The following is a 576,716-nucleotide window of genomic DNA, read 5'->3' as shown; positions in this document are numbered from 1 at the left end:
GTGTGTGTGTGCATGTGTGTGTGTGTGTGCGTGTGTGTATGTGTGTGTGTGTGTGTGTGTGTGTGTGTATGTACGTGCATGCCTGTCTGTCTGTCTGTCTGTCTATGAGCATGTTATTATGTGTGCTGGTGCATGTGTGAGTTGTGGTTGCTCATGTTGAGGCCACAGGACAACCTTGGGTGTTATTCTAAAGTACCATCTACCTCCTTTGAGACAGGGTCTCCCATTCATTGGGAACATATAAATTACTTTAAACTGACTGGCTAATAAGACCCGGGGATCCACTTGTTCCTAGATATGGCTTCCAAATGTAAGCCAGCATAGTAGGCTTATATTTATGCTGGGGTTGAACTGTCTCAGTTTTGCAAGACAATCAGTTTACAACTAAACTACCTCTATATATCCACTCCCATTAGATTTTTCCCTATCTCTACTCACTGGATTTTTTTCTTCTTCACCCAATAGCTCATAACACAGGCATTGTGGTGTCCCCAAATTGAAACTTCTCTAACTCCAGGAAGATCCTGAGAAATAAGAGTTACTTGTCTCTACCTCTGAGATTTTGCTCAATATGAGAGGGAGATACTTACATTCCTGTAAACCAACTAAACAGTGGGAGAAAACTTTTATGGTTTTTTTTCCCCCCAAAAAATCAGATACCTTGGGGTAAAAACAGAAATACTCCCTCCAAATGAAGTGATCTTCTCTCAGGCTTTACTACTACAGAAAGAAGGCTTGGGGGAGCAGTAAAGGGAATGAACTTCAGAGAGAAAGACTGTGGATAGGTGGAAACAATGAACAGAGGGCACTCACTGCTTCGCCCACACTATCTCATTTACTTATCACCTAATGATTTTCAGGTAGGTCTGTCTGCCTCCCCCAGCTCATATTCTTCCTTCCACACACACTGCTCTATTTTTCAAAGACATGTGGATTAATGAGACAATAATGTTGGTAAAGTGTTCTAATTTCCTCTGAGAAAAAAAGCTATAAAATTTTATTGTTATGGTTGTTCTTATTATCGAAGCTCAATGGATGCTTTAGTGGTACCACTGATGTGACTAATATTACTCCCATTTATTTCATTTAGGGAAATGAAGTCTAAAAATACAAAGGAGCAGATTTATTGAGTTTTGGATTCAGCAACTCTGCACTTGGGGATATTAACAGGGAAATCCGAAGCTAAGATTTGGAGGGCCATCGTGGGAACTATAACCCAGTGGTGCTCTTTGTGATGCTTGGTGACCTGAGAGTGAAGGAGAGAGGGCTGGATACACCGTTCTTCTCTGGTTCCTTATGATGAAGCATAGAATGTAGCAATAATTCTCCCATTTGCTTGAGGAAATAACAGTGGACTCAACACAGATTATCTGCTTACCAGAGAGGATAGGCCCTCCTGCCTTACATGTGTAAAAGCAGGAACAACTATAGAAAGAACCGGAGAACCACAGCATGAATGGTCCCAGTGCTACCATTTTGGAAAGCTGCACTTATGCTCAAATAATCACATTTGAAAAATGATAGAGTAGAAGAATAGAATCTGGAATTTTATGTGGCAATTACATGCTTAATTGTCATTTGACTGAGTTGGGGTTTTGGTGTGATTTTTTTTTCAATATGTTCTAGATTGTTTTCAGTTGGAAGAGTTGTGTACTTTGCTCAGTCTGGGCTTGTGGTTGCAGTAAAAAGGAACATTTCTATGACACTGTTAGTGAAACCCTTGATGCCTAGTGACAGTACACATCTTAGGAGACTGTGTCAATACTTTGTGGTATTGGGAACTTGGTGTAGGGCCAATTGCACTAAACTGTTGTTCCATGTTACTTACTACAAATTTGCATAGATTAGTCTTTCTGATAATTTATTCTACCTTGGCTTTCTCCAACCTTTTTGTTGAAAAAAAGATGTAATAAATAATTGTTTCAGCATGGCGAAGTGAAAGAAAGCATCAGGAGATTTGGGGCCTCTTTTTTGTTGAGATGGGTATGCTGCTAGTGTGTCATATCAAAACTAAGCTGCTACCATGCACTAAGATGCACATATGTTTAGGAGAAACTTTTTGTTGACTGATGCAAAATATGCCAGAACAAATCATTTGTTCATTGGAGTCTGGAAAATATTCACCTAACCCACAATAAAAAACTCTTTTCCATTTCTAGCCCTGCTTTCTTGCTGACTGTCCATCACAGAGAGTTAATGAGAAGGAAGAGGGAAACAGGAAGTGGCCAGGAAGCAGAGAAGACAAAGTCTTTATGGAAACTAAATGTCTTGGCCTAGGAATAGCTTTGTCATCTCAGCCTCACAGCACTTGTTTCATTTTTTTTTTCTACTTCTTCAGTGAAAAGCAAAGTTCTCATTATCACCTTTTCTTCATACTCCTACTCAACTCTCCAGGAATCTTATTTGCTTTAACTAAACTATTTCTATAATTGAAAGGAGAAGAGGAAAATATACTTTTGTAGTTTGGCATCTTATATTTAATTTAAACAGGAGAACATTTATTTTGGTGAAAGTCTAGTACAATACTTAACAAAAAGTAGGTGCTAAGTGGATTCACTGGATTAAAGATGGGCTTAGTAATAGTTTCTTGGTAGTCAGTCTTTTGGGGTATAGGAGACAGTCCCTGTGACAAAATAATTTACTGTCATGTAGTGGAAGGGACATACAGGTTAGTACCCCAGTAGTGTATGTGAACAATGTCAGTAAGAGGCAGAACAGAACACTGTGGAATCATTGATGGGAAAATAGCAGTTCACCGCGGAAGTGGTGAAGAAAAGCTCACAACAATGTTGTATGAGTCGGCTCTTCAAGGAGAGTGGTACCATCACAGGTTCATTAAAGATACTTTCGAGTTCCTATAAAGACAGAAGTTATGGGAACGTGATAGACAGGCTGAACATTTCAAGTTTAGTGTGTCAAAAGTGGGAAGAAATGATATAATCTAGATCTTGGGTCTGAAAACTCGTGTATGTGATCCCTGGAGGATGCACGGAGTGTTAGTCTGTGGGTATCAAGACCAACAAAAGGTTTTGGCCTGGGAAACAACTTGTTTTTTGTTTGTTTTTCTTCTAATGAAAAGAAGCTATATATATATATATATATTTTTATCAGAGAAGCTAGTGTCTGTTATCCCAAAGTAAGTATCATGTTGGGCCTGCTAAGTGATATACCATAGACTGAATGACTTATGAAAAACAGAAAAGTGTTTCTCACACATCTAGAGGTTGAGAACCCGGCACTGGGGAGCCAGAAAGGTAGAGGCCTCTACCGTGTTGCATGCCTTATGCTCATGGGATGGACAGAAGAATGATAAATCTCTGATCTCTCTCATAGGAACCCTAAAACATGTGTCCATGAAGGCCTCACCCTCATGACCCAGTTATCTCTCAGTATCCACACATTTACTGTGAGAGTGTGATTTCATGGGAATTTTGAGACCATAATTTCCAGGCTACTGCAGACATAAGGAGGGTTCTTAACGGCAGTGAGATAAGGAGACAGAGATTCTTAACATAGACTCATTTGTAATGATTGATGGGGTGGGGGTTGACATAGAGTTGAGAGTCTTACAATGTTATATCATTAAAATGAAAACACAGGATTCAGGTAAGATTTTCACTTGTCCAACACTCCTTTCTTTAGGAGTCATTCATATATCAAGAATTATAGGGGTATGTGAGGGAATGGAAACATGGCTCAGAGGTTAAGGGCACCTACTGCCCCTGCAGAGGACTGGATTTTAGTTCCCAGCACTCACATGATGCCACTCACAACTATCTGAAACTCCAGTTTCAGAGGATCCAATACCACCTTCTGGCTTCTAGGGTTCTCAGGCACACAAATGATACACATCCATATGTGAAAAAATACATACATAAACATCAAATACAAAAAAGTAAATCTCAAAAGCGCTATGTAGGAATGTGGGATACAACAAAGGCTAAATATATCTACCTTTAAGTTGGAGCTAGGCAGTGGTAAAGTGTATTTTCCTAATGGACAATAAAATCTTTTTTTGACTTAGTAGTAGCTTAGAAATAAAGGAAAGATTCAACATGGTTGAAATCTGCATGTAATTAAAGCAGCGTGTATGCATCTTAGAACAGGATTGTTTGATCCAAAATTATTAGACAGTTCTAATTTGGAGCCCTGTCATATTAGGAATGTGCAAAGGATATGAAAGCGTGGACATGGCCACAAGATATGCAGACAATTTAGAGCATGGAATACAAATAATGAGGTGAGGGTAGAGTTTCTAGAAAAAGGGAAATATGGTGAACCATGACATGTGCTACATAGAATTCATGTAGGACTGAAATAAATGATTGTATTTAGCATTGGAAGGCTACTGCTGATTTCAATGAGAAAAAATATTTACTGCTGGTGTTGAGGCTAGTTACATACAAAAGACTAAGAATGAAAGAGCATACAAATGTTGATTGAAAAATTACGTTTGAATATGATAAATTATAAACAAAGATAGTTAAAGGGTGTTGATGTCAGATCATCAAGAAACGTTTGGAAAAATCCTACTGGGAAAAATGGATCCACACCAGATCACTGCAGCTACTGTTCTCACTAATCAACCACAATTCCTTGGTGGATCCCCATGGGTCAGGGATGTCAGTTCAAGAGCCTGTTACTGATACTGTACCTGCATTGCATAACAATTCAGCAAGATTAGCATAGCTAATTTTGATTCATTCACTCATGTTTTCATCTATTTTTTTCATTGAATATTTGAAGTGATATTGTGAATGTGGTGCATACAGACAGTGTACATGTGTTCTGGGTAGCCCACATGAGATAACTACTCAGACATAGTTTACAGACAATGGGAAGTCTTTATTCCAGCCAGCTGGGACCACACCCAGGTACTCAGAGACACAGGTGTGGTCCTCAGTGTCCAGAATACAGGGTTTTTGAAAACAGAAACCACATTGTGGCATTTCACTCAGCAGCTTCAGGATTGGATGCTTTGCAGAAGCAAGTCATCTAACAGAAGCTAAGATAAGCAGTTCCTTGTAGGGGAATTCACAGAAGCAGGCTAAGATAAGTTAGCTAGGGCATCCTGGCCTTGGGGTTCTTAGAATAGATCTGGATAATTTTCCTTGGATTCTCCATCAAGGCGTTCAAATTCTAGTTAATCCTTAAATGACCTCAGCAAGAATACAAGATGGAGGAAATTTTGAACTGTACTGTCTTGTCAAACATGTGTAAAAGATGATATGGATATGGAACAAAGGTGGAGGGTGGGGGGTGCCATACAGACGTTGATATCTACATTACGAGGCCATAGGGGACAAAATGAAATCATTCACTAAACTATGAATAATAATGGGCGTGGTACATGAAGGGGTGGTAAGCGACCGGGTTTTCATTGCAAAAACCAGACAAGTCGGCCGGGCGGTGGTGGCGCATGCCTTTAATCCCAGCACTCGGGAGGCAGAGCCAGGCGGATCTCTGTGAGTTCGAGGCCAGCCTGGGCTACCAAGTGAGTTCCAGGAAAAGGCGCAAAGCTACACAGAGAAACCCTGTCTCGAAAAACCAAAAAAAAAAAAAAAAAAAAAAAAAACCAGACAAGTCATATCAAGAGCTGAGGAGACAGAAATAGTTTTAATGCATTTTATTTTTAAAATGTACAAACTCTACATATGTTAAAATGTACAACATTAGTAATAGCAATAGTACAATTTTATGTACTATGTCATGCTATCCTCTATAGTTAATTCCCCCTCTAAAATATGCCTGGCCATCATATTTGTCTACATGTATTATATGGTGCATGATCCAAAGAGAAGTCATTTTTAAAAAGATCTGTTTAATTTTTATTTATCTGTGTGTCTGCATAAGTGTGTGTGTGTGTGTGTGTGTGTGTGTGTGTGTGTGTGTGTGTGTGTGTGTGTGTGTGTGTTTGGGTCCTCATGGAGGCCAAAGGGCACTCGATCCCTGGAGGCTAGAGTTACAGGCTTCTGTGAGCTGCTTGACATGGGTCCTAAGAACTGAACTCTGGAATTCTGAAAGAACAATAAGTGCTCTGAACCTCTGAGTCACCTCTGCAGCCTAGAGAATTCGCATTGCCAGCAAGCGAACACTCTGAAGCTCATATTTCAGTGTTTATGTCTTCTAAAATTATTTTTGTTTTGATGTTAGTTCTCTACCATGGATGAAGATGGTGTTGACTGAGTGTTGCTTCTTGTTCTAGATTGTTGATCTAGATAGTTTAAGAAGTAACAAGTTTTCAACGAGTCTTTGCTTGGCTCATGTGATGTAACCACCTTTGAAACAAATTTACTGCTCTGTAATGGAAAAATGACGCAGGCTGTCATGAAACAGCTCTCCCTACATTCTACAGTAATCATTTTTCAGGGAGGCAAATGGAAAAAAAAAGAGCTGAGGAAATGTTATGAATGGTGAGTGGAATGAATGGAAATCAGGAAGAGTTAGGGAAGAAGGAAGAGAAAAAGGAAGAAAACAGGAAACAGTGCGAAGTGCAGAGTAAGCCTTTGTTATAGTTGGCTTCAGGACCACAGATTTGGATAAACACTACTTTGATTTTCCTATTGTAAATCACAGTACATGAAGTGTGAATCTGTTACAAAGAAAAATTCAAGACACAAACCATCACGGTACTTTTCTTTCCCAGGGACATTTTTGCTCCATACAAACAGAGTACTTAGGAATTCACTGGTTTCTTTAGGACAATCAATGCAAATCTTCAGAAAATTCATAATAAACTCTATGTATATATGTGATTGTGAAATGAGAAGTTTCCCTGAGAAAAATGGTGAAGAAGGGAAAATATCCTGTTTTGTTTTTTTATGGGGATCAACTTGGACCTTGTCAACCGCATTCCCAAGCTCTATTTGCAGGTGGGAAGGATGGTGTCTCAAAGTACAAGGAAACCTCATGAGAACCTCTTGTGGAGTCTGACATGTATCCACATGATGGGTAGCAGGCAGGAATAGGTACCCATCTGCTAGACTGGTTGGTTTATTGGTGATTAAGGAGGGCTTACTATGAGCCAGTATGGACTGCACTGATGGTGTGAAGGAGAGTAAAGATGCCTAGAAATGGTCCTTGCAACAAGTGCTTTTTGTAAGGGGAAAGAGAAAATCCTTGAATGAATCGAGAAACAGATTTTTCAATGTGGAAGAATCAAGGTGGCTGAGCTGTTGTAAATCAGGAGGATTAGACACTCCCAGCTCCAGAAAGGTGCAGTCTTCAGGGCTCACTACCCAAACAGTTACAGCTGAGAAATTCATGAAAGAGCTAGAGGGCAGATTAAAAGCCTGCTGAGCTCTTAGAACATTTTCTGCCCACAACCTCCCAGCGGCACCCCAACTCTCTCATTCTGATAGGGTCAGAGAGAAGGGCAAGTAGGAAGAAAAAATAAGCCAATACCTTCCTCTTAGCTGAGGAGGGAAAATGATTTGAAGTTAAAGAAAACTGAGATTTTCTGTTGGACTTTGATGGTCATGTAAATAGTGATGTCTTATCCCATGGCCGGTGTTAATAAGAGAAGAGAAATTTAATCACTATTATAAGACATCAAGTCAGTACTCACTTATTCAGCCCTTTATCTTAAAAAGTGGTGTGATGGGAACAACTGTCAGACACTAAAACAAACGTGTGAACTGAGGTAGGAACATTCGATCTCTTTGTAGGCTATGCTGCTCTGAGAATTTTCTCAACTGTGAACGCATTTATGTTTTCTAGTGAAGCACGTTTCTTCATTATATCCTGTTTCTTAATGCATGTGTCATCTACTTCTTTTAGTGCTCTTTCCCCTCTTTGGAAATGTGTATGGGTGTGTACGTGTGTGTACGTGTGTGTGTGTGTGTGTGTGTGTGTGTGTGTGTGTGTGTGTGTGTACATGTGTGCATGAGTGTGGAGGTTAACATATATCTTTTTCAATTACTACCTATCTTATTTTCGAGTCAGGGTCTCTCACTGAATCTGAAGCTCATGACTTACAGGTCAGCACGCCCCAGAGGTCATCCTGTTTGCCTCCCCACTGCTGTAGTTACAATGTAATATTACACCCAGAATTTCACCTGGGAGCTGTGGGCATGAACTCAGGTTCTGGTGCTGGTATTGTAAGTACTTTATGGACTGAACTATTTTCCCAGCCCAAGTTCTTACTTTTTATCTATAGAAAGTCCCACATTTCAAGAGACTTTTCACAATGATGACAATGACATCTACCATATATCTATTAATCTATTGCCAATACGTTGATGTATATATTAAAGCATATTCACATTTAAACTACTCTCATCCCTACCCCCCAGTTCCTGCCATCTCTACTATCTCTACCATTTTTCTCTCTCTGTCCTTGAAGATTCTTAATATTATAATCTTTTCAATATTCAGCAATACTTCCAAAAAACAAGAACAAGGAGTCATTTTCAAAGATGTGCTTTCATCCATTTACTCTTTCTCTACTCCTTTCCCCAAATTTTCCTTTGTCTCTTTCAGTAGCATGCCTACCCTCTCTTCCTACCATGTCAGTTCCTTCTTATTACCCATATCATATCCCAAATCCTTGTGTCTATTCTCCAGACTTTCACTGGAATTTCTAAAATGCACACACAATCCTATCATCTCCTGGTTTAAAATCTTCATGTTATTCTACAGCATAGAGCAAATCATTTCCAACTTTAAACACATTGTAGCTGTGATTTGCCTTATCCATATCATACATTATTCTCCCTATGCTGGTCATAATATTCTGTTTTTCTTTTTTTTTTTCAATAACAAGCTGTAGAGCGTCATATCTCTATCATGTACTTCACTGTTCCTTCTTCTCCAATGACGATTTCCTTTCTTATCTTGTCACATCCCTTTCCTTACCTTCTTCTCAGCTATAAAATATCAGTGTTCTTCTCTGGATAGCTTTCCACTGAATATTGACCAAAATCAAGCACCCACACTGCACATTCATCTTTTATTCTTATTTTCTCCCTTTGGTTTACAATTTCTTAACTTCCCCAGCAATAACTGACATTCCTCATCCCCCTGTACTCTTGTGGGTAAAGTAAATTCTCTGAATAAGTTACTAAAATAGCTAATGGACTTTTAAGACTAATACTAATTCAGTGTTTGCATGTACTGGACATTTATATACACTCACCCAATTTAATTACAACATTACACTGAGACCTTTGTTTCTGAAGGGAGGGACTCAATTTGCTCATCATAGTTTCCTGGAGCCAATGAGCATGCTTGGCCTTGGCAAAGTATAAGAACTCTGTGTTGCAGCATGGAATGAAGTAATAAATGGCAAATATCTCTATGAAAAACAGGCTATCATAATTTCCATAGGAGAAAGAGAAGGTATGGAAGTAGTGAAGTGATTTGATATGGAGTAGTTGAAATAAAATCAATTCACACCTTGTACAGTTCCTTTTAAACATTAATGAGATATTATTCTATCCATTCGGGCTGGGATATGACAGCCATTTTAAAACTGGTAGCACAGAAACCAGTCTCCACAAAACTCACAACAAACAAACATCCATGAGAATAATAAATAACAGCACCACCAAGAACTCTGTAGTTTGAAATGAAATGTAAGTGCTATAAGGAATTTCAAATGCATTTAATTAATGCCCCTAGAAACTGAAATTTAGGTGCTGAAGAGACAGCCCAGCAGTTAAGAGCACTGGCCATTTTTCCAGAGGAACTGGGTTCAAATCCCAGCACCCACATTGTAGCCCAAAACCATCAATAACTTCAGTTCCAGGGGATATTATGGCCTTTTATGCCACCACAAACATGCAAAGGGTGCACAGACATACATGAAGACAAAACATCCATGCACATAAAATGAAATATATATGTATAGACACATACATATTAAAAAGAAAATGAAAGTTAGAACAGTGAGTGAGATTTCACAAAAGATCATACTCATAACTCCGAGAAAGTGAACGGTAAACAGAGTCTTTGTCAGGTGAGAGCTGGACTTCATCAAGGAAGCAGTTTTCACTCTCTTACTATGGCTGTGAATATTTTACTTTGTTATCTCTGTCACATAACAGGATGGAGATAAGGAGAAAAACTGGCTAAAAGATTATATATTTTATATAAACGTGAAAAGTGGAACCTGTATTGATTATTAGGGATCTTTAAAGTTTCACAGCTGAGTGATAGTATAAAAATATTTATAAGCCGGGCTGTGGTGGAGCACGCCTTAATCCCAGCACTCGGAGGCAGAGACAGGTGGATCTCTGTGAGTTCGAGGCCAGCCTGGCCTACAGAACGAGATTCAGGAAAGGCGCAAAGCTACACAGAGAAACTCTGTCTCAAAAAATAAAATTTTACTTTATGTTTGTATAAAAATGCTGTTAAGATCCAGGTTGATTGTCCATGAACTTCTCTCTGTATAAAGCTCTAGAAAATTTTGCTTAGTTATTGAAACTACTGAATGTTTTGAGAGGGACCATTTTTTTTAAGTCTCTAACTGTACACATGGTGCAACAGAAGCATGCTTAAGAACACAGCTCCTTGGATAGCACCCAAGGAGTTGCTGGTCAGGGAGGCACCAGAGACTCCCAAAGCATCCCAGCCTACTTCCATTTCTTTGGTTGTCCATTAGCACACGAAGGTAAGACATAATGCTGTAGAAAGCACATACGTTGGATGCATGATACAGAAAAGTCAAGCTGAAGTTTCCTCTTTGCTGGCTATCATTCACAGTACCCAAGGTGCTGTGTAGGCTCCTAGAAGCAGAGTCATCACTGGATCTTACCCAGCTGTAGACCCTGTGTGCTGTAATACATACCTATCAGGCTTGATACCTGCTGGTGCAGTAGTATCAGGACTATCTGGAGGATAGCCAACCACTTTCTAATTGGATTTTGGGCCTATTCCATGAGAGAGAATGTATATTTGGCACTGTGAACCTGCTTAAAAGCCTAAGGCTGAAGAGGTCAAAGACTCTAGGAGGAACATAGCATTAATATTTTGCTAAGCAGACATGTACTCAAGCTGCAATTTGAAAATTTATGTTTCTTCCCACAGACTAGTGCTGCTCTCAGCCTGGATCAGGGAATCTTCTTCATGCAGTGGGCAGCAGTGAATGCAGAGACTACATAGTGTTGAGAATGAGTGACTGTTGAGGGCCTACCCCTAAAACTAGCATTGGTATCACCCACCCAAGGCCCAGAGAATGCTGTGAAAGAAACAGAAAGAATAGAAGAGCCAAGGATAAAGAAGAGCCTGGGAAATGCTGTTTTCTGCATATGATATGGCCACTGTACTAGTAATCATATAGGAGTTGTGGATATATGTGCAAGAGCTGCACACACACACACACACACACACACACACACACAAACACACACACACAAAACACAAAAAATACAACAAACAATGAAAAAAGGAAGGAGATTAGTTGGGAAGAAAGGTGATGGTGATTTTCTTTGTTGAAGTTGATTAAGATAGGAAATTGAGGGGTTACTACAGTCTCAGCACATTGGATACACCTATAAAATTGTCAAAAATAAAAATAGTAAAACAGCTTCAGGCCAACATTGTTTTGGTTCAAATCTTGGCTCATCTGCTTAGTAGCTGCATGTATCTTGGGTGACTCAGGGAATGCCCCATGCCTCAGTTTACTCAGTGGTGTACCAATATGAATAGAACCTCATGGTGTTGTGAGGAAGCAATACGTTTGCATGCAAAAGCCTCAGAACCATGCCTGCCACAAGAAATCAGTTAATAAAGTTAGCTTTTTATTGTTTGTAAAGTGTGTGAGTCAAGCTAGCTCAAAAAGTAAATGGCATTCTTAAGACTATCCAAATTTCAATGTCTGATTTCACCAACTGAGAATTGTTTAAATATTAATAGGTGAGATAACTGTAGAAGCAAAGTGCCATGGGAAGCAGGGGGCAAGCAAAACGAATAAAGAATGGGTCTGCTTTTCAAGTGACAAGCCATATAGACAAGCCACACCTGTGATGTAGGAGCACTCGAAGCAACTGGGGTTGCAATTGTTTATAAAAGCCCCATGAAATTCTATCTGCTGACATGAAAATAGCAGTCCATTAATTCTGATAGATTTGAAATCCCTCTCCCATGCACAGCAGGCAGCTTGAGGGAGAGAGCACGCACTTACCCTGCTACATGCATCACTTAATGCTCATGGCTAGCAATAAGAGCACTTACCCAACACTGAATAACAACCGTGATCGTGGTTAAAATAGTCTTAGACGGAAATCAGAACTATTCAGATCTTACCAAACTTCCAGAGAAACAGGCCAGTGAGCAAAGTGTCTGCTCTATTCAGTGCTCTTGGTCTTGATATTTAATCTCAGAAAGCTCAATGTGTGTCATGCACTGCCACCTGGGAGTTCTGCAGTCTGCTGCTGCTCATTGTGACAAGATTGCAGCCTGGCAAAAGCACCTCTCATATTACTGCCACCCTGCAGAACGAGACCGAGCTTCCGAGGTGACGCTAAGTCTGTCAGGATGAGCTCTGTCTTACCTGACAACATAGGAGAACATGGATATCAGCTGCAGGCCATGGGGTGTGTTCTATGACAGGTCAACTCCAGAACTTTTTGTTTAAATGTGGGTTGAACTTGTTTGAACCCTAATGCTGCTATATGATATTTTTTAAAAATTACACTGTCTACATTTTCCACATATTTAAGATATTCAATGTTTAGATATCTATTTGCCTGGATGTTACTTTCTACTCACTTGCTCATCAATGTGACAACTGTTCCAGAACTTAGTATGTTGTGTGCATCGCATTAAAATTGTGCATTTCCTTGAATGGATAACTTGGTTCTTTGCTTAATAAGGGCACAAGGGACATTGATGTTAAACATACTAAGAACATCCTAACTTCTTCAGATTCAAAATTAATATAATCATCATCAGTTCTCCATGGACCTTCATTCAGCAGAGAGGATGAAGTCTCATATTTCACATTTAGCCACCACTGAGAAAATGCTAAAAGCTTTTTCTCAGACCGTCATTTTTACAAATGTCAGGCTTGCCAACATGACATGCTCCAGAAACTCACTTTAATTTGGATAACAACTAAGTGCTTGTCACATGCTAAGTCACCAGAACTATTTACAGCTCAATTCTGCAGTATGGAAACCAGCAAGCTTTCCCCAAGCCTCTTTAATTTCCCTCCTTACCTCCCACCAGCAGCATGCACCATTTCCTATCACAAAAAGAGGTCTGAGCTTATTTTTGGTCGCCTATGATGCAGTGTTGAGCATCGCTTTATTCCTGAGATGAGAGGCTTCTGCTGTTGCCTTGTGCAACTTCTTATTGGAAGCATAATTCTGTGCCTCTCTGCTGAGAATGTGTGAAATGACTGTAGTAAAAAGTGTTCTGCACAGAAAATAAGATGTGTGCCAAGCATCACATGTGGATCATGTGGAGAAACTCATGGGCTTGCCCCACGCTTTTGTGAAGGTCTTGGATTTTTTTTTTTTGATCCATTTGGGGAGCAGCTCTGAAGAGAAGGTGTTTCTTCTTTGTTCTTGGCAATGAGAGCTAAATAAGAAACATACACATCTTGAATTGTGTGATTGAACAATGTGATTTGTCATTGAGTATAGTCAGTGTAACAACATATCTGTCCCCGAGACGCAGATAGTTTATATGTGTTAAGAATATATCTTTGCCACTGAGTCCGAACTGTGGCTAAAGTTCCTTGAGTATAGTACATGAATGAGTGCCCAAGGAGCTTCTGTTACTCCATTCAATACTGGAACTTTGGGAAATGCATGTGACATAGATGGGGCACCCATTGGTGACAGAAGCATATTCAGAAAGGAGGTTGAGACTGAGAATCTGGGCTTGGGAAACTGGATATTTTAAAGCAGCATCTTGGCCCAATGGCAGCAGTGCCCACTGATTCTTCATGGTGCAGTGCCTCGCTGATGCTTACAGAGATGGCTTTGGTCATGCCAGTGGGACTCAAATGTTTAGCATCCTTAAGAGTGCCTTACTACTTAACTCTTGAATTTGTAAATTTAACCATCTCATGAATTCTGACAGCCAGTGAAATGCTGATGGCACATTCATCTTTCATCTTCTGTTAAGGAAATATTATAGCAGGCTCAAGCAGATCTCCTTAAGTCAAGATAGTTCTTAAAGTTTAAGTCTCATTATGTAACAGTCTAACTATTTGGTAAAATAAAGAACAAAATTAGAATATTTTAAAAATATAAAATGTAAACTCCATTTTATTACCAATTATATAATTAATTTGTATTGAAAATAGATTCTTCTCTCATAAGTACATCCCAATTACATTTTCCCTGTCCTCCACTACTCCAAGATCCCATCTCTCCCCTCTCCCCCAGATCCACTCACTCCGTTTCCTCTTCAGAAAAGAAAAGGCCACCAAGAGATGACTGTCAACCAGGATAAAACAAGATATGCTAAGACAATGCAGAAGCCCTTATATAAGGTCAGGCAAGGCAACCCAATAGGAGAAAATGAATCACAAGGGCAGACAAATGAGTCAGAGATACATCTGCTTTCACTTTTAGGATGCCTTCTCCAAATACCAAGCTAACAGCTGTAATATATGTGCAGAGTATCTGGTACAGGCTCCATACTTGCCACTTCAGTCTTTGTGAGCCCATATAAGCCCTGCCTTATTCAGTGGGCCATGCTCCCTGTGTCCTCTATCCCCTCTGCCTCCTGCAGTCTTTCCTCCCCCTCTTCCAATGGGGTTCCCTGGTTTCCAAGGAGATGGATCCAAGGAGACCTCCAATTTAGAGTTGCATAATGGCTGGCTGTGGCTCTCTGCACCTGCTCCTATCTGCTGCCAGAGGAAATTTCTGTAATGACAACTGGACCAAGCACCAATCTATGGGTATAGCAGAATATCATTAGGGATCATTTCATTGACTTTTTTTTTTTTTGCCAGTCATGTTAGGTTTTATCCTAGGCTCCTGGGCTGCTCAGTCTCTGGTTCCTGGCCATCCAAGCATTGTAGGGCATGGACTCCCTCTTGTAGAATGGGCCTCAAGTTAAACCAAACATTGATTGGTCACTCCCATGAGTTCTGTACCACAATTTCCTCAACACACTTTGCAAGCAGAACAGATTGTAGGTCGAGGTTTCTGATTCTGGGTTGGTGTCCACGTTTTCTCTTTCAGTATGCCTGCAGAGTTTCTTCCCATGACAAAGGGATTAGAATGTAGGAAGGAGTGAAGGCTCCATGCAGGCACCAGCTCAACCTCACTAATTTCAGTGAGTGGTGTGGATGTTGTGCTGGGCAATGGAGCACAGCTGTTCTAGCATCAGCCGGGATTGTTTAGGGATCTCCACGGAATCCCACAGACAACAACTCAACTGAATGCAACCCAGTACCACCACTGGAAGCCTTGCCTGGTTGCAAAAGATGGCCAGCTCAGACTCCATATCCTCCAATACTAGGAGTCATCACTAGGGCCACCCTCATAGATTCCAGGTAGTTTCCACACCACCCTCTAAACCACCCCCCAACTCCAGCTGCCTCTCTCCCCATTCTCTACCTACACCTCTCTCCTGATCCCTCCTGTTCCTGTCCCCACCCACTCCCAGTCTACCTGCAAAATTTGTTTTACTTCCTCATTCCAGGGAGATCCATGCATCTCCTCTAGAGCCCTACTCTTTACCTAACCTCTCTGGGTCTGTGGATTGTAGCTTGTTTATCATTTACTTAACAGCTTTCAAGGTATGGGTTACTTCACTCAGGATGATTTTTTTCTACTTGCATCCTTTTGCCTGTAAATTTCATGATATCATTTTTAATAGCTTAATAATATTTCATTGTGTAAATGTATCACATTTTATTTATTCATTCTTCAATTGTGAGACATTTAGTTTGTATCCACTTTCTGGCTATTATTAATAAAGCCATGATGAACATAGTTGAGAAAGTTTCCTTGTGATAGAATACAGAGAGTTTTTTTTTTTTTTTTTGAGTATATGATCAAGAGTGATATAGCTGGGTCTTGATGTACATCAATTCCCAATTTTCTGAGGAACTGACATATTGATTTCAATAGTGGCTGCACAAGTTTGCACTCTCACCATCAATGGAGGAGTGTTCCCCTTGCTCCACATCCTCACCAGCATGTGCTGTCACTTGTTTTATTGGTCTTAGCCATTCTTGCAGGTATGAGATGGAATCTCAAAGTAGTTATAATTTGCATTTTCCTGATAGCTAAGAATGTTGAGTATTTATTTAGGTGTTTTCAGCCATTTGTGATTCCTCTTTGAGAATTCTTTGTTTAGATTTGTGTCAAATTTTTAATTGGATTATTTGTTATTTGATACATAATTTATTAAGTTCATTATATATTTTGGATATTAGTCTTTTGTCTGATGTGGAAGTGGTTAAAAATGTTTTTTTCCCATTCTGTAGGCTGCTGCTTTATCCAATTGGTGGTGTTCTTTGCCTCCTAGAAGCTTTGTAATTTCATGAAGTTCCATTTATTAATTGTTGATTTTAGTATCTGTGTTATTGGTGTTCTGTTTAGAAAGTTGTCTCCTGTGCCAATGTGTTCAAGGCTATTCCTAACTTTCTCTTCTATCAGGTTCTGGTTTTATGTTGAGATCTTTTTTTATCCACCTGGACTTGAGTTTTGTGCAGGGTGATAAATATGAATCTATTTGCATTCTTCTACATCAGACATCCAGTTTGATCTGCACCATTTATTAAAAATGCTTTCTTTTTTCCAGTGTGTATTTCTGGCTTCTTTATAGGAAATCAGGTGTCCATAGGTGTGTGGGTTTATGTCTGGGTCTTCAATTAGATTCCACTTATCAAAATGTATGTTTTTATGCCAATACCATGCAGATTTCTATTGCTATGGCTTTGTAGTACAACTTGAAATCAGGGAAGATGATACCTCCAGGAGTTCTTTTATTGTTCAGGATTACTTTAACTATCCTGTTTTTTTTATGAAGTTAAGAGATTAATTAATTTTTAAATTTATATCTTGCTGTGGAATAATGGTTTTGTACACTGGTTTAATAAGCTGCTGTTTGGCCAGTAGCCAGGCAGGAAGTATAGGCGGGATAAGCAGACAAGGAGAATTCTAGGAAGAGGAAGGCTGAGTCAGGAGATGCCAGCCCGTCATCAAGGGAGCAGCATGTAATGGCACACGGGTAAAGCCACAGACCATGTGGTGACATATAGATTAATAGAAATGAGCTGAGTTTAAGTGTAAAAGCTAGTCAGTAGTTAGCTTGAGCTAATGGCCAAACAGTTTTAATTAACATAAGCCTCTGTGTGTTTACTTGGGTCTGAGTGGCTGCAGACCAGGTGGGACACAGGAAAACTTCCAGCTACAATATCTTGTGGTAGCATCAGGATCTACAAACAGTTCTATATGGTTACATTTAATTTATGTGTTTTTATTGTTGACAAAAAACAAGCACATGGACTGGTGGGCCACCCTCTAGTGAATGGTGTGACATGGACAATGCTCTGGGTGATGTGGACTATGCTCTGGGTGACATAGACTATGCTCTGGGTCCCCTCTGCTGCTCTGGGATTTGGACAAGCAGTCAAGCACTAAAGTCATACAAGGCCCTCTGCAATTGACTGGCCAGGTTCCGGTCCCTTGTCTCTTTGATATTAAGTGGTGGCATTGAAACTTCCTTCTTGATGCTTTCTTCATCTGAGAATTAGGTCGAAGGTCAAAAAACAAACCAACAAGGAAGCAGATGTGGAGGTCATATGTGGAGGTCATATCCTGGTAGCACACAACACGAAAAACAGACTTGGTGAAAATTACAGAATTATCTCATCTACATACCTTATCACCATAGCAGCCCTGTTCCATTTATAACTAGATCAGAACTAAATGAGCTGCAAGACATTCTCTGCAGGAAAAAGACTTGGAATTCTACAGTAAAGAGGTATGGTTTCCTAGCTATGAGGCCAGTTGACTTTATACCCAAAGCCAGATAGAAATATTATATGAGAAGAATAGTACAAATCAGCATGCTTCATGAACATACATACAAAAGTCAAAAATAAAATATTTTCTAATTAAAGCTGTCACTAAATAAAAAATTACTGGCTACTTTAAAGCAAGATTTATTCCAGGTATTCAAAGGTGTTCAGAAACTAAAGAGTATATATAGTCCACAACTAAAAATGACTGAAAAATAAATATTAGGCTCTGAGAATGTAGCTTAGTGGTATAGAACTAGTTGAGCATACATGAAACCCTGGGGTTGATTTCCAGTAAAACACACACACACACACACACACACACACACACACACACGGGGGGAGGGTGCAGAGGGAGGGACAACATCTACATCATGTCATACTTAACAGCAAATGACTAGATTCTTTTAAAAACCAGGAACAATATAATAATGTTTTCTCTCATTAGTCTTCACTGATACACCTAAAATGTCAGCCAAAATGTACAGAAACACATTAGTAAGTAGCATGCAACCATCTTAGAAAGGTAGTGATAAAGTTGGTTCATTTCATGGATAAATTTACAAGAGAGAAAAATCCAAAGCTAAAATATAACAAGATTGTAATATGCAAGGCAAATATCCAAAGGCCAATTATTTCCTATATGCCAACAATGAACAACTAGAATTTGAAATTAAATTTACAGTGGTACCAAAAATTGAAGTCAAACCTCATCAGAGATGTTTCTTTTTTCATTAGATAGAGATTAATATAGAGGCCCATAACTGTTGATGGTACAGAGAATAAGAGACTGTAAGAGGCTCAGACCTAACCAGAACATCTGTATCACAGCCTCCTCACCAGGGGGATCATGCAGAAGGGGTCAGAAAGATTGTATGAGTCACAGGTGATGAATGGCTACAATGAACCACTGATCAAAATGCATCATATGAAATTTTCGAAGAGCTAATAGAAATGAAAAAAAGAGGAAACAAAAAAGCAAACTTCATTCACATTTACACATCACAAAAATTAATTCAAAATGGGCTATTGAAATGAAAATGTAAAATTGCAAAACATTTAAAACTGTGTTTTTAAACCTACGAGACACGACTCCTTAAGGGGTCAATAACCCTTTCACAGGGGTTGCTTAAGATCATCAGAAAACACAGATATTTACTCTACAATTCATAACAGTAGCAAAATTACAGTTATGAATTAGCAATGAAAACAATTCTGTATTTGGAGGTCACCACAACATGTGGAACTATATTAAATAGTCACAGCATTAGGAAGGTTGAGAACCACTGACTTAGAATAAAATACATAACCTGGTGATTGGTAATCAGTTTTTAGATACAACAAAATCACAACAGATGAAAGAGAGTAAGACAAGATAGACTTATTAAATTGAAATCAAAGCTCACGGTTAAAATATGAAAAAGATATGCTGGAGACAGAGAAAATATTTGCAAGATACATGCTTTAGAAATGTATTCAGTGCAGAAAAACAGTCAGAATCCATCAAGAAAACAAACAGCCTAATTTTAAAAATGGGTTCAAAGAGCTTAACAGACATCTTATGCATTGTTAGAAAAGCTCCTGCAAAGATGCCTGATTCCATAGATAGTTAGAAAATCACAATGTGCATTCACAATGAAATGCCAGTGTATTCCTACCAGGAAAGCTAAAACTCAAAGCAGCTGACTCCACAAATTGCTGGTGATGGTATGAAGAAATAGGAACTGGCCTTGTGAAGGACATATTGGTACACTGGTTCTTCAGGGATGGCTATTTATTGTGACCACATTCTCAGTTATTTATCAAGTGATTTGAAAATCTGTAGACACACAGAACTATTCATACCTGTGTTTATAGAATCTTTGTTCAAAATGATCCCAAACTGGATTTAATGGCATATCCTATATATTATGAAAGTGGCCAAACTATAGCACAAACACAGAACTCAACGCTACCCACTCACAAAAAGGAGTGAGCTGCAAACCATGTACAAATACAGATCAGTTATTAAATGAATAACATTTTAAAGAAGTCAATCTGGTAAGGCTACACAATATAAGTTTTTATTCATATGAAACTATAGATTAGCCAAAACAATAGACACGAAAAAATCGTTTGGCACATGAGACTGTATTTTATGATTCTGTAATGTAAGTTACATTGTCCTCTACATTTTCTGAAACCCACAGAACATTACAGCAAATGGTAACATCAGTGGATGGAAATGAGAAATCCTTTCAGAGATCAGAGGCTCCTAGGACATAAAGAAAAACATCACTGTAGCGTGAATTGTTAGAAGGTCTTATTAATTAAAGAAAATCCGAGGCCAGTTATTGGGGTGAACACTGCAAGATCAGAGAGACAGAACAAGCCACAGCTAACCTCACCTGGCCAACTTCTCAGCTGATCCTGTTTCCTCAGACTGGATGCCTCTGAGTCCTCATCCAGAATGGATCTCAGCTGAACTGCTGCTCGAAAGCCTGAATGCTTAACCAGCCAAATGTTTTTAGTTTCTGGTCTTCACGCCTTATATATCTTTTCTTTTTACCATCACTCCCTGGGATTAAAGGCTCGCTTTATGGGATTAAAGGCGTGAGTCACCATGCTTGGTTGTATCCTTGAACAGATGGATTTCTACCTCTGGAATGTTAGGATTAAAGGCGTGTGCTACCACTGCCTATCCTCTATGTTTAATATTGTGGCTGTTCTGTCTCTGACCCCAGATAAGTTTATTAGGGTGCACAATATTTCGGGGAACACAATACCACCACACATCACCGAAGACTTCCACTGGACTATGAATTCAGGACACAGTCACTGAATTGAGGAAAAGGTTTCACCTGAAGTCACTTAGGTAATTAATAGAAACTGAACAAAGGAAAAGGGAAAAGAAGCTACTGGAAAAGACCACTTTTTAAGACAGCAGAAGGGAACAGTCCTAAAAATGCTTTCTTTATAGTGAAAGTTTGCACGTTTAATTGGATGGTAGAGAGTTGGGTATATCACTGTAGGAAAAAAATTACAGACAGCAGGGGGAAGTTTAAGATGTCCCATGAGGCAGTAGATTATAAAACCACAGACAACAATAGGGACTCATTTATATGAAATTAGGCAAGGATTGTTAAAGTCTTAGTTTATCCATAAACTGGGTAATAGAGAAATATGTTGCTTACAATTCTGCAGACTAGGAAGTAAAAGTACAAGGTAGTGGCAGTTTTGCTTTCTGGTGACGCCCTTTTTCTGATTCAGAGACAGTGCCTTGTTGCTGAATTCTCAGACAACAGAAGGAATGATGGGATCCCCGGGGCCTTTTAAAGTAGGCCACTAGTCCTATCTAACTGGTCTCTGACCATGTCATGTAATCACCTTCCAAGTTTCTACCTCCTAACATTAACACACTGGTGCTAGCTTACAACACATGACCAGATACACATATTCACATTCTAGAATCACACGTAGAAATATCTATAGATGTAAAGGTCTTGGAGCAATCAGGAATACAGGGAACATACCTCAAAATAATAAAGGCAATTTACAGCAAGCCAACAGCCAACATCAAATTAAATGGAGAGAAACTCAAAGCAATTCCATTAAAATTGGGAACGAGGCAAGGCTGTCCGCTCTCCCCATACTTATTCAATATAGTACTTGAAGTTCTAGCTAGAGCAATAAGACAACATAAGGAGATTAAGGGGATACAAATTGGAAAGGAAGAAGTCAAGATTTCCCTATTTGCAGATGACATGATAGTATACTTGAGTGACCCCAAAGATTCCACCAAGGAACTGATACAGCTTATAAACACCTTCAGCAAAATAGCAGGATACAAGATCAACTCAAAAAAATCAGTAGCCCTCCTATATACAATGGGCAAAGAAGCTGAGAAGAAAATCAGAGATACATCACCCTTTACAATAGCCACAAATGACATAAAATACCTTGGGGTAACACTAACCAAGCAAGTGAAGACAAGAATTTAAGTCCCTGAAAAAAGAAATTGAAGAAGATGTCAGAAAATGGAAAGATCTCCCATGCTCATGGATAGGCAGGACTAACATAGTAAAAATGGAAATCTTACCAAAAGCAATCTACAGATTCAATGCAATCCCCATCAAAATACCAACACAATTCTTCACGATCTGGAAAGAATAATACTCAACTTCATATGGAAAAACAAAAAACCCAGGATAGCCAAAAGAATCCTGTACAATAACACAACCTCTGGAGGCATCACAATCACTGACTTCAAGCTCTACTATAGAGTTACAGTAATAAAAACAGCTTGGTACTGGCATAAAAACCGACATGTGGACCAATGGAATCAAATTGAAGACCCTGACATTAATCCTCACACCTATGAACATATAATTTTTGACAAAGAAGCCAAAAGTGCACAATGGAAAAAAGAAAGCATCTTCAACAAATGGTGCTGGCAAAACTGGATATCAACATGTAGAAGGTTGCAAATAGATCCAATCTATTTGCAATAGAGAGAAACAATCAATCAGTGGGACCTCTTGAAACTGAGAAGCTTTTGTAGAGCAAAGGATATGGTCAACAAGGCAAAGCGACAGCCTACAGAATGGGAAAAGGTCTTCACCAATCCCACATCTGACAGAGGACTGATATCCAGAATATATAAGGAACTCAAGAAATTAGACATCAAAATGCCCAACAGTCCAATTAAGAAATGGGCTATAGAACTAAACAGAGAATTCTCAACAGAGGAAACTCAAATGGCTGAAAGACATTTAAGGAATTGATCAACATCCCTAATCATCAGGGAAATGCAAATCAAAACAACTCTGAGATACCACCTTACGCCTGTCAGAATGGCTAAGATAAAAAACACTGAAGATACCTTATGCTGGAGAGGATGTGGAGCTAGGGGAACTCTCCTCCACTGCTGGTGGGAATGCAAGCTTGTACAACCACTTTGGAAATCAATATGGTGCTTTCCTAGAAAATTGGGAATCCATCTCCCCCAAGATCCAGCTATATGACTCTTGGGCATATACCCAAGGAATGCTCAATCATACCACAAGAGCACGTGTTCAGCTATGTTCATATCAGCATTGTTTGTAATAGCCAGAACATGGAAACAACCTAGATGCCCCTCAACTGAAGAATGGATAAACAAAATGTGGTACATATACACAATGAGGTACTACTCAGCAGAGAAAAACAATGACATCATGAGGTTTGCAGACAAATGGATGGATCTAGAAAAAATCATCCTGAGTGAGGTAACCCAGACTCAGAAAGACAAACATGGTATGTACTCACTCATAGGAGGATACTAGATGTGGAACAAGGATGACTGGACTGCTACTCACAACACCAGGGAGGCTACCTGGAAAACAGGACCCCAAGAAAGACACGGGGATCGCCCAATGATGGAGAAATGGAAGAGATCTACATGAACACCCTGGACATGAGTGGGGGTAATGAAGTGCAACGATCGAGGGAAAGAGAGCTTGGGGGAGCGGGAGATCCCAGTTGGATCAACAACAGAGAGGGAGAACAAGGAATAGGAGACCACGGTAAATGAAGACCACATGAGAATAGGAAGAAGCAAAGTGCTAGAGAGGCCCACAGAAATCCACAAAGATACCCCCACAACAGACTGCTGGCAATGGTTGAGAGACTGCCCGAACTGACCTACTCTGTTGATGGGATGGCCAAACACCCTAATTGTCGTGCTAGAAACCCCATCCAATGACTGAGGGATCTGGATGCAGAGATCCATGGCTAGGCCCTGAGTGGATCTCTGGGAGTCCAACTATCGAGAATGAGGAGGGTTTATATGAGCGAGAATTGTTGAGACCAAGTTTGGATTAAGCACAGGGACAATTAGCCAAATGAATGGAAACACATGAGCTATGAACCAATGGCTGAGGGGTCACCAAATGGATCAGGCCCTCTGAATGGGTGAGACAGTTGATTGGCTTGATCTGTTTGGTAGGCACCCAAGCAGTGGGACCAGGTCCTGTGCTCATTGCATGAGTTGGCTGTTTGAAACCTGGGGCCTGAGCAGGGTCGCTTGGCTCGGCCTGGGAGGACGGGACTGGACCTGCCTGGACTGAGTCTACCAGGTTGATCTCAGTCCGCAGGGGAGGCTTTGCCCTGGAGGAGGTGGGAATGGGGGGTAGGCTGGGGGGAAGGTGAAGGGGGCTGGAGGGGGGAGAACAAGGGAATCTGTGGCTGATATGTAGAACTGAATTGTACTGCAAAATAAAAAAAAAGAAAATGAAAGTAAAAGGAAAGCAAAAAAAAAAAAAAGAAATATCTGTAGACGTATGTGTAGAGATGAATTAGTACATGCACACACATAACCACTATTCTGTGATCTCTGAATGTCTGGAAAAATAACTCTGATACAATGCACACCCCTAGGGCCTGCCTCTGGTTTTATATTATCCTTCACCAGAAAGGGTCAGACCACATTAGCGACATGACTAATTTTGAGATAGGGTGGGATCTTTGAGAGGTGAGCCAAGTGGCAGAATGCCAATGGCCACAGTTGGAACCATTTAAATACAAAATTAGTAACATTAGATTACTATCCAAATCAAAAAGTATATTTCCATTACTCTGTAATAATTGAGGGAACTGGTAAATGGGACAGAATAGATGTGTGTGGAATACTCCAAATACTCCAAATACTTTAGGTAGGGATTCTGTAGATGTAACCAACCGTCTTATTAAATAAGAAACACAGAGCTGATTCAGAGAAGAAAGCCAAGAGGTCAGAAGTAAGAGCCTTACCCTTCCTGCTTCAGCCAAGAGAGCTCTCCGACAGGGGACCTACTTCCTGTGTGTATGTCTTTATATAGTCTAGCTGTTCTGCCTTCTCATTGGTTGTAAACCCAAACACATGACTTCCTCGTCACTGCCTGTATGTACAGCCCTCCAGGTCCTCTATGGTATTGAGATTAAAGGCGTGCGCCACCGCTGCCACGCACTTGCTATGGCTCTAATAGCTCTGACCCCCAGGCAACTTTATTTATTAACATACAATTAAAATCACATTTCAGTACAAGTAAAATACCACCACATTTCCCCTTTTCTATTTTAATAAATAGGAAAAAAAAGAAAAAGGTTATAACTAACAAAAGAAAAACTATATACAAAAGTACAATAACTATATACAATATATACAAGTAATAAATATCTAAACAATGTCTAGTCCATTTGTATTTGACAAATTCAGAGAAAATAATTTCATTATCTATCCTATTTTGTTAAGTCCAAAATGTATCTAATTCGCTTACCATCCTAATTAATCTTCAACTATAACTAACTAACCTTCAACTATAACTAACTAATCTTCAACTCCCTCAGGGACCCAAGAAGGAAATAATATTAGCTAACAAAAATAAAAACAGGAAGTGCATACAAGCAATTTCCAAAAAATTTGTGAGTTGACAGAAACAGCCAGCTCCCTGGACAATCACCTGAGGTTTCTCCACAGTGCTGGGGCATCATCTTCAGCCTATAGGCTTAGTGTATCTGACAGACTCATTTGTGAAGTAGGATGTACACAAGGTCAACAGTTCAACCTCACATTGGGTAAGGGAAGTCCATGTACCAGAAACACCTGAATTCCACTAGTGTCATGTCATGATTCAGGATTTTAAATTCTAGAAATTGTTGATGGTTTTTTAATTCAACTGTCCATTCTTCTTGGCTGTGTATATATGGCTTCATCTCAGCATCTTGTTCTTCTCCACATCCCTCTATCAAATGCCAGTCTACTATTGAGAGGCGTGAGCTTAGTTACTCTTCAAGAATAACTGTTTCAGCTGCTGTTCCATAGCACATCAGAAGCTATCAGCCCACTGCCTGTTCAGTTGCCTTCGAAGAAAAGGGCACTGTACCTTTTCCAAATTGCAAAGGCCACTTCAGGGATGGTGCCATATTGTCCTGGCCCCAGAAGATGCCTTTTGATAAAGCCATAACCACGCTTGTTTAGGCAAGAATCAGTAGTCCTTTGTTTCATGTCCTGTCTGTCCATTTTGTCAGCAGTTGATTCGAAGAGGATACTTTGTTGTCCAGTGGCTAACTTTTGCCAAAATGAAAGTTAACTCCATATACAGTTTCTTCAATGCCCATATTTTCTCTGAAGTAGATTGGTACTGCCAGGAGCCGACATGTCTCAAAAAAGAAAAATTTTCTAAGTTATTAAAACATTTTAAATGCCATATTCTGTAGATCTCTGAAGGGTTTGAAGATGACCTGTCTAAAACATATCTGCTCAATTTTGAAAACATATCTAATATGACAAGTTCTATTGTAATGTCTAACTACTAACTTTCATTTCTTTATATCCTAATAGTTGGTAATAATAACATTCAAGGATAAGAAAATTGCATTGTTAAATGGATGGTATATGTACAATTAGAAATATACATATAGCATTTTCTAACAATATCAATTTCAATATATATAATTTGTATACAATATAAAACAATCCAATCCAATGTAAAGTATTTAAAACTAGTAATTGTCTTTTTCTTCTTTTCTTTCTTTCTTTCTTTCTTTCTTTCTTTCTTTCTTTCTTTCTTTCTTTCTTTCTTTCTCCTTTTTTTTTAAAAACAAGAACCTTAAATCTAATCTCCTTTGCTTAGCCTTTTTCCTAACCCTTGACAACAACTTGTAACCAACCCCCCTAAACAATGAAAATTATCCCAGACCCAAAACCCATTAAAAAGACCAAAAAACCACCTGCTTCACACCTCCTCTTTGGGAATGTGGGTGTCGTATTCTTAAAATTGCTTCCTGCTGGGTATGGGCGAAGTTATCTTTATCCTGAAAGAAAAATTTTAGGTTAATTGTCAAATTCTAGGAAAGGTAACTATATCCTTCGTTATCCAGTCTGTATATAATGCCAAAGTTCAGGGTTTATCTCAAGTCCTTATTCAAGTAGTCTTTGAGACTGGATCATCTCAGCTAGTCATCTCAAAATTGCTCTGAGCACCTTGTAGTTCAAAGCTGATCTGTAGATGATGTTTGTCAGCTTAGTGATATTATTATTGTCCACGTGGAATTGTTGTTGTTGTGGGGCCCCATCTTCTTCCTGGAGACTTCAGTTGATGTTAGGCCTGGCCGTGATTTCCTGCAGAAAACTGATAAGAGACTCGAACACAAAGATATATATGCAGCTAATTGAAGCCTTTTTTCTAGAATTAATTAGTACTCTATATGACCATTCATATCTTAACAAAGTTTAAAATGTATATATATCTATATATCTATATATTAATCTTGTAAATTTTGATATAAAATTTATACTTTAAGAAAAGTTTAAAGAATCAGAATAGAATCAAAGAGTTGAGATTAGTAATAGAATAGTCCCTTAATTAATTTGGCTTTTCTCCTGTCCCATTTCAGAAGATGGCTCTTTTATTCTGGCATGATACAGAGAGTTTGCATTTTCCTTTTAACAATATGCTTGAGTTTAAAGAAGGAGAGAGCCATTCTCCAACTCCAAAGTCAGCTTTAAATTTTAATTGAACTGGGACTATTAGAAGACCAATAGTGTTAAATCTTTAGAGAAAAGCAGAAACAAACATTTAGGAAGACATAAAATTTTTTAGATAATATATACCCATACGCTGTTTCACTCTGCTTCCTGGGATAGATGATTTGTCCCTTTTCTTTAGTTGTCTCATTTGTCCAGTGTTTTTCAGATTCCTTAACCTTCATTCTCCTAAAAGACAAAAACAAAAACCTTTCCCCAAGACTAATTTTGGGGATGTTCCTTTCTGGCAAGTTATTATCTGATTAAATGAAAAGACATGTAAATTTCCATTACTCTGTAATAATTGAGGGAACTGGTGAATGGGACAGAATAGATGTGTGTGGAATATTCCAAATACTCCAAATATTTTAGGTAGGGATTCCACCTCCCTTGAGGTGGAATATCATCTCCTACCCCACATATGAGAATGGATGCTGATAATTGCCAGTCTGCAATGGGCAGTGGTGAGCACAGCTGCATAGTCCAGGAAACACGGTGAATGCAGTTTCAGGTATGTGGCCAAGACTGAGGAAATAGAGCTGGACAGTGTAGGGAATGTGCTCCCTACCTATAAATATGTTGTGAGCAGATTACACAGCCTGTATTCCAATCAAGTCTTCAGAAATACCTCAGAAGAGAAAAGTGTGAGGAACTATGCTGCGTCTAAGAGGAAGTGAGAGAGACATGATGGATGAAGGCAATGTGGTATCCTGGGAAAGAAAAGAGAGTCAACACATAGAAGGAAATGTAAATAAATTACAAGCTTCAGTTAATAACAATATAACATGCTACAATAATTGTGAAAATAGCCCACACTCAGGCTTGATATTAGCAGTTGGGAAACTAGATAGAAAATCTTGATGCATAATCTTGAAACCAAAATCTTTATAAAATATTTGTAGGATTTGAAGTAATTTTACTTAATGGTCGCATAACCTGCCATCTTAATTTATTTAATTTTGGGTGCACATGTGTGTGTGTGTGTGTGTGTGTGTGTGTGTGTGTGTGTGTGTGATTGCAGGTATCTATGTGCCTGTCATGGCACATATGTGGAAGTCAGAGGACGATAAGTTTGGATTCTGGGGATTCACACTAGGTTCTCACACTTTCCTGGCAAGCATTTTACCCACTCAGCCATGACCCAGCCCCCTAGTTTTTGATACAGTTCTACTGTTTAACCCAGGTGGCTCCTGAATTCATAATTCCCTTCTTCAGCTACATAAGTGCTATCCTAATTTCATGTGGCCATTTATGTATTTTAATTTGGGCACTATCATCTGATAGCCAGGTTTTACTCTAAATACACCTAGTAGTGTATATATATATATATATATATATATATATATATATATATATATAGTTATATAGTTTTATATATAGAGAGAGTATGTGATATCTATATATAATATTAATTACTTTTATAAATTGTAAACTATTTGGAATTCTAGAACTCAATTTTCTCTAAATATTTCAGTCAGTTATTGTGGATTACTAGTTTATGGAGTTTTGTGAGAATTTCTTGGAATAAAATTCATGTGTCAGAAAAGTCAGGCTTATAATAGATATACTATGCTATAAGGATTATCAGTTATATAGTTTAGAATTCTGTGATTCAAACAAATTTTCTTCTACATATTTTGGAAGCCCAGGAGATTACAGCTATTTGGGAAAAATTTAAAGAGTTATAGTACTACAAATAAGAGTAGTTTTTTTTTTTAAGTGATGACTCATGTCCCCAAGTATATAAACCTTCAATGTGTGGTCATGAGAGACATTGGCCTGTCATTAAAGCACTTATCTTCTCAGGTGATTGATTGGGTATGCAAGGATGTGATTGATTATTTGTACTTGACTGAAGGGAAGGATGCCCTTGCTCTATGGCTTAAGTTGTGCTACCTCGCAAACAGACACAACATGCTTTGATGTACTTTTCCCAACCTGTGAGGTACTACATACATTCCTAGGATCTCTCTGCCTATTTTCAAAATGATGTAATTTTTCATTTACAACTTTTCTTTCCTCAAAGAGTCATAGTGGAGTAGAAGAAAAATTTATTCTTCTCTCTACCATCACCCAGCTCTAGGGTTGATCCAAGTGGCATTGGGTTTATTTTCATTTAGAGATGATAATCGAACAGCCAGGACACCTGCACTGCGATCCTTCTTTGGAACAACCTCACTCAGATGCTTCCTTCTTCCTGTTTTTAAGCTCTAGTGTTCAGGACACCTTCAGCTGTGGTTCCCTTTCCAGGACTGACCTGATGAGGGCACATATTTTCCACATGATTTTTACTGAGATTGGCTCTCCTGGTCCATGTCATTCTTCCTGCCCTACAAACAAAATTCCACTGTGAAGTTTTTCTTCATTTGCATCCACTGCCTTCTCACTACTGTCATTGGGTTGGTACCTTCCTCTTGTCATTGCTTGTTTGACAGTCAGACTCTTTTCACGTGGGAAGAAGGCAGTGCTTCTTCTGAAATCAGTCCTTGTATTTTCTTTTGAGAGATTATCTTCCAAGGCACGAGTTGGCACTGACCTTTCTTTATAGGAGCACTTAATTAGAGAAAATTGTATTTGCCTTTTGTGAGCCTGTGTGCTTCATGCCATTGAAAATTGTAAAACCAAAGACTGTGTTGTCTGAAGATTCATTTGACAGTGACATTGGTTGGTGAAAGTAAACAGTATAATCGTGTCGGAAGTGGCCTCGGTGGCATGGAGCTAAAGCCACCCTGGCTCACTGGATATGGAAACGGGAAAGGGCAACTGCATGAGTTATCTTCAACCCAGTGTCTACAGCGCTCAGCTTCTTCTCTGTGTCCTTATGCCCACTCTCTCTTGATAACTGAGAGCGGGATTCTGCTCAGAACTGTAGCTGTGGCCCTTTGTAAGTTATTTATACTTGATGAAAACATAGGCTCTTAACGCAAGTTTTAAAGAATAGTTGAAAAAAGGAGTAAGAAGGCACGAGGACTCAGGCAATACAGGGGACATCACTCACTGGGAGTGAGGGTTGAGGCGAGGCAAGGAAATCTGAGGACAGTTCTACCTCATTTCCTAACACTGCACTCAGCTATTTCTGTTGAAATGGCCTCTCCTGAGGTCACCATTCTTACCCTTAACACAGCTGCAGTCAACAAAAGCAAAGAAAGAAATTGTGCCTGTACGCTGTTCCAACAAGATCCGTTTCTTCAAGTGTAGATTATTTCTTTCAAAGGGAAAAATTAATTCACTCATTTATAAATAGAACAGTTCCTACATTTACTTTTCCTTTTATTTCTCTCTCTCTCTCTCTCTCTCTCTCTCTCTCTCTCTCTCTCTCTCTCTCTCTCTCTCTCTCTCTCTCTCTCTCTTTCTTTCTTAAAGACAGCATCTTGCTACATAGCCCGGCTGGCCTGGAACTCAATACGTAGGCCAAACTGGCTTCAAACTCATGAGCAGTTCTCTTGCTTCAACCTCCTGGGTACTAGGATTATAGGCCTGTGAAAGCATGCTTCTCTGGCATGACAGTTTAAATATTGATAATGTACCAATAAGTAAACATGGGTCTAGCCTTCAACCTTATGATGTCTTCACACTGGGGACATCTCGGGCTACTTCACTGATTGGATGAAGCTCCCTGCAAGGTAAAAAGAAGAATCAAGCTCCTTCCATTTTTCTGAGTTTGTTTCTCCTATGCAGACAAGACCACATGTGAGCAATAAGGAGTTGGACAAGTTGTGATGGCCATGCCTGTAATCCCCTCACTTGAGAGGCTGAGACAGGAGGATTGCCATTAATTCATAGTTGGCTTGGGTGGCATAATGAGTTTAGGCAAACTTAAACTGTAGTGTGAGTCTCAAAAAAAAAAAAAACAAATAAACACTGTGAAAGAAATGCTACCACTGATACATGATTAAGAAAAAAGAAAATGTAATTGTTTGTCTAGATTCATGTTAAAATGTACTTTAAACTTGGAATTTTTTAGAATAATAGCCCCCACTCTTTAATTTTCTGTATAAATTTCTATACTACATTAACTCTTTTTATTCAAAAACAATTCCTGTCAAAAATTTCAGTCCTAGATTTAAAATGCCACCATTTAAACCATATAGCTAACTAAATCTGATGATTTAAAAATTTGAAATGTTACTTTGAAAAAAAAAATTGCCAAATAGGAAGAGAGCTTGAGGCCAGAGCAGTAGGGAGGCCCTGCTAGCAAGTGCTTGCAAGCCGCACATCTGTTCAGTTGGGATATTCTTCTTCTTCTTATCAGCTCTATGAAGACAACTTTTCATTTTCAGTGAAAGTTACAGGGGACTCTTAAAAGATCCCTGTTTCCCCAATTTGTCCATGGGCACCGTTATGTGCAAACAATAATCGCTTTTTAATGTAATTACTATGCAAAAGTGCAGGAGGATTTTCTTGGGGACTCTGAACGTTAAGGCAGGATTCAAAATGTCGGGCATGCCAGCAAACAGCAGCTGGCCCTTCCAGGGACTGAGAGGACAGCTCCAGTGTCCCCCACTCTGCTGCCGCCTGTTGTCCCCCCAAAGCAATGACTCCTGTGTCAAAGCCACTTTCATCATGAGTTACTGATAAAAACTACCATTTCCGATATTATAATCAGACTGCTTTCAAGATATTTTCATGCACAGGAGTCTTTCCTGTCGGTAACAGTTGGAGAAACAGGTTTCCAAGCATTCACACATGGCCATACAAACTTAGATTTCTCCCCTGGCACATGAGGCAGACATTAGAGACGTTAAAATGACAAAGGGAGAGCTATCTCAGGATTTCTAAGCAAGATCACCAAAGCCACAGAACTTCATGCTGCAAGCAGCAGTTCTCAACTTGTGGGTCATGACCCCTTTGGAGGTCACCTAAGAGCATCAGGAAACACTAATATTTACATTATGATTTATGGCAGTAGCAAAATTACAGTTATAAAGTAGTAACAAAAGTAATTTTATGATTGGGGTCATCACAACATGAGGAACTGTATTAAAGAGTCGAAGCATCAGGAAGGTTGAGAGCCCATTATAATAGTGTGTGAGGCAGGCAAAAGCCCAGAATTCACTTCCCCCAGTTCTAGAAGTAACATTACATTTCATGAGACCTCTGTCCTGTCTCCTAATCCCAATGACTGTGTATGTGAGTTGGTCTCACTACTAAAAACTCTCAAGACAGAGATGGGCACAGTCAGTTCCTGCCTTTGAGCCATTCAGAGTTTCAAAGAGCAGAGAAATTATGTTGTGGGTAGGAAGGCTCCTTTGCTAGGGCTGCATGGAGGATAGATGAGGAGACTGTGGAGGTAAAAGGGAGGACCCCAAAGACCTTGATGGGGAGAGACTCGATGGGATCATAAAATGATGATCCCACTTGATAATCACAAGTGCTGGGAGAAAAGAGATCATTCCAAGCTCAGGGTGAGGGAGGCTGACAGGAATTTGGTTCTTTAGCAGTAATTCATGCACCCAGAACTCTGCACTGATACTGCAATTATCTGAAATAAAAGCAACCACCAGGCAGATTACAAACAATAAACAAATAACAACCGTACAGCAAATGGTTGACTCATCCTAAAATAGGTACTACAGAGCACTCTTAAATAAGGCCCCTGTATACCATCTGTCTTAGGTTATTTTTGTCTAGTATTTTATTAACTTTTCTTATAGAAACAATTTTAAATCAGTTGTTTGTTATCGCTCAGAATGTTAGGATAAGGAACAAATTTCTAATTTTCTTATTTATGTTTATCAACTGTAGAGTTTAGTTCTTTTTAAAAATGGTTTTCAGTCTTTAACAGACACAATTAAATGTATGTGTTTAAAAAATATGTTAGCAATGCTAATAACGTCATTCTGTTCTCAAGATGTCCTCTCTCCTTTCCTACACTTCACACACAGAAGTGATTGTGTTAGAAAATATTCACTTTCTATTTCATTCCTCCAAACCAGAAGTAAAATAATGCAGAATGTTTAGTTTCATGCTAGGATGAAATTACCTCTTAAGCCATGTTTTAATTATTTCAATCATTACCTTTATGTATTTTATAAAATCCAAGTCATCCTAAGTCATCAATTAAGAGGTAATATTTAGAAACATGATATATAAAGTTTATAAATTTATCTTTTGTAATTTTCTTTCTGAGTGTTGCATGACTGTTGCCTCTCTCCTTGCATTTTGGGGATGTTATGATGATCTGTCTAGGGGTGCATGTATGTGTGTTGGTGTTCATCAATAATACCTGTGGCCCAACTTAAGTTGTGGTTTCTGTTTTTTTTTTTTTAATTTACTTATTTATTTTGAATGTAGGTGTTTTCCTTCCTTGTATGTCTTTGCACCATATGTGGTCAGTGCCTGTGGAGGACAGAAGAGGGCATTGGATCCCCTTGTAAGAAACTTAGAGATGGTTGTGAGCCACTGTGTGGGTGCTGGGAATTGAAGTTAGGTCCTCTGGAAGAACATCCAGTACTCTTAACAGCTGAGCCATCTCTCAGCCCCAAGTTATGGGTTTCAAGCCCATATGGGATTGCACAACAGAATGAAGGAATTATGAAAAAAAGTGGCAAGTACAAGGTTTCTAATCACAATAATCAAAATTAATTTAAATTAGGTATATGATAAATCTGAGGTGTTGGGGAGGCGTGCTGGCTTGTGCTGCGTCCCACAACTTCATTGCAGCCTCTGAGCACACAGCACACACATATTATACTGGACACGCTATGATGCCATGTAAAGTCAATGATGCTGCCTAAAACATTTAGACAATATCAAGACCATTATATCAAGACCATTTAGACAATATCAAGACAGTATTTTTATCTTGCGTACGAAGTTTTCTGTTCTTATAGAAATATAATGACTTAATTATAAAAGCAATTCAAAGATTTTCCTACAACCATTCTTCAGTAAGTAATAAATTAGTAAGCCTTTGTATTGTATTCATTAGGGTGTTTGATTTTAAGATTAAGTTACTAGAGGTAGAGAGGTATATCATCAGTTATGAGCATTTGCTGCTCTTGCAGAGGACCCAAGTTCAGTTTCCAGCAATCAAATGGTGGCTCACAGCTATCAGTAACTCCAGTTCCAGTGGATCTGTTGGCTTCTTTTGGCTCCCCACGCAGCAGGCTTGCATATGGTCCACATACATATATTCAGGCAAAACATTTGTACACAGATAAACAACAACAACAACAACGATTGTAGTTGCTAACTTGAGTTTTCTCCCTCTCTCCACTGTTACTTCTTGGGATTAAATTCAGGCCATGTGCGTGCTTGGCAAGTGTGTGCTGCTATTGAACATCTCTAGCCCTCTGTCAATGTGTTCCATTTTTAGAAAACGTTATTACATCTATTTACAGTGTGTGTGTGTGTGTGTGTGTGTGTGTGTGTGTGTGTGTGCACATGCATGTGCTATTGATCGTGTGTGACAGAGAAAAACTTGTGGGAATTGGTCCTTGCTCCCACCACATGGGTTTTAGGGGTCTAGTTCAAGTTGTCAGACATAGTGGAAAGTATCTGTATGTGCTGAGCAATCTTGTCAGGACTGACTTTAGTTACCTAAAAAAAAAATCCCAATGATATTTGGCTTGATATTAGGACAATAAAATGGCCTAGATGTACCCCTGCCATTTTTTTTCAAAAATCTATATATGCCAGTCTCCTCAACATTGATGAATACAAATTAAAAATATCAACAGAAGACCCACTTCATCCTTCAATATCAAATATGCAGCCAGAATTTAATTTTTATGTCAAAATGGACAGGGACAGGCACATTCATCTCATTGATGTGCAATATGGTGTTCATCTTTAATAAATGCTACAACTAGGTATATACCAAAGAATTATTTTAAAAGTAATTTCATTAACATTTATTGCCAGTAAGTACTCTATTTGTCTACTTTCTTTATAAACCTATAAACCAAAGACATGTAAAAGTCACAGGTGTGAAAGCCCTGCCCTATGGGATGGTATGCTCTTTTGATCTGAAGGCTACATTAATTAAAAACATGAACCTTCCATCTAACAATTCATTTCCCACCTGTGCTGCACCCATTTCTTTGGACTCAACTATTACACGCTCATCGGACCTATTGCACTGCCTTCTGTCTTTCCACTTCCAAATTCCAGCTGCCAAGACGTGACTATCTGTGTGGCATGACTCTTGGTCTCAATCTTTGGAAAATAGAAACAGCTTAATTACTTATATCATCCCCCACTTTCTTCTTAAGCTTAACATTGTGAAAACAAGAACTGTATGTGTTAGCCCCAGAAAGTGCTGTTGGAAAATTCCACCTCTGTGGGGACCTTCGTTATCTCCTGCCTGCAGGTTCTCTGTCACCTCTGCAGTTCGAGTCTAGTGGAGGATGCCTGTTTTCGCTACTCCAACTGGATCTCTCTCTGCCTCTTTGCCTGTCTCTGTTTCCCTGCCCCATCCCTCTCTCATACACACACCCCGTAACTTTATTGGAGATTTACTGAGCTACCATTAACAAAGCAAAACTGAAAGGTAACTGAAAGTAAACATGAGGTACAGTCTGCAGCTTTTGCACTGTGATTAGTGTAGGAATGAATGATACTCTTGTTTCAAAGACAGCTGGGATAAGACCAATGAGGTGCATCAGTAGATACAACCCTTGCCAAGTGAACATGAAGATCAGAGTTCAGATGCCCACATAAAACACAGGCAAATGTCGTGGCCATCTGTAATCCTAGCACTTAAGAGGCAAGAGACAGGGGGTACCTGGGGCAGCTAGAGACAGACTAGCTGAATAAGCAAGGCTCCCATTAAATGAGAGACTCTACTTCAGCAAGTAAAATGGACAGTGTTTGAGAAGGAAACATGGTAGCAACCTCTGGCCTCCATATGAGAACATGTGCATAGGCATGGGCTCATATACTTATGAACATATACACGCAGGTACATAACCAATACACACATAAACCTAGCAATAGTATTTGATAGAAAGTCCTTTAAAAATTAATTGCATTTGTTCTTTGATGATTTTATACATGCATGTAATGCATTGTGATTATTGTCAACTCACCTTCCCTTATCTTCTTCCCATCATTGCTAATCCCCTGTCCCCTATAAGTCCTTTCCCCTGTGTTCATGACTCTTTGTTTTGTACGAGGACACACAAAGTTTAATGAAGTTCATCTGTATTAAGTTTTCTTTTAGTATTACTCCATTTTAGTTATATTTCTTTACTTACAGCAGCAAAGACAGCTTCTCTTCCTGCTTACCTTTCAAATTTGCTACATAACTCACTACTACAACAAAGCCTGACTACATTGATGAAACTGTAACTGTCTTTGGTTGTGTCTAAATAAAACTGAACTAGAAAAAAATACAGATAATGTGATGATATTTCATTTGTATGTTATTAAATAAAGTTTGCCTGGAGATCAGAGGAAATAGCAGGCCATTTTAAGTACACATGAAAGTCAGGCAGTGGTAGCACATGCCCTTAATTTGATCACCTGGCAGGCAGGGTCTCTGTGTGTTCAAGGCCATACTAGGGAACAGATTTATACCTGTGTTTCCAGTTAAGACTACAGATCTGGCATAGATATTGGTATAAATTAAAGCAAATGGCAATCAGGTTCCTAAAATGAAGACATGTGTGTGTGTGTGTGTGTGTGTGTGTGTGTGTGTGTGTGTGTGTGTGTGTTGAAAAAATGGAGTGAAAAGTTAAATTTATTCAAAATCCTCATAGAGATTTAGAAAATAGTATATGTTTATTGTTTGGCTAAATACATTGATTCTCTAAAAATAATCTAGTCTATGGTGAATAAATTCTCACACAGAGATCTGCTCATTGTATTTCTAGCCACATTATATATTTTTCTGCTCAGCATTAGTATTAAGAAATACATCTCTCCCTCTCTCAGATCTTTCTGATAAATGCTGTGACATGCAGAGAGAAAACACAACCTGGCTCCTGACCTCTGCAGTCCTCATGAATGGGTTTTTTCATCTTTACATAACAACCTCTGAAAGAAAGGTCACTTGTTTGGTCAAAGTGAATATTTAAAAAAATCAATTGTATTAACACATTTGCATTATTGCATTCTTCACTGAAAGTCAATCTCTTACCTCCAATCCTTTGGGGTACAAATGCTTTTGATATTTTCCTATCCTCTGCACACATCCTCCTATGTACATTATTATTCCTGAGAAATTACATCTTTGTCTATTGCCTGACAACCCAATATTATTCTGAAAGGAGATCAAACAATTGGATCAAAATATTGCTCAATGGGATTTCATTTATACATCCGAATATTGTATGCTCACTGCCAGAGCTTCTAAGCTGTTGGTCCATCTATACAGGAAATAAGGTGACAATGGTGTCTTATAAAATAGTCCTTTGTTATTTTCTTGGACATGTCACTCAATTCCTTACCTTAAGTCTATACCTGTCACCAATTAATCAGCAGCCATTCATTTGCTTGGGGTATTTTCAAAGCCCTCTTAATACCATAAGACCCATGGTGCATGTATATTGGTGAAAGAATAGCATAGTGCTGCATTTTGATCCTAGTCTGTAGTGATTTTTAGGGAAGCCAGTGTTGACAGTGACTTGCTTTATAAACTATTGTTTCCTTTGGATGTCAGCATATCTTCATGACAACCAGCTGAAAATGAACATTTGTTTTGTTTGTTAATTACTTTGTTTCCATGGGGCTAAAATACTAGCTTGTCTACTTGCTTTGTCATAGTTAAATAGTGTCTGTTTTATTCCGAATTCAAATTTGGAGCAGTGACAATGAACACTGAGCTGACTCTCAGCATGAAGATAGAACACTTAGAAGTGTATAGACCTATTTGGCTTGTTAACAGTGGTTGCTGGAAAAGGCAATGGCATCTTTGTGAAGCTTACAAGAAAGTGTAACTGTCTTCTTTACAGAAGAAAGGGCACAAAATGTGCAACGCTGCAAACATCCTTGCAATGCAGACTCAATTCCAATGGAGTGGAGGTCAAAGATCTAATTATGAAATCACATTACAGTGAATGAGGTTGGGTGATCCAGTCCATCTGGAGGTGAAGTCCACAACTCTCGATGATGCCTGGAGAGTAGGCTAGCCTAGAAAACGTTGAAGTGTGGGTAAGTCACCCTTGCCTAGCATGTACCTGAACTTAATTCCCCACAGGATCAGATAAAAGACTATTCTTCGCCTAGTCTCCAAGGTCTTCCGTGGTTAGTCATCCTGTTTTACAAGCCAATTCTTGTGGACCCTAATCTCAGGCAAACAGGAGTTTAATTCCATGCTTATCCAGAAAGATTAATAACCAGCAGTTGGGAGAAATATCAGAGGATGTGAATCATTCAATCAAGGACTCAACATATGTCTACCAGTGTCTGGGCTCAAATAATTCTCTGAGGGCTGGGAGAGGGAATAGGGAGACTGAAGCCTTCATTTGCTCTCCATGGTTTAAAAATTTCCCTAATAAAGTTTGTTATCTAACTCACACCGCAAGGCACAGTTCGATCATCTGTATGTCAGCAATGGATTTTCCCAGTGCATTACTTTTATTCTCCCTGCCCAAGCCTATCCTGTTCTGTTTATCCATTGGATAAAGGACAACGCTTGTGAACTGAAAAGAAAAAAATTGCCTTGGCTTTGGAAACAATGAGGAAAATAGGAAGTTTTCCAAATTTCCAAGCTGGTCCATTTCTGCGTTGCTGCAGATGTCAAAGTCAAGGCTGTTCATTTTTCTCAGTCTTCCATTTCCAAACCTGACTTTTTGTGGTTTTTATATGAGCAAGGGAGATGCTAGAATGATGCTAGAAAGATGAGCAAAATTATAAAAAAAATACTATAAAGAAGCGTGGAGTAGACACATTTTTCCATAACTACAGTGAATGTCAGCTTAACATCTGCAATATACATAAAGAGCATTCAGAATAGAACTGTTCTATGTCTACATGTAGAACGATCAGAACTTGATGAAAGATAGTGAGAGAAAAGTAATCCAAGTGGTGAACCCCCGTATAGGAGGTATGGCCCTGCGGTAAATTCCCTTGATATGGTTTTTGCTACATATCTCTTTGAGTGAATACTGAACTGAGTGCCAACAGAAACAGGTAAGAATAAAAGAGGAAGAAAATCTTGTTCTTTCTTACCAAAGGACCAGGGGACAACAAGACAAGAACAATTTGTAGCCTCTGGACCCGCTTCAGCACCGGTGAGGGAGCCAGACTCCCGTAGTCCTCTTAAAGTGAAGCATGTCTTTAGCTAGATTGTGTCAGAAGTGACTTGTCCACTCCCATCCTGCAGCCACTAATGCACTCTCTTTAACCACCCTGCTGCTGGAGAAGACACAGACAGCCCAACCTTCTGTCTGTACTCAAGCAGCAAAGAGGGACCACTCATTTCCCCGCTGGAGAAGAACGGAAGGTGGTCTCCTCCAGAGTTAAGGTGTTCACTAGAGCCCAGTAACAATGACAGCATATCTTACGGTCAGTGACGGCCACATTGGGAGCCGCTCCAAGCACAAGGGAGCCTGAACCTGCTCAGTATAACAGTGTCAAAGTGTCTATAGACTTTCCTTTTCTCATAGCCTAGTCTTAATTCCGTTTGCTACTGAAGAGAAACAATTTGAGGCACCAAGCCCTGTTTGATGGAGCTTTCGATGCACAAGGGGGGTATTTCAAATATTATTAAATATTATGAGTCGTAAAAGGGAATAAAGAGATAAAGTAGAAAAATATTCAAAGGGATTCATGCTGTACTGGTACATGTCAACATGAATATACTGTGACCAAGTGTTGGCAGTTATGGGAAAAAACTGATTTATTTCTTGTTGGAATGTAAAAGCAGTGCAGATTCTATGGAAAATAACTTGACAGTTTCTTATCATCCACCATAACAATATCATTTCTCAGTATTTAACCCAAATACGTTAAAACTTATCTCCCTGAGAACCCGCAGAACTGCAATTTAAGGCCACCTTCATCTGGAATACCTCCAGCATGGGAACAGTCCCAGTATCATGAAATGGGAAAATGGTTAAGCAGCTGTGGAATTGTAAAACAATTTAATATGACTGTTATTAAATAAAGGTTATTATTTATATTTGTGACACACTTGCATTTCTTTCAAGGCCACTATCAAAATAAAACATCTGGGTCACATCTGACATCATTCAATTTATATGACATCATAAAATTATCAAATTGTAGAAATAGTAGAAATAGTAGCTGTTAGGGAACAGGATAAAGATGGGCGTGACTACAGATAGGCAAAACGAGAAAAATGTTTATGGTGGTTATTATGGTAAGAATATAGTAACACAGGCTCAATATTGAATATTTGGCACTATTTTGAGAAGTATTAGAAACTAGGAGGCAGGACCTTAATGAAGGAAGTAGATCTTTGGGAAAATGCATCTGAAGAACATGTTACAATAGGTCCTCTTACTGTTTTTCTTGTTTGCCATGACATGAAGCAACTCCTCCCCATGCTGCCTCTGATAGGGTGTTCTAGTCAAGCATGTGGGTGCAGGCAACCAAGGAATGAACCCTCAGAAAATGAGAAAGATAAACTCTTCCTCATTTTAAACAAATCTTTTCATGTATCTGGTAACAGTGACATGAAAGTAACATACAGTGATCAAATAGTTGTGTACCTTGAAGAAAGACATATGAAGGAAAATAACTCGTCATATTTTTTGAACAGAACAATTTATCTATTTTATAAACAACCATTAGGATGTCAACCACTATGAAATATCAAATGACACTTAAGAAAGGGAGCTCTAGAGTTATACAGAACTGAGCTCAATAGCTGTGTGATCTACACACAATGAATTCTCTCTTCTTTGTCCATAGTTCTCTATAATCTGGAATAACAATAGTGTAACAGCTACTTTAAAAGCTATGTGGTGATTAAATAAGATAATCTCTTACTGGCTTAGCAGAATGTATTGCACATTCAAAATCTTCAATATGTGTTTGCTCCATCACTTTATTTTGCTTATAACATCATTATTGAGTTAAACTGAAAAATGAACAACTTTTAAAATATGTATAATTTAAAGAATTTGGACCTGAAAATATCCATGAAATTGTCACTGTAATCATAATAGTCATACCTGTCACCTCTCAAAGGGTCTTCATGTTCCTTTTTTTTTTAATTTTGTCAACTCAATTGGTTTTGTGCTGAAAACAATTAGTGCATGATGCACCCTGTATAGGATAATATAGAACTTCTACACCGGTTCTTCAACATTCCAGTGCCAAAGGACTTGGCAATGGGAGCTTGGAGAGATTCTACACTCCCACATTTACTGCTAGATTATTCACAAGATAGGGAAATGGGCCTACCAATTACTGACAAATGATTAGAAAAATAAATAACATATATAAATATAGTAGCATATTACTTGACCGTAGAAATTAGAAAACCCTGACAGTTGAGACAATCTGAGTGAATCTCGAGGCATTCTACTAAATGAAATAGCCAGTACAGAAGGACAAATACTGAATCTAATTACATGAGGTCTATATGAACTCAAAGTAACATGAGAGAATGTAATGGTGTATATCAGGAGCAGGTGAGAAGATTGTTCATAGATAAAAGTTTCAATTAATCAAGATGAATAAATTTTAGAGATTTTTTTTTCTCTACAGTACACTGCCCACAGTTGACGATACCACATCCTGCTCACTATTATTTTTTTTAAAGAAACCCAGAAAAGTGCCATATGGTCATTTTTAAAAATCACAACCACAACCAAACTACCAACACAAAATATCTTTTTAAAAAGGTTCAAGAATAATGGAAGGTATTTCTACAAGATTTTGTAAGATCATTTCTAAATGTGAAAGCCTCAAGAAGTTTAATGAAATCGTAATAAAGCCAAGCAGTGGACTTTGATTGTTTTTTATATTGAACCAAATAAAATCCTTTCTGAACTTTGCCAGGTATGAAATGAATCTAAGTTCTATGTCATCCTCAATGGTCTAAATTACCTAAGAAATAGTTTCATAGAATACCTGTTTAATAATGAGTACATTCAATAATTTATAAGGACTTACCTGTGGTCAGAATTTGTTAAATCTCTCACATGTCAAGTTTTGAGAGAAATGTTTTATATTGGGAAAGAAAACATTAGGTCAAACTGCTCAAAAGTAAGAAACTGCACTTACTTTTAAAGCTACTTTTTTAATTGAGATAAGATTGGCAAGCAGAATGTGGATGCCTTCAAGGCACAGATGTCCATGATCTCGGGGCTACGCTACCATGAAACCATTGCCGACGTTGGAGTCACAAGCACATCCTTCACCTCTCAGAGTCCCTTCTACCTGTTAATTGTCACTAGGTGTTTTTTTTTTTTTTTTTTGTTTGTGCTTTCTGATACGAACACATCATGTCTAGCCTCTTGGCAAGTTTAAAGTTTATAACACAGTTTTGTTAGCTGCTCATTTTATTACACAATGGATCTCCAGAAATCACTTATATCGCACAACTGAAACTGAAATTTCAAACATCACATCTTTTCCCTCACTACTCCTCAGTCACCCCGCCCCGGCCACATTCTGCTCTCAGCTTCGATGAGTATGATTGTTTAAGATTCCACATAAATATGAGATCATCACATTTGTATTTCTGTGTCTAGTTACTGTCACTTAACATATTATTCTCAAAGTATTCATCTTTTATTAAATGGCAGCATTTTTTTAAAAGCTGAATAATATTCACCACACATATAAATACAACATTTCTTTTATCTATTAGTACATGTGTTTACTGCTCTAGAGGCAGTGGGACCTGGGGGGGAATGGAGCCGATTAATGAGGCAGACTAAAGTCTCATGCAATAACCAACTTAATTTAGAGCCTCAAACAATTTATACTCTCAGGGCTAAGAGAGGTCACCTGTGTAAAGTTCTCGTGCGTTCAAACTGCATACAATCATAAGGACAAGCTGCACATGGCAAAACATGTTTTTCCATAAAGGCATGTAAAGGACAGTTGAAACATTTAATTGAATAATAGTAGCAAGCAATAATGGGTAATCTGAAGTAAACTCATTCATATCTGCTACACTTGGGAGGAGCATAAAAACATATTCCAAGAACAATTCTGTGTTTTTGAAGAAACTGAGGTTCCAAGACCATGTTCTGACATACATGTACTGTGATCTTTTTCCTTTTCTTTTCTGTTGGGGGAATGTTAATATGAACACAGGAGTGCTGATGTTTCAAGATCCTGATTTTGACTCATTTATGTATATAAAGAAGTTGAATTGATGGATATAATGTTTATTATATTTTAATTTTTGAAGAGATTTCATATTGTTTTCCAAAATGACTATCTCAATTTACATTTCACCAATCATACACTAATCTTCCCTCTTTTTACAACCTGTCCAGCGTGTGTATGTATACTTACTTTTTAATTTTAGCCAGCCTTCCTTAACAGATAGGAGGCTTTGATTTGAATTCTAGATAAAAAAGCTAAGAGTTCATTCTCAAATGAAAAGTTAACACAATAAACAAATGATTTGCTTGATTAAGAAATGCCACAGAGGCATTATAACTGACTCTAGAGAAAGATAAAAGATCATAACAGACTACTAAGAACAATCAGACCCCAATATTTGAGGAAACTAAGTGAAATGGATTGATTCCTAGAAACAGGTTATTAAAATTGAACTGTGTAAGAAAATGGAATATATAGCCCATGACTACTGGGAACGTCTCAGTGATTAAAAATCTCCTAACAAAGAAAATCCATGAACCTGATGGATTCACTTGTAATTTACCTAGCATTTAATGGTGAATATGTTATTAATAATTATTTTCAAATACTTAGTTTTCTTCATTGTATGGATTCAGTCTAACATGACATCTTTTTATGCCTATTGAACACATGTAGGTTAATATCTGAATAACTGGAGGCTGAAGTCTAGCCAACTTGACACATCAAAGTGACCATCAGATTCCACCCAACAATTTCACACCAATACATATATTCTTAACTCATATGTAAACTCTAAATAATAGGAACCAAATCAAAATTCCACTTAATATGATACTGTTATTCTACCAGCACAGTAAAAGGTATACTTACCATTTATCAGAAGAGGATTCAAAGTCCTCATGTGATACTCACTTTTATTTGATAGTTTATGTGCAGTTAATTACCTTAAGATGGATGGTAAGACGGTAAGACTAAGACAGCACAACCAAAAGCATTCAGTGTTAAAGTCTGAATCTGAAATGTCTTCTTTGCTTAGGTTCATATGTTTGAACACTTGCTTCCAGTGGGTACTACTTACTATCTGGTGAGAGGAGTGGGACCTTTAGGAAGTAGAGTTTAGCTGGGAGAAGTGGGTCATCAGGGAGCCAGCTTTAGAGGTCATAGCCCAGTCCCACTTCTGGGCTGAGTTCTGTTTCTTGGTCCACAGCAACGTGAAAATTTCCAGACACATGCCTCTGTTGGGTACTTTTTTACAGCATTAGCAGGAATCACTAATACATGAAATTGTTACTGAGAAGTGGAATTGTTTTCCATCATAAACATGACCAAACAGTACACAGAAATTGGAGTTGGTTTGCTTTGTGGAAAGATGTACTAATTTAAAGCCACGAAATACAGAAGTACTGGAATGTATATACTTGTATATACATACATATATATCTTCACAGGCAATGTAAATATACAGAGCTTCATAGGCAATTCTGGCTATGGAAACTAGAATGCCAGTAAATATGCAGACAGTAAGAATGTGTTCAGGAGGCTTTAGAGAAGATCAAGAATTTAATTTGGAAGTAGACATCAATTATATTATATTCAAGCAGAGTAGTGACTATATTCTACCTGTCTCGAAAGTTAGAGTGAGGCTGAATTAAAACAACAATGGACTACTTTGTCTGGCAGAAGAAAGTTCCAGGTTGCATCGCGTTCCGGCTGTGACATGGTTGCACACTGAGTTTAACCAGATTTGTAGTGAGAGTGGAAGTGGGGCAGAATGATGAGGAAAGTCTGTAGTATGGCAAGAAAAGTGTGAGCCTGGCTGAAGTGGGAAACAAATATCTAGTGTTTGCGTGTAGGTGAGGAGCAACTATAATTGCTGAGTAGATGGTGACGTTAAAGAGAAACCATATACTTTAAAAGAAGGGTGCCTTGAAGGAATGTCAGTTCCTGTGAAAGGCTCCCAGATGTAAAACTGAAAACGCATTAAATAATTCATACTCAATGAAATTATGGTGCCTGAATAAAGTGCTACAGAGGCTCCCTGCTTAAAATGAACTTCGAGGGAAAAGCTTTCCCAAGTTTGGAAACCCTAATACACACAGGGCTCTTGTAGCTCTTGTAGCCACTGCAGCTCTTGTGAGAAGTGGTCAGGACATATAGTGAGCCTAGAGCACATCATAGCAGCAGCATCTATGCTGTACTGGTTTAGAGCCAGGAAGAATGTAGGAGTTACGGAGTCATGAGAGGTTGCACTGAAGTTCCAGAGTAGTTGCTGGTGACTATAATGTGCAGCATGGTCAGATTCCTTAAGGATTGTCCCCAAGATGCTGACTGGGGGAGCAGTGAAGTTAAATCCAGAATTTCATTAGAGACCCCAGGTTGTTGAAGATGCCAGGAATACAGGATACCTAATAAAAGTTATAAGCATACAGAGTCAGTCTGAGAGAGATAAATGCCTGCTTCAGACAGTAGGGTGTATTGGAAGGACTACTTAATTTTGGAGCCTAAAGATTGTTGAGTCCTGGACATGGAGTTGTAAGATTTGGTGTTTGTACTGTTGACTCTCAATCTTTCTTTGGTCCCACGTTTCCTTACAATATCCACATCCCAACCTTTTGAAGCTGGATTCTTTACTCTGGTCCACTTCATATTGTGAATACGTATTTAATTTTTTTTTATAGGTTTTCATAGGTAAGAGTGAATTGAATCTTAGAAGACACATTGGATGTTAGAATTTTGAAACTATTGGGACTGCTAAGATTACGGAGACTTTTGAATTGGGATTGGATTTACTTTTTGTTATGAGTTGCCATGAGCTTGTGGAGGCCATGGACAAAATGCTCTGGTTCGAGTGTGAAATACCCACTATCAGCTCAGGTATTTAAATGCATGCTTCCCTACTGGTGCCACAGTTTACAGAAGTTGTAGAGGAGGGCCTCGCAGGAGACAGTGGGTCTCCAGCTAAGAGATGGACCATCATGCTACATCCAGTTTGACTTCTGATTTATGATGTGTAGAGAAATGAGAAGTCTCAGCTGTAAGCTAGTGACACTGGAAACTTTCACCGTGTACATTCTCAAACTGTGAGACAAAACAAATCCTTTCTCCCTTAAGTAAATTCTTTTGGGTATTGTGTTGCAAAGATGAGAAAAGAAACTAATATATTCATTTAATATACATAAGAGTATTTAAATAAAGCAAAGAAGTAATACTTGTAATTATTATAGTCCTGATTTTGGCAAGTGGCCATATGGCTACAGCTTCAGTTTATAATGACAGCAGCCATTTTCTTGTGTTTTTCACATTTGTATATTCAAGCCAGCTTGGGCTACACACACACACACACACACACACACACACACACACACACACACACGGGAGAGAGAGAGAGAGAGAGAGAGAGAGAGAGAGAGAGAGAGAGAGAGAGAGAATTATTTTCTGCTCATGATATCTATCAACTTAATATCATCAATGTAACAGAGCAGCGTGATATCCAGTCACTGTGCCTATCATCTGAGACAAAAGAACCTATGTCTTAATGTACAGTACAGTGAAAGTGCATTGTCGAGCTTTTCAGTTGAAAAGAACCCTGTTTTCATATGTTTTTATTAACATACATAGGAAAAGAAGAATAACTTGCAAGTTAATAGACACATATGAAATGCAAGAGGAACTCTTAATTTCTGCAAGCAATGAAATCCCACCTGGAACAATGGCTGAGGTTGGAGTCAGAACTGGAGAGTTTACAGCAATCCCTGTCACTCCCGTTGTTCCATCTTTTGTGCAGGGACCAAAGTTAAGCTGGCTCTGGTAGAAGGAAAGTCATGGTCCTCAGGTGTCATTTTTTCCAGGTCGCAGGATTTCTTGGTTTCTTGTTTTCTTCAATAGAAGGGTTTACCTCGGCTTTTGATGGGTCTCTCCTTGCATAACATCCTTTGCTCCATAGTTCAGAGAATCAATGTGAATGTTTTGTTAATTCCTGAATTTTTTGCCTAATTGCAAATTCTAGAAATAATAGCAAGATGGATTTGGACTCTAATTAACCCATTGTGAGACAGAGCTAAGTGGAAGCTCTATGGCTCATCTAACCATGACCTTATGACCCAACTTTTACTTGTAGACCATTGTGACATGGTGGATGTCCAGAAACCAGTGTTGCATTAGAGATAGTGTGCATTAATCCCCAATAGTGTGACTGTTTTCCCTTCCCATAACTACAATCACACTGTGCTATAGCTGTGGGTCTCTTTGAGGAAGCCCAGAAGAAAGATCTACTCTATGATTTTTTGGTGATGTATTGTGGTTCTTTCTCAAAGGAACCCAGGCAACCTTCCTCTTCATCAATTAGGCTCTAAAACTTTAATTTCCCCATCTGGACACTGGCTGAGGTATTATGCGTCTTTGTTTTGAGATTAAAGTCAGATTTCTGTTTACTAGACCTAGAATATTTCCACTTAGGCACACCAATAAGAGTTTAATAGACGGCTTCTTCTCTGGAACAGCACAGTTAATTGTGCTGAGGCTATAGGTCTCTCAAAATTAGATCATTTAAATATTCATTTAGCTCCGTTGTTCACTACAGTAACTATATACACCTGGTTCTTAATGAGCAAATGTCAACACTCCCGATAGCACTTGATCCACTCTCCCTGTTAACATTAGTAGTTGCTGCTGTAATTTCAGATTGACAGAGAAGATAAACACATATTACCTGCTGGTGCTAGGATGTTCTTTATATTTTACAAGTAAACATCACAAATTCAGTCTTTGCTGTTGGTATAGAAGCTATGCTGTCTAGATTGTCCTGATTGGATGAACAGGCCTCATGTGGTGATAAATTCTTTCTAATTTTACCACCTCCGATATTCTTCAGACCCTCTCCTTTGTAGGGTCAAGGTAATTCTAACCTTCCAAACAAATTGGGTATAAGCCTCATTTGAGTACTATTTCAGTCAACAAATCAAATATATTTCCAGAAAATTTTGAAGGCATGAATATTAATGAGGTCACATAAAAATGTAGCTTTAAACTTTATATTCCTTCTACCATTTGCTACATTCTTAAAATCCATCCCTCAACGCACTCTCCAAGTTTCAACATAAATATTGGAAAGATCATGATGATCTTCTTTTCGTAGTTTTCATTTTCTACTGTATACACTGAGGTCCACTGGGACTTCAGTCTACTTAAAGACCTTGAAGTACCATGGGGAACAAAGTCTAATTATAGATCAGAAGAAGAAAGGGATCGTGAAACTGGATTCTCTTGAAGAAAATCTGCAGTGCTCAGCAAGGCAACTACTTTCAAGAAAATCAGGGATAACCTCATGAGGCAGAGGTGGAATGTATTTTTTTCTATTATCAAGAAAACTTGGTGAAATATAAGAGTTCAATATCCCCACAGTCATTGAGTTCTACCTGTATGTTCTCATCCTCATTTTCAATCCCACTTAGGTTTATTATATTCTATTGTGTAAATTAATTTAAAATGTTTATAACCTAATGTTAATTGAGACCAGGCTGAAAAATAAGTTAAACATAATTAGTTACATTTTTAAGAAGTAGTCCTTGAGGAGGCCAAGTTGGAGGGGTATATAAACATCGTTTCTGTGTGAATAGAGCATTGTTAATCATCACAGGGCTCATTTTCATAAGATAACTTGAATGATGTTATTTATTCATGAAATTATAAACCATTCTGGCATAAGCTGCCCCATAGCATGTTGAAATAAGAACTTTTTTGTATGAAAAGATGACAATGCCATTTGCTATAGGAGCTGTCCGTGTGTGTGTGTGTGTGTGTGTGTGTGTGTGTGTGTGTGTGTGTGTGTGTGTGTGTTTGAAATTTTCCATAAAGTCTAGAGAAACTGGGAGTAAGGAATTATAAGTCTAGTCCTTCTTCACTGTGCTGAACTGGAGTGATCTGGTCCAGGTTCCATGGTAGGGAAGGGCTTCCAGGGAATGGGACATTAGTATTGGTGACTGGAGCATGATGCAAGGACTGATGTGATCCCTGGCAGTGTCTGGTTCTTCCAGAGCTCCCAGCAGCTCTGAGAACTCTTACTTTGCAGTTATAATCTTGGAGTCTCAGGCTTTCATGCCAGTGTATCCTTTGCAAATGAGGATGACCACCTACTTACAATAAAGCACTCTTTTGTAGGTCCAATAACCACAGAGAGCAGCATGAAGATTGCTACAAGTGTTAAAATGTATAGGCATTTTAATCATGATACTGCTCATAAATGCAAAACAGCATGAACAGCCATCACTATACACACACAAAGAACTGTGTGGATTTTGTATAAAATAAGCCCACTAGGAAGGGCTTTTAAAATTAACTTTCAATGTCTCTCCTTAATTAGTCAGAGAAGTCACCTTAAGTTAGATGCCTGGTAATAAATTTAGAAGGAAATATAAAGCTGAGGAGATAGTGGATAAAGGCAGTGGGTAAAGCACGTGCCGTGCAAGTGTGAGGACCAGTGTTAAGGTCCACAGCAAGCACACACATGTCTAGCAGGCATGGTGGTCCACCTGCAATCTCAGAACTTGTGCGAGAGAGACAGGAGATTCCTGGGAACCTGGTGGCTAGCTGGACTAACTAAACTGTTCAGCACAAGGCTCTGTGAGAGATAATGCCTCCATGTACAAGGTTGTAATTAATGTTCAAGGAAAATGCCTAACATCAATCCTTGACCTCCACATGCATGCCCACACACGTCCATGTATATCTACACACACATGTACACACAAACACACAGAAGTCTACACATGTGAACATTATACACACATAACCACAAACATACACATATGAAAGAAAAAGAAAATAACAGTTTTCACTGACCATAGGAAAAGGCTGGAGGGTGTATACAAATATTTAATTGTACTTGTGATAGTGGATATGTACTTAGAATTTCCTCTAGACTTTAGCTGTAGCAAATATTAAAATAAACTGCTAATTTCCTGCAACATCTTTGTTAACATGACAGATAATGTCTTCCTCATTAGAGGATATATTAGCCTGAAATATTTCTGATGTAGTGTATCTCTATAATTTCAGAAATAAATTTTATGGGTGATGACTTGGCTATCCTGTTCCACGTGCAATTATAAGTTTCCCTATCCTGCTTCTGGGCCCTAGAAGGTGGCTTCAGGTAGATTGGTTCAATGATCCCACTCTTCATATGTCTTTTATATCATTTTTGGCCAATAGGAATTGCCATGGCTTTGATAATTATTCTTTCAAGACCCATGTTGTTAAATATCTATGCCCTAACCCGTGCTCCTGATGGAAGGCTGTAGATCTCTTATGAGGTTGGGCTAGGTAAAAACAAAAGAGTAATTGGGTTATTTGAGATTTCCCTTGAAGAGAATGTGGGCTGTGATATTTTCTTCTTCTTCTTCTTCTTTTTTATGCATTCTGAATGCCATGTGGTGGCCAGTTTCTACCTTACGCTCCTGCCATGCTGTCTTACCACACCACAGACCCCAAAGCAATGAGGTCACTTGGCCATAGCTGATAAACCAATACTGAGACCAAAGAAACACTGGCTCTTTTAAGCTTATCATCTCAAGCATTTTGTTACAGAAACACAAAGTAGACTCGACCTCTGCAAGAGTGACCTAGCAGGAATCTAGACTATACCCAAAGCCTCAGCCCTACAACTATGAGCCACTGAATCCCATCAACAGCTTAAATGAGCTTGAAAGAAAAGCCTCAGGAGTCAGAGGAGCCTCTGGTTCAGCTGGCACATTAATTTCATTCTTGTGACACTCTGACCGAAAAGTCCACAGAGCCTTGTGGACGTTGGGACTGTGGAACTTGAGGTGATAAAGTGGACAGGCAGCACTAAGTTCACAGTGGTCTATTGGATAGCTATGGAAAACTGCAGCAATGCCTCTGACAGCCTTCTCTGGCTTAATGGAAAATGACAGAGGGATCGTTTAGCAATGTGTTTGTGATTTGTGTGACTTCTCTTTAATAGAAGGCTTAATAACTCAACACACACACACACACACACACACACACACACACACACACACTTTAGGTGTTGTCAAGTACAGTCTACATCACTTTATGTATTTAAAAAGTGGGTCTCAGCATAGTTAGCACATTTTAAACAAACTACATATTCAGCCCATAACCAAGATATGACTTGAGTCAGAATCTGAGTTAAAATTTGCTTCTTTATTAATTAAAAATGATAAGTCTTTTAAAGATAATTATTTACCCTTTACCAAAGTTAATGATGTAGGTGATGACTGTCATCAATACTGTGATATATGGCCCCAAGCAGGCCGCTGCAGGGATAAGGTCCTCCTTTCTCCAGCCACTGGAAGGGCTGTCAACAGACGGCCTTCAGCTGTCATCTCTGCCACCAGTGTTTGTCTAGTCTGGGGAGCACTGTCCTGGCCAGTGTCCATGCCTCACATCCAATGACTGACGAAGGTGAAGAAGGCTTCTTTCCACAACTTGAGGCAACTCTGAAGGGCCTGTCAGTCTTGGAATTCCCCCTAGGCTCGGCTGTATCTTTCACAGACATTTCATTAAACTCAGCTCCGTCTGCCCAGTTTTACTTCCTCCTTTCCCATGTGTTGATGCAGGAGGAGAACAAAATATGTCATCCCAAGTACTTTTCCTGGTATATTTCAAGTTGATTATTCGGAGAAAATGCAGACTTTAGCAGACATGAGAGTGTCCAAAAAATCTGCCTTTTTAGTCACCTACCTAAATCAGTGGACAGCAGATGCAGATGAAGTCTGTTCTGTGGATACCCCACTTTCTCTTAGGAAAAGTACCAGTGGGGGTTGGGGTGGTGGTCATGACCTCAAGTGTCTGTTATTGGGAGACAGCACAGCAAACATCATTGACTTCCAGAGTATGTCCTCCCCTCACCCTTCTGTGGCCTGCACCATCTACCTCCCCTGCAGAACCCCAAGCCCTAGCCCTTTGTTTAAAAACAGAAAAAGATCCGGCCCTCCGGTCATTCTTTGAGTCATCTATTGTACCTGTGTGGTTTCTGTGCTTAGCTTCTAACCAAGTTCATCTTTTCTGCTCTTATCTGTCTTGGGCATTGTAAACCACTTCTCCAGAAATAAAAATCAAACAAAAATTGGACACCATTACATTAATTTACATGTCTAATTATTAATTGTTAAAACTATAATTCAAGAAAATAAATTTAAAACTAATGCTTGCCTCAGGCATAGATTATGGTGATTGAGATCAAGATCTTTATTAGGTAATTGGTCTTAAGATAATACTGTATCGCTGTCTTTATTCAAAGAAAAATTTAAGATGGGCCACAGAATATTTATTTATTATTTATATTTTATTGAAATAGATTTTTCTCTCCTACAGTATATCCCAACCACAGTTTCCCCTCCTTCCACACTCCTTTCAGCTTCCCTCCACCTCCTCTCTCCTCTAGATCTACTCCCACTCCATTTCTCTTCAGAAAAAAGCAGGCCTCCAAGAGACAACAACCAAACACGATGAAAAAAGACATAAGACAGTGCAAAAGCCCTTATATAGAGACTGGACAAGGCCACCCAGCAGGAGGAAAAGAGTCCCAAGAGCAGACAAAAGAGTCAGAGACACACCCACTCCGACTGCTAGGAGTCCTGCAAAAACACCAAGCTAACAGTTATAGCATATACCCAGAGGTGCAGACCCATGCACACCCCGTGCTTGCCTCTTCAGTCTCTATGAGCACATATGAGCCCTGCTTAGTTGATTCTGTGGGTTATGTCCCCCTGGTGTCCTCCATCCCCTCTGACTCCTACAATCTTTCCTCACCCTAATTTATTCACATCATAGTAATTAAAAATGGCTTCAAGAAGTTATTTGCAAGTTTGTACCAAGGCCATTCTACTAGTCTTCTGTCCTTATAAAAGTGTGATTACTATGGGAAAGTGGGTAACTATTTTCTTGCTGTGTATCTGCTTTACTTCTGTTGTCCCAAAATCCTACATGGTTGAACGTTTCTTCTTGATATTTCATATTTTAAGGAAAACATTTTTATCAATAGTTCCCTTAAAATAAATTAGGATGGCTTTTAGAAAAACTTCAGGTAGTACTGTGTGAGACACATTCAGTCAACAGTTTTCAAACTGACACAAGGCTAAATCCCAAACCATAGCAATAAACTACTTCCCTTCCATCCGCCCTTCTCTGGTGCATTGCAACTAACCTCCCACTTTCAAGGATATCATTCATCTATGTTTCCTGATAAAAATGCTCATTGTGGTACATGTGAATAACAAAGTACTATTCAACATATTAGCATACTATTAAATGCTTCAATGTGGGTGAAACTTAAGAATCTTATGCAAATAAAGAGTTATTCTTCCCATTAACTAAAAGGTAAAATTAATAATAATAAAATGCCATATTCTACCAAGACCAATCAGTTGAAAGTTTCAATATTTTTCATTTAACAAAAATCACAGCTTTGAATATTATAAGCAATTGTTTTAAAAAACTAATTAAAAACGATTGCACTTCAAAAACATATTCTCAACAAGTCAATAGAAATGACACAGTAATACATGTAGCACTAGGAATCTGTATAAATTGTATCAATTTACTGCAAGGGCCATCATTCTTCTTATGTTTTTCAAAGGTTTATGCAACACTAAACTTTTTTAGTCATAATGAGCACAGCCATGTTGCTTTGTAAGAAAAAGCATTATTTTAAAAATATTTATGGGTCTTCCATAGATCCTAAATCATATGTCAGCAAATACTTGTTTTCAAAATTTCTAAAATTATAGTTATTATCTGTCCTTTTTAATCTCAAAAGTATCCTAGTTTCAACGTTATGGGACCCCCTGCTTAGAGACAAATAGGCAATGATATTGCAGTGTTGTGCTAGGCTTACACAGGAAGAAACCCACCCAGTAGTGGCTGAGGAGGGATGGTTAATGGGATGTTTTAGAACAAAAACCAGTGATTGCATCACAACTGTATTTCCAATGAAGGAGATAGGGAGAGCTACTTCAGGGGGATGAAGAGCATGGAGTGGCATAGAACTGGCTCAGAGGCAGGAAAACTTCATCCAATAGAGAAGCAATGTCTTTAAAAATGCATAAAATAATTGAAAGATTAGATCACAGTAAATGGTGAAGTCATCACAGTTTTTTTTCTGGGGTAGTTACTGAGGATGGTTTCCTGAGAGGTGTGTGGAAGACTGCTTTCAGAACACATCTGTCCCCTCTCTATTTTATTAAGACTGATGAATTTCCTGCTCCAGATTGATACTCAGCCTTGTGTTGTGCCTCTCCACGTGACTTTCGTAGGCACAATGATCTCGAAGTACAACCCCAAATGATGAAGAAAAGCACTATTAATTCCCATGCCTCTTCTCTGTGGAAGGCTGCAGATGTAAATAAGCTGCTATGTCCATGGATTTGTGACTTGATTACCAAGTGTTTTGAGAATTCCTCCCCTGGAGAGACTTAAACCATATCTATTCCCTCTTCATAAGGTCTCAATGACAAACCAAGTTCAGTTCCACCAAAGGCTATCCCGGAAAACCAATGAATGTATTGGGCTTACTTACAGAGCATGGACATAGGATTGCAGGTGGAAGGACTGAGAATTCTCCACCTAACATGAGTAGAGGTCCTTTTAGTTAGCATTCCATAGCCTGTGGTCTCTAATAGCTTCCCAAGACCCAGACCTGCAATTAGGGCTGAGTTGCATACATATGGTTGGGAGGCATGGCTGGACACTCAGTGAGAGTCCAGTGATCCTTTCTATTCCATTCTTTCCTTCTATGAGGGAATGTCCACAGGACACAGATCCAATGTTGTTTCTTGCTAGCAGGCACAGCTGATCTGGTGAAGATGGTGCAACGTTTGTTCAAAGAACCCAGTTTAGTAACACCAAGGCTGGGGTAAGCCATACAGTCTGAAATGAGGAGCCCAAGACTGACAGGCTGGAGGGATAGTTATGAGCAACATCAAGATGAATGTTTTATAGGTGCTAAGTTGTCAGCTCTGGGAAAACAACATTGTTCCCTAACAAAGCCTAACAGAGATTTTAGTGCACATCAAGCTTGCAAAAAAGAATAAAACCAAGAATTGACACTATTTATAATTATCATTAGCAAAGTATTTTTTAAAGAAAATTATTGTTTAATTTGGTTTTTGCTCTTATAGTAATGGCTTTGTCTTATTTTGATATGTGATGGAAATAATGTTTATTTTTATCAGTGCTCTTAAATGAAAGACTCCATGAACATGTAGGATGCTACTACTGAGTTAGTGCATATAGTTGTCTTCAGCAGTGGGGCCTTGCTCTCCATTTTTGGAGAGCAACCCATTGTCTTGGCAACAGCCTGGTTTGTTTTGGAAGGGGGCGCTCTGTGGATGCCTTTGTTGAACAACTCGCTTAGATGTAACCTATTCCAGGAACTTGAGGTTTCATTTGGTGGCATGAGATGATAATTTGGTGCTTTTCCTCTCCCATTTGGTGATTCCTATTAAATGTCTTTCATGTATGTGTGTATTTTTAAACACTTCTATCATATTAGGTTTCCATATAAATCCTCAAATGGCTCTTAGTTTTAGCTGGCCTTCCCCATACTCCTTTCTATGCCCCCTCTTTCCTCTCCCTGCTTTCTCCCTGCAACTCTGTCTCCCTCTCCTAATCCAACCACAACTTTTAATTCTCTTTCTCCTTCCTAGGGAGAGCTTCCCCAAGCCCAGCTCCAGTCCCTTACTCTATACCTAATCTCTGTAGTTATAACGATTTTACCTCATAGCATTGTCTATGTGATATTGAAGTATTATATTTGTACAGTATATATTTCATTAAATCAAAATTGCTTGATGCTCCACATCCTCTCCAGCATAAGCTGTCTTCAGTGTTTTTGATCTTAGCCATTCTGATGGGTGTAAGGTGGTATCTCAGAGTCTTTTTTATTTGCATTTCCCTGATGATTAAGGATGTTGAGCAATTCCTTAAATGTCTTTCAGCCATCTGAGCTTCCTCTGTTGAGAATTCTTTGTTTAGCTCTATAGCCCATTTCTTAATTGGACTGTTGGGCATTTTAATGTCTAATTTCTTGAGTTCTTTATATATTCTGGATATTAGTCCTCTGTCAGATGTGGGGTTGGTGAAGATCTTTTCCCATTCTGTGGGCTGTTGCTTTGTCTTGTTGACCGTGTCCTTTGCTCTACAAAAGCTTCTCAGTTTCAGGAGGTCCCATTTATTAATTGTTGCTCTCAGTGTCTGTGCTACTGGTGTTATATTTAGGAAGTGATCTCCTATGCCAATGCATTCAAGACTACTTCCTACTTTCTCTTCTATCAGGTTCAGAGTAACTGGATTTATGTTGAGGTCTTTGATCCACTTGGACTTGAGTTTTGTGCACAGTGACAAATATGGATCTATTTGTAGCCTTCTACATGTTGATATCCAGTTATGCCAGCTGTCATGCTAGAAATCTCAACCAATGACTGATGGAAGCAGATGCAGAGATCCACGGCCAGGCCCCAGGTGGAGCTCCAGGAGTCCAATCAGTGAGAAAGAGGAGGGACTGTATGAGTGAGAATTGTTGAGGCCAAGATTGGAAAAAGCACAGGGATGAATAGCCCAAACTAGTGGAAACACATAAACTATGAACCAATAGCTAAGGAGCCCCTAACTGGATCAAGCCCTCTGGATAAGTGAGACAGATGATCGGTTTGAACTGTTTGGGAGGCACCCAGGCAGTGGGACTGGGACCTGTCCTTAGTGCATGAGCTGACTGTTTGGAACCTGGGGCCTATGCAGGGACACTTTGCTCAGCCTGGGAGGAGGGGACTGGACCTGCCTCAACTGAATCTACCAGGTTGAGCTGAATCCCCAGGGTAGTCCTTGCCCTGGAGGAGATGGGAATGGGGGTGGGTGGGCTGGGGAGAGGACGGAGGTGGGTTGGGTGGGAGGAGGGAGGACAGGGGAATCCATGGCTGATATGTAATATTAAATCAAATTATAAAAAAATAAATAAATAAAATTTAAAAATTGCTTGATGCACCCAATTGCAAGCATTTGCACCTTAATTTTTATTAATTTAATTAAAATATAATTATCTCCCCCCCATCACTTCTCCTCTCTCTGAAATCTTCCATGACCACATCCTTCAAGTGGTCTCAAATTCATGCCTTCCTTTAATATATATATATTTGCATATATATATGCAAATAAACATTGTTGAGTTTTCATGGGTGTAACCTCCAGTCAGTAGACTTCCTAGTCCTATGGCTCTTACAATCTTTCTGCCTTCTCCCTTTTGGGATGGTCCACGAACCTTAGTGGTATGGGTTGTTTTGTAGATATATCAGTTTAGTCTGAGCACACCTCAGTTGTTCTCCACATTTTGACCAGTTATAAAATTCTGTAAGTGTCTCCATCTGTTGCAGAAAAAGAAGCTTGTTCAATGAGGGGGTGAAATCTGTATTTATCTGTGCAGATAGGGATAGGTATTAAGAATGTACTTAGAGATTGTACTAGTTTGGGAAAGTGGTAGTAGACTTTCCTCTAAGATTCATGATCTCATAGACCATAGACAACTGGCTAAATTTAAAGTACCAGGCATGAATTCCATCCTGTTGAATAAGCCTTCAGTCAAATTAGACAGCTGTGGTTGCCTTCAAGTTATACATTTCATTATTGCACCCCTGGGGCCATCTTGCAGTGCTGGTCATTGTTGTGGTTCATAGGCATCATAGCTGCCTAGGACTTCAGATTTCTTTTCTTTTTCTCCTTTAGCAGCTTGTATAGGACCTTCTGATGTTATGGAATCTATTCCTTAGGGAGAAGACAGATCCAGCTCAACTCCTCCAAGTCCTGTGCTGAGAGTGCATGATGTCCTCGGCAATAGGAACTTACTTTTAACTTCCAGGAGACAAGCAAAGGCCACAGCAATAGCTTATATTGTTTGGGCATCTCTTGGACTCCCTTGATCATAACTCTAAATAAGGTTTCTCATGCCTGTGCTGGAGTTTTTGTTCAATATAGGTCTTGGGGGAGATATTATTATCCCAAGTGTCTTAACTTCATTTGAACTATACATTCAAACACAGACACATACACAAACACATTATATATATATATATATATATATATTAGATAAATATGAAATCATGACTCCTTATAGCTTTTTCAGAAAGCCTTAATGTTATTTATACCTCCTCCCTCTCCTATATTGTCCTCCTGCTTCCTCCACAGTTAAAGCCCCAGGTTTTCCAAATTTCCCCCTCCATATCACCTGCATTCTCCCACTTCCTTCATTAGAGTTCCTTCCCAACCCATATGATCCCTTTTTACTTTTCTAGTTTCTGCAGTTATTTCACATTATATACTAACATCTGAAGAATTGGAACTAGGAAGCCAAACTGAGAGAAAGCATGTGGAATTTGTCTTTCTGGGTCTGAGTTACCACAGTCAATATGTTTTCCAGCTCCATTTATTCACCTGCAAATTTCACGATTTAATTTTTCTTTACAGCTGTAGCATTCCATTGTGCATATGTAGCATATTTGCATTTTCCCCTCGTCAGTTGAAGGCCATTTAAGTTGTTTGCATTTCCTATCTATTGTGAATAGATCAGCAATGAACATGTCTGAGCAAATATTTGTAGAGTAGGGTGGCAAGTCCTTTGGGCACATGCCATGAAGTCATAAAGCTGGGTCATGTGATAGATTCCTTTTTAACTTTTTGAGGATTCTCCGACCTGATTTCGAGAGTGACTGTACCAGTTTGCCGTCTCACAAACAGTAGGAATGAAAATTTTCTCTCTTAGAAGAACTTCATTAGCATTTGTTGTTGGCTGTTTTCTTTTGTCCTCTTCATTTTTATGTTTAAATTTTATTTTATTATTCAAAAGAATAAAAATGATGATACTTTAAGTCAAATATGCATCCTGAGAGTTTTAACAAACCACTAGTCATGTTAGAAATAGAATGTATCTTCCAGGCACTCTAAAGAAAAATTCTTCTTTTCTAAGAAACAATTTAAATGCACATACATTGTTCAAAAAAAGAAGGAAAGGACAATGAAGCTGCATAGAAATGCAACAGTAATTATCAAAACACTTGCTTTTTTTATCTTAGCCATTCTGCCTGGGATATGATAACATCTCAAAATTGTTTTTACTTACGAATTTCTAAGGATGATGGGTACTTTTAGAGATCTCAACTGCAAGCATTTATGTAAAAATGTGTACAGGCTCATCTAGAATTTGTTAGTAGTTTGTGTATGAGGCGGGTGGCATTCATAGAAATGTGATGCTTCCCTTGGGAGACTCCCCAACCCTCATGTGTAATATCATCTCTAGCATCTGATTTGGGACACATGATAAATAGCTCCTGTGGTGGTTTCCTCCCCCTCCCACACTAATTGAAATGCAATGTTCTCTCCCAGGATACTGTCTCTGAGTGACTTTTCAGCAGTTATTTATGAAGGTTAGCTTTATATTTGTTAATTTTTCTCTAAGACCTACTCAAATTCTAGAATTTTTATCAAAGCAAAATTTTTGCTTTGCTTATGGAGATACCATTTTACTAATATCATATATTTATAGTTTTCTTTGTGAACACCTGTTTTGGATCAGTACACAATAAGCCATTATTTTAAAGTGGTATTTTATAAAACAGAGTGTGACTTCTGTGACTCTAACTTCTGCTCCTCCTAAGATGATGGAACATTAACTCTCAGTTAAACTTCACGTTCAAGCTGTTAATTGGTCTTCTTTTCTCACCTTTAAAGAAAATCCCACCATAAATAACTGGTATTCAGCTTATAGTAGATAAATGGCAATTTGGGTAACAAGAAGGAAGGCCTGGCGTGGTAAAACTGACTTAAAAATTATTCAGACATGAGATGGAATGGTTGAATTCTATTGACATCCCCTTTAACCTATCCTCGGAACTTTTACTTACCACCCAGAGTTTATTCAAGCCATAAAATCTCCAAACAAAGCTTGAATCCTGAAACCAAACTATAAGGCAATGAGTAGGATATTAGAGAGAGAACAAGTGGTTACTTCTTTTTTCTTCTGTTTCTTTTACTGTCTACCCTATCTCATATAGTCTATAGTTAGTAAGACTCAATTTTTGGTTACTTATAAATAGGTAAAAAAAAAAATGGCTTCAATAATCACCTAGAACAGTGGCTTTCAGCCTGTGTGTCGATACCCCTTTAGCAAACTTCTCTCTCCAAAAATATTTACATTATGATTCATAACAGTAGCAAAATCACAGTTATGAAGTAGCTATGAAAACAGTTCTATGGTTGGGGCTACTGCTCATGAGGAACTATATTAAAGGGTCTCAGCATTGGGAAGGTTAAGAACCACTGCTCTAGAACAATGCTCTCCAGTAAAATCACCTCCTCTTTTGCAGAACTACACTGACCTCTCCCACATGTCACAACATGTTTGCCTTTGTTAGCAGTGACACCCAAAGTCCATTTGGTTATCAAATTAAAAAACAAAAGCAAAAATCAGGAGGAATCTGTGAGTTTGCCCTTAACCATCACTTCTTTTTTCCTATATAATACATTTCTTTATTAAACATTTTTAAATTTATATATTACATCCAAAATGAAGTTTCCCCTTCCTCCTCCTTCCCACCCCCACCCCGATCCACTCCATTTCTCTTTAGAAAAGGGCAGGCCAATATCAACCAAACATGGCATATCAAGTTGCAATAAGACTAGGCACCACCCCTCCTCTTACGGCTGGACAAGTCAAACTAGTAGGAGGGAAATGGTTCCAAAAGCCATCAAAAGAGTCAGAGACAGCCCTCCCTCCCGTTGTTAACTATCACTTCCTATGTGCTCTCTCCCTTCCCTGCATTTAAAAAATTATATTTTATTCTGTAGATTTACCCTGCCATTTCCTCAGCTTCATCCACACTCCCTTCTTTTGTCTAAAAGATTGTAATACTTTTCTCTTCTGTCTCTCACTAATAATTTCAGTAGCTGTTAAGTAACCTTTTAAAGTCAGATATATCAAGCATTATGGCATTTCTTTTTTGAATTCCCTCAGAAAAGTTCATGTTTCATAAACATCCGTATTTCTTGGAATAATATAAAAATCTGAGCATATGTGAAGATTTAGTTTTCCAGGATCACATTACAGAAATGAGACAATCAAGCCAAATACTTCAATTATAAATAATCATCTCTTTCATTTAAAGCATTATTATTTATCTCTTTCCCAGCTTCAAATACTATTGTTTCACTTTAAAAAATTACTTTCTCAACCTACCAGCATGCAGTAATATCTTAACGCATAGAAATCTTTATGTTTCCCATGCACTAGATGAAATATTCTTTCCTTCAATGTCACTGAGGTTAAGTTGAAATCATTCTTTAAGTGTCAGTTGAATTGCCAGCTCTATAATAAAAAATTCCCCAGTCTCTAAAATCAGAGTTTGACACTACTTTGAACTACAAAAATAATAGAGTTCTTTTGATTGTATAATTTAATATTTTGTCATAATCATTTATTTCATGGCCATTGAATAAAGTTGATGTCTACTTTTTTGGCCTTCAGAACTATTACAGATCCTGGCAAATGGATGCACCATAAATGCTGTTAATGAGTAACAGACTGAATAGATATGTAAATTAATAAAGTCAAAATGACAATAAATATTATATGAGTCAAGTCACTTGGAATATACATTTCTTTGTAAAGAATCTAGCATAAAAAATTTAGAGAACTGGCAGACAAGGAGCATATTATGGTGAGTAATTCATAGTGGAGTGACTCATATGGTAAGTGACTCATATATCAACACAAATTACAGAGAAGAAAATATAGTTCTAATTACTTGGAACAAAAGATTAGTTGAGGAAGACTATGACCATGATGAATGATTAAAGGAGGATGTAGATCCCTTTGTGGCTGCATCCAAGCCAGGCTGAAAACACCCAAGAGAATAGAGTTGAGATTTCTTAGTCATTTGTTTACAACTAGTGCCCAGGCCAATGAAATCAATATGTAATATTGCTCTGTATTTTGAAACCAGTCTATAATTTTTGCTCTTCTTTCATTGAGTAAACAAACAAACCAATTGCATACTAATTGTTAACAACCAAGAGGAAGTATGTATGTGAACTTAAACAATTTCTAGTTAGAAATTTTAACTAAAGAGATATCTAGATGACTGTCCCTTATTTTTCTTTGGTTTATTTATACAAATGTATGGTGTACAACTATTTGAGTATATGATAACCTTGTTATTTGTATGCAAACAAATATACTTCTGTAATATCAAATGTTTTGGTTATGTTTTACTAATATTCAGTTACTCATAGATCAGAATTCCAAAAATCTAAAATTTGAACTGTAAGCAATATATCCCATGCTCCTTGGATCCTGGGGTTTATGGTTGATAAAGGAGAAGCATATTGTAGTTGTAGTTTTCTCCAGTCTTGCTCAGGCCTGCAGCTGCTCAGACCCAAGAAAACACACAGAGACTTATATTACTTATAAACTGTGTGGCCATGGCAGGCTTCTTGCTATCTAGTACTTATATCTTAAATTAACCCAATTCTATTAATCTATAAGTTGTCATGGTACTTTACAACTTGTTTCTTATGGTGGTGGCGGCTGGCAGCATCTCCTGACTCAGCCTTCCACTTCCCAGAATTCTCCTCTCTGTTTATTCCACCTATACTATATTTCCTGCCTGGCTCCTGGCCAATCAGTGTTTTATTTATCAGTTAATCAGAACAACACATACACAACATACAGAAAGACATCCCCAGCAGCATATCATTGTCATCTTTTTTTTTTTTTTTTTTTTGGTTTTTTTCGAGACAGGGTTTCTCTGTGTAGCTTTGCGCCTTTCCTGGAACTCACTTGGTAGCCCAGGCTGGCCTTCAACTCACAGAGATCCGCCCGGCTCTGCCTCCCAAGTGCTGGGATTAAAGGCGTGTGCCACCACCGCCTGGCTATCATTGTCATCTTTGATTCAATTTATTTTTTTTATGTGAAACAAGTAAAAATCCCATTCATTTCAAATATTTAAGTACTAAATTGTCTAATGTGATAACTTTAAGCCAATTTTCAAGTTATGTTTTATAACATATCTCAGAAAGTTTTAGAGTACAAAATAACATACCCACATCTTGACTCAGTTATGCAATTAATTTTCCATTTCATTTGTTACCTTTTCAGATATAATACTAATACAGCTGATATATACCTATAGGCTACAAGCATCCAATTAATACCTATGATACATTAGCAGAACACAACAGCATCAGAGATTCTTTCATATTTGTATTTCCCAAGTTTGAGGAACATAATGCTTATCTTGGATATACACACATAGTAATCATTTTCCCTGGCAATTTAGAAACACAGGTGGCCAGGGAAATGTAAATAGTCCTGAGCAAGGGCCAGGATATGATTCCTCTGGTTTCCTTCTTCCTATCATTTTAATTGTGAGAGTATCTTTGCTGAGATGGAACATCTATCAGTCCATGACCACAAATGTCTGCCACTAGCAGATGTATCAGGGAAAATGATTTTTCTTTGTTTTCTTGATTTCCCTTGCTTTGTTCTTGATGAAGGGTCTTGCTATGTAGTCTGACTGGCCTAATGTTTTCTATGTAGGCCAAGCTGCCTTCAAAGTTGTGGGTATCCCTCTGCCTCTCCTTTTTTTTTTTTTTTTGTATTTTAGAACTAGAGGAATGTATTACCATGCCTGGATACAGATATCCTTTGTTGATTTATTTAATACATATAGTGAAAGTAAGAGGTAAATTCTTGTTTAAATGATCATACTTTTGTGTTTTTGCACTAGCTCACTGTTAGTTTATCTTGAATAATTTGTTTTAGATGCCCATCATTGACCTTTTTTTTCTATCTATGTTGTATTAGAAATACCATATCCCAAATAGCCTGTTAAATGATCTGTAAAACTTTGTGGATATGTATGAATGTCTTTTAATTAATTCTTTGAAAATTTAATTCAATGTATTTTGATCATATTCATCCCCTACTTCTCCCCCTAACTCCTCCCAACCGATATCCCACATTCCACCCCTTCCAAAATTTGTGTCCTTATTTTCTTTTTTCCTAAACAATCCACTGAATCCAGTTTATGCCTAGTAAATACTCACGGGTTTGGGGCCATCCACTGGATTTTGGTCACTTATCAGGGGCCACAGCCTTAAAGAAAACTGACTTTCCCTTCCTAGAAATTTGGTATAGATCTAAACAAAGAATTCTCAACAGAGAAAACTCAAATGGCTAAGAAATAATTAAAGAAATGCTCAACGTCCTTAGTCATCAGGGAAATGCAAATCAAAAGGATTCTGAGACTCTATCTTACATCTGTCAGAATGGCTAAGATCCAAAACACAAGTGATAGCTTTTACTGGTTAGGATGTGGAGCAAGGAGAACACTCTTCTGCTGCTGGTGGAGTGCAAACTTGTACAGCCACTTTGGAAATCAACATGACAGTTTCTTAGAAAATTGATCTACCTCAAGACCCAGTTATACCACTTATGGACATATACCCAAAGTATGCTCCATCATACCACAAGGACTTTAGATCAACTATGTTCATAGCAGGTTTATTCATAATAGTCAGATACTGGAAATGACCTAGATGTCATTCAACTAAAGAATGGATAAAGAAAATGTGCTACATTTACATAATGGAGTACTGCTCAGCTGTTAAAAAATATCAGGAAATTTGTAGGCAAATGGATGGAAGTTGAGAAAACCATCCTGAGTGAGGTAATCCAGACCTAAAAAGACAAACATTGTATCCACTTATAAGTGGATATTAGCTTTAAAGTAAAGGATATTCACAGGTCAATCCACAGACCCAGATAGGCTAAGTAATAAGGAGCACTTAAGGAGAAATGCAAGAGGCTCCCGAGGAAGGGGAAATAGAATAGATTTGGCAAGTGAACTTGGGGCAGGTGGCATTGGGAATGAGAGGGATCAGATCATGGGGGTGGGCATGGAGGGAGAAAATAGTGGGAGAAACAACTGGAATTGGAATTGGGAGGCATTTGGGGAGTAAAGTGGAAACCTAGTGGAATGGAAACTCCATGGAATCTACGAAAGTAACCCTAAGAAAGACTATTAGTAATGTGGAACATGGAGCCCAAACCAGCCATCTTCTGTAACCAGGCAAGGCCTTGAGTGGAGAGATTGGAACACCAACTCAGCCACAAAACCTTTGACCTACAGTTAGTCCTGCCTGCAGTGTTCTTGAACTGTAGTAACCTAGAAGAATCCTCATTGAAGAGACTGGAGAGACTTCCTCCAGCAACTCATGGAGAAGATGCAGAGTCCCACAGTCAAACATTAGGCACAGCTCAGGGAGTCCTGTGAGGAAGAAGAGGAAAGATAGGAGACATCAAGTCTGAGACACCAGGAAAACAGTCTGTGCAATCAACTAACCAAGACTCATGGGGGCTCGAAGAGATCAGGGAGCCTGTAGGGGTCTTACCTAGTTTCTCTCCATAGTGGTTATAGCTGAGTAGCTTGATGTTCTTGTGGGATTTCTAACAGTGGGACCAGGGGCTGTCGCTGACTCTTTTGCCTGCCTGTGGGACCCTTTTCCTCCCACTGAGTTGTCTTGTCCAGTAGTGATGGTATGTGTCTATTCTTATTGTAGCTCATTATGCTGTGTTTGGATCGTGTCCTTGGCGGGGGGGCTGCTCTTTTCTGAGGGGAGGCAGAGGGGGGTGAGTTTGGGGGAGAGGGGAGATTGAGGGCAGAGACTGGGGGAAGGGAAAGCAGGAGAAACTGCAGTTGTGATGTAACATGTGAGAGAAGAATACATAAAAGCAGACAGAAAAAAAAGAATGTTGTTGAATACCATTATTGCCGTATGTTAAAAGTATGATGTATGTGGTTAAACATAAAAGACACCAGAGAGTTTACTATTGTTGTGGCACTGTCTTGTTACTTGGGCAGTAATTGTCTGCTTTGTGTTCTTCTAGTTTCAGGATCAATTTACACTGATATTTAAGCAAAACAAATTAGATAACGTATCCTAGGTCATAAAGAGCTTTCAACAGAGAGCGTAGGTCATCATTCTTGCCTGGCTGTTACTGTGCAGTAAGAAGTGATGTGGTTAAACACCTTCCACCAAACAATCCACCTGCTACTTTCCATTTCTCAATAAAGCTGTCATGAATCTAGACCATATCCACATGCTGGCACGTGAACTGTGGCCTTGACTCATGTTGGAGGTAAAGCATGGAAGAGCTCTTCTCAAATCTTTAAGCTACCATTGAAGTTGATGTCATAAAATCATGGATGGACTTGATGAAAGTAGTTCTAGAGGAAGATGGAACTGGAGGCAGTGCAGACATTTGCACAAACTCTGAAGATCTTTTCACTATGAAGGATAGTGGTGAAATTGGCAGTTTAGGAACAGTGAGATCAAGAAATTTTATTCCTTAAAGAAAATAGAAATATATGTTTTAACTGATAGAAACGATTCAAAAAGGGAAGTATAATTAAGAATACTATGGGTGGAAGAAGCTCTGCTCTTGAGCAGACAGCAGAATACAATCTTGGCATGTTAGAGGAGGGCTTTACTTTCAGAACACCAATCTACTGCCAATGAAGGGAGACCCCTTTACTTTATGAACACTCACTCCATTGTACTGATTTAGTGATGAGCTGGACTTTTGTTTTCAAAATACATTTTAACCACATAAGATGCTCAAGTGGTGAATGATAAATTTCAGTTATAAAATTTTCTACCAATGAGACCAATGGCAGCTAAAGGATCCGAAATGAAGTTGTGGAGTTTTCAGTGCAAAACTGTATAGCGTTGTCACCTCTTGAGAAAGGAAATCATCGATACCAATGTTAAGACCAGGCACTTTCTTGAGTGCTCATGCCCACTGGCTTAGGGCTTCTGGGTCAGATTAGTTTCAGAGACAAGAGTTTGAATCAAGCTGGCCACTCACCTGCTTGTGTATCTGCAAGTTTGTTGGATGAGCCCTTGTTTGCTATTGCCAATGCAGCAAAAGCAAAGTTGATAGTAAGAGAGATAGCATTTTCACCAAAGCTAGAAATAATAAGTTTCTGACCTTTCACAGAAAAGTCTACAGACCTTTTGTTAAAAATTTTCAACTCAATTGAGGAGGGCTCCTGAAACTTTAGATGAGAAAAAAATGGTTCCATTAAGTACACATTTTTATGAATTAAAAATAAAGATTGTTTATTCTATTTTTATATGAATATGAGTTTACTTGTATAAGTTTTGTACTTCTCATGTGTGGAGGAGCTGGAGGGGCCAGAAGAGAACATCACATAACCTGGATTTAGAGTTACAGTCACCATGTGTATGCTGGGAGCTGAACCCAGCTCCTTTGCAAGAGCAGTCAGTGCTCTTAACTTCGGAGCCAACTTTCTTACCCTTAAGTCAATATTTTGATTAAGTAAAGCATTATAATAATTTTTAGAGACAGGATGCATTGCTTCCAGTTTAGCTCCTTTAAATTTGATTCTAGTGGTTTATTATCTTAGAGTTGGTAAACACAAAAAAATTATGTTAGTGGTAATTACATATGTGCATCTCAGGGTGTATTTCCATGTTCTTATGTGTTTTCTTTTGACATTCTTTGATTTGGCTTTTATTTGTTTTGGTGATCTGGCACTGACAGGAATTGGCTGGAATAAGGTTTTGGGCACTAAGTGACAAGAACACTTTCCAGATGATGCAAGGGGTGATGACACATCTTGTTCATTTAGTTTCCTTCTGTAGTTTTGCTTCAGTAGACTTTTTCAGAGCAATTCTATGTTCAGAGAGAAGAGCAGTGGAAAGTACAGAGAGTTCCCACAGAACAACACAGAAGCTCCTGCCCAACCAACAGTCCTCATGAGTTGTGGTGGTGCAGTCGTCACCGTCAGTGGACCTGAACCTGCAACAACACACCACTGCACCAAAGGCCAGAGTTGACTCTGGGCTTTGTTCTTCCTGTTGCACATTCTACCCGTGAAAGAATAGCGACGTGTATTTGACATTATACTAACTATCCTGCAGAACAGATTACTGCACTACAGCCCCTGTTCTTGGTTGATTCCCCTCGCTCACTATATTCCATGCCAAGTGCAGGTAGATTTTTTTCTCATGTTTTTTCCTTTTCCAGATTATCATACAGTTAGTCAAACAGTGCATAACCTTTTCAGATGGATTTATTTGGCTTATCAGCATGCATTATGTTCCTCTATGCCATTGCATGGTTTTGGAGTTCATTTCATTTTGTGTGCTTGTGTCTGTGTGTTCATATATGTGGGTTTATACAAGTGTATATGGGTGCATGTACTAGTATGCCTGTTCAGGCAGAAGCCAGAGAATAACCTTCATATAGCTCCTGTGATGCTGTCATCATTTTTGATTTGTGGGGGGAACTAAGACTTGCACTGGTGGGACTCAACACTAGGCTAGGCTGGCTGGTTACCGAGCCCAGGGATCTTCCTGTCTCCACCTCCTGAGCACTAGGGTTACTCCTTCATACCTCCATGCATTTTTAAAACATGTTCTATGAAGATCAAACTCAGAGCCAAGGTATGTGTCCAGAATCAAACTGGAGTTGGATCATTTTAGAGATGAATAACATTACATTTTCTGAATGTAACACAATTTATAAATGCACCCAATAAAAGACATATTGGTTGCTCTAAGTTTGAACAGTCACAAACAAAACTACTGGTTTAATTAATTTCCTTAATTTCATCTACTATTGTTTTCTTTCTGTGTCAGCTTGAGAGATTTTGTCTTTGATGGGTTTATGCATTTCTTCTAGGTTATCAAATTTATAGTCACAGAGTTGGGGGATCTGTTTGCTACCTTTTGTGTATATAAATGTGCACAATGAATTTGCATATTATGTGCATATATGTGTGTGGTGTATGGTTGTGCATGCCTATGCATGTGAGTGTAGGTTTGCCCATGCCAAGATGTGTGTTTGGAGATCAGAAGACAACCTTGAGTGTCAGTCTTTCCTGCCGAAAATACTGTCCCTTCCTTGTTCACTCCTGTGTACACGAGGTAGATGGCCTATGAGAGTGGAGGGATTCCTCTGTCTCCACCGCCCATCTTTCTGTATGGACACTGAGAGTGCTGATGTGTTGTATGTCTGGCTTTATGTGGGTCCTGGGTATGCAAACAAAGGTCCTCCTGCTCACATGGTAAAGGGTTTTCCCATTTGGTCATTGCTATAGTCCTTATTATCATTTTAATGTCCTGAAAATATCCTCCTCTTTATTTATAACACTAGTAATTTGTCCCCTTTTTTTCAGATAGTAAATCTAGGTATTTAATTATTTGTTATCTTTCCTAATAATCAGACTTTTGCTTTGCTGCTTTTACATTTTGATTTTCTATGTTCAATTCCATTGATTTCTGTCTAATTTTTATTATTTATTTTACTATTCTATTTTGGATGAAATTTCTTATTACTTCTTTAGTGTTTAAGGTAGAATATTACATTGTTTTATATCCTTCTTATTTTCTAATGTTATTAAAGAACACTTCCTTCTAAGCACTGCTGTTACTGAAGTCAAACATTTTGATAAGTAGCATATCATTTTTATTTAGTTCAGATATTTTAAATTTTTCTTGCATTATTTGTATATATTGTTTCATCTCAAAATATTTGGGGATTTCCAGATTCCATTTTGCTATTGATTTATCCTCTAAATCCACAGCACAGGACACACAGGTATTAATTTCCTCTCTTTTCTCTAAAATTATAGATAGTATTGTGACAAACAGAACTTCTTCTTCCATACCTGCTCTTTTATGAAATGAGAAAGTTAATTTACTTGATGGCTGTGGTGGTTTGAATAGGAATGGCCCCTATAGAATTATGTGTTTGAATACTTTGTCCATAGGGGGTGGCACTATTAGAAAGTATGGCCTTGTTGGAACAAGTGTGTCATGGGGTGGGTGAGGGTTCTAAAGGTCAAACTAGGTCCCAGTGTCTCCCTGTTTCTGCTGCCTGCAGATCCAGATGCAGAACTCTCAGCTCCCTCTCCAGCACGTCTGCCTGCATGCTTCCATGTCTCCTGCACGATAATAGACTAAACTTCTGAAATTTTAAGCCAGCCCCAACCCTTTATAAAAGTTGTCATGGTCATGGTGTCTCTACAAAGCAACAAAATCCTAACTAAAACTGGCTGAATGCTGACTTTAAAATGCAAAATAGAAAACACGAGTGTAAACTCTATGTGCCACTTAAGAAGAGCCTTCACATACTTATCAGCAGACTGTTTCTTTTTTCCATTTCCTTCTTTTGCATAGCCAAATCAAGATGAGATGGGATTTATGCCTGATCAACACTCAGCCTCCAGGCCTGAGGAAAGCTATTCTAGGGATGACATTGAAGATCTAATCACCTCATCTTAGAGAACAGGAGGTATCCAAGGGTCTTGATCTGAATAGATGTTGTTTATTATAATAGATTATCTGAATAGATGTTGTTTATTATAACAGATTATGCTAATTGCCTTGCCCTCAAAATAAAGAAACACCCACAGTGAAGTAATAATTATTTTTCTGTGCCTAAGGGGAAGAATGTAGAAGATGAATCATTAGCTAATGAAAGTGGAGTTCCTCAGCCCCAGACCATTGTGTTTCTTTTGGGTGAGTGGCAGGAGTGAGGGATTGGTCAATAACACAATAAACAAAGGATTAGCATTAGAGAGATTTTCCATTAGCTGCTGGTATCAACAATGGAAATGCAAATGTCATTTCTTACACATTCTGTTTATTTTGGAAGAGGAAATTTGTCAGTTATGTTGGTAGGTGGCATGATTAATCACTCAGCATAAAATGATCCCCTGAATGAGTCAGACACATAGCACAATGCTCTATTCCTTATCTAGACATGAAAAGTTCTCATGTGCACCAAGGAAAATCAGGATTGTCATTCCAGAGTCCACCTTCAAACTTTGAGTGAATCCTAATTTCCTCCAGCAATGATTTGAGAACATCATTTATATTTTTCTCAAATTTAATTTGCTTTATAACCCTTGGTGAGACTATCTTTTGAAAATAAAACAAGGTCTCTAAATTTTGTTGAACATATGAAACTAAAAATGTGTTTTTTATGGTACATTTGTCATGATATCTATCCAAGCTTCATCTCATTTAATTATGGAAAGATTTTGGAAAGGATTAAAACTCATTGTACCTATGCTGCTTAGAGATGCCTGTGCTTAGATGGCTTCTTCTTCTTCTTGGTATCTGGGTTTCAAGGCTCTCAAGAACCTAAGGAACAGGAGCACCTTCACCAATAGTGAGAAATCATCAACTGGTTTACCTTGTTTGGAAGAGGTAACTTTAACATTATCTACTGCAGTAGTTTGAATGAGAATGGTCCCCATAAGCTTCTATATTTGAATGCTTGGTCCCCAGTTGGTGGAACTGTTTGGAAAGGATTAAAAGGTGTGGCTTTGTTGGAGCTGATGTGTCACTGGAGATGGGCTTTAAGGTTTCAAAAGAGTCATGCCATGCCCAGTTATGTCTCCCTGCCTCCTGTTTGTGGGTCAAGATATAAGCTCCCAGCCAAAGCTCCAGCACTGTGCCTACCTGTGTGCCTGCCTGCTGCCATGCTCCTCACCATAATGGTCATGGGCTCTAACCCTCTGGAGCTATAAGTCACAAATAAATTCTTTCATTTATAAGTTGCCTTGTTCATGGTTTCTTATTAGAGCAATAGGTAACTAAGGTATCTATGAAACTTTAATGTCTGTCCAGAACCATGTGGTCAGTGATAGTGTTTCCAAGATCTGTCTTGCATAAGTTCTCATGCCAGTGTACCAGTAGATACACACACGCCAACAGAGGTTTCATCTAAGATCTGTGTGTTGTGAAAGAGGTTGAGAAGCCTCACAATTATGTTTTAAGTTAATAACAAGGCAAGTTATTTACAAATAATATAAATATATCTTATGAATGCATATTCTTATATATGTGAAAATATTAATATTTCCCTATACACAATAATATATGTATATATGTATATGGTTATATAAAACAAAGAAAACATGTTTATAATTTGTGTAAATACTTGTGGGCTGGGACTAAAAGACAGGAAGACATTTTATATCTAAAACGTCATTAGATTTTATTTTTCAGTGGTTTTGTATCAGTCTTTAAATAAACTTTTATACTTCAACAGATCTAAGATTATGTTTATTCTTGTTCTTACTAGACAACATCTACAGAAGGCTTTCAATGAATCATCCCTTGTACTGTCTACCCCACTGTGTTCATTAGGCTCTCACGATTCACAGGTATATCCCAAGGGACTTTAATTAAAATAAATTATTAAACATTTACATACATTGACAATAAATTATAAATTTAAATGATTCCAAATAATTCTCAGGTTACATATAAATCTAAATAACTGTGAATAATACCTAATCTCATCATTTAGAATTAAAGCCAATGGAATATTTTATTTTTAACACATTAAAAATTAGTTGTTACTATTTATGTATATATATGTATGTATATATACATATATTCAGTATTATAATACTCTGGTGGATATCTAAATTGTCACAATATTCTGGAAACCACTTGGTGAGATTTTAAAAGTCTTCAATCTAACCATTCCCAGTTCAAGTTCAAACTGCACACAAAGATTTATGTAAATTCTTATTACATTTTATTGGAAACAAATGAGTGATTAAAATTATATCCTTAATAGAATCAAAAGTTAGATGAAGAAAAAATTTTAAGAAGTATTTAATGTGTTAGATAAAGGGATCAGGTTGATAAAATGCCTACAGAAAATAAGGGAGTAGATTTTTCTATATTCACATTAGGATTACCATTCCAAATTTGAAAAATGTATGCATTTTAGTATGATGTATATAATATGTTATGTCTGTAGATATGTATATAATGCATGCATAATCTTTTGCAATACACATCCTAGTAAGCAAATATAAAATTTATACTGTGTATGTGCAAACTACAAGGATGATAGAATGAAATCAAGTTTTCAGGGTGACTGGATTGGACTAATTTGTTTCTTTCTTATGATTATTTGTCTAATATAGACATTGAGCCTTTACATAATTCATAACCACACTACCTTTATAATCGACTATTATAACTTTGACCTTAACTTCAGTGTTTCCTGGTATTGTATCCTCTCCTCTTGGCTTCTACACATTTCTCTGTTGTTTTGCCCAATTTCAAGATTTTACTTTCCCCCTTGCTCTGAACTATACCCTCATAGCTGTGTTCTTTCTTTGCTCTGGAGGCACCATATTGAGGCAATGCAGAGATCAAGGTCAATCAGCTGATGGTCTCTGACAAGCTGGGCTGGGTTTTTGGGTCTTTCTGCCTTTGTGAATTCTGCTGACATGTCTGGAGTACTCAGGCCAGCTCTGCTCCCCTCATCTCTCTGGCACTTGTACCCCAGCCTTGACTGATGGACCTGAGGCCTGTTCTTACTCCACCTCAGTGTTGACCTGCCCTTTGCATTTCAAGTACACATTTGTAGCACACTAAAAAAGAAATTTTTACTTCAATGTCATGATTTGAAGCAGAAAAAAAATTACTCTAAGAAAAATTGACTTTAATAATCTATAGTTTTTGAAAATAACAGCTTCTTCCTCTCCACATTTTACTCCTGGGTGGCTTTTTAACCCTCTCTATGTCTATAAAGACATAAATCCAGGAAAAGTTGTGTTATGGTTAGTTTTAAATTCCATCTTGCCACAACCTACCGTTATCTGGGAAGAGCCTCAACTGAGAAATTATTTGTCGGTTTGGCCTATGTCTGATTTTTAATTTATTCATAAAGACCCAGTCCACTGTGGGCAGCAACATTCCCTGATCAGGATGTCATGATCTGTATTGAACAAGAGAAATTAGGATGATACCAGAAGCAAAAGAAGTGTGTGCCACGTGAGTACATTCGTTTGTCTCTGCCTTGGATTGTGGGCATGATGTGAGCAGCTACTTAAGTTCTAACCTTGGCATCGAAGGAAGGATGAACTGCTACCTAGAATTGTGAACCAAATAAATTCTTCCAGTCTATGTTATTATTTTTTAAGCTATTAAAAGAAGATTCATTTATTTATTTATGGTTTGTGTGGGTGTTTTACCTACATGTGTGGCTGTGTGCAGTGCCCTCTGCGACCAGAAGAGGACACTGGTTCCCTGGAGCTGTAGGTAACAGACAGTTGTTCGTTACCATATGAGTTCTGTCCTCTTGAGACAGCCAGTGCTGTCAACTGTCGAGTCACTTCTCAAGACCCCCATGTTGGTACTTTATCAAGATGTTTTATCACAACAACAGAAATGAAACTACAAATGTTTGGAAACCATGAGTAAGATAATCTAATGTCTTCTTATATTATTACAATTATCAGGATACAAAATTCATTAAGTAGGTTAATTATAAAAGGAAAAACAGTACCAACATCCCGTGGTCTACAGTTAGTTGAAATTGGTATTTTCATTGTGTCCTTCCAGTTATTCGAAATATTTATGAATGTACACGTGTGCTTGTCTATTATTATGTTTGTTTTACTTATTACCAAGATTAGCCTCTTGTTTTTGTTGTTATTGTTTTTGTTTTTGTTTTTTGTAGGTGTGAGAACAAGAATATTGATCCATTTGCAACCTTTTAGGTTGCTTCCTTTTTTTAATGTTTGGTTTCATTCTTGCAGAGATACTTCTGGAAAAATAAGTCTAAATTTTTCTTAAATATTTAATATAGTTCAGGTAAGTAGCATTTCTTTTTTCAAAAAAAATTATTTCTTTATTATGTATACAGTGTTCTGCCTGCATATAAGAAGTGGGCACCAGCTCTCATTATAGATGATTGTGAGTGACCATGTGGTTGCTGGGAATTGAACTCAGGACCTCCGGAAGAGCAGCCAGTGCTCTTAGCCTCTGAGCCATCTCTTCAGCTCCAAGTAGCATTTATTTATATTGAATTTTCATAGTATGCTTCTAACTCAATGTAGAAAACCACTGATATGGAGCCTACTACCTATGGTGGGACACCTTCCACAGCCTTGATGCAGGGAAGGGGCTTGGGCCTGCCCCAAGTGAATGTACCAGGCTCTGCTGACTCCCCATGGGACCTTACCTTGTTGGAGGAGCGGATGGAAGGCAGGTTGTGGTGGGGGAAGTCTAAGGGAGGGAGGAGGGAAAAGAGGGAGATCTGTGGTTGGTATGTAAAATGAATAAAACATTTCTTAATTAAAAAAGAAAAAAACGGGGATATTAAGCAATATTATATCTATCTCTATGTCCCTTAGTTACTTATTTTAGAAAAGGAAGCAGAGCAAATAGTATTTATTGATTATCTGATTCAGGTTTGCTGCTAATCAGAGAATTTACATGTAAGTTCTTCTTAGTTCTCATGGCGTCTATATCACTGAGGATAATTCTCTGTCTTATGAGACTATAACTCTAAAGGGCCCAAACTTCGCTACAAAGCAGTCACAGACGATGCACACCTTATGTTAGCTTGACTCTGGAGCCTCGTGTCACAGTGTCTCCACGCATTCTGCTTTCCTCACAGCGTATGAGCTGGGGCATCATAAAAATGCCATTCTCAATAAAGCATGAAATTCTACTATAGCATGAACTACATTGAATATTGTATTGCCTATTCTCATTAATCTCCTGTAGCAAGGGATATATGGATATTCCCCAAAGAGAGAGCTGGATTTATAATATTTCCTCTATTTACACATTATGCTACTTTTTGCCTTGTAACAGCAACAGAGAACCTGACAAAAGAATCTTAAGGAAGGAAGGCTTATTGAGGCTTACACGTCAACAGGATGCAGTCCATGATGGGAAGTGTGGTGGTGACCCAAGCAGGAAGTGACTGATCCTAGTGAGTGCATAGTCAGGAAACAAGCAAGCAATGCCTGTGCTCAGCTTTCTTTTCTTATACAGTCTAGCACCTAAGCCCATGGAAGGAATGGCCACACTCACATTTAGGATGAGTCTCCCACCTCAGTTAATTTATATACTGTCTCACAAACATGCACAGTGATTTGTCCCCATTGTGATTCCAAATTCCATCAAACTGACAATTAATTATCCTATGGATTATCAGTTTTAAATGTTTATTTAAATATTTTCTTAGGTTTATGAGTTTATAAAAGCTGTTCTGCAAAATATTCATACCTAGTGTTTCTTCCTCTGGCTCCCCTCCCCAACACAATAGTCTGTTTCTAAAGAGGCAGATGTCTCAATAACATGTCAGTTCAGTCATCACAGATGTTGGAGACCAACGAGAACAATAAAATTCTCTAGAGACATGTGAACTGTCATAAAAATAAACAAAACCAAATGTCATCATTTCCTTAAAGGAAAGCTGAATCTTTCTTACAGCTGGATCTCACGAAGGCATTTTCTCTATTAAGTTTCCCTCCTTTTAGATAACTCTAGTTTGTGTGTCAAGTTGACATAACACCATGCAGCACAGCCACCGAGCTTGGTGACTTGAGTTTTGTTCTCAGGACCCACATGGTGGAAGGACGGAACTGACTAACCTAAGTTGCCCTTTGTCCTCCATGTGTGCACTGTGGCATGTGTGTGCACACCTACATGCTTACACACACACACACACACACACACACACACACACACACACACACACACACACACAAACACACACACAGAATAAATGTAAAAATAAAGATATATATATGTATATATATATAAAATCTCCCATAACTCATCATGTCTCTCCAGCCTTACTCTTCCTTTTTAATGAAGGTTTTCCATCATTTCCTGTGAAAATAGCAAGATTAAAAATAATAACAAAAACTAAATAAAAATTATGACAACTAGAAACTATAATCAATTGGAAAATTTTTCAGTAAGTGTCTAGTTAGGGTTTCTATTGCTGTGAAGAGACACCATGACCATGGCAACTCTTATAAAGGAAAACATTTAATTGGGGCTGGCTTACAGGTTTAGAGGTTTCGTCCATTATTGTCAAGGGTGAAGCATGGAGGCATGCAGGCAGACATAGTGCTGGAGAAGGAGCTGAACGTTCTACATCTGGATTGGCAGGCAGCAGGAGTTTGAGCTTCTGAAACTTCACAGCTGACCCCCATGACATACTTCTTCCAACAGGCCACTTCTATTCCAACAATGCCACATTTCCAAAAATTCCTATGAGTTTATGGGGGCCATTTTTATTCACATAACAACCTTCTACTCCCTGGCCCCCATAGGCTTGTAGGCATATCCTAATGCAAAATGTATTTAGTCCAACTTCAAAAGTCTACATAGTCTATAACATTCTCAATCCTGTTTAAAAGTTCAAAGTCTATAGTCTCTTCTGAGACTCATAACAATCTCTTAACTGTAATCACCTGTAAATCAAATTAAAAAGCAGATCACATACTTCCAACATATAATGGCACAAGATATACATTGCAATTCCAAAATGTAGGAAAAGGAACAAAACAAGATCAAAACTGGTAAACTCCAAACTCTGTATTTCTAAACTTGAAAGCTAGGCAAGCTCCAAACTCTGCATCTCCATTTCTGATGTCAAAGCACTCTTCAGATCTCCAGCTCCTTTCAGTTTTGTTGACTGCAACACACTTTTTTAGACTGTTTCCACTCCTTGTTAGCAACTCTCCTAGGCAGGTATCCCCCAGCTCTGGCACCTCCTACATCTTGGGGTTTCCAACACAATCCAGGCTTCACTCTAGCAGCTTCACACAATGGCCAATCTGGGTCTCCATGCAGGGACACCCCTGACATATGCCTGGCCTCAGCAACTTTCCTTAGTCATAGAGGGAGATTTCACAACTCCTTTCATTTATCCTTGACTATAAAGCCAGAACCACATTGCTAAAGCTGCCAAATTCTGCTATTTGCTGGGCCTGGAACACGGCCCCATCATTTAAATACACTTTTATCAGCTTTCTGTTTTTGTTGGTTTCCCTCACTGCCTAAGCTTGGCTGTCCTGGACCTCAATCTGTAGACCAGGCTGGTGTCAAACTCAGAGATCTGCCTGCCTCTGCCTCCCAAGTGTGGGGATTAAAGGTGTGTGCCAACCCACCTGACCCTAAGTTTTTCTTTAATTCCTTTTCACAAATTGGAAGCTTAGCTGAGTAGAATATTGCCTTGAGGTCACCACTCCCTTTATTCTATTTAACATCAGCTTTTCTTTAATCTGTTTATCTCCCTGAACACAAGATTTAGCTCCATTCCACTTCCTAATGTCCTTTTCTCCTCAAAAGGTATATTTTGTATTTTTCCTTGCTCTTACTTATAAATATGCATAAGAGTGAACACTAGTAACCACATGACAGAGTCAATTCTAAACAGTTTTGAGATTTCCTCTGCCAATGCAATTAATCCTAAACTCTTCAATTTAACCTCAGGCAGATATTTCAGACAAGAGCAAAAAGCAGCCACATTCTTAGCCAAAATATCACAAGAATAGTCTCACATACAAATAATCTTCTCCTCTGAAACCTCTTGAGCTGGGCCCCCACAATTCAAATCACCCTCAGCACCACTGTCTTCCATGATTCTATTAGTATGGCCCATTAAGCCCTACTTAAAGCGTTCAATTTCTTTTCTAATCCATAGTCCCAAAGTCCACATTCCTCAAAACAGAAGCACGGTCAGGCCTATCACAGCAATACCCCAGTCCCTGGTAACAACTTCTGTCTTAGGGTTTTATTGCTGTGAATAGATACCATAACCATGACAATTCTCATAAAGGAAACATTTAATTGGGGATGGCTTACAGGTTCAGAGGTGTAGTCCATTATTGTCCTGGTGAGAAGCATGGCAGCATATAGGCAGACAGGATGCTGGAAAAGTAGCCAAGAGCTTTACATCTAGATTGGCAAGCAGCAGGAAAAGAGAGTGGCAATGGGCCTGGTTTGAGCTTCTGAAACTTCAGAGCTGACCCCTGTGACATACTTTCTCTAACAGTGACAAACCTACTCTAACCAGGCTACACTTCCAATGAGTTTATGGGGGCCATTTTTATTCAAACCACCACAATAAGAAATTAAAATTTGCAATTTTTTACAATCCTTAATGATGAAATTTATTGCATGTATTAAACTAACTACTAAGAATATAGCAAAAATCTGGATAAGTGCATTTGTTATAACTGAAATTTAGCATGGAAACTTTAAATTAAGATCCCTATTATCTTCCTTTTAGCCTTGAGGGAAACATTTTCAGAGTGTCAATAGATAACCTGAGTAATATACCTTATAATTGCATTATATTTTCCTTGTGTACATACACATGAGAAAGTTAAACCTAGAAATTAGGTACAGTAGGTAATGAACAGCAATAACTAAACTGAAATAACTGAATAACTTAATAACTTCAACATGTGGTTTTCTTACTTTTCATCAGCCACCTTCGCCCTTTCATTTAAAGCATTTTATTACCTCTCTTTGGTATATTGAAATTGTTAGATGCTTTGCCCTGTGCTTTGGGGACACAATTAAGTAAATAGGGCTACTTAAATGTAAGGGTTATTAGAGCATGTAACATGATCAGTTGGTCACTGATGACTCCTAAGTGTCATAAGAGGGTAGGCAGGCTGGACAGATGACCCACATCCAAGGCAGGATAAAATGGACTGAAGTGAGATTTTACCTCACTACTTATTCCAAGCACTGTAATGTAGACCTTATTAAATTACTTCTGGAATTTCTCTTTTAATAGTCTCCAACAAAATTTGACTTTATGTGAATGAAACCATGGAGAAAGTGGGGAGAGTTACTGTAGTCCAATCACTCATTTAGTTACGTTTATGAAATTATTTATTCAAATATACCCCTTTTTGATATAAAAATTTAAAAAGATTACAAAATATTGCTACCATTATATTTGACCATGCAATTGTGAGTCTAACCTTTAACAGCTGAGAATGTCTCTAGTCCTACTACTATTACTTTTGTCTCACATAAACCTTTGATTAACTATAAAAAAACATAGAGGAAATACGTAAATCTTATTTGTGCTACAAAGTTCATTTTCTAAAAGTAGACACACAAAGTAGGAACCCCTCAAAATTTCTTTTGCACCTCTGCTGGGGGACCAAGGACAGCTAGCAACATACTTTCCTTTTTTAACATGGAGAAAACAGAGAACAGTTTAATAATATTATATTTAATCACCCAAAATTGTCCATATATTAACATTTTGACTTATTGGAATTTCAATTTTTGTTAATTATGCAAAGTAAATGAGTTTCATGATAACATGTATTTTAAAGTTTATCTTTTTACATTTATATAGCTTGTTGATTACCATGTTATAGTTCTGTAAAATTTGGTAACAGTATAGAATCTCATTCAGACTTAATGTACAAAATATTCTATCAGCAGTCCGCTACATTTCTTTGCTCTTTTCCTTTGTGGACAGGGCTTCCTGAGCCCCAGTCCCCAACATGTGATGATATGTTGCTTGTGCTCTAAAAAATAAAACTTGCCTGAAGATCAGAGGGTGAAGCTAGCCATTAGTTAATCATAGAGGTCTGGAGGTCTGTACAGACAGGAGACAGGAAGTTTTATGGTTAGGAGGAGAGAAGAATATAAGGCAGGTAGAGACAGGTACTCAACCCCTTTTTGGTCTGAGGAGTTGTGGAAGTAAGAGGTGACTGTGGTTGCCCCTTTACTTGTCTGGTCTTTCAGCATTTTCCCCTATATCTGAATCCAGGTTTTTATTATTAATACCAATTAGAATTCATGCTACATTTGGCATCCAACTTTGGGGCACAAATTCAGGAAAAAGGCACTTGCCTGTGGCTTTGCCGCCACTGGCACAAGTGGGAGTTGCATGTGGTTGGATTCACTACCCCACTGGCTAGGTTTTCCTCTTTTTTTCCCTAAGCTTCTGAGTGAGTTTGGGATTTTTATCTATTGTAGCCTCTCTGCAACAAACTCCACAGGCATGTGGGCTCAGTATTCTCCTGGCTTTGGCCTCTCACCATCAACTAGCTCTGCCATTAGGCAGCTCCAGATGCACATGTTTCTTCCCCACAATCCCCTAGGTGTGTTTTTTCAGACAGCAGGTTCCCTCTCCTGGTGGATTGTGGGTTTTCCTGGAACCCCTTCCTTGGGCTGCTGCCACACTAGGTAGCTGCCTTGACACCTACTTGGGCTTCTACTGTTCTATGCAGCAGCAGTCAGCCTTATAATTCACCATCATCTGAAATGTCATTGTTGGCAGATTTGGTGAGACAATTGGGAATTCTTAAAAAGAGGAATTAATTAAAAGAGAAAGTTTTTTTCTCACATTAAAAAATGGGAAACACTATTAAAATGGAGGGAGTTAGGTCTCTGTATGGTAATATGTTGGATGTTTTGAAAATGGAACACTTGAATAAGGGGATAATGAATTTAGATGGGATTTATATAATTTCAATTATAAACATCAGTTTCATCATTTTTGTTTTATCACTAAAAATGTTAGTTAATATGAGTGATAAGATACAAGTTTTAGAAAAACTTATTAAAATAGATCATAGACATATTGAGACCCAGACAGAAGAATTGTAATTAACATTGCATTATAAGATTAGAGAGGAACAGCCTAAGGTTTTCAAACAACTAACTTTTACTTTGTCCAGTAACCTTACAGGAATTGCCAAATGATAGATATCCTCAAGGTTATGTAAGAGCTGAATGGACTCCTGTGCAAATGTTAAATTAAAGAGATTCAAGGAAGTGACAGTCTCATATGGCATGCATTCACCTTTTGTGAAACAGATGTTAAACCCATGGTCAACTTTTAATCAAATCACCCTTCAAGACTGTAGAGACTTGGTTACAGCAGTCTTGGAGTCTGGTCCTCTATTACAGTGGAGGACCTGATAGAAAGATGAGGCTAAGACCATTGAACAATGAAGTAGGGCTAGAAGTATGGAAATCTCCCAGAACAAACTTCTTGGAAAAAGAGATTATGCTAATGTACAAAGGTAATCTCTATATGATGACCACACCCTGACTTTATGCTATGTAGCACTTTGAATGCTTGGGATAGAATTGAAGAAGTAGGAAAGAAAACTGAGTCATTTACTAAAGTTATAAAGGCCCAAAGGAATTCTTCACTGATTTCTTACAAAGACTGAGTTCAGGAGTAAAGAGAATGATACCAAATTCAGAAGCACGACAGATAAAAATTTAATCTCTGGCTTTTGAAAATGCTAATCACAATGCAAAAGGCCATTAAAGGCAAGATCAGCACTCATAGAGGAATGGATCCAAGATACAGTCAATATTGATTGTCATAATCATGTTGATGCTTAAATGGGAAAGGTGACTTCCAAAGGTTTGAAGAAAAACAAAAATGTCAGGTGTTTCATTGTGGCAAACAAGGTCATCAAAAAGAGATTGTAAACAGGGCATTCCTAGAAACAATATTTTTTTCTAAGAATAATTCAAACAGAATGTCCATCCCTTCTGGATTATGCAAAAAGGTGTGGCAATGATAGACACTGGACCAATAAATGTAGATCAACAAGGTAATCCTTTGCCATGGGGAAACACCTTGGAAGGAAGGGCCTTTTACAGGTCCCCATATCAAACTTTGTTTAGTCATTCCCTGTCACAGTGGGGGAAACTCCTTTCTAGAACAATTAAAGAACTTAATGCCTATTGTAAACAAACAAACAAACAAACAAACCCTACTGCTCTGGATGATAGAACAGTTTTAGAAGATAAAACAAAAACTTCTAGAGAAACCATAAATCAAAATTGATAAGGGTTAGATTTGAACAAGAGAGGCCTCTTAATTAGAAGAGATAATAGTTCATCAAACAGCATGACCATTCAATCTAAACTAACTTATAAAACTAACAAATACTTTTTATTTGATCAGATATAACTTGCCCAAAGGGAACCTCTCCAAACTTACGGTTGGGACAAAGTTCTATTTTTGTGTATTCAGGAGAATGAAGGCATCCAGCTAAGGAATCTGAAGACTACTGGACAAACAAGACATCTGAAGAAAAAGAACAAACGATACAGAAAAAAATGTCCCAAGAAAAAGAATGAATTGGCCTATTAGTATATCACATCTTCAACAGGATAAAATTTCATAAGTCTTCCGAAATGTTTGGTTCTGCTGTTCTCTACAGAAATATAATGCAAATTGTCTTTTTGTAGTCCCAGTTCAATTGAAAATTAAAGCTGGCTTTGGAGTTGGAGTGTGGTTCTCCCTTCTCTAAACTCAAGCATGCTTGTTGAAGGAAAATGCAAAATCTCTGTATCATGTCAGAAGAACCACCTGATATGGGACAGAAGTAAAACCAGACTTATAGACGTAGGTTTGCTCCTAACCTCATGATCCTTTGGTTTTATTTTGACTCTTTAAAGTTTTTCTTAAGGTATAAATATTATATAAAAATTTATAAGATTAATATATGTATATATTTTAAACTTTTGTCATAATATTAATGATCATATGGAATACTAACTAATTCTAGAAAAAGGCTTCATCTAGCTTCCTGTACATGATTTAGATATAAGTCTCTATCAGGTAACTAGGAATTAAGTTTTGGATTCTGGATGTACATAACAAATATTGATCCTATAACCTCTTTGAGATCTGCAGCATATGACATTTAACATTTTTTAGTTTTCTGCAGTGAACCATGACTATGCCTCACAGTCACCTTTGAAGTCTCCAAAATGAGGATGGGGCTCCACAATGAGGATTCCACAAGGACTATGATAAAGCCACTATGCTCACAAAAACCACCCAAACACCAGCTTTGGACTACAAATTGCTTAGGACAATTTTGAGGTAGCTAGCTGAGATGATCCAGCTTCACAGATTACTCTAGCCAGGACTTGAGACAAACCCTGCACTTTCACATTATGCAGAGACTGGACAACAAATGATACAGCTACCTCTCCCAGGCCTTGAAATTTTTTTCTTTTCAGGATCCCCTAAAGATGCCATCATTCCAAGACAGTGGAAAGCAATTTTGAGAATATGATGCTCACATTCCCAAGAGGTGGGATGGGTGGTTTGGGGTCTTTCTATGGGTTATGGCTATTTGTCATTGTTTAGGGTGGTTGGTTACAAGTTGTTATTGGTAATGGTTAAAAAAGCAGAACAAAGGAGATTAAATTCATGGTTATTGTTTTGAAAAAAAGAAAAAAGGAAGGGGGATATAGAAATGATAGGACAAATGGGTAGATTATTGAATCTACTTTTAAAATGCAACTGCTTGTTTTATATATTTTACATTGATATGGATCTTTGTATATTGTTACAAATTTGAGATTTTTTTGGCAGAACATACTTTACATACATTTCTACTCTTGTTCAAGGTATTGTACCTGAACAACTCATTTAACAATATAACGCAAATTTCTAGTCCTTGAAAGTTATTATTACAAACTATTTGTGATAATAAAGAAATGCAAGTTAGTAGCTAGTCATCCCTTATAATCAAACTTGCAGTCATGTTAGGTATGTTTTCAAGGTCAAACAGATATATTTTAGGTAGACAGGTGGCCTTCAAACACTTTAGAGATCTACACAATATAGAATTTAAGATGTTTTAAAAACATAGGTTTTTTTTGTTGTTTGTTTGTTTGTTTGACAAAGAGACAAGTCTGCTCCTGGCAATCTACTTCAAAGAGGATGATGGGCATTGAAGAAACTCCATATGAGTTTACTTTCTTTGTGACAAAAGTTAGCCACTAGACAAGAAAGTGCCCTTGCCTTGACTGCTGACAGTATGCTATCCAAATTGGTCAAGTCAAGCAAGACACAAAAGAAAGTGACTGCCAAACTTTGCCAAGACAAGGTAGGACAGCCCTTCAGAATATCCTGCTTCACAGGAAAGTCTATGAGATATTCTAGGTCTGTAGGCCAAAGATGGATGCCCCAACATTGCAGAGGAACCTTGGGTGACTGTCCAGAAAGCCTACTGTTTCTCTCACTTCTTACATTTTTTGGAAGTTGCTAGCTCATACATCCTGCTTACTCAGATAATATTATTTTCTTCTCATGTCTCTGATGGAGTTGAAGACTTTGTAGTTACAGTTATATTTTTTTTGTTGTTACCAGATTCAGTAAAGAAATTCACTAAAGAGGTGTAAAGTGTATATGGTTGAGAGATGTTAAAAGATAGTTTTGGTAATGCAAGGTAGAATAGACAGTGAATTAGGTACAATCTTTTGGACTCACCAAGATAGTATAGATAATGGAGTATTTTCTCTGAATTTGTCAAATGTTTATGGACTAGATGTTGTTGATGCATTTATTGCCTGTTTATATTACATATAGCTATTGTACTTATTGTATATAGTTTTTCTTACATTAGTTATAACCTTTTTACTTTAGACAATAAATGTGCTGATATTTTGCTTGTGCTCTAACAAATAAAGCTTGCCTAAAGATCAGAGGGTGAAACTAGACATTAGTTCACCATAGAGGTCTGAGGTCTATACAGACAGGAGACAGGAAGTGATATGGCTGGGCAGAGAGAGGAATATAAGGCAGGTGGAGATGGGAGCTTGGCTCATTTTCGGTCTGAGGATTCATGGAGGTAAGAGGTGAGGGTGGCTGCTCCTTTCCTTCTCTGATCTTTCAGCATTGACCCTAATATCTGAGTCTGGCTTTTTGTTATTAAGACCAATTAGAATTCATGCTACAACACCTGATTCCTTCTCTGTCCTTTGATGATTTAGTGTTTCAGAAAGTCAAATTAATAAAATCACAATGTACCTCATAAAGTCTGGCTCTTTTCTCATAGTAGAACACATTCCAGGTATTCATCCCTTAGTGTGTATCCCCAGTTCACTCATGTTTGTTGAATATGATTTCATTGCATACCAGTAGATGAGTTCTTCATCCATTCATTACCTGGAGAATATTCCAGCTGTTTCCAGGTACTGGAGATCATAAATAAATTGTGATATAAATATTTACTTAAGGCTTTTGTGCAAGCTTAAGTTTTCATTACTCTTGGTCCTGTTATTTTTTGGTCATAAAAGAGAGACCTAATTTACAAGAAACTACCTGTGTACTGTTTTATACCTGCTTACTGAAGGGCTTTATCCACTCTGTACTCTGGCGAACACACGGCAGTAGGAAAAGTAGACAAGATATTGCTAGACTCTGAAAGAAACGGGAATAGGGTTGGGGTAGTTCTTAGAGTCCTAGAAAGAGGAGGGGAGACCTAGATTGTACAGTTTCTTGTGTCATCCAGGGCTGTCATATGCATGTTGTCCTGTGAAAACTGAGAAGCAAATGAGGGGGCCTGACTACTTAGGAGCTCCCAGAAGGCTGTGTGCTTTCCCAGGGGTACAAGGGCCCAACGTTCTCAGAAAGCATCTTATCTTCTAATAATCATGCATTCCTGTAAACAGTCTCTTTCAGGTTATTCTAATCCTGTTTCACAGTTTTGTTTGTTCGTGTTTTATGAGAGGGTCTCGAATAGCCTAGGCTGGCTTCAAACTCACTGTGTAGTGAAAGATGACCTTCAGCTCCTGAGCATCCTGCTTCTACCTTCAGGTGGTGTGAAGTCAAGTGGTGCCACCATATTTGGTTTACATTTCACATATTTTGATGTGTTATATATAACTTTTATTTAGTTTTTTTTACAAATATATTTTTTATTTTAAAAAAATTTATTCATTTTACATCCCAACCACAGATCCCCTTCTCATCTCTCCTCCAGCTCCCCCTGCCTTCCCCTCCAGGCCACTCGCCATTAACTTCTCCAAAAAGGTAAGGCTCCTCATGGGGGGATAGCAAAGCAAAGTTGAGGTAGGGCCAAGCACCTCGCCCCTGCATCAAGGGTGAACAAGGTGTCTGACCATAAGTAATGGGATCCAGAAAGCCAGCTCATGCACCAGGAATAGATCCTGATCCCACTGCCAGGGCCCCCTCAAACAGACACAGCTACACAACTATCTCTCTCTCATATGCAGAGGGTCTAGTCCTGTTACATGAAGGTTCCACTACTGTTGGTCTAAAGTTCCTGAGTTCATATTAGCTTGGTTCAGTTGTCTCTGAAGATTTCCCCATCATGATCTTGACTCCTCTTGATCATATAGTCCCTCTTCCCTCTCTTTAACTGGTCTCTCAGGGCTCAGGCTGGTGCTTAGTTGTAGATCTCTGCATCTGCTTCCATCCATTACTGGATGAAAGCTCTATGATGACAGTTAGGGTATTCACCAGATTACCAGGGTATTATTTTCTAATTTCTTGCCAGATTGTCTCCAACTCTTGGATTATTTAGAAATGTGTTATTCTGTTTTTAACTCTGAGTTTTCTGGGTATCTGGCTCATTTCTACTTCAATTCCTTGGTTGGTTGCTATGCATATTGCATGCTTTTTGACTTTTAAGCTTGTTACAGTTGTGTTGTGGCCCAGCATGTGTCTTATCTTGGATCTTATGTTTTACATACTAGACACAATGAGGAATTTCTCTATACATTTTGTTGACCATGTCTGTTGCACACATGTCCTTCTTTGGTATTAACTATGTATGTCTGATGTTGACATTTGAAGTATTGCTCCTCTTGAGAAGACTGTCTTCACATGGTAGCTGATTCCTAGACAGTTGATAATGTTACAAGACATACGATTCCTACTATTTCTCAGCTTTGAGATGTTTACAGAATTTCTTGGTTCTGGTTCTGTTGCTCAGTTTTCTACTTTGTTCTGAGCAAGTTCTGCCTGTTGCTCTCAGTGTTCTGTGCCCTGATATGATGAGATTTTATCCTCAAGTAGCTTGTCTTCTGGCCAACTTGAGAAAGCTTATTTGTGGGCTAAGTATGTGTTCCACATAATTTTCAAAGACTGCAAAACTGTGATATATGTCCAGTTCACACAATTTCTAGAGGTTTTTATTTTCTCAACTCAAATTGGTAATTTTGCTTAATGAGAATTAAAAATCTTTTAAATGTCTGAATGTGAACCTGAATTAGATTTTAACAGCTTATTGGTCTGATAATATATTAGCCTGTATTTCTTATTTTAGACAAGGAAACCCTATAGCAACAGATAAAACACACACACACACACACACACACACACACACACACACACACACACACACGTGTGTGTGTGTGTGTGTGTGTGTGTGTGTGTGTGTGTGTGTGTGTGTATGTGTGTGTGTTTGTGTGTATTCCTGAACAGCATGTAATCACTTGCAAAGAAACAAAGAAAATGTTACTTGGAGTCATTAAAACTTCAGAGACACTACTTTATATTGCTGGTAAGCCAGCAATCTGAACACTGTAATCTGCATTTGGTTGTCTTAACAGGGCAGGAGATGCAGGCTTCATGTAATTATGAAGAAGTCTAAGGAACTGAGTGTTTGAAAGGTGGGGCTGGAAAAATCAGAGATGGCACAAATCATCTCATGCCAAGCGAAGCCATATGTGGATGAGTCAGGACTTGTAGGGGGTTTGTAAGCCAGGCCACTTAATTGAAGGAGCTGCTGGTGGAGAACAATGTAGGAGTCTGCTGACTCTGCTCACTCGTGATTTACTTGGGAATTCCAGTTCTGTCAGAAGTCAAGGGGAAAACCATGAACAGGGAGAGCCAAGCTGAGCAGAAGTTAGAACCTGCAAGTCTCTTTTTCTGCAGCCAATCACAAAATCCTTCAGAAAACAGTGACCACAGCTTTACTTCTTCCTTCAAACCATGTGTGAACTTAAGCCAGCTCTAACTCAGAAGCGTATAAGCAAAGGATTTCTACAATTACAGTTTTGAGATATGTAGCATTGTCTATACAAACCATCACCTCACTTTCCAGTTCTTAGGTAACATGACCTGAAATTGGCACACATCATCTCCACTTACAACCCACTATACTGAACTAATTACAGGAGCTTACCTAACTTTAAGGATCTAACAAATGTGGTAAGGCACATGAATGTTCATTCAATGACCATTAAACATCTCTAAAACATGCATTTTGTTTGGATGAAACGTTTATAGACCTGATTGCATAATAATTAGTACAAAGAATCAACTTGAATTCTAACAAAATATTTCAACTGTAGTTGTTTTAATGAAATTTTAAAATTAATATTAGCACTCTTTTCACTTTAGCCATGATTTTTTTTCTGAAAAAGCGAAAATCCTGTTTTTTGCTTTAAGTCTTTTTCATGGAAATCTACATGGTAGAAAATCTTTGGCTCCTTTTCCCATCTCATGGTTTCCTTGGTAACTGTTCAGTCTGAGCGTCATTGGTTTCCCAGCACTGAGCTCTCCTAATTGCAACATTCACTAGTCTTCAGAGTTTCAGCTATTTCTTTGGTGGATAGACAGGAGAAAAGAGAAAGAATAAATTCGAAAACTGGAAAAACTTTTCAGATTAGGAAAGTAATAACATATTTCTTTATGTATGCTTGTGGTAAATTTGGCAAATATGTTACCAACAATATAAATCATAACACTTAAGAATGTAAATTTTTACTGGAAAAGTCAGTCACTTTACCTTGCAGATCATTCTGGGTATTGTAGAGAGTGTGGCTACCAATCTTCACCTCTATTTTTCAAGGGTGTTTTGCAAGAGGGATAACAGGAAGCCAACACAAGCAGCAGCAGTGACTGAAAAGTAGAATCAAAGCTCTCTATTAAAAAGAGAACAATAGAAAAATGGATAGAAAGAGGGTGGGAGAGAGAGGTGGGCGGATAATGCTTGGTTTATAATGCTTCAGAAAACTTAGCAGAAGCAGGGAACTAAAATATTTTTCTACCAAGGGGGTTTCTGTGAAAAAAACTAAGAGAAAAACATAATTTTTGGTTGAACAAAAATCAAACTACAGTGATAATAGAATCTAATGTAAATACATCTTAAGATTAACATATGTATCCAGACAAATCCTTTTGTTAGATGTTGTATTTTCTTTCTTCCACTATGACAAGATGCCTGAAATAAGCATCATAGAAGGAGGAAGTTTTAATTGTCATCAGAGAGGCTTCCTCTAGCAGTGTAGGGGAACAGATGCAGAGACCCACAGCCAGACCTTACATACAGACAGAGTTGAAACAGGAGGTTTTCATCAAATCCCTCCCCTCAGAGCTCAGAGAAATCTATAGAAGAGGAAACAGAAAGAGTGTAAGAGCCAGAGGGCATGGAGGACACCAGGAGAACAAGATCCTCTCAATCAACTAAGCAAGATGCATATGAGCTCACAAAGACTGAAGAGGAAAGCACAGAGCCTGCAAAGGTCTTCACCAGGTCCTCTGCATATATATTACAGCTATTAGCTCAGTATGTTGATGGGACTCCTGACTATGAGAACAATCAGGTTTCTGACTCTTATGCCTGCTCTTCTTCTCCTGTTGGGTTGCCGTGCCTGACTCTGATATGATAGTGTTGGCTTCATCCTATGATACTTTATTTTGTCATGTTTGGTTGTTGTCTCATGGAAGTCTGTTCTTTTCTAATGAAAGACAGAAAGGGAGTGGATCTGGAGGGAAGGGGAGGACAGGGGAAAATGGGAGGAAGGGGAAACTATAATCAGGATATGGGAAAATAATTTTTAATAAAGGAAAAGAAGGAGGAATGTTTCTTTTGGCTCATAGTTTCAGAAGATTCAGCCCATTGTAGGTTAGTTCAGCTGCTGTTGAGCACAGCAGCACATCATAGCGACACCTCAAGATGCAGGAGATGCTCAAATCATGGCAGCTGAGAAGCAAAGAAAGTAAGAAAAAGTCCCAGTCACTTTTCCAGGGCATGCCTCCAATGTTGTAACTTCCTTCCACAGGGCCCTGTTTCAATGAAATAATTTAACAATTTAATTAATAATTAAAGAAATAGAGGCAATAAATTTGAGAGATAGAGAAAAAGAAAGAGAGAGAGAGAGAGAGAGAGAGAGAGAGAGAGAGAGAGAGAGAGAGAGAGAGAGAGAGGGAGGGAGGGGGAGGAAAGTGCATGGGAAAGAAAAGTGGAAAGTAATAAATTGTATTTTAATTTCAAAAATTAAAAAGAATATTTTAAAGAAAGATTATGTTACATGTGATCTTGGAGAGCAACTATATGAACTAGAGTAAAGGTCAAGTTGTTAACTAACACAGATAGTGATATGTTAAGATTCACAAAGACTTCTTCCTGATGCAGTTGTAGCTGGAGTTATCTCCAGTCCCGCCTGGACCGGCAGACACTCAGACTCAAATAAACACAGAGATGCTTATATTATTTAAACTGTTTGGCCTAATGGCTCAGGCTTCTTGCTATCTAGTTTTTATTTCTTAAATTAACCCATTTCTATTAATCTATACCTTACCACGTGGCTCATGGCTCACCGGTACTTTACATCCTGCTCCTCATGGCGGCGGCTGGCAGCGTCTCCCTCCCTCAGCCTTTCACCTCCCAGAATTCTCCTCCTCCTTGTCCAGCCTACACTATATTTCCTGCCTGGCTACCGGCCAATCAGCATTTTATTTATCAATCAATCATAGCAACATATATTTACAGCATACAGGACATCCCACAGCATACAGTAGTTATAGCATGATAGTATGTCCATGTGCTTTTGCACATTTCCCAAATCCTTGCCATTAGTATGGGTCTGATAGGGTTCAATGGGTTACAAACAAAATGGTGAGTGTTGTTTATTTTTATATGGTGTGTATGTAGTTTTTTTTTGTGTGTGTGTATGAGAGAGAGAGAGAGAGAGAGAGAGAGAGAGAGAGAGAGAGAGAGAGAACAGAGAGACATGTTTTGAAATAGAATATTTGTTTAACTATGTAAAGATATATTGCTGTTTCACTTTGCCTGCCTAAGGTACCTGACTGGTCTAATAAAAAGCTGAATGACCAATAACTAGGCAGAGGAGGGATAGACAGGGCTGGTGGGCAGAGAGAAAAGGGGAGCCAGCCACCCACCATGGGATGAACCAGCCACCCACCAAGGGATGAGCCAGCTAGTCATGGAGGGAGCAGGAAAGCAGAATGGATAGTATGTAGAGGAGGTAAACAAGCCTCAGAGCAACACATAGATTAATAGAAATAAGGTAAATTTTAAAAAAGCTAGCTAGAAACAAGCCTAAGCTAAGGCCATCCATTCATAACTAATAATAAGCTTTCACATTATGATTTGGGGGTTAGCAGTCCAAGGAAGCCTGCTACAGAGACAGAGAATCTAGGCAATTCTCTTTTTCAAATATGCTAATCCAAATCAGTGTGAAAGAAACAAAGTACTATAGGGCTCAGGGTTCTTTCGATCTGAAATCAAAGTTCACCACAATTGTATCATTAAACAAGTGTTTCTTATATGTATTAATTCTTTGGTTTATTAAAAAGTAAGAGAAACATGAAAAAATTTCTTTCAGCTATGATAAAATACACAAGGTAAGGTAATTAAAAAAAAAAATGAAGTTCGGTTAACCGGACAGAAGCTTAGCATTGCCATTTCACCCAGTAAATAATTGAAGTTAAGCTGAGGAGCAGATGGAATCTAGTTATATAGAACAATGGGGCTGGCTGAGAAGCACAGGTAGGGCAATGGGTTTCTCTCCCCACACAGTCATTTCTGTAACTGTGTAGCTCAAACTTTTATTCTTTCCTTCATTACAATGTTCTATGTACTCTTTTTTTTTGCTTTAGGGTAGCATGTTGATTGATTACTGTTCTCTTTCTTGTAAGGGATCCATTTTTCACTTTTGAGAAGTCAATGCCCTCTGTGTGTCTTGTTAATGGGTAAGACTGAATTAGTTTTTGGTCAATCTTTTCTATTTGTTTTGACAGTAGAAAAAAGTTTCAGATGCCCTTGATCTTCTCTATACTTTCTGGCTCTTTCTACGGAGGTTAGCTTTGGCTACTCGAGGCAATCCAGTAACACGTGCGTGTGTGTGTGTGTGTGTGTGTGTGTGTGTGTGTGTGTGTGTGTGTGTGTGTGCATGAATGACAAGAGATGGTAGTAGCTCAGGGTTAAGTTCAGTAGAAAGAAAATAAAATCACATTCCTGTTGTAATTGTTCCTTTCATGGATTCTTAAAGTCTAGAGTGAAGGACAATGCTAGTAAAGACTATATGTGGAAAGCTGGAGCAAATGTCATAATACTGAAAGAGTTCAAGCTTTTCCTGTAGGTTCAGAAATAAGGCAAAGATGGCTACACTCACCACATCTATTCAACACCCTCCCAGAAGACCTAGATAGAAAAAAGAAAAGAAACTAAATCAAATTAATAAGGAAGAAGTGTTAATTGATTTTAAACCATATAAGCTTATATAAAGAAATTTGTAACAAAAACACACATACACACAGTCTTCCGCAACGTACAAATACATTCAGAAGATCTTTAGGATACAAAGTCATTGTACAAATGATAGTGGCATTTCTATACACCAGCATACTATCCTGGAAAGATATTGCCAGTTAGTGCAATAAAGTGGTACTTGTATCCTGGGAGTAACCAGCAACTATCTAATTGGAATTAGCATTTACTCAATAGGTGAGAATTCAGGTCTAGTACTGTAAACCTAGCCAGCTATCTGTGGCTGAAGAGGTTATCGGCCCTAGAGGAAAATATACCACTTCCATTTTCTATCTATATTGTTTCCAATTGTATTCTAAATACTTATGACCTAAATACTTAAGTGTTGCCCTCACCCATCATCAAAGTAAGCATCTTTCTTGCAACAAATGGAGGCTACTACAGAGACCCACAACTGATCAAAGCGCAAAGAGTAAATGACCACAGGGAGCCTAGTCCCAACTGGTATATCTATAAAATCCCTATCCTCAACATTCAAGGAAGATTTCAGTAAAGGAGTGTATATATGTAAGAAACACAGAACCAGGATTCCAGTCACAAGATATATCTTCTAGACACGAGAGGGATTCCACACCCAACTCAATAATACAGTTGTGATCATGATTTAAAAAGGAAAGAAATACCAGCAGTCATGAATTTGAGAGCGAGTAAGGGGAGAAGGTACATGAGAGAAAATGGAAGGAGAAAAGAGAAAAAGAAAAATGAAGAAATTATATTTTCAGTTTTAAAACAATAAAAAACATTTAAACCAGTCAAAATGAGAAGCAGTTGCTATAGCACGAACCTTAAAAGGTCTTTTTAATAAAATCAAACCTGATGCCAGTTATTGGGGTGAATGCTGGAAGATCAGAGAAGCAAAACAAGCCACAGCCACCTCACCTTGCCAATTCCTCAGCTGATCCTGTTTCCTCAGACTGGAAGCCTCTGAGTCCTCATCCTAATAGATCTCAGCTGAACTGCTGCTCAAAAGCCTAAAAGCTTAACCTGCCTCTAGTTTCTGGTTTTCACGCCTTATATACCTTTCTGCTTCTGCCATTGCTTCCTGGGATTAGAGGCGTGAGTCACCGTGCCTTGCTGTTTCCAGTGTGGCTTTGAACTCAGAGGGATCAGGGTGGATCTCTGCCTCTAAAAGGCTAGGATTAAAGGAGTAAGTGCCACCATTTTCTGGCCTCTATGTCTGTCTAGTGGGCTGTTCTGTTCTCTGATCCCAGATAAATTTATTAGGGTGCATGATATATTGGGGAACAAAATATCACCACAAGTTGCATTTGTAGACATCATGAATGAATGGTTTGAAAGGAAATAAGATAACAGTCCTTTTTACAATAGCATGAAAATAATAAGATATTTATAAATAATTATCTTGGGCAACAAAATGAAATGATTCCACATTTTCCATTGTTTTCTATCATTTGATGTAAAATCTGTAATAATATTAAAATATGTAATAATAATAATAAAATCTGTAAAAATAATAATATGTAATAAATGTTGACTTTAGATAAGGTATTCCTCCTGCTGGAGCCACTGATAGAAAATGAGATGAAGGTCTGTTGAAGTTTTATGCATTAGAAAACAAATGGCAACCTGTGTTAGTCAGTGTTCTACTGCAGTGAAGAGGCACCATGACCATGGCAACTCTTACAAAGGAAAGCATTCAACTGGGGGTGGCTTACATTCAGAGTTTTAGTCCATTATCATCATAGTGGTACGCATGGTGGCAAGTAGGCAGTCATGGTGTTAGAGAGGAAATTGAGAGTTCTATATCTGGATCAAGAGGCAGCAGGAAGAGAAAGAGACACTGGACCTGGCTTGGGCTTTTAACGCTTCAAAGCCCACTCCCAGTGCCACACTTCATCCAACAAAGCCACACCTACTCCAACAAGGCCACATGTCCTACTTTCAAATAGTGTTGCTCTCTATGAGCCTATGGGGGCCATTTTCATTCAAACCACCACACTACCCATTCTTCCTCATTAAATCCACAATTCAGTTTGCTTTAGATCAGTGGCCAGCTTGTTCTCTGCAGGCAGAAGCACCTTGCAAGCATGGAACTGTTGGATATAGGAAAGTATTCAAGGCTGAGCAAAGGCTGAACAAAACTGGGGGAATTGTTCATCCCTGTATACCTTATCTCTAATCTCTGGGACATAAATGTTGAACATTTGTGAGGAGAGAGTTTTTCATTTTAATTTTGAAAAGTTCATAGTGGATACTGATCTGCCAAATGTATTTGTAACTCCAAAGAGATTCACAATATCATTGCAGAGACAGCTAGGCTGACCTGCATTTTGTTATAGGACTACAACTGATTCTATTATAAATAATTTTAAATCATTGAAAAGAAGGGTCACTGAATATTGAAATACCTTGATCAGGGAATGCTGGTAATGATTGCCAATTTGATGGCTTCAATGCATGTATAGAAGCAGATTTTATGCACACCCTGAGAGGTACATGATTTTCTTTTTTTTAATAACAACTCCCACCTTTAATATAAAGAATTTACATGCTTTGCTGATTTCAGCTACAGCCAAGTCTGCTTTTGACATTGATAAAAAGAAAGAAAAAAAACTTGTACACTGACAGATACACATTCACGATGCAGGCACAGAGGCCATTTTGTACATTCTCTTTCTCTTTCTTTATTTTTTAGATTTTTTTATTAAGAAATTTTTTATTCATTTTACACACCAATCACAGATCCCCCTCTTCCCTCCTCCAACCCCTCCAGCCTCCCTCCAACCCACCTCCTATTCTCTCCTACAAGAAAGTAAGGCCTTCCATGGGGAGTCAGCAGAGCCTGTTACATTCAGTTGAGGCAGGTCCAAGCCCTTCCCCCTGCCTCAAGGCTATGCAAGGTGTCTCATCATAGGCAGTGGGGTCCAAAAAGCCTGCTCATGTACCAGGGATAGATTCTGATTCTACTGCCAGGGGGCCCCTTAAGCAGATCAAGCTATACAACTGTCTCAATTATGTAGAGGGCCTAGTTCAAACTGAATAATGCTCACTGAATCAAGGAAGAAATAACGAAATTAAAGACATTCTAGAAATTAATGAAAAAGAATGTACTATATACCCAAACTTTATGGGACACTATGAAAGCAGTGCTAAGAGGAAAATTCATAGCACTAAATGCCCACATAAAAAAGCTGGAGAAATCTCACACTAGTGAGTTAACAACATACTTAACATCTCTAGAACAAAATGAAGCAAACTCACCCAGGAGGAATAGACACCAGGAGATATAAAATTGAGGGCTGAAATCTATAAAATAGAAACAAAGAGAACAATACAAAGAATCAATGAAACAAAGAGTTGGTTCTTTGAGAAAATAAACAAGACAGACAAGCCCTTATCCAAAGTAACAAAAAGGCAAAGAAAGAACATCCAAATTAACAGAAATAAAAAGGGAGACATAACAACAAACAACAAGGAAATACAGAGAATCATCAGGTCATACTTCAAAAACCTGTACTCCACAAAATTGGAAAATCCAAAAGAAATGGACAATTTTCTGGATAGGTACCATGTTAAACCAAGTTAAACTAAGACCAGATAAACAATTTAAATAGATCTAAAATCCCCAACAGAATAGAAACAGTCATTAAAAGTCTCCCAACCAAAAAAAAAAAAAAAAAAAAAAAAGCCCAGGACCAGATGATTTCAGTGCAGAATTCTGCCAGACCTTCAAAGAAGAGCTAATACCAATACTCTTCAAATTGTTCCACACAATAGAAACAGAAAGAACATTACCAAACTCTTTTTATGAGACTGCAGTTACCGTGATACCCAAACCACACAAAGATGAGACAAAGAAAGAGAATTACAGACCAATCTCCTTCAGGTACACTGATGCAAAATTACTCAATAAAATGCTGGCAAACCTAATCCGAGAATATATCAAAGAAATTATCCACCATGATCAAGTAGGCTTCATCCCAGAGATGCAAGGATTCACCATATGAAAATCTGTCAGAGTAATACATGATATAAACAAACTGAAAGAAAAAAACCCATGATCATCTAATTAGATGTTGAAAAAGCATTTGAAAAATGCAATACCCCTTCATGATAAAAATCTTGGAGAGATCAGGAATACAACGAACATGCCTAAATATAAAAAGGGAATTTTTAGCAAGCTGACAGCCAACATCAAATTAAATGGAGTGAAACTCAAAGCAATTCCACTAAAATCAGGAACAAGACAAGGCTGTCTACTCTCCCTAAATCTATTCAATATAGTGCTTGAAGTTCTAGCTAGAGCAATCAGACAACAAAAGGAGATCAAGGGGATACAAATTGTAAATGAAGAAGTTAAACTTTCACTATTTTCAGATGACATGATAGTATACATAAGTGACCCCAAAAATTCTACTAGGGAACTCCTACAGCTGATACACACTATCAGCAATGTGGAAGGATACAAAATTAAGTAAAAAATCAGTAGCTCTCCTATATACAAATGATAAACAGGCTAAGAAACAAATCAGAGAAACATCACTCTTTATAATAGCCACAAATAATATGAAATACCTTGGGGTAACTCTAAGCAAGTGAAGTACCTGTATGACAAGAACTTTAAGTCTCTGAAGAAAGAAACTGAAGAAGATATTAGAAAATGGAAAGATCCCCCATGCTCATGGATAGGCAGGACTAACATAGTAAAAACAGCAATCTTACAAAAAACAATCTGCAGATTCAATGCAATCCCCATCCAATCCCAACACAATTCCTCATAGACCTCGATGGAACAATACTCAGCTTCATATGGAAAAACAAAAAACCCAGGGTAGCTAAAACAATCCTGAACAATAAAGCCACCTCTGGAGGCCCTCACCATCCCTGACCTCAAGCTCTACTATAGAGCTAAAAACAGCTTGGTATTGGCATAAAAACCGACATGTGGAACAATAGAATCCAATTGAAGACCCTGACATTAACTCGCACAACTATGAACACCTGATTTTTGACAAAGAAGCCAAAACTGTACAATGGAAGAAAGAAAGCATCTTCAACAAACGGTGCTGGCATAACTGGATATCAACATGTAGAAGATTACAAATAGATCCATATCTGTCGCCATGCATAAAACTCAAGTCCAAGTGGATCAAAGACCTCAATATAAATCCAGTTACACTGAACCTAATAGAAGAGAAAATAGGAAGTAGTCTTGAATGCATTGATGCAGGAGACTACTTCCTCAATATATCACCAGTAGCACAGACACTGAGAGCAATAATTAATAAATGGGACCTCCTGAAATTGAGACGCTTCTATAAGGCAAAGGACACAGTAAATAAAACAAAACTACAGCCTACAGAATGGGAAAATATCATCACCAACCCTGCATCTGACAGAGGGCTGATCTCCAAAATATATAAAGAACTCAAGAAACTAAACACCAAAATACCTAACAATCCAGTTAGAAAATGGGCTATAGAGCTAAACAGAGAATTCTCAATGGAAGACTCTCAGATGGCCAAGAGACATTTGAGGAATTGCTCAACATCCTTAATTATCAGGGAGATGCAAATCAAAACAACTCTGAGATACCATCTTACACCTGTCAGAATGGTTAAGATCAAAAGCACCACAGAAACCTTATGTTGGAGAGGATTTGGAGCAGGGAGAATACTCCTCCACTGACAATGGAAGTGCAAATTGTACGTACAGCCACTTTGGAAATCAATATGGCTGTTTCTCAGAAAATTGGGAATCATTCCTCCTAAAGACCCAGCTATACCCCTCTTAGGCATATACCCAAGGAATGCTCAATCATTCCACAAGGACACAGGCTCAACTATGTTTGTAGCAGCATTATCCATAATAGCCAGAACTTGAAAACAACCTTGATGCCCCTCAACAGAAGAATAGATTAAGAAAATGTGGTACATATACACAATGGAGTACTACTTGGCAGTAAAAAACAATGGCATCATGAAATTTACAGGCAAATAGATGGAACTAGAAAATATCCTGAGTGAGGTAACCCAGACTCAGGACAAACATGGTATGTACTCATTTATAAGTGGATACTAGATGTAAAGCAAAGGATAACCAGACTACAACCCACAGCTCCAGAGAAGCTGGCTAACAAGGAGGACCCAAAGAAGGATGCATGAATCACCCTGGGGAGGGCAAATAGATGAGATCTCCATGAGTAAATTGGGGATGAGGGGTGGGCAATGGAGGGTAGGGGATGAGGGATGAGAACAGGATGAGGATAAGGGAATGGAATGGTCAAGCTGGAACAGGGATGGAGCATGAGAGCAATGGAAGAGATGCCATGATAGAGGGAGACATCATGAGGATAGGGAGAAACCAGGTGCTAGGGCAGATCCCAGGAATCTCCAAGAATGACCCCAGCTTAGACTACTAGCAATAGTGGAGAGGGTGCCTGAACTGGCTTACCCCAGTAATTAAATCAGTGAATACCCTGTCATCATAGAGCCTTTCTTCAGTAACTGATGAAAGCAGATGCAGAGATCCACAGCCAAACGCCAGGTTGAACTCTAGGAATCCAGTTGAAGAGAGAGAGGAGGGATTCTATGAGCAAGGGGCATCAAGATCATAATGGGGAAACCTACAGAGACAACCAAACCAAACTAGTAGGAATTCATTAAATTAGACCAACACCTGTGGAGCCTCCAGGAGTACATCATTTTCTTACCACAAACAATGTTGCTTTCTGATCCAATGATAGAACTGACCTGTTGGAGAAGACAAAGATTCTGTTCTTTTCTATTCAAAAGAACATTAGGGTTGTATCATATTTTACCATTAACTAATGGTTCTCAACTGAAACATAAACAAAACACTCCCTATTGTCTGTTCTGCCAGATCTCTGGTCCTTCCCACTCTGCCTTTTACCCAGGGCTCTGCCTTAGTTGTCTCTTGGTCACTAACCTGCTTTTAAGCAAGTTTTGACTGTTACCACACATTTAATAAAGCTGTGCTGACTTAGCCTCCAACACAAGGACACAGAGAAACTTGTTAGAAAATATTAATATATTTATTATGTGTTTGCATATGTGTCTGTATGTGTTTATGTTGTGGAATAATATTTTTGTAGATTGGGAAGACGTGTCACTCTGATTGGTTAATAAAAAGCTGAACAGCCAGCCGGGCGGTGGTGGTGCACGCCTTTAATCCCAGCACTCGGGAGGCAGAGCCAGGCGGATCTCTGTGAGTTCGAGGCCAGCCTGGGCTACCAAGTGAGTTCCAGGAAAGGCGCAAAGCTACACAGAGAAACCCTGTCTCGAAAAACCCAAAAAAAAAAAAAAAAAAAAAAAAAAAAAAAAAAAAGCTGAACAGCCAATAGTTAGGCAGAATTTCCCAGTGCAGAGGATGATGGGAAGAAGAAGGACTGAGAGGCCAGGAGACAGAGAGGAAGCAGGAGGGGAGTACCGAGTAAAGATCACCAAACCATATAAAAGAATGTAGATTAAAAATGTGGGTTAGTTTAAGTTACAAGAACTGGTTAGAAACAAGCCCAAGCTAAGGCTGAACTTTTGTAAGTAATATATCTCCCTGTTGTTTTTTGTGAGCTGGTGGCCCAAAGAAAAATCTGTTTACATTTTATTACACTGTGTGCATGCAGGAGTCCATGGAGTCCAGAAGAGGGTGTTGAATCCTCACAATTAAAGTTAGGTGGTTGTGACCCACTATATGGGTTTTGGGAACTAAACCTAGGTCCTCTACAGAGCATCAAGCATTTTTAACCATTAAGCCTCAGTGTAATCTGGAAGTTCTGTCTTTACTGGAACATTTCTTTTTCCTGCCTAGTGTAGCCAGAGTAGTATAAAAGTATTCTCTCATACACCAACCAACCAACCACATCTATAACAAAGACAATGTATGTAGTATGAGGACTTTTATTCTCTTTACCCTTAAACACCAAAATAGAGTGACACAGGACATATCACAGCCACTGAAATTAGTTATCATCAGACCTAGTTGTAAGCTTCTGACCCTGTTAATTTAACTTTAAGATTTTGCAAAATCTTTGTTAGATGTAATTTCTTCATTATGTGTGGGAAGCAGTTGAAGTCCAGAGTAAATGTGTGTTGTTGACGTAAGCATGTCCACATCAAGGACCCCAATGCCTTATACCCAAGGAAGTGGAGCCTTTCCACGGTCAGACTTGGGGATGTGGCAAAACCTTCCCCTGTTCCATGTGTGGATGTTGACAGAGTGTGCAGAAAATGTGCACCACATCTTCTTCCTCTTGGATGTCTGTTGCCCAAGATTGCTGCCCTACAGAGACTCCCTATCTAGGTTAGCTAAACTGACCTCCTCCTTAAGCTGTATAAAATAACCCCTCCTCCTCAATTCAGACATAAAAAATAAACATGTTGAGTTTCCAGGCTGCTGCTAGTGAGTGTCCATTAGAGCACATGGCCACCTTATTCCAGATTTTCTGTTTATGTTCGTGTGTGTCTGTCATTTTTCATCGCCTTATGACTTTAGTTAGATCAATCCCTAAAGCCGTAGAAAGTCATAGCAACTCAGAATCAACTTGTGATTATAGCAAACATATGATAAATTTCTTTCTTCCTTCCTTCCTTCCTTCCTTCCTTCCTTCCTTCCTTTCTTTCTTTTTGTGAGACAGGGTTTCTCTGTGTAGTTTTGGTGCCTTTCCTGGATCTCACTCTGTAGACCAGGCTGGCCTCAAACTCACAGAGATCCACCTGGCTCTGCCTCCCGAGTGCTGGGCACTACCACTGCCCGGCGATAGTTTTCTTGTAAGATATTTGGACACAGATAAATACTTTAGGCTCTAGTCATTATTTTTTTCAGGCAATAGAATGCACCCTATTTCAAGTTTGAATTTTACCAAATGTTTCTCTTTTACCTGGAAAACTTATTGTAGTCAATGAGTTTCTTTGAGACCTGGTAGCTAACACTTTTATATATTTAGACAGTTGTTCTTTGTGCTACCATAGGGTCCCATTTCATAAAGCACTTGCTGTTATTATTTCTAATTATTAATTAAAAATTCCAACAAATAATAATAAGTTTGGGCTATTTAGGGTGCAATTGCCTATTTATTATAGAACGGTAATTTCTTCCTAATCACAGCCTTTTGTTTTATCCAGAGCAGGACATGCAACTAAATTTCATAAAATCACTATTTTTATCTAGGCCTCATTCCAAACCATGCTTGTGCTTGGTCATTTTGAGGGAAATTCTGATTCACTATCCTAGGGCAGGGCTTTGAAGTACACAATTGGAGAATATTCTAGAAGCATTATGGTGCTCCTCTTTACTTAGCAACAGCTAAATAAAGTCAGTGGAGGAGATTCTGTGTGGTTACCATACTTAGCAGGCTTCTCTGTATCTGAGATAAGAGTAGGATTTTAATGAAAGTTTTATTTCCCTGGGAAAGAGGAAGCTGGTGCTCCTTCATGGTCACAGAAATCTGTGAAGAGGTGTCCTGTTGTTCATGCCAGTCAGCTGCAATGCAGTGAACACTGGTCAAATTAATTTGTTCTTTCATGTTGCCAGTAATAGATGATAGTTTACACATTCACAGTGTCAGACAAAGGTGTGTCCATGTAAGATTTTCCACCTTCACAGATTATCCTCAAGGACAAAGATTTTTTTAATTTTACAGGGAATTGAAACAACAGTGAGTGAGGACTTGGCTCAAGATTTGAGATGAAATTACTTTTTGGGTAATTTGGGTGAAATTACCTTTCCTTTTTGTGCTATATGTAACTGACTCCTATTTTTTTTAAGAGCAATAAATAAATAAATACATTCTGCCAGAAGTAACAAAAAGAAAAAAACTATCAAAGTCACAGCATAACTGTACTTAAATTTAGAGAATCTTAGCCATCTATTATACTATAAAATTGATGACACCTCTCTGATTCTTTTGCGTTTTGGGTCAATCCACTGTCCTCTCACTCTGGTATTTGGTATCTGGTATTGGGTGGATTGTAAGGCATGTAGTGGTTCTGCTCAGTTTCCGTTTAGCACAACAAAACCTGTCACATCACCATTCAATCTCAATAGAAAAGGAAAAGAGACTTGTTTTGTATTATTTTGTTTCTAATGTACATATGAAGCCTGTAAAACACACATAAAGTGAGAAATGGAATGCTTTTAGAACCTAATTTATTTCTATCTGGTTTTCACTGGCATTTATACAAGACGAATGGACATAAATGATAGTATCTTCCTTTCTGCTTGCTCCTTTTACTTACTTTGAAAACATTCAAAAGAGTTTATATGATATGTGTAGGTATAAAACTATAACCACCATCTGTGAAAACACCTTTTCTTAATAGACAGAAGATTGCTGCTAACTTGAAAAATGCACTCATTTGGCCTCTGCTTACTCTCCATTAGTGTAGTAATTGCACACGGAAGTAAAATATGCTACATCATGAGTATGTGAAATCAAGATTCTTTGAATGCAGCAAGCATGTAACCATGTAGGATCTGCCATCTTGGTTTAGAATAGAAAAGTAGAGATTCGTGAGATCTAGAAGATTTTCATCATATGGGAAAGTATATTGAGGATCAGATAAGTCAAACAAATTACCAGAGTCATCAAATAGATAATAATCAATGCTGGAACTCAAACTCACACCCAAACACTTCTCAATTTGTTATTTGAGATGATTTCTCTATAGTACTGCAGCATAAGATACACAACTCAGGCTGGTGTGTACATTGACCAAGACAGTTCAGATGGCTTCCTTTCTGTAATTGTGGTCTATGCATTAGTTCCAGATACCATGTAAAGGAGAAACAGAAATTTTTATTTTTAAACTTTTGTTTTAAGTTCTCACCAGATAACACATGGTAGTAAGCTCTTCAACCGAATATAACCTTAATTCCATTTTCAGATATGACTGTGCTCTCCTAAAATTTGTTATTTTGGGAGAGGAAGTTATGACTAAGATTCTGAAGAGAGCCAACAGGGTGTGTGTTTAGGGAGTGAACATGAGGGTATGTTGGAAGCAGACTGCTTATTCACCACATGTGTATGCACTAAGTGGCAGATCTGGGCACCATGTGATGATTAAGTCCCCAGTGATTTGTGAGCAGGAACTTCCTATTGTTCTACAATTGTAGATCTGATGACAGGGATGGACTCTGGAGACTGGAGAGTCATCAGGGCAATTCAAAGCCTCTGGAAGAAGTTAGACTACTTTAGTGTAGTTGTTTATGTGAGGCCGATTATTGAAGCCCTTCCGTTTCATCTGCAAGTTCATAGTGACTTTACCACTTTCCAAACGGGAGTCCAGGCCAAGAGATCCGGTGTAGGGAACACATGCTACCTGCAGCGGTGCTCTAATTCCCTCTTCTGGTACTAAGCAGGAACCCCTGAATCCTGCCTGGGATGCAGCAGAGTGGCTGTCTAGGGGAGGGCTGCTTCCTCCGCAATGACTCTATGGACAGGCTCTTGGAAAGGTGTCTGTTTCAAGAGCCTAAGGAGGTTGTGTCACAGACAGAATCAATTTTTACTGATTACCAACAATCAGTCAAGCAAGCTACTGGTCATTTTATGAATTCTACCTTATTTAATTCTGAAACAGTACAAGCACTGGTTCCAGTCAGTAGAAACATGGAAATGTTACATGCTTTGTTCACAGTCACAGAGTCAAAGCATTTGTCAGAAATGGGCTTTAAATTATGAAGTACTGTCCTCCAAGTCATGTGTATTCTTGTATGTCAGTTCAACTCTGTAAGTGGAGATCTAATAAGAATGAATAGCATGTTTTGTGACCCTTTCTTCTTGTGTTTCTGAAATTTTGCAAACAAATTCCTACTAAATACTTATTTGACAATTCTACACAATTAATTTCTAATGATGTGGAACTAACTTTACCCGGTAGTCATTTTACTCGACAGTTTGTGAGTGAAAGTCTTACTTAAGGCATAAACACGGGACACAGATGTAAGTTAGAATTTTCATGGATACCAGCATGCCTTTCACATCTGCCTTGCTATCTGGTCTCTCGCAAAGACTCTGCAAATCAAATATAGTTGGAAATTAAACAAATTAAATACATTTGCGTTTATTTCCTAATTCTTTGTATGTGTAGTTCATGGCATTTGTAAGGAAGTAAATAGATCATACCTTGTTACTGACAACTGAGAGTGGGTGATCCACACTATACAGAGGTTAAATTCTTAAGGTGGAGTTTTTGGGAAAAAAAAATCAAGACTATGCCTCATTTTCTCTTATATCAGATTCACGGTGTCTGGCCCTATGTTGAGCTTTGTTTGTCTGTTTATTTTATAAAAAGAGAGAAAGAATGCACATAATTGGGTTGGTGGGTGGGGAGGATCTGTGTGGAGTTTTGGGAAGTGTAACTGTGATCAGAATATATTATATGAAAAAACACTCTCAATAAAATCAGAAAAAAAACAAGTTAAAATGTCTTAGTCTATAGGAGAATAAACACTGAAACTGCAACAAAGTAATCTAGTGAAAGCCATCCATTCCTTCTAACTAAATTGACATTCACTAAATTAGCGACATTTTACATGGTACTAGGCTAAAATAAAATTCTGGTGTGGTAAAAGATGAAGATCAGAGTGGAATTATATTTACAAATGTGTAAACTTCATCGAAATACTCCCACCAACTGTGTTCAGAATACATTAAACAAAGACATAACAATGTCACTTTCCCAAAGTTATTAAGCACAGTGATTATAAAATCAAAGTTCTGCCTCCAACAGTCCAAACAGAACAATCCTCAGATCTTGTCCTTTTCCCATATGAAGCTTTGACAAACAGGAAATGAAGTGGAGAAAAAAGAGAGAGTGGCTAATGTAAAACTCTTTCTTTTCCTTTTATTTATGCTGCAAGGACCCACAAGCTTTCCTTGGACAGAATTCTAAACTCACACATTTTCTGCTTTTTATCACAATAGGTGGTTATTTCTGGAATACGCCTGGTGTTTTTCAATCTGCACTACAGCTGCAGTGTCTTCTTTGGCTTTATCCCTGGAAGTAAAGCTTGTCAATTAAATAGGACTTTAAAAGGCATATTTCATTTTCTCCATTCGAAATTATTTCCGCCAGAGAGAGCCTGGCATGGGCATAAAAACAGCCAGGCAGACCAACAGAGCAGAACAGAGGACCCAGAAATAATTAGACCAAGTTTATGTCTACTTCCTTCTTGACAAAGAAGACGAACATATACACTGGATAAAAGATAGCTTATTCGGCAAATGATGCTAATAAATTTGGATATTCACTAGTGAAGAATGAATTAGGTTTATATATGTTACCCTGAACAAAATTCAACTTGATATGGACCAAAGATCTTAATTTAAAACTGGAACCATTGAAACCTCTAGACCAGTGGCTCCCAACCTATGGGTCTTGATCCTTTTGAGGGAGTCTAACAACCTTCTTACAGGGGTCAAACATCAGATATCCTGCATATCAGATATTTACATTATGATTCATAACAAAAGCAAAATTACAGTTATGAAGTAGCAATGAAAATAATTTTATGGTTGGGGGTCACCACAACATGAGGAACTGTATTAAAGGGCAGCAGTATTAGAAAGGATGAGACTCACTCTCTGCTCTAGATTTCTGCACAACAATAGAAACTCAGCATATCACACATACTACTTAAATTTGAAGAGGAAATCTTTACTATTTATTCTGTAGGCAAGGGCCTAATATCTTGAAGAATTGCAGAAATTAAAAACCAATGAAATTATAATGTGAATAAATAAATGGGCCAATGAATAGGATAGACAAGTAAGTAAATAAATAAATGAGGAAACACAAACAATAACTGCTTTAAAATGTGTTCAGTTTTCCTAGTTATCAAGGAAATACTAATTAAAACTGTTCAGAGACACCATGTCACACAGTCAGAATGCCTGTAATCAAGAGATCTGATAACAAATGTGGGAAAAGAGGAAACTTACTCAGTGCTGCTCAGATGCATTTGAATATAACCATTATGAAAATCCGTTTGGTATTTCCTCAATAAACTGATAATAGAACTACCATATGACCCAGCTGTTTCACTCCATGGACATACTTGCACCCCTCCATCTTTATCGTGGTTTTCTTCATTTTAGCAAGGATATGGAACCAACTTAGTTGTCTATCAACAGATGAATGGATAATGAAAATGAGGCACATATATAAAATGGAACATTATTTATCTCTAAGAAAAAATTTAAATCACAAATTTGCAAGAAATTAGATTGTATAGCTTGATCTGCTTAAGGGGCCCCCTAGCAGTAGGATCAGGATCATCCGTGGTGCATGAGCAGGCTTCTTGGAGCCCACTAACTATGATGGGGCACCTTGCATGGCCTTGAGGCAGGGGGAGGGGCTTGGACCTGCCTCTACTAAATGTACCTCCCCATAGTATAGTGGGTAGCTCTTCCAGCTTTGACTTTCAAGCACCGTCTCAGTGAGGCAGCCGGTAACTGCCACACCTACCTATGACCTGCCCCTGGGGTGTGGCCAAGATGGGAGCCCTTAAGATGAGATCTACCCATGCTAGCCCTCTTGGTTCCTTGTGATCCTGGATGTTAGATGGCAGACTGAGTCAGAGTTCTCCAGAGAACCCCACTAAACTGCACCTCACCTCTCCTGGATCCTGTAACCAATCCCTTTACTGGCTGCAAGTTACCCCAAAATAAACCTCCTTTTAACTACATGGAGTTGCTTTGTTAAATCCATACATTACCATAGGGGGCCTTACCTTCTTGTAGGAGGGAATGGGGGATGGGTTGGGAGGGGGAGGCTGGAGGGCAGGAGAAGGGAAGAGGGGATCTTTGATTGGCATGTAAAATGAATAATTTTTTTTTTGAAAAATATAAATAAAATGTATAACATAAGGCCTGGTAGAGTGGCACATGACTTCAATCCTAGCACTTGGAAGAAGCAGATAGATCTCTGTGAGTTCAAGGAAAGCCTGGTCTACATATAAGTTCTAGAACAGCCAGAGCTACATAATAGAAGTCTTATCTCAAAACAACAACAAAATGTCCAATATACAATGATGTCATCTAATCTAGAAAAGGAAAAAAAAATTTGTCCTCCCTCACAAGTGGGTCCTAAACTATAACACAACACAATATGGGTAAGTGAATATATATGTGGGTGTAGTATAAAAGGAAAACAATAAAAGATAATAAAAAAGACAAATGCTTACTAATGCATTCCTATGTATAGATACTCTGTGTGAGCCCTTTGAATGTACTCTCAAGGTATAACACATTTTCAATGCATTCAATATATCCTTAAATGGAGAGTACATATCCACATGTGACTCCATTGTAGGCTCTTTTTTACTGGGAGACCTGAATTTTAAATTATGTCTTTCACTAAATCCTATATGATATTGTTCTTTGTAAGCATTGCTAAACTTAAGGTATCTTGTCTGTTAAACAAGAATCTTAGCTATTCAAATTATAGAGTTTGAAGATTGCTAGGACTATGTTTAAATGATCATAATTGTAAAAACACTGAAAATACTTGGGAATGCTGAATCTCAAAGAGCAATATACCAGGAAACCCAAAAACACAGAGAAACTTGTTTACTTTTTTCTCCATATAATTCTAAATTGTATCATTGTTGATGAAAAAATTAAATGAATTGAATTTTTCCCTTTATCTGTCAGGTAGGTATTACCACACACAAGGAGAGCAAACACTAGAATGTTCAACAATAATGAAGAACAGAGTCCCTGGCTAATCCTGTTTTTCACCTAATGAGACCATTTCTACCTGACACCAAAACAACCTTATGAAAGGGAGGGAAAGGATTTTTAAATATCCATAAAGACAGTGAGCCAAATAGTCTGAGCATTTTTGTTTTCTATGTGACTTAATGTTAGTTGAGTTACATGAGTGACTACACAGAGTATAGTAAAGATTTCAAACTCTAATTCATCACTCTGCATGATGGTTTGAAAAAAAATGGCCCAGAAAGGGAGTAGCACTATGAGGAGGTGTGACCTTGTTGGAGTAGGTGTGGTTTTGTTGGAGGAAGTATGCCACTGTGAAGGTGGGCTTTGAGGTTTCATATATGCTCAAGCCATGCCCAGTGAGACACTCTACTTCCTGTTGCCTACATATCAACATGTAGCAGCTCCTTTTCCAGCACCATATCTGCCTGCATGCTGCCATACTCTCGGTCATGATGATAATAAACCAAACCTTTGAAACTGTTAATGTTTCAATTAAATGTTTTTCTTTAGAAGAGTTGCCGTGGTCATGTTGTCACTTCACAGCAATAGAAATCTTAAGTAAGATACTCATTTTGTTTTTTATAAAAGATGTTTCTTTTATAAAAGCTATTTTGTGGATGAATTTCATAACATGTGGCAGACTAATCTAGAACTAATATTTATTAAGATGCTGCATACATTTAAAACTACTTTGAGATTTCATCCTACCCCAGTCAGAATGGCCAAGACCAATAAAACAAATAATGCACAAGCTGATGAGGATGCAGAAAAAGAGAAAGGAGAACATTTATTCATTGCTGGTGAGTGTGCAAACTTGGAAAGCCACTATAGAAATCAATGTGGAGGTTCCTCAAAAGCTGGAAATGGATTTACCTCAAGATCTGGCTGTACCACTCTTGGGCATATACCCGTAGGACTCTACATCTTGATATAGAGGTACTTGCTCTATAACATGTGTCCATTGCTCTTACATTTATCAAATCCAGAAACTGGAAATGTCAATCAATGGATGCATGGAAATGAAAATATGATACATTTACATAATATATTATTCAGCTGTTAAAAAATAAAATTATGAAATTTTCAGGTAAGTAAATGGAGCTAGAAACAACCTGGATGAGGTAGCCCAGATACCAAAAGACAAATACTGTATGTTTTCTCTTAGATGTGGATATTAGCTTTTAAGCTTTTGATCTGAATGCTTCAATCCAAATAACCACAGAGGTTAGGTAACCAGCAAAGGACCAGTGGGGAGAAGGTGTTCTTCCAAGGAAGAAGAAGGAGAGGGTAGTGTTATAAAGAGATGAAGAGGAAACTAGAATAGAAGGAATAAACGGGAAGGGTGATGGGAGGCAAGGTAAAAGAAGGAATATGTGGAGCTGTGTTACTGTGTCTGTCTAAAACACCTGTCTAATAAAGAACTGAACAGCCAATAGCAAGGCAGGAGAAAGGATAGGCGGGGCTGCCAGGCAGAGAATATATAGAGGGAGAAATCTGGGAGGAAGAGATCTAGGAGCCAGAGAAGGAGGTGGACTCCCGGGGCCAGCCACCCAGTTATACATCAAGCCATGGAATAAGAGTTAAGATTCACAGAAGTAAGAGAACCGGAAAAGCCCAGAGGCAAAAGGTAGATGGAATAATTTAAGTTAAAGAAAGCTGGCAAAAAACAAGTCAAGCTAAGGCCAGGCATTCATAAGTAATAATAAGCCTCCATGTGTGATTTATTTGGGAGCTGGATGGTGGGCCCTCCAAAAGAGCAAAAACAAACAATACCATCCCTTTTTTTCTCTCTAGTATAGCACATTACTTGTCATGTAAGAATTGCCTAATCTGTTTTCTTAATAGCAGAATCTCTCTAAAGCTATTTAGTTGCATATTATGGATGCTGCACAAGAAGGAAATAACTTTCAGAATATTATATTTTAAGGGAGTTTATTGGCTCTAACAAGAACAAAAACAAAGAAACAAAAACAGGTAAGATGCCACTAAAGAAAGCTGCCCTCCCAACTATTATGTAATAAAAAGTTACCATATGTAAATAAACCTAACATCCACCAAAAAAAAACTGGAAGGAGAATTAATATAAGAAAGTTAAATAAAACATTATTTTACTCTGATTTAGGTGAAAATATAAGCCAGTATAAAGGGTGAGAATAGAATGAAGATGAACAGACCTTGGAATATCTTCTGAAGAAATATACTTGATTATTTTTAGTGCTTTTAAAATTGTGACTAAGTTTAATACAAATTAGTATTCTTCTTCATTGGCTTAAAAACACAAAACAGTTTGCATGCACTTATAGTTGACATCAAAAGGATTTTTGAAGATTTTTGTGTTCTTACTAAAATTTAGGAAAATTTAGAAAATGTTTGCAGTTACTATTTATGAAGGTAGCAGTTACTCATCTGTGTCTATTTTTGGATGTGTTTTTCTCTCTAAATGAGTTATCTGTGTTACTTGTTTCAAGTGGCTTTAAAGATTCTTATGATGGTTCTCAAATGTGAGCCTGAATCCGAGGCACTGCAGGAAAACTCTGAAACAGATTGTTGGGGCACACACAGAGTCTCTGATTGGGTAGTTATGGGAGGAACCTGAGGAGTGCCGCATCTGAGGAGGTTCTGAGAGTCGCTCATAAGCAATGCTAGGGTTTTACATGAATTGTGAGCCAGGATCTTTTCATCATCTCAATTATTTTGTCAAAGTATAGAAAACTAACATTCTAGCAGCTATAAATTAGTTTAGTGTGTTTTGTTCTTGTAATTCTTTAATGTGTAACATCTTATTATTTAAAGTGTATCTTCAAGCAGTGGACAACGATGATGCCCCCCCCCCCGCATACTTTTGTGTCTATGGGGGCCACAATCAACAAGGAGCCACTGTCCCCACCCAGGCCTGAATCATCAGTGGACACAGATGACATCCCCCCAGGCATTTGGGTCTGCAGGGGCTACAATCAACCAGGAGCTCCCTGATCCACCAAGGTCGTCATACCAAGCCCTGCCCAAGGTCTCGAGGCCTGGGCATGGGAGAGAGGAAAGGCAACAGCTCTGTGCAATCCCTGTGGCTGGGGCGGGTAGTACTCAACCAAGAGCTCTGGTGCTGAGTGCTTGGGTGAAAGAGAACAGGATGGGGAGGTGGAAGAGAGGGAGAGGGGGAATGGTTTGTGGGCTGGGGAGAGAGGTGGATCTGGAGAGGTGAGAGCAGTGAGGAACTGGCTGATGTAAATGGCCAGTTGGCCATCAGAGTCCAGAGAGATTTCCTGGCCTGGGCTATGACCAAGGGCCAGGTCTTGATCTGGGGTCCGGGAACAGCTGAGGGGGCCTTTGTTGATGTCTGTGGATCCTGTCGCCACAGGGGGCCGTTCAGGGCCCTGTGGTCTGGGCTGCCACCTGGGACCTGGTTCTTGTCTGAGGGCTGCGCTGCCGTGGGAGCCATGTCAATCTGAGTAGCCTGCACAGCCACCTGGGAGCCATGGTGACAACTTGGCCTGGCCGCCTGCCAAGGACCATGTCTGGCTCTGTGATTCCATGGCGACCAGGGTCTGTGTTGATGTCCCTGGCCCGTGTTGCCACCAGGACCCACAGAGATGCTCAGTGACTGGGCCACAACCTGTGACCATTTTGGTGTCCGAGGGCTGTGCTACTTGGAGAGGCAGGCCAATTTGGATGACCAGGACTATCAACTGTGGCCAAAGGCCATGTCCGTGGTCTGTGTGGTGACTGTGGCTCCTGAGATCATCAAAGAGCATGCCAGGAGTCTAGATTGCCACCTGGGGCCATGTTGGTGTCTGAGGGACATGCTGTTGTGGGGAATATGTTGGGCCCAGTGGCCTGTGCTGGCACCTGAGACCATGATGCCTAGGTTGCTGCCTAGGACAATGTCTGGATCCTGTGGTCCTACCACAGCCAGAGTCTGTATTGCTGTCCGTGGTTCATGTTGCCAACAAAGGTCACATAGATGCCCAGGGTCTGGGCTGACCACAAGGACATCAGAGGGCCATGCTGCCACCAGGGACATCCTGATCTGTGTGGCCTCTACTGTGACCCTGGGCCATGATGTCATCCAGGTCAGGGCTATTGCAAAGGGCCATGTCTGGGTCCATGGTCATACAGTGACCAGGGTCTGAGCTGATGTCTGGGGCTCCTATTGTCACCAGGGCCATGTGGAAGACCAGGGTCTGGTTGGACACCTCAGACCATGCCCGTGTCCATGGACCATGCCGCACCCAGGGCCATGCTGATCTGGGTGGCTGGTGCTGCCACCTGGAGCCATGAGGACATCCTGGCACCACAGGCCACTGCCTAGGGCCATGTCTGAGTCCATGGTCCTGCAGAGGCCTGGGTCTGGCGTGGTTTCCATGACTCTAGTGGCCACTGTGGGCTCTGTGGATGGCTGGAGTCTTGCCCGCCCCCTGAGACCGTGTTGGTGCCTGGGGGGTCATGCTGCCACTGGTGCTGTGATGATCTGAGTGGCCTGTGCTGCTTCCAGGGATGTGGGAGCATCTGGGCCTGAGCTGCTGCCAAGGGCCATGTCCAGGTCCATGGTGCTGCTGCAGCTGGGGTTGGTGGTGATGTCCATGACCTATGTTAGCATGGGGTCATTGAAAACATGCTGTGCTGAGCCAGCTCTGCACTTCACTGGCCCTGGGACGGCTGGTGCTGCTCCTCACTGGATATTGCCATAGGGCCGGACAAGCTGGCCCTATCCCTCAGGGGAGAGCTTGCCCTCGCACTCAGGAAAGATGACCCCACCATTCATATCATAGGTGTGCACCTTACCTGGGAAGCACAGTAGAGCTGACCCTGTGGTTGGGGATGCAGGTGAGCTGACTCTGAGGGCATGAGAGCAGGAGAGCTGACACCTTCCCCCCTCGTCTGCCATATGGTGGCTTGGATGAGGGAAAGATGTCCTCCACCCCTAAATTGTTACCACCTGTGGCAGGTGAGAGAGCTGGCCCTGGGGTCACAAGATTTAGAGAACTAGCCCTGGCCCTCACCGGCTGCAGTACATGAGAAAGCAGCCCCTGTTTCCTGTCTGGGCAGTGCACTAGAGCTGACCCTGTTGTGAGGAACGCAGGTGAGCCAGCCCTGAGAGTGTGAGAGCAACAGAGTTGACCCCCCTCCTCATCTGCCACAAAGTGGCATGGGTAAGGGAAAGAGGCTCTCCCCCATCCGCTGCTCTCTAACTATGGCAGGTATGAGAGCTGGCCCCGTGGTCATGGGAGTGAGAGAACGAGCCCTGCCCCATACCAGCTGCAGCACACAGGTGAGCAGGCCCTGCACACTGCCCGGGAAGCACACTAGAGCTGACCCTGACATTGGGGTTGCAGGTGAGCCCGCCCTGAGGGTGTGAGAGCAGGGGAGGTGACCCTGCTTCCCCTTTTATGCCCCCTACAGCAATCAGGAGAAAGGGCCTTGCACCTTGCTTGGGAAAAACAGTAGAGCTGGCCTTGACAATATGAGTAAGGGGGACCCAGATCTTAGGGCCTAAGAGCAGGACAGCGGGCCCCACTCCTTACTACAGTCTGCATTGGGTGAGCTAGACAAGGCAGTGCTGGAGAGCTCATCCAGGTAGTGATGACGAGAGAAAGCTAGGAAGCTGATGAACCCACCTACCACCCAGGCCCAGAACCAGGTCTATGAGTTGGCCCACCTCAACATCCACCAAATCTATGAACTGTTGGAACATGTGAAGGGGATGAACCTACAGATCCAAAACAGCAGGATTTCCCTGATACAGGACAACAGGATATCCATGAGGAGACCCAGTGAGAGCCCATAATTGGCAGTATAGCAGAAACTCAAGGCCCCAAGCCAGACCAAAAATTCATGGCAATGAATACTTAGACACTTGGAATTAAACATGAATGGAATAAAGGGTAAACTATGTTTCTCAACAGGCCACATGACAGCTTCCATGACAAGATTCCTCTTCTTCTCTTTCTTCTCCTTCTTCTTCTTCTCCTCCTCCTCCTCCTCCTCCTCCTCCTCCTCCTCCTCCTCCTCCTCCTTCTTCTTCTTCTTCTTCTTCTTCTTCTTCTTCTTCTTCTTGTTCCTCCTCCTCCTCCTCTTCTTCCTCTTCCTCTTCCTCTTCCTTCTTCTCCTCTTAGTAGCTGGAGTTTTCTCTGGTCCCGCCTAGGTGTGCAGCCACTCAGACTCAAGTAAACACACAGCGGTTTATATTAATTAAAACTGCTTGGCCATTAGCTCAGGCTAACTACTGACTAGTTCTTACACTTAAACTCAGCCCATTTCTTTTTTTTTTTTTTGTTTTTTTGAGACAGGGTTTCTCTGTGTAGCTTTGCGCCTTTCCTGGGACTCACTTGGTAGTCCAGGCTGGCCTCGAACTCACAGAGATCCACCTGGCTCTGCCTCCCGAGTGCTGGGATTAAAGGCATGCACCACCACCGCCCGGCTTCAGCCCATTTCTTTTAATCTATATGTTGCCATGTGTTCCCTGACTTTATCTGTGTTGCCATTACATGCTGCTCCCTGGACAGTGGGCTGGCATCTCCTGACTCAGCCTTCTTCTTCCCAGAATTCTCCTTGTCTGCTTATCCTACCTATACTTCCTGCCTGGCCAATCAGCATTTTATTAAACCAGTGTACAAAAGTATTATCCCACAGCACCTCTTCTTCTTCCTTTTTTGTTTGTTTGTTTGGTTTTTGGTTTTCCTTTTAAATTTGGTTTTGATTTTGGGGGAGGTTGCATGGACAGAGGGCAGATGTGAGGAGATGGGGGAATAAGTGGAATTGGACTGAATGATGCAAAATTAACAAAGAATCAATAAAAGTTAAAAAATAAAGTGTATCTTCAACTCTCAAGAAAGGAATTATATTCTCTTAGAGGGTAGATTCCCAAAATCAAACACTAATTCATAAAAATGTCCAGAAATAACCTTTGTGTCTATGGAATGGCAAATTAGGAAGTTGAAACTAAGTGAGTTGCTTGGTAGTTGTTTTCACATTTTCATGTACTTCAAAGGTAGTATAGTTATAATAATGAGAAATTTGTTCTAATACATGTTTTCTATGTATAACTCAAATATCTAGAGACTTTTGTATTAATCAAAGAAATATAAACATATATGAGCTTAGTTGGAGAAAGATGAAAATGTTGGCTGTAGTAAAAAGAAAGTTTATTCAATGCCATCAAGTGTTTCTCTTCATTTGATATATTTAAAATCATTTTTCATCACATATAGAATTGTTGGCTTTAATGGTATGGAAATACCATTAAATATGGAAATATCATTGATGAGTGCTTAAGTAATTTTTTCTCTTGACAAGGATACTTAATCTTTCTGAGATCAACAAGGGCTGACTATATAGATATGGGTCACCATCACTTGCTCCTTTACAGAATATAGGAGGAATAATTGATGAATAGATCTCACAGTGATGCATTAATATTAAATATTTCAATTGTCTACAGTGTGCACACTCAAGATCTCTGAAGCCAAAAGAGAATAATCACCCCACTGCTTCTCAGGAGAAACTGTTCACTAAAGAAAAGTCAAGAGGAGGCTAGCAGAAGACATTCATAAGTCACACTTTATGAAGAGCTTGTATGCAGGCATTTAAACTCTGAAAGCTCAGTCAGACTATAAAAAATTTTTAAAAAATTGACAAAGCATTAGCTGATTCTTCCTAGAGAAAATATGCAAATTAAATGAAGACATTAAGAATAGTCAGTACCCTAAGTTACTAGGGAAATGAAAACTGAAAGGACAGTGAGATACTTCCATACACCCACCAAAATATCTGTCAAACCATAGCATAAGAAGCACCTGAAGCTGCATGGAATAGTGTAGCTATTTTGGAAACTAATCATATAGACCCATAATTTTAAGTATATTTGCCATAGACCCAGCCATCTCACTCTTTCCTACATATTTACCCAAAGAAAAGAAAAGCTGTACTCACACACAAGACATCTCTGCATAAATATTTGCAAGGGCTTTAATCTTAATTGCTTCAAGCTGAAAACCATCCAAATGTCCTCCAGCTAGGAAATGCACAAAGAGATCGTATATGTTCATACAAAAGAATACCACTAAGCAATGTGTAAATACTGCTACATGTGACAATATGGATGTTTCTTAAATGTATTAAACTAGATAAATGAAAGATATAGAATCAAAAAGCTATGTGATGTCTCTACACTTACACAATATTCTTAGGTAAAAACCCCACAACACTGGAGGAATTAGAGGGAGGGAAGGGAAAGAGAGATGATGCATGTTTACAAAAAATAAAATTAACATTCATTAAGATTGAACAAAACAAAATTATAAGAAACAGATCAGTAATTGAAGGAGATTTTGGGTCAATGGTGTCTTTGATGATAGAGAATTATTTGAGACATATTTTTGGCATGAAAGAGTTAGTCTACATAGTCATCCCTTGACAATTATAGTAAAATGTTTCCTGGCTCCCCCAAAGACACTAAATTCATAGATCCTTAAACCTTTATGTAAAATGATCTAGTATTCATATATTACTTATGCTCAGATTCATATATATTATTACCTTCAAATTGCCTATAGTCTCTAATAGAGTGTACATACTATTAACATAGTCACCACATTTTATTGATTAGGCTGCCATGCAAAAATATTCAGTACATATTCAGTGCAGATAAAGGTTAAAAATATTTTGGGTCAGTGGTTGCTTAAACCCTGCATTTGAACACTGTGTATGTGGAGGCTGACTGTTTTGATTGTGACTGTAACTAGATGTGGTATATTTATCAAAACTTGTGTTACTAAAATGATGAAATTTTACTGAGTGGAAATAAAAGATTTTAGGTGACAAATCAAACAAAAAAGGAGTATGATCTACTGGCCCCTTGCTTCCTTCATGAATGTGACTCAATAAACATGGAAGCTGCTTCAGCGTGTCAGGTTGCAGTTCAGGATTTACTTGGTAATACCCAGGATGAGTGCTCTACACAGTACTAAGCCATTTGTGTGTGAACATCCAGTCTCTCTGACCATGAACTTGGTTAGAGACACTGAAAATAAACAACGGGTGTGTGATATTTGGCTTAGAGAAGTCTAACAGCCAATCAAGGACAAGCAATAATGTTCCATCACTGAGAGTGATATATGTGTTACATGAGGCAAAACTTGCTCACGGGTCAGTGTTGTGAAATACTACCATGAATGCATGTTGGCAGACTCCAAGGAAAGAATTCAACATCTGACAGTTATGAAACCTTTCACTTATTACACACCACTGAATACATGATGAACACAAGGAGAGACTAAGTTGTGGGCTCACTAGTTTAAGAAGCTATGTTAATTATTCTCCTCTCTAAAATGAGAAAAACTACAGTATTTAGTCATAAAAATAAATATGCATATGAGTAGCTCAAATTATTGGAAGCTGCAGGTGGACACAAACACCATTTGCAAAGATCCATTTCTCCCAAAAGAGAAAAATGTTGTAAGTGATTTCAAGTAAATTCTCAAGCAGCAATTAAAAGTTCAGCCTAACCTGAAACACCTGCAGTGCAGAACTGTGTGATGTCAAATGCTCTAAAACTGAGATGTGAAAAGAGATATTTAGTCCAATTCTAAGGCCACTTATTTAGCTGCCTCTGTAAAGAAGAAATATATAGATATTAATACAACTTATCTGACAACATTATAATCCTTGCTCTTCTATAAATTATGTATAAAAATTTATAATTTCACAAATAAGACTACAAAATTAAAATGTCCTGTGATGTGTGACACTTCATGAAAATTATTTAATGCATTATTTTGATCCTTCTTAATTTCCTTTGGAAATTAAATTTTACATAACCACAAATCATTTGCTTAAGTCAATTATTGGAGAGTATAAAGCAAACAAAGAGTCTTAAACCACTGTTTGTAGGCATACTTTTCTGTGTTTATGACAGTAAATCTCAAAGCACAAGCTTGTGGAGCCATCACTTCAAAAATCTGAAAATGTTCTGTCATCTGCTGTTAAGAATGTACTCTCACTGTTTACAGCAAGTGTGTGAGCTGAATTCTAACAGATGCACAGACAGTGCGGTCTCGTTCAGCATGCACCTCATGGCAGCCAGTAGGGACACTACTGCAGTTCTCAACTTCCTCCTGCAGTAGGCAGTTTCTGTTGATTCCTTGAGGCATAATGTAACAGGTACACTGAGAGGTGTTAGTATCCTGTGTCTGGGATTGGGTACCAAAGATCTCGATTCATATGAGGATGCTTTAGATGAGGTGAAGGAATGAAAAAGGAAGTTTGTCACATGTCAGGCAAGTTTCATAATAGTCCATAGAAAGGCTTGTGATATCCCAATGCTGTATATGAGCCATCTGATGGATCTACAGAGTCTATGGAGGTATGTGAAGGATGTCTACAGGAATCAGGAAAACTTGTTTGACTGTCTAATCTCACTCTTGCTAGCCACTTGCCAAAATGCCTGATTCCAGATAGACTGATTTTATTGGGTTCGATGTTACCCATTAATAACACAGGAATTAGCGTGACCTGGAGTCTTGCAAAGTATACAGGTTCTGTAACATTTGTGTTTCCTTATTGCTAAGTTTTTGAGTAAAAAGCTAACTTTTCATAAGAATTCATTATTCTTCATTTTTATGACATTTTACTAGTATGTTTTAAATATAACCAAAGTAGTAAGAAATAAGTAATTTTTTATATTTTCATTTTATAATTAATCTAATTTTACATATCAGCCACAGATTCCCCTGTCCTCCCTCCTCCCACCCCCAGCCTTCCCCCTCCCAATCCACCCCCCATTCTCACCTCCTCCAAGGCAAGGTCTCCCCTGGGGATTCAGCTCAGCCTGGTAGATTCAGTTGAGGCAGGTCCAGACCCCTCCTCCCTACACCAAGGCTGAGCAAAATGTCTCAGCATAGGCCCTAGTAATTTTTGTAATGTGAATATACTAAAATTTCTTGTCTCAAGATTATATATCTTCATAGCTTGAAAAAATTGTCCTTTAAATGAGATAGTCTTTTGAGACTGGACATTGAAATTTAATATCTTAGCAAAAATAAACATATAACAAAATCAAAAGAATTAAAGGCACTATCATATATATTATGTGTTCAAAGACTACCATTCTTAAAATATAATTATTATTCCTAATAATATTCTGCCAGGTTTATAAAGTAAAATATAATTTTAAAACATACAAAATATTGAGTGAACTGATAGTCCTGATTCTTGTTCCTTGACAAATATTCTGATATAGAACATTTTTCATTTATTTAGAATTAATTGTCCATACAACATCTAAAAGTATTTCCAGTGGGGCATTAGGACACATCATGCTTCATAAAAGCTATTTTCCTTTGATCATTTTTTTGCTCTCCATTTACCTTATTCTTCATAAATTTTAGTTAAAATCCATATCACTTGACTAGTTCACATTCACTTATAGCAAATATTCAAATATATATATATATATATATATATGTATAATGGAGAATTATTAGATATTATAGATCAATGTCTAGATCTCATAGAAAGATTAGTATCTAAACTATACAACACATATTGGGAAGTGCTGTGGAATATCTTTCTGTATGCTGTGAATATATACTGTTCCTATTGGTTACTAAGTAAAGCTGTTTTGGCCTACGGCAAAAAAAAAGCTTACAGCCAAGTGGCAAATCCAAGTGGAGAGACAGAGAGAAGGGTAGAGTCTGGGGAGATGCCTAGCTGCTGCCCAAGGAGAAGCCAGATGCCAGCAGACCAGTAATGCCACAGGTACATGGCAAAACATAGCTTAATAGAAATGGGTTAATTAAAGATGAAAGAGCTAGCTAGCAAGAAGCCTGCCATAGGCCATACAGTTTGTAAATAATATTAAGCCTCTGAGTGATTATTTTATAAGTGGCTGCGGGACAGCTGGGCTGGGTGGGGCTGGGGGGACCAGATAAACCTTCCGACTACAGGGAAGTGTAAATTTTATTTTCAATAGTTGTTGATTTTCTCAGACATCAATAATTTACATGCAATAAATTATGCATAAACACTTGATAATATTTATTTTAATTTTAAGAATGGCTTACACCATGGGACAACCCTGTCTGTCTTCCTAATATTTTTTATATTAGACAGAGTATCTCACTCATCTGGAACCTATCAATTCAGCTAAACTAGATGGCCCATAAGGCCCAGCAATCCCCTATCTCTGCCCTCTGTTCTCTTTAACACTGGGATTAGAGACACTCATAGCCATGCCAAACTTTTTAAGTGGGTGCTAGGGATCTGAACTCATGTCCTTAAACTTATACAAGAAGCAATTTGCTGGTTGAGTCATCTCTCCAACCCTGAGTATTCATGTTTATCAAGTGACCCAGATGATCCCTGTTATCACCAAAGCTAAAGAATTGCTAGACTGCCTTTTTAATGTGTGCTTTAGATAAAAATTTAAGTACCACTAGGTATGGTAACACAGTAAATTATCATTAATCACTTCTATCTTTTTGAGACTATATTGTACAACAACCCTAGTTTGTCCTAGATGCTTATGGCAGAGCTGAAAGAGAAGTTTTCATGACTGGAGGTGAACACCCTGGACATCAATGCTGAGAGTTAAGCATCATCAATAAGAGAAAAGAGAAGAAAGGAAACTTAGGTTAGGAAGAAGAAAAATTTAGTCATTAGATGTTCAATTTATGTGGCATCATTATTTGCCTAGGCTTTTACTAAAAGTGAGAAGTGGGGAGGAGATATGAGGGGAGATGAAGGTCTGGGATTAAAATTGACTGTTGGAAGGCTGGGGAACAGGGAACTGTACATATGCACAGAGCACCAGGTGTGAAGGAACCAAGTGTCTGTTCTGTGGACTAGGCTGCCACTATGTGGTCAACAGTTTGGAAACTGGGGTCTAGAGGTGAAGGAAATACTAAAGAGGAATATACTCAGAAATAAGCTTTTCTGAAAATATGAAAAAAGACTACTCTAAACAAACTAAAATAATTAGCTCTCTATTCAGAAGGGATTAGACTTTTGTCCAAGATATTCGAAAGATAGGCCACAGGGTAGCAGCAACAGTTTCCCCTGAAAGCCTAGTATATGACAGAATTGAGGCTCCACTCAGACCTACTAGATTCACATCTTCAGTGGAACAAGCAGGTGACTGTGGTGCTCATTAGATGGAGAAGCAACGGACTAGGTATTAGGTATTCAACTGATAGTATGCATGAAAATCAGCTAAAGGTATGTTGAAGGCCAGGCTACTCGGACTCATTCCCAGAGTTTCTGACTCAACAAATCTAGGGTAGGGTCCATGAGTTTACTTTTAACTGGCTTCAGAAATGATATTAATGTTGCTGAAGTAGAGGCTAGATTTTTAGGAACCACTGGTCTAGGCAATGCAAATGCTGTTATGACTCTTTTAGTTTCCACATTCTTTAAACAATGAAAAGAATCTGTAGTTCAGTCATCTGTTTCTAATGCCATAATAGACTCTCAGCAATGGTTCTCTCTGTCAGCCTATAATTGAGATTGTATTATCACATAAAGCTAATTTCTGTGATGGAATCCCACCTACAAACTCTTTATTAACAGATTTTCATTCATCCTGGTGATATTTTGAACATAAAGATCTATTCTGTTTCATATCACCCTCTAAGGCATAGTACTAGATCAGTGCAGACCATGGTGCTCAAAGATAATAGGCTATTATTTTATTTATAAATAAAGAATTCTATAATTCAAGTACCACAGACTTGTTCCTATTGACACACCTCCTCCAACGAAATCACACCTCCAAAGCTTTTCCAAACAGTTTCACTAACTAGGTACCAAGTATTAAAGAATGTGAGCTTTAGGTCCAAGCACCTAAGTTGAAATGAATCTAGGAGAAAGGACAGAAGATATAACTTTAAATAATTAATCCACACAAAGTCCAGATGCTTATCAATAATGCTTTTCTGAAAATATCTATGTAAGTATGAACTCAATTCAGAAACCATATGTGAGGACTATCCCACCCACACTGACCATTTTCATATACATGGTTTGACACATCTCGTTGTGTTAAGAACACAATGCTGGAATTGTCTGAACACATTTGCTGGTCATTAGTACAGTCAGTCACATATTTATGGTTTTCTATTGTCTTGCAATACTAGGCTTCCTGAATCCCTCTTAATTGTATGGTATATTAGCCTAAATTCTTGGGGAAAGCCATATGCATGCAGAACAGTTGAGTATTATTAAATGAAAATTATTTCTGGCTTGTAGAAGAGCTCATAGAACCCAATAATACCAATGCCAGTGGCAGCCAGCTCCCTAGACATAAAGGTACTAGGGAGGGGGTAGTTATATGAGTTATAGAATCTAGGGAGAGTAACTGGATAGAAACAAAGTAAAAACATGTGTGGGATATTACTGGTATTTGACAATGAGAAAGAGAGACAAACAAAGACAGAGTCTTAAAAAATAAACAACTAAGTTGCATGTTGGGATTAATACTTTTTACTTTTAGTCATATTTCCTAGTAAGAGACAGATGTTTCTCTTACATAATAACATTGATGAGTAATACTGTGACATGTTTTCATAGAAGTCAATTAGAATACAGTTTCATGGCAAGGTTCAAATGTGGGTATTACCACCAAGGCCATTGTGAAATCTCATGAGATGAAGTTTCTCAGAGGACAGGCCAGAATAAGGCTGTGGTATCAAGGAAACTACTTATCTAAACAGAATGCTTGAGGAAATAGAGACTAAATAGAGACACTCCAATCAATATTTACATTTGGAAGCTCAATCATGTGCAATTAAAGCAAGGGAGCAAAGGTATCAATGAGCTATGAGACGAAAAATGAAAAATAATAAATCTAAATAAGTATATCTAGAAAATAGCTATGGCATGTTTATTTGCATATGGATAGCCAACATAAATAAAGAAGAATGCACCAAAGTTTTAGGTATTTTACTACGGAACCAACCATAAGTTTGAACTAACACTCCTGTGGTTATTGAAAATGTGATTGTGCTTGTCCTGTCCTTTCAACACTTACTACTGGGTAGGTAACCTTTTAGTTTATTTGTCTTCAAACTTAGTGTGAACTATTCTGTGTATAACACACTGACAAAGAAAGGAATGAATAGCATCAGGGATACCAGATTGAGTTTACCAAAGATTGATATTGTCTTGATTTTGCTTCCCAGAGGCAAAGAATGAGTCTATCATTTCCCCAGAAAGATGAAAAGGGATTTGGTAGATAGCAAGATGAATTAGAGAACTCTTCAGCAATATTTAAGAAAAACATTTCTGGCTCCCTTTCTTCTGATCACTTGGTATCAGGAATTGCAATTCCTGTCTCCAGTTAAATGAAGTTGTGTGACTAGTTCTGGCCAATGAACAGCAAGGAAATGTGATGCATGAAAGCTTGTGGTTGATGAAAGATTCTCTAGAGTTCTTTAATTTTGCTGATGGAGCCAACCCCTCTGAGATATCTGTCATGGAAGTGATGTGAGTGATGAAAAGATTACCCATCTTTTAGAGAGAAACAGCAAGCAAACAATAGTCAGAGAATGATGCAGTCAACAGGGGTGGATACTGATGTCTTGCGCTTAGTGGGGGACTTCCATGTTTTTTTTGTTGTTGTTGTTTTTGCCACAGCCATATGCCTATACAGTGTCTCCAGATGAGAGATAACATTTGGGAGCTGAGCCTTGATTTCACCTCATGGGGGGTCAATCCTTATGTGGAGGCACTGGGCAATCCAAAAAAGAAAATCAATGTGCCTTCCTAATGGGACAGGCAGACAAGACAAACATGACAGAAAGGAAGGAAAACACAAAAGAAGGAAAGAAATGTGGGTCCCAATGTTTACCTGATGAAGGGACCCAAAGAACACAACACTGAGGGGCCTTCTCACCAAAAAACACCATCTTGGGGGTGGTGCTGTCAAGCACTGTGAATGAAGGGAGGGAGACAATCAGAATCTGCACCAGGAGAGAGAAAGTAACAGAAGTCCCACATTGGGTGCTAGATGCTGCTAGATTCTAACAGCTTGTTTAAGGGAGGTGGTGAGAAGGCACAGGGATTAAGTTGAAGGCAAACAGCAAATTATTTTATTCAATAATGAGGAAGGCTTTATACACCCTCCTCCCAGCATCCAAGCTGTGCCCCAATCTGGTGGCATTGCATGGTTGTCCCTCATTGGCTGGGCATGGTCAGAAACTCTGACAGCAACCAGGAATTCTGGCAGTGCCTGTTGTTAGGCCCTTAGGCAGACTCCAAATGATCAGGAACTCTGACATCAACCAGAAACTCTGACAGCACCTGTTGTTAGGCCCTCATGCAGACTCTGCAGGATCAGGAACTCTGATAGTGATTAGGAACTCTGACAGTGCCTGTTGCTAGGCCCTCAGGCAGACTCCAGATTGGCTCATAACGAAGTATGTTATGTGCATGCCTTGGCAACTTGTCTGAGTCAATTTCCTTGACCCTATGGTCCTGTCCTACTACAAAGGAGGTATCACCATCCCTGATCTCAAGTGCTGCTACAGAACTATAGTAATAAAATCAGCATGGTATTGGCATAAAAACAGACAGGTGGATTAATGGAATCAAATTGAGAACATAAATCCACACACCTACGGACACCTGATTTTTTGACAAAGAAGCCAAATTATACAATGGAAAAAAAGAAAGCAACTTCAACAAATTGTGCTAGATGTCAGCATATAGAAGAATGCACATAGATGTATATCTATCACCTTGCACAAAACTCAAGTCTAAGTGGATCAAAGACCTCAACATAAATGCAGATACACTGATCCTGACAGAAGATAAAGTGGGGAATATCCTTGAACACATTGGCACAGGAGAAGACTTCCTGAACAGAACATCAATAGTACAGGCACTAAGGTCAACAATTAATAAATGGGACCTCCTGAAACTGAGAAGCTTCTGTAAGACAGAAGTCACCGCTAATAGGACAAAATATCAGACTACAGAATGGGAGATGATCTTCTCAAACCCCACATCCAACAAAGGGTTGATCTCCAAAATGTATAAAGAACTCAAGATATTAGAAATAAAAAAAAATACCCAAGTAATCCAATTAAAAATGGAGTACAGATCTAAACATAAAATTCTCAACAGAAGAATCTCAAATGGCTGAGAAATGCTTAAGCAGGTGTTCAACATCCTTATCCATCAGGGAAATGTAAATCAAAATGACTCTGAGATACCATCTTAAACACCTGTCAGAATGGCTAAGTTCAAAAACACTGATAACAGCTTATGGTAGAGAGAATGTAGAGCAAGAAAAACACTTCTCCACTGCTGGTAGAAGTGCAAACTTCTACAACCACCTTGGAAATCAATATGGCAGTTTCTCAGATAATTGGGAATCAATTTATCTTAAGACCCAGCTATACCATTCTTGGGCATATACCCAAAGGATGCTCAATCATAACACAAGGACACTTGCTCAACTATATTAGTAACAGCTTTATTTGTAATAACCAGAACCTGAAAACAATCTAGATGTCCCTCAACTGAAGAATGGATAATGAAAATGTAGTATATTTACACAGTGGGATATTATTCAGGTTATATATAAAAACAAGGACACCAGGAAATGTGAAGGCAAATGGATAGAACCAGAAAATATCATCCTGAGTGAGGTAACCCAGACCCAGAAAGACAAATATAGCATTTACTCACTCATAAGTGGATATTAGCTGTAAAGTAAAGGATAACCATGTTACCATCCACAGACCCAGAGAGGCTAGATACCACGGAAAGTCCAAGAAGGGACACATGGGAAGGGGAAATGAAAAGATTTCCTGGGTAGAATATGGGTACATGAGAATGGGAACTTGAGGGATTGGGTTAGGGAGGTGGATGGATGGAGAGACTACTGAAAGAGATGATTGTAATGGGGGTACATTTGGGGGTCAGGTAGAAACCTGATGCAAGGGAAACTCTCACAAGTCTTTAAGGATGACCCCAGCTAAGACTCCTAGGAACAGTGGATATAGCTTGAACTGGCCATCCCTGTGATCAGATTGGTGACTACTCCCATGGTCAACAGAGAGCCTTCATCCAGTAACTAATTGAAACAGATGCATAGACCCACAGCAAAACATTAGGCTAAGCTCAGGGAACCCTGCTGAAGAGAGGGATGAAGGATTGTAGGAGCCAGAGGGGTCAAGGACATCACAGGAAAACCCACAGAAAATGACTATCCTGGTTCATAGGAACTCACAGAGCCTGAACCAACAACCAGGGAACCTGCATTGGACCAACCTAAGCCTCTAGACATATATAAAACAATTGTGTAGTTTGCTGTACTTGTGGGACTCCCAACAGTGGGAGCAAGGACTTTCCCTAATGCTTTGGCTAGCTCTTGGGAACCTGTTCCTCATACTGGATTGCCTTGCCTAACTTGAATACAAGGGGAGGTGCTTAGTCTTGCTGCAACTTGACATGTTATGCTTTGTTGATACCCATGTTTGGCCTGCCCCTTTCTGAACTAAAACAGAGAAGTAGTGGATTGAAAAGGAGAGAGGAGGTAAGGAGAGGGAATGGGAGGAGAGAAGGGAGGGGAAACACTGGTCAGGATGTAAAATAAATAAATAAATAAAATTTTAAAAAAAGACATGAGGCAAAATACCTGTCAAAAGCAACTTAGGGAAGGAGGGGTCTATTGTGGTCCACAGTTCCAGAGTACATAGTCCACCATAGAAAGGAAGTCACAGTAGCAGGAAAGCGAGGTAAGTGGCCATATGGTAATCCATAGTCAGGAAGCAGAGAAAGATGAATATTGGCATTCCACTGGCTCTGTGATTCTAGCCCATGGAATGATGCCACCCATACTGAGGAAAGGTCTTCTAACCTTAATTAATCCACTTTAGAAGCTTCATCACAGCTAGTATCAGAAATTTGTCTCCTAGGTGACTGTAGATCCTGACGGGCTGATAATTAGTATTAACTGTCACGCCTGTGGTCTCAGCTCAGCTCTACCCCTCAAAGGACACCTATAAAGTTGGCAAGCCATTTTACCTCTATGTGACTTGTATTTCCTTAAGTTTAAAAATGGATAGAGTTAGCTTTATTTCCTCAAGGTACTTGTGAATATTAAATCAAAACTAATTTTATGGGCGCAAATATGAACTTCACTTTACTTTAAAAAAAATTGTGTGTATATGTGTATGTGCATGCACAGAGAATATTTGCAGGAGTTGAATGTGGGCCCCAGCTTTTGGATTTGATTACAATAGGAGTCAATATTATGTAATGATATTTGTGGAAGAAAGAAAGTCCTATTAGAAGTGACTCCTCAGTCTTGGACTTTCTAGCTTCTAGGACCATAATCCAAATAAGCTTCCACTGTTTGTAAATTATCTGGTCTTTGGTGTTCTGTTATAATAGTGGAAAATGAAATAAAGCAATCAACATAGTCTTTAACTTATCCATTTATTCCTCTTGTACACATTGCTGGTTACAACAGCAGACAGTGCAGATGGAGATAAAGCATAGTTCCGGTCTCTGAGAGGCCTTCGGCTTAATCAAAAGGCATTGTTAAAGGATAGATACAGTGCACCACAGCAGGTGAGGGGAGGAAGGAGCAATGCCACAATTACAAGCTGACAGCAAACTCATTGCTTGGGAGGCATGTCAGCTGTTCAATCCATCTTGGATGAGTGGATTATTGTTATTCCTCTTGGGAAGCATTCACTCCATGTACTTACTTGTTCGATACGGTTGTGGTTTTGAAGCAAAGTTTATGTTCTTGCATAGCTCAATATACATTAGTAAACAGACACACAGAAATCACTCAAGGCTTACAGGCCATGTAGTAAGTTCCTGCTAACTGTAAACCACAGGCAGGGTACTTCTGGGCTTCTAGTATGGACATGACTAATATGAGTCATGCTGTTTATGTGACAGCTTTCGGCAACATGGTGAGTACACACACTGCTTGCTTCTTTTGCTCAGCCTCATATTAGCAGTCATAGCAGTGAGGAGAAAAGAGTGAGGCATTATGGTCATATATGTTGGTCAGTATAGATAGAATGGGCACCATCATCATACCTATAGATTCAAGTCATGGAAACTGAATCTGCTCTGTTTGCTGCTCACTGATGACCTGGTATTAATAAAAAAATGTCCATCCATTCATCCAGTGTTTATTAACTATTCTCCGTGAGATAGCCTTGGGTTGACGCTGAGTGTTTGTAGCACGAATTTTAAATGGTCTTATTTGATAAAATCAAACCTGGAGCCAAGTATTGGGGCGAACACCAGAAGATCAGAGAACCAGAACAAGCCACAGCTACCTCACCTCGCCGGATCCTCAGCTGGTCTTGTTTCCTAAGACAGGAGGCCTCTGAGTCCTCATCCAGCATGGGTCTCAGCTGAACTGCTGCTCAAAAGCCTGAAAGCTTAACCAGGCCAAATGCTTAATCAGACCAAATGCTTCTAGTTTCTGGTCCTCACACCTTATATATCTTTCTACTTTCTGCCTCACTCCCTGGGATTAAAGGCTCGCTTTCTGGGATTAAAGGCGTGAGTCACCATGCTTGAACACATGGATTTCTGCCTCTGGAATACTAGGATTAAAGGCACGTGCTACCACTGCCTATCCTCTATGTTTAATCCTAGCCTTTGTATCTAGTGACTGTTCTGTCTCTGACCCCAGATAAGTTTATTAGGGTGCACAATGTTTTGGGGAACACAATACCACCACAAGTGTTAAGTGATTTTCAAAAAATACTTGCCTCTGGAATAAATGTAAATAAGCAGATGAGTTTTCTGTGGTGTGCTAAGTATATGATGGGGATGAACATAATGGGATCTGTAAAATAAAAAATAAAAAACAGAAGATGGACTGAATTAAGATGACAAGGTCAAACTGGTGAGATGGCTCAGCCAATAAAGTTGCTTGTCACCAAAACATAAAATAAAATAAGATTATCACTCAAGTTTTAAATTGAAGCTGTTGTTCCTGTTCATTGAATGAGTGTAGAGTAGAGGAGGTACATGTGAGTTTGGAAACAATTTGCATATGGAACCACAGCTGTCAGTGTCTCTTACCTTTCATATTGATATTTTGAATGTGTCATTTGGTGAAACAGTTGATTGGGCTCTGGAACTCCTTTGTTGAAGACACTTGTCATTTAAAGGATTAAAGCAATGTGGGCACTCTTTCTAGGCACCCATCCTGAAAAGGTATAACTTGAGTTTTTTTATTCACAGTGGTTCACTTCAAGAGATGTTTTCCTACAGAGTCACAAGGAAAGTAGTTCTGAAAGCTAAAGTATTCATCATCCCCAGCTAAAGTACAGATGAGGTAGATCTCTGTCCTACATCAGAGCTCTCTGAAAGCTGTGCAGCTGCTTCATCTCTATTCATGAGAACTTACGAGACAAGTTCTGGAAAGGATGTGGTTTTCTTAATGCTGTCTTCCTTAAGCTTCAAAGACTCATTGGAATTCAGGGCACAATAAATAGTATTTCAAATGCTGCATCTGAGAGTGGAGCAAGGAAACGGGCTTTATTTCAGCCTGAATTGTCAAAGGAGGAAATGAAGCTTACTGAAAACATAGCTGCTGCAAAACCATGATAAAGGCAAATATGAAACTGTTTTTCCAGGCTTTATCATTGTAATTCTTCAACAAACGCCATTACCAAGATCCCCATATACATAGCATAATTGGCCCATATATTTGAAGAGTGGGTGGAATAATTTTGTAGAGATTATTATAGGTAGCACTGTGAAATGATTAATTGTTATCTTTTTTTATTTTCTTTTTTCAGTGTGTCTCAGTTCATGGCAAACACGTTATACTTTGTAAAACCAGAATGAGTTAATATAATGTGACTGGGATTTTAGAAATGAAAATTTGCAAGAAACAGATATTGATTAATCCAAGTAATTATCCTCCTGTTGTTTTGGGGGGGTTAGGGGGCAAGAAAAGGCAACACAAATTTTAACATCACTACATTTGACCAATGTTGACATACTAGGATATTGAGTGTTGTAAGTAGTGATTGAAAGACATTAAATACTCATAAAGGATTGTTATAACTGATTTCTAGTTGAAAACACACAAAGCATTATTTAACAATTATGCCTTTCAGCATTAGGGACTTATACTTTTATAGTCTTAGCACAAAAAATTACATCAAATTAAAACATCCAAAAAACTGAAAGATATTCAAATTTACTAAAGTGCAAAAGATCTAGCACATGTTCTTAAAGTGCAAATTTAAGGTTATTAGATGTAGTATAATGAAATTTTCATAAAATGCTCTATATAAGTACGCATAATTATGTAGAAGTGTATATGATGCATACTGTTTTCATCTTCAGGGACAAGGGATAGTATCAAGGCAGAAGCTATCAGGTCAATGTGTACAGATTGCCTCTTTATAAACTTATTTTATTATTTGCATGTGTTTTGTTTGTATGGATGTTTGTGTGTCTAGTATTAGCAGAACTCAGAAGAGGGCATTGGATTCATTGGAACTGGATACAGATGGTTGTGAGTTACTATGAGGGTTCTGAGAACTGAATCTGGTTCTTTTGGAAGAGCAGCCAGTGCTCTGAAACACTGATCTATTGCTCCAGATCCCAGATTGACTCTTAAAATGCTTTGTGGAGTTTCACATATTGCCACAGCATATCATATCTTTATAATTTAAAAAAATAATAACTAAAAACAAATGCAAAAGAGATCACTAGACAAAGAAAGAATCAATGGAAAGACCAAATATGTCTTACTGTATTTGTGTTTGGTTAAAGATTGTCAATTTCCTGACATTTTTGTTATGCTGTACATATGTTTCTACTCTTGTTTAAGATATTTTTGTAAATTTATACAAATTTAGGTTATTTTTGTTAGAACATACTGTACATATATTGTGGTGGTATTGTGTTCCCCGAAATATTGTACACTCTAATAAACTTATCTGGGGTCAGAGACAGAACAGCCACAATATTAAACATAGAGGTTAGGTAGCACATGCCTTTAATCCTAGCATTCCAGAGGCAGAAATCCCTCCAGATCTCTGTGAGTTCAAGGCCACAGTGGAAACAGCCAGGCATGGTGACTCACACCTTTAATCCCAGGGATTGATGGCAGAAAGCAAAAAGGTATATAAGGCGTGAGGACCAGAAACTAGAAGCATTTTGGCTGGTTAAGCTTTCAGGCTTTCAAGCAGCAGTTCAGTTGAGATTCATTCTGGATGAGGACTCAGAGGCATCCAGTCTGAGGAAACAGGATCAGCTGAGGAATTGGCAAGGTGAGGAAGCTGTGGCTTGTTCTGCTTCTCTGATCTTCCAGCATTCACCCCAATTAAAAAAAAAAAAGAGTGTCCATTTCTTTCCCTTTTTTCTTAATAGACTTAATTAAAGTCATTACCAATATTATCACCCTAAGTGGAATTCTATGAAAGACAGTTTCTAAATTCATTTTTGCTATTCAAAATGAACACACTAGCATTCTAAATGGAATAATATTGCACATTTGAAATCACTTAAAGTTTATCACTGTTCAAGTATACAGAGAATTGTGTTTTCTTTTATCACTTAAATTTTGCTAAAATTTTATTCAGCTTAGCCTCTCTAAACCATGAATGATCTTCACTTTTGCCCTTTAGAACAGTTTGTGTTATGAATTTTTAGAAAATGACTCAGCTATTTAAATACAAATAATGGATTCTCTTCAGCCATGTTGCTTTCTTTGAGCCTGGAGGCACACTTAATTTGTGGATTAGAACTTCAGATAGCACAATTGCCAGCACAATTATAGACTGCTATGGAAATTATGTGCAAGGCAAAGAACAAGGTCATCACAAATGGTCTAGACAGCATCAGAGAAGGTGCAGAGAATACGTATTCCTATTTGAGACAGTTGTCTTTAATTTCTGTATACATTTATTTGCATCATTTTTTAAAATTCAAGCCTACTGTGTTCTGACTGTTCTAACCCTTCATCTTACACTGATGAACCAGTGCAGACATGTTGCTGGCTCATAGAGATTTTAAGGATGAAATAAATGTTAAGGCTTTTTCAATTGACCACTGTTTAACTGATAGTCCTAATTCCCCAATACTATTAATCTGTAAAATTTGCTGGCTTAGGTGCCAGTCTGCACAGATTGCAGGACGGGGTGTTCATCACTTGCACACTCACTTCCCTTCTCCCCCTGTCTTCACTATACACTTATATATTGGGTCTGCTGTTAATCCCATCCATGCAAATTTTACTTGTTACTATAATTATGTCATGCAGGTAATTACTATTATAATTATCTAATACAATTAATAACTTGAAGAACAAAAGTTGCATAAATATAAATAACAAATTATTTCTTCATAATAATTGGTCTATAAGAATGAATACTTCAAAAAGTTTCACTCATTTGAAACTTTCTTTGCTTGGATATAAAATAATAAATTGGAAAGACAATTAAGGCAGTGGATACCTAGTCCAGCATCTGAAATGCCCGGGGTCCCAAAATGCTATTAGTTCGAAACTAGCTGGAAAGACAATAACATTGTTTCTAAATATGAAAAAAACAATTAAAATTATAAATTCTACTAGTTTATACAGTAATTTTTTATTTAAAACAAAATTTATGTTTTAAATTTTGAAAGGATTTTTCCTTAATCTTTCAGCACTCACTACTTTAGGTGAGAAATTTGGCTTCTAATACTTTCACATTCCTTTATCAAAAAAAATATTATTATTGAGTGTGGACAACTTTTGGGGACTGGTTTTATCCTACCTTTTTATGTCATTTCCAGGGACAGAACCCAAGTCACCAGGCTTGTACTATAAGCACCTTTATATACACTGAGCCGTCTTGCTGACCCCTGAAATATTTTATGAAAAAAGTTCACTTTATGAGTCACATTGACTGAGTTAAGGATGCTGAGTAGGATGGTAGAACATGTTTTTTCTAGATACGCTTTTGAGAATGCTTCTGGGAGGGTTAAGCATTTGATTTTACAGAGCAATGAAGAAGCCTCAACACGATTCACATGAGTGGACATCATATAACTACAGAAGGCTGGGAGAATAAGAAGCTGAATGGTTGGTAAATTTCTCTCTTTCTTCTGCAATTCATTTTTTTTTTTTTTTTTTTTTGTACTTGACCACCAGAGTTCTTTGTCCTTGAGGCTTCAGACCCTCAACCTACCACCAGGGGCTATCTGCTCTGAGGGAATCAGATAATGAATGAATTGCAGCTGTGGTCCTTCTTGTCCTCCAGGTCATCTTCTTCTAAGTCTTTCTACACTATTGCTAGTATTCCTCTGAGGATTCTAACTAATCTACTTGTGTTTTCTTGGTAAACATTTTAATATAATGAGACTTGTTGAAGACATTTTTATTACTTATTCTAAATGTGTCAGTGGCCTCAATCCTGAAATTTTTGCCTTAGCATTTAAAAAAAATTACACCTTTTATACATTTCTTTCCCCCTTTTTTGGATTTATATTTATCAAAAAAGTTGAATCTACTCATTTGTTCCAATTCTCTTTCTTTCTTTCTCCATCTATCTCTTTCTCTTTCCAGGGATAATTATTTTTCATTATCACATTACCTTTTGTTATTGCGTTTAAAACGTTCCTATTTATTCTTAAATTCCCCAAACCTTGCCTTGTTGCCTGTTTCAAATATGGACCACACATGTTTTTTGTGTGCTAAGAAGGATCATATGACTATTTTGTCTGTAAGGAGGTTAGTTGGGTCCTGCTTCCTTCCTGACTCTGTCTTTCCTTTCTCATTTCTGTTCTGAAGTAATTTTCTACTCCTTCCACTAGCATGATTAAGGCTTGTGCATTGTTCCTGCACATTCTTTAATTAAATTCTTCGTAATTGTACAATAATACCTCTTAGTGGTCTCATTTATAATTAATAGGAGCATTTATGAGTCAAATGGCCTCTCTTTTGTGAGGCTTGGCCCTGTGGGTTGATACACTGTACTACAGACCCCAAATTCTCCTTTGAGTGAATACAAGTCTTTTCTCTGTGGTCTACTTTCATGGATGTTGTTAACTTCCTTATGTTGGAGTTTTCCTTCCAGCACCTTTGGTAGGGCTGGATTTGTATAGAGACATTGTTTAAATTTAGCTTTATCACGAGATATCTTTTTTCTTCATCTATGATGATAGCAAGTTTTGCTGGGTATAGCAGTCCAGGTTGGCATCTGTGCTCTTAGACTCTGGTAGCACATATTTCCAGGCCCTTCTGATTTTTAGAGTCTTCATTGAGAAGTTGTGTGTAATTCTAATAGGTCTGCCTTTAGATGTTACTTGATATTTTTTCCTTGCAGCTTTTAAGATTTGTGATGGTTTGAATAGGAATAGCCCCCACTGGCTCATAGATTTGAATGCTTGGTTCTTAGGAAGTGGCACTACTCAGAGGTGTGGCCTTGTTGGAGTAGGTATGGACTTGTTAGAGGAAGTGTGTCATTGGGCATGGATTTTGAGGATTCAAATGCTCAAGCTAGGCCCAGTATTTCTCTTTCTTTCTACTGTCTGTGGATCTAGATATAGAACTCTCAGTTACATCTCTAGCACCATGTGTTCTTACATGTCACCATGCTTCCCACCATGATGATAATGGACTAAACCTTTGAGATGTAAGCTAGCCCCAACTAAATGTTTTCCTTTATAAGTGTTGCTGAAGTCATGGTGTGTCTTCACAGCAACAGAAATCCTTGCTAAGATAGTATTCTTTCTTTGTTCTGTATGTTTAATGTTTTGATTATTATGTACCAAGGGAACTTTCTTTCCTGGTTCAATCTATTTGGTGTTTTGTATGCTTCTCGTACCTTTATAAGCAATACCTTCTTTAGGTTAGGAACTTTTTTTTTTTTTTTTTTTTTTGGTTTTTCGAGACAGGGCTTCTCTGTGTAGTTTTGGAGCCTGTCCTGGATCTCTCTCTGTAGACCAGGATGGTCTTGAACTCACAGAGATCCACCTGGCTCTGCCTCCCGAGTGCACCACCACCTCCCGGCAGGAACATTTTCTTCTATGATTTTGTTGAAAGCAATTTCTGGGCCTTTGAGCTAGGGCTCTTCTTCCTTCCTCTATTCCTATTATTCTTAGATTATTCTTATTCAAATTCCTTTATTTTTCATTTCTAGAATTCCCTCAGTTTTTGTTTTCTTTATTGATTCTATTTCCATTTTCAGGTCTTAAACAATTCTACTGATTTCTTTCCACTGTTTATGTTTTCCTGTATTTCTTTAAGAGATTTATTCATTTCTTCTTTTAGGATCTCTACTATCTGGTTTTGAGGTCTTTTCCTTGTGCTTCAGGTATGTGGGAATATTCAGGATAGCTGGACTCTAGTGGAGACATTATTGCCCTGGCTTTTATTGATTGTGTTTTTACACTGGCATCTAGGAATCTGGGATTGGGAAGACTGGAATTGGGTGATGATTTCTGGATTCATCTTTGTTTAGCAGTGCTTTGTTCCTTTGTTTCTGTTTCCTCTCTGAATTTTATCAGAGTGTGACGGCTGTGTGTTGCCTGGTAGGAAATTTTCTTTGAACCTGATAGTTGTGGCCACTGGAGGTTCCAGGTAAAATGTGTTTCTAGGTGTTGGGATCTGATGCTTAGAAATGGGGCTAGTCCAAGGATCTGAGGGGGTCCACAGGAGGGAAAGCAGCAGAGTGTTCAACAAAGATCTGCTTATTTCCTTTCCTTGGAAGGGAGGTAGACAGTGAAGGGAGGTCACTCTGAGGATCTGCTGGAGATGATACTGGAGGGTGAATCCAAAGGAACAAAAGGAGAGGGGAGATCTACAGGAAGCTTAACTGCTTCCCTGGCCTGTGTGGCCTGTGGGTTAGCAGGGGGTGCCTGTTGGAGTTGGGGCTGTGATAAAGCAACAAGTGAAGAAAGGTAGGTTAGTTCTGTGGGCTCCACAGGAGATGTGGGCAGAGAAGGAAGGAAGGCTACAGAAAGTGATTGTTGCAGAGATAGGGATGGAATTGGTGTATTGTGCTTAGAGGAGAGGGAGGCATGGTGAAGGTCTTCAGTTAACTTATCTGTTTTCCTGTATTGCTCAGCTAGTGTGTTCACAAAGAATGCCTGCTGGTGTTGGAGGCTGGGCTACTGGGGTGAGTTGAGGAAAGGAAGGTTGGGGGAGAAGGTGTTTGTGATCCCTTGGAGGCAGAGTCAGAGGGGAAAGGGAGACCACAGCAGGTTTTCTGTTGGAGTTTTGAATGAGACTAGGAGATTGTATCTGTCTTCTCTTTGTAGTGTGTCATCTCTCAAAATTCTTTTCCACAGGGCAGGGATTGGAGGTTCTGTTGTAAACCTATCTTTGATAAGTAGAGGGCAGAATACAAGCCAGGGTACTTAGCAAGCAGAGTTTTCATGAATTCTCTCCTTTTATGAGCCCAGTGAGTCTCTGTCTGAGACTGAGAAACTGAATAGTGAGCTCTCTATCCCAGCCTCTCCAGCAATCAAATAATTTCTCCTGTCCTCCTAGTGATGACCGTTTAACATTCCCAGAGGGGCTTTTGGACCATTGTGAATACTAAACATGTTTGAATTTGTGCACTCCTTTTTTTCATTAAAAATAACATATTTTATGATTGCGCTTTTAGAAAGTCCAATGCAACCTAAGATTATTTTTTTTTAGATCTGACTGTGAAATAAATTAAAACACTTGAATGCCTTTAAAGTATTAGAGGTCTTCATCACTGTGCCCACTCTGCCTAATTCATTGTCGGCCCAAGTCACTAGCATTACTGAGATGAGGAAGAAAGTCCGGGCATCTAGTTGTTAGGTTTTTGTCAAAGTCTTCAACAAATCCTTTTATTTTTCCTCCTGCCTCCCTTTCCCCTGCCCTTCTAGTACCCTGATGCTTCCATAGTATTCCAAACTTCCGGGCGGGAATGCACTGTGTCCTTCCTGTTGGCCTCACCATGAGGCTGAGTATTGTTAATTTTCAGCTCTTGTAAATCTTTATCTTTCCATCACTTTTCGTATTTTACTATTTGTTAATACCTGTCCACTGCTGGCACCACCTCTTTTGCTCTGTGCTCTTGTTTTCTCCATGTACTTTGATTATGGAGAGTAGAGATGAAGACTTCTGCATGATCTCACCCCTTTCCCTGAAGATCAGTTGCAGGCAAACAATGATGTGCTCTGATATTTTCCCCAAGCTGTTCACTTGGGATCTTCGGGGAGGGGCATTCTCTCTACATAGAAGAGGGACAAGAGAGCAATTAACCACTGTATATTCACATGCTAAGTTTCTCTTGCTTTTCTACGCCACATATTATTCCCACTTTCTATCAATAACAGAGCTTTGGGTCTGTTTGGACATATAAATCACCCCCATGTGTGTCATGGACACCATCAGTTGTAATTCTTCTAGAAATCTGAAAAAAAAATCTTGTAAAAAGGCTAGCTTCTTGTGCTTTTCAAAATGTAAATATATGCCTTTATGAAAATTTTATGGTATAATTTTAATGGTTTATTGGAAGGAAGATAAGATATAAATCATGTGTTTGTTGAGAATTTGAACTATAAGCCTCTGTATAAAATTTCAAAGTAAAATAAATAAAAATAAATGAAAATGAATGTGATTCATCAATTTTCAATAATTTTAGAAATGTAGGCACTTGGATTATTGTGTGCATGTGATCAGTATATAAAGATGAGTTAATTTACCTCAAGATTTAGAAATAAATTTAGTCTTTGAGAGTTATAAAATGGAAATAGTCATGATGATTTGTTCTCTGTGGAAGTGTAGCATTGTTCCTTTTTTTCTGATAAGACATGAATATGAATTATGCTGCCATTATTCCAAAGAGAACTAAAGTGAATATAATTCTATACAAAGCACAATTTGGAATAAGAAGGTCATTAATAATAAAGAGAGATATTAGATAAAACTAAAACAGTGGATTTAAAATACAATATATCTCCCTAACATTAGCATCAAAATTATAATACAATTAATAGTCATGAAATAGAGACACACAAGTTCAGGATTACAAGAGGTTTCATCAGCTTCTCTTGATACTTGATAAGTAATGTGACACTTCTTTACCTATAGATATGTGCTTATAAAGACTGAATGGTGTTATTGACCACTTTCCTCTCAGTGGCATTTATGGGTAATTCCATCTATATACACCACTTACAGAATACTATAGTGAAAGATCATTTCATCTCAAGATTAAAGCACTCAACAGAATATACCACTCATAAACAAGAATTTTATGAATTCAAAAGAATGTAAATCACATGAATAAGTATAAGGAATAAATTCTGAATGACTTTATTCAGTTTTGGCTACTATAAAAATTGGCACAGATTAGGAAGTTTAACAGTAAATAATTGTTGCTTCTCATTCTAGAGTTTGGTAAATTAAAAAAAACTATGGCGCTTTCAGATCTGGTATCTGGTAAGAATGCACTTCCTGGTTTGCACATGTTCGTATGTCCAATGAGTCCTTGCGTGGTAGAACAAAGCCTAGCTAGTTCTCTATTGTCGTTTTTCAAAAGCACAAATCTGATACTGAGGGCTCCACCTTTATGATCCATTTACCTACCAAAGACCCCACTGCTAAATGCCCTTGCATCAGGCTCACAGCTCATCATATGCATTGTATGGGGGCACGGCTTTTAGCAAGTTGTATCAATAATTCCCCAAATGCAGAAAATTGGATCTTTATGTCCATGTGGTTAACAGATAAAGATGAATTAAATTATCCTCAAATTTAGCAATAGAAAAATTTTGAGGATTAATATATTAGAAGTATTCATAACAAAGACCATGAAAATAGAAACTAGAAATAGCACTAAAAATAAAACTGGAAATGTCTCAAATATTTAGAGTTAAAAAAAATCCTAAATAATTTTTTTGGTAAAGGAGACTTCTAAAAATAAATAAAAGGTATTTTAATAAGAATATGACTTGTAAAATCTATGAGATGTGCAAAATCAATTTTCCAAATGAATTAATAGCAGTAGAAGCATGTATTAGAAAGTCACGATACTCTTAAGATTATAATTTAAACACTCACTCAAAAGTACTAGAGAAAAACAATTCTAAGACAAGAAGAATGAAATGAGATAAATTTCAATTCAACTGAAACCGTGAAAAACATGGAGGGTATCAATGCAAGCCGAAGGCTATTGTTCTAGAAAAGCAGCCAAACTGGCTCACTTCTGCAGTGAACTGTGGACAAAGACGAAAAAGGGAGGAGGAGGAGGAGGAGGAGGAGGAGGAGGAGGAGGAGGAGGAGAAGGAAATATTGGCCAGTATCAAGAAGAAGGGTGGGTTCACTGCTCTGCATTTCATATTAAAGGGACAGAAAAGGAATACTAAGAACAAACCTAGTCTCAAAAGTTATGATTCTGAGACAAAAATGGGCCGTTCTATTCAGAGAAAGAAAGGACGTTTTCTCACAAAGGAAGCAATACACTTACTGGCCTTACAGGAAATGAGATTCTGAGTTTCACTGGTATATCTTAGTAACAGTCAAGAATGAAGAGGTGTTCACTGTTCATACTACCTTCCAGAAAGTGAAGTAGAGAGACACTTCACGATTCTTTAAGGTCAGCATATCTCAGTAACACATCAGGAAAAGAAAACTTTAATAGGTATTTATCACAGACATAAAAACAAGAATCCTGAACAACAATAGCTTGGTGTATTCTGTTAAAACAAACAAACAAACATGCAATTAGGACTTGGGGAGATGACTCATGCTTTAAGAGTGAACTCTTCTCTTCTAGAAGACCAGAGCTGGTTCCCAACCTCTTCCCTGAGTCACTAATAACCACCTAGAACTCCAGCCCCCAGGGAATCCAATGCCCTCTTCTGGTCTCTAGTACCTGCATACATACAGCACACACTCACAGAGACATATACACTAAAATAGAAATAAATACAATACACTAGTATTTATTTCAGATACATAATTTTCAACAAACTCGAGAAATTAGGAATGGAGAGGAATATCTTTAACTTAATAAAAAATATCTATGTGAAACCTATGGCTAACTTAATATGTAGTGATAGTAGACTGTGCTACCCCTGAAGTCAGGATCATGGTAAATCCATATGTCCTCACCACTCTCTCGATGTCAGACTGATAGGTTCTAGCTAATAAAATGAGACAAAAATAGAAGTTTGAAAGGAAGCGTTAAAACTTTTTAAAAATGGCCTGAGAACAATTTATCAAAATAAAAGCATAAACAAAACCCTCCTCTATCTTACAAGTAAATACATATAGCAAGTCAAGAGTATATAAGGTCAAGTTTTAATCCAGTTGTTTTACTTTCGACTAACAATAAAATTTTTGAAAATTAAACAATCACAGTGTTTTAAGTGTTTCGATTAAAAATTTAAACCAGATAAGCAATTCTTGGTAGATACATATCAAGAAAGCTACTTCAAGGCACTGATGTTCAATTGTGGTAGCTTGTGGGAAGCTGTGTAAGAAAGATGTGCATTTGCTGTGAAGTATGAATGGAGCAGAGGGCAGAGTGTTCTTCCCACAAGGTGGCCTTCCAGAAAGAATCACATAAACTATGAAAAGTGAATACACTTGAAAAGAAGAGCATAAAGAGAATGCCCTGGCATGTCTGCCTTATCTGGGTGGAAAGGCAGAGTCTTAGGAGGGAAACTCTTGCCTCTCTCCACATGACCAAAGATGGTAAGACGTAACACCAGGTGTAGTTCCTCCTGAACCTGTATTTGCTTAAGATATCTGTAAACATCACCTCAGGTTTTACTTGCCTTAATAATAAAAATGAGAAGTACTTTGTTGTGCCCTACTCTTGAGCTCAACAGCCTGATGTCCCCAAGGACCCTATGCAGACCTTTGGAATCTTTTGATCCTCAAAGACTTAACCTCACTGACCACAGACAGTAGCTAGTGAAACAAGTCAAAAGCCATAGAGGTGAGCATCAGGGAGAACCATCTGCGTACTAAGACAGGACCTTAAGCTTCTAGCCATAGACAGAATTACTGCTTCATGGGAATTCTGAACTGTTTTCCTAAGCCTTTCAGCTCACTGATTCAGGCACACTCAGGATCTCTAGTAAAATCATGCTTTTTAAAGCAAATGTTGATGGCTGTTTATATCTATACAACACCTTCAAAACACCTTTATTAGGTTTATATGAAGCTAGAAAACATTAACTAACCAAGTTCAGATATTAAATACATTATTAAATTCACAATTTTGTGTGGTGATATTGTGTCCCCCAATATATTGTGCACCCTAATAAACTTACCTGGACTCAGAGAACAGAACAGCCACTAGATAGACATAGAAGCCAGAAAATGGTGGCACACACACACACACACACACACACACACACACACACACACACACACACCTTTAATCCTAGCATTCTGGAGGCAGAGTTCCGAACTGTTCAAAGCCACACTGGAAACAGGCATGGTGACACACACCTTTAATCCCAGGAAGTGATGGCAGGAAGCAGAAAGGTATATAAGGTGTGAGGACCAGGAACTAGAGCTGGTTAAGCTTTTAGGTTTTTAGCAGCAGTTCAGCTGAGATCCATTTGGATGAGGACTTAGAGCCATCCAGTTTGAGGAAACAAGATCAGCTGAGGAATTGGCAAGGTGAGGTGGCTGTGGCTTGTTCTGCTTCTCTGATCTTTCAGCATTCACCCCAATACCTGGCTCCAGGTTTGGTTTTATTAATAAGACCTTTTAAGATTCATGTTACAATTTTGTATGATTTAAATGCATCTTCTTAACTTATATTTATTTATCTTCAAATAAAGACAACAACAAAGACATATTTCTGCCTAATAGAATATGTACCCATTCTACATCCAGCAAGAATGTATGAACCCTACTTCCCATGAAGTTGTTAGGCAATGTTTCTCCTCACCATTTATCCTATTATTTACTGTGATGAAAACTTAACTTTTTTTTTTTTTTTGGTTTTTCGAAACAGGGTTTCTCTGTGTAGCTTTGACGCCTTTCCTGGATCTCACTCTGTAGACCAGGCTGACCTCAAACTCAGAGAGATCTGCCTGCTTCTGCCTCCTGAGTGCTGGGATTAAAGACGTGCGCCACCACCGCCAGGCTGAAAAGTTAACTTTTATAAGACATATTATGCTAAATGATAAGGAGATAGAGATGGAAATGAGCAAAATTAGTTGGTTGGTACATAAGCTAACATAGTTATTACATGACACTCTACTCCTTCCAACTCCTCCCCTACCCCACCTCTCCCCCTCAAAATCGTGTACTCTTTTTATTTTATTATTATTCAATAATTTTGTGTGTGTGTGTGTGTGTGTGTGTGTGTGTGTGTGTGTGTGTGTGTGTGTGTAAAACCTACTGAGCCATTTGGAGTTACTCATATATATGAATATATAATATGTATGTTTTGAATAATGACCACTTGGTATTGGCATAATCAATTAGATCAATTAGGTTGCTTATCTCTAGAGAAGAATTATTCTCCCTCTCTCAGCAGTCATTATTTACCTATAGTTCTTTATCTAGGTTTGGAGCCCTGTGAGATTTCCCCCACCCACACTGGTTGACACATGCTTTCTTAACTATATTGTTTAAAGCAAGTGAATTTACCATTGTCTATCCAGATCAACCACTCTAGCCAACAGAGGAAGGGTTTTGTTTATTTGTTTGTTACTGTTGTTGTTTTACTTGCTGATGTAGAGTCCTAAGGAACACAAAGTGGATGGGCAGATGGCAATTTCATTTCGGCAAATGGAACTGCCATTTCCGCTAGAGGAAATGTATCTCCATTGTGAGCAAAGACCTCTGGACAAGCAGAGACTAAAGCTTGGAATGGATGGAAAAGTTTGTGGGATGGAAAACAAATATTTTACTTGTAGATCATTGTGGGGATAGTGAAGAGTCATTTAATCTTATACCCTTTGATTTCTAAACTTGTGAATTCTAGCTCAGGGAGAATCAGCACTGCTCATTTAGAGCACAAGTGTCATTCTTGGAAGCTGTTTCTTTAGCCCCTACAAATAATGTCATCTCAATAGGGTATAACCAAGAATTTGAATGACCATCCATGTACAGACAAAAGGCAGGACAATGAGAGCCCTGTATAGTTTAGCAATTTGTTAAATAGCAAAACATCATTTAACTATTGAGTTCCATGACTGAGCTTGTGGGAATATTTCCAACTGATTAAAAAAACTCATGCTCATGCAAAAACAGAGACTTAAATATGTATACCTAATTTATTCACAATGTTCCCAAACTAGAAGCAATCAGTGTCCCTTAATAAGTGAGTAGATAAACTGTGGTGCATTTACATAATGGAATATCACTCACTGGCTAAATGATTAGGCCACACAGACATGGACCAATCTTAATTCCATGTTTCCAAGTGAAACAGTCTGTATTAAAGACTTCATAGAGTAGAATTTCATTTCTACGAACAATGTGTAAGTGACAGAATATAGATAAACAGATCAGACATTTGTAGAGGGAGGAGTAATAACTGAACATGTTATTTGGGGAATTTTTAAGGAAGAGAGAACTACCTTGTATAATATTGTAGAGTATATACCAGGCACAAAGCTTTTATCAAAACTAATTTTTTAATGGCAGAAAGGATGAAACTTAATACATGCAAATTAGAAAATCATTTAGGAGGTCAGTGTGCTAGCATGGGATGTAGAATGTGGCAAGACAGTATAACTGGATTATTACACACAGGAAGGAATCTCACAGAAGATAGTGGAAGAATGACTGAACAAAGTAGCTTCGGGAATGAATGAAATCTAAAACTAAAGCAAAATAATCTGTGCACAAGTTCTCTTGACGATAATAGCATTTCATTCACAGGTCCAGGTTATCAACTCTGAAATCACTATTCACAGAGTTTAACAGTCAAGTGAGCAGACAGTGGATGGCGGGGATCTGATTTTTATTGTTGGGATGGAGGTTAAATAAAGGTAGACCTCCCCCCGCCTCCGTGAGTATTCATGAGTTAAAACAGGCATAAATCACATATTTACAATGTTGTCTGAGTTATCTTAAAAGAAACGTCATCCCAAAGAGAAACAAGTGTGAGGAAACATGACTTTTTTGTTTGTTTTTGCAATTAAAATTTTTTATTGAAAAATATATTCTTCTCTCATACAATACATTCCAACCACAGTTTCACTGTTTCCCCTCTCTCTACTCCTCCCAGTCCCCCACCCTCAGATCCACTCCTTCTTTTCCCTTCAGAAAGCAGCAGGACTCTAAGAGACAACAGCCAAACAAGATACAACAAGATACAAGAAGACACGGCAAAAGCCGTCCTATGGAGGCTGGTCAAGGCAACCCCTAAGAGGGAAGGAGTCCCAAGAGCAGGCAAAAGAGTCAGAGACACACCTGCTCCCACTGTTAAAGAGTCCCACAAAAATCACCAAGCTAACAGCCATAACATGAACACAGAAAACCTGGTGCAGATCCATACTGGCCCGGTGACTGCTGCTTCAGTCTCTGGGAGCCCACACGAGCCCTACTTAGTTTATTCAGTGGGCCATGTTCTCCTGGTGTCCTCAACCCCTCTGACTCCTACAATCCCTGACTTCCTCAGGTTTCCTGGGGCTCAGAGTGGAGGAACCTGATGGCAATCTCCAATTTGGGCTCTCTCTTTCTCTCTCTCTCTCTCTCTCTCTCTCTCTCTCTCTCTCTCTCTCTCTCTCTCTCTCTCTGCCTAATGTCTGACTGTGAGTCTCTGTATCTGCTGCCAGGGGAAGCCTCTCAGATGACAAATGGACAAGGCACTGAACTAAGGGTATAGCAGAATATCATTAGGAATCATTTCATTGATTTTTGCTGTTGTTGTATTGTTTTGCCAGTTGTGTTTGGTTCTACCCTCAGTCTCTGGGTTATTCAGTCCACAGTTTTTCCAGGCCATTTAGGCAGTGTTGGGCATGAGCTCTCTCTTGATGATTTAACAGATTTAAGAACAACCAATCATTTTCATTTAGAATTTCAAAGAGAGCAAGGAAGGATATATAGGGGGGTGGAAAGGCAAGGGAAAATGATGTAAGTACATTATAATCCCAAAACATAAAAGAAATAATAAAAATGTGCTATTATATTGATAGACACTGCCTAGGCTCCGTGCTCACATTTAATGCAAATGATTGGTTGTTCTGGACTTTTAGTTGATACTGCATTCTTATTTTCTTAGAACCTAATAATCAGAAATGCGTCTTAGTAAGTAAATTGGGACAGCTGTTACTCGGGATTACACAAACTGTAATTTCTGTTGGCTGAAACTACCTTCTCTATTTGCAATTTTGCATAGTGAGTCAAAAGTTTAAATGCAGCTATATGATCTCTCATGAATATGTTACTCTGTCTGATTTTTACGTTCTCTGTTTGCAAAATGATGATTGCAATTGTTATTACTGCTTTAAATGAAATAGTATAATGTACACTATTCCTATCATTTTTAAATAATGTTTACTCCAATTTGAGACAGTTGATTTGATATTTGGGTACATTTTAACCAATCCTGAACAAATACTTCTTGAGATTTACATATTCCTTTATGATAGTCCTCCTCCCATGGAAATGACTGGTGGGAGAAGAGAATAAGCTACTCTGAAAGGTTATAATGTATTATGAAAGCCAGAACAATACAAAGAGTAGATGGGCTTATCCTATTGGAACTGGGAAGAGGAGATTGTTAAGGACAGTTTAACATGTTGTCCTGTTAAGAGCTGTTACTACCAACAAGTGAACACACATGAAACTCGAGTGTATGTGTGCATACACACACATGATGAGTGTGTCTTGAATTTCTAGATGGCTTCATACGTTTCCAGACATAAAAAAAACCATTAATTATAGACATCTAAAAAGCATAGGGTTCTGTTATTGTATATAAGTAACAGCTTTATTTTTTAATGATGCCATCAGGCAACTCCACTTCAATTCTAGTACAAGTATGCCATTACCAATGGGAAAGCAAAGCAGCCAAACTACATTTATTTTTATCTTCTCTCATTCATTGCTTGCTTGGCACTAGCAATATTTGAAGTATAGGTGATACAGGGACCGAGTGACACTGAAATTATCAGGATTTTGGTCTCTCTGAATCTAATAACGGTTGCTCTGCGGCCAAAAGATGATAGATAGGTAGATGTAATTTAACATTACCAAAAGCAGTTGCAGCTAAAAATAGATTCCCCCTTTGAAGCTATTTTTTGCTTAATACATACAAAATAGAAAAAAAATATAATCATGTCATAATTCCAAACATTATTAATAATTTAGTGTTTTCTATACATAGTTCTAGCCATGCAATCCAAATGCACTTGGCTTTCAATTTAATGCATGGGAAAACAGTTTTACTTTCTTTAAACTTTCCTTTGAAATATAATATACAGAAAGAAAAGTGAATACAAGTATGATAAATGAATTTTTACAGATTGAACACAGCCATCATCTGCAACCATATTAAATATAAGAAAATATTAATAGAATCCCCCACCCTGCTTCATTTCCACTGTGCACTCCTCTTTACTTCCCCATAGGAAACATGCTGTGACTTCTAATGGCTTAGTCTGGCTTTGCTGAGTTCTACAATTTACATTTATGAATAACACACTGTGTCTTGCATTTGTTTCTGTTCGGCATTAGGCTTGTGATGTTCATATTTTTATAAACGACAGTAGATTATTCTCATTTCCACATTCACCTAAGTGAGTATAAAATAATTATTTTTATATGATTTATTGTTAATAGGGCTGTGGAAAATTGGTGGGTTTACTTCAAATGATGTTTCAGAAAGATTACATTTCCTTTACTGAATACATTCACTCATTTCTAATTAGCTACACATCTAGAGGTTTCTTAGATGATGCCCATATTAGCGTTGGTAGACTAAGATAAACGTCTAACGTGCTACACTTCTGTAGAACTCCCCCAGCAGGGTATGACTGTCAGATTTTACAGCCTGTTAACACTTGGAATTTTCAATTTTGTTTCATTTTCTTGTTTCCTTTTAGGCAGCCTGGTTGGTGTGTGTTGGTAGACAGTGTGGTTTGGATTTGTCCTTCTTTGGTGACTAGCAGGGTAAAGCATCCTTCTTTTTCATAGTTAATCTTGACTATTTGGATATTCTCTTCTGGGAAGGGACTACTGAGACTGTTTACACTTTTTTGTTCTTTAGCTATCTTTCCTTTTCTTATTCATTTCTACATTTTTATTAATATAAATTACATACTTGTATGCCTAAAATTTTTGGAAATCAGGTCTTTGTTCAGTGGGCATCTTACTCTATTTCATGAACTCCCTTTGTACTCTTGCCATGTTGTTAGAAGAACATACATGTTAGCTTCAGTATAACCCATTTTTATCAATGTTTTAAAGAGTGAACTTTGTGCCCCTCTTTTTCCTACTTCAAGGTCACAGCTACTCTACTCTACTCTACTCAGAATTGATATAAGTACTTTGGATATTTTCTCTTTATATCAAGAATTATAATACCTCTATAACTGATAATTTTTTTTGCATAATCTGTTGAATTTTTCAGTGTGGCCCAGGACTCAGAAAACATCATGTAAAAATCTGGCTGCATACCTGGCAGTTCTCCAAACTGCAACTTTTCATTCTGATCCTACATATCACTAAAATTGCACTCATTTCCTTCACTACATATGCTATGCACAAGTTTTAGCATATATCCAGATATACCAACAATCCTTGGTCCATTTAAGAACAGTCCTTTTCCACTTACAGAATTTTGATGTGTCCAGGCTGTGCTTCTTCCACATCCTTGAAGGCTAGATCTTGTGCTCAGGTTGGTGTCTATACCTATGGTTATAACAACCTCCACATTTATATTTATTCACTTATGTGTTGTTTTCTTATTGTACTTCCAGGGATCAGACTCAGAGCTGCACACATTATAAACAAATGCCCTACCACTGAACTAAATCTCTAGCCACTAGGTTTGGAATTTGTAAAATTTTTGGTCTTTTATGACATGGTAGCTCTACTTGAAAGTGAAAATCCACATTTGTTTTTAGTCAACAGCATTTTACCTATCATTTCTGCAATCCTTCATCAATCAAATGTGGAACTATATTGAGCCATGCTAGCCCTTATACAACATGCATTTGTTACCATGATCTAATGATCTATGGCTTTTCTCACCTGACATTGCACCTCAGAGGCTGTGACAATGCCTAGCTGTTAATAGGATGTTCTGGTTGCATGATCAGTGGATGTCTTCTGTTCACTTTTTTATTGCTTGAATCTAGCAATATGTGAGACTAAGGTTATATGTAATTTGCAGATTGCTTCCAGCTTTTCCCCCCCTTCAAACCTTTCCCTTACTTGCTTCGACATGCCATGGAGTCCTTAAGACTCCTTTGCTTCCAAGAGATAGTCTAGTCACAGGGGAATACAAAGAAATGGAAAATGATGTTTGTGTACAAAATAGGCCTTCTCCATGCTTTTTCAGAGAGGACTAAATACAGCTCAAGAGAAAACCTTGGATCTGTCCACTTGCTAATGAAGAAAATGTTTTCTCTTTTCTAAGGGGCCATGTGTTTTTGGCCCTTCTCATTTGGAAATGTTACAGAACATTTCAATTCCATTTGATCTGTCGAGTGGCCTGGAGAGCAACCATCTGTGTTGGCTTGACTAACAACTACTTTTCTGAAGTACACTGCATGCTTCGACTACTTCCCTCAAAGACACATTTGCAATCTGAGACACGCTCATCAGATTAAGCTCAAAATGTGCATTTCATGAGTGATAGAGTAGCATCCTCAGAGATCAGTAAATTTCTACTTAAATAAAGAAAGATGGGACACATTGCTAGAATTCAAGACCTATTTGGCCAGTGTATACTATGTGCTAATTCATTCAAGGGAAAGTGTAGGCATATAAAGTCTAGATTCTGCTGAGCACCATGGAAGGCTGGGCTAGCGGAAAGTATTCAAGGGCTAAATGCATTCTCTTGTTTCCACTATGCGACTCTGGTGACTTTTGTGGAAAACAGTCACAAAAACAAAAGTCAACAAACATTTCTCAATCTGAACTCTTTCTTTTCAACTTGAGCTTTTGTTCACTGGGAAGAAAATGTTTTATTTTTCAGTTTTGCAGAAATTACATATTTATCTCTCTAAGAAAGCAAATGCCAAGAGGCATAAGATGCAACAGTCTTTGTTCCAAGCATTCAAGAGAGCCAGAGGTTACAATAGCACCAATAACTCAATTCTCAATTCCTGGGAACTGGATTCTGATACCTCCTAGCAATTACAAACATTCCTCACTGAGAGATAAGAAAAATAGCAATAGAAAAATAAGTGTGGCATCAGAATTAAGTTTCATTCTGATCTTACCACTTGCCAGACATGTCTTCTTTCTATAATGACTTGTACTATAAAGAGGTGACATTGTGTCTGAATTTCAGTAAGTCATGTATATTAAGCTCCATTAAATTCAAGGTATGGATCTCAGGGCTTGAGAAATACTACAGAATAACAGAATATCAGAATATCAAACCACAGCTGCACTGTGCTCATAATCTAACATAATCTTTTTCTTTTTTAAATTATGCCTCTCAGTTATATGTAAAAGAAATGTACTTTTACCTATCATATAAAAATTGGGAAAACAGCTCCACCATTAGAAACAAGTAAGCAAGACTGGGCCATGTGTGGCCATCGTAGTCCAGCTTACCTAGGAATAAGTAGGATTAGCATAGACACAGCCGTTTAATGTGTGGTTGATGGGTAGCATTCTTTTTTCCAAACTTTCTACAAAGATGACAGATGGTCTTCTCAGACACTACAAAGTTGGCACTAGGACTCTGAAAACAAAGTATCCAAGTCTTCCATGTTTATTCCTCACATAGAACTAGTTTCATGTGTCTGTGAGACCAGTAATCTCCTGGAGTTGAGATTTTCAGTATTCTATACCAAAATAACTTTATATGCACTTTCATGGGCTACTAGGAAAGCAGAGGTCACATGTTTTCTTTTTTTTTAAACAAAGTCTTGAAAAAAAAAGTTCCAGTTAAGTATATTCACCATCTCAGATAGAGTTGTATTATCATTTTCCCAGCATATCACACTGATTAAATCAACACATAACTGGCAATGCGTATCCCCATGGGTGAGTGGATGCAGGTATAATATATTTTCATACTTTATAATATCCTATTGTTATTCCTTCTTTCTTTCACTTTTACTTCCTGATGTACCCTTGATCTCAAAACCACAGCTGCAGGTAGCACAAAGCCTCTATCCCTAACGCTTTATAACAAAAAGTGAATAGGGAGTTTTTTCTCATTATTTCTGGCTGTAATGAAAAAAACCATGAACAGACCCTCTGAACAATGCTGGATTCTGGGCCAATACCTCGATCAGTTACAGTGCTGGGGAGAAACTAGATTTGGTGTCGTCACCTGTATTTCCTTAGGTAGTCATTCAACAAATACTAGACTCCTGTGATGGGAAAGAGTCCGTGCTTGGACTTAAAGATGCACATATAAATAAGGGTTGCTGACCCTAAGTAACCCACTGTCTCACTGAAAAATAAATAGAGCTATTTACTGAAAATTAACAATGTATTTATTATGCATTCTCACTAACCTTCAAAACATTATGTGAGAGATTTATTATCACCTTTCAAGAGAGGAATAAATTAAAGACTTCAGTGGTCCGCCATTAACAGCTGCTTTCCGAGCATCTATTACATGCTGGGAGAGCTCCTAGTTAGAGAGAGCAAAGGTCAACAGAAATGAAATAACTTGCTCTAGTTATTGTATGGAGTTATTTCCCAGGACACTTTATGACAACAAGGTTTGGCATCTTTTAGAATTTAGATGATGAGGAATGTCCATCTTGAAAAAAAAGAACCTCCATCTAGAGCTAATAAATACAGCTTATGTAGAAATATTAGAGCAAATGTCAGAGCCTTGGTCTGAGCCTTGATTTGTTTTGTTCCACTGAGCCTTGCTACACCAGGGGTCCCTCTGTCAGAGCTGACTCTATGGAAGAGCCCCATAAAGGCCATTCATACTACATACATGATTGAGCATTTTCTGCTTAATGCATCTATTTGGACCATACCTTTCAGTCAGTGAAAGGAACCACAAAAAGTACCTGTTTTAACTACTGAACCATGCTTTTTAAAAAATACATATCAGTTAATAATAGTAGCTGTAGCTTGAGTTTTCCTGCCTGGCCCACAGTCAGGATAAATCTCTCTCACCTGCCAGTCCCACAGCCACTCAGACCGACCAAGTAAACACAGAGACTTATATTGGTTACAAACTGTATGACCGTGGCAGGCTTCTTGCTAACTGTTCTTACAGCTTAAATTAATCCATTTCCATTAATCTATACCTTGCCACGTGGCTCGTGGCTTACCGGCATCTTCACATGCTGTTTCTCATCATGGCGGCTGGCAGTGTCTCTCTGACTCAGCCTTCCACTTCCCAGCTCTATTCTCCTCCTTGTTCCGCCTATACTTCCTGCCTGGCCACAGGCCAATCAGTGATTTATTTATTGACCAATCAGCAACACATTTGACATACAGACCATCCCACAGCAAGTAGCCATTATTACAATATATTATCATTCCCATCACCACAGTATGTCTTTTGGATTCTTGAGTGTACATTCTCATATACGCAGGTGCATTTATGCACATTGGGGAAAGGTTGTTATACACATGTGTGCAGTTCCATGCAGAAGCCAGGGAATAACTCTGGGTGTCATTTTTTAGGTGCCACCCACCTTTGCTGCTTAGGATAGAGTCTCTTACCAGACTGGAAGCCACCCAGCTGGCTAGGATGGCTGACCGTCAAGTTCTGGGCATCTGCTTGTTTCTAGTTCCCAGTGCTGGGAAAATAAGTCTTAGCAACTGTGCATGGATTTTTTTTTTCATATGGATTCTAGGGAGCAGATTTGGGTCTTTGTGATTAATTCTGTCACCAACCCCTCCAGGTCATTTTAAGGCTCAGACAAGAATTCAGTTCTTTAAGGTTGCACTTCCAAAAACATGACAGCTCCCTAGTGCTCATTCAAACCTTGTGATCTGAATGTTCAAAGGCTCAACAACAATTATGGGTCTAAAAGATGCAGTATTGAAACTTACTTTTATTTTTATAATGAAAAACATTTGATGAAAAGCTTGATTAAAAGATCTCCAAGAAGAATTTGGTTTCTGGCTTTACCATCATACACAATCCCATAACAAAGAGAAAGAAGTAACACAGCTACACACTTCAAAGAAAAATCCCTTAAGACTCGGTCTTAACAAAAAGGTACTTTTACCGACAGTGTGAATATAAAAAGTCCACATGTATTGCATATATCTGTCCAATTGTCTGGTAACAACATCAAGAGCTTAGGCTGTCTGAATCACTTTCTGGAACAAAGGTGAGTATAAATAAAAGAATCACGTATGGCACAAGGGTTAAGTAGAACCCCTGGTGGGTTTAATGGAAGCATTATTGCACCCTTTTCTTCTCCTTCCATTTAAAAATAGAGCCAAACCACACGTACATGTTAATATGCTTCCCTATGTGATTATATTAGCATGGAGTTTTTCCATACCTTCTGAAAACAAACTCCTGGAACTGCTGTTTCCATGACAACTGCATCTTGAGAAGGCAAAGCTCCAGTTTGATAAAGCTAAAAGGTTCTATTAACGCCAGGTTTCAATGATATTGAAAACCTTGGTGTCAGCAAGTGTCAATGCAGCACTCAAGATTCAGGTTAGTCCCACTAGTGTTTATTTCCTATTTCAATAGGATTTCAAACCCAGTTAAATAAATTATTGAAATACTAATTATTTTTCTGTAAGCCAATATTATGCATTGGCACTAAAATTATATAAACTAAGATTCTCAACTAATATCAACCTATAAGGAATATTCAAATTGGTATCAAGATTCTTTGTGAAATGATACAGTCATTATTCCTTGTTATCAAAATGATATGTGAACTAATGTCCACTTTTCCTCTTTGCTTGACTTGGAAAGAAAAGTTACGTTCTCTAAAGGAGAGATTCTCTTTGGTCAAGAAATGCAATTGTAATAGAACATGATATATTGGGGGTTTTGTTTTGTTTGTTTGTTTGTTCTTAGGATTGTTGGATCAGTGTACTGCTCATGGAGTGGTTTAAGAAACAGAAATGTAAGCCGGGCAGTAGTGGCGCATGCCTTTAATCCCAACACTCGGGAGGCAGAGCCAGGTGGATCTCTGTTAGTTTGAGGCCAGCCTGGGCTACCAGGTGAGTTCCAGGAAAAGGTGCAAAGCTACACAGAGAAACCCTGTCTCAAAACCACCCACCCCCCCAAAAAAAAGAAACAGAAATGTAATACTCTGCCATCCTGGAAGCTGAAAGTCCGTGTTGTCCAGGGATTGACAGGGCTGTCCTGAAGGTTATAAGAAATAATCCAGTCTGTGATTCTTTCATAATCTCTACTGGCTTGTTGACCATTTTTGGCCTTCCATGACTTATAGATACATCACTCCAGTGTCTTATGGCTATATGTGTATATGAGTATGTCTTCTGAAAGATATAAGGATAGGAGTTATATATTAAATCAGGGACTTCCACTATTCTAATAAGACCTACTCTTAATAAGTTATGTCTGTAATAGACCTATAGACCTTAGAGGTGGTCTAAGCCAGATGTCAATATCTAAATTCAACATATAGCATAAAGAATATGTTTCATCCCTAAATATACCACATTTGTTATTAATTTTAATACTTATAATTTTAGTGTTATTACCAGAAATGTAAAGGGTATAAACCAATCCTATTTAAACCTATTTAAAATTGACCACTTAAAATATGAACTGTTCCTAGTCCATGCTTTGTTTTTCTTAAAAAAAAGAAAAAAGGAAGCTGGGCAGTGGTGGCACACGCCTTTAACCCCAGTACTCGGGAGGCAGAGGCAGGTGGATCTTTGTGAGTTCGAGGCCAGCCTGGTCTACAGAGCAAGATCCAAGAAAGGCACAAAGCTACACAGAGAAATCCTGTCTCGAAAAAACAAACAAACAAAACAACAACAACAAAAACAGCAAAGCTGCAGATTTAATGACTTCAGAGTAATGTAATTTGCACACACAACCACTAATGTAACTATGAATCACTTTGGTCTGCCACATGAATGGTAATTTTTCATAATAAACTGTGCAACAACTTTAAGATCAAGGCACCAGAAGATGACTTAATGGAAAAAATTACTTGATATGCAGGCTAAACAACTCAAATTCAATCCTCAGAAACCACTTAAAAAATATGTTAGCACATATTTGTAATCCCAAGTTGGGAGGCAGGGACAAGAGAATTTGCAGGAAGCTTGGAAGCTCCTGGCCCAGGTAGCCTGAAGTACTTAGCAGATCAGCATAAGCAGCACAGATGAGAGACCTTGCCTGAATGTGAAGGTGAGAACTGACTCCTAAACACTGTCCTCTGATCTACACACATGCACATACACACATACACATTGAGTGAACAAATTGATTGTTTTAGATGTATCTAATATTGAACTATAAATTGGAGCTTAAACCAAGACCTCCAAGTAGGAGGCCATACTCAACGCCTAATCTTGGTTGTTACCTTGACACCCCTGGGAAGAGTGACCTTAGTTGATGAATGGACTCCAACAGATTAGCCTGCAGGTGTATTACAGAGCATTTTCTTGATTGCTAATTGACGCAGGAAGGCTCAGCCCTCTCTGGGTGGTTCCATTCCTGGGCAGGTAGGCTGGGCAATATAAGAAAGGTGCTGAATCTGGAAGAATCTGGAAGCAAGTCAGTAAGCAGTGTCCCACTGTGGTTTCTACTTCAAGCCACTGGCTTGAGGTTCTCTGTTGACTTCCCTCACTGATGGACTGTAACCTGTAAGATGAAGTAAACTCCTTTTCTCTCCAAGTTGCTTTTGGTTGTGGTGTTTATCACAGAAACAGAAAAGTTAAGTAGAGCAGATATTGGCACCAGGTGTGAAGTATTGCTGTGATGAACCTGATCATGTGATTTTGCTGGAAGATCGTGTAAGTGTTTGGAACTTTGGGATAGAAAAGTCTTTAATACCCAGAGTTTGTTGCAGGAGCTTGGAAGACAAGAATGCTGAGAGTAATTCAGATGATAGAGGTCTGGCTTATAAAATTTCCGAGAGAAATTTGAGTTGCTCATATTTGAATTGAGAATCTATAAGAATGAAACCTTTGCTTTCTGTGTCATTCGATGCTGGTCAACTGGGGCTAAAAATCAGCTGTAATTATTAAACAATTAGCATGGTTGAGGTGAATCTTCTGGAAAGTATCTTCTCAGATTTAGTACATAGAAGCTGTTGTTTAAGGGGGCCAATCAAGCTGGCAGCATAAGCTGGCAGATCATGTGTAAGGGTCTCCAACACAGTACTGGTTTTAAAGATATGAAGGGGTCATAGAGGGCATCTGGCATGTGGCACCTTGCGTCAGGGTTAGAAGAGAGGGTGAGAATGGTGAAGGGGCAGCATCAGCTGCAGGGTCGAGCAAATTGATAGTCCCGGAGTCGTGGGAAAACCAGCTGCAGGGTCCAGCAAACTGGTAGTCCCGGAGTCGTGGGAAAACCAGCTGCAGGGTCCAGCAAACTGATAGTCCCGGAGTCGTGGGAAAACCAGCTGCAGGGTCCAGCAAACTGATAGTCCCGGAATCGTGGGAAAACCAGCATCAACAGATTTAAAGAGGAACTTGCCTGATATTGTGAGACCAACTACGCATACTGTGGGTGGCAGACCCAGAGAAGTGGAGCCACTCAAGTCCTACAAAGACTTTGCAGTTTTAAAAGAGTTGGACTTTTAAATCATAGGAAAATTTAAAGATTGTGGGACTTTTAAAGTTGCACTGTGCTTTATATTGTAATATTCTTGTGAGATCATGGGGAGAAGGAAAGTTTTTGGTTTGCCAAGGGATGAACTCATGATGGCTAATCAACTTGACATACCTGGAGAGAGAGGAGATCAGTGGAAGCATTGACTCCATCAGATTGGCACGTTTGTGAGGTGTCCAACTGTGGGGCATCTATGGGCTGAAGATGGATACACCAACGTTGCAGAGGAGCTTTGGATGACTATCCGGGCAGGCAGCTGTCTCTGTCATTCTAGATTTTTGGAAGTTGCTTACAATGCTATTACTGTTTACTTAGGTAGTATTATATCCTTCCAGGGTCTTTGATGTAGCTGAAGACTATATAGTTATAATTATAATTTTCCTTGGTTATGGTAAAAGATAAATTAGATATGAAACCTTAGGCTTACAAATATAGGATAGATAGAAAATTTTTCTTTAATTTTACAAAATATAAATAGACTAGATATTGTAACTGTAATTCTTACTTGATAATTGTTTTGCTATATGTAATTTTAATAGGTTAAAGTTAAAACCTTCCTTTTGTTTAAACAGAAAAGGGGAAGTGATGGGGAATATCTTTCTGTATGCTGCAAATATGTGTTGCTTTGATTGGTTGATAGACAAAGCCATTTGGCCTATGGCAAGGCAGCTTAGAGGCAGGCAGGAAATTCAAAGAGAGAGACAGGAAGAAGGTGGGGAGAGACGCTAGTGAGCCACCCAAGGAGCAACATGTAATGGGACGCAGGTAAAGCCACAGAACATGTGGCGATACATAGATTAATAGTTATGGGATAATTTAACATATAAGAGCTAGCTAACAAAAGGCTTGAGCCATGGCCATGCAGTTATAATTAATATAAGCCTCTGTGTGTTTATGTGGGAGACACGAGTGGGAGGTATTTGTCTCAAAGACCTGCAGGCAGGACACATGAAATCTTCCAACTACAGTGAGGTATTTTCCTGATTGCTAATTGTTGTAGGAGGACCCAGCTCACTGTGGGTGGTACCATCCATAGGCAGGTGGGCTAGGGCTGTATAAAAAAGGTAGCTGAATTTGAGTCTGAGAGCAAGCTAGTAAGCAGCATTTCTGCCTGGTCTCTGCTTCAGTTCCTGCCTGTAGTTTGCTCGCTTAAACTCCTGCCCTAACTCCCCTCAATGATAGACTGTGACCTGGAAGTTTACTATTACCCTTCCTCCTCAGTTGCTTTCAGTCAGTGTTTTGTCACATAGAAAACATTTCCTGGAAGCCCAAGGAGTGTCTAAGATCAGTGAAATTGATGTCTGGGAAAATCTGTGGCATCAGACCACGCCAACAGCTTCGCCAAAGAAGCCAAAAGGAATTGTAAGATGGTGTGAGTTCTAATGTTTGGAAAAACTTAGCACAGTCCTTAAACAAAGAAACTTGAGCATAAATGTTAGTTCATAAATTTTTATTACTATCATCTTCTATCAAGAAAATAGTGTGGCCAGGTGGTGGTGGCGGCGGCGCACGCCTTTAGTTCCAGCACTCGGGAGGCAGAGCCAGGTGGATCTCTGTGAGTTTGAGGCCAACCTGGGCTACAGAGTGAGATCCAGGACAGGCTCCAAAGCTACACAGAGAAACCCTGTCTCGAAAAACCAAAAAAAAAAAAAAAAAAAAGAAAAAGAAAATAGTATGAACTTTAGAAATAAACAGATCAACTTAAAGATGTTATGAGAATAACTCCAGAAAAAGTAAAAAAATAAAATAAAAAAGACCAAACTTAGCCAGAATGAAGAGCTGTTTTCAGAGCTAACTCTAGAAAAACTGGAGTACAGTAATTGTCTAGCCCCATCTCTGTTAGCACATTTCACTGTCTGCCATCAATAGCTGCAAACCCCAGCCATGCTTCAATAGACTCAGAATGTTACATTCAAAATGTATGCAAGTGGAAACTGTTTTTCTGAAAGCAATTAGCCACCAACTGAACAAGAATAATAGAAGGTCATATTTCAAAGGCATTCCAATGCTTCAGAAACAGCACTTTTTCATGAAATAAAATTTAAAAACCTGAAATAATGAAGAATACAGTAATTATTTTTCCTTAGACTTGTGGTGCACACAGATATATACAATAAATTTCGCAAATGCAATTGTATAACTGTATCCAGTAGCAGAAATCTATTCTTCTATGCTGCCTGGTGTTGACATTTGCATAATATACTCCTCAACCACCCTGATGCACTGCGGCCAGAAAATTTCTGATAACTACATGTAGGGGCTTCTCTTGGAAAAGGCAAAGAGACAGCACTGATTATAGCACTTTGCCTCCAGGCATATAATGAAACAAGTTATGAAATCAAGAAAAGATAATCAATAAGCTCAATGCATATTACTATAGGAAAGAAGTAGATGATGATGACTTTCCAGAATCAGCAAGACTATGGGTGTCTGCTACTGCCTGGAAATCAAATCAGAAGGGAACTGACTGAAATACATGTTGCCAAGACTGCACCCGGTGGCTCAATGAGGTCTCTCTCTTTGGAGACTCCGTGTAGTGTTTTCTTCAGCACTATCATTATGTTTTAAAGAACTTGAGAAGGGTGGATTAATTGAAGGAGTTGAAAATTAAGCCAGCCCCATGAGCCATATTACTCACATTCACCAGACAAGAACGGAAGATGATTCTGGAATTACATTCAGACCGGCATGGACACAGAGAGTACATCAACATCTATGTGACCTTGAGCAAACTGAGTTGATGGAGAAGATATGACAATGAGGCAGAAGACAAATTGGCAACAACTGCTCAGAACCACCTATTGCATTGAAAACAATGAGTTTATTTGCTATAGAAGAGACACATTGTTTAAACTGTCTGATCTAGGTCTTTTGCATTCCACAAACCAGGTAATTTATGGACCAAAAAAACAAAAGAATATAACTTTATAGTATATGCCAAATGATCTTAGCTGGAATGATATTTATTTATTCCCCCCTGTGCAAATGTTTTTATTAGTGAAGCTCTAGACATTTATTGCATAATTAATGTTTCCACACACTGACTTTGCAATGTCTTCTGTTAGGAAAATTGATCTAATTCATTTATGCACTTATCACTAAGTATGTGTTCTATACTAAATTTGTTTGTGGTGGGAAAAAATGTGTACTGCCCTTATTTTTTCCTAATATCCTGCTATGAATCAGGTACCCAGTTAGGTTCTTAGGTATTCCAAAAGTCAATGGTTTTGTAAAGTCACTCTGAGTTGTTGCAGTGCCTTTCAAGGCTATGAGGTCATGGGCTACCTAAGCGATGGATAATTCCTGTGGCTGTGGATGACATTAGAGAATAACAGAACCTCAGGAGTGTTAGGACAAGAATGTGCGAACCACCCACTTCCATCGACATTGCCTTCCTGTATTCTATCCATTTCTGTTCGTTTTATTTAATTGGCTGGGTTTAAAGATAGAACCACATTTTTGATCTTCCTGTCATCGCTCCTCACAGTTTTATAAATAGTGAGCAGTTAAGTGAGGCCACGTCTGTGGAAAGAACTAGACTTAGAAAGAATATCGTTTAAAAATATGCATTCAAAGTGATCTTCAGAACCATATTTCACACTTGCAACTTTTTTGTGTTTGTCATGCATTTTACATAGAGAGACGAGTTTATGCACATCCCAATGAAGTAATTACTTTAATGTCAGAGACTTTCTAGGAAAAAAAAGATGCATAATTGGTTTTGTGTATTATGGATAAATATTATCACAATAACATCATTTTTTTTTTTACCAAGAATAGTGAATCATTTTAGAGATTCTCAATCCACTATTTCTAAGACAGCCAAGTTCCAGGTGCTGCAGCCTGCAGATGGTTTACTGTAGTCAGTTTCTTGTCTGCGACTCAGGTAGGTTGCCTGATTGACTCTATAACCTGACATTAATAGAGCCTCCTATCTCAGACTGATCATGTTTCCCAAGTTGCTAGCTCGGGTGAGCTGCAGACATCAGCCCTTGCTGGTGGCCAGTTGTGGACCACTTCATTTTGGCCAGCTACCTCAGGAGACAAAAGAAATGCTACTGCTCCCGTGAGAAGCTGTGGGAGGAACCAGAGGTTGGAAACAGCCAGGGCAGGGAATGACAGGAAGTCACAAGTGAGAGGCACTCCTGCAGCCACCAGGGCCTGTCTCTGAGGTCTTTGAGGTGTCTGTGCCCTTTTAGGGGTGTCTAGGCCAACTGCTGAGACTACTCTAAAACTTCTACACACAAGACAAGTCATGGTTTCTTTTTTGTGTTGAAACCATGTAAAAAGTTCATCTTGATTGGAAATTTATTTATAGGCTCACTAGAAATCGGATTACATTTATTAATCTTGAAAAAGGAATATTAAATAATTAAAACATAAGTTTAGACATATAAAATTTTTGAGAATTGTAAAAAAAATAATTTGTTCACCTGCTCGTGCAATATTTGGCTTGACAGTGACAATTAAGCACCTTAAAAATCATTACTAAAAATATCCATGAAGAATTATTTGGAAATGAAACTTGCTTTTATTAAAACATATTAAAACAATTATGAAACCATAAACATTTTATATTCAAATTTTCCATAATTTTATCTTATAATTAAAGACATAAAGAGCTTGTGGTAACTATTTTGCTTATCTTCATTCTTTTCCATGTTACATTGTTGCCTCTGTACATGATATGTGTATCCATGCCATGATCTGAGAAGGATTTGCAAATGCTTCTGTCAAAGCTAAGTGTACAGGCATCCTACAGTGAGCCAGAGGTGACAGGCTCCATTCAGAACCTACAAAAGGCAGCTGTTCACACTGCATCTTTTCTGAAACTCGCTAATGGCTTGGGAGGAACCTGTGACCCACATTCTGTGTAACTGTGGTTCTCACCTCATGCCCTCCTTTCTGTGTTCCTCAGAGTTTGATGTGGTCTGGTCCTGGGGCTTTCCAAGTACCTCTTTCTGGACTATGATTTTGTTTCTCTATTTTGACCATCTAAGATTTTAAGATAATATTTTATATTAGTATCTATATATCTTCCATAAACAAGCAATAAAAATACAACTTTGAATTCTTTTCTAAGTTACTAGAAAAATTCAAAGCTCATTGTCTTCATGAAATTCTCAAACAAAAAGACTGAGGTAACAACTTGTGTGTACAAAATAACTTTATTTAAATAATAGCAATTGAAATCAGCTTCAGTTGGCAACACTTTGAACGCTGAATGTCACCAGAAAAGATGATCTGACTGGACCCCTCTGTGAGAACAATATTCAAATATACTTAGTTCTAATTTATATATTAAACACATCTAGGGTCTTAGGTTTTATTGCTTTGATCTTGTCCATCCTCTGAACTTACAAAATTTAGAGTATGATTATATGTTCTCTGATTTCTCTACTTTAAGATTTAATACTCTAATTTATTTTGATAAACTATTTCCCATACACTGTTATGGAAGAAACAAGCCTAAAACACCAATAGCACAAAACAAAACACTTTTGAGTTTGCTGGGAGGCCCTGCCATCAGGGATTGCCCATGCACCTGTGATCAGGTGGGAGAGCAGCTACAGGATATAGTAAACACTGCAAAAATCTCTCATTAAATTGTAATGATAATTTACCAAGTATAAAATTGATACAATAACTAATGAAAAATAAACTGAATACTTGAATATGAGTTGAGAAGTTAAACAACTTCTGTAAGATAATCTAGTGGAAAAGCTTCCAGGCATGAGTGAGGGCAATGACTTCTCTGGATTGACTCCAGAAGCACAGGAAACAGAGGGGAAAGGGACCAATAGAATCTCACAAAACTGTAACCACAGTAAAGGAAGCAGCAGGATCAGAGACACACAGAATAGTAAAACAGAGTTGAAAACTGCACACTGGAGACAGGATTACATAGAAGTACCATACTGAACTGTAGAACGAAATCAAAACACCACATGCGAGAGGACAAACAGTCCTGTTAAAGCGGACCAGGGCCTCAACAGGCATTTCTCACCTCCAAAAAGAAGATGCACACATGGCCTACAGCTGTCTGGAAAGCTTCCTCCCACCACTAACTGTCATCAAGTACAATTAAAAATCAAAATGAGCTTTCATCTCACACCTGTTGAAGTGGTATTATCAAAGAGAAAGAAGGTAAGCATTATTTGCAAGAGTGTTGGGAAAATGGAAGATTTCCCCATCATTGGTGGGATTGTTTGTTAAATTAGGTATTTTGGAAAATAGTGTGGAGATTCCTTATCTAAGCACTAGAAATATAATTACGACAATATCTGACTAGTCCACTTTGGGCACCACCAGAAGAGTTGAAATTAGTATGTTCAAGAGCCATCTGCTGCCCCCCATCCAATGCTCCTTGCAGCACCATCCACAATAATAAAAAAATGGAAGCAACGGACTCCCATCAAAAATGAATGAAGTGGGAAATTGTAAAATGTATGTATTGTACATTGCAATTGTTGGTTTTTATTGTCAGCTTGACACAATCTAGAATCACTTGTGAAGGAACTCTCAATGAGGAATTATGTTGCTCAGGTTGGCCTGTAAATACGTCTCTGGAGGTGTGTGTTAATTGTTATTGATGTGGGAAGACCCACCCTGAATCTGGCCAGCACCATTTTATGGGCTGGGCCATGAACTGTGTAGTAGTAAAGAAAGCTGGCTGAGCAGAACAGCAGCAAGCGGCAGCGTGGGTGAACTTGTTTCTCTTGACCTTTGACTGTGGATGTGATGTGATGTGAGAATCTGACCAACAAAATGATGGATCTGTAACCAAATAACCTCTGCCTTCCTTGTCTATGTTGCTTTTTGTCAGGGTGTACCATTAAAGCAACAGAAACAAAACTATATATAGTGTAAATGAAGGTTTATGCGCTTTTTATGTATCGTGATAAATACATACACTAAAACAACAGAATACTATCCAGCCTTAAAAAGGAAACTGCCATTTGTAACAACATGAAGAAACTGGAAGGCATTATGCTAATTGAAATGAGCTAGTCACATAAAAATTTTAACACATTTTTTCCATGTGTCTAAAAATCTACAAAATCAAACTCAGAAACGTCTAAGGGAAATCTAGTTACTAGAGACTGGAGGGAAAGGACCAAAACTTCTATTAAATAAGAGGGCTGGGCTCTGGCACTCTATTATATTACAAGGTGACTCTAATTGCTAATATGGGATATACTGAAAAATTCCTTGTGGAATATGGATAGATTTTAATTGTACTCACTACAAAGAAATAGTAATCATGTGAGATAATGAATATGCTATTTAACTGAATTTCCTCATTCCACATGGTAGACATATATTAAAGATGCATGCACATTATATCCCATAAATACATATAATCATCACTTGTCAACTAAATGTAAAAATATTTAAAAGACTGGTTATTAACCAAGAAATGAACTGGTGTGAATGAGCATCCTGTGGGTGTCCCTGGGTATTGTCTTCCCTCAATATATTTATGACAAATACGAGGATCTGAGTAAAAGAAGTGTGACTAGGTTTAATCTTTGGAAGGGAATTTATCTCCTGCATTTTAAGCAGATCATAACATCAATGCATTTATAGTTATAGCAATAATTCTTTTGACACAGATGACAAGTACTATGAAGCTGTTAAGCAGGAAAATAAAAATAGAACAGTTGCTTTCTATGATGAAAAGCTTCACCGTTTTTATAATACAGCAAATATATAAGTAATACAGTTACTTTTATTAAATAATCAATCATCAATCTTAATATAGCTGTCAAGATAAGCACTTGCCTAATCCTACTTCGGAAAAATAAGTAACAAATTAAAACAGCCATAATTTTTGTTTATCTCATTTTAAACTTTTTATATTGTGTTTTCAAATGAAAAACTCATGGACTTATCATTTATAGCACAGGTTTTCATTCAACATACAAGCAAGCTGCAAAAATGGAAATGTGACACAACAAAGACTAAAGAAGACAGTTGTTAATTTTTACTGCCTATAAAGGCAAAACCTTAACCTGTATCGATGCAAAAGCAAGCAATAGATGGAGTACATGATTCTAAGTGGGTTTGTGGAGTAAGCAGATTCTCTAGGAACCCTTGAAGTTCTTAGTCCCAAGATGCTCTCTTATGATTAATGCTAAACTAGCAATAACTATTTATGTTTCCCAATGCTCTTTGAATCACTTAATGCACCACACGGCTAATAGAAAGAAAACAAATTTCTACGAAGCAGATAGAGGAAACCTGTACCTGAACATAGATGTGCCAGGTCCCCTTACCTCACCGAGGTGATGATCACCTTGATGGATAACATTTCTCCTTCATCTGTGCTCCAGGGCAACGACCCAGGTGTGGAAAAGTAGAGTGTAATTTGTGAGAAACCCTTCAAAATAAAATTAAATGAAAATATATGACAGGAAGTGACATGCTGGAGCATAAGATAAAGCAGCTCGCTCTCCTAGTCCTACGCTATACACTTTCTCACATTTGGACCTGGACGTTAATGCACCATCTGTACTTTGTCTTGTTGGATGGTGACAACACCTAATTTCCTTAAGTTTGGAAGGGTGAATTAAAAAGCAGATCCACAAATCCACTTCCTCCCCCAGACAGTCATCGACAAAGCAACAGTGTGAGGAATTGGACTGAATCTGAAGGAAACACTGCGAAATCTATAATTTAGTTATAATGTAGTTGTAATGAAAACGAAGCCTCTTTTACAAAGCTAATTCACTGAACATTATTCTCTAGAAAAGATAACACCATTGTCACACACTTACTGTTACATATATGTAAACACCTCAGGCATAAATGTCGCAGTAATGAAAACTCTGGTACAGTTGGAGAAACTTTTAAGTAAAGTGGAAAAGGAGACAGCGTAGATTAACCTGCATTGTTTTGGAGATTATTTGTAACAGTCTAAGAGGGGAAAGGTGTTCTTTCAGACAGGCTATAGTTCCCTAAATAGATCACATCCTGACTGATCAGATATGCTGAGAATTATTGGACAGAACAGAGAGCTTAGAGCAGAGAGAGAAAAGGCCTGTCTCAGCTGCTCCCTTTGGCTTGTACAAGTAGGTGTCACAGTACATGTGGCACTAGAGAATGATGTATGGCCAGGAGAAAATCTCAAGTTCTTACGATTTTTGTTGTTGTTGTACTGTGGTTTCCTCATACCTAACCCGAAAAAGATGTTATAAACAACTGTGCTGTGGTGAAGAAACTGTAGAATTACAGTATTGCCTGCATTCAGGAATCGGACAGCATCAGCTAGTCTAGATCGTAAAATTTGGAGGGAATGGGGAGGTCAATGCACAAAGATGCTCATTAAGGCCATTGTTTCAGCTGTCCTGGGAAGTTATTTTTCTGCAGCAAACCACAATAATCATTGACTCCCACTTTATGTGGGTGGCCCTGAGACTTGGTTTGTTAGAGAGTATGATCAGAAGTCAGGACTCCAGGCAGGCTGCTGACTCCACATGGCCATGTACACCAGGGATAGTGAGAAGCTTGGCCCTTTGACAAACAGTGAACAGTGGAGGCTGTTAGAGTGGGCAGCTTGTACCCGCACACTTTTCCTCTAAAGCATTAAGTGTTTGCTGAGCTTTTCAGGTCAGGCTGCTTCATGTGATAATAGCTGTATCCATGGTAATAGTGTTGACTGTCCTTGTTTGAAAAGGAAGAGGTCAACGGAAGAACAGGTTCATTTTTCTCCATGGTCAGGCTGCTTCACTTAGCTTTCTCTGGTGACTGAGAATGCTGAAACTTTTTCATATGTACAGTCACAATTTTTGCTTCTTCTTTTGAGAGCTCTGTTCTGTAATTCCCCACCCCCAACAAAATAGAATAATTTAGATGGGACTTAATTTTTTGAGTTCTTTATATATTCTGGAAATGAATCGCCTGCCTGATGAATAGTTGGAAAGACAAAAGTTTCTGATTCTATGGGTCGTCTCTTCACTCTGATAATTGTGTTTTGAACTGACCCAAACCTTTTAATTTCATACAATTCATTTGTCAAATCTTATCCTTTACTTTGCTATTGCAGTTCTACTCAGAAAGGCCTAGCTTATGTCTATATCTGGAAGTATTTTCAAAATTCCTTCTTCTGGCAGTTTCAGTGGCTTATACAAATATCTTTGATCAATTTTAATTGAAATTTGTACGTGGTGACAATTAGAATCCTCTCCATGCATCTGAATATGGGAGGACAGTCTTCTCCACACCTTTACTATGGTCATTTTCCTAACCCAGCATAGCTCTTAAATATTCTCTAAATGCTTACCTTTGTACCCACATATCAGTGTAAATTTTGCCCCTCATCAAAGAAGCTTCTTTTTGCCACAGAAGACCATCACAGAACACTACAACTGCTCAAATACAGAGAAACAGTGACTATGGTATATCCATGCCCAGTTGATATATCTACAGTACAGCTCCCACATCCAAGTCTCTGGGAACTTAGTGAAAGAGGGGGCAGAAAGATCATAAGAGTCAGAGGACCAGCTAGTCTGCTGGGGATTTTTGCCTTTCAGTTATGACAGGGAAGCCACACCCATGAATTATAAACAGCATAGCTTCCTAAACAAGACCTGAATGATTCCAACAATAGTTGACATCCCAGTGTAGATGAGAAAAATGTTACCCACCCTAGATGAAGAACAACAGGTAATTAAAGGCTACTAGGAGAGGGAGGATAAGTCTAGATATCAGCCCCCTAAGGGGTTACTCAATACTGAGTGGGTCAGTCTTAGAAATGTTTCCACGCAGGAAACACTGAACAGACTCAGCATGTTCTATTTATATGTTGGGTTTTTTGTATGTCTGTAACAGTAACGAATAAAGAAGAGAAAGCCACTGGTGGTCGGTGTCAGACATGAGAGAAGCAGGAGGGACAAAAGGAGAAGAGAAATGATTTAATACTGTAATTATAGTTTAATTTAATTAAAAATAAAAATTTTAAAAAAGATAAAAGTACATTGATAACATAAAAAATTTTCTATTGCTGGAATGGTGTGGAATAAGCCAATTTTGGTAATTTAAGTCCTACCTGCCTAGTGGGTCTGACAAGCTTTGAATATACAGGCTTGTAATCTTTAGCAGCAAATTAAAGCAATGAAAGCCTCAAGATATCATGAGTTTTTAATCAAAAATCAAATTCTTTCAAAAATTATAAAGGACAAATTATACACCTCAAAATGCAAAACTTTTAAACTCCAATTTCTATTATGAATAGAAATATGGTTCCTGTATAAACACCTCAGATCAGGATATGGAATATTGTTATGAACCCAGAAAGGGTCCTTCTATTCTCTCTGGCCAATACCAACATTCCCCCTTGGAACACTCAGCCCGAAATGGAATGTCTTCCTAAAATTCTTCCCTTCAGGGCTCAGGGAACCCTGAGGAAGAAGTAGAGGAAAGACTGTTCTTTAAAAACGTGTTATGGCTTCTAGTTTAGTGTTTTTAATGGGATTCCTGAGACTACAAAGGAATGGGTCTCTGTTTCTTATGCCTTCTCTTGGGCCTTTTTCCTTCTGTTTGGTTTGTTCAGTTCCTTTTCCAATGTGTTAGTTTTTGTTTTATTTTATTTTATTTTTTAAAATTTTCTCTTAGAAGCCTATTTTTTTTTATTGAGAGATAGAAATGGGGTGATTCAAGATGGGAAGAGGGTAGGGAAAATCTGGGAGGAATAGAGGGAGGGGAAGCCATAATCAGGTTATATGTCAGAAAAAAATCTATTTTCAATAAAAGGAAAATTAAAAAAAATACTGATAACTCCAAAGAGGGAGCACAAATGCTAATTTCTTCAGCAGAGATTAGTTACATGTGCTTATTCTTTGTTTGTCTGGGATCTAAGTCAAATCATGCAATATTTTGACTGTCCTTAGTGAGATAACATTACACTATTTTTTTCTTTTATTTTTCCATTAAATTATTTTTCTATTTGTCACTCAAGTTAAGTACTATCTTGTTACTATGAGTTATTCTGTACTATTGCTTTGTATGGCTTCAGCTCAGTTTATAAATCTGCTCTGCAGTTCATGGGTATAAAAGTTGCCTCCCACGTACAGTGATTATAAATAAAACTGCTATCAATCTTCAAGAGTAAGTCCTGTTGTCTTCACATGATACTATATATCTTGGGGATATGCTCAGCAATGGAATTTCTGGAGCATAAGCATATGAATATGTCAGAGTTTGAGCAGATGATTGACACAATATAATATGTTAGAAAGATTCCTCAAGCTGTTGAACTGGAAATAGAATGGTGCTTTGGGGGTTACCACAAAGCTGCTACAGGAAAGGATGATTTTGCAATTCATTGAAAGTGGAAAAATGAAAGTCCTGAATTAATTGAAGGTAAATATTAAAATAAAACAGTTCTGATGGCCTTGGGGACTAGACCTAAGAAACTGGAATTAACAACTGGGTCAGACACAATAGAAAGAACAGGGCTATTTTGTGTGAGAGAACGGGGAGTAACATGGTTGGTTAGAAGGAAGGGATTGGGAAGGAATTAGGACAAACTGGACTTCTTATATTCATTACACACCCAAATAGTTAACAATGGATAAGCAGACAGAAAGAGAAATCAAGATTTCAGTAAAGCACTCTGAACCAGAAGTATAAGCCTGACAGTTAACAAGAAGATGATAGATCAAAGCCAAAGGACTGAGTGGCATTTCCAAGTCAGCAAAAGAAGAGGCAGCTGCTAAAGACTGAATGCAGAGCAGTGCAAAATTAAGAGTGTAAACATAAATGGAGGAAGTGGCACAGAAACACTTGAAAAAATGACCAGTGGGCAAATGGAAACCACCACGACAAATGAAAGTGAGTCATGTAGACAAAAGCTCAGAGCAGTGTCAGGGGCTCTTGACAATTGAAGTAGGATACACACTGAAGATTGTCTACCCTCTGAAGTCACATTGCCGAGTCATCTGCGATCTTCACTCTACAGTAGAAACAGGGCAGTCAGTGGGGGGTGTTAGAAACTGATTTATTTACTCAGCACTATTGCTGTAGAAGAGTTTTAAAAGTTATGTAAAGGCTTGGAAACTGGTACTTGGTAAAGGTACCATTCTAATCAACTTTCAAGGTGCTAAAGAAGTTAACCGTCTAGCTACAGCTGGTGAGAATTTGTCAAGACATCTAGAGATATTATCTTCTGTGGCTGCAGTATAAAAACAAAAAGTTATCTATTAATTTAATTGGCTTTATTTTTCTAAGAGAAGGATTGATATCACTTCTGAAGAGTAATTGTTGTTTTTTAGAAAATTCTGTATGAAAAAGAAGCTGTGACAGTGTAGTGAACACCAATAAGACTTAATTGCAATTCAATAAAATCTAATTATGTTTGAATCAAAAATTTGGTGACTCATATATAATATTATTAGGTACTACAACATAATTTGTAATCTATAAATGATAAAATTGAGCTGGGTTGGTAGCATTTGGGAATATGTTATCTCTGTATTTGGGAAGCTGTGGCTGGAGGATTATAAATTTATGGCATGCCTGAGACATATAATGAGACTATATCTTACCAAAAAAGATGAAATTGAGGCATAAATATGGATAAATATGGTGGTTTATTTACTTGAAGAAAATTATAGTCAAGACTTAGGTAGCTGGTGTTGAGGGTTTCTGCAAATCCTAGGGGCATAGTAAGGAATCACTTGAGGCAAGAAAGAAATCTGGTTCAACATGATTCAGCAGTCAGTGTTGACTCAAATTTCTAAAGTATGAACCCATGCAGTTTAGTTTAGACATATTTAAGTTCAGTGCATCTTTGGAAAAAAGTTTCCTGGTGACAACTATCACAATAAAGCTTATGGCATATTCTTTTACAAACACATGTGACCTCTTCCATGACAATGGGTTCTATTGACTGAAAAACAATTGCCGTGGGATAGTCTTTCTGTATGCTGTAAATATGTGTTACTACCATTGGTTAAAAGAAGCTGCTTTGGCCTATAGCAAGAGAGGTAGAGCCACGCAGGAAATCCAAGCAGAGACACAGGGAAAAGAAGGGCAGAGTCAGAGAGACAGGATCCAGCCACCCAAAAAGTAACAAGATGCCAGCAGACCGGCAATGCCATGGCCATGTGGCAATACATAGATTAATAGAAATGGGTTAATTTAAGATGTAGTAACTAGCTAGCAATAAGCCTGAGTAATAGACCAAACACTTTGTAATTAATATTAAGCCTCTGAATGATTATTTACAAGTGGCCATGGGATTGGGAACTGGCAGGCAGGACAGAGAAAAGGTTCCAGTGACAAGCAATGCTCTGGATAAAGTCTAGGGAGGAAAAGTCTGGGATAAACATAATAGTCTGAGGGATCCAGGTGTGGCCTGCCTCTACATATAGCACAGATCATCAGGCTATTGACTACATCCATTCCCAGCTTTCCAGACAGAAACAGGTAAACATTCTTTCTGTTGAAGAGACAACCCTATGTGTTTAAAATTCCTGGTTTCCCTAGTGCTTATCTGTGAACAAAAGAACCTTGTGCCCTCTATAAACTGGTTTCAGGGTTTATGGTGTAAGGTACTGTCCTCTTTGGCAAAACTTCAGAGGTAGTGTTAGCTAACAGGTATTCATTTTCTAAAATAAACTGATAGGAACTATTTGAAGAGTTCAAAGGGAGTTTTCTAAGGTGGATTTCTTTACAGGCTGTTGTGTTTAATCGTGAACCTTAAAATTGTGTGGTAAGAGTATTGCCATTTAACTTGTGAATACAGCTGTAGTACAGCCACTTGAAACGTTGCTATGTGTTCCCTGTTTCCCTGGACCACCACAGTGCCTGGTACACACAGAGAAATCATAGCCACCTGCAGGACAAGGTGGATGATCTGCCTGGGGAGGTGTCTCATGCTGCCACAGGGGAAGAACCTCAGTAGGACTGTGAGACTCCAATTGACTTAGAAATCATGCTTCTTACAAGACCTCCCAGGCGGAGACAGAGGAAAGAAGTTAGAAGTTCTGGAGTGGATCCACGTGCAGAGCTGAGAAAGGTCCCAAGGCTGCCCGGAAAGTCAAATAACACAAGTCATGAGTGTAAGGCACACAACCCTCCACAGAGCCAAGAGAGAAGCAAAGACGAAGAAATTTCACTGTGAGTGACCTTCTCTTGCTTCCAGCTCCCTGCTGCGAAGGCCAGTGGCAACAATCAGGAAGGCACAAAACGCAAATGCTACTGTTTCCTGCAAAGCTTGGCTCAAGTGAGAGAGCCCCTGCTTTGACTACTGCATTCCTTCCCCAAATCCCTTCCCTTTATTCCTCATTGTTGCTATCTTGAAGATTCACCTGCTCAGCCTTTTATATAGCAAAGGGAGGCCATGCCAACCTCTCATTGACCATTTCAAAGACCTTCAGTTCTAACTGGACAACAGAATGAAATATTCAAAAGTTGTCTGTAATTCTGCAAGTGGGGGTTCCTTCTACATTGGTTTACCAGTATGAATCTGACTTTGTTTTGTTTTTAAGAGACTGATCTCACTATTTAGTCCAGACTGGCCTCAAGTTGCATAGTGCTTCTTAGGTCAGCTCTGAGTCCTAGGATTACGTACAGGTACCACCATGCCCAGCTTAAAACCGACAATTTGATCTCCATTTGTTCATCGAATGTGTTTTTTTCTCAACTCTCATAAACTCAGTGTCAAAAAGCATATGCAGTAGTTAATAAATTCAAACCTAAACAACCCAAGAAACTTCTCTCCTTGCTCTCACCTTTAAATGTCATGTGAAATGCCTATATAAATCTCATTCTATGCTACCCATGCTTCAGGATGTGTTTTTTATATATGTACATACATGTGTAAGGTTAGATGTACATATGATATATAACTTATTACCATATTATCTGTAAGCCTTTTAAATTCAGTGGTCTTAATTCAGATTTATACAAGTTCCCCACAATGTTTCACATGACATATTGAATTTAGTGTGTAACTATTGAACTAACTGAGGCTGTTTTTCATCTCCAGAAAATCAAATTACTTTATTTTAGTGCAGCAATCTGGAACATTAGCATCCTATCCAACTGTTTATGAAGACACAGACACAAAAATGAGAGAAGAAACAACAGGTGATAGTCGTTTCAACTCATTTAAAAAATAACCCTGGAACTGAAAGATTTCAACACTGTACACAGATATTATTTGTAACTGAGTCATCTGAGGCACTGAGTTAATTCAATGGCAAGGCGTACTAAAATAACTACATCTCAACATGGTTCCAATCAGTAAGTTTTATATTTGCAAGCAATTGAAGTTAGTTTCCATAAGATGACACAGGAGGGTCCAGATTAAAAGGATATGAAAAATCAACAGCACTTACAACCCATGGCCATATTCCCTCGGTAGAAGCCATTTTTCCACACCACAAACGTTCGATACTTACCATCCTATCAGGCCTGTTTGGGGCGCCATCTGCAGGGAGCATTGCTCCAAACTGGTCCCATGACCCGGGACAGATGTGTGAAGTCAGGCTCAGCGAAGGAACAATGACTACCCTTTTCATATAAGTGAAACAGGAGAGCCTGGGCCGTGTTTATTTGTACAGTTTCAACAGTGTGCATAAACAGTTTTACAATCAAATTTGTTTCCTTATATTTCTAGTAATTCTTACAATACTTGCCAGTTTGTTCCTTTTCTTCATTTCCCTTCCGTCCCCCAACTTTCCCACAGGTAACCATTACCTACTTGATCTCTAGCTCTAATGTTGGAAGCGTAGGCAGCGTTGCAAGCGACAAGGGGAGTTTTCTAGCTAGGCACACCTACAGGTAGGACAGTGTGCCCAGTTGGCAGTATCTGCAGTTGCAGCGTCATGCAAAGCGAAAGACAGTTTTGTCTCTCGTGATTAACATTTACACTGGCAAGGTCTAAGTTCTCACAATCAACTCACCAGCCAAAGCTGGATCAATTCATTCCTTATTGTACTACTCTATCTCCTATGAGGGGATATACCAGGTTTTCCCCTACCATCCTATAAATTGTATAACTTAAAAGCTTACTCTTAATAGTTGGCACCGCTTATCCCCTGTTCTCATAATCCCCTTCCTCTCTACTTCCTTCAGTATTGGCATAGCTATTAGAAATGAGGGCACTGTGGGTTTCTATGATTCTGCTTCATTCCCTGTTCCTAGACTGTTCCCATTAACTCTTGATATCATCTGTTTATTAGCATTTCTCCTAGACTCTTGTGGTTAAAATCATTTTCTCCAGAACAGTTATGCAAATTTGTAATGTCATGAGCTACTGTGACTCTTTCAGGCTAGTCACAAGATGTATTGGAAAGGCAACATCCTGTCCTTGAGAAGCCTAAATTCATGGCCACCCTTGAAACATCAAAGGCTTTAGGGGCTGAATCAGTCCCACTGTGTGTTTTTAACAACATCCCCTCTTGTAATAGTTATTTTATCTGTAGCTCTGAGAAAGTGAAATTGGAGGCAACCAGCAATATGGTTTCTATAAAGAAAGCAAGGAGAGCAGGTAGCACATATGCCTCTGGGGTCACACCCAGAATTACGCAGCAAACTATCCATTGGCCTCGCCAAAATTCTCCAGGGTTTTCCCACAAGGAGAATTTGTTTGTGCTGTTCTCAGGCCTTGTCCCCCAAAGAAGTCACAAGGCTCCTGGCAAAATAATAACAAAAGAAAATAACAAAAATGTTATAATAGTGGGTTGTATTGTTTGCTCAACATTAAGTCAAATGATAATTTTAATTACCTTTTCTCAGTTTTCAAACCATAAGTTATTGTTAAGCACAGGCATAAACATGAACAAATGCACAAGCACACAGGACACACACACACACACACACACACTCACACGCACTCACAGGCACATGAAACTTTCAAAAAATTATTGTCTTTGTCTTACAGATGACTGACATGAGGCACACATTAGGGAAGAGTCTAACCCGCTTGTCTGTGTTTGTACAGCCAGTGCTCATCAACACCGGGACTCATGCTAGGTACTCTGGCTCCAGTGTTCTGGCTGCTATTCTTTTCCTTAAGTTCATTTTTAAGATTGTTCTGACATGTTTAGAACATGTAGAAGTATGTTTCTAAACAACTAAATATCATCAAGGCAAATTGTCACTGGGTTTACCGTGAAGTATCAAATAAGTTAAATATCTGGATACTTAGGGACACTTTAGCCCTTTTAAATAGCTTCAGGTTCTAGTTTATGATCTGAGCCTCTCCAAAGACCAACATGAATTTACTCTTTGACTAAATGAATCTACTTATTGGAATTGTTCCTAAGAGACAATAATCAAAATGTTCCATAATGCTGCCCAAAGTAGTGCTCATGACAATGAGTTAAAAAACTTTAATATACAACACTATGAAACTGGCTAAATAATTTAGTTAAAATAATAGGAAACCATTATGTATCTTGTGAAGAAGGTTTAATTAAGTGTGGAAGCTTAACAATACCTTGCAAAATGAAGAGATTTTCACACACACACACACACACACACACACACACACACACCCCACATGCATCAAAAGACTGACTGTCAACCTGTCCACACAATATGAAGGGGAAAGGTCTGCCTTTAGGAAATGATTCGGTCATAAGGGTGAAACTCCTAGGGAGGCTAATAGTTCCCTTAAAACAGGGATTAAGAGAGATTCCTGATGTTTCCTTCAAACGGCAACCAAATGCGAAGATGCTCTCTGAAGCATGGAAAGGGAACCTCATATGAACCACATCACCACGGTATCCCAAGGACAGTACTCTTAATTTCAGAAGTGTGGTAATTAAATTGTTTTTGCTTATAAGTCATTCAGTGTATGGTATTTTGTTATAACTGTTTGCACTGAATAGGAAAATAATACTAATTATTTTCCATCTCTTTTATAAGAAAGAATAATGATGTTTTACTTAGAAAACCCATCCACTCACAGAATACCAGAACATAGTCTCTAATATGCTTCCGATTGTTTATCCCCTTGTGTCTGCAGATAGGTATTTAAAAAAAAAAATTCAATAGTTTCTACATTTTCTGATACAGACACAATTTCTTTAAAATTAGAAAAGTATGGATTAATAAAGTAATAAAAACCATTTATACTATATACATATAATTATGTTTTTAGTTCCTAGTAAAGTATGTGTTTGCAATGATATAAGCAGGTCTTCATGTCACAAAAGTAAGTCACCTCAGTAAATTATTCTAAACACGCGTGTCAGAAATCTTTTTTTTTTTTTTTAAATTTATTTTAATTTATTTTGCAATACAATTCAGTTCTACATATCGGTCACGGATTCCCTTGTTCTCCCCCCTCCCGTCCCCCTCACCTTCCCCACAACGCCCCCCCCCCCATTCCCATCTCCTCCAGGGCAAAGCCTTCCCCACAGACTGAGGTCAACCTGGTAGACTCAGTCCAGGTAGGTCTAGTCCCCTCCTCCCAGGCCGAGCCAAACAATCCTGCATAGGCCCCAGGTTTCAAACAGCCAACTCATGCAATGAGCACAAGATCTGGTCCCACTGCCTGGATGCCTCCCAAACAGATCAAGCCAATCAACTGTCTCACCCATTCGGAGGGCCTGATCCAGTGGGGACCCCTCAGCCATTGGTTCATAGTTCATGTGTTTCCATTCATTTGGCTATTTCTCCCTGTGCTTTATCCAACCTTGGTCTCAACAATTCTCGCTCATATAAACCCTCCTCATTCTCGTTAATTGGACTCCTAGAGATCCACCCAGGGCCTAGTCATGGATCTCTGCATCCAGATCCCTCAGTAGTTGGATGAGGTTTCTAGCACAACAATTAGGGTGTTTGGCCATCCCATCACCAGAGTAGGTCAGTTCGGGCTGTCTCTCGACCATTGCCGGCAGTCTGTTGTGTGGGTATCTTTGTGGATTTCTGTGGACCTCTCTAGCACTTTGCTTCTTCCTGTTCTCATGTGGTCTGCGTGTCAGAAATCTTATTAGCACCTCCTCTCTGCTCTCCAGACCTGTCTCTTCCTTAACATAATTGAGGGCTCTCAGCCAGAAGCTGCTCATATTCTCCCATTTGTGACCGTGTTACCTGTGAGGAAGCAAGTTGGTGTTAAACCAAACTTGAGGATGTCTGAAAGACAACAGGAGCTTGTTGCCATGCTGTGGTGCTGCTGATGTCCCTGGCACAGGGTTGATTTAATTTGTGTTCCTTTCCTGAAGGTAGATTGCTGTCTCTGCTTTGAGTTTTTCCTATAATGCAAACTTGTATTTCTCCTCTGTTCTAGTCGTGGCTCATCTCAAAATTTTCTTTTCTTGTTTTACTTTTAATTTCCAAAATTGGTCAGGTAATAAAGGATTTGCTCAACCAAAAATAGAAATCACACAGGGTTTGTTTGTTTGTTTGTTTTGCATAAATCACATTTTTCATTTGTGTCCCTTTCTATATGATAACCATTTAGAAATATGGGCTACATTTTTTGTATTATTGTATTTTTAATTAATAGACACAGTAGTCTATGAGGTAAGATTTGAATTTGTTTTAGTATTTCTGAGACACATCCAGACTCTGTAATTTCTGCATGATACCCCATAATCCCCAGCTGTGCCACATCTGAGTCATCCTCCTCACCAGTGGATTCTTCCATTGCCTTCCACTTTTCTTTCCCAGGAAATGTACAAGGAAGCATCTGAACATCGGATATCACAGTGGGTTCCCAGCCTGCTCTCCTGCTGAGGTTGACCCATGACTGGGACGGCTGGGTCTCAGGAAATATACATTTTTTTTTTTTTTTACTAAATTCCACCAAAATTCTTTCTGGAATGATTGTGCCATTGAACAAGAGTTGACAGTTTTTAAAGTTGTGCCCTCTTCCTCATTCACGTGTAAAAAAAGAGCCGATCTTTTCAAAATCTGTTTGGGAGATTTTAATATGTCCTTTGGGATACTTGCATGGGCATATAATGAGTATGGAAAGGAAAGTTGGAGAAATGAAACAAAATTGCTCCTTCTGCTAAAGGCAAAGGCTTTTAATCTTAGCAAGGGAGAGTTGTGCACAAATACGTTTTAGGGAAAATTCAATATGGACAAAGACTGTGCTATGTCAGAGTAGTATTTTCTCCTCCTCCTTCTCCTCTTCTTCCTCCTTCTCCCTCTTTCTTTCCCCCCCACGCCCGTGTACATGTACAAAACACACACACACACACACACACACACACACACACACACACACACACAGAGAGAGAGAGAGAGAGAGAGAGAGAGAGAGAGAGAGAGAGAGGAAGGGAGAGAGGGGGAGATGGGGTGGAGAATTGCACTTGAGAGGGAAGAAATAGAGACAAGAAGGTTACAGTTGACATGAGAAAGCATTTGTTTTTCTTATTGTACAAGTGTGATGATTGGATTCCATGTTAACTTGCTTAGTGTCACCTGAGTAGGGAGGTTCTATTGAAGAATTATCCCGTTTGCCTTAATTGATCTGGGAAGAAGCCCTCCTATCCCCCATCCAGGAAATGTGGCCAGGACTTTGTGGTAGCAACATGCTGTGGTAGCAGTATTCTGTGATAACAGCCACATTTGTGGTAGTAGGACTCTGTGGTAGCAGCCACAGTTGAGGTAGTAGCACTCTGTGGTAGCACCCACATCTGTGGCAGCATCACTCTGTAGTAGCAGCCACCTCTGTGGTAGCAGCATTCTGTGGTAGCAGCCACATCTATAGTAACAGCCACATCATCTGTGGTAGCAGCACTCTGTGGTACAGATGAAAACAGTTGTAATAGGAGCAAGTTTATTCGCCCCTTGCTCACTCTCCATTCCTTTGCTTTGCTGCCAAGTTCATTTACCAGGTTGCTGCTGACAATGACTTTTCGTCTGAACTCAGCATTAGAGTCTCCAGGCTTCCATCATTAACTAAGGTTCAGCATCCCCCTAGGTTTTCTGCACCAGATTGAGACTGCCGAGTCACCCAGCCCCACAGACTGAGCAACTACTTGGTTCTCAGCCTTTCAGGTGTGATTCAGCTGTTACTACTTTGAAGTAAATTGATTTAATAAATTCTTTATTAATAATTAATAATTATATCTAGTCATTCTATTGTTCTGTTCCTCTAGAGAACCCTGGCTTATGCAACAAGTCTGCCCTTATCTTTACTCAAATACCAAAATGCATTAGAGAGACATTCTGCTGAGCCTCTCAGTCAATCTTTGTAAATTGAGTTGGGTTTGTAGCTCAGTGGTAGAGAACTAGCCTAACATGTACAGTGGCCTAGGTTTGATCTTCAGAGAAGAAGGGAGGGAGAGAGAGAGAATCTATTACTCTCTATTAATGCACAATTGTATTGCGTGTATAAATGAGCACATCATTCTTATACAACTTTCTGCCCAAAGCTGGTTGTGTTGGTAGCAGGAGCATATGCTAGAAAGCCTCCATGTCAGCTAGAACAATTAAAGGAGGCATGGTCTTTTGAATGTCCATTTTTGAAGTTATAAGGTTATAAGTAACATAATTTTCTGTTGAAATAGGCTTAAGTAATAAATATATTAGCACATGCATCAGAAAAACCAAGTTCAAAACTCAAAGTTTCTGTGTTCTCTGTAAATAATTAAATAATATTGGTCTATGCCTGGTAACAAACAGCAGTTTATAGTGTTTATATTCTCTTAAGTTTCATGTCCAATGAAAGGAATGCAAGTACCTTTCTCAAAAATCACACCAAATGCTTCATTTTATTTTATTATATATAGTTAGGCCAGAAATTCTTTTGTGTATCAACTATGTAACTGTGGTCCTGTGCCTTTCTTGCTTACAAAGCTAATAAGAAGCAATTCAATGCATCCCAATCAAATGAAATACTTTGGCTACAAGTGAGAAACCACAATCTATCCTGTATCTTATGCGCACAAATGCTAATGAACACCATAAAGACTACCACAATTTCATTCTCCAAGAAAGATGTGCCCATAATCCTCACTGGAACAGATCACATAGATGCTCCAGAGAGCACCACACAGGTGTTTGAGGATGCAGATATATATCTTATGCCCTGGTCACACACTTAAATCTAATTTTGGACAACTTGTCCATGGAAGATTTTCTGCAGGAGACTGTCAATGCCTCAATACTTGCCTCTCTTCTTCCTCTTTATTTTAGATATTATCATGAAATTGATCCGAAAATTGATTAATTACTATAGGAAATCACAACTGTCTCCCGTATGCCCTTCCTAATGGAAGGGCCACATTCTCTATCAAGGACATGGGAGGATAATAAATGTCCTGATTTTCTTAACATTTCCCATTTAAGCTGGGAATCACAGAAAGGAAAGTCAGTTATTGTTCATACAAGTCCATAGCCAAGAAATTTTAGATGCCATCAAGACCCTTTCACATTTACCAGATTATGTTTTCCACACAGAAAAGTGCTTTGCCTAAAGCTAAATCAAAATACACAATCTCCTTCTGTTTTTCCTAACAGCTGGCACATAGGAAACATTGCCTTTTTACTTCTATTAAAATGTAAACTACAAGGGAAATAGAATAGGCTGTATTTTCACTCACTAACTAGAAAGCATCGTTAGATTTAACCTAGAATATTAAAATTAAATTCTCTGCTTAGCAAGCAGTTGTTTTGTGATTTATTTTTCTAAAAGTCTTATAAAATATTAAATTAGATTATGCTATGCCCTTTAAAACATTTACTACTATGTAAGAATAGCTATACAGCTCATCACCAGGCTGTCTGTAAACTGTTGTGATTAGTCCCTGTTTATTGTCCTTATAAACTGCTTTGTTATGGGGCTAGAGAGTTAGCATGTAAAGTCTTTTCTAATAGTAAATTTGAGAATATGTTTCAAAACCAAAATGAAAATGATTCACTGGTTGAAAGCCTGAAAAGTGCCAGACTCAGTGGAAAATAATTTTTATGCCTCCTCTCGGGTAGGTAGAATTCATTCCTGTAAGAACCTGAAATTCGTACAGTGGCAGCAAATCAGGGCAGAGTGATCTTCAATTTATATAAATTGATTAAATTTGTAGATTGATCAAGACATATAAAAGCTAGCTTAGTATGTGATGAGTGATAGCAGAAAGAGGGTGGAAGTCAAAGGTATTTAGTACATAATATTGTGGCAGGAATGGGGGGAAGTAATTTGCATGTACAAGCTCTTTGTCAGAAGGTGGGGGTGGGCCTTAAATGAGACAGTGGGGACCGCACATCAGCCACCTGAGTGGTACATAATAAACTCTCCAGGAGTGTTTCCCATGTTTTCTTATTTCTGTTTCCAGCTTGCAAATGAGGAAATAGGTCCACAAAATTTACTTAACTTGCCCAAGGTTGCCAAACATCACTCAGTAGTAAAATTTGTTCATTTGATTTGAAATCCTACATTACTTCAACTATACTGAGTAAAATGGAAGTAATAACTTTTAAACACTTGGTTTTAAGAATTGAAAGGAGAATATTTTTCTAGCAGATGTCTAGTAGTCTCCAGCCAGCATATAGAATTTACTCTATGATACAAATTACCATATACTTTATAAATGCTTTGCTATTTAAATTTCACTAGGGCCATGTTTATATATAATGACACAAAGAAAGAGGAAGAGGTGTGATAGGGTAGAGGTTCTCATGACAGAGGCTCTGCCTCTCTTCAGTACCTGATGCTGAAATGTGTCATCCCCAGCTCAGGATTTATCCCAAGTGTCATTGTCTTTCCTTTGTCCCATATATTATGCTTGGATGGCTATAAAAAATTAGCTTAACATATAAATCATCTGACAAAAATAGAGTAAAAGAGACACCTTAGCCACAAGGATTTGAAGATCTTAGTTATAAGCCTAGTGACAACTCATTAAAATGCATTTGTCACATTCAACAAAACCCGTAGCAATTAAAATTCATTCCTTTTAATTATATTCTGTCTATTTTTTGGTCAGCACCATGTTATCTGCTATAATGTTGTTCAATAGCCATTTAACACACATTAATACTATTAATTTCAGAGGAACAGCTGAGATGGGCATAGACCTTACAGAACCTACTTCAGGAGAGAATTTTATACAGTTGCACAGAGAAAAATCACAAGAGCGGTATGATTGCAAAGCTACAAGTATGAAAAGAAAGTAGAGGCTGTTGTGGTGATATTTTGTTTGTGATCTAACAAATAAAGCTTGCCTGGAGATCAGAGTACAGAGCTCAGCCACTTGTTAGCCATAGAGGCCAGGCAGTGGTGACTGGCACACACCTTTAATCTCAGCACCCAGGAGGCAGATGCAGATCGAGCTCTGTGAGTTCGAGGCCACCCTGGGCTACACAAGACTGATCCAGTCTAAAAGAAACAGAGCCAGGCAGTGGTGGCATACACCTTTGATCCCAGCACTTGGGATCTCATGCACTAGGAGCTCAGTCTCTTTCAGGCTCAGGTGTTGTCAAGGTAACAGGTGGTATCTGTGGCTTGCTCTTTTCTGTCTCTGATTTTTCAGCATTTATTCCTGTATCTGACCTGGGTTTTTATTATTAAAACCAATTAGAATTTGTGTTACACGTGGAGCCCAAACATTTGGCAAGAATTTACACATAAAACCTGAGATAGTTTTAAAAAGAATTCTTTTTTCCCTTTTTTTATTATTAAGAATTTTTTTTTTCACTTTACATACCAACCACAGATTCCCCCCCCACTCTTTGTGCCCTCTAGTCTTCCCCCCTACCCACCCCCGATCCCCACATTTCCCAAGTCAAGGTCTCCCATGGGGAGTCAGCAGAGCCTGGCACACTGAGCTATGGCAGGTCCAAACATAAAGAAAAAAGACTTCTAAGCACACAAACACAGCTTCACGGTGATAGAGTCAGAGTCGGCTTTTTCGCTGGTGGGCTCTGTTTGCTGGTGGCGAGCCGAGGCACAGCTCCTTTAAAGGATGGTTTCCTGACTCAGCATTAGTGGCAAAAACCACCCGGTTCTTTTAAGAGGTTCTGCAGCCAAACCCTTCAGTGGAGTTTACGAGCAGCCAGTGGCACACTACTCGGTGACCGCATGGACCCAACAATTTCCCAGAGCTGGCGCAGTAAGCATGGCTTTCAGAGCTGGCAGTAAACATGCCTCTGCCATGAGACTAGCTTCTCAAGGAACCAAGGAATGGAGCAGAGCCAGCTGCCAAACCCGCAGCTCTGGTCCTCGCTGTGCCTGCTTAGCAGCATAAATGCTCATGTGGTCAGAAAAAGATAGAGATATGCAGTAAAGACAGATTCAGATGGAAAAAAAAAAAAACCCAACAACCTCTAAAGGTTTCACGGTGTGTTTAAAAATATATGTAGGCTTGGGAGAGTAAAGAGAAGATATTGACAGTCATAAAAAGAAATATGTAGTTTTAAAATAATAAAGTCCTTAAAAAGGGAGTAAAATAATATAAAAAAAGGCCACATAAAGATGGAAAATACACAGAGAGTCTGGATGCTGTGTGTTATTGTGTTGTTTTTGAATTGTGTGACAGATGAGGAAGGAGCAACAGCTGTTAAGAGACATTGGATTATAAATGTTGCTGGACTAATCCAACCTATATATTTTGAAAATGCCTTGACTTCGAAATTTAAGTCAAAAGATATGTTACTTTGGAGAAGGGTTTATGCTTTTATTTCCACAGGAAATAAGAGGATGTGGATTCATTCTGTGTTAAGAAAAATCAGATTTGATCAAGGAAGATCCCCTGAAAGATCTCCAATGGGAACAGATGGCCCAGATGATCCAACATTTCAGAGCACCTCTGTTGCAGTTTCCTCTGAGTTCTGCATCCAGAAAGGCTTCAAGGCTGCTGCTGAGATGATCCAATCTCACAGACTACTCTGGTCAGGATTTGACCATAATCTTAAATTTTCTCAGGGTCTGTATAAGATTAACAGTGTCCATAATCAGCAGGAAGTAGCCTAGAAAACTATACCCACATTCCCCCCAAATGGATTATGAATGTTTGTCTTTGTTTAAGGGATTTAGTTACAAATTGTTATTGGTCATAGTTAATCTCTTTCTAAAAGAAGAAAGGGGAATATATATGATAGAGAAATGATGGGGGGAAAGGTATGTTATTAAATGTACTTCAATCCAAAAAACAACTGTTAATCTTACATATTTTATATCAGTATGGATTTTAGTTTATTGATACAAATTCAAAGTTAATTTTGTTATACTGTATATATATTTCTACTCTTGTTTGGGGTATTATGTTTATGCAGTTCATTAAAAAATGTAATATACAAGAAATATGGATTAATAGTCATCTATAATAACAAACTTATAGTCATGTTAGGTATGTTTTCAAGGTCATACAGAGATATATTTCAGATAGATAGGCAATCTTCAAACACTTCAAAGACCTAAAGTGTATGGCATTTAAGATGTTTTAAGAACCTAGACTTTTCTCTACAGTGAGACATGTGTGCTCCTGGCAGCACCAATTACTTCAATGAGGATGATAGTCATTGAAGAAACTCCATATGGAATTTGTTTTCTTTATGGCAAAAGTTAGCCATGTGGGCAAAGAAAGTGCCCTTGCCTTGACTACTGACAGTATACTTTCCAAATTGGACAAGCAGGACACAAAAGAAAGTGACTGCAGAACTTTGCCAAGACAGGGCAGGACAGTCCTTCAAAAATTCTGCTTCATAAAAATGTCTGTCAAATAATTTAAGCCTTTAGGCAGAAGATGGATGCCCCCAACTTTGCAGAGGAACTTTAGGTGACTGTCCAAGCAGCTTGATGTCTCTGTCATTAGGTTAACATTTCACCTTCTGGAGTCTTTGATGGAATTGAAGACTGAATAGTTTAATTATAGTTTTCCTGAGTTATAATAGAAAATAAATTAGGTACAAAGCTTTAGACTCACCAAGGTAAGATAAGTAATAAGTATTTTCTCTAATTTTATCAAATGCAAATGGATTGGATATTATTACAGTAATTCTTACTTAACTGTTTTTGTTTTACTATTTTGAGGTTAAAACCTTTCTTTTTAATTAGACAAATAGGGGGAAATGCTGTGGGATAATGCTCTTGTACACTGTAAAGATTTGTCACTCAAATTGGTTTAATAAAATGCTGATTGGCCAGTAGCCAAGCAGGAAGTATAGGTAGGGTGACCAGACTAGGAGAATTTTGGTAAGAGGAAGAATGGAGTCAGGAGTCTCCAGCCAGATGCAGAGGAAGCAAAATGAGAATGCCGCAGTGAGAAAAGGTACCACATCACGTGGCTAAACATGGATAAGGATTATGGGTTAATTTAAGTGTAAAAGGTAGTTAGTAGTAAGCTTGAGCTACTGGCCAAGCATTTATAAGTAATATTAAGACTCTGAGTCAATTATTTGGGAAGCAGCTGCTGGGTACTTAGGAGTTTCTGGCTTGCTAGTGGGACAGAAAGTTTTGTTTATAGGCTGTGGCTGCTTACCTCTTCCTCATTAGCTCAGGCAATCCTTCAGAATGTGTAGCTTCTGTGGTCTTTTGTGAGTATAAAAGCTAAAGCAGGATGTTGTATAAAAAGCATTAGTGAGCAGAGTCTGAGTGTAGACCACCTTCTGTTCTGATTGACTAAGCTGAATAATCTTGACCTTTCCACGTAACAGCTTAAGCAAACAAAGCCCCCCAAAGGAGACCCATAGGGTCTTGATGTCATTCACTAAAAATTCTTGAAAATAAAAGTGATCTATAGTAACAGGAAGTAGATTGATTATTTCTCAAGAATGGGCAGAGGAACTGATGAATTACAACAGACGCAGATAATGTGTCTGTTGTAATTCATCTTAAATATTGATTATCTTAAATATCGAGATGGTTTTATAGTTATAGACTTATATCAAAACTGATCAAATTGTGCACCTAAACTATAAATTCAGTGTCAGGATTCAATTGTAACCCAACACAGTTATATATAGCAAAAAAGAACAAAAGTTGCCGGGCGGTGGTAATGCACGCCTTTAATCCCAGCACTCGGGAGGCAGAGCCAGGCGGATCTCTGTGAGTTCGAGGCCAGCCTGGGCTACCAAGTGAGTTCCAGGAAAGGCGCAAAGCTACACAGAGAAACCCTGTCTCGAAAAAACAAAAAAAAAAAAAGAAAAAAGAACAAAAGTAAAGTTGCTTTCCAGGGTGAACTTGTCCCAAAGCCCCACTTATCCAATCACCTTCTGGAAATCTGTTAAGATCTCAGTGTGTCAAAACAAAACTGGCCCCCTGACACAGCTACAGATGTGGGCAACACCTTATTTTGCTGAGTGGGAGATTTCAAAAGTGCTGAAACAGCTCCATCCCTCACTTTTTCCGTCAGTGCAATACACAAGTCCACACCTAGAAATCTGTTAGGATCTTCCTTGGTACCTATAAACTTGAATGCGCTATGTGTATGTGAATACAATTTATTGCCAGTGACACAGTAACATCTGCCACCAAATTATTTGGATTTGTAGCTTATATTTCCAATTTATTTCATATACTATACTTAAATTACCAATATAAATTCTTTTTTCTTAATTCATTTTTCTTTTATCTCTGTATTACTAGTTGTCACTCAATTATCATTTTTTGTGCCTGTAACACTATTTACATAGAGATTCTTCTACTGTTTTCTCTTTGCTGACTGACCCTGGAAAAACCTGTGCTGCAAGTCAGAGGTATTATAAACGCTGGAAGACATTGCCGGCTGGTCAGGGGTCGAAGTCTCCCCATGGCCTGGCAGCTTATCTCAATAGCTGGACAACATGGGGCTCCCTCCCTCTAGCAGAACTTCCTGCCTCTACTTGCCCTTATCTGGATAACGTGCCTGGGCCTGGAAGTCTGACCTTATCTGAAAGCTATCTCTGAGCCAGATGCCTGTCTCTAAACAGATGCCTGTCTTATCTTTAGCTTGAACCCTGGCGCAGATCCCTGCTAGAAGCCTTCTTTGCTACACATACTAGTAGCCTTGTGATAGGAGTGTGTCTCTGAATGCAGTTTAGGGTTTGTCCTCAGACTCCCCAATCCTATATATTCCTTACAATCTGGAATAAAGTTGAACTGATTCACCTAAGTCTGTCTCCCGGAGGATTGTCTCCGTTCGTGATCATGGGCTATGTACAAAGCTTTCTGCCACTGCTTCTGCCTTTCCCCTCTCGGAATAATGGCCGACAGGCCAAGAGGAAGGAGGACCCCCACCACAAAGCTACCAAGTGTCATTGTGCCTGACGTGTCTCTCTGACATTGGGATGGTAGAGACATTTATCTTGAACTACTAATCACAATTGTACAGAACCTAAATGGATCATTTGTCTACAAGAGTATCACTTTCAAGGAGACAAGATTTTTAAAAAATCATTTGTCTAATTATTTGATCTGAAAGCAAAAAGTCACTTCTTCTTTTATTATACTTGCTTTGGTATAAACAGAATGTTTCTGTACTTACTGTTTATTCACCATCTGGCAGTTTTCCTAAAGACCAAAAAGTGGTATAGTGCCAAAGGCTTCCTGGCAGTCACAGTCAGAAATTTCCAGTAAACATCTTATAAAAGTCAGTGTTTAGAGTGATTGCACATCACTGGAGATTCCTCGCACGATGTCAAAGATGATGTGGCTAAGGAGTCACCTTGTGTCAATGTACCCTAATCTGGGTAAGTTAACTGCAGCCCAGGTAGCTAGCAACATGATCAGGTCAGCAATCTCTGTAGCTTATATTAATCTTTCCTTTATTCAGATCTGTATGTCATTACTTCAGCACTTCATCAACTATTTATTAAATTAATGAACTATATCATATGCCAAAGGGGCATAGCAATTTATACATTATATGGTAATTGCACTTTGACTACCCTAAGGGATAAGTTTATTCAATGACACACATGAATTAGTAATTAAAATATGTCTGTATCTGTCCATTAATCCAATATTATAAATTACTATTTCTTGTTTGTTTGTTTTGTTTTGTTTCTTTGAGACAGGGTTTCTCTGTGTAGTTTTAGTGCCTGTCCTGGGTCTCGCTCTGTAGACCACGCTGGCATCGAACTCACAGAGATCTGCCTGGCTCTTCCTCCCGAGTGCTGGGATTAAAGGCATGCGCCACCACCACCTGGCTGCAGATATAAATTACTATTTCTTAAATATACTCAAGATATTTTATCTCTAGGCACCTAAGTGGTCAGATTCCACACACATTTAACATGCCCCAGATCTTTATTGGAGTTCAAGAAACACTAATTGAGAGACAGTTTTTTTTTGCGTGAGTATGGTAGAATCTAATTTAAATTAAAAAGGCTTGTAGTGACTTTTGTTTAGACAGCAAGTCGTATGTGTGGCTAAAGTATAAATAAGAATGTAAGTGCTGTCCTCTTTGGTGTGTTGTGACGTCAAGAAGGCTATCTGCAAATAGAAACCAAGGAATGGGTTTCTATTTAGATGACATCTTCAAGCTGAACCTGACTGGTTTGTCAGATGTAGTGATGGAAAGGAAAAAAATATAGAAAGATGCTTCTGAGTTTGTGTCCTGAAAGGATATGTAATGGTGTGGTTTAGTTAAATTAAAGGTGGGAGTAACTAGATTCTGATGATACTAACTATAAAAAAAAAAAAAAAAAACTTGATTTGGAAATAATAAATTTACAGTCTGAATTTCCTAAAAGTCCAAGTAGGTAAAAAGGTCAGTGATGAAAATAAAAACTTAGGAATAGTAAGAACATATATGACATTTAAAGTCAAAGACAAAATCACCTAAAAAGAGAAAAAAGAAACATTTCAAGTTTGGGTGAAATGGGGCTAAAGTCTGACACCAAGATGAGGTGGTTTGCAAAATAGCAGAAACTTTGGAGTATTTCCCCATTTTTATGTGACTTATTTTAGTGATATTTTAGGTACATAGAAAAGTTAAGGAATTCAGTGCACAATTCTTGTATTCTGCCCGCACCCAAACATGCATGCCCTCCCCTGTGTGACATCTACACTGACTAGTCCACTTACTGTAGTAGATAAACCTTTATCAATACATCTTTATCCCTCAAAGCCAGTGTTTCCACTAGGTTATACTCTTGGTGTTCTGTGTTATATGAGTTTAGATAGAGGTGCATGATAAATATTCAACACTAAAGCATTGGAGTAATCTCTCTGCACTAATAGTATGAGCTACTCTTTCATTATAAAAATCTGTGCTTATCAACATCAGTGTTCTTATTTACTACAATTTCAAAATGTCCTGCCATGATTTCCAGTTACTTCAGGGCTGAGAATTGGTGCTCTGAATCCAGCGTATAGTCAGTGCGATCTTGGACTAATGGAGTGCAACAGAGGTGTAGTGGCTTATGAAACTGCAAGGAATTCATAGAGTGGTACGCATTATTCTTTTAGACTGTCTCCATGGATCTTTCAAATCACAAAACAGTAGACTATCCATCAGAATCATCCATATAAAAACCACAAGGAACAGCTACTTGATTTCACAAGGATGGCTGATATAAAAAAGGGAGATACCACAAGGATGGGGATGTAGAAATTTGGAACCCTCATAAATAATTTGTGACCCTGACAACTGAAACAACTACCATTTGAAAACACTAACTAGTTTCTCGTACATAAACATTAAATTAGCATATAACCCATCAGTTCCATTCCTAGGTATATCTAAGAAATGAAAATTCTATATCCTTGAAATAATGTGTAAAATAGTGTTCATAACAACCCAAACCTAGATCAACTTCAATGTCCATTAGCTAATAAATGAATTAATAAATACAATATTTCTATATAATTTTTGAATACAATTTCTATATAACTTTTGAACTACACAAAATATACTGATATATACCACTTGTGTAATAATTTAAAATATTATGTTCTATGGAAAAAAATTAGTCATAAAGGACCTTGCATTATTAGTATAGTCTGTGAAATATCAAGGATAGACTAATTAAAAACAAAAAGCACTAAAGTTGGCAGTTGGCTAAAGGGCGGGGCACAAAATGGCAGTGCATAAGGAATGAAGGATGGCTGGTGTGGATTTCTTTTTGAAGTTATGAAACTGCTTTAAAGTTTGTGTGACAACGTCTGAAAAACTCAGTGAAAACACTAGAAACTACAGAAATACTAACTTTGGTAAATTTTATAATGTATGAATAACATGCCAATAAATTAATTATATCTTTAAATACCAAAGACTGTGTTTCACAAAGCCAGACTGTCACCTGTGCTAAATGTCGCTGAGAATGAGAATTGATTTGAAGAGTTGGAGCTGGCCACAGACAACACTTCAGACTGATTTACCAGTGAAGGAATGTTGGTCATTTTGTATGATACTACAATAAAATACCTTAGATAAACACCAAATTTAAAAAAGGCTTAATTTTGTTCCTGGTGTCAGAAGTTTAATTCTATGGTTGGTTGGAGCTATTGCAAAGAACCATGGCAGAAGTACCCATGACCAAGAAAACTGCTCACCTCATGAGAGACAGAAGGAGGAGGGAATCAGGAGAGGGAGAAGTGGGGAGGGAGGAAGGTAGAAATGGGGGAGGAGAGAGCAAGACTAAGAGAGAGAGGGAAAAGGAGAAGGACAGAATGAGGAAGAGCAGGGCTAAGGCATCTGCATCCCTTGGAAGAGCATCCCCTAGTGACACAGTCTTTTCAAGTGTATCCTACTTCTTAAGGTTTCTAGCACTTCTCTGTGGCGCCCCAGGCTGACCACCAAGCTTTTAACACATAGGCTTCTGAGGAATCATCAGACCCAGTACAGAAGGATTCAGAATCATAAAGTACATCTGCATTTCAGGGTAAGATTTTATTTAAAATCAATACTACTAAGTCATACTTTTATGTGCATATAAATAATCCAGAAAATGAAGAAAAGTAAAGTTGGCGTCTGAGACTTAATAACAATTTAGGAATTACCAGAATGGCTAAATTAGCACTGAACACAACGAAATTAGTAGGTCTGGCTCTGGTGGAAGCTAATACTAACACATATTTTAATCAAAAGGAAGGTGAAGTACACAGATTCATGTGCAGATAAAGTTTTAGATTTGTTGATGGGAAAAAGAAATTTTCGGAGTGATAACTTTCCAAATGGAGTAATGTTCGTGCCATTTGTCATAGTTAAACAAATGAGAACATTTACAAGAAGAGAGGTGAAAGCATCTTTAGAGAGAAGGCATATAGAATGTTTATTTTGGAAAACATATAAGTATAAGTTGTGTTTCAATTTAGTTTTGAGATCGGAAATTCAAATTATAATTTTCAGCACATATGTGAAAATTTCTTCAGCAATGGTTGGCCAGTGTTGCACAGGCAGGCAGTAGGTAAACTGGTGGATTTAAAAATATTTGGGGTCTTTTCAACATGGTGTCACAGTGGAGAGAAGGAGGAAGAAGGGAAGAAAGAGAAGGAAGGAGGGAGGATGGAAGGGAGGGAGGGAGGGAGGGAGGGAGGGAGGGAGGGAGGGAGGGAAAACTAGCACTTGGGAAGCTACTTCAAGCTAGCCTGACCTGTGTAAGACCCTGTCTCAAAAAAAAAAAAAAAAAAAAAAAACCTTTTTAGACTAGTAATGTAAAACTATGTTAGGATTTGGGGCAAAAAAATGGCAGACTTAAATGTATATAAAACTTTGTATCAGAATAGGGAGTAGAGAACTTGAAAGTTATCACCCACATTGCATTTCTAAATTGTAAATCAGAATTGTTTCATAGATTTGTAGTAGAAATATGGATAGCACAGTTAATTATAAGAAAAATACTGGGATTGATTTTGGAAAAAGGGGAATAAAATAAAAAATATATTACTTTATATTGCTTATTATTAAGTCAGATAACTGGAATGGGCTACTTAACTAAATTTAGAATGTATAAAATACAGCAAAATTTGTAGTCAGAGAATTAATCACGGCATGCTTTATGAAGTAAAGAAATCTTCTCCCCCTACCACTAAGGACATCTCAGCAGACTCATTTTTCTTTCCTCTGTCTCCTGAACTATCATCCCAGCTTTCCCCTGTCAGCTCTATTGGTCTCTTCTTTATAAGATCACTTTATAGAACTCCAAAGAAATGAAGGCTGATATTGGCCTTGCCTTTCCCTAAAATCCTATGAATTATCAGTCTCACTTTCCATGGGTAGTATATAAACATGGTGGCATTCTTAAAACAGTTTGGGTTGTATTGATGACAGATCATACCCAAGACAACAGTATTTAAAAGTCTACACATACTGAACAGAAACCACTCTAGGAGGCATGCTAGAAATCAAGGCACATAATAAAGTCTTTAAGTCCCCTTCAATTTGGTTAGTAAGAAAGATAATAATTATAAAAGCAAGAATAATTTGTCCTGATTATAAAACAATGAGAAAAGAGACACATAAGGTCATGGGAGTAATTAGTATATTTCAACAGATGAGCAGGTTGAGAAACCTGTGTACAGAGGTGATAGTTGTGCCTCCATTTAAATGAAGGGGGATGAGTCATGAAACCCTGCTGGAGATGAGATGTAGGCAAAAGAGCTGCAACTGCTAAGTTAAAGCTGGGGTGAGCCGGGTATGCTGAGAAACAGAATATGTTGTTAGTTGACTAGAGCACTGGTTCTCAACCTGTGGGTTGTGACCCCTTTGGTAACCCTCCGTGTCCAAAAATATTTGCATTATGATTCATGATTCATAAAAGTAACAAAATTCCAGTTATGAAGCAGCAATGAAAATAATTTTGACATTGGGTCACCACAACATAAGGAACTGTATTAAAGTGTCACATTAGAAAGGTTGAAAACCACTGGATTAGAGCATTGTAACCAAGAGACATAGGAAGATAACATGGGGGGCTGGAAGAATGGCTCAGTGGTTTCAGAGCACTGGCTGATCTTCCAGAGGTCCTGAGTTCAATTTCCAGCACCTACATGGTGGCTCACAAACATTTATAACTGTAATCCCATGGGATCTGATGCCTTCTTCTGATATGCAAATATACATGCAAACATTTACATAAAGTACATAAATAAACTTAAAAAAAAGAAGATGATATAATGGTAGAAAATGAGGTCAGAGAGTTAGGTAAGGACCTAGTCACATAGTGCTGTGAGGACAACATAAAAGATTTGGGATTTCATTCAGTTTTTAGTAGTAAACCATTTCATTGTTGTTTGCATTTTGATAATGTCAATGGTGGGAACTAGTTTATGTCTTAAATATATCACTACCTTGTCTATGAAAAGTACACCATAAAGAGAGAAGCAAAAATCCCAGAGAGTATATAGCAGTTTCTTACACAAAATATAAAGCCTTAGATTAGGATGGAGATGGAAGTAAACCAATGGTAGATTTGTGAATTAGTGCCAGAGAGATTACCTTGTTAAATATAAATGAAGGATGAGATAGAAGGAAAAGAATCGATGTGACTTTGGGTACTTGGCCTGATAGAGCAGCTTAACAGAAGGTCGGACTTTTACAAAAGTAAATTATTTATCTCAAAGGTAGAAATGTACCATTGAATGAAATCGCGTCTACTTAAGCCTGTAGTCACATTGTTTGGTCAAGTTGATGGAGCATGCTCTGCGGACACCTCTACTATGAGATCATATACCATGTGAAACACTTGACAGACAGAGATAAAAAGCCTAGCTTGCTCCAACTCATAACTAATTCATAAGATAGAGAGTTGTGTCTTTTTGAAAACTGAGACCCCTAGCTGTGTTTTACATAAAAGATAGAATGAAATCAATAGAGCTTCCATAGTCTAACACAACTTCACTATAATATCTTGATCAGTATTTTCTGAATTTCTTGTAGAAAGAGAACAGAGTTAAAATAGAAATATTTTACTGAGACATATTCGTGAACTTGTAGTCATCAATATATCATGATTTATATACCCCAGTGCTTCACCCTCCTCTGGTTGGGAAGGGATGGGAAACTTATCTATATTACCTTTAATCTCTGTATAGGCTTATTGTTGAGTCAGCATTTGGTGGGAAGGGATAACTTTTTACATGATAATCAATAATGATTGCATAAGCAAGTGAAACAGAACACAGATCAACTGTTACTTGAAGTGATGTACATGCAGAAAGAAAACAAAAGTTCTGGGGCTGGTTAATGCTCAGTGTGTAAAGGCACTTGTGGGCATGTCTATTGGTCTGAGTTTAACCCCTGGAATTATCATGGAGGTGGCAGGGGAGAACCAATTTCTCAACATTGTCCTCTGACCTGAACATACATGCTGTGGTACACAGGACCCCCCCCTACACACATGAACACAAAACCAATAAATAAAATTTTGATAACTAGGATGCCAAGAAAGAATGCACAAGATTTAACAAAATATATCAAGCAGCAAAATAGATAACAGGAAAATTTTATAAATTGTTTTCAGTTTGCCTCTGGTAAAGAAAAGGAACCAATTCCTGAGCTATAAATTCAACTCTGAGTGCGAACTGGTGACTCTTGGGGTAAATCTAGCCCTGAGATTTATTTTTGGCCTTCAGAATGATTTTGAAAATGATTTTCTGAAGTTGTCAAGATTTGAAAATTTAAAGATTTATATCTTTCTTCTAAATTCAAAACTCTGGCAACACTGGAGATTGGATTTATAGTCCAAGAAGACAGCTGGCTGGAGCTGATTAAATGTCACATCTATAATCTAAGCAAGTTGCCTCAGCCTCAGACACTCACTCTGCTTTCCTGATTATTTAGATGGAGTGTCAATGCCAAGTTGTTCTACTCATCTGTATTCTGTTAGCTGACACGCTTCTACCCAGTAGTTAATCCTCTACACAGCAGGACAAATTCGAACACACTTCCAAAGTATAAACCGAATTATAATTTTTCTGTGTATAAGTCTTAAGTAATTTCATATTGTCTTTAAAATAAAATTCAAGTTAATTCATGGTTTTGTCTGAAATTTTGTTAGAAATATCCTATTTATAAATATCATTTGCATGAATATGGTATTAACTTCCTTTAGAATACCAACTGTATGAATTTACTGTTTGATGTAAAATATTAGAAACTTAATTATAAAAATGTTACTTTGGTACATTTGAAATAAATTTTACATCTAATATATTGATATTGAAATAGGAATTTTGTTTTATGTCACCCAGTCTACCATATATTAGTAATCATTAAATGAATACAGTCAAATTTCATAATATGCATTATGAAAATGTTGCTATAAACCCCATTATTTTGTACAATTAATATACACCCCATTTTTAAAATTCTGTTATTCAACAAGGTGTTTATCTTTAATCAGAGAAATTCTTTTTGTAGGAGACTGAATTCCTGGAATGGAAACTAACATCTTAGACTCCATTATAGTGCATTCTTTGTTACTGCTGTTTTATGAAATGGTCTCAACATTATAAATGGAACTTCAAGTCATGGCTGAAATTCCACCACATGACTTCCACTAAAGACAACTAACTGAATTGATATTTCCTCAAAATATTTCTTAAGAACCAATACAAGGGACTGTTTTTGTTTTAAAGAGGAATAGTTGTTGTTTTCATGGGGTGATTATATATATGAGGAGAACACAATGCTAATCTGTATTAACTATTATAGTCATTATGTGAAGCTAGTCAAGAAAATATATGGCTAAAAATTCATGAAAACCTAAATGTACAGCATCACTATGAGTCTTAAATGACCTGAACTCTTCTACTTTATATTCTGATTGATTTTGCCTCTTTCCCCCACATTTATTCAGATTTATGTAGATACAACGAGGAAGTGTATGGAAAGACGTCATGAGGCCACCAAATGATCTTTGAAGACAAACATTCCCCACCTTTACCATTCCTCTTACTTTGTCAAAGAGATGAAGAAAAGCAATACATTATTGGATCCTCAACTTCTGCCCATTTTAGCATGCACACACAAAGCAGTGGAGAAAATTTCCAAATAATTACTTTTGGGAAATAATTCAATCAATTGTTTTTAATTTCATAAATCTCTTTCACAATTACTGTCCATATGTCCAAACCCATATTGCCCACCTTGAAAGCAATTTAAACTTTGTTTACTCTCCTTCCCTTGTTAAATTGCTGTTTTTTTTTCATCTTTCTGTGTGGAATTCTCAATATAAACTCAATAAGTATAGCGAGTACTGACCATGCTGTAACCTGAATCTTATTTTGTCTCAAAATGTTTTACTCTCAACAGCTTAGTCCAATGCTTTTGAATTCAGCCTCATAGTGATTTTCAGGACATAGACAGGATATGCTCAGATTTTTTGACAGAACATAACTTGAGTGGTCTTTGACTTGATCCCCTCTAGAACCCTTGTTCTACCCTGAAACCTCCTGAACACGATTTTCCCTGCTTGTATTTCTTTCAGCATCCTGGTCTTCTGAATTCCCACCACGATGTCCCATTAAGATCCATTTATAGCATTCCAGGGCATTGCAAGCCTGAAGCTTCCACTCTTCCACTTCTCTCCTGATAACGAGTTCCAAAAGTCTAAGAACTGCGTTTTTTTTTTTTTTTTGTAACAATAATGTACTTTATTTTTCTATTTACAAGATTTGCTATTTTCTTTCTTTTTATTTTTTTTATTTTATTTTACAATACAATTCGGTTCTACATATCAGACACGGATTCCCTTGTTCTCCCCACTCCCGCCCCTCTCCCCTTCCCCCCAGCCCACCCCCATTCCCACCTCCTCCAGGGCAAAGCCTCCCCCCAGGACTAAGATCAACCTGGTAGACTCAGTCCAGGCAGGTCCAGTTCCCTCCTCCCAGGCCAAGCCAAGCGACCCTGCATAGGCCCCAGGTTTCAAACAGCCAACTCATGCAATGAGCACAGGACCCGGTCCCACTGCCTGGATGCCTCCCAAACAGATCAAGCTGATCAACTGTCTCACTTATCCAGAGGGCCTGATCTAGTTGGGGGCTCCTCAGCTATTGGTTCATAGTTCATGTGTTTCCATTCATTTGGCTATTTGTCCCTGTGCTTTATCCAATCTTGGTCTCAACAATTCTCGCTCATACAAACCCTCCTCTTTCTTGCTAATGGGACTCCCAGAGATCCACCCGGGGCCTAGCCATGGATCTCTGCATCCAGATTCCTCAGTAGTAGGATGAGGTTTCTAGCACGACAATTAGGGTGTTTGGTCATCCCATCACCAGAGTAGGTCAGTTCGGGCTGTCTCTCGACCATTGTCAGCAGTCTGTTGTGGGGGTATCTTTGTGGGTTTCTGTGATCCTCTCTAGCACTTTGCTTCTTCCTATATTCATGTGGTCTTCATTTACCATGGTCTCCTATTCCTTGTTCTCCCTCTCTGTTCTTGATCCAGCTGGGATCTCCCGCTCCCCCAAGCTCTCTTTCCCTCGATCAGGACCAGATGGTTTCAGCGCAGAATTCACCCAGATCTTCAAAGGAGAATTAATACCAATATTCCCTAAATTGTTCCACACAATAGAAACAGAAGGAACATTACCAAACTCCTTCTATGAGGCTACAATTACCTTGATTCCTAAACCAAACAAGGATACAACAAAGAAAGAGAACTACAGACTGATCTCCCTCATGATCATTGATGCAAAAATACTCAATAAAATACTGGCAAACATACTCCAAGAACACATCAAAACAATTATCCACCATGAGCAAGTAGGCTTCATCCCAGGGATGCAAGGGTGGTTCAACATATGAAAGTCTGTCAATGTAATACACCAATTCTTGCTACAAAAGCTCGCCATGTTACTTTTTCTGAGGTCATGACCAAATAACAGTCACGAAGTAACTTGGGGAGAAAAGGCTTTGGGGTACAGTCATGCTCTCATTTCAGTGCATCAGGAAGCAGAGAGCAGACCGGAAGCAGGGCTGTGCTACAAAGCCTCAAGTTCTGCTCCCAGCTGACACAATTCCTCCAGTAAGACTCCAGCTCCTAAAGGTTCCACAACCCTCCAAACACCACCACCAGCTGGAGGTACAGAATTTAAATATATGAGCTAATAGATGATGTTTTACATTCAAACCATAACTTGCCCACTCTTACAAAATGGTTGTGATCATCATGGGAGAAAATGTACAGAAAAGAACTTTATGAACTTCACTTTTAGGAAGATATAATTACTCAGTATCTTTATCTATATATGTTCACTAGACATTGTTTGTCTCACGATTATTTTATTGGTTCTTTAAAATAACTTTAATTGAAATGTTCTTAAATTTCATTTATTTTAAAGGAAAAAGAAAAATGTATTTTGAACATTATGCTTCAAAGCAAAGCATCTCTAATGATTCATGCACATAATAAATGCTTTACCCATAGTAAATGTCCTTGGCTTCTGTACATATACAACCAATGGCAGAATGCCTGACATTCTTCCTCCTATAATGTGATGTGGATAAAATAATCTTTCTATTACTTTCTTCATTTGTATGCATTCAAATGAGATGCAGTTATGTAACTTTTAAATATCAGTGGTATATTAAAATATTAGACTATTCTTGCAATCTTGAAGGAATATACATGTAATATATATATTACATATATATATATATATATATATATATATATATGTTTAATATTTCCATGACACGAGTTGAATATATATCTGTTGTAATTCTAACAGAGAAAATCTTTAGGCTTCTATTCTCTAGGATGTATATGGTAGCACACACACACACACACATACACACACACACACATACACACACACACACACACACACACACACACACACACACACACACACACACTGGTTTTTACACATCTAAATATTTCACCAGAATAATGGGAGAGTGGTCTAAAAAAATTATCAAGTAAGGTCCATGTGAAGCCACATCCTCTATAGGTGAAATTATAATTGTACCAGCAATTCTAGGTTGCAGTTTTTCTTCAGTACTCTCAAACGTAAGTGGTCTTATGTGGTGGTAAAATAAAGCTGGAGAGAAAGGGACTCAGAATCTTGTCAAAGGTGCAGTGGAAAGTACTCAGCCATTCAGTGTACTGACTGCTTTACTGAGGACCAGAGAGTTATTCTCAGCACCCACATTGGGCATCTCACAACCTCAGGTAACTCTATTTCCAAGGATGCCTTCCTCTTTTGTCCTCCATGAGCACCAATACATACATGGCATTTACTCACACAGACATAACATATATTAGTAATAATAAATAATAATGATGATAAATATTTTTTAAAGAATCTACATATTTTTCTACCATTATACATACATATCTATGCATCCATTGACATCCCAGAAGTTTGGGTATGAAGAAGATATATATTCTTGGATGCATTGTTACTGCTAATCTGATGATATTGACGCTCAATGTAGCAATCAGCTCAAATATTATTAAATTTGCCTTCAGTTAACATGTAGCTTTAATTTTTTTAATCCAGAGGTTTTTTGGTAACCCATGAATAGGCAGTAAGTTATCTGTAAATTTCTGGACATTACACTTCAAATATCATGCATAGGTGCTTCATTTTCTTCTTGAGGGGAGGATTAATAGATTTTATTAGCTGTTCACTAGTGTATAGAGACAATTCAGGTCTTAGGTATCTGCACAGCCTAAACAATAGTTTAATGGTAGTGCTACTACATATAAATCATGTCATAAGAATATACCTTGAGTATCTTTTTAACTAAGCCTAAATGATGTTATACACAGCTCCAGACCTTATACAAGCTTCCGAAGTCGTAAGAAGGTGTTATTTAAAGGCTATGTCTTATCAATACTAAAATATAATATTTCACTCAGTAGTTACCAAGACTCTTATATGTACTAAGCATCCTTCTATGCTGTGGGATGTTCTGTATGGCAAATGTGTTGCTGATTAGTCAATAAATAAAACACTGATTGGCCATTGGCTAGGCAAGAAGTGTAGGTGGGACAAGGAGGAGAATAAAGCTGGGAAATGGAAGGCTGAGTCAGAGAGACTCTGCCAGCCACCACGATGACAAATAGCATGTGAAGATGCCAGTAAGCCACGAGCCATGTGGCAAGGTATAGATTAATGGAAATGGATTAATTTAAGCTGTAAGAACAGTTAGCAAGAAGTCTGCCACGGCCATATAGTTTGTAACCAATATAAGTCTCTGTGATTACTTGGTCGGGTCTGAGCATCTGTGGGACTGGCAGGTGAGAGAGATTTGTCCTGACTGTGGGCCAGGCAGGAAAACTCTAGCTACAAAAGGCGTCCAACGTGTTGACAAGAGTTTCCACCTAAAACCTGAGAAAAAAGATTCTAAAACGGAGCTAAAAATAGCTTCCTAATTGTCTCTCTCAAATGAGCGGCAGCTGCCGGTTTGAGCTACTGGTGGGTTCCTGGCGTGCATGCTCAACCTGCCGTATGGCGGAAATGAGGCCTTTGCAAGTGGCACTTTGAGCTGCATGGTGGATTTAGCCTTTGCTAGTACAAAAAAAAACAGAGGTTTCTGGGTTACACGCTGCTTGGATAAAAGCATAGACCCATGATAGCTCCCAGAGCTGGCTAAACCACCGCCATGTTGGGAAGCTGAGGTGGGCGGAGCCAGCAGCCACAGCTGCTGCAGTTTAAAGCAATAGATTCACAATAAGACAGATTCAGATGTAATAGTTTACAATGTGTGTAAAATATACGTAGGCTTGAAAGAGAAAAAAAAGTGATATATACAGTTATATAAACAAATACATAGTTTAAAAAAAATAAAGTCTTTAAAGAGACAGTAAAATTAATATAAAAAATAAGCCACGTAAAGATGAATATTACACAGAGAATCTGGATTGTGTTGTCTTTGGAATTTTTAACTGCAGAAAAACATTTGGTTGTAAAAGCTTTTGAGTTATGCCAAAATGTATATTTTAAAGATACCTTGACTTCAAAATTTGGATATAAGGATATGTTGCTTTGGAAAAGAGTCTCTGCTTTTGTTCCCACAGAAAGCCAAAGGCTATGGATTTGTTCCAGATTAAGATACATCAGGTTTGACCAGCCAAGACCCCCTGAAAGGTCTCCGATGACACCATGTCCCAGTTGATCCAACATCCAGAATGGTTTCAAGGCAACTGATTCAAACGATACACCCTCATGGACTATTCCATAATCCTAAAATTTTCTTTGTGTCCCCATAAGATACAGCGCCCCCCTCCAGCAGGAAGTAGTAAGAGAAGCTACGCCCAAATTCCCAAATTATATGTAATTTTACTTTGTTAAGGTTAAAACCTTCCTTTTTGAAAAAAAAAATGGGGGAAGTGCTGTGGGATGTTCTGTATGGCAAATGTGTTGCTGATTGGTCAATAAATAAATCACTGATTGGCCAGTGGCTAGGCAGGAAGTGTAGGCGGGACAAGGAGGAGAATAAAGCTGGGAAGTGGAAGGCTGAGTCAGAGAGACACTGCCAGCCGCCATGATGACAAATAGCATGTGAAGATGCCAGTAAGCCACGAGCCATGTGGCAAGGTATAGATTAATGGAAATGGATTAATTTAAGCTGTAAGAACAGTTAGCAAGAAGCCTGTCACGGCCATACAGTTTGTAACCAATATAAGTCTCTGTGTTTACTTGGTCGGGTCTGAGCATCTGTGGGACTGGCAGGTGAGAGAGATTTGCCCTGACTGTGGGCCAGGCAGGGCAGGAAAACTCTAGCTACACTTCTAGATATGGAAATCAATTCTAGGAAAATAAAAACCAGTAAACTGATGACAAATAATGAGTGAATGCAATGATGATATGCAATGAGATAAGAACATAAGATGGGGTCTGACTCTGTGGGATGCACACACACACTATATATATATATATATATATATATATATATATATATATATATATATATATATATATAAATTCAGTCTTCAAATAATTTAATATTTATAAAAATTATTTCCACAAGTATTTAGCTTGACAAGATCCCAATACCTGAAGCCTTTTTTAGCTCATTGGTGAAATTAGCAAATGCAATTTTAATTTTTTTTAGGATTTATTTAGTTTATTATTTTATATGTATTTGTGCTTTACCTGGAGGTATGTAAGAGAACCACATGCATTCCCAGTGCCTATGGAGGTCAGAAGAAGGCATCAGATCTCCTGGAACTGGAGTTACAGACTATTGTGAGCCACGATATGGATACTGCGGCTCAAACCTGGGTCTTCTGCAAGAGCTACAAGTGCTCTTAACTACTGAGCCAACTCTACATCCCCAACAAATGTGACTTTATATTATATGATGAAGTACATCATTTGGAAGACCTTTATTGCTAAGTGGATAGACATTTTGTTTTCAAAATAATTAAGAAATGATGTTGCAAAATCAGGCACAAATGAAAGATCACTCACTATTCAACACAGAGAAATTAATTTTAAGATAACACATTCCAAAAGTTTAATGATGTGTATTTGAAGTCACACTCCAAAAAGCTATTAAGAAATTAAAATGTTGTGGTTTGATGTGATATAGAAGAATAGATACAATTTTTCCAACCTCATATCTTTCCAAGTCTTGATTTTCTCCATATAGCCAATTCATATAACCTCTTTTAAAAGATCGAATGCAAAAGCTGATACTAAATTTGAAATTTTTATATTAATTTTGTATGTTAAGATACATATTAAACAGATTCATAAAATAACTCTTATCTCATCAAATTATTTTCCCTTGGCAAGTTTTTTCAAAGTAATATGGTATCAACTTATGATAACACGTAAGTGAGTTGGTTGCATGTAGTTTGGGTCTTTCTTGTAGATCATATGTGAGAGATTACCTACTAGGTGACTCTTGCTGGTCTTCATTTCAGGGATGTGAAGATAAATACATTATGACATATGTCTCCAGTTTTTCTGGAGTAGAGATAAAAATCACATGATTAAGTTCATTGTGGTGCAAGAACTTTCTCCATCTGGTTTAACCCAATATAATGTACTGGACACCTGCTATGTGACAGACAGAGCAGGTAAAGGACCAGAACAGTACTAATTCTAATTATTTTTAGCAGTAATACTTACATTTTTGTTACCTATTATTAGGCAACTATAATTACCGAAAATAAAAAATCTTAAATAGATTAAAATGAATTAATTTTACAACAGTTTAGCTTCTGGTGTATTTGTATCTTCATCCAATTGTTATGTTTTAATAAATAAACAATATTTTCAGTTAAATCTCATTCAAAATGAAAGCTAAACTCTGAATACAGATGAGAAAATTAGAATATTTCACTTCTTGAAGGACAGTGTTTTTTTAGAGTTATTTAACATTGGAATGTGAACTAAGAGCCAAAAATATGTGTTGGTGTTTCACCTGAGTGATTATGAACTTCATTAACACCTGTAACCTATTGTAATGTCTAAAAAAATCAGTGCTAGTAGATTCCAGCTTATAATGAGTCTGCTTGTTTTCCACAGTGACTCAGAGTCCAGAAGAATGGGGCAAAGCTTCATACCAGAAGTTATCTCAACCTCCTAAATCTTCAGTGATCTCATCTGCAAACTGCTGGTGTAGCAGCAACAACCAGGACAAGAGAGTTACAAGTGTGCGATGAGGCCAACAGTGCATCCAGCACTGATCTGGCATATTAAGGGCACTTAACAAACATATTAGCAGCTGTACATGTGTGTGTCTGAGCATGTGTATAGATCAGTATAGTAAAGTGCACATGAAGTAGATCTATGTACGTGTATTTGTATCACAGTATATAATAATGATATAAAAATAAATATCAACAAGATGAAACTTGGTTAAAATGAAAATTTTGACTTTGTAATTTTTTCTAAAAATAGTTTGAAATGTCTTTCCCCAGTTTTCACCTTTACAGAACTACCTGTGTTCACTCTTCTTTGTTAAAAGATAGGAAAACAAATTAAATCCCCAGAAGTTTTAGTCTAATAAATAAGAGATTAAAGTTTCCTTCCTTTCTCCCTCCCTCCCTCCCTCCCTCCCTCCCTCCCTCCCTCCCTCCTTCCCTCCCTCCCTCCTCCCTCCCTCACTTCTTCCCTCCCTCCTTCCTTCATGCTTGGTGCTGAACTTAGGACCTCACATAGGCTAGGCAAGCACTTTACCATTGAGTTATATTCCCAGTCCAAGACTAGTACTTTTTCTGCAATTACAGAAATAATAACATAGAGCATTAAGCAGAAGTCATTGAGGGTATCTGGGCAGAAGCATGAGATGTCATGGAGAGAAGAGAAAAGGTGTTTATCAAGGAATCAAAATATGATCTTAGGTTTGAACAATGAGGAGCGCCATTTAAAACAAGAAGCAGCATAAGAAATACATACTGAGATGAAGGGAAAGCAAGGCAAAACACTCAGAAGTATGTGAGTGAGACACACAAGGATGAGGATCTTCTATGGCCATGCCAGGGATCTACCCATGGTTAAGAGACCAACACAGAAAAGTCAGTATAACTTCAAGAAATACTTACATGTGAGACCAGTCACACCAGTTTTGATTCTGTGGGGAGCACGGTGTGTGTGTGTGTGTGTGTGTGTGTGTGTGTGTGTGTGTGTGTGTGCACTTAAATTCCACAAGTTATATAGTTGCCTACCTCCAGGAAGAGTTAGATGGAGGTAATTTGGGAAATTAAGAGCTACAGGTAAATTTGGGGACAGAAAATGAAATATCTTCTCTGCCAGTTGGAGAACAAGAACCTCACCATGCAGGTATGTGGGTACAAAGAAGCTACTCCTTTTAGTCAAGTTGAAGACATTGTCCACTGTAGCTAGAGTTTTCCTGCCTGGCCCACAGTCAGGACAAATCTCTCTCACCCGCCAGTCCCACAGCCGTCAGACCCAAACAAGTAAACACAAAGACTTATATTGCTTACAAACTGTATGGCCGTGACAGGCTTCTTGCTAACTGTTCTTACAGCTTAAATTAATCCATTTCCATTAATCTATACCTTGCCACATGGCTCGTGGCTTACCGGCATCTTCACATGCTGTTTCTCATCGTGGCGGCTGGCAGTGTCTCTCTCTCAGCCTTCCACTTCCCAGCTTTATTCTCCTCCTTGTCCTGCCTATAGTCCACTGGAATTTGTTCAGGAACCATATTTCTGGTTTACAGGCAGTATTGCAATAGACTAGCACAAAGTGTTTAGGACCATGTCTTGAGTAATAAAGTTGGGAATGGAGAAGAGGCAAAGGCAAAATTGGCTGGACTTGATGATTGAGTACATGTGAAATACTTACATAAGAAGAAATCATAAGCCTGCTGCCTATGCTCCCATCCTCTGTGCCACAGCCTCCTCCCTTGCTGCTGCTGCTCCCATCTTTCACCACCTCTGAGAAGGTGGCTGTACCTCCCACATATGCTGATCTTGGCAAGTCTGACAGGGATGTCTTCACCAAAAGCCACAGATTTGGCTTAAGAAAACTTGATTTGAACACAAAGCCTGAGAATGGATTGGAATTTCCCACCTCAGGCTCAGCCAACACGGAGACTCAAAGTGAATGGCAACTTGGAAACCAAGTGCAGATGAACCAAGTACGGCCTTACATTTACAGAGAAATGGAGCACAGACAACACCCGGGCATTGAGATCACCGTGGAGGACCCGATAGCACATGGACTGATGCTGACCTTTGATTCATCCATCTGCCTCATACTAGGGGGAAAATGCTAAAATCAAAGTTGGGTACAAGAGGGAATTAATCTGGGCTATGACATGGACTTTGACATTGCTGAACTCTTGGCTCTCTGGTGCTTGGCTATGAGGGCTGGCTGGCTGGCTACCAGATGAATTTTGAGGTCTTTTAAGTCCCAAGTGACCCAGAGCAACTTCGCCATTTCTATAAGATGGATGAATTCCGGTTTCATACTAATGTAAGCAACAGGATAGATTTTGGTGATTCCATTAACCAGAAAGGGAACAAGAAGTTGGAGACTACTGTCAGTCTCACCTGGAGAGCAACAAACAGTAACACCCAGAGTCTTCAGAGTAACAACCAAGTTTCAGGTCGACCTCAATGCCTGCTTTTCGGCGAAAGCAAACAACTCCAGCCTGATGGAGTCCACTCAGACCCCAAAGCTGTCAGCTCTGCTGGAGGGTGAGAACATCAATGCAGGTGACCACAAGCTTGGTCTAGAACTGGAATTTCAAGCATAAATGAATATTATACAATCGTTAGACCTCCAGGTTAATGATGACTTAGCTTTGAGGAGTTACTGTTTCAGAGATAGAGAAGAAGCCAGAAAACGTAGTTTTAGTTGTGGAAGTGGGGTGGGGAGAAGCCTCCTACAGATGACAGACTGCAAGTCCAGGTCCTTTGTAAGTTTGTATCAAGCTCACAGATAAAACTATGACTTCCAGAGCATTGAACTTCGATGTCCTAATACTAACTGCTGAGAAGCATGTACACACCTATGTGAAGGGGTGGACCCTCATTTCTCATCCCCACCCTAGCCTGTTAGCTACCTGTTTTGAAGCAGAAGTAGTCTTCAGGGTGTGGATGGTTTTTTCTTGTCTACCATTTTAGGATAGAGCGTGGAGAAGATGGACATAATGGAGCCAGCCATTTAGGATTTCATTCTCTGTGTGTGTTATGGTGCGATTTTCTTTTTCTCATTGTACCAGAATATGAAGCAGATTCTGGATTGCCATCTCTGAGCTAGGTAGATGATTCTGGTCATACCAAGACAATACTAGGGATCTAAACTAACTTCTGCTATGGCTTCACAACTCTGTTTTTTTTTTTTTTTTTTAGCAATTTAATGGGTACATTATAGAGTCTTCCATTTGTGTGGAATTATCTCCTCTCCTCCAAATGCTGTAATTAATATCACTTAAAAAATAATTTGAATAAAATATTGAAACATCAAAAAATTATAAAAGTTAATTGTGTATTCCTTGTGCTGACAAAAAATTAACATAGCAATTTATTGGGTTGTTATTCTGCTTGAAAACATCAGGCAATGAAATAGAGAGTATCTGAAACTATTTTACAGGAGATGCTATGCATAGCTCAAATACATTTTGTTCTATTTGTGTACCATCAGAATGATGGCATCTCTGGGGGAATCTAGGGGACTGACTGGCACAGGATCTTTGCTTTCTGAAGACCTCATGTAGTAGAATGGGCTCAGAACATATTCATTAGATCCAGACACTCGCACTAACAGAGAAGCATTTGCTTCCCTGCAGTCAATGTCTGCCTGGAGGAAAGATCATCTTATTTGTTGATTAAATGAAGACTGATGTGCTTTGCATACTCTGAGCATAATTTTCTGCTGTTTAGATCCAGGACCCTGACTTGAAAGGTCACTGCCACCTGCTCTACAGAACAAACAAATTCTAGACATCTGGGCCAACACTGTTTTTGGATCCATTTGTACTAGCCTCTGCCTGGCTGCTTTTTTCCTCTTTACACCTGAGATAAGATGTCATTTTTTTCATAGGATGTCTTCTGTCATTGAAACTATTCCTGGGCTGGCTGAGACCTTCTTGTGTCTTCTGTGATGCAATGTGGTTGTCAAAGCAAGTCACAGAGAACTGTTCACCTATGTGTTCCCACATTTGGTGTACTGAGGATGAAGAATGTCCTAGTCAATTATGCCCAACAAGTGGCACACATTCTCCTACTGGGGGATGTCTTCCTGTATGCTGCAAATGTATGTTGTTTCCATTGGTTAATAAATAAGCTGCTTTGCCTTTGCCTTATGGCAAAGCAGCTTAGAGGCAGGTGGGAAATCCAAGGAGAGAAACAGGAAAGAGAAAGGTGGAGTCTGAAGAGACACAAGCCAGCCACCCAAGGAGTAATATGTAATGGGACACAGGTAAAGCCACAGAACACGTGGCCAAACATAGATTAATAGAAATGGGTTAATTTAAGATATAAGAACTGGCTAGTAAGAGGCCTGCTGTAGACCATTCAGTTTGTAAATAATATAAGCCTCTGTCTGTTTATTTGGGTCCCAGTGGCTGCAGGACTGTGGGTGAAAGAGATTTGCCTGGATCTCGAAAGTGGGGGGTGGGGGTGGGAGTGGGGGGATGAGGTGGGGGTTGGGGGGGGGTGGCAGGACCCAAGATACCTCTGACTACATTCTCCAAACATCCTGCCCCTTGAAATCTCAATTTCCCCTTCTCTTCTCCTATTTTCTCAGTAATATTTGTCACCTATGAATATAATACATAATTGGTAACATCTATACTTTCTTTGTTATTACTATTTCTGATCAAGGATGTCAGTTTCTCAGACACAGGAGTTATCTGTTTTCTTTCACAGAACAGCGACTGATGTAAAATAGTTTCTTCTAAGGGTTTGTATTTTTTAATCAATCAACTCATTAAAGGCTGTTCGACTTTATGGGTGGTAAGATATTAACAAAAAGAGCTGTTACCCTTCACAGATATTCCTAGATGCATAAGAAACAGCAAATATCTGTACAGTGTAAACAAGAACATTATGACTTTAAATATTTAAGAATGTTTGTGCATTAAAAAAATTTCATAAAAAAATGTCCACTATGGAAGAAAATTTGCATAGATCCTGACTCAAACCATTCACCCACGTGAATGTTGCAAATGCTTTCTACAAGCATCTGAATAGCTTGGATGGTTACTTTCTAATGTTAATTTAAATATTTCTAACAAACTTTGCAGGTTTCACTTCAGGATTCTATACAATCCTGCCTATAATCTCTAGGTATGTTAGCTAAAATTTCCACTTTTCCCCCAACATAATACCTTTATTAATTATTTGGGAATTTCCTACAATGCACCCCAATAACACTCACTTCCCATTCCTCCCAGGTCAACTTTCCCACCCTTGCACACACACACCCCCCACAACCCCAGCAAGTCCAAATTGTGTTGCCCATATACACATTAGAGCGTGGTCAAACTCCCAGTGGCCAGCTCCTTAAAGAAAACTGAGCCCTTCCCTACCCTGCAGCCAGAAGGCATCTTTATCACAGTGTTTAAGGACTCTCTTCAATAGCTTCCTGTGTGAACTCTTTATTTTGTGGGGGTTGGGGGGTTGTCACAGAAGCCTTCAATGTCTCTCATTCTCACTTGAGTCTGCAGTTAATGATAGCACTGCAAAAAAAAAAAAAAAAAAAAAAGCTTCCTCACCTCTAGCAGCTGGAGGCAGCTTGGATCATGGATATCAATATGGTTTTCAGTAGCAGCGCACATCACAGACATCAACATGGTCTCCAGTGGCTACCCAGACCACTGTCCCCAATATGGCTTCCATTGGTGGAATATGATAGATCATGAACATTCACACTTTTTTTATGAACCTCTTTGGGAAGAACATTTTTTTCCACTTCAGAAAGTTCCTACAACTGAGTTGGGTAACAGTACATTTCTAAGCTGGCAGGTACACTTCATGGGCACCATAGAACTCTTTCTTCCTCAAGAACTTTCTAAACTGTGGATCTCTGGTTGTTGTCTCTCTAGACTGGTCCCTCTTCCTCACTCATCTTTGCAAAACTCCAGTTTTCTTTGTGTCTCATAAATGTCAGTGTGTCTTATCTTCCAGTTACTCTTCTTATATCCTTTACAGTTTTGCACAGCAGCCTTCGAAGTTTCCAGGACCTAACTGTTCCCTTTAGCGGTGAATCCCACCAGTTTTCTAGACCCTCTTACAGTGCATACAGAACTGGATACTTCATAATCTAAAAACTAAGTTCACCTTTCCCTGAAAATCTCATCTTTCTCATTCGTTTCAGTGTTAAGAAATAACAAATATCCAGATACCTAAGCCTCACTTTTATCCCTTTTATAACCATCTCTTAAAACTCATCAAACCTATCTGAACAAATATTGATTTCTTCCTATTCTTCCATTATTATTAATCAAGAGTTGATGTGTATTAGTTAGCTTTCCATCACTATAACAAACTACATGGTATTATAAAAGAAAAGGTTGATTTAAGCTCACAATTTTGAAAGTTCCAATCCATAACTGATTGGCCCCATTGCTTTAGGTCTATCATGAAGCGATACAGCATGACACAGACCAGAACAAAAGTGATCATTGAATTACCAGAAAACAAAGAGAGAAAGAGAGAGAGAGAGAGAGAGAGAGAGAGAGAGAGAGAGAGAGAGAGAGAGAGAGAGAGAGAGAGAGAGAGAGAAGAGAGCCATTATCTGCTTTAATAACAGGTCCTCAATGACCTAAAAGCTTCCCAGTAGACACCAACTCTTAAAGATCCACCACCACAGAATAGCACTTCACTGAGAATCAAGCATTTCACATATGGCTTTTTGGGAAACATCTAACATTCAAACTATAGCACAATTATTTCATCATTTTATACTTAGGTCACTGGTTATAACTGCTTGTTTATTACCATGCTCACTCTTCGGCTATTGACTATGACTGCCAGTTTCTTCTCATGCTCATCCACAGGCTATTGCCTATGGCTATCTGTTTTTTACTTTGATCATTCTCATATTTATCTTCCTACATCTTCCTTCTCATTGAAGATGTGCTGATAATTATCAAAGATGGCTTGAACAATGTCATGTTCTTGCTTTCGATAACAAACTGTCTTCCTGTTGCCCCAATTCCTCAGCAAGAAGCACAATAAGCCATGACCTCATATCTGCTAGACGGTTAAATACTGAAAAGATGAATGATAGAAAATGTTAGCAAAGATGTGATAAAAATGGAAAGCCTATGTACACCATCAGAAGAACATAAATTTGTACTTCTATTCAGAAAGCAGTATACCTTTTCATAAAATACATAATCACTAATCTAAGAGTTCCATTTTTTATAGAAAGCCAGAAAGAATGGAGTTAGTGTATTGAAGAAATATCTACATGCCTGTGTTTATGGAAGTACTATCCATAATAGCCATGACATGGAAACAATCTAAGTGTCTATCAACAGATTAATATAAAGATGTGATATGCATGTATGTATGTATGTATAGTGTGTCCTTTGAAATGGAAGAAAATATGCCATTCATGACAATATGGATGAATTTTGGTGATGTTATGTTAACTGGAGGACATTATGATAAAGGAAATAGGTCAGACACTGAGAGACAAATATTCTATGATATTCTTATATTCAGAAGCCAAAAAACGATTTCATATAAATATAAAGTAGAAGCCAGGCAGCAGGAGAGAAGAGCATGAAGAAACAGGAGATGTTGATCAAAGGGAGCAGGTGTCAGTTAGACCAGAGGAATACATGTCAGTGATCTATTGTACAACATGATAAGCAAAGTTAATAATAATGTGTTGAAACTTTCAAAATTGTTAAAAGAATAGACCTTTCATCAATCTTGTCTTTAAAAAGTAAGCAGATGATGTGATGGGCATGCTGTTCAGCTAAATGACTCTTTCTGAAATGTGTTTGATAATCCCAAACATCACACTGAACATCCTGGGTGTACATAGATGTCAATTAAGTGAACTGAAAAAAAGATCTTTCCCAGTGTCACCTCTGCTTACTTCTTTCAGGTCAAGTCCCAACACTTTTTTATCTAGCTCTTTGGAATCTGGACATTAAGAGTTTTAAATATAGCTGAATGCTCTCTGCCTTCCTCTCTTCAGACCCTCAAGCCTATTGGTTTAGTTGGTACATGCATGTATGCCATTCAAGTAACATTTAGAAAAGAATTATTGAGTTTTCATTCCACCCCATTCTAAGAGAAACTCTCAAAACGAAGTTTGTCATTCATTCCAAAGACTCAGTCATCCCTGTCATCTTATCCATGCAAACTATACACTGTCCATGTCCAAGTCACATGATACTTCTTTTTACAATTTATACACCAGTACATTAGATAGTTTCATGGCATGTTTCTGTAGCAAAGTGCAGATTGTCTGAGAGAATAGACGCTCAGTGAGTTTAAACACCCTACTTCCCTTATTTCAGTGTTCCCAAGACTCATGCCATCTGGAATATGAAGTTCAAGGCTCTTTGTTGTTGCTGCTATTGTTTAAAGATGGAGTGATAAATCATAAGGGAATTTGTTCCTATCTTCTCTGGCACACAGAGCTTTCTCATGATATGAAAAAGGCAGACATTTGGGTTTTTCATCTTAAATCAGGCACATCAAATTTGTATTATACTTAGGGAATTTTCTCAAATCTGGCAATCTCAGACTTAATTTTTAGTGTATTGCTTTGTCTTCCTTTATTACTCATGGTAATTTTAAAGGAATCTAAAAGAGGCTCCGTCAGGGGTAAATTGCCAGATGTTATTTTGTTCTGAAAGCTCTCTATTCATTGATGTGTGGGCTTGTGTTTGGGCAATTAATACATCCTCCTCTGCCTTGAGTTGAATGTACTACCATTATAAGTCTACAGTATGGGAGTCTTTCTAACTAGCTTCTCAAAAATTTCTGGAAAAGTCTACCATCAGTGAAGGGAAGCTGTGTGTTTATTACTGTGAGGATTGGGTCAGCCCCCTTCAAGGGCACTGTATGGTGAAAAGCTATAGCTAGAATTATAGGATTAAATATTTGAACCCCCTGTGGTTGCATTACTAATAGTCTTCTTTGATAATACTATGTCATAAGATTCAAAATCTTCACAGAGCTGTCAGTTCATTGAAAGAAAAAATGAACAGATGTTCACATAGATAACTAAGAAAGTAAATTTTGGAGGAGCAATCAGATACAGTGCAAGCAGATACAATATGTATTTAAATCCAGGTCTCCTACAATCATTTATTTTAACACATAAAACTAAAATTATTAAAGTGATAGGGAAACCTCTGCAGCTTGTTCTAGAATTCCAAAATTTTTGTTATTAGGAAAAAAAATGGAATGTCAGGTAGTCAAATTTCATTGTCAGTCCCTTACTCTTAATACCTCCAGAAATTAATCTCTAACCTAGTCTTTCTGCACATAGAAATTAGATAAGAGAAGGAAATGCAACATTTTGTATCTTAATAATTCTTAAGCTAAATTGCTATTTTTTATGATAAAATGACTACTTTAGAAAGTAGAAGTGAGCTTGGCTATTTAACACAGGAAGTCCTAAAAGTAGTAAGAGCATATTTTTAAATAATCAAAAGAGCGTGTTCTCATACATAGCTCTCTACAGAATTCATCAGAGTACTTGCAAATGACCTGCTTAGTTTTGTTTAGGGTAAGGAATCACCTTGATGGCAATCTAGCCTCAAACAAAACCATTCTATTTAATCTGTTTTGTACCAGGCACCATGCTAACTAAGCCTTAGAATTGCAAAAGTGGCTTACACAAGACACAGTTCCTCTTTCAATGCATCTAAAAATAGGGAAGACAGATACAAATAAAATAGCTACACAAAATGTGTACTTAAATTTTCTCAGCTAGGCAGTGTTGTGTGAATACTGTGAGTCTCAGAACAGAAGACCTCAGAGAGCCCAGTAAGCATCCCAAGACAAATGGCTATTTCTCAGCAGTAATCCAAGCATAGGAAAATGTCAGAAGGGATCATCATTCACTCACAGAGAAAGCATTATGGCTGTGGTATAGAGAGGTGTGGAAAAAAGATGGAAGATGAGGAGGTGGAGGTTTGGAGGAGTCATGTCACTGACAACCTTTTAGCTACCTTTGAGTGGGTCTGAATCCTTATCCTAAATCAATGGGAAGCTTTGACAAGTGTAACATTAAATCTGTACAAGTAAATGCATAACTGACAGGTAGGTTGTAACACATATGGTTTACACTAAAAACATTAAGGAGTAACATTTACTTATGAATTTTGCATTCTTGAATTCTATTATTCATTTCTACCATATTTGACTACAGACTTACCCTAGGGAAAATGAAAATATGAAGCACAGTGTATGGCAAAAAAAAATCCTTTGTGTAAACATTATTGAAGAAATACTTGAGCACATATCAAATCAGTAGTTCCCAATACCTGAGCCTCTAAGAAGCACAGACATTCAATAAGAGAGGTCAGCAAAATGCTGACCTGCTACTTTCCTAGAGCCACAAGCCAAAAATGAAAACAAGGGACAAATATTTGTGAACTCTTCATGACAGATGTGCATTACCAAAGCTAACTGATAAGCACTTTAAAAATCTGGTAGAAAATTCAGACTTAAATAACTGTATTTGCATTCAAAACAGTTCAGTTGCCTACACTGCACTCTGATTTCGACACTTCAACAAAATTATCAGTCATTGTGTGATTCATTTGTCGGCGAGCATTGAGAAATAACACCTCAGGGTACCTTTAGCCTAAAAATTAGCATGAATACTGCTAATCTGTGATCTAAGCTGCTTGACCTTCTCTGGAGCAGATATCAGAGCTGAATCACACCAGTTGCTCCATCACACTGCAAGCCAACTCCAGACTGGTGGTTATAAGTGAGCCCCGTCTAGAACAGCAATATTATATGTATGGAGAACTATAACCTTGGCTTTGGCTGTTCATACGTGTGATGTCTATATAGAACTATATCACAGAATTATGTCTTATAAACCCTTGCTTTAATCTTTCTAAGTTCCAAACTTGTACACCAAACCACATGAGCAAAACCTTGTTGCTTGGGGTGTCTAATTAGAGAGATCCAACTTCACATGTTTAAATCAGGACTCCTTCCTACGTCTCTGTCCTCAATATTCTTTCTTGGTGACTGCTGTCACCATTAACCTAGTTACTTAGAATGATGATTTAATAGTTGTTTTGACTCCTTTTGTTCACAGCTTATGTTCAAAGCACCAGTATGACTTATTGGTTCTACCTTCAGATACCCCTATACCAACTTTTTTGTATGATCTCTCTCCTAAACCAAAACTGGCTGCAACAGCAACATTGCTATTCTGGCCCTGATGTGTGGTGGTATTTTACTTGTACTGAAATGTGATTTTAATTGTATGTTATTAAATAAAGTTGTCTGGGGGTCGGAGCTATTAGAGCCATAGCAAGTGCATGGCGGCGGTGGCGCACGCCTTTAAGGACCTGGAGGGCGGTACATTCAGGCAGTGACGAGACAGTCACATGTTTGGGTTTACAACCAATGAGAAGGCAGAACAGGAAGACTTTAAAGACAGACACACAGGAAGTAGGTCCTTTTCGGAGAGCTCTCTTGGCTGGAGAGGATCCCTGAATCAGGAAGGGTGAGGCTCTTAGCTCTGACCTCTTGGCTTTCTTCTCTGAATTGGCTCTGTGTTTCTTATTTTATAAGACCGTTGGTTACATCTACATTTGGCGCCCAACGTGACAAGAATCCATTAAAAACCGCTTAACTTGGCTTGGCGGCAGGTCCGGTCTTCCGCCAGGGCGGCCGGCAGGTTCGGTCTCCCGCCAGGGCGGCCGGCAGGTCTGGTCTCCCGCCAGGGCGGCCGGCTCCCTAGCCCGGGCCCAGGTCGGCTTGGCCTCAGGCCAGACTAACTTTGAGCTACTTGCTTAAAGCCGGTGCTACAGACAATTCAGGCCTGCCCTGCCGAACAGGGCCCCTGCCTGTAAAGCCAACGCACGTGGTTGGAGCTTAAGGTAGCCAGAGCCAAGGCTTGACTAGGCTCAAGCCGGAACACGTGGCTGGATTCAAGTTCTTAGGCAGAACTTGTGGCTACGGTTCTTGCGTGTTCTCTCTCTCTCTCTCTCTCTCTGGATTCACACCTCGGACACTAGGAGGCTGTTTTGAAATTCCCTTGGATTGGTACTGTTCTACGAGGACTTGGTAAGTCACTTAACATATCGAATATTTTAAAGGAAACTATTTAAAAGAGAAATTTTTTCCACATTTAAAAAAAATGGGTTTTCTGTGTTCATTGGAAGAAAATTGGGCTCTGTTTGCAATTTTAGACAGTCTGACAATGGAACAGCTATATGAGAAGATTAATGTTGACCGAATTATGCTTTTTATTACTATGCTTATTCTCATTTTACAATTTAAAAAGATAATCAATTTAAGTGCCAGGATGACAGCTTTAGAAAAACTTGATAAACCTGTAAAAACTCAGACAGAAGAAACTAACAGTGAAGTTGCTTCAAGATTGGATCATAGGGTTACAGAAAGAAAGCCTGTGTTCACACAGTCACCCTTGGTTTGTCCAGTAACCGTACAGCAGTTGCCTGATCAAATGACTACACAAAATATTTGGGCTCCAATTGAAATGTTAGATTTACGAAGGTTTAAGGAGGCAATAGTATCTTATGGCATGCATTCCCCGTATGTAAAGCAAATGTTAAACTCTTGGTCAACATATAATAGGATTGTACCACAGGATTGGCGGGAGCTGGCACAAGCTGTTCTTGAACCCAGTCAAAGGCTTCAGTGGCTAACTTGGTTCAAGGATGAAGCTAAAAACATAGAAAAACAGTGGAGGGATAAAGGAATACAAGTCTGCCAGGATCAGCTTATTGGAGAAGGTCAATATGCTTCAGCACAAGCACAATGTTTATATGATGTCCAAACCCTAATTTTATGTCGAACAGCAGCCTTGAATGCATGGGACAGAGTTGAGGAACCAGGAAAAAAAACTGAGTCATTTACAAAGGTTGTACAAGGCCCAAAAGAATCTTTCACAGATTTTTTACAAAGACTGGCTTCAGCAGTAAAGAGAATGGTCCCGGATTCAGAAGCTAGTAAGATAATAATTGAAACTTTGGCCTTTGAGAATGCAAATGCAGCATGCAAAACAATAATCAGGCCATTAAAGGCAAAATCTGTACCTTTGGAAGATTGGATTAGAGACACGGTTAATGTTGAAGCTCATGAGCATGATGATACGTGGGTAGGAGAAGCAATTTCAAGAGGTTTGAGGAATGTTAGATGTTTTGGATGTGGAAAGCAAGGACATTTGAAAAGGGACTGTAAACAGGTCATTCCTAGAAACAATGTTTCTTCAAGGAACAATGGCAACAGACTGCCCCTTCCTTCTGGAGTATGCAGAAGGTGTGGTAAGGGAAAACACTGGACCAATGAGTGTAGATCAACAAGGGACAGACAGGGTAATCCTTTGCCTCAGTCTTCGGGAAACTCCCAGAGGGGCCTCATGCAGGCCCCAATAGCAAATCCAGTTCAAACCTTTCCTGCAGTCGTAGAGGAAACCCCAACTCAGAGCAATTAAATAACCAAATGCCTATTGGAATAAGTCATGCTGGTCAGGATGATGAAACAGAGAGAATAGAAAATTCAGGAGAAAACATAAAGAAAATTTTTTGGCAAACTTCTATTAATGAACAAAGACCAAAATTATCAATATAAATAAATGGTGTTTTGTTGTCTGGTCTGGTAGACACAGGTGCGGACGTTACCATAATTGCACCAGAATTTTGGCATCCAACTTGGCCTCTTCAGGAGGTAAACATTCAACTGTTAGGAATTGGGACATTATCTCAGGTGAAACAGTGTACAAGATGGCTCGAATGTATAGGTCCAGAAGGACAGAGAGCAAAATTAAAACCATATGTGGCTAACATAGCCATGAACCTGTGGGGTCGAGACTTGTTACAACAATGGAATACTCAGATTAACATCCCTCCAATCTCAGAAACAAATCATAAACTAGCACATGTTTCTGAGAGAAATATTAGAAGGCATTATTCTGAGTGGTCACCAGCCATCCATATTATACAAGAACAGGGCACAACAACTGATGATCTTCCAAAGACATCAACAGCTCTACCTTTAAAATGGTTAACAGACAAGCCTGTATGGGTCCAGCAATGGCCTTTAACAACAGAGAAACTCCAGGCTTTAGAAGAGCTGGTAGAAGAACAGTTAAATGCTCAGCATATTGAAGAATCAACCAGCCCTTGGAATTCTCCTGTATTTGTTATTAAGAAGAAATCTGGTAAATGGAGAATGGTAACAGACCTTAGAGCAATTAACAAAGTAATTCAGCCAATGGGCTCTCTACAATCTGGAATTCCTTTGCCTACTCTGTTACCAAAAGGATGGCCTCTCATAGTTATTGATTTAAAAGACTGTTTCTTTTCAATACCCTTACAAGAAAAAGACAGAGAAAGATTTGCTTTACAGTGCCTACTTACAATAATTCTCAACCGGTTAAAAGATTTCAATGGAGAGTCCTCCCACAAGGAATGTCGAATAGCCCAACTCTGTGCCAATATTTTGTACAACAACCATTGGAAGTGATACGTAAAAAATTTCCTAAATCTATAATTTATCATTATATGGATGATATTTTACTAGCTGACTCAAATGCAGATACTTTAGAAAGAATGTTTGAAGAAGTAAAGAAAATTTTGCCTTGCTGGGGATTACAAATTGCTCCTGAAAAGATACAAAGAGGAGATTCTATTAATTATTTAGGATATAAAATAGAGCTACAAAAAATTAGACCCCAAAAGGTGCAAATTAGGAGAGATAGACTACAGACTCTTAATGACTTTCAAAGATTATTTGGAGATATTTCTCATCTACGAATTATTGTTGGGGTAAAAAATGATGAACTGCATAATTTGTTCAAAACCTTAGAAGGTGACAAGGACTTAAATAGTCCAAGAGAATTATCACCTGAAGCTGAGAAAGAATTGGCCTTGGTAGAAAAGAAAGTACATGAAGGACACGTGGATCGTATTGATCCAAAGCTGGATTGCATTTTGGTTATTTTACCTTCTAGACATTCTCCTACAGAAATATTAATGCAGAGGGAAGATATTATATTAGAATGGATATTTTTACCAAATAAACCAAATAAAAAATTAAAAACTTATGTGGAAAAAATCTCTGACTTGATTTGGAAAGGAAAATTGAGACTTCGTCAATTAGCAGGAATAGACCCAGCAGAAATTGTTGTACCTTTAACTAAGGAGGATATTGAAAAATTATGGACAGAAAGTGAACCTTGGCAAAGAGCTTGCAGTAATTTTTTGGGAGAAATTAACAGCAAGTATCCCAAAAGCGATAGAATTGATCTTATAAAGAGAGCTGATTGGATCTTGCCTCGAATTGTACGGGAAAAACCCATATCTGGAGTTCGTACATTTTATACAGATGCCAACAAACAAGGAAAGGCAGGTTACAAATCAGAAAATTTAAGTAAAGTGGTTCAAAGTCCTTATAATTCAGTTCAAAAATCAGAATTGTATGCTATTCTGTTGGTATTAATGGATTTTTCAGAACCTCTCAACATAGTAACCGACTCTCAGTATGCTGAAAGAGTAGTATTACATATTGAAACTGCAGAATTTATCCCTGATGCTTCAGAATTAACTTCACTATTTATTCAATTACAAGATACAATCAGGAAAAGGAGTCATCCTTTATATATAACTCACATTCGATCCCATACTGGTCTGCCAGGCCCTCTAGCACAAGGCAATGATGAGATTGATAAATTATTGATAGGAAATGTGCTGGAGGCCTCAGAATTTCATAAAAAACATCATGTCAATAGTAAAGGTTTAAAAAAGGATTTTTCCATAACCTGGCAACAAGCCAAAGAAATAGTAAAGAAATGTCCTACTTGTTCCTTCTACAATCAAACGCCATTACCAGCTGGATGTAACCCAAAAGGTACTCAAAGGAATGAAATCTGGCAGATGGACGTGTTTCACTTTGCAGAATTTGGAAAACTGAAATATGTACACCACACTATCGATACTTATTCAGGATTTCAGTGGGCAACTGCTTTGAGTTCTGAAAAAGCTGATTCTGTAATCACTCATTTGCTCGAAGTTATGGCATTCATGGGTATACCTGCACAAATCAAAACTGATAATGCTCCATCATATGTCTCTGTTAAAATGAAACATTTTTTTGCTTATTACAATATAAAGCATATTACAGGCATACCACATAATCCTACAGGTCAAGCAATTGTAGAAAGGTCAAACAGAACTCTAAAGGATATGCTAAATAAACAAAAAGGGGTAACAAAAACCCCCAGAAACAGACTGCATAATGCTCTATTAACTTTGAATTTTCTTAATGCCAATGAGAAAGGAACAACAGCTGCAGAGAGACATTGGATAATAGAAAAAACTACAGAATTAAATCAGCCTATATACTTTAAGGATGTGCTGACCTCAGAATGGAAACCAGGGTATGTGTTACGTTGGGGACGAGGTTTTGCTTTTGTTTCTACAGGAGAAGATAAGTTGTGGGTACCATCAAAATTGATAAAGGTTTGATTTGAACAAGAGAAACCTCTTAATTAGAGGAGGTGATAGTTCTTCAACCAGCATGAACATCCAATTTAAACTAACTTATACCAGTAACACATGTCTTTTCATTTAATCAGATAATAACTTGCCAAAAAGGAACATCCCCAAAATTAGTCTTGGGGAAAGGTTTTTGTTTTTGTCTTTTAGGAGCATGAAGGTTAAGGAATCTGAAGAACACTGGACAAATGAGACAACTGAGAAAAGGGACAAATCATCTATCCCAGGAAACAGAGTGAAACGGCGTATGGGTATATATTATCTAAAAAATTTTATGTCTTCCTAAATGTTTGTTTCTGCTTTTCTCTAAAAATTTAACACTACTGGTCTTCTAATAGTCCCAGTTTAATTAAAATTTAAAGCTGACTTTGGAGTTGGAGAATGGCTCTCTCCTTCTTTAAACTCAAGCATGTTGTTAAAAGGAAAATGCAAACCCCCTGTATCATGCCAGAATAAAAGAGCCATCTTCTGCTATGGGACAGGAGAAAAGCCAAATTAACTAAGGGACTATTCTATTACTAATCTCAACTCTTTGATTCTATTCTGATTCTTTAAAACTTTTCTTAAAGTATAAATTTTATATCAAAATTTACAAGATTAATATATATAGATATATAGATATATATACATTTTAACCTTTGTTAAGATATGAATGGTCATATAGAGTATTAATTAATTCTAGAAAAAAGGCTTCAATTAGCTGCATATATATGTCTTTGTGTTCGAGTCTCTTATCAGTTTTCTGCAGGAAATCACGGCCAGGCCTAACATCAACTGAAGTCTCCAGGAAGAAGTTGGGGCCCCACAACAACAACAATTCCACGTGGACAATAATAACATCATTAAGCTGACAAACATCATCTACAGATCAGCTTTGAACTACAAGGTGCTCATAGCAATTTTGAGATGACTAGCTGAGATGATCCAGTCTCAAAGACTACTTGAATAAAGACTTGAGATAAACCCTGAACTTCGGCATTATACACAGACTGGATAATGAAGGATATGGTTACCTTTCCTAGAATTTGACAATTAACCTAAAATTTTTCTTTCAGGATAAAGATAACTTCGCCCATACCCAGCAGGAAGCAATTTTAAGAATACGACGCCCACATTCCCAAAGAGGTGGTGTGGGGCGGGTGGTTTTTTGGTCTTTTTAATGGGTTTTGGGTCTGGGATAATTTTCGTTGTTTAGGGGAGTTGGTTACAAGTTGTTGTCAAGGGTTAGGAAAAAGGCTAAGCAAAGGAGATTAGATTTAAGGTTCTTGTTTAAAAAAAAAAAAGAGAAAGAAAGAAGAAGAAAAAGACAATTACTAGTTTTAAATACTTTACATTGGATTGGATTGTTTTATATTTTATACAAATTATATATATTGAAATTGATATTGTTAGAAAATGCTATATGTATATTTCTAATTGTACTTATACCGTTCATTTAACAATGCAATTTTCTGATCCTTGAATGTTATTATTACCAACTATTAGGATATAAAGAAATGAAAGTTAGTAGTTGACATTACAATAGAACTTGTAGTCATATTAGATATGTTTTAAAAATTGAGCAGATATATTTTAGACAGGTCATCTTCAAACCCTTCAGAGATCTACAGAATATGGCATTTAAAATGTTTTAATAACTTAGAAAATTTTTCTTTTTTGTTATGATTATGAGACATGTCGGCTCCTGGCAGTACCAATCTACTTCAGAGAAAATATGGGCATTGAAGAAACTGCATATGGAGTTAACTTTCATTGTGGCAAAAGTTAGCCACTGGACAACAAAGTATCCTTGAATCAACTGCTGACAAAATGGACAGACAGGACATGAAACAAAGGACTACTGATTCTTGCCAAAACGAGTGTGGTTATGGCTTTATCAAAAGGCATCTTCTGAGGCCAGGACAATATGGCACCATCCCTGAAGTGGCCTTCGCAATTTGGAAAAGGTACAGTGCCCTTTTCTTCGAAGGCAGCTGAATAGGCAGTGGGCCGATGGCTTCTGATGTGCAACGGAACAGCAACTGAAACAGTTATTCTTGAAGAGTAACTAAGCTCACGCCTTGCAATAGTAAACTGGCATTTGACAGAGGGATGTGGAGAAGAACGGGATGCTAAGATGAAGCCATATATACACAGCCAAGAATGGACAGCTGAATTAAAAAATCAACAACAATTTCCAGAATTTAAAATCCTGAATCATGACATGACACTAGTGGAATTCAGGTGTTTCTGGTACATGGACTGCTCTCACCCAATGTGAGGTTGAACTGTCGACCTTGTGTACATCCTACTTCACAAATGAGTCTGTCAGATATGCTAAGCCTATAGGCTGAAGATGATGCCCCAACACTGTGGAGAAACCTCAGGTGACTGTCCAGGCAGCTGGCTGTTTCTGTCAACTCACAAATTTTTTGGAGGTTGCTTGCATGCACTTTCTGTTTTTATTTTTGTTAGCTAATATTATTTCCTTCTTGGGTCTCTGAGGGAGTTGAAGATTAGTTAGTTATAGTTGAAGGTTAGTTAGTTATAGTTGAAGATTAATTAGGATAGAAAGTGAATTAGATACATTTTGGACTTAACAAAATAGGATAGATAATGAAATTATTTTCTCTGAATTTGTCAAATACAAATGGACTAGACATTGTTTAGACATTTATTACTTGTATATATTGTATATAGTCATTGTACTTTTGTATATAGTTTTTCTTTTGTTAGTTATAACCTTTTTCTTTTTTTTTTCCTTTTTATTAAAATAGAAAAGGGGAAATGTGGTGGTATTTTACTTGTACTGAAATGTGATTTTAATTGTATGTTATTAAATAAAGCTGTCTGGGGGTCAGAGCTATTAGAGTCATAGCAAGTGCATGGCGGCGGTGGCGCATGCCTTTAAGGACCTGGAGGGCGGTACATTCAGGCAGTGACGAGGCAGTCACATGTTTGGGTTTACAACCAATGAGAAGGCAGAACAGGAAGACTTTAAAGACAGACACACAGGAAGTAGGTCCTTTTCGGAGAGCTCTCTTGGCTGGAGAGGATCCCTGAATCAGGAAGGGTGAGGCTCTTAGCTCTGACCTCTTGGCTTTCTTCTCTGAATTGGCTCTGTGTTTCTTATTTTATAAGACCGTTGGTTACATCTACACTGATGTTTAATTATTTTTATTACAAATAGAGAAATCTGCAATCACACTGTGAATCTACTCGATGTTCAGTGCTTGCCATGCTCAAGACACAGTTCAGTAATCTTACCAGGGCTCGTGAAATACATGATCACTTCCATTAACTCCTATTCATCTTACCTATTTCCATGTCACTTGACAAACTACTTTTCTTGTTATTGGGTGCTAGGATATCGGAACTCCTCCACAGGTCAAGAAATAAGTATGTAAGTTTCCACTCCAGACATGGGTACTTTCGTCTTCCTTTTCACAGCAAGAAAGTCACTAAGGCTTTTGCTTGCCTGACAGTTAAGTACGTTGTCAAATGCATATACTACAGTGACTTTACCATTGATGGCTTGGATAAAAATAAATTACAAGCATTAGCACATATCGCACCTCTTTTCCATACCAATGGGTAACATGACTGCACATATATAATTTTACTTGGGGGAATTTGATTTCCATGTCCACTACATTGTAAGGATCAAAGTCTGAGACTTTGTCTTGCTCATCACTGGATTTCCCAGGACAGAAGCAGGCCTGCCTCATTCCATTGCGTTGATAATCATAGCTGAGTGAGTAAGTGAGTAAATGAATGAGTAAAAATAGTAGAAATGCTCCCATTGGTTCCCATTCTCTTCTTCAGAACATATTTTCTTGTTCTCAGGGAGTCTGACATGATGAACTATGGTGGACTGCCCCATTGGTTAGAACAGATCCAAGGTATTTAAAATGAAAATAAAATAAACAATTAGATGTAATGGCATCAGTGTTAACTGCATCTTCCAGTTAGGGGCATAGGAAATTAGAGTATGCTGCTACAGGGCATGAACCATCATACAGTAACAATTGCAGATTCAAAGGTTTGGCCCTGCAGTGTTTGAAGGTTTCTATGGGAACAACACAATCCTGTATTCTGTTTATAAGCTTAAAATACGTGGTGGCAAGAAAGTGCTGCTGTAACAAACCACGTGTGGATGATTCAAAAGATAAAAGCCCATAAAAATTAATGATCAGAGAAGAATGTGGACCAGTAAATCAACAGCCACATTATTAAAAACAGAGGAAATGTAATTGGCCACATATTGCCACAGGATAATGAGGCAAGAGTCACTGAGCTCTTTAAGCCAGTTATGTATATATACTCACACAGGGCGGCACACAGAGGGAGTAGCTGATGTGCCAACAGCCTCGCAGAAACGAAATCTATCCTCCAGTACTACTTTTCATGACATCTAATTAGCAATTATGAAAAGGGCTTAACGGTGAGAACAAGTAACTAAAGTAAAACCACCCTAATGAATTACCACTGTCACATTTGTGTGTAAGTAAAGCAGGCTTTGGAAATAATAGACTCCAGGTTTAGAGCCCAGGTAACAATTGAAATGAAACATCCCAGGGCTCTTTATTTTCCCCTAATTGCCTCAGCTTCTCAGGGTTGAAAAACAAAAGCTTATTCTCATTGCAGGCCACTAAAGAATTTGAAAAAGAAAATAACCTGTACCTACAGAGATACCTTATGAAAACTTAGATTTTTCTGGGCCAACAAGATGGTGAGGCACCAAGATTCATGATCTAAGCTTGGTCCTGGATCCTGGAACATGCATAGTGGAAGGAGGGTGAGTGTCTCTTTAACATTCTCTAGTTTTGTGGACTCAGGGTCAGCTCACAAGAGATTCAGAGCACCACTAGTATGCTGTTGTAAATCTTCTTTTTTCCAGACTTGTTTACTGGCTTTTGAAAGTCTTGCCACTTTTTCTAAAATTTATCAATATGTCAGAAATAAGATACAGAAAAGTTGAAGTGATTTTTAAAAATTTTTTCTCCTAAAATTTGACTTTGCATAGGTTGATTTTCTGTTTCATTTGGGTGAGCTGGTATTAATTTGTATGGCTGCAGATTAATAAAATACTTAGAGTAGACATCCCAAAGCCTTTCCTACACACCAGCTTCATCCTCTTTTGGATGCTGCTTCCTTCTTTATTTTAAGCAGTCTGGTGGACAATGGTGGTTACCCCCTCTAGAAATTTACAAGTTATAGTTCAGTTCCTTAGGACTACCACATTGAGCTTGCTTTCAAGATATTTATCTCTATAATTTTTAAATTGTATGTGCTTGTGTATAAATAGGTGCACATATGTGCAGGTGCCCCTGGTGGCCAAAGGTGTTGGATTCCCCCTGATGTTGGAGTTGTAGATGGCTGTGAACCCAAGAATTGAACTCCGGAATAGCTGTACTGAGTCATCTCTCCTAGCGTATATCTTTGTTACATTTGTTTGTTCATTTTTGAGACAGGGTCTTACTGTATAGCTCTGCCTGGAACTCTCTATGTAGAACAGGTTGTCCTTGAACTCTGCTTAGACCAACTAGCCTCTGCCTCCTGAGTGCTGGGGTCAAAGGTGTGCTCCACCACACCCCCTTGAGGAAGGAATACCGTTGACAATGAAGGTTTGGTGCTGAATTTGGAAATTGCTACTTTGTTTACAGACTGAAGGAAAAAAATTAAACTCAAGGCTCAACCTACTTTCGTATTGCATCTACATCCAACCAGGTCTTTTTATTTCCACAACCACTTCAACTATGATGGCTCTGGGAGTCTTCCAAGAAGTTCCCATGCTTTTCTGAGTCCCACTCTATGCCTTTCCCAGGCAGCAATAACTGTGTATGATTTTTACTAAATTGCTTCTCTACTTTAACCTCTCCTTTGTTGCTTGATTTCACTGTATATAAAGGTCCAATTTCTAAAGCTACCTGCAAAGATTTTCCTAAAGTATTTTCCACAATTATGGCTACCATCTCTCCCATCCTTCCCCTGTTCCTCGTAGCTCCCTGGCTTCATTGTTTTCTCTCCGTTTCTTACTTATTCTGATCCAGCCACATCTGCCTCCTGGCTATTTCTCAAAATTGGCTATTTCTCAAAATTGCCAAACACCTTTCCCCTTCAGGTGATTTACACCATCACTGGATGTTATTCCTAAAACAGCCACACAGTTGCCTCTTATTGTTCCTTCAAAGACCTGATCTAATATCACCTTCTTAATGAAAGCTTTGCCAGCAAAATTTTTCTCCTTACATCAGTGCACCTAATAGAGACTTCCCATGTATGTGTTCCCTGAGATCTCAGCCCCTGACGTTTATAGTCTTACGTAATCTCTTCTCTCCAGTGTGAGAGTGTACCGTGAACCAGCTTAACACAGAAAATAGGATCGGTCACCACTCTTCTATCATAGTATATCAGGGATCTATCCTGTCATCAGATTCAGTTCTGAAACGTTCCCATTGTGGACTTTGAAGAAGCTAGCTGTCAAAAATGATACAACATGAAATGAACATAGCTCTGCTGACAGCCTGAGGACACAGGATGAAGACGCTTCCAGTTTAAGATCCAGATGAGAATGCAGCCTTGGTGAATGCCAAAATTGCAACCTGAGTGACTTGAAGTGGAGAGCTCAATTAACATGAGCAACAATACTGTGATATTTGATAAGCAATACACTTTACGGTCATATGTTATACAGTGTACAAAATGAATACTGCCTCTCTAGCACTCTAAGAATCTCATGCTCATCGTCTTTGATATACATTACTGTCTATATACTTCATAAACTTTTGGTATACTACAAGCTTATTTGTTTATTTAATGGTCTTCCCACATGCATACCTCCACTGGAAAGTAAGTTCAGAGTATGATTCTTTTCTCCATGATTAGAAAAACACCAGGCATATAGAATAGTCAATAGATTTTTTTAAATGATGTTATCCACCATACTTTACAATCTAATGTTAGAATTTAATTAATAATCATTTCACACACACAAATGCAAACACAATGACCCCATATATTACCTTAGGTTAACTTTGCCAAATATTTTATTTCACACAAATGCATGTTGGGTTGAGTTTTCCCTATCAATCAATAGACCAGGTCTAATATAGATGAAACTTCCACTTCTGCTTAAAACAAAATCCATAAAAACTACTGTAGTCTTGCAATAAAAGACCTGGTAGTTGAGAACATTCTCACAGAAATTATTTTATAGCATACATATGCAGACTCTTCTTTAGAGAATGTTCAAATTAAGGTTAAGTAGATGCTTATCTCTAGAGAATAATATAATTGTATCTCTGCTAGAAGCTGTGGTTATGAAGATGTGCAAAGTTGATTTCTTCTCCATGATTTTATAATTGGCTGTTGAGTTAAAACACACACACACACACACACACACACACACACACACACACACACACACACACACATTAATGTTCTTTATTGAAACAACTAAAAAATAACACTTCTGGTTTTGACCAGAGAAAGTTAATAGTTGGTTTTGAGGACCAGCCTTCAGATCTCTAGAACCTATGAGTAGATTGGGTGGGCATGATTACCCACCTGTAACTGCAGCTTTAGAAGGCAGAGACAAAGGATCTTTGGAGAAAGCTGGCTGGTAAGACTAGCCTTATTAGTGAGCTATGGGCTTGACTGAAAAACGCTGACTCAAAGAATATGGTGGAAGAGTAATTGAGACTTATTCCTGGCATCAAACCATTTTATTTACCTCCAATACCACAATATTGTTGGAGGCACTTTTCTAATTACTGTTAAATTTGCCAGAATTATTTTGTAAGCCATATGGGTGATCATATAGTTAATTTTATGTAACAATATATCTATATCAATTTGTCCAGATCATGGAGTATATGGATATTTGGCTAAATTTTATCCTCTTTAGAAAGGATAATGCACTGTTACAGGATAATGTGATGTTATTATTTTCATGGCATGATTAACATCTGTGGAGATTTTACCGACGGAACAATGCAAGAATATCTCTCAATGATATAGTCTTTAGATGAAAGCTCATAATACTTATAAATGCCTGAAATTTTCATGGTGGTCTACTGTAGTTTCTAAAAGATTAGTACATGCATTAATTAGACAGAGCAAACCTAAAACACTGGAGTGAGGCTGATGGGGTGGGAAAGAGGTTTAAGGACGAAAGACTGTCTTGGATCGCCCCACTGTGGGGTTACAAATGTGTTAAAACAGTAGAGTGTTAGGATGCAGTGTGGGTTGCAGGCTCTTCTGACAAGAAATCATGGATTTATTCAGTAGTGAGATAATCAAGTCCTTTGCAGGGAAGTTTGGACCCACACAAAAAATCTTGCATGTGATTAAAGCCTTTGAAAGCAAAGCTTCAAAGACCCAATATACATTTTACAAAAAGCCCTGTGGCAAGAATTGATAAGGTTTTTTGCACCCTGATAGGCCTCTCCACCAACACAGTAATCCAAATCAGACCAAATTAGGAAAAGGCCTGGTTTAATGGGTAAAGCATTCCCAGGTGATTCCCCAGCCTGAAGAGAGGAGACCGAGAGACCAGAAGAACCATGTGTCTGTTTTCTGGGATGAAGCTTCTTTACCCTGTGGGAGTGATCTTGAGCCTCTCTGGGGGAGGAGCTGTGTTTGGTGGGTTTTGAAGGGGCAGGTTTTGGGAAAGAGATAGGGAGGGGAGTTGAGGTGGACCTTCCACCAGAACATTCCAGGCTCTTTGGGTATAGGGATGCCAGGGTGCCAGAGGTTGAGGTGGCCCTCCCACCCAAACAAGTATGGATTTAAGACAGAGACACCCATTCTGAGATTACAACAATTTTTAGGTGGTTTAACTAGAAATACATTTTATTAAGAAGACTTGGCCAGGTGGTGGTGGCACATGCCTTTAATCTCAGCACTTGGGAGGCAGAGGCAGGCAGATCTCTGTGAGTTCGAGGCCGGCCTGGCCTACAGAGTGAGATCCAGGAAGGCACCAAAACTACACAGAGAAACCCTGTCTCAGAAAAAAAAAAGACTTGTAGGATTCACAGGCTTGGCAGGTGAGGTGGAAAACAAAACTTAGAAAACAACAGAAAAAAGAGCAGATACATAACTGCAATCCCAAAGTCACACACAAAATGCAACCCCAGGGGTGGTCTAGTGCTGAGGACATTTCCTTCTTTCTTTTTTAAGTCAAAGTCTCTGTAGCTCAAGTTAGCCTAGAACTCAATGGATAGATCAGGCTTGTAGCTGGAAGTTTTTCTGTGTCCCAGCCAGTCCACAGTCACTCAGACCCAAGTAAACACACAGAGGCTTATATTAATTAAAACTGCTTGGCCATTAGCTCAGGCCTACCACTGACTAGCTCTTACATTTAAATCCAGCCCATTTTTGTTAATCAGCATGTTGCCACGTGTTCCCTGGCTTTACCTGTGTGCCATTACATGCTGCTCCCTGGGTGGCAAGCTGGTGTCTCCTGACTCAGCCTTCCACTTCCCAGAATTCTCCTTGTCTGTTTATCCCGCCTCCTATACTTCCTGCCTGGCTACTGGCCAATCAGCTTTTTATTTATCAACCAATTGGAGTGACACATTCACAGCATAGCGAACATCCCACAGCACAGGCTGGCTTCACACTCAAGCTTATCCTCTTGCCTTAGCCTCCTCAAAGCTGGAATTGTGAGTGTGAACCAGCACACTAACCAGGACACTATCTACTACACTAATCATCAGCATCTATGACTTCCACTCTTGTCATACCTAGATTCTTTTTTGATGAGGGAGAGGGGGGAAAGACAGAGGGGGATAGTAATAAAAAGAGATCTCTTGATAGAGGGGACCATTAAGGGATTAGGAGGGAGTCTGGTACCAGCCTAACTCTCAGGAAACCATGGTGACCCCAGCTTATACTCCTAGCAGTAGTGAAGAGGGTACCTGAACTGGCCTTCCCCTGTAATCAAATTGGTGACTACAGTAATTGTCATCATAGAACCTTCATTCAGTAACTGATGGAAGCAGATGCAGAGATCCACAGCCAAGCCCTGAGCTGAGCTCTGGGAGTCCAGTTAAAGAGAGGGAGGAGGGATTATATGAGCAAGGGAGAGGGGTCAAATCATGATGAGGAAACCCACAGAGACAGCTCACCTGAGCTTGTGGGAGATCATGGACTCAGAACAGACAGCTAGGGAGCCAGCATGGGAGTGACCTAGGCCCTCTGCATCTGGGTGACAGTTGTATAGCTCCATCTTTTGTGGGGCCCCTAGCAGTGAGACCAGGACCTGTCCCTGATGCATGTGCTGTCTCTTTGGAACCTGCTCCCTGTGGTGGGATGCCTTGTTCAGCCTTGATGCAGTGGGGAGGAGCTTGGTCCTGCTGCAACTTGATATGTCTTACTTTACGGATTTCCAAGGGAGACCTTATTCCATCTGGATAGAGAAGGAGAAGGAGTGGATGGCGGGGGGGCAGAAAGGAGGCAGGGGGAATAAGAGGAGAGGAGGGAGGAAACTGTGGTTGGTATGTAAAATAAAATAAAGAAAACAGTATTGAATTAATTTTATCAGGAAATAAGCATTTTATCTATCAAAGTGAGAACAGAAATAAAGGTGGGTGTGTAAGAAAATATGAGAAACTTTGAAAATATAGTCATCAGGAGTTGGATTACACATGGCCAAATAGGTGATTTTTAATGGTGGTGATATTGTCTTCCAGGATCCATCAGGAACCAGCAGGTGCACAGTTACTATAGTGGCCAACACATAAAGAGCAGTATATTTACTATGTTGGTAGGAAAGCATTATGGAAACATGATGGATGACTATGATGTATACTTAAAAGTACCTGTGAGGCACAGTGCTTGGAAGGATGGACCTTGAGTCAGGTTATAATTTCTCTGAATAAAAAAGATAATTGTATCTACCTTGTGCAACAGCATGACTCAATGCCAAAGAAAATTGGTATCAGATGAGTTAGAAACTAACCTGTTACATAAACCTGGTTTTGATCACTACTCAGGAACTTAGCTGAAAAACTAAGCAAAGTGCTCCATAATTTCTTCCCTGGAAATTAGGATACAGCAAAATACAGTTCACTGAGTAAAAAAATTGTGAAGAATAAATTATATAGAATATACTTTGTTAACACTAAACTGTTTGAAAACCTCTGAAACTAGTATCACTACTGTATTAGCCCAGGTTTTCAGAAAATAGAAATGATAGTATGTACAGACACACAGAGTATGTAGTACTCTGTAGTGGAGAGGGAGGGAGGGAGGGAAGGAGAGAGGAAGAGAGAGAAGGATGGAGGAAGGGAGAGAGGGGAGACATACTTAGAGTTGGAATTATGCAGAGGAGCCGTGATATCCTATTTCCATATGAACTTAGAGACTTCCCCCCATTTTTGAGAAGATTACTGGAATTTTTATTAACCTGCTGTCTTTGGTACTACGACCATTTTAACAATATTAGCTTTGCCAATACATAAACATAAGAATCATTTGTATTTTTGAGTGGGCTTCTGAAATTTCTTTCTTCCATACTTTACAGTTTATATTGTAGAAATTTTTAGCATCTTAAGTTAAGCTCATACTTTTTTTTTTTGAGGCTCCTGAAAGTAGGGTTTATTCTCTGATTTCATTTTCAGCAAGCAAGTTCATTGTTCAGAAAGAGAAAAGCTGATGATCTTTGTACAATGACTTTTGTATACTCCTACTTTGCTGAATTTTATCATCAGATCTAAAAGTTTCCTTGTGGGTTCTCTGAGTCCCCTAAGAAGAGGACCATATATCATTTGCATACAATGATAAGTTTATTCCTTCTTTTCCTACCTGTGTCACTTTATCTTAATTTCTCTCGTTTTATTGCTGTAGGTAAGATTTCAAGCCCTGTATTAAATAGGATTGGTGATGGTGGATTCCCTAATGCTTTTGCAGATGTGAAATGAACTGCTTTCACTTCTTTCTCATTCAGTATTATGTTGGCTGTAGGTCATGTGTGTGTGTGTGTGTGTGTGTGTGTGTGTGTGTGTGTGTGTGTGTGTGTGTGTATTTTCATATATTGCGTGTGTTTATTTCACACATGTAATATCATTATGTTGAGATGTAATCCTCCATTTCTTTTCATAAATGTTTGGTGAATTTTATTTTTCTGCCCCAGTTGATGATTATGTAATTTTTGTGTGTTTTTGATTTTCTTCATATGTTCTACTTCACTGATACATATGCACAAAAAAAGCAATCTTGGAGGTATCACAATATCTGATTTCAAGCTACACTAAAGAGAGCCATAGACACAGCAATAGTAAGTATTGTCACAAAACAGTATTATGAACTAAGGAAATAGAAAGAAGTTCCAGAAATAAACTCATGTGTATATATCTGATTCTTGACAAAGCTGTCAAAAGCATGTACCAGACAAATAAAATCTCTTTATTAAGTAATCCTGGGGAAACTGGATATCCACATACAAAACTGAAAGTAGATCTTGACCTCTCAACCTGTACAAAAATCAATTCAAAATGGACCAAAGATCTGAAAATCTGAAACTATTCTATGAACATAGAGGAAATTCTTCAAGATGCAGGTATAGGCAACGACTATAAATAAGACCAAATAGTCCTGTGAATAGCATCAAGAATTATACAAATGAGATTGTATCAAACTTAAAAGTTTCTATATACCTAAAGGGACATTGAGATTTCATCTCACTCAAGTCAAATAGGCTACTGGGGAAGAAAATAATAAACAATAAATATGTAAGGATGCAGGAGCAAAGAAATTCTGTATACTGATGGTGGGAATGTAACCACGAAGGAATTCAATATAGAAGTTCCTCAAAAAATTCAAAATAGAGCTTCCATATGATCCAAATATACCAGTTTTGGGGTTAAGTATCCAAAAGAATCAAGTCAGGCTACTATGGAGATGCCTGAAAAACCTATGTTGTTTTGTTTATTAGTGCTTTATTCACTTAATTGTGAAATCAACAGGTTTCTCTCAAAACATAACTAAATAAAGAAAATATCATACAAGCACACACACACAGGTTTCTTTTAGTCATAAAATTGAATAGAACTATATAATTTATGGGAAAATCTATAAAATTGAATTATGTCATTTTTGGTGACATAAACCAGTTTCATGAATCATGAGGTTGGAATGTGAAATGTCCCTTATGGACTCATATGTTTGAACACTTTGTCTCCTACTGATAACAATGTCTGGAAAAACTGCAGAACCTTCACAAGAAGGAGAACTTCTTGGAGGCAGTGGGTTATTGGGGCCAGGCCTTGTGGTTTTATAGCCCAACCCGACTTTCTGTTCAGTCGCTTATTGCTGACTGTAGATGCAATGGGACCAGTCACCTCCTATTCTTACAGCCTGCTCTCACCACCATGAGGTACTGTATCCCCTTTGATTATAAACCAAAACTAAGCCTTCCATTCCATAAGTTGCTTCTTGTCAAAAATTAGTCAAAGCATCTAGAAAATACTAGGACACATACTTTCTCGCATGTGTGGAATCAAGAAAGAAGCACAAAGGATATGGAAGTAATAGGAAGTCTTTTGGGGGTGTTACCATGAAATCCCTTACTTAGAACAGTTAAAACTGTTAAACAAAGGAAACACAGTAAGCATTTTCCTTGATTCTTCAAAGAAATCTGAGTTAAGTAAAGATTTCAAGTCATTTAATTTAGTCATGGGGATACAATGACAAAGCTGAATGAACATTAGTCTGCACTCCCTAAAGAGATAAATTCATGTAAGAACTTGTTAAGAGCCTTTTGCTCATACTGGGTTGCCTGGTCCAGCCTTTATATGAGGGGAAGTGCCTAGTCTTACTACAACTTGATATGCTGTGTTTGAGTGATATTCATGGGAGGCTTGCCTTTTTCTGAAGAGAAAGAGGGTGGATGGTGTGGGGGTGGGAGGAACAGAGGGGACGTGAGGGGAAGGGTTGAGAGGAGAGGAGGGAGAAAAAACTTCGATCCAGATGTTAAAAAAATTAAAAACATAACACACATTACACTACTAAAGAAAAAAAAAGAACTATCTACTAACACTTTAAAGGAAAACTCAGGGGGTACTAGAAGAAGAACCAACCATTTGTGTAGTTCTACTCTAGCTGCCTCCCTCACAGTTCCATTCCAGACTAATGAGGAGAATTCTGACTGTGTAATGGAGGCATCAGAGGTTCCTCATCCCTGCCCTGGGCTCTATCTTATGATCCTTGGTAGTGAAGCAAGCATAGGGTAAGTATTCCCTGATGGGACAGGATATGCCACAAACGACAGCCCTAGGACAGGTTCTCAGCAAAGTTTAGTTGAATCCATCAAGCGTTTACACCACTTCTACGTTTTCAACCCACAAGGAATATAAGGCTGAAACAGGGAGCTGAAATGATCAGGAGGAAGCAGCAAAACCTATGCTGCTCAATGCAGTGGCCTCTAGCCACATGTGCTGACCACTGTTGAATTGTTCATGACATTAGGTACATTTCACAAGCTCAGCAACCGGGGGTCTGGTGGATACTGTTTAACTTAGATATAGAATCTTCCTTGGCCAAAAAAATTACTTAGATGGTCCTTAAAAAGAAAACAGAATAATAGATTTTTAACGTCTTCTACTGGATAGATCATTTCAACAAACCATTTTTTGGAGGGGGGCTGGGGTGCAGAAAGAAAAATATTGTATTACATTATAAAACTCAAATGTCATAATACACATTGCATAAGGTTTACTTTTAAAAATGCTTTCAGAAATAAAAGAGTTAGGGAAGAATTTTTAAAAATTAAATGAATTTGAAGAGATAGAATTTAGCTTAGAAAGGTAGATAAATTGTAAATAGTGATCATCTCCAGTTAGTGGGAATATTATATATTGTGTTTATCTTCCCTATCTGGAGTTGTGTGCGTGTGAATGCACGTGTGTATTTGTGTGTGTGTATGTGTTTGTGTGTATGCATGTGTGCGTGTGTGTGTGTGTGTATGTGTATGTGTGCATGTGTTGTGTGTGTATGTATGTATATGTGTGTATGTGCATGTGTGTATGTGTGTATGTATGTGTGTATGTGTGTGTGTATGTATGTGTATGTGTGTGTGTGTATGTGTGTGTGCATGTGTGTGTATATGTGTGTGTGTATGTGCATGTGTATGTATGCGTGTGTGTGTGCATGTGTGCATGTGTGTGTGTGCATGTGTGTGTGTGTGTGTGTGTGTGTGTGTGTGTGTGTGTGTGTGTATGAAGTTGATTCACTGCTTCTATCATTTAAGTCCCAGGGATCAAACTCAGGTTGTCAGGCAAGTGCCTTTCGAACACTGAGGCAGCTCACTAGTCCTGTTACTTTGTTTTTGTTTTAATTTTATAAATATTTCCTAGTCAGTCTGTCCACATTTTAAAAGCAGTCTTAGGTTCACACAGAATGGGGAAGAAGAAGTTTCAATTTTTTCATAATCCTCCTAGCACCACTTATGGATAGCCTCCCCCTTATCCACACTTGAACCAACAGGATATCTGTTTCAAATGATGAGCATAAAATAACACACCATGATGACTTCACACTCACAATGTATAGTAGAATACACTCAATGTTGCATATGCACAGTCTTGAACAAATACATAATGACATGTACTCAACATTTAGAAACATACAGAATTGTCATGGTGCCCTGAAAGTTCCCTTTGCTCTACCATTTCAACACTCCCTCTCAACTTCTTGAAACTATGGATAGTTGTAGTTACCTTGTAGCTTTTCTAGAATATGAATTATATTATGGCATTTAGCTTCTTTCCCTTCACAATGTACACTTAAGTTCCTACATTCCTTTTATGTCTTGAACCTCAGTTCTGTAGTCCTGTCTAGATGCACCATAGTTTTCTTAGCAATTTACCTACTGAAGGGTATCTTTTTACTTACCAGCTCTGGCTACTATGAATGAAGAAGTCTCTATAAACATCTATGTGTAGGTCTTTGTACAGACATAAGCTTCCAAGTCCTTGGGGAACATGTGACAGGGTCTGATTATTGGATCATTCTGTAAGAGTAAATTTAGTCTTCTATGAAAACTCTGAGCCTCCATCCTACACTGCTTCACCACTCTGAAGGAGGGAATGAAACTTGTTATTTCAGATCTTAGCCTTCTACAGTACTTGCAGCATTTGGGACTCTGACATTCTAAGAGACAGGTAGTGGCAGCTACCAGTTGTCTGCATTTTTATTAGTTGGCTTTATATTCAGCACCCTTTTATATACTTACTTGATGAGTATCTTTGGCAAGGTCATTTTTTTTAAAGATATGATTGTTCACCTGCCAAAAAATAGCTTTCAGTGCCTGCTTTTGACATAGATTGCCCCATATCACCTCATTTGTAGCCAAGGGGAGGAATGCTTTGGGAAGCTTCCAGGCACTCAGGTCCAAAACACATGGCAGGGCAGAGATAGAAAACCTAAAATATGTGTCCACGTAAGGCGACTTTTCAGTAGTTATTATTTAAAAAATAAAATAAAACATTTGGGTTAAGGATAAAAGAGTTACAAACTGGCAGTAAAGAATCAAAGCTGCACGAGAAAAGACAGGCATTAGAGGCGTAGCATGCTTACCTCCAGAGTAAGTAAGCAATGGTTGCACTTTACTTGGTACTCCTACTTTCCTGGCACAGCTGTACCTCCGCAGAGGCACACCCAACTGGTGTTCTAATCCCAGAGACCTTCCCTTTTTCTCTGTTTTGAACTTAAACTCTGAATTTTCTCAACAGAAAATTTTCCTCCAGTGAGAATTTTTTGAATGAGTGTACACTCCTATCCCCATCCTGCATATTTAGAGACACCAAGGAATTTATGGAAATGGCTGCCTGGCATTGCTGCTTCCATGCTCCCATTTTTCTCAGTCATCCACCTGCAATAGGTACACACAGCCATCACCAGTTCTCACCGAGTCCATTTTAATCACCCAGATCACCAGACTTTCTCTAACATACCACGCTCTTCCTAGGCAGGGTGATACATCTCTGGTACTAACACTTGGATCTCCGGAGTGTCATGAGTTTGAGGTCAGCCTGGCTTACATAACAAGATCCTATCTCAAGAAACAAAAAAAAAAAGACCCAATTCTGTCTCTTCAAATCAATTGCTATATGACACACCCTTATCATTGTATTCAAATTCAAATTCCTTGCCCTTACTTTCTATGATCTATTTGGTCACACTGGGGACATGTTAGTGACTTTTCACATTGTTGTCTACAAACATCTGAAAAGAAGCGATTTAAGGGACAAAGGATTTATTTTGCCCTAAAGTGCAGCATATACAATTCATTATGTTAAGGGAGGCATGGTAGCAGTGCCAGCCTTGTTCTTAGTGGCAGGAATCTGTTTGCTTATCTGGGCATATCAAAAGACAGAAAAAGTAATGTGGGGCACTCTGTTTATGTTCCTTTTTTTCCATTTTTACTACTCACTCTGGGACCCTGACCCATGGCAAGGTACTGCCCATGTTCAGGGTGAACCTGGAAACTCCTTCACGGGCACATCAAAGGTGTGACTCATTAATGCCGTATAAATCTCAATTCAATCAAGCTGACAATTAAAATTTGCCAACCTCAGTCCACTCCTTTTCAACTTGACACCCAAACATGTCACTTTTAAAACATAATATTTCACCTCTTATTCTCAGAGGCACACGATCATCGCACACGATCATCTCACAGTATAAAAATGCATTTAGTTCATCTCCAAGAGTCCCCTAAGTCTCAACAGCTATAGCATTGGACAGAAATCTAAGCTGATTAAAAGTCTTTTCTGAGATTGAAGGTATTCTCTGATCTACGCTCCCCTGTAACAATCAAAACTCAGGTTATGTCCTTCCAATATGCTATGGCACAGGGAAACTGTCTTGGTCCTTAACGTGGGTATAGGGGCATAACAAAGAACTGTCATATAGGAATGAGACCAAAGATCAGCAAAAAAAAAGCAAAAAGCAAAAACAAAAAAAACTATACCTTGAAGCTATGTGTCAGGCCTCTGGAAGTCATGATGGACCTGTATTCCAACTGGCTTGGGAAGTCTTGCTCCTCCAGCTCTGTGGCCTGTAACATACAAGGTCTCTCTCTTGAGCCTGCTCCACCCAGTATCAGAGGATTTCTTTAGCAAATGTTCCCACATTTCTGGACTCTGCAACATACCCAGGTCTTCATTAAAACTTAAGTTTCACCTGAGTAACTTCATTTGTAGCCTACTCAGGAGCTTCACACAGAGAACACAATGTTGCCATATAATACTTGGCTTTGGCAGCTTTCTAGAACCTTGATGGGAGCCTCTATGAACCCCTCACTCAGATAGTCTTCCTTTTTGCAAAATCTACACTTGTGTCGGTAATGCCGAGTTCTGTTATCAGACTCAAAATGTATTATGTCCCTGAAGACCACAGCTATGGTGGCCTCTGCATGCCATTCCAAGTCAGCCTGGAAACACTTTCCTTAGGTGGTCATTTTCCAGCAGGACACCCAAGAGACTTTGTCTTTTCAGCTTTCTTCTTTCAAATGAATCTTATTCAAGTAATTTTTCGGTTTTACACCTTGGAGTCTTTTTTTCAGTGCTGTTTAATTTTTTTAAATTTTCATTGAAAGTAGATTTCTTCTCTCATAGAATCTTGACCACAGTTTCTCCTCCCTAAGATCAACTCCCCTTCCATTTCCCTTCAGGAAGGAAGAGGCTTCCAAGTGACAACAGCCAAACAGGACAAAGCAAGATACAAGAAGACACGACGAAAGCCCTCATATGGAGTGAGGCCGGACAAGGCAAGCCAGTAGGAGGAAAAGAGCTCCAGGAGCAGGCAAGAGAGTCCGAGACACGCCCACTCCCACTGCGAGGAGTCTCACACACACACCAAGCAAACAGCTGTAAAATGTACTCAGAGAACCTGAGGTAGACCCATGCGGGCTTCATGTGCTTCAGCTTCAGTCTCTATAAGCCCATAGGAGCCCTGCTTAGTTGACTTGGTGGGTCATGTTCTCCTGGTATCCTCCATCCCCTCTGAGCCTACAATCTTTCCTCCCTTTCTTCCATGGGGTTCCCCTGAGCTCTAAGGGGAGGGAACAGATGGAAATCTCCAGTTCAGACTCTGTGTCTATAATGTCTGGCTGTGGGTCTCTGCACCTGCTCACATCTGTTGCTGGAGGAAGCCTCTCTGATGCTGACTGGACAAGCCAAGGATCTATGAGTATAGTAGAATATCATTAGGATCATTTCATTCATCTATCTATCTGTCTATCTGTCTGTCTATCTGTCTATCTATCTATCTATCTATCTATCTATCTATCTGTCTGTCTGTCTGTCTGTCTGTCTATCACCTATCTATCAATGTATTTCTTTACTCATTTCACCAGTTGTGTTTGGTTCTACCCTAGGTCTCTGGGCTATCCAGTCTCTGATTCCTGGGCATCAAAGCAGTATAAAGCAGGGGCTCCCTCTCATGGTGTGTGCCTCAAGCTACACAAACATTGGTTGGCCACTCCCACCAATTCTGTGCCATCACTGCCCCAGCACATCTTTTAAGGCAGGACAGATTGTAGGTCGAGGGTTTTGTGGCTGGGTTGTGTCCAGGTTTCTTTATCCATAACCTGCATAGTACCTTCCCATGCCAAAGAGACTAGAACATAGGGGTGAAGGCTCCATGCAGGCACCAACTCAACTTCCATGTTCAACGAGCTGTGTGGATGTTGTACTCTGCAATGGATCCATGCTGTCTGATTTGGAGAGCAACCCTCTGTCCTGGCATCAGCCTGGGCTTTTTGAGTTTCTCCATGGGCTATCCTCAGCCAACCATGCAAACAAATGCAATCTCAGCCTAACACTGGAAGCCCTGCCTAGCTACAAATATGGCCAGTTCATAGTCCATATCCTCTATTGCTAGGAGTTCTCACTAGGGTCACCCTCATAGATTCCAAGAAGTTTCCACTGCACTGATTCTACACTACCGCCTACCAAATGCCCCCCAATTCCAGCTGTCTCTCCCTGAAATCTACTCTCCTTCCTTTACTTCTATACCTGATCCCTCTCACTCCCATCCCCACCTGCTCCATGTCCACCTGCAACATCTATTCTATTTCCACTTCCCAGGAAGATCCATTTGTCTGTTGCCCCCCCCCCCCCCCCCCCCCCCCCCCGCGCGCGCGCGCACACACACACACACACACACACACACACACACACACAACCCTCCTCTGTAACTAACTTCTCTGGGTCTGTGAGTTGTAGCTTGATTATCATTTACTTAACAGCTAATCTCCACTCACAGAGAAGTGAATACATACAATATTTGTCTTTCTGTGTCTGGGTTATCTCATTCAGGATGATTTTTTCTAGTTACATCCATTTGCCTGCAAATTTCATGATGCCATTAAAAAACAAAAACACTGAGTGGTTCATTGCACAAACATAGCATACATTTTTTTTATACATTCTTCAGTAGAGAGACATCAAGGTAGTTTCCAGTTTCTGGTTATTAGGAATAAAGCATCAATGAACACAGTTAAGTAAGTGTCCTTGTGGTAGAATGGAGTGTTCTTTGGGTATATGCCCAAGAGTGGTATAGCTAGGTGTTGAGGTAAATTGATTCCCAACTTTCTGCAGAAGTGTCATATTTATTTCCACAGTGGCTGTAAAATTGTTCACTCCCACCAGCAATAGAGTGTGTTCCCCTTGCTCTACGTCCTTGCCAGCATGAGCTGTCATTTATGTTATTGATCTTAGCCATTATGACAGGTGTAAGATGAAATCTCACAGTAGCTTTGATTTGCATTTCTCTGATGGCTAAGAATGTTTTACATTTCTTTTAAGTATTTCTAGGCCACTTGAATTTGCTCTATTGAGAATTCTAGTTTAGTTCTATGCCCATTTTTAAACTGGGATTTTTGTTTTTGTTTTTGATATGTGGTTACTTGAGTTCTTTATATATTTTGGATATTAGCTCTCTATTTGATGTGTAGTTGATGAAAATCTTTTCTCATTCTGTAGGCTGCTGCTTTGTCTGAATGACCATTTCCTTTGCTGTACAGAACTTTTCAGTTTCATGAGGTACCATTTATTTAATTGTTGATCTTAATGCCTCTGTGCTAATAGTGTTCTGTTCAGAAAGTCCTTTCCTGTGCCAACAAGTTCAAGGCTATTTCCCACATTCTATTCTATCAGGTTCAGTTTACCTGATTTTATGTTGAGGCCTTTGATACATTTAGAGTTAATTTTTGTGCAGTCTGGTAAGTATGGATCTATTTGGATTCCTCTACATGCAGCTATCCAGTTGGACCAGCACCATTTGTTGAAGATGCTGTCTTTTTTTCTAGTGTGTATTTCTGGATTTCTTACCAAAACTTTGATATCCATTGATGTGTGAATTTATGCCTTGGTCTTCAATTCAGTTTCATTGATCAATGCGTCTGTTTTGATGCTGATATCATGCTGTTTTGTTACTATAGTTCTGTAGTAAAACTTGTAGTTAGGGATGGTGGTACCTCTAGAGGTATTTTATTTTTTAGGTGGTTTTTTAGCTATTCTATTTTTGTTTGTGTGTTGTGTTTCCATATGAAGCTGAAAATTGTTCTTTCAAGATCATAAAGAATTGTGTTGAAACTTTGAAGGAGAGTGCATTGAATGTGTAGATTGTTTTTGGTAGGATGGCCATTTTTACTATGTTAATTCCCCTGATATATGTGGCCAGGAGATCTTTCTATTTTCTGATATTTTCTTCCATTTCTTTCTTCAGTGTCTTAAAGTTTTTATCATACAAGTCTTTCACTTGCTTGACTAGAGTTGCCACAAAGACATTTAAAGGTTTTTTTTTCTTTTTTTTTTTATAGCTTGTTGGGACTGTGTCTTCTCCCCATTATTTGGAGAAATAAGTCAGATTGTCTTTATATATGCATATATCTTTGGAAGTTTCTAGTGTATTGCTTCCATTATGCCCCTCAAATGACAAGTAATTTTAGTTGTTTTACTCCATACTTCCCCTTTCACCCCCTCTCCCTTGCCCCTACCCCTTGACCCACCTGTTCCTTTCCTGCTCCCTCATCCATTCATAGCTATCTATTCTATTTCCCTTTTTCCTAAGATCTATCTCTCCACCATCGTCCCTTACCCTATCCCTAACCTCTGTGTTTCTATGGATTATAGCTTAGTTATCATTGACTTAACAGCTAGTATCCACTTATAAGCAAATACACACCATATTTGTATTTCTGGCTCTAGGTTACCTCATTAAGGATGATTTTTGTTTCTATTTCCATCCATTTACTTACAAATTTCATGATTTTGTTTCTTTTAACTGTTGAATATTTCTCCATTGTATAAAGTACCACATTTTCCTTATCCATTCTTTTGTTGAGGGACATCTAGGTTGTTGAACTTAGTTCCTGGTATTCTTTTCAGAAAGTCTTTTCCTATGCTTATGAGTTCACAGCTCTTCCCCACTTTAGGCTACAGTGAATGATGTTGTTTCCCTGATTTCTTTCAGAGTCCATTTGTTATTTGTACACAGGAGAGTTACTGATTTTTGTATCCAGATGCTTCGCTGAAAATCTTTATTAACTGTAGCAGCTTCCCAGTGAAATATTTACAGTCACTTATATCAACTATCATATCCTCTGCTAATAAAGATACTGTGACATCTTCTTGTCCAATTTGTAGCCACTTGATCTCCTTCAGTTGTCTTATTGTTCTAGCTAAGATTTCAAGTACTATATTGAATAGGTATGGAGAAAGCAGACAGCTTGTGTTGTTCCTGGTTTTAGTGAAATTGCTTTGAATTTTACTTCATTTAAGTTGATGTTGGCTATGAGCTTGCAGTAAACTGAACTTACTGTGTTGAGGTAGGTCCCCAGTACCCCTAATTCTGGAGGACTTTTATCTCGAAGGGATTTTGGATTTTGTCAAAACTGTTTTCTGCATCTAATGAGATGGTTATATGATAGTTACCTTTCAATTTCTTTATATGGTGGATTATGCTTTTGCATTTATATATGTTGTACGATCCCTGAGTCTGTGAGCTGAAGCCTGCTTGATCATGGTGGATGATCTTTTTGAGGTGTTCTTGGATTGAGTTTGCATTATTTTATTGAAAATTTTTTAACCCATGTTCATAAGGAAAATTTGTCTGCCATTCTTTTTCTTTGTTGGGTCTTTAAGTGGTTTGGGCATGACAGTAATGGCACCCTCATAAAATGAATTGGGCAAACTTCTTCTGTTTCCACTGTATGGAATAACTTGAGGAGTATTAGCATTAGCTCTTCTTTGAAAGTCTGGTAAAATTCTGTGCTAAAATTATCTGTCTCTGAGCTTTTTGGTTGTCAGAATTTTAATGATGGCTTCCATTTCACTGGGGGCTATAAGTTGGTTTAAATTGTTTATCCAACCTTAATTTAACTTTTGTAAGTGGTATGTATCAAGAACATCATCTATTTCATTTAGATTCTCCAATTTGATGGAGTAAAGGTTTTTGAAGTATATATTTATGATTCTCTGAGTTTCCTTGGTGTCTGTTGTTCTGACCTACTTATTTATTTTGTTAATTTGGATATTCTCTTCTCCCCATTTTAGTCAGTTTAGATAAGAGTTTGTCTATCTTGTTGATTTTCTCAAAGAACCAACTCTTCGTTTCATTGAATCTTTGTTTTGTTCTCTTTGTTTCTATTGTATTGATTTCATCCCTGAGTTTAATTATATTTTGCCCTTTACTCTTTTGAGGTGTGATTTTTTTTCTTTTTGTTCTAGGGCTTTCAGGTATGCTGTTAAGTTGCTAGTATGAGATCTCTCCATTTTTTTTTTAAATTTCAGCACTTAATGTTATGAATGTGCCTCTTAGCACTGTTTTTATTGTCCCATAAGTTTGGATATGCTATGTGTTCATTTTCATTCAGTTCTAAAAAGTCTTCAATTTCTTTGTTAAATTCTGTCTTGACCTGTTTTTCAATCAGTAAAGAGTTGTTCATTTTCCATGAGTTTATGTGTGTTTATAGACTTTCTGTTGTTGTAGATACCCAGCTTTAATCTATAGTTGTCAGTTAGGATGCAGGGTGTTATTTCAATTTTCTTATGTATATTGAGAAATTTTTGTGTCCAAGTATGTGGCCAATTTTGGAGAAAGTTCCATGAGGTGCTGAGAAGAAAGTATAGTCTTTTGTGTTTGAGTGAAATGTTCTATAAATATTTATTGACTTATATCATCAGTTAGCTCTAGAATTTTCTGTTTATCTTTTGACTGGATAATCTGTCTATTGACAGGAGCATGATATTGAAGTCTCCCACCATCTGTGGTGGGTCAATATGTGATTTAAACTTTAATGGTGATTCTTTTATGAACTAGGGTTCCCTTATTTAGGAGTCACAGATGTTAAGAATTACAATGTCCTTTCAGTGGGTTTTCCTTTGATGAGTATGTGGTGGTCTTCCCTACTTCTTCTGATTAGTCTTGCTTTGAAGTCTATTTTGTTAGCTATTAAAATGATTGCACCATCTTGCTTCTTAGGCCCATTTGCTTGGAATATCCTTTTCCATTGTTTTGCTCAGAGGTAATATCTATCCTTGATGTTACAGTGTGTTTCTTGAATACAGCAGAAAGACACATCACTTTTTCACATCTATTCTCATAGTTCTTGTCCTGTTATTGGAGAATTGTTACCATTGTTATTGTTGGTGGTGGTGGTGGTGGTGGTGTGTGTTTCTCCTCATTTGATTTTCTGGTCTGGTATTATTTCTTCCTTGTGTCTTCATGGGTGCGGTAAACCTCTTTAGGATGGAGTTTTCCTTCTAATGCCTTCTGTAAGATTGGATTTGTAGACAGAAATTGCTTAAATTTGAATTTATCATGGAATGTCTTCTTTTCTCCATCTATTGTGACTGAAAATTTTGTTGGGTATAGTAGTCTGTGCTGACATCTGTAGTCTCTTAGAGACTGGAGAACATCTGTCCAGGCTCTTCTGGCTTTTATAGATCGTATCCGTTGAGAAGTCAGGTGAATCCTAGTGGGGCTGCTTTTATATGTTACTTGGTCTTTTTCACTTACAGCTTTGAATATTTTTTCTTTGTCCTGTACTTTTAATTTATAGGTTATTATGTTCTGGAGGGTTTCTTTTCTGGTCCAGTTTCTTTGATGTTCTGTTTGTTTCTTATACCTTGCTAGGTATCTCCTTCTTTAGGAAAATTTTCTCTATCGCTGCTGGGGGGACCAGCCTCCAGCAGCACAGGACTCAAAAGAAATCCAAGAAATCTGCATACTAGACTTTTCTATCTGAGGGAGTTAAGGGAAAAAGACAATCTCTTGATGGTTTCCTTTTTTGTGTTCTATATTCTCTTTTCTTATCTCTATCCAGAAATGTCCCTTCTGTCTCTCTTAATGTTTTCCTTCTCCTCCTAACTCTCTCATTCTTGATGTTTTCCTTCTAACTCTGTTATTCTTGATATTTTCCTTCTAACACATTTTAACTCTATCTTTATTCTTTGCCTTACAGCTTATATGTCCCAGGAAAATCTTTCAGGCAATAAAAATTACAATGTGGTTACATTCTGTTTTTCAAGTGAATGATTACAATGAATACAAGTAAAAAACAGCATGTTTTCCATATTCCTTATATGATTAAACATTATACATATTACAGGTGAAAAAGAAATTATCCCAAAAACCCTCACACATTCATACTCAAGCAACTTGTTATAGATTGACAGAGTGTAAACAAGCAAGATATTCTTTTACTGGAAGGCTGCATTTTTTTACTTATCTTGAAAGGTAATCTTATAAGGAATCTTAAAGGAATCACAAATCTAAACTTGTACATATGAAAAAGAATCAGTCAGCTTTACTTTAAATCTTTAGTGTGCATACCTACTTGTAGTGATATTTTGTTTGTGCTCTAACAAATAAAGCTTGCCTGGAGATCAGAGTGTGGAGCTAGCCCCTAGAGGCCAGGCAGTGGTGGCACACACCTTTAATCCCAGCACATGGGAGGAGGAAACAGGAAGTGATACGGCTGGGCGGAGAGAGGAAGTGATAAGGCACAGTTAGAGACAGGAGTTTGGCCCTTTCAGTCTGAGGATTCCAAGAGGTAAGAAGTTTTTCTAGTGGTTGGCTGCTCTGCTTCTCTGATATATCAGCTTTCACCCTGATATCTGACTATGGTTTTTATTATTAAGACCAATTAAAATTCACGCTACACCTACTCATCAACAGATTGAGGACAGACATGGGTATAAGGAAATAATCCTCACCTTTGGTCATCAACCAATCCTAGTAAAAAAAGAATGTCAGCTAATGATAATTGGTATGCTTTGTTCCTGCTTCCTGACCTTAAGGAGTTCCTCATTCAACTATGTGCCTTTCTAAAACTTTAGATTGTCTTCTTGCGTTTTTCACCTCAAAACTATTTGACAAAAACATTTGGTCTAACCTTGTTATTTTCAAGGCTTTGATTCAGCTATGATGCACTCTGAAACCTGGGAGCATATCTTTCAGCATTAAGATTAAAGGAATTTGAGCCAACCTGGGTCATGGGACTCAATTGTTTTTTAATAATTAACTTAAGCTGCAATCTACACAGCTCCTTAGGTGAAACTCATAGGTCCCAGCTGTGTAGCATTTCCTTGTATTTATTTTTAATTCATCAAAACTCTGTATAAACTAACATTATTATTATCAGTTAGACAGTACAGCTTAGGAAGAAATCATTTTCACAATAGTTCACAGATTAAAAATGCCCAATAGAATGGGAAGTTTCCAAGAGATACACCCACTATGTTACAGGCAGTGGGGATCTCCCCACACCCATTCACACCATGCCAGATACCAGAGAAAGACGGCAGCAGCAAACATGTAAAGGCACAGCAAAAGCAAAAGACATTCGGGGTCCGTGATCTCAGGGCCTTGTCTAGCCAAGATTCATCCATCAAGGAATCATCTCCTGGTGGACTGACACCTTGAACTTCGATTGCCCTCTGTTGCTCCTCTGACACGGCCAGGAGCATTTCTCCTATGATATTGTAAAATATTTTCTGTGTCTTTTACCTGTGTTTCTTCTCCTTCCTCTATTCCTATTAATTTTATGTTTGGTCTTTTCATAGTGTTCTGGACTGCCTGGATGTTTTGTGTCAGGTGATTTTTGGATTTAACATTTTCTTTATTTGAGGTATCCATTTCTTCTATCATGTCTTCAATGCCTGAGATTCTCTTCCATCTCTTTTATTCTGTTGGTGACATTTCCCTCTGAGGTTCCTGTTCAAGTTCCTAAATTTTTCTTGTTTAGACTTTCCCCATTCTGACCTTTGTGTATAATGAGCCATTTGTGTCACCTCTGAATTAGAATCTGGGTGGTCTTGGAGAGCAAGGTATTGTTCCACGTGTAGGCTCCATAACACTCTTTTATGTAACCCCTCGGTGTTTCTTCATTGTGTGAGTATATGTATGTGTGTGTGTGTGTGTGTGTGTGTGTGTGTGTGTGTGTGTGTGTGTTTCTATCCTTCTGCCACTGTCTTTTAGAAAAATGTCCTCAGTCTGAAAAAGTCTCTTTTGCACAGACTTAAAATATGAAATGTTATTTTTTTTCTCATGGATATCCATTCCACATTTGACTAGCAGTAGCATCCAGTTTTCCTTGGGGAACCATTCTTACTCAGCTATTGTGTGTTTCTGCTGGGGAAGAGCCTTCTTTGCATTTCCAAAACTGCCACCAATTCAAATCTGGCTAGTCAAAGTTACACACACACACACACACACACACACACACACACACACACACACACACAGTTGACTTGGTAAATAAATGTATATACTATAACTATTCTGGAACTATGCAACAAAGCTAGGTTTATTAAATTAGTAAAGCATATAACTAAAGATGTCTCTCCATATTGGAAGAATATCTGGGAATAAAAGCATTATAGAGACAGTCATAATTACAGGGTGGAAAGAGATGCCAAGATTGGATACAGCCATTCAGGATTCTCGGGTTCATGCTTGCCTGAGTGTTCTGATCTTACCCTGAAACTTATGAAAATCTGTGTTCATCCATTAATAGGTAAGCCAGTTTGAATTGTTTTCTCAAATGTCACTCTACTTTGTATTCTCTTTCTTAATGTCCTCATGAGTACTCTATTAAATGGCACACTTCTCTAACTCTCCAAATACACTGTGGACTCTTATTAGGCTAATGTTGTATTTCATTACAATATTCATCTTTATCCCATAGTGTTTAATACTTTTAGGCTTCATGAAACATACTGAGTGGGGTCAGGGAAAGAGTGGAGGAAGGTGAGTGAGGGGACAAAAGAATGGCCACACCATGAGGTGTTTAGAAAAGGAGTTTGCTCTCCGTCTGTTTTCCTTCCTCATCATTGAGAACAACCAAGAAAGTTGAAATTTGTATTTTGCATTTTCCAACTGTCCATACTGCACTTACACAGAGGCTGATAATGTACCATAAATTTCATTGACAGGACTGATATTATACATTCCATCTTATTGTCAGAACATATGCTGGAGGTCGCATCCTCATTTTTTTTTCCCAGAAAACATGGCCATTGTACTTACTCATTGGCAAAAGAATTACACTCACCAAGTAATAAATCTTGGCTGTCAGAAGTGCCCACAGCATTATAGGATGCAATGAAATCCTCCTGTATCGACCTTTCAGTGTGAGATCCCTACAAGCAGTGACAGAAGAGCTAAAATCACTTGAGCTTGCAGGAGTAGTCAGAGAAATGATTAAACACAGGCCACCAAAACTGGAATAAAATGAAGCTAATGAAAAAAAATACCACTCACTTTCAAATACTGTTACCAAAAGAGTCAGAATTAAAATGTCAGGGCCAATAGCAGAGTTTACCTTTGTTTTATTAAAAAAAAATAAAATAAGTGCATAGCAACCACTCTAGTTATTAGCTAAGATGTGTTCTTTTGTATTGATCTTCATATTGATTCACTAGAACAGACCCTAAAGGCAGTCCAATCCTACTTTAAATGTGTCTTCAGTTCTTTACAACACAGGAATTTCTGTGGAGAGTAATAACTGTTCATGCAAGAACCTTTTTTCATTGTGTTAGTAAAATGCCATGGTTATTAAAGCTCACAATTAGAAATATATATGTTACTCAGGTTGGAAAGTCGAATTTGAGCAATCACATTACAGGTTTTGCTTATTCTTCTTCATCAATTACTAGTTAGAAATAGCATGGGAAACAGAACCCATTGTGTAAAACGGTTAGAATGATTGATCTCTGGAGCTGGACTCCTGTGCTTAAAGCCCAGCTCCACTAGTATGGGACCTGGGGCACATTAGAAAACTACTCTGAATCTCAATTTCCACACCTTTAAGATAATAATGGAAAAAAATAATTATACCTCCTTGGTTCAAATTATGATAAAGAATAAATATATAAATGTTCATGAAGGTCCAGACACAAATTGTGCTTGCAGTCTATGATTACATCTACAGCTAGATATTGGTGGGTATGTTTACCTATATCTGTATATTTCTTTTTTTTTTAATTTGTATTTTTATTTTGCAATACAATTCAGTTCTACATATCAGCCACGGATTCCCTTGTTCTCCCCCCTCCCGCCCCCCCTCACCTTTCCCCCAACCCACCCCCCATTCCCACCTCCTCCAGGGCAAAGCCTCCCCCGCGGACTGAGATCAACCTGGTAGACTCAGTCCAGGTAGGTCCAGTCCCCTCCTCCCAGGCCGAGCCAAGCGATCCTGCATAGGCCCCAGGTTTCAAACAGCCAACTCATGCAATGAGCACAGGACCTGGTCCCACTGCCTGGATGCCTCCCAAACAGATCAAGCCAATCAACTGTCTCACCCATTCAGAGGGCCTGATCCAGTTGGTGACCCCTCAGCCATTGGTTCATAGTTCATGTGTTTCCATTTGTTTGGCTATTTGTCCCTGTGCTTTATCCAACCAGTAGCACAGACACTAAGAGAAACAACCAATCAATGGGACCTCTCTTGAAACTGAGAAGCTTTTGTAGAGCAAAGGATACAGTCAACAAGACAAAGCGACAGCCTACAGAAGGGGAAAAGATCTTCACCAACCCCGCATCTGACAGAGGACTTATATCCAGAATATATAAAGAACTCAAGAAATTAGACATCAAAATGCCCAACAGTCCAAGTAAGAAATGGGCTATATATCTGTGTATTTCTATCTCTACCTAGCTACACATACCCTGAGATGATAAACCCTATATTGTTTCGACAAAATATGTCAAGAATCATCCATAACTTTTCTCAGAGGAGCATAACAGAGTCAGAATGCAAGTCAGAATTCCTCCAATGACTTGGCTTGTTGTTCAGCTTAATGAACAGCTTGCATTTCACAATGTAGTGACCTTCTTGTGGCCACATTAGACATTACTGCTGGCCACTGATCTGTTTTTGAAGAGCACAGATACTGGAAGTGTGTCAAGGGAACTTGTGGTGAGGTGGGGAGACTGTTAGGCATACACAGACATTCAAAAGTTTGCACCAGCCAGTTCCTCAGTCTTCTTGTCTATAAGATGGAGCTCATAGGAATCCCTGATTTATAAGAACTTAATGCATTAATTCACTAATTTAGACATTTCTTGGCACAAAGAAAAGCAATTACGTTGTTTTGAACTTATATGTGGGTCAATATGAAATTGTTTTTTATTAATTTAAATGTTGGGGGACTGATAACACCACGTCAATAAATCTAAATATTAAGCTACATATTATTCATCTAAGATACATAAAAATGGAGTGGAATTTAAGCAAATTTCAATTTCAGTGCATGCTATAAAAATAAATGAATGTGCAACAAGCTCTAAATGGACCTTGATTCCGTTTATAACGTAAATGGCTTTTAAGTAGACCACTGAATGTCATTTATTGGCATCTTCTTCCATCAGCAGTGAAGCTAATCTATGGACTTCTCTGGAAAGTGAAATCTACTTAACAGAATCACACAGTCCACAGACAGCAGAGCTAACAGGACTAACTATTGTAATCAGTAGTTACATCAAAACCTCTAACAGAACTGATGGAATCCTTGAAGTAGACTGGATAGCCGCCTCCCACTTACTCTCTCTCCTAGTGCCTTCCCCAACATCTGAGTCAGATGCCTTTTCTAGTCTAACACCAGCATGAAGTATTTAACATTTTGTCCCAATTTCTAGTCATCCTGTTTCTTCCCCTGAGTATAAAACCAAACATGAAAAAGTGTTGCTGTATTGCTCTTACAAGATAACAAGGGTTTTGATGAAGCTGCAGCTAAGTTTATGTTATAGAAAAAAGGAATTGAGTTGACATCATGATCAATGAAAATGAAGCCATCAAGAATGGCACTGGGACTGAAGGGGTTGGCTGCTTTGAATGTGTGATTGAAGAGTCATACATTAAAACCTACTCATGGGTTCACTGGGGTATTTTATGCTCTAATTATCACTACTTCATCCCTAAATGGCTTCAATAACATCAAGGAGATAGGGGAGGTTGAAAATGACAAGTCACATGGTCATTATATTCATCATAAATCATCATGATATAATGAAATAACTTTCCAGAAGTGTGTTGGTTTATATATTTGGGACACAGACAGAGGGGTTTGTTAGCTTGTCAGAAAAACATGTTCATCCAAAAAAAAGAGGAAATGCTCAATGATGTTAGAGCACTCATGTGTGTTTATGAAGATTGATTTTGCCAAATAAATCCAAGGAGTGGCAATTAATAAATACAGTAAAATTATTTCCAACCAGTCTCTGATTATTTTGTGTAATTTCGTTACCAGTACTCCACCTCCTATATTGTTTTTATGTAATTGTTTATGCATTATAAAACAAGTTTGTAAAAAGAGGGTACATCTGGTATGACAGAACTTTCTTTAATTTGAGAAAATATTCAGAATTATTCCTTGTAAAGAATGCTGTTAGGAAGAGCTACATTCAAATGACCAGGAATATGTCTAACAGAATTATTTGTACTAGTACATACTTTGTGGTAATTTATTTTGTTAAAACTCAGTAACTATTCCAGCATGATAAACATTTTAATAAGAAAAGAAAGTTCTAGAGGACAGACTGACAGTGCATTTAGAGAAACAAGAGAAACCTAGTGTCATTAAGGCAACTTTCTCCTTGGCCTTCGGCTATGCCTGGATGCAGCTTGGAGAAGGACTGGAGGGTATGACAATCCAAGCTGACAACCTGACAGATGGAGCGTGACAGAGAAAGACAGTAGGCAATGGCTTGGATAGCTGCCGAGTGCCGGCTCAGTGGGTTCAAGTTTGTGCACGATGGTCTCAGGCTAGATGTTGCTGTTTGGGAAAGTTATGGAGACTCAAGACTCAGTAGTCTAAACTTACAGGAAGAAATTCCCTTCTCCAGAGTAACAATGGTACCATAAATGCTAGTTGCTTTTCTGTGGAGTAGGTTAAGGAGCTAGGACGATACCTCAGACATCATCATGTCTAGCACTTTCGTTTCTGAAAAGAGTTAACTCCAGTTCCTTCATATCTTAATATCAGTTGATGGCCATATTGAGTTGTGCCTTCTTGTCTTTCCTAGGGATGAAATACTGGCATGTGGGGGTCTCCCTGTCTACAAAAAAAAAAAAATGCATCACTGTCTTGTTTCTGCAAGTGTCTCTTATTCCACACAGATTCAAGAAGCTGTTCCAAGATCCACAAAACAAAGGCATAATGACTCAGTGTAGATGTCTTCTCCATGTCCCCTGGAAAGTCAACACAGCAATGACTCAGCTTCTGCCAAAGTCCATCCTTCATCCTGGAGGAGATCGCTCCTCTCCACCTGCCAGAGTACCTTACACCAAACACTTCAAATTTCACAAATTTATCATAGTTTCATGCACCTTTCTAAGAATTGTTCTCATTTTCTCTCATCCTTGATAACTTGGTTCTACTTTTTTTTATCCATTATTCTTGAAAGTTACCTTTACTGCTCTGAAAATTGCACATTCATGCTAGAGTTGCACATTAAATAAACTGTGACTGCTCCATTCTGACAAAGATGGCAATAAAATCCCACACACCATGCCATTAATTTATTCTAAAGGTATTTATTGAGCACCAAATTTGAGATTTTCACATGCCTGGCAAGGGAAATGAATTTCTTTCACAATAGCAATTTCATTTTTGCTTAGAAACTTAAAAAAAAATAAAAACAAACATTTTTTAAAAAAATTTTACAGCCAGGCTGCATTTCTCCTCCCTCCTCTCCTCTCAATCCCTCCTCCCATCTCCCTTCTGTTCCTTCCCCCCAGTCCATTCCTACTCATTTCTGTTCAGGAAAGGGCAGGATAGTATTCCATGGATACCAACCAAACATGGCATGTCAAGTTTCAGTAAGACTAAGCACTTACCCATGTATTAAGGCTGGGCAAGGTGACCAAGTATGAAGAGTAGGTTCCCAAAAGCCAGTAAAAGAGTCAGAGACAGCCCTTGTTCCCACTGCTAGGAGGTCCAAACTATACAACTGTAACATAGAGGAGGCAGAGTGCCTAAGCCAGTCTCACGCAGGCTCCCTAAATCTACTTTGATATGAAACGAGTGCTTTTATTTTCATGGAATACCCTATTGGAACAGAAAATTAAAACAGATTGCAGACTCATCAGTAATCTGTTTATATGCGTTGCCACTGACTTATAACCTATTTTAGTGAGATGAAGATAGAATTCTTGCATCCCAGTTGTCAAATAATTGCTATTCACTTATAAACTTAGATGGTTCTGTGCATTAGCTACAGAATAAGCTAGTTTCTGGTAATTTTTATGGTAAATGCCTTGTTTTCCTCTCTTTTCGTGGCCATTTTATGTGATTTGCTTCAAGAAGAAAGACTCTTAATGCATACTTTTTATTATTTGATTTCTTTCTTTCTTCATAAATTTTTTGAAAGACTGTCTTATGTAATAGAAGAATGATACACCACCTAAAATGTCACCCTAACAGCATCACAGAAATAGGGAGAATAATAATTGAGTAAAACAATATGAACAAGTCCAAAAACCTATTGTTACACAAAAACTCCTCCTGTGAGTTTCTTGTGGCGTCTTTCTTCTTATTTAACTTGATGGCCGTTTAGTAGTAATTGTACTGAAAATTTCAAATCCCAAAGTTAGAAACTATTATGCTATTATTGTACCCTTTGATAATTTTCTTTAAGACAAGACTGTAGTGCTTTAGCTGACACATGACCTCAAATTTATAATCACACAATACTCAACAACAACCATACCCTACCTGATGCAGACATGTATATCGTCAAAGGATTTTAGGAACCTTATTGTAGTGTATTTTCTGATCTTCATTCTATTTTCTGAATCTTCAATAACCGTAACTAAAAATATCCCATAACACAGAGTAAGAAGGAAAGTTTCTGGTCTTTGCTCCTTTGACATCCTAGTGTATCTGATGTGTGATCCCACCACAGTCTCCAACTGCAACAGTTTCTCAGTGTTTCTGAAAAGTATGATGTAGGGACTTAAAATTATTTAATAGTACTTAATTTAGGACTTGAATTAATGTGCTTCTTTCCTTTACTATACCAAAATTTTGGAAAATATAATTGTAAGCCCTGAAAATATTGTGCACTTTGTCTCTGATCCCCTTTCCTGAGGGGGCAATGCCTAACACTCTGATTGTCCTTCCAAGCCTCCCAGTTGAACGTTCACTTTTAGGAATTTCCTGTATTTATCCATCCTGTTTGTGCATGAATGTCATATCAATAATTCTACACTATCAACTTCAGTATTTCACTTTCCACCATAAAATGTCCACACATGTGCCTATGAGCATGTACACACACACACACACACACACACACACACACACACACACACACACACACCCCTTCCCAGCATTTATCTACTATGTATTGCATCTCTGATCTCTTCTTTACCCAGACACACAGACTTAGATCTATTCCTGAACCTTTAATCTTTATCACTTTGTTTCCTCCATCCTTTGGTCTCATCCTTTTGCTTTATCATTTGTCTGAGCTTGCTTTGGTAATACTGAGTCTTTGGGTGAACATTTTCTAACATCTTTCCCTATACTGTTCCTTTTCATCTCCACAGCAAGTGCCATTGCCACGGTGCTCAATATATAATTGCTCCCTAATTTTTTCATTCAGATTTAATGTATATTTTTCAGTTCAATTAATAGACCCTAGACATTCATGTATTCATTCAGGACTTGATGCCAAATACTCATCGGGTCTTGTGCAAGGAATGAAAGCATGTGGAAAACATACCACCCTCTACTGTTATATATGCAACAGATATGGCTAATTGATCTCAAAACGTGAGTTTGAAGATGACTCCAAAAACCTTGAATCAGTCTTTAATAATAATTAAGAATTAGCTTGAAATCTATTTTATGTTTGTAATCTGTAATGTAAATGGAAGGTAGGCATGTGTGTGTGTGTGTGTGTGTGTGTGTGTGTGTGTGTGTGTGTGTGTGTGAAAACTCAATTCAGTTTTCTAAAAGGTAGGGACAAAGCCTTATTTTTGTGTTGTTAACCGAGTACAATGTCTGAAGACTTACAGTAGAACATGAGAATAGATTACTGAAATGGGAAACAAGTTTTGAATTAGTATTCAGACCTTGTAAACATTGTCTTCAGCAAAGAATAATTCAGTGAGAGTGTATGTCAAAGTCCAACTGTCCTACATTGATTCATTTTCCAACCACTCGCAAAGATACAGAGCAGCATAATTAGCAGTCATGTCTTCAGGCACAAAGAAAATCAATTCCCGTGTGTGCGTGAGTGTAGACCTCAGGCTCTTAGAATTGTTCACAATACCTCATTCCGTCGGCTGCATCTTTGTGGAGAGAGTCAGATGTGCCTGTTCGCCATGCCTCCTGCCTGACACTGGAAATGCTGTAGATCCACAGATAGCTGCCACAGACAAACACAGTATCACAGCACAGCAGGCAGGGACAGGAGCTTGTCAACCAAAGCTTCAAAGAGCAATGTGCCAGATGTGCTGTCTATCAATATGTAGTTTGTGTTGGGGACAAAACTGAGGGATACATGAGGGCGAGAAGGGAGAAAACGGGGAGAGGAGACAGAAGAGGCAACACTCGACCGTGTAAGGAGGAAAGAGCTCATTGTGACAATATTTTGAAGATATTCTACTACACAAATTCATGATTGTCGCATTTTAGCATTGCTATGACAATTAGTAGGTGGTTATGAAAGAAATGTAAATTAAAAGACTTGCTATACAGATATGTCTCTCTATAAAAATATCTTGAATGACTTAGAAGTCTCTTCTAAAAAGATTAATAAACTTGAAGCATGTGCTTAACTGGCTTTAGGTCTACAAGCTATACTTTGGTTAAAATAATAATAATAATTTCCATTCCTCGCAAGCCTTCTGATTGTTTTCAAATGCTCTCCCATCCCCACCACCGCCTTCGTTTTGGAGAAACTGTGAGCCTCCTTTCCTAGGCTGCCCTGACAACAAAGGTCCTGAGTCAATCCTATGACAAAGGAAGTGCTGAGTGCTTTTTCTTTTATTTCCATTTGATGGGAAGCTCTAGGTTTCTGCATTGTTTTTCACTGTTCTCAATATGACAGACACAGGCCTAGACACACAGTAGGAAGTGGCTCACTTGAAATAAAACCTCTGCTGTTTTTAATTGTGTTCTGTGCTTACCTCTAATGGACCCAGGATTTTATACCTTCTAACAGACACAACTTTCCACATAGATCCAATAAAATGCATTGAACCAAGTAGGTATACAACATAAATCCACAGAAGTGAAGATAGTCATTTACTCTTTACTGCCTTGCACTAAGAGGAAGATATAAAATATAGTGTTCTATGTTATTTGAAATAAACCCATTGTGTTACATAGCAATAACAGCATGGCTCTTTCGAGACCTGTATGAGTGGATAAATAAGGTATATAACTTTTTTCTTCCTAGTCTATTGACTCTGAGTAGATGAAGGCAATCAACTTTGCATATGAAATATTCAAATTAAGTTACATATGTACCAAAAGTGTAGTACTTTTTGGTAATTCTTCACTAAACAATATAAAACTACTATGCTCATAGATAGACATCCAGTTAGTTATCTAGACAGGAATTAGGATATAGGGACGGATTATGCATAGATTATACATTACATGGATTTGGGCATCCACAAATTCTGGTAACTTCTGGAGGGACCATGGAAACAATTACCTCATGAATACTATGGGAAAACTGTAGCTTGTAGTGACTACATGTATCACAGGTATACAGCTAAGAAAATTAAAAAGCCTGCTTCATTTTCCTCTTTATTTTAGCAATTCTAATAACTTAATTTCTCCTTGGTATAGTATAAACTTACCTGTTTTGAAACATTTGAATGGTGTTGCAGTGTCTTAACTAAGCAGCATACAAAGTGACTGAAGAAGTCCTTTTATAGCAATTTATTATATATATCATGGAGAAGTTGTGTATGTATGTGAGTGCAGTGCCCACAGAGGCCAGAGACTCTGAAGCTGGAGTGAAATATGATTGTTAGCCATCTGACGTTGGTGCTGCGATCCAAACCCAAGTCCTTTGCTAGAACAGTAAATGCTGAGTCCTAGTAGTAAATGCAAGCCAAGACCTGATGCTGGCCTGTGGCACTTCATACAGGCCTGGATGTGTTCTGCTTTCCATTCTTAGCCTCTCCATTACTCCCCTGAGTACTGTCTGGGATTAAAGGAGGAAGACTCCACAAACAAAGAAATGGGAGGCTTCCAAACTCACTGGGAAATGAAGAAAAATACTAAGATCTGTTTTCTTGTCTCTTTGCGACCTCTCAACTGTTGACATTTAGAGACTAAAGAAGCTTCATTCTAAGTGGCGAAATGTTCAGGGATTTCAATTAAGGCCACGAGGATGGTGGGTGTTGTCCTCCCTCACCCATCGAATCAAAATTCAGGTGGTGTGTGATAATGTAGCTCTGAGTTCTGTATATCTGAAATGCATTTTATTCAACAAAGGACAGTCCTGTGAAAAGAGCACTTACTGATTCAAAAGTAAAAATGTGGCAATTTAAGAGAGAACCTCATTAAAAAATGTATTATTCATAAAATTTAAATTTTCTAGATTGTTTTTCTGGCTCTATTTTTTATTAGCTACATCACTTTGAGCAAACTATTTTTTCCTGATACTATTTTCCATACTATAATGGAAATCATCATTTCCTGATACTATTTTCTTACCCTATAATGCTGAAAGCCATCGTCTGAATGAACCTCCCAAGGCCAGACAGAAATGGGTAGTGCTTGTGAGCACAGTTAGAAAACATGAAATGCCATAGCGAAGTATAGGACTCCATCTGCATTACTGTGTTGTCTGTCACCAGCTTAGACAAGCAGCAGATATACCTCTAGGACTTGAACTACTACATCACAGCATTGTGGAGATGATTCTAAACCCGGAGACAGGAAAGGCAAAGACAGCATGCCCACCAGTCCCCAATACTCATCAGTAATTTTTTACGCCAGGCTTTTGAGATTTCCATAATGAGACTTTAAATGGTCCAAGAATAGTCTGGAAAGAATGAATAATTCCTAAGTGCAAGCAATGGGTGGGGCTACTATGCTTGGATTTCTTGATTTGAAAGAGTAATTTATCATGGAATATATAACAATATTCATTTTCAAACAAATTGCCTCCTCATGCAATTCACTCTTATGCTCAATGGGACAGAGAGAGCTGTTAAGAAAGTCATGAGAGTAATAAATCAGCATCAAATGATATGGTCCCCATCATTGTCTTCCTCTGAGCAAAGAGTGAGAAGAAAACTGAAAAACAGTAATGAGCCTGCTGCATGAGGAAAAGAGAAAACTTTAATTTACCCCCAAAGAATATTCCTCAATCATTCTGTTTACCAATGGGAAGCTTTCCAAAAGACTCCCTATTCTGCTTTGAGTTTTCCATAATTTATTGGAAATCTTGTTGCTTTGGAGTCTATAAACACAAGCTTGGGCTCAGAATCAGCAGCTTCTTGCTTTGTAGATATTTTTGCCCTGACACATCTCCTGTCTTCTGTCTCCAGGAAGTCGACTATTATGCTAAGTTTCTTTAGCAAATCTACAATTCCTTATTGATATAATAGTGACATATTTTATAGTTTTTTTCCACGTGTGTATTTGGCATCACGTATTCTGTCTCCTGGAAGCCCACTGAAATACTAGGTTTCTTCTTCAAATTTACACTTTCTTTTCTTTTTTTTTTTTTGCATTTTAAATTTTTCTTTAATTTTAAAAATGTGTCAGTGTTGTGGAATATAAGTTGAAGATGTGTTACATCTGTTTATGCTGTGGAACATTTGTTGCACACTTTCTTATTTACATAATAATGACATTTATAGCTTATTTTGTGTATGTACATCTGGCATGTATGCACAAGTGTATGAGTGTGGGTATAAAGCACATGTGTGTTTATTTGTTAGAAGACTGAGGCATCTTTTTCCTATTGTTCTGCACCGTGCATGTTGAGACAAGTTCTCCTGCTGAACCCTGAGTTCACACGCTCATTGTTCCTCAGTCTAGCAAGAAAGCATATGGAGGATTCCCTGTCTGCCACATGTGCTGGACTACATTAGGCTACCATGCCGTCTGCCTTTCACGTGGTTCTAGGGATCTGCACTCAGACGCTCATGTCTGCACAGCAAGCACGTTACCCCGTTAGTCATCTCCTGATGGCTTGTCTTTGAAATGTTAGGAATATGTTTTTAAACACAGTCTAAATGGGTCAGTAAACCAAGAACCTTTATAAATAAAACTTCAGGAACTGGGAGGTGATTCAGTCCCTACAGTGCTGCCACAAAAGCATAAGGACTTGAGTTCAGATCCTCAGAGCCCACATAAAAAGCCATGTATGGTGGAGTACCAGGAAAGCAGGCCAGAGGATCCATGGAATTTTCAGGACATCTAGCTAGACTGAGAAATCTATGAGCTCCATGTTCATTAAGAGATCTTATCTCAAAAAATACAGTGGAGAGCAATAGAGGAAGACATGGGTCAACTTCTGACTGCCACACATACATACATGCACTGGCATGCTAGTATGCACCTGCACACAAACTTCTACAAACACATGCATCACACAAATATACACATATACAGTGTTCAAGTGTTGACATGAGGATGTATGTTTGAGTATTAATATTTGTATAACTATGCAACCAATTAAATGCAGATAAAGGACTGTCCATTCATATAGAGAATGTGAAATATTCTTTAGAGAATGTCAGATACTAGACAAGTATCTCTGAGTTCCAAGCATCCTAGATACCATGCTGGGGAGTTAAATTTTACACATGGACAGTTGGTAAAAATAATGTAATGCAATGATAATGCATGTATAGTAATGCAATAATAAACTTAAGACAAATTCAATTATTTATACTCATATTCCTTCATTTTAATAAGTAACACTAAGTCTGTATTTTCAGTCAGAAAAGTCACTGTCATGATTACTCTGCAGAACTTCTTAACCCTTAATCTTATTGAAAATAGAATACTATATTCAGGAAAGACTCCTCTAACATGTTTGTTGGTCACCACTGAGACCTTGCCACCATTGCCTGGTCCACACTTGGAGCTTATTGACTTCAGCATTGGAAAAGCCCACATCCAAGACCTTTATTCTAAGGCTAAGAATCTTTCATTGTGGCTCCATCCATGGCTGCACCAAGAAAGCATCATTTCTGTTATTTTGATATTACCCCCGAGTACTCTCACAGCATAAATCCTATATGAATCCTCTCCACAGGTGCTTCTGCACATCCATCCTCCTCCTCCTGTGCTGTTGGAAGTTTCTCTACTTCAGTTCTTCTCAAAGGGACTTTCCCTCTCTCTCCTTTTCCTTGTTCTGTCCTGAGGGCCAGTTACATGTAATCATCAGCATCTGAGCACTTTGATGAGTGCAAAAGCCTCTAAACCAACAACCTAGAAGTGCTAGCCACAAGCTTGGCTGTGCTAGACAGGGAACTTGAAACTGTGGGAAGTATGACTACAAACCTTAACAGGTTAACTTTGCTGACTAGTCAAGGGCTCTTTTCTCCCCTATAAAATCAAAGACTATCAATGTTGGAAGACTTATTTCTTCCTTCTTATGACAAAGTTTGAACTTCTGGTGTTTGCTAATGGTTAGAAATATAAAGTGGTTTTCTTAGCACCCTTAGACACATGTAAGAGAGGCCTCTGAGCAGGAACTCTACTTTAGAGAATTCTCGGTATTACAAATACACACCACAAAGTTATTACCAAACACATTACGACATCATTAGGTTTTTGTACTCAAGGTTGTCAAAGTGTGGCCCAGAGGTTAGACTTCTCTTTTGATTAACACAAGCTTGGCCCAGCAAAGTGTTTCTATAGTTAATACCCCAGGTCTCAGACAAAACACACCTGTATCTGAATGCTGTTGTCCCACTGGCCACAATGGAAAGAGACACAGAAGGATTTCAATGGGAGAATGCGTTGGACTAGGGAAAATATTCTGCAAATTCTTGAGCATGAATACAGTAGGTTATTGCATATAAACCATAATTTCCCAGGGTGATGAAAATACATTTTCTTCCTTTTCTTTGTGTTCCAAATCATAATTCCAAAGCTAGCTGTGTATTAATAAAATCATTGCAACAGCTGTGCAAGGCGGCCTAGGAACATTTGTCAGGTGATGCATGCCACCCTGAATCTGTACATATGTAAGTATAAATATATTATCTACTACATCCACAGTTCTTTACATTAACAATAACAGTGGAAACAGAAAACAAGAAAGATTGCCTCAAAGGTGGACAATACATCTGATGATGATATCAGAGATTGTTCTCTGACATACATATGTATGTACATTCACATGCACTGTCACATATGTAAACCCATGCACACATGCAAGAACACACACAACACACAAACACCAGAATACACACATCCATTTAAGAAAACAACTAGAACTGTAAAGACTCACATTTTGATCAACCAGTAGATTTCATAACACAATCAGAAGTAATAATTTATATTTATCTAAGTAGATTTTATAGTCAATGTGTATTAAATATAAATTGCACATTACTTTTATTTTACTAGGCAAATCTAGTATTTGAGAAGATAACTTTTAAAAAACATGGTATTTTAAATTTTTTATTAATAAAATCACTATATTTTTACATTCACTTTATGTTTCTGTATATTACATTCAAAATTAAACACCTTGAGTTAACTGCATTTTATTTATTGATCTTTCACATCAGTATCAAAAAATGTAAGTGTCTATTATAAAATCATGATGAAGCAAGAAAAACTGGTACAAAACAAATGCATAATAATTTATAAATTACATATATCCTTATATTTAAACATTAAGTACTGAGATGTGCAAAATAAAAATAAAATTCTAACAGAATTCTTATTTTATCAGGCATAGGAAGATATGCCTGTAATCCTAGCATTTGGAGGCTAAGACAGGAAGACTGCCTGAGTTCAGAGCCTGCCTGAGCTACATAATGAATTCAAGGACAGCCTAAAGCACATAGTCAGACCTTTACTCAAACAACAACAAAAGTCTTATCTGCATTTCCCCTATACAACCATAGCTTTCCTTCTATCTTTATTATTATTAATTATAAAGTATTTTGCTCAGTGAGCAGATAGAGTGTGTTTAATAGTTGGGTATACAGTTTTCAAAGATTTGTAAACGTTGTACGTGGGCCTGTATTTGAACTCTGCCACTAGGCCCTCATATATTCAGAAGAGAGCTGTCGAGGGTGGCTCGCACTTAGAATCCCAGCACGTGGAAAGTGTAGGCAGGACTGCTGCAGCCAGCCTGTGCTATAGGGTGAGCTGTCTTCTAAAGAGCACTTGAGAGCACGTCTACAAGCTGGACCAGGAAAAGCAGGTGAATAGTTCCATTTCCCAATCCTGACCTTTTCAAACAGCCAAGAAGCCTCTAAGCAATTGATTTCCTTGCCTCTAAAGGTTAACTGCTGGCCCTGCAGGGCATTTCAAGGATTTACTAGGCTACTTCTGGCATCCTCTAAATTCCATTTCTGTTCTGGTGTGAATGTTTAGTTCTCTTCCTTCAACCTCGTTACTCACATCTAGCTTGTAAATTGGCTCTTCATACTTTCTCCATGGTGATTGGCAGAATTAGTCTAGATTGTCAGTGGGGGTGGCAGATGATTAATATCCATCCTTTATTACCATGCAACCAAAATAAAAGAAATCATTTTACTACAAAGAGAAATCTATTCTTTGCATATAAAAAGCACATATTCAAAATTCTACTGAAAACCCTGTGCTGACACCCACTCTCACAAATGTGTCGGCTCCTGTGGAATCTCTTCTTTCCTCAAATTACAGAAGGTGCCTGTGTCTGAAATAGACATACTAAACAGTATCTGTCATGTATGTGTTCAGATTGTCTCACACGATTTTAATGTTTAGTTGTTCGGGGAAATAGCATTGAATATGTCAGTGCAAATCAGGATTAGCTTCTAAAGTTTCGTGTCTTGCATACTTACCTGTCACCTCAGAGTAACTGTTTTTGTACTTCAAAGAAATCAGTAATTCAATTGCCAAAGTACATAGAAGAAGAGCAAGCTAAGAACTTAATACAATGCTTCCTGGGAACACTAGTCATGGTGATTCAGACTTTCACCCACTCACTGTAACTGTCTCTTCCTTTCTGCACTGTCTTGGTTAGACACTGTCTTGCCTCTGAGCATGGAAGCTTGTGGCTACACACTCCTTCAGCTTTTTCCTGTGCGGAGCTGAGAATAACTTGAGTTCTTTTAATTACAAGGCATTATGTGGATCCTTTATCCTGAGCTAGTGTTGGATGGCATTCTCCTCTGACTTCAAAATTCAAACATTTCCTCCAAGTGCTTCAGGAGGTAAATAAAAGGTCACATGTCCAGCAGAACACAAACTTGGAAGGTTCTTAAGGGTCCGGCCCCAGCAATATAAAAGTGAGTACACAAATGAGGGGTAGAGACTCTGACCAGTTGAGCTGCAGAGGATAGAGAGATGCAGATTATGGAGCTGCTGGCAAGATGGGAAGAGAGCTCCATGATTGCAGTTTTCAGGGGTCATCCATCTGTGTTCACCCATCACCAAGGTGGCTTTTTCACTGATGCAGCTGCCTTTGAGTTATCCACATTCCTTGTAAGTAACCCCTTGGCCATATTCCTGTTGATAACTCCAATAAAAATCCTCATTGTTCTACCCAATTAGACATTTGGTGTGGTTGTTATTTTGGTCTCAGGGTCACCCTTTCTGGGGTGAGTAGATGTGTGTATTATGCCTCTCCAGGAAAAGTCAGTCACACCACAACTCAACATGCTGAAACAGTCCTGTGATGCTGGCAGGATCTGCTAAACAATGAATATGGAAGAGTATGACCCGCTGGGTTTTTTAATAGAGACCATTCTGATTATTCACTATGGACACTATACAATAATATTTGTGGTTTGAAAAGTCACTTAATTTTGTTTATGGAAATTTATTGCAGTAACACTAATTAATGCTGCCAAACTCTTCCAGAAAATCTCATTCATTATTTTTAAATTGGTTTTCTTTAAATTTGTATATGAAACAATGGGTTTCATTATGGAATTTTCCTGAATAATCTGTTCTTATCAACACTTGTCCCATCTCCATCCCTCACCCCTGTTTCCCTACTGCTTGTTCTCCTCTTTTTCCCTATATCCCTTTCTGTGTTCATGGAACGTGTATTATATTACCCCTACCCTGGAGGACATTTTCTCCTCTCATGGTCTGGTCCTCTCTCTAGCTTCGTTACCTATATCCATCAGTTCACCCACACACACACAATCTTGTGCCCAGAAATGTAAACTAAAATCTAGGATTCCCACATTAGGAAAGAAAAATCATATGTATCTTTCTGAGATTTTTATTTTGCTTAACACAACAATTTCTACCTCCATCCGTTTTCCTACAAATGTTTTGATTTTATTTTTCTTTATCACTGAGTGAAATTCCACAGTGTATAGGTTAATAATTTCTTTATCCATTCATCTGGTGATGAGCATCTAGTCTGGTTCCATTTTTTTTCCTATCTACTGTGAATAGGACAGCAATAAAAAAATGGATTGCAAGATCTCTGTGGTGTGCTGCCTTGGAATCTGTTGGGTATATATGTAGGAGCTGTATAGGTGGGACATAGGTATGCTCTATTTTTCATTTTTTCAGAAACCTCCTTAAAATGATTTCCATATGGCTGTACTGGTTTACATTATAACTGCAGTGAATGAGGGTTCTTCCTTCCCCACTTCCTTCCCAGCCTTTCTTGTCGTTGTTTTCTTGATGTTAGTCATTCCCTCTGGGGGGAGACACAATTAAAAAGCAGTTTTAATGTGCAGTTCCCAGAAAGCTAAATACACTGAACATTTCAAAAATATGTAATGGCCACTTGTGTTTCTTTTTTGAGAACTACATTTGGTTCATTAGCCCAGTTACTAATCAGAAGACTTGGGGAATATTTGGTGTTGTGTTTCTGAAATCCTTTCTGTATTCTAGATACTAAAACCCTATCTGACGAATAGGTGGGAAAGACTTCCTCCCACTCTATAAGCCGTAATTTCACTCTGCTGATAGTTTCTTTTGTTGTTCACAGTCCTTATAATTTAAGGCAATCCACTTATTGGCTTCTGTGGCCATGACTTAGGTCTTTGCAGTTCTTTTTGGAAAGTCCTTGCCTATGCCAGTGTCTTCAAGTGTTTTCCTGATGCTTTCCTCTAGCAGCTTCAACATTTCAGGTTACATATTAAGGTCTTTCATCTACTTTGAATTGATTTTTATGCTGGATGAGAAATCCAATTCTAAGTTCATTCTTATTCATGTGGCTATCCAGCTCACGGCACCATTCACTGAAGACAGTCTTTCTTCCCATGTATGTTTTTGACACCATCATCAAGAATGGGTGACTGTCAACACTTTTCAGATTCTATCCAGGAATGTTTTCACGTGTCTCTCAAAATCATTGTATTTGGTATCATTTGATGTCTGGAATTGTCATAGCCTTTGATATGTTGAGTTATATTCCTTCTACTCCTAGTTTCTTCAAGACTTTTCTTATGAAGATATGTTGGACTTTGCCAAATTTTTTGCACCTATTAAAATGATTGTGGTAATCTCCCTCATTAGTATATTTATGTTTTTGTCATTAGGTTATTAATTTGAGATCTGATTTTTGAGAACTGATTTTGATTTGTGTGTGTGTGCACGTGTGTGTGTGTGTGTGTGTGTGTGTGTGTGTGTGTGTAAGCTTGTGTAGCTACGAACTTTTTTCTTAGAGTTGCCTTTGTTGTAACTAGGAGGTTCTGGTAAGCTGCAATATCATTTTTCATTGAGTCTGAAAGTTCACCAAAGAAACTAAGATTCTGAAGAAGAGCAAAAAAGAAGAGAAATCCTGGGATGAATCAATCTGTTTGATTCTCCTTCAATCTAAATTTCCCTTGGGGAATTTTTCCTCCACTAATTTTAATTACTTTCTCCAAATTACTGAGCATTTCATCTACTTTGTTTTCTTGTCTAGCACCTGAGTTGACTTCTTTACTTCAGCTGTTTATTTCAGTCCTCTATGAGGTCACTGGTCCTTTTAAAGATAGGGCTCCAAAAATCTTTGGTACCAGCATTTCAGCTTTTCCACTATCTTCTGTGTCTGTTTGGAGTGGTTGTGAGCTTGTGGTGGTTTCAGAAACTTCTTGTCTCACGTTTTTGCTTCTTTGTTGTGTTTTACACATCTACTGAAGTAGGTATGTTTTCCATTTTCCATTTTTACCCTTTGTTACTTGTTCTGTTTGTTTTATTTCACATAAGGATTTCTAGTAAGTTGTGTCTGCTTGCATGTATCTTCGCTACCACTCTTTGGTGGGAAAATACTTCAGGATGGGTGCAGAGAAGGAAAAAAAAAAACAGTTAAACAAAACTTGTTCCAATCAGACAGAAGATAAAACACAAGTGAAACATTAAATTAGAAAAGTATGAATGAGAAGATTAAAAAATTCAAGCATATGAATGAGTAATAAAAGGAAATGTATGGTGTTGTTACATCAGTCAGTGTTTCTTCCTAGTTGAGATGATGTAGCTTTACTTCCTCAAATGTCTTTTGAATCAGTCTGCACGGGTGTCAGGTGGGACTGCTACTCTCAGGATTTCAAGCAAGTCAATACATTCTTTCAAACAAGAGAGATCTCCAATGTCGGAAGTCTACTATGTGGCAGAAATCCCAGGCTTGAAGTTCTCTACTTGCCAACCACAATTTTCTCTCTGTTGTTCTGGGGCTCTTTCTCCGTGTGGACATTGCTTTATTTTGCACATGTTTGTTTACCTTTCCTATTGGGCGGTCTCTTCCTGGTGGTCATACCTGTCAGAAGACTATAAGTTCCTGAACATACTTCCCAGGACCTCATGTGCTTTACCCAAGCAACGGCAGGGGCTTGGACTCTCTGACATTAATCTCCAAGGCACTCACTGATGATCTCAGTTTGAGGCTCCCATGCCACATTCTGTTCTGTCTGCACAGACTGCTTGTCATAACCACCTCTCTATGCATGTTGTAGCCAGCCACTGGTTGTATCATCAGAGCCAGTCTCTCTGGCTTTTGCACTATATCTTAAAGGTGATAGAACTTCTCTGACAGCTGCCATTGTTCCTGATGGAGCACAAAAATATGGTGCAATTGGGAATAGGTGTAGCTGCTTCTTTACAGAGCAAATCCCATGTAGGCTTACTTAATTTTTCTTGAGTTCTTTTTTTTTTTTAACCTGATTAGGGTTCATTGTGTATCATCCTAAATGCTGTCTTCCATCTGGTTGTGCAGAGGCTGATTCTAATCCATATGCTACTCAGAAGTTTTACATATTATGCTTGTAATTATTTCTTCTAGTATTTCCTTATTCCATTTTCCCCTCCTTATGGAATTCCAATAATGCATATGTTTACACTTCCATTTCTACCTCCACATTTCTTACTGTGTTTTAGTTATAGCATATCCTTATACTCTATTGTTCTCTTCTGGAATAATCCTAGAAGACAGTCCTTATCATGTAAGCACTGGCCGAGATTATACAGACATTTATCATATCTTTTCTAACATTTGTGCTATTACATTTTCAAACACACTTTTCACAATTAGATCTTACACAAATCTCATTTTAAGGGTTGTGTGATTTCAAATCAAACTATTCTTCACATCTCTCAGATAAAATAAAGGGCCATCATTTGCTTATTTGATTCTACTGAGATCTAATCCATAATGGAGACCCTATTGAGTCCTGCCTAATGATGATCTTTGCTCTTTAGGAAATTCCAGGAGATTTTTCTCCAAGACATGTGTGCACCTGCAACGTAGGACTGTGTCTATATACACTCTGTTTCACACAACTCCAAATTCAATTTTGTGATTCAAAAACTGATAGCTTAATTCTTGGGAAAAGATTGATTCTATCTGGATTTATTTGATAAGATTCACACTTCGGGAAGAAGCCTGGGTCCAGGAAGAAGGAGTTAGTCTCCCTGCTTTTCCCTGGAGCTCTCTCTGCTTGCCTTGTCACGAGGATTTGGAGGCAAAGCTGTGTTTGTGTAGTTTGTGGTTATCAATGAGAAGCTGTTACAAGAGAATAATTATGATATAAATTATTTAGTAAACTAAAAAAAAAGAAGAAAGAATTTCAATTTTTTGCCCTTTTTTTCTCTCTCCTTTCATGCTTTCAGTACTAGGCACATTGTTTCTGATTATATTACCATTCACTTTTGCCTCTTGTTATTATCATGTTCTCTTTGTCTTCTATATTTTATTCACCTTCATTCATTACTAAAACTACCATCATATCTCATTCTTTCTTTGATTCATTGTTAGTATTGGACTAGTTGCAAGAAGCATTAATAACTAATTACACTAAGTCTCCAAGAATCGAGAGCTGTGCCCATTTACATCAGGGGAACAGGTAAAGAAGAAAGTTAGGCAGAGTCTAGGAACTGAGACACTTGGTATCCTGTCTGCTGCAGGTTGTTTACTTCTACAGTGGTCACCTAAGGAAAGAGCAAAAAATCCTGAAATATGACAAGCTATGCAGCCTCCTCAGAGTGGTAGAGGGCCTACTGCTCAATCCTTACCTGTAGATGATGAATGAGTAAAAGATAAGTCCACACTCTTCATGGGAGACAATATAATGTGAGTCCTTTACTACAGTACAGTAATTGGCAAGAAGAATAATGTTGGGAAGGTTATAGAAACATGCTTTCAACCAATAACATAGCCCTCTTAGGCTTACAAATACTCCATTGATTTTTAAAAATGCTTCATTTTTTTCTTTCTAATTCCTATAATTAATGTTGGGTATTTGGTCAGGTTATGTATCATAGCATGACAAATGCTCACATGTTTAAAACTCTTTCCATGATACAGAACTTCTTCCAGAACAAAATATGTATGTGTATATCTATACGCACACACATATATGTATATATATATATATATATATAGAGAGAGAGAGAGAGAGAGAGATAGATGATAGATAGATAGATAGACAGATAGATAGATATAGAGAGAGACGGAAAGAGAAGAGAGGGGAGAGAGAGAGGTGTACATCTGGCTATCAAGTCTCGTGTAGCCTAGGCAGTCTTCACTATGTAGCTCCCCTCTGTGTTGGGATTATAGGCATGTTATCAATTTTCTCATCTATATCATACATGATATTTAATTCCATCGTATTTATTTGTAACAACAGATCAGATAATCTTGCTAAAAATGGAATTCCCCACTTTATTCCTATGTACTTTAACATTATTTCCAAGTCAAATGACTAGCTCTCTGAACTTAGCCAATGACTGCTAGCAATGTGTGTGCCTTTCCTTAAGCTAACAGGGCCTGGCCTGGGATATGCTCACACTCAACCATTCTAAGGATATTTGATCATTTACTGCTTGTATTCCTTCTTGCTCACACTCGGAGCAGGCAGGCCTAGATTCCCATGACTAAGATGGGCCAGGTGAAATACTGACTAGCATTTATTTCAGGGTAAGCCTCCACAGCATGGGGCCATCAGCTCTGGGGCAAAGAAAGCATTAGAGAGCTCTCTATCAGTCATTCTAGAGGTTATTTTACATGCTATTTGTCACAGTTTTGACATTCGTGTGCTAAGAGATACTCTTGGACTGTGTGGATCACGTGTCTAGGGATGCCCTGATATGCTTCCCACTTGCCTCAGCCGACTCCATTGGGAAATCAACACAAGAAATGGAGCAAAGGCAACTGTTTCCTTGCCAAATATTTAATTACTCTTTTCCATGGTCTCCTGTTCCTTGAAAATAACTGTTTTGGTATGAAGTGATGACATGCGTTGATGGGAACACAAAGCAAATGTTTGCTGTGACTTATTTCCTGGGGCTTTTGTAAGCAGCCATTCCAGTCACTGTCACTCCCTGGCCAATGTTTGCTAGTTCCCGAATCTCAGACCTTAAACTTCATTTTTATGAAGCTGTCCAGTATTCCTGCCTGCATAAGAAGATTTGCCGTCATTTCCTAAGGCCCTCCATTCATATTTGGCTCCTTTCTACTGACCTGAGTGTGTCCTCCAATTCTACCTGTTCTTTATCTCCTGAGCCACCACGGCTGCTGTCTCCATGCCATCAGCTGCTTGATTGTGGTCTTCTCAAGGTGGAAATTGTGTCCTTAACTGATGTCATCATCCAATAATATTTTTTCATTATTCAATATGCAGATCAATTGTTTTCTATTCTTGGGAGTCTAGCCTCAGATTATTCTCTGAATTTATTCACTGAAGTGTGAGCCTAAGTAGTCTTATTAAATAAAAACCTGGAGTCAGATTTTACAGTGAAAGCTGAAAGATCAGAGAAGCAAAGCAACAGCCACTAGAAACTTCTTAGCTCTATGAATCCTCAGACTGAATGGGTGAGGATCTCCTGTCTCCACCTGCATTTTCCTGTGTCTATCTCCTGATGCAGGGATTAAAGGCATGAGCCTCCCATGCACTGATATCAAAGCCATGATCCTCCTAAATGCTGGGATTAAAATCATGCACCACCACCACCCAGCTCTGTTTCTCTTTTACACTAATTCAATCTCGTGTAGCCCAGGTTGGCCTTGAACTCCTGATCTTCCTGCTTCTTCCTCCCAACTGCTGGGATTAAACGTGTGTGCCATCAAAGCCTAGCCTCTATGGCTAACTAGTGGTTAGCTTTGCCCTCTGATTTCCAGGCAAGTTTTATATGTCAGAACACAAACAAAATATCACACAACAATGCATGATATTTTGCCACATGTATATTGAAAATAATAGCCTCTTGTTTTTCACTTGTGTGTTCATAATGCCCTGCACAAGTGTTCCCACACTTACAGTATCACATGTTGATTATAAGTTCTGTGTGTCAATATATGGTTACTTCATGTTAGCTCTAAGCTATGCAGAGAGAGATAGGTTTTGTCTATTTAGTGGGTCTCTATCTATGTCTAAATCTATACATACTCACCTATAAATGTGTATATGCTGATATCTAATTGTATAACTATAAATAAAATACATGAAAAAATACACATTATTCATAATCCCTCCCACGCATCATTTAGCTGTGAGGTGATTTGTATTAGTTTGTTTGGGCTTCTTTAATGAAATGCTATAGACCAGATAGCATAAAAGCAACAGTGATTTATGTTTCTCAGTGTTAGGAGCTACAAAATCCAAGTCAGGAGCCAGTTACTGTGTTGTCTGGCAAGGGTCATTTCATCATAGATGGCCATCCATCCTCTGTCCTCATGTTTTGGAACTTGCTGGTGTTTTTTCCCTCACAGGACCACTAATTCCGTTCATGGGAGCTCCAGTCTCAGGAAGACATCACCCCACTAAAGACTCACCTTCTAAAACAATAACTTTGGGGTAAGGATTTCAGCATGTGAAGTTCAAGAAGAAAAATTGTTTGGTACTCTACATAGGGGCCACAGTGACCTAACAACCCAGCTTCCCACATCCTGCCTTATGGTGTTTGTGTGCTAAGACAGTGATAACAGTAAAAGAATTGCCGTCTTTCACTCTATTTCAAGAATCACAAGAGTATGCTATTTCACTTTGGGGGTTTGGTTTGCCCTCACAGACCCTCCTACCAGATGCTCACAGACTTCAGGCCTACCCAAGCTGCTCAGTTGCTTCTACATCCTTCAACACATCCTTCAAGATGTATCCTTCCAACCTGAAGGATTATTTTGTTTCATACATTCTAGTCTCTATCTCGTGTGTGTGTGTGTGTGTGTGTGTGTGTGTGTGTGTGTGTGTGTGTGTGTGTGTGTGTACATGTACTACATGTGTGTATAGACAGAAATACAGAAACATGGAGGCTGACGTCTGTGCTAGGTGCTGTTTTCCTCAGTCACTCTTTAGTTTGGGGGACACTTCCTCTCATGGAAACTGGAGTGCCTTCATTTGGCTGGGCTCCCTGGCCAGAGAGCTTCAGAGATTCTCCAGTCTCTTCCCGCTCACCACCAGGGCTGCATGGGCATGTGACTACATCTAACTGTTTATATGTGTGACAGGGATCGGAACTAAGGGTTCCGATCATGCTTGCAGGGTAAGCCCTTTGCAGACAGCCACCCACAACCCCCAACTCAAAAACCATTCCCATTTGTTTCTCCTGTAGCTCTTAGCATTCACAGAGGTGTCAGCCTTACTCAAATTGAGAGAGACCGAGCTCCACGTGACCCCAATGGATAATTATGTCTTCATTTGTCATTCTGTCTATAGAAATATGTGTACTGAAGTGAGTTCACGAACCACAATCCTTTCATCCAAAACTAAAGACATGCCAGTAAGAACAAAAGGGGAAAAGGAAATCTTTGCAACCCTGAGGTGTTGTAACAGCTTCTTCCAAACCATACTCTGCAAGCCATAGCTAGGACACGAGAGAGGAGGATGTTTGATTTCAGCTATCACTGCTTTCCTCAAATCTTTCCCTCAGAGAAAAATAAAATTGGCACAGAGTATGACGAACACAACTCCTACTAAGACCCTACTGAGTAGGGTTATCTTCATTCCAGGAATCTGAATTTTAAGATGTCCATTTGTTAGGGTACTGTATCCAAAATGTGCACACTTTACCTCAGGAATGTTACCTCCACAAACAGAGGCACATCATGTCATGCACACTGTTGTGGAACCCAGGCTTACAACGTGCTACCTGGCTGATGAAACAGGTTTCCAGCACACATCAAGGCAACTGTTTCCACAGACAATGGTGACAGACTATCACCTATCAAGCCTAGTGTCTGCCAGACACCCTTATGAGCAAACCACCCACATCAGTTTATGTATAAAGAATGGTTCTCATTCTCTTTGTGAGGATGAGTAAGCAGGTACTGAGATGTTAAGTCAAGCAGCTCATCAGTCTAGACATGGGTTGTGAAGACAAGCACAGTCTAGAGAGCTCTTACAATGAACAGCCAAGGAAAGCTGGTTTAGAAAGCGTATCTCCAGATGTGATTTTCCTAGTACTACTGTTCAGGCTGCCTGGGAGAGTATCCGTGTGAGATCACATTACATTGTATACCGTGTAATGTAGCTGCTGTGGTTTAGAAATCACTTGAGTTTGTCTCCGAGTCATATGTTGAAAGCTTTGTTCTCAGCAAGACAATGTTGGGAGGTGGAAGGTTCCTTGAGAGCTGGGGCCTGTTAAGAGGTGCTTTAGTTTCTCGGGACCCTGGATTCAGTAGTAGATAAGGTAGGTCTTGTCCCCTGTAGGACCTGCCTTTGTTCTCACTAAAACATTGTAATGAAGTGTAAGACTGGGTCTGGAGAACTGCCTCTGGGTGTAAGAGCATTTGCTACACGAGCATGAAAACCCAAGTTTGAACCTTGAGTACACGTGTGAAAACCAGAGTAGGTGGTTAGCACATGCTGCAATTCCGTTGCTGGAGGAGGCACAGGCAGGAGGATTGCTACAGCTTCCTGGCCACTGGCCTAACTCCAGGCTCAGCAAGAGACCTTGCCTCAAGTACAGAAGGGGGAGAGTGATAGAGCAGAATACCCTGAGTTCTCCTCTGGCTTCTTCGTGTCTATAAACAGGTGCCTGCACATATATGTGTGTGCATATATGCACAAAAAGTTTAAACTGACCCACTCTCTGTCTTCCTCACCATCTGATCACCCCTTCACTATGAGCTTCCCCTAGGATGCCATATGCCATGATGTACTGGAGCCAAGAGGAGCCTCACCAGAAGCTGAATTGATGGAAATATTCAATCTTAGTATTTTTTTTTATTTGGGGTTTTTGTTTGTTTACTTTCACAATTTTCACCTAAATAATCTTTTATTTTTAAAGCATCCAACCTTATATATTTTTTGTAACAATGGAAAATGGACTAGTGCAATCCCACAAAATATTATAATATTTGCATTATGTTTAGCTCTGTCATTCTGTCTAGAAATGTGTGGGCTTTAAACTGCTTAGCAAACAAGCAAAAAAAAATCCCAGTGCTCCATCTGGAGTGCTTCTTTACAAATTGGCCAGAAAACCCCAGAGGCCCCCAAAACTAACTGACTGTTACTCCTCTTCTTGGTTGCTCATCAGAACTGGACATAAGTCCCTGTTACTCAAGATACCACCCAGTTTGGTTGCAAGATACAGAGAAAGCAAGCTGGAACTGTTCTGGAAACTTCCTTCCTGCTGACTAGTTTCACACTGCTGAAATTTGCTATTTAGGATTCTGGGGGGTGTTGGATTGATAGTATCAATGGTATCCGTGGTCTTACCTATCTAAGAACCCTGTGAACCACAGTGCTAACATTACAAGCAAAGTGTGTTCACTGGTGCAACAGTGTTCTGACTGTTATGGGGGTAACCAATTACTCTTAGGTTTGGTTTGACAGTCACTCTGCAAGAGAGAACACGTGTCTGGTACTGTAAACTGGCAAAAGGCCCATGGCAAAAAGACCCAAGGAAGAAAACCTTACTACTGTTGTATTGACATATCAAAATTCATTCCAAATACTTATGTTGATAACCGTAGTCAAACACTACTCTCAGCCTTAATCAGAGAAGTTTCTCTTTGTGGAGTTGATGGCGTGTACAGCGATGTGTCACTGCTCAAGCTGCTTAGAATGAATGAGAGCTAAGTGCTTAGTGGTAAACAGTACCTTTAAAACCGCCTCCTAAGGCTCAGAGAACACTGAAGAAAAGGTAACACGATGAATAGAAGAGCCAGAGATAGGGAGAGTAGCTGAGAAACCCTATCTTCAGGGCATGGCGCAGTCGCTGCAAACGTGATCCTCATAGCAGCTGCACTTGCCTGCTTTAGGCTTGCACAAGACCGGGCCTGTCATGGTCCGGGAGGAGTCCATGGGGTCCTACTCCTCCTCCTGAACAGCTGGGAACAGACAGAGTTTGGGAGAGGAGTAGTCATTGTCCTCAGTTGAATACTCACTTCTGAACTCACTAGGCTCCAGTGGATATTTCCCAGCTCATAGTCACAGATGGTCCTGGTTAAAATGGGTGGGTCACAGAACAAAACAAAACAGCAGGAACTGGGAAAGTGACAGCATGGGAAGGAGAGATGATAAACGGGCAGGTGGGGGCAGAGAGAACAGGATGAAGTGTATGCACATGTAAACTTGAACTGTCAAAGAACAAATCTCAGCAACAAAAAAGAAAGAAATTAGCTTTAAAGGAAATAGGTGAAAACATAAAATTAAAAATAAAACTGGGGCAAGGTGAGAAAACTGGACATTTTATATATGGAAATTAGCCTTAATTTCATTTAAAAGATCAATCCTGTTTTAGAATAATAAAAGGAACACTAGCATACTAAAAAGCCAAATGATTCATGGTATATCCATTTCTGTGATTTGAATTTGATGAGCAATAGTGTCTGATTCTCCTGTTAGCTCCATGTCATGTCAAATACTGCTTGCAACAGATAAAATTTAATCACCACCCTATTCTGTATCCGGTGCTCATCACTTTTCATATTACTAGGGTGAGTATGCATACCTTTGTCTTTGAGACATCTGTATTCCACATTAGCATGATGGAAATTCAAGTAGCCCTGCCGGTGGCATCGTGGGTCAAGACAAAGATGGAAGGTCCCAGATGGCCACAGACACCCACTGCAGACAGGTCTGTTGCTAGGCAACCACATTGATCTTTTTCTATCCCCTTTGCTGATGACCCCTTCTGCTTTCCAGGGATTGATTGTTGTCATTTGCAGCAGTAGGTAGTTAGAAGCTTTTCTCTTCTTTAATATTTATGAAGTCAAAGAATTGTAGAGGTACAGTACTCTCAGGAATTCTGGTTTGCCCCTATGGTGCATCTGATTAGAGATGTCTTCTCACTCAGGGCATATAATTTTGGGTATGATTAAGTAGATATATACTCTCCTGCCTTAACCTGGTAGTTATCAAAATCAATTTGTTTATGTTAACTAAAGTGCAAGTATTTCTTTCTGAAGGAGACTGATTTGTTTTGTGTCTGCCCTGCCTGCCTGTTTGTGTTGGGAGAACAAAGCTCTGAGTGGGAAGGTCTTTTCCACTCTATTTCTGCTTCTAACCTAGCAGAAGATGCCATTGTGCCATGGTACTTTGAGGTCTACATACTAAAATTCAAGTTGGACAACAATGCAATTAAATATTCAGTGGCTAATCATACAAGCAAACCGCTTTCTTCTCTCACCCCTGGCATTGGGTGGAGGCGTTTCCTTGATTAGAATGCATCCTGAATCTGTCAGGTGGCAGCCTTTACAAAGTTAGGTTTCTGATTACATCTTGCAATGATTAAATGTCTGATTTAAATATAGCTCTGCTTTATATTTCAGGATAAATTTCAAAAAGCAGATGGAGACAGGCTTTAGGATTATACATTTCATTAAATCTAAGGAAGACTCAATTTAAGTACAGACCTCTATGGTACTTTATTTAGTCCTTGCCTGAGAAAAGGCCCAAGGGTCCAGAACTGTGAAAACCTTAAATGCTTTGAGGCCTCTGGGCAAAAATGGAGACACGCAGCAGAAGATGTCATAAATTAAAGGTTAGGATTGGGAGATGGCTCAGTGAATGAAGTTCTTGGCCTACAAACATTAGGACATGAGTTCGACACAGCACTCATGTGAGAAGCTGGGCACCATGCTGCATTTGTCATTGAAATTGCTGAAGAGATAGAGATGGGTAGAATGTACGGCTCCATGGCCAGCCAGTCAGCCTAACCCCATGTGCCAGGAAGAGATCATCTTTCAAAAATAAAGATAGACAACTCCCTTGAAGCAATTTCTAAGGTGAATCTCTGGCTTCCATATTCACAGACACATGACTGCACCTATACACACACACACACACACACACACACACACACACACACACACACACACACACACACACTTGTGCTGTGCTATACAATAAGCTAAGAAATAGATGGCAAATAATTATAGATATAGAGACAAGTGGCTACTACTTTACTTACCCATTATAACTAGCACATTGTAAGTGTTAGTTTTGATTAGATGAAGAAGTTGAGTCAGAAATGTTTCAAATGATTCTCTCATGTTTATGCAGCTAGAAGGGGTGGCTAAAGCCAGGATTCAAACCCAGGCACTGTGAAGGCAGAGTTATATCCCTAAATGAAGATGATCAAGTTGTAGCCTCCTGGCATGGTGCACCACATCCACATAGACCTAAGTCTAGAGCACAAAGTCTTTTTACAGGGCTCCTATGTGATCCTTAGGACACTGCATACTTTCATCACTCCTCGCCTTCTAGCCTTTGACTGAATTGCTGACAATGAACTCCGTCAAATAAGCTGACAAACACTAATCACAGGTCTGAGCACTGAATCAGGCAGCACTACTTCTGTGCAATAGACTTCACCAAAGCGAGGCAGGAACCAGCTCTTAGGTCACTACTGTATAGCATAGTTTTCACCCCTGAAATAATTCCCATCCTATGTAGATAGATGGCATGGCAGTTTAAATGAGAATGGCCCACATAAGTTCTTATGTTGAACATTTGGTCTCCAGTTAGTGGGACTGTTTGGGAAGGATTAGCGGTGTGCGCTTTTAGTGGAGGTGTGGCCTTGTTGGAGGAGGTATGTCACTGGGTGTTGGCTTTGAGGTTTCAAAAGCCCACACCTGGCCCATTCTCAATCACTGTTTGCTCTCTCTACTTGCAATTTCTGGGTCAGATGTGGACTCTTAGCTACTACTCTAGAGACATGCCTGTCTGCCTGCTGCTATGTCATGGACTAACCATTTGAAACTGTAAGCAACCCCCCTAACTAAATGTTTCCTTTTGTAAATTGTCTTAGTCACAGTACTTCATCACAGCAAAAGAACAATAATTGAAGCAGAGGTTGATACCAGGGACTGGGGTATTTCTCATCAGAGAATGCTTTTTGTTGGAGAAATATGGAAAACCTTAGAACTTTGAACGAGGAATGCAGTTGCATGTTGCGAGGGCTTACCTGGCCATCCTATTAGAAGCTTGGAAGACAACAGTGCTGAAAGCAGGGTGGACTATGTAAGTCCAGCTCACGAGGTTTCAGGATAAAAACTACAGTGAATGCATAGAAACCATTCTTGTGATATTTGGCAAAGTATGTGGCTTCTTTTTGCCCTTGGCCTAAGAATCTGCCTGAGGCTAAATTGAAGACTTACGGATTAATGTTATTGGCAGAAAAGATTTCAACACAGTCTGGTATTTACTGTGTCACATGGTCGTTAGTGATCATTCTTATGCCTATCTACAATGAGAAAATGCAAGCAGGGCAAAAAAGAAAAATACAAAATGCACAATTTGGGGTGAAAAAGAGAACCAGGAAACATAATGTTGGAGCCAAGACCTGTGTTCAAGGAAATGAGAAGTTTAAGAAATGCCTGATGATAAATGAAATAAAGGGAGTTGTATCCTTGGGGGAAAACCTCATCCAGTTAAGCTTTCAACTCATGGGGGGAGGGGAAGCTTACTCAACAAAGGAAACCATCCAGAAATTGAAGCTTATGCAAATGTAAGTTATGGAGGCAGCCCGGTTTCAGCTCAAGCCGGCTTCAGATCTTGGTAGCTTCAGTGCCCACATATTTCTGGAGTCAGAGTCAAGAAGGGTACAGGAAAATGTAGTTGTAATTTTCTTTGGGCCACCAACCAGCTTCCAAATGAAGACACGAGACTTATTATTAATTATGAATGCTCAGCCGCTTAGGCTTGTCCCACCAGCTTTTTTCACTTAATTCCCTGTTTCTATCCTTCTGTGTTTTGCCTTAGGGGTTTGTACCTTTCTTTCATTCTGTATGTCCTACTTTCCTGCTTCCTCTGTGTCCATTTGGCTGGTCCCTGCTCTCTCCCTGGCATCTCTTTTTCTTTCTTCCCAAGCCTAAATTCTTCCTCCTACTTACTCTCCCTGCCTAGTGTTCTGCCCAGATCAGGACCCCCAAAGAGACCACTGGAGACTCAAGATGTCCAGAATGCAATAGCAAGGTTTATTTGACCCAACACATGTGTGTGCTTAGTTCAGGCTAGCAGGGAGCTCTCGTCCTCCACACCTGATGCCTCGAGGCAGGGAGGAGAGCTCCTTTTTCTTGGGGAAGTTAGTTTTTATAGGCAAAACCCACAAAATTCCTTAGCAGGGAGGGGATTAGTACGGGTCCATCCTTGATTGGTCCAGTTTTTCCCGGGTCTGGACTTTGTCTTATTCTAGCTTATCTGTTTGCCCTGCCAAGAGTTTTACAACCCATCTCTGGGGTCTGGTCATGTTATCTCTGGAGAGGGGCATCTCATGGTTAATCGGTCACTACCAGACATCCTGACTTTGTTCTTTTGAAAACACCTGACTTCACTCTCTCCAGGAAGGGGGAACTGACTTAGTTCTGCTTATTTTAAGATATCTCTTCCCTCAACTCTTTTGGGTTCCTGAGGGAACTGTGTCTGGGCCTTCAGTGGGGGTCTTCCACCTAGAAGTCCTGACATACCTCCTCCCTTGCTATTGGACATTCAGCTTTTTATTAGACCAATCAGGTGCCTTAGGCAGACAAGGTAAAACAGCAATACATCTTTATATAATTAAACAAATGCAACACATCTTTACATAGTTAAACAAATATTCTAAAATGGGAAAAGGTTGTGTAATCTTTCTCAATGGTTAAGGAAAGCTGATTGAGGCCAGGCATGTGTCAGTCCCTCCATAGAGACCCAGGAGATGCCAAATCCCTGGGATACTTGCCAAGGAGAGATGCAGTACAGTTGTAGAACCAGTCTATGAGAGATAAGTGTGGTACAGTCAACAAGCTGGAAAGAGGAGGGGATATGAAGAGCTATCTAATAAGCCTTTTAACATTGGGACTAGAAATACAGGATTTAGAGTTTGTCTTGCTGGGTTTCAGTCTTGCTTTAGTCCAGTATTTCATCATTATGTCCCCTTTCTTCTTTTTAGAAAGGTAATGTATATTCTGTTCCATTATAAGTTAGAAATATATCATTTGTTTTTTTTTTTTTTTTTTTTTTTTTTTTTTTTTTTTTTTTTTTTTAACTTAAAATATGTTTAATTAGGTTGTGTCTCTGGGTGAGGTCATATTTATATTAAATATTGGATCAATGAGAAAAGAATATAGTTTTTAAATAAATGTGGGACTCAGAGATCAGGAAAAAAAGATAATGTTTTGTGAGAATGAGTTCTAATAATTGAATGTGATTTAGAAAAGATAGTGTAATTTAGATGTAGGAACAAATACAAGACAAAGGAATGACAGGTAGAAACTGAAAATATGGTTGGTCCACAAAATGACCTTCTTTTTTTTTTTTTTTTTTTTTTTTTTCAATCTTAAAATTTATTTATTTTTTTTTTCCCCTTTTCTATTTTAATAAAAAGGAAAAAAAAGAAAAAGGTTATAACTAACAAAAGAAAAATTATATACAAAAGTACAATGACTATATACAATATATACAAGTAATAAATGTCTAAACAATGTCTAGTCCATTTGTATTTGACAAATTCAGAGAAAATAATTTCATTATCTATCCTATTTTGTTAAGTCCAAAATGTATCTAATTCACTTTCTATCCTAATTAATCTTCAACTATAACTAACTAACCTTCAACTATAACTAACTAATCTTCAACACCCTCAGAGACCCAAGAAGGAAATAATATTAGCTAACAAAAATAAAAACAGAAAGTGCATGCAAGCAACTTCCAAAAAATTTGTGAGTTGACAGAAACAGCCAGCTGCCTGGACAGTCACCTGAGGTTTCTCCACAGTGTTGGGGCATCATCTTCAGCCTATAGGCTTAGCATTAGTTCTTTGTGGAATTCATATCATGTATTCCAATCCCATTTATCTCCCAGTTTCCTTACATCTACCCTCTGCCCTTACAACATTTCCCCAAAATCAAAACCAAATTTAAAAGAAAAACCCAAAACCAAGCAAAATAAAGAAACATAAGAAGGAGGAGGAGGAGGAGGAGGAAGAAAAGGAGGAGGAGGAGGAGGAGGAAGAAAAGGAGGAGGAGGAGGAGGAGGAGGAGAAGGAGAAAAGAAGAAGAAGAAGAAGAAGAAGAAGAAGAAGAAGAAGAAGAAGAAGAAGAAGAAGAAGAAGAAGAAGAAGAAGAAGATTGTGGAAGCTGTAGTGTGGCCTGTTGAGACACACAGTTTATCCTTTAGTCCATTCATCTTTACTTACAAGTGTTCATTGCCAGGAGTCATTGGTCTGGTTTGAGGCCTCTGGTTTCTGCTAAGCCACTAACGATGGACTCTCCCTGGGGCTCCTCTTGGATATCCTGTTTTTGTCCTGTGTCATGGAGATCCTGCTGTTTTGGATCTGTAGGTTCATCCTCTTCACATACTCCAGCAGTTCACAGATCTGGTGGATGTTGGAGTGGGCCAACTCATAGCCTTAGTTCTGGGCCTGGGTGGTAGCTGGGTTCATCAGTTCCCTAGCTTTCCCTCATCATTACTACCCAGGTGAGCTTTCCAGCACTACCTCAGCTAGCTCACCCAATACAGCCTACAGCAAGGAACAGGGACAGTTCTTCTGCTCTTGGCCCCTCAGATCCAGGTCCCCCCCCATTCATATTACCAAATCCAGCTCTATTGTTTGGCCCAGGCAAGCCATAGACTCTCTCTCCTGATTGCTGTAAGGGGCATATTGTTGAGGGGGATGAGAACTGCTCTCCTGCTCTCCTACCCTCTGGCCCTGTTGGCTAGCTCACCTGCAGAGGGTTACTATTAAGAGATTACCCTAACTCTTAGGAGACTTAGACTTTGGACTTAGACTTTGAAACAGTGTTGAGACTGTGAAAGACTATGAGGACTTTTTTTCTTTGAAGTTGAACTGAATGATGCATTTTGCTTTATGATATAGCTACAAGCCTATATGGGCCAGGGAATAGAATGTGGTAGTTTGAATGAGAATGGCCTCTGTCTTAGAGTTTCTATTGCTGTGAAGAAGCAATGGCCATGACCATGGCAATTCTTATAAAGGAAAACATTAAATTGGGGCTGGCTTACAGGTTCAGAGGTTTAGTCCATTGTCATCATGGCCACACACAAGCAGACATGGTGCTGGAGAAGGAACCAAGAGTTCTGCATCTGAATCAGTAGGCAGCAGGAAGAGAGAGTGACCCACTGTGCTTGGCTTGAGCTTCTGAAACCTCAAAACCTACCCCTATTGACAATCTTCCTCCAACAAGGCCACATGTCCTAATCCTTTCAAATAATGTCACTCCCTATGAGCCTATGGGCAGGGCATCTTCATTCAAACCACCACAACCCCCATAGGCTCATACATTCCAATTGAATCTTTGTTCCCCAGAGAGTGGAACTAATAAGGAATGATTAAGGAGGTACAGCTTTGTTAGTGTAGGTGTGGTCTTGTTGGAGATGTTTCACTTGGGGTGGGCTTTGAGGTTTCAACAGTCCACACCAAGCCCAGTCTCACACTCTCTCTCCCTCTCTGTCTATAACTTGTTGATCAGATATAAACTCTCAGCTACTGCCCAAGCACCATATCTGTCGACCTGCTGCCATACGCCCTGCCATAGTGATCATGGACTATCTGAAACTGTCAGCAAGTCTCCAAATTGAATGCTTCATTTTATACGTTGCCTCATGGTGTTTAATCATAGCAAAAAAAACAGTGACTAAGACAGACAGTGACTCCTAACCCACCTAGGTACTTTTTCATGTACTTGTGTTACAGTTCAGAACACTCACTACTCCTTTCTAAATGTCCTTCAATCCTCCACCATAAAAGCTTTAGAAACCATTAACAGCTCTTGAGAACACTATTATCATCCCAGTTTTTGAAGAGTGATCCATAATGCACACACTCCTAAGATTTTAGTTGATTTTCAAATTCTGTTCGTGTAATTTCTTTCATAAGCTTTCATTCACATGTGCCAATTCAATTTATTTATTGTCTTCCTGGCCTTTAAAATATTGATTCATTAAGTTCATGAAAGCAGTCTATTTTAAGTATATTAGGATCATTTTTTATCTTCTCATTTCTCATGTCAAAGAATAACACATTAGATAATTTTGAGTTTTAGCAGTAAATGGCTACATAAAGCAGAGATAATGTAAATATCTCAATGGTTGCATCAATAAATTATCAAAGTAGTAGCTAGCATATATTTCAGAATTACTTTGTGTCAGGCATTGTTCTAAGTATTTTGCATTTATTCTTCATGTCTAGGACTACCCTAGGATATAGACATTATTATCATCTCCTTCTAGTAGCTAATGGAAAGAGGAACAGAAATGTTAAGAATCTCCCCAGCAGATACACAGCAATTAGCTGACATAAATATAGTTTGAATTGGAACAATAAGCTAGAGAGTTCACTATAGCAGCTAGATTTATTGTTTTATTAATAAATAAAGCTCAGGATTCAGATATTAAGGTATCAATCTGGTAGATCCACAGAGCAACAGAGGGACACTCACCTGACCCTCTTCTCCACCTTGCCAAATTGAAAAGACCAGCAAATCTTTCCAAGTCCCTCCTTCCTCTCTGTGTTTCTCTATCTTCATCTGAGTTGGCCAGAAAACTCTATGGGTTATTCCAGCGAGCTAAATGTGGACTCCTCCACCCTCTGAATCAATGTTTAACTCCATTGGAGGTCTCGGAGTGACAATACAAACAAATCTCCCAGAACAGCTCATTTTACTAAGCATCATGTTTACACTTGCTTAAATTCTTACAGAAAATTCCTTTTCTTTAAGGTAAGTCATCAGAGCAAAACCTTCACTGAAACAGATTTTTATGAGCCGGGAATTGGTGGTTCATTAACAGGGTTTTAACTGGAATTTTTATTGACTCAATTTTTATTTGAAATGGAACTGTCCTCATATCTTCATCACGGATAATTAACTTTCATGGCAAAATTTGAGTCAAATCTACACAACATCTATTGTGGTAAATGATTTTTTTTTCTTAGAAAACAGCACTAGTGGAGTCACAGTAATACAAGTTCCGATTAGGTTGTCGTTTTATAAGGAGTTACATGTAGATTTTGTAGGAAGAGTCATATAGCTACATATAGTTACATGCAGTGCAACACTACATATAGAGATAGAAAAGTATGTGTTTGTATCTGTGTGCATTGTGTATGTGCGTGTGTGTGTGCGTGCGTGCGTGTGTGCGTGTGTGTGTGCGTGTGTGTGTGTGTGTGTGTGTGTGTGTGTGTGTGTGTGTGTGTGATGTCTGGTTGTATATCTTCATGCAAAGCAGGTGGTAATGTACCAGAAGAAATCACGAAGGTCAGGCCCAGCCTCAGGCCCGGGGAGCTGAGTCTTAAGCAGCCTAAACTAATTATGGTAATTGGCATTCCCTTCACCACTGGTTACTTTACAAGTGGCATTTAGCACAAATATAGCCTAGGAAACAAGCTAGGAAGTGAGCTGTTGGGCCTTCCAGTTAAAGTTTTCCTTGTTCCACTCAATTAACTGACCCAGGAACTATGAGTCATGAGACCTATAGATAGGTTAATATGTGAGATAATTTTTCCTTGTTCCCTTGGACACTTTGATTGTACTGCATATTATTTAGATAATTTAACTTCTCTTTTTATGTGATAAACCCAAGAAAGATAATAAACTCCCACACCTGACTCTGGCTTCTGCTCCTGTCTTTTGAAATGAAGGTAGGGAACCCTATCAAATATGCAGTCAGTGCGTTTCCCCTGCTTTATGAACTGCTGTATAGAGATCATTTATTTATACAAAGGATTGTATTTCAGCTGAGCATGACAGTGCATGTCTATAATCTCAGCTCCCAGAACTCTAGAGATAGAAGCCAGACTAGGAGTTCAACATGTCCTCAGGTACATAGTGAACTCAAGACCAGTCTGAGCCAAATGAGGCTGCCTCAAAAGAAATTAAAAATAAACTTAGTCACGATATAGTAATGTATTTTTTGTTGTTTTTGGTTTTGGTTTTGGTTTTTTGAGACAGAGTTTCTCTGTGTAACCCTGGTTGTCCTGAAACTTATTATGTAGACCAGGCAGTCCTGGAACTCTCTCTGGAGAGTAGGGTGGCCTAGAACTCAAGGATCTGCCTGCCTCTGCCTCCCGAGGGCTGGAATTAAAGGTGTGCACCACTACCACCCAACCATATGCTATTCGTATTGTGACATTAAATTGGATTTGCAAGTACTTTATTGAGAATTTTATATTTCTGAAGAAAATTTGCCCATAGTTTCCCTGTTATGTCTTTATCAGGTTTTGGTGTCAGGATAACGCTGACTTTGTAGAAGGAGTTGGACAGCATTGCATTCCTTTTATTTTGTGGAACAGTTTGAGAGTACAGGAAATAGTCCCTGACATTGGAAATGGGATTACATAACACTGAAAAACTTCAGCGCAGAACAGGAAACCATCAGCAGAGTGGACAGACAGACAGCCTGTGGGATCAAAGGGAAATCTTGTCCCGCTGTGCTTCTGACAATAAGTTAATAAGTTAAGTTATAGAACATATAAAGAACTGTAAGAAAGAAATAAGTGCTGAAAAACAAAACTTCCAATCAATAAATGGGCCAATGACCTGAACAGAAAGTTTTCAAAAGAATAAATACAAATGGTCAATAAATATTTTCAAAACTGCTCAACATCCTTAGCCATTAAGGAAATGCAAATTAAAACTACTTTGAGATTCCAGCTTGTTCCAATAAGAAGGGTATATGGATGGTGGTAGTTTGAATGTATTTGGCCCCATAAGCTCATAGGGAGTGGCACTATTAGGAGGTGTGGCCTTGTTGGAGGAACTGTGGTCTTGTTGGAGGAGGCTGGATGACACACGCCTTTAATCCAGACCTTGAGGCTGGAGGGCACACCTTTAATTAGGGCCACACTTTCTGTTGGAAGTGTCACTGTGGGGGTGGGCTTTAAGATCTTTTTCTCAAGTTTCACTAAGTGTGACAGTCAGTCGACTTCCTATTGTCTGCCAGATGTAGGACACTCGGCTATATCTCCAGCACCATGCCTGCCTGCATGCTACCATGCTGCTCACTATGATGGACTGAACCTCTGAACTGTAAGTGAGCCTCCTCAATTAATGTTTTCTTTTTCTTTTCTTTTCTTTCTTTCTTTCTTTTTTTTTTTTTTTTTTGAGAGAGACTTTCTCTATAGCTTTGGAGCCTGTCCTGGAACTCACTCTGTAGACCAGACTAGCCTCAAACTCACAGGGATCCCCCTAGCTCTGCCTCCTGAGTGCTGGGATTAAAGGTGTGTGCCATCACTGCCCGGCTTCTAATATTTTCTTTGTAAGAGTTGCTGTGGTCATGATGTCTCCCCACCGCAACAGAAACCCTAACTAAGACAGGATGCTAGTGAGGAAATAGGCAAAGGGGAAAGCTTTGTTCACTGTTGGGGGAAGTGTGCACTGATGCTGCTGAATTCTCTTTTAATGAGCAGACCGAGGATGTGTGGCATACCCTGGCTTAGGAAACAGGCTTTGAACCTAACTTCTGTAATGCAGCCACTTTGGAATTCACTGTGAAGGTTTCTCACACGGAAAAAACAAACAAACAAAAACAAAACACCTAAACACGAAGTACTAAAGGATCCAGTTACACCACACCTGGACATAAGCCAAAAGGACACTATATCCTTCAAAGAGATATTTGCACATCCATGTTTATTGCTGTTCTTTTCACAACAGCCAAAAATGTTATCTGTCTACATTGATAGGTGAGTGGGTAGTAAAAATGTGTCACATATAAGCAATAGAATTTTATTTAGCCGTAAACAAAAATGAAATTACGTGTTTTGTAGGAAAATGGATGTATCTGGCAAACATTATACAAAGTGAAGTGACTCTAACTTAGAAAGGCAGATACACTCTGTTCTTTCTCATGTGCAGAGTTTTCTATGTGTGCATTTGTGGGAGTGGGGAGCAAGAGCAGAGTCCAGAAAGCTAGAAAGACATGCAAGACAGGTGAAAAGGAGGCTTGAAGAGTGATGTGAGAAACAGAACACATGTGATATGATATGGAAGTGGTTGCTAGGGGTATGATGGTACCATGCAATCCATAGGGCGACAGGAGGTTGGGGAAGAAAACTGGGTGGGTTATCAGCCAAAACTAAGTATGTATGAAAATTCCATTAAGCAATGTGTTACTATACATTAATTTAAAGATTAAGAAAATATATCAATTGCTGCTTTGAAGATAAATTATTAATGGAAAATATATATTTATTTTTTTTTAGTTTTTTGAGATTATAATCTAATTATATCATTTCTCCCTTCCCCTTTCCTCCCTCCAAATCTTTCTATATACCCCCCTCACTTGATCTCTTTCAAATTCATGGTCTCTTATTCTTTAACTGTTGTTGCATAAATGTGTGTGTTCATATATATCCTAAATGTATCATTATAACCTGTTCATATATATCCTAAACACATAATTATAGTCTATATAATGTTACTTCAATATATTAGAAATGCCTAGGGCTTGTATTCCTTATTAATTGGTCTTTTTAAAATGAAACTATGAATTTTTAAATTGTGTACAAATGGTTTTATCATTTGCTAACACACAGAAAGTTGCTGCAGGAAAGAATGCGGTGTAGAACAAAGTTGTATATAGTAAAGGCAATTAGACATACATGGCCATGGGCTAATCTAGCCCGTCATGGCTAGATGACCCCAAGAAAGCCGTTCAGTCCTTGTACCTTAGATTCTTCATGAATGAAATGGAAAAGTCAGATATGAGATCCTTAAACTCCATTCTCAATTGACTAACTTACAATTCTATATCTAAGGCTACCATAATGTAGTCATTAAAAATATATGTGGAAAAAAATTGAGTGGAGACAAGTTTTTTAAACACATTATTTATTTCAAGTTCATACACAAAATTGCTAGATTTTCCATCACTCTCTACCTAATCTCCCCTATTAGCACCCTAAATTGCTACAATACATTTCAAGTTAACAAGCCAATATTCCTACAACATTATTAGTTGAAGTTCTTGGTTTTAACCAAATGCTCTTCCCTGTCCTAGATCCCATACAGAAATTTAGACCTATTTAATTGTCATGTTGTTTTAGGTTCTTCTTGGTTTTGATAGTTCCTTATACTTTTCTTGATGACCTTGACAGTGACCAGGTATTTTGTAGACTATTAATTGAGATTTCCCTCATATTTTTCAGGACTAGACAGGAACTATTAGTTTTGAGAATGAAGAACATGAGGGAGAGCCCCCTCCCCCATCACACCCAGGACACACACTACTGACATGACTATGACTTTGGAGCAGTCCTGGATGCCATGCTCAGGTCATGAGATTGGAGTGGTATTTTTTGTTTTGTTTTGTTTTGTTTTTATTAAAATTTAATTTGTTCCTCTGTGCATCGGGTAGTAGGCTGAATGCTGAACAAAGCACAGTGAACTTTGACCTCACTGAGTGCAGAGGTACGCAAGGAAACTTAACAAATTGTGTTCACAAATAATTGTGACTCAATATGTAACACAAGAGCATCTGACTGAAATTGATCGGTCTCTAGGAAATTACATTTAATAGGAACATAAGTCATAGTCACGAGGAACCTAGATAAAGAGATTTTCAAAGGATATTTAAGATGACAGAGACAGGGAAGCCTGAACTGTGGAAGCAGAAAGAGGGCTTCACCCGGAGAGCCTTAGCAGGCTCCTACTCTTGAAGTTGGACCTTTTGACTTCCTTCCTTGAATGCTGGGCCCCCAGTGGCCCCTTTTTAGATTATTTAGTAGGCTCCTACTCTTGAACTTGGACCTTTTGATTTCCTTCCTTGAATGCTGGGCCCCCAGTGGCCCCTTTTTAGGATTATTTACTTTAGGAAATATACAAGTGTAAATACTTTCTCAGATTCTTTGAAGTGTAAACCTTTGCAATCCAGAAAAACCTTTCTCCAGGTCCCAAGAGCCAGCCTTGTGAATTCTATCAGCGAAGGAGAGAGGACTCTGGTCTCCCTGAGGCTATAAATAAGGCCCTGGGAGTTGATGTCAGGAACACATCATTATCTAAACCAGATGCTTCACCTCACTAATCAACGGACCCCCCACCCCCTCTCCCCTAGTACTTTTCCACTCACCTTGCCCCCTGCCGCCACTTCAGACTCTCCTGCATTTGGTTTCAACTTTCCCTTATCGTAGCATTCTTGCATAAAGGCTTCCTTGCCAGTTTACCCAGCCTGCAGCAAACTTCTTCTATAAGGATAAGGCAGTGTTAAGACCACTCACCATTTCCCAGGCCGTGTTTAGATGTGGACCCCAATCCATAGGTGAGGGGGGGAAACGGGAGCAGTGATTGTCCTGGTAAGAGAAAGTCCATGCTTGGCTTCGGATACTGGCCTAATGGCTATGTTTAGACAAATCCTCTAACAAAAGAACAATGCAAAGCTATTTTAAAAATGTATTTGAAGACACTGAGAGTCAAAAGGCCCATAAGGACTGGAAAATCCAATTCTTCAAGAGAAAGAAAAGTATCAAGGTTGGCAGCAGCATCCTCCCACACGCCATCTGAGTGATCCCTGTGTTGACTCAGTGGCTGACATGCTGAGTACAGTTTACAGAAGACCCAAGTAAATCTTTCTACCCTGTCCTCCACACTCCATTCCTTCGGAACCTAGACTATACTCATGATTGCTTTCACAAATGGAAGCAGAAGTGAGTCCCTGAATAAGAACCAAGAGCACTTAGCTGTTTATCATTTTTGTTTTGTTTTGTTTTCTTCTTAAAACATAGCTAATGTACTATGAGGAAACTAAGAAACCCACACAAAGAAGTCCATAATGAAGACAGGGGCAGAGGAATAGTTGTGATTGCACTACTCAGAGTCTACAGTTGAAACTGTCTAATGTTTATTAACACTGCAATGCATGTAAAGATTTTGGTATAGTCATATGTTGGAATACTAGAGATAATGAAAATGAGTCACCTATAACAACGTATGTATCAATATGTGAATCTAACAATATACGAATCAACACTGTAGTAAAGGTCAGCCAGCAAATCTGGAAAGCTGATCAATTCCCTTTGAACAGAAGGTGGGGTGCATGCTGGGAGATCCCTTAGAACAGAAGGCAGAGTGCATGCTGGGAGATCCCTTAGAACAGAAGGTGGGGTGCATGGCTGGGAGATCCCTTACTGTAGGTGTAGTTGTCTGAACTTCATCCCTGAAGTATGGCCCCTAGTAGACAGCAGGTAACTGCTAGGTACCTGCCCCCACACAGGGCATGGCCAAGACAGGAACCCCTTAAGATCTGAGATGCATACATGCTCACTCTCTCTTGGCTACCTCGTGATCCTGGATGTTGGATTGCAGACCAGGTCAGAGTTCTCCTGAGAACGGCGTTGGACTGCATCTCATCTCTCCTGGATTCCATAATCAACCCCCTTGCTTACTGTCAGTTTACTCAAAATAAACCTCTTTTGACTATCAGATAAACTATGTGGAATTGCCTCATTAATTTCCACTATACTTTACAGTGCTTTTATTAACTGATGAGACTAGTCCTCTGCCTCAGTGATGTGTACTCATGATCGTGTTCCCTCTTTGACAATTCATTGAGCTGTTTTTTATATTGCAATATAATTGCATTTATCACAAAAAATAATTTCACATTCAACCAAACCTTTAGCTTAGTCACAGTTTAAAAAAAAAACAAAACCATTGATTTTGACCGATACATTAGGAAGCAGGAAGAGAAACTGGTATTGTATAAAGAAATATGTACTTTGCACTTCACTAAATACTCTATAGAAATTGGATCTATTTTTAACAGTCTACAGTGCAGTCTAACTTGTGCTATTTTTTTTTTAATTCTCACTCCCTGGTTTACTGGTTGTTCCCATAATCAATTGGGAGTCCATAGGACATAGGCTCTTTTGTTAACCTGCTTGTTTGCTCTTTTACTTTATGGCTGGATCTTGGGTCATTTTCCTTTTCATTCACTGAACTTTCTCTCTTACAGTCAATGGCTTGTCTTCTGGGCCAAGGCCGTGCAGGAAGCAACGTGCTATTGTCCTATCTTTCACATTTGTTTTATAATTTACACCCTCTACTCCGTTCATGCCTTCAGATGTCACACTCTGGCTTGATGGCTGTCAATCTGCAGCCTGAGGTTTCTCAGTTTTCTCAGAGGAAACAACCCTGTCTGCCTGTCAGAGATGAATTATCACAGAGAAATGTGGCTGTGTGTGGAGCCTTTTCACCAATTTGGGGAGATTTCTCGCACCCGCCTGCTCATTTAGAGCTTTTAGGCCTTGACAGCTCCCATGCTCAAATGATCCTGTGGCGTTAACAGTCTGCATGTGTCTGCTGTCATCCAGTTAAGTTACAGAAGTTATGCTAGGCTGTTTCCTCTCTATGGACATCCCACAAAAGTACTCTCAGTAATAAGTACATTTTCCCATTTTTACTTTCACTGGGCTTCTAGGCACATTTCTATACCATTTGTTGCTAGAACTTAGTGTTGTCCAGGTTTTTGCTTTTACTTTTACGCTAGGAGATTCTTGCTGTCCTAAACTATGAAGGTAAAGGTTGACCTTCTACAGCCACAAAATATGCTTGTTGAGTAGACACTTTCAGCTTGACATATTTGGTAAGAAGAGCCATGCAAAGCATTGATATAACATGGGAATTGCAACCTCTTTCAGAGATAAAGTAACACATAGTATCTTTGAAGAACTGCAGAGCTCACAGCCTGAGAAAAATGTTGTCATTTTATAACTGAGGCAAATGAATAGTGGATGGCTGCTCTTTTCCCTTAAAGGATCAGAACCAGTGCTCAATTTCCACCCACAACATGCAGGCTAAAACCCAACAGAAAAGCTAGCTTAAAACTGGCCTTAGCCAGATCAAGTTTGCACAGCATAATTGGATTCATTTGTTAGGCAACCTCAGATTTCCCCAGTGGGTGATATTATGTGACCTGCCATTGGCTTAGAATGAAAAGCAGGGATGACCCTCTTGGCACCAGATCCCAGGGACAAATGTCTGTAAACAGCATCATAATACTGTTTTAACAAGAGGATCAGAAGTAATTACCAAGTGATTCCAAATGGAAAGTAGGTTAGGTAGGAAATTTCCAAGCTGAAAATATTCATGCCAAAGGGAAAGGGAGACAGAGAAATGGGAAAGAAAGGAATGGAGGAAAGAATGAATGAAAGGAAAGAAAATAGAAATCACTGAATGAAATGAAGCCAAGTGTGTATGCACAAGCATGCAGTCCCAGCACTCAGGAGGCAGAAGCAGGAGGGTCACACCGTGTTCAAGGAAAGCCTGGTGTAGACAGCAAGTACCAGGCTAGCACTCACTAGAGAATGAGGCCCTGTCTCAAAACACAACACAACAAAACAAAAACAACAGCAAAAGAAAACAAAAAGTCATGGAATGAAATAAAGGAGACAAAATGGACAATAAGACCAAATTGTCCTAGTGTGTGATGAAAGCATATCGTAAAGAGAGAGTTACAAGGAGCAGCAGGGTCCCACTGGAGAAGTGTCTTTGGGGACAATGCTGAAACATGCTTATTCCATCACAGACCACTTAGTGAAATTTTGTATAATGCCCAGAGGATTAAAAATTGGTTTGCACTGTCCATGAATACAAAACTTCTGTAAGAGAACAGCCACTCCAAGGAAACTTCATTTCACTGAAACAGCTGTCACGTATACACAAATATACTTTGGTTTTTATCTCAGTGTAACTGTTGTTTGGTATTTTGCCCATCACAACCAAGATGTTTCTGGGACACTATCTCTTTTAACTAATACTGAGCAGGGCAGCAGATGACTCAGCAATGTCTAAAGATGAGGTCTCAAATTTCTAAATTGTGTTCTTATGGCATGCATATGAAGTTGATATACCCAAGGGAAAGCTGTGAGAAAATAATATGCATGCAAAAACTTTGTGATCAAAACATTCTTCTGCATGACTATCATTTTGGGACTGATTACAGGGGAGCGCTAGTCCACAACAATCAACAGACTAGACTAAGACTGAAGAGGCCTTCCTTCCACTTTATTTTTGTCACTAATAAATTTTGTTTTGACTTTTACTGCTTCATAAAGCACGAGCTCAGTTTCCATCTTTAAAATAAAGGGGATGGACAGACATTTAAAAAAGATTACTCTAAAGGTGAAGCTCCCCGCTGCCACACATGACAGTCTACATTCAATCCCAAGAACCCACACAATGGAAGAGAGAAACAACCACTGGAGAGTGTCCTCTGACCCCCACATGCTGTCATGGCACAACCAGGCATGCACTGCACTCTGGAGCATGTACACACATACACACACACAATTTAAAAATTTAAATAATACTGAACTATTTGTGGGAAAGACATAAACTTGTAGGTGAATAAATACTTAGAGTCTTGGACATCATTTGGGATCAGTGACTCCCATCTGAAATGGGGTGATTTAGCTTCAGGGATGAGGATAAATGTGGTTTTTGCTTTTATTTTTTTTTATATTTCACTGGAAATCCCAATAAATATGCAGTAGCATTTAAGGGATATTAAAAGTATATGGATCAGAGCAGGAAGAAAAATGAAAATAGCACTGTTTAAGAATGAATTGGGGTTCTCCTAGCTGATCACCCCAGCCTCTAGGCTTTACACCCAGGGGCACAACCAGTGCCCACATACCACCACCTATTGCAGCTCCAGTTGCCAGCCAGGAGGGAGGATTCCTGTCAGCAGGCCTGACTACCACCATCCCCAAACAGACCCTATAACCTACAAGCCCCACTCCACCCCCCAAACCCACCCATCCTCTGAGACTGCAGCTGCTCACTGAGACACAGACTCATCAAGCTCCAATTGGACCAAGAGCTCTGATTGGACCACAAGCTCTGATTGGATCAAGAGTACTGATTGGACCAAGAGAGGGTCCCTGAGACACAGACACCATTTGCATCAATTGGAGAAAGAGATGGGTAGATGCCAGTGCAAGAATACATTCAACAACATAAAGAACAATATGGTGCCACCAGAACCTAGTGGTCCTATATCAGCAAGAACTGAACATCCCAATGTAGAAAAGCAGAAGAAAATCACCTTAAACATGACTTTAAGAAGATGATAGAGGCATTTAAAGAAGAAATGAAAAATTCCGTTAAAGAAATTGAGGAAAAGAAAAATGAAAAATTGGAAGAAATCAATAAATTCCTTAAAGGAAGTCAAGAAAACCAAGAAAAAGTAATCAAACAGGTGAAGGAAACAGTTCAAGACTTGAAAACCAAAACAGAGGAAATAAGACACAAACCAAGGGAATGCTGGAAATGGAAATTCTAAGTAAACAAACAGAACTACAGATGCAAGCATAACCAACAGAATATAAGAGATGGAAGAGAGAATCTCAGGCATGGGAGATACAATGGGGGAAATAGATTCATCATTCAAAGAAAACACCAAAGCCAAAAAAGTCATAACACAAAATGTCCAGGAATTATGGAACACTATGAAAAGGCCAAATCTAAGAATAATAGGGATTAGGAGAAGAATACCAACTCAAAGGCACAGAAAATATATCCAACAAAATCTTCTAGAAAACATTCCCAGCCTAAAGAAGGAAATGCCTATGAAGATACAAAAAGTAACAGAACACCAAAAAGACCAGACCCAAAGAAGAAATAATAAACCACTAAACATACAGAACAAAAAAAAATGTTAAGATCTACAAAGGAAAAAGGCCAAGTAACATATAAAGGCATATCAGAATCATACCTGACTTCTCAATGGAGACTCTGAAAGCCAGAAAGTCCTGGACAAACATTATACAGACACTAAGAGACCATGGATGCCAGCCCAGATTGTTATACCCAGCAAAACTCCCAATCGCCATAGATGGAGTAAACAAAATCCACAAATCCAGCCCTACAGAAAGCACTAGAAGGAAAACTCCAACCCAAGAAAGTTAGACGCACCCATGAAAACATAGGCAATAGATAATTCCACACCAGCAATTACCAAAGATGGGAAACACACAACACTACAACAACGACAACAACAACAACAACAAAAAAAACAAAAACAGGAATTAACAATCACTGGTCATTAATATCCCTTAATATCAATGGACTCAATTTGCCTATGAAAAGACACAGGCTAACAGAATGGATATGAAAACAGGACCCATCCTTCTGCTGCATACAAGAAACACACCTCAACTTCAAAGACAGACACTACCTCAGAGTAAAGGGCTAGGAAAAGTCTTTCCAGTCAAATGGACTTAAAAAGCAAGCTGGTGTAGCTATCCTAATATCTAACAAAATAGATTTCAAACTAAAATTAATCAAAAGAGACTGAGAAGGACATTGCATATTCATCACAGGAAAAATCCATCAAGATGAAGTCTCAATTCTGAACATTTATGCCCCAAATACAAGGGCAACAACATGGGTAAAAGAAACATTACTAAAGCTTAAATGACACATCAAACCCCACACACTAACAGTGGGAGATTCAACACTCCACTCTCACCAATGGACAGAACTGCCAGACAGAAACTTAGCGAGAAAAAAGGGAACTGACAGACATTATGACTCAAATGGACTTAATAGACATTTACAGAACATTCCACCCAAAACACAAGAGAATATACCTTCTTCTCAGCACCTCATGGAATATTCTCTAAAATCAACCAAATACTCAGTCACAAAGCAAATCTCGACAGATACAAAAAAATTGGAATAACTTCCTGTGTTTTATCAGATCATCATGCATTAAAGTTAAAATTCAACAACAACAAAAACTACAGAAAGCATGGAAACTGAATAATGCTCAACTGAATCACCACTGGGTCAAGAAAGAAATAAAGAAATTAAAGACTTTGTAGAATTCAATGAAAATAAATGTACAACATACCCAAACTTATGGGACACTAAGAAAGCAGTAATACATAAAAAAGTTGGGGAAATCTCACGTTAGTGATTTAACAGCATACCTGAAAGCTATAGAAGAAAAAGAAGTAGACTTACCCAGGAGGAGTAGATGCCAGGAAATAATCAAATTGAGGGCTGAAATCAATAAAATAGAAACAAAGAGAACAGTACTAAGAATCAAAGAAACAAAGAGTTGGTTTTTGAGAAAATCAACAAGATAGACAATTCCTTATCTAAGCTAACTGAAACACAGAGAGAGAATGTCCAAATTAACAAAATCAGAAATAAAAGGGGGACCTAACAATTGACAACAAAGAAATCCAGAGAATCATCAGATCATACTTCAAAAACCTATACTCCACAAAATTGGAAAATCTGAAAGAAATGGACAATTTTCTGGATATGTACCATATATTCAAATTAAATCAAAACTAGATAAACTATTTAAATAGACCTATGACTCCTATGGAAATAGAAGCAGTTATTAAAAGTTTCCCAAACAAAAAAAAAAAAAAAAAAACAAACAAAAAAAAAAAAACAACTCAGGGTCAGATAGTTTCAGTGCAGAATTCTACCAGAATTTCAAAGAAGAGTTAATACCAATACTCCTTAATTTGTTCCACACAATAGAAACAGAAGAAACATTGCCAAATTCTTTCTATGAGGCTATAGTTATCCTGATACCCAAACCACACAAAGATGCATCAAAGAAAGAGAATTACAGACCAATCTGCCTCATGAATATTGATGCAAAATACTCAATAAAATACTGGCAAACCAGCTGGGTGGTGATGGCACATGCCTTTAATCCCAGCACTTAGAAGGAGAGGCAGGCAGATCTCTGTGTGTTCAAGTTCAGCCTGGTCTTCAGAGCAAGTTCCAGGACAGGCTCCAAGGTTACACAGAGAAACCCTGTGTCAAAAAACAAATACTGGCAAACCGAATACAAGAACACATCAAAAAATCATCCATCATGATCAAGTAGACTTCATCCCAGAGATGCAGGGATGGTTCAACATATGAAAATCTGTCAATGTAATTCATCATATAAACAAACTGAAAGAAAAAAAACCTACATCTCATTAGATGCTAAAAAAGCTTTTGACAAAATCTAATACTCCTTTTTATAAAGGTCCTGGAGAGATCAGGAACACAAGTAACATACCCAAATATAACAAAAGCAATTTACAGCAAGCCAACAGGCAATGTCAAATTAAATGGAGAGAACGTGAAAGTGATTCCACTAAAACCAGGAACAAGACAAGACTGTCCACTCTCCCCACACTTATTCAATATAGTACTTGAATTTCTAGCTAGAGCAATAAGAAAACAAAGGAGATCAAGGGGATACAAATTGGAAAGGAAGAAGTCAAATTTTCACTATTTGCAGATGATATGATCATCTACATAAGTGACCCCAAAAATTCTACCAGGGAATTCCTACAGCTGATAAACACCTTCAGTGATATGGCAGGACACAAGATTAACTTAAAAAAAAGTATTCCTCCTATACACAAATGATAAATGGGTTGAGAAAGAAATCAGAGAAATATTACCCTTTACAATAGCCACAAATAATATGAAACACCTTCAGGTAACTCTAACCAAACAAGTGAAAGACCTATATTACAAGAACTAAAGTCCTTGAAGAAAGAAATTGAAGAAGATATCAGAAAATGGAAAGATCTCCCATGCTCGTGGATCGGTAGAACCAACATAATAAAAATGGCAATTTTACCAAAAGCAATCTACAGATTCAATGCAGTCCCCATCAAAATTCCAACACAATTCTTCACAGACTTCGAAAGAACAGTACTCAACTTCATGTGGAAAAACAAAAAACCCAGGATAGCTAAAGCAATTCCTGAACAATAAAGCAACCTCTGGAGGCATTACCATCCTTGACCCCAAGCTCTACTATAGAGCTACAGTAATAAAAAACAGCTTGGTATTGGCATAAAAATCAACATGTGGACCCATAGAATCAAATTGAAGACCCTGACATTAATCCACACAACTATGAACACCTGATTTTTGACAAAGAAGCCAAAACTGTACAATGAAAAAAAAAGGAAGCATCTTCAACAAATGGTGCTGGCATGACTGGACATCAATATGTAGAAGATTGCAAATAGATCCATATCTATCACCATGCACAAAACTCAAATCCAAGTGGATCAAAGATCTCAACATAAACCCAGTTATACTGAATCTAATAGAAGAGAAAGTAGGAGGTAGTATTGAATGCATTGGCACAGGAGACCACTTCCTAAATATAACACCAGTAGCACAGACAAATAATAAATGGGACCTCCTAAAGCTGAGAAGCTTCTGTAAGGCAAAGGACACGGTAAATAAGACAAAATGACAGCCCACAGAATGGGAGAAGATCTTTATCAACCCCACATCTGACAGAAACTGATCTCTAAAATACATAAAGAACTCAAGAAACTAGACAATCCAATTTAAAAAAAAATGGGCTACAGATCTAAACAGAGAATTCTCAATAGAAGAATCCCAAATGGTCAAAAGACATGTAAAGGACTGCTCAACATCCTTAGTCATCAGGGAAATGCAAATCAAAATGACTCTGAGATATCATCTTATACCTGTCAGAATGACTAAGATCAAAAGCTTATGTTGGAGAGGATGTGGAACAAGGGGAACACTTCTCCACTGTTGGTGGGAGTGCAAACTTGTACAGCCACTTTGAAAATCAGTAAGGCAGTTTCACAGAAAATTGGGAATCCATCTACCTCAAGATCCAATGACACCACTCTTGGCCATATACCCAAGGGATGCTCAATCATACTAAAGGACACTTGCTCAACTATGTTCATAATAGCATTATTCATAATAGTCAGAACCTGAAAACAACCTAGATGCCCCTCAATTGAAGAATGGATAAAGAAAATGTGGTACATATACACAGTGGAGTATTATTCAGCTGTAAGAAAACAATGGCATCATGAAATTTGCAGGCAAATGGATATAACTAGAAAATATCATCCTGATGTGGTAATCCACACTCAGAAGGACAAACACGGTAGGTACTCACTCATAAGTGAATACTAGAAGTAAAGCAAAGGATAATCAGACTACAACCCACAGCTCCAGAGAAACTAAGAAACAAGGAGGGCCCTAAGACGGATATATGGATCACCTTTGGAAGGGGAAACAGAGGAGATCCCTACGGGTAAACTGGAAACAAGGGAGGGCAATAGAGGGGAGAGGATGGAGGATGAGAACATGAGGGAACAGAATGGTCGAGCTGGGGGAGGGACAAAGCGGGAGAGCAATGAAAGAAATATCTTGATAGAGGGAGACATTATGGAGTAAGGGAGAAACCTGGACCTAGGAAAATTTCCAGGAATCCACAAGGATAACCCCAGGCTAGACTACTAGCAATAGTGATGAGGGTGCCTGAACTGGCCTACCCCGATAATCAGATTGGTGAATACCCTAACTGTCATCATAGAGCCTTCACCCAATAACTGATAGAAGCAGATGCAGAGATTCACAGTCAAACATCAGGTGGAGCTCCAGGAGTACAGTTGAAGAGATGGAAGATGGATTATATGAGCAAGGGCGGTCAGGATCATGATGGGGAAATCTACAGAGACAACTGAAACAAGCTCAAAGGAACTCACAAACTTTAGACTGACAGCTGTGAAACCTGCATGGGACCAGACTAGACCCTTTGCAAATAGGAGACAGTTGTGTAGCTGGGTTTGTTTGAGGGGCCCCCGGCAGCGTGAACAGGATCTATCCCTGGTGCATGAGCTGGCTTTGTGGATCCCATTACCTATGGTTGGACACCTTGCTCACCCTTGATGCAGCGGGGAGGGGCTTGGTCCTGCCTCAGTGGAATGTACCAGGCTTAGCTGTCCCCCCGTGAGAAAACTTACCCTGTTGGAAGAGAGGATGAGAGGTGGGAGGTAGAATGGGGGGGAGTAGCAGGAGGAGGGGTGAGAGGGGTACCTGTGGTAAAATGAATAAAAAATTTAAAAAACGAATTGAAAGATTTGGGACTTTAGTCACAAATTTAAAATATCACAGATTGCTGAGTTACCCAAATAAATCATTTGAAAAGGTAAACTACATAATCAATTAATTATATATTCATTACAGGCAACATTTTAAATTTTAAAAGTTTTTACAGGGTCCTTAAGTCAATTATTTGTGCATAACACATTGAAAACCGCTTTAGTAACTCAGGCAAATGAAATTGAATTAATTATAATTCTTGTTCCCTAATGTACTGTTGCCACACTTCTCTGTGGAAAGACATACTTTTATTCATTCATATGTTCTCTGACTTTAGTATTTCAAAAGATAACCACTCCAAAGATCTGTAAACCAGTCAGAACTGACATCTATGGATAACTATCCCAGGACTCCTCTCCCATGCTCCCCTGAGGCAACTGCTTAATATTATCTGTCATTCAAATTCTGCACAAAAGCAGATAGATACAGATATTTAAATTTGTTGTGCATGTAATTTTTTTACATGAGTATAGATAAACTCCATTTTCCAGGAATCATGGTTATTATCCCTGAAGAAGAAGATAGGTTAACATATTACTTAAGTTAAAGCATATCACGTAGATTACATAGGTTAAACTATTACTTTTCAAAAAAACCAAGCGTTTATCTCTTTCTGTCCAGGACTAGTGTTACATATTATACATATACTACAGTATGCTTACCTGTCCACAGATGTTTGTAATATTGGAGCTATTACTAATAAAACTATTATGAACAGAAGCAAAGCAAGCCAACCTGCTAGCTTGTGTGGCTACAAGTTGATGGGAAATTTTGGATCGATTAGTCAGTTTAATTCATATAATATAATTTAGTGAATACTAGGCAGATGGCATCAGGTATCAAGAAAGTTTACAGAGCGACATAGATGTTCCACTGTTGGTCATTAATTTATTCATGTCAAAACCATGTAGCCAAAGTTATTGGGCAGACTGCAAAGCTTAACAAACCTTTTAATCTGTAGCCTTGCAGGTCTGCTTGGTCTGAATTCATAATCTGTTATGTTCTGAGGTAGGCATAGGTTTTCTTTAAAGCATATTTCTCTTTTCTTCAGATCATGTACTTAAAATAAATTGTTCCTAACCCTTTGTAGTTACCTGCAGTGTGGATCTGGGTTCTAGATAGTGTGTTGTGGGATGCAGCATTGTATGCCCACCTGGGACTAGAAGGCCCTGCACACCACTTACTCATGAGCCTTGTCTGCCAGTCAAGGGCACTGCAGCTCTAGAGGATGGTAGAAGCCTGATGGAAGCGAGCCTTATCCCTGGATCACTTTATGAATGTCTGCCACTGAACAGTCACTTTAAAGAGTTATTGGGCAATAAATAAACTTCTCCTGTGTTATAGCTTGAGAATTATTTGAGGCTTATCTGTTACATGACTAGAATTTCCAATTTATGACCTTCTGCTTGCTCCCGAGAACACCTACATCCCAAAGTTGATGTTCTCTTGGCATAATAATTATTACTATTAAGCAGTACACCCCTAGTGAGAACCCGAGTTCTAGCTTTGACCCTGTCTCTATATTTATTCATTCAACAGGTATTTTAGGCACAAATTACTTAAAGGATTCATGAAGCAGAAAAACAAATGGACAGAGTCATGATTCTTAGTGATTGCTTTTGGATATAAAGACTCATAATAAGCCAGGAGCCATATTAATGTATAACATGCTGAGGCTAAGTGTTTGGAAAACAGAGCTTCATGGGGAGTTAAATTGTCCCTTAGGGAGATACTTACATAAAATGCATGCAGTACCACAAAATGATGTAAATAGTTCAGAATAATCCAAAGAAGTTGAGTATCATAAGGACCAGAATATACTACCTTATTTTGCTAGATATGATGTTGCTTATATTAATTAAAACTTATACACTCTTTTTCAGTGAGTGTGTAAAAGGAAAAAAAAACATTTACCTTAGAGTTATAAAAACTTTGGAAAGTAATGAGGGCCATTTAGCAGACACTCAGAGAATGATACCTAATCATGCACAGTGCTATTCATAAACCTTGGAGTGTCCACAAAAAGAAGTGTCAAGTTAGCAGGGAAAGGATTTCTATTTGACTTATGGTAGTGTATTAGGTGAGTCTCCCCCAAGAAACAAAACAGTAGAACAGGTTAACTATCTTTCAGTCATACCCATTGCAAGTTGAAAATTTTGTGAGTTAAAACTGCAAATATTTCATCCAGCCAGAAGAACCTCACAGTCTGGTAACATTGCTCTCTGTGGAGAGTCTGCAGCTTCCTCTACTGATCATGACACTGATGCTAAGCTGGACTCTCTGGCACTACCCAGCATCATAGTTTACTATCATAACACATATCGCTAGCCCAGGAAAAAAAGCAAAACTGAAAATATGATTTCAGGACTGGAAAGAAGGCCCAGTAGGTAAAAGCACTGGCTGACCTTGCAGAGGACCAGATTCAATTCCTAGGGCCCATATGGTGATTCACAACCATTCATAACTCTAATTCCAGTTCCAACAAATTTATTACTTTATTTTTTGCATATGAGTGACTGCCTAAACATAAGCTGGACAAGGACAACAATAAACATGTCAAACTGGACAAGGGAAAGATCTACACAACTACACAGAAAGCTGAGAGCAGGGGAAAGTCTCCCCCAGAGAAAATCACATCAGTTGGTTAATCAATAACAAATGGTACACACAAATAACATTATACAAAATAAGTAGATTGTGTTTAAGTATATGTGCATATACATATACAAATATGAATGTAACAATAATCAATGCAAAAAGGCCATGGATTTGAAAGAGAGAAAGGTGTACATAGTGAGGGTTTGAAGGGTGGAAAGGGAGTGGGAAAATAATGTCATTATATTACAATTTTCAAAATAAAAAAAATTTAAAAAACAAAATTTTGAAACTTCAAGTATGATTTTTATTGAACATGTGTCACTTTCACACGTTGTAATGCCAAAATATTGTAATTTGAGTCATAAATTAAGGACCATCTGTATATATAGGTTTTATGATATGGAACTTGTATATTGTGTATTATATAGAATACAATAATATTGTGGTATCTAGTACAGCATTACACAAAATGATATCCTATACCATGCAATTTGGAAGTTTCATTATAGCCATTTACTTCTCAAGAGTTTAAAGACAAATGAAGTTTATTGGCTCCCATGTGAAGGACTGGAGATAGATAGTACTATTGGTGTGTAGCTCTCCTTGATGGCAAGGTTCCATTCCTGCCTTTGCCCTACCATCTCCACACGTGAGTGGAGAGCATCACCAGGATGGGCACTCAGCAACAGCTCCTCGTGAATGGGAGAATCCTGGGAACTGGCACATGCTCTATCTCTCATTTTGTTGGTAAATGGATGTGCAGCTGCCAAATACAAGTGGTGAGGGTGGGTAGGCAAATATCGATAAGCTACATGCACAGTGCAGATTGCCTCCATGTGAGACGAAAGATAGCATGCATATTTAGGAGTCACCTGGGGTATATGCCACACTACAGTATTAAAATTCCAATAACCTACAAAGCAGATGTTGTCTTAATTCTCCAAAGGTCACTGAGAGAAGCATTTTCAGTTAGAAAATTAAGAGATTAAAATTCAGACGATAAATTAAGCTAAGACTATATGATGAAGAGGAGGAAGTAAAGTCTAAGAATTTTTCCGCAGTTGATGCATCATATCAATTACTGGCTCTGCCATCTTGCACAAGTCACCTGAGAAGTTTGAACATCAGCACAGTTATCTGGAAGAGACCACAGTGATTACTATCTGGCAGCGCTGTTCGGGGTGAGTGAATAATGCCCGTTTAGAAAGGATTCCAAACCCGAGAAGTAGTAAGAAAAATTGTAGCCATGGTGATAGCTGTCGTCCCACAAAAGTTCAGAAGTAAGGGACACACTCTATATCCATACCTGTTTTCTCTGTATTTTTAAAAATATATCCTTATTCAATACTTCCCTTTGATCTTACCAGTAATTTAGTATTTTTTATTAAACACAGGTCAAGAAGCAGAAAAATTAAAGACACTCTTTCACTGATGTTGAAAGAGCCAATTAATATCATTAATTAATCCATTTAATACACATGGCTCATCACTGTTCCAATAAAGTGCTATTAAACAGATGTGAGGAGCTTTTATTTCAGGATATCTCATCTCACTGAAATAACTTACTGCTTTGCTGCCTGCTGTAACTGGAGCTTTTCTATTCAGATAACAATTTCCCCTACAGAAGTGAGGCTCACTTTCCTGTTATCATGGTTACCAACAAACTCTGTGGCTGAACATCCTGCTGGAAATGATAGGTTTTCTTTTCCAATTGTTCTCAATGTTTCTGCAAAAGAACCTGAATTCTTTGGTCCCTGGGCCTCCTCCAAGCCCCATTGAATTCTAAGTTATTCTAGTGAAACCTGGCCATCTGCCTATGAATACCTCTCCCAGGTTAGAATAATTCCCTATACATGTATTTCATCCTCAATTCTGTCTGCTCTCATGTCTCCATTGTAATCAAAAAAGGTTTGGACAAATAATCAACACCCCTCTACATGAAGTGTTTTAAAAAGCATTTTACCTTAACTAAATTTAATACATATAATATATACAAATTTTAAATAGATGACTGATTATCTGGTAGATGGTAGATAAATGATGATTAGATAGATAATAAATAGATAGATGGATAATTACCGAGACATAGATAAATGATAGATAGATACATACATTCATACATACATACATAGATGATAGATACATAGATAGATGGTAGACAGATGATAGAGAGAAGATAAAAGATAGATAGATAGATAGATAGATAGATAGATAGATAGATAGATAGATGGATGGATGGATGGATGGATGGATGGATGGATGGATGGATGGATGGATAGATAGATAGATAGATAGATAGATAGATAGATAGATAGATAGATAGATAGATAGATAGATGATAGGTACATAGGTAGGTAGATAGATAGATGATAGGTAGGTAGGTAGATAGATAGATGATAGGTAGGTAGGTAGGTAGATAGATAGATAGATAGATAGATAGATAGATAGATAGATAGATAGAAGCACAGAAACCAAAACTGGAGGAATTATTTCCTTAGACACCCCACATTGGCAGACAAAATCTTGGCATCACAATCTATGAGTTCCAGGATCAGGAAGAAGTCTAGGGTCTCTCAAAACATGGACAAATTTCAACCCTTGTCAGTGTCCACCAGCATCATTTGCTGGGCAGAGCTGGGCATCTGCTTTTTGATGAAAAGAGCAGAGATGACCTCCAAGGGTATTTTGAGGAGCCATATTGTAAAGACATATTTAACTGAGTTGTGATTTCACCAACAGTTTAACTCTTGAGTCAACATTATGACTTTTATTCAAAATAATACTGGTCCAGAAAGAGTGACAAACAACATCTATGTTACTGCCTCAGCAGGATCTTACATCTGATCCATGAACTGGCAAAGAGTTCAGGCTAATCTATAAACTAACAAAGTTTCCTGCATGTCATCATGACTAGATTAAGGGAGGTTAAAAGCAGAGGCAATCTCTTATTTAGTGTTCCTTTTTAACTGTAGTCAAATGTATACAACATAAAATTTATATTTTAACTATTCTCATATATACAGTTCTGTGGCACTAAGTGAACTCCCATTTTTAAAGGAACTACCAGCACCCATCTTCAGAGCTCTTCACTTGCAAATTAAAACTCTGCATCCAGTGAAGAGTAGCTCCTCACTCCCTTTCACTACCCCTTACATACCCAATATTCCACTTTCAGTCTCTATGACTTGGAGTATGGTCCATTTCATATAAGAATATTTACACAGGACTTTTACTTATTTACTTTTTGTGGTGATACTTTAAAAAATTTCTAAGTTATTAAAGCATTTTAAATGCCATATTCTGTAGATACCTGAAGGGTTTGAAGATGACCTGGCTATCTAAAATACATCTCTGCTTGATCTTGAAAACATAACCTAATATGACTACAAGTTTGATTGCAATGTCTAACTACTAATTTTCATTTCTTTATATCCTAATAATTGGTAATAATAACATTCAAGTATTAGCAAATTGTATTGCATTGTTAAATGAACTGTATAAGTACAATATCCTGAACAAGATTAGAAATACACATACAGCATTTTTCACAATATCAGTCCCAATATATATATAATTTGTATACAATATATAAAAGTCCAATCAAATGTAAAGTATTTAAAACTAGTAATTATCTTTTAAAAGTATATTCAATAGTCTATCTTTTTATCTATATCATATCTATATCCTCTCTTTTTTTCAGAGTAGATTCAATAATCTACCCTCCATTCTATCAACTCTTTAATCCTTTGCTTCGTCAAAGAAACTGTGAGATAGAGGAGATATTCAAGCATATTTGTCACTATAATCCAAGTGGGGCTCTGAGTGTCATATGAAAATTTTCTTAGTTTCAGAGTGTAGTATTGCATATTCTCAAATAGGATACATAAAAATGTCAAGGAATCCAAAAAGTTAAGGGGAAAATGAAGCAAAATTATCAATTAACACAGGAAATGAAGTGGAATAATGGATGATTATGTAACCATAATTTAGTCATTTCATTAAGGGCAAAGATTTACAGAATTCCTATTTTCTGATAATTCTCTGTCTATCATTCTGAGAACCAACCTGAACATTGCATTTGCTTCTCAGTCCTCTACATGGCTGTTGACTTCCAATGGGAACCCTTTCACCAGACCCTGGAAATCCCCATACAAGAACCCTCAGCTACAGAAGATAAACCCATACAGTGAAGGCTCATCAACTTAAGTTCTCTTTTATTAAAATTTGTTAAAATTAATCTAGCATACAACAAAATGCTATTAGTAGTACCTTTAAGGTTGAGGTTGTTGTTGTTATTGCTAGTCTTTTGAGACAGGCCTTACTATGTAGCCCAAACTGGCTAATGACAGGCAAATTTCAACCTCTGTCAGTGTTCACCAACAGCTCTTGCTGGTCAGAACATTGCATCCTCTTCTTGCTGAAAAGAACAGAGATGACTTCAAATGACATTTTTTGAAGTCATGTTATAAAGACATATATAGCCCAAGCTGGTCAGGGACTTGCTGTGTAACTCAGGTTGACCTCACACTCATGATCCTAATGTCCAAATCTCCAGAATGCCAAGATTACAGGTATGTGGCATTAATCCTGGTTACATGAATACTTTTAGTAAAAATTAAACTATGACAAAGAAGTAGGTACAAAGAGAATGCTTTTTCAAAAAGATGGTCAACAGTGCCAAGGAAGAGAGGATTTTTAAATAACTAGTCACCCAGTTCAACTCAATGAATCATGGTGTCATTTACTGAAGTTTGAATTATGGGGGCCAAGGGAAGGTAAGAAAATTATGAATGAGAATCACGGTATCCATTTTGAACATTTGAATTCAGAGATTCCTAGAGACATTTAAGTAAAGAAGTTGAATAGGAATGAAGTTGACACAGTGGTCCAGAATTCAAATCAAAGGTCAGTGCAAACACACATTGAAAAACCACTGTCACATAAGGAATATATAAAGCCAAAGGCATGATTGAGTCACTAGAAATTGAACCTACCCATTTGAAGAATATGTTTCCATTAACATTCAACATTTGACTTTCCTTATTCTTCATGAAGCAAGTGTTGCTGACTTAGGAAGAAAAAGGCCAGACACCTTTATTTGTGTGTTTCTAGCCCTACCAAGTAAAGAATCCCTCAGGAAATGGCAGGAAAAATATAAAAACATATTCCACAGTTCCTTGATTAGACACACTAAACTCCCCCTGCTTTCTGACAAGCCAGTCATTTTTCCCTATAACTCATACATAATTGAAAGCAGCAAAGAGCTTACTGTCACAAAAATATTTTATGTGCTAGTAAAAGACCCTCTTGAACATGTTGGTGTTGGTCATAAACAGCACACTGAAGTCAAAAGTAAATAGCATGAACAAGAAATTTCATTAGATTTTAAATTAAGACAAATAAAGTTTCATCATGGTATGCTTCCTAATAAATTCAATTCAATTAAGCAAATATTCATTGTGTGTCTATCACATGCTGTCACTGTCATAGGGATAAATAGATGAAAATAAATGAAAAAATTAGAGATTCAGTATTTCATAACATAGTAAGGAAGGCTTTGATACAATAATTACATTGTCTGGTCTGTAATTAGATATTGAGATGGAAGATTTCATAAAGGATCAAGATGCATTGATAAAAGCACATAATGGGTTAGCATGAGGAGTCTGGGAAGGCCTCCAAGGGTTCTCACATTTGAACCTGTAGATGTTTACAAAGCAACTGTGAGTTGCAAACTAGGGGCTGAGGGGCAGACATTGTCAGTCCCACAAAAAGAGGAAAAGCAAAGCGGTATGAATGAAAATCTGAGAAAAATGAGAGACAGAATTGTCAGCAATCTTTTCACTCTTTATTTAGTGATCTCAAAGACTCCTTTTACTCAAATAATACTGAACATTAGAATTCCCAATTTTCAACCTGAAGGTACTGTCCATGGTGCTGCTAGAGAGCTGAAAGAAAAGTGAGATGATCCAAACTCAGGTTCCAATGCCTGAACAAGCTCTGGGAGCACACACATGCTCACACTCATACACACACACAAGTTATTACCAATATACAGTAAGTTGTATTTATCTATCTCTTAAGACCCTTAAGGGGAGCTATGGAGACAGCTCAAGGGGATTGGAGCTCAGTTTCAGGATCTGCATCAGGCAACTCGAAACTGCCTATAACCTCAGCTCAGGGGGTGTGACACCATGATTTAGCTTCCACAGCTACCCACACATACACGCAAATACAAATAATAAAAAATATCTCTTTTTACAAAGAGCCTTCAGTATATTTTTGTAAGTGTTTTAAGATCGGTGAATTAGGATGGAAACTGCTAAACAGCCTCCATGGCCATCATCCACTGTGATATCAAACTTGGAACACATGAAATAAATGGAGAAATTTTAAAACTTTTCATAACCAGATCTTCCTTGGAATAATTAGAATAGAATCTCTGGAGGAAAAAGAACAGTGATGGTATTTTTCCAAGGATCCCCAGATACTACTAAGAAACATTCAATTGCCTCCAAAGAAAATATAAATCATAATATGGGAACATTATCTATTTTACATACAAAGTGAATTATCAGTAAGGTTTTCACTAAAGCATTTGTAGTATTAACACATATATCAACATTTGCTAATGACACTTAAATAAGAGTATGTGTGTGCAACCATTCAGAAATAAGAAATATATGCCATAATGTGCATTATAAAATATTAATTATTTTTAGATATCTGTTTGTATTCTAATGAGAGAGGGGGTAAGGTTATAAATTTGGGTGGGTTAGTATGTGAGGCACGCATGAGAGGAGTTGGGGGAGAGAAAATCATAATCAGAATACATTGTACTAAACATAATCTTTTGTAGCTGTTGTGATATCCCTGATATCCTCCCCAGCCCATTTGTCATTTGTAGGTAGGAGAATTACTGTGGGGTTTTTTTTGTTGTTGTTGTTGTTGTTAATCTTGCATCTAGCCACTTTGCTGAAGGTGTTTATCAGCTATAGGAGTTCTCTGGTGGAATTTTTTTGGGTTGCTTATGTATATTATCATGTCATCCACCAATATTGATACTTTGACTTCTTTCTTTCCAAATTATATCCCTTTGATCTACTTTAGTTGTCTTATTGCTGTAGGTAGAACTTCAAGTACTGTATTGACTAGATATGAAGAGAGTGGACAGCCTCGTCTTGTTCCTGATTTTAGTGGAATTGCTTTGTGTTTCTCTCCATTTAATCTGATGTTATGTACAGGGTGAGTGTGACCTCATAAAATGAATTTTTCAATGTTCCTTCTGTTTCTGTCTTGTATGATAATTTGAGAAGTATTGGCATTAGCTCTTTTTTGAAAGTCTGGTAAAATTCTGAGCAAAAATCATCTGGCCTAGGGAAATGAATGAAACTTAAAAAAAAATCATCCTGAGTGAGGTAACCCAGACCCATGAATACAAACGTGGTTTGTACTCCCTTATAAGTGGGTATTAGCTGTAAAGTAAAGAATAACCAGGCTACAATCCACAGACAGAGAGGCTGTTATAAGGAGGGCTCAAGGGGGGACATGTGGATATCCCTGGGAAGGGGAAATAAATAAATTTCATTGGTGGACTGGGGATGGGTGGGGATGGGAACAGTAAGGATCAGGTGGGGGATTGGAGGGAGAGAGCACTGGGAGAGATGACTGGAACTGGGGGATATTTGGGGGACAATGTAGATACCTAGTGCAGTAGAAACTCCCAGAAATCCACCAGAGTGACCCTAGCAAGGACTCCTAGCAATGAAGGATACAGAGCCTTAACAAGTCATCTTCTATAACCAGGCAAACAACCCAGGCACAAAACCTTAGACCTGCAATTTGTCCTGGCTGCAAGATGTGCTAGTAGGCTGATGGTGGCATACCCTTTTAATCCCAGCACTTGGGAGGAGAAGGCAGGTTGATTTCTATGAGTTCTAGGCCAGCCTGGTCTACAAAGCAAATGCTAGCACAGACAGCCAGGCTGTTATACAGAGAAACTCTGTCTTGAAAACAAAACAAAACAAAACAAAACAAAGATGTGCTGGGTAAAGGCGGTGCAGAACTTGTGGGAGTGACCAACCAATGCCTGGTCCAACTTAAGAGCCATGCTATGAGAGGGAGCCCATGCTCGAAACTGTCTGGAGGGCCAGGAATCAGAGTCTGGATAGCCAAGAGACCTAGGGTAGAGTCAAACATGATCAGCAAAAAAAAGTTAATGAAATTATTCTTAATAATACTTTGCTATACTCATAGACAGGAGCCTAGCCTAATTGTCATTAGAGAGGCTTTATCCAGCAAGTAATGGGAGCAGACTTGGAGACCCACAGCCAAACATCAAGTGGAGCTTGGGGAATCCTGCAGAAGAGGGTAAGGAAAGTTTGTAGGAGCCAAAGGGGTCAAGGACACCACAAGTAAAGATCTCACCGAATCAACTAACCAAAGCTCATACAGGCTCACAGAGACTGAGCCAACAATAAGGGAGGCTTATGGGTCTGACCTAGGACCTCTGAATATATGTTATGGTTTTGTAGCCAGGTATTCTTATAGAACTCCTAACAGTGGGAGTGGGGACTGTTTGTGATTCTTTTGCTGCTTTGGGGACTCTTTTCCTCCTACTGGGTCACTTAATCCAGCCTTAATATGAGGGTTTGTGCCTAGTCTTATTATAACTTGATATGCCATGTTTGGTTGATGTCCCTGAGAGGCCTGCTCTTTTCTGAAGGGAAAGGAGAAGGAGTGGATCTGATTGAGAGGGAAAGTCCAGGGGGGAACTGGGTGGAGAGGAGGGAGGGGAAACTGTTGTTGGGATTTAATATATGAGAGAAGGATAAATAAATAAGAAAATGAAAAAATAATCAGGTGTTAATTTTTAGAGAGGTGGAGGGAGTGCCTGGCTCAACTGAAGCCATCAGAATTCCAGTACACAATAAACTGGCTTCACACCAAGGGAAAGGACAGTTCTTTAATCCATTTCTTCTGGGAATGTATGAAAATGTCTTTTTTTCCAATGTACACGATTAAACAGTTTAACTGGTAAAAAGAAAAAAATTAAAAATCGACCAAAGTTGTTAAACAACATTCAGTTTGCTTATTTTTATTAACAATAACTTTGTAACAGGTGTTTTATCACTGAAAATATATTCAATCAAGAGAAGTTTAATCACAGTATCTTCGGACTAGAAAGAAAGCTATTGTGAGTGCTTGTCTTGCAAGCATGAGGACCTTAGTTGGGCCCCTAGGGCAGCAGGAAGACAAGTATTTTTAGTTTGATGATATACTCACAACTAATAAGGTTCTCCCTATGCTTCTGGGTAAAAGTAAAACAGTAGTCAGGGAGAGAGATAACATAAGGAGAGAGGTAACATAAATGCACAAGCCTTATTGTTGTTGCAATTGTGGAGAACACAGACTGAATGGAATGCTACCAGCCAGGTGTAGATCCTTTCCTAGAGGAAATGCCCCGTTCATAGAGGAGCCATTTATCTTTCTTTGGCAAAGGACAACAAGCAACAAGAAGCATCTACAACTATCTTTTGAATGTTCATTTGTCCAGAGGACTGAATTCCACCCACTATCATGAAAACACACAATACCTTAAAATTTTAAATTTTAATTAAAGTATGAAAACATTTCATCTAGAGATAACTGCAAATAAAATGAGAATAGGGTAACTTCTTAGCTGGGGAATTATACCACTGCAGATGTGTGTGAGAATCACAAGAATTATACCACTGCAAATGTGTGTGAGAATCACAAGAATTATACCACTGCAAATGTGTGTGAGAATCACAGGAATTATACCACTGCAGATGTGTGTGAGAATCACAGGAATTATACCACTGCAGATGTGTGTGAGAATCACGGGAATTGTACCACTGCAGATATGTGTGAGAATCACGGGAATTACACCACTGCAGATGTGTGTGAGAATCACGGGAATTGTACCACTGCAGATATGTGTGAGAATCACGGGAATTACACTACTGCAGATGTGTGTGAGAATCAAGGGAATTATACCACCACAGATGGATATGTGAATCACCAGCTTCTCCTATGTAGATGTAAACCTCCTCAACAACTAATAAGGGAATCTGTCTGATATCTGATACAATTATTTGCCATTATTTTGCAGTGATTTTTTTTGTTCTTAATACTTCCTTTTTCCAAAACTGCACTTATAAAGGCTCCTGCTTCATCCTCACAGCCACAAATCCAGTGACTGGGATCCTGGCAGCCAAGTGGCACTGTAATCCAAGCCGAGGCTTCCTTTATTCTCTCTATCTTGGTTTCAATGGATTGTGTCAACAATCAAAACAGCTGAACTGATAAATTCAGGAAAGAAATTTGTCAAACGGGTCTATAAACTAGTGAGCTCACAGAATGAGTCTATTCATTAACACGATGCCATCCAAATTCCATGTTCAGACGGGACGTGGATATCTATGAAAAACCCTGATGCCTTCTTCAGTGACTCATCCCGGTGTTTTTACAGCAGCTCCTTGACTGCCGGCCCTATTAATGTCCTGCTTATGAGGAGGAATGAAGGTAACGAGCAAGCTATGTAAGATGAAAATTTATGGTCACCTAACAACATTCTCGTTTCATTAAAATTATTTTTAAATCTTAATTCTTTGTGATTGACTCTTCATGACTCCCATCTGTAAAAAATGAATAAATAATATAAGAAATCATGGGGAATAAAATGGAAAAATCCTTCCCTCTGTTTCTAAACATACATTCTATGTAAACATCAAGGACAAATAATTTGAGGGAAGGAAGGAAGAAAGGAAAGAAGGGATACAAAGAAGTAAGGAAAGTGGCTCAAGAGCAGACTTAAAGTTGAAGAGTCAGTATCAGAAACGGGGTGCTGGCAGCAGCTGCAGGAACTGAACACATGCTGAGTGCCTAATACGGCTGAATATTGATGATGCGGAAGTCTCAAGCAAGGACACATCACCATTTTTAGATGGGGTAAAGTGACGGCAGTGGCAGAAACAAAGTCATTTTCCTAAGAATCCGTTTTAAGAATTATTTGGATATCTTATTAGACTCCAAGAACAGAGATTAGGTAGAGAGGTACTATGTGAAATCATGCCGTGTGTGTGTGAGTGTGTGTGTGTGTGTGTGTGTGTGTGTGTGTGTGTGTGTGTGTGTGTGTGTGTATATTTGTGTGTGAGCACATTGGTGTGTAAGTGTGCACGTACATGAGTATGTATGTTTGGAGACCAGAGACTGATGTCTTCTGCTATCACTTTTTCCCGTGTGTTTTGAGACAGGATTCTTACTGAGCCTGAAGCACAGTGATTTGGCAAACCCAGGTGGCTGGCAAGCTCCAGGGGTCGTCTCGTCTCTGCCTCTGCAGTACTCGGGTTATAGGCATGTGCCACCATGCCTTACATTTTACTTGAGTGCTGGGGATCTGAACTCAGGACCTCATGTTTGCACAGCCAAGAACTTTAACAACTGAGTCATCTCTCAAGGCCCTGTACACATGTTTTAAATAAACATAGTAAAGCTTATAATTCTAGCTATGTAACAATAATATCCTAGTTTTATGAAGAATCAAATCCTGGAAGAGACAGGTTCCTAAAAGGAGCCAGAAATTCAAAATAAAAGTACAAATTCAGAGAGAAAAAAATAGTGCCGCAGCAAAAACTTTACCCACAAAGCAAAAACCAGGATCAAAATAAGTGAATGGGGGCTACACCAATCTCTAAAGGTTCCTGCATCATGGCTTCACTGCACAGCAAATGGAACCATTAGCCTAGGGCATGGGGAAGTCCATTTCAATAGAGCATTGGGTCAGCTGGCTGCTGCTCTGTCCCCCTGGCCAGGCTTCTCATTTATCAGTCCAGTCTCATCAACAAGGCCCTGAATGCATTGAAACAAGAAAAGGCAAGCTTGGGTGGCTGCATGTAAATGTCTGAAATTCAGGCCTCATGTTTTATTTATCAAGGTTCAAGTGATAAAAATTTAAGGGCAATGTCAAGTGAGGCAGATAGATGGATTTAAGAGCCTTGGGCATTGCCGCCATCTCTGTGCCTCCTGCTTCCCTGAGCACTGTCATTTAACCTCCAAATTCCACTCTTTATAATAAAAAGTCCAAGTTCTTTCCACAGTGTGACTTACAGGCGAAATAGTAAAAATGATTAAAAAGGAGTTTTTGAAAATAATGTATTACTAAGTGCTTCTATCACGCACACAATCGCAAGTATACAGCTTCAAGGAAGCACGAAGCTGTTTAAAATGTAAGGCATTAGCTGTGTGTGATGAGTAGTCTTTATTGACAGCTTGATTGAAGGATGGCCTACCCAGATTAATAAATCACATCTCTGACTTTTCTCTCTGAGATGATACCAGGAACAATTCAGAAGGAAGCCCCACCTATGTATTGGTGGAACCACAGCCAGGGGCTCAGTGAAAACACAAGGAGTTAACATACCCTTTGAATTGGTCTGCTGCTGGCCGGCCACCTTGATGTCAGCTGCTGTGTTCAGCTAGGCCCTCTCTGCCATGAATGTGACTGATACTGAGAGCCAAAAAAATCTTCCCTCCCTTATGCTCAAGTATTTTGTTATTACAGTAAGAAGCAGAGTACAAGGAGATGGGCAAAAACCAGAAAGCAGACTAGTTTGACAAAACAGCTAAGGGCTACCCATCCCCTGTGATTGTAGTCAACAAAAATTTCATGAAGGAAATGAGACTAGAGTATTTTTATTGAGCATGGATGCCTTCCCAGAAGTTACTCATTTCACTGCATGATTCTGAATCATGCTACAGATGGGAAAAGAGCCGTCTTCCTGAATGCTATCTGGAAGCAGTGCGGCTTAAATATAGTCAGTGTGAAATCTCTGAAGTGGTTCTAACACATGTTGAACTTATATCAAAATGAAGAAATGCTACAATAAAACTGTGATCAGAAAAAATGGTACCAGACCTCAAAACAGCAAAGAGAAATTTCAGGACTCTTTAGCAGAGGGCTGCCTGGCCACCAGCTACCCCTTTTTTTTGTTTAGTGGCAGTGTGTTGCACAGTGGAGAACTTTAAAACCAGGCTACATGCAGATGAAAGGTTCTCCCCAAAACACCTCAACAATGGAGCCAGACTAAAGGTTCAAAAGACCTAGATTCATGCTTCTCTAATTGTGTCTTCCACTTGGTTGGCTTTGGAGGTCTGCTCTACACCCATGCTTGCCAGCAGCCACCTTCAGCACTTCTTCCCAACCCCTCCCAAATGTTTAGGTCCTTTTTGGTCCTGTGTACACCAGATACGTGAAGTAAGGGTAGATCAGGAGGACAATTCTTGGGGTCACTTGCTGCATGAAGAATTCACAGATTTGCTGAACGGAAAAGGAATCTCAATTTTGGATTGTTTCTAGAGCCTTTGCCTCTTCTTTTTTTTCCCCATTTCCTATTTATTTATTTATTTATGTGTGTGTGTGTGTGTGTGTGTGTGTGTGTGTGTGTGTGTGTGTGTGTGTTTAAAGATAGAGTTTCATGTAGTCCAGGATGACTTCTAACTTACTATATGGACAAGATAGCCTAGAACTCTTAGACCTTGTGCTTCTCTTCCCACATAACAAGATTGCAGGCATGCACTACTGTGCCAAGGAGAGCTGCTGAAGGTAGCAGAGGCCAGAGCTCTATTTTGATCTTGTTATACCTTCGGTTATCTAGTGCTTGTATGTGGCCTTTCGCTCTCCTTCCATATCATTATAGTTCCCACTCTTAAAATACACGGCTTTTGATCTGGCTTGATGATCTGACAACTAAGAGCTAAAGTGCAAGGTAGATAAATGCAAAGATTCAGTGTTCAAGATACTTTAAAGCTTTTAAGGCTATTAGTGTCTGAGGAAAGATCATAATTTTGAATATAAGAGTCACTCTTTCTTGTAGCATTCCTCTGGGGATTAGATTATGATCAAGTCTCTGGACCTGTGGAGTAATACTCAGGTGTTCAGCAGGACAAGGGGGTTATGTGCATCAAAAATTGCCCAAAGGATGCCATATTTCATTAGGAGAAACAAGTCAACACACACTGTTCAATGCAGTGGATTTAGTTAAGAAAAGTGAGTTGAGTATTTGAAATAGATAAATTACATTATAACTGTTCCCACAACAAGAAATAAAAATACCTAAGTTAAGATGTGTATTAATTAGCCTAGCATATCCATTAGACAGAAGTCAAACATGAAAAACAAATATTGTGTATTCTTATTTATATCTGGAATCTGAAGAGAATAAATGCATTCAAGTGGAAAGAATTGTGGTATGAGAGTTGGGGGGGTGGGAGGGTAAAAGGTGATTCTGGTCAGTGAGTGTAAAATTTTTGTTACATTAGAAGGAGTAAATTTTAGTTATCTATCACTGAGAACATAACATGCATTGTGTATTTCAAAACTGTTAAAAAATATTTTAAATGTTTTCACCAAAAAAACCTTTAAGTATATAAGGTGCTAATTTGTTAATGAGTGAGTTTAATCCTTTCACAATGTAAACATGCACTGAAATATCACATAATCCCCTAAACTTCTATAACTATTATTTCCAAATAAAAATAAAAATTAAATTCTGTATAACATAAAAATTTTAATTGACACTATCTTGTTTCCCTCAGTAAAACACCCCCTGTCCAACCACAGGCCACACTTGTCAGAAGACCAGGCCAGACACCCCCTGCTCAACCAAAGTCCATGCCTGTTAGAAGGTCAGCTTCCAAAAACCCAGTCCTCGGTTGTCCTTTTTCCCTTCATAACTGTGTCCCAGCTCCCAATTCCAGGAGATACCCCTTCCCCAAACAAACACAATCCATGCCTACTAAAGACCTCGCACAACTCAGGAGGAGATTCCCTGCAAGAACAGAAGCCACATCAGCCATCAAAACTCCTGACCCCAACTTGGGCAGAAATCCCTTAATCAACAAGAGACCATACCAGCTACCAAAAGTCTAGCCTCTAACACAGTCAAAGAACCCCTGCTCAACAACAGACCACTCAGGGCAGAAGACCAGAGAGGAAACAGAAACCAAGAAACAAAACAGCCATCCAACAAAGACAAATCCAGAAATTGGCACCTAGACTTAGCATCATCTCAATCCCAGATGCCTAGATACCAGTGTAAAACACAATCAACAAAAGCTAGAGTAATATGTCACCACCAGAGTCCAGCTATACTACTACAGCAAGCCCTGAATATTACAACACAGCTGAAACACAAGAAAAAATCCTTAAAAATCAACTCATGAAGATGATAGAGGCCCTTAAAGAAGAAATAAATAAATCCCTTAAAGAATTTTAGGGACAGCTAAGCGAAAGAAAGAAAGAAAGAAAGAAAGAAAGAAAGAAAGAAAGAAAGAAAGAAAGAGAAAAAGAGGAAATGAATAAATACCTTAAAGAAAGCCAAGAAAAGCAAACAATTGAAGCAAACAAATAAAAGTGTTCAAGACCCAAAAATGGAAATAGAAGCAATAAAGAAAACACAAACTGAATGAATTCTGGAAATAGAAAATCTAGGTAAGTGACTAGAAACTACAGATGCAAGCATCACCAATGGAATATAAGAGATGGAATAGAGAATCTCAGGTGTAGAAGACACAATAGAGAAATAGATTCATTGGTCAAAGAAAATGCTAAATCTAAAAATTCTCTGACACAAAATATCTGGAACACTATGAAAAGAACAAACCTAACAATAATAGGGGGAAAACGTAGGAGAAGAATCACAGCTCAAAGGCCCAGAATTTTTTTTTTTTTTTTTTTTTTTTTGGTTTTTCGAGACAGGGTTTCTCTGTGTAGCTTTGTGCCTTTCCTGGGACTCACTTGGTAGCCCAGGCTGGCCTCGAACTCACAGAGATCCGCCTGGCTCTGCCTCCCGAGTGCTGGGATTAAAGGCGTGCGCCACCACCGCCCGGCCCCAGAAAATATTTTTAACAAAATCAAAGAAGAAAATTTTCCTAACCTAAAGAAGGAGATGCCTATAAAGATACAAGAAGCATATATAACACCACATAGATTGATTCAGAAAGACAGTCTCCTTGCCTCATAATAATCAAAACACTAAACATACAGGACAAAGAAAGTGTAACACAAATCTTACAAGTTCTTATTAATGAAAAACTCAGAGCCAGATATTGAGGTAAATCCTGGGAGCTCAGAACAAGCCACAGCCAACCTCGCCTCACTAACTCCTCAGCTGATCTTGTTTCTTCAGACTGAAAGCCTCTGTGTCCTCACCCAAATGGATCTCAGCTGAGCTGCTGCTTAGTTCCTGTCTCCTCACGCCTTATATACCATTCTCTACCCAGCCACGTCACTTCCTAGGATTAAAGGCAAGCATGCTTCCCAAGCAGAGGCATGAGATCTCAAGTGCTGAAATTAAAGGCGTGTGCTACCTCACCTGGCTCTGTTCCCAATGTAGCCTTGAACTCACAGAGATTCAGATGGATCTCTGCCTCTGAAGTAATAGAATTAATGGTGTGTGCTACCACTGCCTGGCCTCTATGTTTAATCTAGTGGCTGTTCTGCTCTCTGATGCCCAGATAAGTTTTATTGGGGTACACAAATAAAATATCACCACAAAAAAGAATATTAAAAGCAGCAAGGGAAAAAGAGAAGGTAACATATAAAGGTAGACATATTAGAATTATATCTGACTTCTCAATGTAGAATCTAAAAGCCAGAATGGATAATTTTCTTGGTAGATATCACTTACCAAAGTTAAATCAAGATAAAATAAACAGCTTAAATAAACTTACAACCTTTAAGGAAATAGAAATTTCCTTAGTCATTAAAAATCTCTCAACAACAACAAAATTCCTATGGCCAGAGAGTTTTAGCACAGAATTCTATCAGACTTTCAAAGAAGAGCTAATACAATTATTCCTCAAATTATTCTACAAAATAGAAAGAAAATGAACATTGCCAAATTCATTTTTTGAGGTCATAGTTACCCTGATAACCAACCACACAATGATTCAACAAAAAGAATTACAGACCAATTTTGCTCATGAACAAAGATACAAAAACACTTAGCAAAATACTCACACAACCAAGTCCAAGAACATATCAAAAAAGGATCATCTAACATGATCAAGTAGGCTTCATTTCAGAGATGCAGGGATGGTTCAATATATGAAAATTGGTCTATGTAATACACCATATAAACAAACTGAAAGAAAAAAATCCCACATGATCACCTCATCGAATGCCAAAGATACCTTTGACAAAATCCAATGCTTCATCATGATAAAACTCTTAGAGAAAGTAAGTATACAAGGACATGCCTAAATATAATAAAGGAAATTTACAAAAAAACCTATAGCCAACATCAAAATTAAATGGTGAGAAACTCAAAACAATTCCACTAAAACCAGGAATAAGACAAGGCTGTCAACTCTCTCCATATCTATTCAATATAGTACTTTAAACTTTAGCTAAATCAATAAGACAACTAAAAGAAATCAAGGGGATACAAAGTGGAGAGGAAGAAGTCAAAGTATCTCTATTTGCATATGATATGATAGTATACATAAGCAACCCAAAAAATTACACCAGGGAACTCCTACAACTGATAAATACCTTCAATGATGTGGCTGGATACAAGATTAACTAAAAAAAGAAATCATTGTCTCTCCTATATACAAATGACAAATGGACTGAGAAAGAAACCAGGGAAACAAGACCCTTCACAATAGCCAAAAACTATATAAAATATGTTGGGGTAACCCTAATCAAGAAAGTGAAAGACTTATATGACTAAAACTTGAAATTTTGAAGAATGAAAGCAGAGAAGATATCAGAAAATGAAAAGATCTCACATGTTAATTGATCAGTAGAATTAGTTTAGTAAAAATGGCCATCCTACCAAAAGCAATCTATAGATTCAATACAATCCCCACCAAGATTCCAATACATTTTTTTTACAAACCTTGAGAGGACAATTGTAGTAGGACAGGCCCACAGGGTTGAGAAAATTGGCTCAAAACAGTTGCCAAGGTATGCACATAATGTACTCCCTTATGAGCCAACCTGGAGTCTGCCTGAGAGCCTAGCAACAGGCACTGTCAGAGCTCATGATCATGCCCAGCCAATGATGGATGACCACGCAAGATCAGGACACAGCCTGGGTGCTGGGAGGAGGGTATATAAGGCCTTCCCTGTTACTGAATAAATGAGTCTGCTGTTTGTTTTCACCTGACTCCCCATGTCTGTGTTGTTGGCACTGAGCTTTCTCATCCCCTCCCCCAAGGGAGTCATTAGGACCCAGCAACAGACAATGCTTCATTTCATATAGAAAAACAAAAATCCCAAGATAGCTAAAACAATCATGAACAATAAAAGAACTTCTGGAGGTAGCACCATCCCTTATTTCAAGCTGTAGTACAGAGCAATAGTCATAAAAAAAAAATCCCTGTATGGTATTGGCATTAAAAAAAATCTGCATGGTATCAGCATGGTATTGATCAATGGAATCAAATCAAAGACTCAGACTTAAATACACACACCTATGAACACCTGATTTTTTGATAAAGAAGCCAGTAATACACAATGGTCAAAAGAAAGTGTCTTCAACAAATGGGGCTGGCATAACCAGATGTTTGCCTGTAGAAGAATGCAAATAGATCCATATTTATCACCTGCACAAAACTCAAGTCCAAGTGGATCAAAGACCTCAGCTTTAAACCAGACACCCTGATCCTGACAGAAGAGAAAGGGAATAGCCCCAAATGCATAGGCATGGGAGAAAACTCCTGAACAAAACAATGAGGATACAGGCACTAAGATTAATAAATGAGGTCTCATGAAACTGGAAGCTTCTATAAGGCAAAGGATACTGTCAATAGGAAAAAATGGCAGCCTGCAGAACGAGAAAAGTTTCATCAACTTCACATCTGACAGAAGACTAAAATCCAAAATATATAAAGAATTCAAGAAACTAGACATCAATATACCAAACAATTCAATTAAAAATGGGGTACAGATTTAAACAGAATTCGCAATAGAGGAATCTCAAATGACTGAGAAACACTTGCCTTTAATACCAGCACTCTAGAGACAGAATCAGGTGGATCTATATGTATTAGAGGCCAGCCTGTTCTACAAAGTAAGTTCCAGGACAACCAGGACTGTTATACAGAGAAACCCTGTCTCCAAAAACAAGAAAGAGAGAGAGACAGAGAGAGAGAGGAACGGAGGGAGGGAGGGAGGGAGGAAAGAAAGAAATTTTCAATATCCTTAGCCATCAGGGAAATGCAAATCAAAACTACTTTGAGATTCCATCTTTTATATGTGTCAGAATGGCTAAGATAAAAAACACAAGTGACAACTCATGCTGTCAAGGATGTGGAGCAAAGGGGAACACTCCTCCATTGCTGCTGGGAGTGCAAACTAGTACAGCCACTATGGAAGTCAATATGGTGGTTCCTCAGAAAATTGGCAATCAATCTACCTCAAGATCCACCCATATCACTTTGGACATACACCCAAAAAACACTCCATCCTGCTACAAGGACATTTGCTCAACTACGTTCATAGCAGTTTTACTCATAATAGCCAGAAACTGGAAACCACCTAGATGTCCCTCCACTGAAGAATGGATAAACAAAATGTAGTTCACTTACACAACAGAGCATTACTTAGCTGTTAGAAAAAAAAATGACACCAAGAAACTTGCAGACAAATGAATGGAGCTAGAAAAAAATCATCCTGATCCAGGCAACCCAGACCTGTTCTCACTTTTAAGTGGATACTAGCTGTAAAGTAAAGGATAATCACACTACAACTGACAGACCCAGAGAGAATAAGAAATAAGGAGGGCTCTAGGGGAGCTCATGGATCTCCCTGGGAAGAGGAAATAGAATATATTTTGTGGATGTACTGGGGGTGGGTAGGCCTGGGAACAGGAGGGGTCAGGTGGGAAAGAGAGTGGTGGAGGGAGAGTATACAGGGAGAGATATCTGGAAAACTAGTGCAGTGGAAGTTTACTGAAACCTATAAGGAACTAGTAAAGGAAGATACAGACAATGAACCATCAGTCTTCTGTAATGAGGCAAGGCTTCCAAAGGTGGGACCTAGACATCGATCCAGTCACAAAACCTTTGAACCACTCACGTCCTGCCTACAAGATGTTCTGGGGTAATGGTTGTAGTGGGTAGTTGTTCCAGCTTTGACCTGGAAGTACTGCCCCAGTGAGGCTTCCGGTAACTGCCATGCCTACCTATGACCTGCCCCTGGGGCGGCACCAAGATGGGAGGCCTTAAGACCCAAGATCTGGATGTACTAGGTCTCTTGGTCCCTTGTGATTCTGGATGCTGGATGGTAAACTAAGCAGAGTTCTCCAGAGAACACTGCTGGACGGCACTCCACCTCTCCTGGATCCTGTAACCAATCCCTTTACTGGATGTAAGTTACCCCAAAATAAACCTCCTTTTTAACTACGTGGAATTGCCTTAATAAATCCTCCAATAAATCATGGCTCAGAAGCTATGGGTGTAGCCAACCAATGACTGACCAATTTGAGGCCCATGCCACCATGAGAGGAAGCTCATGCCCAACACTGAGTGGAACCAGAAGCTGGATGGCTCAGAGACCTCAGGTGGAACCAAACATGACTGACCTAAAAAGTAAAAAATTTAAAAAAAATGTCAATGAAATGATTCCTATCAATAATCTGCTATATAGATCAGTGCCCAGCCCAATTATCATCAGAGAGGCTTCCTCCAGCACATGACGAGAGGAGGTGCAATTAGGAGGAGCCAGTGGAACGCCACAGAAGAGGCTGAAGGAGGATTGTAGTAGGAGTCAGAGGCATTGAGGACACCAACAGAACATGGCCCACAGAATCAACTAAACAGAGCTCATAGGGGCTCACAGAGACTGAAGCTGCAATCATGATGCCTGAGTGGGTCTGCACTAGGTCCTTTGTATACACGCCAATGTTGTTAGGTTTTTGTGGGACTCCTAACAACAGGAGTAGGGGAGTCTCTGACTCTTTGACCTGCTCTTGGGACCCTTTCCTTTTTGTAGGTTGCCTTGTCCATCCTTGATATAAGGATTTGTGTCTTGTCTTATTGTATCTCGTTATGCCATGGTCAGTTGGTGGGTGATATCCCTGGGAGGCCTGTTCTTTTCTAAAGGAAAGGGAGTGGCAGTGGATCTAGGAGAGAAGGTCAGGCTGGGAGAAGTGGAGGGAGAGGAGGCTGTGATCTAGATGTATTATATGAGAGAAGAAGAAAAAACTGACAAAAAGTAAATTAATTATACAAATATCTCCATTACGGCTGGATCAAGGAACCCAGAATAAGTCAGACATACATACCTGAAAATAACAGCAAAAGAGTCATATATTTTAAACAGTAATATATGAACTATCATTTTTTGTTCATTTTATTTACACTGAAAAATAGGTCCTTGTATCCTGATGTTTCTCACCTGTACCAACAACATTGGTATTCATAATTTCTGATAATACAAGAGGCACAGAAAACCAGAATAACTTAAGAACCAGTGACTTCCAGCCAACCACCTCCAGGAAGACCTGCTTCTAGAACAAAGGGCTTAAGGATCAGTGAGGGGCCATGCCTTTCATTGGTCTGATCTATGCTGACAGCCAACGCTGTGCAGATTATTCTGTGAGGTTCGGGGATCTCAGATTGAGGGATGACTCATCCCTAACAGGCTTGAGGGTCAGCTGGCCAAAACCAGTAAAAAAGATACTTTCTGAGAGCCAAACTGGGTCTGCCTAAGGGCCTTAGCAACAGCAGCTAAGATATGATCTGGAGATGACCTGGAACAATGAGAGGCAGCCATGTCACAGCAGCAGATGCATATTCATCAGACCTTCTCTCAGGGTGGGGGTGGAGGGTATATAAGGCTTGCATCTTCCTGAATAAACTGAGCTTGTTGTTTCTACATTCTCCCAGAGTCTGTGTGGTTTGACTCTGCACCTACTTGGCCCCCTCCTGCAAAGGGAACAACGGCACAGGACTCTGCTACATCAGATGAATCCTGGGTTTTCTTCAAGGCATCTTCCTGAGAGACATGATGATTACTGAACAAGAGGGCTGTATTCTCAAAGTGTTTATCCCATGAGGGCTTCCTGCTTCCAGTAACCATATGTCCCTTCATAAATTTATGAAAATAGATATCCTGTTAGTGGAAAGAAGGTGTCTCAAGGGGAAATGTGCCCTGTGTTCATGTAAATCTGAACTCTGAGCTGGAAAAGCTGTTGCATTGCCATGACAAAGCTGGCACTAAGTGACATCCAGGGATGTGACAATCACAAGCCACAAGAAAACACACCTCTCATGCCCTTCATGTGTCAGAATGAGTCAGTGCAACTAAATGCTGTTGTCCCAGGCGTCTGGCTCAGCCTTCAGGTCCAGTGCTCCAGGAGGAAATCATGTCGGTACAGTGAGCACTTCCCATGGCAATCTGCTAGTCTCCATTTGGATTCATTATGATTGTAGGAAAGGCTTCACCCTGCCAGTGAACTCTATCAAAAAAAGCCCTATAAGTCTGTCTACATTATTATTGCTTGTCTCGTTTGTTCATTCTTCAGCTTCACTTGAGACATACCCAGCGGGCTATCATAAGCTGACATTTCCAGAAGCCCACCATAGCTTTTAAGGCAACCGAATCCAACACTGTTGGGGACCAGCCTCTGAATCCCATGCTGAGCACACATGCTCATTCACTGCTGATGGAGCTGTGTCCCGATAAGCCTTCCATCAATGCAAAACATCCTAAGTCAACAATTCAGTTAATACACATAACCTACCAAATATTCTGACTTAGCTACTATAGCATTCAGCAGGGTATGGACAATGCTTTCCTGGAAGCCAAGGCTCACTGCCACTCTTTAGCATTGCAAAGGAACTGACCAGGTCTACTTTTGTTTTGTGCTATAGAATAATCCCTTTGTACACTGAGAAGATTTGTCCCTGTGGTTTAATACACAAGCTGACTGGCCAATAGCTGAACAAAATAAGCTTGGGTGGGAGAACAAAACTGAGAATGCTGGGAAGGAGAAGGATGGAGTCAGAGGAGTTTTGAGGAGAGGCAAAGAAGCAAGATGGGCATGCTGTACTGAGAAAAGGTGCCAAACCACATGGCAAAACATAGATAAGAAATATGGGTTAATTTAAGTCTAAGAGCTAATTAGTAATAAGCCTGAGCTATCAAACAAGCATTGATAATTTATATTAAGCTGTAGCTGGAAGGTCAGGCAGAGGTAGCACACAGGAGGCAGAGATTCATCCAGATCTCTGTGAGTTCAAGGCCACACTAGGGACAGAGCCAGGTGTGGTGGCACACCCCTTTAATTCCCAGCACTAGTTAACCATAGAGGTCTGGAGGTCTGTATAGACAGACAGGAAGTGATAGAGCTGGGCAGAAAGAGGAAGTGATGTAGCTGGATGGAGAGGAAGTAAGATGGCAGAGCACAGAAAGGATAAAGGCATGAGTATACAGGAAGTAGCTCTTTTTTTGGCTGAGTATTTCCTAGAGGCAAGAATGGGGATGGCTTCTTTCTGCTTCTCTGATCTCTCAGTTTTCACCCCAATATCTGGTTCTGGGTTTTTGGTTTTTTTTTTTTTATTGATAAGACCATTTAGCAATTTGTCTTATATTAAGCCTCAATGTTGGTTATTTGGAAACTGGCAATTGGGAAAGAAACATCTACCTACAGTTTTGTTTGTTTTGTTTTTCTTAAAGACAATTCTAAATTCAAAATACAGTTTTTGCTGAATGCTTACCATTTTCACATCACCTTAAAACTGGAAAATCCTCATCATAAGTCAACGACTATCTGAACACAGAAGCTGACTTCACATTCTGACACTGCATCCAGATCCTTTGTCTCCCTGAAGGCTCTCTGGCTGTAAATGAATCATGAGTAGACAGGGAATCAGAAATGATGAGGAAAAGCTTTTGAACTCTTTCTCTTTATGAAAGCAGTTGTGTGTCGTAAAGTATAGACAGCAAGGAGGAGAGCACTGGCCTGGCCACATCAGAGTCCCACAGTAGCATTAATCATTCTTTAAAAGAATAATCCCTTCGAAAAAGTAAAATTAAACCTGCCAGTCAAATAGCAAGTTGTCAAGAATGAGCAAATTGCCAGGCGGTGGTGGCGCAAGCCCTTAATCCCAGCACTCAGGAGGCAGAGCCAGGCAGATCTCTGTGAGTTTGAGGCTAGCCTGGGCTACAGAGTGAGTTCCAGGAAAGGTGCAAAGCTACACAGAGAAACCCTGTCTCGAAAAACCAAAAAAAAAAAAAAAAAAAAAAAAGCAGATTGTGCTTACAAAGTAGGACACATCTGAGATGGTGAGATGGACTGGCGGGCAAAGACATTTGCAGCTGAGTCTGATGGCCTGAGCTTGATCCCAGGGTCCCACAGGGCAAGATATAATTCCTCCAAGTAATCCTTTAAGCTTTACACATGTGCCGTGGCAACATATGCATGTATGCATGCTTGCATATATCACACACACACACAAATAAATAAATAAATATAAAATAAAATAAAGCAAGACACATCTCATCTCAACCTCCATACTCTTAGTGTGGTCAATAAATCTTTTCTTTAAATGTTTCTTATCCATTTTTATTTATTTCATTGAGGACTCCTTGTTCAGGTCCACAGTGAATTTTCTTTTTTTTTTATTTATTCCTAATATTTTAAATTTTTATTTAAAATCTTATTATACCATTTCTCCCTTCCCTACGCTTCCTCCCTCCAACTACTCCAATGTCCCCTTCTTCCAGTTCCTCCCATTCTCTTCAGATTTTATCCTTAAAGCATAATATGCTATCAAGACGGTTGTTTTGTGTACAATGACTATTGCATGACAGAAGATGGATATTGTCAGACTTTGTCTTATTTTCTAGATGAATCATATCTCTTACAAAAAGAAGCAATAAATAAAGCTTCATATCAACAGTTCAGGATGGAGAAATATACTGGTTCATAATGTATCGCCTTCCCTAAAGTGAAGCTCCATTTCCTCTAATTTGAATATGGTCTGAGAGCCTGATGAAGTTTCAGACAAGCTCCATCCTAGTTGGACCCTATCTTCTCTTTTCTTAAGTGACAGCCAGGATGGTTCAGCAAACCTGAAGATCTGAGTTAGAATCTCATAGTTTACTTGATGGAAGGAGAGAACAGACTCCCACAAGTTGTCCTCCGACCTCCACATGCCCATCATAGTGTACACACAAGCACACACACACACACACACACACACACACACACACACACACACACACACACATAAATAAATGTAAAATTTCTTAAAAAGTGTATTTAGTTTATAAAACTGGTTGTCCTGCATCCAGACCTGGAGGACGCCAAGGACCATGTCTGGGTCCGTGATCCTGCTACAGCCAGGATCTTTTGCCACTAAAGGTCACGTGGAAGCTGGGGGTTAGAGTTGCAGCTTGTGGTCTTGTTGGCCTCCTGGGGCCATGCCACCACCAGAGTCATTCTGATCTGAGTGGCCTCTGCTTCCACCTGGAGCCAGGATGTCATCCAAGCTCAAGCTGCTGCCAGGGCCATGTCTGGGTCCATGGTCTTGCTGAAGCTGGGATCTGTGTTGTTATCTGTGGTCCCTGTTACCTCAGAGGGCCATAGGAACTACGCATGTTGAAATCAGAGGGTTATGCTAAACCAGCCCTGCCCCTCACTGGACCTGGGGTGGCTGGCTCTGCCCCTTACTGGACACCACAGCAACAGAGCAGATCACTAGACAGCTCCCTGTCTACACTGGGGAGAGATGGTTCCACCCCTCACCACTGGGCAAGGGAGAACTGACCCTGATGGCATGGGTATTGGGGAGCTGGTTCCACTCCTCATCTGAGGGGGCAGCCCCAGTGGTCTGAACTGACTAGCTCCACAGCCAGGCCCACAGTCAAGCCTTGGGTTGGCCCACCATAACACCTACCCCATCTAGGACCTGCTGGAGCACATGAAGAGACTGGTTATACGGAATGGTATCAGCAGGATCTCCATGACTGGAGGTGGCAGCAGGATATCTGAGAGGTATTTTGGTGAGGATCCAGTGATGATGGTGTACCAGAAACAAGAGGCCTTGAACCACACCAGTGACTCACTGCGATGAACATTTGTAAGTAAAGCTGGCTGGACAAAAGGGTATACTGTGTGACACACCCAGGCTCCCAATGCTACCAGGGTGAATGAAGAGGTGTTGGAGAGGCGGGAAAGATGGAGGAGTGAAGAGGTTTTTGGTTTGGTTTGGTTTGGTTCGTTTGTTTGCTTGTCTTGTTTTTGTTTGGTTTGGTTTTTAATTTTCTTTTGAGAGGGTACTGCAGGGGTGAGGGAAGGATATGGCAGTACTGAGAGGTGAGTGGAATTAGGGGCCAGGTTGTGAAATAACAAAGAATCAATAAAGAAATAAAATAAAAACAAAAAACCAGCTGGTTGTTCTGTATTCTTTCTCTATTCAGGGTTGAAGAACTACCTTTCTTAAGAAATTGGAAATTGTCCTTCGCATATGTAGTCATCAAGAAAGACAGAACTCTTACTCCCATCATTCTGAGAGTAAAGGAGTCTAGCATTTATGGGCATCATGATCTTAATTATAAACCTAGTCCTTAAATGCAGAAAAGAGTTTTCCCTTTCTTTTGAGTAAGGTCAACTAACAAACACAGATGGCCAGCCATCCTCCCCCAGACATAGACACTAGCTCTTGAAAATTATTCTATAGTTTGTTTTAGTGGGATTGAACTCAGACTGTGTTCTTACCATTCTTGCCTATTGCAATAACCTGGACAGAGTCGTCTCCACCTGTTGAACGTTGTCTGATACAAGTTTTGCTTTAGCATCCATGTATTTCTTTGCAGTGTAGGTCATAAGAGAAATTCTGACTGACAAATGAAGCACAGCTCCATTCTTCTTTCATTCAGGTCAGCACTAATAACCAGGGCTGACTTGGATTTTCAGTCCCATTTGCATTCTGTCTCTGTCAACAAATCCTGGTCTCATATTTGCAGCAGCTGGAGAGCAACCAGGATTGTAGCAACCTTATCTGTCAGCTTCTGGAAGAGGTTACTGACATCAGTGGAGCTGGGGGCTTCACTGGAGATGTATTCAGAGTCATCCTCATTGGTTTGATTTGTTCTTCCTGTATCACCTTTTTATGTCTACCTTTTGTGTTTTGTTTCACATTGTTTTGATTTGTTTTTATCATCTTCACGCACTGAGCCAGATATGAATGTAAAATACCTAAAATAAGGTGCACATCCAAATTCCATAACCGCATAGCTTCATAGCAAGTTTTCTAGATCACTGATATGGTGTCTCTGAAACTGAGTGGAGCATCAGCGTCAAAAAGTCCTTCTCGGCCTACAGAGAAAGAAGAGCCCTAGTTCTAGTCATCAGAAGCATGAATTAAAATGATTACAACCGAAGAATCATGATCTTGAACAGAATTATAGATATGAACCAAACTACAGATCCAAATCTAATTCTCATCATAGTAACCGTGCATTTCCAAAGTGGAAATCAAACTTTTTGAGAGGTGGTTGAACACTGTAAAGAGATTTTGAGAAACTGGCCCTGATCACACCAATGATGACAGGAATTAAAGGAAGTGTGAGGTCATTGCAGTTTGGGCTGGGATCTATCCCACAGACTATCTGAGGCTCCAAGTTTACCCTCTGGATAATTTCCTAGGGTCTAGGATGTGATGAGAACAAATATGGACAAGGACTGGCAGAATTCCAACTCAGTTTCCTGACTTGTGGAGGTCATTGTGTGAGGAAAGGTCATGCAGAACACACTAGTACTGCCTGAATAGTAAACCACAGAAAACATTGTGTTCTGGATGTGTTGGAGAGGTCATTGCTATTGGTAAGAACTTGAAAAATGCTAGGGGGTGATTCTTACTCACCCTACTTAATTTGTGTCTTTGGCCTACAAGGAAAACAGATGGATTTTGTGGAACAGTAGATTTCATAAATTTAACCAGATAGTGATTCCAACTCCAATTGCTGTTTCAGATGTAGTTCTGTTATAAGAAGAAATCAACATATACTCTGGCATATGGTAAGGAGCCATGATCTGACAACTGCTCTTTGTTCTGTATCTGCTAATACAATTAATTGTAAGCAGTTAACTTTCTGCTTTCTAAGGCAGCATTGTATCAGCAGTATATTGCAGGGTTGTATTGATTCTCCAGCTTTTTGTCATCTATTTTGTCGAATAGATTGCCTCTACAGTCAGTGTCATGATATTCTGATGATCCATTTTATTTACAGTGTTTAGCTGATTGGCAGGATGAACTTACAGCAGAAGTATAGGCTTTTCATAAACATTGTAGACAACACATGGGTTATAAATTCCACAAAAATTCAGGAACAAGCAATTTAAATTGCTGATGATCCAGTGAGCTGCAGCAAATCGAGATGTCCTTTGCAAAACAAAGAACAAGCTGCTGTATCTGGTGTCCCCATTACCAAAGAAAGAGCTAGTTGGACTTCTTTGAATGTTAAATACAACATGTGCCTTGTTTAGACATGCTACTCTGATCATTTACCCAGCAATGTTGAAACCTTTCAGTTTTAGTGAAGGTCCAGAAAAAGGAAGTCCCTACAATAGATACAGATTGTCAAGCAAAATGCTCTATCAAATGGCCTGTACTTGGAGTATGTGAACCTCTAGCTGACCTTAAAAGTGATTCGAAACCCTGTCTCGAAAAACCAAAAAAAAAAAAAAAAAAAAAAAAAAAGTGATTCAGAGAAGATCTTTAGGATTTTGAAGAAAAGTTGTTCCTTCCTTGGAAGACAATTTTTTTCCCTTCATAAACTTCTGGGTGAACATACACATTTTAATCCCAGCACCTGGGAGACAGAGGCAGAAGGACTAGGAGTTCAAGGTTAGCCTTGGTTACATAGCAAGTCTGAAGCCACCCTGGGCTATATGAGATCCTTGTTCAAAAATACAAAGGAAGGATAAAAGAAAGAATAAAAAGGACAAGAAAAAGAAAAAGAGAGAGAGAGGGGTGAGCAAACAACTTCTGTCTTTGAAAGCAGTCTCAGTAGGAACCCAATGTCAAACTATGGACCATCAAATTACTCTATCATTGAAATATCCATCTGAGTATTATCTAACCAACCAATCCACAATATGGAGAAAGTAATAACTCCATCATCAAATGAAAATAATAGATATAAGAATGAGCTTGACTCACTCTTGAATAGATAAGAAAATTTTCTTGACAAGCATACTGTTTTCTATATCTAAATAAATACTAACAACTCTCCAAAATATTGACTGGAGAAAAGTAAAATTAATCTATGTATCACACTAGCCCTATGTAAATATAGATAGATGTAACAGTACAGCCAATCTCTGTATACTTATGAAGGATAGTTGTTGTATAGCTAGTCCATTTGAATTTTAAATTTCCTATAGGAAGAAGGATAGAGCTTCACAAGACTTAGTAAGTAAAATCTCAGGAAACTCCTGAAACTGAAAAGATGCATAAGAACTCTCCCTACAGTTATGGAAAATGCAATAGTTGCTGGAATGAAGAAATGATACAGGGGCCAAGTTTCTGGATGTTGTACAGGGCACTCCACAGATATGGTCTTTGTGAGTCAACACTCATGCCAGAATGAGCTTTTTGGTAATATAGTTATCTCCATGTCATCCACACTCTTATAAGTAATCCTTCACCAATACTCCTGTAAGTAATCTCAAATAAATTCACTGGCTTGCTGAGATAGAATAGAGTGAAATCATTTCTTTAGTTTTTCACCAGTGAAACAAACATTTGTCTATATCTCCCCCAGAAAGAGTCACTTAACAGGTGTGGTAAAAGAAAATTCACCTGGTGGTGAGACCCATAAGCAATAAAACTGATTATTTATTTTACATGAAAAGAGAAATAACAAGAGGATAGATATACACTGGTTCAAGGACAATGACTAATGATCTGTTTGGAAGATGGTCAAGGACTTTGAAGAATCATAATTGTTAGAGCAATCAGGTGAAGAAACAAGGATGCATCCCTCTGAACATACAGAGTGAAAAGTGTGTGTGTGTGTGTGTGTGTGTGTGTGTGTGTGTGTGTGTGTGTGTGTGATAGAGAGAGACAGAGACAGAGACAGAGATAAATGCTCACCAAGATAGAATTTCTTAATGATAAGTCAGAAGACATGTCTCCTTCTTAGTAAGTATTATTCAGCCCTTTTCTCTACCCAATGGACCTAAGAAATGGGAATTTTCCATGTTTTGTAGCCACTACTACAGTGGCTACAGCTACTACTGTTCATCTACTGTACCAACAGAGACTTCAATCAGACATCATTCCTCAGAACACCAGAAAGCTGTGGGAGAAGAGCTTTGGTTTTTTTTTTTTTTTTTTTTTTTTTTTTTGGTTTTTCGAGACAGGGTTTCTCTGTGTAGCTTTGCGCCTTTCCTGGGACTCACTTGGTAGCCCAGGCTGGCCTCGAACTCACAGAGATCCGCCTGGCTCTGCCTCCCGAGTGCTGGGATTAAAGGCGTGCGCCACCACCGCCCGGCTGAGCTTTGGTTTTATCAGACTCAACACTGGAAACTTATTTTCTATCCCAATGTGGTAACATGTACAGCAAATTTTTCCTCTGTGAATCAAACAAGATTCCTTTTAAACCTTTCATGGTCATTACAGCAATGCTTCTGAACAAGAAATTCACATTACAGTAAATGGAGTAAAGCAGTTCACTAGTGTCTACGGAATCCATGCATCACCCACATGTCCCATCACCGGAAAGCAAGTGATCTAGTAGAGTTATCTTTTGAAGTTTCAGACAATATGCCAACTGAGTAGAAATACTTCCAGGACTTGAGACTTGCACTCACAGATGTTCTTCAAACCAGAGAATCATCAACCAAAAATAAACTATTTCTCTTAAACAGAATATCCATGTATCTTATAATCAAGAGTAGAAAACAAAGTGGCTCCTCTGATCATTGGTCCACATCATCTGGAAAATCTTGTTCCCATTCCTAAAGCACTGCGCTTAGTGTTCTAAAAGTGTTTTCAATGAAGTACTAGATAACACAGTAAAGATTTCACTACATTTAAATTTGCGCTTTCACCTGACACATGAGCTCCTCATACTGTGAATTAGAAATTTAAAAAGATGGAATAAGTGTAATGGCAAAGGTGATTAATTCTTATTATCCAGAAGAAATTAAGTTGCCACTGCACAATGATTAGTAAATATTCTGCAGTTCAGAATACATCTACATTCACACATGTGAGTGCAAACACACACATACACACTCATGAAACTTTTTCTTCTCATCTGTTTCTGTCATTCAGCCAAAGAAAGAATTGTTGGTAGGAAACGTCCTAGTTTTCGTTTCTGCTGTTATGATGGAATGCCATGACCAAGAGCGACTTCAGGAGGAAGGGTTTATATGGCTTACGGGTTCCTGTGCATCATCAGAGTAACTTGGCCTTTTGTGCATCATCAAGGGAAGCCAAGGCAGGGACTCGTGGCAGGAGCTTGAAGCAGAAACCATGGAGGAACACTGCTTACTTGATTGTTCTTCTGGCTTACTCAGCTACTTTTCTTATACAGCCCAAGCCCACACCTGTAGGGATGGTATGGACCAGAGTGGGGTGGATCCTTCTACATCAAATGCCAATCAAGAAAATGTGACACACACACACACACACACACACACACACACACACACACACACACACACACACACACAGGCCATTCCAACTGAGGAAATGCCTCAATGAGGGTCCCTCTTCCCAGGTATGTCAAGTTGACAATTGACAATTGTGAAAGCAAGTTACTTCAAATATCTCCTTTTAAGTTATAGTGTATTGGAGAGGAAATATGATTCCACTAAGTTGTAAAGGCTAAAGTATGGCAGAGTTTCACTGTGACCATTTACCTAAGCCTCCCAGGGTCTCCTTATTCTCATGGTTAGAACAGACTACCCAGATATGACACATGAGGGTTCATAAGAAGAACCAGAGAAGCAACTGTATTCCAAAGGGGCTGTTGGCATTCAGCTCTGTTGGACACCTGCCAGTGGCTAGTGAACTCGAGTGATCTGGCTCACCTGGCAGGTATGGTGTAGCAAATGGGCTTAGTCCCTCAGCTTCCACCATGATTCTTTATGTCTCTCTAGTTCCCAGCCCAGGGGGTGTTCTACTCCGCAGTGAAGTTACCAGCTGCCAGCCATTTCTTCAGCCCCCCTCCTTTTGGTTTTTGTTGTTGTTTGATTTTTCAAGACAAGTTTTCTCTGTGTAGTCCTGGCTGTCCTGGAACTCACTGTGTAAACCAGGCAGACTTCATCCTCTTGCTTGTTCATTCATTTTCTTTTATAAACAAAAATAAAGTGGTAGTTTGTGATGGTATATTTGAGTGCAGTTCTCCTTGATTTACTCAAAACCACAGATCACACTAATCAGGCCACATTTACCGTAGAAGTAGGAAAGAACCCTGCAAGTTAGAGACTTCTTACATTTACAGTGTCTAGTGCTTGCCTTCATTATGATTGGTAAAAAACACATTTACACAGCCTGAAAACTTTGGAAAGACAGAATCCAAGCAATAATAAAAGAAGTAGAAATCTTGCAGCATGCATTATGGTCCCGTGTGCATATATACATATATAACTATGAAGGGAGTTTATTAAAGGCCATATCAAACCTATTTTTTGAATTTATATAAATTATGTCCCTAAAGACAGTGTTCTGTCTTGTCGAATGCTAATTTTAAGTTTTTAATTGATTAAATTTGTTCCTTGACAATGTCATACATGTATATGGCACATTCACTCTCTGTAAGTTCCCAACCATCCCTTTATCACTCCTTCCTCCCTACAGACCATTTCTCACATTCATGCCTTTGGTTTTGTTTTGTGACCTTCTGATTGTGGGAGATGCCACACATCTTTGCTGCAAAATACAGAAAAGTCAAGCTGGAACTCAACTGGAAGCTTTCTTCCTACTGTCTAGATTTCACTGTGCTAGGAAGCTCTATACAAGCTGTTGAGGAGGCAAGGCATCCATGCCTTTTCTAGTTGTGAACCCTAAGATCTTCAATGTCATCCTGCCAGACAAGATGTCCTCCACGATAGGGCCAGCAGTGCTATAAGGATAACCAACCATTCTCTGATTATTTTGAGGCCTGATCCACAGGAAGAAATATATAGCTGGTACTTAAAACTGATCAAAACCCTGTTACTGTGGAGATTATAGACCCTAAGGTGACTTCACTACTATGGCTTAACTAATTGACACGTCACCAAACGGAAGTATACATATTTATGTTTATACCCATAGGCAAATGTTGCTTTCATTTTAATCAGAGAAGCGTCTCTTCACAGTGAACAGCAATGAATGCAGAGACTCCTGTCTATGCAAGATATTCAGAATAAATGAAGGTTTAGTGCTCGGCTCTAAGCAGGACCTATATACCATATTTTCTAAGATTTTAAGATCATTAAAGAATATAAAATGAAAATCATATGAGAGATAGGAGGTGGGAAATACTATCTACAAAGCATGCAGAGCCATTGTAATCAGGGTCTCACAGCAGCTGTGGTTGCTTACACTGGGTCTGGGCAAAAAACTAGGTCTGTCAACAACCAGTTATGGATTGAGGAGGGATGCTGTGGGATGTCTTTCTGTATGCTGTGAACATGTGTTGCTCCCACTGGCTAATAAGTAAAGCTTTTTTGAACTATGGAAAGGCAGCTTAGAGGCAGGTGGCAAATCCAAAGGAGAGAGACAGGAAGAAGAAAGGCACAGGGGAGAGATGCTTGCTAGCTGCCCAAGGAACAACATGCCAGCAGACTGGTAAGCCACGGAACACTTGGCAAAACATAGATTAGTAGAAATGGGTTAATTTAAGATGAAAGACCTAGCTAACAAGAAGCCTGCCATAGGCCATACAGTTTGTAAATAATATAAGCCTCTGTGTGTTCACTTGGGTCTGAGTGGCTGTGAGGCCATGGGAGGGAAAGATTTGTCCCAACTGGGGGTCTGTGTGGGATTGGAGAAAACATTCTGGCTACAGAAGGACTCATGTGGTCCTAGCACTCCCTGCTGAACTATTGGAGACTGATGGACTCTAAGGGATGGGCCTTCAGGTATGTGCTCACTAGTGAACCCAACAGTCTCCAAGATAATCCCAACCATGGACACTCCTGATTAAAATAAAACAATTGTAAAGCCAACTTTCCACCTCTAATAAAACAGAGAAGAAATAACTGTTTCTATACAGATAGAACTCTTAAGGAAAGTGTGTTTTTTGATGTTCACGTCTCTGGAGAACACACAGAGCCTTATGAGGAAACATGGGTGTGTGTGTGTATGTAGGAATTGTGATCTAGGAGTCAGCCTATACTTGTTTGAATACTGACTCTGACACATTTAAGCAGAAAAATCTCTCAACCTCTAAGCAGATCTGTGTTCATCCACTTAGTGGAGATGGTAATTGCTAGAAAGATTGGCCACGTTTGTATTTTAAAAGTATGTAAACAGTACATGTCATATACTAGATAAATGTTGGATGATTAAGTTAAATAAATATCTTTCAACACTTTTAAGAATTTATTGCAGGCCAGGGTGCAGCTGGTAGCTGTTCCAGCTTTGACCTTGAAACACTGCTCCTAGTGTGGCAGCAAGTAACTGCCATACCTGTCTATGACCTGCCCCTGGGGAGTGGCCGAGACAAGACCCCTTAAGACCTGAGATGTGTATGTGCTTGCTCTCTTGACTCCTTGTGATCCTGGATGCTGGATTGCAGACCAGGTCAGAGTTCTCCAAAGACCCACGCTGGACTGCATGTCATCTCTCCCAGATCCTGTAGCTGACCAGTGGTTATAAGTTACCCCTGAAATAAACCTCTTTCAATTACCAGATAAACTACTGTGGAATTTCCTCATTAATTGCTGCTATACCAGCATAAGGCAAATGTCATATCTATTGTGAGCTTTTTAAAAAATGATTCAACAAATAAGCATTTTTAGAACACCTGAGATGTTCTCAGCATGAGATTAATGAAATATTTAAGAGAAATGACATAAAATATGACCTTGTGGAGACTGCATTGTTCTGATACTCTGCTACTTAATGCAATGTATTACAGCTTTACATTCTAAGTTTATTTTAATGTGTTGGAGCATTTGTATTATTCCCATGTAAACTCCAAATAAACATTTTCTTTAAGAAGTTGAAATATATGTTTTATTATGTGTAAGTGTGTACAACAAATGGGTATTTAAGATGTGCTTGTTGTAGAAGAAAGGAGAAAGAAGAGAGGGAGTGAAAGGGAAGGGCAGAGGAAGTGAGAGGGTAGGAGGGAGGAAAAGGGAGGAGAGAAAGGAAAAGCAGTAAGACAGATGGGTAAATCACAGCACTAGCTGTGGAATCCACCTGTTTGAGCTCAAGTTCTATCTGCAGTTGCTCAGTGCTGCCTTAGGGAAGGCTATATTGTGTCTCCAACCCCAGTACCATTCATTGGCTGTCAATGATATTCCTTAGGAGAAACAAAAGCCCCATAATTGGAAGGCAGGTATAATCATATATGGTACATAATTATCATACTGTTTACTCTGTTACTCTTGTAAACTCTAAAATAAACTAAAGTTTTAAAAAATCCTCTAAAGATGATAACATGATTTTGCATATATATCATTAAATTTCTTTCATATGTGTTTACAAAAAAATTCCTATGATTTGAAATGACCATAACAAGTAAAAATGAGAGTCAATGATGTAGTGTATCTAACTTACTCCAAATCATTTTGATGCCATGTGAACAAAAGGATTGCAGTTCTGGGTCTGTGCCATGTTGTGATACAGATCATTGCAGCAAAGTCCATGAATCAAATGCAGTTTAGTCTAGCTCAACTAGATCCAGCTGGAGGCAATTTCTGCACTTGAAGCAGAAAAACCATTACAGACCATAATTTCTGCTCAGATCAGTCAGTCTGGGTCATTCTACTTGGCAGGCAATGGGTCTGACTGAAATGACTGTGTGAATGATTCTGTAATAGGGGAGAAAGCTCAAACTCTCAGCTATAATAAAGTGGACGCAGTGTATCTTTTTAACCCAATAGAGAATGAGTATTAGCATGTAATCTGGAACATCTCCTACATGCCTAGCTGAACCTCTAAGGAAGCCACACACATTGCACTGTAGGAAGGCCAAGTGGAACCTCTGATATCTGGAAATGATCATATAGTTCTGTGAAGGACACTAGCAAGTGTCATGTGAATTACTGTAAACATGATTTTCTAATTCTTCTCAAAAAGTTCACTGGGGATAGATATTCAAATAAGATATGAACTAGAAAGCTTTCTACATGTAAATAAGATTCTTAAGGGTGGAGTCCATGTTATACTCAGAGTGTATTTTCTAATGTATATCTGAATGCTTCTTTTCACAAATATGTAGTCTGTTCCAGAAAAGTGAAGGTAATATCCAAGTGAACTGAGAACACATGGCTGAATAACATTGACAATGGCCTTATCCTCTTGGAATTTCCATATCAATAGAAAAATTAGAGATGAAAAGAATGAAACAGAGACAGAAAGGAGGTATATATCATGTCTACTTTACTTCATGATGACTGATTTGTAATCCCAGGTTCACCCAGCTCTATAATTGCCTGAAACCAAGGGTACACCTAAGCTCTCCAAGCCAGGATCTGTAGAAATTACATGAGTTGGTATTAAGATAGAATCTAGACTTACAGCTAGTGGGGTTGCATTTATCTGTATATATGAGATTTGGGCAATATAGCCCATAGCACAGCAAGTGGTTGAATCCATTCTTAAGTCATCAAGCACCTAGCCTCCACCTTCAAGTCTTTCCCAAGGTCTTGGTTCTCCACCAGATTTTCAGTTGAGGTAGAGTTTCTGAAAAAGCCAGATACTGTTGATCTAAAAAATGTATTTCTACCCACAGATAAATATTTAACATGATTTTATGAGGTTCACTGACCAAAATCAAAATTGTTTTATATTTAACATACCCTCTAGTATGGTGATATTTAAACAGTGGACCATTCTGGAAGCTTGTCTGCTTCTCCATAGCTTATTTTACCTAGTCCTAGATACCTCCACCAAGGTGTCAGAAGTCACTGTGCATTAAACTATTTGTTATATGACAAAAGACAGAAAGAACTGAGTTTTGTAGTTCTGTGGCAAGTTCACATGTGATGTCTTGGATTACAGGGTGGTATTCTATTCTCATAGGACAAAACAGTCCTTGATGCAGATCTGGGAGAAACCCATTCTCAATAGGAAGTTGGAAGGCTCATTAAAGGGAACAGTGACAACTCAAGAACTAGAAATAAAGAAAAATAGTCACCTACTGGAATGGACTAAGCTTAAAATGATACAGTAAATTGCAATAGTCTCACAAATTCTGCTAAGCTCTGGATGAACATTCCTTTTCTGTGTGACTACGAAAGTCCTTTCCTTTCAGGATACATGGCCACGTGACTTTCTACAGTTCACAGATGACAAGAGTGGACACTTGAAAATCTCTTGTCCCCTGATTGGCATTGCTCTCTCACGCTTTAGGAAACTAGCAGGCGCCTTGACTCACCTGCTGAAGAACACAAACATATAGCCTTGTATACCAGTTGTGTCACTATTTGCCAGATGTTTACATACATGTGGGTAAGTCTATGTGGTCAGCATATTAACCACTCAACTGAGCAAGATCCAACTGAAAACCTGGTGTGCTCAGCTAATTAGTGCGTAATTTTTAAGTCACTGCATTTTGAAATAACTTATTATGCAGAAAAGACGACTGATGTAGAATTTGTTTTCTTGAAAGGGGCCATTACTTAGCAAATAATTTATACCAAATCATACGCCATTGATTCTGAGACTAGAATGAACAAGAACTATTACTGAAGGCTGGAAAAGTAATGAGGCAGTGGTGACTATAAATGTGGTGAGGGAATGGCTGATAGCACATTGTAAAAATGAAGACTCAGGTTACAGCCCTGAAACCATTGAAAAAACAACTGTTGTGTCTGATAACTAGCAAAATGTGAGATGTACTTAGTGAAATGTTGGACATGGCTAGGAGCGCTCTGGAAGAATGGCACAAGTGTCTCTCAGTGGTGCTGTTTGCATGTACAAATGGAGAGGCGAATGAAAGCATTGTTTAGTTTGTGAGCAGAATTGACAAGGAATGTAGAATAGTCAAAACTTAATGGATTGGAAAATAAGGCTTTTCTCACCAGCCTCCCCAGAAATATTTGGGGGCCATGATTGTGTATGCCTTCCATTCCTGAATGGAAGTGTTTATTGCAATTGTACAGTCCCTGAATTATTATTTGCAGATGGGAGGAGATGCAAATAAGTAGTGTTTTTAGATCAATAGGTCTTTAGTTGAGCAGAGAGCATATTTGGGCATTGTCTTAGTCACTGTTCTACTGCTATGAAGAGATACCATGACCAAGGCAACTCTTATAAAAGAACACATTGAATTGGTGGCTCGCTTATAGTTTCAGATCATGGTGGCACATAGGCAGACATGATGCTGGAGAAGTAGATGAGAGTTTACATCCTGATCCATAGGCAGAGAGAGGGCAACTGGGCCTGGCATGGGCTTTTAAAAACCTCAAAGCCCATCCCCAATGACACATTTCCTCCAACAAAGCCACATCTACTCTAACAAGGCCACACCTCCTAATCTTTCTAATCCTTTCAAGTAGTGCCATTCCTGGTGACTAAACATTTAAATATATGAGTTCATGGGGGCCTTTCTCATTCAAACCACCACAGGTATGTTGGAAATTCTAAAATCAAAATTATAGATCTTCAAGTTTAATGTCATAAGTGATTGAGTCTTTTAAGTTTCTTGGCTGGAAATGAGTGTATCTCATATGGGAGTAATATGAATATTTATGACTGCTTTGCTTTGACAACCAGCTATGGAAGAACATGGAAAGTGCCCACACTCTTAAAATACAGCTTGAAGATGATACCATTATTCAAGATGATACACCTTGAATCTGAACTGTTTAGGTGGCTGGCTTTATTGTTGGGACTTTAGCAAGAATGATTCATGAGCATTGATGATGATATTGGAGCATGCTTCTTTGTCACACTTAACAGTACTAAGATGGCCATGCAGAGTAACCTACTGAAGGGTGGAGAATGATGTGAAGCATCCATTTCATGCTAAGCCAGCCTCAGTCACGAGGTTCTAAACTGTCAGACATGTGGATGAGACCAACAGATGCCATGTGAGCAAGCCCACAGGAGACCAAGAGATTTCCAGGCAAATGACCCAAGCCCAACCACTGACTTTCAATAAGGAGTTGTTTTTATATAACACTCAGCCCAAGAGTCATTCGCTCTATAATAAAAGCTAGATGATTACAGCAAAGGAGATCTGAGAGCAGCTTTGGAACCAGTGCTTATCCTTAGAGTCCACATATTTGTGATCATAAAGAGATGTTGGAGTGTGGACAAGTGAAAATGATTTCATTTCAATCCCTTGTACACAACAGATCCACCCTTAATGTAGTAGGAATGGAATAGAGTTTACAAATGAGCTCCAGATTTGAGGCACTAAAAATTAAGGCAAAGGAATAAAACTGATATGTAAGCTCAATAAATTTAAAGATCCATGTAACACATTTCCTTCTTTTTTAAGGCCGAATGATATCTTTTATTACATATGTATATATTTTATTCATCCATTCATCTGTCAACAGGAAATGTGTTTAATTACCCTGATGTTGATAATCCTTTCACAATTCATACATGTATCAAAACATAATGTTGTATTCCTTAAATTTGTGCAATTTTGTCAGTCATCTCAATAAAGCTGGAAAATTTTAAGCAACCTCTTCCATCACAGAATAAGAGACTCATGCCATAGATTTAATTTCCCACTTAAATGTTAGGTATGACTAAGAATCAATGAGCAGAAAATAGCATATGGCTTGGGCCCTGTTATAAATTTAAGAATGCTGTCAGTGTCTTATATGAAGCTTAGATAATAAAAAAAAAATGCTGAGCTTTTCCTAGAATGATGGTAGGCAATAACTTTAAAACTAGGATCTAGAGAGAGGATAATAATAGACTATGTGCTATTCAATTGACCTGGATGGTTAAGTTCATGCTAGCCTGTCAGTTCCCAACTGCTGGCATCTGCATCAATGTTCAAGTAACCTGTGCCCTCTCCTTGATGGCCAATATCTATAGTCCACACTTTGGACCCAGAGTGTGAGTGACTGGACTCACCATGACTGGCTCTCTGATGAATCAAGACAGGAACTTCATGCTCAGCATATGTGGATATCACAATTCAATTTCATTTTAGTGCATTATTTGGTCAGAATTTAGTGTAAATATGGGATACTTAGGTCTTAGATTCCAAGGTCCACCACTTAGCTCATGATGAGTCTTGAGAAACTCACCAAAATATTTCGTGCTCATTCTACTACAGATGAGAATAATAACACCTGATTCCATGTACATGCTAAGACTACTTTAAAGATCAAATATTATGAATAGGTACACATTTATGTGATATCCTGAAAGTTCATGTACCCTAGAAATTCATATATTGAAACTTAATCACCAAAATGATGGTATTAAGATGTGGTACCAGGTCGTCAGTTCTTGAGGGTGGAGCCTGCTTGAGTAAGATTATTGATTTCTAAAACAACCCCAGAGGTCTCCCTGTCTTTTCTGACATGGCTTGTACCACACTTCCTACCGTGTCTTCAATCAAAGTAAGAAGATATCGTCTATACACCAAAAATAGGTCCTCACTACCCACCAAATATGCTAGTACCTTTGCCTGGAATTTAACAGATCCCAGGACTTTGAGAAATGAGTTTTTGATATTTATAAGCACCTTTATTTATGGGATTGTTACAGTAGCCTAAAAAGGCTAAGATGATGTATATTATGTCTGTGTTATATTAATAAATGGGTGTTATCTCAGGATTTCAGTACGTGTTAACTATGCTTATGATTTTTAAATTTAAAGAGAAAATGGATCTATGTGAAAAAGCTGAGAAAGGACATTCTAGCATAAACCTTATGAATGTCTGGTACAGGGAGGTCTGCAGATGTAAACAGAAAGTCCAGGAGTGAAAGCTAGAAACTGTGCTTGGAAACAGAGATTATCATCATCTCTGTCCATTTTACTGCATTTCTATTTTGGTAACTGATTTTATGGGAATTCTAAATTCTCAACTGTCTCACAAAAGGAAGATGGATTGTTTGTAGATGCTTCTGGCAATCCTCGGGCTCTGGACCCAACATTCATAGCCATCTGTTAATGCCAATGAAAAACAACTCAAAGGGGGAGAAATAAGTGATTTCTGTTGTAAGAATAAGTGAAAACAGGCATATTTACTTTTCATTTTTTTTGTTTTTGCCAAGATGCCATATTTTGATCCTTACAAATCCTCTTTCTTAAATATGTTTATGTAAGTGATCTCAATTTTGGTTTTGAAACACATTTTGTGTTACTGTATAGTCTCTGGTATGATGCTTTTATAATTTATAGATGGGCACCTTTTATATATATATATATATATATATATATATATATATATATATATATATATAAAATGCAACTGGATGACTGGGAAATGCGTATCAGATATGTGATAAACCAATTACGCCACGCAGACTGAACCGAGCAGTCCCCCGACCTGTGGTCCTGGGATGCTAGTGCTCCTCTGTTTCCATTCCTTTCTTGCTTTTGTTTTTGTACAAAAAGTCCCCATCTAAATGGCTTTCCTTTCCCTAAGCCTTTATACAAGAGTAAAATAACAATAAATAATAATAATAATAGCAATCAACCAAATTTCATTTCCACAGAGTGCTTATTGTATGCAGACACTAGTATTTACTTTACTTAACTTACTTTATTCAATCTACTTCAGAACTGTATGAAAATATTCTGTACTGATTCTCAGAGATTAAAAACTGAACTGTAATCTGTATGGCCTATATTAAATATGCATTTATTTGTCTCCATTATTCTTTATATTATTACTTGGCATTATGTAATAAGAAGGCAAGAATTTTAATTTTTGTCTACACTAACGTGTGATGGTGACTATTAATTGCCAACTGCAGAATCTAGAGTCACCTGGGAGAAAGGATTCTAGGCAAGCCTGTGGGGTATTATCTTGATTATGTTAATTAATTTAGGAAGACCCATCTTAATTGTACATGGGACCATTTCCTGGGCAAGGAATCCTAGACTGACTGAAAAGGAGACATCAGACTGATCCCAGGAATCCACTGCTGTCTGCTTTGTGACCTTGGATGCAATTCGACTAACTGCTTTGAGCTACTGTCTCCTTAACTTCCCTCTCATGATAGGCTGTACCTTGATGACTCCTTCCCTTACGCTGTTCTTGCCAGGGTATCTTATCAACAGAAGAAGAACCCAACACAGGATGGATCTGCTTTCCACACATTGTCTTAATTAGCTTCTGTGACTGGGTATGAAGCAGACACTTTGAACTTGGCTATGGAGCAGGGGAACTAAGGATCACCCAGGTGAAGAAACGTGTCTAAAATCTATTGGCCTATTCTCAGTAGCCCTAGCATTCAGGTTGATGTCTTCAGTTTAACCCAAGTCCCTGAACAGCTTATTTAGATTTTAAGAACGCATTACAAGTTCATTTTTTTTTCTTCTTTGTAGTGAGTACATTTCTTCAGCAGCAAGGACCTCAAGAGAAGGATGGATGACAGATATGAGTAGACAGCAAAGAATATGAGGAACCTTAATCTTTTAGGATACCATTATACAACATTTACTAGTGAGCACAGAACAGATTTTCCCATTAAATTAGCTTGTGAATGTGGTTCTAACTAACAAAAATATATATTTATATATTGTTATATAATTATATGTATAATCTATATTATTATATCTATTTGGAGAGACATAACATATATGCATACAAACACATACATACATAATTATATATACATATACATATGCATATACATATACATATACAGAGAGAACACTATCAGTTTCATGAGACAATCCTACTTAGTCTGATTAAGTGAAACCTACCTGTAGCAAATGCATCTTAACAGATCATTCTCATGCACACAGAGTGGTGTCAGTCACATGTCTTTCTGGAGCAGCTCTTCTCCTGACGGTAGAGGCTTACTTTCTAAGTACCACCTTGTTAATAAATGCCCTACATGGTTACTGAGAATAGGAAGCTCTCTTCCAAGGCTGGTATAGTTGTTCTCAAAAAGGCCTAAGACAGAAAGGAGATGCATCATATTCATTTGGCTATTACTGGCTAGAACTAGTTCTGTAGTCCTGAAAAACGAAAAGGGTTCTGGGAGGTAGATTACTCTATAATCTCAGACAGGAGATAATACTTAGACGTGAAAAGCTTTTGGAAACTTTACCACAATCCTCTTTGCAAATATTGAAATAATATTTCCTTTTTCAGCTATCAGTTTTCCCACCGAGTTCTCTATCTTATAATAATTCAGCACTGAAGCATTTGCTTCCTCTTTTCAATATGAAATAAAAAGATATTTGACAAGCTTCATGCTTTTACTTTTTCCCACAAATTATATGCTTTAGACATAATGGCAGTGCTTCAAAACACAGTTTGGTACATGTCAGTAATAGCTCTTAATGACTCAGAAAGAATATAATGATCTACTATGATCAAAACTAATCTGCCATAAAGAGAACAGAGATATCAAATGACTTACTCTGTGCAAACAAATCCAAATTAATTGCCTCATTTGTTACATCATATAATATACACTTTAACATTGCCATGACTTTATATAGACACCTAGTGCCTCAGAGAAATTTAGAAACTATCATTGAATAAGGGATCTTGTCCTTGTTCAGGGAAACAACCTTGTCAAATGAAGCAACTCCTACTTCTCTGTGGGCTTTTTATTATGTAGCAATTATTTATTCAATTATGATATTCTGGGATAATGAAATATAAAGGTTTGTCTATGCTCTATTTTTGGAGTAAACAAAACAAATATACGCACAAACATACATTCCTTTTGCATACAATTTTTAAATTATTTTTATTGTTTTGAAGTTAAAATATAATTACATCATTTTTTTCTCTTCCCTTTCCTCTCTACAACCCTTTCCATGTCCCACTCCCACTTGTTCCAGCCCAAATTCATGGCCTCATTTTCTTTAATTATTATTATGACAATATGCATAAATAAATAAAATTTGTTCAGTCCATTTATAGTTACTTGTATGTACATGTTCAGTGCTGAGGTAGTTTGAATGTAATTGGCCCCCATAATCTCATATGGAATGGCACTATTAGGAGGTGTGACTTTACTGGAGAGGATGTGGGCTTGTTAAAGCGTGTCACTGTGGGGACAGGCTTTGAGGTTTTCTATGCTCAGGATACTGCCCAGATAGTCAGATAGTCAGTTAACTTCCTGTTGCCTGTAAGATGTACCACTCTCAATTCCAGCATCACATCTGCCTATACTCTGCTATGCTCCCCATCATGATGATAATAGACTGAACCTCTGAAATTGTAAGTGAACCACCCCAATTAAATGTTTTCTTTATAAGAATTGCCACAGTCATGGTATCTCTTCACAGCAATAAAAAACCTAAGACAGAAGTTGGTATCAGAAACTGGGGCATTGCTGTGATAGGCCTGACCATGTGTTCATTTGGAGTAATATGGACTTGGGGAATTTGGGTTAGGAAAGCAGTAGAATGGAATACGTCAAGCACTGCTTAATGGGCCGTAATACTAGTAGAAGCATGGAAGACAATGGTGCTGAATGTGATTTGATGAACTATGGAGATCAAGAGGTTTCAGAGGCGAAGAGTGTTGGTGTGTGGTCTAGAGACTGGTCTTGTGATATTTTGGTGAAGAAAGTGGCTGCCTTTTGCCCTTGTCCAAAGAGTCTGCCTGAGGCTAAAGCGCAGAGTTTGGCATTAATTCTGTTGGTAGAGGAAATCTCAGAACAGCCTAGGATAGACTCTGTCTTGTAGTTACTAGTGTTCATGCTTGTAAAGATTTATAGTGAAAAGGAGTAAGCTGAGCAGAGTAAACTAGAAATGCAAATTTTGAGGAAAAAAAGAGCACCAGGAAGTGGAATAGAGCTAAGTCCTGTGTTCAAGGAGCTAAACAGGTCAAGAAATTGAATAAAGGGAGTGGTGACCTCAGGGCAAGATCCCACCCAGCTAAGTCTCCAGCCTGTGAAAAGTAATTAAAGGAAAGCTTAGACCAGGGCATGGTGGTGCACATCTTTAATCCTAGCAGTCAGAAGGCCAAGGTTGGTAGATCTCTGAGTTTGAGGTCAGCCTGGTCTAGAGATCCAGTTTCAAAATAACCAAGCTTAGGCAGTGAAAGACAGAAAACTGGTGAGGATGTGATTAAACAAGGGGGCCATATTTCAGCCCAGCAAGCAGCCGAACTTGGCAGCATCAGCCATGTGGTTCTGGCTTTCGAGTTAAGGATAGAAGAAATGAGTTATGGAACAAAGCTGCTGAGGCCAGGCCTGTGTCAGGGGTGTCCCTGAAGGGAGGCCTAGTACAGAGGCCATTGCAAGAAGCCATGAATTGAAGCCTGGATTGTCTTGGAGACCCCAAGATGTTAGAGATGCTGGAGTCGTGGGATATCTGCCAAGGAGAGCTGCTAACAGGGAGTGGCAGCAGCCCAAGAGAAAGAAGTGTGTTGCAGTCAACAGAGCTGAACAGAGCTGGAGATCCAAAAAGTGTTTCAACATCAGACATGGAGATGCAGAGTTTGGAGTCTGCCCAGCTGGTTTTTGGTCTTGCATTAGTTCATTATTTCCTCACTATACTCCTTTCCCTATATTTTGGAATGGTAATGTATATCTTGTGCCATTATATGTTGGAGGTACGTGATCTGTCTTTTGATTTTGACTTTACAGGGAATTACAGTTAATAGATTACATGAATCTCAGAAGAGACTTTGGACTTTTAAACATTGTTGAGACTGTGATAGACTATGGGGGACTTATGAAGTTGGGCTAGATGCATTTTGCATTGTGATATTGTTACAATCTTATGGGGTCAGGGAGTGGAATGTGGTAGTTTAAATATAATTGGCCCTCATAATCTCACAGGAATGGCACTATTAGGAGGTGTTGCTTTGTTGGAATGGATGTGGGCTTGCTGGAGGAAGTGTGTCTCTCTGGGGACAGGCTTTGAGTTTTCCTATGCTCAGGATACCACCCACTGTATAAGTTCATTTCCTGTTGCCTGCAAGATGTAATATTCATAGCTCCAGTACCAGGTCTGCCTGCATGCTGCCATGCTCCCCATCATGATGATAATGGACTAAACCTCTGAAACTGTAAGCAAGCCACCCCAATGAAATGTTTCCTTCATAAGAATTGTCATAGTCATAGTGTCTCTTCACAGCCATAAAAACCCAAACTAAGACAAGTGCTAACCAGTTGATTTAAATGAAATACTACTTGAGCTGTAGACTTTGTGACAGAAACCCCAACACCTGTTGTGGGTAACCCCCTTTTGAGTTGTTGGTCAGGAAGGTCAAAGAGATTTCTAAAACCATACACTCTATTGCCATTGCCCTTGGCTGCCTCTGAAGGTTGAAGGTGAGTCCCATGAACTTCAAAGACACAATGTACTTCAGACACAGGATTCAAAGGATCCAAGCTGAATCTGATCTGAAAGCCTCCTCCCTGAAGACTAGCTTCTAAGGTTCTAAACAAATTCCCAGGAGAAGAAAGTAAACAATTATCCACCTAGATGTGGTGCCCATGATCCACAATATGGTAAGATAAAATCCTAAGGGTGCAATAATGGCATCCACATCTTGGTGGTTACCAACAGCTGTCTAATTGGTTTTACGCCCCATCGACAAGTGGGAAAGCATGCCTGGTAATAGAAACTTAACAGAACTACCTGGGACTAGTGAGGCTTTGGATCTTAGAAGAGAACTTACAATCATTACTTCACTAAACCAGCATACTCCCTAGCCGCATTTTAAATACCTTATACCTACAAGTGATTGTAGATCTCACCTCTCATCAGAAAAACTTCTCTTTGAAACAGAGACCATGAGAGAAAACCATAACTGGTCAAAAATGAAGAGAACACCAACTAGTAGTTGGGTATGCACCCCCAGTGGATACATACATCTACAATACGGCTCCTGCTCCTGAAACTCAAGCAGCATCATAGAATGGGGTAAGGGACAGAAAAGTTGTAAGATCCAAAGACCCAGGAAATCTGTTGTAAGATTGTGTCTTCTAGAAAGACTGGGAGCTTCCCTCATGATGTGCCAACAGTATAGCTGCTAAAGAAGCCCTGAACAGATACAGACCAATATGCATGCTAACATGAAAGGAGGAAGTCTCATGGGTCCCATCCCTAAGCAAAGAACTACAAGCAACTAAGAAAGCCTAAGTGTGGGAGAAATTATCTTCTCTAGGGATGAGCTCCCTCATCAGTTGTACAATACCAATCATCCATCTCTTTTAAATTTCTTTTATTTAGATTATAACTCCATAATTTCCTTTTTGCTCCTCCTCCCTCCAAACCTTCCCACGTACCAACCCTATAAATATATAAACATATTACCAATATATAAATACAATCTACTCAGTCCGTATAATGTCATTTATGTGTACACAAAGTGGCAGAATGCAGAATCAATTTGCACAAATCAATCACTTTTCCATACACCAATTTTCATCATTTCATTAATTAAATTTTTCTTTGACAATTTCATACTTGTATGTAATACATTCTAACTACTCCTACCACCCCACCCTCACTGTTTCCCTCCCATGTTGTCAATCCCCCATCCTTTCTACAGAACCCTCCTCAAATTCATGGCATTTTGTTTTGTGTTGTGTTGTGTTGTTCTGTTTTATTTTGTGATTCAGTGAGTTTAACCAGGCATGGTTACCATGAGTTTGGGACTCTCCATTGGATCTTGGTAGGCTTATCAATGGGCACAGGACTAAAGACAATGACTCTATCATTATCACACCTATCAGTAGTCATTAGTTCAGAAAAAAGGGTAGCCAGGTGGTGGTGGTGCACGTCTTTAATCCCAGCACTCGGGAGGCAGAACTAGGCAGATTTCTGTGAGTTCGAGGCCAGCCTGGGCTACCACGTGAGTTCCAGGAAAGGCGCAAAGCTACACAGAGAAACCCTGTCTCGAAAAACCAGAAAAAAAAAAAGAAAAGAAAGAAAGAAAAAAGGGTAGGGTCCCATGAAGACCTCACCTCTCCATGACTAGTTATTGACAGCATCAATCTTGTGTAGGCCAAGTGCAGCTAATCATGCCTGCTTGCTATGAGTTCATAATTGCAATAATAGTGTCATGCACAGAAGATGACATTTCACAGCCCTTCTCCTTATCTTCTGGCTATATTATTCTTTCTGTGCTTACCCACATTTCCAGTGTTCCTTGAGCCTTAGGGTGGATGGTATGTCCTGTTTTAGGCTGAATACTCAGCTATCACTTATTCTCAACACCGTGAGCAGCTATGAGTCTCCAGAATCACCATCATTCGTTACAGAGAAAGGCTTCTTTGATTAATGATGCAAGTAGCATTTCTCTATGGATACAGAGATATTAAGAATGCAATTTGAGGCTAGGCAGTGGTAGCACGTCTTTAATCCCAGCCCTTGGAAGGCAGAAGCAGGCAGATCTCTCTGAGTTCGAGGCCAGCCTGGTCTACAGAACAAGTTCTAGGACAGCCAGGGCTACAAGGAGAAACCTTGTCTTGAAAAACCAAAAAAAAAAAAAAATGAAATTTGATATCTTGTCAATTTAACCAAACAGTAGTAGTATGTTATCCCTAAGGCCTATGACTTTCCCAGCCAAGTGTTTTTGACTGGATTTATAGTATCAGTTCCTTCTTAGGGAGAAGACCTCAAATCTAAATGGAGTGTGATTACCTTCATAACAAGCATTACACTCTTGTACAAGGGACCACCTCTTGCTCCACATCTTGGTATTAAAGTTCGTAGAGTTCACATCGAGGTAAGCCCATTGATGTACTGTCTCCCAGGTACCCGCACAGAACCTGCATAGACAGCTAACTGTCAGGGAGGAAACCTCAGCTCACTTCCAATGATTCCCCGACATCTTGCAAGCAAGATGCACGGTGTTTTCAACAATATGGTCTTATAATCTGGTTCTGGTGGATAACCATGAGGAAGGAAAACAAGCTGTCTTGTTTTAAGCCCCTCTGGGGACACCCTGACTGGTGACTGGGTATATACCACATCTGGTCCTGGGATTTTTCTTTAGTAGACAGAGGCTTCTAGAGGCAGTATTTTCCAGGCATTCAGAGCATCTCTCTTCTAATTCATTTTTAAATTATATTCTTAAATTGGGTTACAAGATAGTAAATTTCCTAGCTAGCTTCCCCCAAATAGTAAGGTTATGAACTTTAGAAAAAAAAAATTTACACAGCCACTTTGCCAGACCAGCAGAATCCTTTATTACATTCTAAATCTTACCCACAGATAAGTCTAGCTGCCATACTTCATCAAAGAAGCCTCTCTTTACACTAAATGGAGACCATCACAGAAAACCACAGCTGGACACAACGCAGAGACCAATAGATCATGTGCAGCCCAGCTCCAACAGATGTATCTACATCACAGCTCCTATATCTATGGCTCAGGGAACATCACAGAAGAGGAGGTAAAAAAATTGTAGGCAACAGAATACCAGTAAGTGCACTGTAAAATAATCTCCCCTAGACAGGACTGAATAAACAAGACAGAAGCAACGGTAATATCAATGGACATGTTAACATCAAAGGGGAAATTCTTCATGGGGCCCCACTCTAGACAAAGCACTATAGGCCACTAATTTCTGCTGGGAGGATAATTAGACTCCACCAGGGGTGAGTCCCCTTATTGGTTATATAGCACAGAGTGGTCATCTCCAGAACCATACACACACATACAGCAAAAGCAGATTCAGCAGGGTGTGTGTGTGTGTGTGTGTGTGTGTGTGTGTGTGTGTGTGTGTGTGTGTGTTTGTGTGTGTGTGTGTGTGTCAATAATAATCAAAGAAAAATGGACTATCACTTTAGAGTAGGCAGACACATGGGAGAAGTTTGAGGGTGGGAGATCTAGAAGTACTGAAGGGGAGAAAGTCATATTTTATTTCAACTAAAAAACATCAGCAAACAACCACAAAAAAGATAGTAGGTTTACGTGTGGCTTTTTTATACTCTCTTCATCTTGACCAACCTTCCCTCCACCCCCTTATCTCCTCCATACCTCAACTCTACTCCATCCCTAAACTTTTCCAACCCCAACATCCTCTCTAGACTTTGATTTTACTTGTGGTCTACTCTTCCCCTCCGTTAAGGCATCACCCACAATGGCTGTTTTACATTTTGCTGGCTTCCCAAGCTGTTTCATGTCACACACACACATAACTACAGAACTGAAGCATGGATCCACATAGGAAAGAAAATGGGACATTTTTCTGTCTAGGACTGAGTTACCTCATGCAGTATGGTTTTTCCAGTTCTATCCATTTACCTGAAATTTTCATGATTTCATTTTTCTCTAAAGCTGACTAAAATCCTGCTGATTAGTTACCGTATTTCCATTATCCATCAGTTGAGGGGCATCTAGAGTTAGTTAATTCCTGTAGTTTTTGCAAATAGAACCGCAGCAAGCATGGACGTGCACATGTCTGTGTAGTATAGAGTAGGCATAGATCACGGAGTGTTGCAGCTGGGTCATGTGCTAGTACTGCTGCTATGTTGTTTGAGAACTATCTCGATTGACTGATTTCCAAACTTTCACAAATAGAGATAAAAGTTCCTCTGACATCCTCACCAGCATTTGTTGCCATTTATATTTCCTTTTCTGTTGTTGTTGTATTATGAAAATAGGGGTTTTTTCATGCAATATATTCAGATTAGGGTTTCCCCTACCCCAACTCCTCCCAGATCATCCCCACTTCCCCAACCACCAAAATTCACATTTTCCCCCTGTCTCTCACATGTGTTTCTCTGATTCTATATGAGGTTTTTTATGCCATTACATTTCTGTTCATTGGCATTCTGACTAGGGTGAGGTGGAATCTTAAATTTTAATTTGTGTGTACATGTAGGCTAACGATGTGAACGTATTATACATATTTATTGCCATTTGTAATTTTTTTCTTGTGTGAATTCTTCAAAGTTCCATGGTCCATTTTAATTGTGTTGGCCCTATGCTTTCTGCTTCAGTCTCTGTGAGTTCACATCAGCTTTGCTCAGTTGATTAGAGAGTCTTGTTCTCCTGGTGTTCTCCATCCTCTCTGGCTCTTATACTCTTTCTACCTTCTCTTCCACACAGTTCCCTAATCTCTGAGGGGGGGATTTGATGGTGATATCCGATTTAGAGCTGTGAGTTCCAAGGTCTCTCTCTCTCTCTCTCTCTCTCTCTCTCTCTCTCTCTCTCTCTCTCTCTCTCTCTCTGTTTAATGTCTAGTTGTAGGTCTCTCTATTTGTTCCCATTTGCTCTAATAGGAAACTTCTCTGATGGTGACTAAACATGGCACTGATCTATGAGTATAGCAGAATATTATTTTTTAATTTTTTTTGGTTTTTCAAGAAAGGGTTTCAATTAAATTTTTTTATTATTAAGAAATTTTCCATACTAACTACAGATCCCCCCTCCTCCCTCTTCCCACCCCCCAGTCTTTTTCGCAACCTACCCCCCATTCGCACCTCCTCCAAGGCAAGGTCTGCCAGACAGGGCCAGCAGAGCCTGGTACATTCAGTTGAGGCAGTTCCAAGCCCCTCCCCTCTGCACCAAGGCTGAGCAAAGTGTCCCACCATAGGCACTGGGCTCCAAAAAGCCCATTCATGCACCAGAGACAGATCCTGATCCCACTGCCTGGGGACCCCCAAAACAGTTCAAGCTAAACAACTGTCTCGCCTATCCAGGGGGCCACTCTGACAGGTATAAGATGCAATCTCAAAACAGTTTTGACTTGCATTCCCCTGATAGCTAAGGATGTTGAGCATTTCATTGTTTCTCAGCCATTTGCTTCCTTTATTGAGAATTCTTGGTAGATCTGCACCCCATTTTTATTTGGATTATTTGTTTGGGGTTTTTTTGATATCTGGTTTCTTGAGTATTTTCTATATATTTTGTATATAGTTTTTCTACTGGATATGGAGGTGGTAAAATCTTTTCCCATTCTGTAAGCTTCTGCTTTGTCCAATTGGCAGTTTCCTTTGCCTTACAGAAGCTTTTCAGTTTCATGAGTCCCCAGTCATTAATTGTTGGTCTTAGTTCCTGTGCTATTGGTATTCTGTTCAGAAAAGTCTTCTCCTGTGCCACTGAGTTCAAGCCTATTCTTCACTTTCTCTTCTATCAGTTTCAGTGTGTCTGGTTTTATGTTGAGATCTTAGATTTACTTGGACTTGACTTTGTGCAGAGTGATAAGTATGGAGCTGTTTGGATTCTTCTACACGCAGACATCCAGTTTGACCAGCATCATTTGTTGAAGATGCTGTCATTTTTCTAGTGTGTATTTCCTGCTTTGTCAAGAATCAGGTGTCCATAGCTGTGTGGATTTATGTCTGGGTCTTTGATTCAATTATGTTGATCAACATGTCTGTTTTCATGCCAATACCATTCTGTTTTTGTTACTATAGCTTTGTAGTAAAATAGGGAATAGTGAGACCTCCAATAGTTCTTTTATTGTTCAGGATTATTTTAGCTATCCTGTGGGGGTTTTGTTTGTTTGTTTGTTTGTTTCACATAAAGCTGAGAATTGTCCTTTCAAAATCTGTTAAAAAAATTGTGCTGGAGTTTTGATGGGGATTGTGTTGAATCTGTAGATTGCTTTTGGTAGGATGGCCATTTTTGCTATGTTAATCCTACTTATCCGTGTGCATGAGAGATCTTACTATGTTCTGCTATCTTCTTCAATTTCTTTCTTCAACAACGTGAAGTTGTTATCATATAAGTCTTTCACTTGCATAGGTAGAGTTACCCCCAAGATAGTCTATATCATTTGAAGCAATTGTGAAAGGTGTTTTTTCCATGATTTCTTTCTCAATACATTTGTTGTTTGCATATGGGAGGGGTACTGATTTTTGTGAGTTACTTTTGTATCCAGCTATTTTGCTGAAAGTGTTTGTTGTTGTGGAATATTACTTTAACTATGTAAAGATGTGTTGCGTTTGTTTATGCTGCATTTGTTTAATTATGTAAAGATGTGTTGCTGTTTCACCTTGCCTGCCTAGGGCACCTGATTGGTCTGATAAAAAGCTAAATGGCCAAAAGCTGGAGTAGAGGGATGGGCAGGCAGGGCTGGTAGGCAGAGAGAATAAGAAGGGGATTCTAGACTCAGAAGGAGAACAGAGAATGGAGAGAGAAGAGAATAAGGGAGAAAAAAAAGGGAGACACCCAGGGCCAGCCAGCATGGCAGCCTCCAGCCAGCCAGCCATGGAATAACCAGGGAAGTGGGACATACAGAAGGAAAGAAAGGTAAGAAGCCCCAAGGCAAAATGTAGATGAAGACAAACAGGTTAAAATAAGTTATAAGAGCTAGTTGGGACACACATAAGATAAGGCCAAGCATTCGTAGCTAATAAGTAGTCTCCATGTCACGATTTGGGAGCTGGTTGGAGGCCCAAAGAAAGCCTGCCACAGTTTATCAGTTGTAGGAGTTCCCCAAGAACCTGTGGGCTAGGCTCACTGGGGATGGTCAATACTGTTGGCTAAGGCAGAATTCAAAAGTGACATTGCAAACAGGCTTCCCAGTGAACGGTCTTGAAGGAGGATGCTAAGCTTTTTACCTGAGCCATGCTGATTTTTCACTTTCCTTAAGACAGTGTTGTTTGAAGAACTGTCACCAAATCACAGTAATCAGCTACACTGTTACAGTCTGTTGCAGAGAAAAGTTTACCATATTAAATAAGGTAACCTAGACCCAGAATACAAACATCATGTTTTCTCTCATCTGAGGTTCCTAGTTTCCAATCTTCAGATGTGATCGAGTGTCCTGGAGTAACTTCCAAAGTCAGAAAATTAAAGGGGACCTTTGTATGGAAGAGAGATAAATAGAGAGGGGAATAGCAGGGTACAAGTGATCTGATAGGGGAAACAGGAAAACCGAGGAGTCTTCAATGGAAGGAGGAGAGAAGAAGCATTATACAAAAGGGTGGAAGAGGATGAAATAACAGTAAGAATGTCTGAAAAATCCATAAGGAATCATACTAATCATACTACCAAAATCACTAATAATGCATTTGAGTCAGTGTATAAATATACACATTTAATTACATATATATAATTCAAATGAAATTTTTACATCTGGGATAATAATGCTACACCCAACAGCCATAGACTATCCAGCAAAACACCCAACACCAAGCATGAGAATCCCTCTTGAGTTGTTGGTCAGGGTTGTCCAAGAGACTCCCAAAACATTATAGGCTATTGCTCTTGCTCTTGGTTGCCCCACAAGAGGTGGAAAGTTGATCCCTAATGCTGAAGACACCACACACTTCACTTCAGACACTGGGCTCAAAAGTCCCTGGGCTGGAAAAGACCTAAATGCCTTCATCCTGGAAGCAGAAGGGGTCACACAAACTTCCAAAGGAGAGAAGCAACCAACATCCTACCCAGCTGTGATCCCTATGAAATACATCAATGACAAGCATGGCACAATATGCCAAGGGTACAGTAATGACATGATGGTAAACAGTAGTTCTCTCTCTCTCTCTCTCTCTCTCTCTCTCTCTCTCTCTCTCTCTGTCTGTCTCTGTCTCTCTCTCTAATAGGACACACTTATCAAGAGGGAAATCATCCTGCATACTAGAAACCTGGCCAACTCTCCAGGGCTAGTGACGTCATGAATCTTGGAGGACAACCACAGCCTCTACTACACTAAATCAGCACAGTCCCTGACTTCATCTCAATATTAGTCTTTTGTGTCAGCTTTTAAACATGCACAAGACTTTCCTATGCAGGTAACCTAAATCTTCCTTTAGGTGCAATTTTATCCCAACCTTCTCTCTCAAACAAAACTAAGAATTTTGACCATTTTTTTTCTTTCTTGTCATCTTTTCCAGCCTGGCTAATGTATTCACCATGGCAACAAAAACACCCTCATTAAAATGATCTCCCTGTCAGTAAATCCAGGACATCTTTTCAGTTTTTTTTCTTTTAGACTCTCAGAGCAATCTGTGAGAAGCACACTCTCCTGGAATCATTGCCCTCACCTTATTCTACTACATACCTTCTTCCCTTTAACTTTTGTAGATTCCATGCTCCTCTACGTATACTCATTGTATCTAATCCAGTAGCATCTCTACATTGTGGCTACTCACAATTCAGAAATCTAGCCCAAAACTACCATCAGAATCCCAAGGCTACAGAGCCAATCACGTAATTGAGCACTTTTTCAAGTATCTTTACATCCCCAAAACTAACAAGACTGTTTTGGACACGTTCTATTCTCCAAGGCCTTCTCCAGATTTCTATTGACATTCAGAATCTCACTACATGGTCAGATGTGTAAGACAGAGAACTAAGAGGAGTTCAGATAGCCTTCTTCTAGATCGCCTGTCAATTTTCATTCCCAAATTCCCCTTGATTTCATCTACTTCCACATCCATTGGCACTGCCTCATTCAGACTATTGTCATCGCTTGCCTGAAGGTCAGTTGTTCCCAAAACATAACCTGCTTGCACCCAGCCCTGCCAAGTGAGCCAAGATCAGTCTACATATAGAATGACTTCTGCATGTTTTAATTCATTACTGTTGCTGTAAGAACAGTGTCAAAAAGCCTTTATCTGCCTGAGGCCATAGGCAACCTGAATCTCTTTATCAACTACAATCTGGACCACTCTTCCCTGAGCTAACTACGCTATAGAAACATTGGCCTATTTTTACACCAAAAGACTCATGAACCCTTTCTTAGGAACATTTTTGCACATCCTGTTTTCTGCTGGGAATGATCTTTTCCTTACCAATGCAATTTGTACATAAACTTCAGGGTTTCTCCCCTGAAGATTCTTTCCTGGTGATTTTCTTTTTCTCCTTCCCCTTCCTTTATGGTGATATTTTATTTGTATTAAAATGTTATTTGTATGTTAATAAATAAAGTTGCCCGGGGGTCAGAGCTATTAGCAAGCCATAGGAAAGCAGGGCAGTGGTAGCGTACGCTTGTAATTCCAGCACTTGGTAGGCAGAGCTGGGTAAGTCTCTGTGTGTTCAGGGATACAGCCATTATTGGATACACATGCCTTTAATCTTAATACCAATCATGGAAAACCTGGAGGCCTATACAGACAGGCTGTGAGGAGGCGGTCATGTGGTTGGGTTTACAACCAATGAGAAGGCAGGACAGGAACTCTATATAAAGACTTTAACACAGGGGTAGCTCTGGTTCGGAGAGGTAGGACCACTGCAGGAGGAAGGGTAAGGTTTTGGCTCTTGGCTCTGACCTCTTGGCTTTCTTCTTTGCATTGGTTCTGTGTTTATTGTTTGATGGGAAGGTTGGATACATCTACATTTGGCGCCCAACGTGACAAGAATTCATTAAAAACCGATTGGCTTGGCTTGGCGGCAGGTCCGGTTTCCAGCCTGGGCGGCCCGGCTGCCTAGCTTGGGCCCAGGCCTGACTGACCCGCAGCTGGAACTGCTACAAACAACTCAGACCTGCCCTGCTGAACAGGGCCCCTGCCTGTAAAGCCAAGGCTTGACTCGGCTCAAGCGGCTACACTTTCTCTCTCTCTCTCTCTCTCTCTCTCTCTCTCTCTCTCTCTCTCTCTCTCGCTGGATTCACACCTCGAACACCAGGTGGCTGTGAAATTCCCTGGGATTCTACTGTTCTACCCAGACTTGGTAAGTCAATTAACATATCTATTTAAAAGAGAATTTTTTTCTACATTAAAAAAAAAAATGGGCTTTATGTGTACATTGGAAGAAAATTGGGCTTTGTTTGAAATTTTAGGCACTCTGACAATGGAACAACTATATGAAAAGATTAATATTGATCGAATTATTCAGTTTATTACTTTTCTTATCCTCATTTTACTATTTAAAAAGATCGTCAACTTAAGTGCCAGGATAACAGTCTTAGAAAAACTTGTTAAACCGGTAAAAATGAATTATAGAGAAATTCAAATTCAGACAGAAGAAATAAATAGTGAAGTTGTTTCAAAATTGGATCGTAAGGTTACAGAAAGAAAGCCAGTTTTCACACAATCACCCTTAATTTATCCTGTAGCTGTACAGCAGCTACCTGATGAAGAGAATGAACAAAATACTTGGGTTCCAGTTGAAATGTTAGACTTACGAAGATTTAAGGAGGCAATAGCATCTTATGGCATGCACTCCCCATATGTAAAGCAAATGTTAAACACCTGGTCAACTTGTAATAGGATTATACCAAAGGACTGGCGGGAATTGGCACAGGCTGTTCTTGAACCCGGACAAAATCTCCAGTGGAAAATGTGGTTCAGTAATGAGGCTAAAAATATAGAAAGACAATGGAGGGATAGCGGAATACAAGTCTGCCAGGATCAGCTTATTGGCGAAGGCCAATATGCTTCAGTACAAACACAATGTTCATATGATGTCCAAACCCTACTTCTATGTAAAACGGCAGCTTTGAATGCATGGGACAGAGTTGAAGAACCAGGAAAAAAAACTGAGTCATTTACAAAGGTTATACAGGGCCCCAAAGAATCTTTCACAGACTTCTTACAAAGATTGACTTCAGCAGTACAAAAAATGGTCCCGAATTCAGAGGCTAGTCAGATAATAATTGAATCTTTAGCCTTTGAGAATGCAAATGCAGCGTGCAAAAGAATAATTAGGCCGTTAAAGGCAAGATCTGCACCTTTGGAAGATTGGATTAGAGATACAGTTAATGTAGAGGCTTATGACCATGATGATATGTGGGTAGGAAAAGCAATTTCAAAAGGTTTGAGCAATGTTAGATGTTTTGGATGTGGAAAGCAAGGACATTTGAAAAGGGATTGTAAACAGATCATTCCTAGAAATAATGTTTATTCAAGGAACACTGGCAACAGAATGCCCCTTCCTTCTGGAGTATGCAGAAGGTGTGGTAAGGGAAAACACTGGACCAATGAATGTAGATCAACAAGGGACAGACAGGGTAACCCTCTGCCTCGAGCTTCGGGAAACTCCCAGAGGGGCCTCAGGCAGGCCCCCACAGTAAATCCAGTTCAAACCTTTCCTGCAGTTGTAGAGGAAACCCCTACTCAAAGCAACTAAATAACCAAATGTCTATTGGAATAAATCATGTTAGTCGAGATGATGAAACAGAGAAAATAGGAAATACAGGAAAAAACATAAAGAAAATTTTTTGGCAAACTTCTATTAATGAACAAAGACCAAAACTAACAATAAAAATAAATGGTGTTTTGTTGTCTGGTCTGGTAGACACAGGTGCTGACATTACCATAATTGCACCAGAATTTTGGCATCCAACTTGGCCTCTTCAGGAGGTAAACATTCAACTCTTAGGAATTGGGACATTATCTAGAGTGAAACAAAGTGTAAGATGGCTTGAATGTATAGGTCCAGAAGGACAGAAAGGAAAATTAAAACCATATATGGCTAACATAGCTATGAACCTGTGGGGTCGAGACTTGTTACAACAGTGGAATACTCAGATTAATATCCCTCCAATCTCAGAAACAAATCATAAATTAGTACATGTTTCTGAGAGAAATATTAAAAGATATTATTCTAATGAGTGCTCACCAGCCATCCATGTCATACAAGAACAGGGCACAACAACTGATAATCTTCCAAAAACATTAACAGCTCTACCTTTAAAATGGTCAACAGACAAGCCTGTATGGGTTCAGCAATGGCCTTTAACAACAGAGAAACTCCAGGCTTTACAAGAGCTGGTGGAAGAACAGTTAAATGCTCATCATATTGAAGAATCAACCAGCCCTTGGAATTCTCCTGTATTTGTTATAAAAAAAAAAATCTGGTAAATGGAGAATGGTAACAGACCTTAGAGCAATTAACAAAGTAATTCAGCCAATGGGCTCTTTACAATCTGGAATTCCTTTACCTACTCTGTTACCAAAAGGCTGGCCTCTCATAGTTATTGATTTAAAAGACTGTTTCTTTTCAATACCCTTACAAGAAAAAGACAGAGAAAGATTTGCTTTCACAGTGCCTACTTATAATAATTCTCAACCGGTTAAAAGATTTCAATGGAGGGTTCTCCCACAGGGAATGTTGAATAGCCCAACTTTGTGCCAATATTTTGTAAAACAGCCATTAGAAGTGGTACGTAAAAAATTTCCTAAATCTATAATTTATCATTATATGGATGACATTTTATTAGCTGATTCAAATGCAGATACTTTAGAAAGAATGTTTGAAAAAGTAAAGAAAATTTTGCCTTGCTGGGGATTACAAATTGCTTTAGAAAAGGTACAAAGAGGAGATTCTATTAATTATTTAGGATATAAAATAGAACTTCAAAAAATTAGACCTCAAAAAGTGCAAATTAGGAGAGATCGACTACAGACTCTTAATGACTTTCAAAGATTATTTGGAGACATTTCTCATCTAAGAACTATTGTTGGGGTAAAAAATGATGAACTGAATAATTTGTTTAAAACCTTAGAAGGTGATAAGGACTTAAATAGTCCAAGAGAATTATCACCTGAAGCTGAGAAAGAATTGGCCTTGGTAGAAAAGAAAGTACATGAAGGGCACGTAGATCGTATTGATCCAAAGCTGGATTGCATTTTGGTTATTTTACCTTCTAGGCATTCCCCAACAGGAATATTAATGCAAAGGGAAGATATTATATTGGAATGGATATTTTTACCAAATAAACCAAATAAAAAATTAAAAACTTATGTGGAAAAAATCTCTGACTTGATTTGGAAAGGAAAATTGAGACTTCGTCAATTAGCAGGAATAGACCCAGCAGAAATTGTCGTACCTTTAACTAAGGAGGACATTGAAAAATTATGGATAGAAAATGAAGCTTGGCAAAAAGCTTGTAGTAATTTTTTGGGAGAAATTAACAGCAAATATCCCAAAAGCAATAGAATTGATCTTATAAAGAGAGCTGATTGGATCTTGCCTCAAATTGTGAGGAAAAAACCCATATCTGGAGTTCGTACATTTTATACAGATGCCAACAAACAAGGAAAGGCAGGTTACAAATCAGAAAATTTAAGTAAAGTGGTTCAAAGTCCTTATAATTCAGTTCAAAAATCAGAATTGTATGCTATTCTGTTGGTATTAATGGATTTTTCAGAACCTCTCAATATAGTAACTGACTCTCAGTATGCTGAAAGAGTAGTATTACATATTGAGACTGCAGAATTTATCCACGATGCTTCAGAATTAACTTCATTATTTATTCAATTACAAGATACAATCAGAAAACGGAGTCATCCTTTATATATAACTCACATCCGATCCCATACTGGTCTGCCAGGCCCTCTAGCACAAGGCAATGATGAGATTGATAAATTATTGATAGGAAATGTGCTGGAGGCCTCAGAATTTCATAAAAAACATCATGTAAATAGTAAAGGTTTAAAAAAGGATTTTTCCATAACCTGGCAACAAGCCAAAGAAATAGTAAAGAAATGTCCTACTTGTTTCTTCTACAATCAAACACCATTACCAGCAGGATGTAACCCAAAGGGTACTCAGAGGAATGAAATCTGGCAGATGGACGTGTTTCACTTTGCAGAATTTGGAAAACTGAAATATGTACACCACACTATCGATACTTATTCAGGATTTCAATGGGCAACTGCTTTGAGTTCTGAAAAAGCTGATTCTGTAATCACTCATTTGCTAGAAGTTATGGCCATTATGGGTATACCTGCACAAATCAAAACTGATAATGCTCCATCATATGTCTCTGTTAAAATGAAACAGTTTTTTGCTTATTATAATATAAACCATGTTACAGGTATACCACATAATCCTACAGGTCAAGCAGTTATAGAAAGATCAAACAGAACTCTAAAGGATATGCTAAATAAACAAAAAGGAGTAACAAAACCCCCCAGAAATAGACTACATAATGCTCTATTAACTTTGAATTTTCTCAATGCCAATGAGAAAGGAACAACAGCTGCAGAGAGACATTGGATAATAGAAAAAACTACAGAATTAAATCAACCTATATACTTTAAGGATGTGCTGACCTCAGAATGGAAACCAGGGTATGTGTTACGTTGGGGACGAGGTTTTGCTTTTATTTCTACAGGAGAAGATAAGCTGTGGGTACCATCAAAATTGATAAAGGTTCGATTTGAACAAGAGAGACCTCTTAATTAGAGGAGGTGATAGTTCATCAACTATCGTAAACATCCAATTTAAACTAACTTACACCAGTAACACATGCCTTTTCATTTAATCAGATAACTTGTCAAAAAGGAACATCCCCAAAAAAAACCTTGGGGAAAGGTTTTTGTTTTTGTCTTTTAGGAGAATGAAGGTTAACGAATTTGAAGAACACTGGACAAATGAGACAACTGAAGAAAAGGAACAAATCATCTATCCTAAGAAACAGAGTGAAATGGCGTATGGGTATGTTATCTAAAAAAATTTTATGTCTTCCTAAATGTTTGTTTCTGCTTTTCTTTAAAGATTTAACACTATTTAACTTCTAATAGTCCCAGTTCAATTAAAATTTAAAGCTGACTTTGGAGTTGGAGAATGGCTCTCTCCTTCTTTAAACTCAAGCATGTTGTTAAAAGGAAAATGCAAACTCCCTGTATCATGCCAGAGGAAAAGAGCCATCTTCTGCTATGGGACAGGAGAAAAGCCAAATTAATTAAGGGACTATTCTATTACGAATCTCAACTCTTTGATTCTATTCTGATTCTTTAAACTTTTCTTAAAGTATGAATTTTATATCAAAATTTACAAGATCAATATATATAGATATATATACATTTTAAACTTTGTTAAGATATAAATGGTCATATAGAGTACTAACTAATTCTAAAAAGTCGCATATATAGTCTTTGTGTTCGAGTCTCTTATCAGTTTTTTGCAGGAAATCACGGTTAGGCCTAACATCAACTGAAGTCTCCAGGAAGAAGATGGGGCCCCACAACAACAACAATTCCACGTGGACAATAATAACATCACTAAGCTGACAAACATCATCTACAGATCAGCTTTGAACTACAAAGTGCTCAGAGCAATTTTGAGAAGAGCTAGCTGAGATGATCCAGTCTCAAAGACTACTTGAATAAGGATTTGAGATAAACCCTGAATTTTGGCATTATACACAGACTGGATAACGAAGGATATATTTTCCTTTCCTAGAATTTGACAATTAACCTAAAATTTTTCTTTCAGGATAAAGATACCTTCGCCCATACCCAGCAGGAAGCAATTTCAAGAATACGACGCCCACATTCCCAAAGAGGTGGTGTGGGGCGGTTGGTTTTTTTGGTCTTTTAATGGGTTTTGGGTCTGGGATAATTTTCATTGATTAGGGGGGTTGGTTACAAGTTGTTGTCAAGGGTTAGGAAAAAGGCTAAGCAAAGGAGATTAGATTTAAGGTTCTTATTAAAAAAAAAAAAGAAAGAAAGAAAAGAAAAATGTAAATACTTTACATTGGATTGGATTGTTTTATATTGTATACAAATTATATATATTGAAATTGATATTGTTAGAAAATGTTATATATATTTTTCTAATTGTACCGTTCATCTAACAATGTAATGCAATTTTCTGATCCTTGAATGTTATTACCAACTATTAGGATATAAAGAAATGAAAGTTAGTAGTTAGATATTATAATAGAACTTGTAGTTATATTAGGTATGTTTTCAAGATTGAGTAGATATATTTTAGATAGACAGGTTATCTTCAAACCCTTCAGAGATCTACAGAATATGGCATTTAAAATGTTTTAATAACTTAGAAAATTTTTCTTTTTTGTTATGACTATGAGACATGTCGGCTCCTGGCAGTACCAATCTACTTCAGAGAAAATATGGGCATTGAAGAAACTGCATATGGAGTTAACTTTCATTGTGGCAAAAGTTAGCCACTGGACAACAAAGTATCCTCGAATCAACAGGACAAAATGGACAAACAGGACATAAAACAAAGGATTACTGATTCTTGCCAAAACAAGTGTGGTTATGGCTTTATCAAAAGGCATCTTCAGAGGCCAGGACAATATGGCACCATCCCTGAAGTGGCCTTCACAATTCGAAAAAGGTACAGTGCCCTTTTCTTCGAAGGCAGCTGAACAGGCAGTGGGCCGATGGCCTCTGATGTGCAATGGAACAGCAGCTGAAACAGTTATTCTTGAAGAGTAACTAAGCTCACGCCTCTCAATAGTAGACTGGCATTTGATGGAGGGATATGGAGAAGAATGGGATGCTGAGATGAAGCCATATATACACAGCCAGGAAGAATGGACAGCTGAGTTGGAAAACCATCAGCAATTTCCAGAATTTGAAATCCTGAATCATGACATGACACTGGTGGAATTCAGGTGTTTCTGGTACATGGACTACTCTCACTCAATGTGAGGTTGAACTGTTGACCTTGTGTACATCCTGCTTCACAAATGAGTCTGTCGGATATGCTGGGCCTATAGGCTGAAGATGATGCCCCAGCACTTCGGAGAAACCTCAGGTGACTGTCCAGACAGCTGTCTGTTTCTGTCAACTCACAAATTTTTTGGAGGTTGCTTATGTGCACTTCCTGTTTTTATTTTTGTTAGCTAATATTATTTCCTTCTTGGGTCTCTGAGGGAGTTGAAGATTAGTTAGTTATAGTTGAAGGTTAGTTAGTTATAGTTGAAGATTAATTAGGATACATTTTGGACTTACAAAAATAGGATAGATAATGAAATTATTTTCTCTGAATTTGTCAAATACAAATGGACTAGACATTGTTTAGGTATTTATTACTTGTATATATTGTATATAGTTATTGTCCTTTTGTATATAGTTTTTCTTATATTAGTTATAAGCTTTTTCTTTTTTTTCCTTTTTATTAAAATAGAAAAGGGGAAATATGGTGATATTTTATTTGTATTAAAATGTTATTTGTATGTTAATAAATAAAGTTGCCCGGGGGTCAGAGCTATTAGCAAGCCATAGGAAAGCAGGGCAGTGGTAGCGTACGCTTGTAATTCCAGCACTTGGTAGGCAGAGCTGGGTAAGTCTCTGTGTGTTCAGGGATACAGCCATTATTGGATACACATGCCTTTAATCTTAATACCAATCATGGAAAACCTGGAGGCCTATACAGACAGGCTGTGAGGAGGCAGTCATGTGGTTGGGTTTACAACCAATGAGAAGGCAGGACAGGAACTCTATATAAAGACTTTAACACAGGGGTAGCTCTGGTTCGGAGAGGTAGGACCACTGCAGGAGGAAGGGTAAGGTTTTGGCTCTTGGCTCTGACCTCTTGGCTTTCTTCTTTGCATTGGTTCTGTGTTTATTGTTTGATGGGAAGGTTGGATACATCTACATTCCTTGCTTTCTTTTTTCACTTTCCCTTGCAGGAAGTGATGCTGGGAATGGAATCTGGAGTTTCCTTCAGCCTGAGTCCATGCATTAGCACTGAGCTCTGCCCTCATTTTCTCTCTGATATCTAATTTTCTCATAGCACTTTATACTTTTGCTTCTTAATACCCGTAATAGTTTCAGTGTTCAATATTCTTCTAATTGTTTGATTTTTTTATTTCCTCCACTAGGGTAGCAGTTATAGCAATGAAGAAAAGATGGTTTGCATCCAGATATAAGACACAATCCTTGCCGTATGATTGGTGCGTAAGCTGTATTTGAAATGAAAAAAAAAAATGAGTGAAGACTTATAGAAACTTATATAACTCTAAAAATCTTAAAATCAAATGCTAAAACGATTACAAACTATTAGAGCTATAAAAATCCTGAGTTTTGACAGCATGCAGTATTAGTCAGTGTTCCAGAGGACTGGAGGAATATTCACATTAAAAGAAGAGGGCAAGAGGAGACATTTTTTTCAGGTTAGAGGCTGTGTAGTCCAGTGGTGGCATCTGTGAGTTGGAGAGCTGGAGCTGGAGAAACAAGGAGCTGTTCAGTCCAGAAAGCAAGAAGCAGTGTAGCCTTTCTCTGAAGACAGAGGCCTGGAAGTCCCTGGAAAGTTCCCGCTAGTACAAGTCTGACGATCTTATGATCCTGCATAAGGGCAGCAACAACAGGGGAAAACAGTCTGCTTAGGATGGCAATCCAAGTGAATGTGATGTAGGTGACACCCCTTACTAATCTTTCATTTTATCTAAATCTCATCTTGTGGATTAGCTCTATGTTCAGAGTAAGTTCACTTTATTGTCTGACCTCCTGGTGTGATTTGGATGTAAAATGTTCCTCAAAGACACATGCTGGAAGCTTGAAAGCCGGGGCAGTGAGAGGTAGCTGGATTATGAGAGCGCTGATCTCTCCAATGAGCTCCTGGTTATGGCATCTTCTTGGAGAAGCAGAGGAGTGTGGGGAAAACATTCGCTGAAAACTCCCTTTCCTCTCTCTCTTTCCTTCCTAGCTGCCATGAGGTGAGCTGCTTTGCGGTCACCTGCTTCCTAATATCACTTTTTGCATCACCCTAGAACAGATACACGGAAAGAACTTTAAACTTGTGAGCCAAATAGCTTTTTCTCCACCTTTGCTTTGCTCAAGTATTTTTTCACAGTGATATAAAGTATCTAACATATCCACATGTAATTGTTTGCAGAAACACCCTGGCAGGTACACTGAGAAGCACTTTTCCCCAGTTCTCATTCATGTGTTTGGCAATTTAGTCAAGTTAACAAGAGAAAATAACCATCACAAATGCCCAAAATAGTGTAGTCTCATGAAGGTAAAATTCATTTTAGTGAATAGCTAGAGTCAACTCAATAAAAGAATAAAGTTAATATCAGTATCATTTTGTATTTTCTAAGTAATGAAGTATGCTCAGTAAAAATATACCATCTTCATCAATGCCAAAAAAAATGTTATGAATTGAAATAATTCCAACTCAGAAAGATAATTCAGGCTTTTGTAAACACCTTGGAAGTACTCAACAATCATATTTTATAAGAAAAATAAACAAACTAAACCACAGTATGCTGAGCAGAAAAACAACCCACAGCAAAAGAACCAACAAAATAATTTTCATTCTGCTCCAGCTAATCATCTTCCACTAAGTTCCTTCACATTATCCTGACCAGTTTACAAAATGAATTAATTCTTAACATCCTCATTCTGCCAACTCCAGTGTGATAAATAAGTAAACATTTTCTTGCTGGTATTGGGAACGCTGCTGAAGGTCCTGAACCTCTGGGGTTCTATCAGGTCAACTGCTGAGAAACTGCCTAATGATACAAATGGCTTGTGCTACTGCAGTGAAAGTGATTGGATAAGACATTTCAGAGAATGTTTTTCTTTTGTTTTGTTTTGTTCTTATCTTTAGAAATCCAACCATATGGTGTAATTTCATGAGGAATGAACCCGCTGACTTAAACAATGCTTTTTATTTTTGCTGGCTTAAGTCTGAGAAGACAATATTAAATTCTTTTTTGCAAATTCCAATCAAGACAGTATGGTCGATTCATCCTTAAGTGTTCTCTCCCCTGGAAATACATAATGATAGATAAAACATGAAAAAGAGTTGATTTAAAAATAGCCATGCTCTGGGCCTGGACTAGGCCCTCTGCCTATCAAGACAGTTGTGTAGCTTGATCTGCTTAATGGGACCCCTGGCAGTAGGATCAGAATCCATCTCTGGTGCATAAGCAGGCTTTTTGGAGCCCACTATTTATGGTGGGACACCTAGCATAGCCTTGAGGCAGGGGGAGAGACTTGGACCTGCCTCCACTAAATGGACCAGGCTCTGCTGACTCCCCATGGGAGCCTTACCTTCTTGTAGGAGGGAATGGGGGTGGGTTGCTGGATGTAAGGAGGCTGGAGGGGCAGGAGGAGGGAACAGGGTGGATCTTTGGTATATAAAATGAATTAAAAAAATTTCTTAATAAAAAAATAGCCATGCTCAAACAAAAGACAAAGGTGTCTATTTGTCCTAAACAGAAATGTGAAAAAGCTAAAAGTAGTACTGAAGCCATAGATCAGTTGAATCCGGAGCTCGCTACATGCAAGGCAACATGAACGGCTCAGAAAGATGGCGCCTGTCAGGATCCAGAGCTCACAGACTGAGTAGAGTTCAGTGAAGTCACATAATGAAAAATACAAAGCCCAGCAAGGGATCATGAGCAGGGTGCCCTTGACATCAATGACTAGACCTAGTTTATATTATTGCCTTGGAGCCTTCAATCCCAGTGCAGACATGGGGAACTTTCTGGAAACTGAATAAATATACGTCTCTGAAAAAGACAAGCAGAAAAATTAAATTTCGGAGCATAAACTAGTATCTGTGACAGTTGGAAATGACTTTAAATATTTTTTTGATCATCAAAGAAATAAAGTGAGGAGTAAGACACTTAAAGAGTAAAAAGAAAAATGAACTAAAAACCTATTTTATCTCATTGATAGAGAACTTGCCTAGTAGGCTTCAGATCCTAGGTTTGCACACACACACACACACACACACACACACACACACACACACACACATACACACACACACACACACACACATGTGCCTGCACACACGGGAAGGCAAGGTTAAGATAGGTCTTGCAGTGCATGCCTCTAGGCTCAGCACTCCGAATGCCAAGGCAGAAGGTCACCACAACTCTAAGGTCAACTTGGTCTATAAAGTCAAGTCCCAGGTCACCCAGGGCTAACCAACAGAGAGCTGTCCCAAAAAAAGACAAAGGGAAGAAAAGAAGGAAAAGGGGGAGGAAAGTAAGAAGGAAAGGAGAAGAGAAAGTGTGTTACGGGGTTCCTTAGTATCACAATATTTCTTTGAAAAGCAAATTGGTGGTGCTGTGGATCTCAGCTGTTAAGAGCTTTTGCTCTTCTTCCAGAGGCCCTGAGTTGACTTCCCAGCATCCACACCAGGCAGCTCCAAACCACCTGTAAATCAGGTTCCAGGGAGTCTGCACTCTCTTCTGGCCTCCACAGGGATTTGAACACAAATGGAATAAATACATGCATTATAAAAGAACTTGAAAATAGGAAAAATCAAATATTCTTGATACATTTCAGAAATTAGAAAAAAATAATATACTGGATCTTTGGTAGTATTTGAATGTTTCCCTGACTTTTAAAGTTTTATTTTTTTTAATTGAATTCATTCTTTGATGATCAATCTCATACTCTGCACATAATGTATCTTCATCACATCCAGCCCTTACTCCCTTGCTCACATTCTTCCCAGGAGCCCCCATCATATCTGCTGCCCAACTTCAAGTCCTCCCTACTATAGCAATTACTTACTCATTTCTTTACTTACTTATCTATTTTAACCCACTGAGTCCAGCTCGTCCTGCCCATATGCACATGAGCATGATAGGTGCTGCAGGAACCCTTACTTTGATGTTAACACAGTGAGACCTGAGTTTTCCTTTTTCCTTTTCTTACAACAAATATTTATTAAGTAGTTTTTGTTCACATCCCTGAAGATAAACTTTTCTAAACAGTTTCTTTTTGTTCCATTTTTAATTTTTTATTGAAAATATTTTTATTATAATCTGATCATGGTTTCCCCTCTCTCATCTCCTAGATTTTCCCCACCCTCATACCCATCCAACTTCATGCCTCTTTGTCGCTCTCTGGCTTTAGAAAACAAACAAACAACAACAACAACAAAAAATAGCCAGATGGTGGTGGCGCAGGCCTTTAATCCCAGCACTTGGGAGGCAGAGCCAGGCAGATCTCTGTGAGTTCGATGCCAGCTTGGGCTACAGAGTGAGTTCCAGGAAAGGCGCAAAGCTGCACAGAGAAACCCTATCTCAAAAAAAAAAAAAAAAAAAAAAGAAGAGAAAGGAAGGAAGGAAGGAAGGAAGGAAGGAAGGAAGGAAGAAAGAAAGAAAGAAAGAAAGAAAGAAAGAAAGAAAGAAAGAAAGAAAGAAAGAAAGAAAGAAAGAAAGAAAGAAAAACAAACAGGAAAATAAAAAACAAATAAAATTTTTTAAAAATAAAAAAACACAAAACATATACACAAAATAAATAAATAAAAACACAAAATCAGAAGCCATAATATAAAATCAAAAGACTTGTAGGGTTAAAAAATACCCAAAGTATTGAGCCGGGCAGTGGTGGCGCACGCCTTTAATCCCAGCACTCAGGAGGCAGAGCCAGGCGGATCTCTGTGAGTTCGAGGCCAGCCTGGGCTACCGAGTGAGTTCCAGGAAAGGCGCAAAGCTACACAGAGAAACCCTGTCTCAAAAAACCAAAAAAAAAAAAAAATACCCAAAGTATTATAAGAAAAAATAATCTACAAAAATACCACTGAGTTGGTTTTGTGTTGGCCATCTCCTCCTTGGCATGGGACCTGTCCTTTAGTGTTGTTTATATTCAGGGAGACCCTATTGGAAAAAATAATTTTTTGTCAAGTAGTTTTCAATTAGAGAGAGCTTCTTGCTTAGGGATGGGAGCTCATATCCATTCTTTCTCTTAGTGCTGGAACCCCATCTGGCTTAAAACTGAGAAGGCCCTGTGCATGCTGCCACAGCTTTGACCACCTATGTGTTAATGAAACTGGAAATAATTCCCTTCCTTAGGGAACCTCTAGAATAGGGTTACATGAAATAATTGTTTTCTCTTGTACTATAAAGTTCACCTCACAATCACTAAATATATGCTAGTTTTCTTATTGAGAGATCTCCTAATGTCTTTATTTTTAAAATTATATTTAAATTAATCAATCCCAAATGAGCTCATTTATTTCTCAAATATTTTACTTTGCAAAATTATCCAACAAGTAAAAAATCATGTTATCTCTACAAAGCATAAATATTTTATTTGTTTTTTCCAAGTCGTTAGAAAAATACTTTGGTTTATAATATAAATATAATATATTTATATTTATAATATAAACCTCAATAAATACTTGTTGAAAATGTAAATGGTTGTCAAATTATTTTACTTTAGGGAGACTGTCAAATTTAAACTCATGGATATCTTTATATACCCCATTATAATCATTCAATTCCACAAAATATGTGTCATATAATTCTCTTTCTAAAAATTTTAATGAATATGTAACCAGCAAATATTTGTGTAGAAGAAATGATCTGAAACTGACCGAAGTAGAAAGATGGGTGTATCATAAGAGGAAGAGAGGCATACATAAAATCCAAAAGTATGTCATAAAACATAAAGAGAAAATTAAAATAAAGTAACTATGTTTAAACACAAAATAAATGCAGCAGTTAGATAGAAATAAGAGATGTATTTTAAAGTGGTGCCATCTAGGACACAGTGAAATGCTGCAAGATCCTCTTATGTCTACTCAAATGGTGCATTTCCTTATTTTCCCCACAGTGCCACAGAGTCTCAGCTCTCTAAATGCTATGCTAGAAAATGGTCCTTCCAAGCAGGTGACATTATAATCAAGATTCTGGTCAAGCTAAAACCAGAAAAGCATAATGAAAATAACCCCACTTTCAATACATATCCATTACTGAACAGCTGTGTCTGGAGAGACAGGGGCATGAGATTCCATCCATGGAGACAATTGGCATGACCTCAGATGTCTCAGTCATAGAGATCTACCGGGAGAGTCATGGTGAAGCAACACATGGATGTGAATGTGAAAGACTTCCTCATAGGGTCAATTTTTTTCCAACAGAAAGAGAACAGCTGGATAATTAAACCACAGTAATTCAATCCCATACAGAGGAATTTATTTCTTTTAGCAAAACCTTGAATTCCATATTTTTCATGCATATCAAAAAACAGAACTGATGCAAAAGGCATTTGACAATGTTAGTATTTGCTGTTATGCAAATAACAGAGATAGCTCTTTGTCTCTCATTCTCTGTCTCTCTCTCTCATGCTGTGTGTGTGTGTGTGTGTGTGTGTGTGTGTGTGTGTGTGTGTGTGTGTGTGTAACAACAATTAAAGAAAAAAGGCCATGAATTTATGAATTTTAAAGAGGGCAAGGGGCAAGTATGTTTGGAGTTGGAGGAAGAATACAAAGAGGAAAATAATGTATTTATATTGTAATTTGAAAAAAATTAAAAGTAGTGTTTTTGACAAAGCAAGCAAACTTGTTAACTGCTCCATCTCTGATTTCAAGCAACTAGTAGTGAGACAATGAATTCCTATCTTTTTTTTTTTACTTTTTTTTATTTTATTTTATTTTATTTTTTTGGTTTTTCGAGACAAGGTTTCTCTGTGTAGCTTTGCACCTTTTCCTGGAACTCACTTGGTAGCCCAGGCTGGCCTCGAACTCACAGAGATCCGCCTGGCTCTGCCTCCCAAGTGCTGGGATTAAAGGTGTGCACCACCACTGCCCGGCGAATTCCTATCTTTTAAGCAACTCCATCTCTTTCCTTTTGTCACAGCAGCCATAGCAAACTAATGCAGCCCCTGCTCCATCCCAACCACAGCAATGAAATCACAGACAAGAGCATAGGACAACAGTACAGTGGGCATGGACGTTTCAGTACATTAAAGACTCCCCACACTACTGTCTATCATTGTGATTCGTAGCACTGAGAACCATGAATGGCACATAACAGGTTATTGCTTTTTCTTCAGTGAACGTTTGAATGTTTTTAGCAACATATACCACATATATGTTAATTTTAACTGTCTTATCAATTTTGCAAGTTGGATATCTTTAACTTCACTTATTTACCAACATGAACAATAATTGGGAGGAATACAATGTCTGAGACATGGTGATAACTGACTTTGAAGTTAGATGCCCTGGGCCTGAGCTCTGTCCCTACCATTTGGTCACACTGGGACTTTGGAAGGCCTAATCTGTGTAAGGTTGACTTCCTTCATCTTTGAAACCAGGAGGACAGTAAGACTTACTTGAAAATATGATCTCAAGAATTAAGAGATACCATAATAGAAGTCATAGAATTGTCACACAGCTGGCATTCAGTGCGTGAAGTGTCTCCTAGTACTCAAGCTCACCTACACTGATAAGCAAAACTCTGCTTTGTAAACACTAAAGTTAAATCGTTTCTTTTAGAGCAAGTCAAAGGTTAGACTTAGTTTTTGTCCCATGATCGATGACTTGGAATTAAAACACTGCTTTTATTAATAAGGATGCGAGCTTTTCATCTTTTTTTCTGGTGGGTGTATTATCTTCTGAAGCAGTGAGCAGCTGTGGTTGGGAAAGATTAGATAGAAACCTACATCTGGTTCAGGGACTAACAGCTCATGTTTTGCAAAAGGTTAGTAAGAGAGTCCTTGAGTACAAAGAGATTCATCTCTGTGAACAGAAGACCAGCCAAAAGCACTAGGCCTTTGACCTTCTCCTGAGAGCTTTCCCAAGCCTCTCTCAAAAAGGAAGATGGAGTTCCTGGATATCTGAATATCTGTGTATGTTCCATTACAAAATAAGCGTAAACCTTTTAGTTTATCTCATCTATTTTATGCTAAGATGAAAATGTCGAAACACCTCTGTGATCAACAAGTACCCGGTTACCTTGTTGCCAGATATTCTCTCTTAAAAATATGAAGAGTAATTTTATGTGTCTTCTAGGTAAATAGATGCCAGACTGGGGTAGGCATAAATCACATCCAAGCTCACAAATACAGTCTGTTTGGTTTTTAAAATGAAGCAAAACACTTGAAATCCAAACCTGCATTAAATTTAATTCTCTTGAAGTGTTAAGCAAGTGCACATGCAGGACCCATTCGCTGGGCAGATGATGAATTCCGTCACTTGTCTTCCTTTTCTCGGTGACCTTTGTTCTTATCAGAAGAGGGGATGTCCTACAGCACATGCAACTGTTCAACCAAAATTAGAAGAACAGAAAACATCATTCCAAGCTGACAGAATGAGTTCTGTCTTTGTATATCAGCAACAAGTCCCTTTTCCAATTGTTGTGATTCACTTCGTGCCCCAAATAGAGCCTCCCAGAAACTGTAGAAAGTGAACTCTCTCAGAGAATTGAGACTCGGCTGCCCGTCAGCTTCTTCTTGCTGAATGTGAAAAATGGATACTTGGTAACAGATGTGGATATAGAAATATATTCAGCATTCAGGGTACATCTCTAGAGGGGTACACAGTATGTGGTGCTATTAATAGATAGCTGTAGGGCCTGCCTGTGGGGTGAACACAAAAAGTAAAATTTGCTGGGCAAGGCAACCCAGTATGAGGAGCAAGGTCCCAAAAGCCAGTAAAAGAGTCAGAAGTCTCTGTTCCCACTGTTAAGAGTCTCACAAGAGGATCAAGCTACACATCATATACGCGGCGTGCGTTAGGTCAGTCCCATGCAGGCTCCCTGGAAGTCGGTTCAGTCTCTGCAGGCCCCAGTGAGGGGAAGTGCTTAGTCTTACTGCAACTTGATGTACCATGTTTTATTGATACTCACGGGAGAACTGCTCTTTTCTGGATTGAGGCAGAAGAGGAGGGAATTGGGGGTGGGGAGAGAAAGGAGAGAATGGGGGAGTGACCTGGAGGTGAGTACTGGGAGGGGAAGGCTGTGGCCAAAATGTAAAATAAATAGATGAATAAAAAAAAGGATAAAACTTATTTAAAAGTAAAACTTACAAAGTAACTCTGTAGAGGCTCTCTTTAAATGGTTTCCATTATTCCTCTCTGAATTTGTGTTACACTTCTATATCTCCAGTATCTATACTTACAAATAGTAAGTCAATATTTTGAGTGTACTATTAAAAGCAGGTATAGCGGCAGTATGCGAGGCTGGGGAATTCATGTGGAGGTCAGAGTGGAAGCAGGTGTGAGTGGTACAGCAGAAGGAAGCATGGCTGCCAAAGTGTTTGAGTCCATCGGAAAGCTCGGCCTAACTCTAGCCGTTGCGGGAGGCGTGGTGAACACTGCCTTATATAATGTGGATGCTGGGCACAGAGCTATCATCTTTGACCAACTCCGTGGAGTGCAGGACATTGTGGTAGGGGAAGGGACTCACTTTCTCATCCCTTGGGTATAGAAACCCATTATCTTTGACTGCTGCTCGCGACCCCGGAATGTACCAGTCACCACTGGTAGCAAAGATTTGCAGAATGTCAACATCACACTATGCATCCTCTTCCGGCCAGTGGCCAGACAGCTTCCTCGTATCTATACCAGCATTGGTGAGGACAATGATGAGCGGGTGCTGCCATCCATCACCACAGAGATCCTCAAGTCAGTAGTGACTCGCTTTGATGCTGGAGAATTGATCATCCAGCGAGAGCTGGTCTCAAGGCAGGTGAGCGATGACCTCACAGAGAGAGCAGCAACGTTTGGGCTCATCCTGGATGACGTGTCCCTGACACATCTGACCTTCAGGAAGGAGTTCACAGAGGCAGTGGAAGCCAAACAGGTGCCTCAGCAGGAAGCGGAGAGGGCCAGATTTGTGGTGGAAAAGGCTGAGCAGTAGAAGAAGGCAGCCATCATCTCTGCTGAGGGTGACTCCAAGGCAGCCAAGCTGATCGCCAACTCCCTGGCCACCGCAGGTGATGGCCTGATCGAGCTGCGTGCGCAAGCTAGAGGCTGCTGAGGACATTGCTTACCAGCTCTCCCGCTCTCGGAACATCACCTACCTGGCAGCCAGGCAGTCGGTGCTCCTCCAGCTTCCCCAGTGAGGCCTCCCCTGCTTGCACCTTTTCGAGCCAACCAGGCCAGGGCCTCCATCCTTCTGAATACACTTTCCTTCTGCCCCACCCCAGAAATCACTGTGAAATTTCATGATTGGCTTAACATGAAGAAAATAAAAGCAAAATCACTTAGATCTCTAATTATCAAATGAAAAAAAAAAAGCAGGTATAGCAAGGAACATGTATGCATTCCACTCCAACCTATATGTACTAAACTTTAACAACCTTTGTGAAGAAAATAGTTTATGTTAACTTGCAGGATCTTAGTTTTTGACCCTCCAAATGGCCTTACAAGAAAGTCAGTCTTTTTTTTTTTTCAAGATTCTCTTTCACAAATAGTTTCTATTTTTCTAGAGGAGTCACAGAATTTATTCTGTGAAAAAAATTTACATAAGAATTTATGCTCATTCTTGTTGGCTAGGAATAAAATGAGTAAACATCCCCTCATGTGCTCTTCAACAACAGTGCCCACAACCACTAGTCACTCAGTTATCCATGCAAGAAATTTGCTACGGCTATGGACACTGCTGAAGATGGCACATTGTATCCCAGAAATCCATGGGACAGGCAATGATGGAGATGGAATGAAAGAATCTAGAGCAAAGCGTATTTATTTCTACAGTTGTGTGAACAGTAGAGTGACATATGTAAACATGACCCCATGACCCCGAATATGTATGTGTGAATCCTTTACTCTGGACACACAAATTTACCTCATAAGAGAACAAGACTGAAAATGAGATGAGATTAATGGCATTCAAATTAAGAGCGTTATCCCATGTATCTTTCTGGTGGAGCTGAGGTCTGAGTTAAAGTTTGATATGACAAAGGAAGAAGGATCAGAAATGGTTTTGTTGGCTTATGGAGATAGGGCCTCCTTTGAGCTTCCATTAAGAGTTCAGTCTTTGCACCCTCTCCCCTGGGCTCCACACTAGTGCACACAGCACTGGCAGCTGTACTGGAGGCCAGAGTAGTCCAAGGGACCCTAGGGAAGAAACTTCCCACCACCCACAAAACCCCTTTAAGCCTATCCAACAACCCCAAACAATACTCCTACTCCTGGGCCCCATATCCTGGCCTACTACTTTGCAAGAAGTCTTTGACTTTATCAGAGGCCAGGCAGGATCTAGGAACCCCAGACTATATTACCTCCCTTGGGCTCCGTATCCAGGTCTACAACTTCCGAAGACTTCAGCTTTATTGTAGCATAGTCAAGAGCTAGGGATCCCATCCCTGACAGCTGTACTAGAGCCTAGGCTGGTATGAGGAACCCTAGAGGCTAGACAAGATCTAGAGACCCCAGACTGCACGCCTCCCTACCCCAGGGCTCCATATCCAGGCCTACAACTTCAGAAGTAGACTTCAAATTTACTGGAACACAGGTCTGATCTAGGGACCTCAGTGTTGGCAGCTGTACTGGAAGCCAGGCTGGTCCTCGGGGCCCCAGAGGTCACTAGATCTAGGTACCCCAGACTGCAACTCCTCCCCTGGGCTCCATCTCCTGATTCACAACTTTGGGAGAAGACTTCAGCTTTACCAGAAGCCAGGCTGACTCTAGAGACCCCTAGTCCCCAAAACCCCAGAGAGAACATCCTACTGGACCTAAAGACATGATAGTCACCAGAACCCTTGGCATTTAAGCCAGAAAACCAGAGAGGAAAGAGAAACCAAGGAAGAAAACACTCATCCAACAAACAAAGATAAGCACAGGAATCAACATTCAGACCTATAAACATCCCAAATCCAGATGCCTAAATACAAGTGTAAGAACACAATAACAGAAAAGGCAATATGGTACCATCAGAGCCCAAATATCCTACAACAGCAAGTCCTGAACAATCCAACACAGCTGAAGCACAAAAATGTCTTTAAAATGGCTTTATGGAGATAATAGAGGTCTTAAAGAGGATATAAAAAGTCCCTTAATGAAATCGAGGAAGATACAAACAAAAAAATTAGAAGAAATCAGTAAATCCCTAAAAGAAAACCAAGAAAAAAGCAAGCAAACAGATGAAGGAAACTGCTTAAGACATAAAAAATAGAAATAGAAGAAATAAAAAAAACAAAATGGAGGGAAAATCTGGTTAAGTGAACAGGAACTATAGACACAAGCCATCACCAACAGAATACAAGAGATGGAAGACAGAATCTCAGACATTGAACACGATAGAGGAAATAGATTCATCAATCAAAGAAAATGTTAAATCTAAAAAATTCCTAACACAAAACATCCAGGAATTCTGGGATACTATGAGAAGACCAAATATACAAATAATAGGAATGAAAGAGGAAGAAACACAGCTCAAAAACCTAGAGAATATATTTAACAAAACTATAGAAGAAAATTTTCCCAACCTAAAGAAGGACATGCCTATAAGGCACAAGAAGCTTATAGAGCATCAAATAGATTGGATCAGAAAAGAAAATCCCCTTAGCATATAATAATCAAAACACTAAACACACAGAACAGAGAAAGAATATTAAAAACAGCAAGGGAAAAAGGCCAAGTAATATATAAAGGCAGACTTATTAGAATCACATCTAACTTCTCAATGGAGACCCTAAAATCCATAAGGGCCTGGACTGATGTCTTGAAAACTTTAAAAGACCACAGATGCCAGCCCAAACTACTATAACCAGCAAACCTTTCAATCACCATAGATGGAGACAACAAGGTATTTCATGACAAAGTCAAATTTAAAAAATATCAATCCACCGCGGTGGTGGTGCACGCCTTTAATCCCAGCACACGGGAGGCAGAGCCAGGCGGATCTCTGTGAGTTCGAGGCCAGCCTGGTCTACAAAGCCTTCCAGGAAAGGCGCAAAGCTACACAGAGAAACCCTGTCTCAAAAAACCAAAAAAAAAAAAAAATATATCAATCCACAAACGCATCCCTACAGAAGGTACTAGACAGAAAATTCCAACTTCAGGAAGTTAACTACACCCACAAAAACATAGGCAATAGATAATCTCACACCAGCAACACATAAAGAAGTGAAACACACAAACAGACACACACACATACACGTGCACACACTACTAACAACAACAAAATAACACGAATTAACAATCATTGATCATTAATATCCTTCAATATCAATGGACTCAATTCACCAATAAAAAGGCACAAGATAATGGAATGGATCCAAAAACAAGATCCATCATTCTGCTGCATACAATAAACACACCTCAACATCATAGATAAACATTACCTCAGAGTAAAGGGTTGGAAAAATATTTTCCAATAAAATGGACCTAAGAAGCAAGCTGGTGTTTTTATCCTAATATCTAACAAAATTGACTTCCAACCAAAACTAATCAAAAGAGATGGAGAAGGACATTCCATATTCATCAAAAGAAAAGTCCACCAAGATGATGTCCCAATTCTGAACATCTGTGCCTCAAATGCAAGGGCACTCACATTTGTAAAACAAAAATTACTAAACCTTAAATCATACAAAGAACCCCACACAATAATAGTGGGAGACTTCAACCCTACTCTCACCACTCTCACCAGTGGACAGGTCATCCAGACAGAAACTAAACACAGACATCATGGAGCTAACAGGCAGTGTGACTCGATTGGACCTAACAGATATCTACATAACATTCCACCCAAACCCAAAAACACATGCATGGAAACTTGTCCTAATTGACTGTATACTCTGCCACAAAGCAAGTCTCAACAGACACACACACACACACACACACACACACACACACACACACACACACACAAATCGAAATAACCCCCTGTATCTTATCAGACCATCATGGATTAAAGCTGGATTTCAACAACAACAGAAAGTCTACAAACTCATGGAAACTGAATAGCTCTCTATTGAGCTACCACTGGGTCAAGGAAGAAATAAAGAAGTTAAAGACTTCCTAGAATTCAATGAAAATGAATGCACAACATACTCAGTCTTATGAGACACAAAGAAAATGGTGCTAAGAGGAAAATCCATAGCACTAAGGGCCTTCATGAAGATTTTGGAGAGATCTCATACTAGTGACTTAACAGCACACCTAAATGTAGAAGTAACCAACCATCTTATTAAATAAGAAACACAGAACCAATGCAAAGAAGAAAGCCAAGAGTTCAGAGCTAAGAGCTAACACCTTACCCTTCCTCCTGTGGTGGTCCTACCTCTCCGAACCAGAGCTACTTCCTGTGTTAAAGTCTTTATATAGAGTTTCTGTTCTGCCTTCTCATTGGTTGTAAACCCAACCACATGATCACCTCGTCACGGCCTGTCTGTATAGACCTCCAGGTTTTCTATGAGTGGTATTGAGATCAAAGGCATGTGTATTCAACACTGGCTGTATCCCTGAACACACAGAGACTTACCTAGCTCTGCCTACCAAGTGCTGGGATTACAAGTGTACGCCACCACTGCCCTGCTTTCCTATGGCTTGCTAATAGCTCTAACCCCTGGGCAACTTTATTTATTAACATACAAATAACATTTTAATACAAATAAAATATCACCATACCTAATAGCTCTGACCCCCGGGCAACTTTATTTATTGACATACAAATAACATTTTAATACAAATAAAATATCACCATACCTAAATGCTTTAGAAAAAAAGGAAGGAGATACACCAAAGAGGTGCTGGCATCTATAAAATAGAAACAAAGAGAACAATACAAAGAATCAATGAAACAAAGAGTTGGTTCTTTGAAAAAAAAATCAGCAAGATAGACAGACCCTTATTCAAACTAACCAAAAGGCAGAGACAGAATATTCAAATTAACAAAATCAGAAGCAAAAATGGGGATATAACAACAGAGACTGAGGAAATCCAGACAATCATTAGGTCATACTTCAAAAACCTGTACTCGACAAAAACTGGAAAAACTAAAAGAAATGGACAAATTTCTTGATAGATATCACTTACCAAAATTAAATCAAAACCAGATAAACAATTTAAATAGACCAATAACCCCTAAGAAAACAGAAGCAGTCATTAAATTCTCCCAACCAAAAAAAAAAAAGAAAAGAAATAAAAGCCCAGGACCAAGCCAGGCAGTGGTGGCACACACCTTTAATCCCAGTACTCGGAAGGCAGAGGCAGGCGTATCTCTGTGAGTTCGAGGCCAGCCTGGGCTACCAAGTGAGTTCCAGGAAACGCACAAAGCTACACAGAGAAACCCTGTCTCAAAAAACCAAAAAAAAAAAAAAAGAAAAGAAAAAAAAGAAACAAGCCAAGGACCAGATGATTTTAATACAGAATTCTTCTAGACTTTCAAAGGAGAGTTAATACTAATACTCATCAAATTATTCCACAAAATAGAAACAGAAGGAACATTGCCAAATTCTTTCTATGAGGCCACAGTCACCCTGATAACGAAACCACATAAAGATTTAACAAAGAAAGAATAATTACATACCAATTTCACTCATGAACATTGATGCAAAAATACTCAATAAAATATTGGCAAAGCAAACCCAAGGACACAGCAAAAAGATCATCCACCATGATAAGTAGGCTTTATCCCAGTGAAGCAGGGCTGGTTCAACATTAAAAAAAAAAAAAAAAAAAAATCTGTCACTGTAATCCACCATATAAACAAACTAAAAGAAAAAAAAACATAATCACCTTGTTAGAGGCTGAAAACAAAACAAAACAAAACCTTTGACACGCCGCCGCCACATTTCCTTCCATCTGCTGTGCAGTGGCCCAGGTTAAACCTGAATAAAAGGACCCTTATGTGCTTGCATCAGAAAAACAAAGAAACAAAGAAACAAACAACAACAACAAAAAGCCTTTGACAAAAAGCAACACCCTTCATGATAAAAGTCTTGGAGAGATCAAGGATACAAGTGACATACCTAAACATAATAAAAACAATACACATCAAGCTGATTGCCAACATCAAATTCAATGGAAAGAAACTCATATCCATTCCACTAAAGTCAGGAACAAGACAAGGCTGTCCACTCTCTCCATACCTATTTGATATAGTAATTGAAGTTCTACCTAGGACCATAATTAAAGGAAATCAAGAGGATACAAATTAGAAAGGAAGAAGTAAAAGTATCATTATTCATATATGATATGATAGTACACATAAGCAACCCCAAAATTTCTACCAGGGAATTTCTACAGCTGATAAACACCTTTGGTCAAGTGACTGAATACAAGATTAACTAAAAATAAAATCAGTAGCTCTCCCATGTACAATCAACTAACTGAGAAAGAAATCAGAGAATCAACATCCTTTACAATAGCCTCAAATAATATGAAATATCTTGGTGTAACTCTAACCAAGCAAGTGAAAGACCTGTATGACAAGAACTTCAAGTCTTTGAAGAAAGAAATTGATGAAGATATCAGAAGATAGAAAAATTTTCCATGCATGCTCATGGATCTGAAGGATTAACATAGTAAAAATAGCCATCTTAATCTTACCAAAGCAATCTACCGATTCAATGCAATCTCCATTAAAGTCTCAACACATTTCTTTACAGACCTTGAAAGAACAATACTCAACTTCATATAGAAAAACGAAAAACCTGGGATAGCTAAAACAATCCTGTACAATAAAAGAACTTCTGGAGGTATCACCACTCCTGGTTTCAAGCTATACTACAGAGCTATAGTAATAAAAAGCTTCATGGCATTGGCATAAAAACAGACAGGGAGATCAATGAAAATGAATTGAAAACCCAGACTTAAATCCACACACCTATGGACACCCAATTTTCAACAAAGAAGCCAAAATTATGCAATGGAAAAAAGAAAGCATTTCAACAAATGATGCTGGTCTAACTGGACATCAGCATGTAGAATGAAAAAAAAAATCCATATCTATAACTCTACACAAAACACAAGCCCAGACCTCAACATAAATCCAGATACACTGAACTTGATGAACACAAAGTGAGGAATAATCTCAAACACATTCACATAGGCAGTAACTATATTTACAGGAGTGTAATTAATCATTAGGATTTTTTTTCTGTAGTCTGATTCAATATAGTGTGGACAACTTTCTGAACTAGGATCTCACTCCCAAATCACCTAGAAAGTGCCTGGTAACGTGTTTCCTTGCAACATCATAAACATTACTATTTAAGGATAGATCATTTTCATACTGAAACCAATATACTGTTTCTCTGAACACTTTTCTTCCCCATTCCAAAGTGATAGGAAAAGCTTCTGGGAGGTTGTTGTGTTGTTTACTTTCCTTAAAGTGTTTGAATCCACAACCATGTTTGCCACCAGTAGACATAGAATTAGTTCTGTCTCCATCCAAATACACAAAAGAGCCATCTCCTCTGACTCTCCTCATAGCTGTGCCGTGGCACCAATTACAAGCTGTTAGATTACTCAATCCGTAATCTGATACCGGAACATCTTTAACTTCTTGAACCGAACACCAATAGTACAGACACTAAAATCGAGAATTAATAAATGGGACTTCATGAAATTGAAAAGTTTCTGTAACTCAAAGGACACTGTCAATAGGACAAAACAGCAACCTAGAGAACTGGAAAAGATCTTTACCAACCTCACATCCAACAGAGGGCTGATTTCCAAAATATATAAAGAACTCAAGAAACTAGATATCAATAAACCAAATAATCCAATTTAAAAATGGTGTACAGAATTAAACAAATAATTCTCAACAGAAGAATTTCAAATGGCTGAAAAATACTTAAGGAGTTGTTCAAGATCCTTAGCCATCAGGGAAGTGAAAATCAAAAGGACTCTGAGAATCCATTATACACCTGTCAGAACGGCTAAGATAAAAAACACCAGTGATAGCTCATGCTGGAGAGAATGTGGAGTAAGGAGAACATCCCTCCACTGCTGGTGGGAGTGCAAACTTGTACAAAGACTTTGAAAGTCAGTGTGGCAATTTCTCAGAAAACTAGGAATCAATCTACCACAAGACCCAGCTACATTACTCTTGGGCATATACTCAAAGGGTTCTTAATCATACCACGAGGACACTTGCTCAACTAAGTTCTTAGCAGCTTTATTCATAATAGTCAGAACCTGGAAACAACCTTGATGTCCCTCAAATGAAGAATGGATTTAAAAAAAATATGGTACATTTACACAAAGGAGTATTACTCGAGTGTTAAAAACAAGGAAACCAGAAAATTTGAAGGCAAATGAATGGAACTAGAGAAAAATCATCCTGGGTGAGGTGACACAGACTCAGAAAGACAAACAAACATGGCGTGTACTCACTCATAAGTGGATATTAACAGTAAAATAAAGGATAACTATGATACAATCCATAGACCCAGAGAGACTAGGTAACAAGGAGGGTTCATGATCTCCTGGATCTCCCTAGGAAGGGAAATAGTGGAGATTTTGAGTGCACTGAAGGTGGGTGGGGATGCGAACATGAGCAATCAGGTTGTGGCTGGGTATAGGTAGAGAGTACTGAAAGAGACTACTGGGAAGTGGGGTACATTTTGGGGTCAGGTTAAAAACCTGATGCAAGGGAATCTCCCAGGAATCTACAAGGATGACCCCAGCTAAGACTCCTAGTAATAGCAGACACATAGCTTCAACTGGCCACCTCCTGTGACCAGATTGTGCCTAGCCCAACTATCATCAGAGAGGCTTCATTCAACAATTGATGGAAAGAGATGCAGACCCACAGCCAAACATTAAGCAGAGTTCAGGGAATCCTGCAGAAGAGGGGAGAAAGGGTTATAGGAGCCAGAGGGGTCAAAGACACCACAAGAAAACTCACAGAATCAACTAACCTGAAGTCATAGGGGCTCGCAGAGACTGAACTGATAACCAGGGAGCCTGCAAGGGACTGGTTCAGGCCCTCTGCATATATGTTATGGTTGTGTAGCATATGCATATATGTTCTTATGGGACTCCTAACAGTCAGATCAGTGGCTGTCTCTGACTCTCTTACTGGCTTTTGGGACCCTACTCCTCATACTGTGTCACCTTGACCAGCATTAATACATGGGGAGGTGTTCAGTCTTACTGCAACTTGATATGCCATGTTTTGTTGATGCTCATGGGAGATCTGCCTTTTTCAAAACAGGAACAGAGGAGGAGTGGATTGAGGGGTGGGAACAGAGGGGGATGGGAAGGGCCTAGGAGAAGAAGAGGAAAGAGAAACTGCAACTGTGGACAGGATGTAAAATAAATAAGTAAATAAATAATAAATAATTTTTTAAAAAAAGAATGCAGTCTTGTGAGTACCTTCAACTTGAGTTTATCAAGTTCCAATTGTGTTTGAGTTACCTAGGGAAATGCAGAGTGACAATTTGTATGATTTTTAATCCCTTAACTTTGTGGACATTTATACAATAACAAGAGGGAAGTGATACATGGTTGTCTTAGGACAGCACTTCCTCTTTTTCTCTCAATCACAGGGATGTAACTCCAACTAGCCTTCCCCCACCTTCTGCTAGCTCCTGGCCTTGGTGTCCAAGAGCAGCACACCATGCCAAGGCATGGGTAGTAAGCAACCATTTCTTTCCTCTCCAGTTTGCTGAGACAGAGGTGGCTATCAGGCAGTGTGTGATGGCTGTTTCTAGGCATTTCTCTCATTCCCCAGAGGACAAATTTACCGGCTGCAGGGAGCAGGGACGTTGCTGACAGACAGAAGTAGCAAGCTTGGTTTCAAACTCAGTACTGCATTTTTTTCTTCTATCGTCTTTTCTACCATTTTTCTTTTCTTGATTTAATTTTACCCAAAATTAGGATAACCATTAATTTAGAAACACACCCATTAGGATCATGGATTTTCAGTAAAATATAAACTTTAGAGAACTCTACCAAGCAAATGAAATTGCTCTTAACCATCAAATAAAAGATCAGTGTTACAGATTCCTACCAGAAATTTCAACCTCAATCTCTTTGCAAAGCTTCTGGCTATCCAGGAAAGAAGAAATCTACTTACAGAATATTTTAATGAAAAGGTTGTTACTTAATTGGGTTAAAATGTCAAAAATGGTCCTTTTTGTCACAGACTAGAAGAAAAACTATGCTCTATTTTCAGAACCTGGAGATACTGTATTCCTGAGGACTTGGGGTTCTACCATTGGAGCCCACAAGTATTGTAACAACTATAAAGTCTCCTTTCTTTGGCCTTGAACTGAGTTCTAAGTCTCTATAAACACACCACAGGGTGGTACAGGAGGCAGCTGGAGACCCAGTTCTAGTCTAAGTCAACCGCATCTCTCCCTTCTCAATGGCCACCTCACTTGTTTTCTCAACCTTTCATTTCATGTATCTCATTTTTCTTTCACTGAAAACAAATATTTTTATACAGCATATGGTTCCCCTCCCTCTGCACCTCCCAGTTCCTCCTCACCTCCTCTCCTGTCAGGATCCACCTCTCTATCTTTTAGTAGAAAATAAGTATCTAAGAGCTAATAATAAAATCTAACATAATATAATAAGATAAAACAAAAACAAACAAATCAGAATAAGACAAAATGAGCAGAAGGAAAAAAGCCCGAGAAAAGGCACAAGAAACAGATACAAAGACCCACTGGTCCCTTTAGGAATCCCATAAAAATGTAAGACCAGAAGCCAAAATATATATACAAAAGACCTGTAGGGTAAAAATAAATAAATAAAAATAAAATAAACAAAAAAAGATTTTTAAAAAGAAAAAAAGACCTAACACAAAATTATGAGGCAAGAAACCCCTCCAAAGATGCCATTGAGTTCACTTTCTATTGGCCGTCTACTGCTGGGCTTGCAACTGACCCTCAAGAGAAACTTGTTTCCCCAGTGAGACTCCCTTGAAGAAAAGTTCATTTTCATTCACAAGTGGCTGTCAATTGGAGATGCTTCTGGGTCAGGGATGGGGACGTGTGTCCACTTCTCCTTTCAGCTCTAGGACCCCATCTGGTGCAGACCTGTGAAGGCCCTGTGCATGCTGCCTCAGTCTCCGTGAGTCCATATGCTCATCAGTCCTGCTGTTTTTAGAAGGCCTTTTTCCCTTGGTGTCCTCCATCCATTCTGGCTTTTACACTCCTTCTGCCTCTACTTCCACAGGGTTCCCTAAGTCCAGAGGACAGGGATTTGACAGAGACATCCCATTTAGGGCTGAGTGTTTTAAAGTCTCTCACTCTGCATTATGTCTGACTGTGGGTCTCTGTATTTGTCCCCATCTGCTGCAGGAGGAAGCTTCTCTTAAGATGGCTGAGCAAGGTATTGACCTATGAGTATACCAGAATGTTATTAAGACTCATTTTATTGCTATGTTCCTTTCATAGGTTTTATCCTACATACCTGGGATATCTGTTTTCAAGTTCTTAGTCATTCAAGCAGTACCATGTACGGGTTCCATCTCATGGCGTGGGCCTCAGGTCAATTCAGATGTTGGTTGGTTACTCCCACAAATTTTGTACCACCTTTACCCTTTGCACCTTTGCATGCAGGACAGATTGTAGATCAAAGTGTCTGGGGATGTGTTCCTGTCTACATTTCTCCTTTGGGAGCATGCAGAGTACCCTCTGGCATTTTATAATCTCAGAACTGTATAGAACTTAAGGTTATCACAATAAATTAAATTAAATGAATTTCTAGTTAGATAAATCACACCTAATAGACAAATCATTGACCTTTCCATGTTTCTAGCTTACTGTGATACAGACACCAGCTGAGAGCCAAAGCACATAAAACAGTTCCACACAGTAGCTTCAATAGATTGAGTCAACAGATAGAAACTGTTATTGCTATCACCATTTGTATAAGACTAATAAAAGGTCATTGTTAGTAGAGCCAGTATTTGTATCACCTCAGATCTAAACAGTCGCCCACATTTGCAAGGCAGGGTATGGCTATGTTGAGAAAGAAGAGTAGATTCACTCTATAGTTGATCAAATTCTTGATAAGCACTCCAAAAGTTACATGCAAACACATTAGTGAAAACAAGTTTTGAGGGCAGGGGCCTTGTGATAGGAGGACTTTAGAGCAGCTTGAGTAACTTTTGCTATTGACTGAATCCTTAGGGACCTATCAAAATCAATTGGTTTCAAAGTGAACCCCATAGAAATATGGGACTGAAAAGGCTGCATATGATCATTTAATTAATCTATGATTGCCAAGGCAAATGCACTGAGATTAGTTTAGTATAGACACACATCATACTTAAATATCCTTTCCGTTTATTAGGCATTAACTCATTGACCTTCTGGAGAATAGTAGAATGTGAGTGTAGACATTTTGTCTGTTAAGCAATCTAGTTAGCTAGCTGTTCAGCTCCCTATATAGTTTGTCATTTAGATGAAAATCAAATATGAATTGATGAGTAAAATTTTATGTGTACATAATTTTTACTAAATAGGAGACTCAAAATCTGAAATATCAGTTGTAATACATATTAAAATACCCAGACATCTTTTCTCATCAAGTAAAATGTCATTTCCTGTGAGTTTTTAGGTAATTAATGCAGCCAATGTTCATTTAAAAATAATTTTAGCCCTGGGAACCCATAGACCACAACTTCCAGGGAAGCAGGTAGGCTGATTATAGATCTTCACTTCTCCCTCTGCTCCTCCAGATCCAGATCCCCAGACTCATTCCTGGCTCTGTAGCATACCTTCAGTTGTGACCTCTCCTCATTCTATGTCCCCATTCCCAGAGGACTAACTAAATTAATCCTTGTGGATTGTAGAACACCCAGATTCCTTCCTTCTTTTAGAGTCCCTTGTACTGGCTTGTTTTGTGTCTCAATTTGACACAAGTTAGAGTCATCAGAGAAAGGAGCCTCAGTTGAGGAAATGCCTCCATGAGATCCAGTCTTAAGGTATTTTCTCAATTAGTGATCCATGGGGGAGGTCCCAGCTCATAGGGGGTAGTGCAATCCCTGGGTTGCTGGTCTTGGGTTCTATAAGAAGGTGGACTGAGCAAGCCAAGGGAGGCAAGCCAATAAGTAGCTCCTCTCCATGACCTCTACATCAGCTCCTGCTTCTGCGATCCTGCCCTGTTTTGAGGTCCTGTCCTGACTTCCTTCAGTGATGAACAGCAATGCTGAAGTGTAAGCCTAATAAACCCTTCACACGCCCCCCACCCCAACTTGCTCTTTGGTCATGGTATTTCATTGAAGCGATAGAAATCTTAATTAAGACACCCCTTTACATTCTTAACCAATCTGCATTCCTAAATCTCAGGTCCCAGTGCCCATAGATACATTTTATCTGAAACCCCAGGGCCCACACTTATCAGGACCCCAGAAGATTTCCTACCAGGAAACACGCAGCCACCATGTTCTCATAAAAACCAGAGAGAAAAAAGAAACTAAGGAATAAAACACACACCCATCAAAGGTAAGACAGGATACCAGTATCTAGAATCACAATCCTTCCAATCACAAATGCTTAGACACAACTACAGCTTAAATCACAGAAGTTATAAACCAAATGAACCTACCAGATAGCTACAGAACATTTCACCCAAACACAAAAGAATATACCTTCTTCTCCGAAACTAGTGGAACTTTCTCTAAAATTGATCACATCCTGGGACATAAGTCAAGTCTTAACAGATACAAGAAAATCAAAATAGCATCCTGCATCCTATCTGACCACCAGCAAACCTCAGAAATGAGAGAAAGCTATCAAACTCGTGGAAACTGAACAACTCTCTATTGGAATGAAAAATGGATCAAGACAGAAATTAATAAAGAAACAAAAAACTTTCTGTAATGGAAGGAAAATAAATACACAGCATATCTAAACTTATGGAACATAATGAAGGCTGTTCTAAGAAGCAAATTCATAGCACTAAGTGCTTACACCAAAAAAAGAAAAAGATAAAGAAGAGGGGGAGGAGAAGAAGGAGAGGGAGAAGAAGAAAAAAGAAGGAAAAGAAGGAGGAGGATGGGAGGAGAGCAAGGATGAGAAGAAGGAGAAGGAGAACAAGAGGAAAAGGAAGAGGAAGAGGAGGAGGAAGAAGAAGAGGAGGAAGAGGAGGAACAGGAAGAGGAAGAGCAGGAGGATCAGGAGGAGCAGAAGGAGGAAGAAGAAATTGGGGAGATCTCATACTAGCAATTTAACTGCACACCTGAAATCTCTATAACAAAAAGAAGAAATCACACCCAAAAGGAGTAGATGGAAAGACATAATCAAACTCAGGGCTGAAATCAATAAAATAAAAACAAAAACAGCAACAACAACAACAACAAAAAAGAGTCAATAAAACAAAGAGTTGGTCATTAAGAAAATCTTTAAGATTGATAAAACCTTATCCCAATTAGCTAAAAGGTAGAGGGAGAATATTCAAATTAACAAAATTAGAAATGAAAAGGGGTAGATTACAACAGACACCAAGAAAATCCAAAGAGTCATAGGAGCATACTTTAAAAACATGGACTCCACCAAATTGGAAAACCCAAAAGAAATGGGTAATTTTCTCTATACATACCATTTATCAAAGTTAAAACCAAGATCTGATAAGCAATAACCAATACAAGAAAGTCAAAATAATAGCCTGCATTAACAGACTTTAACCCCTAAAAAAGAAGTAGCCATTAAATATCTCCCAACCAGAAGAGGTCCAGGACCAGGTAAATTTACTGAAGAATTCTATCAGACTTTCCAAAAAGAGTTAAAGCCAATTCCCCTTAAATTATTCCACAAAGTACAACCAGAAGGAACATTGCCCAACTCATTTTAGGAGGCCACAGTTCCCCCTCATAACCAAACCACATAAAGACCCAACAAAGAATGAGAAATACACACTAATTTCCCTTATCAACATCGATGCAAAAGTTCACAATAAATTACTTGCAAGCTGAATCCAAGAATACATCAAAAAGATCACACAGCATGATTAAGTAAGATTCATCCCTGAGATGCTGGGATGGTTCAACATACATAATGTAATCTATCATATAAACAAACAAACAAACAAAAAACATGATCCTCTCATGAAATGTAGAAAAAGCATTTGACAAAATTCAACAACTCTTCATGATAAAATTCCTGGGAGATTAGGGATACAAGGAACATACCTAAACACAATAAAGTCAAATTACTGCAAGCCCAAGACCAACATCGGCTTAAATGGAGAGAAACTCAAAGAAATTCCACTAAAATCAGAAACAAGACAAGGTTGTCCACCCTCTCCACACCTATTCAATACAGTGCTTGAAGTGCTATCTAGAACAAAAAGAGAACTGAAGGAGCTAAAGTGATAGGAAAGGAAGAAACCAAAGCATCTTATTGTGCAGATGATAGGATGTTATACATAAGTGACCCAAAAATTCCCACTGGGGAACTTGTACAGCTGATGAATAGTTTCAGCAAAGTAACTGGATACAAAATTAACTCACAAAAATCACTATCTCTTCTGTATACATATTACAAATGGTAGTCCATTTCATTTCTCAATGAAAGAAATCAGAAGAACACCTTTTACAGCAGTTTCAAATAATATAAAATATCTCTAAGCAAATCTAACCAAGCCATTAAAAGACTTGCATGATTTAAAACTTCAGGTCTTTGAAGAAAGAATTTGAAAAAGATATCAGAAGATGGAAAATTTCCCATGTTCATGAATCAATAGGATTCACATAGTAAAAATGACCATCTTACCAAAGCAATCTACAGATTCAATGGAATCACCAGCAAAATTCCTACAAAATTCTTCACAGAACTTGAAAGAACAATTCTCAGCTTCACATGGAAAAGCAAAAAAAAAAACCAGATAGCAAAAACAATCCTGAATAGTAAAAGAAATGCTGGAGGTATTACTATCCCAGATTTCAAGTTTTACTACAAAGCTATAGTAATTAAAAAAAAAAACAGCATGATATTGGCACAAAAACAAACACATTGATCAACGGAATCAAATTGAAGACCCAAACATAAATCCACACACCTATGGACACTTGATTTTTCATAAAGAAGCCAGAAATGCACCTTGGGTTAAAAAAAATATATATCTTTAGCAAGTGGTACTGGTTAAATGGTTGCCTGCATATAGAGGAAGAATTTAAATAGATCTATTCTTATCACCCTGCACAAAACTCAACTCCAAATGAATCAATCACAAAATTTGACTCCAACTGGATCAAGGACCTCAACTTAAAACCACATACACTAAACTGGATAGAAAAGAAAGTGGGGAATTGCCTTGAACTCATTGATACAGGAGAAGATTCTCTAACAGATCACCACTAGCACAGGCACTGAAATCAACAATTAATACACAGGAACTCATGAATCGAAGAAGTTTCCACACAGACAACACTGTCATTTGGACAAATTGGAAGCCTACAGAATGGGGAAAGATTTTTACCAATCACATATCCAAAAGATGACTAATATTCAAAATATATAAAGGACTACAAAATCTGTATGTGAAGAAAATAGACCAATTTAAAAGAGGGGTACATTTCTAAACAGATAATTCTCCATAGAGGAAACTCAAGTGGCTAAGAAACACTTATAAAAATGTTCATCATTGTTAGTCATTAGAGAAATGCAAATCAATACTACTTTGAGACTTCATCTTACACCTGCCAGAATGGCTCACATCAGTAAATCAAGTGACAGCAAGGATTTGGAATCAGGGGAAGAGTCATCTATTGTTGGTAGAAGTGCATGGAAATTGGTGTGGCAGTTCCTCAGGAAAATGGGAATTGATCTATCTCAAGATTCAGCTGTACTACTTACTACTCTTGGGCATGTAAAGGATGCTTCATTCTACCACAAACATGTTCACTGCTCTAGTCAGAAATTAGAAACAACCCAGATATCTCTTAATAGAAGACTAGATAAAGAAAACGTGATAAACTTACACAATAGAGTATTACTCATAAAAACATGACATCATGAAACTTTTGGGTAAATGGATGGAACTAGAAAAAGATCATCTTGAGTGAGGTATCATAGACCCAGAAAGACAAATATGGTATGTATTCACTGATATATGGGTATTAAGCTACTAAGTCAAGCTACAATCCATAGTCTCGGGTGTAGATGTAACCAACCATCTTATTAAATAAGAAACACAGAACCAATGCAAAGAAGAAAGCCAAGAGATCAGAGCTAAGAGCCTTACCTGCCTGCTACAGCTAGCCTCTTCAGCCAAGAGAGATCTACTTCCTGAGTGTTTGTCTTTATATAGACTTTCTGTTCTGCCTTCTCATTGGTTGTGAAACCAACCACATGACTGCCTCGTCACTGTCTATTGGCTGTATCCTTGAACACACAGAGATCTACCTAGCTCTGCTTACCAAATTCTGGGATTAAAGGCATGCACCACCTCTGCCCAGCTTTTGCTATATGGCTCTAATAGCTCTGACCCCCAGGGAACTTTATTAACATACAATTAAAATCACATTTCAGTACAAATAAAATACCACCATACGCAGGGAGGTCAGGTATAGAGGAATAAACAAGTGGAGACACATGGATCTCCCTCGGAGGGGAAAATTGAATAGATTTTTTTGAGTGGACTGGGGATGAGGGGATGAGAAAGGAGGACTGGGTGGAGAGAGGGAGTGGAGATGGGATTGAGGGAGGAATCTCAGAAGAGACTGTTGAAATTGAGGGACATGTGAAGGGTGATATGGAAACCTACACCAGAAGATTCCTAATATAATACATGAAGTTGATCCTAATGAAGTCTCCAAATAATGAGAGATAGAGTCCCAACTGGCCATCTCTTGTCACTAAATGAAGTTTCCAGTACAGGGACTGGGTTTCATCCAATGGAGTTGTTGGTCAAAATGGTCCATGGAAATTCCCAAAACAATCCAGGCTGTTGCCAAAATAAAAAGTTGCTCTCGCTGGAGAGATGGCTCAGAGGTTAAGAGCACTGACTGCTCTTCCAGAGGTCCTGAGTTCAATTCCCAGCAACCACATGATGGCTCACAACCATCTGTAATGAGATCTGGTGCCCTCTTCTGGCCTGCAGACAGACATACATGCAGACAGAACATTGTATACTAAATAAATAAATCTTTTAAAAAAAAAAAAAAAGTTGCTCTCTACAAACTGACCACAAGATTCCATTGCTGAAGACAAGACCTACACAACTCATTGAACATGGAAATACAAGTTGGTGTCTACAAAGAGAGTTTACCCCTATGTTCTAGAGTGTTTGGTACAGGGTTATACTCTGCACACTACCAAAAAAGGAACATAAACACCAACGAAGCCACAAACCCTTAGATCTACAATGAAGTACTGTCTGCAAGATGTACCAGGGCAATGGTGGCACAAAGTTTAGAGGAGTAACCAACCAACAACTGCTTTGACTTAAAGCTCACTCTGCAGTACTGGGAACCCACACCCAATACTACTTGTAACCAAGAGCCAGAGACTAGATACCAGGTCCTAGGGTAAAACCACATACTACTTGTCCTTAAAACAAAAAAGTAGGGGGCTAGAGAGATGGCTCAGCAGTTAAGAGCACTGACTACTCTTCCAGAGGTCCTGAGTTCAATTCCCAGCAACCACATGGTGGCTCACAACCACCTGTAATGAGATCTGGTGACCTCTTCTGGCCTGCAAGGACACATGCAGACAGAATACTGTATACATAATAAATAAATAAACCTTTAAGAAAAAGTAATGTGAGAAAATGACTCCTAATGTTATTCTGTTATACTCATAGATTAGTGCCATGTTCAGCCATCATCAGAGAAGCTTTCTCCTGCAGCAGATGTAAATTAATATATAGACCCAAAGCCAGACAATGTTCAGAGAGTGAGAGACCTTGGGACACTCAGCCCTAAATGGGACATCTCCATCAAATCCCTCCCAGCAGAACTCAAGAACACCTATAGATAAGGAGGTAGAAAGAATGTAAGAGCCAGAGTGGATGAAGGACACCACAAAACAAGACCCTCTAAATCTACATGAGCAAATTTCATATGAACTCACAGAGAGCGAATCAGCATGTACAGAGTCTGCACACATCGGCCTCAGTTCCTTTGGGTTTATATTATGGCTTCCAGTTTAATGTTTTATGGGATTCCTAAGAGTAAGAAAGAGTTGGTCTCTGATTCTTTTGCCTTCTCTTGGACTCCTGTTCAACTTCAATGTGATAGCATGTGTTTTATTATATGTTATATTTAAAAATATATATGAATGAATGAGTGAAAACCTCACTACCAGGGTAAAGGTTAACAACTGAGCAGTCACTTATACCTGTTGGAAGAGGGAAAATTCCTTTTCTCCAGTGGATTGACACTGGAACCACTTTACTGCAGGCCTCATGTTCAGTTGTAGTTGGCCAACATAAAATGACCTCCACATTTTTTGTGTGTGCTTTTATTTACTTACAGTTTTGTAGGGTTTGCTTTGTTTCCTTTTGGGTGTTTTTTATTTTATTGATTTTATTGTTGTACTGGGTTTCAGTTTGCTTTTTTTTAGAAAGAACTTAAAGTTGTGTGGATAGAGGGCAAAGAACTGGAAACACTCTGGGGAGAGGAAGAATATTTAAAATTAAAAATTGGTTTTGATAGTAAAAGATAAAAACGTGTAAATTTTAGGCAATGTAAAACATCTATTTTTACAATCACATTTTTGAGTTGATAGTTTTATTCACACTACAGGCTAATTTTGGTTTTTTTCTATTTTATTTGCTTCTGAAATGGTCAGTGCACAGAATAGGTCTAATACATGGTGAATGAATAGATATGTACACTGGAAAAGCAATAAGTAAAATTTATAATCCATGCTCAACAAAAAGACTTCTAACAGGATACAAAGAGGACTCTTTCTGTAGGCACAATTAAGGCAACAGAATTAGGTATGGAAGTGTTACTATAGATTACTTATATCAATACTCTGAAAAGTACGAGTAGGTGGTGACATTGTCAGTCATGTTAGTATATTTTTAGACCATAGTTATCATAATTTGGCATCTAAAGACATACCTTTCCCTTATAACATAAAGCAAAATGTTTCCTTCTAGTACTCAAAAGAGAAATTAAACTGTGTAGTTAGATTTGAAATTATAGTCAACCAAATACTTACATTGAATCCATTTTTTATCCCTATAATAGTTTAGTAAATTTCTAAATGGTTTTTAAATATGTAGGTGGGTACAAGTAATTATGATTATTTTAATTCATTCTGCAAACATTTTCTAGCTTATGTCTTAAAAGAAATGTTTAACATGTCTTTTTGAAAGACATTAACTAAATGTAAATATTCTCAACATATTTCATTATGTCTAAAAATTTAAAAATGTGACCTGAATAAAAGTGATCAAATAATATTTGGTAGTATATTCTCTTATTTTATATTTTAATATATTTATATATAACTATCAAATAATTATTATTCTGGTTATGCATGGAATTTATAATTTTGCTTGTTTTTCAGATAATACACAATTATTTCTAGGGCAATTCTTTCATTTATTTATTTATTTATTGTTTTTGCAGCCCAACTGCAGTTTCCCCTCCAAGTCCTTCCCCTTACCTCCCCTGCCTCCACCCCACCCACACCCACTCCTCTTTCATTTCTATTCAGAAAAGGGCAGACCTCCCATGTATATCAGCCATCCATGGCATATCAAGCTGCAGTGAGACTAAGCACCTCCTCTCCTATTAAGGCTTGACAAGACAACCCAGTAGGAGGAAAGGGTCACAAAAGCAGGGAACAGAGTCAGAGACAGCTCTTGCTCCCACTGTTAGGAGTCCCACAAGAAGACAAAGCTACCCAATTGTAACATATATGCAGATGGCCTACGTCAGTCCCATGAAGGCTCCCTGGTTGTGAATTCAATCTCTGTAAGCCTCTATGACCCCAGGTGAGTTGATTCTGTGGGTTTTCTTGTGGTGCCCTTGACCCCTCTGGTTCCTACAATCCTTCCTCCCACTCTTCCAAAGGATTCCAGGAGTTGTGCCTAATGTTTGGTTATGGGTCTCTGCATCTGGTTCTATCAGTTGCTGAAAGAAGCCTCTCTGATGACAATTGGGCTAGGCACAAATAAATGAGTATAGAAGAATATTATTAGGAATCATTCACTTTTTTTGACAGTCATGTTTGGTTCTATCCTAGGGCTCTGGGCTATCCCTCGTCCAGATCCTGGCCTTCCAGACAGTGTCAAGGCTGGGCTCCCTCTCAGGGTATGGGTCTCAAGCTGGACCAGTCACTGGTTGGCCACTCCCACAATTTCTTTGCTAACTTTTAGGCAGGAAAATTTGTAGGTTGAAAGTTTTGTGACTGGGTTGTTGTCCCAGTCCCTCCACTGGAAGTCTTGCTTGGTTACAAGAAATGGCTGGTTCAGGCTCCTTATCCCCTACTGCTAGGAGTCTTATCTAGAGTCACCCTTAGAGATTCCTGAGAGTTTCCCTTGCACTAGGTTTCTAGCTCATCCCAGAGATGCCCCCAGATTCCAGTTGTCTCTCCCAGTACTCTCTGCCTCCATCCTCCTTCACCTGGCTCCTCCTGCTCCCACCCCCACCCCCATGCAGATGCCCCTACCACCACCCTATCCATCAGCAATGTCTGTTCTATTTCCCCTTCACAGTGAGATTCCTGCATCTGCTTTTGAGCCCTCCTTGTTACTTAGTTTCTCTGGGTCTGTGGATTGTAAAAAGGTTCTCCTTTACTTTATTGCCAATACTCACTTTTATCTGAGTACATACCATGTTTGTCCTTCTGAGTCTGGGTTACCTCACTCAGGATGATCTTTTCTAGTTCCATTCATTTGCCAGCAAATTTCATGATGTCATTGTTTTTAACAGCTGAGTAATACTCAATTGTGAAAATGTACCAGATTTTATTTGTTCATTCTTTTGTTGAGGAATATCCAGGTTGCTACCAGTTTCTGACTATTACAAATAAAGCTGCTATGAACATAGTTAAACAAATGTCTTTTTGATATGGTGGAGTGTCCTTTGGGTATATGCCCAGAAGTGATATAGCTGGTTCTTTAGGTAGATCAATTCCCAATTTTCTGAGAAACTGCCATATTGGTTTCCAAAGTGGTTGTAAAAGTTTGCACTCCCACCAGCAATGGAGGAGTGTTCCCCTTGCTCCACATCCTCTCCAACATGAACTGTCACTTGTGTTTTTTATCTTAGCCATTCTAACAGGTGTAAAATGGAATCTCAGAGTCATTTTGATTTGTATTTCCCTGATGGCTAAGAAATGAGCCAAACTGGAGTCTGCCTCAGGGTCTAGCAACAGGCACTGTCAGAGGTTCTGATCATGCCAAGCCAATAAGGGACAACCACACAATGTCACTGAATTCAACAGGTGCTGTCAGAGATCCTGATCTTACCTAGCCAATGAGGGGTGACCACGCAATGTCACTTATCTGGACACAGCATGGGTGCTGGGAGAAGGGTATATAAGGCTCTCCCCATTGCTGAATAAATGAGCCTGCTGTTTGCCTTTTACCTGACTCCTGGTGTCTGTGTCATTGACACCATGCCTTCTCACCCCTCCCCAAAGGGAGCCTTTAGGACTCAGCAGCAGTGTACTACTGTCAGAAAGTATATTCATCATTGTCTTTACCGGCGTTTCACATAGTTCCTCCTTTAAAGCTGATGGCTGCTCATATTGATAAAGAATAGTTCAACCTGGTTCTTCAAAGGTCAGTATGATTGGCTTTCTAACTTTCTGCAATGCCAACAAATATTCAAGAAATAATTTGTGCTGAAATCTCAGGCATTTGAAACAGACTTGGAGGTTATTTGCCAGCATGGGAAATGCAGAAAGAGGGAGACTATCTTCATGTCTCCAGAAAGATCACGGTTTCCCTTGTATGTGCCATGCCATCCCATCAATTAAAGCATAGGAGAAACATTAAGTTCCTATTATGTATCTAAAGCTGTTGGGTTCCTCAGCACAGAATGCTATGACAATGATCCAATATTGCCTGTGATGGAGAGACTGAAGAAGCATCTTGCTACTTAGTTTGTAAAGGATGAGTTTCTGTTTATATTAGCTAGACTTCCTTTAAAAAAATTAAGAACAAAATTCAGAGAACAGGAGATCTTGTGGTATCAACTTCCAACTAATAAATCTACAAAGCAATTCTTGTACCTAAGGCTCGGGGATCACTGTGGAAAGGAGGTGGAAAGAAAGATCATGAAATTTGCTATAAGATTGTGACTTCTAGGAATGTCAGAGAGGCTGCAACCATGTAGTCTAACCAACACGGTTGCTTAAACAAGACCTGAACTACCATAATACTAGTTGACACACTAACATAGAAAGGGTAAAGCGCTCTGGGTACATATACAAATAGTTTTGATGTATTTGTATGTACAACACACACACACACACACACACACACACACACACACACACACACAGAGTCAACTATTAAAGAAAAGGAGGTCATAAATTTGAGAAAGTAAGGGAGGCACATGGTAGCAGTAGGAGGAAAGAAACAAAAAGAAGAAAACTATATTATCATTTCACAAAATTAAAACTATATTATAAAAAAATTAAAAGAATTTTGTGGAAAATCTATGTAACAAAATTTCATTGTAAGTTGAATTTAACTTTGCATAAAATTTCTCTTTCAGCCTCTGAGTAAACCACTTGTCCAAATCCAAGCATAAATTCATCATGAGCACTCTTGTCAAACTGACTAATAATAATTTGCCTGTATGATTTCTTTGGACATAGAAAAAAATCAAATCCCAGTAGTATAATTTCCTCACTATGCTTTAAAAATAAATACTCAAGCTAGGCATGTTGGTACATACCTTTAATCCCAGCACTCAGAAGGCACAGGCAGGCAAATCTCTGTGAGTTTAAGGACAGTTACATAGTGAAACCCTGTCTCTAAATAAATAATACTTGAGTTAACTTTCTTATGTATTATTCACTGTAAAAATTATTGAATGTCCTTCGTGTATTAATCAGGCAATGGATACAGCTTAATTTTCAAGGTTTTGCTGTGCTGATATTTGCAACAAATTAAGATTCACATTCTCCAGAAAGCTTTGTTTTGAGCAAAGTGATTTGTAGAAAGACCTATTTCCCTGTGTGCTTTACTTCTAAATTTAGACTGTAGAAATCATAGTGGGTTTCTGTTTTGAAACATTAGATGTACTATATCCGTATAGTTGAGACATGTAGTTGAATGTTTCTTTGAGTCCCACAACTGCTTATAAAATAATCACACAGAGGCTTATATTAATTATAACTGCTCAGCCATTAGCTCAGGCTTATTAATGAATAGCTCTTACACTTAAATTAACCCATAATTCTTATCTATGTTTAGCCATGTGGCTTAGTATCTTTTCTCAGTTCTGCCTTTTCATCTTGCTTTCTCTGTGTCTTCTGGAGACTTCTTACCCTGCTTTTCCTCTTCCCAGCATTTTCCTAGTTGGCTGGTTCCACCTGTACTTCCTGCCTGGCTACTGACCAATCAGCATTTTATTAAACCAGTGTACAAGAGCATGGTGACATATAGATTAATAGAAATAGACTGAGTTTAGTTATAAGAGCTAGCTAGCAAGAAAGTTGGAGCCATAGGCCATGGACATAAGTTTGTAAATAATATTAAGCCTCTGAGTGATTATTTTAAAAGTAGCTGCAGGACAGTGGCCAGGCAGGAACCGAGAAACATCCAACTACAAATGGCACCCAGACATAGTGGCAAGAGTTTCCACCTAAAATCTGAGAGAGATTAAGAAGAGATTATAAATACAGCTAAGAGCACCTTCCTAGTTCATGTCACTCATGGCAGGCCATGGTACAGTGATGTATCCTCTTGCCATGGTAGTTTGAGGCATATGGGCATGACCTACAGCATGGTGGATTCCCGCCATGTACACAGAGGTATCTCCAAGCCACACAGCATGCTGCATGGCAGATTTAGCTTTTGCTAGTACAGACAAAAAAAAAGATTTCTAGGCTACACACTGCTTGTTGGAAGCATAGAGCCACTGCCTCCCAGAGTCAGCAGAGAGCATGGCTTCCAGAGCTGGAAGTAAATTACCTCCACCAGGTTGAGAAGCTGAGGTAGGTGGAGTCAGCAGCCAAGGCTCCTGGTCCTAGCCATGCACCTTAGCAGTTTAAATCCTGATCAGAGAAGGATTATATATTCACAATAAGACAGATTCAGATGGAATAAAACTCTAAACTGTTTACAATATGTATAAAAATGTACATAGGCTTGGAAGAGAGAGAAAAAGGAATATATGCAGTTATATAAAGAAATAGATAGTTTTAAAAAAATAAAGTCTTTAAAAAGACAGTAAAAGTAATATAAAAAGTAAGACATGTAAAGATGAAAATTTCACAGAGAATCTGGATTATATTGTTTTGGGGATTTTTAAATGCCAAAAGACATTTAATTGTAAAAGCTGCTGAGTTAAACCAAAACATATATTTTAAAGGTATCTTGACTTCAAAATTTGTGTGTAAGGATATGTTGCTTTGGAAAAGAGGTTCTGCTTTTGTTTCCACAGAAGATGAAAACCTATGGATTGCTGTAGACTAATATGGTTTGATGAGCTAAGACCCCCTGAGAGGTCTCCAGATGATCCAACATCCAGAATAGTTTCAAGGCAACTGGCTCAGAGAATACAGCATCACAGACTACTCCAGTCAGGACTTGATCATAATTCTTTATTTTCTCAGGATCCCCATAAGACTACCAGCAACCCTGACTGGCAGGAAGTAGTATGAGAAGCTATGCCCAAATTCCCAAAATATTGTTTATGCATGTTTATTTTTATTTAAAGGTTGATTATAAATGCAATCTCTTTCTAAAAAAGAAAGGGAATGATATAGATATGATAGGATAAAAGGGTAGATTATTGAATCAACTTTTAAAGAGCAACAATTTGTTTTAAATGTTTTATATTGCTATGGATTTTAGTTTATTGATACAAATTTAAAGTTAATTTTGTAACACTGTATGTATATTTCTACTCTTGTTTAAGGTATTATGTTTGTGTAGCTCATTTAAAATTGTAATGTATAGTTAAGAAATAGATTAATAATTAGTCATCTATAATAATCATGCTTATAATCATGTTGGTTAAATTTTCTAGGTATACAGAGATATATTTCCATTAGATAGGCAATCTTCAAACACTTCAAAGACCTACAGAATATGGCATTTAAAATGTTTTAAAAACTTAGACTTTCTGAACAATGAGACATGTCTGCTCCTGCAGCACCGATTTACTTCAAAGAGGAAGATGGGCATTGAAGACACTCCATATGGAGTTTATCTTCTTCTTGGTAGACCTGGCCATTTAGGAAAGAAACTGTTCTCCTCTGGACTTATTGACAAAATTTTGTATAGACTTAATATGCAGGACCCATGGAAACATGACCACTAAATTTTCCAAAACAAGGCAAGATGATCCTTTAGGTTCCTGCTTCACAGGAAGACTACCAAACATTCTGAAGGACACAGGGAGAAGTGACTTAGAAACTCTAGACCTATAGGCTGAAAATGGATGCCCCAATGTCTCAGAGGAAGTTTGGGTGACTGTCCAGGCAGCCAGCTGTCTCTGTCATTTTAGATTTTTGGAAGTTGCTTACAATGCACTTCCTGTTTACTTAGGTAATGTTATATCCTTCTGAAGTCTTTGATGTAGTTGAAGACTAAATAGTTATAGTTATAATTCTCCTTGGTTATGATAAAAGATAAATTATATATGAAACTTTAGACTCACAAATATAGGAAAGATGATAGAATATTTTCTTTAGAATTGCCAAATAGAAAGAGACTAGATATTGTAACTGTAATTCTTACTTGATGACTGTTCTATTGCATGTAATTTTATTATGTTGAAGTTAAAACCTTCCTTTTTGATTAGACAGAAAAGGGGAAGTGTTGTGGGATGTCTTTCTGTACGCTATGAATACTTGTTGCTCTGATTGGTTGATAAATAAAGCTGCATTGTCCTATGGCAGGGCAGGATGGAGCCAGGTGGGAAAATTCAAGAGAGACAGGAAGAAGAAAGGCAGAGAGGGGAGAAGCCATCCCGCTGTCCAGGGAGCAGCATGTAATGACACACAGGTAAAGCCAGGGAACACATGGCAACATATACATTGATAGAAATGGGCTAAGTTTAGTTATAAGAGCTAGCTGGCAAGAACTTGAACCATAGGCCATGGCTATAAGTTTGTAAGTAATATTAAGCCTTGGAGTTATTATTTCATAAGCAGCTGCAGGAATGCGAGTGGGAGAGATTTGTCCTGACCACAGGGCCAGGCAGGACCAGAGAAACCTTCAGGCTACAGAGACACTTTAGTGTAATGATTCTTCCTCTGTGCATTTCCTCTGCCTTCGTATCCTTTGTAATAAATTTTTCCTCTACCTAGAAGATATGTTGTTGTTGATTTTATCACTCTTAATGAGCTTGTCCTACATATATAGATTAAAGCAATCCCCACTGAAATGTTTGAGTCACTGGCAGGAAATCAGGCTCACTGTGCAGCAGTGGCCATCTGAGTTTGCTGAGACTGTTAGCAAGTAGATTTATCACTTACATGTAGGCAGAAAAAGAAAATGAAGCCTAAGTTCTTTGTGAGGCAGTCCCCAGTGACTGAGGAAAACTGTCCATGGCAGTCTTGCCTGCAAGTGCCCCAAGACAGCAGCTTGCCCTAGGATTCATACTGTGGAGAATGCTAAAATCACTGTGCTAAGGGATTGAAGAAATCTCATTTGTAATGGCATCTATAACAGAGCCCAGACTGCCCTGACTAGGTCTTCTTCATCACAGACATTCATCACTCTAATGCAATCCATAGTTATCCTTGAGAACCACTGTCAAGAAAATGTGGAGAGATGTCTTCTAGTTAATGGAATGTAAATTTTCATTATTGTATTAGTGATGCAAACAGAGCTTAATTCTTTTATAAGAAAATAAAGTCTTCCACCCCAACATCCTCTGCTAATGGCTATAGTGATTTAATGGGCTTCATTACTGCTCATGATTGCCTCCATTATTGCATGTAGTATGCCAGCAACAGACCAAGAAAAGACTGTCACATGAGATCACAATCTGTAGCATAAATCAATCCAGCTGACAAAGATTAGGAAGGAATGCAAAGAGTATTTTTGGAAGATGTTCAAAGTCCAATCAGATCAGTAATGCTCTGATTTACTGTGTCTCCTGTCTGCTACTCTCTGGCTAAATAGCCTGAGCTTCCTTCCCAAAGCCAGAGCTGAAAATATTTCAACCGCAGATGACATTTAACAGGAAAGAAGACATAAACAAAACCAAAATGGGTATTTGACATCCTCAATGCCCAAATACAAGGGTCAAAGTTCATAGAGTTATTTAATTCAGCCATGCAAATTAAATTACGTTGTGTCTGAAATAAATCAGACTAAGTCTAGTGAAAACTGGATAGAACCCCTTAAGTAAACCTCTTTGAATGTTTCTCTCTCTCTCTCTCTCTCTCTCTCTCTCTCTCTCTCTCTCTCCCTCACTCCCTCCTAGTCTCTCTCTGTCTCCCTCCCTCTCTCACTCTTTCTCTTCATGAAACATGAAACATTTTATTTGCTAATGTTAGAGACAGTTTGAACACAAATGTTAACTTTAAGTCTAAGTCATCTGTACAACCAAAAACTGGAAACAAAAGGGAAATATGCCATAGTTAATTTGTTGGTAGAAGAACATGGATGAGATCTACCACAAAATGCCCAGGAGAAAGGAGAGCCTATCCCAGGAAGAGTGGATACTACTGCACAGTTGCCACAGACAGAAGTAAATTAAGAAGCAAACCTAAGAAGAAAAAGATATTAGCATATTTAGGTCCTGATGTCCAAATTTCATACAGGCATTAGTAGAATGCAGAGAGTGAGAGAAGGTCTAGGTCAGGTTTTAAAACAGATCGATGGCTTTAGGGTGCTTTTGAACTTCAGTCACTGGAAAGGGAGAATAGGTTTGACTCACATTTCTCAGCTGAAAAGAATTCAACATAGATAACAAGAGAGCTAATTCACATTCAATAAAAAAAATATTTGGCAGTTGAGATTCCTTCCAAATGGCAGATATTCTTCATAGTTCTGGTGCTTTTTACAGAGATTCTTTCTGTGACTAATGGCCAAAGATTTCCTGTGAGGAGTATTCACCATGTGGGAACTTAGCCTAGCTAATCTCTACAATCTTTTTCAATCATTGTCTTGGTTTATTTCAAAGTCCAACATCAATTAAAGGACACAAGATACAATCCAAAGTCCTACTTTCTGTGAAAACTCTCAACATTCCTATCTATCACTGAGTTGTCAGTAACCCATTTAAAGCTGACTTCAGATACAAGTCTATAGTGCTGCTTCATATAATATTGTTTCATAAATTCAAGATCTCTAAAAATAGATCAGATCCTAATTCATAGCAGATCTTCAAGACCCTGCTTAAGCAAAGTTTTGTGTAAATGGAGTTTTACTTTCACTTCTCCGTTTTCTATTTCACAGCCAAATTGTTCTTTCTCCATTAAAACCATTTATCTTTGCAAAATAAAATGTATTGAAAGAAAATTCCACACTGCATCCAGAGATGATGCAGGTAGCACTTTAAGATCCAAACAGGGACCAACCCCCAGCTCCCATCCAGCCCAGAACTCCCATCTGGCCCAGAGGTGAGTGACTGGGTTCATACCCAGGGAGGCCTGCCCTGAGGTCCCATCCCTGGGCCCCAGTCATTCCCAGGGAAGACCCACCCAACTCAGCCCCAGTTGCCAGCCAGCGGGCAGGGCTCCTGCGGGAAGGTTCCCCTTCCCCAAGAACCCCCAGTAGACCCTGCAATCTACACGCCCTGCCCCCACACTCATCCACCCGAGACCCCCACCACTTCCTGAGACTTGGAGACTAACCCCCAGCTCCTGTCCAGCCCAGAGCTCCCATCTGGCCCAGAGAGCTCCCATCCAGCCCAGAGGAAGAGAGAGCTCCCATTGGACAAAGAGCCATCATTGGACCAAGAGTAAACTCAGGAGACAAGGAATCTGCCAGCCCTGATTAGAACAAGAGTGGTTTTATGAGAAGTAGAATCTGTCACCTCTCATTGGACCAAGAGAGGCTTCCTGAAACACAGAATCTACTGGCCCTGACTGGACCAAGAGCCCTGATAAGACCAAGAACAAATCCGTGAGTCACAGAATCAACTAGCTTGGGTTGACCCAAGAGCAGCTTGCTGAGACACAGAAGCTGCCTGCTCCAATCAGACCAAGAGCTATGATTAAACCCAGAAGAGCCCCCTGAGACACAGAAACAACAAACACAGAGTAGACCAACAGCAACTCGCTCAGACACAGGAACCTCTTATTCCTATTAGACGAGGAGATGGGCAGACATCAAGGCAGAAGTACATACAACAACATAAAGAGCAATACAGCATCACCAGAACCTAGCCCTCCTCCAATAGCAAGACCTTAACATCACAACATGGAAGAAGCAGAAGAAAGCAACCTTAAGAATAGCATCATGAAGATACTAGAGGCCTTTCAAGAAAAAATCAAAAATGAAATTGTGTAGCATGAATCTTAAATGGTCTTATTAATAAAATCAAACCTGAAGCCAACTATTGGGGTGAACACTGAAAGATCAGAGAAGCAGAACAAGCCACAGCCACATCACCTCGCCAATTCCTCAGCTGATCCCGTTTCCTCAGACTGGAAGCTCCTGTGTCCTTGTCCAAATCGATCTCAGCTGAACTGCTGCTCAAAAACCTAAAAGCTTAACCAGCTCTAGTTCCTGGTCCTCATGCCTTATATATCGTTCTGCTTTCTGCCATCACTTCCTGGAATTAAAGGCATGAGTCACCATGCCTGGTTATTTCCAGTGTGGCCTTGAACTCACAAAGCTCTGGATGGATCTCTGCCCTCCAAGTGATAGAATTAAAGGCATGTGTGCCATCATTTTCTGGCCTCTATGTCTATCTAGTAGATGTTCTGTCCTCTGACCCCACATAAGTTTATTAGGATGCACAATATATTGGAGGACACAATATATCACCACATTTCTCCTTTTTTGTCTAAAATAATAAAAGAAGATTACAGTCAAGAATTACATTAACAATGTCTAGTTCATTATCATTAGACAGATTCAGACAAAAAACTCCATTATATATATATATATATATATATATATATATATATATATATATATATATATATATAAACAATGTCCAGTCCAGTAACATTTGATAAACTAAAACAAAAAATTTCATTACTTATCTTATTTAAAACAAGTAGTTTCTTTTTAAAAGTAAATTCAGTGATCTCCCTTTTTATCTTATCATATCCATATTCTCTCTTTTTTCTTTTCATAATAGATTCAATAATCTACCTTTTGTCATTTTTATATCTTTCCCTTTTTCTTTTTAGAGTAGATTCAATGATCTACCCATTTATCCTATTATTTATCTTTTTTCTCAGAGTAGAGTCAATGATCTACCTCATATCTATATTCTCTTTTTTCTTTCCTTTTTTTAAATAAAAATTCTGAATCTAATCTCCTTGTTCAGCTTTTTCCCTGACAATTAACAATTAACAACTTGTAACCAACCATCATAAACAATGACAATATCCATAACTCATTAAACGACCAAAAACTACCCACCCCACTTCTTGGAAATGTGGGCATCTTTTCCTTAAAATTACTTCCTGCTTTCTGGGGGTGAAGACGTTTTTAGGGGATCCTGAAAAGAAAATTTTTGGGTTAATTGTCAAGTCCTGTATCATTTGTCCAGTTTCTGCATAATGGGAAAGTGCAGGGTTTGTCACAAGTCCTTGCTCCAGTAGTCTGTCAGGCTGGATCATTTCATCTAACTGTCTTGAAATTGTCCTGAGTAGTTTGTAGTTCAAAGCCAATTCCTTTCCGTGGTGTTAATCAGCTTAATGGCTCTACCACAGTCTATGTGGAATCATCTTTGTGGGGTCCTGTCATCCTTGGAAGATTTCAAAGTTGCTGTGAGGCATGGTCATGGTTCTTGCAGTTTTTTTTTTTTTGGGTGGGTGCCTCCTCTGTGGTTTGGAGCAATCACAGTCTGATAAATGTCTGTCTCTCAGAACCATGAATGTTCTTCCTTGTCTTCACAGCAATTTCTCCCCACCATTTGTCTTGCCAAACTTTTCCAAACTGATCTTTGCTAATGCTTTCTTATAACACGATGGTCCTGGCAATTCTTCTCTGAACAAGCAGTAGTAAACCCTTCATCCCAGGTAGCAGCATCACCGCAGTCACCAACACAATGAGAAGGAGCCAGCAACTCAAAGCAACAGCTGCTGCCCCCATGGTCCCACCACCATTTGTGGCTCTGCCCTGGCTGAAGCTTCTCTTTAACAAGCCTCCTAGGCTAGCCTCAAACTCAGGAGCCTCCTGCCTCTGCCTCCTTTGGTAAATCCAACCGGTGTGCCTCCACAACTGGCTCAGGTCTGAGCCGGTATGAGCTGGAGCCTGCAAGGCCACAGGCAAGTAGCTTTTCAAGAATTCATACCACGAACATTGGGCGCCAGATGTAGCATGAATCTTAAATGGTCTTATTAATACAATCAATAAAAAGGAAAAAATAAAAAAGTGGAAGAAATCAATAAAGAAAATGAGAAAAGTCAAACAAAAATGGGAAGAAACTATAAAGAACTAGAGGAAAAGACAAATAAAGCAGACGAAAACAATAAATTCCTGAAAGAAAACCAGGAAAAAGCAATGAAATAGGTGAGGGAAACAGTTCAAGACCTGAAAAGGGAAATAGAAAAAATGAAGAAGACACAAACAGAGGGAATGCTGGAAATAGAAAATATGAGTAAATAAACAGAAAACACAGATGCAAGCATAACCAACAGAATGTACGAGATGCAAGAGAAGATCTCTGGTGCAGGAAGATACAACAGAGAAAATGGATTCATCAGTCAAAGAAAATACCAATGCCAAAAAAAATTATAACACAAAATGTCCAAGAAATCTGGGACACCATGAAAAGACCAAACCTAAGAATAATAGGGATAGAGGAAGGAGAAGAATACCAACTCAAAGGCACAGAAAATATATTCAACAAGATCATAGAAGAAAACTTTCCCAACTTAAAGAAGGAAATGCCTATGAAGATACAAGAAGCCTATAGAACACCAAACAGACTAGACCTCCCAAACAAGTCCTCTTACCACATAATAATTAAACAACTAAATGTACAGAATAAAGAAAGAATATAAAGAGCAGCAAAGGAAAAAGGCCAAATGACTTATAAAGGCAAACCCATCAGAATAACACCCGATTTCTCAATGGAGACTTTGAAAGCCAGAGGGACCTGAACAGATGTAATGCAGACACTAAAAGACCATGGATGCCAGCCTAGAGTAATATTCCCAGCAAAACTTTCAATCATCATAGACAGAGAGAACAACACATTCCAAGACAAAAACAGATTTTTTTCTTTCTTTCTTTTTTTTTTTTTTTTGTTTTTGAGACAGGGTTTTTGAGAAAGGGTTTGCACCTTTCCAGGATCTCGCTTGGTAAACCAGGTTGGCCTCAAACTCACAGACATCCTCCTGCCTCTGCCTCCTGAGTGCTGGGATTAAAGGCCTGTGCAACCATCGCCCGGTGGCAAAAACAGATTTAAACAATGCTTATCCACAAACCCAGCCCCACAGAAAGCATTAGAAGGAAAATTCCAACCTAAGGAAGTTAGATACACCCACGAAAACACAGGCAATAGATAAAACCACAGCAGTACACCCCAAAGAAGAGAAGTATACACACACTACCACCAAAAGATAATAGGAATGAACAATCACTGGTCATTAATATCCCTTAATATCAATGAAGTTAATTCACCTATAAAAAGACACAGGCTAACAGAATAGATATGAAAGCAGGACCCATCTTTCTGCTGCATACAAGAAACACACCTCAAATTCAAAGATAGACACTAACTAAGAATAAGAGGCTAGGAAAAGTCTTTCCAATCAAATGGTCCTAAGAAAAAAGCTGGTGTAGCTATCCTAATATCCAGTAAAATAGACTTCAAACTAAAATCAATCAAAAGAAATGAATAAGGGCATTACATACTCATCACAGGAAAGGTCCATCAAGAAGAAGTTTCAATTCTGAACATTTATGCCCCAAATACAAGGGCACCCACATATGTAAAAGAAACATTACTAAAGCTTAAATCACATATAAAACCCCTCACATTAATAGTGGGAGACTTCAACACCCAACTCTCACCACTGGACAGATCTGCCAAATCAAAACTTAACAGAGAAATAAAGGACTTAACTGATGTTATGACTCAAATGGACTTAATCGATATCTACAGAACATTCCATCCTAACAGAAAAGAATATACCTTCTTCTCAGCACCCCATGAAACCTTCTCTAAAATCAACCACATACTTGGTCACAAAACAAATCTCAACAGATGCAAAACAATTGGAATAACCTCCTGAGTTCTATCAGACCACCATGGTTAAAAGTTACATTTCAACAAAAACAAAAACTACAGAAAACCTATAATCTCATGGAAACTGAATAATGCTCAACTGAATCACCAATGGGTCAAGGAAGAAATAAAGAAAGAAATTAAAGACTTCCTAGAGATCAATGAAAATGAAGACACCACATAGCCAAACTTATGGGACACTATGAAAGCAGTGCTAAGAGGGAAATTCATAGCACTAAATGCCCACATAAATAAGTTGGAGAAATCTCACACTAGTGACTTAACAGCACACCTGAAAGCTCTAGAACAAGAAGAAGCAAAGTCACCCAGGAGGAATAGATGCCAGGAAATAATCAAATTGAAAGCTGAAATCAATAAAATGGAAACTAAAAAAACAATACAAAGAATCAGTGAAACAAAGAGTTGGTTCTTTGAGAAAATCAATAAGATAGACAAGCTCTTATCCAAACTAACCAAAAGACAGAGAGAGAGCATCCGAATTAGCAAAATCAGAAATGAAAAGGGAGATATTACAACTAATACTTAGGAAATCCAGTGAATCAGCAGGTCATACCTCAAAAACCTCTACTCCATAAAATTGGAAAATCTAAAAGAAATGGATAATTTTCTGAATAGGTAACCACAAACCTAAGTTAAATCAAGACCAGATAAATTATTTAAATAGTCCAACAACGACTAAGGAAATTGAATCAGTCATTAAAAGTCTCTCATCCAAAAAAAGCCCAGGACCAGATGGTTTCAGCACAGAATTCTACCAGATCTCCAAAGAAGAGTTAATACCAATACTCTCTAAATTGTTCCACACAATAGAAGCAGAAGGAACATTACCAAACTCCTTCTATGAGGCTACAATTACCCTGATTCCCAAGCCAAACAAAGATGCAAAAAAGAAAGAGAATTACAGACCAATCTCCCTCAGGAACACTGATACAAAATACTCAATAAAATACTGGCAAACAGACTCCAAGAATACATCAAAACAATTATTCACCATGATCAAGTAGGCTTCATCCCAGGGATGCAAGGGTGGTTCAACATATGAAAGTCTGTCAATGAAATACACCATATAAACAAACTGAAAGAAAAAAACCACATGATTATCTCACTAGAAGCTGAAAAGGCATTTGACAAAATCCAACACCCCTTCATGATAAAGGTCTTGGAGATATAAGGAATACAGGGAACATACCTAAACATAATAAAGACAATTTACAGCAAGCCAAGAGCCGACATCAAAGTAAATAGAGAGAAACTCAAAGCGATTCCACTAAAATCAGGAACAAGGCAAGGCTGTCTGCTCTCCCCATACTTATTCAAATGAAGTTCTAGCCAGAGCAATAAGACAACATAAGGAGATCAAGGGGATACAAATTGTGAAGGAAGAAGTCAAGCTTTCCCTATTTGCAGATGACATGATAGTATATATAAGTGACCCCAAAAATTTGACCAAGGAACTCATATAGCTTATAAACACCTTCAGCAATATAGCAGGTTACAAGATTAACTCAAAAAAATCAGTAGCTCTCATATATACAATTGACAAACAGGCTGAGAAGGAAATCAGAGATACATCATTCTTTATAATAGCCACAAATGATATAAAATACCTTGGGGTAACTCTAAATAAGCAAATGAAGGACCTGTATAACAAGAACTTTAAGTCCCCAAAAAAAGAAATTGAAAAAAATGTCAGAAAATGGAAAGATCTCGCATGCTCATGGATAGGCAGAATTAACATAATAAAAATGGCAATCTTACCAAAAGCAATCTACAGATTCGATGCAATCCCCATCAAAATACCAACACAATTCTTCATAGACCTGGGAAGAACAATATTCAACTTCATATGGAAAAACAAAAAACCCAGGACAGCCAAAAGAATCCTGTACAATCAAACAACCTCTGGAGGCATCATGATCCCTGACTTCAAGCTCTACTATAGAGCTACAGGAATAAAAACAGCTTGGTACTGCCATAAAAACCAACATATGGTGACGGCATAACTGGATGTCAACATGTGGAAGGCTGCAAATAGATCCATATCTGTCACCGTGTACAAAACTTAAGTCCAAGTGGATCAAAGACCTCAACATAAATCCAGTTACTCTGAACCTGATAGAAGAGAAAGGAGGAAGTAGAATTGAATGCATTGGCATCGGAGATCACTTCCTAAATATAACACCAGTAGCACAGACACTGAGAGAAACAACTTAACAAGTGGGACCTCTGGAAACTGAGAAGCTTTTCTCTGGAAACTGAGAAGCTTTTGTAGAGCAAAGGATATGGTCAACAAGACAAAGAGAAAGCCTACAGAATGGGAAAAGATCTTCACCAACCCCACATCTGACAGAGGGCTGATTTCCAGAATATATAAAGAACTCAAGAAATTAGACATCAAAATGCCCAACAGTCCAATTAAGAAATGGGCTATAGATCTAAACAGAGAATTCTTAACAGGGGAAGCTCAAATGACTGAAAGACATTTAAGGAATTGCTTAACATCCCTAATCATCAGGGAAGTGCAAATCAAAACATCTCTGAGATCCCACCTTACGCCTTTCAGAATGGCTAAGATCAAAAACATTGAAGACAGCTTATGCTGGAGAGGATGTGGAAGAAGGGGAACTCTCCTCCACTGTTGGTGGGAATGCAAGCTTGTACAACCACTTTGGAAGTCAATATGGCACTTTCTTAGAAAATTAGGAATCAATCTCTCCCAAGACCCAGCTAGACCACTTTTGGGCATACATCCAAGGAATGCTCAATCATACCACAAGAGCACTTGCTCAGCTATGTTCATATCAGCATTGTTTGTAATAGCCAAAACCTGGAAACAACTTAGATGTCCTTCAACTGAAGAATGGATAAATAAAATATGGTACATATACACAATGGGGTACTACTCAGCAGAGAAAAATAATGACATCATAAGGTTTGTAGGCAAATGGATGGATCTGGAAAAAAAAATCATCCTGAGTGAGGTAACCCAGACTCAGAAAGAAAAACATGGTATGTACTCACTCATAGATGGATACTAGATGTAAAGCAATTGATGACTAGACTGCTACTCACAACTTCAGGGAGGCTACCTAGTAAAGAGGACCCTAAGAAAGATGCAGGGTTCACCCAACAACAGAGAAACGGATGAGATCTACATGAGGAAACTGGGGGTGAGGGGAGGTAATGAAGGACAAGGGTCAGGGGAAAGAGAGCTTAGAGGAGCAGGAGATCCCAGCTGGATCAAGAACAGGAAGGGAGAACAAGGAAAGAGATACCATGATAAATGAAGACCCCATGGGAATAGGAAGAAGCAAAGTACTAGAGAGGTCCCCAGAAATCCACAAAGATACTTCCACAATAGACTACTGGCAATGGTCAAGAGAACGCCCAAATTGACCTACTCTGGTGATAGGATGGGTGAACACCCTAACTGTCATGATAGAATGCTCATCCAATGACTGACAGAAGCAGATGCAGAAATCTATGGCCAGGCCCCAGGTGGAGCTCCAAGAGTACAATTGACAAGAGAGAGAGGAGGGATTATATGAGCAAGAGACATGGAGACCATGATTGGAAAAAGCACAGGGACAAATAGCCAAACTAGTGGAAACACATGAACTATGAACTAATAGCTGAGGAGCCCCCATGGTACTGGATCAGGTCCTCTGGGTAAGTGAGACAGTTGATTAGCTTGAACTATTTAGGAGGCATCTAGGCAGTAGGACCGGGACCTATCCTTAGAGCATGAGCTGGCTTTTTGGAACCTAGGGCCTATGCTGAGACACTTTGCTCAGCCTAGGTAAAGGGAGGAGGGGACTGGACCTGCCTCAGCTAAATCTACCAGACTGAGCTGAATCCCCAGGGTGGTTCCCAGCATTTCTTGTACTTCATGTACTCAAAGATATTTATATCATATCTTTCAAGAAATGCCTATTCATTCATAACATTTGCTTGGTTTTTAATCAGAGTATTTAGATTTTTCTATCCAGTTGTCTGGGTTCGTTCTATATATAGAATATTAATGCCACATCAGATATATGGTTTGTAGATACACTATTCCACCTCACAGCTGTCTCCATTGTGGGGATTTTTCTTTTTCATTGCAGAAGCTTTGTGGATGACACTATCCTAATTTTCTATTTATTCATTTTGTGCTTTGGGGGTTATCCCCCAAAATCATCACACTGCCACAACCAATTATGGTACTTGTAATTGGGCTACTTTTTCTGCATTGTATTGTTTTAATAATTTGATGATATTTTTTATTCCTTTTGAATTACCAGATGACTATTCTATTTCTGTTGGAAAGATCATTTGTATTGTAGAAGTAATTGCGTTTAATCTGGAGATCACTTTGAGTCACTAGGCACGTGGACATTTTAGCAATATTAACCCATTAAGTTCATGAGTATGAGATATCTTTCAAATGCCATTGTATTTACTTGTACCTCAGTTTCTTTCATCAATGTTTTATAGTTCTCCACAATAAACCTTCCACTTCCTTGATTAAATGTATTCCTATTTTTTAATGACAAAGTTAATTTAATTATTTTGTTGGTTTCATGTTCACATTATTGTTCACATAGAAGAAATTATACTGTTTTTATATGCTGGTTGCATCCTTCAATTATGTTGAAGTAAATTCCATGCATTCCTGGATGCTGTCTGTGTTCACAGTATGGACCTGGAGTCTGGACCACAGAACTGGCCTGAAACCAAGGATTACTGGGTATAGTAGTCCTGGCATCTGTGGCAAAGAGTATTGTTCCTTCCTCTCTTCCCCCAAGAGGATGAGGGCATCACCCCTTTTGTGCTATCTGAGGTTTGTAGATGTAATTCTGAATGGTTTTATTAAATAAGAAACACAGAGCCAAATGCAGAGTTAAAAGCCCAAGAGGTCAGAACAGCAGCCAAGAGTTAAGACCAAGACCGCCTTCTTACCCCTCGTTGTTGCTGTGGTCCTTCCCCTTAGAAAGAGACCTACTTCCTGTGTGTCTGTCTTTTAATTGACTTTCTGTTCTGCCTTCTCATTGGTTGTAAACCCAACCACATGACCTCTTCATCACTGCCTGTCTATACAGACCTCCAGGTCTCTGTGGTCGGTATTGAGATTAAAGGCATGTGTCTCCATACTGACTGTATCCTTGAACACACAGAGATCTGCCTGTCATGTGATCAGGATTAAGGGCATGTGCTACCACTGCCAGACTTCTGCTAAATGGCTTGCTATTAGCTCTGACCCCCAGGCAACTTTATTTATTAACTTACAAGTAAAATCACATCTCAACACAAATAAAATATGACTATAGAGGTTGGATAAGGATGACACAGATAATGTGTAACTAACTGTCCTTCCTACTCTTCTAATTCACCTTGATTTTTCTGTGCTCCATGAAATAGCTGTAATATCTCACCAGGAATTCTTTTTTAACTTTATTATAAAAAACGTTACAAAGCCCCAAGCCTCTTCCTGAGACTTAGAGGCTGGCCCCCAGCTCCCATCTTGCTCCGGACTTCCCTTTTGGAACACTGGTTCTGGCCACTGGGCAGGTTCCCTGCTAGCCCCACCGGGAAGGATCCCCTTCTCCAAGACCCCTGGCAGACCCTGCAGTCTCCACGCCCTGCCCCCACGCCCATCTGCCTGAGCCGCAAGCCTCTTCCTGAGACTTAGAGGCCAGCCCCCAGCTCCCATCTTGCTCCGGACTTCCCTTTTGGAACACTGGTCTGTCTGAACCAATTGTGCGGATAAGGCCAAGAACGAACCACAAGGAAATAGGCAGACGTCAAGGCAGAAACATATACAACAAAATGAATAGCAATACAGCATCACCAGGCCCTAGCCCTCCTCCAACACCTAGACCTGAACATCAGAAATTGGAAGAAGCAGAAGAAAACAGCCTTATGAATGACATCATGAAGAAGCTACAGGCTTGTGTAGAGGAAAAGACAAAAAAATGTGAAGAACGCTGTAAACAACTAGAGGAAAGGGCAAACAAATTAGAAGAAATCAATAAAGTCCTGGAAGAAAACAATAAAGTACTGAGAGAAAATCAAGAAAAATCAATGAAACAAATGAAGGAAACAGTCCAAGACCTGAAAAGGGAAATAGAAAAAATGAAGAAGACACAAACAGAGGGAATGCTAGAAATAGAAAATCTGAGAAAACGATTGGGAACTTCAGATGCAAGTATAATCAACAGAATGCAAGAGATGGAAGAGAGGATCTCTAGCGTTGAAGATACAGTAGAAGAAATACATTCATCAGTCAAAGAAAACACTAAAGTCAACAAAGTCATGAACAAAAATGTCCAAGAAATTTGGGACACCATGAAAAGACCAAACCTAAGAATAATAGGGGTCGAAGAAGGAGAAGAATACCAACTCAAGGGCACAGAAAATATATTCAACAAGATCATAGAAGAAAACTTTCCCAACTTAAAGAAGGAAATGCCTATGAAGATACAAGAAGCTTATAGAACACCAAACAGACTAGACCCCCAAAAAAAGTCCCCTCGCCACATAATAGTTAAACAACTAAATGTACAGAATAAAGAAAGAATATTAAGAGCAGCAAAGGAAAAAAGGCCAAGTGACATATAAAGGCAAATCCATCAGAATAACACCCGATTTCTCAATGGAGACTTTGAAAGCCAGAAGAACCTGGACAGATGTAATGCAGACACTAAAAGACCATGGATGTCAGCCTAGACTAATATACCCAGCAAAACTTTCAATCACCATAGATGGAGTGAACAAGACATTCCATGACAAAGCCAGATTTAAACAATACTTATCCACAAACCCAGCCCTACAGAAAGCACTAGAAGGAAAATTCCAACCCAAGGAAGTCAGATACACCCTCGAAAACACAGGCAACAGATAAAGCCACAGCAGTAAACCCCAACGTATAGAGGTACACACACATCACCACCAAAAAATAACAGGAATGAACAATCACTGGTCATTAATTTCCCTCAATATCAATGGACTTAATTCACCTATAAAAAGACATAGGCTTACAGAATGGATACGAAAGCAGGACCCATCTTTCTGCTGCATACAAGAAACACATCTCAAATTCAAAGATAGACACTACCTAAAAATAAAAGGCTGGGAAAAGACTTTCCAATCAAACGGTCTTAAGAAACAAGCAGGTGTAGCCATCCTGATATCCAGCAAAATAGACTTCAAACGAAAATCAATCAAAACAGATCAAGAAGGGCATTACATACTCATCACAGGAAAGATTCACCAAGATGAAGTCTCAATTCTGAATATTTATGCCCCAAACACAAGGGCACCCACATATGTAAAAGAAACATTACTAAAGCTTAAATCACATATAAAACCCCACACATTAATAGTGGGAGACCTCAACACCCCACTTTCACCACTGGACAGATCTCCCAAATTGAAACTTAACAGAGAAATAAAGGACTTAACTGATGTCATGACTCAAATGGACTTAATCGATATCTACAGAACATTCCATCCTAACAAAAAAGAATATACCTTCTTCTCAGCACCCCATGGAACCTTCTCTAAAATTGACCACATACTTGGCCACAAAACAAATCTAAACAGATACAAAACAATTGGAATAACCTCCTGTGTTCTATCAGACCACCATGGTCTAAAGTTGGATTTCAACAACAACAAAAACTACAGAAAACCTACAATCTCATGGAAACTGAATAATACCCAACTGAATCACCAATGGGTTAAGGAAGAAATAAAGAAAGAAATTAAAGACTTCCTAGAGATCAATGAAAATGAAGACACCACATATCCAAATTTATGGGACACTATGAAAGCAGTACTAAGAGGGAAATTCATAGCACTAAATGCCCACATAAATAAGTTGGAGAAATCTCACACTAGAGACTTAACAGCATACCTGAAAGCTCTAGAACAAGAAGAAGCACAGTCTCCCAGGAAAAATAGACGCCAGGAAATTATCAAAGTGAGAGCTGAAATCAATAAAATAGAAACAAAGAGAGAAATACAAAAAATTAATGAAACAAAGAGTTGGTTATTTGAGAAAATCAACAAGATAGACAAACCCTTATCCAAACTAACCAAAAGACAGAGAGAGAGCATCCAAATCAACAAAATCAGAAATGAAAAGGGGGACATAACAACAGACATTGAGGAAATCCAGAGAATCATCAGGTCATACTTCAAAAACCTCTATTCGACAAAACTGGAAAACCTAAAAGAAATGGAAAGCTTTCTGGATAGGTACCACATACCTAAGTTAAATCAAGACCAGATAAACTATTTAAATAGTCCAATAACCCCTAACGAAATAGAAACAGTCATTAAAAGTCTCCCAACCAAAAAAAGCCCAGGACCAGATGGTTTCAGCACAGAATTCTACCAGATCTTCAAAGAAGAGTTAATACCAATACTCTCTAAATTGATCCACACAATAGAAACAGAAGGAACATTACCAAACTCCTTCTACAAGGCTACAATTACCCTAATTCCTAAACCAAACAAGGATACAACAAAGAAAGAGAACTACAGACCGATCTCCCTCATGAACATTGATGCAAAAATACTCAATAAAATACTGGCAAACAGACTCCAAGAACACATCAAAACAATTATCCACCATGATCAAGTAGGATTCATTCCAGGGATGCAAGGGTGGTTCAACATACGAAAGTCCGTCAATGTAATACACCATATAAACAAACTCAAAGAAAAAAACCATATGATCATCTCACTGGATGCAGAATAGGCATTTGACAAAATCCAACACCCCTTCATGATAAAGGTCTTGGAGCGATCAGGAATACAGGGAACATACCTAAACATAATAAAGGCAATTTACAGCAAGCCAACAGCCAACATCAAATTAAATGGAGAGAAACTCAAAGCAATTCCACTAAAATCAGGAACGAGGCAAGGCTGTCCGCTCTCCCCATACTTATTCAATATAGTACTTGAAGTTCTAGTCAGAGCAATAAGACAACATAAGGAGATTAAGGGGATACAAATTGGAAAGGAAGAAGTCAAGCTTTCCCTATTTGCAGATGACATGATAGTATACTTGAGCGACCCCAAAGATTCCACCAAGGAACTGATACAGCTTATAAACACCTTCAGCAACATAGCAGGATACAAGATCAACTCAAAAAAATCAGTAGCCCTCCTATATACAATGGACAAAGAAGCAGAGAAGGAAATCAGATATGCATCACCATTTACTATAGCCACAAATGACATAAAATACCTTGGGGTAACACTAACCAAGCAAGTGAAGGACCTATATGACAAGAACTTTAAGTCCCTGAAAAAAGAAATTGAAGAAGATGTCAGAAAATGGAAAGATCTCCCATGCTCATGGATAGGCAGGACTAACATAGTAAAAATGGCAATCTTACCAAAAGCAATCTACAGATTCAATGCAATCCCCATCAAAATACCAACACAATTCTTCACAGACCTGGAAAGAATAATACTCAACTTCATATGGAAAAACAAAAAACCCAGGATAGCCAAAGGAATCCTGTACAATAACACAACTTCTGGAGGCATCACGATCCCTGACTTCAAGCTCTACTATAGAGCTACAGTAATAAAAACAGCTTGGTACTGGCATAAAAACCAACATGTGGACCAATGGAATCGAATTGAAGACCCTGACATTAATCCGCACACCTATGAACATATAATTTTTGACAAAGAAGCCAAAAGTGCACAATGGAAAAAAGAAAGCATCTTCAACAAATGGTGCTGGCAAAACTGGATATCAACATGTAGAAGGCTGCAAATAGATCCATATCTATCACCGTGCACAAAACTTAAGTCCAAGTGGATCAAGGACCTCAACATAAATCCAGCTACTCTGAACCTGCTAGAAGAGAAAGTAGGAAGTAGTCTTGAACGCATTGGCATAGGAGACCACTTCCTAAATAGAACACCAGTAGCACAGACTCTGAGAGAAACAATCAGTCAATGGGACCTCTTGAAACTGAGAAGCTTTTGTAGAGCAAAGGATATGGTCAACAAGGCAAAGCGACAGCCTACAGAATGGGAAAAGGTCTTCACCAACCCCACATCTGACAGAGGACTGATATCCAGAATATATAAGGAACTCAAGAAATTAGACATCAAAATGCCCAACAGTCCAATTAAGAAATGGGCTATAGAACTAAACAGAGAATTCTCAACAGAGGCAACTCAAATGGCCGAAAGACATTTAAGGAATTGCTCAACATCCCTAATCATCAGGGAAATGCAAATCAAAACAACTCTGAGATACCACCTTATGCCTGTCAGAATGGCTAAGATCAAAAACACTGAAGACACCTTATGCTGGAGAGGATGTGGAGCTAGGGGAACTCTTCTCCACTGCTGGTGGGAATGCAAGCTTGTACAACCACTTTGGAAATCAACATGGCACTTTCTTAGAAAATTGGGAATCCATCTCCCCCAAGATCCAGCTATACCACTCTTGGGCATATACCCAAGGAATGCTCAACCACACCATAAGAGCACTTGTTCAGCTATGTTCATATCAGCATTGTTTGTAATAGCCAGAACATGGAAACAACCTAGATGCCCTTCAACTGAAGAATGGATAAACAAAATGTGGTACATATACACAATGGAATACTACTCAGCAGAGAAAAACAATGACATCATGAGGTTTGCAGACAAATGGATGGATCTAGAAAAAATTATCCTGAGTGAGGTAACCCAGACTCAGAAAGACAAACATGGTATGTACTCACTCATAGCAAGATACTAGACATGAAACAAGGATGACTTGTCTGCTACTCACATCACCAGGGAGGCTACCTGGAAAACAGGACCCCAAGAAAGACACAGGGATCGCCCAATGACAGAGAAATGGAATGAGATCTACATGAACAGCCTGGACATGAGTGGGGGTAATGAAAGGCGAGGGTTGAGGGAAAGAGAGCTTGGGGGAGCGGGAGATCCCAGCTGGATCAACAACAGAGAGGGAGAACAAGGAATAGGAGACCATGGTAAATAAAGACCACATGAGAATAGGAAGAAGCAAAGTGCTAGAGAGGCCCACAGAAATCCACAAAGATACCCACACAACAGACTGCCGGCAATGGTCGAGAGACAGCCCGAACTGACCTACTCTGGTGAAGGGATGGCCAAACACCCTAATTGTTGTGCTAGAAACCTCATCCAACTACTGAGGGATCTGGATGCAGAGACCCATGACTAGGCCCTGGGTGGATCTCTGGGAGTCCAACTAGCGAGAATGAGGAGGGTTTATATGAGCGAGAATTGTTGAGACCAAGGTTGGATAAAGCACAGGGACAAATAGTCAAATGAATGGAAACACATGAACTATGAACCAATGGCTGAGGGGTCCCCACTGGATCAGACCCTCCGAATGGGTGAGACAGTTGATTGGCTTGATCTGTTTGGGAGGCATCCAGGCAGTGGGACCAGATCTTGTGCTCATTGCATGAGTTGGCTGTTTGAAACCTGGGGCCTATGCAGGATTGTTTGGCTAGGCCTGGGAGGAGGGGACTAGACCTACCTGGACTGAGTCTACCAGGTTGACCTCAGTCTGTGGGGAGGCTTTGCCCTGGAGGAGATGGGAATGGGGGGGGGGGTTGGGAGGAAGGTGAGGGGGACGGGAGGGGGGACAACAAGGGAATCCGTCGCTGATATGTAGAACTGAATTGTATTGCAAAATAAATTAAAATTAAAAAAAAAAAACGTTACAAATTAAAAATAACCACACATTGGAATTAACCAGACCCAAAGACGAGGAATTCTTCCTAAGAGGAAGGTAATTGATGCTTGGATGATAGTAATTGTTCTAGTTGGTATTTCTGTCCTGGGATGAGAACCAGACACACTTATTTGTTCATCTTGTTGTCGGATTCTTTTTTTGTCTTCTTAACACTACTGTGCTCATTCATTGAGGATGCTAGACTCAGTAAAATTCCAAGAAGCTGTACATCCTGAATTCCAAGGTTGGGCTAAACATATTAACAGCATCACTGATGCTTCTTTAATTATTCACAGGAGAGATGATACTTCCCCTAAGCTTTTCCTCATAGAAAAGACTCTGTGTGTAGTGGTTAGTTGTATGAACACTGTAGGTCATAATGAGTTTGTCCTTGCTGAAAAAAAAAGACTTTCTCATATCTCTTCTTGTAAAATTGCACAGTGCTTACTTTATGAATGGGTCATGGCTTATGTTATGAAATAAAATAGTTGAAGTATTTAGGACATTTTGGACACATTATAAGCATACTATGATATTAGTGCCTATTATTAAAACATAGGGAGTAATATATTTTACACAGAAATTACAAAGATCTTTTAAAAATAAAATGTGGGTAGAATTCAGATTTTATAGATGGACTGTACTTAAATTGAAGCAAAAATATGCTGATCTACGTCCTCACTCAGTACCTGGAAAATGCATTGTCAGGTTTACATTTCTCACGTGAGGATGGGTAATGGCATGTGGCCAAGCAAAGGCTGTGCAGTGACAAATGCCAAAACCCAGCTCAGGCTGGAGTTGCTTTGTCTAAATACCTGGGAGTTCAGCGGCCCAAAAAAGTGCCTTTAAATGTTACACTTTTGAGAGCAGTTCACAAATATTTTGCTCATGATCACCAGCAGAGCTGATCCACAGCAGACATCCCTGGGGAACCTAGTCCTTTTTCAGTGGCTGCTCTGGAGCTGAGGGGAGGAAAGCATTACCTAAAATCCTGATTGAGTGCTGAGCACAGCCAGTGGGAAGTGAGGCAGATGACAGACAACCACCATGAACAAACAGCATCACTTCACCTCCCACAGGTCAGATTCCCAGGACTAATTTCAAAATTACTGAAACGGTAACTTTTTAAAGATGTAACAGAGATATAAAAATAGCAATGCGCTCAACTTTTCATGTGTCTACTAGACTTTCACACCAGAAAGTCAAGCAGAATAACAACAATTTTTTTAAATGTATTTATTTTATTTAATGTTTGGAGATGTTTTGCCTGCATGAATGTCTGTATACTTTGTCTACCTGGTGCCTATAGAGACCAGGAGAGGTTATTGGATCCTTTGGAACTGAATTGGAGTTACAAATGGTTGTAAATTGCCATTTGGGTGCTGGGGACTGAGTCCAGGTTCTCTGGAAGAACAAAAAGTGTTCTTAACCATTGAGCCAGCCCCAACAAAAATTACTTTACATTAGGCTACAAGTAAATTAGTTACTTCCTTCTAATGCTTTGTTCATTCCAAATTTTCTTAAGTAAATATGCATACTTTTTATAGTGAGAAAAAGCATTCACACCATTGCAAAAGTTTTACATCCACCTTGCAAGTAAACTAAGGCAGTGTTCACTTGGTGGATTTCTTAATATTTAGGTATGTTGTACTCCCAGACATGACTTCTCTTCTTCCCCTGATGATCAGATCTAGATCATAAACTCTATGATAGTTAATTTTATGTCAGCTTCACCAGACCATGAGATAAGCAGAGATTTAGTTAAACATTAATGTGGATGTCTCCTGTATAGGGGTTTCTGGATAAAATTAACATTTTTCTCAGTATACAGTGTAAAAAAGAATTTTCTCCCTTCTGTGGGAGAGCAGGTAGGCATTAACCCATTTATTGAACAAACAAGACATAAAAAAGTAAATAAATAATAACTAAATACATTGTGCAAAGACGAGGTTGCCCCCATTGCCTATGTCCTCCCTGCCTTCAGAACGTGACACAGTCAGCTCTCTGTCTTGACTGTGAAGAGCTCAGACTTTGTCACCTTCCTAACTGTTTGAGATGAGGTGGGGGAGGAGACTAGCATAAGAGAAGAGAAGATAAACAGTGAGAGAATATCAATGCACTCAGGCTGAGGCTAATTCCAAAACAAACAAGGTAAAGATCCTTTCTTCTGGAATTTGTCGGAATTCATTCATTGATACCTTGCTCCATTTGTCCTGCCTGGGGACTCTGCTGTCAGAAAATAATTGAAAACAGCAGTCCTCCAGGAGAGATGGGAAAATGGGCAGTAAGGTGAACAAATAGAAAATGCAAGTGGATACAGAGCCTCACACAGACCCTAGAATTAGGTCTGAGAGAAGAAACGAAGCAGAGTTGAAGAAGGCTTCAAGGGGAGATGAGAAAAGGACTCTCAGAGGTGTCTGGAGGTTCATCAGATGAACTAAATAGAAGGGGTTGTAATGGGAAAGTCAAAAGTCTATCCTGGCAAAGAATAGGAATATTCACAATATTTCCTTTCCTTTAAGTACAAGGTCACACTCACAGAAGAGGTGTCCTTCCCTTTGTACAAACACAGAATAAATTCTTTTTAGATCAAGCAAGATACAGTTTTAGTGAGTTCCCAAAACACCCTCAAGACCATTCATCCATTGACAGGCATCAAGGCTGGTTCCATTTCAAAAGTTCTGAATAGTGCAGCAATAACCACTGACATGGGACTATCTCTGTGGTGTGTTGACTCAGTCTTTTTGAATGATGTAATATGAGAATTCTATTTTTAGTGTTTAAGGAATATCCATACTGATTTTCACAGTGCTTTCATCAGTTTACACTCCCATTAGTAGTGAACAGGGGTTTCTTTTTCACTACATCCTCACCATCATTTGTATGATGAACTCTCAAGGCAGTTTTAGATTTGCACTTCCCTAATGATGTTGAAAATTTTTTGATGTATTTATTGGCCAGTGTGTCTCTTCTTTTGAGAATCATATGTTCAGATAACTAACTACTTATTGATTGGAAGGTATTGTTTTTTGATGTCTAATCTTTTCAGTTCTTTATATATGCCAGATTTTAAGCCATCTGATTCATACTTGGCAAAAAATATTTTCCTATTCTATTCAATGTCTCCTCACATTAGCAACTGGTTTGATTGTGGTACAAAAGTCTTTTCACTTCATGAGACCTCCATTTGTGAATTCTTGGGATTGCTTCCTGTACCTTTGGAGTCCTTTTCAGAAAGTTCCTGCCTATGCCTGTTATTTGAAAGATTTTTCAAAGCTCATTGCTTTTATTTAAAATGTAACTGATCCAGCAGAGCACAGCTCTACAGGGGCCTCTCTTCAGGCATCATGTGTCTTTGCAGGAGACTAGAAAGGAACAGGAAGGACAATCCCTCTGTGGGAAAAAAAAAGTAGAGTTTCCCAGGGCTATGGGCTAGGGACTTCATGCTGAAGCATTCTGAGGGAGAGATGCATGTTGGGAAGATATCGATCTTGAGCAGGGAGATAGTGAGGATGAAGGAGTAAATGTGTCGGATATCCTTCCTGTAGTTACTAATCATAAGCACATTGCTGAAACTTTCAGCACTGGGAGGGAGGTGGTGAAATGGGTTGTAAAATATGGAAAGATGTGCCTGAACTAATATTTTCATCACCGTTTCACAGTTTCTATTGAAGAAAGGGCAATATCTTTTCAATCTAATATCCATCTAAACAGGTGTCATGGAAGCTATTTCTACGTAAGGTCAAGGACAAAGTTTTCACTGCAGCATTGTCACACTGAACTGAGAACTGAGAACTTTTGTTAGAATATAAGCTATATAAGCTAAGAATATTGATAATTTAAGATAATTAGATAATACTTAAAATACTTTCAATATAGTAGCATGGTTTTGACAACAGTAAAAATCATAATTATTAAAAATCATTTTGTTAATAATCATATAAAAGAAACATATATAAGTAGATGCACATATGGGATATGCACACAGACAAATTTTTTACAATATTATATAATACACTATGATTTCAGCTATTAAAATGCGTAAGAAAAGAGAATTAAATGTTACATATACTAGTCACACTGTTTTCGTTATTTCTGATGGAGAAGATACTAAGATTTTTCTAACTTATTTTGCTACATCTCTTCTCCTTGGATTCAAAGTTCTGGGGTGATGATAATGATAGAGAATTCCCCGTGGAAAGTAACCAGGACTGTTCAGTTCCCAGACCAACAAGGAAGGCCAGAAGAAGGTGGACATCTGCAACTATCTTTCCTGTGGTTCTTCTGCAAATATCACTTGAGCCAAGGCAGCTCTTTCTCCTCGAGTCAGGAAGAGCAGAAATAAGCTACTCATTTCTATAAAATCCTTTGCAATGTGAATAAATGCTGACAAGCTCATTCTTTCTTTTTAATTTTATAATTTAATTTAATTTTACATATCAGCCACGGATTCCCTTGTTCTCTCCCCTCCCGCCACCCCCCACATTCCCTCAGCCCACACCCATTCCCATCTCCTCCAGGGCAAAGACTCCCCTGAGGGTTGAGTTCCCCTGGTAGATTCAGTCCAGGCAGGTCCAGTCCCCTCCTCCCAGGCTGAGACTAGTGCCCCTATATAAGTCCCAGGTTTCAAACACCCAGCTCATGCACTGAGGACAGGACCCGGTCCCACTGCCTGGATGCCTCCCAAACAAATCAAGCCAATCAACTGTCTCACCCATTCAGAGGGCCTGATCCACTTGGGGGCTCCTCAGCTATTGGTTCATAGTTCATGTGTTTCCATTCATTTGGCTATTTGTCCCTGTGCTTGATCCAATCTTGGTCTCAACAATTCTTGCTCATATAAACCCTCATCTTTCTCGCCAATTGAACTCCTGGAGGTCCACCTGGGGCATGGCTGTGGATCTCTGCATCCAGATCCCTCAGTCATTGGATGGGGTTTCTAGCCCGACAATTAGGGTGTTTGGCCATCCTATCACCAGAGTAGGTCAGTCTGTCTCTCGACCATTGCCAGTAGTCTATTGTGGGGGTATCTTTGTGGATTTCTGTGGGCCTCTCTAGCACTTTGCTTCTTCCTATTCTCATGTGGTCTTCATTTTCATGGTCTTTTATTCCTTGTTCTCCCTCTCTGTTCTTGATCCAGCTGGAATCTCCCGCTTCCCTAAGCTCTCTTTCCCTAGAACCTTTCCCTTCATTACACCCACTCACATTCATGTTGTTCATGTAGATCTCATCCATTTCTCCATCATTGGGTGATCCCTGTGTCTTTCTTGGAGTCCTGGAGCCTCCCTGGAGTTGTGAGTAGCAATCTAGTCATCTTTGTTTTACATCTAGTATCCTCCTATGAGTGAGTACATACCATGTTTGTCTTTCTGAGTCTGGGTTACCTCACTCTGGATGATTTTTTTCCAGATCCATCCATTTGCCTGCAAACCTCATGATGTCATTGTTTTTCTCTGCTGAGTAGTATTCCATTGTGTATATGTACCACATTTTGTTTATCCATTCTTCAGTTGAAGGGCATCTAGGTTGTTTCCAGGTTTTGGCTATTACAAACAATGCTGATATGAACATAGCTGAGCAAGTGCTCTTGTGGTATGATTGAGCATTCCTTGGGTATATGCCCAAGACTGGTATAGCTGGATCTTGGGGGAGATTGATTCCCAATTTTCTAAGAAAGCACCCTATTGATTTCCAAAGTGGTTGTACAAGCTTGCATTCCCACCAGCAGTGGAGAAGAGTTCCCCTAGCTCCACATCCTCTCCAGCATAAGGTGTCTTCAGTGTTTTTGATCTTAGCCATTCTGACAGGTGTAAGGTGGTATCTCAGAGTTGTTTTGATTTGCATTTCCCTGATGATTAGGGATGTTGAGCAATTCCTTAAATGTCTTTCAGCCATTTGAGTTTCTTCTGTTGAGAATTCTCTGTTTAGTTTCATAGCCCATTTCTTAATTGGACTGTTGGGCATTTTGATGTCTAATTTCTTGAGTTCTTTATATATTCTGGATATCAGTCCTCTGTCAGATGTGGGGTTGGTGAAGGGCTTTTCCCATTCTGTTGGCTGTCACTTGGCCTTGTTGACCATATCCTTTGCTCTACAAAAGCTTCTCAGTTTCAAGAGGTCTCATTGATTGATTGTTTCTCTCAGTGTCTACTCAAAAAAATCAGTAGCCCTCCTATATACAATTGACAGACAAGCTCATTCTTAGTTAGTATCACAAAGTCCTTTGAATTCTTCTCCAACTGCCCCTTCATGGCAGAGCTAATAGACAATTGTAACCCCAACTCGGCACTGCATAAAAACTAATGCATATGTTTTTAGTGTTGGGAGAAATAGCTTGCCATGGAGATGTGATGTGGGCATTTCCAGTTTCTGACGAAGTAGAGACTTACTTGTAGAAACAATCTTCATTAAACACACCAGTTTATGTTTCTTGTTTTGTCTTCCCTAAAGTCTGGAAGCCCTAGGGGATGTTACTGGATATTTTTTCCTAATTCTTTTTATTTCTTGTCACTGCTTTTTATGTCTTTCCCATCTCCCACAATCCTTTTGTTATTAAATATCTGAACCCTAGTTGATTCTGATTCAAAAGCCTCGGATACACACAGAGTGGAGGAGTAAAACCAAGGTGTGCATTTGCACAATAACAGAATAAGCAAACAGAAATGAGAGAAGCTTTTCTTGTTTGAATCATTTCACCTACATGTCTACTAAATGTATTTGTGTGGGGTGGGTGCATGTATGCATGTGCATGTGCATGTGTGTGTGTGTGTGTGTGTGTGTGTGTGTGTGTGTGGTGCATGTATATGTGGTTGTATGGTTGCCTTGTGTGGGTACATTATGTACCTTTGTACATGCATATGTGTACCTGTGTTTAGAGGCCAGAAGTTGATGCCTTCCTCCATCTCTCTCCACCTTATATATTTTCCTTTTGATGATAAGTTCAGAGTCATTCTCCTCATTTCTAGATGCAGTTTTAGGTCGATGCAGGCTAGAGAGATGGCCCACTGGTTAAGAGTGTGTACTACTCTTGCAGAGCTCCCAAGTTCAGTTTCCAGAACCACATCAGGTGATCCACAACTGCCTGTAACTTCAGCTCCAAGAGAGATCCAGCACCCTCTTCTGGTCTCCCTGAGCACATGTGCTCACATTCTAGCACCCCATTCCTACCCCAGTGTTCACATAATTAAAAGTAAAACAAATCTTTTAAAAAAGAAATTTAAGTAGGGTACTAAAAAGTAGTCCAGATGAACTTCTGGTAGTCTGCACTTCTTTCCCTAGCTGTATTGGTCAATATACACTTATGTGTGCACTGTATAGCCTCCAAAGCATCATAGACAGACTTTATATATTGGTGGTTTATATTATATCTTCAAATCAATCTGAATTCTGTGAGGACATCACCGTTCTGTAGATGTACATTCTGCTTGGTTTTTTGGGAGTGTACAAGCATATCACTGCACTGAATAATTCTTGGGTTTCTTGCATATTGATAAGGGAATAAATTCATTGTACTGAGATAAACATCAGGTAACACATTCTATTTACCATTCTAAAAATGCTCAGGGACATGTTAAATGAAGTTCTATAAAACAGCTATAGCATAGTGTCTATTATGGAAGAGTTTAAAAGCTAATTACATATTCATCGATGCTTAGTTACTGAGCCATAGAAACACCTAAATAAGCAATTTGTAGCCATCCACTGTGAAATACTTGTCCTATTAGCACTTAATTTGAAACAAGCCCCCTTCTCTATCATGGTTTTTTTGTGTTTCCTGGTTGTTTTCAGTCTACTTGGTACCCAACAGTGCTGAAAGTTAATGTCTATAGTATCTGGGAAAAGGAACATTCTTTTTAGTAAACATCCTGTAGATCTCGGTTCCAGGGAAGAGAGCTGATTAGTGGGGAATTTGTCAAAGGAAAAGAAAGTTCTATTTATATTCTTTTCACACTGATCACTAATGTCTGCTTCCTCCACATCTCACACTGAATATCAAATGGGGGAAAACCTGAGCACAGCCAATAAAATGCATCAAAGACCCAAGCAAATTTACACCGTAACACAAAAAGATCAGCTCCCCTTCATTTCATGAGACTGTTATCTTTTTCAAGTGTCTCCATGCCTTGAATAGTAGAAAAATGGTTATATTTAATTTTTCCAAACTGAAAATATATGCCATCCTGTGGTATATGCATGAGGTACAGGTTTCAGGCCCACCAGCATATACAAATCCATGGAGGTTCAAGTGTCTAATACAAGATGATAGACCATTTACATGTAACCTCTGCTGATTCTCCCACATACTGCAAAATCACTTCTTGATTACTCATGATACCAGCACAATATAAATGCTATGTGAATTTCATTATGTGGTGTTATGGGGAATAATAACAAGGAGAAGTCTGACGTGTTCAGCACAGATACATTTTTTTTCACATATTTCCATCTGTGATTGGCTAAACTCATGAAGGCAGAACCCATGTATATGAAAGGACAATTATACTGGCCTGGTGCAATAATTTAAATAGTACTTTTACATAAAATATGCGAGCTCTCAGATTTCACTTTTCCCTTTATCACATGAAGGTCTGTGTTTATTGTGACCTCATGGCAAAAAAAAAAAAAAAAAATTAAAATGGAGTAAATCTTGAAACCAAGTATTGTCCTCTGAGATTTTGGTTTCCATAGTGATGCTCATTGTTCGCCAGGTTGCAGCTCAACCTGCTGGATTAATTCTGCCAGCCTGCATGATTCTTCACCCACGTTTTCGTGTCTTCATTAGGGTCTAATAATCTCACACAACTAGATTTCACCCACATGCATTGCAGATCCCAGGCTTTATTTTAATCCATATGTATTTTGATTCTCAGCAAGTCTGAATAAATTAACATCTTTACATTTCTAAATGTTATCTAGCCTTATTGGGTTTTTTTCTGTAAAGGGAAGTTTTAGTATATTTTCTATTATTTGAGAATTTCAATGTGCATATGCAATATTTATATTTTGGGGGATATATCTTTGTGATAATGAAGTATACGTCATCTTCACATATAAAAGGCTTTAAAGTCTGTTATCGTATCGCAACATAGGTTTTTAATGCTTTTTGTAGCCAGGCAGGGAAATACAAGCCTGTATTTCATCACTGGCAGCTTGAAGGAGAACAGCAAACATAAGGCAGCCTGCATTGTACAGCTCGACCTGCATCATAACACCAAGGGCTGAGAAAGCTCAGTGGCTGAGTGCTTGCCTACCATGTAGAAAGTTCTAGATCCCATTGCCAACACAAAAGGAAAACGAAAAGCGTTTTTTCAATTTCCGTTTAATAATTTACCCCATCTTATGCCCACCTTGTCCCCTCAAACAAATGGATGCCATCCATAAACTATGGAAAATGTCAAGTAGGGAAAAGATAAAAGTAATTCTTTTATCTAAAAATATAAAGCAGCTAAACATCTAAAATAAATGCAATCTACTTCTTTAAGTAATCCACTTAAGAGAGTGAAAGATGGAGGGAGGGGCCTGCACAGTCTCCTGATGCTAAATGAATTGGGACAAACAGCAGGCAGAGGAGGCACTGGCCAATGAACTCATCGGACTGGAGAGATGCTGTCTCAAAGCCACACAATGTCTCATTCATTATAAAATCTACACAAGCCTGCCCACATTCCTAGTTTTTTTTTCTCAGTATTTGTGAACTGTTGCTAAAGTTTTCCTGCCTGGCCCACAGTCAGGACAAAACTCTGACACCCGCCAGTCCCACAGCCTCTCAGACCCAACCAAGTAAACACAGAGACTTACATTGCTTACAAACTGTGTGGCCGTGGCAGGCTTCTTGCTAACTGTTCTTACAGCTTAAATTAATCCATTTCTATTAATCTATACCTTGCCACATGGCTCATGGCTTACCGGCATCTTCACATGTGGCTTGTCATCATGGCGGCTGGTAGTGTCTCTCTGACTCAGCCTTCCACTTCCCAGCTCTATTCTCCTCCTTGTCCCGCCTATACTTCCTGCCTGGCCACTGAACAATCAGTGATTTATTCATTGACCAATCAGCAACACATGTGACATACAGACCATCCCACAGCACTTCCCCTTTTCTTTTCTTAAAAAGAAAGGTTTTAACCTTTACACATCTCCAAAGTTAGCTTGGTATATTTGGGAATTTGGGCGTAGTTTTTCTTACTACTTCCTGCTGGAGGGGGGCGCTGTATCTTATGGGGACACAAAGAATATTTTAGGGTTATGGAGTAGTCCATGAGGGTGTATCGTCTGAGCCAGTTGCCTTGAAACGGTTCTGGATGTTGGATCATCTGGGCCATGGTGTCATTGGAGACCTTTCAGGAGGTCTTGCCTGGTCAAACCTGATGTGTCTTAATCTGGAACAAATCCATAGCCTATGGCTTTCTGTGGAAACAAAAGCAGAGTCTCCTTTCCAAAGTAACATATCCTTATATCCAAATTTTGAAGTCAAGGTACCTTTAAAATATACATTTTGGCATAACTCAACAGCTTTGGTAATCAAATGTTTTTCTTTAGTTACGAATATCAAAGAGAACATAATTCAGATTCTCTGTGTGGTAGCCATCTTTTCGTGGCTTATTTTTTTATATTAGCTTGAGCCTATTGCTTTGAACTGTAGCCTTCTAAGCCTGAAACGGCACTGGTGCTGTGGCTGCTGGCTCCGCCCACTTCAGCTTCCCAACATGGCGGTGATACATTTTCCACCAGCTCTGGGAGCCATCAACTCTCAGAAATAGTGGGTCTATGCTTCTATCAAAGCAGCATGTATCCCAGAAACCTCTTCTTTTTTTGTTTTGTTTTGTACTAGCAAAGACTAAATCCTCCACACAGCTTAATGTGCCACTTGCAGAGGCCTCATTCCCGCCATACAGCTGGTCGAGCATGCACGCACGCTAGGAACCCGCCAGTAGCTCAAACCGGCAGCTACCGCTCATTTGAGAGAGACAATTAGGAAGCTGTTTTTAGCTCCGTTTTAGAATCTTTTTTCTCAGTTTTTAGGTGGAAACTCTTGCCACCACATTGGACGCCATTTGTTGATGTAACCAACCGTCTTATTAAATAAGAAACACAGAGCCGATTCAGAGAAGAAAGCCAAGAGGTCAGAGCTAAGAGCCTCACCCTTCCTGATTCAGGGATCCTCTTCAGCCAAGAGAGCTCTCCGAAAAGGGACCTAATTCCTGTGTGTGTATGTCTTTATAGTCTTTCTGTTCTGCCTTCTCATTGGTTGTAAACCCAAACATGTGACTGCCTTGTCACTGCCTTTATGTACCGCCCTCCAGGTCCTTAAAGGCATGCGCCACCACCGCCATGCACTTGCTATGGCTCTAATAGCTCTGACCCCCAGACAACTTTATTTATTAACATACAATTAAAATCACATTTCAGTACAAGAGTTGAGGAACCAGGAAAAAAAACTGAGTCATTTACAAAGGTTGTACAAGGCCCAAAAGAATCTTTCACAGATTTTTTACAAAGACTGGCTTCAGCAGTAAAGAGAATGGTCCCAGATTCAGAAGCTAGTAAGATAATAATTGAATCTTTGGCCTTTGAGAATGTGAATGCAGCATGCAAAACAATAATCAGGCCGTTAAAGGCAAGATCTGCACCTTTGGAAGATTGGATTAGAGGCACGGTTAATGTTGAAGCTCATGAGCATGATGATACGTGGGTAGGAGAAGCAATTTCAAAAGGTTTGAGGAATGTTAGATGTTTTGGATGTGGAAAGCAAGGACATTTGAAAAGGGACTGTAAATAGGTCATTTCTAGAATCAATGTTTCTTCAAGGAACAATGGCAACAGACTGACCCTTCCTTCTGGAGTATGCAGAAGGTGTGGTAAGGGAAAACACTAGACCAACAAGTGTAGATCAACAAGGGACAGACAGGGTAATCCTTTGCCTCAGTCTTCGGGAAACTCCCAGAGGGGCCTCATGCAGGCCCCAATAGCAAATCCAGTTCAAACCTTTCCTGCAGTCATAGAGGAAACCCCTACTCAGAGCAATTAAATAACCAAATGCCTATTGGAATAAGTCATGCTGGTCAGGATGATGAAACAGAGAGAATAGAAAATTCAGGAGAAAACATAAAGAAAATTTTTTGGCAAACTGCTATTAATGAACAAAGACCAAAATTATCAATAAAAATAAATGGTGTTTTGTTGTCTGGTCTGGTAGACACAGGTGTGGACGTTACCATAATTGCACCAGAATTTTGGCATCCAACTTGGCCTCTTCAGGAGGTAAACATTCAACTGTTAGGAATTGGGACATTATCTCAGGTGAAGCAGAGTGCAAGATGGCTTGAATGTATATGTCCAGAAGGACAGAGAGCAAAATTAAAACCATATGTGGCTAACATAGCTATGAACCTGTGGGGTCAAGACTTGTTACAACAATGGAATACTCAGATTAACATCCCTCCAATCTCAGAAACAAATAATAAACTAGCACATGTTTCTGAGAGAAATATTAGAAGGCATTATTCTGAGTGGTCACCAGCCATCCATATTATACAAGAACAGGGCACAACAACTGATGACCTTCCAAAAACACCAACAGCTCTAACTTTAAAATGGTTAACAGACAAGCCTGTATGGGTCCAGCAATGGCCTTTAACAACAGAGAAACTCCAGGCTTTAGAAGAGCTGGTAGAAAAACAGTTAAATGCTCAGCATATTGAAGAATCAACCAGCCCTTGGAATTCTCTTGTATTTGTTATTAAGAAGAAATCTGGTAAATGGAGAATGGTAACAGAACTTAGAGCAATTAACAAAGTAATTCAGCCAATGGGCTCTCTACAATCTGGAATTCCTTTGCCTACTCTGTTACCAAAAGGATGGCCTCTCATAGTTATTGATTTAAAAGACTGTTTCTTTTCAATACCCTTACAAGAAAAAGACAGAGAAAGATTTGCTTTCACAGTGCCTACTTATAATAATTCTCAACCGGTTAAAAGATTTCAGTGGAGGGTCCTTCCACAAGGAATGTTGAATAGCCCAACTCTGTGCCAATATTTTGTACAACAGCCATTGGAAGTGATACGTAAAAAATTTCCTAAATCTATAATTTATCATTATATGGATGATATTTTACTAGCTGACTCAAATGCAGATACTTTAGAAAGAATGTTTGAAGAAGTAAAGAAAATTTGGCCTTGCTGGGGATTACAAATTGCTCCTGAAAAGATACAAAGGGGAGATTCTATTAATTATTTAGGATATAAAATAGAGCTACAAAAAATTAGACCCCAAAAGGTACAAATTAGGAGAGATAGACTACAGACTCTTAATGACTTTCAAAGATTATTTGAAGATATTTCTCATCTACGAACTATTGTTGTGGTAAAAAATGATGAATTGCATAATTTGTTCAAAACCTTAGAAGGTGACAAGGACTTAAATAGTCCAAGAGAATTATCACCTGAAGCTGAGAAAGAATTGGCCTTGGTAGAAAAGAAAGTACATGAAGGGCACGTGGATCGTATTGATCCAAAGCTGGATTGCATTTTGGTTATTTTACCTTCTAGGCATTCTCCTAGAGGAATATTAATGCAGAGGGAAGATATTATATTAGAATGGATATTTTTACCAAATAAACCAAATAAAAATTAAAAACTTATGTGGAAAAAAATCTCTGACTTGATTTGGAAAGGGAAATTGAGACTTCGTCAATTACCAGGAATAGACCCAGCAGAAATTGTCGTACCTTTAACTAAGGAGGACATTGAAAAATTATGGACAGAAAGTGAACCTTGGCAAAGAGCTTGCAGTAATTTTTTGGGAGAAATTAACAGCAAATATCCCAAAAGCAATAGAATTGATCTTATAAAGAGAGCTGATTGGATCTTGCCTCGAATTGTATGGGAAAAACCCATATCTGGAGTTCGTACATTTTAAACAGATGCCAACAAACAAGGAAAGGCAGGTTACAAATCAGAAAATTTAAGTAAAGTGGTTCAAAGTCCTTATAATTCAGTTCAAAAATCAGAATTGTATGCTATTCTGTTGGTATTAATGGATTTTTCAGAACCTCTCAACATAGTTACTGACTCTCAGTATGCTGAAAGAGTAGTATTACATATTGAGACTGCAGAATTTATCGCTAATGCTTCAGAATTAACTTCACTATTTATTCAATTACAAGATACAATCAGGAAAAGGAGTCATCCTTTATATATAACTCACATTCCATGCCATACTGTCTGCCAGGCCCTCTAGCACAAGGCAATGATGAGATTGATAAATTATTCATAGGAAATGTGCTGGAGGCCTCAGAATTTCATAAAAAACATCATGTCAATAGTAAAGGTTTAAAAAAGGATTTTTCCATAACCTGGCAACAAGCCAAAGAAATAGTAAAGAAATGTCCTACTTGTTCCTTCTACAATCAAACGCCATTACCAGCAGGATGTAACCCATAGGGTACTCAAAGGAATGAAATCTGGCAGATGGACATGTTTCACTTTGCAGAATTTGGAAAACTGAAATATGTACATCACACTGTCGATACTTATTCAGGATTTCAGTGGGCAACTGCTTTGAGTTCTGAAAAAGCTGATTCTGTAATCACTCATTTGCTAGAAGTTATGGCCATCATGGGTATACCTGCACAAATCAAAACTGATAATGCTCCATCATATGTCTCTGTTAAAATGAAACAGTTTTTTGTTTATTAAAATATAAAGCATATTACAGGCATACCACATAATCCTACAGGTCAAGCAGTTATAGAAAGATCAAACAGAACTCTAAAGGATATGCTAAATAAACAGAAAGGGGTAACAAAAACCCCCAGAAACAGACTGCATAATGCTCTATTAACTTTGAATTTTCTTAATGCCAATGAGAAAGGAACAACAGCTGCAGAGAGACATTGGATAATAGAAAAAACTACAGAATTAAATCAGCCTATATACTTTAAGGATGTGCTGACCTCAGAATGGAAACCAGGGTATGTGTTACGTTGGGGACGAGGTTTTGCTTTTGTTTCTACAGGAGAAGATACGTTGTGGGTACCATCAAAATTGATAAAGGTTCGATTTGAACAAGAGAAACCTCTTAATTAGAGGAGGTGATAGTTCTTCAACAAGCATGAACATCCAATTTAAACTAACTTATACCAGTAACACATGTCTTTTCATTTAATCAGATAATAACTTGCCAAAAAGGAACATCCCCAAAATTAGTCTTGGGGAAAGATTTTTGTTTTTGTCTTTTAGGAGAATGAAGGTTAAGGAATCTGAAGAACACTGGACAAATGAGACAACTGAAGAAAAGGGACAAATCATCTATCCCAGGAAACAGAGTGAAATGGCATATGGGTATATATTATCTAAAAAATTTTATGTCTTCCTAAAGGTTTGTTTCTGCTTTTCTCTAAAAATTTAACACTATTGGTCTTCTAATAGTCCCAGTTCAATTAAAATTTAAAGCTGACTTTAGAGTTGGAGAATGGCTCTCTCCTTCTTTAAACTCAAGCATGTTGTTTAAAGGAAAATGCAAACTCCCTGTATCATGCCAGAATAAAAGAGCCATCTTCTGCTATGGGACAGGAGAAAAGTCAAATTAACTAAGGGACTATTCTATTACTAATCTCAACTCTTTGATTCTATTCTGATTCTTTAAAACTTTTCTTAAAGTATAAATTTTATATCAAAATTTACAAGATTAATATATATAGATATATAGATATATATACATTTTAACCTTTGTTAAGATACGAATGGTCATATAGAGTATTAATTAATTCTAGAAAAAAGGCTTCAATTAGCTGCATATATATGTCTTTGTGTTTGAGTCTCTTACCAGTTTTCTGCAGGAAATCACGGCCAGGCCTAACATCAACTGAAGTCTCCAGGAAGAAGTTGGGGCCCCACAACAACAACAATTCCACGTGGACAATAATAATGTCACTAAGCTGACAAACATCATCTACAGATCAGCTTTGAACTACAAGGTGCTCAGAGCAATTTTGAGATGACTAGCTGAGATGATCCAGTCTCAAAGACTACTTGAATAAGGACTTGAGATAAACCCTGAACTTTGGCATTATACACAGACTGGATAATGAAGGATATGGTTACCTTTCCTAGAATTTGACAATTAACCTAAAATTTTTCTTTCAGGATAAAGATAACTTCGCCCATACCCAGCAGGAAGCAATTTTAAGAATATGACGCCCACATTCCCAAAGAGGTGGTGTGGGGCGGGTGGTTTTTTTGGTCTTTTTAATGGGTTTTGGGTCTGGGATAATTTTCATTGTTTAGGGGGTTGGTTACAAATTGTTGTCAAGAGTTAGGAAAAAGGCTAAGCACAGGAGATTAGATTTAAGGTTCTTGTTTAAAAAAAAGAGAGAAAGAAAGAAGAAGAAAAAGACAATTACTAGTTTTAAATACTTTACATTGGATTGGATTGTTTTATATTGTATACAAATTATATATATTGAAATTGATATTGTTAGAAAATGCTATATGTATATCTCTAATTGTACTTATACCGTTCATTTAACAATGCAATTTTCTGATCCTTGAATGCTATTATTACCAACTATTAGGATATAAAGAAATGAAAGTTAGTAGTTAGACATTACAATAGATCTTGTAGTCATATTAGTTATGTTTTAAAAATTGAGCAGATATATTTTAGACAGGTCATCTTCAAACCCTTCAGAGATCTACAGAATATGACATTTAAAATGTTTTAATAACTTAGAAAATTTTTCTTTTTTGTTATGATTATGAGACATGTCGGCTCCTGGCAGTACCAATCTACTTCAGAGAAAATATGGGCATTGAAGAAACTGCATATGGAGTTAACTTTCATTGTGGCAAAAGTTAGCCACTGGATAACAAAGTATCCTTGAATCAACTGCTGACAAAATGGACAGACAGGACATGAAACAAAGGACTACTGATTCTTGCCAAAACAAGTGTGGTTATGGCTTTATCAAAAGGCATCTTCTGAGGCCAGGACAATATGGCACCATCCCTCAAGTGGCCTTTGCAATTCAGAAAAGGTACAGTGCCCTTTTCTTCGAAGGCAGCTAAACAGGCAGTGGGCCGATGGCTTCTGATGTGCAATGGAACAGCAGCTGAAACAGTTATTCTTGAAGAGTAACTAAGCTCACGCCTCTCAATAGTAGACTGGCATTTGATAGAGGGATGTGGAGAAGAGCGGGATGCTGAGATGAAGCCATATATACACAGCCAAAAAGAATGGACAGCTGAATTAAACAACCATCAACAATTTCCAGAATTTAAAATCCTGAATCATGACATGACACTAGTGGAATTCAGGTGTTTCTGGTACATGGACTGCTCTCACCCAATGTGAGGTTGAACTGATGACCTTGTGTACATCCTACTTCACAAATGAATCTGCCAGATACGCTAAGCCTATAGGCTGAAGATGATGCCCCAACACTGTGGAGAAACCTCAGGTAACTGTCCAGGCACCTGGCTGTTTCTGTCAACTCACAAATTTTTTGGAAGTTGCTTGCATGCACTTTCTGTTTTTATTTTTGTTAGCTAATATTATTTCCTTCTTGGGTCTCTGAGGGAGTTGAAGATTAGTTAGTTATAGTTGAAGGTTAGTTAGTTATAGTTGAAGATTAATTAGGATAGAAAGTGAATTAGATACATTTTGGACTTAACAAAATAGGATAGATAATGAAATTATTTTCTCTGAATTTGTCAAATACAAATGGACTAGACATTGTTTAGACATTTATTACTTGTATATATTGTATATAGTCATTGTACTTTTGTATATAGTTTTTCTTTTGTTAGTTATAACCTTTTTCTTTTTTTTCCTTTTTATTAAAATAGAAAAGGGGAAATGTGGTGGTATTTTACTTGTACTGAAATGTGATTTTAATTGTATGTTAATAAATAAAGTTGTCTGGGGGTCAGAGCTATTAGAGCCATAGCAAGTGCGTGGCAGTGGTGGCGCACGCCTTTAAGGACCTGGAGGGCGCTACATACAGGCAGTGACGAGGCAGTCACATGTTTGGGTTTACAACCAATGAGAAGGCAGAACAGAAAGACTATAAAGACATACACACACAGGAAGTAGGTCCCTTTTCGGAGAGCTCTCTTGGCTGAAGAGGATCCCTGAATCAGGAAGGGTGAGGCTCTTAGCTCTGACCTCTTGGCTTTCTTCTCTGAATTGGCTCTGTGTTTCTTATTTAATAAGACGGTTGGTTACATCTACAGTGAACTCACTGTCTGTAAATCAAAAGTCATGCTGCACATCAAACAACCAACCTGAGTTTTATGTGTGCACAGAATAAAAACCACTTCCCTGCGTTTCCAGTCTGTGACCTCCCTGGGTCCATCTGCAGCTGAACCTCCCCTCCCTCCAGGTGCATTCCCTTTATTAGTTTTGTAGAGATTGAGTTGAACGCTTGTTTTCCTTTTATCAAAAATGAAATATTTTCTCACATAATATATCCTGATTAGAGTCCCTCTCCTACCCCTCCAAGTTTCTGTGTACTGCCCATCCCATGCAGTTCCACCCCCTTTCTGTCTCTCATTAGAAAACAAACAGGCTTCTAAGGGATAAAGACAAATTAAAATAATATAAAAGAGAAAACAAACACTAATACATCAGAACTGGACAAAACAAGCAGAAGGAAAAAAAAACAAGAAAAGGCAAAGAAAGAGAGATCCACTTGTTCGCACACTCAGGAATCCCATAAAAACATTAAACTGAAAGCAATTTTATATATAAAGGACCTGTGAGGTAAAAAGATTAAAGACAAAAATATGTAAAAATAAAGGAAAATAAAAATGGAAAATAATGTGATAAAACAAAAAAAATTCTGAAGGAAAAGTTCTTTATGTATTTTGAATATGAGTTCTCTATTGAATGTATAGTTGATAAAAATCTTTTCCCATTCTGCAGCCTGCCACTTTGTCTAAAGGACAGTGTCCGTAGCCACACAGAACCTTCTCAGATTCCTGAGCTGCCATTGATTAATGTTGATCTTAGAGCCTGTGCTGGTGGTGTTCTGTTCAGAAAGTATTTCCTGTGCCAATGAGTATACGGCTTTTCCCCACTTTCTGTTCTATTAGGTTCAGTGTATCTGGTTTTAGGTGGTGGTCTTTGGTCCATTTGGAGTTAAGTTTGTGCAGGGTGATAAGTATGGATCTATTTGGGTTCCTCTACATGCAGACATCCAGTTTGACTAGCACCATTTGTTGAAGATGCTGTCTTTTTTCCAATGTGTAATTCTGACATTCTTTCTCAAAAATCAGGTGCTCATAGGTATGTGGATTTATGCTGAGGTTTCAAGCCAATTCCATTGATCAACATGTCTGCTTTTGTACCAATACCGTCATGTTTTTATTAGTATAGCTTTGTAATAAAACTTGAAATCTGGGATAGTGATACCTCTAGCAGTTCTTTTATTATTTAGGATTGCTTTAGACATCCTAGGCATTTTATATTTCTATATGAAGCTGAGAATTTTCCTTTCAAGATCTGTATTATTTTACTTTTTGAGAATTTTAACATGCATGTAATGCATTTTGACCATTTTCACCTCCTGGGTCTTCCAATTCCTCAGTTTCCCCTTGTATCCGCACCTCAACTTCATGTCCTCTTTTCTTTTACAACACAGGAAGTCCATCAATACTGCTCACATATGCATAGGCATGGGGCCATGGCTGGAGCATGGTTGACCTTTTAGGGGCCCTACCCTCTGACCTCTCAGGGGCCCTACCCTCAGAAAACTACATATCTTTCTCCCCTAGCAGCCAACATCCATCAAAAGCTCTGTGTTAGGGCTGGAGGCTCATGAGCTCTCCATGCTGGAATGCTGACTGGCTTCATTTTAGGCAGATCTTGTGCAGGCAAACAGGGTTCATGAGTACAACAGTCCTGCCATGTCCAGAAGACCCTATTTCTATCCTGTCCTTCCCCAACCTCTTGCTCATATAATCTTCTTACCTCCTCTTTCACAATGTTCCCCGAGATAACTTAAGAGGAAGTGGGAGAGAGGCTTGATAAAGCTGTCCTATTTAGCGTTGAGCACTCAGTCTTTTATTCTCAAAACTTGGAATAATTGTGTATCTCAGTATTGACTGCTGCTGTGGTGGTTTGAATAGAAATAGCCCCCATATACTCACATGTTTGAATGCTTGCTGTATAGGGAGTGACACTTGTTGGTGTGGCCTTGTTGGAGTAGGTGTGGCCTTGTTGGAAGAAGTATGCCACTGTAAAGGTGGATTTTGAGGTTTTATGTGCTCAAGTTACACCCGGTGTGTCATACAGACTCCCTCTGCTGCTTTTGGATCAAGATATAGAACTCTCAGCACCATGTCTGCCTACATGCTGCCATGCTTCTTACCATGATGTCAATGGACTAAACCTCTGAAACTGAAAGCCAGCCCCAATTAAATATTTTCTTTTGTAAGAGTTGTCATAGTCATGGTGTCTCTTCACAGCAATAAAGCCTGTACTAAGACATCTGCCTACTGCAAAAAGAAGCTTCTCTAGCAAAGGTTGAAAATAGTACTAACATAACTTTTTCCTTTTGTTTTAAAGAACTTACTAAGTCCAACTGGGGATGTACATATGAGCATTGGTGTGGGAACTTCCACTGGACTATGGGAAACCTACCAGTGGGGGAAACAGCTCAAAAATATATGATTCTTCCTCTCCAGCACTTACCCACTGCCACTACCTCTTCAGTAAAGGGTAGGGCCTGGAAATCACTTCTCCCATCAATGCTGCAATTATGGTTGGCTTGATCTTGTGCAGGTAACCAAAGCTGTGGTGAATTCTTGAGTACAGTGGCCAAATTATATCCTAAATTCAGTATTACACACTCCTCTCAATCCTCCATTTCTTACATTCCTTCTCCTTTTCTTCTCTAAAGTTCCCTGAGTCTTGGCAAAAAGTCAGAGAGGGGCTTGATATAGCTGTTCCATTTGCAGATCAACACTCAGTCTTTTATTCTCGAAACTTTGGCTAATTGTGTTTCTCTCTGTATTGACTGCTGTCCACGTCCAAAAAGGACTTCTCTCCAAGGTTGAGAATAGCACTAATGCAAGGGTATAAACATATATGTTTAGAGGCAGTTTGACAACATGGCCACTTAAGAAACCCAAAATACCTTGCTCAACTTTATGTTCCATGACTTCCTTACCCTTGGGACGTAGTCCAGGATTACAGTAGGAGGTGTGAAATTCCCTCCTCCTGTGGTGAAGATCCTAAATTCAATCAGAAATTGGTTAGTTACTCATAACAGTTTTCTCACTACTGTACCAATGCTTACATTTCCTGGCAGGTCATTATTGGGGCAGAGCTGAGTAAGACCATTGTCTTTTATCCCTCAACAGCCTACATAACACCACTAGGTACTGTGAAAGCAAGCCAAAAGGGAAGAAATTCAACACTTTGTTCGAGTTGATTTCTCTATATTCTGCTGCCAAAGTGTGTGACATCTTCAATAATTGGGCCTTGCCATGTAGTTATAGTGGGTAAGCAAGGGCAATGGCAAAGCTTGTGGTGTTCTGAGACCACTGGGCTTCCCTGAACAATAACTCATAGCAACATTGTCTACCCATGCAGGGTAATTTTGTTCAAATTGTGTATATTTTAAGTTAGCTTACTAACTAATAAGTTTCTGTAAGGCATTTCATACATCCTTAGTTTGCGTTAATCCACACTTTACTCATTCCTCTACCCCAACCCCATCCCAGCATACTCTTTTAATTCTCCGGGTATCCCTTATTTATATCTGTGTCACATATATACTATTATCCTACCAATTATATTTTACCTGGGTTGTGAAATAATAGGGTTTAATGGCGTCTTCCTATGGGTTGTGCATGTGAACACACACACACACACACACACACACACACACACACACACACACACACACACACACCTGAGCCCTCTCTAGCTCTCTATTTTTGCTTTATATATATTCAAGTGTACCCTCATCTCTTAGCATGTTCTCTTCCCTTTCTGGTTTTATTTGTGTCCACATTAAATGTTAAGACAAAAGATTTAAAGAAGGGAATCAAAATATAGAAGAAAAGATGCAACATTTGCCTTTCTGGGCCTAAATTATCTCATTCAGTATAATTTTTCCATTTACCTGAAAATTTCATGATTTCATTTATCTTTACAACTGAGTAATACTCCATTGTGTACATGTCCCTCATTTTTCTTGTTCACTCATCTGTTGTTGAACATCTGGGCTGATACCACTACCTAGCTGGGAGCAGAGCAGCAATAAACATGGGCATGCAAGTATTCCAGCAGTGGGATATAAAGTCCTTTCAATGCAAGCCCAGATCTTACGGCAGCTCTGTTTCTACTTCTTTGAGAAACCTCCTAATTAATGTTCAAATTAGCTACACTTATTTATAATCCCACCAACAGTGCACCATCCACACCAGCGTTTGTCATTTGAATTCCTGATAGTGGTCATTCTGACTGGAGTGAGATGAACAAAATGCTTTCATCTGCATCCTTTTAATGGCTAGAGACAGTGAACACTTTTTAAAGGGTTGCTTAGCCATTTATATTTCTTCTTTTGAGAATTTTCTGTTCAGTTCCATAGCGTTTTAAAATTTTGTTATTCAGCTTCTTAATATTAATTGTTTAAAGTTCTTTATATATTCTAGACACTGATCCTCCAGTGGATAAAGGAGCAAGTAGAGATTATCTCCTAATGCGCTTACTGTCTATTTGTTCACATCACACTTTCTATCTCTGGACTTTATAAAAAGCTTTGGAGTTTAATAAGATCCTGTTTGCAGCCTGGTGGTCTTACTTCTCACTTTTCTGGAGTTTTGTTCAAAAAGTCCTTCCATGTAGCTATAAGATGAACCATACTCTCTACTGGTTCCTGCGTGGTACAAGTCTTATGTTGAGGACCTTGATCCGTCTGGAGTTGATCAAGTTACATGGGTAAGAGATAAGGATCTAACTCCATTTTCTCTGAATGTTGAATTCCAATTTCCCCAGTATCATTTGTTGAAGAATCTCTCTTGTCCAATGTATATTTTTGGCATCTTTATAAAAAACTAGGTAACTGTAGTTGCATGGACGTATATCTATCTGGCTTATCAACTCTGTTCCATTGATAAGTGTGTCTGCTTTTGTGCCAATATCATGCTCTTCTTATCACCGTGGCTTTTTTAAATCTGGTATGGTTTTAGCAACCAAAGTATTCTTTTGGTTCATATTTGCTTTGACTATTCTTGGTATCTTGTGCATCCAAATAATCTTTAAGTTTTTTCTATATCTGTGGTGAATAACTTATAAGTTATATTTAATTTCTGTGATAAGGCACTGTGACTGAGATAACTTATAAAAGAATGTGTTTAATTTGAGGCCTTATAGTTTTAGAGGGTTAGAGTCCATGACTGACATGACCATGGCATCAGGCAGGCAGGAATGGCTCTGGAGCAGTAGCTGAGAGGCCCCATCCTAATCTATGAGCATGAGACACAGAAAGCTAACAAGGAGTGGCATAGGCTTTTGAAATCTCAAAGCCTGACTCCAGTGACACACCTCCTCCAACAAGGCCACGTTCCTAATGCTCCCCCAAACAGTTCCACCCACTGGGATCCAAATATTCAAACATATGAGCCTATGGGGCCACACTCATTCAAACCACCACATGTATCTTGCTGTTTACTTTTAATCACGATGACTCTGTAGTATACTTCTAAATCTGATGTGATAGTAGAACTCAAAGTATTCATTTGGTTCAAGTTTGCTAATGGCTATCTTAAGTATGAACCTCCAAATAACTTTTTTGACAGGATACATAGGACAGATACATATACACATGGAGAGAGAAAGATACATATGTATAAATGCATATAGAAATATATAGAGAGATATGTAGATATGTATATTTATGTGTGTATGTATGTATGTATATGTGGAATGGCCTTGCAAATTTTAATTGGAATTGTGTCATTAAATCTATGGGTTGTGATTGGTAGGACTGCCATTTTTATAAGATTAATTTTTATAATACCTGAGCCTGTGAATTCTTTCCAACTTCTATGTTTGCCTTGAATTCCTTCTTCAACGTTTACAAATTTTTATTATAGCATTATTTTCTGTCACTTGGTTAGGTGTATTCCCTTGTGGTGTAGTGTGTGTGTGGGTATGTGTGTGTGTGTATGTATGTATGTATGTATGATGGTGTGATAAATGTGCTTGTTTCTGATTTCTTTTTGGTATGTTTTCCATTGTTATAAAGAAAAGCTACTCATTTGAGTGTTAATTTGTATATGAGCACTTTGATAAATATGTTCATCTGCTCTAAGAGTTTTGGGGTACAATCTTTAGAATCTCATGCGAATAGAATCATATTATCTATGAAAAGGGATAGTTTGACTTCTTCCTTTCTATTTGTATCCCTTTTATTTCCTTCTCTGTTAAATTGATCTAACTAAGACATCAAGAATTATATAGCATTAGACATTGAGCAAATCAACATCTCTGTCTGTTCCTGATCTCATTGAAAACACTTTTGAAGAACTCAAGAAACTAGACATCAAAATACTTAATAGTCCAATTAAAAAATGGGCTATAGAGCTAAACTGAGAATTCTCAACAAGAAGCTCAAATGGCTGAAAGACATTTAAGGAATTCCTCAACATCCTTAGTCATCAGGGAAATGCAAATCAAAACGACTCTGAGATACCACCTTACATCCATCAGAATGGCTAAAATTAAAAACACTGAAGACAGCTTATGCTGGAGAGGATGTGGAGCAAAGGGAACACTCCTACACTGTTGATGTGAATGCAAACTGGTACAGCCACTTTGGAAATCAGTATGGCGGTTTCTCAGAAAATTGGGACTCAATCTCCTTCAAGATCCAGCTCTACCACTCTTGGGCATATACCCAAGGAATGCTCAATCATACCACAAGGACATATGCTCAACTATGTTCATAGCAGCATTATTTGTAATAGCCAGAACCTGGAAACAACCTAGATGCCCTTCAACTGAAGAATGGATAAATAAAATGTGGTACATATACACAATGGAGTACTACTCAGCAGAGAAAAACAATAACATCATGAGGTTCACAGGCAAATGGATGGAACTAGAAAATATCATCCTGAGTGAGGTAACCCAGACTCAGAAAGACAAATATGGTATGTACTCACTCATAAGTGGATACTAGATGTAAAGCAAAGGATAACCAGACTGTAACTCACAGCTCCATGGAGGCTAGCTAGTAAAGAGGACTCTAGGAAAGACACAGGGATCGCCCAGCAACAGAGAAATGGATGAGATCCACATGACCAAACTGGATGTGAGGGGAGGTAATGGAGGGCAAGGGTCAGGGGAAAGAGAGCTTAGGGGAGCGGGAGGTCCTAGCTAGATCAGGAACAGAGTAGGAGAACAAGGAAAGAGATACCACGGTAAATGAAGACACCATGGGAATAGGAAGAATCAGAGTGCTAGAGAGGTCCCCAGGAATCCACAAAGATGACTCCACTATAGACTACTGGCAATGGTTGAGAGGGTGCCTGAGCTGACCTACCCTGGTGATCGGATGGCCGAACACCCTAACCGTCATGATAGAACCCTCACCCAGTGACTAATGGAAGCAGATGCAGAGATCCATGGCCAAGCCCCAGGCAGAGCTCCAGGAGTCCAATCAACAAGAGAGAGGAGGGATTATATGAGCAAGAGATATGGAGACCATGATTGGAAAATGTACAGAGACAACTAGCCAAACTAGTGGAAACACATGAACTATGAACCAATAGCTGAGGAACCCCTATGGTACTGGATCAGGCCCTCTGGATAAGTGAGACGGTTGTTTAGCTTGAACTGTTTAGGAATTCCCCAGGCAATGAGACCCAGGTCTGTCCTTAGTGCATGAGGCAGCTTTTTGGAACCTAATGCCTATGCTGAGACACTATGCTCAGCCTTGGTGCAGGGAGGAGGGAATTGGACCTGCCTCAACTGAATGTACCAGGCTCTACTGACTCCCCAGGGGAGATCTTGCCTTGGAGGAGGTGGAATGGGGGGTGGGTTGGCGGGGGAAGGCTAGGGGTGGAAGGAGGGAAGACAGGGGAATCCATGGTTGATATGTAAAATGAATAGAAAATCTCTTAATAAAAAAGAAAAGAAAAAAAAGAAAGCATTTTTGAGTTCTCCATTCAGTGTAATGTTAACTATAGGCTTGACAAACATCTTCTTGATGAATATTTATGTTATTTTTCATAGATTTTAATGGTCTCCCAAAATCTTTTTGTGACCAAAATTACATTCTTCCTCCCAGAGAGAGGATAATTATCAGGAAAACCAAGAGAGCCAGTTTATGTGAGACCCAGGAATGTTGCCACTCCCTGCCCAAGGCCTGGGACTGTTAAAATCATTGCTCTGATCAAGTGAGAGCGTTGACTGAATACTGCATCTGACCAGAATGAGTGCACACACAATGCATTTCCTAAAAATAGAGAATTACCACAGAGAGCAGATGTTGAAGAGACCCACCCACGACATTTGGTCTCGCCTTGCCAGGATGAAATGTTTGTCATTTTGGACTTCCTTGGATCCTATACAGACTTATTTTTTATTAAAAATTGGCTTTGAGGGCCGGGCGGTGGTGGCACACGCCTTTAATCCCAGCACTCGGGAGGCAGAGCCAGGCGGATCTCTGTGAGTTCGAGGCCAGCCTGGGCTACCAAGTGAGTTCCAGGAAAGGCGCAAAGCTACACAGAGAAACCCTGTCTCGAAAAACAAACAAACAAAAAAAAAAAATTGGCTTTGAGAAGCAGAGAGACTTAAAATGGTTGATTTGCTTACTGTTAGTGTTAACACTGGTAGTACAATCCAGGCTTCTCCAAACCAAATCTTTGTGACATTTTCAACAAAAGCTGTTCTCTTTTCTCCTTCTTCTAAGCAGGTAATGTTATACCAACAGACTGGCGTGACTAACACTTTTGGCCATGTTAATGGATATCACTGTCTACCATATCTTTATTTAGTATAAGAGATGAGCTAAGAAATAAGCTTTCTGTAGATCCTAATCTCATCCACAGGTGTTAATTATTTCTATATGTCTATATGCATCAACATCTTCTTAGCTTCACCTAGGCCATCTGCAAATAAATAAATAAATAAATAAATAAATAAATAAATAAATAAATAAATAATATCCAACTAGAAAGCAACTCACTAAATTCCAGTGCTTGGGTGCATATTCCAAACTACAAAAATATGCAGCATGTCTTTTCCAGTGCATTTAGGGCCCTCACTTATTGATAAATTCAACTTTCAAAAGAACCTTATATTATTTACCATTGTGATCAAAACCTGATGCAAGCTGAGTCCCTTATTTAAACAGAAAACTCAGGAAATTAATAGAGGATAGATGGGTGAATTTTATGAGGCTGTTCTCGAATCAAATAGCAAACTAGTAATTGATTTTAATTTATTGGACTTCTTATTCAATACCCACATTCTGTTTAGAGGGCTAGTTCTATTCCAACTGCAATAGAATAAGGTGAATTTTAGAAGAAAGCCCACATTTATAAAGAAAACCAATTCAGTCATGACAGGTAAGCAGCCATTTTTATATTGTAGTTGTGCCCTGAGGAATCCCCCCCTCGCCTAATATATACCTTCATTTAACACAGAGTTCTGCCTATGTGAATGTGTACTTCACACAGATGGCTGAGAACATGACTTGGCATTCTGATTCACATCCTTTGTAGCTGAAGTCCTCAAGGATCATGAGACAGTCTCCTTTTTTCTGTTGTCTCCATGGTGACAAGAACCCTGCATCTCCTGTCTGTTTGAGACATGCTATTGACTGGATCTTATATCCAAGCTTTTCTCCTATGCACAAAGCTGAAGCCAATTAGCAGGAACCTGGAAGTGAACATTTTCTATAGAAAATTTCAGCAAATGTTTTGATTGATTTCTTAATCTCTAAGCTGTGTCAACAATTCTGCAACTATAATTGAGAGGCTTTGGCTTTGTACCCTTTAAAAAAGACAAAAAATCCTGTGATGATTAGGAGAAGGAGCTATAAATGTGTTAAATAAGTATCAGCAGGTTCTAATTTAAAGATTATTATCCTATTCTCACTAAACTTCCATTTCTGGAATTTCTTTTTGGAGTTTAACTGACTCTAACTAAAAGCTCTCTGAGAGAAATGTAAATTGTATATTTGAAAATATTGGCTACTAAATAGGAGGATTCCAGCTGAGTAGAAAAGAAGAAAACAACACTCTCCAGGGAAGTACACTGCTGCGAGAGGGTGACAGACAGACACGCAGTACCCGGAGGGGGTGATCTTGCCCCGATGGGAAGACCATCACAAAAGACTCGTAAGAAATTTATGTGGAAAGGTAATTAAAACGTGCACACATTTTACACTTTTCCCTTAGAAGCAACCATGCCTTCCCATGTGCCAGTGAATGTCAGATGAAGTTATTTTAACCTCTAAGCCAGGCTACAGAGCAGTTTCAAGAATTTCCCTACATGACTAATGCAGACAAACGTATCACAAAATGTATCAAGTCATTGACCACAGTTATGTCATTTTTATATCGTTTTCTCAAACAAGGAAAACGTAGGGCTATCTCAACAGTTCTACAAAACTAGCACACTATCAATGACCCCCTTACGCTTACAGTCCTGTTTCTACTTGGCATAGTATAATTTTCCCCAGGGTTTATCCATAAGGAGAAAGCAAAATGAGTCTGCAATACACCAGCAGCTTCAATGTATAACGTACCATAGGTATTTCCAAATGTCATATTTCAGTAAGGGCATGGGACATGTGGCCTGTGACTAAGAACAAGACAGTTAAACTTGAACTTTCTTCTTACTTTCAGTTGCTAACTCACCTCGGCCCTTCAACTGATATCCAAGGTTGGGTTCTTTCAGTTATCTAGCTACCTAACCTTACTTTTGATGCCTAAACTTACAGGAAGCGTGTGATTTTCCTGTGGTCTTTTGCTGTGGTGATGGGATGTGCTTTTGTTTCTGGGGTCAGGTGATACAATTTGAGTTCCTGGCTGATGTCAATCTCTGTTTCTTGATCATTATTTTCTGAAATTCCAGGATCTAAGACAATATTTGAAAGGTCATACTGTCTAGAACTGGCAACCCCTCTCCCCTCATTAGTATGCTTGTCTGAGGGTCTCTCACTCAGTGCTCCTCATTTGAAACAGACCTGTGTACTTGCTGAAAGACTTTATCACCTTCAAGGTCTCCCATCATTCGGAGAGACTTCAGCACTCAGGGGGATGCCATCAAACACTCTGGCCACACAGTTGTTCATCAGTTTTTATACACAATGGCATACTCCTTTGATCTTCTTTCTTTGTGTGTCTATGATGTTTTTTGCTTCTCTAGGTACTCTTCCCTTACCCATACCCACATACCCAAAACATTGTTTTCTGGTCATAAAACTTTTAACATCAGCTTTATTTTCTGAGTGACTTCTAGCATTCAACTTTCTCCCAAAATAGGAGGCACATATTGGCTATTATTTGAACAACTGAGTAGACACTCTTATCAAATGAATATGAAAGTACCAATAGCCCTGGTGCAAATGGGTGCAGTATTAGAATAAGCTGTCTTCCTCTATTGAACTGAGAACTCAGATCCTGTTGTGAATCTGGTCTTGAGACGCTATGCTACCCAGCTGTCTTCAGATAAAATCCCAGCTTCCCATCACCACAAAAAATGCCTTGAAACCCAGGAATGGGAGCAGTGCAGTGGGGACAGAGGCTCAGACAGAATGAGAAAGAGATCCCTGATAATTCATTAACTACAATCAAACTGTTACTGGAAATATAGAGGTAATCTTTCAAATGTGGCATTTTATTGCCAAGGAGATAAAAAGAAATATCATGGCACAAGACATCATTCTTCAGTCTCCCACTTGTTTTGATGTCAGAGAATTAGAAAGCACACATCCTTTCCCTTGACCAGCTGATTTATAAGTAGCTACACATGCAGGTTGAACTGAACCAGGGCTGGAGTAGAAATGTAGCTCTTGAGTGCCTGAAAGCTTCCTTGCTGTATTAGACACACACTTTGGTTTAGATGCTCCCTAAATTCTCTATAATGTCCATTAACTTGGTCAGTTGGGCTTATGGTCCTGTGCACAATTCCTAAGCACGAATGTTTTCCTTTATTTTAGGAAAAGATGTTATCCACTTATGTCACAAAATTGTTAAAGAATTAAAAACTAGATAAAGTCACTTCTACTATAAAGTGTGTTACTTGACCATCCTGTTACTTCACAATCTGTTCTCATAAATCTGTTATAATCTTCAAATCACAATGAAGGAAACTCTGATGTCACTATTTCATTGAGAATCCATAGAAAACTTTTTCAAGGAGAGTAAATATGTCTTATCTCTAAACTGCCATGACTTAGAGCATAGTAGTGCTCAATAATTGTTTATAAACATCTGTATGAATGAATGATTAGGGCTTTGCCAATATGAGCTACAGTTAATTATTTCAATGAATATTTATGAAGCACTCACTATATGCCACTTATTATTCTAAGTGCTGGCAATATATCAGTGAACAAAGCAGGTAATAATCCCTGCCCCATGTAGTTTATAAATTTTGCATCATAGAAGAGGAAGATTCATCAGCCACAGTGGAATGCCAATCAAGTGCCCCTTCAAAGACTGCATATCACAAATACCTGCCAAAGGGGGAAAAAAGCCTTGCTGTACGCATGGGACAATGAAACCATTAGAGATGTGCAATTCCAGCATATGAGAGCCTTCCCAGAGGGCTAATCTTTGCTCTGGGGTTTTTTAGAGAGCACCTAGCCAATGCTTTCGCAGAGCTATGCTGTCATCAGAGGCTCTCTCTTCCTGTCTCTTCCTGCCTCACTTCTGTCGCCTACAGAAATCAGTTCCATGGTGTTATCTGGCGGCTCTCTCTACTGATTATACGTTTTGCTTTAGCTGTGTTACCCTCTTGCACTTTAAATCCCATCTTGGGTTCTTCTTGCTAGAGGTGTGGGGACTAGTTCAGATTTCCTCTGTTCAATCCTTCAAACAGAAAATGGGCTTTGACACGTATCTGACTGCCCATCCTATTCTCAACACTGCCTTGTCTCCAGGGTTTTAGGAAGCTCACAAAATGAAAGAAAAACATGTTTCCAGTATGATCTAACTATTCTGCAGACAGGTGCCAGAAAGTAAAACCATTAGAACCTCAGATAACAGTGCTGACACTGACTGGAGCCAGATCCACACATCTCTTCCAAATCCTGCATCTAATTAAGTCACCCTTGTCTTAGAGTTTTATTGTTGTGAAGAGACACCATGACCATGACAACTCTTATAAAGGAAAATATTTAACTGGGGCTGGCTTACATTTTCAGAGATTTAGTCCATTATCATCATGGCTGGAAACAAGGCACTGTACAGGGAGACATGGTACTAGAGATAGAGCTGAGCGTTCTACATTCAGATTGGCAAGGAGTGAAGACTGAGACACACTTCCTCCAACAAAGCCACACCTACTCCAGCAAGGCCACACCTCCTAATAGTGCCACTTTCTGTGAGCTCATGGGGGCCATTTTCTTTCAAAGCGCCACACCTCTGGTAGCTGGAAATCAGCTTTGGTGATAATTTTTCAACATATAATTTGGACAACAGTTCAAAACAGGGTTGGTGATGGTGATGGTAGTGGTGGTGGGTGGTGGTGGTGGTGATGGTGGTGGGTGGTGGTGGTAGTGGTGGCAGTGATGTGTGTGTGTGTGTGTGTGTGTGTGTGTGTGTGTGTGTGTGTGTGTGTGTGTGTGTTACCAGAGCATTTCTTCCTATACTATATTACTATCACAGACTTTGTATCATTCTAACCAGCAGTCCCAAAATAAAAGGGAATAATTTCTTAAGGTGAAACAAAGAAAATAACTAAATAACATTCCCAAGAATCTTATTAAAAATAAAGACAATTTAAGCTTGGCATGGTGGTGTATACCTGGAAGCCTGCCATACCAAAAGCTAAGGCAGGAAGATCACGAGTTCAAGATCAATCTCAGATTCTCTTCAATTAAAAAGCAGTCTGGGTTACAAGAAACCCTGTCTCAAAAAAAAAAAGAAAGAATGAAAGAGAGAGAGAGAGAGAGAGGGAGGGATGGAGGAAGGAAGGAAGGAAGGAAGGAAGGAAGGAAGGAAGAGAAAGAAAGAAAGAAAGAAAGAAAGAAAGAAAGAAAGAAAGAAAGAAAGAAAGAAAGAAAGAAAGAAAAGAAAGAAAAAGAAATATCAATTTATCAATTCTAGGTAAAAGCAGTTTGATTTTTTTTCCTCACTTGTTCCCATATTAACGCTTGAATTGTACATTCCAATGTTTCTTCCCCCTCACCGCCCTCTTCACCTCTAAAGCATCCTTCCACGATATCTTACAGGAAGAATCTTACTGTTACTTTAAACCTTTTATCTTGAGTTACTATTAAAACTCCATTGCAAAGCTCTAAAAACATACTCTATGAATAAAAATGGTTTTTATTCATTCTTTGAAAACAAACACAGTTTATTACCTCCTATTTTGTACATTGGCACAAAAAAATTGAAATATATAAACAACTTTGAAAAATAGTCAAAATGCAATCCTGCTATCTGTGTGATTAAAGAAAATTAATTAGCTAACATTGTTGCTCATTCTTCAAATTTTATTTCTTATGATGTCCTATATATCTATTTTTGTTGTTGTTGTTGTTATTTCCAGGTTGTACTTGGTATAACCCTCTTCATAGAGCTTATCTGCCAAGAAATGATTCTGCTGATGCTACAACAAATGATTTGCTCATTTTCCTCCCATTTGTCTTTTTCCCCCTTGTTTTTTATTTTATTTACTCCATGTGTGACAGTGTAGGTCTATGTACACGGTATGTGCACATATGTGTCTACAGGTGCATGTGTCTGTCTACACTAGTTGCCCTGTTCTGTCACTCTCCACCTGTTCCTTTGAGACAGGGTCTCTCACTGACTCTGGAGTGAGGCTGGAGGCCAGCAAGGCCCAGTGTCCTCCTTTCTGAAGCCTGCCACACATGGAGTTACAGGGGTAGATGGGTTATATGTTTGGCCATGTTTGGCATTTTATGTGGATTCTAGGGTCCAAAGTCAGGTCTTCACACTTATGCAGCAAGCATCCTTACCCAGTGAGCCATCTCTCAAGCTCCCGTTTCAGATTTTAAATGTCTGCTGTGTGCCTTTATGGTGCCAGAGAAGGGAAAATACTAGTTTTCTCCTTTCTGTGTCCTAACAAGGTAATTAGAAAAATAGTAATAATGAAAAGTAATATATGTACTTCACCATCTTTTGAAATGGTGTGTATGAACCCATTATCTGCAAGATATCTGCAACATCCTCAGGAGAACAAAAGAACTCGTTTATTTTTAACGCCTTTATTTGCGATGGACGTGGCATAGAGAGAACATATCATGTCACATGTGTTTTGTCAGAAGACAACTTTGTGGATCTGGTTCTCTCATTTTGCTTTACTTGGGTCCAAGGATTGAATTCGAGTCACCAAGCTCACAAGCCATGAGCCTTCACCCACGGAGCCACCTTACAGACTGGCAACTCAACCCGCTTTCCATCAGTTCTTTGAAAAATCTAGTGCTTTTGCTTTTGAACATTTAGAATATTGAGACAAAGGGGAAGTAAATGAAGAGACAGTGTGTCCAGTGTGTTGTTCAGATGACTCTAGCCGCTTGTTCCTGCACCCAGGTCAGACCTCGTGAACTATCACCATCCTGCCTGCTGAACAAAAAAAAGGCCTAAGACTCCTTCCTTCATATTAGAATTTTCTATGAGTTGAAATGTTTTCTTATAAATGTCTTAATTCTTTAAATGCACTGTGTGGTGTTTTTTAATATTGTGCAAGCTTGAAATCTTTAATTAAATGATGCACTGGGGACTGAAAGAGTTTCCAGTTTCTCCATGTTCTCAGAGATACTCATGTTCTGTGTATTTCATTGATGTCATATAGATTACCTCTTTGTGGATGTTTTTTCTACTTCTATCTATAATACTAATCTAGGTATACCAATCTTAATTAAAATAGAGTAGAAGTTTTAATTAGAGATTCTTCATGCCTTCCAGCTATTTATGAAAACCTAAATAAATTCTAAAATATTAATATGAAGAGACAAAACAGTTTCCTCACCTCAAGTGCTACCAAGAAAAAAATCTGGTTAGTGAGGAATTTTAATAAACAAGTAGTCTTTGCTTCAGACAGAAGGAAAATCTTCCACTATGTGACTCTCGAGTTTGTAGTCACATCACAAAAGAACTCACAGATCAGTTTCACCAGGAACTATCCTGCAGCAGTATGTCCAGTATTCGGAGTATTTAATATATGCTCCCTCTGTCCGGATGATGTCCTCTCTCACACAATAAGAAGAACGCAATGCTGAACATCTGTTCTGAGCCCCAAGGCAGAATCATAAGATGTCTGCGCACTGATCCTCAGCACTGGGAAGCACAGTGACTTACACGGTGTGGCAGTCAATGTCAGCTAGTTTGATTAGTTTGGTTGCATTAAGGAGCAAATGGACAAGGCTGTGGATAGAGATTAGTTGACAAGATGCTTGCATAGCATGCAGGAAGTCCTGGGTTCCATCCCCAGCACCTCAAAAATGAGGTGTGTGTTACATGCCTGTAATCTTGCACTCCAGAGATGGAGGCAGGAGGATTAGAAATTCAAAGGCACCCTCACCTTCATGGCGCATTTAAGAACAGCTGAGAACACATGGAATCTATTTCAAAAATAAAATAAAAACCAAAAAGGACCATGAGAACACTAATAAAGCACACTTGTGGGTATGTCTGTGTAGACATTCCAAAGAGGAGGAGGGAGGAGGTTGAATGTAGGTGGTGCCATCCCACAGGCTGGAGTTGCAAACTGAATGAAAAAGAAAAAGGAGAAAGCCTGCTAACTGCCAGGACTCCATCTTGGCTTCCTAGTAAGCTGAGGTGTAAGTAGCCTCACACTCCTGCCACCCTGGAACAACCTGCCAACCAGCCCCCACTTCCTATCTATCATGGACTGTTACTTTCAAATCACACCCAAAAAAGTTTGCCCGCCCTTAAATGGCTCTTGTTTGATCACAGCCACAGGTTGGTAATGAATATATGTGGCATACAGCTTTGCAGTTGGGCTTAAGGATGTTAAGATGGGAGACTGGCCTGACCTGCCCAGGGTGGTGGAGTGTGTCCACTAGAGTCTTTAAACCTGGAAGAGAAAGGCAGCTGAGACACCGAGAGACTTGAAAAGAAAACACTGCTGATTTTGACAATAGAGGCAGAGACCATGTGCCAATGAGGCAAGGGTAGGGGGAGAACAGATTTTTTTCCTCCAAAACCTTTCAGAAGGAACAACCAACACTGTAGTCTTAGCCTGTGAAACCCACTTCAGATCTCTGATTTGTAGAAATATAATACTACAGATTTGTGAGTTCTTAAATTGGCAGTACTGAGAACCCATTCCTGAGACCTGTGAAAAACCTGTGTGTGACAAGCTCATGGTGACTTGCTACAGCAATTGGAAACATGTATTCTGTTATCTTTTCCACAGGAAGGAAAATCAAAAAGCATTGACTCCATCTAATTTTTATTTGAACAAATAAACCTTAACCCACTAAAGTAGTCTGGATTATATGGAACAAAAAATTAAATTTGAAAAAATCCTGGATTGAAAAAAATCCTGGATTAAAAAATCACTTCTTTAATTTTCTGAGATTATAATCTAATTACATCATTCCCCTTCCACTTCCTCCCTCCAAACTCTCCTATATAGCCATCCTTGCTCTCTTTCAGATCCATAGATCTTTCTTCAATAATAGTTGTTACATACATGAACAGAACAAGGACAATAAAAATACTGAATTTTTTAAAACGTCTCCTGGAGATGTTGCTGTAGTAGTGAGCAATGTTGCCTTTATTCACTGTTTTCAAAAAGTACATCTTTTTCAGTGCTCAAAAAAATGTTTACATAGAAGTTGGAAACCAGTACTTTGAAACTATCCCATTAATGAAATAATCTCAAAACATAAGCCAAGAGTTAAGTTTCCAAGGTCAAAACTGGCAGTACCTTCACCTGCTTTATTAAAGCACTGGCTTTGGTTGCTTTTTCTCAGCTTGGGGGTTCTCTGTAACCCAAACAGAAGGGTGCCCATATGGATTTCTAAATGCATTGTGCTGTCATGAGCAAACACTATCAAACAAGACCATTCCTTAGTCCAACGGAATCAGCAAATTTATGCTACTAATATGTGAAACATATCAAAATGTACTGTGTGTGAAAGGCTAAAATACTATGGTTTGATAATAATAAACTAATCCTGCAGCTCCAATCTAATGTCACATGCTTAAGATTTAAGGACAACATGCTCCTGGATTCCTTTGAGTAAAATTTGGAGTATGAGCAAAACTCTCATACCTAACCATATCACTCAACTAATGTGACATTGCCCTGAAGATGCATGACAGAGGATACTCATTTATTCAAAACTGCATTGCCAACACAACTATTGAAATAAAAATAATGTTATTAGTACATTTACTTACTGACACAAACATTATTGAGAAGAAAAATTATAGTATTAGTTACTTTGCATTGCTAGGACCAAAATACCTGGCAGACATGACTTTGGAAGGCGATATTTATTTTGGCTGCAAGCTTTAAAAGAGTTTCAGTCCACCATTGGCAGACATGGCAGAGCAGCTCAGTTCCTGGCTGTTGGGGACAAAACAGAGGCTGTTCATTCCACCATAGCCCACCAGAAAGCAGGACAGGAAACAACAACCAACTAAAAGTAGGCCCAGTGTCTTCTGAAATAGTGCTAGCAGCTGTGGAGTACACCCTCAGAACATGAGTCCATGGGAGACATTCAGCTCCAAATGACCACATATACTTAAAACAACATACACAGGGATTAGAAGCCACAAGTTCAGGCTATACATCAGGTTTAACCTTATATATAACATATCTTCCAATAACATATAGTCTCTAGCCTCAATTGTTTTTTTCCTTTGTTCCTTTCTTATGAAGTAATGTCAAAATGGTTAGAACACCAACTCATGGATATGATTCAGGTTGCAATTCTACCTCAGTTATTCACTTTATAATCATGGGCAAGTAGTTCAGTGAATTTGGCCAATAATTTGTCTGTTTCTCATCTCAATATGACATATCAAGTAGATTAAAGAAGTTGTTAAGATTGCATGTTACCTGCTATAATAAGTCTATAGAAAGATAGCTGAGATCATGTGTGAAAAATGGAGCACTGATATCATTCAAATATCATTTGCTTGGATGACATAGTGTGCATATATTATGCATGTATTAAATATGTGGTACAGTATATAAAACAGTCCTTCAATGTAAGAGCATACTTTATTACATTTCAAACACTACTATGTATATGATAATGGAATTTTATATTTAACATGGTGCTCATTCCCACAAAAAATAATAAGTACTTGCTACATATAAGTGAAAAACTAAAAGGCTTAGGGTATGTGTGTTGTGCATGTATTGGCCAAGTGATTTCCATATTTCTTTTTGCTACCCACAACAAGCAGAGTGTGGATGCTTTAACTTGCTTAGTAAATGTCTGTTAGTGTTGCAAACTGATGACTTACCAATATCTCTAGATTTTTTACCCGGACCCCACTTTCCCCCCTTCAGTCTAACTAAAGTTACTTGTGGTTAGGTGTTTTTTTCCAGGGAAGATTAACCTACACCCTTCTGTCTTTGTCTGTGACATACACATATATCTCACCATATTTGAAATGTTTTCTCTCTAAATACCCAGATCATTGTTGGTCCATCTCCTCCGAGGTCCCTACAATTCATCACTTTGCAGTTTCAGTTCAACACACCAGCAGCTACTTCCAAGTGTCAGAGTTCCTGTCCACCTTGTCTCTTCTCCCCTGGCTCCTTCACAACACAGACTCTGGGAGTCCAACAGTAGAAATGAACAAGGACTGTGGGCTATGAGACAATGCAGGTAGGGCATCAGTACAGCTTTCCCGTGCATTTTTCGGTATTTGGGGCTTACAACCATCCTAGTAATATGAATTAGAAGCTGATTAGCAGATCTAGAGGCAGATATTGTTAGGTCACAGTCTATTTCTTGTGGTTCACACCAATAATTTCCTCTGAAAATTCTTCAAGTAGTTATTGTGTACACATGATTTGGTCTGCCATTCCACAGCATAATCTAATTTTTGCAACTTGTACCTTCAGGGCATAGTACAGAGTCCATCCCGCAGTATGTAATGCTGTGAAATTGAATAATTAAACTGGACTAAGTCACAAAGTATTCATGTATTTGTTCAACATTTATTAAAAACTATGAAATGGTTACTGGAAGGGAAAAAATGGGCCAGTGAGATACCTCGGTAAATAAAAGTGCTTGTGTCCAAGGGTTTTTCCAATCTCCCTATACTATTTTATACTTCCTACAGTCTGAATTCCACCCCAAGAACCCACATGGTGGGAGAAAAAACCAACTCTTACTAATTGTCTTCCGAAATGCAAGTGCATGTGTATGCGCACACACACACACAGACACATAGACACATAAATAAATAACTGTTAAAAAATGTTTTAAGATGAATAAGATTCCTTCCACAGGAAGGCTTACAATTAGTGTAGGAGAGAGATCCATAAACCAACAATTATATTAACAATAAGATAGTGCTCTAACACATTTATAATGTATGAAATGTTGTGAAAGCATGTGTGATATATGTTGATTCACTAGCTCTTCTTGGGAGAGTGGGAGTTGAAAGATGACAATGTATTAAAAGGATCTGAGCAGAGAGGAAGGGAAGAATAATGCCATAAGAGCACAAATAAAAATATTTAACTATTAATAACTACCATGTATCACAGGATGTATCAATCTCTGTTCTAAGCCATGCATACATTTATAGATATATCTATAAAATCCTACAAGGTTGATACTCAGTGTCCAAGTTCTACAACTTCCATAAATGAAAGCTGAAGCACCGGGCTGTGTATAATTGAGCAAAATTAAAATTCACATAGGTAAAGGGAAGATTTGAAATCCTTGTTGGCATGCTCAGTAACCACTGCACAACACTAAGTGAACATACCCAGCAAGTATCAGTGGTTATCTATGCAGAAATGAATGAAGGTTGTTCACAAGAGCCTGTGTCAAAAGTTGAGGCTGGCACAGTAGGCTAAATGTCAAAATCCTTGGATAGAAAGCCAATATGAGAACTCAACTAACTGGTTGGTTGTTCAGAACCTATCCATATAGGGGAAATGGTCACTGGGTATCAGTAAGTCATGAGGGCAGTCCTGATGTTGAGAAAAGCACACTATGACAGTATCTCCACAGAAAAAGCTCCAAATGACTTAGCAGAGAAAGCTGACTAGCACTTGGGGGATGGTACCTGGGAGTTTACTCCAGCAGCAGTCAGTGCCCCCTAACTGAATGCTGTGTTTGTTTGTTTGTTTGTTTGTTTGTATGTTTGTTTGTTTGTTTTAGTGGGAGGGTGGCTTTTTGGTCATTGAAATAAAAGAACATAAGACAAACTGTGCACATATGCTTTCTTGGCTACATTTTGACAGTCATATACACCTGTGAAATTATCATCTCTCACTTGCTAGAGATCTTGCTCTGCATGGGTTTGGGGACCTGGGATGGAGGTGTAGAGTCAGCGCCAAGAAGCAATTGTGACCACCTGTTGTCATTCAAGCAAGCGGCCCCAGATAACTTGAGATGTCTTTACACAACTTTGCATGAGCAGTTTTACAACCAATTTTTATTTCTTAACTTTCTAAAAACAGTTACAATAATTATCAGTTTGTTCCCTGTCTCTTTCCCTTCTTCCTCTCATCTCCCCCATGGGTAGCCATTACCCTTTTGATCTATATCTCTATCATCAGAAGCATAAGCGGTTTTGCAAGCTACAAAGCAACTTCTCCGACTGGGCACACCTGTAGGTAGAACAGTGTGCCCAGTTGGCAGCACACGCAGTTACAGCTCCCTTCAGGGGGAGAGACAGCTTTGTCTCTTGTAGTTAATATTTACATCTAACTGGGTCTGGGTTCTCATGATCCACTCACCAGCCAGAACTGGATCAATCCAGGCTGCATTCTGTACTACTCTATCCCCTCTGGAGGCATACCAGTTTTTCACATTTATCCTATAGACAACATAACTTAGAAACTTACTCTTAATAGTTGGTACTGCTTATCCCTTGTCCTTATGTCTATATCCCTTAACTTCTTGGGGGTACTGGCACATTTATTAGAAATGAGAGAATAGTGGATGTCTGTGATTCTGCTCATTCCCTGTTCCTTGAATGTTCCCATTAACCCTTGATACTATCTATTTAATAGCATTTCTTTAAAGCTCTTATGGTTAAAATCATTCTTTCCAAAACAGTCATGTAAATATGTATCATTAAACTTCATGATACTGTGACTCATTCAGTCCAACAGTGTGGCTAGCTCCATGAAAGCAAGGATAGCATGCAGCACACACGCTCTAGGGGTCACGCCCAGAATTATGCAGAAAACTGTTCATGGGTTTTTGCTGAGTGAGTCAGGGTCTCCAGGGGCTTTGGCACAAACAAAGCTGCTCATGCTATTTTCCAGCACTGTTTCCTGAAGAAGTCGAATGACTCCCGTCACTCACCAAACAAGAGAGGCAGGAGACATGGCTCAGTGGTAACAGCACATCCTGCTCTGGCAAAGTAGCTGAGTTCTGTCCCCAGCAACTGTGTCAAGCAGCTCATAACCTCCTTGCCACCAGCTTCAAAGGCTTCTCTACCCTCTTCTGGCCTCCACAGGCACCTGTATTCATGTGCACATACCCACACGCAGACATATACATTTGAATGTAATTAAAACAAAATAAAACCTTTGAATGACACAAAACAGATAAAAACTTTATAATCCAGAAAGTTCCATGCACCCCTTCCAGTTGATTCTGTCTCCTAGACATTATCTAGTCTCTCAGTTTATGCATAGTTTACTTCTACCTATGTTTGTGTTTCATTTTCAAAAATTGCATACAATGTAGAGCTGTTATATCTAGCTTATTTCACTTAACAAATCATTTGAGAAATGTGCTCATGTTGTATGTAAGTTACTTACTTTTTATTATTGCTGTTATATATTTTTTCTTTTATTGAAAAGATACTTTTTTCTCACATAATATATCCTGATTACAGTTTTCCCTCCCTCTACTACTTCTAGTTCCTCCCTACCTCCCCTCCCACATACACCCACTCTCTTCCTCTCATTGGAAAAGAAACAGGTTTCTAAGGGATAATAATAAAATATAATACAATAAAACAAAATACAGTAATATAAAACAAAAACTAATACATTGGAATTGGTCAATGCCCATGCCTGACACTGCCTGGATGGCCAGGAGCCAGAATCTGAATAGCCCAGAGACCTAGGGTAGAACCAAAGATGACTGGCCAAAAAAAGTTAATGAAATGATTCTTAATGATATTCTGCTATATTCGTAGATCAGTGCCTAGACCAATGGTAATCAGGGAGGCTTTCTCTAGCAGTTGATGGAATCAGATGCAGAGACTCACAGCCCAACATCAGGCAGAGCTCAATGAACCCCACAGAAAAAGGGGAGGAAGGATTTAGGAACCAGAGGAGTCAGAGACAACAGTAGAAGGGCCCACAGAATCAACTAAGCAGGGCTCATAGGGGCTCACCGAGACTGAAGTGGCAATCATGGAGTCTGCATGGGCCTGGCTAGGTTCTTTGCATATATGTTGTGGTTGATGAGCTTGGGGGTTTTGTGGGACTCCTAACTGTTGGCGTGGGGGTGTTTCTAACTCCTTGTCCTGCTCTTCGGACCTTTTCCTTCTACTGGGTTGCCTCATCCAGCCTTGATAGGAGAGCTTGTGCCTAGTCTATTGTGTCTTGTTATTCCACGTTTGGTTTCTATCCCTGGGAAGCCTGCTCTTTTCTGAAGGGAAAAGGAGGTGCAGTGTATCTGGGGGCACCTGGGGGGTGGAGGCAGGGATCTGTGAGGAGTGGAGAGAGGAGAAAGTGTGGTAGGGATGTATTGTATGAGAGAAGAACAAATTTTAAAAAAAGTCTCCACATTTCTTAACCTGACTTTAAAAAGCAGTAATTACAAATGTGGATTTTCCTGGGAAGGTTCTAAGAAATGATAGAATAAATAGATCTCCCTGTAAATTGAAACACCCTCTGCCTGCAAGTCTCATACAAACTAGTGCCCTGCTGATGTGCCTTTAGTATATCAGTACTTTTTAGTTGGTTTATATTCAGGATGCTTCCAAACTCTTGATATTTTAACATAATACCTTTGGCTTCAGTGCTAGTACTAGTTCTGAAATATGCATAAAATAGAAAAGTCCAACTGATACAGAAGAATGTGAATATTATGTGATGACCCAGACCTTAATGGCCCCCCGCTTCTGTTGTGTTTCTTGTCCATTTTCATGAAAAACTGGCAAGGATTTTAGAAATGAATTTTTTGGATCAGAGTCATAGAAAGATCAGAAGGTTGTTTGTTTGTTTGTTTGTTTGTTTGTTTTCATCCCAGAAAGTCTTCTTTTTGTTGAGACGAGTTTGGTCATTTTGTTGGCTGGCACCTCAAACCCTGCAACTGACTAGCATTAAACTGGCTAGTCACAGCTCAGGCTCCGTTCATGCTGTATACAGTTCCAGTGCTTATTCAGTGACAACTCTAGAAGACATGATGACAATATAAGAAAATAATTATATCAAGAGGAGCTCCTTCTTTCAAACGAGTTACCTTGTTACTGGGGTGTAGTTATTCTGATGATCATACTGTCTTTCTACTTTCTTTGGGTAATCTCTTATTTCTCAAAATTAAAAATAAATCCTGAATCATTTTTCCATTATGTGGGAACCAGAGATGTTAAACATTCAGCACTTGTTGGGAATGGAAACAAACTCCTGCTTGATCAACTAGGAAAGTGTTGATAAATGGCCACATGGTTTGGTGGCGTCCATAAACAGGTTGTTTGGATTTTTGTGCATCACGGGGAAATCAGGATCACTGACCTCTGGGATTCTGTAACAAAAGCTGTGCCTGGGTTGACATCATTTGAAAGGCAGCACATCTCCAAGACATCAGGGGAAATGTGTGCTACTCTGGCTCTGGAGGCATTCATTGATTCTGCAAATCATTGATGGAGCTGCTGTGAATGTCAACTGTACTTCATTAGAGCTGACAGGATGGCAGGCTTTCTATATGTTACATATTAGAGGGAAGTGATTGTCTAGGGTGACGGCTAGTAATCCAGCTCTGAGAGGTGCAGGCACACAGGTAGAAAGGAACACATGAGGCCTCAAGCCAGTGTGGGGGCAGGACACGTTCCATCTACAATATAAATTCTGATAGATGTTTCTCCATGTGTGGGACATGCTCCATCTACAGTTCTGATAGTTGTTTCTCCATGTGGGCATTTTTTTTATTAAATTAAAGCCTCACAGCTTGAAACAAAAAATGTTCAAGTGATGTTAGGATGCTTCGGGCTCATTATAATAAGAGTTTTAATAAGAAAACTGCAGAATAATTGTAAAATCAAAGCTATTCATCTAATTACATGGGGGAAAGAATACAAATTTAACTAGAAAGAGAAATAAAGACTAATATTAAACATTACTTCCTGAAACTAGGTCAATTTTACTTGAGTGTGAGGGTCCATGAACTTAAGTGGCAGGTAAATGGATGGAACTTGGAAAAAAATCATCCTAAGTGAGGTAACCCAGGCCCAGAAAGACAAATTTAACATACCTTGGAATGTGCCAGTTGCACTCTTATATGCTTACCCAGGGGAGTGAAAATACTGCCCACTGTATCAGTCTCTTTTTGTTACTGTAGTGAGATCCCAGAATCAGGCCACTGTCTAAAGAGATAGTTTATTTGGGCTCCCGGTTCTGAACAAGTGCTATGTGCTTTCCTGTAATGCTTTCTTGAAGGCAGACTACTGACGTCATAAGGAGCATTATCCAGTCATGGAAAGGTCTCTTCTTCTCATAATGCCAACGGAATATAATCCTAGGGGTTATACCCGGATGATCAAATCTACTCCTAATAACTTCTTTAAAGCCTCACTTCTAAAGACCAGATTTTTCCTACATTCTTCACACTATTAACATGTGACTCTGTGGATTAAACTCCTATATGAGTTCAGGGCAGGAAACCACACACATGTCCTAGATGAGCACAAAAGAATTATATAAAATATTAATACTGATATTATTTATAATATACCTTAAATGAAAAAAAAGTCCTTCTATCTCCCATCAACCAGCAAGACATTGAATAATCAAATTTTCATATGATCATGCAACTGGAAAAATAACATAAAATAAAAATATTTTATAGGGAATAAAAAATAATTTGAGGAGTATTGTTGTTAACTCTTCTTTAAAAGTATGGTTGAATTATGTACTAAAACCAACTGGCCCTGGGCTTTTTAGGGGAGGGGAGGGAAACTTTTAATGATTGATTTTATTTCACTCAGGGGTTATAGATTTGCTGAAATTGTTTATCTGACCTTGATTTAACTTTGGTAAGTGATACGTACCAAGAAAATTACCCATTTCTTTTAGGTTTTTCAGTTAAGTGGCATCCTCAGAATTATTCCACCTCTTCTGTGCTAAATAGAATAGGTACAGTAAGAAAAAGCATCCCATTATCTCCATAGGGATGAGCAAGGCCAATTTCTGTGTGGCAAACACCGCCAAAGTAAGGGAAGTCTACTTATAGCAACATATCATTTCAGCTAATATTTTGATGATTGCTTAGATTTCTTCATATTTTTCTCAAATTTCCTTCACAAAAAATAATGAGTTGCTGTGGGATAATCCTTCTGTACCCTGTGAACATGTATCACTCTCATTGAATAATAAAATGCTGATTGGTCTATAGCAAGGCAGAATAAGGTTAGGCAGGCCAGCCAAACTGAAAATGCTGTTGTGGGGGAGGGCATGGAGAAAGAGAGAGACACCAGCCAGCTGCCAAGGAAGCAAGATGCTAGAGGACGGGTAAAGCCATGAGTAATGTGGCAATACACAGATTAAGAGAAATGGGTTAATTTAAGTGTAAGAGCTAGTTAGTAATAAGCCTGAGTTACTTGCTGAGCATTTATATTCATATATAAGTCTTTGCATGTTTATTTGGTGCTGGGTGGTCAGGACAGGAAAACCCCATCTATAATGAATAGTGAATTATTGTGAAAATATTTATTTTATAAGTATCTAGGCAGAAGAAAGCAATGTGTGTTTTATAATCAGTAGAAAATAGAGATAAATAAAAATTGTCACCAGGCGGCTGTGGCACATGCCTTTAATCCCAGCACTTGGGAAGCAGAGCCAGGCGGATCTCCATCAGTCGAGGACAGCCTGGTCTACAGAGCGAGATCCAGGACAGGCACCAAAACTACACAGAGAAACCTTATATCAAAAAATTGTCTTTATAAAAACAGACTTTTTTTATAAAACAACATCATAGGTGGATAATTTCAATAATTCAGAGACCAAAACATTTGAGGAAGATGCTTATCAATCTTTAAAAATCTTTCTGGTAATATTTCTTAATGAGTCAGGTATAATCCAAATGTCTTAACAACTGTTTCCACAGTTCTCCTAAATGATGTTCTCAAAGATCTGCCAAAATGCTACCAAATGCCAGGTGAAGAGATACCAACAAGTAATGTTTAAACATAAAATCTACAAAAAAAAAAATACAGCTTTTTTTAAAACACAAAAGTAAAAATAGATTTTGTTTACTTGCATGGAGTTGCATAAATTTATAGACTACAATCATAGAGATAATAAAGTATTATTATGAAGCATTAATAAGGATCATGTTATTATGATATAATATTTAAGTAAGAAGCTATTTCTTTATTGTTATTGGTCATGTATGTTTCCATCACACTATGGAGATAAGCATCTTTAAACATCTTTGAAGAGAAGATTTATCTCAACATGGTGGGAAAAGTGTGAACTCTAGAACCAAGCAAATACAATGTCAAATTCCTCCACTCTTTTGAAATAGTATTGATTGGTCAGACTTCGGATCATATCACAGCATCCCTTCCATTAACAGCTTAAGAGGAAGAAAGGCTACTTCAGTTCCTGATGTCAAAGGTTTCAATCTACTTTGGCTAATTCCATTGCTTCTGTATCATGGTAGTGGGAACATGTGGTAGAAGTTACTCACCTCTTGGTGGACAGGAAGCAGGATAAGGGAATTCCTGAGATGACTGGCTATGTTCATATGTCCCCTCTTATTCCACCTGGGCCCCAGCATATGAGATGGGAGCACCTACATGTGGGTGTATAGTTCTCTCTTTTTAAATTCTGTCTGGAAATACAAAGGTATACTTTACTAATTGCCTATGCATTTCTCAGTCCAATAAAGTTACCAAGAGTAGCCATTACAAGTGTTTTACCTGTGACTAGGTACTTCAACCTTGTACAATCTAAGGCTGCTCACATTTTAATTGGTCATGACATCCACCTTAATGATCATGACATCCACCTTTTCAAGTTATGTGATTCTTAACTGAGATATGTACTTTGAAACATGCAGCACAATTCCTGAATTTATGGTTGTGATTAAATGATTTATTTCTATTATCATTTTCTTATATTCATATTAAAGCTCTAGGATGGATCTACATAGTAGCATTATGAAAGAGATGTTTTAAATTTATAATTCTACTATGGCCTTAGAACTTTTTAACTAACCTGGCCTATATACTTCTGTTTACATTTCTACTGGACATAACTTCATAGTTTTATAATCTGTGTATCATTTTTATAAATTATTTGACATACTCATATTGATTTTTTATAAACCTTCACAAAGGATTATCAGTTTACAACAAATATCCTGTTTAATTCTTAGCCTAAGAAATGGGATGTTGCTCAGTTGGTGGAATACATACCTCACATGCATAAAGCCTCAGATTTGAGCCCCAACACTGTAAAACCAAGTGTGATAGCATATGCCTGTAATCTTAACACTCACCACATCTACATAGCCAGATCAAGGCCAGTTTGACATGTATGAACCCAACTTTAAAAAACAGAGATCAAAACAGAAAGAAATGTGTCTGATACTATGAGAGCTCTGCTATAGGATAATAATGCTTTTGTACACTGGTTTAATAAAATGCTGATTGACCAATAGCCAGATAGGAAGTATAGGTGGGGCAAGCAGATGAGGAGAATTCTGGAAAGAGGAAGGCTAAGTCAGGTGTCACCAGCCAGACATAGAGGAAGCAAGACATCAAGGCAAAACTGAAAAAAGGTACCAAGCCATGTGGCTAAACATAGATAAATATTATGGGTTAATTTAAATGCAAGAGCTAGTCGACAATAAGCCTGAGCTAATTGCTAAGCAGTTATAATTAATATAAGCCTCTGTGTGTTTACTTGGGTCTGAGCTGCTACAGGACCAGGCAGAACAGAGAAAACTTCCAACTACATTTGGCACCCAATGTGGGGCTCTCAATTTTTCAAAAGGCCTAAAAGAGTTTTAAAATGGCTTCTAAACACACAATAATGGAGCCCAAAACAGCTTTCTACTTCCTATCTCATGTTGGCCAAGATATAGAGATGCCAAGGTACAGAGATGCCATGGCATGTGGACTTGAGCTTACAGTATGGAGGGTTCACGGCATATGTATGGGCTTGAGTGCAGCATGGTGGATTCCTGTTGTAGTATACAGAGGTTTCTCTAAGCCATGCAGTGCACTGTGTGGTGGATTTAGCTTTTGCTAGTACAGACCCCCCCAAAAAAGAAGAAAAAGAAAAAAAAAGAAAAGGTTTTGGGCTACACCCTGCTGGAGGGAAGCATAGACCCACGCCTCCCAGAGTCAGCAGAGAGCATGGCATCCAGGACTGGCTGTAAACATACCATCTCCATATTGGGAAGCTGAGATGGGTGGAGTCAGCAGCCAAGGCTGTCGCTTTTTGTACTAGCCACATAGTTTAACAATTTAAAATCTCTCCTGGTCAGGCAAAGATTATAGATTCACAATAAGACAGATTGAGATGAAATAAAACTCTAAACTGTTTACAATATGTTTAAAAATGTATGTAGGCTTGGAAGAGGGAGAAAAAGGAATACATGTAGTTATATAAAGAAATAGATAGTTTTAAAAATAAAGTCTTTATAGAGATAGTAGAGGTAATATAAAAAATAAGCAACGTAAAGGTGGATATTACACAGAGAATCTGGATTGTGTTGTCTTTAGGATTTTTAACTGCAGAGCGACATTTGATTGTAAGAGCTGCTGAATTAAATCAATATGTATATTTTCAAGGTATCTGGACTTCAAAGTTTATGTCTAAGGCTATGTTGCTTTGGAAAAGAGGTTCTGCTTTTGTTTCCACAGAAGATGAGAACCTGTGGATTGCTTCCAGGCTAAAACAGTTTGACCAGCCAAGGCACCCTGAAAGGTCTCCAATGACACCATGGCCCAGATCATCCAACATCCAAAATCAACTTCAAGGTAACTGGCTCAGAGAATACAGTTTCACAGACTACTCCAGTCAGAACATGACCATAATTCTTAATTTTCTCAGGATCCCCATTAGATTGCCAGCACCCTCATCCAGCAGGAAGTAGTATGAGAAGCTATGCCCAAGTTTCCAAAATACTGCTTATAAATGTTTATTTTTATTTAAAGCAGGTTGATTATAAGTACAACCTCTTTCTAAAGGAGAAAAGGGGATAGTATAGAATGAAAGGGTAGATTAATGAACCTACTTTTAAAGAGTAACAACTTGTTAAAAATGTTTTGCATTGCTATGGATTTTAGTTCATTTATACAAATTTAAAGTTAATTTTGTTATACTGTATGTATATTTCTACTCTTGTTTAAGGTATTATGTTTGTGTAGCTCATTTAAATTTTAATGGATAATTAAGAAATGCAGATAAATAATTAGTCTTCTATAGTAGTCAAACTTATCGGCATGTTAAGTTTTCTGGGTATACATAGATATAATTCAATTAGGTAAATAATCTTCAAACACTACAAAGGCCTACGGAATATGGCATTTAAAATGTTTTAAAAGCTTAGACTTTCCTGGACAATGAGACACGTCTGCTCCTGGCATTGCCGAATTACTTTAGAGAGGATGATGGGCATCAAAGACACTCCATATGGAGTTTATCTTCTTGGCAAAAATAGCCATTTGGGCAAGAAGCTGTTCTTGCCTGGACTGCTTGACAAAATGTTGTATCGACTGGACATGTAGGACCCACAGGAAGGTGACCACTGAACTTTGCAAGGTGAGATGGTCCTTCAGGTTCCTGCTCTGCAGAAGAAACTGCCAGACATTCTATAGAACACAGGAAGTAGCGAATGAGAGACTCTAGGCCTGTGGGCTGAAGATGGATGCTCGAATGTTGCAGAGGAACTTTGGACGACTGTCCAGGCAGGCAGCTGTCTCTGTCATTCTAGATTTTTGGAAGTTGCTTACAATGCCCTTCCTGTTTACTTAGGTAATATTATGTCCTTCTGAGGTCTTTGATGTAGTTGAAGACTAGATAGTTATAATTTTCCTTGATTATAATCAAAGATAAATTAGATATGAAACTTTAGACTCACAAATATAGGATAGATAGAATATTTTCTTTAATCTTGCCAAATACAAATAATGGACTAGATATTATAACTGTAATTCTTGATTGATAACTGTTTTGTTATATGTATAATTTCACTATGTTAAATTAAAACATCCCTTTTTAGTTAAACAGAAAAGGAGAAATACTGTGGGATAATGCTTTTGTACACTATTTTAATAAAATGCTGATTGGCCAGTATTTAGATAGGAAGTATAGGCAGGGCAAGCAAATGAGGAGAATTCTGGGAAGAGGGAAGCTGAGACAGGAGTCGCCAGCCAGACACAGAGAAAGCAAGATGTCAAGGCAGAACTGAAAAAAGGTGCCAAGTCACATGGCTAAACATAGATAAGAATTATGGATTAATTTAAATGTAAAAGCTAATCAGTAATAAGCCTGAGCTAATGGCCAAGCAGCTATAATTAATATAAGCCTCTGTGTGTTTACTTGGATCTGAGCAGCTGCAAGACTGGGCAAGACACAGAAAATTTCCAACTTCAGTGCTCTTTCTGAATTCTATCAGTATTTTGACAAATGTGTCTTTACCTAGTCACCTCATATTTTCAATCATATTTTATTTATATATTTTAATTATTCACAACATGTAACTAAATTTTACTCTTTAATTCACACATGTGGTTCACTCCTAATGAATATTATTTCACTTAGTAACATTTATATTGTCGGCTAACAAGAAATAAGTGAGAATACTGTGGCTGGCACTACACACAAGGTGGAGAACTGAAGAGTCAGGCCACAAAACACTAGTTTACCGCCATAACTCCCCTCTCAAGATTATGTCTCCAGTGCTAAGAGTGATGAAAAGAAGAAATCAGGGTAAGCCAGATATAAAGGGTGAGGTTGAAGCTGATGGAGAAAATGAAGAGACATAACCAAAAGATACCCAAGGAGATCAGGCTACATCTTATTTTAGAACTAAATCAGATTTTGTAAAATATTCTCACTTCATATTACTTTTCACATTTAATTTGAAAAAGTGATTAAATTTGTAAGTAATTCATTTTGATTTGGACATCATTATCTTCATGCAGTGTATTTCTGATTCAAGAACTTTTTGAGATAGATGTAGTGGCACACATGTATAATCCCAGAATTCAGAGACTGAAGCAAGAGAATCATCAGTTCAAAAACAGCCTGGACAGCATAGCAAGATTCTGTCTCTAAAAACAAAGAAAAAATTGTTTTGTTTCATGTTGCTATTCTATTTTATTTGGGGGCTATACAAGCTAAATTTATTTTGCTATAACTTCTACAATAACTTTGATGGCATGCATTTAAATTTTCAACTTTCTGATCCTAAGCATTCAATTATCTTTTATTCCAAAATAAAGCAGTAATTAGTATTTTTGTGTGTAGTTACTTAAAGAGACTGTTTTATTTCTATAACTACCTGTTTAGTTTCTCACTTTCCCTCAACATTCCCAGCTTCTGTAATATAATTCAGCAAATAAAGGTTTGTATCTTTTTTAAAAAACTCTTTCATTGTACAGATTCTTCCTAATATAATTTTACATATTTAGTTTTGACAGAAAATTTCATTGCTATTTAAGTAATTCTATTGGCTGGGGAGCTAAAATATGCATCCAAGTCCCTTTTATCTGTAATTCTTACAAAATTACTAGTTTTCTATTTAGTTCATTTTTAAATTATAAGATTTTTTTTTTAATTTTGCAATACAATTCAGTTCTACATATCAGCCACGGATTCCATTGTTCTCCCCCCTCCCGCCCCCCCTCACCTACCCCCCAGCCCACCCCTCATTCCCACCTCCTCCAGGGCAAAGCTTGCCCCGAGGACTGAGATCAAACTGGTAGACTCAGTCCAGGCAGGTCCAGTCCCCTCCTCCCAGGCCAAGCCAAGCGACCCTGCATAGGCCCCAGGTTTCAAACAGCCAACTCATGCACTGAGTACAGGACGTGGTCCCACTGCCTGGATGCCTCCCAAACAGATCAAGCAATCAACTGTCTCACCCATTCAGAGGGCCTGATCCAGTTGGTGACCCCTCAGCCATTGGTTCATAGTTCATGTGTTTTCATTCATTTGGCTATTTGTCCCTGTGCTTTATCCAACCTTGGTCTCAACAATTCTCACTCATATAAATCCTCCTCTTTCTCACTAATTGAACTCCCAGAGCTTCACCTGGGGCCTAGGCATGGATCTCTGCATCCAGATCCCTCAGTCATTGGATGGGGTTTCTAACATGACAATTAGGGTGTTTGGCCATCCTATCACCAGAGTAGGTCAGTTCAGGCTGTCTCTCGACCATTGCCAGCAGTCTATTATGGGGGTATCTTTGTGGATTTCTGTGGGCCTCTCTAGCACTTTGCTTCTTCCTATTCTCATGGGGTCTTCATTTACCATGGTCTCCTATTCCTTGTTCTCCCTCTCTGTTGTTGATCCAGCTGGGATCTCCTGCTCCCCCAAGCTCTCTTTCCCTCGACCCTCGCCCTTCATTACCCCCACTCATGTCCATGCAGATCTCATTCCATTTCTCTGTCATTGGGCGATTCCCGTGTCTTTCTTGGGGTCCTGTTTTCCAGGTAGCCTCCTTAGTGATGTGAGTAGCAGTCCAGTCATCCTTGTTCCACATCTAGTATCCTCCTATGAGTGAGTACATACCATGTTTGTCTTTCTGAGTCTGGTTTACCTCACTCAGGATGATTTTTTCTAGATCCATCCATTTGCCTGCAAACCTCATGATGTCATTGTTTTTCTCTGCTGAGTAGTATTCCATTGTGTATATGTACCACATTTTATTTATCCATTCTTCAGTTGAAGGGCATCTAGGCTGTTTCCAGGTTCTGGCTATTACAAACAATGCTGATATGAATATAGCTGAGCAAGTGCCCTTGTGGTATGATTGAGCATTCAAAGGACTTTGTGATACTAACTAAGAATGAGCTTGTCTGTCAATTGTATATAGGAGGACTACTGATTTTTTTGAGTAGACACTGAGAGAAACAATCAATCAATGGGACCTCTTGAAACTGAGAAGCTTTTCTAGAGCAAAGGATATGGTCAACAAGACAAAGCGACAGCCTACAGAATGGGAAAAGGTCTTCACCAACCCCACATCTGACAGAGGACTGATATCCAGAATATATAAAGAACTCAAGAAATTAGACATCAAAATGCCCCACAGTCCAATTAAGAAATGGGCTATAGAACTAAACAGAGAATTCTCAACAGAGGAAACTCAAATGGCTGAAAGACATTTAAGGAATTGCTCAACATCCCTAATCATCAGGGAAATGCAAATCAAAACAACTCTGAGATACCACCTTACGCCTGTCAGAATGGCTAAGATCAAAAACACTGAAGACACCTTATGCTGGAGAGGATGTGGAGCTAGGGGAACTCTCCTCCACTGCTGGTGGGAATGCAAGCTTGTACAACCACTTTGGAAATCAATAGGGTACTTTCTTAGAAAATTGGGAATCAATCTCCCCCAAGATCCAGCTATACCAGTCTTGGGCATATACCCAAGGAATGCTCAATCATACCACAAGAGCACTTGCTCAGCTATGTTCATATCCGCATTGTTTGTAATAGCCAGAACCTGGAAACAACCTAGATGCCCTTCAACTCAAGAATAGATTATAAGATTTTTATTCCATTGCAATAATTAAGATTTTTTAAGAACATCTGGGGTAATTTTTGATATTATTGTGATAGTCATTTTTATCATAAAACCCTATAGTAGATTCTATGTAGCCACATTGCTAAAAGGCATCTCAGTAAATGGGGTGTCTTAAATACATACATTTTGGATAATTTTATTATATTTCAACACCTTTTAAACAATCTTGCTTTACATTTCATTCACAAAAATCAATTTGGCTAGTGAAATAGAGCAGTAAATAGTAATTTTTGTAATATTGTTTCCCAGAAATTAGCCTTGTCTCATGTCTAAAGTAAGTATAATTTGGACTTACTTTGAATTTACATTGACGCTTACACACTAATTACCTGATGAACATAGCTACATAAGAAACCTTTTCATGTATTTCTTTAGCTATGACGTCTATATTACAAAAAAATGTGCTACTGTTATTTATTATGTACTCTGCTCTTAAGCTCTTCTATTTCTTTCATATATTCTTAACACTTGAATCATTCTCCCATTTATTCAAATTGTACACTTTTTGCCTGAGCTTGGCAGATATATGCCAGTAAATCTTCCATGTCATGAATTTGAATCTAATGCTTCTGATTTATTGTACCTAATATTCTATCCATTCACAAACTTTGCTTGTATTTCCCTGTTCTTAGGAGCCAATACTACTTGTGTGATTATTTATTTATATCATTTTTGTTCAAATAAAAAATGCTGGGGGTTTTGTTTGCTGTAAATTCACTTGTGGGGCACAATCCTTTTGACACTAGACCAATGGCTCTTTTCATTTATGTTATAGTACCAACAGAGTCACTTACTCTCTAACATTCCCCACTATTTCTACACATTGTTGTTCTCTTTAAAGGAATGCCTCTACTTGATTAAAGCATTGTAATGCGGGCTGTCTCAGAGGGCGAAGATGTCTTGATTTTACCATAGCAATTTTTCAACTATTGCACTGTGAGATCAGAAAGGAAGAATTAGGGAGATTCTGTGAGATTATAAATTCAAACTACATTTAATGCTTCCTTTGGTTTTGTTTTAATCAAAGGTCAAAAAACAATTTATAAGCAAAATGTGATGTAGTGTCTGTCTACCTCTGTGTTTGCTTTGTTTTTGTTTTCTCTGCCATACAGCCATGCATACTCATTCATATGTGTTGTCTAGGGCACATTTCAAGACATAATAACAGAAGTGAGTAGTACTTGCAGCAGAAGCCTATGTCCATAAAAAACATTTATTAACTGGTCCTTTATAGCAAAGTTTACTATACATATCTAAATTCCCTAGACCCAATGTAATCAGGAGTTCTAAGGAAACCAGACCGTCTTTCCACTTTTATTGTCAACCTTAAATAATGTGCCCTCTTCCAGTAAGATACCAGAATAACACAGAACATCAAAAAGTATTAATTTATACTTTGTCATCAAGGCATCCATGTTAGGGTTGCCAGATAAAACCATAGATACTGAGTTAAATTTGATTTTCAGTATAAGTAATTCTTATATAATAGTTGTTTATCTGAAATTAAAATTGACTTACATCCTGTATTTTTCTTTGTTGATTTGGTAAACCCTACTTCCAAAGTACAAAGTGTCATATGTACTTATTTATAGATCATATAAAAGACTAGGTCTCATTGTAGTAAGGAAATCAAAAAAGCTCATTCATGGAAAAACATATGCAAGAGAGTCCTCAACACAAATTGTATTGGATGATGATGAAATATTTTATAACATGAATTCAAAGTCAGAAGATGCTCTCCCTTCATCTTTTAGCTGTGCATTTCTATTATTCCTGCGGACCTGCCTTCCTCTCTGAGCTACAGTGATCCCCAAGGTGTAGGAGGAGTTTCATAATCTCAAAGCATTATAACCAAAGCTGAAGCTTCCAGAGTTAGCAATGGTGGTATGTCATAGTGTCCTTTATATCAGTCAGTCACCCTGGTCCAGAAGAAGTAGAGTTTCTGGGAATCCATGGCATTTTCCTGCCTACACTTGATCAAGGAATGAATAGGATGGTGGTTGTGCTCTAATTATATGAGGTAGAGAACTGTGATGAAAGTCATGAGGACTTCCATCGTTCACCTTCTTGTCAGATCAACGTCTGCCCTTATGTCTAGAAACATGGGCAGCTACATGAACATAGTCATATGCATTCTGAAAAGTCTTTTCTTGACCCAGATCTGAGTGTTAAGCCTCTGATTTATTTGCAGTCCTTTCCATTAGGTGTGGATATGGCTCCCAAAGACCTATGGTTACCCTGAAATAACCAATAAAAGAAAGTAAACAATAGTAGATCCCCCCACCTCAAAAAAGGAGAATGAGAAATTTAACATGAATTATTATGCCAAACCATATGTATACATATACTCACATATATATGTAGATATAGTTAGTTAGGGTAATAAGGAAAAAACATTCCTCAGAAACAAGTGCATTTCTTGATGCTACATTCTTGCTGCATTTCTCTGCCCTGTGCAAATAAAGTCTGTTCATTTCTCCGAATGTCATGCCTTACATGAATGGTATGCAGACAGGCCTTAATAGAAAAACAATTTAGCTGACCATTCTAAGTTCCTGAAGGTTTTTACCACTGTATTTCTAGGAGAAAGCATACTTCTCCTAACAATCTACAATTAAAGGTCTTGATTAGATGTGATTTTTAAATATAAAAGTATACATTCTTAGTGATATACCTTTGAATTTCTCTTCCCTCTTGGTCATAAACCAGTCATTTCTGCCTTAAAGGCAATTACCTTCAGTGGGAGGCATCATAGATAACATGATTTTTTCCCAGAACTGGCTGGTTCCCAAGCAGAGAATGACTAAGGCCCTTTGAATGACTCCCAATATTGTGACCTCTCTGCCTCGCTGTTCTTATGTGGATTGACTTGAGTTACATACAGAATTTGACTTCTAACCATAAGTGAATTTGGTTAGAATCTAAAGATACAAATAGCCTTTCTTTCAATTCATGTTTCTTTCGTATATAAACAGTTTAGACCAGGGATTTCTTTTTAAGATTTATGTATTCTTGTGTATGTACGTGTGTGTGTGTGTGTGTGTGTGTGTGTGTGTGTGTGTGTGTGTGTGTGTGTGTGTGTGTGTGTCTGCACGGGTTTATGTGAACTCCATGCATCCAGGTGCCCATAGAGGTTAGAATGGAGTGACATATTCCTTAAAACCCTACCTGCAGGCAGCTGTGGGTTGCCACATAGCTGCTAGGAACTTGAGCCTAGGTCAACTTGAACACTGCTAACTCCTGAGCCGTCTCTCTAGTCCAGTTAAGGCTTTTTAAACTTTTTCCTATTAACCTCTTTTCAAATAATAAATGTCAATTAGCATTTAAAATACAAGAACAAGTCAAACATTTAAGAATAATAGATCACAAAGAAATTCATTTTAAGATGATTTTTGTATACACATAAATTGATTATTAAGGATGAAAGTAAATTTACATAGTTATTAGATGGATACATATATTTATTTTTAAATAAAGAATTAAATACTTGCAGGTATTTGATACTTCAGTGCTGTGGGATGGTCTGTATGTCAAATTGCTCTGATTGGTCAATAAATAAAACACTGATTGGCCAGTGGCCAGGCAGGAAGTATAGGAGGGACTAACAGAGAGGAGAGTTGAGAGAACAGGAAGGTGGGAGGAGACACTGCCAGCCGCCGCCATGATAAGCAGCATGTGAAGACGCCAGTAAGCAAAGAGCCACGTGGCAAGGCATAGATTTATAAAAATGGATTAATTAAAGTTATAAGAACAGTTAGCAAGAAGCCTGCCATGGCCATACAGTTTGTAAGCAATATAAGTCTCTGTGTTTACTTGGTTGGGTCTGAGCAGCTGTGGGACTGGCAGGTGAGAGAGATTTGTCCTGACTGTGGCCCAGGCAGGAAAACTCTAGCTACACTTCAGGATATAGATTATCTTCAGCATTTTCAGAGTTGACTGACATTTACAGTTTATGATCATCAATAACAGGAACATTGCTTGTATAAATACATAGTACAAAACAGAAGAAGTGTGTTTAGGATTATTTCAAAACTTCTTGGAAGATCTGCCCTAACCCAAGATATGAACTTTTTAAAACATTTTTAATGAAACTCAATCCAGCAACACAAACAGCAATTTTAAATCAAATATTCTAATATAACACAATCCAAAGATATATGAATTTGATACTTACAGTCTAAGCTTAATAGGAATATTGAGTGCTTGTTTTCTGTAATTAAATTATCATGTTTCTGTAAAAACAGTAACCTTTGTAAGTACAGTAGAAACACTGAAATTCATAACATCAGAAATCTGAGTTGAGCTGTTTGAGCAGGCTTCATTGGCATTGCATGGCATGATGGTATGTGTGGTACAGTATGCATGCTTGCTTTGAAAAGAAATTGCTAGATACAATATAGACAGACACTGTCAGAAACACCTCACATTCATTATGTGTTTGATTTTGAATTATTGTTTTGCTTTTGGGCACACAGAAGCTTGTATGCCAAATTTCTTGTGATCCCACATTCAATTACATGACCCCACGTGTGGTAATAAGCCACCTTCAGCTAAATCTTACTGCTTTTCATTTAGGAACTTAGCAACAGTATCAGGGAGTATCAGCTCATCCTAACACCCCAGAGTTGCCCTATGGTTTAGTCATGATAGCAGCTGAATAGGAATTGGTATAATTTCCAATGTAAAATAAACAAAAGTTTTAATGAATGTTTGCAGCTACTCACTGTAGTCACTCATTTCTTGGGCCTGCAGTAGCAGGGTTTGTAGAAGTAGAGAATTTCCACTTCCGGCCACCATTCTTTGCATTCAGCAGATACAAGATTCAAAGCATGTTCTTTGTAGGGCTCTTTGTTACTTCAGCATCTTCTGTATCACTTACTGCAGTGGACTAAATTCTGTGTCCCACTTAAGTCAGTTCATATTGTTGAATTCCTAACTCCTAATTTGATGGCACTAAAAAGGGGGATATTGAATGGCTAATTAGGTCATGATGTATAGCATTCAAGAATGTGACTGGGGCTCATAAGAAGGACACTCACTTTTTTTTTCATTGGGGGGGAATACGATGAAAAACAGGCTCTCTGCAACCTGGAAAAGAGCCCTCCCTCTCCAGAATCAACCATGCTGTTAGGACCTTGGACCCCCAGGCTCCAGTACTGTAAACAATAATCTTTCTATACAAACCACTCCGTGTATGATACTCAAGTTAGCAGCTTATACCACATAAGACTTTAAGAAAGGTCCAACATCAAATAACATAAAGTGCTAATACAATCTGACTTAACTATGGAAACATATCCCACATAACCCTAAGTGCAGACAGGGTAGTATGGAATTTGGATACCCACAGCAGCTCCTCCCCCTCATCATACTCTTCACTACATGATCCGTCGGCCATGGGAACTCCACACACAGGTTCATTTCAATAACTCTAAGCGTTTCCTCCAGAAACTACAATGTCCTCCTAACCAAGCAAACAGCTTGCTTTCTGCTTCTTTAATAATGGCAAGCAGGAGATTGATTCCCAATTTTCTAAGAAAGCGCCATATTGATTTCCAAAGTGGTTGTACAAGCTTGCATTCCCACCAGCAGTGGAGGAGAGTTCCCCTAAATCAATATGGCGCTTTCTTAGAAAATTGGGAATCAATCTCCCCCAAGATCCAGCTATACCACTCTTGGGCATATACCCAAGAAATGCTCAACCACACCATAAGAGCACTTGTTCAGCTATGTTCATATCAGCATTGTTTGTAATAGCCAGAACATGGAAACAACCCAGATGCCCTTCAACTGAAGAATGGATAAACAAAATGTGGTACATATACACAATGGAATACTACTCAGCAGAAAAAAACAATGGCATCATGAGGTTTGCAGACAAATGGATGGATCTAGAAAAAATCATCCTGAGTGAGGTAACCCAGACTCAGAAAGACAAACATGGTATGTACTCACTCATAGCAGGATACTAGACATGAAACAAGGATGAATTGTCTGCTACTCACATCACCAGGGAGGCTACCTGGAAAACAGGACCCCAAGAAAGACACAGGGATCGCCCAATGACAGAGAAATGGAATGAGATCTACATGAACAGCCTGGACATGAGTGGGGGTAATGAAAGGCGAGGGTCGAGGGAAAGAGAGCTTGGGGGAGCGGGAGATCCCAGCTGGATCAACAACAGAGAGGGAGAACAAGGAATAGGAGACCATGGTAAATGAAGACCACATGAGAACAGGGAGAAGCAAAGTGCTAGAGAGGCCCACAGAAATCCACAAAGATACCCACACAACAGACTGCCGGCAATGGTCGAGAGACAGCCCGAACTGACCTACTCTGGTGATGGGATGGCCAAACACCCTGATTGTTGTGCTAGAAACCTCATCCAACTACTGAGGGATCTGGATGTAGAGATCCATGACTAGGCCGTGGGTGGATCTCTGGGAGTCCAATTAACGAGAATGAGGAGGGTTTATATGAGCGAGAATTGTTGAGACCAAGGTTGGATAAAGCACAGGGACAAATAGCCAAATGAATGAAAACACATGAACTATGAACCAATGGCTGAGGGGTCCCCACTGGATCAGGCCCTCCGAATGGGTGAGACAGTTGATTGGCTTGATCTGTTTGGGAGGCATCCAGGCAGTGGGACCAGATCTTGTGCTCATTGCATGAGTTGGCTGTTTGAAACCTGGGGCCTATGCAGGATTGTTTGGCTCGGCCTGGGAGGAGGGGACTAGACCTACCTGGACTGAGTCTACCAGGTTGACCTCAGTCTGTGGGGAAGGCTTTGCCCTGGAGGAGATGGGAATGGGGGGGGGGGGCGTTGGGGGGACGGTGAGGGGGACGGGAGGGGGGAGAACAAGGGAATCCGTGACCGATATGTAGAACTGAATTGTATTGCAAAATAAATTAAAATAAATTTAAAAAAAAAATTAAATAAATAAATAAATAAATAAATAAAAATAATAATAATGGCAAGCAGGATGCCCAGGAAACCTAGCAGCCTTTCCTTTAATCACTGGCCAGGATTTGTTCCACCTCCACATCTAAATCTATAACAGCCTGAAGGAGAATGGGAGAAACAAGGGTCCTTGGGATGTCACATGACCATGTTCACGTAGTGCATCAAAGTGCTGGAACGTGACTCATGACAAACAGTTCTTTATAACAAGACGGTACTGGCTGATGTGTCCTCTTGTACCCAGTATCACTAACCAGGATTATTAGCCTCTTTTTTTTATTTTATAATTTAATTTAATTCTACATATCAGCCACAGATTCCCTTGTTCTCCCCCCTCCCGCCCCCCCTCCCCTTCCTCCCAGCCCACCCCCCATTCCCATCTCCTCCAGGGCAAAGACTCCCCTGAGGATTGAGTTCACCCTGGTAGATTCAGTCCAGGCAGGTCCAGTCCCCTCCTCCCAGGCTGAGCCAAGTGTCGCTGTATAAGCCCCAGGTTTCAAACAGCCAACTCATGCACTGAGCACAGGACCTGGTCCCACTGCCCGGATGCCTCCCAAACAGATCAAGCTAAGTCCAATTGGTGAGAAAGAGGAGGGTTTGTATGAGCGAGAATTGTTGAGACCAAGGTTGGATAAAGCACAGGGACAAATAACCAAATGAATGGAAACACATGAACTATGAACCAATAGCTGAGGAGCCCCCAACTGGATCAGGCCCTCTGGATAAGTGAGACAGTTGATTAGATTATTAGCCTCTTAATGGACTTTGGAGTATATTAATTTCCCACCACTTACTCACTGTAGAAAATCACATTTTTGCTTCCTATGACTTCCTGCCCTGACCTGTTAAGTAGAATTTGGATGGCAGCAGGTATTAGGGTCACTCATACTGCTCTCTAACAAGTCATTTTAGTTTAAAAAGAAAATTTTTATTCAGAAGCATATTTTTGGTGGCAAGATAATGCAATGAAATACTTAAAGAATGTTCACAAAATCTGTCTTTGGGAATTCAGAAAAAATAAAGAAATATTAAACTTCAGAAGTTATAATTTCCACTGGTAAAGAAAGAACACAGGGGGAGCCTTAGGGCATGTTCTATCTATAAAAGTAATTATGTTCTCAGGTAAATAATAACTTCCCTTAAAATTTACTCTGGAAATTTTCTAGTTGGCAGCTAACTTCCACAAGCCCTCTCATACTGCATATTGCTTAAGGCCATCTGAACAATGTGTTCTTATTATGACAGAGTCACTGGCCTCAAGTTGCAAAGCAAAAAGTTGGAGGATACAGGTGCTTACAGAAAGACAGGTCCTAGCGAGTAGTGGGTATTCTTTGGTGAAGACTGGGAACTTCACATTCCATGAATCTACAGTCTCTTTTAACAAGAAGACATAAAATGAATGGGGATATCACCCAATATGTAGAGGGAACTGATCAGTGTGTTCTGAGAACACACTATTAACCACATACTGGAGAGATGGCTCAGTGGTTAAGAGCACTGGATTCTCTTGCATAGGACCCATGTTCAATTCCCAGTGCCCACAAGGTGCCTTACAACCATGCATAACCCCAGTCCTGAGTGGTATGACATTCTCTTCTGGCTTCTTCAGACAAACATGCGAGCAAAACATTCATATACATTAAAATAAAATCAAAACTAAAGATATACCCAAAGACAATGTCCTCAGGCCAGCTTTGTCTGTAAACAGTACTATCTCCATATAACTCAAAGCTTAAGCAAGCTAATTTGTGTAACTGACATAACACTCTGTGAACATTTCACAAGTGCAGTGCACAATATGGTGACAAGTGTGCTATGAAATTCCAGAAATGGAAACATGGGAGAGGAAAGAAGTTGTTTGACTGTTAAGGATTTCATTGTCTAATAGAGAAAAGCACATATTGGCAGATAATTTCATTGGAAGAAGGCAAGCCTACAGATTGCTGCTAGGGAGGCAGCAGTCAGGAACAGTTCCATTCAAGGGACGGTTCTAACTGAGCTGAGTTTGGAAGGATGAGAAAGAGTTCCCTTCACCTGTTTATTCCCCTGGAAAGCTAAGCTTCTCCCATCACAGCACACACACCCTGCATGAGCATGTCCGTGCTCAAATCTTCATGAGCAAAATATCCAAGGTTGGAAACACAGCTTTATCAGATTTATGCACACGGGTTGGTCTAATGCTAGACCCCAGAAAGGTATCTGTTAAATCTATGGATTGGGGTGTTGTATTGTTGACCAACTCAAAATGAACATATTTGAGGTTAGAGTAATCTCCCGTCTGGCTTAAGCCCTTTCTCCAGTTTGCCAATGCCTTTCAATAACTGACTCTCTAGTCACCCTTTTCAAAAATGTCTGTACTGTCATTGATTCTTTCTTCATCCAGCCTTCACTGTCTATACCCAGTTACTGACGGCATTCTACTGATGTTCTGTTCATGGCATCTGCCATCCTGGGGGCAGAACCCAATGTGAGCTCCCTCCTGATGCAATGCTTGCTTGGGTAAATTTTAGATTAACAAATATGCCTCAACTAGTACATACATGTGTCTCTCTGACCTGTGAATGGACATGTATCCTTTGTAGCTTTTCTATTTCTATATAGACTAGGGAAAGAAACAGCCTTTTTCTTCCTTACCACTAACCTTACTGAGTAGAAAGGAAGAAAAAACCCACTAAAAAAGAAAATTATTGGTGGTTTAAGCTATAACTCTCTCTTCCCCAACAGATTTGGGTTTTTTTAATTAGCTGTTCTTACTAAATCAATGATAAGACATTCGTTAATGATAAAAATTGAAGAGTGCAAGTATTTTGTGTTACTTGAGTAAACAAACACTGAATATGTCACCTACATAGAAATCTTACTGTATGTTGAAGCTCTTTTTTCTTTTCCCTCATAATTACAGTGCTCATGATATGCTTGGCACTTAGGGAACTTAGTAGATGTGGGGTTTCTTATATTGTGCACAGAAAGCTCTTGTTCTAATCTGAATATTACATCTATACTTATGCTAGTAATAAGCTGTTACTCGCTATCCTTTGGTTTGTTAAAAAAAATGTTCTTTACATAAACCTTAAAAACCTTGTATTTTTCACAGAGAAAAACTCAAAGTGTTCTCCTGATGGGAAATGAATAATTCATTGGCATAACTCTGCTCACCAACATTCAGCTTCCCTTTGCTACAAAGCTGTATCTGTTTCATACTGCTATGTAAAAAATACTGTTCCATCAGACTCAGATCTTAGACTAATAATTAATATCAAATCTCAGATGTCACAGGTTGTATATCTGTGTTTCTATGAGTTAGTGCTCACATGCTTTCTCTACCCACTCTTCTAGAGATCTGAGGCTTTGAATAAGCACATCCTTCCATTAGACTCACATTTCTCAGCTCATCAGTACTTGAGATTGAACAAATTTTCATTTACAATTTCATTCTACCCCTCACTGGGTTGTTGGCAACAGCACCCTGGGCCTCTGCATGAATGTACCAGAAGAATCTCACATGTTGTGGCAACCAAAAGTATATTTCCAGATCATACAAAATCTCCTGGCAAAACTTCTTGCCATTGAAAATAACTTATCTCGTTTTCATTTTGGTGAGTACATGTATAAATGTGCAAAGTCCAGTGGCCCTGGTCTTGTAGCTTGTACACTATCATTCCTATCCCAATCTATTGACCAAAGCAAGTTACATGGAGAGTTGAGCAAAGTGATAGGCCACATTTCTCATAAGGGCCCTCTCATAAAGGACAATGAGAAGCATTGAGCCATGCAAACAGTAAATTCCTTAGACAGTTGTGACTTTAGGAACCTCACTCTGGTGCAGGTGCCCTCCTAAGGCAGTAGTAATGTTTACCTAATTCATGATCTTATGAGAATAAGCTTCTGTGATTTCAGACTTGGGCACCCCGGCTATGCTTGTTCTCTATACCCACTAGACATAACAGGTACGATGTAAATAAGATCATACCTTCATATGTATTTAGTTCTTCAATACAATAAACAAAGTCATTAATTCTATAAGTTCTTTATACTGTAAGATTAAGTTCTATAAGTGATAAGGATGGAAATTTCTTGCCCCAAAAGCTATATTCATGCATATCTATGCCCCCGGTAGAGCAACATAGAAACAGCCAATTTAGGACAATCCAAATGCAACAAAAATGTTCTATAAATCAGAATTGTACATGCATAGATTATGAAAGAAAACAGATTTTCTATATTTGTTAATTTTCTTTTAGGAAGAGAAAGTATTGTATTTTAGAGGACAAAAGATATTGAAACCGGTTCTGTCTTGGATGTTTGTACCCCTGAGTAAATTCAGTCAAGCTGTTTGAGATCTATTCTATTTACTAAGTATACTAGTCTGAATAATATTAAATTTCCCAATGTTTATTTGTTTGTTTTACCTTCTAAAGATGATAATAATTTCAAGTATTTTAGCAATGTCAGGTTCATGATACTTTACTGGGTGTAAAAGGAGTCAATGTGAGTTGATTTAGAACAAAATACTACATATACAATGGTACAATGGTACCAATATAATCATGAAATATAGAAATTAATGGAAAAAATACATAGCATACTCTAAACTGAGGCAAGATTTTTTCCAGGAAGCACCTTTGCTTTCTTTAATAGCTTTGATCAAATTCTAAATTATAAAAATATCTTCAGGAAATCTAGAGTACTGCTAGAACAGTTGGAAATGGTGAGGAGTAGGAAGAAGAAAAGAAAAGAAATGTTTCTTTTAAAATAAAACAAAGAAAGACACAAAGGGAAATAAATGAAATTGGAATCCATCATTCAGAAGTATTCCTGTGGGTGGAGACTTATCTGTTATTGTTATCTAAGAAAAGCAATCAGATTCTCCTTTGGAAGCGAAAAACAAAAGATTGTTGTGTTTTCTTTGGAAGATGAGCAATAGATGAATCATGCTGTGGGGTGAGTTTCCTAAAAAGAGGTTTTAAAGAGAATGAGTGATTAGGGAGCTAGTATGAGCTTTTTTTATTGAATTCTCTCTTAATTATAAGAGAAGCTGGTTCAGTTGTGAGCCAGTCAGCTAGTGTGTGTTGTATTATGATGGTTTTAAAGAGACTAAAATAAGCAACACATCTCTTTAAACAAAAGAAAGACTAAACACCACAGTACTTAGGTTTTAAACTCTAGTTATTAGTCCAATTACTGGACTTATTTCTTAAAAATGAAAACGTAGCCAAGCCTCCACTCTCCTTGATAAAATTTTATTTTGGTCTTTAGGTTGAACAAGCTCCATCATTTATTTTTATTACGTAGGTCTGAAAAACTATTCATACCTATGTCTTATTGTTCTTTTTCATGTACACAATAGAATGCAAGCCTTTTTATCATTCTTTTCTTTTCACTTTTTTTTCACAGCAGAACTCAGGTCTTTTTTAATCCTTTTTTCCATTTTGACAATTTTTCATATAAAATATCTTAATCATATTCTTTCTCCTTCCCATCTCCACACAGATTCTCCCCCACCTCCCTACCGACCCAACTTCATGTTCTTCCTCTCTCTTAAATAAAACAAAACCAAAAAGAGCGCTTGTACACCACAAACATACACACACACGCACGCACACACACACACACACACACACACACACACACACACACACACCATAAAATCTGTTTTGTCTATTTTGTCTTGGCCAGCTACTCCTAAGCATACGGTTTGCCCTGGGGTATACTTGATATACCCAGTGTCACTGCACTGAAGAAAACTGATTTTCACTTCTTAAATGCTACCAGTTGCAAGTAGCTTCTTGATCATGGGTGGGACTTAGTGCTTACTTCCCCCTCTCTATCCTGGGATTTTTGTCCTATCTTGAACTTGTACAAGTTTTGTGCATGTTGTCACAGTTTCTGTGAGTTCCTATGTGCATGAGTCCCGTTTGTCTATTTTCTTGGTGTTATATACTGTGTTTTGGCACTTACAATTTTTCTACCCCTTCTTCCATATAGATCACTGAGCTTTGAGGGGCAAAGCATGACAAATATATCCCATTTAGGACTGGTTATTCCAAAGTCACTCACTCTCTTCACACTGTCCAGTTGTGAGCCTCTGTCTTATTAATCTCATTGAGCAATGTATTGACATATGAATATAATAATGTCAGTAGAAGATGTTTATTATTATTCTCATTTAGCAGAAGAATAGTAGTAGGGTTTCTCTAGGCCCATGACATACCTAATGTCAGGTTCTTGGCCTTTTAACACTGTCAGCTACGGATTTCATCTCATATCTTAACTCCAATCAAAAGGCGGTTGTTTATTTCCAGAACATTCCTGCCGCTATCACACCAAGCATATATCTTGCAGGCAGACTGCTATTGTGACTCACAGGGTTTGTAGTTGGGTGAAATTAATATTACTTTTCTCCTCTGGTAGTGTATATAGAACCTTCTAGTGCCGTGAACACTAGTCAGTAGGGGTGAAGCTTCTAGTTGAGAATAGTTCAATTTCTCCACATTGGTTGACATACATATATGGTGCCTTCAGCAATAGGGTCTTACTATCAAGTTGTAAATGGTAACCAAAAGCATTATCAATAGTTTGTAATGCTGGATGAGTATATGGGACTCCCTTTGGTCAAAACTCAAAAAAGGATGGATGCAACTTTTCATGCTACTGAGGGTTTCATTTTGTGGCATATATGTCTACTTGGGAAAATGTCTTCCCCATTACATGGTATCTGCATTTAAATTCCTTTTTATAGGTATAAATTTGAGGAAGTTATAAATAGTAAAGTTTGATATGGCATCTCAAAGACCTTTAGTGTTAGTTATCCCTCCTCATATTCCCTCTTCTACCCTAACTTCCAATCCCCCTCTCTATCAACTCCTCCTAACTCCCCCTTTATCACATTACAGCACTATATTCTATGTCCACTTCTGTCTTAGTGAGAGTTCCTATTGCTGTGAAGAGACACCACAACCACAGCAACTCTTATAAAGGAAAACATTTAATTGGGTCCTGCTCACAGTTCAGAGGTTTAGTCCGTCGTTGTCATGGTAGGAAGCATGGCAGAACACAGACAGATACGGTCCTGGAAAGATAGCTGAGCATTCTACATCTGGATCATCAGGCACCAGGAAAAGAATGAGACACTGGGCCGAATTTGAGCGTTTGAAACCATGAAACCCACTCCAGTGACACACTTCCTCCAGCACAGCCACACCACTCCAACAAGGCCATACTTCTCAGTAGTGTCACTCGCTGCGAGCCCATGGGGAGTGGGCATTTTCATTCAAACCACTACAGAGTCCTTAGAAGGTCCTCTCCTTCTCCCCAGTCCCTTATTAGCTACCTAATCTCTGTGGATATTCTGAATGAAACACATATCCCTAAAGTTTAAAAGATAACATCCACATATAAGAGAAATTTTGCAATGTTTATCACTCACATTTTTTTTATTTTGACTATTCCAGATCTGATGGAATATGAAAAATCAAATTTTAATTGTTGTAACAAGTGGATTTTTTTTAATTTTCAATTTAAGTCACAGAAATTTCACAAATAGAACCTTAATTGAAAAAAATAATAAAACATTTTAGCAAAGGTAGGCAAATGTTGATTATTGAAGAGTTAAAACAGAAAAACAAAATTGGAAATAATCTAAAGTATCAGAAAGAAGCAAAAAACAATGTTCTATAGCTAAATAATGGAACACATTGAGTTACTAAAAGTAATAATTATAAGAAATTTTTATGATATAGAAATATCTTCTAAAAAACATCAAATAAAAATAGGAAATGTGGAACTTAGTATTATAGTAATTTCACCTAAAGTGAGTAGATTATCAATAAGCAGTAATGGAACAGGTAACTTAAAAAAGAATGCATGGAAAAATGATCAGAAGGAAATGTGTTTTAAAATACTATTTTTAAGTAAGGCTTTTATTTATAATTTCTAGACCACAAATTTTTTTCTCTATTTTATCTTCTCTTAATAGTTTGTTTCTGGTTCTTTAGTTGTAAACATTTATTACATTTACAGTCAGGAAAACATGAACATTACATGAAGGAATAAATTAATGAAAGAGACTTGGGAAAATTGGGCTGGAGGTGTAGCTTAGTTGGTAGGATGCTTGCCTAGTATGCATGAGCTTTGCTATCATGTGCACCATAAGGGAGATGACGAGAATAGTCTATCCAGTAAGTCAGAAGCTGAACAGAAGATATTCCTGTGAAAATAAAAATCTGTGTCTCTGAAAAGGGTCAGGGAAGTGTAAAGGAAACATCAAGAAACACAAAAAAAAATTTATGAAGTAACTTTATCCAATTTGACACAAAGGAGTGGTAACCAGGAGAATCCACCAGCTATCCTGGTTTCATAATGGAATTGTGACACTGAGATATGGGAGTCTAGTTAATGCCATGAGGGTGGAGAGTGGAGACATCAAACCACAAGACTGATGAACAGGTCTCAACAATTGGAGTGAGCCACTGTCTAGATGGCAGGATGACAGAGTCTCATTTCAATACACCCTTGCTTGAGATGCACAGGGACAAAGAGGAATACAATCATGTTATAACCTTAGGGCCAGTGCAGGACAAAGGACAGAAAGACAGTGGTAAATGGTCTTTTCCATGAACCAGTTGCTATCTTGAAAAGAAGGAGGAAATCAGCCACTAGAGAAAATAAATTCCTAAAAAAAAATTCAGTTAATAAATGTTTATCAAGAAGAGAAAATTTCAAATTTAACTAACTTCTTTTTAGGTGGCTAAATTGACATTTGCTTGCTTTTGGTAGAAAACAAAGAATAAGGTCAGCTACGGGGAGTAAGAACATCCATTCATTTCATTCATTTGGTGTGGAGTGATCATGACCTGGACCAAATGACTATGAAGAAAAATGCATGCATAGGAAGAAAAATTAGTTTTGAAAATCAAGAAAATGATATTAGAATTAAGAAATCTAATTTTAGAACAAATTTTCTCCTAATTTTATGTTAATTTTATGCATCTAGTCTCTTTTTAAAAACCTTTTTAAAGTTTTCTTATTGGTTTATTGTAAAGCCTTTGGTGTACCTTTCAAAAGCACTCAATAAAAATAAGCTACTATTATTATTAGAGTTATCTTGTGCTTCTTCATTGAAATGATATAATTTAGTCAAAACACAGCTTAGAGGAAGGAAAAGTAAAGTGATCCTCAGAGGTATGCAGCCTTTGGCTCAGTTTTGCAATGAATAGTGAGGACTTCAGTGAATGTCATAAGCCAATAATGAAATTTCCCTTAGCATTCTGATGGAGAATTGTGTTATTGACAAGTAAATTAAACCAGGCAATCTTCATGCTACAGGAGTGTGTAGTGATCCTAACTATTGTCATTTGCACACAGAAGGAACTAAAAATCAAATGCAAAACTACTGAAGAGCTTACTTTGCCAATGAAATCCAAGTCATAGCTGCAGTGTGTTTTAACCTTGATTTCACCTCTAAATGACCTAGGCTTTCTGCCTGGGAAGGGTCTTACATAGCTGAGAAACCCCAAAAGAGGCACCTTTTCCAAAGCCAACCTCAGAAAAAGCAGAAGATGAACTCAATATGCAAAATCTGCTCTCCAAAAGACAGAGTTGGAGTCAAGGAAGGCAAAGTTTCTCCAGAGAGATATGCTGAGAGCTGTTCTTGGTACCTACCCTGATCTGCTTTTCCAGGCCCAGCTGCTGTGCTCTTGGTTACTAACAGCTCATAGCTGTGCCCTTCACCAGGGAATTGCTTTCTAGAGAGAACCAGAGAGAGCTAAACAATTACACAGAAACCTGTTTCCACCAGCAAGGAAAGACCTACTGTATTAGGTTTTCTATTGCTGTGAAGAGATATTATGACTCTTATAAAGGAAAACATTTAATTGAGTTGTTTACACTTCAGAGGTTTAGTCCATTATCATTATGGTATGTTGTAGTGGCATTCAGCAGACACAGGGCTGGAGAAGTAGCTGAGAGTCCTACATATTTCATTCACAGGGAACAGGAAGTGAACTGAGATACTGAGCATGGCTTGAGCGTATACAAGACCTCAAAGCCTACCCTCACAGTGGCACACTTTCTCCAACAAGGCCACATCTATTCCAACAAAGCCACACCTCCTAATAGTGACATTCCCTATGAGCTTATGGTGCCCAATAACATTCAAACTATTGCAATCCATTCCTTGGTCCCCATAAGCTTGTAGCCATATCATAATGCAAAATACATTTAGTCCAACTTCAAAAGTCCTCATAGTCTATCACAGTCTCAACAATGTTTAAAAATCCAAAGTTCAAAGTCTGTTCTGAGATTCATGGAATCTCTTAACTGTAATCCCCTATAAAATCAAAAATCAGATCACATATTCCCAACATATAATGGTACAGGATATACATTACCATTCCAAAATGTAGGGAAGAGAGCATAGTGAGGAAATACTGGACCAAAGCAATAACAAAAAACAGCTAGGCAAACTCCAAACTCTGCATGTTTATGTCTGATATCAAAAACACTCACTTCAGATCTCTAATTCCTTTCAGCTTTTGACTGCAACACACTTCTTTCTCTTGGACTAGTTCCACTCCCTGTTAGCAGCTTTCCTCAGCAGGTATCCTACAGCTCTGGCATCTTCAAATTTTGGGATCTCCAGTGAAATCCAGGCTTCTCTTTCACAGTTTTACACAATGGCCTCTCTGGGCCTCCATTTAGGGAAATCCATGATACATGCCTGACCTCAGCAGCTTCTCTTAGTCATGAAGGAAGGTTAGAGAATATCTTTCTCCTTTCCTTGACTCTAAAGCCAGAACCATGTGGCTGAAGCTGCCATGTTCTGCTGCTTGCTGGGATTGGAACATGACCCCCTTGTTCAATTATAGCTTCACCAGCTTTCTGTTTTCCTTGCTGCCTAAACTTGGCAGTCCTGAAACTTGCTGTGTAGACCAGTCTGGCATCAAACTCAAGAGATCTACCAGCCTCTGCCTTCTGAATGCTGGAATTAAAAGCACATACCACCAAACCCAGCTTTAAGCTTTTCTTTAATTCCTTTTCACAAGTTGGAAACTTGGCTAGGTGGGGTATTGCCCTGAGGTCACCACTACCTTTATTCAATTTTTCAATTTGTTTATCTCCTTGACAAAAGACTTAGCACCATTCCACTTCCTAGTGTTCCCTTTTTCCTCAAATTGTACATTTTGCATTTTTCCTTTCTCAGCTTGCTCCTTTTCTTTATAAATCTTCATTAGAGTTAACACTAATAATCACTGGACAGAGTCTATACTAAGCTGTTTTGAGATTTCTTCTGCCAATGGAATTAATCCAAAACTCTTTACTTTAGCCTCAGGCAGACTCTTCTGACAAGGGCAAAAAGCAGCTACATTATTCACCAAAATATTACAAGAACAATCTCTAGGCTACATATTAATTGTCTACTCTGAAACCCCTTGAGAAACCACCCCCCACAGTTCAAATCATTCTCAACACCATTGTTTTCCATGCTCCTACTAGAATGGCCCATTAAGAAGCTCCTAAAGTGTTCAACCACTTTTCTAATCCATAGTCCCACAGTCCACATTCCTTCAAACAAAAGCATGATCAGGCCTATCACAATACCCCAGTCCCTGGTCCAACTTCTGTCTTAGGGTTTCTATTGCTCTGAAGAGATACCATGAATGCAGAAATACTTATAAAGGCAAACATTTAATGAGGTGGCTTATAGTTTCAGAGATTTAGTCTATTATCATCATGGTATGACACAGTAGTGTGCAGGCAGACATGGTGATGAAGAAGTAGCTGAGAATCCAACATCTTTGATCTATGGATAACAGGAAGCAAACTGAGACATAGAGTGTGGCTTGAGCATATATGAGACATCAAAGTTCACCCCCACAGTGACACACTTCCTCCAACAAGGCCATACCTACTCCAACAAGGCCATATCTTCTAATAGTGCCACTCCCTATGAGCTTTTGGAAGCCAATTCCATTCAAACAACCATACTAATGAATAGAATTAACCATTCAAGTCTTGTGGTAGTATTTTATTTGTGCTAAAGTGTGGTGATATTTTATTTGTATGTTAATAAATAAAGTTTGCCTGGAGATCAGAGGATATAGATAGTCAGCCATAAACAGAAGTTAGGTGGTGGTAGCACATGCCCTTAATCCGATCACCTGGCAGGCAGAGTTTCTGTGTGTTCAAGGACACAGCCAAGAGTGGTGACATATGCCTTTAATCCCAGTACCAACCATAGAGACTTGGAGGTCTGTATAGACAGGCAGTGATGAGGAAGTGAGGTAGCTGGGTTAAGAGCCAATGAGAAGGCAGAACAGCAAGTCAATAAAGGCGCAGGTTAGACCGGAAGAGGCTAGTTCTCTCCGGGGAAGCTACAGCGGTGTGGTGAGCAAGGTTAGCTGGTGGCTATCACTCTGATCTCTATGGCTTTCACCCCTGTATTTGGCTCTGTGTTTCTTTTTTAATAAGACTGTTTAGAATTTTGTCTACAAAGCCTCACCTTCTTACTCTTTTGCTTTAAAATAAGGCAGATCCTGCTTGTCATTCACACTCCCAAACTCCCAGTGATATAAATCAAGGCTACTGCTCAACAGACATCCTTCTTTTTTTGCTACCTTCCTACTCCTCCCACTTTGCTCCTTATAGGTTTCTCTTGGGGATAGTTTCCAATAACTTGTGTAAGATTCACCATGAACATCTGCTTCTAGAGAAACAAATCTAAAATACTAATACAGAGAGAGCATAAATCTCTGCAATAGGGTTCTTGTGTTGACTACAAATTGCAGGTGGACATTGGCTGAAAAAATTGCAATTCTTGTGCTTTCCAATATCCCCTTTTCTGAACTAGAATTATGCCTTGATAATAATCATAGGATTTTAAGTGTTGTATATTAGACATATCAAAGTCAGATAACTCATCTTTATGGGTAAACAGACCATGAGGAGTTTGGCCTTCAAAGGTCAATATATTCTGTCTTTGGGAAATGGAATAAAGGTATTAGGAAAGCACAGCACTGGTGTAGGATAAAAGACATTTCTATTTCCTATATGTATTAGAAGAACAAGATCAAAAGGATAAATGAGATCAGATTTAGAAGATTATAGAGAGAGGTTAGGGTCATAGGGTATATCTAGGAGGAACTAAGGGTGGGGGAAGTGAATATAATTATTTGTAATAATTTTTCAAAGAATTAATAAAATATACTATTTAAAAAACAATAATTTAAAATAATCTAAGGCACAGACACACACACTTACATGTCTGATGAGCAAACACAGAGTAACTATTAGAATCTACTTTCATGTTTCTTCACATTGAAAAGTGGCTTGATCAGAAAGTGACTCAGGTAAAAACACAATCCAGAGTCTTTCAGTGAAACTAGCTTCTGTGTGCATGTTGTCTTAGTCAGTGTTCTATTGCTGTGTAGTGACACCATTATCACGGGAACTCATACAAGGAAAGTGCTTAACTGGTCATAGTTTCAGAGGTTTAGTCAATTATCAGCATGGCAAGAAGCATGGTAGCATGCAGGAAGACATGGTGCTGGAGAAGGAGCTGAGAGTTCTACATCTGGATCCTCTGGAAGCAGGAAGAGAGAGACACTGGACCTGGCTAGAGCTTTGGAAACCCCAAAGCTCATCCTCAGTAACACACTTCCTCCAACAAGATCACTTCTACTTCAAGGTACACTTCCTAATCCCTCTCAAGTAACACCACTCCCTAATAACAAAGCACTCAAATATATGAGCCTATGGGGGCCATTCTTATTCAAACCACCACAAAAAGTATTCATCAAATACATGAGATAAAAAGATCAAATTACAGAAGGACCCGTACAAGTTTTCTGAGAGTTTGCAAAAGAAAAATCAGCATTTTCTAGATAATGTGATCAAATACAGAGGAAGTTTGCTCAGAGGTAAAAGGAAACAGTGTAGGCAACAATTTCGTAGACTAGAGCCAATAAAAAAAAAATGTGGAATGGTAGAGACAGGAGACTTTGAACTTACTTAATGAGCACCTTTTTCTGTTTAGTTATTTGTATGTAAAATGAATGGGTTGGATTTAGTGATAACTTGAATTATTCATTAGTAAAGTAATAGGACTGTACTAATAATGCCTCATATGTGATAATCTATGATCCTTTGATTGACAAAAGTTACAGGACCTCCTTCAACACTGTCAGAATCCATCAAATATTATGGATGTGGGAGATGTCTTAATTAATGGAGAACAGTACCCCTATCTAGTATATTCTTGAAATATGAAAACTGAGATATCTACACAGGTGAAGAGAATTTTTTAAAAAGAAAAGAAAATACTCAGTTGAATCAGACAACTTCCTGCAACTTCTTGCTTAAAATATGCATAATTTGCTTTTACTCTATTAAGACACACACTAAAACTCTAATATTATCTTTATAACATGAAAATGCAACTCATCTTCATACCTTGCCACCACCTTTACTCAGATTTGATTGTTGACAAAGCAACAACTCTCCTATTACCGAATTGGTGCTTCTGAATCTTTCTCTTGATGATGAATTTTTATTATACTATAATTTAAAATAAAATAGAGGAAAATTGACTAGAAATATTAAGTGGTTTTAAAAGCACTTACACATGTGTGAATCTTGTGAGATGTGTGAAAGTATGAGCATTGACCTCCAAACCTATCTTCTTAGTCAGTTACTACAGGAGCTCTTCTAACCAGCCATTTAATTAATGTATCCTATTAATTAACACATTCAATTTCTCACATGAAACTTAAATACAGATGCTGGCTGAACACTCTCTACTCCTAGCCAACCTTCCAATCTCTTATATGTCTGAAGATTTCCTCTTGTCAATGAGAGTTTATGATATTCAGTCTCAAAACATTTTTTATTTAATTAGTTAATTTGTCTTTTCTAGCCCAATCACAGTTTCCTCTCCCTCCTCTCCTCCCAACCCCTCCCACAAACGTCCACTATCCACTCTCATCCACTCCTCCTTCTTTCTCTTCGGTAAAGGTTAGGCTTACCATATATATCAGCCAGCCATGGCATATCAAGTTGCAGTGAGACTAGGCACCTCCTCTCCTATTAAGGCTGGACTAGGCAACCTAGTAGAAGACACTAGTCCCAAAAGCAGGTAATAGAGTCAGAGACAGCCCCTGCTCTCACTATTAGAAGACCAAGCTACACAACTGTAATATATGTGCAGAGTGCCTAGGTCAGTCCCATGCAAGCTTTCTGGTTGGCAGTTCAGCCTCCGTGAGTCCCTGTAAGCCCAGATGAGTTGATTCTGCAGGTTTTCTAGTGGTGTTCCTGACCCCTCTGGCTCCCAAAATTCTTCCTCCCCCTCTTCCACAGGATTTCCTGAGCACTTCTAAATGTTTGGCTGTGGGTCTCTGCATATATTTTCTATCAGTTGCTAGATGAAGCCTCTCTGATGACAATTGGGCTAGGCACCAATCTATGAGTATAGAAAAATATCATTAAAAATCATTTCATTGACTATTTTTAAATTGCTAGTCATGTTTAGTTCTATCCTAGGTCTCTGGGCAGTCCAGCCTCTGGGTCCTGGTCTCCCAGGCAGTGTCAGGGGTGGGTTCCCTCTCATTGTATGGGCCTCAAGATAGACCAGTCATTGGTTGGCTACTCCCATAATTTCAGTGCCACCTTTACCCCAGCACATCTTGTAGGCAGGGCAAATTGTAGGTCAAAGATTATGTGACTGGATTGCGGTCCCAACCCCTCCAATGGAAGTCTTGCCTAGTTACAGTAAATGGCCACTCAGCTTCATATGGAAAAAACAAAACACCCAAAATAGCTAAAACAATCCTGTACAATAAAAGAACTTCTGGGGTTATTACCATCCCTGACTTTAAGTTATGCTACAGAGCTATAGTAATAAAAATCACATGGTATTGACATAAAAACAGACAGGAGGATCAATGGAATTGAATTGAAAACCCAGTTTCAATATGGTAAATTTACATACATATAGGCATCTGATTGTTGATAAAGAAGCCAGAAATATACAATGGAAAAAAGAAATCATCTTCAGTAAATGGTGTTGGCCTAACTGGATGTCAGTATAGAAAAGAATGCAAATAGATCCATATCTATCACCCTGCACAAAACTCAAGTCCAAGTAGATAAAAGACCTCAAAATAAAACTAGATATACTGAACCTGATAGAAGAGAAATTAGGGAATAGCCTTGATCATACTGGCACAAGAGGCAACTTTCTAAACAGATCACTGATAGTGTAGGCACTAGGATCAACAACCAATAAATGGGACCTCGTGAAACTAAAAAGCTCCTGTAAAACAAAGGACACTGTCAAAAGAACAAAACAGGAGCATTCAGAATGGGAAACGATCTTATCGACCCCATAGCTGACAGAGGGCTTATCTCCAAAACAGATAAGAACTCAAGAAACTAAACATTCAGTCTCAAAACATTTTAAAACTGTTGTATCTTAATAGTGATTACATTATTCATGGAAATGTTATGTAAAAATCATAAAATATAAGCAAAAAGATGACAGTAGTAATCCTAGAAGTATCCTTTGCAATCACGTAAAGTTTCTGATGGAATCATTCCTGGATGCTAAGGATTTAATATTTGTATCCCAGTAAAATTTGTGAATTAAAACCATCGCCTTCCCTGGGTGATAATATCAGGAGGTAAAGCTTTGGATGGTGAGCAAGGAGTGAGAATGGAGCCCCAGTGAATGGAGCCAGTACTCTAATAATGAAGCTCAGTAGAGTTTCCTTGTCCCTTCTGAGATGTGAAGAAATGACAAGGAAATCTCATCTATGTGCCAGAAAGAAGACACACATCAGGTACCAAGTGTGCCTGTACTTTGATCTTATACTTTCACAACTTTCAAATTATGAAAAATAAATTTTGGTTGCATATAAGACATCCAGTCAGTTGTACATTTTTATAGCAGCTCAAGTGGACTAAGGCTCTGAATTGTATTTTTGACTGAGTTGTACTATTATAATCTAGACTGTATTATAATATTGAAAAACAGCATAGAACTACAGTGAGTGAATCCATGCTCAACAGAAAATGCCTCCCAACATGAGCTAAGTAACTTTGCCTTTCTAATTTTGGAGATAAAGCTTTCAGTTAAAATGTGTATTCATAAGTAAAAACATCAAGGTTATGATATATTAGCAAATAAACTCTGTTTCAGTTACTTAATATATTGAAAATTTACATATTTTATAAATCCACTATAATATGGAAAAATCAACTGGGAACATTCGTGACTTTTTCTTAAGGAATACCTGTGTTCTATTTAGCCAACTGAAAAGTCTGAAAGAATACAATCTATACACATATGCTCTCATTACTGACACCAATTACTAACCTAATGGCGGTGTTAGTGAATGGTTTCCAAAACCACCCAAAGGTTCAGTATTTCACTAGAGAAACACGGAACTCACCAAATGCTGTGTTGTTCATGGCTACTTTGTACTCAGTAAAGAATATAGGTTAGAATTAGCCACAGGGAGAAGACACAGAAAAGACAGGGAAGAAGATTCCAGGAAGGATATCAAACACCAAGAATCTATTATGCCGAATTGTAGAAGTATTGCTTCATCAGCCCTGTACACAACAAATATGCGAACTAGAAATGCTGATCCAAGATTTTGGAGTCCAGAGTTGTAACTGAGACTCTGTTAATCCTATTCATGTAGCTGTCCCCTCTCCTAGAAGTAAGTCCCTCCTCACAGGTCACTCTTATCAGGAAGAATATCCCTGGAAACTAAAGATCTTTCAGCAAAAGATCTTTACAGTCCACATCTCTCTTAATGATTCATTGCATAATACTGGTTTTGCTTTGGTCAATTGATCAAAAACATGACACAACTTCATGAACCAAAACAATTCCTGCCACCTCATGTTACTGACCTTTTAAGATTAGATGGATAAATGTATCTCAATCATATGCTGCCCAAACAAAATCAGTACAAAACATGTTTCTCCACCCACAATGTAAACTAAAGACGTTTTTGGAAGATTTGGAGGCACACAAAATTAAGTGTTTAGCTATTATTTGTGCAAAACCCTGAATTGATTGGAAAAGAAAAATGGTACAAACCAAAAGATCATCTTTCTCCTCTTGAAGATGTTATCAGTCTCCACATCATATTGTGTCTTGAACAAATATCTGTAGCATATTTGGATTGAAAAGACATAAATCTCTGAAATTTAAATTTTTATTTTCTTTCACCAAGTGGTTTCCATTCTTAATAATCTAATCTTAATGTCTCTGTTACAGTGTTAAAGAAATATTTTATCCCAGCTAGTGTTCACTCTGCTTTTCCAGGCATGAAATTCTCCAAATCATCATTGTCTTGCTCTCTCTGTCTCCACAGAGCTAAAGTCATGTTCTAAGGTAGCTGGATATATTATCAGTCATGGTTGGGAAAAAGGAGAACATTGACTCCATATGGCTTCTTAGTCTTACAAAATGCTGAACTTGCCAATGGCACTTTTCCTGACCTCTTTATGGAGTTGGGCATCTGTATTTAATACAACCATATTTATAGATGGCATCATTTTTCTACTACCATAAAGAATCTATAGCAGCTTCTTGGACATTCACGTTTTCTTCAGAGAATAATTAAAAAATTTTCCACTCTGATTTGTCACTTTGAAATAAAGACAGCTAACAAGGACCAGCACAGGTATCCAGATAACAGGCATTGTCTCAGCAACAGTCAGTTAAAACTGTGTTTTACTGTCCTAAGATAGTGAGGATATACCATGGTAGATGAACTTCAGGTTCAAAATGTTCTCAGGTACCCTAAAACCCATCAAAGGTTTCTATCTCCATGTGTCTCACCTGGAATTATCTCCCAGCTGTTCATTTTATTAGTTTCTCAAGGTGATCAAAAATTATCCCTTATATAAGTATTGGCTTTTTTCAGTAGAGTGCAATTTTCAACAATTTCTTGATGGTATAAACTTTACTTTCTGAGAGCATAAGAAATCTTTAAAAATTCTTTTCAAAAAGTGGTCTACTGGCAAAATTATTCTAATTGCAAGTCCTGAAAGCCTATCGGGGTAGTTAGGGAAGTCAATTCTAGAACAAATCTGTCCTCTAAGGACTGAATCCTGACTCTCATTTTTTATCAGTACAATTTGATATACAATGCTTTTTATTATAAGATATAAATTATAGCTATCGATATTCATTGAATTGATGATTAACTTTTGTACAAAAGCCTCTTAAACCATCACCTGGCACATATGTTGAGGTATAACTATTTTCTGTAAATTTACAAATCCATACCTGTAAGGAGATGTGTAAGGCTCAGGAAGTACATGAAGCTTTCAAGGCTCAGGACGCTAAGAAAGTTACAGTGTGTGGGAAGTTCCTGAAGTTCACAAGATCCACAAAGTCCTTTGCCAAGAAGACACAAGCAGTAACAGTTGCTAGAGGAAGGAGATCCTCTTACCCACTGAACTGCTGGGAAGTTATGCATAGAACTCTAGGGTTGTAGCTTCCACAAGTTTTGGTGATGTAGCTGTGAGTTTCCCATGCTCTTATAAGTAACTGCAGTAATTTCATTGGTTCACTAAACTAGATTTTGATGAAATCATTTCTTGGTTTGGTCACTGATGGTCTGAGTGGGGTGATTGGATGTTTGATCGCATCTTCCCAGGAACTCACATTGCATATATATTCAGTAAAATTGAGCTAAATATGTTAAAGCATGTGGTTTTAACGGCCGATTTTTCAAAACTCACTAGATTGATGTTTCTTAATCTTTGAATCACTGTGATCTGGAATGTAATCCTTCATCATGGATTATATGGTTATCATCATCCCTGACCTATACACACCACATGCCAACAGCAACATCCACCCCAAGTGACAGCAGAAGTATCTGTAGACCAAACCAAATGTCACTTTGGATGAGCAAAGCCACTCTCATTGAGAACCACTGTATTAGATGAATGTTTAAAGCTAATAAATTGAATCTCTCTTTTTTTACTTTTAGGCTTTCTTGTTGATGATAAGTCTTGGATTTGCCGACTAATTTCAGAAAATGACTTGAGGATTGTCATAAAAGTATTGAAAAGCCAAGTTAATAGTCCTGTATTATACTAGACCATTTCCTTCAGTAGATTTTAAAATTATAACCCTACTGTGTTGTGGCAGACAAGGTGACACCTTCACTCTTTCTGCTTTTGCTTTATCTTGTTTCCTACAAAACAAAATTAATCATATTTCTGTTACAGCAAGCATTTAGGAGGGATGAAGATGGGTCCCACTAAAGATGCAGTATTACAAGGCTCTGACCATTTATATTTTTAAATGTATTAGAATGACCAGCCCATGCTTAATTAGAAATGTTATCTTCATGCATACTATTAAACAGCCCATCCACATTTCATGGCTGAACAAGACCTCTGCTTAATAATCTAATTTGTACTGCAATAAAAATAAAATCAGTTTCTGAATGTTACTGGTAGTTTAAAATTTAATTCACTAGTAATGTTTCCCTTAATATAATGTAAGCCTCTCTGCTCACTGCTTGCAGTATTTTGAATGCATCTTTCACTCAGTAGATTTGCTCATGGAATGGGTCATTGGGGTTTGAAATCTGGTCTTCAAAATAGGATTTTGTCTTAATGATTTATGCAAATATGACTTTTAAATCAAACCTTTACATTCTTTTCATTCTTTGAGGCGTTCTGCTTCTTTAAGTTAATTACCATTGTATCATCCAAAATGGATGTTATCTCTGCATAAATATAATAAAACTTTGAAACTAAAAAGAGTTAATAATAAGGAGAAAATAGTTTTGTTTGTGTAATCCATAGTCTAGTCACTAGTCCATTTCATTTTCCTCAAATCTATGAAATGGAAGAAAAGCAATGCTTATCACACCATTGTTCTGAGACTTGATTGCATAGATTAGTAAATGTAACATAATTAGAGAAACGTCTGGTTCATAAAGCATATGATCTGTTATTTATTTAATGTAATGAAAATAAAACAATTAAATCAAGCAATTAAATGCACTGAATTGCAAAAACATTAAGCTAAATTCAGATTAATCCAGAACAGTGACACTTTTCTCTGGCTTGCCCTTAAGACACATTCATCTAGACCCTCCTACTGAACAACCCTGTAGTTTTTCAAGATGAGTCTCAGCGCTAGTGATCTCAAAACTCTCCAGATAATTTCAGCCTGAGAACAGTGGTTGGAAACAAAGATAAGAACAATGAAATTCACATTCTTCTTGTGCACTGTTAGAAGCCATTGGAAGAAATGGCATTCCACCAGTTTCTCATACTACCTAAAGAACCAGTGGCCAGACAAAGACAATTTCCTCCTTGTATGTGACTCAAATGGTATAAATAATTGCATATATTTTTTAATACTTTTTCACATTTATTCTACATATAAATAATGCATATGTTTTATAGTACTCTTTCACATTTATTCCATGTTTTAAAAGAATTCCAAAGCTGACTAGAGAGAAGGCTCATCAAGTAAGAGCATTTGGTGTACAAGCTGAGGACCTGAATGTGAGCCCTTGAAACCACAAAAAGACAGAAGCAGTGGTGTGCATATGCAATCCAAGCACTTCCAGTGAGATGGGAGGCAGGGACAAAGACTTGCCTAGAAGCTCATGAGCCAGGTAGCATGGATGACACAGAGCAACAGAAACAAGAGAGATTCTGCCTCAATAATCTGGAAAAGGAGAATGGACTCCACAAGTTGTCCTCTGACTTCTGAACACATGCCTTGGGATCACACACATTCACATACAAACAAACACATAAATAATAATAATAAATGATAATAATTCAAAGTAGGATTAGTTTTTATTATTTACTATAGCTTAAATATGGAGTTCAGAAATAGTTAAGGAAAGCATTTTAATTCCATCATGTCTTACTGAAGAACCTGAGCATAAATCCAGAGGCAATGGTTCCTACTCCCATGGGTTTCCCACCCAAGTTCCTGGTAAAGATACTATTGAAGCAAAATTAAAGTTCCTTCATAAATGCTGATCATCATCAATACATGAACACTTACAATTAAAATAGTAACCACACTATTTAACCAAGGGGTCATGAAACTTCATAGTTTAATTAATTCACTTTTTAAATGTAAACATAAGCATGAGTTTCATGTTATGTCAAAAGTCAAAAATCTCAATATCACTTAGATGACCTGGGGGGAAGTCCCTGAGCTTTTCCTAAAATGCAAATATCATCTAACTTATTACATTGTTTTCTTACTTCTATTATCTCATTAGCTTCTACCAGAACTACCACTAAAGTATAATCACCCAAGAAAAAAATTGACAGAGTGAGGGTAAGCGGTAAGACTGGATTAGGAGTCTGTATATGTTTCATTTTTAATAAAAATAGCAAAGCTAACTATTTTAGCCTGCAATAACGAAACATTTAATTTTTTCCTTTATTTCAGCACCCTTACTGAAGGCATTGTGAAGCATTAATCTGAAACGATTGATATGAATAAGACATATATTAGCCTTCATTGTCACTGTGACTAGATTTAGAATGACCAAAGGTTTATAGAGCCAGATTATACCACCAAGAACCTCAGATATCAGGCATGGAGTTAAAGGACTTGATGTTTGCTCTTTTGAGATTGTCCTGGTCTTAATTTTTCTTGCTGTATCTCCATTTCTCCTTTTTGGGTAAGAATATTTATTCTTTATCACTGAATATTTAAAGTATGTGGCAAGTTCTGGACTTTATAATGGCTCATAGCTAAAGGAATTTTGCGTTTCAGAATAAATTTTGAACTTCAGGCTTTTAAACAATATTCAAATGGTTTTGACTTAAGGGACTCCTTGAGACGAACTAGATGCATTTATATTACAGTCTGTCCTAGAGTCTTTTAAGAAGCCAGGGCTAGAGTGTGATGATTCAGTGATCTTCATTGTCAGTTGGACTTGTGGTTTAGTATCACCCAAGAGACACCTCAAGATATATCTGTGAGAGAGTTTCCAGAGAGGCTTACCTGAGGACAGAAGACTCACCTTGAGTGTGGTGGCAGCAGCCCATGATCTGAAGTCCCAGACTGGATCAAAAGAAGCAGAACGAAGCATGAGCAGTCATCACTCTCTGCTTCCTAAGTACGGAGTCATCGTGACTAGACACCACCACGGTCCCACTTCCACTCCTGGAGCCATTCTCTAGCACGCCTTTCTTGCCATGATGGTCTCGATCCTTAAACTGTGAGCCAAAAGAAACTCTTCCCTTCTTGAGTTATCTTTGTCGCTTATTTTGTTATTGCCATAGAAAAAAATGACTAATATAACGAATACATATTCCAGTAAAATATTCTTCTGTTATTAGCAAGTTTGATGTAATTTTAAGACAGGATCTCACTGTATAGCTCTGGCTGGCCTGGACCTCACAGAGATCAGTCTACCTCTGCCTCGTGATTGCTAGGATGATATGCATGTACCACCACACTTGGCTAGCATCATGTAATTTACATAATTGTGTATGCTATACCTTTATGTGACTGACAACTCAGTAGGTTGATGTAAATCAGCATCCACATGGACACATTAGTAGTACTCTACATCAGACCTTCATGGACCGCCATCACATACACAGCCTACCATTGTACAGATGTCAGTATGTGGCACATACCTACCTAAGTGTCTTCTTTTTTCTTTGTCTTTTTTCTTTTCTTTTTTAAAGCTACTAGAGAAATGTTGGAGTGAAACAGCTTTTGCAACTTCCTAAATTATTCTAAACTGTTTTTAGCAGATCATAGTAATTATAAGTAGCTTTTCACACTCCAAAGAGGGATAAGCATTTATTCTACTGGCATGCAGTCTTGGTGTGTGATATTAATTGGAATTATATAATGACTTTAAATACAGGCTAATGTTGGTTTCAGACAGGTGAAAATGGAGCTGTGGGGAACTTTCTTTGAAATGTTCTTTTGTGTACCAAATGTATCTAGCAGTTGAAAGTTCAGAGAGAGGACAAACAGGAAGAGGGTCAAGAGAATCTGGCCTGGGTGGTTTGGAAGACATTTGTTAAGTCACAAAAACCCCACTGAGAGAGTGGAAGCTATTAAAAACACTTCCTAGGCAAAAGTTTAGAAGCAAATAAATTCCTAAAGTGAAAGTTCTGAGAATTGCTAACAAGAATGGATATCCTGTGAAATCTGGGGTTGTTTCCAGATCTAGCACAAACCCTGACAAAAGCTGCCTGGTCTTCAGCAGGGCTCCCATCTCTGGCATGGAGCAAACAGCGGGGTCACGCAGACTGTCGGTGTTCAGTCAGTGGGGCAGGCAGCACCAGGCTGTCAGTGTCTCAGTACATTCGTACAAAAAGACTTGCTCCCGTCATGTCCTTTTCATCCTCTTTGTGGGACAAAGAGTTGTGAATGTCCAATTACAGTCAGGTGACTAAGAGTCCCAAAGAGGCAAAGTCATTTCTTTGTGCACTAACCAGTGTGATGGTTATTTTCAATTCCTGATCTAATCAAATTAAGGAAAACTTAGTGTGTTGTTTCCAAAGTTGATTAAATGAGGAAGAGCCATCTGCCCCAAATATGGTCCTCCACTGAATACTAAGAGAAAAAGAAGGCCAGCTGATCACTGCCATTGTTCTGTCTCTGCTTCCTGCTCCCCCTAAGTGTACAATATAACAATATATATGTATATATACATATATATACATATATATGTATATATATATACCTTCATCCTTTGAGCAGCTTCTGTCAGGTCTTTGGTCACAGTAATAAGGAGAGTCACAAATGGAACAGGTATAAATGTCAGAAGAAGCCCTTCAGTACCCCCAGTCCCAAGGTAATCAACACAGAAGCACAGGCCTCAAAAATAGGAGGACATGTCCTGCTTTGACTATAGTTATCCAAACAAATGAGACTCTCTTCTTTCATGCTCATTTACATCTGAAAATAATAAGAATTGCTCTCTTTTAAAATTAGTTTTTTTTAAACTTATAATTTAATTTAATTTTACATATCAGCCACAGATTCCCCTGTCCTCCCTCCTTCCACCCTCCCCCCAATCCACCCCCCATTCCCATCTCCTCCAGGTCAAGGACTCCCCTGAGGATTCAGCTCAGCCTGGTAGATTCAGTTTAGGCAGGTCCAGTCCCCTCCTCCCTTCACCCAGGCTGAGCAGTGTCCCAGCATAGGCCTCGGGTTCCAAAAAGCCAGATCATGCACTAAAGGCATTTTTGTTGTTGTTGTTGCTGTTTGTTTGTTTTTCAAGACAGGGTTTCTCTGTGTAACAGTCCTGGCTGTCCTGGAACACTCTCTATAGATCAGGTTGACCTCGAACTCACAGAGATCCTCCTGAGTGCTGGGATTAAAGGTGTGTGCCACCACCGCCCAGCTAAATTAGTTCTTGTAAAGTTGTCATACAAAGTAACGGGTTTTGCTGTGGTTTTTCACACACACACACACACACACACACACACACACACACACACACACACTGTTCTTATTGGTCCTGCTCCCTCCCATGCCTCGTTCTTGCTGGTCTGCTGTGCCCTCCCAATCTCCTTCCTTCTGCTGTCATGTCACATGTGTCCCGTTACCCAGCAAACGGCTCTTTTACCTGCAGAAACTAAGCTGCTCCGCAGTGTTGGCCCCACTCTGACTGAGCCCCTGCCACTGTAGCACCGTAATGGGCAGGACAGATAGAGTAGCAAGCGGAAGTGGGTAGGTAATGCCTGGTGTCTCCCTTCCTGTAGCTTTCAGTAATGTAAAAGGGAGTCCAAGACCAAATAAAAAGTGGTCCTGTGAGCAAATGCACGTAGTCATCAAGCTCTGATCATGTGTGCACACTGCTCCATGGCAATCATCTTACATCTATTGTATGCAGAGAGCTGCAGTGGGTGAGGAGTCGACATTCACTCAGCATTTGCTAATTTCTATACACGTGCAGTGATTTTCACTGCAGGTGTTATGCTTTCCTGGGAAAATGAAAAAGAACTTACTGCTGAGAAGCCTGAGCATCTCTGCTGCACACTTTAGGAGAAACGGAAGCTCAAGTGACCTTTCTCAGGGTGACACAGCCGACACTGGTATACGTAAGCTGGTTAACCAACGGGGAGATTGTGATCCCCGGGAACATGTATCTAATGGAGATCAGAGGAGGGTCTGCTCTGCTGGCCATTTGGTCAGTGTTGGACAAAACCTGAGGTGACTCAGATGTTGTATAAGCTTAAAAGAGTTGAGATCTCTGCCAAACATGGCTGAGTTATAAACATACAAAATAACCACCAAGGGGAAATCCGCTTGCATACTGGGAGTCAATTAGTTTTTGATACAAGAATGAGCCCAACCCCAAGCTGGTAACCAACAGTAAAAAATATTTATAAATAACAGTAGCCTAACCCCAGAATAAAAAGAGGACATTGCCATTATGAGATGCACTTAGATGTGATCCAAGACTGTGTTGTTCCTTCTGAAAGAGTAACTTAGCAACCACTGCAGCGTCTTGGGGATTTACCCGCAATATACTGGGAAAGGGAGGAGTTTAACTCAATATAGAGACCTATAAATCATCTTACCCCAAATAAAAAGTAGCAAAGCTAATTGACCCTAGCTGACTGCCAAAGCAGAATGACTAGCAACAACAAAATGTCAAGCAAACAGACGAACATACAAAAGAAAAATTCCAAATGAAAAATACGATACAGCATAGTTACAGCAGAGGCCATGAGGAAAGCAGCCACAATCAATGCAAAGAGATCGTTAAAGCATGCTTTCAAATCATCAGCAATGTCAGCAAACACCTCCTAGGCTCATTAGTAAACCTCGAGGTGCAGCCCAGCTAATGGAAGCCACCAGCAGCCTCAGTAATATTCCATCTCTGAGAACTCGCCTGGAGAGGAGGCTTTGGGGGAGAAAAATGAAAAGAAATGTTTAATCAATTTCATTTAAAGACCCTTGCTGCTTACAAAATTACAAATCAGTCTTTCATGCTTTGATTAAGAGTCTAAGACAATAGAAACAGGGAAGAGGGATATATATTGTTTCTAAGACACACTACTGCTGTTGACTTAAAAACAACAGATCATCAAAGCAATATGAACCAGTGCAATTTTCACCAAATGCATAAGAAGACCAGAGTTAATCAGCTGTCATATTGCTGAGCTCAGTCATATACAATCCAATCTCCACTACTTTTCCAATTTTCTTCCTCTCCTCTTATTTCAAACATTTTCTTTGAAGGTTAAATAAGAGCTGAAATCATTTTGAAGGGTGTGGAATGTTCGTGCATTTTGACAGCAGGACGTCTACTAAAAAAGAAAGCATGCTGCACAGTGGAGGTGCAAAGTTTGCTGTGACCCTTTATCAAAGTAGAGGTAAAACAGAGCAGGAGGAAGGCTCCCCAGGGTCACCAATACACCACCACTCCCTGAAGATAGTACAAAGATCAAAGTCTAAAAGCCAAACCACAGTAACCCAGTTTACACTGTAGAGTTTTTATCAGCTCTCCAGCATGTTTCTTTCGTAATCACCCCAAAAGATTTAACTCTGGGATATATTCATGCTTTCCTACTGGAAAAGGCTCATAAAATAAACCGCAGCCTCTAGATGGAAAAATGTGACAACCCCAATAGCTCATAAAATACAAATAAGCACTAACAAAGGTCAGTGCATGACAGAGCAAAACGCTCCAAAGACAAAAGTCAGCTTGGTTGGGTAGTAATTAATTTTATTGATGTTAATGCCTCTTTGAAAATATCTGTACTCTAGCTTAAAATAGGGGTGTGCCTATATGCACCCTTTAAGAACTATGCATGCTGTCCTTCCTAGCCTCCCTCTGATTCTGATTTATGCAGCATTAATGAATAAAAGGAACACCAACAGAATGTTCTTTTTCTTTCTTTCTTTCTTTCTTTCTTTCTTTCTTTCTTTCTTTCTTTCTTTCTCTCTCTCTCTCTTTCTTTCTTTTTTTTTAGTATTTTTCAGCAATATGCAAAGTAATGGATTTCATTACCATATTTTCATAATACTTTGTTCTTCTTTATCTTCCTCCTCCACTCCCCCACCCCACTACCACCTTACCACTTGTCCCTTTGTCCTCCAACAAGACACATCGCATGTATTCTATTGCCCACTTCTTCCCCTTACGATCTCTTTTCCATTACAGGGTCCCATTCTAGTTTCATGACCTACATCCTACCATACACACGTACATATGTGTACTTACACAAGTGTGCATAAACAGAAACACATAATTGAATTATATATAATAAATGTAAATTATATTATATACATATATGATTAAAATCTAGTATCTACACAGAGAAACCCTGTCTCGAAAAACCAAAAAAAAAAAAAAAATCTAGTATCCTCATGTGTGGTGAGTCTGGCTTATTTTGTGTAACACAATAGTTTCCATCTCAATCAACACAAATGTCATGAATTCATTCTTCTTTATAGCTGAATAAAATTCCTCTGTGTGTGTATGCCCTATTTTCTTTATCCATTCAACTATTGATGGGCATCTAGACTGGTTCTATTTCTTAGGTGTTGTGAATGGTACAGTCACAACCATGGGTGTCAAGTATTTCTGAGGAAGAACTTAGAGTCTATCCTGTAGATGCCCTGGATTAGTATAACTGGGTCATATAATACTTCTATTTTTTGTTTTTGAAGAAATTCTTTTCTGATTTCCATAGTGGCTTCATCGAGTTGCATTCCTGCCAGCAGTATCTAAGGGCTCCTCTTTCCACATGTTCTTACCAATATTTGTTGTTACTTTCTTCTTCTTTTTTTTTCAGTTTGGTTTGTTTTGAGACAGAGTTTTTTCTGTGTAGGGGCTGTCCTGGAACTCACTATACAGAACTCATGTTCTTGATATTAGTTTTTGTGAGTGTGGTGAGATATAATCTAAAAGTAATTTTAATTTTCATTTCCTTGATGGCTGAGGATGTTGAACATTTTTAAAATATTTATTGGCTACTTATGTTTCTTCTTTTGGGAACTATATATACAGTTCCAACAGGCTACTCATTGCCTGAAGATTGAGGAGGTTGTTTTTTGCTTGTTTGTTTTTTGTTTTGTTTTGTTTTACAGTTTTTTATATATTGTAGGTATGACCCCTTGGTCTGAAATACAGCTGGAAATGATATTCTCCCATTGTGTAAGCTGTCTGTCCACTGTGTTGATAGTTTCTTATTCTGTACTGAAGATATTTTTAATCCCATATACCTCATTTGTTAATTCTTGAAATTATTTCTTATGCTATTGGAGTCCTAAAAAGTTTTTTTCTAATATCTAAAATATTCTTAAATGGAACGTTAGATATCATGGAATTATCCTGTGGTTTCTACTTCACATGAAACATAGGATTTACAAAGATTTTTTTCATAAACTTTGGATCAAAATATTTAAAAGAATATAGCTTAAATAAGCACCTAAAATCACTTAAGTAATCACATATATTTAAAAAATAACACCATTGTGGCTGGCCTCAGGTTTCAGAATTAATTTTCATTGAAAGAGTTTGATTATATGTCAAATAATCTCCTTAAATTTCTTAACCTTGATTAATTTGACCAAATAAAATATATGAACCAAAAGATTTACATTCAGTTTCAAACACCATTATACTTAAAATTCATCGTAAAACTTGTATGACACTGTATTAGATTTTAGTGCTGTATAATCCGTGACAATAGTTTACAGCATCATCCACTCAACCATTCTCAACCTTAGAAGAACTGGGCACAGCCGTAGTAGGCTCTTGGCCTTCCTAGCTGAATTGTGGGGTGAACTGGAACCTCATCCTCTTCATGATCCTTCAACCTCATCCTCTTCATGATCCTTTGCTAACCGAATCAAGCTATCCCCAACACTTGGCTTCTTACCATCGCAGGACAGAGGCTCCTGTTTCCTTATGGACTGTGGACTCCAGGTTAGCCACTCTTCCCTGCTGTGCAGCTCTCCAAACAAGATGGCAGTCTATTCCTTCAAGGCCAGCAGAAGGATCTCCTTATTTTAAACAAGGATCGCTTGATTAAGCCAGGGCCACCTTAACTCCACCCTCCCCCAATCTCCCTTTGGTTAACTCAAAGTCACATGATGAAAAGCCTTGTGATAACACTCAGTGCACACACAATGAGGGACTATACTAGAATACTGTTGCAATTGATGCTTATACAAACAACACAACCATAACCTACTTCTGCATTTTATGAAATGTTGGGCCATTTTTGTTTTTTGAAGCAACTAGGCTATTTCAATAGAATTTACTTTCACAAATCAGTGTGAAATATTGCATACCCTTACCACAAGCCTTCAGATAGAATATACTTGGTCAAGCCTGAAGTGTCTTGCTATGAAAATGTATTTGTTCTCTTAAAAACATGAAGCATATGGTGCATCCAGGAAAAAAAAAAGTTAGCTTTGCATAGGTCAACTCTTCCCTACTAGTTCAATGGCCAAAGGGTGCATCCTCACTTCCAGTCCCATTTCTACCATGATATCTGTTATTGCTTCCTTCTTTGGATTTGAACATTCTTGAATGGAAATGCCAATCAGAATAGCAAAGAAGCAGAGATTTATGTAATGTCTCCCACAACAGAGATTCTCAACTACATATTTTAGATTCACATAAGGCACATTTACATCTCTGTGTATTCTGTGTATACAGGGGTGTGTGTGTGTGTGTGTGTGTGTGTGTGTGTATGGCCAGAAAACAACCTTGGTTGGTGTACTTCGGGAATGATGTCTATTTTATTTTTGGCACAGGGATTCTTGTTGGCCTGGAGTCACCCAGTAGGCTAGGCAGGCTGGCCAGTGAGCCCCAGATACCACTTGCCATCAGCTCTCCAGTACAGGGATTACAAATCTATACCACCACACCTGGCTTCTTAAAATATGGGTTTTAGGAACTGAACTCAGGTCCTCATCCTTCCAAGGCAAGCAGTTTACTTAACTGACCCATTTCCCCAGTCCCAACTCTTATAAAAATTATTGTTCTCCATTTTACTGATTAAAAACATTGCAGCTCAAAGAGGTTTCTCATTCAGAAACCAAGAAGACTCTGGAGTAACAGAGATCTTCTCAAATAAAGCTACACAAAGTTCTGAGCACACTGATAACCACGAAAGAGGTTTTCATGCTGTTTATAAAGTATAAAAAATAGGAATACTTACACAGCTTTATTAGCAATTAATTTCATACATGCATCATTTTTACACAGATTGTTTGTTTCCTATCTACATCTATACATAACATAACTCTTCCTCTATTTTTGAATCTTCTATTATTAAATAAAAATGGGATGAATTGGGGGTTTGGGAAAAGTACAATATAGGAAAGGTTTTGTACAATATATCCAGTTTCCTGTAAGCTCATGATTACATCTGTGATTTGTTTCAGTTTCCTTATTAATTATGTAATTTTCCAAAGGTAGTCTGTGGATTCTCTAATCCTTTAAGATTCACTTTTAGAAAATGTAGTTTTCATAGGTTAAAAAAAAGTATTTTTGGTTGTGAGCCTAGCCTTTAATGGCTGAGCCATCTCTCTGGACCTACCTGGACTGAGTCTACCAGGTTGATCTCAGTCTGTGGGGAAGGCTTTGCCCTGGAGGAGATGGGAATGGGGGGGGGGGGGGCCTTGGGGGAAGGTGAGGGGGACGGGAGTGGGGAGAACAAGGGAATCCGTGGCTGATATGTAGAACTGAATTGTATTGCAAAATAAAAAAAAGTATTATAGGGGATAATGCTTTTTGTCTGGGTTTCTTTGAAACACTCAATGACATTTCTAAGAGACACGAGTTTCTTAGCAATAATTATATTGACCTAGTATTCCAGTCATTGAGCAAAAACAAGATGACTATATTATTTTCATAAATTCTATCATGAAAATGTAAATCTTCCATTTAACTTCCCATCTTCCTGTGGTTAAATTCCCCATGAGAAAAAAGCTGCATTGAAATAAGTTGGGGAAATACTATTCTTACCAATGCTTCTCTCAGACTCATTATTGTTTGAAAGTTCTTTAGAAGGCTGCTGACAAAGAAACCAAGAGAATTTAGCCAGAGAAACATGTATCAAAAAGTATCTTTGATGATCTTCCTATAATTCATTTAGTGGATCTGCTTTGGGAAACACTTCACTGCATGACGAGAAATCTTGAAACTGGTTGCATTGTGTGGTTGTGAGAACAAATAAAATGGCATGCATGGAAAACTGGAAGAACTCATAGCTAAATCTTAAAAAAGGAGTCTGAAAAACAAATTATATACTGGATGAGGAGTGAATAACTACCCTGAAGAGATCCACACACACTAAAAATGCACTCCTTTGTGGTAAAGGAAAGAATCCATATTAACTACAAATGATCCCCAGTTCCTTTAGGGATTTGTGTCTACAACTAAAATAGATTCCCTATACTCTGGGAAACAGAGAATCAGATGTCCTGCATGAATGTCTCTTAGGAAGTAGGACAGGAATAATTCATTAAGTGCCCATGGGGAGGTTAGCTGTCAGCATTACAGCAAGTGCAGTGTCAAGCAGAGCCAGGCAGAGAAATTCGCTCTCCCTATAGTGCTGAAAGAGCAACTGTGTCCACTCTCAGTGATGGCGATGTGTCAAAAAGGCTAAGGAAGAACAACCTGATGACCACCCATGTCAAGGAGTCCATTGCTATCCATTCAGAAACCCAAGAATTCCATCCAGCATATCCAGCAGGGAAGAGATGAGAAATTCAAGGAAAAAATGTGCACTGTAAACTATATCCCTGCTTTTTATACTTAAATGTCAATAATATCAATAGTAACTCTTAAACTGAAAAAGTCAGATTCCTGCCGACTGACCAATGTTCCAGGGCACAACACCTACCCACCCACCCACCCACCCCCGAGCTGAGAATAGAGAAAAAGTGCAATACCATCTCTCAGTAACGTCCATGAAGACTGTAACAGACTGTGTTCATTTTGGTGATCATTAGCAGGAAGCTTGAGGCTGGGGGCTATGGAGAGAAGGAATGATCTCAAGTCTTCTATACTCACTACCATTATCTTCAAAGCTGACTGTCTTGGAAAAAGTTGGTTCAATGTTTATGGTGCTTTATATTATATGTTATTCTTTGCTATAACAGCAATAATAAAGTGGACTGTGGTATATAACCTTTTACTCTGAAAGGCCCCAACTCATAAATGTGAAAACTCATTCGACTAGATAATGGACATATGTGGTTTCAATGCACTTCCATCCACTTTTTATTAGACTGCAATTTCCACAACACAATTAATTTTTAAAGAAAAATCAATTAACAGTATTTTACAGAACTAGATATTCTGAATTAGTAGCCCATAATATTTGCATAGTTAAGGAAGAATGGGTCATGTTGCTTGCAAGACTAAAGTCAGATTCCTAATTGGACCTTTTCAAAATATTGCAAAGTTCCTATGACATTAAAAGAACTTAGCTATTCAAACTATATTTTAGATCATAGTTCTAAATCTCCAAAGAAATTACATTAGGGATTTGAGCCCTTTTGGCTTATTAAAATGCAAAGTAACTGTGCCATCTTGCTCTTTATAAAAAATTCAATTACACTGAAAATCAACTAGAGAATATTGCCTCTGAGTTTAAGGTGATTCAGAAAACCACAAGCCATGAAGATTACCATGGAAGAAATTAGACAGAACAACAACAGCAGTTCTGTTTGGTCTCCACAATAGAGTTTACAAATCACTCTCATGTACTTGAGCTTATTTTATCCATTCATTGTTTTGCCTCCCTAGACCTTGAATTCCCAACCTCTCAAATAAAATTTTACCATTCTGCAAGTAGAATCAGGAAAGGTTATATAAGCATTATTTGATGGTAAAGTTCATTTACCATTTTGTACATTTTAATGCCCTTGACCTTGTAATTTATATGAAGAATGTGGAAGTACAACTCATGTTTCCTGATCTTCAAGCATTTCTCTACCCTACTCCACAAGCAATTAAGGCAAGTTCAGAACCAGAAGACTCATGTTTGGGGTTCCTAACATAGGAATGGTGATTCAGACTTACTGTCCCTCACATCTTACTTCACTGAAGGATGACTTCATCAGAGACTCACAGGAAGGGATACCTTTCTAGATTCTTTGGTCCTCTTGCCTAAAAAAAGGAACCATAGTGAATTAAGCTGCAAGGAACAGACAAGACGGATTATGACTTCTGCACACTGCACACTTACCTCCCATTCACAGTAAAACTGCTCTTGGTCCCTTTGAAATTCCCTAATGCTCTTTTGGGTTCCTAATTTGTGATGGCCTGGCCTATCAGGCATCTCAATATTACAAGAAAGAATCTAAAACAAATAGAAAGGCTCATGTATTTCTCTGGTAGACTGAGTAAATATGCTAAATGATACATTACCAGATTTATTTTGAGATATAACCCACTTACTGATATAAAAAATAATCATGTCTCCACTGTTCTACACAATCATTGACTAAATTAAATTCAAGTGCCTTAAGAATATGGAATGCACTCACAAATATCGGAGTAATTTCTATATAAATAAAGATATAATGGCAGTATAAAATGTGTGCCCTTGTGAGCCAAATGGCCACATGGAGTAGGTGAACTTCCAGAAGTTAGACTATTAGTTTTCTCTGAAAGCTGTGTAGGCGAGTTAAAATTCAAAAATAAAAGTCATACTTTAAGATACAAACCATGAATAGCAAGCTAGCTTACAGAAATTTTTGGAACATGAATATGAACTGAGTTCACCTTGAGAAAAGACCCAGAGTAACAAATTAACACAATATAATTAGCAAGGAAACATCAATTATTTAAAGGCAAGATTAATTGCAAGAAAGAACTAGACTTAAACAAGACACTGATCTCATGCTCCATTGTACATACAGGATAACAAATCGATGTGGCCCTGTCAATTACATCTGCAATATCCAAGCAGTGCCACACATAATTATGTGATACACATAACAGATGTGGCTTCCCATCAGGAAAGCAAAACAGCATCAGAGAAAGAAAGGAATGCGCCGGCCTAAGTGCACACAAATGAGGTGCTAATAGTCTTGAAAATAAGGTCACAAAGCCAATCCATAATGAGAAGTATGAAGTAAACAGAAATTCGCCTGTTGAAATTCCAACAGCTTGCAAAAAAAAAAAAAGTCATCTAATTTTGTCATCTAATATTCTATTTGGGGATATCTGAAATGTCATTTAAGGGTAATGTATATGGTATAATATAAATGGTACCACATAGGTAATACTTGCTTTCTACGCCCTGAAAATATAGAGCAATACAATTCTGAATGGCATTACCACACAGGCCTTGAGAAGTACTTTAGTCTTTGGTTAGAAAGCTTGTGAGATGAGGATGGAGAGTAGGTTTCAATATGCTTTTCTGTATGCTTATCCCCTTTTTGCTGAAAAAAAAAAAGAGAGAGAGAATCAATCAATCGTTGCATATCAGCAGCCTCCTCCTTCAGGAGAGAAGGCTGCAGCAGGAACTTGGCTGTCTCTGGCATTGTTCCCCTGCTGAGTGATCCATAGGGAGTGAGAGGCCCTGAAACCTCTTCCCAGCTGCATGGTGTTTCTCTTTCACACTGAGAGGACTCATTTTGCACTCCAATGAAAGCTTAAATAATGTTTTATTAAATTTCAGGTGAAGTCAGGCAGTGGTAGTGCATGCCTTTAATCCCAGCACTGGGGAGGCAGAAGCAGAAGGATCTCTGTGAGTTCAAGGCCATCCTGGCCTACAGAGTGAGTTTCAGGAAAGGCACAAAGCTACACAGAGAAACCCTGTCTCGAAAAATTTAAAAAACAAAAGTCAGGTGAGTGTCTGTGTCAGTCAGGGTTCTCTAGATCAACACTGCCAACTATATAGAGAGATGATAGATAGATAGATAGATAGATAGATAGATAGATAGATAGATAGATAGATAGATATGACACAGTTATGGATGTAGATATATACATAGATAATAAAAGGGATCTGTTGGATTGGTAGTTCAACCATGGCAATGGGCATATAGAAGTGGAAAAAGTGGTGGCTATACAGTCCAAGAAGTAGGGAGCTTCAGCTGATCTAGTCTGATGTTTAGATCCTAGGAAATCCATGGGGATCCACTGGTCTGGAGTTCACATTTATAAACTGGAAAGGCTGGGGTTTAATTTCAACAGATACAGAAGCAATCATGTGCACACTCCCTGGATAAAAAAGGGGTCAGTATTCCCACACATCCTGCCTTCCTCTATCTCATTTGCATCAGACTCCCACGTTCAGGGCAGGGTCTTTTCCATATAGTCACTGTCCTACCTATCATTCCTCCTTAGAACATGTCCACAGACACACAGAGATATGTTTCACCAGCGCCAGATATGTCTTAATTTACTCAAGTAGACAATCAAAATCAGTCATCACAACAGCATCATAAAAGGAGACTAAATCATCCAGAGTTAGACATGATCAATATGTTATATGCAGGTATAAAAAAGTTACAATGAAGCCCACTAGTCTATATAGTTAATATACACTAATAAAGGGACAAGCAAAACAATACTAAACAGGATGAGGGATTTTTTTATTTAATCAACTTCTTTCCTTAAATTATGAAAAGTCATCATACAATTGTTTTCCCATGCTTTTGGAAGAAACCTTCTACCTGGGAATTTTTGCTCTCTAATATCCTCCCAATTCCCTTCCCAGAACAACACTTTTTCCCCTTGGAGATGTGCATGGAACCCTGGGTTTCCACATGTTCAGCATGCTCTCCACCACTGGGTTACAGTCTCCCTTTAGAGACACTCTGACTGACTCTCTTCCGTTAAGAGCTCAATTTCCCCAGGTCCTCTCTCCATTTCCAATTCTACTTCTCTTGTATGGGAAAGAGATCTACTGACGCTACTATCTCTTCTCACACACTTCAAGCCCTGCTACCTCTTAGTAGGTGAAAAGCGTATAGAAGTATTTCTTTTTCCAGGCTTCTGTCGAGTGTGAATAGAGGCCATGGGCTGTGTGCTCTTGCACAGACACGCCCTTTATGAACAGTGAGTGCCTCCAGCTGAGCTCCTGGAGCTTCATCTAAAGGAGCACCGCTCAGTTGAAAAGAGTTTGCTCCTTTCTCAGGGCCCCCAGGCCCTCTAGGCAGTAAGAGCTTGGCCTTGTGTTCTGAACCTCGCTTTCTTCCTGGCCTGCTTCCACGTAAGTACTTTCTCATTACTCAGAGGAACATGGTTCTGCCGGTACCATCAGATCATTGACAGTGTGAGAGCCAAATAACTCCTCTCAGATCCTGTGTGTGGTCCCCTGTGGTGACAGGGAGCATCAGTCATATCTTCACGCACAATGGTTCCCCACAGACATCCCTTTTCTGCAGCAAGAGAACGAGCTCCTAGGAGCTGCCAGGCACACCTGCAGAACTGTGGAGCCCAACATACTTTCATGGGAGAAGTTTGTGACTGACCATAATGGACAAGTTGTTAGTAAAATTATTCGACAATGTGGTCTCAAAATCAAGACAAAGAGAGGAGGGAAAGACATACTAAGTGCTGACTGGCCTGTATTAATGCTATTCAGTTCATTATCAAAGTGGCATATCAAATCAACTGTTTATCCCTGAATATTTGCTCATTCATTTGAAACTATTTAATGGACACCAACTACATGGGAAATGGCAGGAAATCAGGAAGACAGAGAGCTGCTGCATCCCCAGCCGTGGTGGTCATTTGTCTTCTCTGCCATTTCTAGGCTCTCTGCTCATTCCTGTCTGTTTTACTGCTCCCCGAAGTGAGAAGCTAATCACAGGCGCTTGAGTCATCATGGGGCAGATGCATGCAGCCAAGGGCTTGCAGGACACACAAGCTCCCCCTCCCTGCACTCTCCTCTCCCCACACTCTCTCCCCACTCCCCGTACTCTCCCCAGCACTTACTATCGACCACTGTGAATTGTTCTAAGGAGTGCTGTGGTGTTGGTTTCCAGACAAGCAGCTACCTTAGACAAACAAACCAGGGCTGATTTCCCCTGTGGCTGTGAATAGTGAGGAAGGCCGTCCACAGATCTTCTCTGTGTCAGCTTGGTCGCACCCCACGCAGTTTCCACTTAAGTTCACTAGGAGAATAGCAGGCAGTCCCCAGAGAGAACACACCTGGAGAGACTTCTGGGTGAGGTTGCAAAGGGTTTGTCTCTGAGGACTTTCTTCAACAATAAAAAATAGCAGGGGGATAAAGGATCGAATGACGACAGAATGTTTCTTGCTGTCATCAAAATAATAAATACTTCAGTTGCTCTGGGTATAGAAATGGTGACCTTGGGCTGCTCTCTGCCTGCCCCTGGACAAAGGTGGCTAAGCAGCCAGCAACACTGAACATAGCAGGAAGAACAAGGGTTCCAGAGGACTGCACTTAGCTTGGCAAAGGAAAAACGCTTTTAAATAAAGGCAAATCCAATTCTCAGGTCCCCAGACAATTTACTATGCTCCTGTATCCACCCCGGAGCATCTACATGAGGCACAGATTTGACTCAGCTCAACATGAATCAATATGTCCCCTCCTGCCAAGGAAATGGCTGGTTAGCAACATGGTGTGTGACGGAGAAAGCGTAGTTCTGCCTTCTCCCCCGCCGAAACCTTGAGTCCTTTCATCCGTGCTTGTATTTCCCCGTCCCTTTGTGCTTCCGTATGCTTTCTATCTGTTCACTAACTGATAAAGATTGCACATCCCTCAACAAAACAGCCTGTGCATCACAAAGGAGATGTGTTCAGAAGCTGGTGGGGTTTCCTCCATTTGCAGAATCCTGCAAAATTGACATTACCCGAGGATGATAGTATCCTCAGACTGTTTCTAGGTTTAATTCAGCCTCCATTGTTTCTGATGCCAATGGCAAACAATAGTGAGAAAACAGATGTTGATGGACAATGTTAGGAAAGATGAGAGAACGCTGGAGGGGCAAAAGGTAGGAAGGACAGGCAGCAGGGAAGATGGCCCCTCACTCCCTTAAATATGTTTATCCAACCCCTAACCTGTGCACACGTGGAGAAAGCTACTGTAAGTGTGAACTTTAGGCCAAAATTGTATTCAAAGTGATAGTTATTGAAAAGATATATCACCTTATTTTTCTAAAAACAGAACCCAATTTTGACTTTTAGCCCCTTTCTACTGAGTGATGAAAATCAAATTTAACCATAAATCTTCTTTCTGTCCTGAGGTGACAAATAGATTCCAGAGGTATTGTACGGTACCACACTTCTGTGTAGCCTAGAAAACATGCATGAAGTATCAGTTGGCAGCTTCTATTCTCATTAGATCACTGACTATTGATCCACTGAACAGATTTCACATACACTTGCTGGTGTCAGGTGTCCTTTGACCCAGTCCACTCTCAGTACCTCTGTGTTCTTCTGGCCTCACATGTTCATCCTGTAGCTCACCCAACAATGTGTGCAATGGAAACTAAGGTACCCACAGCACCCCCTTTAGTGACTAGAGAGGTTTTTGTGCTACGTAATCTTGGAGATGTGAACTGCCTCTGTCATGTCAGAGTGCATCTTCCTAGAGCCCCCATGAACACGCTCTGTCGCTGTGGATCTGAGGACTCTGCCTGGTTCTGCTCTGTGTCTCAGGGAAAAGCATCTTCACTCGACCTGATTCTCAGATGAGCCAGGTGTGTTCTTGCTAGAGTCACACATGAGTCATATTTTTCTTCCTTTTTGCCTCTGAAGCCCAGGCAAAATTTTAAAGTTCAAAATCCAGAGTAAGACTCGAGTTAGCATTTTTCTCTAACAGATGTCTTATCCCCTCTCTGGAAAGGTCATAAACTTGGGGTAACAGAAAGATCAAGGAAAAGGAAGCACCAGGAAAAAAATCACACATATACATGTATGTATCATATATGACATATATCATAACATGTGGCATGCTATAATAAATCATATACATTAATAGATCATATATTCACATAAAATCTCTTTGCAATCCTATGTTTCTAGTCTAAAATCATAACATTCTTACTAAAAACTAATTCACCAAACACACAGGCTTCACAAGTTAATTGCCCTCTGTCTTAGGCAAATAGCATCAGGCAACATTAAAAAAATAAAAAAGTTTTATCTGGGATGTTCTTATTTCTTCAAATAAAAATAAGTTGGGAATTTAAAAAGTAGTAAAATCTAGTTTCCACTCCATGCCGCAGAGAATAGAACTCAACTAACAGCTTGGAAATCTGTGTCTCAAGACACTGAGGCTATATCTGAATTAAGATTTCCAAATGCCAGCTCACTAATGGCCCACCATTCTTCCTGACATTTAAGTTTATCTGAATATAGAAAACAAAAGCTTTTTAAAAGTCTGATGTGTCTTATTATTTAAAAGTGAAAGTTCCAAATCCCCCTTTCTGCTCTCTCTCTCCTTTTATCTATGTGCACTCAAGAATTCCAGACATGCTGTTAAAAATCATACATTACTCTCAATCCACAGAACCAGATTCTGATATTTCAGGTGCTTCTATGTTCCAAAGACTCATAGTTCAGGCTAATTCACTAACTACCTTCCTTGGACTCTGTTCATAAAACTCATTGGACAATAATGCTTGGGAAACATCAGCCTCCCCTGAGTGAGCTCCCATAGGCAAAGACTGAGTCTGTGCTCTTAGCTCCGTCCTCTGGGGTCTGGCAGAGCAGGTGGTATACACAAGTCATGAGTAAACACATTCAATGAGTAAATGGCCCTCTTTTAGCTGATGCTCATAGCCTCCAGCCTATCTATTCCCAAAGATAGCAGCTCTATGGGTCACCACCTTACCCTTTACTATGGTTTAAACGTAGCATGTCCTCACGTGGACTCATTGAGCTAAAGGCTTTAATCTCAGTTTGGCATACTGTATTGGGAAGTGGTGGGAACTTTGTGGGACAGATTCTTTCTGGAGGAAGTAGGTCCTTGGGGTGAACTTTTGACCTTCCTGTTTTCTATGCTTCCTATCCCCTGTGAGATGAGTAGCCAGTCACACACTCTTGCCACCACAGTGTTTTATCTCGTCACAAGCCCAGAATCCTCAAAGCCAATGACCATGAGCAGAAAGTTCTGAAACTATCAGCAAAAGTCAGCCTTTCCTCCTGAGTTGTCTCAGCTTTTTTAGTCAGAGCTGTACAGAAATAATACATTCTCCAAGAGCTGCAAAGCACGTGGCTCTCCCTGCATCCAAACACAATGGCTCAAATGTCTTCAGTGAGGTGATGCATCCTTATGATTCCAGACACATCTCTGTTCTTTTCTCCCACTCAGGAAATACACATGGCTTTGGCTGATACCTTTGTGAAGGACTTCAGATTTGCTCGACCTTCCATGCCACCTGAAAATTTTATACTTTATTTGCAAATATTAATACTGTACTTATGATTCATCTCACAGCTCATAATGATCAGTCAGATTACTGACCCAAAAGTTGAAGATGGCTATCTGAGATCTCAGATTTTAATATGAATATAATTTTATTTTTTTTATTTTTACTAAAGTGTAGCTTCTAGTGCAGTAAACCTGGATTTAACCTGAGGTCCACTATTTAAAATATATTTCCAAGAAAATGACATTGGCCTGGTCTGTAGATCACATTTTGAACAGGAAGCTATGATGCCATTTCATCAAACCAACCAGGATGCAGTACAGAAGATGTATGGCCTGACACGATGTTTATACCCTGTGATGGCTATTCCTGGCTATCAACTTGACTACATCTGGAATGAACTACAATCCAGAAATGGAGGGCACACCTGGGAGAGATTTTTTGCATGGTTTTAAGTAGGTGAATCCCTTTCTAGTCCAGACTTTTGAGGAGAGAAGACACACCTTTAATCCGGGCCATACCTTCTACGAGAAGCCTATATAAGGACATGGAAGCTTTGTCCTTTGCCTGCTTCCTCTCTCCTTACTAGCAAGTCCATTCCTTCACTGCATTAGAGCCTACTTCTTTGGGACTCCAGCGTATACTGAAAACCAATTGAGACATTCAGTCTAGTACACTGAGCAACTGTCAGATTTTTGGACTTTCTGTTTACAGTCAGCCATTGTTGGATTAGTTGGACGGCAGCCTATAAATCATTCCAATAAATCTCATGTAGATTGACAGACAGACAGATAGACAGGCAGGCAGACAGACAGACAGATAGTCATTCTATAAGTTGTTACTCTAAACAAAACTGACTATTACAGATTTTGGTACCAGAAGTGGGATGGAGTAAATGTGAACAAAATGCAATGTATTCTCAAAGAATCAATAAAAATATTTTAAAATAAAAATTTTTTAAAAAGGAAATAATGTGAATAGAGTTTCAAACCACTATGTACATAGGGTTGCACACTATGTATCTAAAGTAGAAGATGAAAACTCAGTGTTCTTAGGCATGAACTGTGTTTTTTTTAAATAACTTTAAAAGCAGTTTTGAAATTAGCACCAAACTTTCATAAAGTATTATATACATAGCTAACCTAAAAGTATATTTCTTTTCTACATTTTAATCATTACCAATTTCCATTTTACAAAAATCTCATACTAGAAACTATAACTGGCATAAATATTTTAAACAACAAAAATAATGTAAAACTCGGTACGTTTTAAGTGTTTTCCAACAAAGCTGCAATGGACTGTACAGATTTCCCAAATCATATCCACACTTTCTTTGCACTTGTTCACAAAGTTGGAGTCCCTTCCCCACAGGAAAACCATGTCTCCAACTTTACACAATTGCCTCTGCTCAGAAGTTCACCAGTTAGCAAATTCAACAAGAGCATGTGTTGAATTCTCTTTGTTCGCTGAGTCTCTACATTTAGTTTAGCATACATGGTATCCATAATAAGCTGGCTTCATGATGGGAAGAGAGTCTGAGGTCTCAGAAGAGTATCTGAGAAGCCTAAACTTCTCCATTATTCATTTTATTAGAAGGAAAAATGAGTATTTGAAAAATGCTGCATACTGGTAAATCTGAGTATTTTGAAATTAGCACCAAATTTTCATGAAGCATTTTATATATACAACCTAAAGATATATTTCTTTTCCACATTTTAATCATTCCCTATTTCCATTTTCCATCACAAGCGTTTGTTACTTATGATGGCACTCCCTGCGTTTCATAACTTCACAAGAGAACAAAGACCTTTACTTTACTGTAAATGAGGGCTGTTTGTTGTTTTTGTACCTGTCCTTCATTCTCTTAGGGGGACCTTAGTAAAGGAGGAAAGAAGAACGAGAGAGGAGGGAGAGGGGAGGAAACAGGAAAGGAAAACAAGGAATTCCAGAAGCAAATCCATTATCTTTCAGATTTTATATGTTCATTCAATATTTTGGGTGAAATTATCTTGCCCATTTTAGACTTCCTTTTATCTCACAAAGCACATGTTCTCCCGTCTAGAATGAAAGAGAAAAATAATCGAGGGTGTATCATTCTGCAGACTGCCTTCATCGGCCTTTTTATTCCAGAAGGAAATGAGGTTGAGCCCAAGGGGAAAGGTGTCTGTCTCCTGGCAGGCAGCCAGCCCTGGGCCTGTGTCACTGCTGAGCTCATCACGTTGTCACTGCCTTGCCCTTGGTACTTCAGGGAAACCTGATTTCACCCGAGGAAACCCTCTGTTCTTGGGAGTCTCTCCTTTTATTGTCTATCCCTATATCTGGAAAACTGTAAATTTTACCCATTTTCAAGACATTAATGCCCAAAATATTTGTTCTAGAATACGTTGTTCTAGAGAAATGAACATCAAGAGATGCACTGCTGACTCCCACACTGTAGTAAACAACAAGAGACAAAGAGGGACTGAGACAGTAGCTATGCAGAGGCGATGCGTCATTTTCCAGAACTCACGGCTCCCTCCAGCAGGACACCCTTTTTCTGACAGTGCCTTCTTTCCAGTAATCTATGACAGAGAGTGCTCAGCAGAGCTGTAACCAGAACACACAGGAGACTTCTCTGTGAACTCCGCCTTCTCTCACTTCACCGTGTGTCTGTTCCAAAGTCTGAATCTAAGTTCCCAGGGCTGAGGAATCTCCTCGTCTATCAGTTTAAATAGTGAGAGATCATGCATCCAACTTTTCTCATTTGAAATGATCAAATGAGACAAAGAAGTCATTGTGAAGCATAACCAGGACTCATTAAACCATAAATTGTTGAATGCAAAAATAATTTCAGTAATCACTTGTGATAATCGAATGTTTACTTTCCAGTAAATCACAAAGGCCCAGTCATATTTCCTTTCTGGTCCACATCAATTTGTTTATATACAATAACTTTAGCTGCCTGGAGGAACTAATTGTCTTTGTTTTTTCATACAGCTTTTTATTCATATCCACCCCTCTTTTCATGTCTGCTCATTTATCTGTATAAAACTGTGTTAACCTAAAATATTTTATTACAGATCTTTATCTGGCTGACAGTTCTCCAGCAGCTATGAAAAGCAAGCCTTCTGTTACTGCTCTGCATTCCTTTTCTTTTCAGTCATTGCCTAGGAAACCCCCAAATTGTGTTTCTTAATTCTAAAGTATCAGAGCTCCTGGTTCCATGAAAAATTCATAAATGGAGACTGAGTTATAGTATTAATATATAATGCTTCAGAAATACATTAACTCAAAGTGAGTCATAAGTGTCTCTAAAACACAAATAAACATAAAAGTCTTGACACTCCCTTTTCAACCTGTTTTAGCAGCTACTTAAGCCCACTTCCTCCTGCACAGACTTCTGCTTCCTGACCTCACATGAGAAATATCTCTTGGTGCTCAGTGTCTCTGCCATGGTCTTCTACATAACCTGGAGTCACCATAATTCATGCTCTGCTCATTTCCAGATAAAACATATGGCTTTTCATTTTTATATACTTGGTCCCTAAACATGGTATCTAACTATATTCTATGTGCTGGAATAAGAGATATTAAATTTTTTAATCTCTCCCACCATATTTTAATTCATTCTTTCATACATAAATTGTTTAGATCTTCTAATACGGGCAAATGTAGTAAGACCATGAGAATGTAGTCAATAGCTTAAGAATGACCTGAGTTTGAATCTAAGCTGTACCTCATTTTATGAGCTTACCCAAAGTGTTTGCCCTTCTGAGTTTCATATGTCCAATGAGACTGTGAAGAGGAAGAAGAGCACAACTCTCTATTGGAAATAGCTTACTTTCTAGCTGCTTGATGGCTTCATAACTGCTATATTTCAAATGTGTGCCACAGATATTTATAGTTGGAAACTGGTCCCTCAAATTTGTGTGTTAATGGTATTTGGATGTAGATACTGTGGAGTGATCAGGATTAGATGAGACTGGAGCCCCCTTGATAATCTTCACTAAAGAACAGAGCCCGAGCCAGCACCCTTTCTGTGTCTCACCACCACATGAAATGACATCCTCCAGCATGTTATTTTGTGAATGGCCTCTGTCAGATATTTTGCACCATGCTCTTGGACTTCGCAGCCTCTAGAATATGGGATAAATCACCTTATAGTCTTTATAAGTTTCTCAGTAGGTAGCATCCAGTTATTGTAAAAAAAAAAAAAAAAAAAAGTAAAATAACAACATCCTGATGGAGTATTTAAGCAATATTTACTCACTTCTCATTACCACCATCCACTTCCTCAGCTCCTTTGGGTAACTTGGGTAGCTTTCTTTCAATGTGTCAGCACAAACCATCCCCTAGCCCAGGTTCTAGTGTATCTTTGGGCATGTCCAGAGAGCAGAAATACCGAGTACCCAGAGCAGGGGGGCAGATGGAACAATGAAAATCAAGTGCAAGAGGTCAAACAGGAACATTCCTAAGATGAAAAAGAAATAAAATCACTCAGAGAAGGCCAGGCAGTGGTGGCACACGCCTTTAATCCCAGCACTCGGGAGGCAGAGCCAAGTGGATCTCTGTGAGTTCGAGGCCAGCCTGGTCTACAGAAAGAGATCCATGGCAGGCACCAAAAAAACAAAACAAAAATGACTCAGACAAAAATGCGTTTCACTACTGAAGGTGTTTTTTAAGCAGTGAAATTTTGAAGTATTTTTAAAACCTCTGATCAGTGACTACTGAACACATAACTTTTAACTATATCAATTCCTTGTCTGTGCATATCTTGTATAAATAAATAAGGGGATGAGACTAAAGGCACTTATTCTTCTCAGGCACATTTGCTTTTGGGGGGATGGAAGTGACCAGTCAGTTTTGACTGCTGTAAGAGAATCAAACTAAGAGTTACAAACTCCTATTTTCTTTGTCATACCCTATACTGCCTGGGAATCCTGGCACCACTCCAAAATCAGTGCATCTTTTCAGGAACTCAAGGTTGCTAGAACGATTTATCATGACATAATGAGGCACAGACAACTATAGTCTATCTAAATATATAGCATATCAGTCATAAACATATAGTCATTGTTTATCTGGGGCAGTCATATCCGGTAGAATTGTCACTCACTAGCACACTTAACTCCTGAGGACATAAACAGTGACTTGTCTAGATTGAGATGCACTTTTGAATATAAAGTGTAGCAGGAATCTTAACAGGTCTTATTAATAAAAACAAACACAGCCAGGTATTGGGGTGAATGCTGGAAGATCAGAGAAGCAGAACAAGCCACAGCTACGTCACCTCGCCAATTCCTCAGCTGATCCTGTTTTCTCAGACTGGAAGCCTCTGAGTCCTCATCCAGAATGAATCTCAGCTGAACTGTTCCTCAAAAGCCTAAAAGCTTAACCAAGCTAGTTCCTCATCCTCATGTCTTAAATACCTTTCTGCTTCCTGCCATCACTTCCTGAGATTAAAGGCGTGAGTCACCACGCCTGGCTGTTTCCAGTGTGGCTTTGAACTCACAGAGACCGGAATGGATCTCTGCCTCCGGAATGCTAGGATTAAAGGCGTGTGTGCCACCATTTTCTGGCCTCTATATCTAGTGGCTGTTCTGTTCTCTGACCCCAGATAAGTTTATTAGGGTGCACAATATTTTGGGGAACACAGTATCACCACAATTAAGTATATACTAGATTCTAAATATTTGGTGAGGAAAAAATTCCAAATAGAATCAATAATTCATTATGATTAATTATCACATTAATAATTCATCATTTATGTTAATGTTAACATTCACTCCTAATAATTGTTATGTTGATTACATGTCAAATGCTTCTTCAAATTTGAGTTAAATAAATATATTAATGAAATTAAATGTACATATTTTTTTTCCTTTGCTCTCAATGTGACTATTCAAACTTTTTAATTACATATGTGCTTGCATTTGTGGTTTTAATTACACTTTTCTTAGACAGTGGTGCTCTAATGCCATTTCAGATCCTAATCACTCCTAGTAAAAAGAAGCCTGGGGGCCATGGTCACCTCCAAAGTCTCTGATGCTCATCTCCCCTTTCAATTTCCATGGCTTTGTGCTAGAGAAAGCCCCAGTCAAGGCCCCCCTAAAGTAGGCAACAGGTACCTGGGAACCCTGTCTTTCCTTGGCTGTCCAATACTTCCCGAGTTGGTTTCCTCAAACAATGCATTTACAACCATACCCTGGAGAGGATGGTTAATTTGCCACAGTGTCCTAACACCTCATTTTTAACTGCCACCTATAAATATCCAATAGCCTCACACTGTCCTCAGGTCCAGGGTGTTGTTCATCATCTCCTGAACCTCTTCTCTCCTGCTCCTGGACTTTCTCTGTTTTCCCCCAAGTCCTCTAGATCTCTGCAGATGTTCACACTGTCATGTGATGCACTTTACTATGTGTGTTCTTGCTGCCTCCTCAAGACTAACAACACTTTTAGGGGGGACTTACCTCTTTAAGTTTATGATATTAATGTGCTTAGCAGTGCTTGAAATAATTGGAATGAGATTAAAAGGGTGCAAGAATTTAGATGATGGAACGTCTCTCCTGGGACAAAAGATTTAGCTCGGAAATCCTAGCTATCTAAAATGATTTCTAGGCAACTGGTATAGCTGCCGCCATCTCACTTTCAAGTGATAAATGGTGACTGAGCTTGAGAGAACTCTACAGAGCAGTCATTTGTCATCTTGACTTTTCAGTTAAAAAGATTCATAGGTTGAGAACAAGCAATAGAGATCATGACTGGTAGGGCCATCCCAACATCTCTCAGTACCTACTTGTTTACTAGGCCAGATTATGACACACTTCAAGAAGTGACTCATTTGATACACACAGAAAGAAAATTGCAGCAAAAAATGCTTAGAAAGTCTCCAAGAAAGAATCTCACTGGCTTTACCATAGAGCCAGATTGTTTGTGCGTGTGATATTTTCAGTGGTATTATGTACTCCAGGATGCCAAAAGGCTTGTTTCATGCATTGCATCCTTTGACTAGGTATCATCTTATTGGTGGGAATATGTAAGAACACACACTACTTTTTTTACAAAGAAAGTGTAGCTCTTTTTGGCTCTGCTGATTTTCTGAGATCAATCATGAGACCTCATCCATGAGTAGCTAAGCAGGTGATTTTGTATACATACATACATACATACATACATAGACACACACACACACACACACACACACACACACACACACACACACACACACACACACACACACACACACACATATATATTCCTTAGTGGAGTACTGAAAATAAAGTGCTACAGCCTCACCAGTTAAAAAAAAAAATCAGATAGTGCCCTACTGTTCCTGTAAGAGTGCTTTTGAATGAGTTAGCATTTAGTCAGTGGACCAAGTAAGGCAGATTGTTCTCCAAATGTAGGTGGATTTCATTCAATTTGATAAAAGCCTGAAGTAAACAAAAAGGCTAACCATCCTCAAGAAAGAATCCTTTTCGTTCTTAACTGCACCAAGGCTGGGACATTGCCTTGATTCACAGACTTGAACTAAGACTTTTGCACTTTCTGGGCTTTAAGCCAGGAATTTTGAAAAGCATCCCTGGTTCTCAGGCCTTCAGACATGGATAGAACCATACCCAACATGTGTGTCCTTGGATCTCCAGCCTTCTGATTCATCCTGTAGACCTTAGGGCATACCAACCTCCAGTTCCTAATAATAAATCTCTTTAGGTACGGAAATGTTGATATATAGATATGTCTCCTACTGATCCTATTTCTCTGGAGAACTTTTACTCTTCTACTACACCAAATTCCCAGATCATAGAAAGTAAACACAAATCTTATTCACATTTTACAGAAAATTAAAGTTAAGTGAATTGCCAAAGTTTATGTGGTTCATAGTGGTCACTCAAAAATCAAACCAAACCTGAATCCCAAGGTCTAGTTCTTCAATGCACTCTTTCTGTCTTCCAAAGAGTAATTCTGTGTCGATAAATCTATTTAGGCATGCAAACTAACATAGAAATGTGATAAATGTTACAATCAAAATGTGGTTAAACCACTATCTTAGTTATGGTTCTCTAGAGGAACAGAACTGGGAAGAGAGAGAGAGAGAGAGAGAGAGAGAGAGAGAGAGAGAGAGAGAGAGAGAGAGAGAAAATATAGTTTATTGGAGTGACTTACAGGACGTGGTCCAGCTAGTCAAAAAAGGCAATCTACTAATGGAAAGTACAAGAATCCAGTAGTTGTTCAGTCCACAGTGCTGGATGTCTCAGATGGTCTTCAATATATGCCAGAATCCCAAAGAAATAGACTCTAATTCTAATACCAGTGGACTTGTCAGTGAGATTGAGGGCAAGCAGGCAAAGAGCAAAAGATTCCTTTTTCCATGTCCTTTATATAGGCTGCCACCAGAAAGTATGGCCTAGATTCAAGGTGTATATCCCCACCTCAATAGCTCTGGATTAAAGGTCGTCTACCAACTTGAAATAATTTAATTAAGAAAAAAATCCCTCACGGGTTTACCCAGCCACGTAGGTTTTAGTTAATTCCAGATGCAGTCAAATTGACACACAAGAATAGCCATTGCAACCACTTAGCCCAGTTTCTGTTGTTATAATGAAACAACTGAGGCTTGATACTTCATAAAGCAATGTAGCTCATTTGAACCAGACTCTGGTGTGAGACAATCCAGGTAGCATAATGCTAGCATAAGGGCCCTGAATGAGTTACACCATGGTAGAAAAATGAGAATGGAAATGGAAAGCTATGCACAGACATGAGATCCAGGAGGCTGGTGGTGCCAGGAGCCCTTTTAACAATGCACTCTTATGAGAACCAACTCAGTTCTATGAGAGCTACATGAATCTCTACCAAGATTTATGGCCCCAGTGATTAATTACTTTATGCTATAATCTAACTTCCAAAGATTCCACTGCCTTAGTGTTCCATAATGACAAACACACTTCAAGACATACTCAAGCCGTGTTTGAACCATAGCAGCACTAAGGAAGAGAATAAGAAGCAGATCTGTCATGGAGAGGTGAACTACATACCCAGATTAGGTAGCACCATGAGGAGAGAAAAGGCACTGTGTTACAACTTTGAAGGCTTGGGAGAATTCACATGTGACAGAAGGGAAACCCCTGGAGACACATGGTGTAATTTTCACAATATGTTCAATTGGACCAGGGTAAGGAGAAAACAGAATGCAAGCAAATGTCCACAGAGGAACCAGAAAACTAAGGAGCAGAGCTGAGAGGAGGCTTTTTGCTTTGAAAGACTAGGAAATATGATGACTAATAGACATCCACAGTCAGTGAAAAACACTAGACGGATGATGTCTAGTCTTCTACATAGGCGTAGGAACAGGGCATGACGAAAGAGGGAGGGACAGACGACAGGTCTTGAGGTGACAGGTTTTCACTGTAGCAACTTCATGTTGTATGTCTTAACTACAAACCATTGAGTGAGTGCTGGGAGATGGGGGTGATGCTGTGTTGGACCTTAATTAGGAATGAGCCAAAATGTGCCCTGAGTAACCTACCGTGAAAGAAACAATATAGACACTTAGAAACTGAAGTAAAGTCAGCTAGGATGTTAAAACTAATTCTAATGACACCAAAGATCGGAGCTCACAGTCAAAACAAAAAAGCAGAAAGCCAATGAAGACGTTTTTATCAAATTGTACCATAATTAAATTAGAATGGGCCTTAAACATGCCTTTCTCTATTTTCTAGAGCTACAATAACAAAGTGCCAGACTAGGTGATTTAAACAACAGAAGTGTACTTCGTCTGGAATCTGGAAGCTCTCATTCAGGCAGTCAACAGAGCAGGTTTCTGTCCTTAACTTTTGAACAAATCTTCCCTTCTCAGTGTTCTCAGCAGTCTTCCTTTTATGTGTGTCTGTCCTAATTGCCTGTACGAACTTACTCCTAAAGATTCATTTAACTTAGTGACCACTTTAAAGACCCTGTCTCTGTATAAAGTCCAATTTTAAGGCATTGTCAGTTAGGACCTCTATGTGTGAGTAGAGAACTTAATTCATCCCATAACAAAGACCCATGTTTCAACTGCCTGCCTGGGTTTCTTCCCATCCCACAATGACCAAGAGAGTTCTTCCCAGCCATGAGGGTCTGCATCTTTGATACCATGATATTTCCAAGAGTTCATTCTACTATGAAGTGGGAAGGAGAGAGTAGAGCACAATGCAGAGGTGATTTCATAACTAAAATAGAATATGTAGGTGCTTCACAGAATATATGTCTATCTTTTAAAAATTCTGCCTCAACTCACAGAAATATTTATATAAAATTTTTATCATTCACTGTAAAAAAATGTTTCATAATACACATTGATTTTTTTCTTTCTTATTCAATTTCAGCTTTTCTAATTATATAATGTAACCCACTAATTGGTTTTATGAGCCACTTAGGAGTTCAGAACTACCAGTTAGAGCAATGCCATAGATGATAGGTCCACGAAGGCTGTAAATCCAGAGAACCAAGGACAAGCTCTTACAGTTATATTACAGCTCACACTGTCAACTTTACAGAACCTAGAATGACTTGGGAGCAAGCCTCTGGGCATGCCCGGCAGGGTTATCTAGATTAGGTCGTTGAAGTATGAAGATCCCCCATCCCATAGACTGCACTTCTGAACATAATGAAAAGGATGAAGCAAGTGAGTGAGCATCACACTGTGTTTCTTGGTGGTGTATTTGATGTGACCAGTTGTCTCTAGCTCCTGACACCATGACTCCCTCACCATGATGAACTGCACTCTCAAACTGTGAGCCAAAGCCAACCTCTTTCTCTTAAGTTACTTGTGCCAGGGTATGCTATCACAGCAACATGAAAAGCAAGATAATACTAATTCTGTGGGGTTTTTTTCTCTTACCAATGTCTTTGCTCAGCTCTCTAAAAATCTTTGTAAAGATCCTTTTGTAAAGTTTTTTTCCATTCCTCTGTTTGTACAAGAGAAAAATCCTCTATTAGTTGTTGCAATTAACTAGTTGCAACTAATTCTTTTTTACTGATCATTTTATTTTAAACATTAAAATAAAATTACAGAATTTCCACCATTTCTGTTCATCCCTCCAATGTACATTTGCCCTTGCTCCCTCTCAAAATTATAGCCTCTTTTTTGATTGGGGTGTGTGTGTGTGTGTGTGTATGTGTGTGTGTGTGTGTGTGTGTGTGTGTGTGTGTGTGTGTATGTATGTTTGTGTGTGTGTGTGTGTGTGTGTGTGTGCCTATGTGTGTGTGTATACCTAAATATATAAATACAATCTGCTCAGTAAAGTATGTGCTTTCAGGGCTGACCACCTGGTATTGGATAACTAACTAGGGAGCTCATCCCTGGGGAAAGCTATTTGTCACAGTCAGTGTTGTACTGGGGGAAAGAGGCACTATGACTCTGGCAACTCCTATTTTTAATGAAAAGCATTTAATTGTGGCTGGATTATAGTTTCAGAATTTTAGTCCTTTGTCAGCGTGGCAGAAAGCATGACAGCACACAGGCAGATATGGTGCTAGGGCTGAGAGTTCTCCCTCGGGGTCTGCAGGCAGCAGGAAGAGTGACCACTGGGACTGGCTTGGGCTTTTGAAACTTCAAAGCCCACCCCCAGTGACATACTTCTTCCAACAAGGCCACACTTTCTAATGCTTCTCAAGGAAACTTCTCAATGTAAACTCCCTGATGACTAAGCATTCAAATATATGAGCCTACAGGGGTCGTGGGCTTATTCAACTCATCACACTTTCTCCCTTTCTCAACAGCCCTTAGATGCATACAGTGCTTTGTCTAGGGGTAGAGACCTATGAGATTCCCCCTTTCATATTTACATATCTATTAGTGGTGTGCTTACTTATGTCTTATTTAGGCAGCCACATTGCTAATGTGTCATGGATGATGGCTCCATGTAATGTCTTGGAAATCCACTCTTTCAGCAGATTTACTAGTCCTCCGACTTCTATAATCCTTCTGACCCTCTTCTCCCTTGTTCCCAGAGCCTTGGGTTCGGGAGCTGTGTTGTATATGTAGCAGTTGTTCCATTATCACTTGTTCTCTGCATTTTGACTGGTTATAACTTTCTACTATTGTCTCCATCTGTTGTGAAGAAAAGTTTCTTTGATGAGGAGTAAGAGCTTTACTTATCTGTAGGTATAAGGTTATATATTTAGAATGCAGTTAGAAATAGTTCCAGTTTAGTAAAGTGGTGGTAGTAGGTTCTCCCCTAAGATCCATGACCTCATCGGCACTGCTGAGTGAGCCTTAAGTTCAATTAGAGAGTTGTTCATTGTAGCCAAGACAGCAGTCTCACTATTATACCTTTAGGAATATCTTATTGGATTGGTCATCATTGTGATTCGTAGCTGGGTAGGATTGCTGTCTCCCCTCCCACGTTGGAAGCTTGAATAACGCCTTCTGGTACTATGAATGTTAGTCCTCAGTACAAGGCTTTTAGGTCAAATTCAGCTTGGATCCTCTGGATTTTGTGCACGAAGTGTTTTCAGCAATAGGACATACTTTCAATATCTAGGAAGCAATCAAGAGCAACAATAGCCTATATTGTTTTGAGAGTCTCTTGGACTTGAACGGAGGTTTCTCATGGCTTGGTACTGTGCTTCTTGTTGTTGTTGCTGCTGCTGCTGCTGCTGCTGATGATGATGATGATGATGATGATGATAATGATTATGCTGTTGTTAGCTATGGATCTTTGGGGGAGCATTGTCAACCCAAGTGGAATAACTTTATTTAAAATATATATGTGTACATGTATGCATATAGATTTATATGTATTGTATGTATTTTTAGAAAAATAAATAGTAATATTATTTATATGGCTTTTTAAGACATCCTTAGTGTTATTTTACCCTCCTCCCTCTTCTTCTGTGTTGATCCTCCCTCCCAAGTTAAAGTCTCCTAGTTTTACCCAATTCCCCCTTCAAATCACTTGTAATATTCCTCCAGCAGGTGTCCTTTTGGAAACATCCAGTGAAAAGACTGCCATGGGACTTAAGGCTTTTTAGTTGTAGTACAGGAAAGAAGTATAAGCCACTTTCAAAAAGTTGTGTGGTGATGGCAAAAAGAGTTCCAAACTAGCAGGAGGCTGAAGCTAACCCAAGACAAATACTAGTCCCATGCTCAGATGGAGAAGCCTATTGAGTGGCCAAGGCACTAAGGAGAGATGACAGGTAAGTGTTCAGCCTTAAGCAATACAGATATGGTGACTCCATGAGGTCACCGAGCACCATATCAGAGGGCAGGTGGGAGATTATAAGAGCTAGAAGATAAGAAGACAGACTCCAAATACTACCTCTGGGCATGGCACAGCCAGTACATTCATGAACTCACAGCAGCTGTAGTTACTTGAATTGATCCTGGTAAAGATTGGGCCCTCCTAACAGTCAGCCATGACTGCAGACAGGGTCATGGGATCCTACCTCTTTTTGCTGAAGTATTGTCCAGTATTCATTCTGATCGAGTCAATGTCTTCATAAGTCTACATAATGGTGAGACCACAAGGTTCCAATGCCTAGTTCCAAATCTGTAGTCATACAGACAACCCTGGTTAAATCTAATGGCTCACAAAACAAAACAAAAGGGTAAGGATATGGGAAAGGGATTGTAGGAAAAGGAGAAATTGACAGAAGTGGAAAGGAGATAAGGGGGTTGGGCATGAGAATGATCCCAAATACAACACAGATTTTTGGTTTGGTGTGTTTTGTTTTGTTTTTGTTTTTCCATGTGTTGGTGCCATTGTGCCTATTCATACACACATGTACGTATGTTTGTACATAAGCATATTGTGTCCAGAGTCTCTTATTATTCCATGTTATTTTTTGAGCCAGTTCTGGGACCTGGAACTCACTGATTAGGATAGGCTGCCTGGCCAGCAAGCTCCAGAGATCCTCCTGCTTCTGCCTCTTTAGCATTGGTTTAGGCAGCTGGTACTGTCCTTGGTTTTGTACATGGGTTTGGAACATGAAACACAACTGTATTAATATTGAGATGGCATTACAATGCTATTATAGTATAGTTTGATAGCATTATACGTGAAGAAATATCTTAATTAGCCCCAGGACATAACAATGCCTACCCAGGAGATACTGCTAAACATATTTAGCAAAGAAAATAAGTAGAATGGCAAATTGTTAGCTGAAACTTCTTTATCCTGAGAACCACGAAAAGGAAAGCGTGAGCCAGGCTGAGCCCTGGGGGCTACTCAGTTTTCCTAAGTTGTCTCAGTGTAACCCCAGAACTCAGTGATTCTCCCTCCTAAAAACAAATGATACCCAACTTAGAGTGGTTCCACTTAAGGTTTGTTTGTTTGTTTTTTTAAACTTTATCAGGGTTCAAAAGTGGTTCACATGAAATAAGCCCTTGCTCCAATACTTGATAGGATGGTGGGCAGCAGCACTGAGTCGCAGCTTTTCATCAATGACTCAGTCACAAGGGAAACACTCAATGCTTTAAGGGACCATGTGGTGGGTTAGGTGTGTTACATGCATGCTTGATTTATAATATTTTCAACTTACAGTGTGTTTTACAGGACATAATGTCCTGACATGTAACTATTAAATCAATGTTTCTTGAACTGAAAAGGGACAGTAAAAAGACTCAAAGAGGAATTTAATGATATTTCTCACTCAAGAGACTATGGGGTTTATTTGAGATTTTTAAATACAGAAAATAACCACTTGAGAAAAATCTAATCTACATTATGGTTTGAGCAATATTGTATCATTTACCGCTCATCAATCATAGCTCATATCTATACATTACAAACTCTCAACTGTGTGGACTGATTCATCTTATAACTTTCATTCTGACTCAGTTTTTTATATTCTTTCTCACTCCATGATGAACTGTGTCCCGATGTGACCCTCAGTAGCCTATTACATTTCATCAGAGCTGTTTTGCTCCAGCCAAAATAGTTTTTATTAATTATTACTAACATTAAGTTGTTGTGTCTTAGTCTTCATTAGCTTTGTTGACATCTGCAAGCACATTGTCATCATTGTGTGTCATCTCTGATAATGTCTTATGCGCGCTGCTTAAGAGAAGAGTGGGGCATGAACACTGGTACCTACATCGGGGAAAAGAAAAAATCCCTGCTTAGACACTGTTTGAACAATCTTCACTCATCATCATATCCTCATTGTTTCCAACAGCTCTTAATCAATAGTGCCTTTTGTTGTTGTTGTTGTTGTTGTTGTTGTTGTTGTTGTTATTAGCTGAGATTCAGGGAACAAGAGTTTCATGGAGACTCATTCTAGAAAAGAGTTTCCAGTTGTTCATTAATAGTACTACTATACCACCTAATGAGCTATTTTATCTTAAGTCAGGTGCTGCTTGTATTTATAAATCCTATTTAGTCCACACAATTTCAGTAAGTAGCAATTGTATGACATCCTTTTTTAAAAAGGAACCCTAGAGAACAGATTAAGAAGATTTTCTAAACAGATCAAATTTTATACTTTGATCAATTGACTCTGAAGCCTAGTCTCTTAGCTAATCATATCGGGTGCCTCCAAGATCTTTAACTTGCCTAAAATTGTAGAGGTTGCCTGCAAATCTCTCACATCATAGTAACACACACACACACACACACACACACACACACACACACACACACACACACACTATTGTGACTTTAAAGATCTGATTGTCAGTGATTTCAAAGTAATGATATCTGTGTTTTGTAGACAATTCTCATCTCTTACCAGATCCATTTTCTGCCTAGATCTGGAGAAAGAAAATTAACAAGGACAAGGTTTTCTTCTATGTATTTCTCCCTGTGCTAAAGACTGGCATTCCTGCCTATTCTCTCTCCAAAATCTCTAGAGAAATATTTTCCATTGCCAGAGAAAAAGGTAGCTCTGAACATCCTCTTGTTATTCTGGCCTTTGTGGTCAGCTTGTGATGCACAGATGTTTATGAATTAACGGTATTGCTTTCCATACTGAGAAGAAAACATATGTGATTCTAACAAGGAGTCGAGGTCAAGTGAAAGGCAAATACACTCTGCAGGAGTCAGAGATGGATGACAACCGTAGTCTTAATCAGAGTTCGAGAAAAGATTTTGTGTGACTCTCAACTCAGACAGTCAGGAAAAGCAATCTGCATTTCATGTCTGAGACAGGACAATCTGTCACTTGGAAATATTTGGGTCAGTAATATTAGCTCAGAATAAAATCATGATGAGTACGTGAAAGTAGTCTTAAATAAATTCAATAAGCAGGAGGGTTCTGAAAGCAAAGAGATCCCTTCATCTCCCTTCAAACTTGTATCTGAATATCATACCACTGTGAGACTGGAAGAGGATACATGGTCGTATAAATTAATAAATGCTTCATTTTTGAAAAATTAAGAACTCATGAAATAATTTTCTGCATAAATTTATCATTTATGAAGTTACATATACATATTATATATCTTTGGGCTTACATAATGGCTGCTGCTATCGATGAATGTTTTCTGATTAAAAATTAAAATCATATACATGTAAATACTTGTGGAGAACTGAAGCTATCAGCAGCAGCTATGTCTCTGCTGTGGAAAATCTTCCAACTCCATTTACTCTAAACACATGGCATGGGAGCTGAGGAGACGGCTCAGTGGGCACAGTGATTGCCACACAAGCCCAAGGACCTGTGCTTCATAGCCCTAGGTCCCACATAAAAAGCCAGGTGGATTGCACTACTGCAATCCTAGTACTGAGGAAACAGAGATGGGAGGATCCCTGGAGCTCACGGGCAAGCTAGTGTTGCCAAATTGGTAAGCTCTCAGTGAGAGATCTTGACTCAAAAAGTAGGGTGAAGGGTGATTAAGGAAAACACTTAACATTTCCCTCTGTACATTTTCCACATGAATGCACACATAATCATGCAACCACCACACACAAAAGAATTGTTTTTAAAGGATGTCACATTTCAGTGTATACTGCAGAGATTTTTAGACCACGCCCTAAACTCTGCTGCACTCTGTAAGTAAAGCCTAGCTGTGTCCCAAAGGGCTCCCTTTGGTAAAAAAGACTGAACTGCCTCACAATGGCTCCTATGGAAACTGCTTGCTGCCCTACAGTTATCCATTTACACCCTCCATCCTGAGAGGTTGCTAAGCAGCAAGCTGAGCCTCCCTGCTCCTTGAGAGCTCCTTGCTCTGGATTTTGTTTCGTGTTAATGAGATTTGGTAAAACAATATTGCCCAAGCTTTTATTTTAATGCTGGTCAATGTTGTGCACCTAGAGATGATTTGAACAGAACCTCATTTGTCTTAAGGCCATAGTATATGTATGATTTCTAGTGTTATTCAAAGATCATACAGTCCAGCATTCCCATTTTACACATGAAGAATCTGAGGCTCTGGGAAATGTAGTCAATGCCTGATTTTTGAGCACTGCACCCAGAACCTACACCCTGGATAGAAACTTCATTGTGGGAAGATTATCAGAGAGAGTAAGTCGCTGTCTGCAAATCAACCTAAGCATACAAAACCAAGAGATCAGGATTCCAGAGCCTCTCCCTCAGAGTGTTGCCTACATCTCCAGGTGAGCCCCCTTCCAGGAAATTAATGTTGAACGTTAGCCTCAAAACCTGTCTTTCAACAGAGACATCTGTGCCTAGAAAGGTCTTCAGAAGAAAACCTTCAGCTACGTGGGAGGGTACAAATACAACAGAGTTCACTTTCTACCCATTATTGGTCACAATACAACGAAAGGAGGGTTCATGCTTCAAGGTCTTAGGCAAATCACTCAAGGATTCTCTAATTTGTTTCCTTAACTGTTTGTACTATTTCTGTCCCAGGTTGCCTATTGCCTTGATTTTTCTAGAAACTTTGCAGATATGTCTTCCAGGCATGGTGGCACACATCTATAGTCCCAGCACTTGTGGCTGAGGTATAAAGATTGCCCATGAGTTCAAGGCCAGAATGGTCTACATACCCAAATCCTGACTCAAAAAATAAGATAAAAGAAGATGTTTCTGAGCTTCTCTGAGGCTCTGGGTCATCATCTAAACAACAGATGTACCATCCATTTGTGGCGAAAATCACATTAACACATAAAGTACTAAAACAGCCTGGCTCAAAAAATGAGTATTACCATAACCATTATTATTACTATTTTCATTTATTTCCACAGCACATAATTGATCGCTATTTTTTTTTACCAAGAGAGAAAGAAGGAAAGAAACAAAATGAATATTCTAAACATTGTAGGATAGCAGCTCGGGAGCCTTGCTCTGTCAGCTTGGGGCTCAGCGACCACTCGAGGATTAATGATCACCAGAGAAACTTTACACATGTGTGATCCAGCCTGGATTTCTGAGGAAGAGAAGATATCAGCCCAAAGAGCACAGACTGACAGACTGAAGCTTGACAGGGGCAAAGAGAGGAACGGACCCACAGAAAAGAAAAGCGTTTTACTTGGCACGTGAGTGCATTAAGTCATTTTCATATATAAGTCATTTGGCTCAAAACATGTCCTGTGTCTACAGTGAGTTCACATTACATGTTTAGAATACTCATTTCATCTCCAAGGTGTGATTTAACCTAACAGTAATTCCTACTTGTTATGCTATGAATCTGAAAGGTTCCCACAGGCTCATGTTTCAAATGCTTGTTCCCGAGTGGGTGGCACTGTTTGTGAGGCTGAGGAGGGTTCAGAAGGTAAAGGCTGGCTGGCAGAAGTGGGTCACTAGAGACAGGCCCTTGAGAGTGGGACATGGTCCCTGGTTCTGTCATCATCCTCTGGTTTATGACTTACTCTATGTTGAAAACTCTCCTCAGTCACACATTTCCACTGCCTGCCGGGATGTTCTGTTGGACACGGAACCAAATGGCTGTGGACTGAGTCCTCTAAAACTGTGAGTTAAAACCTTCCTTCAAGTTGTTTCTGACATATCAATGCAGAAGTAACTAACAGGCCACATGAGTGGACTTGCTGTCTTCTGCTAGTGCTTGCACGTGCAAGTTTCTGTCTTGTGACTACAGTGTGCAAACAGCAGAACAACGCCACACAAGGGAAAGCCCAGCGGCATCTTTCTGCGGTCATGAGATTAAAAGGTATCTTTCCAGTGCCAGGAGTGGTTTCCTTATTGCTGAAAATGTCTTAAAAACAATTAGAGAGCTGTTGGTTACTGGCAAGGTGTGCATGCCACTACTGCATCCTCAGGGTTACCATGCCGTACTGAGAGCAGTACTGTCTTTCCCGCTAGCTTCGTATCTGAAAATGATACTCTTCTCCCCCTTTCCTCCCTTCAAATCCTTCCATATTCCCCCTGGTCTCTTTCAGATTTCTGTTTTCTTTAAACACACACACACACACACACACACACACACACACACACACACACACACACTGTTACTTAGTCACAAGAATCATGGCTGGGTAGGACTATTGATTGCTTCCATACCTTGGAAGCCTTGCTTGGTGCTTTGCTACCATGAAAGCTAGTCCTCAGGTAGGAGGTTTTCAGGTTAATTCCAGCTCAGAGACCTCTGGACTCTTTCTCTAAAGTGCCTGGGAAGAGTGTACCAACTGCATATTCAATACCAAATGGTCAGTCCTGAAAACATATACATACAAATAGCATTATGCAGACTGAGCAGATTGTATTTATGAATTTAGTACTAATATACAGACACACACACACACATATATATAGATATAGATATAGATAGAGAGATATATATTAAACAATTAAAGAAAAAAGAGGTCATAAATCTTAAAGAGAGCAAGTGGGGAGTGGTACTGGATGATCTGGAGGGAGGAAAGGTAGGGGAGAGAAATACCATTTCCAGAAAAGAAGCTAGTGGAAAGACACAATTGCAGTCACAGAATGCTTGCCCTTGTTCTCCAAGCCACCTTGTCTAAAGTGTCCTACTTTTGAACTGCTGCTGCTGTCAGCAGTTCTTGCTTCTTCAATCCTTCATTTTTTATTAGCTCGGGTGTCTCAACACTGATGTTTGCCTGAACTGAGACGAGTTCCCCTCATATTGCGCATTTGAATTTCCTTCTTAAATTATAAAGTGATTCAGAATGTAGGTCATTCCTCTTACATACTGCAAAGGCTAGAAGGATCTGAAGCAGAAAGCTGGGTGGCTGAGTCACGGAAAATCAGTCTTTTCATTTCAGGTGCCCTTCCCAGGAAGTCCACCCACGGTTCCTAGGCCAAGGGTAAGGAATACTCTATTACATTCGGTCTAAGGAGGGAGCAATGCGAGAAGCATGAAGGCATGTTTTAAAGAACTCCTGAGATGGATACTGGTTTAGGAGGGATGAGACTGATTTCTGCCCCAAAGCTACCTAAATCTAATCAGAGATTTATTTACCTCATTGCTTCCAGAGGAATATGTGTTGGGCTATGGATACAGGCTGTATAGATGAGGAACACTTTTTTAGATAAAAAAAAATATAGCCCAATAAATATTTCAATAAAAAAACTCTCCTATAAAACAAAGAATAGGGATAAGGCAAGATAGGGGAGGGAAAAGGAAGGAGATTTAAGAGAGATGATGTCTTGCTCAAATCACTGGTGCTCTTGAGGCATTTGCTACAGCTGGAGAAAAGAGTCAAGGGTGAAATATTGTAGTAAATATGAGGCAAGTGACTAATGAAAAAAATGACAACAAGCAGGGCCTCTTGAACTTTCTGAAAAATCCAACCTTTGTCCTAAAGACAATTGGAAGTAGAGTGATGTGAGAGAATGGTCCTTCAGAAAGGTGATTAGCAGTAGTGTTGTAGAATTAGAAGGATTGGGATAGGTAAAGGGAAGTGAGTTACAGAACTACTGTTACTCTTCAAGAGAGAGATCTTCTAAGTCTGAACTAAAGATGTATAGCTCAGTGGATAGAATACTCACCTAACACATGCAAGTTCTTGGGCTTGATCCCCAGCACCACATAAACAAGGTGTGATAGTACACTTCTGTAACCCCAGCACTGAGAAGATGGAAGCAGAAGGATCATATTGCAAATGTGAAGACAGTCTGAGATGCATGAGACCCTGTCTCGAAAGTGGGGATGAAGGGAGAGAAAGTAAGATAGAGAGAAAGGAATATCATACAATTCCACAAATGGTTTGTTTAGCCAGTCTCTTATCTTGCACATGTAAGCAGAACTCCCAGAGATAGAATAAAGAGAGAGGAATCCGCAATCAATTGATGCAGTATTGAAAGAGGTAGATAGGAATAAGCAAACTCGGACAATAGAGGCTAAAGCCATTGAACCTTAATTGTGTATGTTGAAGAACTAGCGGAAAAATAGTGGAAGGGATGGGGATGCCCAGTCAACATACTTGTAGCATATATGGGTGACTCTATGGTTGTGATATTACAGAGTCAGTAAGACAGTACAAAACTGAACAGCCCTAAAGGGAAACATGCTGATCAAGCCTCCAAAAGACATGCTAGACACGTTGACAAATGGGAACACATCTAAACTTATCAGAAACCCTAGGCTCAAAAGATCAACTCTAGAGTTACTAACAAGGGAATGGAAAAATCCCTAGGACTAAGGGTCTAGATCACCCTGGAAGAATGTGTAGGCAGTCAGTGGAGAATTCCCAATGTACAAGAAAAGCAAAAAAGAAAAGAAAGGAAAAAAGCAGAAGAGGACACAAGATAGCAGAAAGTGAAGAATATTATGTCACAGCAGAATGTCATTTTTTTCTCGAATTTGACTATTTGGAAGCTGATAGTCAATTATAAACTGAAGTTTCGTGCTAATAGAAGCCAAATTGTAGTGAGTTACCAAGGGAATGGCAGGGGATTGAAACAATAACTATAGACAAGCCAACTGAGAAAATATTATTTAAATATCAGATGCCCTCAACTGAAGAATGGATAAAGAAAATGTGGTAAACTTACACAATTACTCAGCTGTTAAAAACAATGACATCATGAAATCTGCAGGCAAATGGATGAAACTAGAAAACATCATTCTGAGTGAGGTAACCCAGACCCAGAAAGACAAACATGGTATGTATGTACTCACTCATAAGTAGATACTAGCTGTAAAGTAAAGGATAACCATGCTACAATCCAAAGACCCAGAGAGGCTAGGTAACAAGAAGGGCCCAAAGGGGAACAGGGACCCATGGATTTCCCTGGGAAGAGGAAATAGAAGGTATCTCCTGGGTAGACTGTGGGCCAGCAAGGATAGGAACATGAGGGATTGGGTTGGGGGGTATGAATGGAGGGGGAGAGTAATTAAAGAGATGTCTTGATGTGGGGGGGCATTTTGGGGTCAGGTGGGAACCTCATGCAAGGGAAACTCCCAGGAATCCACAAGGATAACCCCAACCGAGACTCCTAGTAATAGCAGATAGGCAGCCTGAACTGACCGTCTCCTGTAATCAGATTGGTGACTACCCCAGTTGTCCTCAGAGAGCCTTCATCTAGCGACTGATGGAAACAGATGCAGAGATCCACAGCCAAGCACTGGGCCGAGCTCAGGGAATCCTGTTGAAGAGCGAGAGGAAGGATTGTATGAGCCAGAGGGTCAAGGTCATCACAAGGGAAATCACAGAGACAACTAGCCTGGCTCATAGGAGCTTACAGACTCAGGACCAACATCTAGAGAGCCTGCTAACAGCTAGGGAGCCTGCATGAGACAGAACTAGGCCCTCTATGTATGTGTGACAGTTGTGTAGCTTGATCTGCTTGTGGGACTCCTAGTGGTGGGAGCAGGGCCTGTCCCTAACACTTGGAGCTGGCTCCCAGGAACCTATTCCTCTTACTGGGCTGCCTTGCCCAGCCTCAATACAAGGGGAGGAGCTTAGTGCTACCTCAACTTGACATGCCATGCTTGTTGATACCCATGGGAGGCCTGCCCCTTTCTGAACAGAAACAGAGGAGGAGTGGATGGGGGAGGGGTAGGGAAGAGCGGAGAAAAAAAGAGACAAAGGATGGAAGGAGAATGATTGAAAGTGTGAAAGATGAAATGAGACATCTGGAATAAAAACATGTATGTGCTATTTTATCAGTCTCGCTGTCTTACAACGTTCCTTTCTTTGACTCTGCAATCAAACCACACACACACACACACACACACACACACACACACATACACACACACACACACATGCTTGGTTCTGCTTCCATCTCTGTGACAAATTTGGCTATGTACTAGGAGGGGAATAAGAAAAATGGCAGGTTGTCTAGAACAACTTCCTAAGCAGGTTTCCTCTAGCAAGAAGACTCAATCAGATCCCGCTATAAAACGTGGCCATCAGTCATCCAGCCCCATCTCCCACTCATGCCCACCTGACAGTCTCCTCCTGGCAACTTTCCTTGGGTCAGGGCTTAGACTCACCAGGATTCCCTGGCATTGACCTCTATCTATGGTAACAGCTTCTGTAGGGTGTAGGACTTTAAACTTGCTTTGTGGTGTCTCTAAACAGCTGTTTGTACTTCTGTGTTTTGCCTGCATCTCATCTCCCTGGATCTTTCATTTTACTGTCCTATCCCTATGCTTTTCTACCTCTGAGCCTTAGGGAATGTAATGGCCTGACCTGTGAGATCTATGAAAACATTGGGAAACTGTCTATTGTGACTCAAGACCCTGGCAGAATAAATGAATTCTTGCTATTAATTCATAATTAGCTCAATGTTTGTTTTCTAACAGATCAACAAGTTCCTAAACACTATTTTTAGCCATTGATGTGGCCAACATCAATTATTTTGAGCTGAAATTAGCAAATCAAGATGTATATTTTGTGAACATTAGATGTGTGTATCATACTTCACATTATGGTTCTCAAGACTTAAAACCTTGAGAGAGAGTAATGGAGGCTGAATATGGGTGATCAAAGTAGATCATGTACATGTATTAAATGTCATATTGAGGTCCATTATTTTGATTAATTAATATAAAATGTTAAAAATACAAAGCATTGACAGGGAAAGGACATAAAAACATATGTTAAAAATCAATGATCTAAGATTTCATAACCATACTATGCAGGGGACTCACATAGGTAGCATATTTTCAAATGAGTGGCATAAACAATAACAGTTCTTGCTTGTGACTATAAACTATACAACAGAATTTGGCACAATTTTGTTTGGGCTTTTCAATGGCAATGCCAAGTGACAAGTTAGTAGTGATCATCAAGCGTGTTGTACAAATTATAAAATGCAAGTTTGCAAAGTTTGACTGAATTGCAAAACACACTGAAGCCCTGACATTCTATTTCTAGAGTTTGGGAGTAATTCTAGGATCCAGATAGTAGGATTAAATCCAGATTGCTAACTTGACGTGAAAAACTTGTCTATGTGTCTTCTGGCCCAGATGCTGTGGCCATTCCTTTGACAAGCTCAGATTTTTCACAGCATCATGACTTGTGAACACTGTTTCTTTCTTTCTGCAATGCCCTTTCCTGTTCCTCCCCTACATAAGCGCAGTAAATAAGAGGCCTTCTCTGACTCATGTTAGAATAAGTTATGGCCTCTTTGGAGCTCCAGTGATTTCTTTCTCCTGATGCTGTTAGGGAACAAATTACCATCTGAAATCAGAGTGCCTGCATCACCTGCCTGAGAAGCCCCCCACCAGCCAGTCCATCAACATTGCCTAGTAGAAGTGGTAAGAGAGTCCTCAGACTCCACCTGACGAAACAGTCACTCACTCTCTCCTGTGCCCTCCCCAAGATAAAATGCAATCTTGCCCCCATCTGCATATGTTCTCAGAAGGCACTAGAGTATTAAGAGGTGGGGGTTAGCTGAAGGAGGGACTCTATGCAGCTTTCAAGGGGCTGTAATCCATTCAGGCACAGGAAGTTTCATTGAAGCAGCTGTTTGAGGGTCACTCGTGTCCCTGTAAATAATCCCTTACTACCTATGCTCCCATAATAAGCTTAACAAACTCATTGATTCATCAATCTGGACTGCATTGGAACCATTTATTTAATCTGTCATTGCTATCTCCCCAGAAAAATTAACACACTAGATTCCTGCATTGAAACACAAAACCAGAGGCTAGGGAGATAGATTTATGAGAAAGAGTGCCTGATCCACAGGCACAGGACCTGAATTTGAATCCCCAGGATCCATGTAAAAATCCAGATGTGGCCATATGCATCTGTAGCACCAGTGATGGAGACGTGGACTGAAACAGGGGCATCACTGGGCTTGCTGGCTAACCAGACCAGGAAAAAGAAAAACAGTGATCTCCAGGATCTGCGAGTCCCTATCTGAAGGGAATGAGATGGAAAATGACAAGGATAAAATCTGATGCCCTCTCTGGCCTCCACGTGAGAGCACAAAGGTGTATTCACCCACATCTATATACATGTACGTACACCACATGCACAAACACCACACATGCTCAAAAGAAAGAACCACACAGTTTTTGTGCTATTTTTGTCTTTGTCTCGTTCAGTTTATTGATTTAGATTTGATTATGTGATTGTGTGTGTGTGTGTGTGTGTGTGTGTGTGTGTGTGTGTTCACATAACAGAAGACACTTTTCAAAGGAGATTAGAAGAGGACTCCAGTAAGAAAATGCAAAGCAACATTTGATGAATACATTGTGTAGACACTAGTCATGGATGGAAGTTAGTTCAGCTACTGGATATTTTCTAAAGAAGCCCTGAACTTCAAAAGCAGCCCAGTGTTAGGTGGAGCTGAAGGCCAGTATCCATAGTGAACAAAGAATTGCTAGTTAAGAGGGAGTTCTTTATGAGCCTTTCTGCTTTAATTCCGGGGAAAAGAGGTGGTTACAGGTAATATATCTGTACTAAAAGTCCACCAGTCTCCTTTCCACTTCCCAGCTGTCCTGAGTAAAGAAACCCATAAGTGACCTTGGCAGCCATTGCATTTGATGGTAGGGGAACCTGGGTTCTTGATTATTGCCTTGAAGATAGACACACAATTAACAATTCCTCAGTTATACTGCCACGTGAAAAGATGTGCCAGTGCTCAGTTATTAATGTGGGTGTTATCTATGATTGCGACTGGTATTACATTAACACAATTACATAAGAGAACTTACAAAATTATAAATGCAAGTAAAATACAAGCATAAACTAAACATATGTGGAGGAGGATAAATGCAAAAGTTGTCCAAGATGAAACATTAGAAGAAAATATGGATCTGAAGCGCTCAGCAGTGATGAAGATCCCTGATGGGCAAACTGAGGAACATTACTGTGCTCTTGGGGAACAAAGGAAGGGGAAAACTGTGAACAAACTAACAGGATTTGAAATTTGTGTGACTGACCAAATGATCACGAGCCATCTGTGGAGCACCCCTTTCAGTGAGTATTTTAGAGGTATCACGGAATCGCTGTAATGCCCTCTGGGTGAGGGTGTGAGTGGGGTAAGGATTCGTGAGACCCACATCACAGCTATACTGATTTTTAAAACTGATAATTCAGAAAGCATAGTCTTAATTTTAGCCATCACAGACATTCTATGTCTTATTGGGAAATTCACTGAATAATCAATACTTAGCTGCCCAAGCTATGACCTGAATATAATTACTATCTTATCTACTTTAATGGAGTGCATGAGACAGAATAAATGAATTCATAGTATTTCTATTCAGACAGCTGGGTCTTAAAGCACAGTGGCAGTAGTGATGTGTGTGTCTATACAGGAGGACAGATAAAATCTTACATATATACAGGGATTTGGGGTTTTTAGAACTACAAAAATGTAGCCATAGACTAGATTCATTCTGTCGCTTGTTCAATTCCTGTCTCAGCAGGACATTTCTAATGCCTTTTTTGCAGTTATACATAGTAAGAAACACCAGGTAAGTGTGATTCACATAATCCAAACCTCTGCTACAGAATCCCTAGGGCAGATGCTGTCTAGGTAAACATGGAGATAAGAGATATAAGAGCATTCACTGAAGGAAAACAAGCCCAGATATAAAATTCTAGAACTGGGAGAATATTCTACAAAGAGAATTTCTCTCTGCTTCAGTACCCAAGAGTTGATATCTCTAACTCCCAGCTTCTCAATACTGTCTCCTTGGATTACTAACATCCCTAACACAGGATACAGATTTTGTATGTATGTAGGCATGTGCATTCTCAATGCTGTCTCCTTGGGTTACTAACATCCCTAACACAGGATGCAGATTTTGTATGTATGTAGGCATGTGCATTTTTCCCGTGGAAAAAGACTTATTTAAGATTTTTATAACAATTACGGACTTTAAAAATACCCAGAAAACAGACATCAGTTCCAGTTTATCAATCTATGCATCTGTTTTATATGCCAAGCACCAAATGCTCTTCTTGAATCAAGGGTGACACTGTACAGAACATGATGTCAAGGCCACAGTGGAGACTTAATTGGGTTAACCTCTGAGTAGCAATTCTGAATTTGTCTATAAGACCACTTTTCTATTAAAGAAATATTTAATGCATCTTGGCCTTTCTCCTGCTGGAAGGGAAACATTTTTTAATTTTAAAAATCATTTCACTTATTACTAACTCTTTTCCTTTATCTATCCAAAACTTAGTATTATAAGCCCAGCTAAAAAGTTCTTCCAGGAATGATGGTTACACTTCCTGAACTATTTTAGTTCTGCCAAGAGATTGACTCTTTTCTACCTAACACATTTTCTCATTTGGGATCAGATAAAGGCTGTGTCTTAATTGCTTTTCTATTACTGGAATAAAACACCATGACCATGGCAACTTGTAAAAGCAAGAATTGAATTTGGCTTATAGCTTCAGAGGCTTAGAGTCCATGATGATGTGGAGAAGAAAAGCATTTTGATACACAACTGTAGGGTAGAGAGTGCACTGGGGATGGTACAGGAGCCTTTTCAAACCTTAAAGCCCATGCCCAGTCACACAACTCCTCCATACATTTCCACTAATCCTTCCTGAACAGTTCCATTAACTGAGAACCAAGTGTTCAAACATATGAGGGCATGGAGTCTATTTTCATTCGAACCACCACAGACTGAGATTCAGAACAAGTAAAATCAAGTAGGAGATGCAACCATGGATAACAGTTACAAATCAAAAGATGGCTACCATCAAAGACTTACAGCGTACCTAGCAAATAAGGATGAGGTAAAATGTTAGGTAAAGTTCAGACGAATGCCCCTGGGCATGGATATGTCTATTGTAGTACAATACTTAGCAAAGTATCAAGGTAGAAATTTATTTATCAGTTTTGAACAAGAAAAAAGATGAAACAAACCTGTTTATTAAACCATCCGCTATAGTCAGGTTCCATTTCTTAGAGTAAATACCTGAGATAATCAGGTTATAAAGAGAAAAGGTCTATTTTGGCTTAATTTAATCACAATTTTTAGCTCATGGCAAATCACCAAAGCATGATGGGAGCATGTAGCAGAATAAAGCTACTCACCTCATGGCCAAGAAGCAAAAGAGAGGAACAGTAAGTACTGAAGTGACTCGCATTTGAAGGTGTGCCTGCAATGATCTAAAGAACTTCACCTCTTAAGGGTTTGATAACTTCCCAATAGAAACAAACTGGGTACTAAGCATTTATCAAATGGACTTCTGAAGGACAGATAAGATCCAAACTATTTCCAGAGGCACTGTCTGAGTACTTATAGACAACACAAATATAAACATATGACCTGAAATGATATGAAAAAACCTTGAGCTTATTTTAAGAGTATGAAGATTTTGGGAGAAGAAAAAGAAGAGGAGGGGAAGGAGGAGGAGGCAGAGGATGAAAGGAAGAAGAAAGCAATGATGAATGATGACTGGGAAGACAGAAAGGAGTTAGATCATAAAGTATCTGGTGCCCTAAAGATGTTTATCCTCATGCGCAAGTAGTAGGTCCAGAGAAGTGACTCTTATTTTCCAAACCTATGAGTCTGTAGCCCCTGGGAAATTCAAGAGAATGATGAAGTGGTCATCCTCTGACCTTCCAATATGTGGAAGGATATGGCAGCATCATAGGGAACCTGTGAGACCCAGCTGCCTTCTCTGTACCATAGCTGCCGTTAGAACTGAGTGCTGACTAGGAGGAGGCAGGTGAGCTGTTTAATCTGCCATGGTGAGCTCTGCAGCCCTTTGCCTTCAGTAGTAATTCCATTCACTTTCAGGACTACAGGAATCTTCTTCAGTCACCTCTACCTACACACAGCAACCCAAGTCCTGGCGTCATTCCTTGCAGGAATTTCAAAGGAAAGACAGTTACCTGAGTATTTACATTGACACCACCTCATTGCTTCCTTCAGAGCTTTCCCTTGCTGGAGTCAATTCTAAAGATACAAACCATCTCATGTAGCCGGAATGGGCCAGTTTTCCTCAATGGCATTGTAACCAAATGTGCAACAGCAAAGTAAGTGTGGACAGGGGTTGGGACAGTATCAAAGCACGGAATTTGAAGGACAGAACAGAAAAGTCTCATGGAGAAAATGCAGCTTTGCTGATCAAAGGAGACAGGAAGACACACAAAACCCCATTGTAGGTATGAAATGATGTGAAGGGTAACCACAGACATTGGGAAACAATGCTTTGGCTTCATTTATTCAACTAATATTTATCACACCGTATTGTAGAAGCTGTTCTGTTGACTACATCAAGAAACATGAGACAAAACTCCCCTACTCTCCAGACCAGCTCAGCAGCAGCAATAGCCACAGTGAGGTACAGCACAAAAAGACAAATGACTCCTCATGTGCAAAGATACTCGAAGCTGAGAGTTGTACAGAAAAAGAAAAAAGATGAAGTCACCTGAAATTTCCCACGCATTAAGCTAACTGAAAACCAATTACTGAATCTTCCATTTGTGTCTCCTGAACTATGCACCTCTCTTGTCTATCCTGTTGTCTACCTTGAGCAGCTGACTTCCACAGACTCCAACAAGAGGTACCTGTTTCCAGTGGCTCCCCATTAGGTTTAATTGGTGGCAAACCGGAAGGAAGGAAGATATTGAGTCACAGTATTTATTTCACTAGCTTCTTCCTTTCAATCTACCTCAAGCTAGTGATGTCCCTTAAAACAAGGGACCATTTATCTCAAGGAAGTCTTCTCTGCGTAACTCTCAAACAATTTCCATTCAAGCCTACATGTAGAATCAGAACCTCTTATCGGAGCTAACCACCTCATATGGATCTCCTACTAGGGCCAGTTGATTTTATAAATACTTCTGTTGTTGAATACTAACTACCCACAGACACCCTTGGATTCTATAAATTCTGTCTTATAATGGAAAAAGTTCAACGGAATGATTAAAGATTTTCATGTGAGATTATCCTGGTTGGTGCTTATGGGTCTGGGCCTTGGATGGAATTACAATGTCCAAATATGAAGCAGGAATCTTAAAAAGTTCTTATTAATAAAATCAAACCTGAGGCCAGTTATTGGGGTGAATACTGGAAGATCAGAGAGACAGAACAAGCCACAGCTAACCTCACCTAGCCAACTTCTCAGCTGATCTTATTTCCTCAGACTGAAGCCTCTGAGTCCTCATCCAGAATGAATCTCAGCTGAACTGCTGCTCAAAAGCCTAAATGCTTAACCAGCTAAATGCTTAACCAGCCAAATGCTTAACCAGCCAGATGCTTCTAGTTTCTGGTCTTCATGCCTTATATACCTTTCTGCTTTCTGTCATCACTCCCTGGGATTAAAGGCTCACTTTCTGGGATTAAAGGTGTGAGTCACCATGCTTGGCTATATCCTTGAACACATGGATTTCTGCCTCTGGAATGCTAGGATTAAAGGCGTGTGCTACCACTGCCTATCCTCTATGTTTAATATTGTGGCTGTTCTGTCTCTGACCCCAGATAAGTTTATTAGCGTGCACAATATTTTGGGGAACACAATACCACCACACAAATAAAAAAAAAAAGAGATGACATAAATATGAGAAGAGGAAGCACCCTGACCATGGAAATGACTGAAGTGGGGTAGGCCTGGGTCAGGAATACCAGTGACTACCAGAAGTCAGAATGAGCAAGGTATTGATTCTCACTTGGAGGCTCCAGGGGGTGTGTAGCTGTGCAATACCTGTCAAGCCAATGATACTAATTCCAGACTTCTGACCTTTAGAACTGAGAATAGATTGCTCTTACTGTGAGCCACCAAGTTAGTCACAATTCATTATGGCAGCCACAGGAATCTAATATAGTTCAATAAATCTGTGTAAACTATACTGATTAGCCTGATGAGGCACCATCCTATTACTACTTAAAACAGGGTCCTCATCATGAGAGTGTGAAGAACAGTCCCTGCCATTACATGTAAGATTATAAATGTGTTTAATCAATCTTTTGCTATCAAGTGACTAATTTTCATCAGATTCTCAAAGCAGCTCTGTTCCAAGAAGTTAGAAGTAAATGAAGGAGCTGAATTTTGGCAGTTACTGGACCCTACCACAGTAATATACCTTTCCACACACCTACACACAATCAGCGGTTCCATCAGGTGTGGTGGACAGGACACAGCCCCCAGGGCCATGCTGGGAGAATAAGTGGGCTTCTCTGACATTTGTCACTGTGGGTTTTATGAAAAGCGATTCTTCTGTTTCAGAGTTGTTTAGGACTCTGACTTTTTCAGGATTTTGTTTGGTATCCAAGAAACAACCTCTTATTTTGTAGGAAATCTTTTGTTTAAAGATAAATATATACAATTTCCTGATAATCTGGACCTGATTTATTCCAGATAAGCAGCCCAGAGACAAAGTCCCATTACCTATGGCCACATAGCCACCAAAGGAGCATTGTGGTGTGTGATCTTTTTCTTTTAAGCATCTCACATTATTATCCTAATTTTAGGGTTAGAAAGAAGAAACAAAGAAAACACATTTGTTACAGAGTTATCAGCCCTCAACTTAGTAAATAGCCTCATAACTCGAAGTTAGCTGTTACGATTAAGAAGTGAGCAATTATTCAAGGGATATGCAGTATGAGCATTTGGTCATAGCATAACCACTTGCTGGGTGGCAAAGCATCACTCACCAGGCAGCAAAGCACTCTAGGCAGAGGAAACATCCCAATCTTTTTGTTCTGATCCAGATAAATGAACTTGTGTTTTTCAAATTATAAAAGATGGATTATCACTGTAACAGGTAATTGTTGGACAAACCCACAATAGAACATTCCATTCACAATGGATGGACATTATGGCTCCTTTGCTGTTTTCTTTTTCTTTTTAAAAATTAATATGAATAGAGCCAGGTGATGGTGGCACACACCTTTAATCCCAGCACTCGAGAGGCAGAGTCAGATGAATCTCTATGAGTTTGAGACTAGCCTGGTCTACAGAGAGAGATCCAGGACTGGCACCAAAACAACACAAAGAAACCCTGTCTCAAAAAAAATTAATTAATATGAATAGTCATACATAATATTGGGTTATATGTGTATTAACCCATTAATATATGTAAGGAGAACTCAGACTGTATTCTAAAATGGTTGTATCGTTTTATGTTCCCACCAGTAGTATATAGGTTCAAGCTGTTTCATGTACTCCTCAATACTTTATATTGTAAATATTTCCAATTTTAAATATTTTAATGGATACAAATTTGTGTCTTCTTATGGTTTTTAATTGCATTTCCTTAAGTGCATTCAAACCTTTCTCTCATTTGCTGCTTGGATAGTTTCTACTCTTGTTAATGAGCTATTATGTACAGAATTATTCTGTACATTTTCTAGATAGGTCTTTGTTGGACATGTGGTTTACAAACCCATTCTGTGGCTTGCTTTTATTTTCTTTAAAGTATCTTTTGATTGAAGGTGTTTGACATCTGATGAAATCTAATTTGTGATTATGTGAGTGAGAATGAATCAAAGCTGAGCAAAGATGCTTAAAGAGAACTAAATCATGTCTGATTGCATATAGGTACATGGAAATAAAGTTAACACAGCATAACTCAAATTGTTTCCATTTAACAGATAAGATACATAGTATACCAATGTATGGAAATTGAGAGATGTGGAGTAAGTTAAAGATACATTTAAAATAACACAAATAACATTTGGTGAGAATTTACTACATACTGGAGAGGGTTCTAAATGCTTCCTTTGGCTTAAGTAATTTAATACTATATTTTCCAACCCTTCCAGTGTGTGAAATGGCCCTGTTTCCCATCATCACATATCTATCTAGAAGTTGCACAGATTCTCAGTCTTTATTACTATACTATTCTGATCCCATGTAATATCATTTTCCCATAAAGTTCTGAAAGAATACTGTAGCTTAATTTCTCAATCTGACTGCTAAATTTTAGGGGATACTTAAATATTTGATATTTGAATTCCATATGTCCCTATCTGAATCTTTTATCCGTTCTCTAGTGAATCCAAGGTCAAGTATGTGGATATGCTCTACACAACCACCCACAACTCAACATTTACTGTTTGGTCCCAGCTGAGTCTCAGCTCTGGATGTCCATGGAAGTCTTGTGGGTATGGTTTTCCCATCCTGACACACTGTCTGTAAGCATTTATTTAAGGTTTCAGAACCCCAGTCACCACTAAACTTAACCTGTAATAAATAACACATTTGGGAGCCCAGAAATTCAAGACAAATTTGTCTCACAGAGCTGCCTATAGAAAAGCTTAATGAACTGTGAATACTCTCATCTCAAAATTGCCATTTACGATTTTAATCTTCAGATTGTTCTGGCTAAAAACCAGAAGCCACATTAGTTGCCACCAGAGTCTAAACCTTATACTTAATTTCAATGCTTCATATGGATCATGGGGTCTGCCTTCTCTTTACCACTCAAAGGCATCTATTTACCACAATAAATATCCTTATTTTACAATACTTGTAATAAAAGTCTTAATGTGATAAGCCCACCCTGCATTAATTGGGAACAGGTAAGGCCCCATCTCCAGACTGGGTAGACCAGGTCCCTAGGTGCTAGGCCCTGGGGACACCTTCAATGCCACTCCCTGAAGCCATTGGAGCCCCAGGGACCAGCCAGCTGCCTCTTCCCCAACCCCCTCACCAAGAAAATAGCCCCCTGCAACACCAGTGAAAACCGGAGTCATGAGCCCACCCTGCACTGATTGGGAATAGGTAAGGCTCCATCTCCAGACTGGACAGACCAGGTCCCAGGCCCCTAGACCTTGGGGGCAAATTCTGGGCCCCTTCTGCAAGCCATTGGAGTCCCAGGGACCAGGCCAGCTGCCTCTTTCCCCGCCCCCTTGCCAAGAAAACAGGTCCACCCTGCACTGATTAGGAATAGCTGCTCCCTGAGACAGAGCCCACTGGTGCCCATGAACTAAGATCTTCTCCCTGAGACACAGAATTCACCAGCACCAATTGGACCAAGAGCCCAGGTTAGACCAAGAACTCCAATTAGACCAAGAATATCAAGCGGACCAAAAGAGGCTCCCTCAGACACAGACACCACTTGCACAGAGTGGAGAAAGAGATGGGTAGACTCCAGTGCAAAAATACAGTCAACAACATAAAGACCAATATGGCACCATCAGAACCTAGTGATGCTATATCAGCAAGACCTGAACATCCCAAAGCAGAAGCAGCAGAAGAAATCGGCCTTAAAAATGAATTTAAGAAAATGATAGAGGCCTTCAAAAAGGAAATGAAAATTTCCCTTAAAGAATTCGAAGAAAAGACAAACAAAAAATTGGAAGAAATCAATAAATCCCTTAAAGAAAGCCAAGAAAACCCACTTAAACAGGTGAATGAAACAGCCCAAGATTTGAAAACTGAAATAGAGACAATAAGGAAGACACAAACTGAGGGAAGGCTGGAAATGGAAAATCTGAGTAAACAAACAGGAACAGTATAACCAACAGAGTTGGAAGAGAGAATCTCTGGCATTGAAGATACAATAGAGGAAATAGATTCATCAGTCAAAGAAAACACCAAAGCCAACAAAGTCATATGTAGCTAGAGTTTTCCTGCCTGGCCCACAGTCAGGACAAATCTCTCTCACCTGCCAGTCCCTCACCTGCCAGTCCCACAGACGCTCAGACCCGACCAAGTAAACATAGAGACTTCTATTGGTTACAAACTGTATGGCCGTGGCAGGCTTCTTGCTAACTGTTCTTATAGCTTAAATTAATCCATTTCCATTAATCTATACCTTGCCACATGGCTCATGGCTTACCGGCATCTTCACATGTTGTTTCTCATCATGGCGGCTGACAGTGTCTCTCTGACTCAGCCTTCCACTTCCCAGCTTTATTCTCCTCCTTGTCCCGCCTACAATTCCTGCCCAGCCAATGGCCAATCAATGTTTTATTTATTGACTAATTAGCAACACATTTGCCATATAGAACATCCCGCAGCAGTCATAACACAGAATGTCCAGGAAATTTGGGACACCATGACAAGACCAAACCTAAGAATAATAGGGATAGAAGAAGGAGAAGAATACCAACTCAAAGGCAAAGAAAATACATTCAACAAAATTATACAAGAAAACTACCCCAACCTAAAGAAGGAAATGCCTATGAAGGTACAAGAAGTTTACAGAACATCAAATAGACTGGATCCAAAAAAATACCCCTTGCCACATAATAATCAAACCACTGAACATACAGAATAAAGAAAAAATATTAAGAGCTGCAAAAGAAAAAGTCCAAGTAACATATAAAGGCAGACCCATCAGAATAACACCTGACTTCTCAATGGAGACTCTGAAAGCCAGAAGGTCCTAGACGACATCATGCAGACACTAAGAGACCACGGATGCCAACCCAGACTGTTATATCCAGCAAAACTCTCAATCACCATAGTCAGAGTAAACAAAATATTCCATGACAAAACCAGATTTAAACAATACCTATCAATAAATCCAGTCCTACAGAAAGCACTAGAAGGAAAAATTCAACCTAAGGAAGTTAGATACACCCTTAAAGACACAGGCAATAGATAATCCACACCAACAAATACCAAAGAAGAGCAACACACAACACCACCAACAAAAAAAATAACACAAATTAACAATCACTGGACATTAATATCCATTAATATCAATGATCTCAATTCACCTATAAAAAGAAACAAGCTGACAGAATGGATATGAAAACAGGATCCATCCTTCTGCTGCATACAAGAAACACACCTCAACCTTCAAAGACAGACACTACCTCAGAGTAAAAGGCTGGGAAAAGACTTTCCAATCAAATGGACTTAAGAAGCAAGCTGGTGTAGCTATCCTAATATCTAATAAAATAGACTTCAAACTAAAATCAATCAAAAGACATTGGGAAGGACATTACATACTTATCACAGGGAAAATCCACTAAGATTAAGTCTCAATTCTGAACATTTGTGCCCCAAATACAAGGGCACCCACATTTGTTAAAAAGAAATTACTGGCCGGGCAGTGGTAGCGCATGCCTTTAATCCCAGCACTCAGGAGGCAGAGGCAAGCAGATCTCTGTGAGTTCAAGGCCAGCCTGGTCTACAAAGCGAGTTCCAAGAAAGGCACAAAGCTACACAGAGAAACCCTATCTCAAAAAAAAAAAAAAAGAAATTACTAAAGCTTAGATCACATATCAAACCCCACACACTAGAAGTGGGAGATTTCAACACCCCACTCTCACTACTGGATAGATCTGCCAGACTGAAATTTAACAGAGAAATAAGAGACCTAACAGAAGTTATGACTCAAATGGACTTCATAGATATCTATAGAACATTCCACCATAACAAAAAAGAATATACTTTCTTCTCAGCACCCCATAGAACCTTCTCTAAAACTGACCACATGCTGGGTCACAAAGCAAATCTCAACAGATACAAAAAAATTGAAATAACTTCCTGTATTATATTGAACAACCATGGCTTAAAGTTAGATTACAACAACAACAAAATTTACAGAAAACCTATAATCTCATGGAAACTGAATAATGCTCAGCTGAATCACCAATGGGTCAAGGAAGAAATAAAGAAAGAAACTAAAGATTTCTTAGAATTCAATGAAAATGAAAGTACAACATGTCCAAACTTATGGGACACTATGAAATCAGTGCTAAGAGAAAATTTATAGCACTAAATGCCCACAAAAAGAAGATGAAGAAATCTCACACTAGTGACTTAACAGCACAACTGAAAGCTCCAGAACAAAAAGAAGCAAACTCACCCAGCAGGAATCGACACCAAGAAATAATCAAATTGAGGGCTGGAATCAATGAAATAAAAACAATAGAACAATACAAAGAATCAATAAAACAAAGAGTTGGTTCTTTGAAAAAATCAACAAGATAGACAAGCCCTTATCCAAATTAACCAAAAGGCAGAGAGAGAGCATCCAAATCAAGAAAGCCAGAAATGGAAAGGGAGACATAACAACAGATAATGAGGAAATCCAGAGAATCTTCAGGTCATACTTCAAAAACCTGTACTCCACAAAATTGGAAAATCTGAAAGAAATGGACAATTTTGTGAATAGGTACCACATACCAAAGTTAAATCAAGACCAGATAAACTATTTAAATAGACCAATAACCTTTAAGGAAATAGAAACAGTGATTAAAAATCTCCCAACCAAAAACATCCCAGGTCCAGATGGTTTCAGCGCAGAATCCTACCAGATTTTCAAAGAAGAACTAATACCAATACTCTTCAAATTGTTCCACACAATAGAAACAGAAGGAACATTACCAAACTCTTTTTAAGAGGCTACAGTTACCTTGATACCCAAACCATACCAAGACACAACAAAGAAAGAGAATTACAGACCAATCTCCCTCGTGAACATTGATGCAAAAATACTTAATAAAATAATGGGAAACCAAATCCAAGAATACAACAAAAAAATTATCCACCATGATCAAGTAGGCTTCATGCCAGGGATGCAAGGAGGGTTCAACATTGCTGTGGGATGTTCTGTATGTTAAATGTGTTGCTCTGATTGGTTAATAAATAAAATACTGATTGGCCAGTAGCCAGGCAGGAAGTATAGGCAGGACAAGGAGAGAAGAGAATTCTGGGAACAGGAAGGCTGAGTCAGGAGACACTGCCAGCTGCCACAATGAGAAGCAGATGTTAAGATACCAGTAAGCCACAAGCCACGTGGCAACTTATAGATTAATAGAAATGGGTTGATTTAGGATATAAGAACAGTTAGCAAGAAGCCTGCCATGGCCATACAGTTTATAAGAAATATAAGTCTCTGTGTGTTTACTTGGTTGGGTCTGAGCTGCTGTGGGACTGGCAGGTGAGAGAGATTTGTCCTGACCATGGACCAGGCAGGACCAGGAAGACTCTAGCTACACAACGTATGAAAATCTGTTGACCTAATATACTATACAAACAAACTGAAAAAAAACCCACATGATCATCTCATTAGATGCTGAAAAAGCCTTTGACAAAATCCAAAACCTCTTCATGATAAAGGTCCTAGAGAGATCAGGAATACAAGGAACATACCTAAACATAATAAAGGCAATTTACAGCAAGCCAATAGCCAATATCAAATTAAATGGAGAGAAACTCAAAGAGATTCCACTAAAACCAGGAACAAGACAAGGCTGTCTACTCTCCCCATATTTATTCCATATAGTACTTGAAGTTCTACCTAGAGCAAAAAAAAAAAAAAAAAAAAAAAAAAAAGGAGATAAAAGGGATAGAAATTGGAAAGGAAGAAGTCAAACTTTCAGTATTTGCAGACAATATGTTAGTGTACATATGTGACCCCAAAAATTCTACCAGGGAACTCCTACAGCTGATAAATTCCTTCAGTGATATGGCAGGATACAAGATTAACTCAAAAAAATCAGTAGCCCTTCTATATACAAATAATAAAAGGGCTGAGAAAGAAATCAGAGAAACATCACCCTTTACAATAGCCACAAATATTATAGAATATCTTGGGGTAACACTAACTAAACAAGTGAAGGACCTGTATGATAAGAACTTTAAGTCTCTGAAGAAAGAAATTGAAGAAGATATCAGAAAATGGAAAAATCTCCCATGCTCATGGATAGGTAGGATTAACATAGTAAAAGTGGCAATCTTACCAAAAGCAATCTACAGATTCAATGCAATCCCCATCAAAATCACAACACAATTCTTCACAGACCTGGAAAGAACAGTACTCAACTTCATATGGAAAAAAAAAAAACAGGATAGCCAAAAGAATCCTGTACAATAAAGCAACCTCTGGAGGTATCACAATCCCTGACTTCAAGCTGTACTATCGAGCTACAATAATGAAAACAGCTTGGTCTGGCATAAAAAACAACATGTGGACCAATGGAATGGAATTGAAGACCCTGACATTAATCTGCACACATATGAACACCTGATTTTTGACAAAGAAGCCAAAACTGTACAATGGAAAAAAGAAAGCATCTTCAACAAATGGTGATGGCATAACTGGATGTCAACATGTAGAAGATTGAAAATAGATCCCATATCTGTCACCATGCGCAAAACTTAAGTCCAAATGGATCAAAGATCTCAACATAAATCCAGTTACACTGAACCTGATAGAAGAGAAAGTAGGAAGTAGTCTTGAATGCATTGGCACCAGAGATTGCTTCCTAAATATAACAGCAGTAGTACAGTCAGTGAGAGCAGCAATTAATAAATGGGACCTCTTGAAACTGAGAAGCTTTTGTAAGGCAAAGGACTCGGTCAATAAGACAAAACAACAGCCTACAGAATGGGAAAAGATCTTCACCAACCCCACATCTGACAGAGGGCTGATCTCCAAAATATATAAAGAACTCAACAAACTCAAAATATCTAACAATCCAATTTTAAAAATGGGCTACAGAGCTAAACAGAGAATTCTCAACAGAAGAAGCTCAAATGGCTGAAAGACATTTAAGGAATTGCTCAACATTCTTAGTCATCAGGGAAATGCAAATCAAAACAACTCTGAGATACCATCTTACACCTGTCAGAATGGCTAAGATGAGAAACACTGATGACAGCTTATGTTGGAAACGATGTGGAGCAAGGGGAACACTCCTACACTGTTGGTGGGAGTGCAAACTTATACAGCCACTTTAGAAATCAGATGGTGGTTTCTCAGAAAATTGGGAATCAATCTCCCCCACGACCCAGATATACCACTCTTGGGCATATACTCAAGGAATGATCAATCATATCACAAGGACACATGATCAGCTATGTTCATAGCAGCATTATTCGTAATAGCCAGAATCTGGAAACAACCTAGATGCCCCTCAACTGAAAATGGATAAAGAAAATGTGGTACGTATACACAATGGAGTACTACTCAGCAGAGAAAAACAATAACATCATGAAATTTGCAGGCAAATGGAATGGAACTAGAAAAAATCATCCTGAATGAGGTAAACCAGACTCAGAAGGACAAACATGGTATGTACTCACTCATAAGTGGATACTAGATGTAAAGCAAAGGATAACCAGACTGCAACCCACAGCTCCAGGGAGGCTAGATACTAAGGAGGACCATATGAAGGATGCATTGATTGCCCAGTGAAGGAGAAATAGATGAGATCTACATAAGCAAACTGGAGGTGAGGAGGGGGTAATGGAGAGAAAGGGATGGTGGTTGAGAACATAAGGGAACAGGAGGTTCGAGCTAGAATGGGAACAGAGTGGGAGAGAAAGGAAAGAGATACCATGATAAATGAAGACATCGTTGGAATAGGGAGAAACAGAGTGATAGGGAAGTTCCCAGGAATCCACAAAGATGACCCCACCATAGACTACTGGAAATAGTCGAGAGGGTGCCTGAACTGGCCTACTCTGGTGATCAGATGGCTGAATACCTTATCATCATAGAGCCCTCATCCAGTGACTGACGGAAGCAGATGCAGAGATCCATGGCTAGGTGCTTGGCTGAACTCCAGGAGTCCAATCGATGAGAGAGAGGTGGCATTCTATGAGCAAGGGACATTGAGACCATGATGGGAAAAAGTACAGAGACATCTAGCCAAACTAGTGGAAACGCATGTAGTGTGGACCAATAGCTGAGGAGCCCCCATGGTACTAGACTGGGCCCTCTGAATAGGCAAGACAGTTGTTTAGCTCAAACTGTTTAGGGGGCCCCCAGGCAGTGGGAGCAGAACTCATCCCTAGTGCATTAACGGCTTTTTGGAGCCTAGTGCCTATGGTCAGACACTTAGTACAGCTTTGGTGCAGGGGGGAGGGGCTTGGACCTGCCTCAGCTGAGTGTACCAGGCTCTGCTGACTCCCCATGGTAGAACTTGCCTTGGAGGGTGTGAGAATGGGGGTGGGTTGGGGGAAGAAGCTGGGGCAGGGGGAGACTGGGGGCGGGAGAAGGGAAGACAGGAGAATATGTGGTTGGTATGTAAAATGAATAGAAAATATCCTAATAATAATAATTTCAAAAAAGAAAAATAAAAATCTTAATGTAATATATACTTAGAAATGACATGCTGGACATAATAAATATATACAATTTTATCAATTTCATAAATAAAATAAAGTTACCTCAAGGAAAAGAAAATAAATATGTAAATGAGTAAGTAAAGGCAAAAAAAAGACAAAAAAAACCACAATGCAAAACCTCGTATTTTTGAGTCTATTCACTTACTGACTTTTGTTCTTTAATAGAAAAGCTGTGTTTTTATGTCATTGGGAAACAGGAATAAAATCACCTGAAACATTATCTACCTACAAGTATGGACAACATGGTAAAACAAGCCAAGATAAGGCGACAAAGACACATAGGTACATAGAATGAGATTTAAAAAGTGAAGATGAGGGGAAGATAGGTAGGAAGTAGGCATGACTTATGAATGTACTGGAGAAAGGGGGGATGCAGTCAGTCTCCTGTCTCCGTGTCTTAGGCTTCACTGGCAAAGTACAGCTCTACTCCAATTCAGTGTTAGGCTCACTTTAAGACTACATAGCAGCAGCTTGTCCATTATTTAACCATACACAACTTGACCTAACCAATATGGCTATAGACAAGTTGGATCCCATTAGCAGGTAAGCCTATGCCTAAGGAACATGTAACTATATTGTTCATGTCAAGTAACATATACAATGAATTGCAACAAGGTTAAGTACATAACCAACAAAAATTAAAACTAAACAAATAAAAATAGTTATAATAATCAAAATCATATAAAGAACACATAATCACATATGGTGAAAAAAATTTCAAAGAGTTTATTATTTTGGTGAAACAAAGAAATGGGAGCTTCTAGTGCACAGTTTAATAAGATTGAACCCCTAGTTCCACCTGTGACCTTAGTAATGTTTAACTTCCTATATTTCAGTCAACTGTAGCATTGATAGAATGTAGTAAGAATTAAATGAAAACAATTCTCAATAAATATTTGTCCTTCAATAAAACTCTTATAGTCATATAGATGACCATTTCTTATTGCTTACAAATAGTGAACTCAGTACTTAAAATAATGTCTATAAAGGAGAGTTTCTTGGCATTTTTTTTCAAAAAGCATGTCTTAATGCAAACCTTCTTAATCAAATCTCTAGAAGGCTTTTTGTAGATTGAATCATTTATAAAATCTACATAAAATTTCAAAGTACTGGAAAATTGAAAACAATCCTGAAAGGGAAAATTAACTAATGGGATTTGATCGCCAAATTCTAAAAAATAAATGTAAAACTAAAGTAACCAAGCCAATGTTGTATTTGAATAGAAAAACAGACAAATCAGTTTAATTAAACAGTGGTCCCAGAAATGGACAAATGTTGGTTTTCTACCAGCACAGCAGCTTCACCTAAATCTACTGCTGTTTCATCCAGTAATTGTGACTCCACAGTGATTGGGCTGCTTCTTGGGTGGACTTCTACATCCCACCAGATCTGCCTCCTGCCACTGCCAGCAAATGTAGTTTTTAACCAAATCTCTGTTATTCTACTTACCAATAAAGACTCAGGAGTCAGAGGCTGGAGTGAAAACCTGCTATCTCAGAGAAGTTGAGGAGCAACTAACTGACTTTCCCTCTTTGCCAGTGTCTCAGAAAGAGACAAAACCAAAAGAGATTGCTGAACTCAAAGTCCCTCTCTCCTACTTCCTGTGTGTCTCTCTATCCAATTTCCAGATTCCTTCTGACTTTCTATGATTACTTTCTGTCAACTAGTTGCTGGCTCCACCTCATGACCCAAGGTTGATTTTATTTAATAAACGCAGATGCACTCAAGTTTCACAGTGATCACATATCCCATAACAGGAAGATGCACAAATTCTCAGTTGCTTTAATAGCATATAGTTCATTGATACTAATGAACTGGATAAACAAATGAAGAGGAAAAACAAATGCCTTGAGTAATGCAAATAATTAAAATAAAAGTAACTATTTGATACAAATCTAAATGTTAAACCTAAGCATGTGAATATATAGAGTTAATTTATCAACCACAGTAACTGCATTTCAAGTGTGCTTCAACTAACTAGTAGAACTAACATCTGAATATTGAACAGGATAAATGAGAAGGTCTATTGTTAGGGATGCTCTAAAAGACACATCATTCTGTCTTCACAACCATGGACTAGCTAAATGTTTATTAACCAGCATACAGAAACCACCAACAACAACTATAAAACTGACTAGTTAGAGTGTCTCAAAACTGATGTAGCTGCTCATTAAACGTGTTGTACAGAGGGTGAATGGACCACGTTTGGACTAGGGTACAGTCACTACACACATACTATGGAAAGCCCTTTTCTGTACAATAAAGGACTCTTCTGTAGAATATATAAACTAAGTCTACAAATGTTAAGAGAAAATTTGAACACACAATCACTAAGGAAGACATAAAAATGCAAAAATATTCAACAAACACAAAAAATGCTATCAGTGGTCATCAGGAAAATGAATATAAAAAAAAGAAGACACCTAGTACAGAAGTGAAGATGAATAACATACCTTGATACTAATGAGATGTGTAGCATCCAGAGTACCTGGTGAATGATGCAGAGAAGGCACATTGGTGCAGTCACCTGGGAAGGTTGTCTAGTGCCTTCTTATTTGGTGGACTTGTCAGTATATGTTTATGCTACCAAGTCACTATGGACTTACATATTCACTCAGGCTATTTTGCCAACTAAACAAGATCATGGTTTCTCACTGATAATGATACACAAATCATTCTCGGCAACATTATTAGTATTAGCCTCAGACTGTAAACAACCCAAATGTCATCCAATGGAAGAATAAATTAAATTTTTTATATTTGTACAGTGAAATACTACTGATCAACAAAAGTGGCAAATTTTTCACATACAAAGCACCATAGATGACTCTCAAAACTGCTGAGATCAAGAAGCCACACCCAAAGACTAAACACTTGCTGTTTCCTTTATTAATTATAGAAGAGGCAAAGTTTTTCTATGGCAATGAATAGTTTTTAAATGTTTGCCTCTGATAAGAGGTAGACACTGGCCAGAAAGAGAACCTGCAGATTCTCTTGAAGGACAGAAATAATATTTTATATCTTTCTTGAAGTAATACACCCATGAGGAAAATGTATTAAAGCACAGTTATAATGTGTGTTTTACAGAAATCAGCCCTTAACAATAATTAAAAAAAAAATGTCAGAAGGATGTTGCAGGAATTTAACAGGGCAACTCCACGTAGGTAAAAGGAGGTTTATTTTGAGGTAACTTACACCAGTAAAGGGGTTGGTTACAGGATCCAGGAGAGGTGAGGTGCAGTCCAGCAGGGTTCTCTGGAGAACTCTGACTCTATCTCCATTCAGCATCCAGGATCACGAGGAACCAAGAGGGCCAGCATGTCTGGATCTCCGGTCTTAAGGGCCCCTGTCTCGGCCATGCCCCAGGGGCAGGTCCTTGGTAGGAAAGGCAGTTACCAGCTGCTTCACTGGGGTGGTGCTTCGAGGTCAAAGCTAGAACAGCTACCCACTACAGAAGGACATCAAAAAGAGTCTGTGTGATTAAAGGTGTTTTCTAAATGCCTTTTGTCTGACAACAACTGAGACTACAGTCTAGGTCTGTTTGTCTCTTACCTACTCAGAATCCCATGTCCTAATGAAGCATTCATTAAGAAGTATTCAGCTATCAAGTTCCATGGTGGAAAAAAAAGACTTTACCTCCTTGATCCCCAAATATTTTGCTAGCCATCCTCCAGGCTGAGACATAACTTCTCTACCCTTGGTTTTCTGACAATCGATCACAACAAAGAATCTGAAAACTGAACATGCCGCAGACAACTAGAGCCTTTCTTATTCCAACAGCAGCCAGCTCCACTGTGCAACAGTGGAAATCATGCATCTACTTTCTTATTCTAGGCTGGTAAACCTGTGCCCAGACCTCAGCAGACATCTTAAAGACTGTTGTCAATAGATTTCTTCTCTTTTATAGTCTATAAACTTAAGAATCATGCTTGAACAATCCACTTTGCATTTGTGTTATTTATTACTGCATGGCTAGGAATATCTTTTGGTTTCTCCATGACCTGGATACACTCAAACATATATTGACACCACGGGTGTTGCTATGGAGACCAAAGGCAACTGCACTGAGAGTTGCAGGCAGGTAATTTTAAAAAGCCTACAGCAAAGGATGAGTGCTTGATGATGTCCTAGTCACCCCAAGGCATATTAAATTGAATAAAGCTGTAAGCCTTGAAGTAGGGAGTGGTTACCACAGTGAATAGTAGCCTGGGCAATAAAATATTTTTCTTAAAAGAAAATGACTATCAGAATATGCAGTATGGTGTTTGTTTGATATCAAAAAAGTAGGATCCAGATTTACCATGTTTAATCACTGCATCAAAGAACTTCTTAGTTACACTAATGTGCTGCACTAACATTAGTTAGCCCCACAATGGGCACTGTTCAATATTATTATTTTATACTGATTTTGCTTTCTAACTTATTCTTTAAAAAACTTCCCTAAATGCCTTTCGCACAAAAATTTTTAATTGTCCTCAAGCTAAATATTTATCCATTGCTCTTTAAAATCAACATGTTATTTAAAAAATATTGCCATTTTATACCATAGCTGACTGTATTGTCCTTTAATTCATACATAACTTTGAAATACTGTGAATGAAATGTACCTGTGGAAAAGCAACAATGTCTTAATTATGAGGTAAGGCAGTTAATTTGACTTAGAAAATCTTAAGATTCTAAATACATTGTTAGAATGTTTCCCAAAAAGGGTGGGAAAGGAATTTTTTTCTCTGTGTACATCACAACCATTAGTATACTAGTAAATTTTAATTAGAATGCCAAGGCAAAAACAGAGAACCTATAGTTTTCACATTAAAAATTGACAGATTATCTTCTGTATGGGTGGCTATTGTACATTAAGAAACAAAAATGTAATCACTGTGCTACAACCCACAAATGTTAGGACATCTGATCTTGAATGATCCTTGTCCTCTTCTACATCATCTTCAGCATCTCATTTCCTCTTCTAAAGACCTTCCTCTTGTACCTCCTCCTCCACCATAACAAATCTCTTGTTTACCTGTGCACGATCCACTCCCTCCCCTCCCTTTCTCAACTCTGAGATGGTTTCATCTTCAACTTTACTACCTTTCCCTTCTTTATATTCTTTTGGTGGACCAGCCTTGTTCTGCATCTGCTGAGCACCACCTGTGTATTATGGTTAATAAGACATGGAACTCTCTACATCTGAATTCTTTCCTTTATAACATGGCCATGCCTAGCTTGTAAGACTGTTGGATATATTTTTGCATAGTGTCTCCAGAGACAGTCTAAGTTATAAAAAACAATAGGCTGTCATAATACACAATGCCTTGAAACTCAAAACTATTTACTTGTTCCTGCTGTTTATTCCCTTATAGTGGACACTGAGCTTAGGAGGCAAAGCAGTCACAAAGAAACAGACAGCAGTACAGTGGTGACAGAAGGTTGTATAGTTCACATGCTCAAATAATAATGACCACCACAAATTTCCACAAATCTGCTTATACTGTTTAATCCTGCCAATGACCATGTGAGAGAGATTTCAGCTCCATCATGGAGATACTAAACTAAGTAGCAGAAACTGTATTTTTCACCTACAAGTATCTCATCCTTGAGGAAGCCTCATTTCTCATCCCATGGTGTTCTGGATTCCATTTCATTAAGATACTTGATTTGCTGTAAAGGGTCCTAGAAGGAAATACAATTCACCCAGATATTTTAAAAGAAATAATTTAATGAAGGAGACATTTATTTTAAAAAAATCTGTTCACAGCAGTTAGAAACTATGTGAAGCCCTTCATACTCCTGAGACTAAAGAAGTAAGAAAATAAAGTAGTTTTGCTGACACTTGATGAGGAGCAAGAATTATGCTTTCAGGGTGAGATGCAGGGTAAGCACAACTGAGCTGAAGCAAGGATGAGGCTGAGAAGGAAGACTCTTGCCACAACCTCCAGTACCCCCAGGATCTCCTGCAGGTGCCAAACCCAACTAGAATCACTGGTGAAGGGGCCAGGTGAGTAGTCCTAGAATCAGCATCACAGGACATAGAAAGGGCAGACATCATCAGGGGAATAAGAGCATGCAGAGAAACAATGGTACTATTGGGTTTCTTTGAAATCCAAGGAATTATTGACTATTTCCTTGGAAGCACGCCTAACTACTCAAGACAAGATTCAATCCAGATCAGTTACACAAAGAAGTCAATGCTCTTTCCACCACGTTTCAAAGATGTGACACTCTGATCTGCCTGGATACTTCTACTCTGAAGATCTTAGTGACAGTTTATTGCCTCAAGCTCTGCATAACTCAAGATAAAGCCTTTGATCTGTGCTATCCGATACTTTGCCACTGTTCTATCACTCAGACTTTGTCTTTGAGATGACAACGTGCAGCTAATGCTACTGCGGCAATACAAGCTGACTGTTGACAGCCTCTACCAATAAGTCTTCCCCACACCACAGAAAGGGAGCAATAGTTGTCATTCTTCCCACATTCCTGGAGAATGGCACAAAGATGTAAATTCCCACATAGTTTGTCATTGTCTAAGGATAAAGAAAGAGGAACACAAATGCAATGTGAATAGTAGAAACCCTTATACCGTGTATTGAATATCAAAATGAAACAGAAAATGTAATTATAAAGGGCTCAAATGAAAAATTGTGGCCGTGGAAATGCATTTGAGCTGTCAGTTTCTGTTAAAGAACTTTAAATCAAGGGCACCTGATTTTGCACTAACATATCACAAGGTAGACTTGCATACGAAGTTCTGTATCTTCAAATAAATGAAATGCGATCACATTCATTCATTTAATTCATGTAGCAAGTGTCTGTTGGGTGCCCTCTTTTTTCTAGGCACTCTTCAAGAGAAAACTTAGCCGTCACGGAGTTGGTGTTCCAGTAGTGCAAATTAGAACATATATTACGTAGTTAGTGTCCATTCATGCTAAGGAAAACTTCAGGTAGAAAAGCTGAGGAAATCATTGCTACTTTAGAAACAGTGATAATAATGACCTCACAAGGACCGTGACAAAATGTAGACAAGAGAGTGAATCATGTTAATTTCAGCACCAAAGTCATGTCAAGGAGAGAAGCAAGTGACAACACTTGAAGTTGGAAAAGAGCTCTGAGAAAATTTAGAAATGTTTCCTGATTTAAAATTAGTATATCCTTCAAACAGCAAATAATCTCTCAAATACATATCATATATGCAATTTATTTTGGACTAAGCAAAATATAATGCAAGCACGTGCATACTTCTACTCTCATGCACAAATACTTGTGTAAAAGTGGAGAAATATATTTGTATTCCATCTGGTAGACAAACAAAAACTCTACCCATATCAATGAGGAAAATCTGACTGAAACAAGGACAATAGAGAATACATGTGCTTCTGGTCTCATGACTATAATACATGTGATTCAAAATAGTATTAACTAATACACACCCTCTATGTCTTTATAACACAATTGAACTAGCAGTCAAAGAAAACCATTTTAGTCCAGAAATAAGAAATTAATCCTACAGGGATAAGCTGGCTCTAGAGACAGCACACGCCTTAAGACCATCAGACAAACCTTGCTCACCTAGAGCCTGGATTTTAACAGCTGTGGAAGAGAAATGGGAGGAATAAAGGCTTGGGAGCAAAGCGACACCCCACAAGAAGCTGAGTGCTGAAGTGTGACACATCTGTGCGTCAGCCCCAAATAGCGCACCTCATAAAGATGCATCTGCCTTGATTGTGGGTCTCAGAAAATAAAGAAGAAAAATGACAAAAAAAAGGGTGACTCTCCTGTGAAAGACTATAAATACAATTCTACAGTCACAGTCCATGTGCAGCCTGGAAAAGTCCAACTTAAAAACTGAGACGTGAGCTTAGATTGCCGAACCTCTTCAACACGCATGAGAAAGAAGAAACATCATTTCTTGAATTATATCAAGTCCCAAAGAGTTTTCACTTTATACAATTCAAAAGAATGCAGGTTTATAACCAAAACTCACTAATTATACACACACACACACACACACACACACACACACACACACACACACACACACTCTTTAGGCCCACTCCATGAGATGGAACCCATACCCAACACTGCTTGGGTGACCAAGAACTAGAGAATACAATGTCTAGGAACCTAGGGTAAAGCCAAATACTACTGGTCTAAAAAATTAAAAAGTAACAATAAAATGACCCCTAATGATAGTCTGCTAACCTCATAGATCAACGCCCTATTCAGCCAGCATCAGAGAAGTTTTTCCCATAGCAGATTGGGACCCATAGCCAGACATTATGCAGAGGGTGAGAGATCTTGGAACACATGGCTTTAAATAGCATGTCTTCATCAAATCCCTTCCCTCAGAGCCCAGGGAATCCCATGGAAGAGAAGACAGAAAAAGAGTAAGATATAGAGGGGAGAACACTAAAAAAGGCTATAATGCAATAAATAAAAACAGGGAGAAGTTCCCAGAAATGATTACAGATACCAGTTCCGAGAGATCAGAAGCCCCAAAAGTCTTAAGTGGGATAAAAGGAAAGTTCACTCCAGGGTTTTCATAATACCAAACACCAAAGACAAGGAAAGGGTGTTTTTCAAAGAATCTGGAGAGAAACAGAAACCTCCTACAAGGAGTAAAAAGCTGAATTCTGGCCAATAAAAATATAAGAAAGAGGCTGGAGAGATGGCTCAGTCGGAGAAGTGCTTGATGAAGAAGACTGAGGACCAGAAACAAGTCCTCAGCACCTGTGTCAAAACTGTGTACAGTATTCCACACCACTGCAGGGGACTCACAGCTGGATTGTCATCTTGTGGCTATCCAAAAAAACTGACTTTAAAGAAAAAGGTAACAAATGTCAGAAAAACAATGAATAAGGAATCTACCTTAGCAGTAAAAATTGTCGCTCATTTATATCAGTGTCTAATAAACCATGCAAAGAAATGTAAGTAAGGATAATGAGGGCTGAGGAGATGGTAAGTGGGTAAGGGTCTGCTGCACGGGTGTAACGATCTCAGTACAAAGCCTCAGAAGCTATGCGAAAAGCCCAGCACGGCCACAGGTAAGCCTATGGCCACAGTACTCTGGGGCAGAGACGGAAGCATCACTGGAGCTTACTAGCTACCAACCTGTCTGCAGGTTCAGTATGTCTCCCTGCCACACTGGAAATAGAGTGCAATCAAGGGAATAAAGCAGATAATAACAGCACAGGGCACCCAGTGTCATTTGGCTTCCATGATCACACAGAGGCATACACAGGGAGGTACACATGTTTACATACGCCACACACACTCATACACATTCAAAGAAAATTGATTCCTATTCGTAACAAGGTTTAAAATATGATTTACTTTATTTGAGAGAACAAAGTCTCAAAGCGTACCCTAGATAGATCTTGAACTCAATGAGTCACCCGCCTCTAGAGTTCTGGGATTACAGAGACACCTGAGGTTACAAATTTTAATAAAAATTTTCCCATGGATATTTGTAAAATGATATTTCATTGTATAATAGTTGATAGTGTATTCAGACCACAAAATAATAATACAAAATAAACTAATTGTGCCTATATGTATCAAAAGGAATAACTCTGAAGGAAAAAAGCATAATTTTAAAGCAATTCTAGAAAGATATACATAATCTTTCAATATATAAAGTTCAAAATTGGCATAGTGAATAATATATTATGCATGTAAAATTTGCATTACAATAAAGGAGAAAATAAGCAGATGGAAAGCTTTTGCATGAATCTAGAACATCCCATCATTCTCTGCAGGAGGAAGAGACATAAACTCAGGAAAGAACTAACACGC

At 38.8% G+C, this 576,716-nt stretch overlaps 2 pseudogenes; both read left to right on the top strand.

The window, feature by feature from the left end:
* The first annotated feature begins 205,600 nt into the window (after nucleotides 1-205,600).
* LOC128097772 (voltage-dependent anion-selective channel protein 1-like) lies at nucleotides 205,601-206,397 on the top strand (annotated as a pseudogene).
* A 170,726-nt stretch (nucleotides 206,398-377,123) lies between these two features.
* On the top strand, nucleotides 377,124-378,091 carry LOC128097600 (prohibitin 1-like; annotated as a pseudogene).
* The last annotated feature ends 198,625 nt before the right edge of the window (nucleotides 378,092-576,716 follow it).

The sequence above is a fragment of the Peromyscus californicus genome, unplaced genomic scaffold (assembly GCF_007827085.1).
Source record: "Peromyscus californicus insignis strain IS unplaced genomic scaffold, ASM782708v3 Scaffold_5__1_contigs__length_169319896, whole genome shotgun sequence".
In the NCBI taxonomy this organism is placed as follows: domain Eukaryota; kingdom Metazoa; phylum Chordata; class Mammalia; order Rodentia; family Cricetidae; genus Peromyscus; species Peromyscus californicus.
This window is presented reverse-complemented; position numbering and strand designations above follow the sequence as displayed.